The sequence below is a fragment of the Falco punctatus genome (assembly GCF_963210335.1).
Source record: "Falco punctatus genome assembly, chromosome: 8".
Taxonomy (NCBI): domain Eukaryota; kingdom Metazoa; phylum Chordata; class Aves; order Falconiformes; family Falconidae; genus Falco; species Falco punctatus.
The window spans coordinates 6,132,971-6,628,501 of NC_137588.1; the positions used below are offsets into that span (position 1 = coordinate 6,132,971).

The window sequence follows — 495,531 nt, forward strand, 5'->3', positions numbered from 1 at the left end:
GTTTTTTCCTGTGCAATAATGCTGGCTGCTAACATGGATCTCGCTGCCCGTAAAGGTGAGATTTCCCAGCTGGAGCAGAGGGGCTGGTTGGGGAGTGCTGTAACTTTCCCTTGCTGAGCTGTATGGGTTGTCACCCTTCGCGCCATGGTAATAATAAATAGGAAAAAGCAGTGCGCTGTCTTTCTGGAGCCCCTGAGCCATGGCCATGTGACTGCAGCATGTCTGCTAGGAAAGGTGAAAAGCCCATCAGTGCTTTCACCACAATTTTAACACAGAGCTGCTCTTGCTGTTGTTTTATTTTTGTTTTGCTGATGGCCATGGCTACCATGAGGACCCTTCCCAGCTGCGTTATCACGAATGTTTCGCTGCCAGAGAGCGCAACTGGCTAATGGACCCAGTGGCACAACCATGAGCAGCTCTCTGCTGCAGAAGGGATCTCAAAAGAGGTGCTGCAGCCGATCTCACCCAGATTTTCTGCCAGCGCAGGCTTTTTTGTCCTTGTTGCGCTGCTGGCTAGGTACGTGTGTGTGTGTGCTGGGGCAGGGGCATTGCCTTCCTGCAGCTCCCTCTCTGGATGCGGTTGTGTTTTGTCCTGGTGACCCTCCAAGCTCCCCTACAGCCTTTCTGAAGGAGGGAAAACACGGCAGGGACACTGCAGCATGCGTGGCCACAGCTCCCCACTGGCGTGCCTGCCCTGGCTTGTGCCCATGCTGGGAGCCTTTCCCTGCTGGCTCCTCTGCACGCCGTGCCTGGGGTCCCCTACCCACCACCCACACTGTGCCCACACTCTCCTCCCCATCCCACCTCCACCAGCGTACAGAAATGCCCTCATCCTCGGAGGGCTCCTCTACCCCGCTGTCCTGGCTCAAAACACACAAGTGTTGGATGCAAGAAGGGCTGAAGAAGGCATGGATAAAGCCTGACTCGGGTGCAATGCCCCTTTCAGGGTGGGGAAAAGCACAGCCTGCTCAAAGAGGGACCCACGGACAGGTGAGGAACATGAAGTAGGTAAGGAATGAAGTCGTGGTCTTTGTTAAACTGAGAGATCATGGTCTGGATGGGCACTGTGAGGGTGCAGGGCCAGAGGAACCAGTCTGCAAGTGGCCTACTGGAGACAGTGAGGAGGGCTGGAGAGGTTCCACAGGTTCCTCCTGTGGTCCTTTGGGTCTTTAGCAGTGCCCCATGACGGCTGTGCTGCAGGGATACCTGGCTTTGTGCTCCAGCACTTGTAAGGGCAGGCAGAAGACAAACTTATCCTGACTTACCAGCTTAGCACCAGGAGAATCAGCTGCTCATTAAAATAATTTTAAAAAGACAAACTACACAGTAAAGAGGCTTTTTCAGGATAGGGTGAAAACAGTTTGTTTATTTTTGCAGACAGCACAATTCAAGTTCAAATCTGGGCGTTGCCTAGCAGATACTGGTGGGAAAGTGGCACCGTGGTTACTTTGAGCACATTGGGATGACGGGAGGCAGCTCCGGTGGCTGCCCAGTATGTTGTGAGATGCTGGGAGGCATCCTGCCCCTTCTCACCCAGGATTTTGGGTGCAGTAATAAATGAACAGGTTCTGATGAAGGTTGGAATGGCAGAAGGAAGCAAGGGAGATATGGTCCACAGGAAAAAAAAAGATCTTAAAGATAATACGTGGAATTTAGGATAGACAGAGCCCCAAAAGGAGTATTTGCAGACAAGCGCATAAGGCAGCTAAAACGTCTCACCATCCCATTGCTCCTGGGAAAGAGGAGCAAACCACCAAAGGCCATGCAAAAGGAAAGTAAGTTGCTGACCATTTCAAGCAGCATGTGACGTGTCATAAACTCACTCAGTCCTCTCGGGGCAGAAGTACCGAGAGAACAAAAAAGATGAGATAACCTGGAAAAGGGTTTGCTAAAGAACAGGGGATGTTGCCACCATAAAGCTCCTCACAGGACACTGAGGGGTATTGAGAGTTTTTGAAAACTAGAGATGTTCATTGGCCCTGCTACACTGAAAGGTTTCTTGCTTCTCTGATAAGCCCTCCTAGGATTACAGAATTTACGCAAGTCGTGGCTTGGTTTGTGTAAAGCTTTACATAAGTAAGTCATATGGCTTTATATCCTGCTTCAACCTTGGTTTTAATTAGCACCATAAGTGTAAAATATATGACTTTTTCATCATGAAAATAAAAAAAGAGCTCTGGATTTTGGCTAGAAAGGAGTACCCAGAGGGCAGCTGTTCTGGGCCAGCTCAGAGTTGCTAGCAACCATACAGAGGGAAGGAAATGAAACGGGTAATATCAGGGTGGGGTGCGTATCGGTGAGAGGCCATGCGCACTCCCTTCATTTAACATATCCACCTAATGAACCTGTCAAAGAAGCTGGGCTGGGAGAGGCTGTCATAGTCCTTCTCCCTGAAGATGGCTGCCCGGTCCCCAAGGCCAAGCTTCAGCAGGACGTCCATGTCTACGTCACTCCCGAGAGCCACTACCGTGGGCATGACATCTTGCTTCTTCATGGAGTTGATGGCCTCCTCGAGGTTCTTGCTTCCTGTGATGCCATCGGTGATGAAGACGAAGGAGAGCTCAGCATTGCGCCGGGCAAGTCGCTGCCCACCTCCTGGGCTGAGTACGATGTTGTTGATGGCGTGTATGATGGCTGACCCGATGTTGGAGGATGAATCCAAGTACTTTATCTGTGCCAGGGCGTTGGAGATTTCCGTCAGGTTGTAGGTCAGTGGGAAGACCACATCCTGGTCCCTCTCACTGCCGTACTGCAGCAGTGCAATCCGGGCATTCATGTTGTCGGTGTTGCTCCTGGCCAGCGTAAGCTGTCGGGCCACGTCCTCCACAAAGTGATGGGCCCTGTGGAAATTCTGCTCCCCAATCCTTTCAGAGCCATCGAGCAAGAAGACGACATCAACAGGGCGCTGTGTGCACTGGGCCACTGCAAGCTCTGCGGGAGAAAGAAGACGACAAGGGTTGGGAGCATAAGAAAGCCTACAGGGTAAAGTTGGGGCTTGCCTAGGCAGTCTGGGCTGGAATTGCCTCTGTGCATCTTTGTCCAAAGAAGAACAAGCCCCACTCTGCTCCCAAAGCATGTCTTTGCAGCTGGTAATGCAGGAGCTTTGCTTCTGACACCCTCAGCTCCTGGGCACTAGGTCTTAATGAATGTTAATTCTGGGGCCTGTAACAGACACGCATGAGATTAAACAGGTCTGCATTTCAGCCCCAGAATTACATCCACCTTCTTACAGCAGTTCCCAGCTCTTATCTGCAAGAGGAATATCCAGTGATTAATGGCAGGCAGTGTCTGCAAACCTGTCAGTTACTCCTAGGGAGTGGTTTACTTTCAGAGCTACTCTTCACACACAGATTTGGAGGATGAAAGCTGTTTTCATACCTTTCAGCCAGATTAGTTTCATCAGCAAGCACTAATTCCTAAAGAGCTTATAAAGGTTGGGTCATGTGGTTGGAAAACAAGACTATCCTTGTCGGTGCACCTGTTCATAGTAAAGCAGCTTTTGTAATACAGAAAAGACCAGTATCTGGGCGGAACACAGCAGGACATTGTTCTTCTTCTGTCACTCAGAACAGCACCTGTCCACAAAGCGGGCAAGTGGGCATACGAATATATCTGCCATGAACAAACTCAGAATAAAAAAGGGGAAGAAAATAGCTGTCTTTGGAGCCAGCTGTTAGTTAGGGACTGTTATTTCTTCCCTTTGCAGTAGCTGGGTGTATTGCATTTGCTGTTCCTCTGCATGCACTGCTTCTCTCAGAAGCAATTCCATTTCTGCGCTGTTGAATTTTCCTCTTTTGAATTTCCTTCTCTGATGAAAGCACTAGTTGGGAATACAACGGCAGCAGCAGTATTGATTTGTGGTGTACCTGCTGCGGCTGGCCACCCCCTGAGGTGGCATCAGGGCAATGGCTGTGTCGCTGTCAAGTAATTCTGTGGCTCAGATTGAACCGCGAAAAGGTGAAGTCCTGGAGCCGATGTCATGTTGTGTTGCGTGACTGGCAAGGAACAGGAGATTCTGGAGCAGCCCCAGCTCGAGCATCCATTTTTGGCAGGGTAACTTTTGGGATTGGAGTATCATATTATGTCTAATTTCCTAACTATGAGCAAATCCAACTTGATAAAGTGCTTCCTCAGTGCTGAAGGCTGCCAGATTCAGCATGGAAGGTGCTGAACTGGTGTAACTCCTTCTATGAGCTGAGGAACAAACGGATCACTCTTTAGTGCATGAGTACTTTGTGTGTAGTCAACATTCGGCAAACAGCGAAGCTGTATTTAAGCAGATACATGCGCTCTTGAGATTACAGAGACAGTGTCCAACGTGAATCCAACAGCACAAGACAGTGTAGCAGAAGCTCTGATGGTGCATATCACTGAGCTCACAGACTGTTTGGCATCACTTCCATCCATGATAAAACAGTCAAACGTGATGCAGGAATTTCTGTTGGTGCTTATGGTTTAACCTAACTCACTGGTCACAGCAGAAGTCTATGGTTGTTTCTGTATCGTGTTCCCTGACCTTGTAGACTTGCTTTTTTCCTTAGCCCCCACTGTAAAACATACCTACAATAACAGCACACCTTGAATGGTGCTTACTGTACATTGTCCTACTGCGAATGACAGGCTTCTGCAATGACAGTTCTGACTGCAGTAGAAACCGATCTCCAAAAAAATGCTGTTCCCCCCACGAGCTTTTAGAATATCACATTTCCAAATTCAACTGCAACACGCCATTCCTTTAAAGCAATAAAGGTACGTACTCACCTCTGCCCAACCTTCCTTCAGAAATGTGGTCTAAGGGAACATTGATGCTGCAGTTCCCAGTGTGCAGGCACTGCTGCCACAGGGATGCTTTGCCTTGGCAGCACCTGCACTCCTGGTTCTCACCTGCTCTGTGCAGTCGTGGAGGGGGAAAGGCAGGAAGGCATGCCCCCTGCAACCACACAGTCCAAAATCTACACAGTGGTCTGCAAAAGCAGGTGGAAGCGAGCAAGTGGGAGTGAGGGCTGCCTATGGCATTGGAGAAGTATTACCAGTCTCCCCCCGACGCTTGTCTACGTGCAGTCATGTTTCTTGAGATGACAAGCAAGAGCCACCCACCTCCCACAGGAACCGAAGCAAGCCTTAAGAGCTCCTAGTTAAGCAGGCTGTGGCTGAGAGCAGCATCACTCCATGGAGCTTCAGCAAGAGCGTGATGCACACCTGGCTCTCCAGTTGCAGCTTCTGCTGCAGGAGCACTCCCCAGAGACACTCTGCCTGCTGCTCGCCTGCCAGCTGTGTGGTAAGATGCTCCTATGTGTGAGTTATCCCATGGCAACTTAACAGATATGAGGCAGTGCAGCAAAACCTTGGGTTTGTCCTGTTTAGTGTCATGCTTTCGTTGCAACTTGTTCCCATTTCTGACAGTTGAGGACCTTTCCTGCAGCAAGGAACAAGATTCTTTTCCTTAACTGGGGGATAAGTTCTCGGAGGCACCACCTTTGAATTAAGCCAACTAAATCTTCATGTCATGCTTTTAATCGCTGCGCTGGTCCTCCTCATGTGGCTTACAGTAAGGCATCAATGCCTGCAGCTCACCGAACTGAGAACCGTGTGCTAGGACACAGCTGAGGATGTCTAACAGAGGCAGCACTGAAAGCAGAAATACCATCGATTTTCCAGCCATTAGCAACCCATCTAATTACTTGCATGTGCAGAGTAACCCCAACCACGCCATCATGTTCCTGCTGCTTCTAAAACCTGGGTATCTGGCATTTTCTCTGTTGTCTCATGGTGTTGACAGTGGAGACGAAAGCGACCGAGAGATGGGGACTGACCTCCCAGCCCTTTCTGGGGCTTCCCCCTTTCACAGCCCCTCACGTACTTCTGGGGAGGTGTGGACTGTCCTTTCCCCAGCTCCTTTCTGTGTCCTTCCTTTGCCCAAGAGCCTCACTGAAGGAACCACTGCTGTGATGAAAATTGCGATTTTATCAGAGGGATTAGCCAGGATTATGCTAGCAAAACACCACTACACCCCCCTGCCCCCATCTAACAAGGGTCAACACAGGTACTGCCCAGCAACATTTTCTCTTCCCCCCCAATGAGCTGAAGGTTTTCATTTGTTGTACTGCTTTGCTAGGAAATATTTCCAAAAGAAAGGAAATAAACGGCTACTTTGCAATGAAATGAAATAAACATTCCCGTTGCTGAAGTCTTGCCGAATTCTTGTCTTGTTCAGCAAGATACCCCAGCCCTGATACGTTCTCTTCAGCTCAGTGATTTTTTTGGGGGGTTTCCTCTAGCATCATGGCTGAAGCAGCTTAACTACTCTGAGTGCACTCCTCCTAAGCTGCATCCCAGCAGGCTAAGTCACATGATAATTTTGGGGTACAAATCAAAACAGTAGGGAGCTTGGCTTTGCACAGACTACCTGGAATACGTGGATTATGACTCAGACACAGGCTGATCCTTTTGCCTTCACCTAAAACACAGAGAATACCACGTAAAGCTCTCTGAAGTCTTTTCCCTCTATAACACCGACAGTAGAGTTCTCTGAGCTCCCTGTTGCTATAGACCGGGAGCAAAAAGTGCTAAAGCCTTGGGAGAAAGGCTGTTTTTGTGCAGCACATCTGATCTGCTCACCAACACAAACACCTCCCCTGCAAGCCTGTCGCTGGATGGCTTCTTACCTAGACTGGCAAGCCCCGGGTGCTGGAGCAGAGCTGGAAGAAAATGCTGCAAAAAGTTCAAAGTGGGCAAGTTCCTCATTTCATTTCCCATTCCTGACCTTGGCAACTGGCTCCACTTTGTGCATCTGGAAGCATTACAGCCCAACAGCATTTTTTAAGACCATACATCTCCCTTCTGGCCATTAAATATGCCATTTGCTTAGTATATTTTATTGCAATAATACCATGTCAGTTAGAGAGGCTGCAAAATTCACTTGCTGGCAGTAAACACTTCTCTTGTGTCTGCACATGAAATGCCACTTTCTCTTCTTATGGCTTGAGAGGGCAGTAATTATTCTGGGGGTAGGAATGGCATTCACCTGCCTGGATTTTTGGGAAAACCGGGGGCAGCTGAGCTCGTGGAAACATCACTCCTCATCTAAATGCACATACCCGCAGCACAAGCCATGGGTCTTTAGTCTCTCTGAACCAAACCAGCTCTGGGTATGGATCAAATGGGCTGTACTACACCAAGTGTAAATACTTGCTTTTAAATAGCTCACGTAACGCATCACAGAGGTTTGACCGCACAGTCAGGGATTTTTGCTTTGGACCACTTAGCCCTACATAACCTCTGTCTCTTGGATATAAACAGGTACATGGTGCTAATTAAGACAGAAGAAACACGGAAGTACAAGCAAAGAAAAGGGCAGAGGGAGCTCATACAGCTTCTGAGAGAAGCACTCCCCAGGTTTTGGTGCTCTCGATGGAAAGCCAGGGCTGTCCCCTCTCCCATCCTATTTGGTCCTTCCCTTTGCTATCCCCAGCGGCCCATTGAATGGTTGTACAGGGACACCCACTGCGGCCAGAGGAGACGCACCTTGCTCTGTCCATCTTGTCACATGAATGGTTTGCAAGACCCAAAGAAAGCCCTCGCGGCAACCCAGCAAGAGGAGGCAGAAGATGCTTCAGAAGCAAGCAGCAAATACATATGCAGGAAGGTGTGGGAAAAGCGCATCGTTAGGCTCTCTGCAAATGAGGGGCTCCCTCTGGCCCTCAGCCACGCGTACTGGCAGCCTCCTTGGTGGAGCCTGGTGCTCACGCCTGGCTGAGGGTTGGGGCTGGGAGCGCAGCAGGGGAGCACTGAGGTGACTGCAGAAAAGCAGTGGGCAAAGCAAGAGCATCTCTTGACATTACTGGAGAAAGCTGCCACGCTCATCAGCCAGCCAAGTCAGACAGGACTGCCCTGTGTGTGCCCGACTGAGCGCAACCAAGCCCTTTCACTGCCTGTGTTTCTCACAAACTAAAAGCACCTACTGATGTACCTGTCCCCTCTGCCAAACAGGCACTCTAGGAAAGACAATTACCACCTCCACTCAACCTTTGCCTCCACCCACTTCCACGGGATCTCTAACAGACATATCAGCAAAGCCCTAGCACGGTTTCTGGGTCCCCCACAATCTCGCTGTGCACCATTTTGAAGGTGTCAATGAACAAGTCCATCCACTCTTGCCGCTCATTTCCAGTGGCAAACTTGGCTTTTTCGGCGGTAAAGGCCAAAGTGGCCACCAGCTGGGTGTACATGCTGGGGTCCTGGGTTTCCCGCGTGGAGTTTAGGAACTGGGCGATCGAATGTATGGTGCTGGGGAAATCTATGTTGACTCCCTCTTCCATGGGGCGGAAAATAAGTGGGTTTACGTTCCCAGGGTTCCTGTCATCTGCAAGTGAGCGTCAAAAGAATATTTTCAGGGCTTGCTAGCAATGGCTGCATCTCTGAAAGCTCCCTGGCTTCCCTATGTGCACCACACCAGAGGGAACAGAGCTAACGAGGACAGAGAAGTAAAGACCAAAGCCAGGCTTTAAATCTTTCTGCCACATTTATGTCTGAGGAACTGTGGGATTTGTACTGAAAACACTCGCACATCAACCAAGAGACCTCAGAATATTACACAAAACCTTAACTGCCTGGTTCCTTCCTACTCATCCAGCACAGGCATGATGGAGAAAGAGCAGCGCTCAGGAAGAGGGCCACAGGGTCCGACTTCTTTCTGTATATAGGATTCAGCCATTATGGAGCTTTGAATTCTGCTACGTGCAAACTTATACATGATGCCGTACAGCCAGAAAGACATCCGAGGGACAGCATTATGTAAACTCCTTGCCTGGCACTCAGCCCGCTGTGCTTTGGCGACAGCCACTGCCCTGCGGTGCTCCCGTGTGGTGGCCGGGCTAGTCAGGACCCCGAGAGCCTCCATCTCCACCTGGCTCCACTTACATTTGAACAAAATCCCAAAGCTCGAAGCAAAGCCTTTTGCATGGGTTAGAAAGAGCCTCACAGAGCGCCATGCGGTTTCTATCCAAGCAAGTGGTCAGTTCAGATTTGCTCAGCATTTAACCCATTTAACACGCCAGCATCCTGCTAGCACCGCAGGAATCAACGGGTGGTAACAGGGAGACAAGGATCTGCCCTGAAAACAGGAAAACCTGGATTTCCTTCGGCAAAGCACTGAGACAGGACACCCTCACCTGCAGGTGTGAACCCGAAGCGGCGATGTGCCTGGCTCTGCCAGGCAGCAGGGAGGAAGCCAGTTGTGTGCAATACCTGTCCCTCTCTGTGCTCTGCTGACCATGCCCAGGCTGGAGCTGGAGTGCCTGGCATGTGCAATTGATTTGCTTCTTACAAGTGCCAGGACTGCAACGCTGACAGCCATGGGGCCGGGAGCAGGGCTGGGTGCAGCTGCCTCCCTGGCCTGGACCTGTCTGGCCTGTCTACCATGGGACACGCGCACTGGGTGTGCACAAAGCTCACCCACATACCCTGTGAAGGGCACCACCTCCATCCAAAGGGTTTGAATGCGAGTTGGCACCAACTCGTGAGATGTCCTTGGAGAACCAGAGGAGCTGAGCTCTGGGCAAAGAAGCCCCAGGCTCTGTCACATGCCTTATGTCACAGCACATCCAACATGCTCCCTCGTCGCTAGGCAAGCTATTTGCTATTGCAAATCCTTCTAAATGGTGACAGCAATGCATCACGGACCATCCAGTGCTACGGGTGGAAGGTGCTTTGCCCAAAGGCTCCTGAATGGGTATCACTTAAAACTTGATCTACCAGGCCTAGCACACCAGGACATCTTTTGCCCATGCTGAGATGGGTGTAGCAACACTTTCGCAGGAGGCCCACACTACTCAGCCACCTCACTCCCATGTCCTCGGGGGTACAGGTGTAGGGCCTGCACCCGACTTGGCCTGCCTATGGCATGGCTTGAGGGATTTGCCCAAGAGGGAACCCTCTCAGATGCTTCCTCAAGCCATTTCTGGTCCCCAGGACTGTCAGGTACCAGTGAACTGTTCTCACCTTTCATCAGGAACAGAAACACCCAAGTGCACTACAGGGAAAGGACTGCCAGCTTCGCCTTGCTTTGGAGGGCTTTGATGGCCCAAGCCTAGGAGAACAAGGGTGCACCACTGCTTGGGTCAGTCTCTCTCCTGCAGTGCTCCTCAGAAACAGGGAGGCTGCAAAGACCAAAACCTTTGAAGACACCCGAGCAGTCACCAGTGCGGCATGGGGATGTCGCCGCCTTGTGCACGGATCCGCAGGACAAAGCTCCTCAGAGGACACTGCAGAGGAGCCTGTGTGGATAGCTCAGCATCACGGCTGGACATCGTGCGCTCTGCATTGCCAGGTGCAAATACTCAAAATACTAGTGAGATGTCTTAGATGGGAGTAATTACAGCTTTCCTGTCTTCAGATTCTGAGCGTCCTGGGACCAGTTTTCCTTTGCTTTGTATGGAAACGAAGGGACTTCTTTGAAAATGAAATTTGAGATTCTGTATAATACTGAGTTGAAGCTGGGGTCTTTCACAGCAACATTGACGGCAAGAGTAGAGATAAAAATTGCAAGAGCTGGCAAAACTTTGTCCTTTATAAGCTTTGTGTATACCAGCAAATAGTGCATCTATTGTGTTTGAACAGGCACAAAGACTCAGACAGACGGAACTGCTAGTAATTCAGGTTGCAGATCTGGCCTTTAACAAGCAAAATATGCTCAAGTAAAGCTACCTGCAGCGAGCAGCGGCCGTCTCCTTTATACTGCAGGATCCTTACAGCCTTTTTCCTTTAATCCAACACCCTGAGTTAATTGTTAATTAAATACAGCCAGTGTTAGAGAAGCCAAAGCTTTGGGTCCACTATGGTGTCATTTTCCAAACGGTCCCCTGCCCCCTGCTCTGTCCTTGTCACTCCCGCAGAGCATCCTGCCCAGTGCTGCAGGGTGGGCTCTGCATTTCAAAGGTCACATGGATGGGAGAGTTTAGCAAGGGGCTTTTGACTTCATGTATAATAGAAACATGGAACAACTGAGAAATTAATTGCTGAGTTTGAAGGTCAAAATTTGGTGGGACAGGGAGAAATATCAGGGCTGAGCCATGCTAGTGCACTAACACGGTGCACTTGTACCTACCTGTGCAGAGAACTCAGAGAGACACAAAAAGAGCAGGAGATGAAACCCTGGAGCCTCTCCTCATGTAAAGTAACACTATATCCCGAACTCCTGCCATCCAAAGGGAATGAACAGGGCTGCACACCCTCTTCCCACTCCTGAGCCATGTGCACTCTCCCCCATCCCTTCGTGCAGATGGCATGAAGCTACTTGTAAAGTTTACCTGTTTGACAGGGCAGCTCAGGGCAGACGATCTGTGGATCTGGAAGGAAAAGAAACAGGGAAAACTGAGTGACATGCTGCCACCCTCCCCTCAAGGCTTGCACAGTTGGGGTGGCAGGGTGAGGTCTCTAAAGGGGAAAGGACTCCAAAGGGCTGCCCCAAAAGGCTGGCCCATATCTGAGGCAGGACTGCTTACCCAGAGCTACATAAAGGTCAGCCCCCACCATGAATGACCCAGCTTATGAGCTACTGGCCAACCTGCTAGGGCACAGCATCTCTACAATCGTTGCAATGCACCGTATACGCCCCCCAACCCCAAACCCTGGGGGTGAAAACTCCAGTTCCAGTCAGAACTGTGCAAGGAAAGGTGCAGACCTGGGCAGAGCACGTCCTCCATCTTGTCAATGAATTCCTCTGCCACCAGGTCTGAGAAGAGCCTCATCTTCTGGACTCGCTGGGGTTCATTGCAGGCAATGGAGACCAGGGTCTCACTCTGTTCTGGCTGATCAAACATGTCTCCAATGCCAATGGTGTTGACAACCACATCTCTACCGCAAAGAGCCCCTAGGTTCTTGTCATCATCCCTGGGGTCATAGCGCCCATCCGTGATCACCACAGCAAACACTTGGGCTTTTTCTCGCCTGCTTTCCTTGATGAGCTTGTTGTAGGCAAACTGGAGAGCGGATGGTGTCCAGGTGCCTCCCGCAATCCACTCCAGGCGCTTCACTGCCTCCTTGAAGCTTGACAGTGAATCGATGCGCTCATCATCAAGCTTGATGGCTTCGAAGGTCCCCTCGTGACTGTACTGCACCACTCCGACACGGGCACCTGCCGGTGAAGCGTCACATTACTTGGCTTTGCATCCTCAGGTAAAAATGGGGAAATTCAGCAAACTTTCATACCAGCAAAGAGCTGCCTGCCTGGCCTACAAAGCTGGGAAGGAAAGAGGGAAGAGCAGAAACTGCAGCAAAAATGCTGGACAGATGGATTGCAGCCCAGGGCAGATACAGACAGACATGGATGCTGGAGGGATTCAAGACCCTTTTAGTTTTCCCATGTCCCACTCTGTCCCCACACAGCCCAGACCTGTCTGCGACTTGGGGTCCTTGGCAATAGAGCCCAGCCGGCTGACCACGTTGACAACAAAATTTTTCTCCAGGGTGAAGTTGGTGTAGCCAATACTCTCCGAGCTGTCTATGACGAACATGATGTCCAGGGCACCGCAGCGCTTCTCACAGTCTGGGGAGAGGGACAGAAAGAGGAAAGCACAAAGGTCAATGATGGTGGGGAAAAGAGCCAACAAGGCAGAAGAGACCATCTATGGGAAGACAGAGACAGTTAGCATCACACCAAGCGTCGACAGGGTTTATGGTGTTGCCCACAGCAGCAGCGTACGGAGGATCTTAAATGCATCTTTCTGTGCTTTTTAATCACACTGTGTAATACGCTTCATCCTATCATCTGGACCATGCGACTCTATATTATAGCTCACTGCTCTTGCGATGGCAAAGCTAGATTTTGGGAGGTAAGCCAGGCTGTCCCATCAGTGCCATCACACTTAGTGGGTGGGCTGGGGCTGGGGTGGGCAGGATGGACTTCCCGTGGTGTCTCCTCTGCAGGGTGCAGAGCAGCAAAGAGCCCACCGTGCTGGCGGCTCAGTGCAAAGGGCAGCTCACAGGGAAGAGCTGTGAAGGAGCCAGCCTCTGGTGACCCCCCTCCCCATCCCTCGAGTGGTCATTCCCCTGCCCTGAGGAGAGCTGATGATCTGCTCACCACAGCATCCGCACGTCTCTCGCACGTAGGTCATCACGTCGCAGTCCTGCCAGCAAAGAGGTGCAGGGTGAATGCCCCCCTCCCCTTACACAGCATCCATCCCCTCTAAGGGAAAGGAGAGCCTTTCCCACCCAGCTGACCCCCTCCCCTCTTTCCTTGGCTCCCGTGGGATGTCACAGGCCACTCCACCAGGCAGCGGCAGGACCTGATGCCCCGTTTCGTTCTCAGGCTGTGCACAGCAAAGCCATGGTTGCCCAAGGAGGAAGAGCAGGGGGGCTGCAGAGCAGTGCTACTTACAGTCAGGCCAGGGTCTCCTGGTGGGCCAGCGGTCCCCTGTAAGAAAAACACAGGGATTTCAGGCACAGTTTTACCGTGAGTTCCCTTTTTGGGAACTAGATGTCAGAGCCATCAAAAATGTGCGGTTTTGCAGGGGTCGGTCACGGGAAGGGTGGGAAACCCTTGCTGGGAGCCAGCAGACACATCTGGCAACTTGTGTCGCCTCCAGCAAGCCCTGCTGCAGGGCTTGCTCACTGGGATCCTCTGGGCTTTAAAGCATCATGGAGAAGTGGGGAGGGGAGGAGGGAGCTGCAGCATCTGCTCAGACACAATGGCACGGTACCGTACCTCGGGGCCAGGTTCACCAGTTGGACCACGGGGTCCAGGCTCACCTCCTGGGCCAGGGTCACCCTGGGGAAGAAGCAAAGAAGGATCAAATATTTCTCCAGCAAGGATGGCGATGCAGCTGCTGGTGTTCAGGGCTCCTCTTGACCCCCTTGTCAGACACAGCTCTTCTAAGCACGGTCACCAGCCTGCCACCGCTGAGCCTGGGGGCACGGGGTGGGCAAGGAGAGTGGGCAGCCCCATCCCCGGCACACCGAGCAGAGCTGTGGGAGGGGGATGCTGACCCTGTGGGCAGTACGGGAAGTCTGCTTACCGGTTCCCCCTTCTCGCCTTTGGTCCCTTGCAGTCCTTTTGGTCCAACCTCACCTCTTCCTCCCTGCTCGAAGGAAGGAGAAACAGATCCGGCATGGAGCACATCTGGATGTGCTCAGGCAGAGGCACTACCACTATGAGCCTGTCAAAAACACGCCTGCCTGGCCTGGGAGAGCACCCCGTAAACCGGCAGCTCAGTGCAGATTAAAGAAACAGTGTTTACATAGGCGTTAACTAAGAATCAAGAAGTTTTGCAAAACATATTTCAGATGGTTTCAAAAGCAGTTGGGCTTGGGAGATACACCCAGGCTCCGCGGCTGCAGGGAACAGCCAGGGCAGCTGCCGGCAGGACAGGCTCCTCGGCCATGCACCTGGAGGGTCGGGCAACAACTGCTCAGCATTTCAGTCAGCACAAGAAACAGGCAACGCAGACAAACACACTCACCTTGGGTCCTGGCAGTCCCTTCTCACCCTTGTCACCCTGTGAAGGGACAGGAGGGAGGGGTCAGCACCCAAACAGCACTGGCCCCGCACTGTGCACACATCCATCCGAAGTCTGCAGTGAGGGACGCAAAGCCGAACAGCAGGTGTAGCTTCAGGCCGATGGTTGGGGTGGTGGGTGCAGCCACCTCCCCAGCACCCCTGCCGAGGCTGGGGTCCCTAGCACCTCTGCCATGAGGCAGGTTCAGTCCCAGTGTTCAACCCCCTCACCCGCTTTGTGGGCTCCACGTTTTTGTGACCCCGATCATTTTTTCTCCTCCTTCTCTTTACTCCCAGGCTACCCAGCTCCAACAGCAACCTCCACCGAAACAGGTTTCCTCGCAGCACACGCATGTGCACTGGATGAGGCACACATACCTGTGGTCCTCTGGGTCCGGGGTAGCTAAAGCCAGGTCTGCCTCTGTCACCCTTTGGTAGAAAAAAATGACCTGTCAGAAACCAAACCCAGTCCTCCTGACCTGGCGATGCCAGTGACAGTCAGAACTGGTTTCATCTTCTCTTGCGGTGAGACACCACCTTTCAGCTGGCCCTGAAACATTGGGACTGGCTGTGTGAAGCGAGGTTTTGCAGGGTCTTGGGAATGTCACATGCCAGGGACACCCCTCAATCTGTGCAGGGTAAGGGGTGTATCTTACCTCGGTACTGCCTCGGCCTCAGCAAGACCTACATCTCTGCCCCATAGGGATGCCCAGATTTGAGCCATTCCATTTCTGAGGCATGCAAGTTTTTCAGTGGAAACTGTCTTTTTCTTTTTCTTTTTTTTTTTCTTTTTTCTTTTTTATAAAAAAATAGCACACCAAAATACCCTTTCAAATGCGGAGTTGCATTCGGGTACTTTACCTTTGGTCCTGGTGGTCCGGCATCACCTCTCGGGCCCAAGTCACCAGGGTCCCCACGTGATCCCTGTAGGACAGTGGAGGAAATAGGTGAGGACGTTCCCTGTGGCTTCCCTGGCCGCACAGGGGACTGTGCTGGAAAAACCAGCTCTTGACATGATGCTGCAGGACCATATCCCCTCCTGATGAGGTTTCTGTGACAGTGCCTGATCCAGCACTTGGGTTCCTGCATCCCATAAAGCCACATGGATGTCACGGCACTACTGTGGGGTGCTGGACTGACATCCAGCCCAGGACAAATGGGAGCCCAGGGAGCCCAAGCTTTCCTCACCCCGTGACCCGCTCTGATGTGTTCCCTTCCATGTTGTCATGGGAATGCCTGGGACTGGAGTGATGGAGAAGCAGGGACTCCTGGCTCCTGCAATTTCTCCTTGCCCCAGGAAGAGCGAGCCAGGGGCCTCTGGGCTAATTTTTGAGCATCCCTAAGACAAGGTCAGGCAGGCTTCCCTCAGGAGGGACAGTGCAGCCAGCTTATGTCAGCAGGGCAAGCTCTTGCTGCAGGAGGAGGAGATGGTTACACAGATGCCTGAGGATGACTTACTATCTTGCCTGGCTCTCCCACAGCACCTGAAGGGCCTCGGGGACCTGGCAGTCCTTGGTCTCCCTGCAAAACAAAGAAAGGTGCAAGAACATATGGAGGCAGGTGTGCACGAGGAGGAAATACAAGTTAGCTGCCCCGGATGGCAGCAGCACTCTCCCTCCCTCCTGGCTGTCACTAACCCCTGCTCCAGGCTTACCCTTGCTCCTTTGCTTCCAACCTCGCCAGGCAGGCCACGGGGACCTTCAGGACCAGGATCTCCCTGTGAGGAGGGCAAAGATATTATTCCTGGTCAGGCATGTCTCCAGTGTTGTTTGTGTACCTGGCACTGCTCCTTGGAGTGAGGAGGCATGATGCCATTCTCAAATCTGGCATTTTTCGGCTTGAAACACAGTGTAGGGCAGTGCGCCCTCTGAACATGTCTCTTAGCCTTCAGCTTTGCTGCCCTTCATCGCCTCTCTGGATCAAGCCCTGGAAGAGGAGGCTGACCTGTTGGCACCAGGGCAGACAGCAGGCACAGTGGGAGCAGAGCACCCACGCAGAGCCCACTGGGATCTGCTATTCCCAGCTCTGGTGCTGGATACTTCGTGGCTGGGCAGTGGCGCATCACACACACCAGCCCCGTGCATCTTGGGCTCATTTGCAATGGTCTGGGCAGGTGCTTTACTTACCCTTTCTCCTTTGCCCCCGGGAGTGCCTTTGCTGCCTTTTGTCCCTGGATCTCCACGTCGACCCTTGGCAGACACAGAAAGTTACATAAATGGGACGCAAAGGCGGATGCTACCGGATGGATGACACCTGGCTGCCTTGCCTTCTCCCACCCGACCCAAGAGACTTCTCCTTGCCCCCTTAGCGAGCACGCACCTGGCAGCAGGGCAGCGGGGATGGCCACGCTGACACTGCTTGAGATCTTGCCTTTGGCTTTTGGGAAGCCACAGCCAGACTATTCTATCAGTGGGGTGGTCACTGCAGTGACCACAAACACTGGTGGTTCATTCCCTGAGGGTTAAACACTCTGCTGTACTTCCAGCTCATCCAGCGTTGCTTTCCCCACTGGATCTTGCACAAGGGCACAAGCCAGCTGGCCTCTGGCCTCTTGGTGCTGGTGGAGCTGTGCTGCTGTGTTCTGCCAAGGAACATCGCCTCTCACCTGCTCCCCAAATTTTGCAGTGGCCCACCACATTAGCTTGAGTCTGTGTGGCAAAATTGATGTCACGACACTGCCCTTTTCAGACAGCTCTACCTTAATGGCCACCAGATCTCCACTCTGTGAGCTCCTGCAAGAAGGCAGCAGTTTGGGGATCTTGCAACCAAAGGGTCGCTGGGCATCCACAGAGGCATTTGTGGTTGTGTGGGAATACAGGATGCTTCTCTAAGGTGAAATGGTCAACATCAGGCTTGGGATTATGGAAGTACTGCTCTATGGCGGAGACAAGGGGATCTGCATCTGCACATCCATCTTTTGGGATGCAGAAGGCAGGGCAGGCAGGCTAAACAGGGGACTTTCTCAGTGCTCATCCATGAAACTGCATCAGGCTCCTGTGGTGTGCCCACTGTCCAGGGACTTATTCAGACACTTACAGGCTCTCCTTTGGGTCCAGGAGGTCCTTGTTCACCTTTGCTTCCCTTGCTTCCAGCAGGCCCTTGAGCTCCAGGGTTGCCTGGAAGTCCCTTGGAGAAGAAAAAGAAACACAATTTGTCAGAAGAGAGGTCAAGGTGCACACGTGCACCTCTTCTCCTGTGCCAAGCAGTCCACCCTTGAGGAGAGGAGTGTATGAGCACACAATTTATACTTCCATGCACCCACCATGCCTATATGTCAATGCTATGTGCACAGGCTCCAGCGTGATGCTGTGTCACCTTTCCTCCATCACCCAGTGCAAAGGCTTGTCAGCTCTTCCTTACAGCACCTGTCCAGCCCTGCCTAAAGCTGGAGTGTTACTTCAGCCTCCTCCACTACCTCTGAAATAACTGGCCATCAGCATAGCAACCTTGGGCTGTAAGGTCAAGTACAGCGGGCAAAGCCTGTGTTAGATCTCTGAGAAATTCATCATTAACTTTTACTCACATGAACAGAAACAGCCTGCAAACACTGGCATGGCCACAAACACTGAGGAAGTCATGAAACTTTAGCAGGGGAAATCACAGCCAAACAGGGCCTTTCTACCCAGGAGATGATGGGAAAAGGAGGAAAGATGCAGTGCAATGGATCAGCTAGGAATGTAAATCCTCCTAAGTGTATTTTGCTTGCTTTTCTCTGCTCAAAACCCATATTTATTTGGCTCTGGGCAGCTGCAGGGATGTTGCGCAGTCCCTTCTCCTGTTGCCTACAAAATGTACTGGTGGGGACACACATGACAGAAAAGCTCATTTGGCCACCCAGGGGCTTGTTCTTTCTCCATGCCAGTGGGCTAATTTTCAGAATCACCAGGATGCCTTGGCAAGCAGTCACCTTTGTGCTGCAGCTGATACCGCCCCAGCTCCACGCTGCATGGAGCAGATCTCAGTAAGACACTGGAGACATCTGAACGTTGCATGAACCTACCGGGCTTCCTTTCTCTCCTGGAGGTCCTGGGGGTCCGCTGCGACCAGGTCGGCCAGGATCTCCCTGAAACAGCCAGAGAACAACAGTCATTGCCTGCGTCAGCAACACGTTGCCATGTACCACTGACGTGCAGCATGAGGAGCCCAAGGAGCAGTGCCAGCAAGGCTCTTCCCTCAGCTCCTGTCTCTGGTGATGGGATCCACACCCCAGAGCCTGCGGGCTCCATGAGTAGCGATGGATTTAAGAGTAAACACAGGCAGCTGTCCCTGCCCGTGGCCTCGGCCCACACGCTCTGCTTGCTGCTCAGAGCACTTGTACCTTTATGCCTTCATCTCCTCTTTCACCTTGGTCTCCCGCATCTCCTGGGTAGCCATCAGGGCCCTAGGGAGGGAAAGGACAAAGAACCACACATTTTGCAGTGGCAACAATACACACTTTTCCTGCAAAAAAAGTCAATTGGCTTAGAAAGTTGTTCTGGAGACTAAAACAGTTTTTCCTTGCTGCTGGTGATGACAAAAGGAGCAGCTCCTCCTCTCCATGTGGAGGGGATGGATGCTGGGGGATCCCAGCTTAGTCGCCCACGGAAAGGAGGCACAAAACCAATCAGGCTGTGCTCCCCATTCTGGGGATCCCAGGCCTAGGATCAGATCATGCAATCTGTAGGAAAATGGGCCAGTAACCTTTCGTTGGCCATCCTTATAAATGTGCAACTGATTCAGCAGCTACACAACTGATGTGCTGAATGAAAGAGTAAAGCATTCCTACCTTGTCACCGGGGTCTCCCTTGCAGCCCGGTGGTCCAATTCTCCCCAGCTTGCCCTGGAGAGATAGCATTCAAAAGAAGAAAGAGAAGCTGTAGGTGTCTGAAGGGAAAATACGGCTTTTCTTGTTAAGTTACTGAGTTTTAACATCATCTGCTGACCGTACCTGTCATTAGCTAGAGAATAAATAGCAAGTGTATTCCTTAAACAGGAGTGTGCTATGCAGAAGCAAAGGGAGGAGGACAAAGTAGCTCCAGCATGGGTGTTGGTGGGAATTCAAGCATGTTCATCCCACACACGTGCCCTGGGTGATGGACACATCCCTTGAGGCTAGATTTGGCAGTCACTCACGTCCACGATTGCGCTGGTCCTTTGCCGTGCACGTTGCACCAGAGCAGCTCATTGCGGTAACCCCGCTGCCCGGCGGATGCTGTGGGAGCTGTGACTGCCGGGCTCTGCACCCTAAAACAGCTTTGCCCGTAGTGCTTAGGCAGCTCGCCTCGGCTAGAGAGTGGTGGGGGCTGAAGGACGCTGGTGTTTTAGAGCTTCAGCAGGCGTTGGAGGCGTTATCTCACAGATGTACTTGGCTGAGCATGTAAGAAAGCGCTGAGAGCAAACCCAACGCGTGCTGGGCAGCAGGCAAAGCCAGCTGAAGCCTGGCCACCTCGGGCTAGGCTGTCCCCCTGCGGCACATCTGCACGGCACACAGATCTAAGGGGGTTGTGTCCATCTACACTCACCATAGAGGGGTCAGAGGATTTCAGGGGCTGCTACAAGGTACTTGGACCTGGCTTTAGGGCTTTAATATTAAGGACAAGCAGTAGCTTAGAGATGAGATTTTGGATTCTGTGACGAAGTGCCGTGGAAAGCAAATTTCTGCGGAACACTCTGTGTGTGTGTGTGTGTCCTGTAGGGGTCACTAACACCCAAGACAGATATCTACACCCAGATGATCTGGCTGTATCCCCTCCTGCAGCAGGAGCACATCCCGGGTTACACGTCTCGTTCCTGCCCAGAGCTTGCTGACGAAGGGCTAGCGCTTCTGTGACCTGAATTAATGCATCTCCAGCCAGCTCAAATATTTCTACAGGCCATGCAGGATGATGTGCAAAAAAACTTCACAGAAACCCCGGTCAGAACAAAAAGCTACGGTGTGGGATGAGATAGACAGAACAACCTGTGGGGACCAGGCAGGGTAAACCAATGAAACATCAGAAGCAACATTACAGGGTGCTCCCGGTGCTGTTACCTTCTGTCCATCAGTGCCGTTCCTGCCTGCCAAACCAGCGGCACCCTGGGATCAATGAGGAGAAGAAGAGGGATCAGTGATCTGTTAACACACACTGAAGGGTTGGTAGCTGGAACAACATGCAAGTCAGAAAATGTCCTTTCTTACCCTCCGTCCATCAGATCCAATCTCTCCCTGGGGGAAGAAGAGAACAAGAGTCAGCCAGTCTGCCTACAGCCCTCCCTCCTGTTTAGCTTGGTAAAAACATCAACACTTCACAAGATCATCAGCAATGCCTGAAGGAGACAGGCTTTGAGATGCCCCTGAAAGTCTGCAATGACACATTAATAGGGTTGTTATTCTCCTCATTACAGCTAAACTCTCCCTCTTTGTAACAGAAATGTGTGTGTCCTCTGCCAAGCACCCAGACATCCTTTCAGTCTCTTCTTTCTCACCTTCTCTCCTTTCAGCCCTGGGACACCCTAGACAAGAAGAAAAGAAGAAAAATGCTGTGTTAGTGCCTGCCCATCAGCAGGAGTGAAGGCAGTGGAGCTCTGGGGGTCTGGGGTGCGAAATGGGCAGATGAGGGGAAAAAGCAGAGCTCCCCCTGCTTTACCAAAGATCAACAAATGCAAAGAGCTCAGCCACTGGCTATAGGATTCTTACCTTGGGACCAGGGTATCCGATCGGTCCTTCAATACCTGGGTCACCCTTAAGAAGAAGACGTGGAGAGTTAGCTTGAGCGCGGCAGAGATTTGGCCCCAGCTAATGCAAGGACAGCACTACTGGCTGCGGCAGGGGGGACAGGACTTTCCACAACTCACCTGTCGTCCCTTCAGCCCAGGGGAGCCTGGCTCACCCATGTTCCCCTTTGCACCCTAAGGAAAGAAAAAAACAAACATAAGTCCGGACTTGGTGCTGACTGAGAAAACGGCAGTTTCTGGGAGCATCAGGCTCGCTGTGGCTGCTCCTACAGAGCTTGGGGCAGCGTGTCAGTGGAGTGGGACCTGCTTTATTCTGGGGAAGTCAGGGAAAGACTGTATGGGGAGGGGTGCACACAGGAGGGTGGGACACCCTGCACACCTGAGAGCTCTGCTTGTGATGGTGGGACAGTCAGAGACAACTGCTGCCTGACTCCTGTTGCCCTCAGGCACTGAAGGTGCCGGCTGTGGCTGGCACAGCTGATGCTCGGATGCCTCTCTGCACTGACGTCAATGCATCAGCCTCAGCACGGACATGAGGACACACTGGTGCTGGCTGTGTGCTCCATTCACTGCAGCATGGCAGTCTCCCAGGGCCAAGATAGATGCTGGGGAGTTATATCCCACCTGGGGGCTATGCCTGAGGTGGGATCTGGGGCATCCTACAGTGTCTGTGGCAGGCACTGGCATTATTCTCTTCCCACAGGTTAGGGCGACTTACCTTCTGCCCTCGGTATCCTTTGGGACCAGGTGGACCTGCAATCTCCAGGCAGCTCATCTTGTAGCACTGAAATAAAACAAAAAAACCAGGAGGTGGTTTATAAAGCAACGTGGTGGCTGCTCTGTGTGCTGAGCCAGCGTGCACCTGAAGCTCAGCTCTGCACCACGGCTCTCCACACACCTCTCCCTGTGGCCGCAGTGCCGAAAGCTACTGTGGCTCCAGCTGGGTCAGAATCGGGACAGCAACAAGCAGGCAGAAAAACGCTGCCCATAAATTAAAAGCAGAAAGTTGCCACAAGCACATTCATTATGGCTTGGCTCTGGGCCCAAACTGAAAGAACAAGACTGCTAAGTGTCAGGCGAGGTGGTGCGGGCTTGCTCTTCTGGGGCGATCAGGGGATGTGCATGCCCTCTGGAGTATTGCTCCACACACTCCTCCCTATGTATGCCAATCCCTGTCTGCGTGATACCAGCAGGGCAGGAGCTTCAGCTTGTGCAGCACCTACAAAACGTGCCTCCGAAGTGATGAAATGAGTCTGTTCAATAGACCTGAATCCATTGCAGGTGAGGGGGAGGCAAAGAACGAAAAGTCCAGTATGCCATTTTAACCACTGGGTAAGGGGACAGGCCCCCAGGCTCTGCACGGATCCACAGGTGGGCAGAGCCCCATCCCGTGCAGCTCACTGCAAAACCTGCCCTGCTGCTTCGGGGCACGAGCTGGTCTTCTGTAAGTGCGGCAACTTAAACCTGTGTCATGTGGCAACAGTGTAGGAGATGCTGCTCACTCACCTCTCCGTAGGCTTCATGTTTCTGCAAAGGACAAAAGAGGAAGAACATAATCAGTTAAGGTGGTCATTCCCTAGAGAAAAACAGCATCGCACCCTCGAAGTGTGCGTGACTTCAAGGGAGAGGAGGTGGTAAAGGTCCCATGACTTTAAAGATGTTCCCAGCAGAGTCCTTGGTTAACACTGTCTCACAGGTGGGGCTTCAAAGACCATGCTGATGGTGAGCCCATACCTCAGTGCTGCGCATTCTTCCACGCACCCCTGGGTGGGGACCAGGCTGGGGTATGGGTCTGGCCTTCAGCCAGAGCCGGCGCTAGGGTGGCAGCCTGCCCAGACATGCCGGGAACAGAGGCACAAACCAGGGAGTGTTGGTTAAGCACCTAACTAGAGAAGCCAGAGATGCCGAGACTCCCCTTTGGCCCATAAGTGCTGAAAGGACGTAAAAAAAGAGGAAGAAAATGGAGGCTTTTCCTGGGTAGAGGTGCTCTCTAGAGCCCTGCCAAAACCCACCGTGGGGCTGCTCAGAAAGCACCTCCCCCCCATCCATGCGCTGCTTCTCCTGTCCCCCCTTATAGTCCCTGCACCCCAGGGGGCATGCCGTACCATAGCCTGGATTATCCTGTCAATGGTATTCATATCGATGTCCAGGGTGTCTTTCTGCGTGATGGCATAGTTGTTGCGGTACAGCTCGTGGGGCAGATTGGCAATCTCCCGCAGCCCCTGCTCGTAGACGTTCTTGCTGGGGGCCACTGCGAAGAGCTTGATCCCCATGTCTCGCGCCCTCTCAGCCTGCATCTTCATCCCCCCACAGGGGCTGCCAGTGACATGGCCATCGGTGATGACTATTGCAAAGTTCACACCTGTGGCCATCTGGGTCTGGATCTGCTCTGTCATGTTGGAGATAGCGCAGTCCGTGAAGGTGCCTCGGCCAAGGTAGTTGATAGCATACAGCCTGGGGAGGTATATGTCTTTGCTGCTCGTTAAAGGGCTGTAAATTTCCACCACGTCTGAGTAATGAAGTCCACCAAACTGCCAAGTGATGTAGACTTGGTTCTGGTAGAGCTCACTCTCCAGTTTATTGATGAACTCAGGGATGAATTTCTTCATTTGATCCACGAGGCTCTGAATAGGCACAGTCTGCAGGGCAATGCTCTCCGAGGTGTCAATGATGAAGTACACGTTGATGGGGCAGTTCCTCTTTTCTACATGGAGACAATTATTCAAATCATGTCAGAGCACTTCACTCATCACTGCACCCCCTTCACTGTCCCTCAGAAAGCTGGACCGAGAAGCATATATAGACAGCGTATAGAGAGCAGCACATGGATTTGTGAAGAGAGCAAACAACAGCACGAGGCTTGAAAGTCAGCTCCCTGTGAGGGTGTTGCAGCTTTTACTAATTGCTAACTTTACTAATTTGTTCCCACCTGGGTTGGAGTAAATGAGGAAACTGAGGTCTGAGTGCCAGATTCGAATGAAGAAGAGCAAGGGTATGACTTTTGCTCTGCTTGCCTGCTAGGCTGCTGCTTGCTCTCTGATTTCTAAACATTTTCAAAAAGATTGTACTCAAGTGTGATACTGGAAAAACCACCAGTCCCACCTAGCACTAGCAGTAACATCTGTGTTTGGATCGGATGACTCTCCAGTGCCCAGAACTTCAAAATCCTAAGATCTGCTGAGTGCTGAAGCAATCATGAAAATCTCACCCTTTTTTAAAAAAAAGTCAGGCTGGGCACATACATCACCTCATCTGCACTGCAACTGAAAAGTGCTGAAATTGTCAAAGCCGACAATTTTCTGACATCGGGAACAGAGCTGAGCTCTGGAGACTGGCTGGTATTTGTTACTGCAGCAGCTGGGAGAAGCCGCCACTGGCCGACCCCAGGCTTTTCAATCTCCACCTCTCTTCACTCCAGTGCAAACCCAGGAAGGGGAGTTTCGGCGGAGGACAGTGTTCCCTACAGATGGATTGCTACCACAGGGCACTGCCTGTGACAGGGAAGGGACAGGAGAGGTGAGACGTGCCACTGTCAGTTCTGCGTGAGCGGACTCTACAACTGAGCATGGCCATTGTTTTCGGTGAAACTGCTGCCTACAAAGGAGAGAGACACCCAAATTATCTGGTTAAATACCTGCACAGGAGGTAGAAGTGACATCTCCAGGATCCCCATTAAACTGAGCATGGAGAGGAACCAGAGCCACACAAAGGAGAGTGGAAAAAAAGGCTTGTCGGAACATCTCAGCAGTTCTACTGGATATTTAGATGCCTGTGGGAAAACAGAAGTTACATGTTAAACACGATATGCAACCTCCTAGCTCTGCTGGGAAGACAGAAAGCCAGCCAATGCTCCTTGTAAATCCTGCCTGTGAAAAACAAGACCTCTCCATCACCATGACACATCGCTGGGCTGCTAATATAGATTTTTGTATTGACTTGAAAGCTAAGAAATTAAAGTATTTCCTTTATAGGAGTATGGGCGAATGATTTAAAACTGCTTTAGCTTCTCTTTCAGTCTGAAGGGAGGGATAGGGTGGTGGAGCTATGGACAGTGCATCAGGATCTTCTGGTTTCATGGTTTCTCTCCTGGCTGCCTCATGCCTCCATAGACTCCATCACCCCCAATCCATGCAGACATATGCATCCGTGCTCCTCTCTGCCTGCTTGGCCAGACTACCAGTGAAAGCATGGAGCAGGTCCTTTCCACCTTCAACTCCCCATGCGGGTGTGATGATGCCTGCGTACACTGGAAAACTACAAACCCCCTTCCTCAACAGTGCTGCTCTGGAGCCCACACAACCTCTGGAGCCAACAACAAGTGAAGGGATGAATAAACAAGGACTGAAAAAGTGCACATCTTTAGCATTCAACCCATCACTGAGCCCCAAGGTCCAGCTGCACATGGGAGTGTATTTTGTGTAGGGTTATGATAACTTAATCAGAAGAGAAGCTAGAGATCTAGTCTGAAAAGTTCTTGGGAACGTATATAAGTGTTCAGAGAAACCCAGGATTTGAAAGGATATTCACAGACAAAACTCAGGCAACACTTACCCCCAGCAAAGAATATGGAGAAGAGGTGATGCTCACCTCTATGTCTAGAGGAAAATAGCACCAACTAGTCTGGCCCCTTGATGGCACGCAGACCAAGTGGTAGCAGAGAGGCTTTTCTGCTTGGTGATCAACTCAACGCAAACCAAAAAGGGGCACCAGTGATCTGCTTTATGAAAAGAAGGCCCGAGTACAGTCCAGAAAGAGAGCTTCTTCCTTGAATGGCATTTTTGGGTAGTTCTTGGAAGAGTCCAAGGCTTGAACGGACACTGAGAGTGCATTTCACTGCATTGGCAGTGCAGAAAGAGGGCAAGTTAGCAATGCAGCTGAGGTACTGCCTCAGTTGCATGAGAAATGACATTACTTGAAGATTACAGGCAGCTCAGCTCTCCCTGCATCTCCCTAGAGACCTCTCTCCATGTGGCAACCAGCTATTCCCTGATGGGACATTGCCCTGTTACAGCTTACACTGCAAGCTGCAGTTCATCACAGGGTTCTGCAAACTGGGTTAGGCTGGAAAGGCTGGTTTGTATTAGTGCTGCTGATATCCTCACAATAGGGACAGCCTTCCTTCTTACTAAGGCTTGTGCCTATGCTAACAAGCCTGCAAGAGCCAACGCTCAGGCTGGATCTCAGATAGAAGAAGAAACCTTCACGCTCTTTGAAGATCTCCTGGGTGGATCCAAATGCTTTGGGAACACCGACTTGAGGTGCTTCACAGGCATGGCTCAGCAAAGCCCCCTGACATGAATGTGCCTCCAGCTCAGCACCAAAATGTCCCTACCAAGTAGTACACGGGTCCTTTTCCTCCCCCTCCAGCTCAGAGAGGCTGCAGAGCTGTCTGCAGAGACCCGACTGTGGCCTTGTGAAGGCCCCGCATAGGTCACTGTGGCTCACTTTTCATTGCACTGCAGAGAACACTAAAGTATCATATGAATAAAATACTTTAACGCTAAAGGGGTATTTCAGTTAAGATCAAGATTCCTCCCTCTAGCCTTACTACAGGCTTCACTTGTCTTGCTTGCCCTCCCCAAAGCAGAGCTGCAGGAGATCCTGATCTTTTGTGGAACACAACAGCTTCGTGCCTTCAGACAGCACCATTTCAGAGCCCGGCTTCAGCGGCGACTGAGGAAGCTGGAGACATCAGCTTTTGGAGCGGCTGGGAGCACTGGAGGCTTTGGCCAAGTGTCTGACTCACAGATCATCGCGTCCCGAGTTTAACCACCTCCCTCCCTCCCTCCTGCCACATGTGTGTGAGTGGGAAAGTTGCCGTGCAGAAGAGCTGCTCTCCAGGCAGAGCCACAGCAAGCAGTTCAGCTGCATGGGCAACCAGGGCCAGCTCTGGCACAGGACTGCCCCTGCCCGCAGCCCCTGGGCTTTGAACCGAGGCAGTGTGGCACCGTGGCCTTTGCTTCTACACGGGCAGAAAGTTGAAAAGCAACAGCTGGAAAGACCAGACCCAGCTCACTTCTTTGTGGTCCTGTTGCACGCAGAATGGGTGGACACGTGGGGGGTGTGTGTGTGCTGCTGGAGACTCCTCTCCCATCTAAGGGGTCTCCATGGCTGGGGTGGGTGATGGTGCCTATTTTGGCATCTTCAGAGCACTATCAGCTCTCGTGATGCTGTTGCAAATCTTGTAATGTTTGAAGTTTTCCTTAAAGCCCCGCCTCCTGCTGCAAAACGGTGCAATGAAATCTCAGGTTTCACCAGCAAAAGGGTGCATTTTGGACTAATGCATTTGCTGGATGTTGAAGACAATTTTTGGACACTGATAGTCCAGAAAACTAATGGAAAGAGCAGGCTGGAAGCTGACTCATTGCACTTGAATACTTGGGTCTGCCCACCCTGCTCTTCCTTGACCTTTCTCCCTCTGCAAGAACAGGACCATGATATTGTAGGAGCAAGGCCTTACAGTGACTTATCTTGAAATTTCCTTCTCTCAGTATCTGTATTGCTGAGTGATTCATCTCTTTCCCCACAAGATGCACACAAGGAAAAAACACCAGGGAACCTTGAGCAGTGATTTTGGGTCCTCTGAACAGATTTTGAGGACGCTGCTTTGCACTATCCTCCCCGCATTAAGGTCTATGCTCCTACCAAATGTCTCAGATGCTCAGCAGAAAAAAGCATGGTCTTGTCTACTGCTCCCACACTCAGACCCCAGGTGACCTGGCTGTTATGCACATAATTGCAAAATTATATGGAGTTATCTACACAGAGCCCTGCAAAAATGGTGGTCTTGCAGGAGGACCTGAGTTTTTTGCTTGTGGGTACTTCCCACCCTGACCTACTGAACCAAATGTATTATTATGGCAAACAAATGACTTGCAATGACTCTTTCAAATGTGCAAATTATTGTCAGTTTATCTGTGCTCTCACAACAGATTATCAGATTTTAATGCACCAGAAAGGTCACCTCATGTGCTTGGCCAGGCAGAACCATGGTCTGTCTTATCCCACACATCGATATTTATGATGTTCCTCCTGGTGCATGGTACATTTCTCCCTCAACACCACAACACCTATTATAGCTGAGCAAATCGTTCCCAGATTCACAAAAATTCAGGTTCTTTGCTCTCTAAGCTAAGTCTGCCTGCAAGGACCTTATTTAAAGCCACAAAAATCGCATTACTCTCAAGAAAGGAGAATTACAGTAGCTATGCTATATTCAGAATAATGTTTGAAACTGCACTGAAGCTCTGACACGGACCCAGTCCCAAGTCTTTTCATGGCCATGCCCAGTGGTCACTGCTCAAATGCTTGCTGAATAAAACCAGAAAACCCCCAAAATGTGTCCCATCTGGAACAGAAGATTTTATAAACGCACCTTGTCTTCCTCGTTTGTGTGCCCACAGTTTGCACGTTGCACGCGGAGGGAATTGCAGTGTCGGTTGCAGTCACTATCCAGATGTGCCCATAGTTTTAGACCCTGGGCACACCACCCAGGGTGAAAGTTTCCCCACATCTGCTGGGGATCCAGCCCTTCTCCAGCCCTTCTATTCCAACCATCCCAGGACTTCAGCCAGGCAAAGGCCAGGCCAAAGGAAGGCTGGGGGAGGGAGGAGGAAGGGGGGGGCAGCTTGCCCCCCAGGGATACTAGAGCCCCTTGGAGCTTTGGCTCTGGCAGCCAGAAAGCTCCAAGTACAGCACTCAAGCAGACCCCTGCCACCATAAATAAATAAATAAATAAACAAACAAATAAATAAATAACTGATGAGAGGATGCAAGTGCAATAAGCTCACAGGCATTTCCAAACGTGCTGTTACCCCGCAAAACAGAGGAGCTGGTGCTGATGGAACTCAGCATAACTAGGAGATGCGAATCACAGGTTTGACTAATCCATATCTGCTGAAATTCCGAAAATCAAAGAGGAATGGTGCAGCAGAACAGAGGCTCAGGCACACAGCAGCAGCGCAGTCCCGTGCTGCTGCTGCTGCCATCGCTTCACTGTAGCTGCTGAGGTCAACCCAGTTGTCCCAGGGAAGAATTTGGTTCAACAGGTCCCCACCAAGAGATTTTCTATACCTCTGGCCCCGGCAGAGCCTGTGGCTCACGCTACCTGCACCTGGAAAACCCCCTTGGAAAATGCCCGAACTATTGAAAAGTGGAGAGCAACAGCAAAAAAATAGATTCTCTTACAGCAGGTACTGCCTGAGCACGATGTGCCTGGGATGAGCGGCTGGCGGGGCAGCCCGGGAGCTGTGCCACCCGCAGAGCCCCCGCTGGGATTTCAGAGCCCGGCTCTGGAAAACCCAAACCGGAGAATTCCCAGCTGGAGAACCGTCAGCCAACAGCCACCCGACCGCTCTACGAGGAGAAGAAAACTCTGCCTACCTGGAAAACGAAGTCATGGAACTCAGCTTCCCCCAACCCTCCCCAAGGCCGGGGCGCAGCGCTGGGGAGCGGCGGGACGCGGAGCGCTCCCTGCGGCGGGGGGCGAGCGGCGGGGCGCGGGGCGGAGCGGCCGCCTCCAGCCCCCTCCCTCCCGTCCCTGGCAGGCTGGAGCTGCCCTCTGTGTTCCTCCTCCTCCTCCAAAATCCGGCACAGCTTCCTCTGTAGTAGCCCCAGCCATCCACGGAGAGTCACTGTGGGTCCACCGCCACCGCGGGAGGGTCCCCTCCCACCCGCCCCCCCCTCAGGGGCAGATGCTGGGCTGGGGCGAGGCTGTCATCTTTGGAGCTGAAGGCATCTTTGTTTTCAAGGAGCTGGAAGAAGTCTCGTTTTTCCATGATGAGGCCCCTTTTCGTGGTTGGCATTGCCGCCCCACGTATTTATACCATCAAATAACGTTCCTTTTTCTTTCCCCCTGCTGTCCTCCTCCTCCTCTTCCCATCCGAGTAACGTGTCCTGAGCGGAACAAATAGAACATTTTTTAAAAAAAGCAACTTCCATCTTGGTCTTTGCAAATATCCAAACCTTGCTCATAGTCTTCCAAGTCTGAGTATTACTATTACCTCTTTCTATTGATTCATTTCTGGGTTTTGTTTTTTTGTTGTTGTTGCCTTGGAGTTTTTTGGGGGTTGTTTTTTTAATTTATTTTTAGTTTCACAGGCAATTTTAAGCTCTGCTGAATGAAAAATAGGGGCAAATATCCCAACAAAATATGGACAACACCAATGACTTCCAGGAACGTGGCCTGTTATCCCTTGAGCTATGACTTTGTGTCTCCAAACTTCTGTGTAAAGGGACAGTGTGAAGGGACCAGAACCGAGCCACAGCTGCCAGAGAAGGTGACCACAGTGCAGACACCCCAGTTACCTTCCATTTCACTGTGCTGGCTCCCAAGTAGTGACCAAAGCAAAGGATTTGTCTCAGGAGATCTCCGAGTAAGCTGCTAACCCACCACTCCTGACCTACAGGAACATGTTGCTGAGGCTGTTTGTGTTTGCAAAAAACATCTGAACTAGCAGGCAAAGATAATAAACCAATTCCATGTAGCTGCTCGTGCTTATAAAGGTACATTTCTGCAGTGTCTTCTGTGTCAGCACCTTCACCCGCAGTACCCTGGTGGACATGGCAGTATTGGGTTTATGGTTGGACTCGGTGATCTTAAAGGTCTTTTCCAACGTAAATGCTTCTGATGCTCAAGCATCATCTATAGGGGCCACAGCCACAAGCTAGAATTTTACATGCCCGTTTCCCCGTCCATCTTAAAGCCCTGTGACAGAAGCAGGACTCATTCTGGAGCAAGGGGATGCTGAAGAATAAACATACCTGAGAAACAAGACATTCCTCAATGACTCCTTGGAAGAGCAAAGAAAGATTTTGTGGGGCCATCGCTTTCCAGGGGCACTACTGCAGCTCTAAATGGGATGGTTTCTTTTCCTCTGGAGCATCTTTAGTGGAGTCGTCCAGCCTCTGATGACAGCAATTTATGGGACCATACATGAGATGTCTAAGCAAAGCATTCATCTTCTAGTAATCTGGCAAACATACCACATACCAGGCCATTTCTTTCGCCTACTTTGCTGTTAAGTCCAAGTTCTGCTGCGTGCATGAATACACATCAATGCTGCTTCTAATCCATGTTCACTATGTCTATTTCTAGGTGAATCTGCTGCTGCAGAAGCTATTTTTCCAGCAAGATGCTTTATCACAAACAGCTGGGCAACACATCTGTCTCCTACATTGCTGGTGAGTGCCCAAAGTGTAGAAAGGGGGAGAGCTCAGGCCCACACTTCCGTATCTCCCTCTTCCTCCTCGCAGACCTGTGAATATTGTCTTTTGTCTGCAGCTTCTTGACCACAGGACCTACAGACTTTTAGCTTTGTGAGCTTCTTGAACTTTCTCATGTCAAATCAAAACCTTTTCCTGCAGCTTGGCGTGACATAATGCTTTGTCCCCATGAGGATTCTCATATATTTTACAAAACAGCCCCCTGTTGCATCCTTTCCCTCAATAAAAAAGGCTAATTTGGTCTTTCTCACCTACCCAGGCATCCATTTTCATGACATCTGTAGGAATATTATCTTCCCACCAGTCGTAGATGGCCACATCTAGTGAGCTCATTTCTTAGGTTGCGGTGGTCTGACATACAGGCACACTGAAGCGGTAGTATGTCCTGTTTACACAGAAATTCAGGCAAAATAACCTCAAAACAAGATTATGCTCTCGTCTGGATATTTTTTACAATCTTTTTTGTAACTCGCACCATTAAAAGCCTGAGCTAGTACTCTGTAATTCAATTTTGTTCTTGTGAATGGGATGAGAATGTAGGAAGCTCTAGAGGAAAATGGACGTAGGGGAGACGACAGGACTAAAATTTTATTTACCATCTTCTTTCTTCTTTGTAAGAGGAATCAAGATGGGCAAAGACATTTCTTTTTGTGCGCAGAGATCCTCTTTTATACATAGCTCTTGCTCTCTGCGTACAGAGGTCTGTGCAGGTGAGGAATCACTGCCTTTCACTCATGGAAGCCTCATCCACTATTTCTGTCCTCCCTTTGGCTCCTTTTCCTAATCCTCAAACCGATTGCCTTTCTTTTCTTCTCCTTTCAATAGAACTGCAAACCTCATGGTAAGATTTTTGCAGAGAATGCGCATGGACGTGGATTAGTTGCTCATACTTTATGTATCTGACCTGTATACTAGTATTGCTGCTCATGGAACACCCTATACACCGAACAGATAATTACTATTCAATTACATTTAAAATGGAGACAGAGGAAATGGAGGAAAATGAGGAGTGGAAAGCAAGAAGGAAAAAAAATGCTTGATTTTCTGCTCTCCTCCATGACTCTGTATAGAGTTTGAAGTAAGGGAGTCAATCAGGCACAGACCACAGAGGGCTACTCTTTCAGCGAAATCCCCTTGTAGACTTAAATGGGATTTACTGTATGTTTAGCTGTTACTTTGTAAACTGTGTAGCTGCTCTTTTTTTTTTTTTTTTATTTTAACATCTGACTTGTAACCCTCAATAAAATACAATCTCCTAGTTTTAAATCACTTACGTACATCTGAAACAGTTTTATGGGACTGCTGTCGTTCTCTGGAAAACAGCTACTGTAGTTTCTTTGTGTCTGTCTGCAATTGCATCCACCCTTCATGTGATTCTGAGTTTATACAGTGGTCTCCAAGGGTCTTGTTTCCTAAATAATGTGAAGAGAACCAAAACTGAGGCCAAGACTATTAAGTGCTTAGTGAAAGTAACTAATGCTAGTTTTCAAATATTTATAAGTATGCAGTTGATAATTTCAGCATTTTCACTGATGACAAACAGAAGGGTGGATTTTACATCCTTTCGTAGTTGCCATTTTCTCAAATTCTTGCTTCCTAACTCAATTCAGACAATGCATTTGTATTTCTGCCCCTGCAGCCGGCAAACCCCTGCTCCTCTGAGGCTCAGGGTTGTAACTCTGCCGTTTGCCGTGCTGACTTCTCTCAGCACCTGAAGTACCACAGTCCCTGCAGACAAGGCTGCCTCCGGCCTTCTCACTTTCAGCCAACTCTTCCCTGTGTTTGAGCAGTGGGGCCAAAAAAGCATCTCCCCTAGTTCCTTCATTCATCACAAAATTGCCTTCAAATGATTCCAGACCCCCCTCGTGGTGGCTGTGCCCAGCCACACTGCTCTCCTAGCAGGTAGGGGGGGGGTTAAACCCACTCATGAGTACTATGCGGCTGCAAGGATTCCTCCAAGTGCCTAAAGAAAACTTCACCCACCTCTTCTTCTTCATTGGGTGGGCTGCAGCAGACCCCCACTACAGCTTCATCTGCTGGTCCACTCTCTGGTCCTCACCGCCCCCAGAGCAGACGCTGGGTGCAGGCTTGGCTGGCTTTGAGGCATCCCTGGCAGGTCATGCTCATACTCGCCAGTGCTCAGGAGAAGACGTCTATTAAAGAAAGAAAAAAAAAAAAAAAGAAAAAAACATTTTCTTTTCTAGATTAACCCAGGTCATGTACGTGAACAACAGCCCCCATGGTGTTTGACATTCTTGAATTGTGGTAAAATGAGACACAAAGGGGAGCCTTTCTGAAGAGAAAAGCAAATGTTCATTTGATACCATATTTTAGCAGCATTTCCTGGGATTTAAGCCATCAAAACCAACTGCTCCAGGATGTTTAGAGAGTCACCATGAACACACAAGTGCAATCTGAGGCTTTGCATACTTTTTTTGTGTCTTAATATTCTGGCGTTAATTTTTAAGTCTCCTATGCTATTGCAGTTCTTATTTACTTATTTACCCCACTTCTATGTTCAGCATTTGCGTGCTTATAAATTATTGTTTGCTAACACATAGGGAAGTACTGTTTGGAGTTTCGAGAATTTTGTTTTAAACAGCCCCAAGGATTTCCCAACCTACAAGCGTTATTGAAGCCTTGCCAGATGCAGACCCATATTGGTGACCATGTGGTTTTTCACTAAAGCTCAAATTCCTTAGAGGATGCTGATATCGCAGAGACTCTACTTTGTTTAAATAGAGTAGTGGGAAAAACGAGCGGCCAGAAATGGAGGTGACATCCCCCATCTCCCGGCCACTCCCATGCTGCACAGACTCCAGAGAAGCTTACGAGTGAGAGCCACCAGTAATGCATTGCTGTGGTGCAGCTTGCTTTTGCTGGTGGCCCAAGGACCCGTTTCGGTTCTGCTCTGCCCAGCAGAGGTTTTGTTATGAGACACTGCTCAAGGGAACGGCACGCTCCTGCTCTCTGTCCCAGCTGCAGGCTACTCCTTACTGAGGCTTTGCTCCCACAGCCAGCCATGAGCCTCCTTCCCCACATTTTCTAATAATCCTCTGAAAGCATTTGTTTAGACCTCACTAGTGTGGAGACCCTTGATCCGAGTTTTATTACCCTTCTGCTCAAGATCTCCCTTCCCGGGATCAGTTTGAGTACGCTGGCTTGAAGAAACAGCAGGGATGCTCCGGGACTCCCGTGCCAAGCTGCTCTGGCTGCACATTTTCTTTGGGTCTTTGAAGTTTGTCCTTTTGAAATTGAGGCCATACTCACAAACTTGTTAATATTTTACCTTCAGTTGCTTAGTCCAAGTTTATTGTCTAAAGTCAGCTTTCTTAAGTGCCCTGACGGGTCACCACTTCTGGAGCTGCTCCCTCCCAGCAGGGTGAAAGCCCAGGGCTTCCAGATGACCACTTCTGGGTCTCTTTGCCATTGGGTGGAGGAGTCACCTCGGGTGTTTCAGTACCAGGAGGGTGCCCGGGGCTCTCCCAGAGGTGCCAGGTAGCAGCAACACCAAGTCACACATGAACCCAGCAAGCAAAAAAAATGGGTGGACAGAGAGCAGAGAGAGCGGGGAAAGGATGGGCTGAAATCCTTTCTCCCAGAATACTTCCCCTTTTACCAGTTTCACAATCCTTGCTTTTTGATGCTTTCATCTCTTGCAGCACATTTTTTCCATGCAGCCAGTCAAGACGGTTGAGTCCCCAAACTCATTGACTCATTGGGAAGAGCTTTTGCATAGTGAAGCAATTGCATTCCAGCTCCCTGGCAAGGCAGGGCCTGCGAGGCGACTGATGCCTCCGTGGTCCACAGTACGCGCCGGATAACCCCGAGCTAGCTTTGTGGAGATTTCAAATCAACTTTAGTTTTGTAGCCCAGGGTAGGGAAGGAGTTAAAACACACAGTTTGCGTCTTTAGGGCTTCGTGGTGAAATACAGGGAGAGCAGAATAACCCAGCTGCATTTGTTTTATTTTCTTGTCACCAGAGAAACGAGAAGGAAAAACTTGCAGTGGTGTTTCCATGAAATTAAGAGAAAAAACCACATAGTTTATAGAGGAAACCTCATTCGCCTCCCCAGCCTTTTACCAGTGATGGTTCAAAAAAATGTACATTTTTTAACTTAGTCACATCCCACCCCACCCACGGTCCTTAACACCACGTACAGACCTAAGAAAGATTTCGGTTTCTTCTTCTGCCGATGATCTTCTATCTAAACATTTGCTTTTTTCACTGCTGGAGCCTGGAGGTACAGCCTCCCCATGAAATGACTGCTCTGGCTAAGGTTACAAATAAAATATAGACCTCCTCTGTTAGATTTCAGCTAACTGTATGAATAATATTCCCTCCAGACATACTCATTATATCAAACCATAAATCTACTGGGGGACACTTGCAATGACTAATGGGTATAAATAGAAAGGAAAGGAATTAATTAGGGCCTTATCCTGGGAAAAGAGGGGGCTGAAAGGGATCAGATAGGGGGAAAAAAGCCTTTCCTCTGAATGTGGGGGTACAGCAGTGTGGGCTGCTGGGCTGGGAAGGGGCTGGCCCCAGTGAGTGACTTTCCTCAGGAGTCTGGTGGCCTGGCAAGGACACATTAGGGCTCAGCAAGTGAGCTGATTTATTTGAAATGCTAATCTTGCCTTTAATCCCAGTTTTGTCTCTCTGTAACCACACTATTCTCTTGCCCTCTGGTTTTAAATAAATGTTTCCAACATCAAACTGTGTAGGCAGCTGAATCCTTGGGACAGATTATGTGTAATTCCCATTTCCACAGGACCAGTAAAGAGGAATTAGAAAGGAAATATGAAAAAAACCCCACCGCCCTTGAAGCCAATGAAAGGCTTTTTACTGGCTTTAGGGACCTGTGATTTAGGTCCTAGAAGAAAATCTGTAACTTCAAGACTGAAGCAACTTGTAACTAAAGATGCTCACCAAGAGAAATCATTACGTTTAGCTTCTTGAAAACCCCTAATCCTCACAACCCCGCCAGGAGGTGGGGGTAACCTGAGAAATGAGCTTGGCTCTCCTCATTGGGATGCTTTAGGCAGGGTACAGTAGTGCAGCACTCCAATACGAGCCCAGGTCAGTAGGGAAGGCAGCAGGTAAGGTCTGCGCTGCCTAACACTGCACTGGCAAACCAGTTGCACGCACCGGTGGGTTGATGGGCACAAAACACCGCACAGGTAAACGACAGCAAAGAATAAAACGGAACAGTAATAGCTTCTGGAGTTTCTGCAGTGGTGAGGAACTGTACTGAGCTACTCACTAACCACATTGCCCCCAAACACTCTGGAAGACAAGTGCAGTCCTAGAGCAAGGGATTCCACCGTGGCCCTTTTCACGACCTGAATATGGGCTTAAATTTGTCCCAGGTTAAACTACCAATAATTTGCAAATATTTTGCACAAATGTGCAATCATAGTCATTTGCAAAAACAAAATTTTGCAGCTAATTCAAGTCTTGCTATCAGTGTATTCCACAGGCACACAGATGTGCCTCTGGACTGGAACAATAGAGACCTCTGATATCTGAGCCAACCTCAGCCACCAAGTCACGAAGCAAAAGCCCAGCGTGTCCCCACCCCTCCTTGGACTGACTTTACGTGCCGAGCCCTCCTGGGACTTGCTTTCCTCCCCCTGGTTAGAGGCTGCAGGGAGCTGCCCTGCTCTGCTGACACCCCTGTCCTAGGGAGTGTGGTGGGCAGCCACCCAGCTGCTGTTCCTTGGCTTGCAGAGCTTTTCCAGTGCTCAACGGCTGTTGCTTTTCACGTATTTGATGTGAATCCAGGGAACCAGGAATCTTTGGTGCAGCTCCCTGGGTCACGTACAGCAGAGCATAGCTTGTCTGCTTTTGGCATGGTGCTTAACACCTCCCCTTCCCTTACACACATGCTTGAATTTTTGCTCTAATACAAAATGTTAGAGGCCCTCGTTTCATTTGTAGCTATAGACTGATGCTCAAGAAATGTATAATTCTGTAATGAAGTGTTCTCCTGGCCAAATACAAGATTGCAATAAAATTTCCCTCTGCTGTCAGGCGAACTCGCTACTACTGACAAGAAAAAATGGTATTTGCACCATGTCATAAACATTTGAACAGTAGTTTTATGCATGTAAGAAATGTAATATAATTAGATACATAGTTAGTGTTAAGAAGATGATTCTTATCTGATGTCGTTTCAAAAGGCCTCCTACAAAGTAAAAGAAAAAACCAAAACCAAAAATTATGCTGCACTATTAACTTGTATTCCTCTGAGGCAAAACAAGCAAATACTCTGCAGAGTGAGTGAGGGATACTGAGGCACAGAAGGAGAGCGATATTCCATGCTTCCTTGGATTCTTTTTTGATGGTACCTTATATCAGCCCAAGAGAACACAGTCACAAGGAATCTAAAGTATTTTTGCCAGAGATGTGACATACCCTTTTAGCAGGGGAACTGAACATCTGTGCTCTTTATTTGAGAGTTAATGTGAGCCCAACCTCCAACAACAAATGAAATCATTTTGATCACATGCACACAATAAATAACATCTTATGTTTATACTACTTTTCCTGAAGGCTACCAGTGGAGTGCTTATCTCTCGTCCAAAGAGGCATGACATTTTCCAGCTTCAGTGTGTGATAAACAAAATTAACAGTGGGGAGGTGAAAGTGCAGGCACTTTCTTTTACATACAGTTCTTCTTTTGCTTACAGTGCTTCTCCCTCCCTTCTGTCCCTCGCCTGTCCAGACTGCGACAGCCTCCATCTACAAAGATAAAAGTATACATAGAGAAGCAGAAATGAGCAAGAAATCATGCATTATTTGTTTGTTTTATAATTATATTCAGGCACAGGAGCCAGATTTTCATTTTGCATTGAGATTTCCCCTGCACCACTCTGGCAGTCTCAAGGGTCCTGAAGTGGTTGACATTACCTACCCGAGTGCCTCTTCATGCAGCAGCATGATTAGTATAACCGCATTAAAAAAATGTACCCTGCCATGGAATCGTGAAGCAGATTGTTTGTGCCTGTCCTAAAGTCGTGGTAGTCATTTTGGCAAGCTCACCAGTCTGCTCTCAGGAGAAGCTTCGAGGCTCAACAGGTGAACAATGTACGAGGTCAGGCAAACATGAGCATCCTTAAAAGCAGCCCGCTCATGTTGGCACACCTCCCCACCTCACGAAGGCAGGATGGACACCCTGTCCGCTTAGCCCATCTCTGTCAGACATGAAAAAATCAGAGGTGCATCTGTGCTTAAGGCATGAGTTAGCATAGCCCACCGTCGGGGAGGCACAGGGACAAGCATGGTGAGAAAGGGTGAAGGCTGCTGGAAAAGGGAGATGGGAAAGGAAGGAGTTGCAGGAGCCACTGTGGGGAAATCAGCCTCCCACATCCCTTCAGGGGAATCCAGATAATTGACGGCTGTAGGAGTGCTTGATAGAAAACCCCAGACCAGGGACACTTAAGTTCCCCAGGCCTCTCATCAAGAACACATGGATCCCATTGAGAGACCACAGCCTGGCCAGCACTGAGCAGACATCTCCTTGGGGGACAACAGGGGACTGCCAGTGTCTGGCAACAGGAGACAGCAGGCAGGGGCTGGTTTTGGCAAAGCCTCTGCCATCCTTCGTCACTGCGAGCAAACAGCGAGCTTGCCTCCGGTCCAGGAGTTTGCTCTTGAAACCTCTGGGAAGAGGTGTGGGAGCACAAGAGGTGCCAGATCTACATTTGCCCCTCCACAGCTGTGGCTGTAGGTGCTGCAGCTGCCAGAGAAAACCCATGTGGGCTCCCTGCCACCAGGAGCTGGCACTGGCCTTCAGGGAGCACACCAGAGAGGACCTGAACCAGAAATGCCAGTAAAGATTACAGCCCGGCTTTGCTACCTCTGAGATGCTGACATCCATGACCAGCACCTGCCCCAGTTTCAATAGCATCATGCTGACTTAAGAGTCTGCTTTCAGGGAAAACAGGTTTCCAGAATCAGGAGCTGCTTTCATGCAGCCCAAAGTCCACATTTCAGGGGAACACGCATTTAAGAGCTGTCATTTGAATTACAAATTAACGTCCAAGTCTTTTAACATCATCACAGCCTTAACATACATGTGCTGTAAACTACCCGGACAATTAGGGTAGACACGGTAATACTGTGTCCATGCACTCAGTAAACAACGCCCCTCACCCTAAATTAAGAGCATTACAAGTTTAAACACATACATGTGACAATCTCCACCCCTTGTCCCTATGGAGGAGGACACAGGGCTTACACTGTGATAACCTCCATCCCTTGCCCGTGCAGAACAGAGATCCCAGAACAAGACAGCTACTTGAATATTCACCTACTGCAGACTCCACGCACTGTCCATCCATGGCGGGGGGATCCCCTCTGCGGGAAGAGCAGGATGGATCCAGTGCTCCATGTACTCCTCCGCTAGTCCCTCCCAAAGGCTCTCTCCCCTGCCTGGCACACTGTGGGCCCCAGCAGCCTGCTCTCAGGAGCCAACGGCTGCATCCCACCAGCTCCGGTGTCCCAGCACCACTGTACCCACTGCAGGAGCATCTCCCTGTGTCACAACCAAGTGCTGGGGTCCCCCCTCTGGGGGGGTCACTCCTCCCTCACCTGCACTGGGGGCAACTTCAGTGCTGGCTCCCAGCCTGGACCCCCCAGTAGGTGCCTCAGTTAGCAGCTCATTCCACCCTCCAAGATCCTCAGTTGGATTCTCCAGCCTTGCCCAGCAGCTCCAGCCAGCTGGGGTGAGCCCCGGGCACCCCCACAGGGGAGCAGCACATATTACTCGGGGTCTGGCACCCAGCACAGCCCTGCTGCAGCTCCCAGGCTGCAGTGTCTGGGTCCTGCACATGGGAAAGGTCCCAGATCCCGGCCACCAGGGCAGGGGCTTGGAGCGGGACCCATCACAGGTCTGGCTTCCCATCTGAGGAGAGTGCTATGGGCTCTCGCACATCTCTGAGCTTCTCTCCTGTTCTTCTCCCTGTCCGGGCAAAGACAAGACTGGATAGGACACAAGCAAAAAAACATAATGCACATGCTCTCTGCATCCCGAGCCACGGGGTGAGGGATGCTACACCATGTGCTGTGATGGTTTTAAGTGGCTCTCATCTTCTTTTCTTGAATTTTTTGTCGTAACAAAGCCCAGAAAGCCAAGAGCTGTAGACAGGACTTCATCAGTGGGGCCCAGTGATAACAACACATTGGTTCTTCCCACGGTGGCTCCCTGTTCATCGGAGCTGAATGCTTTGATTGTAGAGGAATCAGCTCTGGCAAAGATTAGGCTTTTTTGGCTGGAAAAATTAATGCTCTGTTTTCAAAAGGTTTCTCCAGAAATCACATGTTTTTACAGAATACCCAGAACGCAGCCAAACATTTGAAAGGAAACAATTCAGACATGGAGAAGTTATCCATATCCTGATGGAGAGGCGGCTGCCAGGTCAGTGCTCCAGTCTTTGCACCCTTTCTGTCTTGCCGGGGGGAGGAGGGGAGCCCCGCTCCTCCTGCAGTCACCTCTGGCCGGGCATCCAGGTTTCACTGAGGCACGCACTTAATTTCCACAAAAAGTATGTGGAGCGGGAGCATAAAGCATGGGGTTTTCAGTGCCTTGCTGAAATCTGGCCTTAAATGAAAGTTCAGTTATTTTTTCAATCCAGTGCCCTGGCTGAGGAAATTATTATTTTTCTTTTTCTCAACTGTTCTCGGCCTGCTGTTGCATGTTATGCGTGTGAGCAGGAGATGGGGAACAGGCAAGCCAGAGCAAGGTGTGAGAGCAAAATGGGGGTGCAGCATCCTAGTGCCATTCCCCCTGAGGCTCCAGCTCTAGCCACAGCAATAAGCTCGCAGCCGGCACATCCCTTTTCCATCTCAGGTCACGACTCTTCTTTATCTGCCCTAAAGCTCTTCATAAGCTGGGAATGCTTTTTTCTGTGGGCTTGCTGGAGCACAGTGCACTGTAAACCTGCACATCTGTAACGCATGGAGGGAACCTGGATCCCATATGCTGCATCTCTCTGTAAGCAGATCCTCTCTTCCTGGAGGCCAGCAAGGAGCATGCAGGAGCTATGGCTCTGGGAAGAGGATAGGCACAGGTCCAAAGGTCTCCAGCACCACCTGCTTATGTGGCCACCCTTCCCTGGTGTCCCTGGCAAGACCAGGCATGGTACCCAGCTGCTAGCAGGGACCACCAGGTCAAATGGCTGCAGCTTTCTCCTTCACAGTGTGTCCAAGCCCTGGGCAAGGAAAACATTGACAGCCACAATGACACCTGTGCTCCTGCCACCAGATATTCACAGCACCCGCTCCCGGCCAAAATGATCCCAGATAGAAACCCTTGAGCATCCTGGGTGGTATGCTTCTGTAATGGATACTTGAAATGCAAAGTATGCATACACACAGCTGGTCCCTCCTGATGTAAACCTATGGCCTCCCCTTTCGGAGACTTTCCATCTGTGTGGCGATTGGAGGCAAAGGGGAATAAAAATTCCAGCCATAAATGGAAACATTTGCAAGGAACGGGGTAAGACCAGCTGGCAAGTTACAGTTACTGCAGTATGACTAAGCAGCAAAATCAGCACAAGATACTGGACTTTCTGTAAGCTGCTGCTCTTTCACACAGACCGAACCCATGCAGCTCTCCCACCTCATTCCACCACCATCCACAGCTAAAGCTTGGTGACCAGAAACACGAAGACACTGGGAGGTAGTAGGTATCGAGGTGCCCAGCTCCTGAAGCCCGGCTCTGGGTGCTCTGAAGCAGGAGTAGTTCCAAATCCAACACTATTACCTTGAAACAAGAAGTCAGGAACCACTTCAGAGTTTATAAACCTTACCCCACACTTTGAGTCCCTTCTGAGCCAAGGCCATGCACTAAAGGGGGAGAAGATCCCTCTTTAATTTTCTTCTTCCTCATGTAACGACTTGGGATTGCAGAATGCTTTCCTCTAAAGCCCTGATTAGCCCAGGGCTCTGCAGGGAGGCAGAGCAGATCATTTTCTGTTGCCTCCAGTGAAACAGGGACCAGCAGAACCACAGTTGCATGGTTGAGGCTGGCAGGGACCTCTGCAGACCATCCAGTCCAACCCCCGGCTCAAGCAGGGTCAGCCAGAGAAGGGTGCCCAGGACCAACTGGGTTTTGATTATCTCCACATTTGGAGACCACACTTCTCTGGGCAATAGGTTCCAGTGTCTGACCACCCTCATAGTGAAAAAAAAAAAAAAAATGTTTCCTTGTGTTCAGGAGGAATTTCATGTGTTTCAGTTTGTGCCTGTTACCTCTTGTCCTGTCACTGGGCTCCGCTTCCTTGTTACTTCCCACCAGGTGTTTACATACATGGGCAAGATCTCCTGAGACTTCTCCAGTCCCAACTCTCACAGCCTCTCCCCGGCTGAGAGATGCTCCAATCCCTTCATCATCTTGGTGGCCCTTTGTTGGACCTTCTCCAATACGTCCATCTCTCTCTTGCCCTGGGGAGCCCCACGCTGGACACAGGGGTCACCTTCCTGACCCACCCAGCAGCACTCGTCCTGTCGCAACCCAAGATGATCGTTGGCCTTTTTGGGTGCAAGGGCACATTGCTGGCTCACATTACAGAACTCACTGCATTATGTCGGGCAACTTCAATGCCAGAACTGCTATCTACTTCATGACACAGACCTAATTCTGGTAGCAACCATCCAGGCTGGGAAGGAAGATAGGCAAAAATATTCAGACAAGAAATTATTTTCAATTTAGCAATGAGCTCCTTACAACATCCTATTAAAATCACTTGCTTACTAAATTTCTCCCAGCCCATCAGTAAAAATTATCAAGCTCCTATTAATTGAATAATTATTTAACATAGAAGACATTTCAAATATTTCAATGGAATTAAAGGGACTTTTGGGACTCTTTTGATGCTCATTTCCTGGAAAAAATGTGCAAAGTAATAAATCTATTTTTACTAATGCAGTGCACATGTCCTTTCCAGGGGCTAACAAGCAATCACTACATTATGTGCAAAAAAACCCCCAAACAACAAAACAAACAGCATTTGCGGGTCAACTGAGTACTTCAGTTTCAATTTTGCAACTGCACAGTGAACACATGTTTCTAATTTGGCAATCAAAATCATTGGACTGTAAAAAAAATAGAGCCATAGTGGTCGCAGGCGTGATTCAACTATCTAAGCTTACGAAAAATTGCACAAAAGTACATGACAATGCTATACAAGAGCTGAAGGGTAGTGTCCGCTCTTGGGGTCGTAAGGAGCCATGCACTTCTGAAACAGCCACCCCAACCCCCTTTATAACCAGTGGAGAGAAATGGGACCAGTATGGACCAGTTTGTCACCTTCTGACTTGTCTCATACGGTTCCAGTTAATTCTGCTCCAGATGTGCTTATTTCTTGTCCCGGTTATGAAGAGGATTTGCTTAGATGAAGGTGTCTTCGCTGAAGATAGCTCAAGCTAAAGGCAATTAATACTCCCCAAACAGGCTTATAAAAAAAAGGCATCTGCCCTGGCAGTGATGTACAGGATCCAGCCAGCACAAGCATCTCAGTAGGGCGCTCCCATGCTCCGTGCACACTGGAAAGAGTGCAGAAAACGTTATGGCCAAAGTGTGTCTGAACAGAGGCTCAACTTTTTTGCCCATCACTGCCTTTGCCTTCTGTCCCTTGTGCATTCAGGATGGTTTTCACAGAATCTCTTGCATGAAGGAATCAAGGGAGAGTTGTTCAGTCCCAACATCTCCTACAGTTTTGGTCTTGGGCAAACTCTTAATTTCTTTGTTTTGCAATGCCTCACCAACAGAATAGTTCCTAAAATATTTTTTCTAGCTCTTGTCTTTACCTAATAACCCACCAGATATTGCAAGCAACAGATATTACACCATCATCTTTGTTAACCACCTTGTTTAAAGGATCTTCTGGCATTGCCTGTAGACCAGGCACAAGATGGTCAGAAACCAATCTGATTTCAAAGCAGAAGCGTTTTAAATTGTGTGATGCCTCCCTGACCCCGTACAGATGTGCCATGGTCCTATCTGCCTTGGCTATGCAGGCCAGACACTGCTGTGTTATGGTTTCTCACATCAAATTGCTTTCTCTTGCAATTTCCCTTCCCTACCCCAAAGAGGATACAGAAAAGCTGCCCAGATAGCACACTTTCTTCCCCGTGGTGCTTAAGTGGTACCTGTCCAGCAGCCAGACTGAGTGTACCAGAACACCCCCACAGCAGCCTGTCGTCAGCTGGATGAGGCAGCTCCAGGGATGCGGCAATGCCTGTATCCTGTGCGAAGGCGCCCATGGCCGACTCACCGTTCAGTCATGCAGCATCTGCCACCGGAGTATTTCTTGGCCATGTCTTGACACATGTGTAAAAGGCTTCCCAGGCCTTGCATAAAACACACAACAAAGTGAACCCAAGGGACCCTGAATTTGCAGAAAATCCCAAATCCCCTTGTAACTGTGGAGAGCGGAGCCACTCACTTTGGGTTTGATAGCAATGAATTCCCAGCACCCACCCACTTGCAAATGAGCCGGCAAGACAGCCAGTTTGCATAGCAAAGGGGAGAGTGTGGGATGGATGATGAGATGTCAGATGAAGCTGGAAACTATGAGGCCCTGAGACCCTTGGCCAGATCACACGAGGCGGTCTCAGAGCAATATTGCCATCTTTGCATGCATGCAGCCATCCTCCTGCACCACAGAGAACACACCCAGAACGGGTCTTCCCATGGGATGGGACCTGTGAGACCCATGGATGCTGCAGAGGGAAATTTATGCAAGACTAGACTGTTCCTGCCTTCCTTTGCAAGGTAGCAAATGACCCTTTCAGCAGGACCCTGCTGTGCCCTGGGAATGGTGTTCGGGTTGCAGCCCAGGCTGCTCTTGGGACGGCTGGGTTTGTGTGCAGTGATCTGCCACATGGTCTCATTTCCCCCGCATGCCAGACCCCTTTTGACGCGCTTTTCAAAGGAGCTGCAGAGCTCCAGATGGGACTCATGCAGCTGCCCTGGGTTGCCCGGTGCTTCCATACTAGGATCTCGGAGCTAGAAAAAAAACCTGCAGTCCTCTGCTCGTGGCCAGAGCTTTATCCAGGACAGGTTTGCCTTAAAAAAGGAACATGCTAGTTTTACAAGCTGCCTTTGAAAAAATCTCAAGTACTTCAAGTCCAGTGGAAAATACCGTATGTAACTGTGTTTAGCTCTCACAGCACCCAGGACACAATATCCTGTATGCAAGGATAGATTTATCACCAGAGGTACTATAAGAAATCCAGAGCCCTCAGAGACACTTTGGGCTGAATTTCCCATTTATGTAGAAATAAGCATTCCTCAGATGAAGGAACAAATGCTTTGTAGCTCCTGAGGGTTTGGATTCTTTTGGGTCAAGAGAGGGATTTGCAGGGATTTCAGAAGCTATAGACGAAGCACTCTGAGCTAATATCAATGTTTATGAAGGTTTGAACTGCTTTCTAGAACAAAGCCAGGAAAGAAACACCAGCCAGGGTCTGACAGCTATGCCTTTCTCTATGCTTTTGGAGCAGTGAAAAACTGCAGGATCTAGGTGCCAACCTTGCACACTTATTCCTGCTCTGTTTGCTTTAAGCCATGAAAAACGCTAACAATAGAAGAGAAAGAGAAAAAATTTAGGAGCAACCTTAGGCTCACTTTTAGGATCACTTCACACCAGGTTTGTGCCACATCAAGAAGCTTGCTTTCAGAATGGGCTGCTCCAGACCCACACTGCAGTTTGTCCTGCTGCAGCTGCTCCCCATCAGCTGTCTCAGGCCAGAACTGGGTCAGCAGCAGCACAGGCAAAAGGGGCTGCAGTATAAGCATAAGGATACATAAAGCATAACGATACCTTGCTTACCTGCACTATCAGTTGCAGAATATCTCTTGAAACTGCTGGCTGACCTCCGTGGTCAAGGACCTCGTGCTGCCAGAGTTAGCCTGTGTCTGTGCTGAGTATGCCTCAAACACAGTACAAGGTCATGCAGTGTGGAGCAAGGCACCTGATGTCTGGTTTGGTTCAGTCTGGCTACAAGAGATGTGTTTCTGACATTGCAGAATTCCCTTTCCGGCTTACAGCAACATACGAGGTTTAATATGCCAGTAGGAGTCAATCCCGCAAGTCCTAACATAAAAAAGCTTGTTCCTGGAAAGCTGGAAGGGCATTGAAGAGCCATCACCTGCTGTGCAAAGGGCAAGGAGGGACTAACAACAAAACTACCTACTTGTAGTGAGTTTCAGCCCAGCAGCCAACAGGGAGCATCCTCAGTGAAAGGGAAAAATGAAGCGGTAGCAGGAATGATCCTGAGAAAGGACAGACTCTTCCAAGGAGGGAGCTTGAGAGACAGGGTTTGGTCAGATGGGGGCTTTACCCTCCCACCAGAGATGCCGGATGAGGTCAGGGTAGGTAGCTGCCAGTGCCTGTCCCAACCGGTCTATGCAACATGTAAGTCTGCTCTGGTATTTCATGTCACGTCTCCCCGAGGGGCAGGAGTACAAACTGTCATGCTTAGGAAGGACAGGTCCTGCTAGGTGCCTGAAATTACCGTGAGGCTTCAGGGGCTCTCACATGCTGAATATAAAAACTGTTGTAGATGTGTATATGTTGTTCCGTTTCATACAGAGTTCGTCCCCCTCGCAGAGGCACTGGAAGACACAGGTCACTGCAAAGCTGAAATGTTAGGCTGGCCATTTTGAAACTGATTGAGGAAGCACAAAGTCTGCTCATGGCTTTTGATCCTCAGCTTCAAGGCTGCACCATCTCTGCGTGCTGCTGCAGCAGCCAGACTCACCTGCGCATCACCGTGTGCATCCGAGGGATGTGGGTACGCAAGGTCTGGCAGGCTGCCTCTCTTCCTCAGTTTGATTCTCTGGAAGGGTGCTATTTATTTCCTTTCAGCAAGCATCTCCCAGTGACTGGGAGCTCCGAGGCCCATGTTTTCCAGGATAACAGATCAGGTTTTAAATTTCAGCTTCAAAAATGATTTGCTGCTGACTGACATAAGCTTGTTACTAACCCTGAGCGTGTTCTGCTGATCCACACATAAACCAGAGGCTGCCTTCAACAAAGATAGCCTGTATACAGATAATTTGTGCCTTAGTCCCTTCCTAATCTCTAGAAAAAATGAGATTCTCTTGCCAGAAGTCTAGTTTGGGTTATTAATCTCCTCCATGGGGGCTCAGAAAGGCTTTTACCTGTCCCTACAATACCTTCACTACGGATGGAGGTCTCAAAATTAAATAATCGTCATGTAACTAACCCACGGGCCACCCAGAAAAGAAAGGCTGGTCATGCAGATTGTTCGATATCATATGAAAACCACCCCAAACAGACCCAGGACCAAGGAGTAAGGAGACCCCCGCTGCCATCAGACCCTTTATCAGTTTGGAGAAGTTTTTCCAGATTATTGCTGTGATGAACGTGTTTGCTGTGATGAACCTTCTCTGTAAGTACTGTGGCTGGGAACAGACCTCCAGACTTTTTGCCACAGCTTTACCTTTGAGTGCTTCCACAGGCTTCTGGCACTGTGAACAAGAACTAGGTGTTCAGATCACGAGAGAAAAAAGAAAAAGACAAAATTCTATTATTTGTAAGGGAAGGAGGAATACAATCTCTCTGTCCACAGTGGAGACAACAAGAAGTAACATGTTTAGTGGCAGCAAGAGGTGCTTAGGCTGGACACTAGGATGTGTTCTGCAGAAGTAGCATCAGCTGCATTACTTGCAGCACTGCGAAGAGCAGCAGTGATTTGCACTAAAAAGTAGTAAGCCCTCCATGTCCAGAGCTCTTTAAAACCAGACAAACACAAGACAGAGGAACAAATATGCAGCCTATGCAATAAAACATACCTTTAAGATAGAAAATGAGTTTAATGACCTCTTCATGCCTTATTTCTCAGTGATTCAGTGCCTGAAGAAACCTAGGTTTGATGAGGCAGAGTCTTTTATTTGACCAGCTGTTGCAACACAACCAAACTAGTAGACTGCAACAGGGCTTTACCATTGGTCAAATTCTACTGTCCATGCTCTAGCGCCTTCCTCCAGAGGTCAGACCACACTGCTTCTGCCCCATCTGACACCCCCTCCCACCCTCCTCAGGGCTATTTAACCACTTAGCAGGAACGAGCTACAGCTGCACATCATCCATGTCAATCAACTCGCTGCCTTCCTGGCAAGGCCACAGCTGCATGTTATCAATGTTAATCAACATGCTGCCTTCACGCCTCTACAGCCAACAGCTTGTGGGAAAAACAACCCAACTTTTTAGACAAGAGGCTGAAATCTGTGACTATACCCAGACTGCTACAGCATACATTTTAGGCAGTCAAATCAGATGATGTTGTGAAACTAGATGGGCCCCAAAGTTTCTTGCATGACTTTTCCCCACTAGAAAACTCATCCCATTTAAAGAACAGTTTATCTCCCAAGACCTTTTAAGTCACCCAGAACAAAGTGCCATAACCAAAAGTGAAGAATAAAAGAACAAAAAGTTTTCTCCCAAAGCATGTTGTAAGGGGTAGGATGCGTCTGCTTTGCCTCCAGCTTCTGCCATTGCACTGTTTTCCCTTTTAATGGATTTAATGGATTACCATCAAGAAGAGATACCCCAGCTGCATGTTTGCATGGTTCAGCAATTCTGTTTGGTTCAGCAGCTCGGATGTTAAACTCTAACATTTTCATGGAGATGGCAAAGCTGAGGAGTATTTGGTATGACCACATTAGTAAGAAACTATTTAAAATAAACAAGAAAAACAAATAGGAATTAAACAGTACCAATTACTCTGTTTGAAAGTGTATCAGCAGTCCTCTCAACTTCTTGGTGAGGCAGCTGCTGGGCCACTTGGCTGCAGCTTTCCTCCTGCCGTCTGCTCTCCAGAGCTCTCTGCTGCCGCAGGTCCCCGGAGCTCTGCCACTGCCTGTTGGAAGCAACCCAGGAACTGGGCTGATGCAACATATGCTTTCTGCAGGAAGGCATGGAAAGCAGACTCTGTGGACCTAGTCCCATCTGATTGGACAGTGAGGAGAAATTTTGATGCAAAAGACCACAGCAGAGCATGCTTGTTTGTTGTGGGCTTAGCTACGGGCAACCAAGGAAGACACTCAAGAATACAGATATAAAAATTCATTGTCTAATTAACATCTTCTCAGCCTAACCAGAATACAACAATTTAACTTAGTCCAGTCATTACACAGGTGCCTATAATCTAAATGACCCAATTATTGATGGGAATTAGCAAAAACTACAGTTGTTATATGCAAGTCTCCCAGAGCTGCACCATGCTTTGGTGATGCTCCCCCATTCTATGCAATGTTATGGGAGGCCATCAGCTTCTTAAATCCTTTACCTGGAGAAGTATGATGATGATAGTGTGTGCTGGGGGGGAACAGTCTATCTCGGTGGTCTTGAGTTTGCTCAGAATTACTTATGTGTGGTGAGCCCATATTTCTTAGCGGGTTACAGTCTTTCCTCTGCTGTTTGCTCACAAGCTTTCTCCGTATATCATTTCACTTCTTTTAAGAGGGAAGAGCCGTACAGTTGGACAAAATAATGCAAAGCTTAAACTAAAACACATTTGGGAATACTAGAGTTAAAACAAGCCTCAAACCACAGGACAGCCAGAGGCATTTGAACGTTCAGTTATTCTGCTAGGAAAGGCTAGGCAATGGACCTCTGCTCCTTGGGAAAATCGTAGGCACAGGAAAAGCTCTTAAATACGCAGTTCAAAATCATCCCAGAGCAGCTATTTATTATAATACAGCTTGAGGTCTAGCTCTAGCATCATCAGCAGCAGTTTGGCTAGACTACAGGATTGCAAGCTGGGGGAAGAGTTCCCCTGACATGCCTGTGGTCTCCAGCAGTCCCACGCTGTCCAGGGCAGTGCCTCTGGGGGACAGAGCTGCCCAGGGGTAGCGTGCACGATGCTACTGTGCCTTCCCATCAGTGGTGAGGGCAAGTACCTACCAGGGCACAGGGAAATGACTCTGACCTCAGGACTGTACGGGTACACTACATGGTGCCAGGCAGGACCTTGTGCCGTACTCTATGTCCATGGAGAAAAAAATGACCAGGGCAATCAACTGATCTGCAGACCTGCTCCAGGGCTGGGTGGGTCTGGACAGATGAGCAGCATCAATGGGCAGGAGTGGCTGAGCCTCTTGGGGCTTCCCAAGTGCAGACAGTCTTCTATTCTCATTTACAAGAGCTAACCGGGCAGGATATTTCTCTCTCACTTACCACTTTACCTCTCTTACATCACTTTTCATTCTGTTCTTTAGGATTGCAGTCCCACAGTACTGTCCCAGCCTGTTGTGTTGTTGATTTTTTGCATTACTTGTAGGGTGCGTGTTCTAGGAGTTCTACCACGCTGGTAAAGCGGCCTCAGCAATCCCCTTCTTCCCTTGCCATCATATTCCTGTGAACGGCTGTGAATCAGCATTGCCTCAAATAAGGAATGTTTAGTCAGAGGAAAACAGAAATGTGGCCCAAATTCTGTTGTTGTTACATAAACCCCCTCGCTGAACATGAACATCTGGAGAACATCTGAAATTTAACAAAGAAGGCCTGCAGGCAGAGGCATTTTTGACCTTCCCTGTAATGGAAGCATAAAAATTGAGACTTAAAGAGGTGAGTAAATATAACCAGAAATGGAAGACAAAATGGGTCCAGCATATCAGGTCTGATTTTGGCCCAAGCACTTGACTAAGGCTCCTGTGAACCTGCCTGGACAGTGAGCAAGAGTGGTGAGAGACAAGGCAACATGCCTCAACACATTGGGCACTGCTGAAAAATTCCTGTTGGTCCCAGTCTTCTGGGGAAGCTAGCTTGCTACCAGGCTGTTTAAAACTCTTTCTTCTGGGAAAACTGGAATTTAAAGGGAATGTTTAATTAGTCTTGTGGGGAAAACCGAAAAAACTGCAGAACTGAAGCTTAGAAACCAACACGTTCTGCGGGTTTGGGATTTTTTACCCCTTTCAGTAAAGGGAAAAAGCAAGGGCATGGCTGGGGGGTGGCAGCACACAGAAGGAGGAAAAATCCCTCCTGTCACCTGCTTTTTTAGCAAAAAGCTGTAAACCAGCCCAAACACAAAGAGCTTTCCCCAGCTGCCTTGTACACCCCTGCACTGACAAAGCCCGGCGGGGCTGTGAGGGGGGCATAACCCCCGGGGGGTGCAGGAGCTGTGCAGGGGAGGGGGGGGCAGCTCCTTTCCCCACCCTGCCTTACTGGCAGCCGTGCATCCCAGCCAGTGTCTAACCCAGGGGCCTGTCTGCATCGTGTTCCCTTCCTCCATGGATGATTCATACTGAGGACTGCGGTGGGCCACTTAGAAATGTTTCTGGAGCTGTAACAACAACTGTCTGTACTAGGGCAGATGTGAAGGTATTTTTTCCTAACTTCCCGTGGAGACGAGAGCGGGACAGCTGATTCAAACCGCAGCCACCCGCAGAGCCCGCCCAGAGGTGATCCCAGCACTGCAGAATAGTCGGTTGGGGAGCCCAACAAGCATCTCAGCTGAGATGCTTGGCCCAGGAGAGAGCATGACTAAGAGGAGGACATGAGACACGGGGGAAGCAAGGCAGTGCCTCTCTGTTACAGAAACAGGACGCGAATGTGCTCTGCAGTCTGGGGAGCAAGTGACTTTGCATGCATCCACAGGGAAAGGTTGCAACAAAACCCTGGGATGTACAGATGTGGCCTGGGAGCTTCCCCAAAGCTTTTATAGCTGTCTTAGGAGATAAACAGAGTATTTGGGGAGCACTGAACTTGGCAAAGCTGGATGAGATGTTTGATACTTTCACTAGCAGCCCTGCCTGCAGAGCAGCATCCCTACATGCCCATGGGGAGGGATGCTGGCCAAAAGTAGAAAGCAAACACAGCTTACCTCTGCTGCTGCTGATCACCATCCCTCTGCACTTGGTCTTCTGGAAACAACAGTACGTACTTGTGTCGGTTTGGTTTTTTGCAACCAGAAGGCAAATGGAATCTGCACAACCATTTCCCATCCTCTGAGACCTCGGTGCTCTTCTCGTAACATTTTTATGCACTATTTAATAGATGAAAAGAATTCACAGTATTTCTCAAATCCACGGCATTCAGTAATAGGCAGATTTGTGATGCAAAAGCAATAGATCTCTCTTCTTCTGTTCCTTACGGTTTTATGTGAGAAGTTCTGCTGGAGTCCTCCCAGATCCCGGCAACATCTATGCTACCAGGTGACTTTTGAATATTTGGAGCCCTTGAAATTCAAGTCAGACAAACTTCCCAAGAGATTGTGGAAAACAATTTATTTGGCAAATTTCCAAAGTGGACAATTTTTAGTAAAACACAGGCATAAAATAAAACCAACTTGTACAATTGGGTTTTGGATACAGAGTAAAGAGTTTGGGATGCCGATACCTCGCAATCACTGTTGCTTTCCCGGAAGCGCATGAATTCATAGCAAGAGCACCAATGGAAGCGCTGAAACAATCTCACCCAGCCAAACCACATCTTCAGCGTGGTCCTGGAAACAATTGTGTAAACACCAAGGGCCCACATCACCCATGTAGTGATAGCACCTTTGTCAGTATATCTGTAGGGTGTGAGTCAAAAACCCCAGCAGACAATGGCAGCCTTTCCCTTGACTTATCTGGGCTGTGGATGAGGTCCTAATTTGATATATAGTACAGTTAGTGGGTTCCCCTGGGGTCCAGGTGCCTAACTCCTAGATGGTCCTATAGAAACTACACCCAGAGAGCTCACTGGGAATTAGACAGCTTGGCACTTTTGGAATAAAAATTAAAAATATATACATATTAAAAAACCCACTAACTGGGCTCAGAGAGATTTTCCAGAATGGAGCTTGGACCATAACACAAGTCATCAGGTTATTCATGAGGTTCCTGGTTTCACTGTAGGACCATGAGATCAGTTAGTGAAGGAGTGCAGTTACATAGCTTCTTTTAGGGTTTCCTCCCTCCCCGGTGCTGCTGTCCATCTTTCATTTGGTCGGTGCCCAGCCTCCCTGCCCTGAATGGGTGTCAGTGCAGAGGGATGCTCCACCACCTACCTCTACCTCAGCCCTGGGAAGTCAATGCCCCATCCCATGGCACTGGAGGTCAGAGATGCTTCCACCCAGCTTGGGTAATGTAGTCCAGCCCTCTCTTGCCAAGCATGGGAGATATAAACCAAACCTGCCAGCCGTGACAATGATCCCCTCTCAAAGCTTGCCGAAGCGTTGGATGTTTCACTTGTAGCACAGCATTGGGTTAGGACCATTGTGAGCTGGGCAAGTGCTCAGCTGATGTATGAAAGAAAGAAGCAAATGAACATAAAACCCTGTATCTGAAAAGAGCATAATCAGCCTTATGAGACCAGGCTAGTCTTTAGTGGTACAAAATTCCTCATCATGATTCTTTCTTGGCAAAAAAATAGTGGGATGAGGTTGTTATTGGTGTTCTGACAGCTTATTGCTAGGTGTGCTTGTGTTTTCCTGCTGTGGGGAGGGAGAGGCAGTCACGGGCAGGGAGGGAAGTCTGAGGCTAACAGAGTGGAGATGCAGATGATGAAGCAGGGGGAGAAGGAAGGGGACTATGCACAGCCAGGCTGTGGCACTATGGCTATCTGCATAGACTCAGATTCCTCAAGTTGGTCAAGAATACTGTTATTTTTTTGTTTTGTTTTGTTGGTTTTCATTTTAAGGCAAGACAGAAGCAGGTATGGCCTTGGCAGAAACCCACCCAGATGCTCAGTCAACAGCTATCTTCCTGGAGACAGTTTGGTAGAAGACACCACGCAGCAGAGAGGTATAGTCAGGCACACGGAAGAGGTGGCGCTCCCCATAGACCACATCATAATCTGCGCTCTTCCCTGTGACCAGGACACGGATATTGGGCTCGTTGGCTCGGTTGCCCACTGCCAGCACGTAGATCTCGATGCCAGCCTGCTGAGTTTCCTGCACAGCCCTCTCAATGGCCTTTGCAGTGATGCCTTGAGAGTTGCCATCAGAAAACACCAGCACCCTCTTCTTTGCTCCAGTACGAGATGACCGTTGGTACAGCCCCGTGACGTACCGAAGGGCGGCATTGACGTCTGTGGCATCGTTAATGAACTCCATGTTATCAATGGCTTTGGCGATGACCGTGTAGTTGTACTGGAACTGAGCTTCCACTTTCTGCTGGTTCCTGCCACTGTACTGGACCACCGAGATGCGCACGGAGTCATCGGCAGGCTTGCCAGCCTCCAGGAACCGCTCCGCCAGCCGCTTCACGAACTTCTTGGTGGTCTCGAAGTTCTTGCTCCCCACGCTGGTGGAGCTGTCCACCAGCAGCGTGATGTCTGCCGGCCCGGCGAAGGTGACTGCAAGGGGAAAGGTCCAGGGTTTGTTACACTGCGCTGCTCCTCCTGCCTCGTCCACAGAAATCGGTGAAGGCACTGGTTGTCTCACAGGCTTCCTGCCTTGTCAGAATTGGGAAATCCCCACTCCCTGCGTATTTGCTAGCTTGGTGTCCTCTACCCCAGTGCTGTCCCATGCTTGTCCTTTCACTCTTTTTTTTTTTTTTTTTTTTTTAATGAAAGGCTGCATTCCCACATACTTGCCTGGCTTGGACAATCTAGTGACAGTTGTTGCTTAAATACAGCGTTGTCCTGGCACGCCTGGGGAACCACTTCATCTCCCTTGGCTAGCTTCTTTCCATGAGGAGTCTGAGGATTGTATACACTTCTGACCTGATGTGTACCCCACTAAAGTCCTCCCTGTACTCACTTTTCCAGAACCAAACCTCCCTGCCATGGTGCCGATTTTCCCTTGTGCTCCCACAATCACATAGCAATTGATCTCATTACCTGCCTCAGCTAAAGCCTGGGGGGGCTAAAATCTGGCACAGCCTCCTCTCTAAGTCTGAGGTGCCAGAAAAGCAACTGACTAGGCTTTTTCCCCAGGTGCTTTGGGCTGATATTTGTATGGAGACCCTGCAAGTGTCTGACAAGGCTTGCTTGCTTCTCCAGCCTAGGAGCCTCCCTGTTGTGAGAGGTGTCCAAGCCGTGCATTCCCACAAACACAAACTCCCGCTTTGCCCACTGCAGCGCCCACAACTCCTTCCTGTGGCACAAGGATTTAATACTCACTTGGGCAGGTGTAGTCCGGACATTTCTTCTCTGTTAAGAAAATTAGAAAGACTAATGTCACCAGGGAAACCACTTCTCCTATAGCTTCCCTAGGGGCAAACACTCACCTCTGTCACAGCCACGTTGTGCAAGGCACTGTGCAGAGGGTATAAACATGCACCGGAAAGCGCAGAGGTAAATGTGCACCAGAAAGTGCAGAGGTGTGTGTTTAAAAAATGCTATGGACAGATATGTCCTGCAGCAGGAGAGGACCTAGACCCAGCTGGAAAGTGTTCTGAGACATGAAGTGTCCCTTGTTTAACTAAACCTTGAATGCCGTTCTCTTCCCTCACCACCTGCTTAAGAGCATGACTGGGAGAAGGCAAGAGAGGGCAGCCTGCGTTCCTCACCACCTTCCTGACTGCCTCCAGCCACATCATCACCTCACCCACCTTGGCAGACGTACGAGGTGATGTTCTGCAAGAAGGTGTCATCCAGGAGCTCAGCATAGTTGTCCCTTTGTATGGACAGTCCTGGCCTGGTCGGTCTGCTTAAACAAGCAATGTCATTCAGGTGATCTGGATTTGGAGGGTTCCGGAAAATGTCACCTATCCCAAGGGAAACCACCTGCAGGGAAGTTAGAGTCCATCACTGGATGTGTTTGTCATTTAACACATTAATAAAATTGAACGCCTGTCACTTTGCAAGAGTGCTTCTAGTGACACGTGGCTCCCCTGCCCTAGCCTTGGGTAGCAAAGACATGGAGATCCCCAGAAAGCCTGCACTACTCTGATGCACAGCCGCTGGGCAGTGGTTCCCTGCAGGCAGGGTGCTCCCCCTGTGCCCTTACTGGTGTGACATCGCATAGGGAGCTGAGTGGGGTAGGGTCCCGCAGCGTGTCGGAGCGTCCGTCTGTGATGACAATGGCAACGCGCTTGTCAGAGGTGAATCTCCGCAGCAGGTTTTCCTTGGTGAACTGCAGAGCTTCTCCAGTGTAGGTACCCCCAGCTATCCAATTCAGGTTCTTCACTGCCCTGCAAGCACAGATACCAGTGAGCCTGCGAGCCCTGTCCCATGAATACTGAAGGAGCCCCTGGGAACATCTCTGACACATTTGTGAGGCAGGGCAACATCCCTGCATGGGGCTTTGGGTGAAAAACTGGCAAGCTCCTCAGCCTCAGCACCACCTACAATGTCACCAACCACTACTTTCCACTAAAGAACATTTAGCATCCTTGCAGCTGCGGGAGCTGCTGGCCTGGAGATGGAGGGTGTGAGGTAGTAGGTGTCCGTAGGTCAGGTCTCTGCATGATGCGTTGAGACCTGCCCCCCCCGACTCACTGTTTGAGTGCCCCGATGTTGTCTATGTTGGCATCCCCCATGGCCACCAGCTCTTGCGTGTTGTCATGGCTGTACTGCACAACGCCCACACGAGACTCCCCAGCTTCAAACTGTTGGAAGAAACAGAAGCCAGTTAGGGTGAGAAACCTCAGGGGGCCCTGGAGGCTCAGAAATCCTGCTGGTGGTTTGTACCAAACACCTTTGCTGCCTCTCCTCTGCCCCATTCCTTGCAGGAGCCCCAGCAGGACTGGATGTATGTGGGGACCAATTCAGTGAGCCAGGCAGTGAAACAAGACCCAAAGCCAGGTATCCCAGCTCAGCGGTCTCAACACAAACCACTGGCCATGGTGGGTAGCTAGGAATAGATCTGTTTTCAAAACTTCTGCTTTTCTTCCAGCACAGTGGTTTTGCTGCCCATCTCTGGCCTTTCTGCTCATTACCGTCTCTTTGCCAGCTGAAGAGACCCACGTGTGCCCACATGAGTGTCCAGTGGTGTGCTGGTGTGGCTTTACAGCCCTTGTGCTACGGATGTGTTTGGTTATACCTTAAGGAAAGGCTGGATCCTAAACATCCCTTCCAAACGACAGAGCTAAACGAGATTTCCCACACACAGCGGGTTATCAGGGAAGAGTTAGGGACATGAGAGTTTGTGTCCCTCTTCAGACTGGAAGACTCACTACTGGGGCAATATTGCTGTTTTGGGCTGCAAAGGTCCTTTTTTAGTAGTGTGCTTAACTGGTAACCTAAAGCCAAGCTTGGGGAAAAACAGGGGTGCCTGGCCATCAGGGAGCTAGGGTGAGTTGCAACACACCTCATGTGTTATCTGCTCCAGCCACCTGAAATTCTCATCAGCACAAGGAGACTGATGGATCAGGCAAATGCTTTATGAACCATCTGCTCTGGGACATGGAAGAAGAGTTCACAGCCACAGCAGGCAGAGCCTCTTTGCCCAGAAAGAGTGAAATGTCTGTATTTTGGGATAACAAACTGCTGTCTCATCTCTGTCAGTCCATGCATCTGGGAGAAAACAAGACCCACCTTGGTTACGCACTTGAAGCTAAGCCTTGTGGAGGCTCTTTGAAATGAGGCATCTCCCCGTTTTTATGCTTGCAGTGAAAAAATAAACATGTGGACAGAAGTGTATCCTGGCACTCAGTGGAAATCTCACCTTCACACGCTCATCCTTGCTCAGGCGGTCAATGACTTTGATGATGAAGTCCTTGGCAATCTGGAAGTTCTGCAGGCCAATGCTCTCCGAGCTGTCCAGCACGAAGAGGAGGTCGACAGGACCGCAGGTGCACTCTGCAGCAAGGCACAGGAGTGGAGGGGCTTGTGTTTTCTAGCTGAGCAGCTGGCTCAGAGCAGCCAGCTTTGCAGGGAGGCATACCAACGCAAGCAGCTGATGTCAGCCTGGTTAGTCCTGCCCAGGTGGGTGCCTGTGTCCCACCTACCCGCAAAGCATGCTGCATAGGAGACTTGAGAGTCAGCTTACTAATTTTTCCATTTGCATTTTGCTCAGTGCCCCTTATAAGACACGTAGCATTTCCAAGCTGTAAGTACCCTTAAAACACCCAGTAATTATTCCAAAACCCATTTCCTCATAAGCCTCCTCACTTCTTCCATTCACCCAGCCCAGGAGGGCAGAGGTGACGCTGGTGGGCCAGAGGAGGAGGCTGACTCAGCTTGCTCCCCTCTTTCCCATAGCTGAAGGACATCATGTGCCCTTGGCACTTCCCAACTTGGCGCTTCCTTGGACTGCAAACCCAACCCATCAAGACAGCATCAGAGAAACAAAAACCCAATGCATTTCTCTGCAGGCCAGCACAGGATTTGGAAGGAGGAGGACAGAGCTGGATCCGCAGCATGATCTGAACTGACGTCCCTTTCAACTGCAAAAAGGGAGGAGAAAATCCTCCTGCAGTTCGGTGGCACAGGGCACTGTGACGACAGTTTTCCAGTTGTAGGACCCAGCCACAGCAGCCTCTGAATCGATGCAGCCCCCCCCCTGCCTTGCTCATGTTCAGTCCCCCCTCCCGGGCTCTCACCACAGCTCTGTAGCAGAAGGCAAGGTGCAGGGAAAGGGAAGGGTGCAAGCAAGGAGAAGGGCTAGCAAATGCTTGCAGAGCAGCTTTGCCAAGTAACACTCACCGCAGCAAGCTAGAGGAGAAGGGAGAGAAAGAGAGAACGTTAAAAGGCTTGTCACAAGGGTTTCTCACACACTAACACAGACTGCCAGTTTGTGTTTCTGCAAACCTAAAGACGTCTGGTCCGGACCATTCTAGCTCATGGAGGTTTTCCTCCCATTTGAAACATCCAGATGTCACTCCCGTTTCAGATTGTGGTAGCACTGCATGCAGCTGAGCCCTGTTTCTGCACATGCTGAGACATAGCTATTCAAATAAAAATAAAAGCTAATCCTGGAGGGATTAAGGAAATTACCAGAGGATGGAGCTCAAACTCAGCCCCCTAAGTACCCTGTGTCCTTCCAGCACTTCACTGCTGGCTGTGGGCCAGAAACCCTTTGCAGCATGCGTGTACTGCTGCTCCTCATGGCAAGACACCCCAGAACAGACCTCCCCTTTTCTGAGGGGGAAAGTCAGGCCCTGCTATTTAAGAAAAAAAACCATTGTGAAATGGTCCACACAAAGATTTTACACAACTTTGCTTGTGTTTTCCCTGCAGGGTAATTGTGTATGTACAGAGCCACAGACACAGCAGATCACTGCAGCACGCACAAGTGAAACGCAGTTGCACAACCTGCTCTAGAGATCGAGCTGGAAGGCCGGGGGTCAAGAGGAAGGACAGCAATGTGCAAAAGATCTGCCTCTCTTGAGTTGCAGTCCCAGCTGCAGGGAGGACCTCCCATCCAAGTCTCCCCCAACTCATTGACTTAACTGTGAGTTATGGAAGGGGGGCGATGCCCGTGGCACCCCCCTGCGTGCTGCCTGGGGGCCAGAGTAAAAGCAAGGAGCTGAGCAGGGCGGGAGGAGAGGTACAGGGATACTCACAGCACATCTTCATGATGATGTCCAAGATTTCACATTCCTGAAAACAGAGGTAAAGAAATGTTTGAATAACAGTGAAGGTTCCCAGGTGCTGGCCACCCCCACCCCCCACCCCGCTGCTGCTTTGTGCCCTCAAAGCAGGTCCTGATCTGGAAATGGATGATGTGCAAGTGGGGAGCGCTACAGAGGGGGCCGGCTGGTGAGGGGCCAGCACAAAGGAAACCTGGCCAGTGAGACTCACTGGGACAGTAACGGGGGGCAGCCACCACCCAGCCCCAGCAGTGACTCCCTCCCAGGAGCCATCATGTGGGGCAGGGGAAGGACAGACCAAGCAAGCAAGCAGTACCCCAATCCCATCCCACTCACATCTGGTCCTGGTGGCCCCACAGGTCCTGGTGGTCCCTGTTAAACAGAAGCGCGGAGAGAGCAGTTACAAGAGCAGCCCAGTCCTATCCGGGGCATGCTCTGCTGATACCTTGCTAAGCGATGCAGAGTCTGGAAAAGTCTCTCTTGGCTTCCCAGTTGCTGGCTCGTGCACTGGGGTTTCAGCAGGCACATCTGCTTGCTTGCATGATGCCCTGGGGCTGCACGGGCGTGGGGTAAAGGACACCCACTTCCATGCACGCAGTGCCTACCGAGGTGGGAAGGCAAGCTCTTTCTGCAGGCAGTGAGCGCACACACCATGTGTGACATGGCTTGGCATTGCCCCCACAGCACCCAGCAGGTGGATGGGTAGATGGATGGATGCTGTTTTCTTGGGAGATGCCTCTCCCGTAGCCTCCAGGCCAACATGAGGCAACACAAGCAAGTGGCGACTCAACATGAACTGAAGGACTTCCAGGTTCAGGACGGCCACTTCAAAAGGCTGCTTGCCCGTACTGAACCTGATCATACAGGAATGCTTGGCTCATGAAAAAGCACAAGCATCTGCATTTTCTGCTCTGGTTTGGGATGAACATGGATTTCAGAGACCCATGTCCCAGGCTGCAGCAGCAGGTTTTCAAACTGCCTTGCTCCCGCTGTGAGCAGGGCCAAGCACCGCAAGCTTGTGGCGAGTCCTGCTGTTGGGAGCTCTGTCAGCCTGGCACACAGCGCTCATACTGCAAACCCTGCCAGGGTCTTTACTTACCGGGCGACCTTCAGGTCCCCTGTGGCCCTTTGCTCCTTTGATGCCCCTGGGGCCAGGGGTTAGGTTCTGGAAAGAAAACAAAACCAAATTCCACAAATTCATGTGTGTCAGAGTATGGTACCTTCCCCTCCAGATGTCTGCTAAGCCCTGCTTAACCATAAAAATGCTATCTGAGTTTGCTGTATCCAACCAAATGAGCTGGGACTTGGGGGGGTCAGGATGGACACTGGGAAAATATCCCTCTGCAGGGCACGGGTGCAACCTGGAAGCATGCAAAACCCTGCGGAGATGATACCTACCTCAGCCTAACAGATCTGGAGGTTTGCCAGCCATAAGCTGTAGGGCACAAAATTAACATCTGGAGAGAGGTCCCCTTGCCATAGACACCACTTAGCAGCCAAGGGCGCTTGCAGGCTTACGAAGTCTGATGGGCGCTGACCCACAGGCAAGGCAGCGTCCCAGATCCAGCTCAAAGCACTGCGTTCACAGAGAAAAATGATGCAGCTTTATACAGATTACTCACATCATTGCCAGGGTCTCCAGCTTCTCCTTCATCACCTTTAGGACCGACATAGCCTTTTGTTCCCTGAAAAACAGTATGTACAAAGACTCCTGTGGACAGCTGTTGTTAGCATGCTGAAGTCGGTGCCGGCACGCAGTGACCTTGTGAGAGCTGGCTTGAGAAGTGGATGAAGAGCAGTATATAGTCTCCCTAGCACCAAATTGCAGTGCTCTCAAGGGAGAAAGCTTCTTAGGTAGCTTTCGCTGTTACAGCACCATCCAGCTCCCCCTGGCTGGAACTCCCAACCCCAAACTCTGGCTCTGGGGCTGCATTGAAGAGCACTCAGCCCTGGCTGCTGCCCTCGGGTGTTACTACCAGCACACCAAGGCACAACACTTCCACCAGGAGCATCCGCTGCAGGGAGAGGTGGGCAGAAGGAAAAGAGGGCTTTGGAAGAGCAGGCTGCTTCAGGGAACTCATTTCACCATGCAGCTGATGGAGAGGCTGTAGGACCCAAACTACCGGCCAGGGCAATTTCTGTAGGGTGTATGAAGAAGCAGCACACTTACATTAATACCAGGGTCACCTCTGTCTCCTGGCCGCCCCTGAGGATGAAGAAAAGCAAGCTTGTTAGGTTGGACAAGCAGGAATAATGGTTTTACATTATTTCAGAGCAGCAGCACAAAAACTTACCGGGGCACCTGGGAATCCAACCGTGCCGTTCCCAGGAGGACCATCCTCCCCCTGGAAAGGAAGGAAGAAATATGTGAGATAATAAAAAGCAGATCCCTTAGATAGCATGGCAGCAGGGTCCTGCCCTCCTTGGACAGTTTATCTCCACAGCAAAATGTCTGTGCAAAAACCAGGTGACTGGTGGGTTGAACACTGGCACTTGCAGGTAAAAAGGCCATCTTGTTTCTGTGTGACCTGTACAGCCACTGAAAGGAGAGTGATGCTATCCGTCTCAGAGACTGGGGATATGGCCACAGACTGGGAACAAACTGGGAAGTATCAGGTCTTTGTTGCTGGAAAGTATGTCCCAAAATATGGTGCTCTGAGCTTGCAGATGTGATGCATATTCAAAAGCTGGCTGGTTGCAAATTTTCCCAGCATCTCATTTGTGTAGAACCAGCCTGTTGTACATCCTTTCCACATGGCATGCAATCTGCCCAGATACCACTCACCCTTTCTCCCATCAGGCCAGGGTCTCCAGGCAGCCCCGGTGCTCCAGGCAATCCCTTCGGGCCCTAGAAGGAGCAGAAGAACAATTCAAGCCTTGCACACTCTCCTTTCTGCTGTGAAGATGATGCCTTCCAAGTCACCCAGCTACCGTCACAAGCCCATCATACATAGGAGGTGTTTTGCTTCTACAAGAGCAATGCAAAGTCCACAGCTGGGCTTGGGATTCAGCTTGGCCCCTGCCCCGGGGATCAAATCTGCAGGCAGATTCAGGTGGTTACCCTTGGAGAGCGGCTCCCCCAGTTTCTGTGATGGGAAGCTATGTGGCTTGTGGTGTGGCTCTACCATCTCCATGAAACGGCCCCTGGGAGGTGGGGAAAAAGGCAGCCATGGCCTTAAGGACCCATGAAAAATGCCTCGAAGTGTCTGCCAGGAAGCTAGCACCCGAGTTTGTGCCTACAACAGATTTTCAAGATCCAAGGGATTTGGAGACAACTCTAACGGGCAGCATCTCCCTTCATTCCCCGCCCCCAGAAGATGTGGTGATGAAGCAGCACTGACCTCATTGCCGCGAGGGCCATCATCTCCCCTGTAGCCCTTGGGTCCTGGGGGTCCAGGCTCGCCCTAGGGAAACATAAAGAGCTCTCACAACAGGGACTTTGTCTTGATGTTGCTCCTGCCCTGAAGGGCTGGTCCCTTCATTTCATGATGCGGTGGGTGGGGGCATCTGCCTTGTGCCTTCCACCCATCGGTGAGTCACCTCCGCCTCACAAGAAAGGACCTATTGATAGGGGTTAGGGCAGGTGGGGAGATGCTTCAGGAGCTGTGCCTGGCTCCCCCCGTGCAGCCCTGCCTGCACAGGCTGCAGCTCCCCACGCTTCCTTACACCCTGCTTTCCCTGCAGAGCTCCACTGGAGGCAGCCCTGGCCAGGTCCCTGCTGAATGCAAGGCAAAACAACAAGCTTTCTGGCCCAAGGTGTGACACTGCAGGCATGGGTTGAACACCATGTGCTTTCAGTGACAGCTAGGCTGCAGGAGGGAAGAGCCTCTGAGCAGAGCCTCCAAAGCCCTGAAAGCCATCCCTCTCCTCCACACAGTCCAGTAACAGAGGACTGGGTGGGGGAGAGGACCAGAGGGGCAGGGATGATGCTTTCCAGCAGCAAAGCACAGCTGGGTCACGCAGTGGCATCTCATCAGCTGTGACAGAGGTGCCCCCAGGGCACAGAGCAGTTCTTGGTGGAGCACATCACCCTGAAGGTGACACAGACCTCTCTCCACAGAGGCCCTCCCCGTGCTTCTAGGCTTGGACACGTCTGGGTCGCAGCCAGGCTGGCAGAGGCCCTTCTGGGGCTCCAGGGAGCTTCTGTCCTCAGGAGGCTGCAGAGCCTTGACAGCATGTGCTGGAATGGAGCAAAGCTGTCACTCTGCCACATCCCATCTGGGCAGCGGCCGCTTGCTCCATCAGCTGCGGGTCTGACCAGAGACAAGAGAGGAGGCGGGAGGAGAATTTTTTTTCTCCAAGAGCTCCCACAGACATCCAAGGCAGCCCCTCCACCTTTTGCTCAGCGCCAACAGCCCTTCGCAGGGTTTACTGGCCAGGAGATTGGTAATGGTGGGGGGTAATGATTGGGTGACTATGCTCTTGCCTACGGGTCCAAACGCTCCATCAAGGCAGCATCTCATGAGGAGCTGGGTGTGCAACCAGTCCCCAGGCAATGGAGATGACAGAGTTAGGCAGAGGGAGGCAGAGAGCTGTGGCGGGATAGAGTGATGGCTCAGCAACAGACCCCTCCAGCATTGCTGCTGTGGGCAGCAGGCATGCCAGTTCAATACTCCCGACATCTGAAATATTTCCTGCGACAAGCCACGTTACTGCAGGCAGAAGACAGCACTTGCTCAATGGTACCTGAGCTTCAGCATCGCAGCAACGCATGCCCAAGAATTTCCTCCATATTTTCAGTCCATCAGCAGCACCTCTGACCTTTTGGGAGCTGCCTTCAGCATGGGGGCTCAGCCTAACCCAACTTTGCTGGTTCTCTCACCACCTGGAAGCTGAGGAAGCTGAGATCCCCTCCAGCTGCCGTCCCTGCTCCTCTTTGCATGACAGCGGCTGGGAGAAGCTGGTGCCAAACATCCATGCGTGCTGCGCACACCCTTCTTCCAAAGAAAGGTGTACATGAGGGCGCAAAGGGCTTAAAATTACACAGCACAGTGCAGATCACTGAACTGCTCAAAGGCATGTGACCTTATTTCTGCACAAAAGCCCAGAAGAGAAAAAGCTGGAAAGGAGGGACAGAAACTCATGATCACTGAAATCAGCCAAAGCTGGATCCACAGCACCCTTGGCTCACGCTGGCCGTGCGTGTCCTCGCTGTAGCACACAGCACAAATCCCTCGTGGCCCCAGAGGAATTTATGAAGATGCAGGATTTCGGGTTAGGAAATCTTTAGCAGTTCCCTGTCTGCTACCTGTCTAGGTATGTTAAGAACCGCAGGAGGGATGGGCACAGTGGTCAGGAAGGAAGTGCGACCACCAAACCTGCCCACGAGGATCGGGGAAAAAGCGTGCTGACCTTTAGCTTCTCTGGGACAGAAAGAGGATGAAAAGGAATCACAGGTTAGCGGGAGCCCTTTCCCCTGGCCAAGAGAAATATGGTCCAAGAGCCAGAGCCTGCAGATAACGTGGCTTGAAAAACACTTGTGTTTGCCATATTCTTGCTCTTGCCTAAGCCCAATTATGCATTTATTTTTAATTTGGATGAGCAGAAGCATTCTTCCTTAGCTTATGGAAAAAACGTCCTCACTTCATAATGGCTTTTGAAATCTCACTGGTGTGGTGGAGACGCTGGGGCCGTCACTGGTCTGGGCAGGCATCAGAGCTGCTTCTGTGACGCTTCCCTCTCTGATAGGGGTCTGACTGAAGTTCAGTGCTAGGGAGGGAAAGCTGGTGTCCCGCAGGCTCAGTGACACAGCAGGAAGACCATTCTTTCTCCTTTCTCCTCCTCTTCCTCCCCACCAGTGAAAGCTGGCTGAAGGCAGGATCTGTCCCATCCTGGCTCCCCACCATGCTTGCACAGCTTCAACTCCCAGTCTTGCATCAAATCTCCACCTCAACTCTGTCGTCTTCTGCACAGTACTTCTGCCTTGAACTTGAAAGCGGCTCCAGCCTGTCCCTCCTTCACTGCTGTCAGGCTGCAGCACCAAGTCCATTACATGCACACATCCAAAGAGCTGCCTTCCTACCAGGGCCACCTCCCAAAGTGACACCTGTCACCATGGTGGTGCCCAACAAGCTGGATGCTGCCAGATGCTTTTTGGTTGTGGCAAGAGCTCAGCTACAGACAGTAGGATCTGGATAATCCTCTTGTGTGAATTTAGTGCTCTTCACTAGCACAAGATAGGCTTGAGGGAAGCCCAACTTCAGGCAAGCACAACCCTGCCACAAGCATGTCCTTTCCTCCAGCTGCAGCATGGTCCAGGTCTGCCGTGGGGGTCACCCATACTGGTGACAATGTGAATGCAACAGCAGACCTTTCACGGCTGTCCTGTACATCACATCTCCTTCAGGGGTCTTCAATACTTGGTCAACCATAAACGAGTTCAAAAGTTGTCTCATCTTTGACTGCATGTTGGTCTCCATGCTTCACCTCTTGTGGAAGCAGTGTTCCACCAGTGTGGCAACGTTTATCTCAATACTTCCCTGTATCTCGGGCTCTGTCAAAACTCTGATGGTACAGGTAGGAGGGGAGTTGTCCCACAGAGCCCTAGCCAAGGGTGATGTCAAAGCATGCTTGCTCAGGTGCAAAGATAGCATTGGCCACTGCAATCAGTGCTATCGCCATGGAGGATTAACCCAGCAACACCTCCATGCCCAGAGTTACCAACTGGGAGCTAGGTCATTGGGAAGAAAGAGCCTTTAATTGTGCAGGGGACAGGAGCCTTCCGCAGGCTGGAGGTAGCCAGCTCTGCTCTCCAGAAAGCCCGCAGTGTCTGAGATCTGGTTTTTGAGGCACATGAGAACAAGCAGACCCCAGAGATCAGGAGGACCAGACCTTGCAGCAAGTAGACTTGAGGAGCACTGACTTTAGGACAGACTGTCTCTGCGGATGCCAGGGGTGTCAGGGACACTGCTGGGACCCTCACTGACACAAGATGTCTCATTGACTCCCTTGACCAAGGTGAGTAGCATCTGGCCCCAGGCCTGAACATTTTTTGTGTTGCTGTATGCACTTGCCAGTTTCCAAATCTGTCAGACATGTTGACATCTGTATCCATGGGACTGGGAAACGGTGTGGAGTTTGTTCTGTCCCCAGCCCAGAAGCCAAGTCTTTTTTTAAGCCCTGTTCATATTCTGAGTCCCTGCCCCTTTTCACCAGCTTTGCTACCTGGTCTGGAAGATGCTGAGAACTCGCCTCAGGATTCTGTGGCATCAGTTAAACCCCCTACTCCACTCTCCCCACTGCCCAACCACTTCTACCTGGGATCCAGAAGGTTAATCCAAGCTCTTACCTGGTCGCCAGGTGGTCCGAGGGGTCCTTCCCGCCCTTGGTCACCAGGTGGTCCAGGTTCTCCCTGAAAATGCACACAGAGGGCATGAGGAACTCAGAGAGGGACAAGCGTAGGGTCCAATGGGGAGCAGGGATGCAGCACTGACAGCACATGCTGGATAAACAGGCAGTCATCCAAACAAGGAGGTTTGAGGCAGATTCAGGAGCTGGGTTGGAAACTATCAAAGGTGTGTAGAGAGAAAGGTGGGCTAACATGGCCTCCTTGAAGCCATGAACATGGCCCTAAGATGAAGACCTTCTGAAGGATGGGAGTGCTTGGCTCTGGGTGACATGTTTCAGCCTGTTTTGTGCCAGAAGAGAAAATGCCTGGGGAAATCCATCTTGCGAGGCTTCTGCAAAATGCACAGACTTGGCCTGGGCCCCAAAACCATGTAATGTTTTTTCCCAGCCACACTCTGCAACCACGGCTGTGTTTCTAGAGCAGCTCCTGCCCTGGGCAGTCTGCACAGAGAGGAGCTGCTGTCCACGCGCATGGACACTCCAGGCTAGCAGCCTCCTTCCTCCACCTGCCTTCCTCCAGCCTGCTGTCCCTGCAAAGCTGAAGGGATTTCCAAGGCACAGAGCCAGTGGATGGGGAGGGACATCTTCACCTATCATTTCTGATGCTCTCCCCTCTCCTTTGCTAACACTCAGCACCCTGAGCCAGGTTAGGGCTGTTTGCAGAGAACTGACAGCCCAGGAGAGCCTGGAAAATCTGAGTCTGGGTGTTTTTGTACTCCAACAGCAGCAATGCCCAAGGGCTGGACATGGCTCCATTCTACTTTCACTTAATCAATGTGGAAATGGATAGCCTTCCACCAGTCCAGTAGAGTTGCATCCCAACAGGGCAGCAAGTCTGCCAGACCGGGGCTGGCTCCGGGGCACCTTCCTCATCTAGACCCATGGCCATGAACGAGCAAGCCAGGAAGGCAAAAGGAGAGTCAGGAGGCACAGCTCCCCATCCCTGCAGCCCAAGGGCTTGCTGCAAGCTCCTGGCAATTCAGAAGCAAGCTTTCCCTGCTGCAAAGTAGAGCATTGCACCTCACAAGGGTGCACAACTGCCAAGCACAAAATTGTGCACCTTACAGCCAAGCCACCCCCAAGATCAGCCAGCACCAAGTGCTGCAAGACAAGTAGGTGAGCGCTCTGCCTGCAGCCCTGGGACGTGGGGCTGGGCCAGCCCCCCACCTGCAGGGAAGGGAGACATCCAGAAACTTCCCGTGACAGTCACACCTGACTTAAAACTTTGAGGAAAGTGGCTGGAAGCTAAACGACCTAAAGCTGTCGTTTGCAAGCTAGAAGCTTCCAGATGCCTAAGCCAAACAGTAAATATAAAACACAACTTCCAAAGGGTGCCGGTGGAGATGTTTCTGGCAAGATTATGCAGCCTTGTGCTTGGACTAAAACTTGGAAGGAAGCAGCTCATCATCTGCTGAACGGTTTAACTCCAGGACACTGGCGTGCCTTCATCTCCCGCGCACATCTGCCCCGCACACCATGCACAGCGGCCATGCAGCTCCCCAGGCAGTAAACAGGAAGGGGCAGGTTGCCAGCAGCCCCCTGCCAGAGCTGCCCCCTCCCCCAGGCAGACCTCTGCCCCCCTTCGTGAGCTGGTGGTGGGTACTGGATGTCCTCGCTGTAGGGACAGGGGAAGACCGATACGGCGGTGGCTGCTCGGCAGTGCCGGCACACGGCTGGCCACCCACTGGGATGCTCTGGCTCCCACCACCCCCACCCTGCACAGCAGCTCCCCTCATGCCTCCGCGGTGTGCTTGGCGCCTCTGCCACTTGCCACATGTTTGTCCTGGCCTGCCGAGGGCTCCTGCCTGTTCCTCCCATGCTCACACTCGGTGACTCACCCCAGAGAGGTCGAAAAAATACTTTCCTAGTGACTCCCACACAAGAGGGGAGGGAAGGGTGTTTTCCCCTTCAGTCCACACCCACCCATGCACGCTGCCCACCATTAATGGCACCCATGGCCTCCTTCCTGAGCCACCGGTACCCCACACAGCCTCTCAGCACCTGGAGAAGGACACTTTGGCTCTTTGCTCTCCATAAACCGGTTTTTCAGCCACAAGGCAGGGCCTGACCACTCTCTGCCTGCTCTTGGCTTGCTGGGAACAGTCTCCTCTGGGTTTTGGCTGTTTGGTGATTAGCTGCTAGCATAAAGGGATGATTGCTGGAGGACAACAGCAGGTCCTCCCCAGGCCGACAGGTAAAGGCACTAAGCTTGCCTGCTGGCCCACAGGCTGGTGAAGTTAGCCCACTGGGCATCTATTTCCAGCCCCTGACTGCCAAGCATAACATCATTTGCAAGCAGACACTGAAAGCCACCTCGTGGATGCAGTTACCAGCTCTCCTCTTGGCCCACGGTCGCCTGGCGAACCCGGGGGTCCTCTTTCTCCATTGCTGCCCTGCAAAGAGATGGTGAGAACACAAAATCAGGACCTGCTCCGAGCAGGAGCAAAACCCTCCCTCATTGCCCAGCTCTGAGAGGGCTCACGTGCAGCCCTCCTCCTCCTCTGCAGGGTACCAGCCCCTGCCCGTGCCTTGCTGACGTGGTGCCTGGCAGCGGTGCCCTCACTTACCCGTTCTCCAGGAGGACCATCCATACCTGGAGCGCCCTGCAGAGAAACAACAGGGGTGGTCAGGCAGTGGGGATGGCTGACAAGCATGCACAGGGGGCATTGCAGGCAGTAGCAGAGGACTCACCTCATCACCTGTCTCTCCTGCTGGTCCAGGCTCACCTCGGTTTCCAGGTGTGCCCTGCATGAGCAAGCCACAGGGTACAAATGAGACAAGTCAGCAGGTTTCAGAGCAAAGCCCTGAGCACTTGTAGAACCTTAGGCAAGCCTGCTTCAAAGCCAAGGCTGGAGCAGGGGACCTCTCCTGTTCACAGAGGGCAGGGGATGTTCATGCACGGGCACTTCACTCACCTTCTCTCCAGGGCTGCCAGGAATCCCCTGTCGGCCTGGTTTTCCATCGTCCCCAGGTTCCCCCTTCACAAGAACATAAGGCACCGTCAAGACTGCATCCAGTGCCCGGCAGTGGATTTTGGCTCCCATGGCACAGAGGCTGTCAGGAGCCCCGGTGCACCCCAAGCACCTTTCTGGGTTGAGGTCTTTCCCCCATGAGCTCCCCATCCCCAGCAGATTGACTCCCACTCCACCTGGCCAGTGGGTCACCTTTTCGCAGAAGCCCCCCAGTATCTCAGGGATGCTGGTGGGCACCCACTAACCTTGGATATGCTAGGAATCACAGTGGCCAGATCTGGGGATCACACCAGTGATGGGCACTGTCCTCTAGCATAGGTTCGTCCCCAAGCAGTGTAAGGGGGTCAGCAATGGGTCAATTGCCACCTCTCCCTCTTGCAGGAGAAAGGTCCCAGCCCCCCTCCTTCCATGTGAAGCTGCGCAGAGCAGCTCACCTTTCCTCCCTTGGGTCCATAAGCACCAGGATCACCCTTTGGTCCAGGCGGGCCTTGAGCTCCCTGTTGAAAATAAAGGCAGCATCACTGAAAACCAAGCCAGCATCACTATCTGTGGGGAACTGGGCATCAACCAAGCATCCCAGCAGCTCGACCTGCAGCTTCCCAGTGGGATGGACAGGAGGCACATGTACTCAGGAATGATTCAGGGATGATGTGGCACTCCTGCACCATGGAGCTGTGCAAGAAACACTGTGGCCACATTGCTGAAACGCTGCAAAACTGAGCATGCTTCTGCAGCTCAGAGGAAAAAGGCAGGAAAAGATTGCTTTGGTTGGACCGCAATGATACTGGTGCCACCATGGATATGTCATCCTGGCAGCACGAAATAAGCAGGGAAACTAGAAAAAAGCAATGTCAGAATAATGTTTTCTGGAGCTCTCCAAAAATTTCCAACATTTTCTGGGTGGCTGGTCACAGCAGGTTGAAATAGGTTAATTCTGGGCTTGCCTGTCTGGCACTGAGCTCTCCTTTGCCAAGTCCTGGTGCTAAATGGCCTCCAGCCAAACACTCCCACATCATGCAGCTTCCCAGGCAGCCCTGCGCACTGGGCAGCAGCTTCCAGGCAAGGGCAAGGCAGACTGCCCAGGGGACACCCCCAAGGTGCCGTGCCAGGGATAAGCATGGCATGTCTAGGGACATATTTCCAAGTGTTGCAACACCCTCCCACAGCTCCCCTTCTCGGGGGCTCCCCATTTCTGCGCACCACCATGCAGACCTGCTGCGCTGGTTCATTCTCGTGCAAGGGGCACCCACAGGGTACATACGTCAAATCCAGGTGAGCCTTTGCAGCCAGGTAACCCAGGATATCCAGCTTCACCCTGTCAGACAGACAAAGCAGCAGTTCCCATGAGTGTTGACTGTGGGAAGACCCCATCCATCATCCCAGAGCCCTGAAAGGGACATCCCAGTCCTGTCCCTGGCTGGCCGGCTGACAGCCCCAAAGGGATGGAGCCCCACTGCCCTACATGGGACACTGGCTTCATTCCCAGACCCCACAATGGTTTTCAAGGGAGAAAAGCCAGGGTCCTCAGGCTAAGCAAAGTGCCCCAGAGTAGAGATTTACCTTCATGCCATCGATGCCATCGATTCCACGCCTGCCCTTCTCACCCTGAAAGGAAGAATAGGGACCATGAAGAAGTGATTGCCAAAGACCTTCTCCCTCAAGGTGTCAACTAGAAAGAATAAACTGTGCGAAAGCAGAGGCTGACCTTGGCTCCTTTGGCTCCTCTTGAACCCTGCAAAAGAAAGGAGAGACATGTGAGACCCTCATGCATAGCAGATCCATCCGTGCACTGTGCTACAGTCCCCACGCCAGCTCAGCCCCAGGGTGCAGGCATTCCCTGTGTCCCTGCACACCACCGGTCTCTCCTGTTCTGCCTGGTTGTGCTGCTGCATGGTGCCTGTCTGGTCCCCAAGGCTGTGTCAGCTGCAAACTGGCTGATCCTGTTGGATCCCCACTCCTGGCAGGGGCAGTGCCGGCAGGAGGGATGGATATGTGGGCACGTACCAGACCCCAACACCACGTAGCTGCAGGGGCAGCCTGGGGTAACCAGTCAAGGGGACACAGAGGTCTTCCCCTATCTTCCTTGCTGTCCTCACCTTTTCTCCTCGACTTCCTTTGTCACCCTAGAGATGAAAGGAGAGAGGAAAACGGGAGAATGAAAACAACGGCAGCGCAAAAACCAAAGCCCACCTAGGAACCATACCGGTGACCCTGCAGCCCCACGTACCTTCATTCCTTGGTATCCAACAGGTCCCATGTCCCCTTGCCTGCCCTAGAGGACAGAAGCATGGTGTTATGAGGGCAGATACTGTCACCACTGTTGCCATGGAGCAGTTTCCCCCCCAGGCTCTTGATGTGGGGCTCAGGCCCCCGCCACTATAACCTCCCACAGGAGGCTCTCCCACTCCTTGCTTGCCCAGTCTGGGGGCACAGGATCATTGTGGATGGCAGAGGGGACCTGCTTTCACCTCCAACATCTCCAGCCCTTCCTGGGGGTGACGGGAAGACGGGTATTTGAGGATACATCATCTGGGATGAAATAGAAGGGTGGAAAATCCTTGGGAAGGAAAAATGCATGGCATAGGGTTTCCAAATTGGGAATGCACAAGATGAGTAACTGCACACTCACACGTTTGGGAGAAACACACCTCCCAAGAATAAATGCACCTAGTGAAAAAAAATAAAAAAAAAAAAAAGGAGGGGAGAAATAGTTTCCTTGTGATATTAGCTTATTATTTACGAAAGGTTTCCCTGTAACACTGCCGTGCTTGTTGTGTCAGAGGACGCGGGAGGGAGCCCAGAGTCCACCCCTGGGCTGGCACACATGAGTCAGAGACGTGTCCTCCAGGAGGAATGGCTATTTTGGGTGAGGAAAAAGGAAGTCTTGTAGCAACAGGGGAGGGGGCTACCTTGCTGCCCACCAGGAGCGACTGCTTGGCAGGATGGCTGTGCAGGGGCCCTGACAGCTGGTCCTGACTCCACTGACTGGCCCATGGAAACAGGGGGATGCAGGAGCAAGGGCCGGTGAGGATGCACCCAAGAGGTCTGGCCAGAAGTGGCCAAAAAATAGCCCCTGCACAGAGTCACCAGGGCCAGTCCTTTACTTACTGGTTCTCCAGCATCTCCTTTCTGGCCTGGAAGACCTGGCTTGCCTCTTTCTCCCTGCAATGCAGGACATAAATAAAGTTAGCTCATCATCCCCAGGAGCAGAACAATGGACTGTTGAAAAGAGAGCAGGGAGGATGGTAGCAGCAATGCTCCATGGATGTGGGGAGCAGATGATCCTGGCTGTATGAGAGCATGGTGTGGATCCTCATCCACCTCTCCATGGGGCAGTGGTGGGGTGTCAAGGACCCACACCCCACCGGTGTCTGAGCATCTCCAGTGAGCCCATCCCACCACGCTGGTCCCATAGCATGGCTGCAGCTGGTGCCTCACCTCATTGCCCGGATCACCAGCAGGTCCGGGGGGCCCTCGGGGAGGCTGCAGGAGAGAGGTACAGGTTAGACCAGCCACCAAGGCACAGCCTGGGTCCATGGGGATGTGAGGGAGGGGACAGGAGGTCTCAAAAACTCAACTCACCTGGCACTCGAAGGAACAACACTTCCCAGAGAGAAGGAGAAAACAGCATTAGAGGCAGTGGGCAGCACCAGGGCCAGGCTGCACCCTGCTCAGGCTGGCAGGGGCCAGGGCTGTGCCACCAAGCACCCGCTTGGCTATGGGTGACCTGCAGGGGATGGGCTCAGGCACAGGATGGGGGGAGCGGTGCTCTGGGGGGCACTCACCGATTGCTCTGTGTTATCTTTCTGCAAGAGAAGAAAGGAAAGAGAGGGGGTTTGAGAGAGACAGTTGAGCCTGGGGAGGGAGCAGGCTGAGGAGAGGGTGGGCAGCGCTCACAATCATGTCGATGATGGTGTTGATGGTTTCCTCCACATCGAGCTCCCGGGTCGGCTTCAGGCTGGTGGCGGTGAAGTTGCGGCGGTAGCTATGGTCTGTGGCAATGATGTTGAGCCGCTGGTCCTAGGATTGGGGTGTGGGGAGGGCAAACTGAGACCTGCAGGTACCCATGAAGGACCCGTCCCCAGAGGCCACCCTGAGGACCTGCATCCTCCCTCCGTGGAGGGGCTCTGAGGGGCACTCAGAGGCTCCAATGTCACACTGCGGGTCCCTTAGTCCCACTCAGGACCCCTGCAGGGAGCATCCCTGCGACACGATCCCTACCAGGTGGTTGGGGGAGATGGCAACAGAGAACACTTTTATTCCCAAATGTTTGGCTTCATTTGCAGCATCATCCAGGCCTCCGCAGGGCTCCTTGTACCCTTCCAAGGGGTGTCCATCAGTCACCACGATCAGGTATTTATTCTCCTTTTGATGGGAGCCGCTGCAAGGGTTTAAATACAGGATTTAACGTTGCAAGGATTTAACAGATTTAGCTGGAGAAGAGTGGCTTAGGCATCTCTGTACACTCACCCTAGGCAGCGCCCCAGCCTATGGTCAGGGCATGCCACATCCCAGCAGAGCTGGAGCATCAGCAACCTGCCATCCCTGCGCCTGTTTTTGTGCCTAAGTGACCTCCTCTCCCACTCTGGGGGCAGCTCTGCACAATGCACAGGGATGTCCTAACCCAGAAGCTCCCAACCTCCATCCACTATGGCCATACCACCAGCATCGCCCTCTCCACCCACCCTGGACCTGCTGCCTTACCCAATGAGCAGCTCCTCGATGCCCCGCTTTATGGCACAGTCTGTGTAGGTGCCCTTCCCAATGTAGTTCACAGCTGAGACACGGTTCTTCAGCTCACTCTGGCCGCTGGGCATCGAGGTGAGGCTCTTGATGAGCACGACCTCATCGCTGTAGTGCAGTGCCCCAGCATTCCACACCAGGTTGCGGTCACAGCGGTAGTACCTGCATGGACACACCAGAACACACGCTTTCAACATCTTCATCCGTGTCCTGCTACCACCTCCACTTGCCTTGCACCAGCTTGCCACATAAAATGGAAATCCTCTGCCAAACATCGCAGGGCTTTGCTAGGGCTTCCTGCTCTCCTGCAAGGCCAGGATATGTTTCCCATGCAAAGCGCAGCCATGGGGCCAGGGTAGTTTGTCCAGCAGGTGGAAGGGCAAAGGGGTGCAGCTGGTGGGCATCCATAAGGGTCAGACAGTTTGGCAGAGAGGCTTCCCGAAGCGGTGCCAGGCTGCAGTGGCTGGAGCTGGGCAGGAGATGCTGAGCCAGACAGCCAGGTGCATGTCTGCAAAGCAGGTAACCACTGAAACACCCCAATCAGGACTGCGGTGAGTTTTCCACTGCTGGATGTATTAAATCAGAGGGATACATGCCTCTGAAGGATGCTCTGATTCAGAGACAGATAAGCATGGGAGTTGAAGCCCTATCCTGTGCGCTGTCACAGCCTGCTACCCGTGACTCCCTGGGACAGAGGCATCATGACTACCTGTGCTTTGGCCAATGCACCAAAAAGGGTCTCGTCATGACATTAGAGCCAATTCCCAAGGGATATTGTTGCACAGCTTCCTCACTTCTCCAAGCTCATCTTCTCTTTACTCAGCAGGACCTTTCTCAAAGCCACCTGAGTATTGCCTACTGCTGTCGCCCCCACCCCAGAGCTGTCGGTTGCCTCGCCATCACCTATGCTGACCACGCCATGCACACTGGGGGAGCCAGAGCATGGCATGCATGGTGGTGGCTTGCATAGCCATAGCAGGTAGAGAGCAGCAGAGTGGGCGCAGGGGTGTTTGGGGTGGGCTTGGGAGGTCCACCCACATGCAGCAGGGGCTCTGGACAAAGCCCAGAGCCTAGCTTAGGAGAGAGCCATGCTGCGTTGACGTAGGTCTGGCAGGTTGTTCCCAAGCACGAGGCTCCTGGTCACTGAATGCCTCGCAAGGTAGCTCTCCTGCCTGGGCAATGAACAGGTGAGCTGCTAGTACCCTCCCAACCTGCCCTGAGGTGGGCACCTTGCCCCTCCAGCTCATGCCGCCACTGGTGCAGCACTGGGACAACCCCACAATGCCCCTCTGGGCACCAGCAAACATCTGCTGCTGTCCCAAAGGGCTCAGAAAGACCTACATGCCTCCAGGACTCGTAGTGCTCTTGTGCATCCCTGGTTTTCCTGCCAGCAGGCAAGCCATGGCCTTTGCCTGCAGCTCTTCTCAGCATCACCCCCCTCTGGGATCTGGGAGCTTTGGCGCTCCTGAGCATCCCTGGGTGGCCTCACCCTGGGAAAAGCCAGGGTCAGACCTGGACCGGTGGCTGCAAGGGTGGGTGAGGAGAAGGCAGATAAAGGGCTGGGCAGCAGGGTGAATCAGGGGCACCCACAGCTGGGTTCCGTGCTGCAGGGTGTCCTGAGGTACGCAAATTGCGAGGGAGGGCTTGCTCCATGGAGTGCCCATGCATCTTGGGTTTAACACCAGAAGTGCCCTGTGCTACCCGAGCACCTGGGTTGTTCTGGGCCCAAGCAGCCAGTGGCACAGGGGTCAGCGTGGCTTTGGCACTACAGAATAACCACCAGGCCAGCCGGAGGTGGTGCGGCTGGAGTGCTGTGTCTGCCACTCCGGGAAGCCCTTGTTTTCCCAAGGGTGGGTGCAGACAGCTCTGCTAAAGGTACGCTGCTGCCCTCAGCTTGGATGGAGTATAAAAAGGGTGGCCACAGAGCAGGAAAGGGAGGAGACACTCCCACGCCCCCTCCCCAGCATCCCTGCTTTCTTCCTCTCCCTCCATGGACGGGGCACACAGTGTAGTCTCAGCATCCCACCGGGCACCAGGCTCCACCCCTAAAGCAGCCTGGACAAAGCCCCAGATGTACCTGCTTGTCAACTTATCAATGAACCGGTTGGTGAAATCTTTCACTTGGGTAACCAGGTCCCCAAAGGGCTTCACCCTCAGGGCGACGCTCTCTGAGGTGTCCAGAACAAAGAACAGGTCCACGGGGCAGTCTGGGAAGAAGCGGAGAAGCAGGAGTCAGCAGGCCACCCTGCTGCATCGCCTCCCCAGCCTGGGGTCCCCATGCTGCCCACCCGCAGCCCAGCTCCCTCTTAGCAGGCTCCCAGAATCCGCACTAAGGGTGCCGCTCCCACATCCTCACACCACTTGAGACACGCAAGCACACACACGGGTGAGGTTGCTCATTTCTGTTTTGGCATCAAGGGTAAGCCAGCTCAAGCTCATATTCAGAAAACATCACTTTGTGGCATTTAGCAGCTTCCTATAAATTTTTTCCCATTTACATTCAAAGCATATCTTTGCAAGACCAATACTGGTTATTATACAAAATAAGGTGCAGCTGCAGCAACCACTTAAAAAAATAAAACCAAGACATGATAGCAATTAATGCAATGAGAAAGCAATGATTTTCTGACAAATTCTGGCACAAACATCCTTGCAGAGGAGAGTAAAAATGGAAATGCCCCTTAACAGCCAGTGTTAAAACCAAAACAGTTCAGAAAACTAAAATGGTATCAACTGTTATCCCCCTCTCCTGTATCCCAGTGCTACTGGTAACACCTGACAGGACAGAGCCGAGGAAAAAAAAAAGACAAAAAGCACTAAAAGCAGGTATGTCTTACAGATCCTCTCTAAGCCTACATCGCTCTCCTCAGCAAACGCAACTCTTTCCCAAAACGTCCCGGCAAAGCTGCAGCTCTGTGTGCCAGTGGAAGCGTCCGCCCAGGAGGGACACAGCAGCCGGATTTCTCCACTGATCCCAGGGAGGAAAACGCCCTGGGAAGCAGCCTGGGCTTACCTTCTGCATTGGCGACTCGGGTGGCGATTTCTGGGCGCTGAGCCCATGACACCCCCCCCAGGAAACCGGCCGGGAGTAGCAAAGTGAGTAGAAAGTCTCGCAGCCTCATTTTGCTTGGTTCAGATTACCATCGAGCTGGACTGAAGAAAAAAAACAAAAAAAACCAAAAAAAAAACCAAAAAAACAGGGAAAGATAACCCGGCAGCCCAGAGAGGCCGTGGTCCGGAGGCAGGAGTCGATGAAGATATTTTTTTACCGCTTTCCCCCTGGTTTCTGTGGGAGGAAGAGGCAGGAGGGTAAGGGTGAGGAGGAGACTTCTCCAGCCGGAGGACGGAGGATGGAGGGAGGGACCAGGGGCTGTCAGCTGTGAGTCAGACATGGATAAGGCATTTCTCCTTACGCTTTTTCTGGATGTGGCTGTACCTGCAATGGCATCCTGGCCACCGGTGCCGGGGATCTCTGCAAGCCTCATGCAGGGAGCCCTGGCACAGTCGGTGCCCGGCATCAGCATCGCCCCTGGGGTTCGGTCTGCTCTGTGGGGCAGGGGGGATCGGGGCACCTGCCAGGCTGCTCCCTCCCAGCTCCTGAGGCAAGGAAGCCCGGGCAGGGAGACAGACATTCCCACAGCATCCCCACCTACATGTGAGCTGGCTTGTGTTGTCCTGCTAGCCAGGGGACTCCCCACCACAGGGCAGAGCTGGAGCTGTCCCACGGCCACCCAGGGATGGGGGCACCATGGAGGCACCACACTTTTGGAGAAGCACCATCCTCCCTGACTTTCAGGGTTTTCTACTCAACCCAGTCAGGAACTTTAGGGGAAAGCTGAGAAAAACACCACAAGGACCCCCCCAACAGACTGGGATGCCCCTCACCCCACTCCACCATGGGCCATGATCAGGACAAGAAGCAGGGATAGGGTCAAGCCTGTCAAGCCCAATAGGTAGAAGCAGGATCGCAAGTCCTTAAGGATTCCTGGAAACAAGCATCTTCCCATCCTGTAGCGTAGCAGGAAAGCCTGAGGACCCACAGCTGTGGGGAGCTGGACCCCCACAGCAAGGCCCCCCCCAGGTGTTGTGGACCATCCACTCTCCATGGCCAGCACTGGAGACAAGTCCCATGCTCCTGAACTTAAGACCCAGAGGCCGTACTGCCAAACCCCTCATTACAGTGGGAGTTTTAATTGCTATCGCTGAGAGGGTGAAATACCTAGAGGGCTGATCCTGCCACAGCTGGAACCTGCTCCCAAAAGTGCAGGAGGGGACCAAAAGCTGTCATGAAATAGCAAATTGATGTGATGTCCAGGACAGCTTGGAAGGGCAAAGAACCAACACCACAAGCACGGCCAGCACAAAGGGTTCGCACACAAGTTGGTTGCAGGAAGGCAGCAGGGCTGGCTGCCACCTCCGTCACCCCACCTTCACACACAACCACTCTGACAGCATCTTCAGGTGAATAATCAGGAGAAAACTTCATAGGCTTGGCTGTAGGAAGTTGTCTTAAGTTGAAACAACTGAAAAAAAGCTTACCCCCACCGAAAGCAAATTATATTACTGGAGGAGCCTGTCCACACTATCGAGGCAGAAAATGTGTATTTGGATAAACAACATCCAAAGCCAGTGCAAAAAAATAAAATGAAATGCAGGCTGTGCTGTACTGAAACCTCGTAAACCCAACAGCGCAAGTGCTGTTTCTCATGCAAACACAAATCAAAGTGTATCTGTGGAAGCTGATGTTAAAACCAAGGAAAGATGAGGAACTGGTGGTCTCAATGAAGGGCAAGACTGCTGCTGGGCACCCCTGCACTCTGTCCCCACAGCTTCTCTAGGACTTTGGAGAGCCTCAGGGTGCCATGTGCTTTGGCTGAGGGGCAGCCAGACAAACAGGGCTCCTCCTTGGAAGAGCAGCACTGGGAAGTGACACCAAAATGTGAAACAAAACTGTGTGTGTTGGGAGCAGGAAGAGACACCCCAGCCCCAAAAGAGCCAGGCGTGTGTTGTTCTGAAGCAAGGGCTTCTCCCCTAGCTGAAAAGCTTTAGTACCAGCATGAACCTGGCTGGTATAAATAACTGGCCAAGTGCAGAGGTGAGTGGGCTTCACAGAGCTGTGCGGGTGGCACCAGGAGATGAGGACACAGAGAAGCAAATTTCCAAGGCATCTCAAACTGACTAAAGATGCTCACCAAGAGAGCAAGTGTGCCCAGGGACAAATCCTGTCACGTGACAGTTCACGGGGGATCAGATCTGCTTTGGCTCTCCAGCATGCTTCCTCGGGGCTCCCATGAGGGAACTCACCTGGGATTTTGAAAACCAGCTAGAGGCTCCCAGGGAGAGGAGCGCTGGGAAAGGACCTGTCTTCATGCATCAGCTCAGCAGAGACGTCCTGTGAGTTTGCACACCAGAGATGTTTCCTCTTTGCTTTATTCTCTTCCTCTTTCCCCTTTCCTCCCAGGGAATTACCCAGAACAGCAGAAAAGCCAATCCCCTCTGCTCCTTACAGGAAGGGAAAAGCACATCCATCCCGGGAGCAGCCCGGCCGCTCCGCAGAGCCTTATGAGCTGGAGGCCGGTCGGCCGTGCCAGCAAAGACTTAATGACGATGGTATGGCTTGTGCAAGGCGCCTGCTGACCGTATATGGCTCTGCACAGCTGCGTCCTGTCCGACCCCGTGAACCCCGGCATGGGGAGCCAGCAAGGCAGGGCTCCCCCCACCCCACCGGGGACCCCGCTCCCTGCCCAGCACCCAGCCACCAGCCCCAGGGGCTGCTATCAGGCACGATGTCCCGGGCTCATCCTCTCTGCAGTCCAGCCAGACTGCAGGCTTGAATCCCTGTCCAGCTTCAAAAGCATTTTAAAACATTGCCTTTTCCAGGTCTGTGGTGCTAAACTGGGGCCAGCAGCCAGCACCGTCCCCAGGGCATTGGAAGGCCATGTCCTTGGAAAAAAAAGTGGGCTTTTTTTTTTTTTTTTTTCCCCCAGAAATCCAGCTGATAGCTGGGCAGGGGTTTGCAGGCTGACCCCAGGGGTGTTGCAATCATTGGCCCTAGCAGCATGCCGTTATTTCCCAAAACTTAAGAGTACATGCCTGTGAAGGATGTTCCCTTTCCTTTCTTCTTCAGATGAAGCCAGGGAAGCTGATCCCTATGGCTCTGCCACACTGGGTCCCCCAGGAGCAGAGGACCCCTTCCACCTACCAGTATCCCTCCAGAGTGCCATGCAGATGGGCAAGGGAAGCTCCTCCACGGTGCCTGTACTCCCCGGGGGATGAGCGCTCTCCATCTCGAGTCCCAGCCCACAGCACTGCATTGCACAGCCAGCAATAAACTTTTAGTCCAATTCCAGACCAAACTGGGGTGCAGAAGAAAAAAAAGTGCACTTGGGACAGGTTTTTTGTATTTTCTTCTCCCAGACTTTGATAAAAGAATGACTACTCCATTTTTCTACTATTAACTCTTTCATACAACCGTTCCTTCTCTTTAATCAAATCCACTTAAAAATGGAAAGTGGAACATGCTCCTTCCATAGGGAATGAGCTGACAAGAATTCCCCTGGGAAAATCCAGGACTGAACCCATCAGCATACTCATACAAAGGGTGCTTTGAAAAGCAGGGAAGGACTGAGTGCCAGGTTTCCAGCTCCATCTTCCACAGCTGGGGCTACTTTGTCCTCTCACACAGTTCTGCAAGATGCCATAATTAACAAGCACTGAAATTTCCCTGATTGCAACCACATGAAGCACACCAGCATCCTGCTAGCTGGCTGTGTCACCTTCTCCCCACTCCTGGGGTCATAAGCACCCAAGACTTGCTAAGCTTTTGGGGCAGCAAAGGCATTTGTTAGGAGAGGTTTCCATGGGCTCTTGTTACCACGGGCTGCACCTCCCCAGGCTGGCTGTAGGACCCCAGCCCCCCAGGGTGCATGACCCAGCCTGCCCATGGCTCAGCTGCATCCCCACTGGCCGCTCCATCTCCATGCTCAGAGCTCCACAACGGGAGCAGCCGCGGTCCGAGCTGAGCACTGTGCCAACCACAAACCCCACTGGAAAACGTGTGGCTTGTGGTGTTTCTGCACATGGTAATTTATCTTCCCACAACAGATCTCTGCAGGAGGAGGCAACAAAGCAACCCCTCCACGCAGGAAAGCATCACCTCTCCCAGCACAGCAGCAGCTGCTCTCCCAGCATAGGCAGGTGGTGCCTTGCCAGCACCCGGTCACGGGCACCGAGCAGGCTCAGCACCATGAGAGGAGGGTCTCACACTCACCCACCCACCTGCAAAAAGACCCAGTGGAAGAGCCAACCCACGGCATGCAGCACCTTCCAAATCCCTTGACATCCCTACTCAAAGTGCCAAGCCACTTTTCCTCTGCCTGTGCTCACATCCACCCTGCAAGAGGCAGGACAGCCAGGACGTGGCGCTTCTTCCCTGCTTGAATCTCTGGCTCATCTGACCCAGCATGAACTTCCCCACTGTGCAGTCTGCCAGCTGGGCTTTGCTCCTACCAGATCGAGCTGGCCTGGGGGGACCCTTCCCTCCCTCCCAGCACCATTTGGGGACACGTTTTTCCCTTCCTCATCAAAGCCTTCCCAAGCTCTCCCTGCCACCCCGCCGGTCCAGCGGCGCAGGGTGCAAGTGCCCCCCCGCCACCCTCCTCTGCAGACCCCTTGCACGCCGGCACAGCTGGGACATGGCACAGCACCACCAGCAAAGCCACAGCCCCGCACCCAGCCTGGTGTGGGGTGGGTTAATATTTTCCCTGTTACCTCACGCTGGCCTCTGGTCCTATGGAAAAACCAAACCATCTGGTAATAATATTTCTCTAATAGCTGTCTGCGTCTGTGGGAAAGCTGGCTCAGCTTCTTAGGAAAGATGAGAGGGTCGAGTGAGAGGGGAGGTTGCGGATGCAGCGTGGGAGCTTGAGGAGAGGAGATAACGATTTCAGGCTCCTTTTCCTGCCCCCCTTCCCAGGGTTCGCCGGGATCCTCCCCTCGCAGGGCTCCCGTGGGATGCCAGGACGTCACGCTTTCAGGATACCAGGAAGCACCTCCCCACACTCCCCTGGTGAAAGTCACCCTCTCTTCCCCTGCCTCACAGCGGAGTCTTGAAGGAGAGCAAAGAAAAGCTCACTTTCAAGTCTCATTTTTAAATTTTCTCCAGGGAAAAGGTACGCTTTACACTCAGAAAATAGAAATGGCCTGAAGTGTAGGCTTTGGGGGCTCGGGAGCATCACAATTTGGGGATAAAACTGGCCCAAAATGGAAAGATGGGCAACACCTGCACCTTCCTCCTGTTCTTGGAGAAACCAACACCGAGGTGTGGGTGTCTGGTTTTCCAAAAAGCTAGAGAAGAAAAACTGAAGGTGGATGTCTGAGGGCTGTTACTCGCTAGCTCCTGGCAGGCGACCATTCTGGCCCCAGCCAGCCGACGTGGTGTCAGCACAGCCAGGGACATGCCACCCCAGCCCTGGGGACACCGCTGCTGGAACAGGGGAGAGAGCAACCACCTCCCCCATGCAGCCTCTCATGGAGCACATCCAGCAGGCACGGCATGAAAACCGGGTGGAAAAACACACGCTAACCCTTCCAGCAGTTGGGCGGAGAATATTTTCCACTTCTCTGCAATAAAACGCGTCAGTTGGGCAATTCCCAGGGAGTGAAGCATGCTCTCCAGGCTGGGCACATCTTCCTGGGGAAGGGAGGCACCAGGCGCTCGAGGAACAGCCGAGCGGCCGCCAGGCACAGCCCTGGCTCCAGCTGGGGGGACTGGAAGCGCTGGCTACCACCCAGTCCCACACTGGGGGGTGGCACAGGGCTCCCCCTGCCCTGCGGTTTGCAGCAGCTGGGCCAGCTTGTATCACAAACTGCAAAAAGATGAGCTAGCAGGGTAGAAAACCTGTTTTTTCCCTGCCATGAGTTACAGCACCACTTCTAAGGCCCCCCTCTCCACATCTGTCCAGATGCACAGCAGCTTGTTGGTGCACAACAGTGCTGAGGACTGGTCCCAGCAAGCCTCGGGTGGCAGGGGCGGCACAAGGCTGGCAGCAGTGCCCATCTGCCCCTGAAGCCACACAGCAAAACCCACGATGCCCACACGGTGCTGTGTTTCTCCTTTCACCTCTCGCCCGTTCCCTACCAGCTTGTCTTGTCTTTCAAGTTGCAGTGGTGCTACAGCACAGCTCATCTCTTCTGCAGAGCCAAAAGACCACCCCTAATTGCTTTCATTTCCCTTCCCTCTGCTCTCCCACACCCTCCACTCCCCTGAACATGCTTTCATTCTCCCTCAGTGTAGTCAGCAAGCCTAAAAGCCCTAGGAAGCACCGAAGTCTATCTTGCTTCTTGGGTACCCTCCAGACAACGTACCTCAGCTGGCTTTGCAGCCTGATCCCTTTCCATGCTTTTCCAGGTGGACAAGCCACCCCAGCCCAGGAACTTGCACGTCTTGCAAAATCCCTGAGGTCCCTGTTAGCTCCTTCCCAGACTGTTTCTGCTGTCTATTTTTTTTTTTCAGCATGCACCTTTTATGCCCTTTTTTTTTTTTTTTTTAATACCACTCCAGCAGCCATCGCAGCTTCTGGGGTGGTTATGGCCTTTGAGAGCAGCCCTAGGATGCAGCAAGGCTTACAGCTGAGCTCTTTTTACACCAGAGCTAGACCCAGCCTGCAGCCTTTTCCTAGAAGCATAAAACAAGTCAGCTACCCTTCCTAGCAAGGACGCCTTCCCAGCCCACTCCAAACAGAGCCAAACATCCTCCTCGGATATTTTGCAGACAATTAAGAGCAAATGTAAACCATCCAGCCATTTTGTTGTCCTCAAAACTATTTCTCCTGCTCCATGCTTATTTGTGGCTGAGAGAGCACAGACAATGCTGAGCTGGAAGGGAAACTAGGAGGGCAGCTGTCCTTCAGGGGCACCGCTGAGGAGCGGCAGCACTTTTGGTCCTTGGTCCTGCAAATATGCACCCTGCAAGGAGAGCTCTAGCATGACCCCCTTGCAAAGGGGCAGGAGCATCTATCTTTTTATTTTATACCAGGCTGGCCAGGAGACTGGAGTACAGAGCACACAAGGAAAGTCTGAGCTGCTCCATCCTGGAATAGAAACAGGGGTTACAGAGGAGGCAGCAGACCAGAGGTCTCCAGCACAAGCCAAAGCAAGGGAAATCCCAGCAGGTCATCGAGATAAGAATCTCTTCCACTGCTGGTTTTTTGAGGAGCAGCCAAAGGTAAACAGGCTGTTTCAAACCTCCAAACACTCACCCCTCTCAGGAGAAAGCCACAGTGCTGCAGCCAGCTGCTGTGCAGCAGAGGACTGGAGGCAATAGGAAGCGATTTGGGGCATCTGCATCACTTAATGCCTTCACAGGAGCACAGATGCTTTGTGTTTCAGCTGATGCATCCTGCAGAGGAAAAGCCAGCACACACAGGTGAAGGATGTGAGTGGTTAACATCCTTCCACATCTCACCTCTCCAGCCTGGACAGGGATTCAAGCCCTGTGGGTGGGCAGGAGTATTTGGGGCTGAGTCCCAGGTGTTTGCACTCACAGCTCCACTGGCTCCTTCCCTGGGGCTGCTCTGGTAGTATCTCCCAGCACTGCACAAGGGTGTGTGGCCATGCAAGCTGCTCATAGATGGCCCGTGGCTTGTGGGGAGGTGGGAAAGCAGCCCTGAGCCAGGCTGGCCCATGTTTCCTGCAGCATTGGTCTCAGTAGGTGACACTCTGCTTTGGGAGGGTCTCCACAGCACTGCTGCTCTGAGCAATGGGACATGAGTTTTTCTCTAAGTCAAAGCATGTGATCGGCTGCTGGGGGAGGAGAAACCCAGAAAACCTGGGGTTTAGTTAAAATTTGTGCCAGGCCTGGAGCTGCGCGTTGTGGGTGACTGTGGTTTGCCTGAGCCAGGCACCGAACTGGGCTGGCAGCTGGCACCCCGGGCACCAACACACCATGGGAGCCAGCATGGGTAGCAGTGTGCATCTTCAGTCCCTGGCAAGTGTAGCCTTTGCTGTGTCACCTCATCTAAAATAAAGAGATTTGTGAAGGAAAGCAGGAGCAAAGTGATTTTTTCTAGGCAAATTCCTGTGTCAGGCAAGATAACAGCATGCTTTTAAGGATGGCGCCAGCTGACTTTTAACTACAGAAGCTCCCTGAATTTCTGCAAGCTGGCAAGGGTTTTCCTTCTGGGGATGCTCTGGGGTACAGATGCTGGGATGGGGTGGGAATGGGCACATTTTTTGCCTGTGGGCCCATAATGCTACCTACGAGCTGACTGAGACCTCCCCAGACGGTGCCACAGGCTGACACTTCCATACAGGGCCAGTGCGATCGGCCGTGGGGCTGGGCACCCAGTGAAGGGGGTGCCAGGGATGGCATAGGCAAGGGGAAGATGACTTCCCACTCGAAGGCACTGGGGCCAAGCACCAGAGCCCATACAGACTTGGCTCCCAGTGGAGCAGGTTTAGCAGGGGTGACCAACAGGCTCCCGCAGCAAAACCGGGGCTTGGCCAGCTGCCGAAACCCAGAGGGACTGTCACCTGCCCACAGCCCCTTTGCAGGGCCAGGTGGGAGCAGGGGTGAGGTGCATTGTGGAAAATACAACTCCAAATGGAGAAAAAGGTCAAAATGGGCATTTTTGCCTTTATATCCCCAGGGGACAGAAGTCCGGGCAGGCAGTGCTGGTTTCTCCTGGCTGCCTGGTTGTGGGATGGAGAGCTAGGGATGGAGAGCCCCGCTGCATCAGGGCAACGTGCAGTGCCGGGGGTGAAGCCAGCCGCTCCGCTGCTGATCATCACGGGGTGATACCCTGGGCTTGAGGCTGGCATGGGCACGGGTGGGCATGGGTGGAGGGGTACTGCCAGGGCTGGCTGTGTGGCAGGGAGGGGCAGTACTCTGGCATCACTTCTTGAGTGAAAGTGAAAAAAAGTGAAGCATCCCAGAGGAAACACGTGCCCCAAAGTGGTCCAAAATAGCACTGGGTCTGCTCCAAGGTCTGGGGCTGGCACATGGTTGCTTGGGCGGGGGGAGACCTTGAGAGTTGCCATTGTGTGGGGCTGGATGGGCAGCCCATACCCCATCTGAACTGCTGGCAGCCCCCGCTGTAGGCTGCTCCCATCCAGGGCCCAACAGTGACTCACACTTGCTATAAACACGTCTCCTGACGGATAATGAATCCTGGCCGTTGCCGCCTTCAGGGAAAGCTCTGGATTCTCTTCACAGTGCTCCCCTCATCCCACTCCCCCTCCCCTCCTGGCTCCCGCATGGGATTATTTCCTGATGCTGAGCGGAGCCAGGGCTTTGAGGCCCTTTTTCCAGCTAGTCGTGGTTTGCTTCACAGGCTGCAAAGGCTGAGTTTACCCATTAACCCTTCTGGGGGGACAGAGGTTCCTGTGCTGCTGCCCTCTCTCCAACCTCCACCCCCCACCCCCCTGCAGCATCCTACTACCCTCTCTGTGGATAACCCACTACCCATGCCACGGCTGTGCCAGCTGAGCAGCGTGTGCACCCTCTGGGGACCCCCTTTTCGGTGTCACACCAACCTCCTCCAGCTAACCATCGAGGGTACCTCAAGCAACAAAAGCTTTATTGCAATTACACAGTTAAGCCACAAAAATACATTGCAAAGCGGCAGGGGAGCGAGGGGTGATAAAGAAGCGCAGAAGGGGGCAATGAGGAAATGCTTGCTTGCAGAAGCAGGCACTGCTGCACGCTAGCTGCAAGCCGCTGTCCTCCTGCGAGCTGCTGCTCAAGCCCCCCGGTCCTGCTGCTGCCCCGTACCACAGCTGAGGGAACAGGGACTGCCACGGGCAGGAGGCTTCGGGCAGCTGGCCCAAAGGATGCCACGGAGGAAAGGGAGAAGTTCACGGGAAGCCGGCAGCATCTTCGGCGGGGGCTCAAGCATCAGCCACTGGCACCACGTCCGCTGCGTTGCTCCGGTCAAGCGGTGAAGGTGTTCCTCCCGTGAGGATCAGGGTCTGGAGAGCTAAGGGGTCAATCAAAGGAGATGGTCAGGGCTCAGAAACACTGTGCCTCCTGCTCCCAGCCCCTTGGGTTACACGGATGCATGGCCTCGCACAATGCCCTGAGCAATTCTCCAGCATGATGCTGAAATCACCTGCAACCCAAAGGCCAAGCCTGGGCGAGCCGTACCCAGGCTGAGCTCTGCTACCAACATAAACCAACGCAAACCTCCCTTTGCCATGGGAGCTCGTGCCCAAAAACATCCTACATGAGCACCCTGCGCTGCTGGGTGAGCCGAGGTGGCTGCCCAGTGTGCTGCAGGTTTGCCTTGTGGGCTCTCACTGGGTGCTGAGTGGCTTTTTGGGAGCTCTAGAGGAGCAATCTGAACATAGTGAGGCCACAAGCTTTGCACAGGGAAAATGCCTTGACCCCGCGCATTGACATGTCCCTAGGCTGAGCATCACCCCTGCCTGCCTGCCTCACTCTGCCCCGCAAACGTGGCTGTGAGGACAGTGACTGAGGAGGGCTGGTGCTGCTGGCCCCCATCAGCCCAGGCAGCCAGGTTTGGGGGTGATGGACAAGGGCATCGAGGGGCTGGGGGTGATGGGCAGAAGCCGGCAGAGGAGCATATCCCTGCCCAACTTATGCCTGTGAACAGCAGAAAGCCTGTGAGTAGATTTTATACTTGGTGTTGCATTAAGGGGGAAAAAAAAGCACACCCTGCCCATGTTCTGGCTGACAAGGAGCCACGGTCAGGCAGCCCCAGGCTGCCCCAGCACAACAGGGACAAGTATCACAGGCTGAATCTTGCATCCCAGGTACACGAGCTCATGCACATGAGCAAATGTTTTTTTCAGTCAAAAAAACCCCTCTGAGCATTGCTGCATTTAAAGATGCGTTGCACCATCCTGTGCATATTGAAATCATTGCATTTCAGCCTGAAATACTGGGAGGGGAAATCTACCTGAGGCAAGGAAAGAAACATTAGTATGCAACTGAAAATTTGTTTTAAAGACAGAGGTGGTGGTTTCCCTGGAGTGTCAGGTTTACATCTTTAGCTGGCTTTTTATAGACAGTGGGAAGGAGCACACCAACCCTCTGCAGAGACTTGGGAGCATGGCTGTGTGCCGAGTAGCGCACAGCAATATCCTTTGGGAAAACCACAGCACTGGTTGCCATAGTAGCCTCAGGTTATATCATCGCAATGTCTGCGTGGGAGCTCTTCCCGGAAGAGCCTCACCAAAGAACCCCTTCATACAACTAAATGAGAGGGGTTTGGGTGAACACGTCACGAAGCTGTCTTGCTCTCCTTTGCACTGGGAAATCCTGTTGGATATCAACCCTAAGCCACGCACTCAACCTGAATTCAGGGGTAACACTGCTCCATCCCTCCAGCTCGCTCTGCCCGAGCTCTTCGTGCTTGGTCATGCTGCCAGCTGGCTGGTGGCCTGCCGTCATCATGCCCATGCTTCCCTGGAGCATCCCGCGCCTTGGAGTCTCATCTGAAGCATCAAAACTCAGAGAGGCTCCAGAGTCAAGCGTCACTCGTTCCCTTTTTGGTCCAGACTCAAATGCTCTTAGACAAAGGCTTTACTCCCAGAATAAATAGTGCTGCTGAGATGCTGCCTGCAGGGGACCAGAATCCAGCACTCCAGGAGTGCTTCAAATACTCAAGTCCTCATGCACATCCTGGCTTTCCCTTTTGGGATCAAAGCATTTCCTTCTAGAAACAGCACGTGTGTTTTAAATCAGCAACAGGCTGCAGTTCGGCATGAGGCTCAGAAACGAAGCCTTCTCGTGCAGGTCCATTTTTATCCTGCTCATCTCCTAGCTGGTTTTGCTCCCCATGTGCGGAGCCGGCACGAGCATCATTTCTGGGAAGAGACATCCCTGCGGTTAAACTGCCTACACATGGGTGTGGGAATCCAGAATCAGCCTGGGTTTGCACTTGGCTACATTTAGTCTGTGGGATGCTTTCTGAGCGATCTGGTGTCTCGTTTCTCTTTGCAGGACAACTGTGCTGAGGCAGAGTGGGAAGGGGGCGGCACATCTGGAGTTGAAGGAGTTGCACATCTGGTACATCCAGTACTTCCTGAAAGTCACTGCCACGTTACCCTTTGGACGGAGGCCTAGGGCTCGACGCATAGCACAGCAGATTAAGATCCACAGCTGAACTTTTCTTGAAAGGAAAGCAAAAATAACGCTCTCAGCAGAGCCCCAGCTCCCTGTGATATCCCGCATGGGAGCAGGGGAATTGCACTGAGACCATGACCTTTCTGCAAGTCATTCCACCCTGAGCTCGGTGCTCTCACCAGCTGCAGATGCTCCTGCCACGGGGTGAGGCACAGTGCTCCCTGCATGCACACGCCAACCTCCCTGGGAACAGCAAGGGCTGGGGACCCTCAGGACCTCTCCAGCAAAACCCTGTCCCTCTGTTGCAAAATGCCAGGCCAGCGAGACCAAATGGGCTTGGGCCAGCGTAAGGTGGGGGCTTGTGCCACCAACCTCATCTTTTGGCACAACCAGTATAACCGGAGAGCACGGGGACACCCATGGCCGAGGGAGCTGCTAGCTATGCGCAGTTGCCTAGATGGGCTAGGGTGTCTCTGTGAAGTGGGCATCACTGCCAGGACCTTTCCTGCAGTGGCACACAGTGCCAGCTGCCTGCTAGGTGATTGTCACCTCTGGTCACCGGTGAGAGGGACACAAATACCCACTCCCTTCTCATGTCCAGCAGCATGGCATGTCTTCTGCAACCAGATGGAGCAGAGGCTGGGAGCATCCGACATCCAAAGGCTGCCTGGGCTAGGGCAGGATGCGTGCGGAAAGCTGGCCAAGAGGGACACCTAGTGACCAGCCTGGGGGGGTCCCCAGGCCCGGAGACCAGGGCACCTCCCTGGGGCTGGGGGCTGCAGCCAGGCAGGGCTAAGGGAGGTGGGCTACTGGGCTCTCATCTTCTGCAAAGGGGTTGAGAAAGGTGTCAGAAAGGGTTTGCACCGAGCCTGCACCATCCTTCCACCTCTGTGGCCAAGGAGAAAATGAGATTAAGGATCCATCCCTTCCACAGCACAGAGCAATCCCCCAGACACCCCACCTCTGCCAGCACTGCGGGGGTGAAATTACCCTTGCTAACAGACCATAAGCTTGAAATTAGCATAATTAAAAGTGACTAGCATGAATACATAAACGCCCCTGATTTACAACTAAAAGAGAGCATTAAATTTAAAGAGTCTCCCTGGTAGAAAGTCACTTTCCCTCAGGGGAAACAATCTATTTTTTTCAAACCCATTACGTACCAGATTTTCAAATATGGTCTAGGGAAAAAAATGCACGTAAGAATACTCCGAACAATTATCTAGGAGCATGACCTGGGAAGGATATGAGGGGGGGTGGAGACCTCAGCCAGCCCCTCTCTGATGGAAAGCCACCACACTCAGGGGCAGGGTGAGGCACTGGACCAACATCTTCCTGCCAAAGTAACCGTTTCCCACATAATAACACATTGCCAAAGTGTTTGACTGAGTAACACTGAGTTGGTTACTTCCAGAAACCTTGAATCATTCTGTCTGGATAACATGCATTGCTTTGAGAGAGAAAAGCAATGCATTAAAGCTATTCTGTTGATTAACTGGGACGTTCAGTTTGTATTAAATATTCACTCCAATATTAGAGATGTACATATACTTTTCCCAGTGGCATGGCTGTGGATGCATCATTGGAGCATTTTAAGTTCGTATAAAACGCAAACCCAAGACATCTCACAAGTAAAAAAACATTGAAGGTCCTTCCAAAGAAAACTGCAAATCTGTTTTTGAGCCATACCAAATAAAGCTGAGTTTGATAAATTCCTTGTGATTTTGTTTTTATCGTTACTGTCACCAACATGTTCCCAGGAGATGCTGCAATTGTTTAAACACCTCTTTCTCCAGGCCTCGCTCAAGCCCAGCTGATGATGGATAAGCTGCTAGATTCCCACTGGAGTTTTGTTTCCCCCCCCTTTTTTTTTTTTCTCAATTTGAAAAATAACCTGGGAAAATGCAACCCTGAAGAAAAGTCGCAGTGTCAAAGGTAATGTCAGAAGGAGAGATGCCTCAGCCACGCCAGTATGACTGCATCCTTCACTGTGCCCTCTCCTGCAGGATCCCACCTGGTGCTTTCCACAGGCTCCTCTCTCCCCAGCCCTACAGCAAAAGGCTCAGCTCCTTCCCACTCCCTTCCACAGCTTGGCTGTATCTCCCCCTCCACTGAGGAGGGGATTCCTGAGCAATGGAAGAAGAATAAGCATTTGCTTTGTAGGGGCTTAGTATAGATTTATCATTTTTTGCATGCCTGGTTTGAGAAACCTCCAGCTTCATTTGCAGGAGGGCTGGCATTTCCCAGCTAGAGTTGCTCAAGTGCCTTTTTCTGTTACAAATAGTCTCCGCAAAGCTAAACCAAAAATGCATCCTGTATCAGAGCAAAAAAGGGAATTGTGAGCAGTTTGGTACATCAAGCTTCTTTTGCCTCCTGAAGTCCCATGGCAAGACCTCGAGATTTAACGATCACGCAAGCAGACATTGTTCAGATAACGCGAGCTGAGATGCCACAGGGAGAAGGTAAAACCCAGCCCTACGCTCTGACCCCTGGGACAGCACATTTCAGCGACAGTCCTTAAAAACCACATCCTGAGCAGCAATGCTTTTTATCTAGGTGCTAGAAGATTTGCCAGACTCTCCCGCTGCTCCACGCAGAGCTGATGCTTCAAGGACGCAGCACTCCTATAAGGTGGCAGCCCCGTGCACTGCTCCCCAGGCTGCTCCCATGAGCAAGTCCCTGCTGCTGCATGCGACTTGACACAACAGCTCAGACACCCGCCTGATGCCAGAGCGATGATGCTCGTATCTGAGCTCCTCTCCTTCACCACAGATTCCTGTGGTGGCTCTACCAGGAGGCGCAGTCTCACCGAGTGACAGACATTGCAGTGGGCTGGGATGGTGGATGTTATCTGCGGGTTCACTGGCATGGGGGTGGGTGTAGAGGTATTGCTGCAGCCTGCTCCTCCTCTCTAGTAGCCTCTGAGCTCTGTTGCATCTGGCAGACCCAATCTGGCATTTGCTATTTTGGGCAGCGCTGTCTCAGCGGAGGTGGGGAGTAGCATGGGGAGCACAGCACACGCAGCGAAGAAATTCAGGGCAGACACGATCTGCAGAAACCGCAGGTCCCTGTGCAAAGCCGTTTCCAAATTCATTGCAGTTAGCTTGCTATTAAGGTCCCCTGCCTTAATATGCCTGAGGAACTCAGAGCATAAGTGCCTGACAGATACACGAACGCCACAAACACATTGGCTTAAGATGTTTCTCAGCCTTGGTCAATGTGATGCTGCTGCAGATGTCTGACTGTGCCCTGTGTGCCAGCGTTTTGAAGTGCTCCCGCATGCCAAGAAAGTGGCACAAGAAGAGTCAGGCTGCTCCTGCCACACACCTCGGTTTGCTTTTCATGTGCCTCTATCGCCTGCAAGACCTGCTCATGCTCCGACTTGTGCTACAGCCCGACAGGAGAGCTAAGCCATGGCAGGATGGGCTGGTCCCTCCATGCACCATCCCTCTCCGAGGAGGGTATCGCCCCAAGCCACTGGCTGCCATCGCTTTGCTTGGAGGGTGGTGGCAGGGGGATGCAGAGCTTCTGCTGGCTAGCACATACCCCAGCTCACCACCCAGCCCACGAGGTGGCTCCAGCATGCCGGTGGGTGGTTCTTTTCATGCTGGGTCTCACACAAAGGTATTTTGTTCTTTTAACAGGAAAAATACTTGGGCTAGACCAAAGCGAGGAACAGGAGAAGATGAAGCATGCCAGTTGCTCACGGCTGACTTACCAACCTGGCGAGCAGCTCTGTGCTTGCTCTGGCCAGCCGGCAGCTTGGGGGAGGCAGCATGTGGTGCCTGGGCTCCCTCCCTCCTCCAGAATCAGCACAAATACGAGTCGGGGCTGCTACCAGGGGAGGTTACTGGCTCCACCTGAGCCCTCGTGGCACTCCCCAAAGCACCTGTGCTCCCCTGGATGGGGAATATGGGGATGCTCTTGAGCATGTTTGATCTTGAGAGGCACAGCTGAATCCAAGCTGCCAGGGAGAGCTGAGCAAAGTGTTAAGAACGGGCAGCAAAGCATCTTATGAAGAAGCTGGAAGTGCCTTTAAATGCAGAGGCTTGGAATGCTCCAGAGAGCTGACCACGCATGGGTTTTACAACATCTAGGCTGGCAGCTCCTTCCGCCTTTCTGGAGCTTTGCCAGTAGTGGGCTCCTAGGCTAGAACAGACCTCTAAGGGGAGGTGACGATGCTGCCTGATGCACACAGATAGCAGGCACATACTGTCTTGCTCAAGCACACTCCCTCCCTTTACCCTCTCTGAACCATGCTATCATCCCTGCCAGCCACCGAGCAGCTGCATCAGTCCCTGTGCTGGTGCTGGGGCCCATAACCCCCTGCCCATCCCTGGCTCCGCTGATGCGGTGGCATCAGCTGGGGTCCCCACTGCAGCCCTGTGTGAGTGCCACTGTCAGCACTGGTGACAGCAGCATCGGTCCAGTGTCCTGGCAGGAGAAGGGAAGGGAGCTGCCAGTGGTGCCTGCTGGCATGAGGGGAGGAAGAGAGGGAAAGCCATGAAGTCTTGGGGCTCACCTGGAGAAACAATATATTTCCCATGTGGCATGGTGCAAAAATATATTGCGTGGCTGCTTTTGCTGCCTGGGGACATGGTGCGTCATGATCCCCTCATTTGCAACACAGAAAAACCATGTAACCATACTTTTTGTACAGTAGGAAATTAACAGATGGAAAATATATTTGTTTCCCTGTTTGAGAGAGAGGAGAGAGGAGTAAAGGCTGGAAGCAGAAGACAGGACTGGGCATAGAGGGTCTTGGGGAAGGGTGTGGGGCACAGACATGGCAGATCCGTCCAGACAAGGGGGCAGTGAGAGATGTTTGTTGTTATACTGTAACTTGTAAATTAATCTTCAGGAAAAGCACAGCATTATGCAAGCCAAATACCCTCCCTTTTGAAAAAAAGAAAGCTTACAATCACTCAGGAAGTGTATCACTGATGGGGACCTTCTCTCAATAAAATAAAATTATGATGATGGTTATAATGACGATAGTAATAATAATAGTAGTAGTAGTAGTAATAAATAATAATAATAATAATAATAATAATAATAATAATAATAATGAAGAAGTTTGGTATACAACCCCCACCTTCCCTCCAAGCAGCTAAAAAGGTGCAGAAAGATGCAGAGGGAAGGATGGGGCTGGAGATGGTGGGGCAACCCAGGAGAAGAACAGTCGGAGCCCATCGGTAGCAGAGCTGCACAGACATTTATTGAACACAAACAGCGACAAACACAGCCGGCTCACAGAGCTTCCTGAGCTATCGTCCAAAGGTTTTGCTCGTGGGGATTGTCAAAAGAGTGCTTGCAAAGGCCCCTGGGGGTGTGAATCCTGTACAGCTGAATTCTTCCCACTTCCAGTTGCTCATTAGTTAAAAAAGAGGACTGTTTGTGTGTACCTGTGTGTGTGATTCCCTCTGTTTAGTATGAAAAATGGCTTGTCTGGACCCTGCCATGTTGCAAAGAGAGAAGTCTGTGGGTGAACCCGTGCCTGCACGTTGGCTTGCCTCCCGCACGTCCTGCTTCCCAAATAACACAGGGTGAAAACCACACCTTACCCTGAGGGCAGGGATGCGAGGTCGCAAAGGTGAGCCAGGACAAGCAAAGCGAAGAGGGAACATCAAAGGAAGAAGGGTGAGAAAAGTAAGTACCCCGAAGCACACACAGCTCTGGGTGGTGTCACATGTCCATAGGCTACAGCAAGTACCGCCAACGTCAACTCAAATGTGTAAGTAGCTACACTAGACTGACACTAGAGACCCCATCATCTTCTGAAGTCTCGCCAGCGGAAAAAAACCAACCCCCCCTCCCCGCCCCCCCCAAAAAGCAGATGAAGTAATAACACCATACGCTGAAAACAAGGACCATAACCAAAGAGTTTGGGAGCAGCCTCAGGAGCACAGTTAGGAGTTCATAACGCAACGTTCCAGTGTGTGCATATGCGTGTGTATTTATATATATATATATATATTCGTTAGTAAAGAAAAGAGTATCTGTGGAGGCAAAGGGAAGACGGTAAATGTACAGGCAGTACAGGCTGGGTGGAGTGCCGGTGGCTGGAGAGGGTCGGGTGGTGCGGAGTGGAGGATGGTGGGTGGAAATTAGAGTGCGCCCATTCCAGTGACCTCAGACGTCAGCCTAGAATAGACAGGGGCAGAGAGAGGGGTAGGGGGGGAGACAAAAACAAGCGCTTAATAACTGGAGCAGAAAAGAAAACGAAGACCCTGCGGGGCAGCGCTCCTCCTCTTGCCTACACCCTGCTCAGACGGGAGGCAGAGCATCACCGGGTGGCTTGAGTGCATGGGGCTTGGAGGTCCCCGTGGAGGGCAAGGGGGGCTGAAGCACAAAGTCAGCTCGATGGCCAGCTGCCTTCCCCTCTCCTCACTGCTGCCGGGTAATGCCTGTCCCTGGCACTGCGTTGTGGCAGAGGTGCCACCCACCAGGGGTGCTGGCAGGAGACATCCCAGCACACGGCTTCACTTGCACCAGCATCCCTCCCACGGAGGACAGGCAGCTGTCCCAGCTCCCCCAGCTTCTTCGTTTTGCTCTGGTTTTTCAAACTATGGGAGAGGCTGAGCTATGCTCCATCCTGCCCCTGCCAGGTGATCTCTGCCACAGCACAGGCGGCAGCTCAGCCAGCCCTTTCCGTAACAGAGCCGCTTGTTTTTCTTTTCTTTCTCTCTCTTGTCTCAGGAGGTGGGGGGGATTGGCAAGGAGCTGCAGGGAAAGCCACTCGGCCGTGCCTGTGGGCGTGGGGCCGGCCCCATCCCTCTCCTGAGTGGCTGGAGAGGCGCCATGGGTGTGGGCAGCGGGACAGCGGGGCAGGGGGGGATGGTGGAGGTCTGTTTCAGGTAGGGGCTGAGGTGGGTTGGGTGGAAGGAGGAGAAAGAACATACAGACCTCACCGGTTCTCCCAGCCAACACCCCAACGAACGTCAGAGTCGCCACTGACAGCCCCCCATCCTCAGGACCCTGCTGGCAGCCTCCTGCAGCCGCGTACATCCTGGGCTGGCGGCGGGTTGGCACGGCACCGACTCTGCCCGCAGCGGAGGGCACGGATGGACAAGTGGCCTTAGCTCGCACAGCTGGGCCAAGCAGGCGCAAAGCCAGTGGAAGGCCCTGTCTCCCCTTAAACTCCCCATCCACAAGTCCGTAGACGCAAACAGGTCTGTGTGAGCACCCCGGACACGGCTCACTGCCAGCACAAAACTGGTCACCAACTGCTCTCCAGCTATGCACCCCTCCCATACAATCCCCTCGCAGCCCCCTGCCAGACCCCCGGCCCCTCACAGCACAGGCAGCATCACCCCCCAGCTGGAGGTGGTGTTGGGAACCCTTGGCCCCTGCAAAGTCCTGCTGCACCAAGCTTTTGAGCATGAAAAGGAAGCAATCAGGCCGTTCCCATGTCTCGTGTTTATTGGACTGATTATTTTCATTGGATGGAGGAAAGCCTTTGGGAGGCCTGGAAGCACACGGAAGAGGCTCGAGGTGGCAGTAAGCGATGCTGGGATCCCAGCGAGCAGGTCCCAAGTGATGCCTCCCCACCACCGGCTCAGCTCTGTCCCCGTCCCTGTCCCCTGCCTCATCCGCAGGGAAAGATGGCGGCGATTTTTCCCACCCACGACCAAAATCCTTGAGCAAGAGTGGTGGGTGGGCAGACGACCGGCGCAACCCGTGGCCGCTCCGCCGGCAGCGAAGCAGCTCCCAGTCCCCAGCCAAAGTGCCAGGTGCGGGGAGAGGTCCCGCTGGTGACATCTGGTCCCCGCTCAGAGGTCTCAGCAAGCCACCATCCATCCCAGCTGGCCTCAGGAAGCCCCTCCTGGCCCGTGGTGCCGGGAGCGAGCGCTGCTCCCACCACGCTGGCAGGATGGGTTCGGCCGTGGCAGGAGGCGGCGGAGGTCGGCGGGGGGGTCTCACCTGGCGTTGATGAGGTACTGCGCGAGGCTGATGTTTGCAGGGGTTCCTGTGATGGTAATTTGGCGCTCCGATGACCCTTCCGTGGCGTTGGCGATTTTGATCTGCGCTCCCGACATCTGCCGAATTTCATTGATTTTGGTCCCTTGGCGTCCAATTATGCAGCCTATTAGCTAGAAAAAAAGCACGGGGGGAACGTCTGAGAAGCGGCAGCTCTGGCAGTCACCAGACATGAGCACAACCGCACGGCGCTGGCCAGAAGCCTTCCTCCCTCTGCCCTGGGGCGCGAGTGACCTTAATGCTCATGAAAACAGGAGACAGCCAGCCCCGGGGTGAATCCCACCTGCATGTGAGCATGGTCCTCCCAGGGCAAGTCCAGCAGCCTGCCTCGCTCTGCTCCTCAGGGGCAAATTTCAATTATCCACACACAATGCCCAGCATCTCAGAGGGCTTCAAGAAGGCCGAGGTGTTATACCGGCTCATTTCGGTAATAATAATTTTCATGGTCTAATAATTGGTCAACGTTTTGCAAGGATGGGAGTTAGTCACATTTCAGACTGTGCTCTGCACTCATCCCCTTGCCAATCAAGCAGACCTGACGGTGGCTATACAGGGTGCATTACCAGAAGAAAACAAGCCCACTGCCTTCCCCGGGGACAGCCCAACCCCAAGAGCCCCTCCTCAGCTGGTGCAGCCACACACCACTGATAGCTTTGCATTGCTCACCCCATCCCACAATTCTTCTACCCTGCTGGGACATCCTCACTGCCTCTGATACTCCCTTCAGCTCTTCTGGGGCAACACAAGGGCTCTCCAGCACGCACACCTCTGACAGGAGATCACCGTGCGGCTGTGGCACCAGCAGAGGAAGAGAATCCTACTTCAAAACATGTCTTTCACACGCTTGTGAAAAAATCAGAGCCAGCTGGAGGTTTGAATTTCCTCAGCTGCCTGCCCCTTGACTTTCCTCAATGGTCCTCAATGGCTTGAACTTCAACAGTCTTCATCTTTGCTCTTGCTCATTTGTGCATCAAACTATGGTTCCCTCAAGCACCTCCGCAGCTTGGTAGCACATACCGAGATGTCCACTTTACCAACACAGGCATGCAGTGTTTCTGCATGCTTCTCTTGGCCATCAGCATTTGAGCTCTTTACCAAGGTCGCACCTGGGAATATTATACGTGGGACATCCATCTTGAGAGCTGCTGGGTTTCTGTCACTGTAGAAGTGCAGACAACTACTCCTCCAAATGTTCACCGGTCCTTTTGTCAGATCATGGGGCTACCTTAGTGGTTTGTCCCATACGGACCTGAATATAAACCCCACTGCAGTGCTGGAAGGGTATCAACTATCTCAGGGGCTGCAGTGGGGTGTTTGGCCCAACAGCTGCCCATTCTGGTCTTCACGACGCAGAAGTAACTCAGAGATGCTACAGCAAATGAAAATCCCTTACAGATGGAACCTGCGGGGGAGACCTGAGGAGCCAGACTAGACACAAGTTCAGCAACAGCCAAGCTGAACAGCATTCAGGTTTCTCCTGACAGTCAGAGGAGAAACAAGATGAGTATCATCAGATTTCCTTGAACTGCAGCACAACCCCAAGCTGATCTACACCACTAAACCACACCTGTAGACCCTTTGCTTTAAGAAACACAAACCTGTCCTCCACTTCCAGGGAAGGTGACATCCTTCAAAACAACAGGAGGCAGAGCTAAGGAGGCATTTTTCAGTGGGCAGAGGGATGCAGGTGATGATGTTCAGTGCTGTGCAGGTCTGATGAGAGCTGGGCTTCTGGTGAGCGAATGCTCCGAGTGCTCCTGCGTCCTGTGGGAGGTCCCTTGGCATCTTTTTCTCCCATGTGGGCCCTTTTGCAAGGGTATTTGATGTTCCTGAAGATACCCTCATTGCTGCCAGGGCTATGGTCCCCCATGCTTGACAGACATGACTGTTGCAACCTAAGGAGCACTTGCAAAGCTCCTTGCAGCCTCTCAAGGGGGATCCCTGCTGGTTGGACAGAAACAGATCCAGGATCAGCCCTGCTGCTGTATCCCACAGGCTCCTCTGCGTAGCCTTCCCACAGTGCTCAGCCCTGGGGCAAAGCATCTCCAAGGGTTTCAGCCAGCAGATGCTTGGAAGCTGTTTCACTGCCATGTTTCTCAGGTGGAAGGAGGCCTGGGTACACATCCTGGAGGAGCAGAGGTGCCCAGCAGCTGCAGCCAGGTTGCTGCTCTTCCCTTGCACTGTCTTGAGTTGGTGAACAGCAGGAAGAAGTAGCGACAGCTGCCAGACCCGATCCAGAAACTCCTGATGAGGACGGGCTGAAGATGCTTACATGTGATCCAGATGGGGACAGAGACTGGAAGCCATGTCACCATTTGCCCTGATCCTGATTTGAGCGCAGGCTAGTTAACCCACAGAGACCCACGGGCCAGTCCAGAAGCAAGTGAGACCCATGGATTCAGGTGCCAGCTGTGTTGGGCTCTCCATCCCTCCTCCTCCCACCTGAGCATCCCCACGCACTCTCCTCACACTGCTCCATGCCCAGCATGACTCCAGCCTCCTTCCAGTGAATATCCCAGTCCAACATCCACTTTCCCACAATGCCTCCATCCGTAAGACCCAAAAGCTGCCTGCCACCAGTACTAAGATGAGACGCACCATCCTTCAGACGCCTGTGTGGCACTTTGTGGCATCAGAAAAATTATTTACTTACCTCCACTTCAACTCGCCCCGCCCCACCCCCCAGTAACTACGCTTGAGCTGAAACATCATCTCAGATCTGCCCGTGCTAGATTAAGCAATTGTGGTTTAATCAGGGCTGGCTCGGGAGCTCGCTCCCCTTCCCAGTGCTGTCAACTGGGCATGTTTCATGAGCACTGAGTTCACTTGGAAAGGGAAAAGGACCATTAAGGGGGATTATGCCTAGAAAAGCTACCAACATGGTGTAGTCCAACAGGCGCTTTATGCTACAGGCTGATCCCCAACAGACTGCACAGGGCATTAGTGAACCTGGTGAAGGGGCATCTCTAATCATAATTAACAAAGTCATATGCCTGCAGCTTATTTTTATATATATATATATATACACACACATATACACACACACACAAAGACATGTATATCTATGTGTAAACACACGCACACACACACGTGCTGAGGAAGCACTTGGATTTACTTACATCATTGGGAATGGTGAGTTCATGAGTACTGGCCGGGGGACTGGCATCCAAACCTGGACATATGCAAGGGAAAATGGTTATAGCTTGAAGAGGCAGCGCGGCGGAGCTCCACTGCTTTCCTGCAACAGTCAACACTGCAAAGGCTGCGTCCTGCTCCAGGGCTGGGAGGGGAAGGGGATCACACACTTTGGTACAAGGAGGAGGAAGATGGTTGCTACCTGACTCTGCTGGAGGTGGGTGCCACCTTCCCCTGCATCCCTCGAGCTGGCCTCGCAGGCGCTGCCCCATGAGTGCCTCACTTCCCGCCTTCCGTCTTCCCACCGGGAATGCCTTCAGAGGAGGGTGCGTTATCGTGTAAGGTTGCAGCATCACCAGAGAGAGGTGGGAAAAGCACTTTCCCACGAAGTCCTCCTCAACACAGCAGCAGACAGCCTGCCGGCTAGGAAACCCAGCCCCAGAGGCAGGCAGCCTGCCACGGGGAGGGCTGTCCACACACCCTCTCAGCCCTCCCTGGACACAGCGGCACAGCCGCTCGGTTACGGCAGCAGCTTGGTGCCCCAAATCCGGCTTCCCGGGGGATCCGGCATCACTAGTAGAGGGCTGCCTGCAAAGTCCTTTGCAAGTTAAAGCCCCACAGATTTGCACACTGAAGCTAATCCAAACTGCTAAGACGTGCACGCTAGCTGGACCCAGGACCGATGATCCCTCTTACTCCCGAGGGAAAGCAAGGTGAACTGTATGAAGAGTTAGAGCCTGCTTCCCTACAGAATTACATGGCAAGGAGCAAAGGCAGCAATACGCTTCCCCCAGCCTCTCCTGAGTCAGAGAGAGCACTCTCCGCAGTGGGAAAGGCTGGAGCCACAGGCTGCCCTGTGTGTGCACCCCAGAGGCAGGAGGACAGCATGCCGTAATGCTCCTAGGCCAGGTCAAACCCTGCCTCTCCCACAGGATTCCTTATGAAACCACCTCAACACTGAAGCAGGGATGTCCTGTGTCAAATCTGCAAGAGACAAGCTGTCTGGTGGCTCACAGGAATTTGCAGCGACTGCAAAAAAACCCCTCACCCGCATGATATAAACTACTGATGAAGGCTTTTAAAAGCAGCGTGTGTGAGAGGATGGAAGACTGCAAGGTCTGTACCCAAGGAAAGAGGGGAGTAAGGAGGTGCAGAGCAAAGAAGCACAAAGAGACTGGAAGTGCTGGGCTGCTACAACACAAGACAGCAGCAGCACCGAATTCCTCACGCCACACGGCAATATGCCACTACCTTAATTGTGCTGCGCAGCTACTGCAAGCAATGGTCAAGTTTTGCTGGACTGCATTTCCATCGAGGCCCTCTGCGCTGAGGAAGAGGAGCTCCCATCCAGTTTTGCCGGCAACAGCCGCATAGGTTTTAAAACCCAGCAGGTCTGAACTGATGTCTGTCTGGGTACCAGCGCTGTCAAAGCAAAATTTCTAAAATACTGAAATGAAGCTTTACGTTGCAATCCCATTTCAGCATCACCCCTCTAGAAAGGAGAATCCTGGGTATCTTCAGTGCGCTCATGCATGATTCCTGCGCTTTCCCAAATGCAGCTTCTGAGCTGTAACTCCCTTACAGAGACATGACGCCTGGGTACACCATGCAGGCATCTGCTTGCAGGAGGTCTCTTTACCACATTTTTCACTTGGGAGCGCACAGTGGAGGGGAAATGCAGGAGGTGGAGATGCAGATCCTCCACTCGGCAGCCCTATGCCCTCCTTCACCCGTGCCAGGTGCACTAACGCCAAAGCCTGCACAAAACACCTCCTGCCCAGCCTTTACACAGCGGGCAATGCTTAACAATGACTTCATAGCACCCTGCACTGGAAGACACACTTCTCCAGCCCTGGACCATCTTTCACACCGAGCCTCCTCACAGTTCTGGGCAAGGTGGACTGCAGCTAAGACAACTATGTGTCCCTCTGGGTGTGGGTGTCCCTGTCTCTTGACCATGAGTTACAAGGTCCAGCTCCGTAGCAGCCTGGGTATGGCAGAAAACGTCTCCTGAAGGGAGCAGAGCGCTGGGGATGGGCTCAGAGGAGCATTGAGGCACTCCAAGGTCTTTGGAAATGCAAGGTAGGCTCCTCAGCCTCACAGATAGTGTCCCCTACCCCACACTCAGATGCCAAGGGTGCTGCTAGAAGCCCTTGGGGCCCACAGTGCCCCCACCCCTGCATCACAAGTCCTTCTCCATTACCTGGGGATTGTTTATTTTAGCACACCACATCCTTCCTCTTTGATATGCACATGCAGTCCCCACCGATGTACTGGGGGGTGGGGTGGGGTGCTCAGGGCAGGATTAGTGCCTGGGGTGATCAAAGGGCAAAGCAGGGCATGCAGAGAAAACAAGGCTGTGCAGGTCACTATCATGAAATCTACATTTACTGTGGTCTTGTGGGGTCTATTTACTAGGGCTATGTTTGCTTTCATAGTTAGGCAATGTCCCCAGGCTCTTTAGAGGCATGCATGGGATGCACCCTGCCTGCCCCCAGAGCATGCACGTGCCCCAGCTGTGCCCAGGGGAGGTCTGGCTCACATCAGGTCTGGCTCACATCGCCTGTGAGCCACCAGGTCTCAGGATAACTCCTCTAAGCAATGGTAGGTTCTAAGAGACAAGCACGTTCAGCACATACGGATGAATGTGCGGGACATTGGACATCAAAATTTCTCCAAGATTACAGCCATGCTTCAGCTCCTCGGGGTCCTGTCCCACTGAAAAAGCAGCTCACCTTGAATGGCTTAGATGGCTAAAATTGCATGCCATTTCTGTTCCCACAGGCATTTTCCTACTGTTTCTAAGCAAAGTTTATGCAAAATTAAATTAAATAAGGTGATAACTCTGATGTCTTTCTGTTACACAGATGGCAGTCACACGCAAACATCAAAAAACTAGGCAATAAACTCCAGGCACTTTTCTTTTGACATGCTGTACACAGGAGAAAGGCAGGCACGGTGCTGCCTGGCCTCTCCCTGCCCACCAAGAAAAACCTGCCGTCTTCTGCACAAGTACCACAATTTATCTAAGAGCACAACAATGGCACAGTCCTATTTAAGAAATATATTTCAACAGAAGCCTGCTTATTTCCCTGTAGCTTTGTGTTTTACCTGATGACTGGCCCATCAGATTTTGAGCTTCTTCGGAGGAATGTAAGGGCAGCTTTTCTCCTGAAGAGCAAAGAAGAAACAGGTTTAATGCTTTTGCCTTCGAGGAGATAAGCAATGTCACTTCATCTAGGAAGCTCAAAATATGATGAACATACTGTCAGAAAAGGCATTTCCAACCGGCACTTTGACCATCGAGTAAACAAAGGTACTTTAAGTATCTCCATCCCCTGCGCTCTATCTGCTTCCCAGGTCACCGTGAAAACGCCAGCCTTGGGACAAGGCTGCTGCACCACGCCAGGGCTGGCTGTCCTCCCTTCAACGCAGCTCCCAAAGGCCGCAGCTCCTTCCCATTGCTCCCCCAGGCATGGGGGTGCTGTCCTGCCTGGCTCAGCACCGCTCCCCACGCATGCCAGGGCAGCACACCCAGCTGGCACTGAGCTGGTCCCCCTGGGAAAGCGGGGATGTCCCACCAGGGTCCAGATCAGCACACAGCAGGGGATGCCACCTCCTCTGGGTGGGGAAGGATGGGAGGCTGGCACTCATCGCTTCTGCTGGGAAAGCCAGCAAAGCTGGGAGCAAGGTAAGCGTGGCTTCACAGGAGCAGTCCAGGCGTGCGCGGTTAATGGCTGGGAGCTCGCCCATGAGGACCATAACCCCCAAACATCCGTCTAGTCTCCCTGATAACCTTTTCCCACGGACATTGCAACTCCAGTTTTACTTGCCCTGCTTGTTTCCATTAAATAGCATGAGTTTAGAAAGAGAGAGAAACTCTACAGGTAAGAAGAGAAGGATATCTAGAAAGGGCGTGTGGGTACGTACCAGGGAAAGCGGGGGTGGTCTGTCCAAGGGGAGTAAAGGGGGTTTGCTGCATAGCCAACTGGTGGAGCTTGGTCAACTGCTGAGGGGTAGGAGGGACATTAGAGCTAAGAAGGTTATTGTCATAGAGTACAACAAGTCACACCGAAAATCAAGAACAAAATTAAAATGGAAGGAAAAAAAAGAAAACAAAACCAAAAAAAACCAAACCAGGAAGCCATGGTGAGACATGGCAAAAACATTAGCAGAAGGACTTGGCCTGGGTAAAATGCAATAAAGCCCAAATCTTTTGCAGAAGTGCTTGGTCAAGGTCTGAAGTACGATACCAGCAAGAAGCCCATGCTTAGTTTTCGCCCCTCGTCAAATGGTTCAGCTCCTTCACGGCGAGCGAGCGGCTGCCTCAGTGCATGGCCGGCTGCTGCAGCAGTGGCAGGGCTGCTCCCTGCGGCGCTTTCAGCCATCGCCTTCCCCTGCTGGGCTCCACAGCCTGCAATCAGAGGCTGCTGCTCGCGTCAGGATAGCTTTAGAGTGGAGGAGCCATCCCAAAGGCACTGCCAGGCTGGTGGGCATCACGTGCCAGCAGCCAGAAGACCCCTCTTTGTGCTGCTGGAGCTGCATTGTGACCGCTTATCCCCACAGCAAAGGCTCTCATGCTGCGCCTCTGGTGGGAAGCGCCCCGGGAGATGGACAAACTGCGGCTCTGAACGTCAGCTCATTACAAGCACAGGCCCCTTAGCAGAACAGGGAAATATGGGCTTCAGCCGTGACCAGTAGGTATTTCAGATCCTTGTATCCCTTGTTGTGCCGGGTAGGTTTTCGTGCCCCGTCACGAAGCGGTTGCATAACAAGGAGTTTATTTGGAATACATTTTGTGCTCTGTTTCACTGCTCCAAATTAAAAAAAAAACACAAAAACAACAACAACAAAAAAAAACCAAACCAAAAACCAAAACAACAATAAACCAAAAGAAAACAAAACAAACCAGGCTGAAGTCTAGCAGTGAGCAGGAGGGAGGCTCTTTAACACCTCCCGCTCATGATTTCACAGGTGCTCAGAGGGTTGCCAGGATCGCATCATCCCCCGAACGCAAACCGCTTGTTGCACCCATCCCCTCCCTGACGAGGGAGTTTTGATTTTGACATTTTGTGGGGAAACAGTACTCAAAACCTCCTTGCTCCTGCAGCGTGGCTGGGGAGGGAGAGCAGGGAGGTCTGGCTGGCAGCGGTGAGGGGGAAGCACTGGAGAGGGCAGCCCCGGGGGGCTGAGCACACCAGAGGAGAGGCTGGAGGGAGGCAGTGGGGAGAGGGAACGCCTGCAACTCCCCGGAAAGGTCCTGAGGGAGCCCTGCCTGGCAGAGGCGTGAGGACTCCCAGCCTCCGCCGGTTCAGGGGAGAGGTCTGTCACCCCACGAGAAGAGGTGCGGGCACACCTCTCCTGGGCGCATGGAAAATAAGCCCAAGGTGTGCTGCGGTGGGTTCCTGCCAGAACACAGGCAGCTGCGGATAGGACCAGGCGCGCCACCGCTCCTGCAGGTAGCAGGGACAGACACCATATGAAAAGCTGTCATGACATGATTCTGGATAGAATCATGGAGTCATTTAGGTTGGAAAAGACCTTTGAGATCACCAAGTCCAACCATTAACCCAGCACTGCCAAGCCCACCACTGAACCCTGTCCCCAAGCACCACAGCCGCACATCTTTTAAACCCCTCCAGGGATGGTGACCCCACCGCCTCCCTGGGCAGCCTGTCCCAGGGCTTCACCGCCCTTTCGGTGGAGAAATGTTCCCTCACACCCAACCTAAACCTCCCCTGGTGCAACTCGAGGCCGTTTCCCCTTGTCCTGTCGCTCGTTCCCTGGGAGAAGGGACCGACCCCCCCTGCCCAAAGCCCCTGTCAGGCAGCTGCAGGGAGCGATCAGGGCCCCCCTGAGCCACCCCCTCTCCAGGCTGACCCCCCTCAGTGCCCCCAGCCCCCCCATCAGCCTTGTGCCCCAGCCCCTTCCCAGCCCCCTGCCCGGCTCTGGACACGCTGTCGGACGTGCTGGGGGAGACGTGTCAACGGCTTTGCTGAGGCCGGGGCAGATGCCACCCACAGCCTTTCCCTCACCCACTCGGCAGGTCACCTTGTCACAGAAGGGGATCAGGATGCCAAGCAGCACCCGCCTTTCATAACCCCGTGCTGGCTGGGACCGATCCCCGGCCGTGCTGCACGTGCCTTGGCGGTCAGGGTGATCTGCTCCGTAACCTCACCGGCACCCAGGCCAGGCTGACATCAGCATCTGCTGCCTTTTAATTTAAGAATTATCCTGTTTTCTATCAAATTATACCCAGGTGCACCCTGTTGGCAGAGCTCTTTGTTACAACTTGTCCCACTGGCAGAACTCCAGATGAAACCTCCTGCTTCTTTCCTGGCACTGCAGAGGAGTGCCGGGAAGGCAGAGCCCCTCGGGCTCCAACCATGCCCTAGGGTAGGTTCCCCACCCCCTGTCAGAGGAACCACCAAAATCCTTTCTAACACTGATCTAGCAGAAGTTTAAGACATGGTTTGGATAGCGGTATTTAGCAAACAACCATAATAACAGCAACAAAAAAGCCTACAAGAGGAGAGGATGGCTACACCTAGGTGTTCAAGTGAAAGCTGCTACGTGAGTGCTTGTGGTGCACGAAACACCTCCTCTCCTGTTCCCTGGAAAAAGCTGAAAGCAAACCCCTGGGAGCATTTCTTCAAACTCCGGTTTTCCCCGCAGACCAGAGGTGAGTTCTCCCACCTGTGCTGCTGGGAGGGACCGGACTGGGCAGGAGAGCAGCGCTGGGACCAACATACAGCCACACTGAGCATCATTAGGTACCCACAGCAATGCCCGGCTATACCTCATCAGCTGCCAGCCTGGTGCATACCCTGGTTGAGGAGCTTTCCTGTGCTCAACATTGACTTCACGCCCAAAGACCCCTGACTCCCAGCCGCCACGGCCATCCTTTCATCTCCACTGTAAATCTCATGCAGGCAGGTAGCTACACATCACATCCCAAACAACTCACAAGGTCAATGCTGAAGCTCTTCATGAGCAAAAACTCCCACTGATCTGTTTTTTTTCTTTTCCCCAGGGGAGGAAATCAAGGCAGGAGCTTGCATTTTAGCTTTGACATATGAAATTCTGCCCGCTCTGCAGTCATGGGTCTGCAAAAGGCATCCACTAAACACAGACACCTGCGAGAGCAAGGGCAGTGCCCTAAAATCACGTTCAAGATTGGATTCTGCACAGAGCAGTGTTTAACACGACTGATCCTTGCCAGAGAGCTACGAGAGTAAGGATGGGGCGCATGGCCCCCCCATGAACAACTTTTTCCAGATCTCAGCAAATGTGCTGAGAGTAGGGCAGAGCACAGGCAGCAAACGTATTAAATGTATTTTATTCCTGTCAATCAGAGGAATATAATAATGAGAAAACCACTAAGCTGTCACCACCACTTGCAAAGCAAAACTGGGACAAAGAATATATTGATCTACCCTCACTAAATACGCTGGTGTATTTATTTATATACCGCTTAGGGAGGAAAAGTGAAGCGCACACAGTTAAGAATATTTCTTAGCAACCGTCACAGCAGCCTGTTCAAAGTACATACATACTGGTATCACATGGAAAATCAAAGCCTTCACTAAACTGGGTGAAATCACTGCTCCTAAGATCAAAATCCAGCCTACAGCTCCCAACTGTTCCCAAGGGGAGTGTGCATTCATGGTTTCAAACAGCCTTGCCCTGTTCTCAATCATGCAAAAAGTAATCCCATGATTTAATACCCAACGCGCCCATCGGAAAGAGGAACACTGAGCTACCTTCCACTCCTCCCACACGTGGGATGGCTGGGAAGGCTTTCCACCCACACCACACCGCTGACAACTAAGCCACATCCCCACAGTGGCACTTTGTGCTCAGCCACCACTGCAGAGCCCTGGTGTGCCAGCAAAGAGGAGCCTCTGCAATGGGACTCACCAGGTATTTTATCCCCTCTGGAACACACTTAGAAGATCCCAGCTTTTTCCAAGAGTTCCCCGGCACGGGTCAGCTGTGACGACCCCCGAAGCCGAGCAGCTGTCTGCTACCGACAAGGAGCTGCTGGCATTGCAGTGCGTCACTGCTGCTTTTCATCGAGAAAGCCTTTAAAATAGACTCAGTTTCTATTTCTGTTGGTACTTCTACGTACATGCCAGCAGATGTTCCCTAGATGTCCCCCCACAAACATGCTCTGGCTCCCTCACCCAGCCCAAGCACGGGAGCCTGGCACGAGCAGGGGGATCTGAGATCTGAGCATCAGCAAAGCCCATCTGCGCTGCAGGTCTGAGCAGCGCCCATTCTCCGCACCAAGGCGTGTGAGGCGAAGCAGGGACCGTGCCTGCGGTGCCCCGACCCCCCTGGGCGACAGCGAGCCAAACCCACGAGACAGCCATCAAACCCAGGGTGACCCCATCGGTCTGGGGTCCAGCCCCCGCAGGGAAGACAGAGCCAAGGTGAGACCCAGTTGTGTGGTGGGGGACCGTCCTCTCTGTTCTTCCACGGGATGCAGGTGGCATTTTGCCCAACCTCAGCGCCTGCTTCCAAGTCACCCGAAGGAGGACCCCCAAAAAGGCACGTCCCCCTGCCCAGGCTTCAAGCAAGAAACCACGCACCGCTGGAGCTCTGGCTTCTCCCCACCTCCCCAAGGCACTCAGCACCTAAATAAGCCCTTTGGCTTAGCAGCTTCTGAAGGACAAGGGGGAAATAGAAGGGAAAATCTTTTTTTTTCTTTTTTTGCTTCTTTTGATCATTTTGAGGCACAAAATGCATAGAGTATGGTTTCTCTCAGAACAAAGGGATAGCACTGAGAAATGCAAACAATTTAGCATCAGGCCAAGTCCTCAGAAGTAATAAAGTTTAGAGCTAATAGGTTAAAAGGCTATTCAAGGTATTACAGATACTACACACGGCCAGTTACTTTGAAAATATGCTATTAATATTATTGTCTAATATTAATATTATGTGAATTAGCAGTAGCATGCAGGTGACATAGAAGGGTATAAGAAAAATTAGGGTAAAACTCACATCCGGGTGTGGAATAGCGTATTGTCCCTGAATTGTATAGGCCTGCAAAAGAAAAAACCAGACGTTACTAGGGCTGGCAGGAGAAGGCAGCAAAGCCCCATGCCTCCGCTGGGACCGCCGTCCCCGGGCTTTGCTCCTTTCTGCCTGACGGGGGGTAAATGCTGTCAATGCAGGGGCTAAAAAGGAGCTCAGCCCCCACCCTGCCCTGCCCGGGACCCCATGCTACCCCCCACATAACCGAGCATGGGGAGCTAAGCGCCGTGACTCCGGCACACCTCTTCCCTCGCTCTGCTGCTGGTGAAAGGGGGGGGGGGGGGGCAGGATTTTGAATTTTGACTTAACCAGCTCCCTTTTGAGGCTGGAGGGGATGAGGGAAGCACTTTTCAAGCAGCAAGCGCTTGCTTGGTGCACCTCCCTGGCTAGCCCAAGGGAAAAGTCCCCCCCTCGCCCCGCCCCATGCCACATTAAATTCCCCGGGGCAGTGAGTCCTTGGGGAGGGAGGGAGGTCAACACCTCCGATCAGACCTGGAGCATGCTGAGCTACCTAACTTCAAGGGCTTGGGCTCAGTTTGGCTTTTCCAAAAGGAAAGAAACAGCTTTTCAAAGGTGCCAGAATTGCATGGAGCAGGAATATAAGGTTGGGCTTGGCTGTACAAAAGATATGCATCAAACCAGCATTATCTGTGGAGCGGATGCACGGTAACATCACCACTGCCCTTCACGCCTAAACGTGATCCTAGAAAGCAAGCCAGTGCAGTGAGTCTCTCCATATTTTCAGGTGCACAACTCTCAACGCGCTTTACATCTGCCCAGTATATTCCAGTGCTCTGCTGGGGGGAAAGGCATTGCCGTGCAGAAAGCCAGCTGGTGCTGGTGTCTCACCGAGCACAGAGAGGGCTCAGGGACAGGCTGCCTGCGCTGCAATGCCTTTCACTAGCCAGAAATGACAAATCCATGCAGATGTCTGCCAGGCAAATTGTTTAGTGTTTTTCCCACCATTTGTAGCAATCCTTTCTCTTTTGTAAATAACCTGAAAATAAGCACCACTGTGGGTAAAGAGCCAGACGCTAGAGAGCCCGATATTTAGAACTTAACCAACTAGCAAAACGTATCTCACTGGTTCACACATTCAGATGATTCTGAAAGAAATGGCAAAAGAGATGGATAACACTTTAAAAAGGGAGAGTAAAGATAGCCAAGAAAAAGAAAATAAAAAAAATCCAAAACTCTGAACTTCTGCAAATTTGCCACATCATTTGCAAACAGCAAAGTGCTTTGTGTGAGGAAAACCCCCAAAATCCTGGAGGATGAAGGAGGCAAAGCCCCATGCACAGGAATGGTAGTCCCAGTGCCTGCTAGCATCCCAGAGTGATGGGGACCAGTGTGCCTGTGGGGGATGTGGCAGAAGCTGCTGTGAAAAGTTATCTTTCTTGGCAGTTTAATTTGGTTGTTGGTTTTTGATTTGAAAAATTGATTAGAAAAAGCTAATGAAGGGCAGGAAGGTGTCTTGGACAGATATAACTCAACTCTGACGGCATCTGCCTGAACCTGCTGAGCTCCTGCAGGTTCAGCCCACCCCAAGGACCTCACAGCACCACTGTGTCACCTGCTGTCCTCTGCCCACCTGCCCCATGCCACCCCTGGGGCAGAGCCAAGGGGCTCGCCAACGGTCCCTCGGGGGTGGCAGGGAAGAGCTCTCATTTCTGAGATGGTTGCTTCTTCCCAAGACGTTGCTTCTGTGCAAGACACCAACTGTATGCCAGCAGGAGAAAGATTACCTCCACCTTACTCTCCCTTTTGAGAAGATAAGTTCACCAAGCAGCTGGACTCAAAGCTCTTTTCCAGGACGGCTGCTCAGGCCACATGACACACTCCTCCCGACTCTGGCAATGACTAAGACATGCTAATTGAGCATGCTGCCTGAAATAGCCTATGCTTTGGGCTTTGCTCCCATCCTTAGTTTGTCCTTCTGCTTATTTATTATGGTTGGGGAGAAATGAAATAACTCGTGTGGAGCTGCTCTGGATGGCATTAGCTGTAGCTTCATGGTGATGGCTCTACCTGGCTGCTGGAGCTCCTGGTAAAGTACCTCTCCTGCTAGATACTGGTACACCATGGCATGGTGGCATCTACAGGTGGGTCCTTGGTCACCAGGCAAGGTGAGTAGGTGAGGTGGGAAAAGCAATGGCTCAGACCCCCTCTTAAATCTGCCTCCTCAGCTTGTTTCATAAATCATGTGCTGCAGGAGCTGATTTTTATTGGCAGAATAACTGCCAGCTCACGTGGCACGTGTGTGCTACGGCTAGCCGACGAAGAAAAAATCTGCCGGTGCTTCCCAAGGGTGGCTAGAAACACCACATGGGGACTGCAAGCCTGCAGACCAACCACTGCAACGTCATTGAAGGCCATGTGATGCAGGCTCTCCCGCTGGCGCAGCTGAGCCCAGCTGTGCAGCAGAGGTTACGGGGCTTTCAGGGGAAGCAGCATCCCAAACCGTCCGAGCACCAGTGATGGGGCTATAACTCTTCCACGCGGGCTGCCCTGAACAGAGGCTCAGCACAGCCCTGGAGTGGCTGGGACAAGCCCTTCCTATCTCAGATCAATCACAACTACACAAAGTTATTTTTAATTGGACTAGAGATGCCAGAAAATAAACACTCGCAGCTGCTGTGAGAGGGCATTTTGTTCAACGAGGCTTTTCTCATTTTCTCCCTCACAGCGGTAACTGTTGGCAAATACTGAATTTGGGTCTAAAGAAGCAAACCCCAGCCTTTTCTTGGTGCACAAGTGCCCGGCAGAGCTAACACCCTCTTTCCCCAGGCTAGCCCTTCCCTTATCCTCCAGCAGCCATCACAGGAGCTAAGCCGTCAGCCCGGGCTTGCAAACAGCCAGTGGTTCTGCAAAGAGCTTTCAGTCCAGCTGCCGTGGCACGCAACGGATGGGATGACACCATGCAAGTCAGAAGGCAAGAAACCTGAGTGCACTAACGGGCAGCGGCTGGTGCTGCAGTAAAAGGCTGAGGTTGGCAGTGGAGGCTGCAAGCGGGTCGGCTCTTACCTGACCACCTGCAAAAATGACAGGGGTGGAGGCGGGCTTTGGGCGGTAGGGAATGGTGGCACCTTTTGGTGGGGACTAGGAAAAGGGACAAGGAGAGGGAGAGAGAACATTAGAACAGCTTTCCTGAAACAGCGGCAAAAAGAGCGTTAGAAAGCACCTAACGGAGCACGGCCCCCGGGGCCGCCGCCAGCAACACCCGCACCAGGCAAACCGCGTTTCTGGACAGGAGGACACAGGGGAAATCGGTGTTTAATGGACAACAAGGACAACCTGGGGTACGGGAGATCCCCTGCCATGGCATGGGCCCCTAAATCGCTTCCTGGACCTCTGCTGCCTCCCTTGCCTTCACCTCTGTTCTCTGCAAACTGCATCACCTAGTCTAGGCTTGAGCCCAATGCTGGAACGCAGCACCCTCCTCAAAACACCCCAAGGAGACCCTCAAGCAGCGAGGTGGGGAGGTACATCCATGGACCAGGCTTTTAATCCCTGGTCACCGGGAGCCTCCTCGTGCAGTGGCTTTGCAGCCTGAGAGCTCTTGCCCATCGAGAGCCCACCCTGGAGCCGTACCAGCCCTGCCGCGCGCAGGAGCTGTGCGTGGCATCGTCAGCACGGGCATCGGAAGGGGTAAGCAGCCCGGCTGAGTGACCCGGTACGGCGCTCAAGCTCTTTGACCCCTCTCATCTTCCTCACTGCTGGAATCAGTGATCTGGATTTGGTGGATCAGGATCAGCTTCAGGACTGGGTGTGATCTGTCACCATCCAAGCTGGGACGTGGGTGCTGCAAGGCACCGTCATTGTGGTCAAGACCTCCCATGCCCTGGTGGGCCGAGTGGCAGTGACCACTTTGTCCAAGGTGCTGAGCTCTGGAGGAGCCAGAGGCTGGAAATCCCTCTCCAACAACAACACCAGAGTTTCTAGAGATCTTATCCTAGAGCTGCGTGGTGGTAGCAGTCCTTGTGAGCAGCCAGCCAGACGCCAGCAGCAGAGGCACCGACCCGCGTGCACTCCCAAGCCCCCCTGCAGCAGCAGCTCCGCTCCGGCTGGGCAGGACATCTTGCTCCTTGTTGCTGTGGCCTGGCCAGTCCCTGGGTAGGTCCCAGCAGAAGCTGTAGTGATGAACATCAAGCTGTAGTGATGCATCCCACTGCGCGGTGCATGGGATCTTCTTACCCAAGTTATCTCTGTTGGTTTTCTCCTGGACTTAACTAACAGGCCATAAAGGAGATTATGGAGGTTTCTAGGGATCAGGAGAGCTTTCAGATAAAAGCTTCCTGGTTCTACCCAAAGTGAAATGACCCAGTTACTGCTGTGTAAGGACAGGCAATATAAATTACGCTATCTCATGGAAAATTCTTCATTTTTTCTGTACATTCTTTGAGACTCCTACTTGTATCCAACTGTCATATCCAAATCTTCCTGCTAAGCACAGGTCTGCAGGAAAGCTGTACGATCAAAGCACAGCCTCTGCTATCACAAACCTGCTTTTTCTTTTATTGCGTTACAGATATTGGAGGGGATGAGCAAGGATTTCTGCAGTAAGATAATTTAAGACTGAAAGGTTGTACGGAGCATCTCTGTGAACTGTTAAAGTCAGGGGACTTCCCAGATTTCAAACTGCAGGAAAACTCATGGGTTTTTCTCTTTCCCATTGCTGAGCCATACAGAGGAGCAGCACCCCTTGCTTTGGTCAGCAAGAACAGCAGCCACAGAATCACACCTGCAAGCATCACCTTGGGCCCATCTCTGCCACGGTCCGGAGCATGAGCTGGAGTCACCATGCAGCTAAAACTGCACTCCTCTGGCAGCAGAGCGTACCTGCCTGAGCATTGCTACCAGCCGTGGTGGGTAATGTGGCTCATGGCAACTCCTTCTTAGCTGTGCTGCTGCCAAAGTGAAACTGCTTACATTTGGATTTGCTTCCCTCTTGGAGCTTCTCGCATCTGGGGTGGCAGGTGTGGATGTGGGGCATGTGGATGTGGTCATGCCTGGCAACAAGCCATTGGCACAGCAGCATCAATCCATGGCAGAGATCTTCAAGCTCTGCTCGTCAGCATTTCTCCCAGAAAATGGCACCTTGGACACATGTCCACACACTCTACAGGCCCTGCTCTCCACCTGCCTTCCTCACTGCCTTTCCCATTGTGCCTCACTGGAGCCCAGCTTTGCGCTCCCAGTTCCAGCTCCCCCAGCACACGGGATGCACTGGCCTTCTCCTCCCAGCCATGGTCCTCATGGGACACCATGAGTCCCGTGCAGAGGAGGCCAGGCACTTGGAGTGGCTGCAGCCCCCATCCCCTTCCCATGGCACCCTGGGTGCTGCTGGGACACCAGGCTACAGCTGTCCCAGCCCACCTGGCCTCCTCCAGCACCCCTTTCTCCTGCAGCCACCCTGGGCTACGACACAAACCAGCTCCTTTGGGGCACCCGACCAGGCAGGTTTCCAGTGTGGGACTCTAGAAACAACAGACGATGGTGGGGAAAACACACTAGGTGCGCATCAAACGGAGGTACCAGGAAATGAGAGTGGTCCGACAACGCGTGGTGAAGGGTACGAGAGACACGCTCCACAGCTCCCAGCGCTGTTGTGGTGCCAGCTGGGTTTTTTTCCTATGTACTTTACCCCCTTTGTTACAGACTGTACCTCCAGCATCACCACACAGATCTGTTTGACACACTGGATAATTGCGTCGGGTGTCCCCGAGATTGTCACCGCCCGCTCCGTGGAGTTGGGCAGCATGTCCCCCGCCACTTGAACCTGAGCACCTGTTGACTGGAGACAGAAAGAGAGAGAAGGAGAAATCCCACAGCTGAATGCCTTTCCTCGCAGCCAGCTCCAGCTCCGACACTACGCGCCTCCCGAGAGCTGCGCTGCCCCGCGTGAGCTCCGATGTGGTGCCCTGCCTGCACCCACAGGACCACGTTGGTCAGGTGCCATGGGATGCTGCTCCTACATCAGCAGGATCATCCTGGGAAGCAATGTGATGCATGATGCTAGCAGCATATGGATCCCCCTTTCCAGGGCAGCTCCCCCTTGGTTACGGATCAGCTCTGAGGAGCTGCAATTACATGCGATAATGAAATCAGCTCTGACTTACCTCCCTGATTTCCTTGATCTTGGAGCCTCCTTTGCCGATCAGCGAACCGCACTGACTAGCCGGCACGACGAGCCTCAGCGTCACCGGAGGTTTGCTGGTAGCAGTGCTGTTGCTCATTGAGTTGGTTATGTCCTTGGGAAGGAAGAGTGCAACACATCAGCCCTTGGTATCTGACCAGCAGCCTGCCATCCAGGCCAGCCCCAATGCCCTGGGCCAGAGGAGAGGGGTCATGTCCCCCTGACTGCGGTTGGTCTCTGTCTGCAGCTGCATCACTGCGCATCCCTGCAGTTAATTAACTGTGAGACCTTTGGGACAGTTCACTGAAGCTCAGTCCTTGCCTAGTTAGAGATGTCTGGAAGGTTTTGTGCTGAGGTCATGTACCAGTTAAGCAAGTCCAGCCAGCCACACATGGGTTGGAGGTACCCAGGGCCATCTGCACTGCTGGCCCCAACGGTGGGCAATGCCAGAGCTCTGCTTGGCCGGCAGGCCACCCAAGGTCTAGGTGCAGACCCTTTCACTCTGCCCTCCTGGGGCGAACGGCTGACTTTTCTCACCTCCTCAAATTTGTAGGCGATCATGGCAAAAGCCTTGAAGATGGCATCGGTGGGGCCAGTGATGGTCACAATTCGCTCGGGACAGTTCCCCTCCGAGATGTTGATCCTAGCCCCGCTCTGGAAGGAGAAGAGCAGCCCTGGAATAGCCACAGCCAAGCAACCAGCGGGGATGCACCGGAGGCGCAGCCCTTCCTCTGAGTCAGGTCCTGTCTCAGCCTGGTCCCTGGCCATCCCCTGCTCCCCCACTCACAGCATCCCATCTAACTTTAAAAACTCCCACCCTTGCCCCCTGCGATGCTTCCAGCACTGCCTTGCCCCAACCCTCAGAACAGGCTTCCAAGCATCTGCTTTGGGTCTTTTACTGCAATGCAAACCCACACAACCAAGGAAAGACCAGCTCGTGGGATCACTGCTTGTAAAAGGAAGAGTTTTGCCTACTGATCTGGTAATTCCTTGCTAGCTGCATGCGCAAAGTCCTTGGACAAACTCAAGCATCTTACAAGTGACTTAATTTCAGTGTTTCATTAAGAGCAAATTCTTGGCTCTGGAAAACTCCTGAGAAATGTGATAGGGGTTTGTTTGAGTATAGAGCGAGAAAACTGGACCAAAAAGCTCTGGGGACAATTGCCTTGTGTGTCCTGACCCTGGGAGTTGCTGCACCCATCGCACAGGGCGATGTGCAGCTCCGGCCGTCGTCGTGCTGCACGCTGCTGGGCAGCGGAGCCCGCCGGCCCTTCCCACTCCTCTCCCCTCCTCCTACAAATCGTTTTACCCATTAGGTTGCTCACCTCCTCACGCATCTTCTTCACAGTCTCTCCTTTCTGAAAGAAGCAGAAACACAGGCTATTACTAAAAATTCAAGACTTCCACCTTCAAAACAACCCTTCCAAACACCCGCCTTTAGCTCTGAGGAGCTAAGAGTGGAAGCCATCGTAGCCCTGCTCCCTGTGTCTGTGCGCCACAACAGTTAAAAGAGCTACTAATGCACAACCACAGCCTCCACCTCCCTTTCTACATTTCCCATTAAGAGGAAAACTGCAGAGAAAAAGCTCTGAAACTGGTCTGATGCTGAGAAAAGCTGGCACTTCAGAATGGCTTCAGAAAGCAGTTTCTGATCAAGTATCTAGAGAGAACTAACATCTTTATTTCCAGATATAAAGCAGGTACAACTGTGAATCTTTCCAGGGCTAGATAGGCTGATGGCAAAATAAGGCACAGCCATACGGGGGAAAGGTGTTCAGGCTGCAAATCTTTGCCACCATAAACTGGCCTTTTAAAAACACCAAAAAAAACCAATCCTGGATAGCCAGGACTTTCCAAACCACTACGGCAAGCACCAGGGAGCAGAGCACCTCGTGAAGTTTTTCTACACAAGCTAAATGGTGTCCTGTGGCCTCAGAGACAAGTGCTCCAGAATTTAAATGAGTCTGCATAGCATTTTTTAGTCTCTCTTAATGAAGTCAGGGCAACATGATCATAAACAGCTATCCATCAGCCCAGGGAAGCAGCTGGAAACAGCACTAGGTATGTCTGGCAGCTGGGTTTTTTTAGGGGAATGGTCTTTGATCCCTTTGGGGGTCTCTCATCATTTCTGTCTTACAAATGCAGCAACAAGCCCATGCACACCAAACATTTAAGAACATCACAGGGAAGAGGTGACTGGCATCTACCGCATCACAGGTGCAGGCAATAGCATTAAATACATATTTAAAAGACATTCTTACCTTTCCAATGATGCTTCCAACTTCCTACCAAAATAAAGACAAACACAAAGGAATCAACATTACAAAACATGAAGACAATCCAGCTCAACCCCACAATGAAGCAAAGACCTGGTACGCACTGTCCCCAGCAGAGGGACAGCGTGGGGGGCAGGCAGGAGAAGGGCCAGGAGCACCATGTCACTGTGCCACCCTCCCCATCAGCGGGAGGGCACCTGCTTCTGGCACCCCGGGGCCAAGGAGGTGGCACATGGGGCTGGCTGGACCCAGGCACAGCTGGAGAGGAGGTGGGAGAGGGAGCTACGAGGAAATCCCCTCGCCAGGAGGCCTTACCTTGCCGTGCATCAGCAGCCGGATGGTGAGGGTGACGTTCAGGCCGCCTTCGGAGACCTTTGACTCCATTTCCTACCGGGGGACGGGAGACGTGCGTTAGCTGGGAGGGCAGCCCTGGTGCAGGAGGAGACAGCACCACGGCCGTATCACCTGGAGACAGAGAGGGGAAAGGTCTTCTCTCAAAACAGGCGTGTTCCTCGATGTGGGATGGACCCTGCAGAGCAGCAGGGTGTGGGAAGCCCCAGCTGGAGGAGCTGTGGGAGATGTCATGGGCTGAGCACCTTGGTGGGTACAGACTGGGCCGGCTGCTGGCTGCAAGGACCACGCTGGGTGCAAGCCTGGGAGCAGCCCATAGTTCTGCTTTATGCAAAGGCATTGTGGGCGTAAAGATTCAGTGTCCGAGATGGCACAGCTAGATCCCACCTGCATGAGCCAAAAAGCCGCTGTGCCCAGCTGAGTGCATGGATGCAGGAGCAGGGAGTCAGTGAAGCAGCCTGGCCAAAGACCGATGGCTGAACTGGGACTTTAAAAGACCCAGGGCACCTACCTAGCAAAACAGGATTCACCAGGTGTGAACAGGCACTCAGAAAATCAAAAGCCCGTGTTTCAGTAACCAGGAAATATATCTGACCCCACGAGTACAGAGTGGGAAGGCCAGAGCTGGTGTCCCAGTTGCTACAATCTGCATTTTCATCCTGACCTGTGAGCATCCCAGCTGGGCACTGCATCTCAGACCCATCCAGTCATTCCTGCTTGGCATGTATCTAAAGAAACCTCTGCGAGTAGCCCGGTGCTGTCGCGTTCCTTTTCCTTCCCATTCTCTCTCCTCCTCTGCCCTCTAGAGGGAAAAACGCCACTGATGTTTTCAAGGCAGAGGGGAAAAAAATCACAGAACAGCAACAAATCTTTCCTTTTTCTTTCCTGATGCCTCCTCAGTAGTATCTCTGTGAGAGGACCTGGCATATGAAATGCCTCTGACATCCTAAACGGGGAGACTGGTCCTGTCTCAGAGGGAGATGCCAGCATCACCCTTCTATGTGCAATGCCGAGAGATACGTAGCAATTCTCCACCATGTTATTTAATCCCTCAGTATATATCAGATGGGAGATTTTTCATCCTGGTCATGAGCATCTGGCATCTTCCCTTGCTCAGACAGGGACTTATCCCCGTCTTAATGGGAGGTAAAGCAGTTCCCAAGTATTACTTTAATGCAAAGAGGCAGTCAGGATGAATAAACATACAGTAATGCACAAATCATGACTGGGAGATGGGTTTGATGTAAAACCTCTTCCAAGAAGTTATGATGAAAGCCAAAATGGATAAAAACCACGTGGTTCACAGGGGAACGGTGTTCCCACCGAGCTAACAGGAGACCAGCTCACTGGGAATGAGGTTGCTCATAACCTACTTGCAAATGCTAATCTTGAGGCCACTGGATGTTAAAAATGAAAAAAAGTAAAATCCTTACAAGAAGGATAAGAAATGAAATGTGTTGAAGATGTCAAGCCAAAAGGCACTGTTGAGGGTGGGGAGGAGGTGATTTTTTTCCGAGGAAGAAGGTGACAACATTGGGGACCAGAGTAATGGGAACGGGCTGAGACACTATACCACAATGTGCAAAATCAGTAACGTTGTCTTTCAAGACAGAGCCCGTTGCAGGTGAACAATAAAGGAAAATGTGTTGGTTTAACCCCAGGCTGACTCCCATGCACGGGAGGCAATGCTGAAAAAGTTGGATGGGCTGATTTGCGGAGGTCAGCATTGCCAGCATTCCTGATGTCCCAGCAGACAAAGTACCTGCAGCACAGAGGTGCCCCCATGGCATAGGGGGACAGCCATCCCTGAGGATGTCCTGCCCCAGAAGCAATCTAGCCCTGCCACAGGGAAAGAAACAAAGCCATGACACCACTGCAGCACCCACAAGGCTGGTGCACACCAACACAGAGGTACAGCTCCCCTTCCTGGCTGAGGAGCATCCTCTGCCAGCAGTCAGAGGAAGGTAGAAGCTGTTCACAGCTGATGGTCAAGGCGTATCCACAGGCAGTGGCTTTCACGACTTGCAGACGCACTATCCACAAAGCCACCCTGCCCCACACACCACCCCAAGGGATATTTTTTTTGCAAGCTGCTCTACCACAGTGGCCTGGGAGCTGGAGCCCAGGGTGCCAGCCCCACAGCTGGGAATAGGCAGGCGAGGGTGGGACCCTGGAGCAGCTTGGGCTTTGCCACCATGGTGGTGGACCCCAAAGCCCAGCTGGGTGGCTGAGGTGCTCTAAACCCAGGCACATCCTTGCTGGCAGCCCCGATGAGGTAGGTCATGACTCCCCTGCTAAAGGACTGGCCAAATTCACCAGTTTGCTTTCACCAAATGTCCCACAGCGGCAGCGCTTACTGTGGGGGTGTCTGCCATCCCTTGCTCCACATCCCTCACAGGAGGCACCCTGCATCAGGCCGTTATGTAAATGTTTCCAATTGATTGAAAAAGTGGGTCATGTGTTAGCCAAATGCTCCTGGCTTTAAGATTTATCAGCATTATTAAATTAAACACGCTTCATGCTCCAGTGAGCGGGAAAGCTACATTGGCCTTTTCTTAATCATACTAGTGAAAGGTAAGTCTTTTATATGGGGGTTCATAAGCTCAATGGAAATGATGGGAACAATGGAGCCAAGGCATTTACCCTGGGCACGTGCCTCCCCCCAGAGCCCTCATTCTTCACAGACAAAGGGCTTGGAAAAATTATCCCCCAAACGCCATTTTGAGCATTTCAGAGCATTCCCTGCCTGGAGAGAGACCCATCTCAGACCCTTCCTCTTCACTGTCGTATTCTGCCTAGTTCACGGCAGCTTTGAAATGGCTTCTTTGTCCATATACTTGCAAGCCCTGAGGACACCATTACATCCAGTCCAATGGCTAGAGCAGATCCAGAGCCCAGCTCCAACCCAGTGCAAAGCAGGTGCAGCCCCACAGAGGTCAAAGGCACAGCATTAGGAGACAGAAGTGTCAAATTTGCCCCTAAAATGGAAGTTGCACAGCGAGCCAAGCGAGGCTCTGCTGAGCATCATGCCTGGGAAACTGCAGGCAGAGGACCAGAGAGGCATCCTCCCATGCAGTGCCACCATGGGGAGCAGCCAAATGTCTTTGTACCACATTGAGGGGAACTCTGCAGAGTGGGGAGCACTGTGCCCTGCACTGATCTGCCCCAAAACTGCCAGATAGCATCTTTCCAAAGGATGATCCTGTTACAGAATAAATAGGCCTTTTAAATGCAGCTGCCTTTTGGGAGAGTGCGCAGAGAAGGTATCATCAGTACTCAGAGCAATTTGGTTCTTCCTTCTCCCTTGGTTTTGAGGTTAAATACATCAAATCCCCGGAAATTTCCTTAATCTGTTATGAATTCCCTATGTCTGAAAAAGCAGCTCAGGCACCAGTGACTGAGGAGAAGGAGAAGAAGAAGGAAAATAGAAACCCAGAACAGCAGAAAGACCCCTCTTCCCTGTGCACAAACATACATACTCTGATTTTTCTCCTTTTCAGTTTTTTAGAGGTTGGAGTGATTGTCTAAGCTGGTGCTCTTGAGTTATGCCGGCTGATACCGCACAAATACTGACACTCTCCTAAAATTCAAGCAAAACCTTCTAATTAGGGGAATTCTGAACACTGTGTATTAAATACCATGATCATTGCGCAGACAGGAGACGGCACGTGAAGCAGAATAGGGGGAGCTCTGGGCTGGAATTCCTTCTCCAGCCTGGTTTCCAAATGGGAGCTGGAAAAGGGGATGCTGGAATCCCCGCAGCCCCTCCGGACGGGCGATAGCAGGGGGCTCGGCTGAGCTCAGGCAGAGCCAGTGTCCCTGCAGGGGCTGGGAGACATTGCTGGCTCCACACCCGCCAATGCCAGCCCTCCTCCTCCTCCTCTTCCTCTTCCCATGCATCCACTTGGGCTCCCTGGGCACGTTGGCCACAGGTGAGCGAGTCCAGTGGCGCAGCTCCAGCAAATGCTGCCTACGCCTCCTCTGCAAACACCCAGCGGAGCACCGAGGCATCTGCTGCTGGCACTGGGGGGCAGCTCCCCCAGGGCAGCCCCCGCCACCTTAGTATGCGGCAGCAGCAGCCTGCATTTTGGAGAAGGTGGCTGAGGCTCTCAAAAATGAGCTCCATCACAAAACTGTTCCTCTCGCTTTGGCACTAGCATTACTACTGCCTGCAGACCACAACTCCAGAGGGAGGGTCTCTCTCATCTGCACTAAAGTCATCCTGGTGCCTCTGGGATGACGGCCCTGCCAGAAGGCAGACACACAAGGTAGGGTTTATTTGGTAGATCTTGTCATGGAATATTCTCATCGGCATTACGGACATCAAATTTCATTGCTTCATCTAGGTATTTGTTTTGGGGGACAGCAATGTTTTGTTCAAGCTGCACAAAAACAAACGGAGGACAACTCGCTGCAAAAACGTCCCACAGACATAACCCACTCCCTCCCTGACAGGTTTGGATGGAAAGTTCATGGGCACTGCCAAGCAAAGTCAAGTCTCTGTCACTCCCCTTGCCCATCGCACAGCCTCCAGAAAACAATAAATAAACTGATAAACTCCAACACTTTGGAGCCTTGTTGGACCAAGAGCCCTTGCCGAGCTGTGCAGGTAAAGAGCAGGGCGGCCAGGGCACCAGTCTGTAGGGGATGCCGTGCCACCTGCCCAGAAGACCACCCCCGAGACCCTACCCTGGAGCATGGTGGTGGAGACATCCCAGTTTCTTTGGTGTTTCAGGAGCCCCACCAGCAGAAAGCCAGGTGTTAAAGATGACCACAAAACTTCAGCGTCCTTTAGTATACCGCAATACGCGACAGCGTGGCCCAGATTTCTAATGGGGTTGGCAGACTTTCACAGCGGGGATTAACATCTTGGCCAGAATGTCCATCACTCAAGACAACATTTTCCATTGAGAGGGAGGAAATGTTTAAACACCTCTGTCCTCTCAATACCCCCTTCACAAAACTCCGACCAGCGTTTTCTGACCCTTGGAAAATGAAATATGTGCTAAACAGAGAGAAAAGCAGGGGAAGCCTGGGAAGAAGCTGCTTTTCTGACATTTTATGCTTCCTAGCTTGCTTTCCCAAGGAGCATTGCCTGTCCACCTGCGTAAGCAGGAGCTTTCTCCCCACTCATCTCCCAGTGGCTTGATCCTGCCATTAAGACCTAATCCGGTGATTTTCAGCGCTGTGTTTTAGTGTCTGGGAAGCGCTGCAATGCAGCCATCTCGGGATTATGACGACAACACAGTCTGGCCAGGTCAGGACAGGGGTGGAAGGAGAAAAAACACTACAGCAGAAAAGTAAAGTCAAGCATTCCCTCAAACCCAGGCTCCAAATGGAAACACATCAGCCACCGGCAGGTTTTGCTGTCAGAAGATGAAGCTGTGAGAGGACAGTAGCACCATATAAATGAGTGACATCAAATGCCATTTTGCAATAAAGCTGCTTTTCCAGCTGCTGCCGCTTTCCACAGACCAGTCATTTTGGTTGACCTTTCCTCTGCTTACTCTCCAGCTTCAGTGGAAATAGTTCAGATACCTCTAACCAAAAAAGAAGAAAAAAAGATGTCCCACACTACCTTGGTACATCAGCCAGCAGTATATCTCTGCTTCTCACCTGCCCTTGATCTTCCCAAGCATCATGGGAGACAAACATCCCTGATCTTGCCCTCCCAGCAAGCATCTCTGGAGGCTTCGTTCTCAGTCACCTGCTCCCCTTTCCCTGCTCTCCTCTGGGTGAGACGTCTCCACTCACGGCACAGGGTGTCACTCATTGACTCCTGACAAGCAATTATAACCTGCCTTCCCCTCCTTGCTTATGTGCACCACGGGGCTCTTCCAGACTCACTCACCGCTATGACCCCAATTACTACTGTGGGGATACAAACGTGCCTTCCTCTGGACCCTCTACTCCCTCCCTTCTCCTCTCTGCTCTGCTGGCTCCTCTGCCCACAAATTCAGTGCTAAGGCCATCAAAGCAGCCTCTCCTGCTGCCTCGTTTGCCACCTCTGTGCCTCAGGTGGTCTCCTAACTCCTGCTTCTCCCACCAGTCAGCTGGCTGCCACTCTTGGGAGCTCTTCTTTATTTCCTAAACAATCATTTCCTACCACCCTTCCCATCGGCAAGTCTTTCTTCCCAGATCCTTTGCCCTCTAGAGAGCAGGATTGTTTTTCCAGGGCCTTCCAGGGAGAAAAATTGGCTTTAGATATTGGTATTAGCTAAAGTTCAGGAGCAATAGTGTGATAACCCACAGCTCCAGCCCTGCCACACTGCGGTGGGCTCAGCCACATCAAGCCAAACACACACCTCTGCTCTCAGACCAGCCCAGAGCTGTGCTGAGCCTGCTCTTCCCTCCAGAAAATTCCCAGCTGCTTTCCTGGGTTTCTTCTTCAGCTGGTGCATCCACAAGCTGGTATCAGGCTGGGCACCCTGCTTTGGGTGTTGACCATGCCAGCCTCCTTTGCCTCTGCAGAATCACCTTACATTTATAGCATTTTCAGTGGGATTCCACGCATTTAAGAGCAATTTCTGACCTGATGAATAAACCAAGAGGAATAGAAACACAGCATCACATACCTCCAGCACAGTCCAGGAAAGCTGGCAAGTCTCTACAACGAAGAGTAGCACAAACCCCTGGCTCCAGCCCTGGAAACCCGGGGAGGGATGTCCAGTGAGAGCCCCGGCTCGTCCTCTGAGCACCATGCAGCTCATCACAGCACACTGCACCTCAACAGTTATTAAACCAGATCAGCCGCAGCCACCCACAGAAGTGCAACCCTGGCATGGCTGGTGCATGGATGTGCAATCACGCGTGAAACCAGAATCGGGCCCCTCACGTCAGATGGTGTTAGTCTCCACCGTCTCTCAGGCAAGCCCAGTCCAAGGAGAACAACTGGTTTTGTCACAATGGCGGTGCCCTCATCACGATCTTTTGTGTGAAGGCCAGCAAACAAAGCTGCAGCTTTTCCCTACCAATCTCCTTGGCATGAAGGTCTCAAACATCATTTCATCCCATGCAACAGGACATCAGGATGATACCACCCACCTCTTGCCCCTGATGCATCTGCAGGAGACAAAACTCGGAGGCTTACGTTCATTACCGGGTTTAGAGGGAATTCAGGTAGCTGTACCTGAGAGACTTATCTGCAGAGATCTATAGGACGCAGAATTTCCATTCATTCTCATGAGCCACTGCAGCGTTGCAAGCAGAGGTTGGGCACACAACAGTCAGGGCAATGCAGTGCAGTAGGAGCACGCTATTAGATGCCCTTGTGCAACCCAGAAAACCCTGTCTGGGCTGGTTTCAGGGCTCTGATTGTGGGACCCTGAGCAAAATCAATGACTTGAACCTGTTAAACCACCAGCTCGACAAGCTGAGATAACCCTGCTTAGAATAATAATGGGTCTTCCCTGAATTTGTTTAATTTTGTAGTTAATTAAAACTGCTTTTGACAGGCTGGGGTGACCAGGTGGGTGGGAATAAGTCACTTTAATTCAGCCACTTCCAATCCACCCTGTTAGTTCCTTTTGGAACAATTTGCCAATAAAAATAGTATTTTCAGTAAATGTCAAACTGCTTAAGTACACCAGAAATTTCACCCCACGGGGTGATGAGGGCCAGTGCTCTGCACTACTCGCTTCAGTCCACTACGACTCAGTGACAAAGAGCATCCTCAGGTATCTGTGAGCCTTTAGCAAGTGCTGGATGGGCTCAAGACCCCGTGTGCTGAGGAAATAAGATTTCCTGGGATAAGGAAGGTCACTCTGTTTCTAGTCTGCCAGAAGATTAAAGAACAGATAAAACCAAGCCATTACAGTATTTTCTTGAAATACTGGCTGTCCGTCCATGCCCAAGGTAATGTTTCAGAGAGGCTAGGAGCAAGGGCCCCAGAGAAGCTGCTGATGGACCGGTGAGGACCAAGCGTCAGCTCGGTCTCTGCTCAGCCCAGGGGCCCTGGTCATCTCGGGAAGGCAGAGCCAGCAGCACCGCATTGCACCCCCAGCCTGAATGCTGCCGCCGGGCTCAGCACTGCAGAGTGGGGTGGATTCTGCTGCAGCATCCGAGTGACAGGAAAAAAATCCCAAAGCTTTCATGAATTAGCTGAAACAGCACCGCCTTGCACTGTGGAGATCAGGAAGATGACTACTTCAGCACCGTGCTCCATGTCAGCAGTCCTGAACGTGCAGGTCTCGGGAACCACCATGAACCATGCCGCAGAGGGCGGCTGGACAGAGCTGCTGGAGAATGGAGACACTCACGTGATGTGAAGGGTGCCGGGGCAGCTCATCCAGCACTTCTGTAAAGCACCAGCAATCAACACCCCCTGGGATGAGCCTTCACACAGCAGGTAAATGTCCTAACTGGTAGTACAGTGGCAGCAGTAATGAGGCCAGGTGACAATCCTGGTGGGGGAAGCTCTTGGAGAGCAGAGCGAGAAGCCAAAGTGAGCTTGGCAAAGGGGAGACAGTAAGATGCAGTTCAGCAAGGCAAAGTACTGAGCTTGGCAGTGGGCAATTAAGTGCACAGAAACAGGCAGAGCTCCCCATCCACCTGAAAACGGCTGGGAGCAACAATTCAACTTGCAGGATCTGCAGAAGGAAACCAAGAATGATGAGGTGGGTCTTCACAGGAGATCCAGCCAGCAGAGAAACCCCAGCTCCCTGGGGACAGCAAACACAGCTGGAGGAACCAGGGCTCTGCAGGACAGGGAGGGGGTGGGAGACAGGCCAACGGTCTTGAGTGTGGGGCTTAGACTGCGGTGAAGATCCAGGTCAGACCCTGGAAAAGAGCTTCCCTACAGTCATGTGCTGTTGGTGACAATGTCATTCTGCCAGTTACCGTTGTTCAAATCTTACAAACATTTGCATATTTGCAAATAAATCTCACCTCTGTTGGACAACTGCCCTTATAACCTTGACACTGAGCTATGCCCAGGGACAGTCACGCTTCAGGGATGCATCCAAATTAGCCTTTTTTCTGCCCAACCAGAGGTACAGGAGCCAGGAGACACCGCCTCGCACCGGGAGATACCTCGACAGATGCCCCAGGGATGCTCTGCCAGGGCTGTGCATCAGCTCTCCGAAGGACCCATGTCTTGCCCAAAGGATGCCAGCACAGCCAGCACTGGAAACACCCCTCTGGAGATTGAGGAGTGAGACAATCGGATAGAAGTCCCCTATGTGTCAGTTTTTACATGTCATTTTTCAGGGGAAGGCCAAAGGACACCCCAAAACATGCTCGTGGCCATAGGTCCATGCTGGCTGCTCATAAAGGAGAGACCACGGGGAGCTTTGTGGAACTTGGAGGACAAGCGGCTTGTCCTCCAGCAGCAGGGAGATGAGAGGGCACAGCTCTGCAAAGAGCTTCAGGCACCACACTCCTGGCATCCTTTTAACTGGGGGTGGGGGGGTGGGGAGGTGCAGCTGAGAGGAGAGCACCTCGGGGGCCTTGGAAAAGCAGAAAGCAATGGGCACGCCTATCCCACCGCCATGCCAGAGACTGCACAACCTTAACCATAACTTCAGGGGGTAACTCAGCCCTCACCTAAAATTGCTGGATGGACCTAACCAGCACAGGACTGTTGCCCATGCTGTTAACTGCTGCTGCACGGATACATGCATGGCCGCAACACCTACAGAGTGGGCACCAAACACCACCACCACCATTTTGCTTGATCCAGCCACCAGGGACATGGCCTCCTGTGCCCTCACGTCTCTCTCCACCTTGGCCCATCATGCTGCACATCCTTTCAGGCATCCTGGAGAGCTGGGGCCAGGCGGCATCCACATCCAGTGCATCCTCTGAAACAGATGAGGATGCAACCAGGAGCATCTCCCCACAACTTAAAGCAGCAGGCATGCCATGGCCCCGCCATCCATGACCCCCTTCATTCCCCTCCTCCAGAGCCTGCTGGCTGCCCCGGCTTTAATCCTGCAGGCAGCATCATCCCAATAATTTCCCTCCATTTTCAATCTACTGATCTGGGGGCAGTCAACAAATCCCTTCATCCCAAGAGCGAAGCAATCTACTGCCTCATCTCATCCCATCTCCATTTCTCTCTCTCTAATCCGTGGAAACAGGGATGAGGTTCGCAAGGCACGGGCTGCGCTGGAGGCGCCTGCCCACGTGCCGGTGGACAGACGGACAGACCGACCCAGAGCACATGGGGACAAACAGGAGGTGCCAGGTCAAGATGGGCAAGGTGCCTGCTGTTTTGACCATGCCCAGTGTCTACAAAAAACAGCTGATTTAGCTGATGATTTTGGTGGTTTTTTTAGAAGTAGGTGGCAGCCCAACGTCGCGCTGCACAGGATGAAAGATGGGGCGGTTGGAGCTGCTCTCATGAATGCCACCAAAATCCTCAAAGCACCTGGGGCAGGTCCTAGCCCCTCCTGATCCAGGGATGTGGGAACAGGTAGGTTACCCCCATTACCCCCACCATGCTGGGGACATAAGGGACTGACTGAGTACAGCATTGTTCTGCCAATCCCCTCCACACAAAACGCGTGGGGACCAGGTGAGACCGATGGGGGGGCCACAACCAGCCTGGGCCCATAAATCCCAGCTCCTCCAGGCTCAGGGCTGGACCCTGTGCCTGTGCCATTCTGCCACAAACCTAAACCTGTGACTCTCACCCTGGCCATAGATGCTCTTTGGAATGGGACACTAATGGGAGACATAGGAAAGGAGACCCTTGGGGTCTCTCCCTGCCCTGGAGAAGCAACCAGATTGGTCAGAATGCAGCACAAACCCCATCCTTCTTTTTCCAAGCATCCATTTGTATGGGACTGGAGAAGGTGGGGGGTGAGTCCACGCTCAGTGGCCACCACAAGGCCATGTCCTGCCTGATGCTGCCCCCAGCAAAAAGCACCGTGAGGAAGAAGGCTGCGGGGATAGCGTGTGACAAGCTGCCCAGTGGCCACGCCGGCGGCGGAGTTGGGCTGCACGGCCCCCATCCCATGCTCAGCAGCAGCAGCTCTCCCCAGGTTTGGCCAGCAAGGAGGACGATGGCGGTCCTCGGCGGCCGGGGGTGGATCGCTGCCACGCCGCACTCAGACCCTGACAGCAGGCTCCAAAACTGTCACTCCCGATCTGTTTTCACTTCAGCTAAACCTCAACCCCGATTAAAATCAAGGAGAGCCGCCTTCTCCTCTCTCCTTCTCCCCGTGGTAGGTCCTCTGTAACCTCGGGTCTAAACACTGCACTGGTCAGGGAATGGGTGAATTTGCTCAGCTGGGAATCAGGGCTGCTGGGGAAGGGGCCACGAGCAACCCTGTCCCCAAAGCTGGCCTTGGCTGCAAGGGTCCCATCCCTGCAAGGCTGCGGGTCCCTGCCAAAATCCTGGGCGAGATGTGCCACCAACGCCTTGACCTGCCTGTGCCACCAGTGGCAGCTCCGGATGACAGTGCCTCCCTGGAGGAGGTCTGGCATCAGCGGGGTGCCCCGTGCTGGCACCCACCGCCTGCTACCAGTTCATTTAGCAAAGCCTGAGTGAAATAAAGAAGTTAAACCAGTTAAACTGTGTACACAACTGCATGTACCAGGATGGATGCCTTCGGTGAGAGGCTGAAAAAAGTGCACTGCGGGAAATTCACTTTCCATCTCAGCTGGCCAAAAAGAAGCTGCAGAGGTCTGGAAAACGCAAGCCAGGCACGCTGCCACCCACCCTCACACTGCAGGAATGGGGGTTCAGTGCCAAAGGTGCCATCCTGTGCAGCATGTCCTAAGGCTGGGAAAGCATCCTCTGCTTCACCAAAAGCAGACACATCGCTTTGCTACACATTGGATCCGGGGCTGCAAGCGGTCTGCTGCCAGCAGGACCGAGCTCATCCCCATGTGCCGGGCACGAAGCCCCTGCTGCAAGGAGCCACGTTGGCCCTCAGCGTGCCGCCGGCAAGGTGCCCGCTCTGCTTGCTGCACAGCAAACGTCCATTTTCCAAGCGGGTGTCTGACTTGGAGGGAAAAAATAATCATTGCCTGAGAAAAGTGGTCCTGGGACCACCAGACCAGGGAGGGTAAAAGCATCGTTGGTCACTACCCAGAAGAGCATCCTGCAAGGTGGTGAGCATCTCCCCGTGCAGGTGCCCCGGTCCCCTCCGCTTCCACCTCAAATCGGTGCTGGCCACCGCAGAGGTGGTTTGCTCGGTCTGCTCTGCACAACCTGGGCCACCAATTCTGACCGCATTTGTATTTTCACATCCTATGCACTAAAATCCCCAGCTTCTCTAACACATTTTGAAGGCATTAAAATAATGTTAAAACCCCTTAAATATGTGCATTTTTTTCCCCTTGGTCTTGATGAGTACCCTTTTTTCCCCACCCCAAAATGATTGGTTTTCTTCAGAAGGAAATGTCCTCTTAACTCAGCAAGATTAAAAGAACATTTTTTACAGTTATTTCTAAGGAAGAAAGAATTTCAAATCTGCTTTTGTATCAAAAAATAGTAATTTTTTTATACAAATTAATGCATAAAAGAGGGGGAAAGTCTGAGATCAAGAGCTTCAGAAAAATTACTGAATTATTTTGGAATTCTGTATTAAAAGCAAAACGCCAGATATTAGGAAAAACTGCTGGTTTTCAGGGTTTGGTTTCTGTCATTTTGGTCAAAATGCAGGCTAGCATCTGCCTTTGCATCTGTCAAAACAAAGGTCAATCATTTTATGGAAACTTAAACACAATGCCCTTGATCCACCGTTTCTTGTTTATTTTTAAGCCGGACGTGACTGCCAACTAATAAAATAAGATTTTCTAATACGGTTCACATTAAAATTACATTATCCCAGAAAACTCAGAATTACAAGAAAAATATGTCCCAGAACATTTTCCCTTTATAATAAGGAGATGATATTTTGGGATTGATTTCAAGAGCATTTAAGTCCTATATAACCTTTTCGACTCATAGTTTGCTTTTCCACCTATACAGCAATGGTGTAACCAAAGAAAATGCAACAGAAATGTGACAGTATCAGAAAGAATTTAGCCACCCTGAGTAAAATGGGTATCTGAAGGCAAACTGAAAAGAAAACAAAGCGAGCCTCATAATAAAATGTATTCCTCTCTCCAGATCAAATTTCCCCGGCACAAGGGAAAAACAAATAATGGAAATAGAACCAAAAGGTAAAAATTAAATCAACCAGGGTTGGGGGTTTCATGACGTTGCCAGACTAAGATGTGATTAACATCAATGTTATTTTGGTATCAATTTCTTTAAGGCAATTTGATTTGTGCTATTCCCACCCCAGCGCATACATAAGCGACACTGTCCAAAGCTTGCACTGTAAATCACGCAAATTAGGAATGGCTGAATATTCTGGTTAACACAGAGATGGACGCTCCCCTACCCAGGAATACAGCCTTTGACATCAGCCGCAAAACAGAGTTAAAACTGAATTTTGTTAAAATAACGCACATGCTCCAACAGAGAACGACAATTTCGCAAGACAAATTTGCACAAATATTTTTGCAAAAAAATTTTGCACAAGTAGCTTGCAAAACGATTTTGCACAAATATTTTGCCAATATCAGGAGAGACGTGAAGAGCAGCCGTTAAGTTAAGCTAACCCCCTTGCTCGCGCACCTATTTCTCCCCATAATCCCACCTCCCTGCCACACAGACTTAGATTTCCTCTACAAGAGATTCACTTAAGATGGCTCTTAAGCGTTCAGAGCTCTTCTAACCCACACTGGAGCCCCAAACCCGACCCATTTCATGATTCTTCCCTGATTTTCATCGGTAGGAAAAGTTGCACGCGGCAGGTGGTCTTCCACCAACACAATTTTTTAAATCTTCTTACCTTCCCCAAAGAGCCGCTTTAGTGCCGATTTGGCGTGAGGGGGGTCCAGACAGATGGCCAGTCTTTGCACGTTTGGAAAGGATGAAAAATGCTACGGGGGAAAAAAAATCCCAGTGATTTTTTTTTTTGCCGTACAGCGCAGAGGGCTCCGAACCTCATTGGCCCTGGGAGGTCCACCACGTGGCACGGTATGAAGAGCACGTGACCTATTTTCTCCCAAATCCCTCGGTCTGCTGGAAAGGGGGATGCACCCACTGCTGATGTTCTTGTTATTTCAGTGGGCTTTGATTTTTTTTTTTTTTAATTTTATTTTTTTAAAGGCCACTGAGCAAATCGGGTTGCCTCAAGGCGATGAGGGCGAACCAGCCAACGCTTTCAACATGAAGGAGAAAGGAGCTCGGGAATGAGACAAGCAGCAGGGTGCTGCCTGTGTGCTGGGGGAAATTTGGGGATGCTTTCCCAGGGTATCAGCAGAGCGGTGCCTGCCCACCCACTCCAGGGATGGAGCCTCTGGGAGAGAGAGGAGGGCATACAGCAAGGCACGTTTGGCTGCTGGCGATGGGCTGTGCTAAACCCTCATCTCAGAGGCAGGAGCAGCAGCAGCAGCGGCAGGAAGGACCAGGCTGAAGCCCTGACTGCAGACCCCAGAGCTCAGCTGGCTCCCTGAGCCTCAGAGGAAGGGAATGTGTTACAGCTGCTCCATCACCAAAACAAGATTTTATCTTATCCCCCCACGTTGCTCCTGACCCCTCCCAGGCGGATCCCCTCCCCTGCTACCCTCCTGGCTAATGCACAGTGGTTGCACCAACCAACTGCTCCGGGAGATGACCGCTCTCCTGCTTTGGGGGCAGAGGGTCTGCTGAAACAGCTTTCTTGGAAGAAGGACCAAGTACAGAGGGAGCGTGGCATGCTCCGGGTGGGCATCGCCTGCTCCCACCACCCCACGGCCACACCAGGCTCAAAGGGCATTCCAAAGTGTCCCACCACAGGCACTCACTAAACCTAAAACGCAGCACAACTCTGGGGATGTTCTGCCCCAAAATGCTTCCTGAGGCCCTGTGGAGCAAGGCAAGCCAAGCCACAGCTCCCAGCATCTGACTTTGGCACTGGGGGTCCTTCGTTGCCCCCAGCCCTGTATTTCCCAGGGAACAGCAGCTCTAAGCCACCAAATCCCAGCCAGCCACAGCCCCCGGGGCCAAGCAGCCCCTGGCCTTCCCTTGGTAACCCGCAGGTACCAGCCCATCAGTGTCAGGACACTCTGGAGAAGGGAAAAGGAATTTCTGGAGGCCAAGACATCCTCCTATTTTTCCTGTCAAAGCTCAAGCACATCGGTCATGCCACTCAGAAGCTGCATTTTTCTGGCAGCCTGAGTCTCCACCCAACAAGTCCCTTGGCTGCAACATCTCATGCCAGCAACACTCCTGCTCATCACCCCTGCCAAAGGAAAGCCCCAGGTGAATCTGCCTCTGGCATCTGCTCTCGAATTTCAGCGCTGTTACTTCTGCAGAGCAGCTGTCCCCAGCCATCCTACCGTCCAAGGGCTCCAGCCCTTCTTATCGAAGGGTAACACCTAAGGCTCCTCAAAGAACCAGCTGAGCTTGGGATTTGGTGAAAAAGCACAGCTCTGGCCACCTCCTTGCCTTCTCGGCATCACCACCACATCCTGACCCAGCACGCAGCCCAGCTACCGGCTTCTTCTTGCGGCTGTTCCCCCACATACAGGGACGGGAAGCATCAGGAGCACTGTCTCTATTTCCAGGTCCTACCTGAGGTCGGACCGTCTCACCACGCTGCTACCAAAGACAGAAATACAGCCATAAAATGCCCTAAATGGTGCCGAGAAGTGCGGGGTTTCACCTGAAACCCTCCCTAGCTCAGAGGGTCAGGCTTCTCCAGCCACCAGCCAAACAATGGAGCATTTTATTCCAACAAATACAAGGCGAGGGAGAAACTTGCCATACTCAAACACAAACTACGGACACAGCCAAAAGCGCTCAGCTCACTGCCTTCCCCTCCTGCATGTTGCCATGGCCGGTGTGCGAAGGGAGAGAAGACCCCCCCCACCTTCCAGCCCCGCAGCACCCTGTTTGCAGCCCCCTCATCCTTCCCCAGCGATGCCCGGCTAAATCTGGCTCCCAAGTAATCTTCTGAATAATTATATAATAGAGAGGCAGGCGGAGAAATAATTTTAGGCCGCTCTGTTGATAGAAAGCAAGCTGGATTAAAAGATCAGAACAAGCAATACTTAGATTAAAATGGTTTGTTATTTTCAGCTGCGGAAAATCTGTGGCTAAAGCACGGAAGATGTTGAGGGAAGGCGCATCATCTTTCTTTGCCTAAAATCAAGCTTTCTGCGTATTAGCCAAGGCAAGTTCTAGGTTTTCCACCTACATTCAGGTTTTGTTTTCCTGGCGGGTCAAAGAAATACAATTTCCCGGATCATATGGCATTTTATCTAAAGACTTAAGAGCAGCGCGGAGGTGCTTCAAGTAACGTTTTGCCCTGCAAGCTGGGTCCGAATTAAACACCATCAACACATCGCTGCTTGTTAAGACATCAGACCCCCTCGGTCAGGAGAATCAGCGTGCAGCTTGGCAGACAACTTCATTACCTGCAAGAAACATGCCTCCTGGCACACAGCATGGGCTTCATCAGTCCCAACGCCTTTGCCTTTAGCATGTGCCTCCCCACACCCCCAAGCTGATGGCAGGCAGACACCAGGCTTACCGGCAGCGGAGAGGCAGCCGTGGCTGGGAGAAGCCCATCAGACAGCAGGGCAGCTTTCTGCAGGCACCTATATGGCGTCCCCCTGGCCCCCAGCAAGGTCGGCGGCCTGGGGTGCTGCACTCTGACTGATCGCTTTGGAAAGGCGTGAAGGGGAGGCAGGAAAAAAATGGTGAGAAAGGGACCTGATGCTGGGGGCCGAGTTCTCCGCAGGGCACGGCGCTCATCAGCCGCATCCCAGATCGATGCTGCTAGCTTTGCTCGTTCACCTTCAAGTTCAGATTAAGCAGAAGGGTCAAACTGGGAAATCGTTTGCCACTGGCGGGCACATCCCTGTCCCCCCCCCCCTCCAACCCCCACCCCCCCAGCCTTGTGTCACAGCCTTTTCCCCTTGCCTGCATGGACACTTCCCACCCGAGCACCTTGCTAACCCCACAGCATCTCCGGCCCCCAGCACCAGCAGCAGCCACTTGTCACATTGCCTGGATGTGAGATGGAGCAGCAGAAGGTTCCCCCTGCCAAATGGTCTCCAAAACCAGAGTCCTCTTCCAGATGTCCCTCGCACCTGTGGTTTTTCTATAAAACAGTCATGGTAGTACACGCGTAGCATCAGCTCTGAGTTAAAGGACGAAATCCCATGGGGCAAGAGGCCCAAGACACAGTCTTGAAGAGGGCTTAGCATTTAAAATGAAAATCACACCTTGCTTTGCATTTTGAGCCAGAAGCTGCTGGCTTGCACAGAGCCGGGCACCAGGCTCCTCTCCTGCCTGCTGGTGTGGGAGAGGTGTGGGGGCACAGGCCTGGGAGAAGGGATGGGATGTTGGACAGGGAGCGTGGGAGGGCAGAAAAAATAGGCCGGTGACCTTCCTGGAGGGAAGTGGGAGCTGTGGGATGTTGTGATGTTCGTTCAAATGATGCTTTAATAACCACTTACTGCAGAAAAGTGTCTTCACTAAAGCCAGAGAATAAAATGCACTTGCTGGACAGATTGGGGTTACGAGCGCTTGTGGGAGGACAGTTTGGGGACTTGGTCCCAGGCAGGATACTCAGCTCCCCCAGAAAGGACACGTCCCAGTGTCCCTGGGGTTGGCAATGCAGACCCCTTCTCCAAGCCCTACTGTGCTCAGGGAGATGCCAGCAAGTGGGGAAGAGGCAGCACCCTCCAGGGATGCACTCCCAAGTGCATCCTTCCTTCAGCTTGTGGCCTCCAGGCTACCAGCATGGAAGACAAAGGTGCCCTCCACCCCCCCTCAGACACCCCTCTACGGATGGATGTGTTTGTAATAGGCTGCCCACAGCACACAAGAGCCACAGATGGTGATGACAGAGACCTCAGACGATGCACGCTCAAGCAGCAGCAATAACCAGAACCCACCACGCTGCCAGTGACCATGGACAAGCCTCCTCACAGGTTTTTGGGCAAGTTCTACCCTTGCTGCACCTTACTGGGTGACCTGCAGCTCCTCTGAGAAACCTCCATCCCATTATCCAAAACACCATCTTGTTGCAGGTGTTGCTCTGGCCAGTCTCTCACAGGGGTTTACGTGCAGAAAAAACAGGGATTTGCGACACTTTTAAAAGGAAAGGGAGAGAAAAGAGGTGGATTTGTCTGTCGCTACAACATTTCTGCTTTATGGAGCTATCTTCTCTCTCAGAGACATGTGTCCTTCTCTTCACTAATGGAAAATGTTGCCCCGTCGCCCATTTGCAATAGTCAATGCCTGGGACAACACGATGGCCCCAGGCCAAAGCAGATCTATTTTAGTAACAAAAGCAGAGTGGTCGATGAAAATGACCCCATCTATGCACTTCCCAGCTTAGCTCTTTAGCTGGTTTTAATGGACCCCTGTGACCAATGTGGTGGAAAGCAGGCAGCTGAGCGCAACGAGGGCAGAGGCGGCAGGACAGGAGACCTGCACGGATGCACGACCACAGCGGCCCCTTTGCAGAGGGAGGCCTCAGCAGCAAAACATACCTCTCATGCAAGCCCTATTAGTAGGACTTCACAGTGCAGGGAGTAAAACCCCCTTCCCTCTTTTGCCCATGCCGCATCATTGCCCCTCATGCAGAGCCGGGTCCCTGCGGCGCAGCAGCACCTCTCCCTGCAGACCCCAACCACGTCATCCCTGCAGGCGTTTTACAGCCTAAGGGAGACCTCGGTGCAGCTGCAAAGACCCTCCCAGGATCTGGAAAGGGACGGAGCTCACCTTACCTTACCCTGCAGCCTGGCCTCAAGCTCCAGAGCGATTCCTCGAAGGGTCCGGTTGCAGCAGAAAAGGGCATGCTGAGCGCGGGGTGGAAACCGGCAGCCCGTGGCACGAGCCTGCAGAGCAGGACATGGCAGAGGTTAGGCACAGCACAGAAGAAGGACACCACCCAACAGCTGCTTACCATCAAGGAAAAGTGAATTTCAGAGAGAAATAAAACACGGTTTGGGTTGGGGGCAACAAAACGCTTGGAAGTGTCACCTCCAGGTTGTTTATGGGTCAGGCAGCAAAGCCCTGCCTGTATTTTTCTCTACATTCGGAGCAGGTTTGGGCAGGTCCTGCCCCATCACTCATCAACCAAGGGAAGCGACACAAAGAGTTGGGCTGTGGAGGAAGGGATTCCCAGGACACAGCCCCAGCAAGACCCCCCAGGTGACCACAGCCCAGCAGTCTGGCTGTGGGAACTGCCCCCACAGCGGGGAGCACGAGCCAGGGGCCGGCTTCCTCCAGAAATCAAACGTCAATGGAAATAATCCAGCACGTTTCAGTGACATGGGCGCCGGGTTATTTTTATTGCTTTATTTTTGCTGCTGCTCCCAATAAGTTAACTGGGGCATGCATTAGCCATCAATAAAATCAATCGGGCAGCCTGAGCCATTAATAAGCTGAGTGCCAGAGGGCAGAAAAACCTCTCCATTGCCCAAAATATTCTTTGGGCAGCAGGGTGGGTGAGCTGCAGGCACCGCTCATTGCCTGGACTTGGTACTGCTCTTGACGAGCCAGGGCAGCCTGTGTGTTTTAAGGGGAACCCTTCCTCTTCCCAGTGACTCAGCAACCACCGTGCTTGTCCCCAGCGAGGAGGGGCTGACGCTGCTGCCATGGGAAGGAGCCCACCGGAGGGAGGGGAGCCCATGGGACCCCCTGAGGTCAGCCTTCAGTCCCGCCTGCTGCTCACAGCAATGTCAGTGCTAAGGTCAGAGCAGGTTGGCCAGGGCTTTATCCCTTTGGGGCTTGAAACTTCCAAGGGTGGAGACTATATAACCTCTCTCAGCAACCAGCTGTCCTCAGAACAAATGGGTTTTTTCCCTGCAATACCCTATATGTTGCTCTGAATGGCAGCCATGTCCTCCAAGGTAGTGGCTGCATCCCCAGCTGGTGTCACCTGCAAGCAGGACAGGTCCTAGGATGGATCCTGAGGAACTTCACTACTCTCCACTGAGCCTACACAAGCAAAACAGAGTTTAAATCCCACTAACTGTCACAATCATAACACCCTTCCCCATGGACTCTCAAAAGATAGAGAGGGAACAACAACAACAAAAAACCAACAAAAAACAAACACACACACACACCCACACCCCAAATCCAAATAGCCAAAACAAACCAGAAAAGATGGAAAACCCAAACTACAACTCACCGTTGGAGAAGCAGCAGGGGCAGGTGGGGATCCCGTGGGGCAGAGGGGTGGGGGTCAGCAGTGGAGGCAGCAGGGGAAGACCTGGAAGACAGCGTGACATCTCAGCACTTGGAGTGCCTGGCCAGCCCCCCAACCCAGGAACCCCCAGGAGCATCCTTCCAGCACTGCTGCCATGGCCAAGGGCAACTTGAGGAATGAAGAAGCACAAGGGCAAAACAGCCCCGGGCAGAGGAATCTTGGTAATTTTTTGATGCCAATCAGCACAAACTTCTGGTCAATGATTCCAGTATTGAGAAAAAGAAGGAAAAACCCCAACTCCAGCACCAGCTTCATCAAAACACACAGGAACAAGAGAGGTCAGACAAGGATTCAGGATGCTGGAAGGACAAAGGGTTGCAAGAAAACTGCCCTCCTCCCCAGTGCCAGCGAGGTGCAAGCCACTCCATCCCAGCCCCACAGGCACAATCTGCCTCCTCATCACCCATGTGGGCACAGAGCAGCGACCCACAGCAACGCAGCCCACAAATTCACAAGGAAAGATACTTTTCTGTGCCTTCCATGTCTTAGGCTTGAGTTTATCCCAAGTCAAGGCTTAGCACTCAGGAAACACATCATTAAAGAATTTGCCAGCAGTTTTCTTAATCAAATATTGACCCATCTCTCAGCAGCTCTGCTTCTTGTTATGTTACAACCCTTCCACCCTTCCACCAACATGCTGCAGGGTAAGATCCCAGCCATGACCAAGGGCACCATGTGCAGACCCACACACAGAAACTCCTGTTTCCAGCACAGGTTTTTGCTCTAGATGTTTGGTGCAGATAGAATCATAAGCCAGTCTTAAAAACTGCCATTTCTATGTCTTGCAGCCCTTTTTGATGCAAGGAGCAGGTCAGTCAAATCGTGCAGAGGAGCTGCACGCTTGCCTAGCCACCTAATTCGTATTCTCTGAGATTAAGGTGCAGGTCACCTCCAGGTACGGACATGCCTGCATTTCCCAGAGGACTGCTGCCATGCTGGGGGAACGACAGCTCCAGCAAAGGTACACATGCACCTCAAATAATCCAAAAGCTGCCTCCAAGCAGAAACCTCAGCACTGCAAAGCATGTCGACCACAGCTGCTTTAAGCACCCCCGTCACCTCCTGTGGGGCTGTTTCCAGAAGGACTCTGTTGGGCGCAGCCACCCAGAAGCACCACTGTGGCCAGAGGGGCACTGGCTGCGGCAGCTGCCTGCATCCCCACATCACACAGCAGTAGAATCTTCTTCATCAGTGACCGATGCAAGGCTGTCAGGAGCTCTCTTAAAAGGCAGCATGACATGCTTATGGACAAAAAACTTTTTGGTCTGCTGGCAGACTATCAACCTCACCATCACGTCCCAAACCCTCTCTCCAGCACAGCTAAAGCCCCCGCACCTTGTGGCTGCTTTGGCAGTACAAGCAGAGTCAATTATTCTTTTTTCCTGGTTGTTTCTCTCCAGTGAAACACACATAGGTGCTGTGAGAAAGACACCAGCGAGCTTATCGCGCCAAAAGCTTTCTCTGTCCTGATCATGGCAGTGGAGAGCACAGCTCCATCACTGCATGGTCAGCTTGCCCACTAGCTCATATGGACTAGGTCCCATCAGCAGATTTGGTCAGCAGTGTCCATGAGGGGTCACCCAGGATGCTGAAGGAGCCACTCATGAACAGCAGAGCAGCAGAAGTGTCCAGATCCCAGCAAAATGACACCTGTCCCTCCCAGACAAGAGCACCTGAAAATGCCATGAATTCCAATGCACTGATGTGGCCAGCCCCCCCAACAGTCAACCTTTGTAGACTACAACATTTCAACATCCTTAACTTGTCCCAGAGAGGCAGCAAGCACCCTGAGCAGCCGGGACCCCACAGCTCGGCAGCATCCTCAGCTTGACACTTCCCACCTGCACTGGAGGACTCAGCTACCCCATGCCAGGGGGCTCAAAATTTCACAGCGTTCAGTCATGCTTGGGGAAGGAGGAACCACAGAGATGTGGCAAACGTTCTCTGGAGAGGGTTTGACCATGTGGCATCAGTAGGATGCAAAGGTGAACAAAGTATGCAGCTCCCTGCTCGCGCTCAGCCTCGGAGGTGAGCTGGTGGGTACTTCCACGTGTGAGCAGGTCCCGTGCCCAGTCACATGGGGCTGTGACAACTCCCCTGCTTTTGCTCAGCCAGAGCGAGCTGGTGAGCACTGCTCTTGGGGACATCTGTGGGTATCCAAAGCAGCAGCTAGGCAGGGGGGCTGCCCCTGGCACTGCCTTGGTGGGTGTCCAGAGCACTCCAGCTCACAGGCCGTGCTGCTGCCCTGACCAAACCGGCAGATCACATCAGGAATCACTTTTAAGGGCCCCTCAAAGTAAAGCTTTCCCAGGCAAAACAAGATTTTCAGCAGCCCTGCCCAGTCTCCCGATCTCCGCACCTTCTCTGGGCTGGAGATGCAGAAGCAGCCCCCTCAGGACCCTGGCATGCTGCCTTATCCTGCCATCCCAAATGCCAGCAGGTCCTCCCATATCTCCTAATACATAGCATCCCCCCCTGACCCCCGCAAAAAAGCCTGCTCCAACACCCAGCCTGCCTCTCTTCAACCTCAGCCAAGCTGGACTTCAGCTTCCCCTCACCTGCAAGTACTTGACTGCTTGTGCCCATAGGGCATCTTGCTTGGCACTGTGTTTGAGACCATGAGGCACCTGTGTGGGGTCCACGGTCTACAGAGGATGGAGAGCTTGCAGATGTCCTCTTGCTTTGCTGCAACCCTCCAGGGAAAACTCAAACTCTTTGAGAAAACACGCTGTGCAGCTGGTGAAGGATGCACTGGATGGGATAGGGATGGGGATGCTCTCCCACCGTATCACCAAATCTCTGCGCTACGGTAGACCTTATAGATGGGAACCTCAGCACGATGGCTCCCTTTGCATTGCCCCCCCCCAGGCTGCCAGCCCCCTTCATGTTGGAGGGGACCCTGCTTCCAGCCCGTCAGGGCACAGCAGCCCCTGTGCAGCTGGGATCCACTTTGTTCTGCTGCTTGGGGTTTTCAGTGCCGCCGCTTCTTGTGAAGGGGAGAGAACGATCCTCCCCTGACCTGTGTTCCCATCATCCGCCTTACTGGGTGTTTTACGCAGACAGAGGCAATGATTTTAATGTCCCAGTGAACAAGCTGTCGGGACGCATCAGCCTCAAAGGGCAGACTTCAGAGATGGCTTCTCCTCCCAGGCGCTGCCCGGGCAAGAAAAACTGATTCCAGCTCCGCACACACACACACGCACGCGCACGCCACGCATGTGCCACCGGTGCCCATTATTTTCCAGCCTTTTAACAAAACATCCTTCAAAACCCCACTCCTCAAAAGAGGGAGGTAATGAGCCCAAGGTGGGGGGTGTCGGTACACCGCTGCCGGGATGGCATGGCCTCCAGGCAGGCAGAGCGGGCAGCCCCGCGGGCAGGAGCCAGCGTGACGTGATGGGACCTGAGCGCTCTGAAGCTGTCAAGAGTCTCGGCAGAGATGGGCTGAGAAAACCCATGAGCGGAGATGACATCTGCCCCCTGGGCGGGTACCTAATGAGCGGAGACATTGTCCATTTGGGGAGATGAGGTAAAGTTAAAAGATTTCCAAGCTGACACCTGGCAGCCTCCATCGGTATTCCTGGCGAAACAGCAAATAAAGGAGAATGGAGATGGGGGGGCTGAAACCGGTTCCCCCCGGGCTCTGCAGCAGTGAGTGAGCGGGATGGGGACAGCGTTGGTGTCTCAGCATCTCATCTCCGCCGCCCGGAGCTCCCTTCTTTGTGATTTTCTGCCACGTTAGAAGAGAAACCAGTGCTTTCTGAGAGCTGCCCCACCAGAAGCATCCCTGGGGGGGTCTGGCAGGTCCCACGTGGCCCCATGCCTGCTAAAAAGGCAGCAACATGAGGGGAGCATGTTCCTGGATCCAGTGGCACACCAGATCTACTCTTTGCCAGGATCTGGGCATGGCCAAAGTCTCCCATGCCCCATGGTCCCCACAGCCTGGGAGCAGGATGGCGCTCAGCAAAGCCCCGGCCCCCGGCATCACCCGGCAGCCCCCCCTGCCACTTCCACAAACCTAGTTCAGTCAGTACCTATAAATCCAGCCTCCGTAAGCCCACTTGTCATCAGCTCTTCCCTAACTTACCTCCAGCCTCCTTGCCACCCACCACCTTCAACTGGCACCTTGTGATGAGACAGGAGCAGCAGAGCGGGAGAAGGGAGAGCCCCGTATCACTCCCATCACCTCCTGATTTTCCCCTCCAGAAAACCTGGCTCTAAAAGCACTCGTGAGCCAGTAAACTTCCCCCCATTTACCCCCAAAGCTCTGGCAGGCAAGTCGTGGGTCCATCCAGGAAAGCCTCCACTGAGATGCTTCCCTCCCAACCCACCTGCCTGCTTTCCCCAAGGCCAAGTGGGTTTACAGGGCAATCATCCCCTCGGGACCATCCTGGGTGGAAGGAGAGGTCCTCGAGCATCCTCAAGGCTTTCTACCAGCCAACAGCAGCTTAAAAAAACTTGCCATTGCTCCACACAGTTTTCATTGGCTCCATCAACAAACACCCTCAGGTCTAAACCACATTGCAAGCAGGATTTTCACCTGCGCAGCTCCGGGGGGTTTTGCTCCTTTCATACAGCCAGAAATGCCCAACCCGGGGTGCAAAGCCAGGGGTGGCTTTGCCTGGGATCCTGGGAGCAGAGACAGCAGCTGGACTCCGGCCACTCCTCCCTGGCACGCACTGACCCGCTGGGCTTGAGCAGATGGAGCGGCCGCAAATCCCCCTGTAAGCCAGGGAAGGGGACTAATCTCCTAGAGGACAAATCGGTTGGTGACGGGGGAAGCTGGCGTTTCACCTTTTCCTCCCTCTTCCGGAAAACACCAGCGGCATCCGGCATGCCCAGAGGGACCCCAGCATCCTGGAGGGTGGAGGAGGCAGTGCCAGAGGCTTGGGTACCCAGTGGAGACCTGGTTTTGGGACAAGCACACATTTCATTTAGGTCACAGCAAGCTAAGCCCTAAGTGCCCTACCCAGAGAGCCATAGCTGCTGGCGTTTCCTTGGGGAAAACCATGTCTGGTGAGTTTTGAAAACTTCCAGAGTGCTCCCTGGCCACGAAGGGCTGAGGCTTCACTGCACACGAGAAGTGCTTGGTGGGCTTAGGAAGCCTTAGGAACAGCCCACCGGGATGAGACGGACCACCTGCAGTGGAATCCCTGGTCCTTCCCCACCTTTGGGGAAGAATGGGGATTATGTCCAATGGAGTGGGCTAGTTTAGGTCCTCAGGATGGGATTTGGAGAGCTAAAAAAGCTCTCTCCGAAACCTAAACATCACTAAAAGGATTAGGAGTGATGTAATGCGCCAACGTCAAAGCACTTGAGCCGGAGCCGAGCCCCAGCAGCAGATGCCACCAGCAGCTCCCCAGGACAACACTCACAGCTGAGACCACCCTGTGCCTTTCAGAAGGCTGTTGCTGCCCAAAAGAACCCAGAGCAGAGGTCAGCCCAAGGAGACCCCAGGGTCTGCACAGCCCAGTCCTGCTCCTGGGGCTATTCACAAGCAGCCAATCCCCTCCAATTCATTTTCCTTCTGCTCCAGAGGCAATCGAGAGCAAGGAGGTCAGCAAATTTAGTGCTGTCCTCCGTTCTTCTGGGTTGGTTTTTTTCCCTTCCATCCTTACTTTATCATTGCCCCTCTTCCCTTGCTCAAGGGCTGGCAAAACTACTCCCGCGTGCTTGCAAGGGAGAAATGTCTCGCCAGATATTGTCAGCTCTACTCACAAAACTCTGGGGTGTTTTCTAACCATGGCAGGGAGAGCTGCCAACAACAGGCGCGTTAGCTCTCAGAAGCACTTGAAAGGAGGAGGCTGCAACGCAGGGAAAGGACAGAAACCATACAGGCTGGGACGCATGGCTTCTGGGCACGGTTTGCACCCTAGTCCTCTGACGGAGGAACATGGAAGGCCAGCAGAGGCTGGTGAAGCCCTGGCTGAGGTGTAAGACACATCAGCACGTCACAGTATCGCTTCTGCCGCTTGCCTGGGGAGCCAGATCCTCAGCACAGAGCCTGCATGCAAGGAAATGTCCCAGGACAGAGAGGGTGAGCTATAGGTGTGTGTCCCTGGGGACCATGGCCACCCAAGCTGTGCAGAAAAAACAGGCAACTTCAGGACCCTCACTTGTTCTTCCCCTGCCACGTGCCGGTGCCCAAAACCCCGTGGAGGGGTAACACATTTTCCAGGTGAGGAAACTGAGTCACAGAGGTGCCCAGACCAGCGAGGTGCCTGAAGAGGTCCCCCTAGGCAGATTTTTCAGCAGACACTAAAGCCCTGATGATGCTACAGGGCTGCTTCTCTGCACCTCACCATGCACTCACCATCCTCCCCGTCACAGCCCTGTGCGTCCTGCAAGATCCCTGGCCCTGCACAAGCTCAGTGAGCCCACCCTGGCCATCCCCAAGGCATCCTCCTCCCCTGACACAAAGCGTCCAACATAGCCAGATCAGGAGAATCTCCCCCAAAGCTATGAAATGTCAGAAACGTATGGATTTTGCCCGCTGGCTTTGGGCTTCACAGCTTCCCAAAATTCCTGAGGTGTGTTTCATGGAGTGGCCACTGGCTACCCCAGCAAAGAGGCTGGAGTATGTCCCATGGAGCCACACCACCACAGGGAGGGGCTTCATTTCACAGATACCCTGCGGTTTCCTCTCTACAGCTCTCCAAAACATTGCCTTCATGTTATCAGTCAAATAAAAGCCTTTAAATAGTGAATCATTTCCAAGGAAGGACAGAGGCACAGAGCGAGTCAGGCTGTGAGTGCCTCTGGTCCAGCTCCTGCCCTGAGCAGGGTCACTCCAGAGGTGGATTAGGCTGCCTGGCATGAAATAATTTCACCCTGAAACCCAAAAACTTTCTCCAAGCCCTCCGCTTTTTGCCTGCGCACAGGGAGGGGCTCTCCTGTGGGCTTTCCCAAAACACACAAAAGGGAGGAGATGTTCACTTCAGGCACTGAAACCTGGATGCCCTTATCCACTGCCATTACCGAAAGCCCTCCTTTTTATAATTTCAGGAGCACAACAAGCAGCGGGAACCTCGTCATGGATCATCCAGCTTCCTAACGTCACCTGGGCAAGAGGGGATTGAAGCAGCCACACACCACCCCTCAGCAGCATGGGGCCGGTCTGGCCTGGCCATGCCACCAGCTGGCACGACCTGTGCCAGGGAGGGACATGCCACCATCATGTCTGGAGTTCCCTGGGCAGCCCTGGACCTACAGCAGGGCTGCTCCTGCCTTCTTACCCCCGGGGCCGGTCCCCTGAGCAGCGTGACTTGGTGGCACATCTGGTGGCGTTGGGAAGGTGGCAGTGCAGCCGGCCGGGCAGCTTTTGTCCCTGCAGACAAAAGGGACAAGAGTCAGGCTGCACCAGGGCGAAAGCATCCTCCAAACAACGTGGCCCGACACAATGCAAGGTGCTCCCCCAATTTTGGCAACCCCTCAAAATCCTTGCAAGGGTGATGGAGCAAAAATGTTGCAACTGGAAATGTGCACCTGTGACATGGGAGGACTTGGGGGCAGAGCCCATGTTGTGTCGTGTTTGCACAAGGCAGAAGGTTTCAGAGTGGAGACCCCCAGCAGCACCCCCAGCCCCATGCTGGCTGTGGTTGGGTGTTTCAGAGCCTGGTGTTCACGCAGCGTTCACCACGTGGAACACATTGAGGGGAGCTCCAAACCTCGCGCGTAGCAAAGGTGCACGTAGCGGATGAGCAACCCTTCCACCAGCAGCAGCTTGGTCGCTAATGCCAGGATACGCAGAGCATTTTGCTACCTCCACTCGCAGCAGCACGTTGCTTACGTTCCCAAATGCGTTGCTTAGCTTATCATTATTTAGCAGCTTTTAAGAGAAGATCCTGCTCCCTTCCACCCCGCTGGTGCTGGTCGCTCACCCTGTGCCCACCACAGCAGGTCCCCATCACGGGGACAACCACGCAGGCGCTTCAGCATCACCCAGCACCTATGCCAGAGATGCCTCCGCCCCAATTCCCTAAGCACAAGCTGATCCCAGCACTGCTGGGAAGCAGCTTTTCCCAAACCCTGGGACCAGCAGACCAGGGCCCTCCAGGGCACTTGAATTTTCAGGAAACCATCACCTTGTGCTGGGAAAGTCGCAATAAGAGGGTTTACTCCTTGGTGGCAGAGATGCATGAGTCATCCTCCAGCCTGCCCTTGAAACGGAGCCAAAAAAGCTTTTACCCAAAGCAGCCAGCAATAAGATACCAGATCTGGAGCTTCAAGATTAACCCCTTCCTGGGAGACATCAGCTGCTTGCCCTTACATGTGGACCCTTTCCCCTCCTCCAGTCAACACCGGGTTTCCTCACCATGTGTGCCCAACCAGGCTGGTGGACATGATGCCAGTGCTCCCCCAACAAGCCCAGGGGGTGGGGGGGCACATGCCACGAGACCCTGGTGATGGGCTGCTGCTGGACCAAAGGGGATTGGAAATGCACCACCACCCCGGGGATTGGCATTTCTCATCTGTGTATCTCACTGCAAAGCTTACCCAGCAAACAGGCCAGAGGCTGGGGCTCAGCAAAAGGAAGAAGCAATGGAAAAAATTCAAGGCACTTTGTTTTGCTGTTTTCAGAGGAAAACTTTTAATCCTTGCATTTTGGAAGCCACTAACAAAACACAGCTCCTGTAAAGGGCTCCCCATCGATCATCGTGCCAAGTCTTGACAGGCTTTCCCCAGTTTGGGGGGGAACTTGCCCACCGGAAAAACACGTATTCCCCCCTCAACAGAAACCAGCCCTTTGAGGACACTCAAAGGAGGGACTTCCTGCATTAAAAAGTTTTTCTTTTTGCATTCTCCCCACAGGCAGTCAGAGAGGTGCTAGCACCCAGCTTGCCTGCCAGCCTGATGGAAGGTGGTCCTGTTTCTGTGGTGTGGGAAGGTGAGAGCCTCAACCCATGCCAGTGGGCATGGGCATTGCTGTGCCAGGATGGGGCAGGAGGATGAAGGATGTCCCCAGGTATCACTGCCCCAGGGCTGGCAGTGAAGGGTCCACCCTGGGGACATGGATGCTGTCCCCCAGCCTGGCATGCGTCTCCGGCATCCCTGCAGCCTCCATGCAGGGAATGATACCCTGCGGCTGCTGCATGGGATGCCAGATGCTGAAACAAGCCTGTGCTCTCCTGGGCCATTGAAAAGAGAAGGGAAAGGAGCTGAGGACTGTACTTGTACCCACTAACCTGGGCTGGAGTCCCCTGCCACAGCCCCACGGACCCGGGGCTCAGGCAGCACAGGGGCTGAGCATCGCTCGACCCACCCCAGCAGTGTCTGGCAGCCATTTCAGCACCTGCACGGGCTTGCTCTGAACTTCACAGCGGTGCTACACCTCCCCAGCCATCATTTAAAGTGAGCTCAGATGGGGCTCTCACAGCCTCCCAGAGGCCGATATGGAAATGCTCCTAGAAAGCATGGATGAGGTCACAGAGATTTTGGGTGCCACCTTCACCTCCCACGGGGATCTCCATTCCCAAGGTGCTTGCTTACAGCTGGAGCTGGTCTGCAGTAAGTGCCGCTATCCATCCCCTCCACCCTCAGGAACCCCTGTCCACCTCTAAACCCACCCAAGATCCTGGCACAGAGCAGCGTCTGGTGCATCCCCCACCAGGACCACCCACTCCCTTGCTATTGCATCCCTGGGGATGCACAGATGCTCTCTCCTCTTGCAAGGATGGAGAGAACGCACCGTCCACAGCTGCAGGCCAGGAAAGCCTGGGACACCTGCACCACACTGTGTGGCCACAGCACCCAGCTTCACCCCACACCCCCAGCACCGTGGGAGCCCCTGGGGCATTCTACTCCGAGCTGCGCCATCTGCCCCAGGCTCGTTGTGCCGCAGGCTGGGGGAGGAGGCCGTGTGGCGTGGGGCTCTGCGCCATTCCCGGGGGGCCATGCAGCATCCGCACTGGGGTGGGGATGTTCTGCAGCGCAGCGGCCACCAAAGGATGCTGCACAGGGCTGGGCTGCTGTGAGGAGGGTGGCACGGGCCCCCCCACCTCCCCAGGATGGGTCAGCAAGACCTCATCCAGACCTGGGGGGACCCGCCGGGAGGAGCTGGGCAATAAATGCTGCCCGCTGCCCCAGGAGCGATACCCAGACAAACCTACCCCTCTCCATCTAGCTCCTGTGATGTGGGGTGATGGCTCCAGTGGGGAGCAGGGAGCAATCCCAGAGCAGGGCACCCTGTGCTCCCATGAGGCACGTACCGATGAACCAGCCTAATTTTAAAGGAAGGACAGAAAGGTCCCGGCTGGAGAAAGGGTCTTCCCGGGAGGTGATTTGCCCAGCTGTGGGGGAAGCTTGGAGGTGTGTGCTCCAGGAACAGGGCCTGGGCCCCCTTCCTCCCCCTAGCACTGATGTTGGGGTGCACCTGCCCCGGCTGGGTGCACAGATGAGCAGCTCGGTGGGTGCTTGGTGACCAGCAGGCCCGAAGCCCAGTCTCAGAAACGACCACCAGACAGACACCAGCGGGACCCTACAGGATGCTCGCACCAAAAGCCACCACCCGAAAGCCAGCGGCCAGGGCTTGCCTGCGCAGCATCCCTGCCGTCCCCGTCCCCACCCGCACTTCTCCCTGCAGCGGCGGGCAGGGGGCTCGGCGAGCTGCCTGCCGTGGTGTCCCCCCACTTGGGGGCCTGGGCCACCGGGAAAGCACTTCGGGGCTTGTTTCGGCAGCTGCCAGCCCCTGCGGAGCTGAGCAGCATCCCAGGCTGGGAGGCAGGGTCCGGTAACTCAGCAGCCTGGCAGAGGCGCGCACTCGGGGAGGTGGCCGGGAATAGGGGGGACCCCCAGGGCAGGGACATGGGGGACTCACCGCCCTGCCTTTGGAGGGTGCTCACCTCCCGCTCCCGGGCTGGGTCCCGGAGCGGTGCCGCACCGGGAGCCGCCTCCTCGTCCCGGCGGCTGCGTGTGTGCGCGTCCGCTCCGCCACCCCGGGGGCTCCGTGGGGGGCTCACACACAGAACACCCGCCCCAGGAACGGACCCTGCCGGAGCGGGGGCGAGGGCAGCGTGCGGCGCCCGGGGCTGGGGCAGCCCCTCCGGCACCGGGAGCTCCGTCCCGGGCCCCCCGAGCCCCTCCCCCCCGCCCAGCAAACGGCGCCCCCGGGAAGGCGAGTCCCTACCTGTGCCGGGCGGACGGGCCGGGCCGGGCCGGGCGGGACCGAGCGGGGCCGAGCGGGGCAGCGGGAGCGGCGCCGGGCGTGGGGCCGGGAGGGCGCGGCGGGGATCGCTCCCGGGGAGGCGGCAGCCGGAGCCGAGCGGGTGCGCCCTGCCCGGCCCCCCCGCAGCCCCGCCCGGCCCCCCGGCCCTGCCCGGCCCCCCCGCGCCCTGTCCCACCCCCTGCTCCTCCCCAAGCCCCGGTCCTCGCCCCTGCCCCTAAGCCCACCCCAGCCGCACTCCTACCCCGGCCGTTGCCCCTGCCAGGTCCTAGCTCTCCCCCCGCCCCCTTCGCGCCCCTGTCCCTGCGCTTTCCCAGCCCCGATCCCTGCCCCAGCCTCTGCCCTTGCCCCGCTCCAGCCCCTGCCTGTCCCCTAGACCCTGCTCGAGCCCGAGCCCCTGCCCCTTCCCCAGCACCAGACCCTGACACTGCCCTTGCCCCTCCCCACTCCCTGCTCCTGCCCTGCCCTTCTGCTGCTACAGCCCAGCCCCTGCCCCAGCCCCTACCCCAGCCCCTGCCCCTGTCCCAATCCCTGCCCCAGCCCCAGTCCCTAGGGGATACTAGCCCTCGGGCCTCGGGGGTTGCCCCCCCTGTGTGAGCCATCCAGTGGGAGGCTGGGGCGCCCTGTGCTGCCAGCACCCTGCCCTCTTTGCACAAACGCACCTGCCATCCCGGGCCTGGCACCCCTGGGTGCTGCCCCAGGCTGGAGGGAGCCCGGCCAGTGACTGGGGCTGGTAGCGGCAGCAGGACTTTGGTAAGGAACAATACGGTGGGGGGGGTGGGAGTCCCAGGTGACACTGCTCAGGGGGATTAAGGCCCACCCGGTGCTCCCAGGGTGCTGGCATTGCCCAGGTGCACAGCATCACCCCGGCATGCTCCTGCACCCAGGTCCTGCTGCACATGGCCCCAGCCCTGCCATCGTCCTGGCAATCAGGGCATGGAGAGACAGGTTCCCCCCAAGGGCTGTGCCCCTGCCCGAGGGAGGGACACGCTGGGCATGGGGACCCTGCCGGCACCTCTGCTGTGGTCTTGCCATCGTCTGCAGGACCAGCACTTGCCTGGGAGGGGACACAAGGTGGTCCTTCTGCAGCACCCAAGCTGTCCCAGTGTCCTCAGGGAAGAAACTGCTTTGGGGAGCAAACATACCATCATGTAGGAAAGGACTCGGGATGTCCCCCACCTCGATCACACAGCCTGGCTCTGTCCGTGTGGCTGGGGGGAAAAGGAGGAGAAAACCCCAAGTGACATAAATGCTGGTCCAGCCCTCACCCCAGAAGTTCGGCCATGAGCATCTTCACATGGGTGTTGGGGGGCTCAATGGGATGGGAGTGGTCTGGGTGGGAAGGCCCCAGGCTGGGAAGCGGCTGCCTGTACCCGTCACAGCCCTGGGCAGGGGGGCCGTGACGACCCCTGGATATCTGGGATCCTGCTGCCGCACTTCCAGGCGGGAACATAAATACTTCAGGGGAGTAGCCGAGCCCTGTCAGGTTGCATTTGCTTCTGGCAGAGTGAGTGCTGGGAGAGGGGGAGGAAAGGCGGGAGGGGGGCAGGGGGAAAGATGCTCTCAGAAGATGCGCCGTCTCCCGGGAGGTGGGGACACCAGCTCCGGGGCCTGATCCTCGAGGGGCTCCACCTCTGCTTAGTTTCCCTCTATGGATGCTCTTGCCTCAGGGACCGATGCAGGGCCGTGGTCCAGCCTCTGTTGTCCTGATGACCGGGTCTCACCCCAAAAGCACATCTCGGGGGGGGGCTGTGCCGAGGGGAGAGGGGATGCGGCAATGTTGCTCTAAGCCCAGCAGGCACGGCCGGGACCCTCTGGGACGTGGCACAGCCCAGACTGTAACAGATGAAGGGGGGGGGGGCAGAAATAAATCTAAGCGGCTATGGGCAGCGGGGCGTTAAATCACCGGGGGGGGAGCCGGGGCGGCGGGCAGCGTCTCCCCAGGGATGCTGCCGCGCCCGCCCGGCGGGATGCAGGGCCCCGCAGCCCAGAGGCCACGGCGGATGGGCGGGGAGCTGCGGCGGCTGGAGGGAGCCGGGTGCCCCGTCCCCCCGGCGGGGTGCGCAGGTGGCGCTGCGGGGGGGTTCCCCCACCTCGCGGGCTGCCGGAGCGGCTTTGCCGGGGAGTGGCCGGGCTGCTCCTCCTCCTCTTCCTTTCCCTTCCCCTCCCCTTCCTCCTATCCGCTGCAATGTGGGCCTTGCGGTCCTCCCCCCGCCGCCCCGCACATGGATCCCGACTACATTCCCTGAGGGCCCCCGCACCCTCCTCCTCCTCCTCCTCCTCCTCCTCCTCCTCGCCTTCGCTGCGGATCCTGCTCCGGCGCGGCGGGGCCGCGGGGAGCCCCGGGACCCCCCCACACCGCGGCCGAGCAGGTGCGGGCCGCCGCCCCCATGCCCGCCGCCCCCCAGGTACGGCCTGGGCTGCGGGGGGGTGCGGGGTGCTGGGGTGCCCCCGGTGCTGGGGTGCCCGGGGAACCGGGGATGCGGGTGCCCCCCGGGATGCTGGGGATGCGGGGTGCCCCCAAGGTGCGCAGGGTGCCCTGCCTCAAGGTTAGCGGGTGCCGCGCCCCGCCACCCCCCCCCAACACCCTCCACCACGTGCACCCAAGCCCGCCACGTGAAGCAACCCATCCCTTGGGTGCTGGGGTGGGGGGCAGAGAGGTGCCCACACGGTGGGCGAAGGAGTATTTTGAGGAGCTTCACACCCTTATCTGGGGAAGGTGCCCCAGGGGCTCGTGCAACCCCATACCCTGCCTGCTCGGTGGAACCCCAAAAATGCGTTGTGCATCCGCAGCATCACTTCTGTGCCATCTGCTGCCGGGAGAGCGTTCCCCCCGCTGTCCCATCTGGGCTGCGATGGCTATGGGTCCCCGCGGAGCCGTGCCTGAGCTTGGCCACCCACATCGCCCACGGCCCTGGGTTGACAGCCAGGTAGCATGACAGCAATCCCTTGTCAAGGTCATGCCATGATAACCCAGCGATAACCAGGTTCACACGGTGATAACCGCTCGAGCTCTGCTCCCTCTCCTCTGCCTGGCTTGCACCAGGGCAGAGGGACAACAGCACCGAGTTGGAAGCATCCCCCTGGGACTTGCACCCACTCACCTCGAGCAGCAGCAGCTCCATGGATGGTCTGCAGAGGTGCAGGTGGGTCTGGCCAGATGGGTTCAGGGCTGGCATCCCTGCATGGCGGGGGGGGGTACACATGCCAGGAGGTAGGAGACAGCGCTCCCCGGAACGGGGGCACGGGGGCACGGGGGCAGCTGCACAGAACTGCATCCTGGCTGTAGCGCACATGGTTTCCTTTGAGCTGGGGGTAAAGCACGTGTATCCATTCTGGGTAAATGTGAAAGGAAGTGGGGAGCGTCTGCTTCCGAAACAGGTTTAGAGCAGGGGGTGGAAAACAGCCCACTGGGGTCCCAGCACGTGTGGCAGGGGAGCTGCCCCGCAGCGAGGTGACGATCGCTCACATCCGCAGCCCAGTTCGGGGACGAGCGAGTGATGGGGCATAGTCCAGGCACTTGTGGCTGGCAGGGGCCCCAGGCAGGCACGGCATGGCACAGCACTGGGGTGGGCATTCGGGGGGGTTTAGCCCCCTCTCCTTGCCCCTTGCCCTTCACAGCGCAGCGGGGAGGCTGCAGTGCTCCACCTGGCACCCAAGCCAGCTCTGGGCGATAGCTGGCTGGCGGTAAGCGAGCACTGAATCCCTGCCCCGTGCCCCAGGGATCTGTTAAAGAGGTAGGGGTATTTATTTAAGAGGTAGGGGTATTTATTTAAGAGGTAGGGGCAGTTTGCCTACCTGTGAGCTTGCTGGGGCAAATAGGCACCCCGCTTCCCCCTGCTGCTTTTGGTGTTGATCATGACTGGTTCTTCCCTGCCAGCACTGGCACCAGCTAGTTCCCCCAGTAGCCACGTGCATTTTCGGGGGGGGCTCTTCAGAGGTGAGGCCCCCAGTCTTGTCGTGCAGGATGGCAGAGGAGGGGCATGGACTGGGACCATGGACTTATTTTTAATGACTGTGATTAGTTGTTCTGCAATTAGCAGGGTAATCGGGTTTCTAGACCTTGCTCCCATGGCGTGGATTGGCACACGTGGATTTTTATGACTCAAAAAGCACCATTTATGGCTCAAAACCCGCCACTTTTTGAGGGAGTAGGGAGCAGTGGGAGGACACCCAGGCCAGGCCTTCTCCCTTCCCTGCCTTCATCTCGTGACTGCTAATCGGCCCTACCTTGTGCTGCCAGCTTTGCTGCAGCCAAACCTCAGGATTTGAATATTTAATCCCCCTCCAGACCATGAACCTCATGGCATTTTGCATTTTCCCCAGGCCAGGCGATACCACCCGAGCATTGTGACCTGCCGGGGGACTGCCGAGGGCCAGGGGATTGCCAAGGGGCAGCTGCTTTTCTGTGGCTTGGCTAACGTCCCGCCGACTGCCCAGCTAGTGTGATAACAGCACGGGCGGCTCTGCGCCTGGTGTGCACATTAGCTCGCTTTGACAACCGGCGCAGTGCCTGTGGCTGCTGCCGTCTCCCCCGGAGCTTCCTCGGCACAGGGCATCTGCATCCCTCTGTCTCCAGGTCTGCAGCAGAGTGACTCGGCTCAGGGAAGTGTTGCTTTGGGGAGGGGGTAAAACCCCACTGACTCTTAAAAGGGAGAAAGAGGAGGTGATGGAAGCCAAGCATGCCCTGCTTCAGAGCTTGGTGCATCCAGGTTCTTTTATACCAGATTTATAAATGCTGCCCAAAATGCGCCCCCCCCGGCTTTTGCACAGCGAGACATGCAGTTGCTTTTCTTCTTGCAAGAACATGTCCTGCGGAGAAGGTAGTGGTATTTATTTGCCTTGTGATTCTGGAGGAATTTGAGCCCATGCCAAATGCTTTCTCCCCAGAAACTGCAGCGGCGTGGCTTTCGATGCGTCGGAGAGCGCCTGCGGCCAAAGAGGGGCTGCCTGGCCCGGCAAAGCCCATCTAGCTGACCGTCCCCAGGATAACACTGCTGTCCTGCTGCAGAGCCGGCGGAACCATGCCCAAGAAGGATGATGATGCCAAAAAGCCAGCATCAGAGACGCTGCCGGACCAGCGCTGGAAGCTACAAGTCTTCTACCTCTGCTTCTATGGCTTTATGACACAGATCCGGCCCGGGGAGAGCTTCATCACCCCGTATCTCCTGGGGACTGACAAGAACTTCACACAGCCAGAGGTGAGTCGCGGGCAGCGTGTCCTCCCTGACATCCCCCTTTGCGGCCACAGTCACCACCCTGGGGCTGGCCGGAGCATCCTCCTGTGGTCCTGGGGCATGGAGGGGTGCAGGTGTGCCACGTCCTGGGCAAGGTGGCACGTGGTGAGGCGTGGCGATGCTTTTTGGGAGGGAGAAGGTGGTGCAGTATGGGTCCAGGTGGCAGCATGTCCCCATCTCACTGGGCTGTGAGGTCGCCCTGTCCCCAAAGTCCCAGGCTGAACTTTCCCTGGCGTAAGACCGTGTGGCCAGGGTGGCAGCCAATTCTGGGGGGTGATGCCTGAACCCTGCCCACCTGGGCAGCCAGTGGGATGGCGGGGGGTGGCTGGGTGGGGGGGGTGGCTGGGAGGAGCCCCATCCCATCCCACCAGCGAGACCCTCCCATGCTGGCGCGATGCAGAGTGGGGGGCGCGGGGCTGGGCACCACCAGGCTGCTGGCAGCGATGGGGTTAGATGAGGAAGGGCCATGTGTTGTTGTCCCCTGACCAAGGGATGCTGGCCCCAGTCCAGCAAGCTCTGCATCTGTGGGAACGCTGCGTTCTCGGCACAGGAAGGGGGCAAGGGTCAGCCAGGCCCCCAGCCGAGCACGCCGCAGGACACATTCTTCCCCAAGGAAGCGCCACGATGGTAGTCAGCGGCTGACGCCCACCCGAACCGCGTTCCTCTGGGCTGGGGGCACCCCCCAGGGATGTGTCCCATGCTTAGCCCCTCCTTGCACGCACGGCAGGTGACCAACGTGATCACACCGGTGCTGACCTACTCCTACATGGCCGTACTGGTACCCATTTTCCTGCTGACGGACTACCTGCGCTACAAGCCCGTGCTGGTGCTGCAGAGTCTAAGCCACATCTCCATTTGGCTGCTGCTTGTGTTGGGCACCTCTGTCCTGGCCATGCAGCTGATGGAGTTCTTCTACAGCATCACCATGGCTGCCCGCATCGCCTACTCCTCCTACATCTTCTCCCTTGTCACTCCATCCCGCTACCAGCGTATGGCCAGCTACTCTCGCTCTGCTGTCCTCCTGGGTGTCTTCACCAGCTCAGTGCTGGGCCAGCTCTGTGTCACCTTGGGCGGCGTCCCCTTCCTCACCCTCAACTACATCTCGTTGGGCTTCGTCAGCTTTGGCCTCATCCTCACCCTCTTCCTCGAGCGGCCCCGGCGCAGTCTTTTCTTCAACCAGCCCGAGGGGGCTGCTGACGAGGCTGCACCCGCTGAGCTGGACGAGATGGCTGGGGGGGGTGGCGGTGGGGGGACGCGGGGCTGGCGGGAGGCGGTACTGTGCCGTATGCTGCGGGAGGTGGGAGTGTTGGCCAGGCAACCCCAGCTCCGGCTCTGGTCCTTGTGGTGGGTCTTCAACTCAGCTGGTTACTACCTGATGCTGTACTATGTGCAGATCCTCTGGAACGAGATCTACCCTGCCACAGACAAACGCCAGGTGTACAATGGAGGGGTGGATGCTGCCTCCACGCTGCTGGGTACGCTTGCCTGGGCTGGGGACACCAGATATGTGGGAGGACACCCCGGTTTGACTGCTTCCCCTGGGAGTGGCTGGGGACACCGGGGATGCAGGGGGACACTCCCATCCTGCTGCATTCCTGCAACTGGCGGTCCTTATGGCATTTTGGGGGATGCAGGGAGTGGCAGTAGTGATGAGATGAGCATCATTAGATGAGATGAGCATCACTAGGCTGGGGAACACAAGGTGGTCCCAAGCTGGCGAGGTGCTCACACCATCCTTCATCTCCTCCCCAGGGGCTGGTGCTTCTTTTGCTGCTGGCTATGTGAAGATCCGCTGGGCGCTGTGGTCAGAGCTGGTGATCGGGGTGGTGACAGCTTTCCAGGCGGGGCTGCTCCTGTTGATGAACACTACTAGCAACATCTGGCTGTGCTACACTGCCTACGTTCTCTTCCGTGGCTCCTACCAGTTCCTGGTACCCATTGCCATGTGCGTGGTACCCCTAGGGAGCTGCTCCCACCCTGGCAGCCAGGCTGGTACCAGGGGTTCACTGATGCCCTTCTCTTTCCCAGTTTCCAGATCGCTACTTCCCTCTCGAAAGAGCTCTGCGCACTGGTCTTCGGGGTCAACACCTTCTTCGCCACCGTGCTGAAGACCATCATCACCATCATCGTGGCTGACAGGAGGGGCTTGGGCTTGTCTGTGCATCCCCAGGTAAGGACGGGGGGACATCCAGGATGGAGGTGGTCCCCTAATGGTGTGGGATAAAGGTGGGGCTGCAAGTGTCATTCTCTCCCCCTTCCTCTCGCAGTTTTACGTGTATTTTGGTTACTTCACACTACTGGCAGTCACCTACCTGCTGTCAGCTGTCAGCGTGGGCATCCGGCACAGCCGCCACAAGCAGCCAGCGGAGCAGGCCTCGGCCAAGGAGTTGTGCCAGCTCCCCGCTGAGGTGCCAGCACCGGAGAAGAGCCTGGAGGCAGGCGCCGTGTGAGCCTGAGTGCTGGCACTGTGACCCCCGGGGCTGGGTCGCAGCTCCATAAATGAGCATCACTGTCAATGTGTACTTGGTCTCCTGTCCCACCGTCTGTCCTCTGCGCCGGTCCGTTGAGGACATAACCCCTTGGGATCAGTTTTCTGATCCGTGGGGGCAGGGCTGTGCCCCCCCCCCCTCACAACCAGAGCAGGGGCAGGATGCCCACGGCTGCCACCACCAGGTACGATGCTGGGGTCCAGGGGGTCTCCCGGCTACCAGCTCCCCATCATCGTGCAGAGTCAGGCTACAAGAGGATAACATTTCTTTATTCAGTGCCTTTAGAAAATGGTTTATAGAACACAACTGTCAAAAAAAAAAATAAAGATCCACAGGCTTTAAATTGCATTAATTACACAAAATACAGTAGACTGTAAGAAATGGAGACTGTGTGACTCGCACAGCTTTTATGGTAATAATTTCCATACAATAACAAAAAGCTAGTTACAGATTTGTCTTTTCTTTCTTTCTTTCTTTCTTGTTTTTTAGCACCTTGGTTTTGCCCACACCGGTTCAAACCAGCTTTGCTGTGCCTTGGCCCTTGGGGCGCAGCAAAGGTGGCATGGGGAGGGGGGGTGATGGCAGTGCCCTCGGTACCACATGTGCTCAACACGCACATGCACGTAAACACGTGCCAAGGGCGTGCTTGGCCCCACATCGGAGCCACCCCATCGCCCCGCTCCCGGTGCTGGCCTGCGTGTGTCTGTACCCGGGGTGTGGGGGCACGGCTGGGAGTCCCGAGGGTGTGCAGAGGGGATGGGGGCGACCAGACCCCCTCCCGTGGGCTCGTGAGCTTGCTGGCTGTGAGGTGAACGTGAGGATGATGATGGGGGACTGGGTGGAATGGTCCTTACCTGGGGAGGACGGAGACCATCTGGGGGAGCCCAGCACTGCCACGGGATGGTCCCTTGCTTGGGTGGGATGCCGGAGTTTTGGCTGGAGAAGACCCCCTGGCCCCAGCAGCAGGGATTTGGGTCTGACCCCAAGCTCCTGGCGAGGACATTGCAGGGCTGTGGAGTGGTCAGAGGAACACCCCCAGGCTTTCCAGGAGGGCACACCGCATGGCAGCACCAAAATCTCCCTGCTGAGCATCCTCCTGCCCAGCCACCCCAAAAAGAGCATCTGAGCTGAAGTGGTTAAATATTAGGCGTTAGAAGTGGAGCGAGAGGAGGGGGAGGAAGGCAGCCAGCCCACAGCTGCCCTGCTGCAGGTGGGACACTAGCCCCTGCCAACCCAGGGCAGGGGCAATGGCAGTACTCTTTGGCTTCAGGTCTGCGGGAGAAGAAAACCCTGTGGGGCGAGGGTGGGTGCATGGAGGGGGCTGAGGACCACAGAAGTGCTGGGGTGCAGGCTGGCCCGACCCTCCCCAGGGAGATGCGGGGTACCCAGGGGATGGGAAGGTGTCACTTTTTGGCAGCAGTCATGAAGCTGTTCTCAATGCAGAGGACGACAAAGGTGTGCTGGCAGCTGCTGGCCACTTGCTCCAGCAGCTTGCCAGAGCCCAGCGAGGAAGCCTGGCCGGTGGCGGTACGCTCCTCTGTCCGCCACGTCTCGCAGTAGCTCTCAGGCAAGCGCCGGCCCTTGGCATCTGAGCCGTGCCACACACTCTTCTGTGGCCTGGAAAGGAGAAAGGTGGGGGGCAGCTGTTGGCCCCCACGTTCTAGACCCCATCTCCCCTCTTTCCCCATCATTCAATCCTGCACTCACCATCCCGCATCCCGCAGCACATCCCGGCCATCGAAGGAGAGGATGCGGGCGCCGGCTCGCAGTGGGGCCCCACTACCCGTGAAAAGGGCTTCCCAGTTACTGAAGAGCACTTCGTCCTGGTGGAGGGGGTGGAGAAAGGAGGGGGGGGGGGGGGGAGGGGGGAGTGTCAACCCTGCCTGCACCCCGAGAGCATCGCCCCAGCAGCCTCCAGGCAGGCGATGCTTCATGGTCACTGCCATGCAGAGAGATGGAAGCTTTGGGATGCCCTGCATCCCTTGGAGCTCACAGGGTGCTGGGAAGGGGATGGGGACACACAAATACCCGGAGGTTGACGATGGGCACGGCGGCACGGTCGGCCCTGCGCACGATGCTGTAGAGGTCCTGCAGGCGGGAGGAGAGGAAGGCGCGGAAGGTGCCGGCCAGCCCGACCTGCCGGGCTTGCTGGAAGCACTGGAAATCAGCACCTCGGATGCCACGCATGCCGCCGCTCAGCGGGGCGTTCAGGGCCACCAGGTGAAGCTGCAAAGAAGGGACAACAGGGCTTGAGGGACATACATGGCTTTGGCCACTGTCACCACCTCCTGTCAGTTGGCACTTGGCACTCACAGCGGGCTGGAAGTCCTGGTGCACGTGGGCAGCCACGGGGGCTGGATCCGGCCGGCGGTGGATGTAGTAGCTGTTGAGAAGCTCGTGCTGGTGATGGAGCAGAGGCTGCTCTGGCAGGCGGTGCTGGTTGGCCACCACCTCATCCCCACGCCAGGGTCGGGCAGTGGGTGGTAGGCCATGGTTGCGGAGGGGATGCAGGGGTCCATGGGGCTGGAGCGGGGACTGGGCACCAGCATAGTGAACACTGGGTGGCTTGTCATACACCTCGTTGTCCTGGGGATGGAAGGGGAGACAGGCTGAGGGTTGGCGCTGCCCAGGGTGGGGATGGGGATGAGGATGGAGATGGGGATGGGGATTGAGGTGGCTGGGGATGGATGGAGATGGGGATGGGATGAGGAAAGATGAGCATGGGGGACAGGGGACTCACCAGAGCTGAACTGGGGATCAGGTTGTGTTCCTCCAGCTGCAAGAGCACAGCACATCAGATCCCTGCTGCCCCCCTCTCCTCTTCCTTGCGCATGGGTGGGGGACCCCCAAGCATCGCCAAAGGACACCACCGAAACCCCAGGGCGATGTCATCTGCACTCCCACAGAGCCAGACAGTGCAACCCAAGACGGGGTGCCTCTCCAGCCCCCACCACTCACCAGCACCCGTCGGAAGCCCCCGCGCAGGCGGACGTAGAGCTCTTGCCGGTCGGTCAGGAAGACAAGGCTGCCCTCAGGCAGCTCGTTTGCGCTGCTCAGCATCGCCTGGTAGGTTGGCAGGGCACGCAGCTGCAGGCACAACCCAGCGGGCGGCTCAGGGCTCGGCCAGCCAGCCCATGGGCAACCCTCTGCCCAGAGCCCCGACTCACCCCCAAGGACACCGTGCTAGTGCCTGGCGGTCCGGGGGGTCCTGGTGGTCCAGGGGGTCCAGGGATGCTGATAGCTGGGAGTAGGGAAGAAGGGTGGAATAGAGAGGGCTGCAGCACAGGGAGGGATGCAGGGGGTGCAGGGAGGGATGTGAGGGTGGCAGGGCAGGTACTCACCTTGTCTGTGGGGACCTGGGAAGGAGGGTGGCCCAGGTGGCCCAGGCGGGCCAGGAGGGCCCTGCCGCCCCTCGTATCCGATACCAGGGGGGCCCTGAGGTCCAGGAGGCCCTGGTGGCCCAACGATACTGTCCCCCTTGGGACCCTAGGCAATGCAAAAGAGCATCCCTGGAGCAAAGCACCCGGGGATGCTGCCCGCACCCCTGCCCCTCTTCGCACCCTGTGCCACGGGGTACTCACCGGCAGCCCAGGGTAGCCCTGGGGCCCTGGAGGCCCTGGCAGCCCAGAGACGCTGGGACCATAGAGTGGGGTGCTGCCCGGCTCTCCCTTCTCACCCTTGGGACCTGCATCTCCCTTGTCACCCTGCGGGATGACACAGCCTTCGGGTGAGCGACTGGGGCGCACCCTGGTACCCCAAATTGTGCTGAGTGCCAGCCCTGCGAGCCACCACCAGCAGGCAAAGGGCTTACCCGCAAGTTGGCACCGAAGTGACTTGGGTCGTAGGGGAAGTGGCCTGCGGAGAGGGAGAGGAGGGAAGAGGAGAGCCGGGATGGGCAAGAGCCACCCCCTGCCCACCTCTACCTGCAGGGACCTGTCACCTACCTGGGGGTCCCGGGGCTCCTGGATCGCCTTTCTCTCCCTTTTGTCCTGGAAGCTGGTGGAAACCTGTGGGGTGCAGCAGAGATGCCATTTCAACATTGCAGCATCCTAGCCCCAGCTCTAACAGAAGGGGTCTGCCCTCCTCCCCCCCACCTCCCCTCCCTCCTGCCTTGCCGGGGTCCCCAGACTGCTCAGAGGGGGCTGGGACTCCCTTACCAGGGAAGGCTGGCAGCATGGGATGGCCAGAGTCGCTGAAGGCCTGCAGGGATGCAAAGGAAGCAGCTGCAGAGACAGCAGCATTCTCGGGGGGACACCCCTCAATGTGATGCTGATGACAGCCTCATGTACCAGCCCTGGCTGGGATGCCACCAGAGCATCCTCCATCCCTTCCAACCAGGCAGGGGGCACTGGGGGGACAGTCACCAGTCCTCAGCACCCCCATCATGGTGACCATGTTGTTACTCACATTGCTGCTGTCATAGACTATGCTGCCAGGTGGCCCAGGGGGGCCAGGAGGTCCTGGGGGTCCTGGGGGACCCTGCAGGGGGAAAGAAGATGTGTCAGGGTTCTGCAAAGTGGACAGTCCCTGTGGAGGGGACACTGGAGGCATGCCCTGCCCCAGAGGAGCAACCAGTGAGGCATGTGCCCTTTGCCAAAGGGATTTGGGTCCACAGGGAGATCCTCAGTGCGTCTCCCCAGCTCTGCTGGGCCAGCGGTCAGGGGAGGGGGCTGCACCAGTGCTCACCCGCAAGCCCAGCATGCTACTGACATCCGCAGGGTCACCTTTCTCGCCCTTCAGCCCATTCATGCCAGGACGTCCCTGTGGATGAGTAGCACAGGTAAGCCTCCTCCCTATCCCCTTGCCAATCCTAGGGTGACGTCCCTGGTGTCACCTCTGATGCCCCTGCATCACCTCTGACACCCAGGCATTGCCTCCGACACCCTGGCATCACCCCGTCCCTTGGGGATATGACAAGGTTTGGGGTTCAGCAAGTGCAAGACGTGCAAACAGGGTAGAGGGATGTGGTGGACGAGGTGGAGAAGGACAGGTGGAGGGTGGCTGAGGGGACAAACAAACCAGGAGTAGGTCTTACGGGTCTGCCCGGAAAGCCGATCTCTCCTTTCATCCCTGCTCGTCCCTGGGGACCCTGCAGGGGAGAGAAGATGAGGATGAGGGTACTCAAGAGTGGGGGCAACCCCTTGCCCCACTGCCCTGGATCAGCCCCGTTGCTCCCCAAGGGATATGAGGAGGATGGTGATGGTGACTTACCGAAGGTCCCATCGGTCCCCGTAGCCCTGGCTCCCCCTTCAGACAGTGGAAAAGGAAAGGGCATCACCACTGGGACCATGTGGCACCCATTGCATAGGGATGTGCCCCCCCCCCATTCCTGCAGCACACCCACCTTTTCTCCTTTCACCTTCGCAGTGACCACGGTCCCATCGGGGCTGATGATGACGCCAGGCTCCCCCTTCTCCCCCTGCAAGAGAGACAGAGGCATGAGAGGAGATGAAGGGACCAGGCTCCCTCCCGTGGCAGGGCTGGCATCACCACTGGAACCCAGTGGTCACGCAGAATGGGGGACCAGGAGTGCAACCACCCCACGGGCAGAGGTGACCCAGAGCAATTACCTTCAACCCTGGGGGGCCCTGGGGACCAGATGACCCTTGGTCTCCTTTTGGTCCCACTGGTCCCTGCAAAGAGGAGCACAGAGCCCACGTCAGCCCTGACCCACTAAAAGCAGACCCCAAACCCCACCCCCCAGCACTGCTGTGACAAAGCGCGGCAGGACCGACAAGCAGAGGTTTCACCAAACCATGCCCGGAGCTTTCACCGGGGCCACCCCTGTGGTCCCCAGCCCTGCCAACAACTCACCGGGAAGCCAGCGTGACCTGGTCTGCCCTGCAGAGAGAAGCAGATGCTTGTAAGAGCAAACCCCTCCTTTCCAAGAACCTGGGTGCCCTCCAGGCACTGCTGGAGGGGTGGGTATGGGTGGCAGGAGGGCACCTACCTCTGGACCAGGCAAAACTGCCAAAGACTTCTGGAAAAAGAGACAAAATGGAGTTTTTTTACCCTGAGCTTTGCTCTGAAGAGGTCAGAGCTCCTGGAGAGACCTCCCTCAGTCCCCCCCCACAACGGGTGCTGGGCAGACCACTTCCCCCCTGCCAATTTTAGCTTCCCCCAGCTGTGGTGAAGCCAGGTGTCATCACTTACATCTTCACTTGAGAGAGTGATGACCTGTCCAGGAGGACCAGGTGGACCAGGGGGGCCAGGCAGTCCCACACCATCTTGGCCTCGCTCACCCTGGAAGACACAAGCCATCAGCCCCTGGGCCACCCCTAGCCGGTCCCCATCCTTGTCCCCAGCCTGGTGGCACCTACCTTCTCGCCGGGGCTGCCTCTGTCACCCTTGGGGCCCTGGAAGGAGGAGCAGGTAGGGGTGAACTTTTCAAGCTTGGCACCACATACAGCCGGACCCTGGCTCACAGGTAGGGAACCCTCCTGCCCACAGCTCAGCAAAATCTTTCAGGCCACCCCCCTCTGCCTGCAAGGTCCAGGCAGTGGGCCACGTTGGGACGCTTTTGGGTGGAGGTGGTGGCGAGCAGGGTGGTGAGCTGATGGCGATGGGGTCCTAAGCAGCATGGACACTCCTGACACGCAGTGAGCCTGGCCCCAGAGCAGGGGAACAGCCAAGAGCACTGGTGGTGGGGGGCGCAAATATCAGCTGCTGCAAGTGGCCCTGAAATGACCATGGGTGCCCTGCCTGGAGCGAGGGGGCTTTCGGAAAGGAGGAGCTGATGGTCTTACCTGTGGTCCGGGGAAGCCCTCCAGGCCAGGGCGGCCATCCACGCCAGGCACACCAGCATCTCCCTGCAACGAGGTATGGGAAAGGGCAAGATGCAGCACAGAGCATCCTCCCGACAGCCCCAGGTCGGGGAGCACAGGGGTCCTGCCCAGTGCCCTGCAAACCCAGGTGCTCACACACAGCCTGTCCCAACCTCCCAGTGCTCCTACCTTCAGTCCTGGCAAGCCGGGCTGCCCAGGGCTGCCGACCTCACCCTGCAAGGAAAGACATGTCAGAGCAGGAGCATCCCCGCAAGCTGCTGTGGGCATCCTGCCTGAATAGAGCCAGGCTCCTGCAGCTGGCTCTGGCAAGGGGTAAGGAAGGTGTTTGAAGGGTTCCTCACCTTCACCCCCGGCAGTCCCGGTACCCCCTGCAAGCAACAAGAAGGGGGCCATGAGCATTGGGTGGTGGCAGGGGACACCTGATGGAGGATGGAGGAGAAGGAAGGGGAAAGAGTGGAGCTACCTGTGGTCCTTCAGGTCCTGGTGGTCCAGGGGAGCCGGAGGTGAATGGCAGCCCTGAGCCCTCCATGTCGCCCTAGGTGGAAGGAGGAGGAGGGGCTGAGCTATGTCTGCTCTCCCCTGCTCCAGTTCATCCCACCCCCCCATCACAAGGGTGATCACTTACAAATCCAGCCTCGTAGCCTGGCCCTGGTGGTCCTGGGGGACCGGGAGGCCCTGGCTGCCCTCGGGGTCCGATGGGCCCGGGAAGACCAGCTAAGCCCATTTCTCCTGGGGCTCCTGCTGGTCCCGTTTCTCCTTTGCTGCCCTGCAAAGGGGACAAGAGACAAGGTGACAACGATCCCTGACCAGAGCCTGCAAGCTGGGGGCAGCGCATCCCCTCTTGCATCCCCAAACTGTCCCTTGGGACAGGGCACAGATGCTCCCCTGTCCCCAGGGCAGAGGGGCTTTGCGGGAAGGGACATTGTCCGTCTCAGGCATCCTTCAACCTGGCTGTCCTCGGATGGCCCCGGCTCCCCATGCAATGTGCACAGTGGCCACCAGAGGCTCATCTAAAATCATAAATATGATTTTTTTTGCACATGTTGCTGGCTCCGATGCTGCAGCAGAGCTCAGTGCCGAGGGGGATGCTGGCAGGCACCTCGCTGTGTGCTAGGGGTGCTGTGGCTCTTGGAGTGGCAGGATCAGTGCCTATGCCCGCTGCTGCCCTGTCTCGGTGCTGGCATCATCAAGAAACCTTAATTCTTGAGGCTTTTGCCCCCAGCTCATGCTGCGGTGGATGGGTCATCCCAAGGGGCATCCTAGCCCCCAAGGGAGGGAAGCATCCCACCAAGCCTCTACCTCCACTCTTGGGGATTCGGGGCAGGAAGAAGCTGGAGCGGGCAGGCAGGTGAGTGATGCGTAGATGGGATGTTTTCCAGCGGGATGTGGGCACCCAAACTCCCCCAAGAAAATCCTCTTTTGTGCCTCGAAACACCCTGCTCGTCTTTCCTGCCCACTTTCTGAGGCGGCAGCACCCAGAGCAAAGCCAAACGAGGGTGGTGGGAGCCCGGTGAGCATCCTGGGGATGGTCGGCAGCTCCATGCACCCTTAAGCTGTGGCATTGCTCTGCTCTGGGAGGAACTCAAATACTAGCACACCCCCTCCCAGCTCCGGTGCAAGGTGGCCCCCCATGTAGCATCCCTGCCTCCCATCTGCAACGCATGTGGGACCCTCCTAAGAAACCTGCCCCATGCACAGTACCTTGGGTCCTGGTACACCGGGGAGGCCGAGGTCACCTATGTCACCCTGGGGAGGAGGAGGAAGAGGGTATGAAGAAGCTGTCCAGCTCTAGGCAGGAGCAGGTAGGTGCTCCCCAGCCTGGGGATGGAGGGACCTGGGACCTCCTGGAGGTGTGCCAGGAGTGTCAGACAGGGGAGCCATGACATCCTCCCGAGGGACAGGAGACACTCACCTGCTCTCCTTTGGGCCCCGGCTGCCCAGCTGCCCCATCTCTTCCAGGAGGACCTTGAGGACCCTGCAAGATGCCCAAGAGCTGACTCCAGGGGAAATGCTACGGGGTGGGTGGGCACTCAGCCCCCCACCACCACAGGGGCAGTTACAGCCCCACCACTACAGAGTGGCTCTGGGATGGGTCCTCTTGGCCACCCCATACACCTACCGCTGGCCCTGGGGGTCCAGGGATCCCATCCCTGCCTGGCAGCCCTGGTGGTCCTGGCAGATCCGTGCGGTTCATTCCAAATCGCCCTGGCTCCCCAGGCAAACCAGGCACACCAGGTGGCCCTGGGGGACCAGGCGGCCCTCGCGGACCCTAGAAGGAAGAAGGGGACGGTGGCTGAGTGTGTCCCCCTGCTCCCTGCCGGCAGGACAAACACTCACCCACACTCACCCGCAGGCTCTCCAGGTCACTGCCGAAGCCAGAGCCCTCCATGTCGATGAAGGTCTGGGGGAGAAGCACAAAGATGATGTCAGGCATAGATGGCCAGGGTCAGGGTACCTGATGTTGTGGTGATGCTGCCCAGGGGCTGGTGGCAGCATCCCACTCCTCTATGGCTTGATGGACCGCCCCCCCATCCCCAAATTCCTGCATCCCAGGGGGCACCCACCAGCTTGTCATGCTTGGAGGAGGGTCCTGGTGGTCCCGGGGGGCCAGGTGGTCCAGGGGGTCCCCTTGGTCCCACACCTGGGTCACCCTGGCACAGAGGAGAGAGCGTGGCTTGTTACTGCAGCCAAACCAATGGCAAGAAGAAGGGGGGACAGCAGTGTGTGCTGCCCCCCCACTACTGGCACCGGCACTCACCTTCTCCCCCTTCAGACCAGGCTCCCCTGGTGTCCCAGGGAACCCCTGGGGCCCCATATCGCCCTGCGAAGGAGAGTGGTGGCGGGTCAGTGGGTGGCAAGGCAAAGGGGTGGCTGGCACCCATCACCCTGCCGTTCCCCCCACCCCACTTACAGGTTTGCCGTCCTCACCAGGATCGCCCTAGGGATGGACAGGGGAGAGGTCAGTGCACAGGCAGGCAAGGGTCAGGGGAGAGGGGATACCCAAGGGGTGGGGGACTCACGGGCTCGCCGTCCCTGCCGGGGGCTCCATCCTTCCCTGGTGGCCCTGGGGGACCGGTGACCTGCTCCACCACTGAGCCATCAGCGTGCCGTGAGAGGGTCCCAGGGGGGCCAGGGTCACCCGGTTCCCCTTTCTGGCCCTTGGAGCCAGGGTAGCCAAATCCAGCGCTGCCCTGGGGAGACAAGGAGATGGAAACAGGGATGGGTAGCACATCCCCAGGGGTGACAGTTCAGCCAGGCATGGCTTTGCCCCAGCTCCCCCAGCGATGCTCACCTTAACGCCCAGTTCTCCTTTCTCCCCCTGGGGGACAGAAACAAAGAGGAGTGGAGTGAAACACAGACATGTCACTGACATCCTCGAGCCCCTGGGGTCTACTCTCTCACCCACCTTTTCACCCTTGACACTGCCTGTCCCCACGATGCCGCTGGTCCCTGAGTCCCCTTTCAGGCCACGCTCACCCTTCTCCCCCTTTTCGCCTTTGGGGCCGGTGCCTGTGGGAAGGGAAAAGGGACCCAGTTGTGCTTGGGGACGGCCACCCCACCATGTCCTTGCTGGTGTGTCCTGGGGCTGGCCAGCATGGTGGGGGAGGGGAAACCTGCTGGCATCACCTCCCGTGGAGACCCGCAGTGTCTCCTCCGCTCTTGTCCTCTCAGCTTGCTGTGGGGAGCCTCCGCTGCTCCTCGGCCTGTTGCCCGCCGCCACGGGGGGAGAGTTGACGGGGATGGCATCCACCAGCCCTGGGACACCCTGTGCCAACAACAAGGGGACACCGCGGTTCTGTTCACTTGCCAGCGCCCTCCCAAAAGGGACAGGCGCCAGGACCCCATGGGGCGTCCCGGGACCTTGACCATGGAGGGCACTCAGCCTTCCTCATCCCTAAAATCTTGGGGTCCTGCCACCGAGTGCAGCACCCATGGGCACCAACTCACCCCAACTTTCCCTGAGGGCTGGTGTCCGCCTTCTGCCCCGCTGCCAAAATCACCAGAGACCTGCGTTTGCCCGGGGAGACGGGGTGAGGGGTGAGCCATGAGCACGGGGCAGCAGCCCTGAGCCTGCCCCAGCCGGGCTGCCAGCGCTCACCTCGGTGTCATCCTCCTCCTCCTCGCACTGGCGTTCGGCTGCCCGCGGGTCTCCTTGCAGCTTCAAATCAGCAATCACCCCCTGGAAGGAAAACACACCGAGGGCTGCCACGGATGGCCAGGTGCCATGGATGGATGCGTGCCACAGATGGACGTATGCCACAGATGGACGTGCGTGTGTGTCGCAAGCCACCCTGTGGCATGATGTGACCTGCCATGCCACTCAGCCACCACGTCCTCGAGGGCCCTGTGTACATCAGGCTCTTTTGCCTGGTGCAAAGCACGCTCTCCACCTGAGCATCCATCCATAACCCACCACTGAGAGGTTTCAAAGTCGCAGCCCTGGTGCCCAGCACCACCAGCATGGCTTGACAAGCCATGGGAAGAAGCCACGTGCCAGCTCTGGCACCCAGCGAGCTGAGCGGAGGTAGCAGCCAGGATCTATGCAGCCAGACAGCAATGCTTTTAAAGGAACTTTTTTGGCTGTACTCCTTGTTTCCCCTCTCCGGAGGGCTCCCCGGCCACAGACAACCTCTCTGTCCCAAGCAAGGACAGCTGGCAGGTCCCAGTCCACCGCAGCCCCAGTTTTGTATTTCTTAGGCTAATCTGCACTTCCTTACCATTTAGTTGGGTTTTGCAAGCACTGTGTGCATCCAAGCTGCTTGTTTACACAAGAAATGGCCAAAAATTCCTTCCTAAGGATGCTGCATCCAGACAAAGCCCCACAGCTAAGCTACCTGTACTACCTGGGAGGGCAGCATCCCTGCCTCATCTGGGGAGGGTGTGTGGGTACCAGCAGCTCCCATGGTGATCAGGATCACCCAGTGCATCTCAGAGCCTGTCCCAGGTCCTCGCTGCTGGGATGGGACACAGGGATGCTGCCAGGATGGGAAACTGCTGGGATGGGATGCTGCCCATCCCTCTGATCCTGGTGGGGAGGTAATGGAGACCACGCTGGGAAGCGAGCTCAGAGAGGGCAGATACCTCCCACTTGGTGTCTCTTCTCTGGGCAAGACACCTAAAAAAATATTTGGGCTCTGTCAAAAGCACAGCACACCACGTCCGGGAAAGAGAGCTGTGCTCAGGAAACATGATGGGTTTAAGAAAACAAGAATCAGGGGCAGCTGCAGTTCAGCCAGGCTGGCTGTGACAATATAATATGAATATATTATAAATACATTATATTATAGATATATGAGATACATATATTACAAATATATGTATTTTGTATTTTTATATATTCATTATATATATATAAATCCCTCCCGCAAGCAAATGCCCCCCAGGTGGGTTGTGACCTCCTCCAGCTGCTCACCCTTGTGACAGCTGACTCTAATCCATCCCTCTCTTCCCCACCGAGCACCAGCAGCAAGCCCAAGCTTTGATAAATGCAACGCTCCAGCCTGGTCTTCCCCATCCTGGGGTCTGGTGGAGGCACCAGCAATAATCTGATTCCAGCCCTGAACCGAGGCATCCCCATGAGGGATGCAGCCCATTTGCCCCAATAAAGGGGCCAGCAGCACCATAGGTCTTATCATGCATCCACTTGCAAACAAAGCCTCCTGCCAGACCCCAGGTGAGACCCCATTTACAGTAACCCCCTTGATATCTGCTGCCCCAGGGGCTTCTGCGTTACCTGCAGGCTCTTCCCCTCCAGGTTTCATGTGGTTGACACAAAGGCAACTCGAGAAGAAGCACCAATGCCAGCTGAGAGCCCACCAGCTGCCTGCAAGCAGCTCATCTTGTGGCTTGACCGAGCGCCAGGTTTTAATCAGCTTGATGCCCCGTTAGTTCCAGATAATGCAAGTCAGGGCTGGTCAGCGATGGCAATACCACGAGGCAGTCAGATGCCAAGGAGACGTCCCAGCCTGTGCTCCCCACTCCCTTCTCAGCCGGCCAAGGCAGTCAGCCTCCTTCCCTCGATGGCTGGCTATTCCCCATGGGAAAACCGGGGGTGGGCGGTGGGGTCGAGTGTTTGGCAAGCTTGGGAACATCACCTGTTAGAAAGGCAGCACTGCTTCGCTCTGCTCTGGGCTGTTGCTTTGCCTTCCAAATGGTGTCAAACCCTCTCCAGCTGGGCCTCCACGGCCACGACCTGGCCCTCCCAGCATGTTCAAGAGCAAAAAGTTGCTCTTGAGATCTCAGTGGACCAACGCAAATCCCAGTGCAAACCAGTCTCTAGCCCATCAATCATTAAGCCCTTGCTGGGGGAGCTTTCCCTGCCTGAAGCCATTTAACTGGGACCGCGGCAGCTGCTTATTAGTCAAGATGACGTTTAAGCTCTGAAACGTGCTTTGCAAAGCTCCCCAGGAAAAGCATCGCTCCACTCAGCAGAGCCCCTGTTGCTGGGCAAACCATGCTCAACGCAGGGAGAACCGGCAGTGCAATCCTGAACTTTTCTCTCCTCAAGCACCGTGGGGGATTTCCATGTCAGCCAGGCATTTTCCCCACACTTTCCATAAACCTTATCTAGAACATAAGTCATGCTCAAATCATGGGCTGAGCTATCACCTTCTCTCCTTGCTCTCCAAAGTCTTCCTGCTGATACCACCCAATGTCAGCCAACAAAGATATACTCCAGCCCAAGCATTTTTTCCAGCTAAGAGAGACATTTCTCCAGCCAAACCAGTTCCTCCACCAAAGGAGTTGGGTATTTTTAGCAGTGGGGAGATTCAAAGAGGCTCTGTCCGTTTGCTGGAAAAGGTACGGGCAATGGTGGCTGCTGTAGCACAGCCTCATCTCCTCCTTGCCAGCCTACCTTGGGAGCTTTGCTTTGGTGAGACCCAAGACAATAGCTGGTGGCATCTGAAGCCACCCTTCCCCCCCCCAGATCAAGTGTCTCCTTTCCCAGGGACACACACGGAGCATGGCTGCTGGTTTGTCTTCTGGATAAAAAGGTTGGTTCAACAGGCACAAACTTGTGTCACGTCCCCCCAGCCTCACCCAGGCTTCTTGGAGACGTTCTTTGGGGTGCCCTGAGGCCTTACCTGGTATTTATCTGGGTCGGCCCCTCCAGCCTGAGCAACAAATAGCCCTGAGCCATCTTCCAGCTCCATCTCATCTGGGGAGCGCTCGAAGCGGACCCGCTCATGCTCTTCACAGTCCAGGTAGAGGATGACTTCATCCTCCTCCACACTGATGGCAAAGCGCGTCCACTGGTTGAGTAAGGTGGGCACGGTGAAGGTGGCTGCTGCATATGAGCTTGGAGAGCCCGGCTCTGTGTAGTAGAAGATGATTTGCTGCTTGCCCGCCTGCAGCTCCGAGAGCTTGACACCCACATAGATGATGCTCTGCGAGGAGTCCGTGACAGCAAAGAGCACGCCGGCCCGGGGGGTGGTGGGCTGGATGTGGAACAGGAGGGAAAAGTCCCGGTAGAAAGGGCTCGGCAGGTGGTACCGGGCCACCTGGCCTGTGTTGGCATTGGGGCCAAAGACATAGCCGGGGTTGTTGTCGGGGCCATAAATTTTGAGGATCTCCTCTGGTGGGGGGTCTCCAATCAGCTCCAGGAGGCTGACGTCAGCGCTGAGGTCCTCTGCAAGAGGAAGGGAAAGGGGATGGTCACAACCAGCTCAGCAAGGACGGTGACTCTCAGCAAGATGCCTTGAGGGGATGCCACTGTCCAGCCTCCCCCCTGCTCACCCTCCCCAAGGCCCAGGACTTTCCTTCAGGCAACTCCTTGAGCCACTCCCACCGCACTGTTCGGCTGCGACTCCCAAAACACCACCCATTCCCCGCTGCTGGCTCCAACTGCAGCTGGGACACCCCTGAGGTGCAATAAAACCAAAGGGATCTTGCCTGTGGTAGCAACATGCCCATGCAGGCAGTGGGGAATGCTGCTGGAGCACCTCATGCTGAACAGCCACAGAGTCATGAGGAAATGTCTTGCATCTGTACCCACTCTGGGTCATGGTGACCCCTCATGTCATCCAGGGACAAGCTCACAGTGTCACCCCGGTTGGGAATAAATCAGAGCCATCCCCTTGCAACACCCTGGGAAGAAGGCTCCAGCCGGCGCGCCCTGTCAGCTTCCCAGATGATCTCAATTTGGAGCTCGCCTGCTTTCCCGACTCCCTTTTCTCAAGGCGCTTGGGGAAGTTCTGCTTGGGACGGTCTCTCCTACCCGACACAGCTGAACATCTGGCCGAGACGAGCCGGCCCTCTGTACGCCAGCTCCCGTTGTTTTGGCAGCAGGCACATCCTCATCGCCCACACACCGGGCGCTGGATTCCTCCTCTCCTATGTCAACTGCTCGGGCCGGTGCCAACTCCATGGGAGCACGCAGGGTGCTTTTTAACTCTGTGTTCTCCGGGAGTGAGCAAACCCAACCACCTCAGCTTTGAAATGGCTAAGGGCTCCACACTGGGCATGCAACCTTAGTGCCGATTTTGGCCCCATCCTGAGTCAGGAGCAGGAGCTGAGACAATTCAGTGTCCCCAGCTCCATCCCTGAGGTTTCATGTGAGCAACAGTGGGTATCAGAGGTGTGCTGAGCCCAGGAGCACCAGTCAGGAACCTCCACCCTGCTCTGGAGCTAGGCATTGTCCTCCAGAGCTCTTAAAAAAGAGCTAAAAGAGCGTAAGAAAAAAAAAAAAAAAAAAAAAAAAAATCAGCCCAGCCTCTCCCAGTCTGGAAGGAAAACACATCTCTTGGGATAGTGGGAGGAGATGAAAACCTGGATGCCTCTTCCAAAGCCTGGGGGTACCTGCACACGCAGAACATCCTGAGCCTCTCCCCACTGCTGAGCCCCAGTGCCAGCACCAGCCCCGTGACAGGGACCCAGGCAGCTGGGACATCAGAAATGCCACTGATTAGAGGCAGGGGCAAGTTTCTCTCCGCCAGACCCCAGACCCACTGATCTTCTCCTGAGCCAGCTGGTCTGAAACTACCCTGTGCCCACCCTGCTCCCCCAGGCCCTCCCAAGCTTGGCACGCCAAAACTGAGCATCCAGATGGAAGGAAACCTCCCTCCCAGTCTTGCACCAGCGCTGCTGACCCCCTCATCTGCCCTGCACCGGACTGGGCTTGCCCATGGTGCAACCCCAGCCTGCTCGGAGGAGAAGGGCTCAGCGCAGTCCCCCTGCCTCGCTGTCCGTGGGGTCCTCTGGATCCTGGAGTCCAGCATCCTTTTGCACCCAGATGCTGGCAGCCCTACACCAAAAATTATAGGGTGAGCAAGCAGGGCTCCCCAGACCCGCAGTGAGCTCCAGACTGGCACCCACCCTTGAGGCGCCCCATTCTCAGACACCCCACAAGCTTGCTCCCACTGCCCAGCCCCAGCTGTGCCATCCCCAGTCGTGCCAGTCACTCTGCAGCAGGCAGCTGTGGTCAAGCCGACTGCAAATACCAGGATGCAGGGATGGAGCTTATCTCGGGTTGGAGGAAGCCGAATTCACAGCAGCTTTAAGGGAAGAGGAAACCAGAGCTTCCTCCCGGGGGTCTGCAGGGGTATAAGAGCCAGTGCTGCAATTTCTGCAGCCAGACAAGCCATTGTCTGCCCCCAGAGCTTGGGATGACGGGGGGGACAGGCTGAAAGAGGCTTTTGTTAGCAATGCAATTTTCAACCACGCTCCCCTTGGCATTTCAGCTGGCTCTGGGATCCTCCCTCCTCTCCAAACATGCCACTCGCCCCCAAGCCCAGGGTGAGAGCTGGGTGCTGGTGCTTCCCAAAGCAAATGGGGACACACATCCCTGGCACAACACACAAAGCAGAGGCCAGGGCTGTGAGGTCTGGTGTGGCTTGGGGAGCAGGGGGGTAAGGGGAGACCCCTTTCAATAGCTGCTCCCCTGCAAAAGCCAAGTACACCTTCTGAACCCCAAATCTTTCAGGCCATGCCTGCTTTCTCCATAGGGCACCCAGAGCCCAAGTATCACAGCCTCTCCCCTCCCTGCAGCAAACTGGCAGCACCCACTGGGGAGCATGGGGAGCCAGACACGGCTGATGCTGCAGCGGTTTCAGGATGGGTGCTGGCATGGCACGGCTGCACGGGTGTCTCTGGACACAGTGACCCAGCCATTTGCTCCTGTTGCTGTTGGAAAGGCGCCAGGGTTGCTCCAAGCCACCTTCTCCCTCTGCCATGACCTTCCTGGCTGGCCTGAGCCAGGGCTGCCAGCATGGCCCCGTGCATCCCATCCCAGCTGGGATTCAGGGGACCGCCAGCACGCAGGAGCATCTTGAGTCACCGCATGGGGTGCACCACAGTCTCCACGTCCCCCACCCATTCCCAGTGCTGCCCATCCGGGACCATATGCCTCCCCCATGATGCCGCTGCACCCCCCTGGGGTCAGCTGGCGAACAGAGCCACTCTGACGCTGAGGGGACCACATGCGTGACCCCTGCCTGCCGCCCCCCCGCTAAATTGCCCCTTTGACGGCGGCAGGCGTCTCACTGCTCCTGGTCGGCAGCCCCAGGTCATCACCCGGGGGTGCAGGGGGCCAGCGCAGGAACACAGCCTCATTCAGAGGGCTTGGCGGGGGGAGCAGCGAGCTCCCACTCCTGCTTTCATCCCAAACTGTCTTCTTGCTCTTGCACCCCGACGTGCATTTCTCTGAATGCCAGTCCCCGCCTCGCTCCCTTCCTTTCGCCGCCCTGCCAAAGAGGCACGTCTCGGTCCCTGGCTGACACACAGAAGGGTCACAACCACCTAATGACGAAGCTAGAGGTGAAGTAACCTCTCCTGCCTGCCAGGCAGGGGGGGATCAAACATTAGCTGTTGGGTAAATCATTAACCTCAAAGCAAAGGGCCGCTCTGGGAGAGGGGAACATGTGGGCACAGCCATGGGTCACCTTGAAGCCTCCTCATTGCCATGGCCCCAGATACTGCTGCTGTTGGGTGGCTGTGGGGTCCTGGTCCTTCCCCTGTCCCTGAGGGGAGCTGCCAGCTTTGCAAGCACCCTGCTCTCAGGGTGGACACCACAAAGCCCTTTGCTGTGCACTGCAGCACCTGCAGACTGGCCCTGAACGCCAGCATGATGTGTTTGGGGAGCATCTCTTGTCCTGGCCCACCGTGAACGCTGGCTTTGAACCTGGCCACTGCGTTTCATCGAGGATGAAACAGCCCGAGCATGGGGTGGCGACGCTCAGCCTTGCTGAGGGAGCCAAAAGCACCTGACGATCCCTGTTTGAAGAAGCCGAGGCTGGATGGAAAGCGTTTTTGGACTCACCACCATCCCATGAGGACAAGGCAGAAGCATCCCTTAGCACCTAAAAAGCTGGGGGAGTTTGGGGAGGGGAGACACACACACAGACACACGGACATCACCCAGCAACATTACCTGCAGAAGCATTAATAAAGACACAAGAATACCCTTCGTCCTCCTCGGGGAGAGCATCACAAGGCAGAGGCAGGCGCCCACCAGCCAAGTGCATCCAACACAGGTCTCTGACAGCCTCGCAGAAGCCCTGGCACGGCGGGGGGGTTACAGGGACCGAGGCGCTACACCCGGGGAGCAGGAGCAAGCAGAGAAACCACTCCACGTAGCGATGGCACCGCGATTCAAGCAGCCCCTCCCACTCATGCAAAGCCACCTGAATTTCCGCCTCGCTGCTGTGGCGGAGGTAATTTGGTAATCTGAAACGGTTGGTGCCCAGCACGCTGCAGAAGGGCAGGCGGGTCGGGATGGGCAGGCAACGGCCGGCTGGCGGTATCAGTCCGGGTAAGGAGGATGCAAGCCCCGTGCCACTACTACCATAGAGTCGCATAGCGGCGGTTAGTAAATCAAACTCGAGAGGACCGGAGTTATTGGCAAGAGGACGATCCACACCGTTAGCCATCCTCCTGTTAGGCAAAGGAGGGCTCCAGCTCCCGTTCACACTGGCCAGTGCCAGCCCCCAGCGGCCAGGGCCATGCTGCATGTTCGGTGGGGTGGGCGATGCTCCATGGCGCTGTTGGAGTGGTTGTGCCGTGGGGTCCCGGGGCAGCACTGCCTGCTCACGGGCACTGTCACCTGGTGGGAAAGGAAAAGGGGCACTACCTGGCCGGGGACCTGCTGGTCTCTGCAAGGACACTCGTGTCCCCATCGCTGGGGGGGTCCCTGTCCCCAGGAGCTGTAGGTCTTTGGTGGTCCCCGTCTCCAGGAGCTGTGTGCCCTCAGTGGTCCCCATCCCCAGGAGCTGCGGATCCTCAGTGGTTCCTAGGAGCTGTGGGTCCTTGGTGGACCCTGTTCCCAGGAGCTGCGGGTCCTCAGTGGTCCCTGTTCCCAGGAGCTGCGGGTCCTTGGTGGCCCCTGTCCCCAGGAGCTGCGGATCCTTGGTGGCCCCTGTCCCCAGGAGCTGCAGGTCCTTGGTGGTCCCTGTCCCCAGGAGCTGTGGGTCCTCGGTGTAGCTGCTGGCTACATCCTGGCCAGGGGTAGGTGACGTGCTGCGGGGAGGAGCGATGCTTGGTTGTGCTGTGCTCTCCACCAGCCCCGTGGCATTCCCGTCCCACTGCTGGGTGTTTTCAGCTGTGGTCCCCTGGCTCACAGGTGCTGCTGTGCGGGGATCGGGCTCCTGGAGCTGTGGGGTGGTGATGTCCATCACCTGGCCACCCCACGTCCCTGGGGACGCACTGGGGGTGACAACTGCTGCAGAGGTGAGTGGCTCCAGTGTGGCAGTTCCCTCGGCGGGTGCCACTGGGCTTCCCGTGGTCTTCGTGCTGCCCCAAATCCAGTCCAGGAGCTGCGTTTCGGAGGAGGAGAAGCAGCAAGCCAGGAAGAGCAGAAACCCCAAGCGAGGTGGGGCCATTAGGAAGGCAAAACAAGGCCCGTTACTGCAGAGAGTGAAACGGAGAGGCAAGAGGAAGGAAAGGAGGGAAGAGGCAGGAATTTTGCCCTGGTCAGGCTCCCAGAGCACTCACATCACTCTCTCCTCCCCAGCTCCAGCACACAACACTTCAAACCAGAGCGGAACAGCAGGAGGAGTGGCTCTGCCAAACCCTCCTCTCCCAAGCGCCAGCCTCCCCGCACCCGGCACGGCCCCCCCAGAACCCCGCCGCCCAGCTGGGAACCCACCTGAACCCCCCAAAACCTCTGGGAGCCGAGCCAGCCCCTCAGACGCACCCTGTTCCCCGTCCCAGCTGCTGCTGCCAGCTTTTTAACTCCTTCCTGCCCAGAAAAATCCAAAATCCTCTCTCCCAGCTCGGTGGCTCTGGTTAAATTACTGGTGTCAAGAGCTGTACATGGGGGTGTCATGCATGGACACAGTCCCCAGGGGTGCCTAAACTTTGGTGGGATGCACAGATCCCCCCACTCCAGGTCTTTGGGGAATACAATAAACTCAGAGCAAAACCAAACAAGGAGGGAAAAAAATCCCAGAAAACATTTCCAAGATTTCCACCAGCTGGAAACACAAGTCCCAAAAGTCAAGTGCTTTTAAGCCACTTTCCTTGGCGGCTCAGTTACAGGGCCAGGACCCCCCAGGTGCTGTCGCAGGACAGTGAGGGGAGTGCTTGCAACCCCCCCGACACAAAAATCACGCGCCAGCGATGTCTCAAAGCCAGGAGGTCTGAGCAACCACAGCCTTGAGCAGTCAAATTTTCCTGAAGCCCGGGATGAAAATCTTCCCCCAGCAGTGCTATGCTCTCCCACGCCCCCAAAAATTCAGTTGTTCTGTGCCTCAGCTTAAAAAAAATCCCTGCAAGTCCACTTATCTGGCCCATCTTCCCACATCAGCACTGCCCTGCTCTGGAGACAAGGACACCTGCTCCTGGGAAACCCCATTCAAGGGGGTCTCCTGCAGGGATGCATCACGCCCACAGACTGCATTGTCACGCTGCTCTTGCTGTGACACCAAGCAAGTCACTTTCACGGCTCAAAAAGTGTTCCCTAGAAGGGACACTGAAGGGGAGGTGACGATTTCATCTCCCCCTAGCCAGGATGCTGCGCTACCAGGAAAGCTGCGCTCTGTGGTAATGTGGTCCCGCAACACAGAGCAGGAAAAGATACAACTCTCCTGATGCACTGGTTTAAAATTATTCAGGAAAAGCACTGAAACAAATGCTCAGATGTCTGTTTTGCTTTACACAACATTTCTCACACTACTTTTTAAGCGAAACGGGTTAGTTTTCTCCTTAAAATGGTAGCTGGCACGGCAAGGATGCTGTTGCTAATATGTTTGCCCCGTGACTGATGCTGTTAGGGGCGCATGTTGTGGAACAGCCCACGACTAATTGAATGCGGGATGCATTTTTGTCCGTATGTCAGAGTTTCCATATGGCCCCCCCAATGTTCATGTGCTCCCATCAACCTGATGAAAGGAGCCAGCTTGCCAACCCACTGCAGCGTGTTTGGACAGGACCCTGCTGGGCCCAGCCCTGCTCCCCTGGGGCAAGGGCGCGGCGTCCTGGCAGGGTGTGGGACCCCTCTCCCTGCGTCCTCAGCAAGTCCGAGAGGGATCTCGTCTCCCACTGGTGGGGAGGACAGGTGGAAAAGCTCAGTGTTCCCATGGCCTTTCCCCCAAACTAGGGGGAGATAACTGGGGCAAAAGCCTGCAGCAGGGATGTTGATCCAAGCCCCTGAAGCTGAACGGTATCTGCAGGGCAGCTCCTGGAGCCAAAGAGAGTATCACGAGGCCTGATGAGCTGCCTCATCTCACCCAGGAGGGTTTTGGCGGTGGCACCATGCTGGGATGCCCCAAGCGTGTGCAGACACAATGCCCAGCCAAAAAAAATCCCATTTCTCCCTTCTTCTGGGATTAGACAGCTCATGATAGCAGAGAAGTGCAGAGCAGAGCAGCAATCCCATGGGACCTCCCCGTGCACAGGGAGGGCAGCTGCCGCCAGCCCTCGTTAAGTCGATGATCTTCATTTCACTGCACACCTCCATGCCACCAGCTCCCAGGGAAGAAGCCAGGTCTGGGGTGTCCCAAAATAAGGAACCTGGGAGCTCCAAAATAAAAGCTTGGAGGGTGGCCCGGTGGCACAGGTGGCACTAGAGCATCCCGACCCAGCGTGCCCAGCTCTGCCACTGACCAAGCAGCCCAGCAGGGACCGGGAACATATCAGCTGGTGAAATATTTTGGAGAAGCATTTCCCCAAAGAGAAGCCATGGTATCTGGCTTGCTGGCAGGGCAGGGGAAATCCTTTGGTTTAGCCTCCTGTAGGCTAAAGGCTCCCAAAAAGCACTTTGCATGCTCCAGGGGATGCTGCCACAAGCTCATCATGACCTTGCACTTCTTTAAAAGCAAAATTGTACCCTCAGTGTGGTCCCAGTTCCTCCCTGAACAGGCTAGGGCTGCGTCTTCGCACTGGGTTCCAGCATCTACTGGTGCAGCTCAGTCCCTCCTGAAAAGGGGTACAAGGCTGCCCTTTCCATTGCAGGCTCAGTCCCGTTCAGAGAAGAAAAGAGAGAGGGGGGAAAGGAGAAGGGGGGTGAGGCGTGGGGGAGAAGGGTGAGAGATGGGGGGGCAGCATGGAGAGAGAGCAAAGACAGCATGCAGAGGGCAGGGGAGGGGAGAGAGAGAAGAAAAGAGGGGGGAAAGGAGAGGAAAAAAAGGAGGAAAAGAAAGAGGAAAAAAGAGGGGGAAAGAAGGGAAGGGAGAGGGGAAGGGAGAGGGGGACAGATAAAAGAGAGGAAGTGAGAGAAAGAAAAAAAGAGGGAAAAAAGATAAAAATAATGAGGGGGGGAAAGATTTTAAAAAATTGAGGGGGGTGGGGAAAAGCCTCTCATGCAGGTGTCAGACCTGCAGCATCCCATCAGTGGTTAAAGAATAATGATGTTATACTTCGGGGGCTGAAGTGGGGCTGAGTGATTGGGTTTCAAGCGACCCAGCCACGCGTGTCCCCATGCTGGGGGAGCAACCCATGGCGGTGGCTGGGGATGGCAAACCTGGCCACGACCACACCAGGCTCTGCAGTGTGCGCTGCATCCCCAACCCACGTCCTGAGCTCTTGCTGGGGCAGCTCCGGGTTGCTCTTCCCGCAGCAATTTGGGAGGGGACAGGGACCCTGCCCCAGCCCAGCTCCAACAAACCTCTCCTCCACAGTCCAAGGTCGGACCCCTCAGCAAGAGCTGGCAGGCAGAGATGGACAGATGGATGGACAGATAAGACAGGCAGCCGGACAGCAGAGGGAGCCTCAGGCTGAGCAAAGCACGGAAGCATCCTCAGGAGAGGCATTTTGCTGCACCCCACCAGGGGTGCCAACTCCTGCCGGTGGCCTATCCTGGCCACAAGCCCTGAGGTCACGGAGGTCCGGGCAGGGACCGGCAGCAGTTTTTGCAAGGTGCAAACAGGACAGAGCGCAGGCAGGGAGTTGTGACCTGCAGCTTCTTTCCTCCTCCTGCTCGAAACTCTGTGGAGTCCTTTCTTAGATCTCCACAAACCGGTGGGGGACCCCGGGTCCAAGATGTCCTGAGTGCGAAGCCTTGAGCCCAAAAAGATTAAACTCTGCTGCAGAAAGGGCTTTAAAGCCAACAGTGGATCCCACAGCCAAGAGATTGAGCCATAGCAGGAAAGACCCCCCTCCAGGGCATCCCCTGCTCTGCTATACGCCCCTGGAGCCAGGGAGGAATGGAGCTCACAGCATCCCCATGACACAGCTCCCAGGGAGCCTCCCTTAGCAAGTAGGGGCTTTAATTAACAAATTAGCCCATTGCCAGGCTATTTTTATCCATTTTCTGTTTGCTGAGTCCAGCCTTGACTTCCCCCAGCCCACAGGCAGGATGGCTGCAAATCACCTCTTGCTTTTGAACACTAAAAATGTCCCCAGTCCCTCTGGAGCCAGCAGCCGTGCTAACCCACGCACAGCACTGCCACCCACACACAGCACTGCATTGAGGGTACTCCACCAAACAGCCCCTTGGGAACCAGCATGAAGGATGTCTGGGGTCAGCCCCAGCACGCAAACAAACCACAGCCCCACGTTTCCAGAGCCCACCGGCACTTCAGCAGCTTGCTGAAAGCTTGCTGGGTTAACACCAGCGACGGCAACACTGCCGTAAGTTGCTTGAGAAAGCAACCACCTCCAAATGGCACAAAACCACAGTATAGCAAGCGCTTGGGACTGCCACTGATGCCCCATCTGTACATCTCCCATTCCATGGATGCTGCTGGGGAAGGAAGGAAACCTTGACACTGGCACAGCCAAAATAGTGAAGGCGGGAGCACTCAGGCACCAAGCAAGAACATTCAGCAACTGTCAGCAGCAGATGTTATCTATAAATCCTATCGATGTTTGGGATTTTAATCCGTTCTTCATCTAAAAGCCCAAGCAACAGTTAAAAGGCCCTTATATAGATGCACGCTGAGGATATTGCCACATCCCGAGGGCTGACCTCCCAGGCAGAGACAGCCCCTGGGGAGAGACAGTGGGACCCGACGCATGGACAGCCACTCAGCCAGGGAGATAGGAAGGCAGGGGCTGGCGATGAGGATGCACAGGGGAAGAGCCGGTGCGTGTTACTGCACCCATCACGGCCCCAAAACTGAAGCAGGTGCCAGTTTGCCAGGACATGCCTCTGGGCCACAGTTTCCCCCTGACTCCAGCTACGCAACACCGCCGACCCCCAGGAACCACAGCGTTCCTAAACATTTACTCACAGAGAGACAGAAAAATCCTCCCAGAAAATTCCTCGATAAGATAAACCGTGAAAATGTCATGACTGCCTCAAGGAGCTGTCAAATAACCCTCGGGGTGGGGGGGGGGGGGGGAAGGGCAGCTGTGCCCAGACCCCAGTGTTGTTACCGGCATCCTCCTCCTGCTCCTGAACCGAGCAGACACGGAGGCACCCACTGCACCAGGGCATCCATCCTACTCATCTAAGGAGTATTTTTGTCAGCACTTATGGGAAATAATGTCGGCAATGGCAGCGGGCAGGGCAAGCAAACTGCAAAGCAAACAGCCTTCCTTCCAAGTGTGGCTAAAAATACCCACAGGGGTCGAGCCCCCCTCCCCGCCCCCCCCCCCCCCGGGTGAACAGTGAGCCAAGGGGCAGGTCTCACCAAAGGCATCTTGAGTTTGCCTTGTAACTCGTTACCCTCTAGCAAAGACCAGCAGCCACAGGCTGGAGATGGCACAGCCAAGAGATGCTGGTGTCCCCCTTTTCCCACCCACACGAGCAGGAGGACAAGGCAGTAGGAGCAGGGAATGGGGGCTGGGGTGACTTTGGCCACCCCACGAGGTGCCTTGGCCACCACAGGGGATGGATGATGGAGAAGAGCTGTCAACCTCCAGGCACAGCTGAACCCAAAGGAAGCCTTTAAAAGTGCAAGGACATCTTTAAAATGCAAGGTGAGCTTGTTGTGACCTGTAGCCCCCAGCCCCATCACCGCCACCCCCCCCCCCTAATGCCTTGCCTCCGCAGGGGCCACCGACTCTGCTTCCCATCACTCGCCTCCCTCTGGGGCCAACCGACACCCGGAGATAAGGCGAAAGGAGGTGAGAGAAGGAATGTGACCCTCTCGCTCTCCCTCCCTGGTGTTAATAAATCACCTTGCAGACTAATCGCTCCTTGGAGGGGGAAATCTCGCCCCCCTCCTCACCCCCCCCACCCCCCCCACCCCCAAGGTCCTGGCTCAGCCTGGGAGCCACGCTCCTGGGAAGCCCCAAATTTCAATGGCGTTCCTGGCATTCCTGCCTCGGCAGGCAGCCGGGAGGGCTCCAGCAGTGCCGACCACCCTCTGGGCAGGCGTAGGGGGCTCCCTCCGTTAGTGTAGAGGGAATTGGTTGCCATCTCCATGAGGGACTGAGCGGGTCTGCAGCTGGGGAGTGCACCCCTACTGCCAGGCTCCTATTTACCTAAAAATACAGGGAAACCAGTTCACCTGGCATCCTGCCTCGTGGGCAGATGCTGTGCCACAGGACAAGGGGAGATCAGGGCTGGGATGGAGGGTTTACAAGCTGACTCGATGCCATTGCAACCTGATCATTTGCAGAAAGCAAAACGGAGAAGAGGAAGACAAGCCACCCAGGCAGGGTATGCATCCCCAGAGCTCAAATCCAGCATCACGCAGCAGAGAAGCCAACAAAACCCCTCAACCATGCTGGGACATTAAGCTGCCGATGTCACGGAGCAGCAGCAGGAGCACCGTGGGAGGGTAACCCTCCACCAGCTTTGAAGGCTGCAGGATGAAAGCCCATTCCCAGCTGTTTTTCAGAACTTCAGTACAGGAGAAAATACCAACACATCTAAAAAACCCCATTCACCAGACAAAATACAGAACAGCTACCAAACAAAGTAGTACCTGAAGCTACAATGGAGCAGTACAGCATCCATCCTGCGGTACAGCATCCGTCCTGCATTCACCACGAGCCAGGGATGCTGGGTGCTAGCTGGTCTGTGCTGCTGCAAAAGGCAACTGCCACAGCTTGTGGATGCTTTACGGAGCCTCTCCACAGCTTTATGGCGAGGGAAAGCCACCCAGCAGTTCATGAACCTCATCCTCAGCGCAGCTTGCAGCAAACAAAATCCAAGCTCATGCAGTTGCTGCGGGGCCAGGTGGTGAGAAACACTATTTTGATAGGGAATGGAAAGGAAAAGTGGGATCTGGGAGGAGTTTTTGTTTTTGGACTTCAGCTGCAAGCTCCCGCTCGTCCAACCAGCCTTGGTCTTGTCACTGCTACTCCCCTGCAGCGCAGGGGACTTTGTTTAGCTTGGAGCCTCTGAAGCCCCCAGCTGTGCTCGTAATAAGACTCCTTGTCCGCTCAGTGGTCCTTCCACCTCTCTGCACTCCTCAGACAATACTTGGCCTGTGCTGCTGACTTTGGCATCATTTCCCTGCTCTTTCCAAAGTTTCCTCTGCACCAGGCAGCCGAGCTTGGCCATCCTGCTTTGGCATTGCATCCCATCCCAGAGCTGCCTGCCAGGCACCATGCTTCACACCAGACTTCGCCACGGCTTTCAGTCCCCCAAGGTGAGGATACAAGGGGGTGAGATGCCCAGCAGGCCCTTTGCGGGTGGATGCTGCGGTCAAAGCTAGTTAATGCCTTCATTAGCAGCCTGGATGAAGGGCCATGTAAACAGGGAAAGTGTTGTCCAGCCCTTGAAACTACTCAGTCACACATGTCCCAGCGGTGAAGAAAAAAAAATAAATCCGTCGAACGCCTTGAAATTAAGTTGAGCGATGACAACTCGCTGTCAGCCAAGGTTGAAATCCCCTGCTCCCTACCAGGATGACAGCCCACATCTCCACAGGCACAGCAAGTATTTAAGTAACAAAATTCAGATCTTTTCAGAAAGTCCAAGCACCACTGGCATCAGACAGTAAAGGGGTCAAACAGGTCGATGTTGTCAGTGGCTACTTTGCTGCTCCATGCAAGTTCCCTTCAGCACTGGGAAAGCCAACAGGACCCAGACAAAGTCAGAAAACACATCGTCCCTCTCCAACCAACAACCAAACATGCCAGGTGAGAGATCTTGTTCTCAGCACAAGCAGGAGATGGGGGCTGAAAGCCATCAGTTAACCAATTATTCCCTTTTTCAACAAATCACTTGGCTTTAAAGCAAAATACAACATCAATGAATAGCTTTAATGCACTGGAGTTTACGTCTACAGTGTGACAGATGTCAAGAACCAGGATGGTTGTAATTTGAGTTCCTGCTTACAGGCAGACAGGGATTCAGGAGCAGGTTTTCCCTGCCCTGAGCACAGGGACGATGCCACGGCTGGGCACCATCCCCGGCATCGGCGTCCCAAAGCAAAGCCAGTCAGCCCATGTACACAACACCGCTGGCTAAAGGCAGAGAACCATAGAGATGGGTCCCTACAGGCTGTTTTCTGGGATCATAAGGGTTAAAAAAACCAAACCAAACCACACAAAAAAACCAGCAGGCATGCCTGAAGAGGAGGATTAAAGAGAATAGGGCCATTTCTCGGCAAAGACTATGGCAACGTAAATAGAAAAGTAATATTACGCTCAAGACGGGGGCCCTTTCCCTTTGCTCCTGCCCTACAATGCCACTATTGTTTTGCTGACAACTGGTAATTATCCCAAGCTGCACACACTGGTATTCCCACCCTTTAACCGGGAGGGATTTTGCAGCCGCCGACCCTCTGACACCAGCAGAAATTCACATACCACAGGGTTCAAAGGGGGGGCGGGCTGGAAAGGCTGGGCGAGCCTCACAGTACGTCATTTGGGGACCTCCTTTTAGTCATCCCTAGAAGATGAAGCCATTTGGGATGGTTTTGCTACTGATGGCCATGCTTGGGGTTCAAGGTGCCCCAAACACAAGAGGCACTCCCCTATCCCGAGTGAGCAGTACCCACTGCCACCCTAGATGAAAAAATACTGGTCTCCCAGATATCCAGGTCTACACTGTGTGTCCTTTCCCAGCTTGGCAGCAAAGAAGAAACTGCAAAAAAATGAATAATCCCATGGAGGCATGGTTTTCCTTCCTTCCTAAAAAGCTCAGGCATGCCTGGGGACCCTGGATCCCTTAGGATGAGCCCCTGCAAGTAGCTGCTGCCCTGCTGCCTGCTGCAAAGGGGCTGTAATGAGGGTGAGGTGGACCCATCACTTCTCATTTATGGGACGGGGGAGTCACAGCCCCAACCTCCCCAGCCCACCAGGAGTTCAGCCTGGTGCCGGCACCAGCTCAGATAAGGTGATTAAAAATACTGGAAACAGCCTCAAGATGGATTAAAACACTCCCGTGGTCAAAATGTAGATTTTTTTTAATTTTTTTTTCTGCTTTTGCAGCCTGGTGCATGAGCCAGAAAGACCAGAAAAGGGGCAAAAAAATGTGCTTTTTTCCTGCCACAGGCTGTAGGCAGCACAGCCAAGGACAGAGCAAGGCAGAGGACACACGCAGCCACCAACACGCAGCCACCAAAGGACCCAGCTAAGAGCAGCACAACCAGCTGCTCTGGGATTATTATTTTTTTTTTCTTCTGCGTTTTAATTACACTATCTCAGAAGTTTCTTCCTAACGGGAAAGCTGGAAACCAGTTTTCCCTGCAGCAAGGCCAATTCCACAAATGCTAGCAGTGACCTGTAAAGATAAAAAAAGCCCCATAAATCAGCAGAGCAACATCTTTCCTTCCTTGCAGCGTCACTGGCCTGTTTCACTGGGGTGGGTTTTTATTTGTTGTTGTTTTAAGCACCCAAGAGAAAAGAAACCGCTCCTAAAACCCCACTTAACCCATCCCAGCTGCAGAAAAAAGCCCACGTAGGCAGGAGGAGCTCCGCTATGGGTCTCCGGGGCAAGCTTCAGCCTGTCCCCGCAGCACCCAGCTGGGCTTTGGGGGGAACGAAACCCCCCTTCTCCCAACCCTGGAGCCCCGCCAGTCCCTCGCCTAATTAAAGCGTGTGGCTGCTTGCAGGGCGGAAAGCCGGCAGCCAGAGCACAGGGGCTCCAGCACCTCCGGGGCTGAGCCCTGCCACTGGACCAGCACCCCGCTTTTAAGGATGCTGAAGCCTGGAGGAGCTTCCAGGGTTGCACCAGGAACCAGCCGGCCCCAGCTCCTCTCCATCACTTGCTTGGCCAGAGAGTGACACGGCTGCAGGGAAAAGATTAAACCCAGATTTTGCTCTTTAAACTGCTTTTGGCCCGAGGAGGTTGCTTTGCACCCCCCTTTTCAGGGATATCAGAGCACTACAGGATGGTGGGAATAGCAAGGAAGTGATGGAGGCTTGTACAGCTCGCAGGGGAAATGCTTGCTAGCCTCTCTGCAAGGAAAAGAGGGCAGGAGAAAGTCCGGAAGGGGCCACTGGGAAAGCAGAGGAAGGACTTAAAAAGATTAAAACGGGACAATGTTATCAGTGGGCAGCTACCCTGTGCCCTGGCACCACATGCACAGGGGGCTCTGGCTGCAAGGCACCCACCAACACACTGTGGTACCCACTGGGGTATCACGCATTGGATGCTCAGGTGCCAAACGCAGGCAATGGCTGCATCCCTGAACCCAGGCACGGGCAGTGAAGCATTGCCAGCAATACTCAGAAGCAAACGAGGGTCATCAAGAGAATAAACAGCAACAATGCAATTAAACAGCAAAACAAAATAAATGGGAAAAGTTTTTACTCCCCACCCAAGCAAATGGGCTTTCACTGGTGTTTGTGCAACTGTGGTTCATCAGACCAAACCACGTCAGCAGCACCCCAAGGCCAGAGGGACACCGGCAGCTTAACAGCAACCCTTGCACAGCGACTATTCACACAGCTGGAGCATTGGGGATGTACTGGGAAACCCGAGCACTGGAATGCAAGGGATGTACTGGGAGACCCGTTTCCACCATGAGAGTCACATTTTCGGTGACATGGGCTGCCCCAATGTCCCTGTGCAGTCACAGCGGAGCTCATGCCAGCGGGTGGGCTGTGCCTGGCCATGGAGCATCCCACCCCAGGGTGCTCCCCAAACCAGGCCTGGTGTCAGTCTAGGGGCAGAGATGCTTTAGCACCGACCGGACCCACCCATCCCTGGATGGATGTGACCCAGCCAAAACATCCCTAAGCCTGTTTTATCACTCATCTACCAAAATTCCCTGCCACTGGACCGCAGCCAGCTGCCAGGAGCTGCTGGCAGTGCCTGGGGCAGGCGCAGGGAGCGGGGCCAGGGCTGTCCCCAGAGCCCAGCCCACCTCTCCCCCCTGCCCAGCCATGCGGAGCAGCAAGCACACATCCGGACCACCGGCCCGGGATGGAGCAGGACCCAGCCAATGTCCGCCTCACCCCGCTGCATTAATCCTGTTGCTAGGACACCCGCGGGCACAGAAATACAACACTTGACGGATTAGCGTCTAGACTGGCTGACCTTTCCCTATGCTTGCGAGGTGGAACCGGGGCGAAAAATCGGGCACCGCTGGCTAAAAAGAGGGGGGTTTTGCAGTGGGTTGGTTTATTTATTTTTTTTTTCAGATGGGAGCCAGGGAGGGAGGGACATGACTGTCGGTGAAAGCCATTTCACTACCTGCAGCCCGAGAGGGATGTGCAGGAGACTGACCGGGTCTTGCAACCTGCTGCCAAGCCTAGGTTTTGCCCAGCAACCCAGCTGACAAAAGAGCCTTTCATAAGAGGAGACGATGTCAACTCTGCAATTAGCAAGGGAAAAGAAAAAAGAGCCGAAAGAAGATTATTACCTCCAGCAGTTGCCTCTGGGGGCCCCTCTCAAATGGTTTCATTAACTCTTTCGGATGAGCCCAAGGAGCAGGTGGGGAAGGAGCCACCCACAGCAGCAGCCGCCGGTGGCCAGCTGGACCGAGGATGGCATCGCAGCCTCATGGGACGCCACAAGGAGGACTGTCCCCTTGGGTGCTGTTGGGGCAGGCTGGCAGCGCTCTGCCCCTGAGCTCCAACACTGGATTCGACCCAGCAAGAACCAGGACTACCACCGTCCTGCATCCTGGCTGGGAGGGAACTACACTATGTCCAGCCCAGCCCTGTAAGAGTCCCTGCAAGACCAGACACTGCTCTCAGCGAGCAGCATCCTCCCTCAAGCCATCAAGTGGCTGCAGGGGATGCCATGCACCGAACCTCTTCTAGCTCCTGCCTTGCTAAGTAATGCAATGGAGAGCCCATCACAGCCCACTGGGTACCAAATGTGGTGGGGGATGCCAGGGCTCCCCCACATCCTCCACCTTCACGGCCTGACGCTTCCATCTCCCCACCAAAAAGATGCAATAGCTTGTAAAAACAAACCCACAGGATGGTGCTCTGGGTACCTAGTGGAAAGAGGTTAGAAAGCTTCCTCCGGCCATCTTTTGTTTTCCAATGCCAAAACCTAAAACCCACAGCTGTCCCTTTTGCCACCCACCCCAAGGAAATCCAGAACAGGTCACCTGCCCAAGAGCTGTTCACCCCAACAGTGCCACTCTCCCCTAATCCAGGGGCATTGCCCAATGCAAGTCATCCCTGCAAAAAGCCATCTGGAGAGCAAATCCTCACAGGGACTTTGGCAGGCAAGAGGCCAGCCTGAGCACAGTCACAGGACGGGGACATGTGGGGACAGCTCACCCGTCTGCCAGGAGAGGCCCCATGAGCACCACTTTCCAGGCTTCTAGGTGAAGTGGGGCTGCAGCACTGGCTCCTGAGGAGCCAGCCCAGGCTTTCCTGTGCCCCAAGGATGCCCTTGGAGGCTGGAGTGCTTCGCTTGTCCCTGCACAGTGATTTAACAGCAAGCCCCAGCCACAGAGGTCCCTGAAGCAGCTGCAGAAATAACAACTGGATAATCAAGTCCTACACTAAAAGCCAAAACCTAAAAGCCAAAACCACACGTGCCGCTGCCACACACTTTCCTCCATCCACAGTGCCAGGGGCTAGGATTTTCTCCCACTCCCTGATATTCTAGGGAATTTAGTACCACATGAAATCACTGCAGATCTCTTTCACGCCACCTCACACACATCAGTGCCTCCTCTGAGCATGGCTTTCAGCAAGATGAGGCACATCTTCAAGGAGGGCAGGAGCACTGAGGCCTCACACACATTGGTACCCAGGAGATGGGGAGTGTAGCTGGAGGACAAGAGAGTCAGTGAGAGCACCCTGTAGATGGCAGAGAAGAGATGGAGTGGTGCGATGAGGTGGAGCCCAACACCAGCTCCTCATTCATCACAAAAGGTGCTGTCTCCGGGCTGATGCACTTACGGGAAGATGCACAGGCTGCTCTCGGAATGGGTCAATCTACCTCCACAAGGCTGCGGGGAGCTGAGCCATCAGGTCCGTGCCTGCACCAGATCAGGCCCCTCCGGCAGGCTGGCTTGTGCTGGCATCTCCCAGGAGGGCCACATCATGCAGTGCTCTCCATGCTGGGGCTCTAGGGAGGGAAACCCCACTCACGACGCAGCAGGATTTAATCTCCTTACAAAACATGGGGCCTCCTGGCTTTGAGAGCACCTGTCCCCTCCCCAGAGCAAACGACCTCAATAGCAGAGCATGAACTGATCTCCTGAGCAAAGCAATCGGTTATTAATTGTGAGCGTGTGCTAACGAGTGCTGGATTGAAGGCTTATGGTCCTGGCACATGGGCACTGCAAGATCTTCTGCTGTTTCAGAACCTGCCTAGAGAGATGCTGGCATCAGCGAGAGGGTAACGTGAGGTGTCCCACAGCTCTGAGTCACCCACAGGTCCTGGGTCTGGGCAAGCCCATCGAATTGCCACAGCACAGCCCCCTGCCCAAAGGGAGGGAGGGACAGTAGCTGTGGGCACCCCATCCCTGGGAGCAATGTTGAGAGGGAGGTTGAGGTCCCAGGGGGTGTCCCCAGCAGGGAGCTGACCCTATGCTGGGGTCTGGAGAGGAGCCTTGGGAGTGACTGGCACCCCAGGCCAGGCTGGCCATGTGAGTGCTCACCACCGAGGCTGAGCCCAGGACCTCCATCCACACACAGTAGGGGATGAGGTTTCCCCAAGTTGAGGGTCCTGGCCCTCTGGGGAGCATTTTGGGGCCAGAGGGGGGGAAAGGACCAAGCTGAAAAGATGCCTTCCCATACTGGGGAGCTGGCTTAGAGCAAGACAAAATGTTTCACCTTCACCCTGAAGTACTGGTGGGTGCCTTGCCACTCTGACTTGCGCTCATTATGCCTTCATCCTGGACCACAGGTGCTTAGAAGAGGGGCCCATGTCACCCCTTCCCTGGGGACCCTGCTAATGCTACTGCTGGCAGGCACAGCAGAGCATGCAATACCCCACCACCACCCATCTCACCAGTGGCGTGAGTCCCACATCAGCACCAGGAGGGGAAGCCCTTGGCTTTCAGCAGCCCCTTGCCTTCCCCGCAATCCACATTGCCGCCCATTTAATAACTTACAACCTACTGTAAACGGGAAAACACGGAGCCCCTGATCTGGCACCACCAGCGGCAGTGGTGGCCTGGGACCCGCCAGCAGGAGTGATGGCCGAAGCCTCATGCACCCATCAAACATGGACATCCCTGACCTGCTGGAGACGCACCCCAGCATGGCATTGCCTCAGCTGGGAACGCCACTGGGCTGGAGGGAAAGCAGATGGGACCCAGGCCACCACCCATGGCACGGGTGCAGCCAGTGAGCACCGCCAGCTTATCTGGGGTTATCAAAAAGGTGCTGTTTATCCAAAAGTCAACAATCACCGACTCAATGAAGTTACAGACTAACGAGGAGAGTGGAAAAGAATAAATTTGTTTGACTACCGCATTTACTGAAGGGAAGGCAGGTGGCTTATTTATGAATTATAAAATCAGAGATAAGCTTCCCGGGCCATTGGGCTGATGGAGTTTTAGGCCAGTGGTGATGGTGGGAAGACCATGGAGATGGTGGTGCTGGGCTTAAGAGCTGCATATTCCAGGTGCTCTGGCTGCTATTCCCATCCCAGGCTGTTCAAGCAGCCTCCCATAACCTAGGGACAGGGTCAGAGGAACAGCCAGATCTTCCAGTCCCCCAGGAGGAGGAAACCAGCTGATTGAGCTTGGGAATAAAATAAAAATACAATAAAATCCACTAATGAGCAATTTCCATCTTAGAAAAGGGTTAGGAGGCGATGCCAAAAAAAGCAATAAAAATTCCACAAAAGCAACCTTTTCAACTGAAAACCAGCAGACACGAGGTGTTCCGGACCAGATGTTGCTTGCTGAGAAAGCCCCCAGTCTCAGGGATGCTCCTGCCAAACGGCGCTGCTGGTCAGAGCCAGGAGCATGGCAAGTATCCAGAGCCTTGTCCCCAGAGCAGCCCCACCCTGCAGCCCTGGGGAGGGTTCCCTTCTTGCCCCCCAGCCCCCAGCACTTGCTGGGAGGCAAAAGCCACTCCATCTTTGGCTTGCAGGAACCACCCCTTCATCCCCAAAGGGTTTATTAACTGCGCTCATGCCTCAAGGCTGTTGAGGTTTTTTGGCCCACGGTCTGCTCTCGCACACGCCGGCGGGGAAGGAAATAGAGACGAGAAACAGAAAACACACTGAACGACACAGAGACGTGCAGTTAGGTGAGCGGAGCTGACAAATGCACCCGGTACCGCTGAGGCAACCCCACCAGCTGTGCCACCAAGCTGCCACCCACCCCACAGGCAACCCTGCTCCTGATGAGCGGGAGGGATGCGGGACATCAGGCTGCAACATCCCAACAAGATACCCAGTGGCTTTCTCTTTAATGAAGGCTTCCTGCTCATTAATAGCAGAGCTCTTTCCAAGCACAGCAGACAGCCTCCCAAGTGTCTGAGCAACTCTGCATTAACCCAAATCTAGACAAACAGCACCCAGAATGCATCATCCATGAGTTTCCCAGGTTCTGCTGGTTCCCACCACCATGTCCCTTCCTCTCTGCTCTTTGCTTGCCCCCACCCAACACGACCTATATTTGCCCTCGAGCCCACTCCAGCACCCACACACCCGCAGCCTACACACTCGGGTTTCTCCCAGTGGCTCCAAACCCGCATTAAGGCAACGCCGGAAGCCCCTGTTAGCTGTACAAATGTCCAAACCATTTTCTAATCCCATTCAGCTTCTTGCTTCAATTATATTTTTGGCAACAAGCTCTCTAGGCTAATCAAGTCCCACATGTAAAGCCAAAAACCACACACGGGCTGCTACCACATACCTTCCTCCATCCACAAAGTCAGGGACTTTCTCCCGCTCCCCAGTATTCAAGGGGATTTAGTGCCAGCCAGCACAGCTGCAGGTTTCTTCTCCACCACCTCCCACCCATCTGTGCCTCCTCTGAGCACCAGCTCTCAGCAGGACAGGGCACATCTTCCCAGAGGGCAGCACCAACACACGTTGGTACCCAAGGGATGAGGAAGTGGCTGGAGAACAGCAGAGGCAGTGAGAGCACCCCACAGATGGCAGAGAAGGGATGGAGCAATGGGCTGAGTTGGAGGCCAGCACATGTCCCCCCCATCCATCACAGAAGATGCTGCCTCCAGGCCGCATACACAGCCAGAGAGATGCACAGGACACTCTTGGAAAGGATTAATCTCCAACGCTTTTCTCAAATGTCATCAGATACGCTAGAAGATCGTTAAAATGCTTTATTAATCCCATACCTCTGGGCTGCTGATATACATCCGATACTTAATCCCAGATGTCTCCTTCAGTGCTTTGAACTGTCTACTGAAATGCCAGAATTAATTCTTTTCTTGGTAAACTATCAGAGTTTGGAAGAGACACAGCGCACTCGCTGGGATTGTTATTTCAGGGCTTAGAGCATCATCCCTAACAGTCGCCACAGACCAGACTACTGCAGGAGAAAAGCCAGCACTGTACACGTCTAACAGCAGAAGCAGCAAGGTGTAAGCGAGCCCTCACCCCACGTGACAGTTCACATGGCTCTGTGCCTCCTCAGCCTCCTCCAGCTGCCCCACTCCATGTGTCCTCCCCAGAGATGTCACCCTCTGCAAAGCAGCCCCAAGATCAGCATCTCTCAAGGCAGGGAAGCATTAGCTGGAATAACACGGGAAGGCTGCCTGCAGATGGAGGATCTGCTCCCTCTGCTCTCCAGACATGGGCCAAGTACCCCTCCTTGAACCCACCTCCCTGGTACGTGTCCCCTGGCTGAACAGGGCTCTGCATGGACCTTTCTGATCTGGAGAGCTGCTAAGGCTCTACTGAGCTGGTTACAGTGGATGCTGGTCTGTCATGGCCATGGGAGACCAGGGAACCCCCAGGCAGGTCGGCTCCCCCAGGAGGGAGCCCAGGTGAGAAACATGAGGACTCCAGCACAAGAAGGATGCACACCAGCATGGACCATGGGGCTTTCCACACAGCTGGGCAATGGGAACCCCAGATCCCCATCTTATAGGCAGTGCTCAGAAGGAAGGCGGTATATCCATGGGGGAATAACCTAAACCAAGACCACAAACCAGAGCGGGAGCAGGTAGAAAGCACAGCCAGCAGGTCAAGGGAGGTGATTCTCCTCCTCTGCTCTCCTGAGACCCCACCTGAAGCACTGCATCCAGCTCTGTGGTCCTCAGCACAAGACAGACATGGACCTGTTGGAGCGGGTTCAGAGGGGGGCCACAGAGATGGTCAGAACACTTCTCCTATGGAAAGAGGCTGTTGGGGTTGTTCAGCCTGGAGAAGAGAGGGCTCCAGGGAGACTCCACTGTGGCCTTTCAATATATAAAGGAGACTTATAAGAAAGACTGAGAGAGACTTTTTACCAGGGCCTGTAGTGACAGGACAAGGGGCAATGGTTTTAAACAAAGATGGTAGGTTTAAACGGGACATAAAAAAGAATTTTTCTACAATGACGGTGGAGAGACGCAGGAACAGCTTGTTCAGAGCAGCTGTGGATGCCCCATCACTGAAAATATTCAAGGTCACGTTGGATGGAGCTTTGAGCAACCTGCTCTAGTGAAAGACGTCCCTGCCCATGGCAGGAGGGTTAGACTAGGTGGTCTTCAAAGGTCCCTCCGACCCAAATCATTATGTTATTCTACAATAAAGCAAGAGTAGGTAAATTAGTAAGACTGCAGGTGCACAAGGGTGAGATACCTTGGGCTTGCATAGAAGAGCAGGTTGCCCCACGTACCTGGGAGCTTCCTCCCAGAGCTGCTGCAACAAGCCCCAGATGTGCCAGAGGACATAACAGTGGCATCCCATGGCACAAGCTGGGGTGAGAACAGCCCTCCCTCACTATCCCAAAGGACTGAGGACAGACCTCAGCTCCACCAGACACCCCCTGGGCTGCCCAGAAGGCTAGTTTGCCAACAGTTGTGACCATGTTGCCCGCATACCCAGGTCAGCATCCTCTGCAGGCTCCATGCTCACAGGCAGATGCAGCTTTAGCTTTGGATCAGTCCTCAACCCCAGTGCTCACTCCCTGCTCCACACACTCCTGCCTCCTTAGAAAGAAGCAATGACATCCCCCCACTAGAGAAAAGACTGTTTCCTCTAGCAGCACAGTTATGTGCTTAGGGATTTTTTAAGCCTATAATATTTTTTTTAATTATAAAAATGTATTTTTTAATGCCACATGATAGCACTTGAAACAGGTTGCAAAATGTGTTCCTCTGTCTTCTCTGAGTGCTCGGGTTTGCTATTTAACAGCACACAAACTGTATTGACATAAACACTGTAGGAAGAGGTTATTCCAGCTGCAGGCCAAAATAAATAAGAAGCAATGTCACAAGGAGGCTGCTATTCAGAGCACAAACCCCACTTTTCCTGGGTTCTCCACTTCTCACAGTGTGTGTGCAAGGTCTTCAGCAGCTACAGGGAAAAGCAGCTCAGCTCTCTGTCCTCCTGGGTACACATGAGAGTGCAGAGGGAGCTCCCAGGCACCCCCAGTCAGGAGAGACCAGAGCTGCTCCCTTTCTCTACATGGAAACATAAAATCAAGTCAGAGCTCTGGGATAAGGATGCTGTGGATGGACCGAGTCCAGATACTGACCTGCAAAACCACAGGAAAAATTAGGACTGGGGCTTGAAAACGTTGCTTGCGCCAAGGGAAGCAAAGAAAACTCCCGCCTGGGAGCACAGCTGCTCTGCAGGACTACTCAGTCTCTTTTAAAACCCAGTTTCAAGCCCCAAAGTGCCATCCAAGAGGGGCCGCTTCACCTCTGCTGCCTCCTCCTCAGGATGGGCAGGAGGGATGGGATCCATCTGCGAGGGGATGGACCTGGAGCCATAGGAGCACCCAGCAGTGCTGCAGGCAGACATCTGCAGGCTTGGCTCCTTCCAGCTGCCAGCAGCCCAGGGCAGCTCTCCCTCCCCACCAGCTCCCACAACATGGAGCGGCAGCCCAGATAAGGTTTTGCAAACAGAAGTCCCACCAGCTGATAAGGAGATGAAAAACCTCCCAAGCACAGCATCCTCCAGCACATCCCAGGGTGCTCAGCAGCCAAATGATGCTCTCAGAGCTGAGAGGTGCCAAGTCTCCCCCAAGCTGAACCTGTGCTGGTGGGTGCTGCCCGTGGCCAATTCCCCACAGCCCTTCTATTCTTTAGAAGAAATTCTTAAAACGATGTTTGTGAAAGCTCCAATCCACCTGTCAAAAATCCCCAGGCGCCAATGCCAAAGCAGTTATGTCACAGGCTGTAAATTGCTTTGCACAGCACCTCTTTCATCTTTGAAGGCACATGCTTTGCAAGGAATCCCAGCCACTGAGACTGACGAGCCATTGAAGATGGAAATAAAATCAGGCATAAGCAGCAAGCATCTCCGACACCTGTTATATTTAACAGCAGGAGGCAGCCTGACTTCCCAGGTGCTGCCTGCATCCTCATCATCACCAAGACCTGGATGTACTGGCCCATCCCAGCCCCAAACTGATGCAGAGAAACTTAGCACGAGAGAAGATGAATGAAGTCACGATGCCTCCACTGGTGGAGGGATCCACCCCCTCCTCCTGGGAACAGGGATTTCCCCAGCATCTGATCCAGCCTGGGCTGCTGCCCCATGCATGGGGGACACCCATAGCCCTACGTGTGTCATACTCATCCCCTGCATGGCCCTGGCTGAGGAATCCCAAAGATCCAAGGATAAGAGGCAAGACCAGCTCTAGGCAGCTAAGCCCCCAAATTTACAAGGCAGGCAGATAAACAGAAAGGTTATCTCCACGCCAGGACAGCCTTCAGAGCAAACATTCCCCAGGAGCCATCACAAAGGAGGGCTGGCAGAACAGGCCCTGCAGTCCTTGGACATTGAACCAAGGGAAGGAAAAAAAAAAAAGAAAGGAAGAAAAAAAAGCCACACCAACCCTCTTGCAAATTCTTTCAAAACCCGATTCACAGCTTGCCTTTGGGAGACAGCCAAGTCAGCTGGGTGAAATGGGCACCTCCCTGCCAGCAGTGACCCAGCCAGCACGGGTGGTGCTCCCCCAGCGTTTAACCCCTCTGCACGCCACCTGAAACCTCCACGGGGTTCCCCCTGCGTAGCTGCTCAAAGGTGGGGAGGATGCAGCTTCAGCTCAGCGAAGGGTCCCGGCCAGCCCTGCGTGCCCCAGTGCCATGCTGGGAGCTGGGACACCGGTGGAGAGGGAGTGGAAAGTGCACAAATAGCTCTGAGTAACCACTGTTAAACCAGCTCAACTCAGCCGCACTGGACAGTCTCCAGGGACCTAAAATAGTCAATTCAGGATTTCACATGGGAATAATGTCCCCATCTCTGAAGACCTCCAAGAGCAGCTTTGTTCCCGCAGTCCCTGGGGAGGCACCCATACCACAGAAAGTGAGAAAGCAGCATCATAAACCCAGCCTGGGGCACTTCAAGAGCTTCTCCAAGTGTTCCCAGACACGCTCTGGGAGTGCTGGGCATCCCGGCTGCCCAGGCCACTCTCTTCCCCTTCACAATGTGACCCAGCCGCCAGCAGAGCCAGCCTCTGTGCAGCCATGCCAGCACTGTTCCTAGATGACACAAAGCCTTGCTCTAGTAAATAATGCACCAATTTCACAGCCCAGCACCTGTCGGACTTGCAGCTCGCCTGTACCTGGGGCAGCCACTTACCAACACATCCTGCCCAGCCTGCAATGACAGAGGGGGGCATGGGCAAAGCCTCACCACCTGCTAGCAAGCTGACAACGCTCAGCACAAGCAGCAGACAACCGGAACATTACCCCAAAGAAAAGCCACCCTTGCCTGGGTTTGGATCATCACTTGCAGCTCAGCTGCTTTTACAAATGGGGTTCCCGGACTGCAAGTGAGGTGGGGGTGGTCCCGGTGTCAGCCACGGCTCTCTCTGCCGTCTAGTGCTGGGCACACATCCAGACCGGCTGCAAGGGGAGGAGGGTTTTCAACCCGTCTGGCAGCCGGGAGGAAGCTTACCCGGCGAGGAGGTAAAGTTCACCCGGAAAACAGGCAGCTCGTGTGCTCAGGCAGTGGGAGAACCGGCTTGTGTGCCCCGTGGGGAAAAAAAGGTTGGAAAGCTGAGTCAGCGCCGAATTCCCCTCTCCTGGGGCAAGAGCAGCTTGAGAGTGAGAGGAGTGGGTTGCTTCACAGAGCCCCAAAGGCAGAGGAAAGCTGGTGAGTGGCGTGGGAGGTGTTGCATCCCTGGGGCACACGTTCGAGGCTTCCTACCGCTCGCAACACTTCCAAGGACATGCAGTCACGGGGAGGACTTCTGCAGGCGCGGCAGAAACCGCTAACACATGGAGCACGGCCGCTTTGGGGTAACGCCATCCCATCTGTCCCACAACCAGAATGGACCAGACCACTCTCAGCCCAGTAAAGTTTCCAAGCGCTGCAGCCAGGCATCTCTCTCAAGGGTTGCCCCAGCACAGCGTTTCCCCAGCATCCTTCCCCGGTGCCCTGCTGATGAGGTGGGGCACACCGGACCCCAGCCCTGCCACCCTCAGCAGCCACGAGGGATGTGGCTGTGGAAGGGGGGGGGGCTGTGGGAAACCCCCCCCCCCCCACCATCCTTCTCTTTGGGGACAACAGACTGGGTGAAGGATTTGGCCCGAGAGAAGACACAACCCCATGCCTGCCGGGGAGCGTTCCGGGGAGCTGGGCTGCCTTCGAAGAGCATCCCAGGGCATGGGGGGCTCCGGGGTAGGAAGGGGGTCCAGGACCCCGGGCATGGCGGCGGGGACCCCCCTCCCCAGCATCCCGCTCACGTTACCCGGCTCCTGGGAAGCAGTGGGGACCAGCAGGACAAAGAACCCGAGCAGCAGCGGCCGCGGGGGGCACCTGCGAGGAGGGAATGAGAGAGCAAGATGTTACCCACTCTCCCGGCGGCTCCGGGGTGTCCCCCCGGGCCAGCGCGCCCCCCACTCCTGCATTCCCGGGCAGCTCGGGGGTCCCCACGGTATACACCAGTGTACCCCAGGCTCAGCAACACCGCTGCACCGGGGTTTCGTTGCACCCCAGCACCGGTGGCTCCGGGGTCCCCGCGGTACCGGGGTCCCCACGGCATACCGGTACCCCCCAGCCCCGCTGTACCGGTGCCCCCTCCCCAAGCCCAGGTAGCTCGCGGGTCCCGGTGCACCGGGGTCCCGATGAGCCCCGGCCCCGTCGCTCACCCTGGGCGCATGGTGCCCGCTCGGCTCGGCTCGGCGCGGCTCGGCTCGGCTCGGTGCGGCTCGGCGCGGCCCGGGGGGCGGGGAGGGGAGGGACGGGCAGGGGAGGGACGGCCCGCCCCGGGCCGGCGGAGGAGCCGGCGAGCCAGCGCCGGGGCTCAGCCCGCCCCCAGCCCCCGGTCCCGGGACTTGCACAGCCGCTGGGCTCCTACAGCCGCGAGGGGGTCGGGGACACCCCCCGGGGCGGCCGGGCTCTGTCCCAGCCCCAGCGCAGCCGGTGTGCGGGCGGCACAGCACGGCTCGCCCCGGAGCATCCCTCCCCGAGGAGCATCCTCTCCCCGGGGCGCCGGACGGAGAGCACCCTCACTCCCAAAGGGCACCGGCAGCCCGGGCCTGACCAGGCATCTCCTGCTCCGCCAAGCCCGTGGGGTTTGGCTGGCAAGGCCAGGTCTGGTCTTGAAGGAGGGAGTGAATCAGCGAGCTGAGCTCATTCCCTTTCCTCTTCTCTGTGCCAGTCCTGGGGACACCAAGCAGGGAAGGGTGCACCCACCCCGGCACCTCATGCCCTCCTCTCCTGCCCCTTCCCTACCGCAGCAGCCCCCTCGCTCCTCCTCATCGTGTGTGTGGGGCTTGGGAACCCTGTGAGCCTCCCCTGCTGCTCTGGCTGTTCATGCGATGAACCTAGCCCAGCACGGAGGGCCTGGGGGTGCCCGGGCACCCTCCTGGGACAGCCCTTGCTGGGGGGCTGGAGTGCCAGCCCCTGGGCAGCAGCACACCTCACCTCACCTTTCCCAGGCAGGGAAAAGAGGTAAAGCTGGCGCTGCTGCCCGCTTTCACCTCCTCTCCTTACCCCAGCTTTCATCTCCCTCCAGCCCCAGCCCCGTGGAGGGCAGGATAATCCTCAGGAAACCTGCCACACCTTGCTTTGTCTTCCACAGCATTTTAGTGCCCCGCGGCAGCAAGCTTCTGAAATCCAAGCCCTGGAAACTTCTAGGGGATCTAGAAGTGATTCACTGATGATGACAGAGGTGGTGTTTAGTCTAAGCCATGGTTTGGAGCTAGCAGGGTAAACCATGACATCCAGCTGCTTAGCTCTGTGCTTGAAGAGATGCATGCTATCGGTATTTGTCTTCTAGCTGTAAATCTTTTAACTGTGCCTTGCACCGTGAATCCAAAGGCAGGCAGCCCCTCAGCACGACCCCAGTCTGGGGGCGATGAATAGACACCGAAGCTGCCTTTTGTTTGGGTGCAGAATGATTTCACGTGGTCAGGACTGTTAAATTTATGCTTCCCCGGCTGGATGCTGAGTGATTTACCGCCCCTTTCTTCTCCCACAGCTGGATTCCTTTCCTCCAGGTAGCTGTTGCTGTGCGTTGCCCGAGTACCTGAACTGCACAAAAGGCAACACGTGGCAGCCCTGAGTCACCAGGCTGCCATTTCGCACGGGGTTTTTGGAGGGGTGGATGGTCTGCCGGAGGGGTCCTGATCCTGCTGGGCCTGGAGAGTGTGGAGCAAGTGTGAGGAGAGTCCTGGGGAAAGGATGGTGCTTGGAAAAATCGCCTTGAAAACAGAAAATGATCCTCCCCGATAGCAGAGGTCTCTTCAAAGTAAGCCGGCTTTTAATGGGCTTGATGGGAGCAGGCAGGTAAATGCTCCAGTGGGTGGGAGAGCCTGTGGGAGGCTCCGGGGCGGCTGCTCCGGGCATTGCTGTAGCTCAGCGGGGAACGGCGGCTCTGGCTCTTCCTATCGTTATCAGTGCTGCGTGGGCCAGGAGGTGCAAACCTGGAGAGGGCTACCCCAACCACCTGCCCAGACCTTCCCACACACTTTCGTGGCCGGCACTTGACCGAGAGCAGAGATGTTATCGCTGGGTGCTGCCAGCACCCACGCGCAGGTGAATGTGGAGCTGCTTTACAGCCCAGACTTCCTCCTTGCTGCACCTCCAGGCTCTGCCTGACCTTGCCGCGCTCCCCCAGCTCTTGCTGTGCTTGTTCTCCAGGGAGAGACACAGGGCAGGTTCAAGTGCATCACCTTTTGCCCACCCTCCTGCCTTCCCTGTGCCTGCCAGCGGGTCTCTGCCCCAGTGCCGGCCCCACGACCATGGGGCTGTCTCCCCCCAGCAGACCTCCGTGCAAAGCGTTTGGCTGACACCAGGGCAGTTTCCCATCGTAAAATTTCCTCCTGCTGTGCTTTAAAGTTGGAGAGCCACAAAGGACAGATAATGAGGCTCATCTTTTCCCAAACAAACAAACACTGCCCGCCGTGGGGAGGGGGGGACATGCTGCCAGGGAGACAGCTCTTTCGAAAGCCGACCAAATGGAAACCAGCAGTGTTCCGATGGAGGCTCAGCCGCTTGCAGCCACGACTTCCCAAGCCCCAGCCAAAAAGGCCCTCCTGCCCCGCAGGCTTCAAGCTCCAGCAAAGCTTTGGCATTTTTCATCTCTGCATGGCTCCTGCAGGGTCCTGCTGTACCCCCACCACTGCGTCTGGCTCCCACAGTCTCCCTCACGGCTGCATCCTGTGGCTGGTGGTTCCATGCTGCTGGGTGGCCCTGGGTAGGGGCACCCTGGTGTGGGGACAGAGGGACTGCCCCAGCTCCCAGTACACAGACCCTGCCAGCTCAGCGGCTGGGACAGAGTGGCAGCCAAAAAAATGTCACCCTGGCAACCCTGCAGGACGACTGGCCTGTTTTTCCCTCCTTTGGGCAGAGAGGAGGGGTTGGAAACACCAGCCGCCATGGCCCAGACGCATCCCTGGCAGTGGCTCTGGGGCCAGCACACATGACCTCTGCCCACGTCCCCCTCCCGAAGTGGCGTTGGCACGGTGGGTGCTGCCCCTGCACTGTGAAGGGCAGTGTGTCCCGAGGCTGCTGGGTGGCCCAAGGAGCCGTGACCCACGTGTGCCAGTTTGCCTTGAGATGCTCCTAGGAATTGCAGCTGGGATGTGGGCAGGGGGCTTAGTCCTGCCACCACTGTGGCACCACTTTTCCACGGGGGGGCTTAGTGGGAAGGGTGGGGAGCAGCGGGAACCACAGGATTAGGGCTAAGGGGGCAATAAGGGACAAGAAGGCAAAATACAATATTTGGCAAGTGTCCATACAGAAAAACAAAGGCTGCGGCAAACAGGGAGCAGAAAAGCAGCAACAGGCAGGGCTGTCCCATCTGTGCCAGTTCCCAAGTGGTGGCCGTGGATGGTCCTGCCACTTTGATGTGCCATTTGTCTGTGTTAAAGCCACCTCTTGGCTGCAGCCCCTGGGTGTGAGTGCTCAGAACCACTGGCACCAGTCAGTTTTGCATCTCTGCCACATCTTTTGCTCTGGCTCAGAAGCCAGTGTCTGCTCACGGCCCAGACCCACCAAGACAGTGGTGGGTGAGCTGGTTCAGGAAGGATGTCTGCTGCAAAGGGCAGCACCATGCTCTCCCTTCAGCTGACACTTTCAATGAGGATCTGGCAAGGGATGATGTGACAGCATTTTGGTCTAAAAAAGGCATCCCTCCTTTCCGGAGGTGAAGCATGCACAGCCACAAAGGTGGGTGTTTGGGAAGGACCCAAGGAGCTCAGACAGTGAGTGGGAATAATTGGAAATCCAGATACTCTCCCAACAAGGAAAGCTGGCAAGCACAAGAGCTTGACTGAGTGGGGAGCACGTTACCCGCCCATGTAGGCGGGGGATGAGCTAAGCCAGGTTGGGGTGCTGGGAGACTAGGTGTGTAGCAGCACTGTGTCTGGCCCCAGCAGCCAGATCTGGTGGATGCATTAGTGAGGAGCTGCAGAGGGCAGAAGGAGGTGTCATGGGGGCGGCAGGAGGCCTGGCCGGCAGCAGAAATGCTCCAGGGTCTCACCCGCATCCCTCCTGCAGATGTGAGGAGGACAGGACAGCGTGGATTGCTGCGGCTCAGTAAGGAGGTGAGACAGGGCTAGGGGACCACCACGCTATCACCTCCTACCTCAGCATGGGACAGACTCTTCTCTGCAGCCCCCCACACCCCCACCCCCCTCACGTGGCACAGCGCCCCCAGCACTGCAGAGCCTGTAGCCCTGCACAGAGCTGTGCGGGCAGGGGGCCCCATCCCCATCCCCATCCCAGAGCCACTGTGTCTTCTCCTTGGGCCATGTGCTGCAGAGAGCTCATCTGATGGAGTCGTGACAGGATGGAGATGGCCTGGCCCATTCCCAAGCTGGATGTCGGCAATAAAAGAGCTGAGCGATGCACGAGAGAGAAGGGCAAGCGAGAGCATTTTCTCTGGAGCCAGCAGATACACCGCCGCTAATTCAGCAGAGGCGCAGCTGAGAGCTCACCCCCCTATGCACAGTAACCTCCTTCCTGGTGAGGGAGGAGGGGGACCGGAGGTGGGATCCCCTTTCCTATCCCAAAGCTGGGGAGCCCCGTGCAGTGTCGGCAGGAAGAGAGCCAGCCCCAGATCTGTGGATCATGTGCATTCTTCCTGCTGTCTGCCTGCACCCCTGGGCAGTATCTGCTCCACGCTATGCAGCCTCTCCACTGAACATGGGCACCCGGGGTGTCCTGGCAGCCCCCACTCCTTCCTGGCTTCTCCATGACTCATCCACTCCAGGGGAAAATCAATACTTCAGCATTCATCAGACTAAGGACCGAGAGAAGCATTTCATGGGAAACGGGATGAGGCGGATGCTTCTTGCATGCCTCATCTCAGCGGCTCGCCCTTGGGTCTCTGCCTCTTGGCTAGCTGTGGGAAATGGCACTTGTTTCCCTTCCCGCTGCACAGTCATGCTCGTACACTGCCAGCCGAAGGTAAGAAGGGTAGAGCTCTGCAGCTGTGTGAAACCTTGGTGCATCTGCATCCCAGGTGTGAGGTGCAGGTCTGGTCCCCCATAGCTTCAGAGGAACCCACTGGAGCTGGGGTGAGGAGCATCTGCAATGATGGAGGGGATGGAGCAGCTGCCTGAGGGGCAATACCACCCCGTGGGGGCTCTGGGAGGGGAGGAGGGGGTGGAAGAGGGAGGTGGTAGAACACTACATGCACACAGAGCTGGTGAGCGAGGTGGATGCGCAACTGTTACCACGGCCTGCAGCACCAGCATTGTGGGCACTTGCTGCGGCTCAGCGGAGGGTGCTGAGAGCAGATCCCAGCAGGTGTTTCCGTCCCCAGCGCTTGCTGCCAGGCTAGGATGAGGAGGGGGGTAGGACCAGCTAGTAAGGGAGGAAAGAAATTTATGATTGTTGAACAGTTCCTAAAGAGCTTGGACAGGCACACCCCTGCCAATATTCCTCCTGAGATGACTACAGACACCGTGGAATGTGAGGGACCAGCCCACAGAGAGTGGCCAGGCTCACAGCATCCCCCAGCAGCATCTCTTGTTGCTGCCCATGGAGACGAGTGCCAGCCTGTGCCCCCATCACCCACCCAGGGGAGGACATTGGGTCCCCCTCTGCCCTTTCCTACTGCACGCCCTGCCTGAAGCCCCCATCCCTCTGCAGGGCTGGGGCTCGCCAGGACCACTGGCCATTCCCATCTCTGCCAAACCCAGCAAAGCTGGGGGAGCTCCCAAAGCCTTCCCCCAAACACCCCAGTCGGCTGTGATGCCTGAATTGCTCATGCAAGGGAGGAGTCCTCCCACACTGAGACACCCTGGCTGCCAGCTCCAGCCCTTCCATGTCCCTCCTATGGCTGGTGGGAGCCACCTGCAGCCTCCAGCTCCTGGCTGGGACAGGTTGCCTGGGCTCTCCCTCTGCTCGCATGGCCTGCCAGTGGGTGCTGTGCCCCAGCAAGCTCTGCACACACCCCCACCTCCCTGTTTTCCCCCCAAAGTGCAGTTGAAATCAATGTCTGCCTGCCCTGCTTGGTGTAGCTGGGGCCAGCAGCCACAGAGGAAGGGAACTCATCTGGATTCCTCCTTCCCTTCCCCAGGCCTTTCAGAGAGACTTCTTGAAAAGCAGTTTATTTTTAATGTGAGAAAAAGAGCATGTTCCTCCTCCTTCCTGCATTGACAGACAGGTGCTTGCTCAAGGGAAAGCCCTGAAATCGAGCCAGGCAAGATGAGGTCTCCAGGAGAGAGCTGGGTCTGGCACAGTAATGGGGCTGAGGCCAGGCTGCCGTGGGGGAGAGCGCTGTAAGCATCCCCCGTTGGCTTGCCAGGCACAACACTGACAGGCTGTAAGTCATGGGTGTCCCTGGCTCAGGCATGGGGAGTGGGATGTGGGCGGGAGGACACGGGTTTAAGTGCAGGGTGATGGCTGGAGGAGGGACCAGCGGGGCCCTGGGGATGCTATGTTGGTGGTGAAGCACGCCTACATTTTGCCTGCGTGGAGGTAACACTGAGAGGGAACAGCTCCAGAGTTGAAGGTCCTGGCATGTGGCAGTGCTGCTTCCTTGGGGAATGTCCCAGCAGCCCTGAGGCTGTCACCTCCTCTCTCCCAGACTGCACTCAGCATCTCCCCTGGAGAGGAATGGTCAACTTTGACTCAGCTGGAGGAAAAAAAAAAAAAAAAAAGAAAAGAAATCAAAGTCCTTTGCTCCAGCAAGACTCAAAATAGGAGCTGTTTCATCCCTGGGAAGAGGAAATTCCCAGCTCCCTACAAGCGGAGCTTGTGCTTGCTAGCTCTGCAGGACCAGCCTGGCCCAGGCTGCTCAGTGGCTGGATGCCCTCTGGTCCTGCCCCAGTTCCCCATGCCAGGATGCACTGAGCTGCCAGGCTTCCTGCAGCCTGGGAGGGGGTCTGGCCACAGGGAAGGATTGCTCCTGTGAGGATCCTCATGCTCAAGGATCCTCGTACCCACCTTGCATAGGGTAGCACTAGGACCTGACCACATGCCTGCTGACAGTCGATGTGCCCCATCCCTTTCTGGCCCAGCTGGTGCTGGCCACCACCCAGCTGTGCAGGACTGACTGACATTTAGCTTGTCTCTTCAGGGTAACCTCACCAGGATTTCTATTCCAATTTATGAGCCCTTCGCACCTGTTTGGGGAAAAAAATGAACGGCAGGGGTATGTGTGGGGGTGGGAATGCCCCGAGGGCAAAGACCTGTCTGCTGTGGCCATCCCATCCCTGTGCACCCTGCTTACCTCCGGGTCCCTGCAGTAGATTTGCTGAGCTGTTCACCACTGGTTTGAGCACATCTGGCAGGACAGCCCTCAAGCCTGCTCCTAGCCCTCTTCCCCATTTGTATCCGGCTCGCTGCATTTTTTCAGCTTTCCTGTTCTTTTGGCAGACCTTCTGCTCTTCAGCATCAACCTCTTTCCTGTGCTCCCCATTCTTTCCCATCAGCTGTGCGCGGGCTTTATGGGATTGTCCTATTTGCTCCTTGCTCCATGTTTTACTGAGGCAATTAATAAGGTGTTTTTCCACAGCCTCCAGGCAGCTTGGGGGCCTCTGGCATTCTGGACCACACATCTGAGAGGTTTGGAATTGGCCTGTTTGTTTCTTTTTTTTGACACATTTTCTCATTTTTACATGGTCTCTTGTCTTGAAATCGAATAAGTACATGCTGGATTTATTCAGCCTGCTCTTCCTTACCATAAAATTAAAACCAAGTGGTATAGCAGCTGGCCTAGATGCTCACAAGCTAAGCCCCATGTGCTGTAGAAGAGCAGATCCAGAAAAGCATCTTCTGGTGATTCTCAGACTGCTTCTGGGGGGAAGGCACCATGTACCACAATCAAAGGTTTTATCCTTACGTCTTGCTCCCTGACGCTTTGATCCAGTCTGCAAGTGGATAGTTGAAATGTCCCTTTATTACAGCCTCCCTTAAAATCCCCACCTAAAATCTGACTTTAGGTGTCTGGTGTTTGTGTGGGAGCACTTGTAGGTTTGCCCTTGTTCTCTTGCCCAGACACAAGCTGGCTGCTCTCCTGGCACTGCAGGGGGTCTGGGTTGCCTTCCTTATTTATTGCAGTTGCACTGTTTATTTTCCTGCTGGCATTTTCAGAGGTGTACTGAACACTAGCTGCATTCCTCACCTCAGTTCTACCAGTCCAGACCAGGTGCTCTACCCCAGCTGCCTGCTTCTGGTTTAAATGCTCTGTGGGACTGCAGTTACCAGTGCCAATAGTCTGCTTATGTTATGATGAAGGAGCAGCCTCTCTGTCCTGTACATGACCCTTGCATCCAAGAGGCGGTCCAAGTCCTACCATAGTAAAATGCCCCCTCTCTGACCCACCATCTCATCCCTACCTTGAGACTCCAACTCTCCACGTTTCCCGAGTCTCATCCCCGGGACTGACAGGGTTTCAGAAAGCACCACAGGCAGGTCCTGGGCACCTGTAGTCTGGCCAAGCATCTGGCCAAGTAGTCTGGATGTAACTGCCAGTCTGATATTCACCTACCACGTGGTGTGGCACCATCAGATTCTCTGCTATAGTCAGAACATCTCCCTGGCAGTGCATGAAGGCAGTGAGCATCAGGGCATCCTGGTGGGCTTGCTTATGGCATACAAAGTGGCTGCCACCAGTCACTGCTTTCCACAAAGAGCCTGACCTACTGCCTAACCCTGTGATGAGTAAACGGGCCATTTTCTCCCAGCACTTACGAGCTGCCTTTGGCTCGTCTTCACTTGCTCAGCAAACGCCTCCAAACAGGTCAGCACTTTCTTCACAGCAAAGCTATGTGAGGAATTTCTCCTAAGGCAGCTGGACCCTTTCCAAAGATGGTGAGCTGCCAAATTCCCACACACCCCCAGCCCCCACCAGCGAAACAAGGTGCAAACTTGGCCCCTGAAGGCTTGCTGAGTGCTTCCACTTCTGCCCTTGTGTCCACTGGAGCTGGAGAAGAAGGGACCCTCTCCTACTCCCCTCCCCTCCCCATGCCTGGGTTGACTGCCCCAGGGAAAGGGCTAGTCCTGCCCCGTCTCTCGTTAGATGTCACAGCTCTCCCCAGATGCAGCAGGTAGAAGACACAGGTGTGGGTTTGTAGCTCTCCACACTCCCCTCTCTGCTCTTAGGCAGTGTCTGGCAATGCTGGGTGGTGGGTAGCGGGCAAGAAGAAGCTCCTGATGTGCAGGCTCTGCAATCCTTGGGCACTTGCTGGTATTGTTGCTTCCTGTGATCTATTTATTTTTTAATTTCGATTAAAGCTCCAGCTGTTGGGTTTGTCAGGTGAGACGCCAGGCTTTCCCGTAAAAGCACAACCTCAGCCTTCCCAGCACAGAGAGACACTTGCAGATGTGTCCCCACAGGCATGCTTTGCACCTGCTCCCACTCGGCGGGTCCTGCAGGGTTTTTGCTGGCAAGGCACAGAGCCCTGTGGAGCATGGTGAGTGCCCTGGCCAGGCAGAGGACCGACATGCTTGACAGTTGGTGAAGAAGCACACCCTCCAGGCATGGATACCAAACCACCCACTGTGTGTGGCAAAACCAACTACAGCTGAAATTGCTTATCCAGGTATCTGAAACTTCCTGCTATTTATAAGCATGGCTGCCAGCTGCAAAAAGAAGGCTGCTTATCTGTGTTGTGCTGTGGATTCACAACCTCCCTGCCTTCCATGGCCTCCCCAAGGCCCCTGGGGAAGGTGCAGCCCCCCACTGCCTGGCCCCCAGGCCCTGAAGTTGTTTTTTTGGCCCATTGCCCCAGCAGCACAGCTGGCCACTCATGTGCTTCATTCCTCTAGCTACAATTCATGGGTAGGAAAGTTGGCATTTTTCTCCTGCCTGTCTTCTGGGAAGGCAAAAGAGCATCTCCAGTGGATGTGACCCCTCTGTGCAATCACTAGGAGAGTGCCAAGGACCCTTGAAAGCCAGGAACCTAGGAGAGCAAATGAGCAAGTCAGCCTTGGCCACCCAGTGATATTTTCCAAAGTCTGGTGATCCAGATGCACCTGGGATTTCACAAAAGAAAAGATATCAAGTGTTGGAGCTACTCTGGGTTCTGATGGAGCATCTCTGCAAACATGGTACCCAGCTTTTCCTCCTTCCCTGAACTGACAGATATCCCCAGAAAACATTCACAAACTCCACTTGAGAAGAGTGGTGCAGGGAAACACATTACAGGTAGCTGGCCACAACTAAACATAGGGATGAGCACCACCACCATGCAGCTTCCCTCAACCCCCATCTTGAGGAGTAGTCCCAGCTAGACCTGAACCCTTGAAGCACTGGATGGCCCACACCTCATGCTCAAACGTGGGGTTGCTCCAGGTGTCAGGCCCTTGAGGGTGCTGATGGGTCTTGACAACCCTGAACAGCCTCACCTGGGACCCCTACCTACCCATCTTACAGCTGTGGGCCCTGCACTCACTTCAGCTCAGCCTTGAGCGCCTAGTCCTAGCCCGAGCTCTGTGAGGGTATGTTTATTGGTGCCCATGTCTCCAGATGGACCTTGGACCGGTGTAACAGGTAGCTTATCTCAGGTGCTGTCTCCTGTGTGAACCTCATACTTGTGTGGTAGACAGCTTGTGTTCAGCCCATCTGCTGGATGGCCCTGGCACAGACATTGCAGGTAGGTGGTCTTTGTGTCCAGCCCCATCTCCTGGATGGAGCACTCAGGTCTAAGCTCAGCCTTGCTCCTGGTGTTGCCTCCAGACCCTTCCCCTGCTGCTCCTGTTTGGACCTCGGCACTGGTCCATCGTCCTGCCGTGGCTGCTGACAGACTCTGTTACCTGCTCATAGCACAGCTGGGAGTGAGCTCCTGCAAAGCAGGTCGGGGCTGGAGCACAAGAGGCACTGGGCTCCTCCGCGCTCGCTCTGGGGAATCTCCTGGGCCAGCTGCCAGAGCAGGGCTGTGCTGCCTGCCTCTTACCCAGGGTGGGTTTGTTCCCTGTTCCCCAAAGGATGCAGGTTTTAAGTGGAGAGTAGGATCTCTGACATCAATGAGAGCAATTTCATTGGCACCCTGCCTATTTTCTGGCAGGAAGCCTGCCTGCCTGGCTGCACCCTCCTAGGGGATGAGGTCAGCTGGGGATGAGATGGATACCCCTGCCTCCTCTTCATTGGCAAGCCACCATCTGTAGTGGGATGATCTGCCTCCTGGGAATTGTCCTCAGTCACCCTTTAGTGGGATTGCCCTGCCCTCTGCCGATCTTTGCAGCAGCAAGCCAAGAGCTGAGGAACAGGCTAGCAGCCAGCAGCCTAGCTGGGCTCCCGGGCAATGAATGCAGGGGAGAGACCTCGACAGCTGCCCTGGAGGGGGTAAATATTCTGGAAGTAAGCAAGCAACATGCACTCTCAGCCACTTGCCTGTCTTGTGCATGTTCAGCAGGGCAGTTGTTTGTAAAAGTAGGCCTCTGCAGCAAGGGACCCCTCTTCCCTGGGTGCTTGCTGCCTTGCTGGAAAATCACATGGATTTGGTCTCGGGGAGATAAACAGTAACAGATCCTGACCAGCAACAGGGATGCTTATCCTGCTACTCCAACGAGAGGGGTTGCTGTTGTCCTAGCTGTGCTGGGAATGACTGCCTGGGGGTGCACCCTGCCTGGCAGGAGCTGTTACCTCTCCCAGCAGTACTACACAGGCTGCAGGGCAGCAAGGCTGGGTCCTACCAGCTTCCGAATATGGCAAGGTGTTTTCTCAAGACCTCCTGGGACAAAACAGCTCCACAGGGCAATTACCTGGTGGGTGAGCAGTGAGGCTGTGGGCTCCTCCAGTGCTTTGGGAGTCACTCAGGCCAGCTCCCCAGGACAGGACGGGCCAGCTGGGAGCGCTGTAGTCTGAGAGCCAACAACCTCATGACAGGACGTGCACCCCATTGTGCCATGCAAACATGAGTTCCTGAGGCTGTGTAACATCTCTGACATGACACCTACCTGGTGTGGGCTGAGCTCTTCCATATGCCCTGGCACAAAGGCCCAGGAAGGACAGACAAGCAGCCCTGCTCCCCTGCCCAGCATCACCTTCCCCTTCCAGCACCACCTGCTCCAGCCCTGCTGCTGGGGATGCTTTGCTATCCCGCTTTGCTGTCCGTGTGTAGGAGAGGCACACACTGCCCTTTCTTTGGGGAGCACAGTCCCGTGAGGAGTGGATCAGCCATGGATGGACAGGGCAAGGCTCGGAGCTCTTTGATCCTGCCAGGTGCTGGAGCTCACAGGGCTGGCACATGCCTCCCTGCAGCCACCCCATGGGCACTGGGAGGTGGGTGCATGAGTCAGGTAGGTGTGGTGATGAAGCCACATGGAGGGAGTGTGAGCACACAGGGAGGGAAGTGGGGGGATAAATGTTCCTACGGCAGGGACCAGAGCTGCTCCCATCCTATAAGGTGGGAAAAAGAGTTGCACAGGGTGCTCAAAGGAGAGCGAAGCTGACCTGAGGGTCATTTCTGAAAACTGCTGTCACCTTTTCTCTGCAGCATTGAGACCCAGGCCAGATGGAAGAAGATCCTCTTGGGTCACCAAAGGTGAAGGGACCTTCAGGACAGGGACCCACGCCACTGGAGGACCTTCTGCTGCGTCCTGCCCTCATTCACCTCAGCACTTGCATCAAAAGACTCTTGCAGCAACCCCTTCAGCCCCAGTGCCTGCGCGCCGGAGGCCATGGGGACAGAAATGGCTGGCACTATGGGCTGTATCCCATCCACCCTGGCTCCATGAGATGAGAGCACTGCACAGAGGGTGCCTGGGAGGCAAAAGCTTCTCCCTTTTGGGGAGCAGTGCCCATTCCTCTATTGCTACCAAAGCAGGCTGATTTGCTTGCTTTTAATGTCACTAGTCCACAAGCTCATTTTTGGTAAGAACTCCCTGGAGCTGCAATTCTCATGTCTTCCTCAAGAAGAGGAGGATCAAAGCACCCAAAGCCCATAGGCTTTTCCTCCAAAAATGAAAGAGGAAAAAAGATTTCCTCTTGCGGCCTGCAGGCCAGGCCACAGGGTGAGAGTATGGCTGGCACTGGTGCTGGAAAGCAGGTATGGCTGATCACTGTCTCCTAGAGGGTCCCGGTTGCATCAGGACCTGGATTTTCCACTGTTTTGTTTCCACAAAGACACACAGAAGGCAGCACCTTCTCCACAGTCCCGTGCTCAGAGATCACCACCTTCCATACAGTCATGCCAGCTCTGCTGGCTCAGAGCAGGGTCTTGGCCACAGTGCCATGGCCTGTGCAACCCCGGGGGCCCAGGATGGCTACCAGCCTCACCTCAGCCTGCTGCTCCTCACCAGCAGCACCCAGCCAGCCTGCCATGGTGGACCCCCTTCTCCTCCTCCTGGCCAAGCCAGGCCAGCCTAGGCATGGTGCTGGTATCCCTGCTGTCCTGCCTCCACGGCTCCTGCCACAAGGGTGGGCAATGCCTCAGGGAAGCACCATGGAAGCAGGGTGGCGAGGAGTGAGGTGGCTGTGTCTGGGCTCCTTACGGCCTCTGCCACCCCAGCGCCTCAGGGCCCCTCTGACCACCTTGTTCCCTCTGCACCTCCTGCCGCTCCACCGCTTCAGGGCCTTCCCACCACCTCAGCCTTCCACTGCCCTGACACACCTGAAGACATTCCACTGCCCCATCCCCTCATGGCCTCCTGCCACCTGTCCCCTCATGGCTTCCCAACACTGTGTCCCCTCAGGGCCTACTCATCCCCTCATGGCCTCCTGCCACTCACCCCCCATGGCTTCCCAACACTGTGTCCCCTCAGGGTCTACTCATCCCCTCATCAACTCATGGCCTCCCACTGCCTGTCCCCTCAGCGTGTCCCCCTGCCCTGCAGCAGCACAGCACTGAAGAAGCTCCTCAGGTGCAGATAAAAAGGTTCTTCAGACCCCTCAACAGCCCAGCCAGCAACACGCAGGAAGAAATAAATGGTGGTTCCTGGCTGGGAGAGTATTTGTGGACATTGCCGAGGGCAAGTTTGTCAGGGATCCCCACACAGGCAGCCATGTTTACACAAACAGGAGCCAGTACTGAAGAGGATACAGAGGATGGCCAACTAGTCTGAAAGCAAACCCAATCTGTAAAATGGGTGGTTTTCTTTGGAGCTGTTCCTGGCATCATATACCGTGTGATTAAATTGATAGCAGGCTGCCCCAGGGCTGACAGCAAGCTGCATATGCAGCGTCATCTGTGATCACCTGAGGCCAGCACTGAGGCAGATGAAGTGCCCATTCCACCACTGCCACCAAAGCAGGCTGATTTGCTTGCTTTTAATGTCACTAGTCCACAAGCTCATTTTTGGTAAGAACTCCCTGGAGCTGTGAGTCTCATGTCTTCCTCAGGACAGAGAGGATCAAAGCACTGAAATCTCATAGGCTTTTCCTCCAAAAATCAAAACTGCATGTGCCTTTCACTTCCGTGCTTCAGTTCACAGCTTCCAAGGTGCAGGGTCTCAGCTAAGCTGACAAATATTCAGTGTGCTTTGTTGATGCTTCCTTCTTTGGTTGATACTCTCTAAGCTGAAAGAGATATAAAGAGTAATAACAAGAACCGGTCAGTGAATAAAGCTGGAGAGCTTCCACTGCCGCCTCAGTGCCAGCAGTCTGTATGCAACCCTTCCAGAATATAAGGCCTTAATCTCATCTGTGAATTTACTTTCTATGGCTCACCTGACTCAGGAGGACTGGTATTTATCTTTATGTTTTAAAAAGAAGAAAAAAACCCCCAATGTTCAGGATCTTTTTTTTTTTTCCCCTTTGTTCAATACTGAACCTGACAGATAGCAATAGCTGTTGTTAATTTTAATAAGACTTAAAAGCTAGAGTCTGTTCCTGGAGAGGAGGTTGCCATGAGCATACATTTATGGATAGAGAGATCATGTTCATACAGAAGATGTCTGAACTATAGGCATGCATTGCTTGGAGGATGGCTCCAGCCATGTTCTTTACCTGGATTCTCTGTCTGATCCTTTCTTGAACCCCCATTTCTTTATTCTGCAGAGTTTCCCCCTTTGCCCCAATGGGTTAGACTGCAATTTCCCCACAGGATTCTCATCCTACATCCCAAAGAGACAAGGAGACAAAACACATGATGTCAAAGTCACCTCATTTGTAGCACAATAAAAGCACAACCCAGAAAGCCCGTACTGCTTCAGCAAGACATCAGTACTGGTAACAAAGCCAACAGCAGGAATACTGGGAGCAAAACCACACATGGTTTAGCAGAAGGCCTGGAGAAAAGTGGCCATAAGAGCTTTATATTGGCTTCCCAGCCTCACAGCAACACTTAGCAGCTTCAGGTGCAGCCCATCATCTTGTCTGCCTTTAATTACAGTGCTTGAGGTCAGACTCACCTTCCACAGCCAAGTGCCTCAAGCCAGCTGCATCTGTGCCATCGTTAGAGACTGTGATGGGACCTGAGCCTTGAAGTGTATCTGCTGTACCTCAGAAAGGGAAGAGCATCTTTGGTCATAGGCTGATGAAGAAAGCTTTAAACTAAGGTTGTTGGAGAAGGAGAACCTCAATCCATCCCACTCCTACCAGTTTGATGCTAGTGCCAGCAATAGGTGCCCAGGCCCCAAAAAGGGCTCACAGGTCAAGAGGAGAGACCTGAAAACCAGCACAAGGGAATTCCAGCCACTCCAGCCAGTAAGTCAGCTTCATTAGGGGCCCAACTTAAATGCCTCTATGCAATGTGTGTAGCATGGGGAATAAACAAGAGGAGTTAGAGATGTGCACACCTGCAGGACTATGATCTTATTGGCATCACGGAGACATGGTGGGATGAATTCTATGACTGAGGTGTTGGAATGAAGGGATGTAGGCTGTTTAGGAAGGATAGGCAGGAGAGATGAGAGGGGATGCCACCCTCTATGTCAGTGACTAACTGGAGTGCATGGAACTCTGCTCTGGCATGGATGAGGCGCTAACTGAGAGCTTATGGGTCAGGATTAAAGGGAGGGCAAGGACAGGCGATGTTGTAGTGGGGGTCTGCTACAGGCTGCCAGAGTAGGCAGACTGAGTGGGTGAGGCCCTCTGTAGCTAGATAGGAGCAGCCTCACATTCACAAACCCTGGCCCTCATGGGGGGCTTCAATCACCCTGATATCTGTTGGAAGGACAACACAGCAGGGTGTAAGCAATCCAGGAGGTTTCTGGAATGTGTTGACGGTAACTTCCTTCTCCAGTGATAGAGGAGCCAATGAGGAGAGGTGCTACGCTGGACCTTGTTCTTACCGACAAGCAGAGGCTGGTGGGGAATCTGAAAGAGTAGCAGACACTGAAGAAAAGCATGGACTTATGTGGATGAGATTCAGTGATGGAGGGAAGTAAGCACATTGCTTTGATCTGCTTGAGAAGATGGATCACATTGCGGTGCTCTAGAGCCAAAGCCTCTGGCAGCAACGTGGGGGAGCTCACAAACCTATCAAAAATAACTAAGAGAGTATCAGAACTGTGTGTGCATGTGCCGAATTTGGTATCTGCTGAAAAGATGGCCCATTTCACAAACTCAGACTCTGCTGCTAGAGGATCCTACTCTGGTCTTGCTGGAGCCCATTCCTTGCCAATGTACGGCCATCCATTATTCCTGGACCAAGTCTTCTGGACAGATGGAAACAAGTCTGCCCAGCGTCCATCTGGCAGCAGAAACTAGCAGAACACATCTGCTTCCAGCACTTCTCTTACCTTCAGGGTGGTGGCATCATAATCAGAGACACAGAACAGGTTCTCATCCCAGAGTTATCCCCATCCTCTGCACTCCCTGAAGTGTCTCCCTTCTTATTCACCAGGGAAGCTTCCTCTTCATGGCTGTACATTTCTTTGCACAGCAGGCATCTAGTTTTGTTTGGATATCAACTGCTAGCAGCAGCTGAATACACAGCAACCAGTGTCGAACACCAAAGACTGGGCTTATTTTTTTCCACAGTGCAAGAAAAAAGCCAAAAGAACACAAGGAAACTTGAAAGTATCTCTGTACAAGTTTAATTGACTTGTGAAACTCAGCAGCTCACAATATTTTTGTGCTGCAGGTAATAACTTCCGTGAAAAATCATTCCAGGGAAGACCAACAGCTTCTACATTCTGACAGATACCAACTAGTGCCACCAATTCCTCCAGCTCCTCCTCACAACAGCCACCTGCAAGAGCCAGACATCAATGCACTTTGACTTTGGCTGCCCACTTACAGAGAAGTCACCCAAGGATACAGGTCTTTGGGGCAGAGGCTGGGTAGCACAGTCTCAGTAATCAGTGGAGTGGCAAATCTCCTTCTGTGAGGACACATTCTCCACCATATCTACTGATTTTAGTACACCTGAGACAAAAGGTGTCAGATGAGCATCTGGGCACTTGTTCATTTGGACACACGTTCCTTGTCTGTGTTACAGACAATGTATTCATGGTTATCACAACCCATGACTTCTCTCAAGGAGGCCATACCAACTTCTGTGGAAGGCCTCGTGCCCTTCCTGATGCAGCTGCTTAGGCAGTCATGGGATGCTCCTTCTGCTGAACTGAGCAGTCAGAAAAGGGACCCATGAGTGAGGTGAGTGTTTGCTTATTTTTTGAGCTGTTACTAGGGTTCATTTCCAGCTGTCTGAGACAGTTTCAAGAACAGATCCTTCTCCCAGACACAATGCAGTTGATGAATTGCAGCCGTACCTCAGCTGTAGCTGGAGGGGATGGGTTGGGGGAGATGGAAGCAGACATTTTGCCTATACTTGGCTTCCTGAGACAGTGTTTAGAGCACTCTGCTGTCACATCAAATCAGAGGAAGATGCCATGAATGGCTCACGTCATTCCCCTCTTTCCAAGAGGGCAACGTGCTGTTTTCTCTCATGTTCACTTCTTAAGGTGCTCCTCAGCCATGGCTGTAAGGAGAACACTGGAGCTGGAGAAAGGCCACCTTCTCTTTGAAGTCAGCCTTAAACAGAAGGGAGAAGGACTGTGTGTATCTTGGAGCTCTCCTTCACCTCTTTGCCCTGATGTAATCAGGCTCTTCCTTTTTTCAATAATTAATAGCAACAGTAATAAAGGCAAGCAAGAATAACTGAGGAAACCTGCATGAGCGTATAGGACCGTGCATTAAGAGCAGTACAAGGGAGCATCTTTTACTGCATTTACTGTCTGTGTGACTCACAGAGCTGTTCTTGCTATGACCTGCACACAGCCAGGTGAATGCAGGATTTTCCAAGGTACTATGGTGCCAGCTTTCCAAAGTAACTGATGGTTCTGGTTGGCTCTGGTCTTGGCTGGCCAACTCAGAAAGTTTTTAAAGCACCCAGTTTTGCAAAAGCAGAAACAATTTCAGTGAAACAGCTTGGGTTGGTTGAACAGCTAAAACTTGCAGGCTCCTCCCTGTCCCCTGCAAATCAGATCAGTCGATATCTCTATTCACACTCACAATCCTCCCTCCTCACCTAAAACTACCAGAATCAGAGGGCAGCTAACCCCAAGACAGCAGGAGTGAGACAGGTGAGGAGTCTTTCATCATAACTGACAGGACCCTGAGGGCACTAATAAGCCTTGATGGCCCTGACCAGCCCCTCCAGTGGGGCCTTCACTCACAGCCCCAGCTATTGAAGCTTAGCCCTGGATCTTCAGTGCCTGAGCTAGGCGGTAGGAGTGCCAATCTCCAGCTCAGCCACATGGCTGCAGCAGTTTATCCAGATACCTAGGCTTTCCCTAACCCTCACTGCTTCTCCTCTCCATGATGTTCCTCTGGGAAGCACAGGAAGAGCCTTTGTCCTCTCCTTGTCCCTGTCTTTTTCTCCTTTGCTGAATCTGGAGTTCAGCTCTGCCTGTAATTTAGGTTATGGCCTCTGCCTGCATGCGGGGGCCCTTGTTACACTGGATTGCACTGCAGCAATTCACAATTGCTATGTTTGACCTGCAATGGCACATGCCGGCCAACACACATTGATCCATCTAGTTTCATTTCTCCCAGGTCCTGCATCTAGCGTCCCCATAACCAGCACTGGGCTACAGTGTTCACACTAGTGATGCTTAGAGGTGCCCCTTCTGGCTGTGATCTTAAAGATCCGGCAAAGCCATATGCATCCAATTTCCCTGTACGGGGCCTTTGAAGAATAGCTCCTATGCTTCATGAAGCAGCATGTTTTATTCACGAGTCTGCCAAAAGATTCAAGGCTCTTCGAGAGCAACATCAGGGAGAAGGTGGCTACTTCCAAACAGATGGCTCCAGAGAGGTAGGTGCTACCGAATCAATTAAGAACCCCAGGCAGTAAAGGCCTTTGCTGAGATTTTCCGGCCAAGCCATATGTCTGGCATCTAACCCTGGAGATTTGACTGCAGTCCCAGGGAGATGTCAGGTTTTGGGCCTGAAAGAGCTTTGCCTCAGGGCAAAAGCTCATGGGAAAAAAGCAAACCACCAGTATCAAACCCTTGTGTTGCTCTCTTAGACCCTTGCCTAAATTTCATAGACTATGAGAGATTTCATTAACCTACTGGGCACAGGTACACCATGCCTTATGCTTCCATGTATACCTCCAGAAACATGTATACCTGGAAACGGCCTTCCTGCAGTGATATCCCAACTCCAGAAAGGCAGAGAAGCACGGCAATTTTTGTTTTAAATCACTTGGACTCAGTTCTAACTACTAATGCAAAAAGGCTCATTACTCGGGATTTCAAACACATCTATTAAAGAAAGACTCTAGGAAACACAGAAGGAGCATTGGGACCTTTCCCAGAGGTGGGAGAAACACTTCTGCAGAAACAAAGGATAAAAACCCATAAAGAGCTTTGCCTGTAGCTTGCAAGAATATAATGAGTAGAGAACAGGATCTAGAAGAGATCATAAATTAATTTAAAATTCTGGATAGAAAGCCAAAACAGCTTCCTTTGAAAAACAAAACATGTTTTAAATGTTGACTTTTGGCTAAAATGTCAGCATTTACCCTGGAAACAAGAAGCTCTTCATTGACATTTATTGCATTTGAAACCCAGCTTCCTATCTGAAGGTTTTTTTAAAGGAAAATGTTGGCTAGCCCTGCCAGTCCTGTGTATAGATCTCTTCCAAGCACAGACACATAGTGTTGGTTGCAAATCAGAATTTTCCCTGCTAAACAGATATGGCAAAGGGAGAGAAAATATGTACCTGCCATCCCCAGAACAAGCTTTCCCCCAGACTACAGTTCAAAAGCACCAAAATGCTTAATTCCCATAAAATCCAAGCAGATCTTGAAGTACCACAGCCACACAATTACATCAATATCAGGTCAAATGGGAGCAAAAGGTTCAGAAAGTCACAACAGAGCACGTTCACCTATGGTGAAGCCTAACTTTTCATTAAGTTTGAAGAAACAAAGAAAATTTTAAGTGTTTGATTCAGTGCTTGCTTGTTAATAGGCGAGTCAGCACCGGTGCACCGCAGGGGACACTTCAGTGACTGTCTAACAGCAAATGTCTTGCTGTGTTGGCACCTGGGAGCTCTCTGCCATGTTCCTGTAGGAGGTTACCAAGATGCAGCCCTGACCTTTGAACCTGCATGGATAAGCTTTGTGACAGTGTCTTGTTCTTCGTGCCAGCTGACATCTGAATAGTCTGTGGTCTGTCCGACAGAGCTAGGGACCTGCCTGCAGGCAGATCCTGCATGCTCATCTTTGGTGTATAAAATGCAAGCAGCTCAACCTGGTTTCCATGTGTGCACTGGATGTGGCTGATGTCCGAGAAGATAACTGCTTTGTCAGTGCATGTCCTGCTTCCAAGGACCTCCAAGGGATACAGTCTGTAGGGCAAATAATCCTCTGTATTCATGCATTTGTCATCAAATTACTTGTATTTGGAGAGCTGCTGAGTTTAACTTAGCACTGTGCTGCCTGGAAGCAAGTAAAGAAGGTTAGCAAGGAAGCAACACGGCCTTAAATCTCCGAGAGAACTGCTCATTTCAGGGCCATCAGACGTGCTCTTTCCCAATGGGTTAGACAATGGGAGGAGAGAAAATAAAGAGATGCTTGATAGAAGCCACAGTCACACCTAGCCTGCTGTAAAATTATCAGAAGGTCGAGTCCATTTGGCTCTGCTCTGGGTGCAGAGCTTTTTTCAGCTATTTGTTTTGTAATGAAACAATCTGTTTCATTAGGATATTTGCTGAATGCATTTTACTGATGGGGTCTGTCACGCCACAGCCACCTCTCCCTTTTCTACGCTCTGTGGGTTTCTCTCCCTTCCCTCCACACTCTGCTGGAGTATGGCTCTGCTGTCAGCAGGCAGAGGATGAATCTCATGTCCTGCAGCACCACCTCATCACACTCCTTAAGAGGATAAAATCCCTCTGAGACCAGGGAGGGGCTGGCCGTGAGGTGGTTCACGGCTGCGGGACAGCCCCCCATCCCCTGGTTGTGGTGCTTGGGTAGAAGTGAGGCCAGAGGCACCATGCAGAGAGGTTCGAGGCTAGAGCAATACACAGCACAGCGAAACGAGGAGGCTCCCCGTGGTGTCCCCATGTACCTGGCCAGGTGGGGACTGTGATGGCCCAAGGCACCCTGCGCTGGCCTGCCTGCTCTGCAGTGCCTGGCAGCAGGCTCGGGCTCCCTTTCCATCTCCCCCACCTCGGAGAGCAACGTCTGGCATTGCTGCCATCAACGTCACTGTGTTTCAGGACAGACTGCAATAAAACCCAAGCAAGCAGAACAACCAGCCTGCTGACAAGGTTATTCATAAAAACCAGAGTTTGTAATTGCCTCTGGCAGCTGTTTGCCCAGGGTTTAGTATAGACAAAAAGACTTGCCCATGTCACAGTTCATTAAATGCTGTAGCTTGTTAAGTGATAGCTAGTTTACTTGCACAGAGGAAAGGCTGTTGCTAGAGCTGCTGTACTCTTCGCATTTCAGGACTGAGCTGAAGCCTTGTCTTTTTGACAATCAATTGAAAGACTGCTGCTTTCGATGACGTCCCTGTACGGAAGGGAAGCCTGTGGGAAAAGCCAAGGACCCCAGAAGGTTATGAGCAGGTTTCTCTCTCATTGCTTCTGAAGAAGTTTTTGGCTGACTCAGCAGAGTGTTTTGGGGGTACATATTAAGTAGATGGTTGAAAATATTGGAAGTGCTGTCCACAGAGATCCTGGTGCAGATCAGGAGACCAAAGGTTAAAATCCCTCCAGCTGCCAGCTCAAAACCAGCCACTGAGGCTGGGGGTGCTCACTCACTGGGGGTGACAGCAGGAATTTAAGGGACTGAAATTTCAGTGTAGCCAAACCAAATATAGACAAAAGCATAAGATGATGGCTATGTTATCACATCAGCGGAGGGACTTGCACTCTTATGGAGTGGGAATAGCTGTCCTTTCAAGAGAGCCCTGCGGGCTTTCTCAAAATTGTGAGCAGTTTCTTTTTAGAGGCTGGTGCCACAGGAGGAAACTGAGGACCCTTTTTCATGTTGAATGAAGCCTTCAGTTCCCCCCCGGATGGGTCCTTGAAGATACAGAGCAGCAGAATGGCTGTACTTATTACAGAGACTGCACCGAATGACACAGGATGGCAGTATGCTGCATTCATACAGCTCTGAGCTCACCACGGGGCTGATCTTGCATAACGCAATACACAAAGGCTAGGACACAGCAGCTAATAAGGGGCCAGTTTTAGCAACTGCACAAGCACTTGACAAGCAACAGCACCAGGCCTTGCACTATGCTGTTTTTAACCAGACAGCAGAAGATCTCAGCTGTAATTAAGCATGGGAAAAGATACCTTCATCAGCCTATGCCATGCGTATCGCTCTGAGTCTGTCCTGGAAGAATCCTTAGCACCAAAGCAAGTCCTGCCCTTAAGGAGAGGGGAAATAACATCGGGATGGAGAGCAAACCCTGCGTTGCCCAAGCAGATCCCTTGTAGGCTGGGCTCCTCCAGGCAGACTGTCAGCTCAGATCCCAGGAGGCAGATCCTTGGAGTGGCTCATGAGAGCCAAGGCAGCTCTTCTGGCTCACAGACTCAGTGACACAAAGCAGGACTGTTTGAAAGCCCACATTTTTCCTGGTTCATAGAATTGTGGTAATTCTATGGTTCCTAATGACATGACATCCTCAACACACATGAAGCATCTCTCAAGCCAGCATGCATTTCAGTTGTGGAAAGCAACAGGCTTAGCAGTGGATACTATATTTCTAGGGGCACTTAGTCATATAATCCCTCCATGGGAGACAACACCAGAACATCAAACCAAGTGGAGAACCTAGGTGTGGTGGGTTGACCCCTGCCAGCAGCCAAACACTTACCCAGCTTTTTGCTCACTTCCCTCTTTGCAGGATAGGAGGAAAATAGAAGGAAGGTGAGGAGACTTGTGGGTTGGGTAATAAAAGCTTGGCAGCAAAACCAAAAGCTGTATGCATAAGCAAAGTGATAAGAGCAATTCAATCTCTACTTCCCATTGGCAGGCAGATACCCAGCCACTGCCTAGAAAGAAGGGCCTTAGCATAACAGTTGCTTGGGAAGACAAATACCACAACCACAAATGTCCTCCCTTCCTCCTCCTTTCCCTGAGCTTTTATTGCTGAGCATGACATCATATAGTATGGAATATCCCTTTGGTCATCTTGGGTCATCTGTTCCTGACTGAGCAGTGATGTTCATGTTGCCCATACATGAAGAGCTCCTAGTCCATTCTACATCACACAACATTCACTGGACAGTGAAATGGTTTTCCATCTATTCTGTATTCTGATTAACTTATGAGCACTCAGCTAGATTCATTGTTTCTTGAAATTCAGAGGGATGCATTTGGTCCTTGAGGTCATACTGATGTTAACTCACGCAGATCCCATTCCTTCCACATAGAAAGCCAGCAGAAAAACATACACACCCAATGAGTTTTAAACAGCTGGACAGAAAGACCATCGTCTTGCTTTGTTTCCTAGCCACTTTCAGCTAAGCTCTGAAAAAAAAAATCATTTATTTTTCAGATGGAGAATTTCTGATATTTCCCTTTCCTATTTAAAAAAAATCTGGTCTTGGCATCCAGTTTTGTAGTTCTGAGCACTTTGCCTTCTACCTTAGCAAAGGGAAGTCAGTTGCCCTCAAAAAGAAGATAAATTAAAATGCCATGCAGTCAGCCTCTGCTGCCGCCCCCCCCCCCCCCCTTTTTCCTTTCCCATAGATTAATAGAGTTTGGTTTCCCAGTAATTAGGGCATACCATTATCTGCATGTAAGTGAGCTGTTACCACCTGGAAAGCAGGTTGTGGACCGTAGCAGCTGACTCACAGCACAGCAACTGTCAAAACGCATCGAGAAATGCCCCCCCAGCCCAAATGATCAGGATAATCAGGAGGAAGAGCAGAGCCAAGGGGATGCTCCAATGCCCCTGGAAGGGTGCCCACTGCTTGGTCACCTCATCACACAACCATGCACCTCTTCCTCAGGGCAGGTAAGTCTCTACACGCATCCAAGCACGCCACAAGCCACAGACTCTTGGGATCCTGAAGCCTCACTCCTCAACCTCATCTCAGCAGAGAGGAGAAGGACACCCTGGAAGCCAGACAGGGTGTAGCCACCTCCTCTCTGTTTTGCCCTTTGCAAATTGACTTGCTCTGTGCCCTCTGCTCTGCTTAATTGATCTGCTGCCCATCTCCAGCAAACAAATTGTTCTCCTGTCTCATTCATAATATGCTTCAAATAAAGTGTGCTTCTGCCTGAGTGAACACCCTTTGGGGGTACTTTAAACTGTCACAGTGCATAAGGCTTTCCATGAAATCTGCATTTTTATAGTGCTGGGTCTCCACAATGGCCCCTGGAGCCACACTTAATGTATTTCAAGAGATGTAGAGAATTATCTTGCTTAAAGAACTTGGCTAGGAAGGCAAAGCTAGCTATAAACCAAATTCTTTCTGTCCTCCCTTTCCCCCCCAAATCAGATGAGTTTTGCTTTTTCATCCTGAAAACAAAGAAAACCAAACTCAAAGAAGTGTTTCTTGATCCAGCTCTGAGAACCCACCAAATCAAAGCATGACCTAGTTGAAACAGCAATGATTCAAATCCTTGTGGCATCTGAAGACCAGCAGCTGTTGCAGTTGATTCATCCTGGTCTTGCTGCTTGAGGAACATCACTGAGGAAACTGGTGAGGTTGAATACACCCCAAAGCATGCTTCAAACAAGTAGCCAATGTACCCAGGAGATAGAATACGCAACTGAAACCCTATCACAAGCTTGTAATGCACTCCAGACCTAATGATGGTACAGAAATACTGCTGAAGGAGCAGCCATCACTGCTGATGGGCAGGGAGGAGCTCAGATTTGAGCTTCTTTGCACCTTGCTCATACTTCCAGGACACAGACCAAAAACAAGCAGAAGGTGCCCAAATGCCATCCAGTCTGCATTTCTTTAGTGATGCCAGACCCCTCTGAAGAGCTTGTGTGCTAAGGAACTCAATGAAACACTTAGAGACAAGGGGTCTAGATTTTGCTTGTGTTTGCATAGATTTAGAAAGTGAACCAGCTCCAACACATCTATTATTAGCACAAGAAAGCCCGGAAATGTTGTCTGTTTTGCTGACAATCTTGCTAAGAAGCGTCTTGCATGAGAGAGTGCTCCCATGTTGGTGCAGGATAGTTTTGGGGAGCAAGGAACTCCTCAGCATCAGGAGGCATGGATCCAACTGCTCTGTTTTTGTGTTTGAATCTGCATATAATAGAAAAAAAAAAGACCAAGGTCTCACAGCCTTTTCCCAGGAGCTCTGAGATGGGCAGCAAAGCACAAATGCACACCTAGCAGCATGGAGCAGTGCAAAGGTCTTTCACCTCGATTGATGCTGGCAGCTTCTCACCACGCAGTCTGCCTTGCTCAGAGCCAGCGAAAGCAGATTTGGAGCATGGGCTTGGCAGGATATTACAAAAGCTGGGATCAGGGCTGCTTCCCAGCTGGAGTCTAAAATAACTATGAGATTACCTCCACAGGGGCACAGCCAACACGTATAATGCTTGGCCTGTTCCTCTCTGAGCTTGCCACAGTCTTGCCTGGCTTCCCTTCCACCTTTCTTCAAAGCCTCCTTCACTGCAGGAACTTTATTCCTGCAGAGCAGAAAGAGAGGGCTGAGCTTTTGCTGAGTCTCCTCCTGCTCTCCCTCAGGTGCCATGTCCCATGGGGGGATGCTCCAGAGGGCCCCTCTCCCTGCTAGAGGCTGCACCATCCAATGTCCCACCAGACTCCCAGGAGTGCTCCTTTCCTGCCTGCACTGGGAAAAAGATTCCTGAGTCAACTGCTACCAGGCATATGAACACCTTGGGAAAACAACTTTGAAATTAACTGCAGGCAAGTACTTGAAGGGCAGGATCAAATCTGTAAATCCCCGGGGTCAAACCCATAAAATCTCCTCCTTCTCCACGTGTGGGAGAGAAGCCTGTTTCTGTACAGGCTGCTATTCAGGGGTAAAGCTGACCCAGCAAAATGCTGCTGATCTCCCTTTGGGGGTAAACTGAACCACATGGGATCACTGTAACTCAGAGCGCACCTCAGAAGAGTCCAGCCCAATGTGTCTGTTATGCTCCACAAATTAGCTCAAATAACTCTACCCACAGGAAGGCAACAAGATCTGAGCAAAAGCAAGGATCTTCCAAAGACACTACACACTGCGACAGCCTCACCAGAAGCAGAGATGACAGGTTTGGTGTCACTCCTGTCCCTAGGGTTGATGTAGAGCTCATTCCACCTCTGAGCTCCTCCACTTTGTGTGCAGATGTCGCATTGTTTGTTTGCTAGATCCTTTAATGCTGGGCTCTGCTTTCTGCAAAGTAATACCAGCTATTGATTTTGCAGAGGGCCAATGTGCAAATGGATTCTCTTCTCCCTCTAGAGCTGCAATTCCCTTTCCCGTGTGTGGCCAGGCCACCATCAGATTGGGCTGGGAATTATAACACTAATGCTATTTCATACTCAAGCCAAGGGTTTTTCTGGCGTGAACCGTCCCGTGAAAAGGCAGCAAGCACAGAGACACAAACTGTTCTTGGGCAAGTTTGCAAGAGCCGTTTCCTCCCCCGGAGAGCCAAAACCACTAGAGATAGCTGGAACAGCTGGGGCTGGAGCCCAGCATCAATGCAGAGGACTGTGCAAGGTAGACATGACACTTGATCCACCTGTTCAGTTTGGAAATCCTCTCAGATGTGTTTGAGGGTTTAGCAACCACTGCTAACAGCTGGCCAGGAAGAAGGGAATTAATGATTTGGTGGAGGGGGGGCAGGGGCGGGATTCAAAGCAAACATGGGACACCATGACACCAAACAGCCCTGGAACACCTCTCTGCTCAGTGGAAAGACATGTGGGAGACATCAGCAACGTAACAACAGCAGTACATCTGTTAGCAAAAGCAGGAGCTTCTCACAGTTGCAGAACAACAACAGACTGCCCACATGTCAGGAGAAGGGGTGAGAACAGTAACACACGGTTGTAGCCAACAAACAGTGTTAAAGTAATCAGGCATTGGTGACTCCAACATCAGCAGATGCTAGCTAGAGTTTAGCATAAAGCTAATTCTGTTCATTCCGGAAACAGCAAAGTCTCAGGAGAAGAGATCCAACAGACACAGCCACAGTGATGCTGGGGGGGGTGTCCAAATGAACAAAGTAATGCAGCCCCCCTCACCTCCCTCAGGAAAAGGGGTGAGTCTGCAGATGCCAAAGCTTACGCTCCTGAGGAACCATCCCATCACAGCTGCACATTAGCCAAGCAAGAGCAATGACAGTGCTCCTCCATGAATCAATGCTGGAGAAGGATAGGTGCTCCTTCTTGGCCTCCCCAGTCTACTAGTGTTGCACTGGTGAGCAAGACTGGCACAGGAGAGGCTGACTTCACCCTGTTGCCATCTTTCATTACAGGTATGTCAGCAGGTCGGGTCCTTGCCTGTCTTGGACACACTGTTGCTGGTCCCCAGGCACCTCTGGTGATTTAAATCGCTCCCATGTAGGTGTTCCTCCTGCCCACCTAAAATTAAAGTCTCTTCAAACTTTGCAGAAGGTAAGAAATATAAAATGAGAGCTAATATGCTCTGGGTCGAAAAGAAATGTTTCACTGTAGGTTAAACAGAGTGGTGAGTTTTGACTTCAGCTTTCTAAACCCCATTAAGTAAATTGAAGTAAGTTTCAGCAAGAAATAATTAAACAGAGGAGCTGAAAACATTTCCTTTAGAAAGATTTCATATTAGAGTTAAGATTATTTTTTGTGGCGCACACATATATCAAACATGGAAAGTTTCAGCCCATCCAAATCTAACTTTCCTAGGTCCAGAAAATAATAATGATGATGGTAATATAATAATAATACAGCAGCAATGACAACAACAATAATAACAACAACAACAATCCCATTATTCAAAAGTACCTCCTAGCCGTGAGCTGGTCATTCCTTCCAGGATGATGGCTGATGTGCTCCATCATTCTTTGTATCAGCAGTCAGGCTTGGAAAGTCTTTGGACCTACCAAAAGGATACACAAATGTCTGTCTTTGGGCAGATGACTGGCATGCCATCATACAGGAAAATCACGGCCACAGAAGGCTGTGTACACGGCTGGCCACTCAGCTCAGTATTGGGTACAAAGCATTGCACGTTCAGATGGTCTGAAGCACCCGCCTATTAGGAGAGTCTTTTTACTTTGTCTAAGTTGTTTTTTTAATTATTTAAACCAAAGTGAAAGGTGCCTCAGCTGTTCTCCAGGAACACACTAGTTAACTTCACACCCACTGTCCCAGGTGTCAGCTCTCCTCTCTCCTCCTGGTCCACAGCTCTCCTCTCACCTGCCACAGGAGCTCAGCACACCTCTGGCATCAAGCTGCAGCCAACGAAGAGGACACGGGCCAGGCGTGAATGAACACCACCTCCCTACATCCTCCCTCATCTCTATTTAATGCATGAACCATCAGAAAGCATTCTGCTCTGCTGCCCACGGCTCCAGCCCCTATGTATAATGGATGGTGCACGTACGTGGTGTGGGCAAACACCAGGCTGAGCTTTTATAGAAATATTTACCTTGTTCTCCGCTGCTTTGGGGCCCTGGGAGACATCTGCTCCTGGCCTCTGTGATGCCGTCTGGGGACCAGTGCTTTCAGCTGCATGGATGCAGGCAGCAGCAGACGTTACCTCTCCCAGCTGGCTCAAGCCAGGAGCCTCCTTTTGCTGCAGGCTGTGACTCGCAGACCCCTGCCCTGGCTGGCATTTGCTGCAGCTTGGGAAAACGGTGGGCATGAAGGCAAGGGAGAAAGACGCAGAGGAAAAAAGTAAATCCCCTTTGCTCTCCTCCTCCCTTGTGCACATGCCATTAGAAGTGCTAAATCTGCTCCCTCCCCAGTGATAATCCAGCAGGGCTTGAACAGAGCCCTGACACTCTCACCATTGTTCCCAGGTCAACCACATCCCCTGTTGGGGTGAGAGGATACCAAGGGCTGTTCTTTGAGAGGGCAATGGGGCTCACCCAGGCTCAACCCCTCCTTGCTGCTGACCTCCATCTCCCCATGCAAGGTGCTGCATCTCATCAGTGCTGGCAAGGCACTCAGACCATAACTGAACCTAAATAAACCTTTGCTTGGGCTGTTCAAACATTAACTTGACTAACAATAAGTTCTCTTGGATCCACACGTAAGTCACGTGGTTTTGGCTGCTTACAACCGCACCAAATAGTCACCAAACACTCCGTGGCAGGCTTGGGCCATGGAGGCAGTAGGGCTAGGAGGGTGTAGGCTGAGCAGAGTGCCAGGTGTAGGGTTTTCACCTCCCTAGTACAGCTGGAGCAAGACCACCCAAAAAAGTCTTACCCTGCTGCCAGGAGGCACCACAGCTCTTCCTGCTCTTTCCTGGGTAGATCCAAGCCCAGAGCTACATAAGCATCCCCAAATCTCTTCATACTCTTTTCTCACACTTTCCTCAGGCTCATCTAGCTCTTCAGGGACGAACACACCCCACGAGACAGAGCTCACTCCAAGTTTGCAAACAAGAGCGTAACAGCCCACCTGCCTGACCCCACTTTCCTACTGCCACGGCTCAGGGCAGGCTGCAGATGCCGGGATGCCGAACGGTGGCTTCTCCTTTGCTGCAGCTCACGTGGGAGGTTTTGCTCCAGCCAGGCTCCTCGGGCTGGTCCTGTGTGTTGCAAGTCATTGCCATAAAGCCCTGGGGAGGACAAGCAGCAGCTGGTGGGAGGACGGGCATGAATTATGGATGTGCCAGGCTCCTTGGAGAGCAGAGGGCACCTGCTGCAGGACACCTCCCACTGCAGAGATGATGGCTTTTGCTCCACAGACCTCAGAGAAACACAGCACTGGGCAAATTGACACTGTGGTCGAGGAAATCACAGCACCCTGGTGCCAAAGTTCTCCCTAGCTCACTTTGGCTGCTGGAAAGCCCCTGGGGCTGTGGAGACAAGTGGTAAGGAAGAGGAGAAATCAGTCAGGGTATTTGGCAATGGTATGATTGCCTGTACGTCCAGGACCTGGCTCAAGGAGAAAGTTTGCTAGCAGTCAGGTTGTTCTCAACACTTGGTATTCAACGGACCATTGGAATTCAGTGACCTGCAGCTGCAAGGATGCTTCGGTGCCTGTGCCACTGTGCTGAGAGTGGCCGTCCCTCCATCCCCGTCAGCATGTGTGGTGCTGTCCATAGCCAACTCCTTAGGAAAGAAAAGAGAGAAAAAGCAGAGCAGGGCACAGAAACTGTAAAAGATCTAATTCTCCCAGCCTGTCTCCATCAGACTTAAGAAAAGTTGCAATACTGCCTTGTTATGGAAAAGCAGGTGCCAGGTGGGGGTGGGAATGTTCTGAAATTTAATATTCAGCAAACCAAACCTGTGGTTTTTCTGACTTCCAGATTTTATAAAAAACATCACAGGGGAAAAGCATCAGCTGGTTTGTCTTAAAAGACACTTTATATTATATAGACATTTTATAAATTTATAAATACATACATTTTATATTTTGATAGATCTCTGTATAACTATATATGCAAGGCTGCATGACTACCTCATAGAAAACTTGGCACTTTTACCCCCAACCCGAGCAAAGCTCACACCTCAAACTCCTGTATGAAAGAGAGCTTTCCTGGCCTGGCCCAGAGGAAGCTTCTAGTTCTGCATATTGCAGATACCTTCTTAAATCAGGTCATGCTGGTTGAGCAAAAAGCTTTTGCAGAAGTCTGTTGTAACCACACGCTCACCCTTCTCCATCAAATATCTCAGTTAATTTCAAACTTGTTTCTGATTTTTTTTTTTTAACTGGAAAAACAAAACAAAACAAAAAAAAAAAACAAAAAACCCACCCAAATATTATTTTGCATGAAGACCACACTGTACAATAAGAGCAAGCTTTTCACTTTAAAGCAACCAGCTGCCCTTCTGGAGAATTTGCCCTGGTCCATATAAACCCACCTGATCTGACCTGCTGGTCTCTAGTTATCCCACCTGATTCTTTCTAAATACTGGCAGAATATTTGCTTTTCCCCCCATTCCTTTAAAATCAGCAGATACTCAGATCATCAGATCAGAGACTCAGCTGATTCTTTTAATACCCCTGGGTACTAGCTCTCCAAACATACTGATATTTAAATATTCAGTATATCAGCTGATTTTAACCTCCTGGCTTCTCACTATCCCACCTATCACCTCTCTCCACGTGCCTGTTGATTCCCAAAGGACAGAAGGGGCACAAGAAGTCTGCTTTCTCTAGAGAGGAGTCACAAGCTGTCCCACTAGCCCTCTGAAATGCCCCATTCCCAGGGTGTACAAATCCACAACCCACCTTGACGACCGGGTGGCATCACCCACTGGAGCTGGCCACAGATGCTCCCACAATGAAGGGATGATGCTCATGACCTGGACAGGCAGCGGCTGTGCCCACTGCATGGCCCAGCCCACCAACCTCTCCAGCACTTTGGAAAGTGCTCTCCAGGTACTTGTGGGGCTGCAGGCACGTCCATGGCAGGAGCTGGAAGATGGGTGCTGTGCACTTAACCTTCCAAAGGCTATGAGTGTTGCTGGGGTGCAGTGGCTGCAATCCTGGCTGCTCACCATCCCAACGATGCCTTCACCTTCAGCTCTTCTAGGCTACACATCCTGCAAGTGGCAGTCCCCAGGATCAGATGGGACAGCAGCACTGAACCAAGAGCAATTGTACACAGAGGAAATTTTTGTTGCCGAGGGATAAGCATCACCTAGAAGCAGCTCAAATCTCCCTGAGCAGAGGGCTTCCTACAGGCAGGGCTGGCAGGAGCCAGAGACTAGTGCCCAAACCAGACTGCACACCAGACTCACATGCAAGCTCAGCTGCCCCCTTCTTCAACCTTGCAAACCTCAGCTCTTCACCGAAGGCAGTGGACAAAGGTCCCCAGGCTGGGCTCTCTCCACCACTTGACCTGGGCATACTCTCAGGAAACAGGTGAAGCAGGTACAAGCTAAGAAAGCTCCTTTGTAGGAACCCTTGAGGGGCTCTGCCTTCCTCTGATGGGGGAAACACTCAGGAGAAGGTCTTTAACCACCCTGATTGCACAGCTTGCAACTGCCTCTACCACGCAGGGGTGAGCCCTGCCTGTCTCCCTTGCTGCAGCTCCTGTCCTGGGTCACCAGCGGCAAGACCCGGGCTCCAACACTGCAGCTGGCCAAACCCTGACATGCTTGAGACTGGGAAGAGACACACAACCAGCAAGGGAGATGGCAGGGGCTGAGGTTCCAAAACCATTTATTGAAACGAAAAGGATAAAAGTTCACATGAAACCAAAGCCGGAGACGCGGGAGGAGGGATGATGCTTTGTCAGGTTTCTTAAAGGGTCACTGTACTTCCGATCTTTTGAACAGCCAATTTGTCTCATTCCATAGGATGCTACTTTGGGAAGGTAAGAGGGTTTTTTCCTCCACTGGAGTGGCATAAAAATAAATCTGTCAACTCATATTATATACATACATATGGGCTGTACTTATTTTCTGTGGGAAAATATCACTCTATCAGTACTTAAAATTAAGTCTCATTATACTTTTTTTTTTTTTTTAGCTTACTGGAAACTTTTTTTTTTTTACAGTAAATCTGAAATATTCTCCGTATGTTAGGCAGCTCCATTACTTATCTGCAATCTTTTTAGGCACAGATGCAAGGTATGGCTTACATGACAATGCCAGCCTGCTCCTGCTGTTTGTGAATGACTCTGCTGCCTGCTCAGGTACTTCAGACCCCATCACCCAGGAGAAAATTTGCTTATCAGCCTACCTGGGCATGTCACATACAGTACAGCAATACCCAGGGTGTTTGCTACAGGAGCTCTAATCTGGATCCTAACAAATGGGAACATCTGGGACACAGGAAAACCTGGGATGGGGAAGGACCAGCGCAACACAAGAACACAAATCAGGGTTCACTTTCTTTATAAAACAGGCAATATCTGTACAGTTTGGCCACAGCCACAGGTGTCTGGCTGGAATGGCAGGATATTTAATATCAGAGGTTAAAATCTGCCTTCTCTCTCTCTTTTTTTTTTTTTTTAACAGATGAGTCTTGCATCTGTGTTGGATCATGCATGTAAATGCAAAGCTTTCGTGAAGCTGGAGGACATTAGCCATCAGAAACCTGCCTGTCTTTTGGGGTGAGGGCTGCCTTGCACAGGCACTGCTGGGGACTACCAAACCATGGGAGCCAAGCAACAGCCATAGGAGCAGCCTATGTTTCCAAAAGCCTGGCAAAACGCACCCAAAAATGTACTCAGTTAACAGCGGAACTGCAAAGACTGGTGCGATGGAGAGCTTGCTCACTGGCTTCACAGCAAAGTGTGGGATTTGCCACACAAACATCACACCTTCAATGCAGAAACCTGGCTGGTGATAGAAAGCAAGCCTGTCTTTCCTTTCAGAGCAACAGTTAGTCTCCAAATGTAATTTAAAAGACTGCAGCAACCATAACAGGCCCCAACGTTTCTAAGTTGACTCCCAGTAAGATGTGCAAGCACGATGGGCAGACACTTGCCCCACCAGGGAAACACGAGTAAGGAGGTTGGGTGGGTAGGATGAGAGACAGCAAGTGACAAATGCGCTCCAAGATCCTCCAGCTGACCAAGAGCCACACAACTCTTGAACACCATGAGATAAAGATGAGGCCGCGTGAACCGGCTGAACCACATCACAGCCCAGCTTGCTCCTGTGCCCTAGGGAAATCTGCCTTCCAGCCCTGCTGCCTGTTACTGCCCTCCCCAGGCCAGGGACACTCCACAGAGCTGGCACAGGGAGCCTCAGCAGGGGCAGGATGGTGGGAAGTTGATAAAAAATAAAAAAAAAAAAAAAAAAGAAAAGCAAAAAGTCCAGCTGAACCAAAGCGACCAACTTCAATAGCAATGGCAGGACATGTGTGGCGGGGAAGGCTTGTCATCTACAACTTGAAGGCAGCTCCTTCCCCAGGGAATAGTCCTGCTTTGTCCATTCCAGTCTTTCTCTCCTAGAGACAGAAGTCACCGCTGGAGGCATGAGGGTGATCTGGCAGCGCTTCTGCCCGGGGATGTGGCTGGCAGGGGGGAGCCAGGCTCCCCCCCAGCATTGGGTGGTCTCCAGGGTGTCCCATGGGAGAGCTGGGCAAAACACAGCTGCTTTCGGGCTAGGAGAAGAGAGAGAAAACAGCGTGTTGAAGCGTTTTGCAGGGTTTTACTAGCACTGGTCAGGCTGATGCCCAGAGGAGGCTGGTCGGAGGGGGGAGCAGGTCTGCTCCTGCCATACCACCCCTGGTGGCACAGGGGCTTGGCAGTGACCCCATGCAGGTCCCCACACCTTCCCCCAGGTCCTCTCTACAAATGCTGACCCACTGCTTCATTGACAAGAGACTGAAAGCACACAGAAAGCAAGTGCATCCAACCTCCTCAGCTAGCACTGACTTTCACCTACTGACCTGCTAACTGACCTCTGCAGAGCCTGCCCAGGTACCACAGCCCTGCAGCTCACTCACGAAACCTGTCTGTAGATCACCAGCACCTGGACTGCATCTGAAGCAAGCACCTGGGTCTTGCACCCTTGCTACACTCCTGGCAAGCCAAAACCACGCCAGCCACACAAGGCAGGCACCAGGCACTAGGGATGTGTAGGGGCTGTTTGCTGGTCCTACAAGCTCCCAAACCTCTATGCAGGGCCGGAGTCAAGTTCTTAAACAGAGCTAGAAAGTGCCTGGTATTGGAGGAGATGGATAACGGGAGGACTTGAGGTTAATGCAGAGATGCCTGTGAGACAGCAGGGCACCCCTCCAGTAAGAGAAGATGTCTGGCACGAAGCAACAAGCTGCCCTGGGGATAGTAATCACCAGAGCAGGGCTGGGTAAGCAGGGAGGCAAGACAGACCCTAGACATCTCACCCTGCTTGGTGGTGCCATGGGCTGGGGAAGTACTGCTGCAGGGACAGGCTCCTCCAGGACTTAGACCAGCTCTCCATGCTGCCAGCCCCAGCCCAGAAAGCTGATGGTCCTTACAGACATGCACAGCATCTGCATCAGGGAGAAGGGAAAGGGCCAGGCAGCTTTCACTCCCTATGCCCTCCCCAAGCAGCCCCGCTTTGGGCTGTTGGCCCCAATTCCAGGGGAGTCACTTGCGAGGACAGGCCCTGAAGGGCACTGTGACACTCAGATCCAAGGCTGCAGACCTCGCCTTGTGACGCTGGAGGGCTAGCACCAAGCCAGACAGGCTCTCAACAGGGGTTGTGCCCAGGCCAGGGTACACTTCCACAAAGGAAAAGCCTTATGGTACAGAAGATCTTCATCTCACATGTGCTTTGTACCACCTATCAAAGCTTACCAGCACATGGCTGGAAAAACTCCCTGTACAGAAATGGCAATTAAACAAACCATATGGAAATCAGACCCAGAGACAGCCACCTTCTAAAGGGAATAACCCACACTCTGATGTTCTGCTCTTCAACTCTTAGTGCAAAGGAAAGCTCCTAAAGTCTTCCTTTCTGGCCGCACACCGGCTAGACCAAGGCGACTCCTGTCTACCGACCAGACAACGCATGCCTCCCTGTGCTGAGACCCCCAGGAAATACCAGCCCAGAAAACACTGAGCACAAGAGTGGAGAAAGGCCCTTACCCTGCGCCTGCTCTCCTGGCACAGCGCGGAGGCGTATGTCCCGTAGGAGCTCACAGGAATCTCCAGAGGGCTGCCGATGCTCCCAAAGCGCCCTGCAGCTGAGCTAGAAAAAGGGTGCTGGGGCATGGAGGGAACAGGGCTCAGATGCTTATCAGGAATAAGCTGGTATGAGGAGGGGGAGAAAAGACTGGAGTATGGAGCTCTCTCTTCCTGGGATCCCCCACTGCCGCTGCCCACAGTTTCAGCGCTGCATAATCTGTTCAGGTTTAAGTGTACCGCTGGCGCCCCAGGCCCTGGACCCAAGCAGCCCTGGTGCTGGGAGATCAAGTCTTGGCTGATGCCATAAAAAGCAGGCTGAGCTGGGGACCCCAGGAGCGGGGAAACATAGTCCTGCCATGGGCTGGGGCTGCTGCTGGGAAGGAGGTGTGGAGTGGAGTCAGGGCTGTGGCTGCACAACCCATTCATCAGCAAGTGACGGTGTTTCGGCTGGCTGGCCGGTCCCACACGGCCCTGGCAGGGCAGGGAGAAGGACTGGCGAGCATCCTCTTGGGTGGGCGGCATGGCCAGGAAGTCACACTCCAGCTGCCGAGCACTGGGTGGCTCCTGCAGGCAGGGATCTGTTGAGGGTGAGCTGGGCATCTTGTCCCATGGGGTGCCCCATGTTGGCTGGAGGAAGCGGAGCAGAACCTCCTCCCCAGCTGGCCTCCACTGCACGCCGTCACCCAGCTCTTCCCCCTCAGCCAGCTCCGGCAGCAGCGGGGGCGGCTGCCCCGGCACCGTGTGGAGGGGCTGTTCCCACAGCGGGGCAGGGGGCTGGCTCGGGGCAATGTCGGGCTGTACCACATGCTGGGGCAGGTACCGCGTGTCCTCATTCTCTGCGTGGGCCTGGTATGTAGCAGTGCCTCCACCTGGGCTTGGGGATGTGCCTGGCAGGGGGCAGACCTGTTGCCCTTCCTCATGCTTGTTCACCAGAGTTGCGTGGATGTAGGAGAGAATCTCGTTGCTGGCCAGGCAGTCGTTCAGGGACCGGGTGTGGTCAGGGTCCATATTGACCATCACCATTTTCTCGTCCAGCAGCAGGAGCTCCAGGTCCTCAGCATTCAACCCCAGGCCCTCCAGTGCACTGAAGAGCTCATTGTTGGAACAGCTCTCGTCACTCTTAATTGAGAGTGAGTCCAGGGTGGCCAAGAGAGGGTCCTCCTGCTGCACATCCACCAGCTCCTCTTTGAGGCTGTCCCCCCTTGAAGAAACCGGAGCAGCACCTGTACTCCAGGTATCTCTTCCTGCATCCAGCAAGGACACATCCTCTAGGTGGTCCACAAAACTGCTGCTGAAGGAGTGGTTAGATGTGGGAGCTGGATGGGAGGCGTACACTGCCTTGTTCTGTTGCATCATGGCACCCAGCAGAGAACTGGGGTCAACACCATTCTTCTGGGAGCGCCCTCCATGGGTTTGGGTGGTCTTCTTGGACTTGCTGGTTTTCCCTTTGCTCTGGAAAGGGTCGTGGAAGCCCGGGAGAGGGTAAGCGCTTTGGTATAAGAGCGCCTCTCCTGTAGCAAAGGTAAAGGGAAGATGCATGGACCGTTTCCGAAGGTGCTCTCCTCCTTCTTCATCTCTGCAGGGCGGGAAGAGGAGACTGTGGGTTGCACGTGCACAAACACACCCTGCAAAGTGCTTCTGCAATGGATAACTGTGATTCCTTCAAGCCAAAGCCCTTTTGCTCTGACCAGCACACACGTGCTGAGCAGAACCACACACACATGCATTTATGTACAGCTACACACACTCATACATATTTTTATACACACACACACATAAACCCACATATCTTTAGCATAACCAAGATCATACATAAAACACAAAAGGTAACACAGCTCTACCAGGCCCAAGTCACACCTTTTCCCTTCTCATCTATGCTGCGGTCACCCCTTAGGACAGAGATGTCAGGCTGCTGCTATACAGCAGCCACATTTGAGGTCCTTGCTATTCCTGCACCCACATGTCCGTACAGCTGCTGGAGAGCCACCACCAGTCTCCCCAGGGCAAGCCTGGACCGGCACCCAGTACACCAGGGCAGGGGTGTGAGGTTGCCTTGCAGAGGGGGATATGACTGAAAAGCATCAAAGCACAGTATCCTACAGCTGCTCCTTTAAAAGGCACAAGAAACAATGACAAACTAAACATCTTTCCCTGCTTGGGGCATCCCAGAGCCCACACTGATGGAAAAAGTCACATCCCAGGCTGGGCTGACCCAGACGGCACTTACACAAGGGGTCTCTGTGTGACAATGATGTACTCAGGCTTGCCGTTCTTGTAGACGAGCCGCGCGTTGGCCTGCACCCATTTCCAGCGATTCTCCTTCGTCAGCAGGCGGAAGACCGTCAGGCCACTCTCTCCCGTCTTCATCACTGTCAGGAGGAAGCACGCATGCTGAGGGCTGTCAGCACGTCACCAGAGACAGAGCTGCCTCCAGTGACACTGCCATTTCCATCTGGGATCATAAGCAGGTGGGGTCATAGCAGCAGCATGGCTGGCACATGCAGGGGACACCATCCCAGCTAAATACCCCGCACTACGCTCCACCCTAAGCTCCCCACAGTGGCAAAAGCATCACAGTAAAGCATAAAGCAAAGCATCCTATGGGAAAAGAGCTGCTGGGTTCAACGTGGCAGCCGACAGAGCTGCTCATAGTCCCAGCCCACTCATCAGCCTCAGAGGTGGGCACAGAAGGGACTCTTACTTCTGACGTGGTTCTCAGCACAGTACAGCATGTCGGCGGCATGGACAAACTGGTAGCCGGTGCCACACATCCGCAGCTCCGCCTCAGTGTAGCCCAAAACGATCTTCCCCCTGTGAGAGACCGAGAATGCACCCAGCCCAGAGGCAGAGCTGGGGTGGGACATCACCCAGGCAGGGTATGGAATGGCACACTGGAAGCCCCCAAATCAGCTCTGCTGCTTACTTGGCATCACACGCCAAGGGGGTGAAGTCCAGCTTGTGCTTCGTCCTGAAGATCATGTTCTTGGTTCGGATCTGCAGGATGGATGGGGGCTGCAAGGGTGTGGAGATAGCGAAGAGAGCAAGCTGGGGTGGCAGTATGGACCCATCTTCAGACTTTTTGTTCTGCCCATGAAGGAACTTCAGCCTGCCTTGAAGGTTTAAAGCCTGGGAAGAGAAGTCACACAGTGTCACACAGAAAATTGGATGGAGAGAGAAGAGAGGGAGGAGAGCTGCATGGAAAGCAGGCCGTCTTGCTGCAGAGTTGATGCAAACAATCCTTGTGACTAGTCTCTTGCAACTCCAGTGCTCCCCACTAAAATACGAGGATCAAAGGGATCCCACGCTGAGCTCCCCACAGCAGCAGCCCACTGCTTTCTTCCCCTGCAGCTGCTCACTGCTGGCCTGGGGCTTGAACACACGGCAGTTGCAGGACAGAGCACACGCTGCAGTTGCATCAGGGCATCATGCAATGCACCAGCTGCTTTGCATTATAACTAGGCTATTTCACAGCCCCATCAGGAATCACAGATTGCTTGTAAACAGGGGACAACCAGGACTCTGCGTATTGAGTTTCCAGACTAAAGCAGTATGAGAAGGAGAAACAGGGCTGCTGAACCCATGGTTATGAAGGCAAGAACCCCATCAACTTGCAGCAGAGAGAAGGAGGAATGAACACCACCCACGTGGTCTCAAGACATGCCTTTAACAAAAACCTAGCAAAATGTGTAGAGAAAAAGCACTTTTTGTTCAAGATTCAGCATCTCTGTGAGGAGAGGAACAAAACCCACATGGAGAGGCTGTAGGTACAGACCAAACCTATGAAAACCTGCAGAAATACCTTCTTGTTGAGACAGACAGGTGCTGTATATGGCAGAAAGGAGTGCTGCATCTTTCAAAGCCAACTTGTATGCTTCAGTAGTGGCACGAACCCCCTGGGGCAAGCCTGCACCCCCCTCCTGCTATGGAGGTCACAGCACGGGTCTGTACTCACCAGGAAGCCGGAGGAATTATCCAGGAGGCAGCGAAAGCGGCACACGAAGCTCCTTTCCAGAAAGGAGGAGTTTTCTGGGGGCAGTTGATCTGGTTTGTAGGCGACAGCAGAAGAGCCGAGGCTCTTCCCCCCTGGGAGAGAGAGGGACTGAGAAAGGAGCAACAACGATCCCCCCCAGCGAGGGCTGGAGGTCCCAGCATCAGGCACTGCAATAGTTTGCACAGCACAGCACCAGAAACTCAGGGAAAGCCATAATGTTTGGATGAAGCCGTGGCAGGGAGCTGGCCTCCCCAGTCTATGTGGGGAGCTACACATCTTGTGCCAACCAGGATGCCTGGCTCCCAGCCTCTGTTTACCTTCTGGAGAAGGCTCACCCTCGGGTGCGTGGGATGGGTTGAGGGCCCAGTGGAGGTTGCGTCTGAATTCCTGCTGGTCCTCGGTGTGGATCAGCTCGAAGACGCTCTGGTGCATGACATCTGTCTAGAGGAAAAAAGCAGCGTGTGAGCTCTGCAGCCTGTCCCCAGGCACTAGTTTTCACATCCCACTTGGAAACAGTCCGTCACAGCCCCAGTGGGCCTTATCTTATCCAGTTTCCCTGGTTGCTCAGCTAGGTCCCTGGCTGAATGAGGTTGGACATCTTCCACCAGAGCTAATGCTGGTGTGAACAGATAACATATCTGGCTCTAAGGACGCCTTGCCCATGTTGAGGCAGACCTCCCCTCCATCCTAAAGAGCCACTAGCATCTGCAATACAGCTCCCCTCTGACACACTCATCTCTGTAATGTGGTGTCCTTCAAAATCCTAGTGCTGACTTACGGGATGAGATGAAAGCATAGGTTTGGGAATAAACCAGCAGCAAAGCCACCCCATCCCACCACTGTTTCCGAGAGAGCAAGGCATCTGCTCCGGGACTTGCTCGCTCTGCCCAGGTGGACAATTCTTATCTACCCCAGATGCTGGGGAAAGCCAGATGTGTGGGAGCAACACCAAACCACAGTAATTAAGTAGGTAAGTCCCACTTCCCCGTAAACCTGACCTAGTGCCTTCCAGGTTACCCGGGTGCCCAGATAACCACAAAGCATTGGAGCCATATGGGATTTACCAGGGGTCACCCAGAGGCAAATTGGGTAGGGAACCCCAGGCATCTCCCCATGGCATTACACAGCGGGGCCATGAACCTCATAGCCCATCAGGGTGGCTGGTGGAAAGCATCTGTGGGCTACCAAAGTTGCTTTGATGCCTCCCAGTGACCACAACTGGCAACACGGGGTCCAGATTTACAAGATGAAGGAAAAGCCCCATGCAGCCTCCCAAGACCCTGTGATCCCTGCAAAGCTTCCTCCCTGCAAGGAACCTGGGGCTATTCTCCACCACCAAGGAAGAACCCACTCTGCATACCCACCGCGGCAAGTCAGAGGTGTCCCACCAACCTGATGAAATCCCAGATAGTCCTGTATTGTATGCGAGGAGTAAAATATCAGTCCTTCTGATGTAACCACCAGCACGAAGCCGTTGAGCGCCTAGGAGAGGGAGGAGATCAGCAGGTACAACCCATGCTCTCATCACCCTTTTCTGGCAGGATGGTGAGCCTCATTCTGCTCAAACACTGGTCACCCAAGTCCTGTCCGGTCCCAGCTAGCAGGCAACTGAGCCACTGCTCCACCAAGAGAAAGGTGTAAGGCAGGAGACAAAGCACGGGAAGCCCTGGAAGGAAAGGACACCCTTCCCAATGGCATCTCGCTGTTGTAACAGTGGGTACAGCCCTGGCTCTCACGAAATCCTCCAATGCACTGGTCAAGCAGCTTCTTTTCATACTCTTCCTGCAGGGTGGGAACAGCACCAGGTACCTCCCTCCTTGCAATTGCCTCTACACACGTACCCTGCCACGATGCCAGAGCACGTGTGCCTAAAACACAGGTCTCTGCAGCCCTGACACGTCTGCTTTACCGAGCAGAGGTCAAGGCCTGCAGCTCATTCGCAGGTTTTCCTCTGCTCTGCCTTGCTTGAATAAACTCCACCAGCTGAAGGCTGGCTGGACAAAACCGGGGATCAACACCGGCAGAGCTGTTCTCACCGCAAAAACAGATGGTACCTTCTGCTGGGTTTCTCTGAGGTCACGTAGCTCTTCCGTACAGCTGCCCAAGCGTATCCTAATCCAAACTGATGGAAAACTTTGCTTCCATCCCGGAAGTGTTCACTCAGACTCAGATTTGGACATTTATACTCATCCTATGCGAAGAGCAAATACAAATCTCAGAACTGCTTGCGGAACGAAACCGGACACCATCAGGCACTGGTCCATTCTGGTATTCTGGCGGAAACAAGCCTTTCTGACAACCTTGAATCAAAACAGCGTTTCATGTCGGCTGCATTTAATGTTGAACCGCATCTACCTGGGTGGCTCTGCTCACGTGGTTCCCGTCCTCCCCACCACCCAGGAGGGTCTGGGCAGCTGCACGTGGCTTAGGACAGCGTGAGGCTGGAAATGCAGCAGGGGGATGTTCAGTGAAGAGCAAACCCACTGCAGATGGCTGCATGCTGCCAGCGTTGGCTGCGCATTCCCTGCTGCTGCTTGGCCCATGTGGATGGGGATACTCCTGCTGGTTTGGGAGAAACCCACCCAGCTCCTGGCTTCATTTGCATCCCTCCTGTCCCTGCCAGCTGCCAGGGGAGAGACCTGGAGAAAGACCGTGGCATGCCTACCTGGGCTGTCTGTGGACAAGGAACAAGGCAAGAAAGGTGTTATCTCCATTGCTCTCTCCCTCCTCCAGCATCCATCAATCACCCTGCGGTTGAGGTGGCCAACCCAATGCTGCAAAGAGCTTTAACCAGTGAAAATGGGAAAGGTGAAAACTAAAGAATAAGAGTATGGGTTTTGAAACCATATCAAAACCATCTGATTTCTGAAAAGCCATTTTCTTCCAAAACAGGAGGGAGGACAGGCTGAGTCTGATCCCTGGACTTTGGGGAAAACCACAGAATCACTGGTTGACCTCAGAGCACCTTCTCCTTCCGGCAAATAAATTATTCACCCCAAACTCACAACCAGCAACAACCTGCTGCAAGGCACTCATCCACCCTGTACAGCACTGTCCTTCCAAAGCACCACACAGCAGCAAAAGGACCATGCATCCGTGGTCATGGCGAAAAGGGATGTCTGCAGCCACCTGTGCCTGGGATGCATGTGTTAGCCACAAGATGCTCCCAGCCATGCTCCTCTTCCTCTGGAGCGCTCTCTCTGCGTGGTGTGCAGATTTACACAACGGCAACAGTCTGTCCTGGAGCACACGCTCATTCGTGCACGCCCTCCACCCAAACAGGCTGAATGCTGTGCTCTGTTCTCACAAAAGAAATACTCAAGCTGCTTCACCCATGCAGGTTCGAAGCGCTAAACCTGCCCCACAGAAAACAGCAAATGCAGCCATCAATCTGAAATTTCTGATGCATTTTTAATGTTACACAACTTACATATTTTACAGTTCACTGGCCCTTCCATCCTCTCCTCGAGCTCCAGGACTGCAAAGTCAATATCCAAGGGAGCATTGCATTTCCTGGCAGCAATGGACTGAGCTGCTCAGAGCCTTCGTCTTCCTCAGGAAGGGCTCATCCCTCAAATTTGGGAAGTAATTTGGGTGTTTTCTCTGAGCGAGCAGCCCCAGGGCTAGCAGGAAAGGACACGGTAGAAGGGACCAGGGTGCTGGCCGACAGTGTCCTTTGCACCTGGAGATCCATGCAGTTTAGAAGGTGCGGAGGAGCTTCCCTACCAGTTTGGGAGTGTAGCTGCTGTCCCAGGAGCCCTGGCTTTTCATCCCTGCTTTCTGGCACCAGGCAGGAGCTGATATGCAGAACATTGCTACCACAGGCACCAGCAGGATCCAGGGGAGTAGCCCTAAGTGCTGCAGGCACACAGGCACTGCACCAACCTTTGCCAACCATGGGGAGCAAGCCTTTCTGGCACAGAGCCCCATGCTTTGAAGACCTTGTCATCACCTTGCCAGGGCTGGGAGCCGGTCCATGGGAGTCTCCCCCTGACCCTGAGTGGAAGGCATCACTCTGTGACTCACTTTTCCCCAGCTCTGAAATGAGCCCGATAGACTTCCAGTAAGCACCTTCAAGCCCATGATGCTGCCTAAGAGCAATGGCCATGAAAACCCAAGGAAATCACCAGTTTAGCTTCCCAGAAGCTGCACAGCTTTCACTGTCATGACAGCAGTACCCGGACACCGCTCCCTAAGGGCAAGAGGTCCCCATGGGGACACTCCTGCCAGCCTGAAGCAGGGGCCCTCTAGAAGGCAGGGATCTTCCTGCAGCACAGACCCCAGAAGCCCCATGGCTGTCCAGAGCCAAAAATGTCTTGTACCACTGACTTGGCTGCAGGCAGGGAAGCCACAGTAGCCAGCCCTGGCCTGTTTCCCCCACTTTGTAATGTATAGACATCAGGATTAATTAGGGTCTAGCGTGTAGTCTCAGCCAAGTCCAGCTATTGTTGCTGCCAACTCCTGTTTCATTGTCCAGGTCGGTGTTTCTCCCCCCTCGCCTTCCCTTTATTCTGGGCACAAACGCTCTCTCTATTTACTGGGATTGACCTCAGTGTGTGGGAATCTGCTGCAGAGGTTAATTAGTGCTGCGAAATGCACTTTAACCCTTGAGCAGCTTCAGAGGCATTACTCTGCTGCAGCAGGAGTAAGCAACATCTTGCAGCACTCTGTTCTTCCCTCAGGGCACTGACCAGCAGGCAGATTCAATACCCTGCAGCCAGCAGTGTGTACCTGCATCACCGTGCACCTGGGCAGAGATGCTCCACTCAGTTCTCAACCTTGCTAAGGTCTTAGTACTGTTAGAGGGATTTTCATGCCCAGACTCAGTTTAAGCTACCTTCCTCTTGCTGAGATTGCTCCTGGAGAGAGCCTTGGTCAAAAGGCCAGACCAAAAAAAGTAAAGCTGGGAAATTAGGGGAGGGGAAGGGAAGAATCTGGGTGGACCAAGAGTTGAGACAAAGGAAGTTTGGATGTCAAAGGTGGCACACCGGGTGGCAGTAGTTGTATAAACATGTAGGAGTGTTTCCTTGGGAAGCAGAGGCAGGTCCTGACTCCCTGCCACATCCAGCAGCATGCATACAGACCCCCGGGAGAGCCAAACCTAAACCCAGAGCATTTAACACCCAGCTCAGTACCTCTAAAAGGATGACATCAAACTGGGAGGAATTAATGAGTAGGACATCAACCCCCAGCATTCTCTGCCAAGCACCGTTTTGTTATATCCACAGCAGAAAACCCTCAGGTTTTTGGTTATTAACCAGCCTAGCTTTAGCATTTCTCTCACTAGACACAGATCCTGGCTCCCCAGCTCTCAAGCAGGACAGTAATTACACTTACTGTTGAGTGAACTTTTAGATAGGAGTTGGGGCTGGCCAGCGTGCTTGGCCCGCTCCGGACAACAGCTAGGCAGGGGACAGTGCTGCAGCCTGTGCTTTGGTGCCAGGCGGGAAGGGGGGACCTGCGTCCTTGCAGGACCTTGCGCTGCTGGAGTCTGACCTCTTCCTATTCACTGTGCACAGGCTGTAGACAGAAGGTCATCTCCTGGCGTCTCTGAATAAACCATGGAAGCAGCAGGCTCAGCCCAGCCACGCTGCAGCATCGCCAGCGTCGCCTCCAGCATCACCAAAGGAGCCAAATATATGCCTCTCGTAGAGCTCCTGGGGTACAGCCACATACCCTGTGTATATGGGCTGAGCATATGGCCCATCAGTACCTGTCTAGGTGCCCGGTGTCATGCATCACTGCCTGAAAATCAGGGAAGACTTCCATGACATTTTCTTCCCTATTTTCACCAGCATTTGAGAAACACCCCCAAGTCGGCACCAGTGTGCTCATACCGAAAACCAAACTTAAAACATCTTGCTCTGCTTGGCTTCCATGTTACACCTATGGCCCATTTACATGAGAGGGCAGAGAAGCAGAAGAGCTGAAACTCTGTGCTCAGAAATTCAGCGCTGCTTCCACCCAGATGGAGGGTTTATTACACACAGCCAATTTACAGATGGCAATTTTCTCCAGGAAGGATGGGAAAACGAGGGGGAAAGCAACACAGTTTCTGCCCCAGGGACCTAAAGAGGTCTTGAACCTCTGCTCAGTCAGAAGCACTATGAGCTACGCCATGTGAAATCACTGCTGCACCAAAACACCCTGAAATCAACAACAGAACAGCCTGCTCTTTGGGTAAAATTCAAAGGAGCTGGAAAGGGGAAAAGAGGAAAATCACTCGAAGGCATCTGCCAGGGAGAGGAGTCCAACGAGGAGCACTAACCTGCAGGAGCAGCTCACCCTCCGGTACTGCTGCCGAGCCCGGACCTGCTCCGTTGCCGCAGTCTCCATCCCTCTCCGCTTCTTTGGCACCATGATTCTTTAGAGCAACTGCACAAAGCAAAGGGAAGGGACTTCAGTGCTGCAGTAACACACGCAAGACACCACCATGAACTTCCAAAACATGGACCTGGCTGCAAAGCTGGACAATGCTGTGCCAGGGGAAGCTGTGATGTAGCTGGCCCTTTGCTTCACCCCTCAAAAGAGATGATTTTAATAGAACTTTTCCCCATCTTCCAATACCCTCAACTTCCCCCCTCCCTTTCCCCGCCACTCTTAGACCTTTAACAACCTACCAGTAAAGACCTTAAAGCCACAGGTCACGAAATCAGATAGGCATCAGCAGAATACCTATGAGGTCCTGTGTTTACTAGCAGTTACTTGCAATCACCAGCCCAAAAGGACATGTTCAGTGAGCTCACCAGCTAGCAGTCTCTCTTATCATTTAGCGGTAGCAACCATGGAGGTCCCCAATCCCAGTCTGGACACAGAGTCAATGCCTCACACCACTCCTTGCAAACAGCAAGAGCCAGCCCTTGGTGCCAAACCACGCACACCCCGCTGGCTCTCGGGGCACGGCAGCAGCTCTGTTCTTGCTGGGGGAGTCACTGCACCCAGCATGTCTTTGTGGTGCTGTACTAGAACGGATCAGCTCACGCACGCCCTGACCGCAAAGGACAGCAGACCAACAGCAGCAGAAGTCTTTCCTACGTAAAAAGTGTCGCAGCAAACCTCACCCTTCCAGGACAAGGAACATGCTGTTTTGAAGGGTACAGTCCAGATAGCCCAGTCAATGATGTCACATTACAGTTCAGCAGCATGGCGAGTTTATTGAATCAAATTAAGGCAAGCCACAGCTCACAGTAGGAGAAAAACAACATGGAAAAACACACACGTGGATACAAACGTAGACACCCGAGATCACTGGCAATGTAATAGTGATCAATGCACAATAAACACGGATGAGGAAATCCATCACTCAGTCCAACTAAAAAGATGCATCTGTAAATTTTGTACTGTAGTCACCCAGAGAACAAATCCGAGGGATATTTCAGCATGGATAATATTTAAAGAGTAAGATAACAACAAGCCCGTGCATGGCAGGCCTGTCCAGGAGACAATGGAGATTGCAGCAAAGCCAGGAAGCTTCTTGTAAGTGCCATTGGGACAGAGGACAGCATTTGGCCACTGATAAACTGGCTGCTCCTACCAGTACCTGGGAGGAAAGGTGTGAAGCACCAGCAGGTGCTACCACTGCAGCCTGCCTGGTGCGCTCCCTTGCTCCTGCTCAGGGAGAGCAAAAGCTCTTTGGAATTTGCCTTTCCCGGCTCCTGTGCTACACATGCCAAGGGGCTGCCATGCTCAGATGCAACAGGAGCATCAACTGGACCCTGGAAGTAATTTAACACCCCATGAAGCTGTCAGCGGGAGCAAAGCCGCAAGCTGAGACAGAGCAGCAAGTCAGAAGGCACAACACACCAGCCACCAGCACGTAAACAAAACCAGGCTCATAATGCTCATCTCACCCTGTGCTTTGCCAAAGCAGCTGCCGAAGCTCAACACCTCCATCTGCGTGGAGCAGATCCTGAAGGAACGAAGCACCTGCGTGCAGAAGCTCATGGGCAAGCAGCTTCCCAGCCGCTGCAAAAGGCAGATGGTCCAGACACATCTCTGAGCCTTCCAGGACCACGAGGTCTGAAGCTGAACCCAGCAGAACCTGTGTTTGCAGGGCACCCACGAGCGGAGGGACTGGTTCGGTCTCCAAAGCGGAGTCCCCCCATCTGTCAGCATTTGTCTGCTGGGAAGCCAAGCACACAACAAAGGCACACCACCCTCTCTTCTACCATCCACGGCTCACCTTCCATCCCAAAGTCATCCGTGCCCTCAGCAGGCATTTGCCAAGCACTGGCTCACAGGTGGGTGGGAACAAGGAGGAATGCTGCAGTCTGCAGGGCCTCACCGGTACACATGCGAGGCTTTTTGGGGTAAATGTTCTACACCAGACACATGACCATCCCAAAGATTGACTCTGCTCCATAACCAAATGCAAAGCATGTCCTGGTTCTACTACTGATTTTAATTAAAAGAAGAAAAAAAAAATAATTGTATGGCAGTGAAACCTCTGCTTCTGGTAGGTCTGGGAAATTCCCCTTGGGCTCAGCCTGCACAGATTATTTCAGGAGCTATTTGAACGCTGAGGGGCTGGTGTCCCAGGACTGAAGTTACAGCAGGTGTTTGTACAACAGTGTGTCAGTCCAGAGCTTGTGGGGCAGACATGCACGCACTGCCACGTCCCGGCTGCTCCCCCACCCTGCACACCATCCCGCTGCAAACGCTGCTGCCCAGGGACTGCCTGTGGTCCCTTGCCCGGGTCAGAGACCACCAAACCTGCCCAAAGTCCTGGGCATGGGCAGGCTACCGGGTACAGCAGCATGCAAGCACGGTGGCCGCAACACCCAGGCAGGGTCCTGTGGTGTGGAGGAAGCAGGTTTCTGGCAGCGCCTTTCCAGCCACTCACTTTTCTGATCCCTGGGAGCAAAATGTAGGAGCTATGAATTATTAAAGGTCTTCAGTCCTCCTCTGCTAGCTCCCAGACTGCTGTGCTGGAGGTGCAAGATAAAAATAAACCTGGATGATAGCAGAGCAGCTAAAAGGTGCTGCCCTCTGTTCAGAGGTCTGGTTTAATGGTTTGATGTTTCCCTGCAAAAGGAAAGCAACCACTGCCTAAAGCCAGGCTTTGCTATCACCATCTGTGCTGCCCCTAAGCTGTGGGGCTGGAGGAAACACATTAAAAATCGGAGGATGGCCCGCTGTCCTCTGTGCGGGTGCCTGCCACTAAATCCAGCCTGCTCCTGCAAACAGGATCAAGCCACTGGGGCCAAGGGGTTGCTTTCATATAAATCGGAATCTCCATGGGGATTTTCCCGTGACCTTCACCAAACAGCATGTTTTCCATCCGAGCCACCCAAGGAACCCCAAAGACGACATGCTCTTGGCTGGGGACATCTCAGGCTGGCCTCCTGCCTGGTGTCCCCCGGCTTTGTCTCTCCATAAATAGCCCTGCGCAGCCCCTCGGGTCAGCAATTCAGCAGAACTGTCGCAGCGCATCAGGCTGACGGAGCGGAGACGAGCCAGAGAGCCACCGCGGCATCCTCCCTGCCTGGCCGGCTACCCCGGGGAAGGGCAAGGCAGCAACGGGGCAAGCTCAGCACCAGGGAAAGGTGGCCTTCCCGACAGAGCGCATGTCTTCATGTTGGTGAGGAGACAAGGTGCAGTCTTTGCCCTCACTGCATGACTAGGAACAGGTATTTGCAGGGGGGGGGAAGAAAAGGGAAAAAAAGGGAAAAAAAAGAAAAGAAGAAGAAAAAAAAACAAAGAAGAGAGGGAAGTAGCTTCTCCTGGGCTCCCTCTCTCATGCCACCAGCATCACCTTTGCCGCTGGCAGCGGTAGGAGGAGGAAGGTGAGGACAGAGAAGTCAGCCACCTGAAAGCAGCAAGGCTTGCACATTTTTCTTGCTATTTCTTCAAAGAAAAAAAAAAGAAAAAAAAAAAAAAACACAACTTCTGCCAGGACCTGCAGGCTATTTTGCCACAAAAAGCCTTTTAGTTGAGAGGAAGAAAATCTCTCCCCGCCTGGCCCCATCTCCGAGACAAGCCCCCTGCCCACCTCTGCCTCCCCACAGGGGGATGTTTTCTGCATGGTGGTGGTCCTCACGCACAGGTGCCCACATTGCTCACCCAGTCTCTGCTGCCTGGCCCTGTGCTGTCACCCCCCAGGAGCAGCAGGGCTGAGGGGGGCCAAGGGGAGTGGATTTCCTCCCTCCATCTCCAGGAGGGTGCTTCTCCCGGCACCCAGCCTGGGAAGCTGTTTCACGTGATGCTGAAGGGACACCTCGCCGCCTACCAGGTTTGCCAGTGAACTCCTGAACCTGCCAGGGCTTTGCAGACCTGAGAAATATCGGCACCAACAAGCGGGTATTAACATTTTTGTGAGGATATCTCCCAGCCCCCTTCCCTCCACACGGCAAGACCTCCACGTGGGAGCAGAGTTTTGCATTGGCTGCTGACTGTGAAGGAGGAAAACGAGACGACTCTGTCCCAAACCCACTCCAGGCGTTGATGCAGGGAAGGCAGCAGAAGGAAACCCAACGGCTTCACGGCTCTTCAAGAGCAGTGAGGGGTCGTGTCTCCCCACCACTGCTGGCATCATTTAAAGGCGGTGAGAAAACACTAGACCCAGCTGCAAGTAATGGCAGAGACATCTGCATGGCAGTTATTAGTCTGAGCAGGTCCTGCCAGGGGAGAGGAGAGTTTTGGTAATGGTGCTCCCTGCAAGCATTCTGCCATAGAGCTCAACACCCTAGCACACATCAGTCATTCTCTGGGGGAAGGAGAGACTGATTGATTTATTTATTAATTAGATCGCCTACTATCCACCTCTCTCTGCCATTTGTGCCAATTCCCTGAAAAGCAGGTCTCCCACTCACATGGGAATAAAAACCTTACTACGAGATACCTCCAGATCTTCCTTTCCCACCCACCTCTTCAACTCCAAGACACAGGCAGATGGACCTGCAGCTCTGCTGTTCTGTACACACCCTCTTACGTTAAATAACTCCTCAAAATTGTTTTCCTGCACTTTACTGCAAAGAAGAAATACAATACTGGAAATCTAAAAAACACCCTCTGGGTTTCTTTTGAATAAACTGAAGTTTTTTCGTGTTTAATATAAACTTTTAATTTAGAAGAGTCACTTACACAGAAATGTGGGTTTGCCCGCTCTCAGAATAATACTTTCCTTTAAAAAAAAAAAAGGGGGGGGGGGTGTCCCCATAACATAAGAAATGTTTTGCTGATGAGCTCACATGGGTCCCAGGTTCCCCATATCAGACACCATCCATCTCCCTCCTCCCTCGGCTGGGCCAGGTCTCTCTGGAAACAAGGGCTTGCATTGCCTGCCGCCCTCCCTGGGGGCACTGCCCTGGCGATCCTCCAAGACCCGCCACATCCACCCCTGAGAGCAAGTGTATCCAACCTAAAAACGCCAAGGGAGAGCCCAGCCCTACGCTTCCAGCACGACACATGAATTCTGCAGTGCTCCGGTGAAACCAGCACAGGAGCTTTCATTTCCACCAGTGGGAAGCCCCCAAGTGACACAGCTGTGTCTCAGCAGGAGCATGCAACGCAGAGAACAGCAGCATGATACTAAGGGAGCAAAATTTGACCAAATGCCACCTTGATTGCCATGCTCAAACTGGTGGAAAGTTAAACTGCTGTTGTGAAGGCAGGTGAAGTACTGCAGCCTCCTCTTTGGCATCTCCGATGGCACCTTACGCTGTCAGCTTGCCAAATCTGATCACTGCTCTGTCATTTAATCCACATGTTTTACAGCAATCTTACACATCTCCAACTGTTTTGAGAAGCAAAGAACAGAAACATGCACTCAGTAAAATGTATCCCATTCTGTTTTGGTTTTTTGGATCTTTGGAGGTTTTCTTTTTTGTTACTGTTGAGCATGAACTGAGCTCTTACCAGTCAATTCAAAATTATTCCACTTCCACATAAAAGGAAAACCTAGTGGATATAGCCAGCAGCTCCTCCGATGAGGAGTGTCTGAAATGCGTTAGAAAGAAAGAGCATAATGGAAATGGTGAGAGAAGCAGGCAGAGATTTGCTGAAACTAAGCAGCAGAGCCATCTCCTCCCCAGCTTGACGAACCATCAGTTCGGATCTCACCGCTGAGCTGTACAAAGCCCATTTTCTAGGAACTAGCAAATACTTCTTGAGTTTCTCTTTGCTTATTCATAATGGATATTATGGTTTTACTTACCATTTCATAATACCTGGCCCAGCTCCCCGTTGACACAAATTTCATTAAATAGATGAATTATTTATCCCTTGACTGAATGGTGTGGATATACCACGTTTCGTCAACATGTGTGGTGAATAATGGATGTCCTGTTAAAAGATCTAATTGCACTTTTAAAAGCAAGGAGGCTTTGATGATGTATAGCTTTCTGTCGTGTCACCAAAGGCACTTGCCTCAAAGGGAGAAGCATTTGCAGAGGTTTAAACCAGGACAAAGATGACAAGGACCTGCCAGGCTTTCCCTCCTTCCTGCAGCATCAATAGCAGTGTGAACTCTCCCGCTCCCACCACTCATTCCCCAGGAGCTTTAGGTGTGCATTTCCCACCTTGGAACCTTAATCTGGAGTTTCTTGCCAGCTCTGCTCCCACACCTGCGTTTCTAGGAGCCTTGAGAGACCTGAGCTGCTGGTGGGCAGCAGAGCTGGCAGCCATCGGGAGCCCAGTGCAAACCCCAGGAACCTCTGACAGCTTCCTACCAGCTACTCTCGTGAGAGCCAAGGAGAAGTATTTGGCAAGGAAAGCACACAGTGGGAAAACTGCCTACCTAAGGGAAGTCACAAGACTTTTCCAGCTTAAATTGCTCCTCCAAGGCCAGCTCATTACCTAGGCAATTAAGAGAACAGGACTAGGCTTTATTTTCTTAAACCGTGCCTTAGGCTTTATTGCTACAGCTATCTGCAGTACGTGGCCAACAGCTCATAAGGTGGGAGAGCAGACCAAGCGAACAAACGAGCAACATTACTCATCTCTAAACACATGCAGAAATGCACGTCCCAATCCCAAGACCTCACCTCTAAGCAGAAGTTTCAGGGGCACTATTATATGGTCTATAATAAATATGTAATTTAAAGCACTTTTCCAGTCTGACCCAACTGCCAGGGAGCAGCTCGGGCACTTTTTGGGCCATCACAGCTCTAGCAGTAACTGTCTGGATTTGTACCATAGTTTAAAGGGTTAAGCTCAGCCCTGAGGCTGCACCTCGATCCTACAGGTGGCCAGCTAAGATTTTAAGAGGACTCCAGGAAAACCCCCAAACCCTCAACACCCACAGGAGTGTTATTTTTTAAAAAACACATGAGAGAGGCAAACTGCTTCAGTTTTGGATCCACGACACTGACCTTCCTTCCATATAAAACATACCATGCATAGCTCAAAATCACATACAGCCCAAAACGAAAGCTGCGCCTCCTCTCTGATCCACGATGACAGACTGTGCAGCTGATAATCCATCTTGAGCCAAAAATTTCTAACGCCACAGTACATGCCAGGGTATTTTCCTCCTCTCCTCCCAGCCAGCGATGCATCCAGAGTTGCCCAGAGGATGTGCCTGGCTGCTGGCAAGCCCAGCTCTGTGGGTAGGATGCTGCGTACAGGCAGGGGTGCATCTGCATCCCTGAGGAACCCCATTTCAAAGCAGAGACAGCCCATGACCGGCTTGCAGCCAGGCTCAGCAGGGGGGTTCAAATGCATCTCTTGGCATCACGGACTGAGCTTCTCTTACCCCTGCTCCTACAGTTTACAAACCTTAGACGTAATTCAGAGCCTCGGGAGAAATCCTGTGAAACAAAGGCTGCAGGTCAATTGCTGAATGTCAGTGCCAGAGTGACCACCCGAAGCCAAGTGGCCGTGTGCCAGGCAGCGTGCTGCCTCCTCCCCAGGTGCAGTTTGGGGAACGGCTGGAAAAGCCATGCTGCGTTGTAGCCCTCCAAAACAGCACAAGCCCATGAAAGCCCAGCTGAGGTCATTTCAGGTGACTGCAGAATCCTGGCAAAGCCCCAGTGTGCTGGCACTTGGGAACAGAGCCATTGGGGACACAGGTCTGTGAGAGGCACAGGACCCCCTGGGGACACCGAGCTGGCCTGCAAGGGCAAGTGAGTGCTCATCGGGGGCTAGCTTTCACACTGCAGAAGGGCCAGGCTGCCTGTAGGATGAGAAGCAAAGCTTGGACAACCTTCCCAGCACACTGCAGGAACAAATTGTGAGAGATACTTCTCGAGACTGAGCCCTTACCCATTCTGAGGCCTGCCAATTGTCTTCCCACCAGGTGCTTAAGTGGACCAAGCAACACAGATGTTATCCAACAGCCACATGACAAGGTATCTTTGAGGCATCTTCCTTTTTTTCAAACAAATCATCAAGCAGGGTGAGACCCAGCGACAAACCTTCCCCTGGAGCATCTTCCCTTCTCTCCCCCTTTCCAGAAGGTGAGGGAGGCAGTAGAAATGGGGACCCCCACATAAGCCAGCAGCGTTTGCCAGGCCCTAGTATCAAGGGGAGGAACAGGGAGGGATTACAGGGGAGCAGCCTGCCAGGCACCGCCGGGCTAAGCCGCCGGCTCTCATCTGGTATGACGTGCTGTGCAGACCCCGGCACGGTGGCACCGGCTGCCCAACAGCAGGACACGGGGGCTAGGGGTGAGGGAGGGCAGCATGGTGGGAGCAAGGCGGCTTGGCTTTGCTGCACTGCTCCAAGGACAGTCCTCAGCATCGGAGGGGAGAGAGGAGAGGGCTCCTGGGCTCGGGGGGAGATGCAGACCACCGTGCCCGGCTCCTCAGCTCTGGGCAGTGGCAGCCCTGCAGCACACTCCCACCCCTCCCGAGCCATACACGATGAAAAAGCCTCCTGCAGGACAGGGAGGAAGGTTAAGGCGGTGAATGAAAATTCAAAATATTTGTCTCACCAAGGAGGAATAAAAAATTACAGCACCTGGGGGGATTGTTGTGAAGGAAAAGAGACCTGGATAGGAAAGGAGAAGGTAGAAGCCCATCAGCCACCGATGTTGGGATAGGACCCTTGATTTGGGAGCCAGCTTCAGCTCCTTTTGGTCCTCCTGGTCCAGGCTAACGGTGCTGGGTTCAGGTCAGTGCCACCTCACCCAGCAGGATGGGATGTGGGATGGGCAGGGCTGGGCTGGACCATCAGCCTGGTGAGTCCGCCGGGGAGGCGGGACTTCTCTCCCAACGTCTCCAGCTCTCCCGTGGCCTGGCTCCCCCACCTCCGTTCACCTCTGTCATGGTGAGCAGCGTTCCCATGGGCAGCATTTGTATGCACTTTGGGCTGCAAAGCCAGGCAATGGGGTAAAAGAAATGCACCTGCACGTCTTGCAGAGGACAGCAGTGCTGCTCCATCACAAGAGAAGCCCTTCCACCATGCCACAGATCAGCCCTGGCATGGTGGGGTGTGCTTGCCAACCATCCTCTTCAGCCCTGTGCCACGCCACAGGAAGATCTACTGTCCTGGGACAGACACTCTGCAATCCCAAGACATTTTGCTTCTCTGTATCCTAGAGGCCAGAGGGTCCTTCAGATGGTCAAAATCAGAGAGAACCTCCCGTCTGACATCAGGACGCCTGTCCACATGACTTATCTCAAGACCTGTCTAAACTGTGTTTTACCAAGTATTACCACACAAGACAAAAAGCAGTGCCTCCTTCCAGGAGGAGACCGTTGCAAAGAGCCAACATAGCCAAGAGCCCTCCTTCTCCAGAGATGCTGAACACACATGGCAAGCACCTGGCACTGAACTGCTTCCCAATTGGTTAAATGGGAAAGATTTGCCAGACCGCAAAAAAGGAATGGATTTAGTAAACAAACACATGGATGCTCTTGTCCTTGGGACTTTCAAAGACCTGTGGAAGATCAGCACCTGGCATCAGGGGCTTCACCTCAGAGACACCCAACCCAGCACTTGGCATGACAGCCTGAGGAAATGTTTGTTTAGACAAATAACCCTGCTTAACTAAGACAATGTTTGATGATCTCTAAACAACTCCAAAGATTAAATGACAAAACATTGAGCAGCCTTAAATCCTCTGTTTTCCATCACCTAGTTGCAGGCCTTTAGTCATGCTCCCAGACAGGCAGAAAGGGAACAGGGGCAGTCATATGAAGTGTAAAAATCCCCATGTGCAAAGGAAAAACATGCCTCTAAAAATCAAAGACCTCTTGGCAATATGTCCCCAAACTGATGTTCAAAACACTGCTGTTCAGACAAAAGCCCACGCAGATGCTTCTCGCACACAGTATCTTGACCATCTCTGACAGCTAAACATCAGGTTTGCTTCCAGTGCACAGTCAATCCACCCTGACCTGTGCAGATCATTTACATTACAGTGCAATCTAAATGCAGGTACATGTTTCAAGAGAGCTGTGAAGCCTGCTCTGCGTTTTGAGGAACATATCATATGGTCAGAAGGTGATCAGGAGCCTGAAACAAAACAACAGAAGCTCCCAGAGTTTCTACCAGTGACCAAGATCTAGAAACCATTCGCTTTTTGATCACTTAAGCCCATACAAACTTCCCCATACAACGATGCATAAATCAAGATGCCAAAACGAAATTAAAAAATAATTAATTTTCAAATAGCCAGGAGAAGGAGACATTTCTGGCACCCAACAAATTACTTAAGATGGGCTGGAGAAAAGGCAGCTGGCATAAACCTGCTGGGTGAATTGCTGTCAGCGATCATCGGCACCACCTGAGACCTGCTCCAGGATGACATGCTGCAAGGATGTTTCTCCTCACAAGGCATGGCAGCACACCCCAGTTTCTGCCCTTGCTTTTCCTTGATCTTCTTTCAGGGAGCCCTCAAGCAGGGATGCACTCGAGCAACGGAGGTGCCACTTCCTCCTTCCTCCTGCGCCAATACAAGGGTTTGCACCGCCTGTTTCTGAGCTGCCTCCAGACAGCTCTGGGACAGGCTGAATGCTCTCAATAAACACAAAAAGACCCCATACCACTCGTGTTTTATGATACAATCTCACCTGAGACTTGTCAGCATTCAGCAGCTAAAACTATCTCCTCAGGATCCCATTTCACATTTCCAAGGATGCTGAGCCAGAGTGGGAGCACAGGAGCTCACCCGGCTTGGCAGTGAGCAGGCAGGCAGAGCCCAGCCACTCCAGCAATGTCCTAACTTTATTCCCTGACAGACCTAGGGGAAAAACCCTTAAACATGCAGGTGGCAAAAAAGAAAGAAAAAAACAAAAAGGAGAAGAAGGAATAAGCAGAGTATTTTGAACAGGAGCCTTCCTTAAAGTGAACTTCATCTCAGCTCCAGCACAACTTGTCAGAGAGCAAAATCACTCTGGCATTTGCATCAAAATGAATCAAGTCACTTAAAAAAAATCCGATTTCGTAGATGGGGTGGGATTGCCCAGAGCTCCTTTTAAGGATGTTTTTTTAAAAAAATAGCTCTGCAATCACTATTTGCATCTAAAAGGATGGGAAAGCCCATTTTATTACAGTGACCTGCCTTGAATCGGGCAGAGGCAGGTACCATCCCACGGCTTCAGACACACCAATGCACTCCACGGTTGGAAGCCGGCACCACGAAATCAGATTAGATGGAATGACAGAAAAGGCAAAATGAGAAAGAATCTCAAAATGAGGAATTTTGCAGTTTCTCACAATGCAAAACCGAAGTAACCCACCATGCGGGGGATGCAGGAATGGCACACCCCAGGACACACAGCTCTAGCAGGGTGCTTGTGGAGCAGTGGGACTGTGTCCTCTGGGCTCATCCCACGCTCAGCCTTTCCCGGCTGAGCTGGCACAGCATCCCAGCACAATCACCCTGAAAAGGGCGACAAGCCCCAGAGCAACTTCTGCTGTGACGCTTTGCAACAAGACCAGCCATTTCAAACCTGCTGATTTAAGGAATCACTACCACCCCTCGTTTTATAAATTCGTTGACTGGTGAACTTTAAGTTATTAATATTTCAGGGGAAGAGCAAGGCCCGCACTGCGCCACGGACTCCCACCCCATGAACAAGTGTGCTCTCATGGGGTGGGGAGCCTTCAGAAACACCAGCACCATGCTGGTCCTCCTCTGCTTCAGAGCACTGTCACAGACGATGGGTTTGGGGCAACGCGTTCATCATTGCAAAGGCTGATGCAGCAGAGCTCCTTTCCAGGGCAAAACCAGCATGGAAAACACAACCGATACAGTCAAACAAACAAATTGACCTGACGCTGCAAGGCAAACAACTCCTCTCCGAGGCCATTCATTTTTCATTTCACCCCCTCGCCAATCCTACAAGCAGGGTTTAAAAAGAGAATGGAAAAGGGGGAAAAAAAAACCCGAACAAAACAAACCACATTCAGTACATTCAATGATTTGCAATTAAAAAGAGAAATTATGGTGTTTCTGAAGTCATATGCAGCATTCCCAAGCCACTGCTATTTCATTAGGCAAATCCAGGGCTGCACAAATACCCTCCTGTGGGCTCCTATTAATTACAATCATAGCCCAATGGAACACAGTCGTGCCTTTAACACGACCTGATTTAAACGGTTGCCAAATAAACTGTAACCACATCACAGGTAATTACTATTCATTTTCAGCACACTAAAAGTATTTCACTGGTCTATTATAACGGGGGAAAAATAAAAAGTCACTGGCACGGTGAAACTTTCCAACTGGGCTGCACAACACACCGCTGCCCTCCCAGCTGCGCCCGCCGGAGCCTTCGCCCAGCACCACGCAGAAATCCAGCCGAAACCTCAATTCTCTACTTGGGCAGAACCCCCAAACAAAACCAACTTCATCTCTCCAGATCCCTCGAATTCCGAGCAAAGTGCGAGCTCTGCTTTCGCCCAGGTGCGATGCATCCTGAAGCTTTGAGACTTATCGCAAAGCAAGAAAATCTGGGGTAAGAAAAAGGGGGGAAAGCAGTTCTCGGGAGGGAAGGGGAGGGATGCCGAGGGGGGGATGCTCCCGGCGCGGTGCCTTACCGCTGAAGAAGCTCTTGGCTCGGAGGTAGCCGGCGCTGAGGCGCAGGACCGACAGCTTGTCCAGCCCGGCCACCACCTCCTCGGGGAAGGGCAGCAGCCCCGCCAGCCGCTCCAGCTCCCGGTTCAGCCGCTCCCGGTGCCGCTTGGACGGGTTGGAGGTGCCGCCTTCGGCCGGCCCCGGCCGCACCCTGCCGGGCAGAGCCGCGTTACCGGGCGCCGGTCCCGGTCACGTCCGTCCCCCCCCCCGACCCGTCCCCCCTCCCCGGGACCCTTCCCCTCGCCGCCCACTCACGCCCGGGGCACCGGCTTCCTCCGTTTGCGACCCGCGTACATGGCCGGGGCCGGCAGCGCGTCCCCCGGCAGCCGCCGCCGCCGCCGCAGAGCCCCGAGCGGGCTGCGGCCACCGCCGCCCGGCCCGCAGCCGCCCGCGGGGAGAGGGAGCGGGGCCGCCCCGCCCCCGCCCCCGCCCCGGGAGAGGAGGGGCTGGGGGTGGGGGGGAATGGGGATGTGGGGGCTTGAGGGCATTAGGAGGTGAGGGGGGTGATGGGTGGGCGGGCGTGAGTCGCGGGCTGAGGGGGAGATGTGGGAGGTGATGGGTGGCTGGAACTAAGGGGGAGACGTGGGTGTGACGGCTGGTGGATGGAGGGTAAGGAGGGATGGTGGGTGGGTGGGTGGGGGTAAGCGGGAATGTGGGGGGCTGAAGCGGATTGGGAGGTGAGGGGGGTGATAGGTGGTTGGAGCTAAAGAGGGATGTGGGGGTGATGGCTGGTGGATGGGAGTGAGGGGGGATGTGGGGAGAAGGACAGGTGGGTGGGGGTAAAGGGGAACATGGGAGATGATGGGTGAGTGGGGCCAACAGGGACTGGGAGGTGAGGGGGGATGTGGGGGGCTGAGGGGAATTAGGATGTGTGGGGAAATGTGGGGGACTGAGAGGAGGATATGGGGGCAACAACGGCTGGATGGGAGTGAAGGGAAGAAGGGTGTATGGGGATGATGGGAGGGAGGTGGGGCAATGACAGGCAGGTAAGCAGGGATGTGAGGGGCTGAAAAGGAACTGGGAGGTGAAGGGGACATGGCAATGACAAGGCAGATGGAGGACGAGGGGAGGAAGCAGAGCTGTGATCCCCACCACCCACCTGGGCGAGCGGTGGGAGCACTTGTGTCACTGCATCACCCTGGCATGCTGGAATGACTGTCAGGGTGACTGGGTGCACATCAGTGTGCATGTCCCTGTGCATGAGAGCGCCTGTGCACATGCATGCGTGGCAGTGACACCCAGGAAGCTGTGCGTGTGTGTTGGCATCACAGGTGACCATGCCTCTGAGCCCCACCACTGCACAGGGCAGCTGGGGGAGCAACAGGGGGACACTGTCACACCTCTGCTGCTGTGCACACCCACAGTGGCTGGGGACAGTGAGAACGTGTGTCGCACACCTGCCCTGGGCTGGGCACACATGGCTGCACTCTAACCTGGAGGCAGGGTGTGCGTGCATGCACCAGGCACGGTCACCCTGTCTCTGTCCTTCCAAAAATGCTCCACCAAGTCACAAGCAGCAACAGGGCCGGAGCACCAACACCCAGGGCAGCAACCTGTGGTTTCTTTGCCTGTAATATTGGAAGGCACCCACATGGCTGCATTGCCCCCCGAAATTACCCTGTACAAGGCAAAGCACAGCCCTTCCCCCATCTGTGCTCCCAGCCCCATGCCTCCCCGGGTGCAGGAGGGGGGCATGAGCCAGGACTGTCCTCCTTCAGCCAGCGCTCAAAGCAATCGGACTCCGGGTTAAGCCAAAAGCAGGCTTTTTCAAATACTTGCTCAGTCAAGAGGGAAATGAAGAGACACTGTTTCAGGTCAAAACAAATCATCAGCGCTATACAAAGCAAATCGCCCTTTAATACGTAACCAAATACAGGGGGTGAGTTTCAGGACATCTTTTTCTCCTCAGCATCATCTGTCTGCCAACAGCAATACAAAGAAATCATAAAGCGTAAAATGAGACACTGCCACGAAAATAGATGTTATATGCACACACACAACGTAGGAGGAGGTAAGACACAAGTAACGGAGCGCCAGGGGTCTCTCTTGGCCCCAACCAGCAGAGCCCGGCAGGGTGCCACCTCCCCAAGGCACACCTCTTGCAGGACCCTGGCCTGGGGCCATGCACTATTTCCCATCACACGTGCCAGGACAGCAAAGGCTGGTGAGTGGAGTCCATCCTGCTGCTTTTTGGGTCCATTGATGTGTAAGGCTCCCTATCATCACGAGTCAGCTCCTTGCCCCATCCTCGGTGCTCTTCCAAGGCCACTTCAGAGATGTCTGGCACATCTCCGGCATCGCTTGGCTCCCAGCCTGCAGCCAGGACACTTCCTGAGCCCCATCTTGCCCTGTCAGCAGCCCCGGGAGCCCCAGCACAGTGAGACAAAGCAGGGCACAAAGCAAGAGACCTAGGGAGATCAGGCCACCCCATGCCAGTACATGTGCAAGCTTGCTGCTGGGCTAGCCCTGCACTGATTACCTGATTTCACTTGCTCAGCAAACTACACACTTAATGGTGTGAGAGGCAGATGTGATGCTCAGGGTGGCAGGTGCGAGGGGGGAAGATGTGGAGGCCCCCAGTTACTCTGACCAAGCTGGCTTGCTGTGTCTGACCTTGAATCACACCACACACCTACCACATACCTCCCATCAGGTTTCCCCTGATGGATCTGGGAGAATTTGCCCCATGGCAGGGGGAAAAAAAAAAAAAAAAAAAAAAAAAAAAGAAGTCACAACTTGGGTTAAAAAAGTACAAAAGAAAGAGAATTCAATGAAGTGGTTATGCTGGTCTCCAGGACAAAGGTTTCAAAGGCACAAAGTTGGTCCAAAGTGGAGAGGTAGAAGACGGTCACTGCATCCCTTTCTGCCGTTCTCACTGCTCTGGCAAAACCACACACCCTGAGCAACTGCAGGAGTAAACCCCATCATCCCTCTGCCTGACGGCACAGTGGAGAAGGCAACGACAAGCCAGTCACAAATGCAAGGGGCGTTTGGTTGGAGCTTCCCCACCCTGCTGCCCAGAAAGGTCACAACAGCTTGATACCCGCTTCTCCCAAATTCTCCAGGAAGGCTGCTGAAGAGCCCCAAACCCTGACCTGCCTCTGCTCTCACCAACTCCACCTCCCACAGAGACCCTTCAGATGCTGCTGAGCTTCTCCAAGTGCTTGGTAGCATCCCCTTTCCTAAAGGAACTACATCACCATGAGCTTGGGAGGAGGAGGGGAGATGGAGAGCTCAGGAGGGAGGGAGCAAGGAGCAAAGCAGAGGGACTCAGGCAGGCTGAGATGATGCAGGGGACTGAACAGCAATGTGACAAGGGTGGTCCACTCATACAGGTGATGAGGAGACCATGCTGCATTGAGAAACAGCAGTTCAGTGCTACACACCTGTAAGGCAGCAGGTCCATCTGCAAGAGGCTGCAATGAGTGCGCAGGCCAGCAAGCAGGGTCCTTCCTCGGACCCTGAGTCTGAGAAACCTCCCCACTGGCATGGCTGCGTCTCCCTGAAAGTATTATAGGAAAAAAAAAAAACAAAACCAAAAGACAAAAAAACGATAAAATACTTCATCCTAGACTGCCTGAAAGCTCTGCTAGGGCACCTCGTTTCAGGCACTGGAAGAAAAAATCCTGAACAACCAAGAAGCATGGAGCACCACTCACAGATGTGCACGGCCAGAAGAGCTCGTAATTGCAGGTGGGTTTTCAAAACGTGGCTCCTAGTTCACAGTAAGGCTTCAAACCAGGCTGCCCACGAACGATGCTGTGCCTGCACTCCCCTGGCACCACCCCTCCCCCCATCCATGCGAGCTGGTGCACCCCTCAGGTCCTGCAGCCCTCACACCTCACCTTGGGCTGGACCTCGCAGGCGCAGCGCGGCTGCCCGCCGGCAAAGGATGCTGATGGGAAGCCAGGGCCCCCGCTCAGAGGAGGGCAGTGCTTCTGCACCCACCTTTGCAGGGAGAGCTGCTGGGCACCTCAAAACTGAGCCTGGTGAGGAACATGATGCTCCATGGTGGCTCTCACTGAGGCAAGGCAAAGCACCCAGCTGCTGGGGAAGGGATATTTTAGCAGCATCCCTAAGAAAGCTGCTCTCAAAAAGGCTGCTTCTATACTGGCACTCAGGCAGCACAATGTGGTCCAGCTGGTGGGTGCTGGGACCCGTGTTGGACCCCAGCAGGAGCCCGCTGTGTTGCACTGAACCCGCCCCGCTGCATCTCTGAGGAGCTGCCCCAGCCTGCAGCAGCCACGGCTGGCGCTGCGTGACCCACTTGTCCTCTCGGAGCGCTGCCTGCTCCCCTGCCCAGGAAACGCTGGGCTCTAGGTGGGGTATGAGCGGCTGTTTGGGGATGCCACCATCCCCTGGCAGCTGGCTGACTCCTAAGGGTGCTGATGCTCGTGCAGGGAGAACAGCCTCCTCACCACAGAGGTCCCCAGCCCCAGAGAACAAGGACTCATGCAAGCCCTGTGCAGGGCAAGGAGCAGGCTGGGAGGGCAGTAACCACAGCCCAGCCCCCAGGGAGCTCTCGGGGCTGCCAGCCAGCAGAGTTTGTGACTCCATGTGCGTTCCTGACACTTCCAGCTGCTTCGGAGCTACGGCCATCCAGGCCCCTGGTGGGCAACATCCAGGAGAAGCACTCTGGCCCAAAGCATTGGCTGGGTTTGCCTGGACCACCAGGACACTGTGCCACTGAGTCACCAGTGTGTTTGAGTGCAACGGAGGCGGGCAGCTTGAGCCCACCAGCTTGCACCCGGGCTGGCTCTGATCATTAGGAATAGTGTTATCTACAGGAGCAGAGGTAGCAACCTCTGCCTGAAGCACTTGTCCCGGGTTTGCCAGCTGAAGTGCTACAGAGGACTTGCTGCTGGAGACCAGGACATCCAGAACAGTTCCCCCCATCAGCCTGGCTAAGTGAAACGGGACCTGCTGTTCTGGCTGAGCAGTGCTGACCTCAGATGTAACGGAGACTAGAGAGACCACAGCATCTTGGCCTTGTGCACCAGGTGCCTGGGGCTGTGGTGGGCCTTGAAAAGCTGAATTAGTTGCCCGGCAGTGCTGGAAATGAGCCGCAGCACTGTTTTCCTCATCGCAGAGTGATGCACTGCAGTGCGGGAAGTCCATGCTCTTCCCAGCATCCTCACTGAGGAGCATCTGCTCCTCATAGGGCACCACCTCGGTGGCCAGCCTCTCGCCACCCTCCTGAGCTGGCGGCTCCTCTGCACCCAAGCTGAGCAGAGCCTCCTCCCAGCGCTGCAGTTCTGCATTGTCCACGTTGAGGCTCTGGAGGGTCTGGCAGATGTTTCCATTCACCTTGCTCTTCTCAAAGAGTGTTTCTATAACAACCAGGAGGGAGTCGCTGTGCTCTCTGGCATCACCAGCTTCCTCATTCTGGCTCAGTCCAGTGGGCTCAGCAATGGCATCTGGCAAGGAGAACTGAGGCACATCAGCGTGGGAGATGTATATGGATGCATCTTGATTCATCATGGCCCCAAGAAGAGAGTTGGGGTCTACTGAGCGCTGCTTTGAGTGCGAGTTTGCTTGTGTCTGCAACTCCTCCTTAGCCTGGAAGGAGTCCAGGAATTCGGGAAGGTCATTCCCGTACAAGACTGCTTCTCCCGTGGCAAAGCTAAAAGGCAGCTGCAGGTTTCTCTTCCACAGATGTTCCTCCCCTTCTTCATTCCTTCAGGGCAGAGGGGAAAAAAAGATGGAAACAGCATGAGCACCTCCTCTGAGCCAGGCAAAAATCACCCTGCCAACCGTGGGACAGGAGCTCACAGCCTGCCCTGGCTTTTCTAAAGAAAAGGGTGCTGGGCTGAGCTGGCTATGATGATGCTGGTGGAGGACCAGGGCTCTGGGGAGCCCACGGGGAGGTCTGCGTGGCTGAGGGAAGGGCTGTGTGTCCAGGGCTCACCCCAGGCAGGGTGAGTGTGTCTGCAACCCCCTTGTCAGAGCTGTTTCACTCATGCCCACCTGCTACAGGAGGCCACGTGCTGCAAGGTGCCAACCATGCAACCCAGCCACCCTTTCCTCCACCCTCATTGCTTCCACGTGCCTCGGGCAGCACCACGGCCACCCACGCCAAGAGCAGGTGAAGGCAGCTGGGGATCTGGTGATACTCACGACAGGGCTCGCTGCCGGTCAATGATGCAGTCGGGTTTGCTTGCTTTGTACACCAGCCGGGCATTGGCCTGCACCCACACCCAGCCACCTTTCTTGGTCAGCAGCCGGAAAACCGTCAGCCCGCTCTCCCCTGTCTTCATCACTGGGGCAGGGAGAGAAGAGAGGCGGCACAGACACGGTTACTCCGCAGGTGCAGACAAATGGCACGTGCAAGAGGCCACAAGGTTGAGCGTCACCTTGCACCCGTGCGACAGGGGAGGAAGATGCAGGACGCAGCCAGCACATGATGCCACGTGCTGTGCTGTCCCTCTGCCAGCTCCCTGAGCAGGTATGACACCCAGGAGGGGAGAGCCTTTATCACAGCCGCCTCAGACCGGGGACAGCCCACCCGCTGAGGAGCAATGGTACTGGCACAGCCAGAACTGCACTGGTACCAGGGAGCCGCAAGGGCTCCCACAAACGCACCCACCCCGACGGCCCCCCCAGACAGCGCCGCTGCTCCCCCCAGCACTCACTTCTCACGTGGTTCTCCGCACAGTGCATCATGTCAGCCGCGTGCACAAACTGGTACCCGGACCCCCTCCTGCACAGCTCCGTTTCCGTGTACCCCAGGACAACCTTCCCCCTGCAAACAGTGCAGAAACACAATGACACCAGGAGTGGATCCCCCACTTGCATCCCACCAGCCAGACGTGATCCCCTGCCCAGAGCGCAGGCAGCTAGCCAAAGCCTCCCGCTTTCGGGGGGGTGCAGCTCTCCATCCTGGGCTGAGCCACATCCCCTCTTCCACAAAACCACCCGTGCTGGGTGTTTGCGAAGCTAAACCACAACAACCAAGAAGCACTGGTGCCCAGTTAACCTGCTCCCCATGTTGATGGAAGGCGGCAGCAGATGGAGCAGAGGTATTTAAAGGATGCGTAGATGTGGCACTTAGGGACCTGGTTTAGTGGTGGGCTTGGCAGTGCTGGGTTAACAGCTGGACTCAATGATCTTAAAGGTCTCTTTCAACATAAAGGATTTTATGATTCCATGGCAAAAGCATCAGACACCTTGCTGTGGGAGCTGGGTCAGAAGTGCCCTGTTCCTACAGGCTCTGGTTTTCTGCGCAGCGCCAGGGATTTTGCCACGAGGAAGGTGAGAGATGTCCTACTGGGAATCACAGGCCACGGGAGTGAAGTCCAGCTTGTGCTTTGTCTGGAAGATCAGCATCTTGGTCCGAAGCTCCAGGATGGAGAGCGGCTGGAGGAGAGTCGCGACGGCAAAGAGAGCAAGCGGTGACTTGTCCAATGCCGACTTCTGCTGCCCCAGAAGGAATTTCAAGCGCCCGCGGAAATTCAAGGCCTTAGAGGGGATTAGAAAACGTGGCTGTGAAACAAACAGGGTGATGGGGACTGGCTGTGCTCCCACCCCCATGGGACACGAGCTGTCCCTCGGGAACACACTAGGGGCAGAGGGGTGTCCAGGTGCCGGGCTGCGTTACCAGAAATCCCGAGGAGTTATCCAGCAAGCAGCGGAAGCGGCAGGTGAAGCTCCTCTCCACAAAGGAGGGCTTCTCGGGATGGAGGTGCTGGGGGCTGGACACAGCGCTGCATCCAGCCAGCAGCGGCTGCTCGCTGGGAGAGGCTGGGAAAGCAAAGGGAAAAGGAAGCTTTCCAAGCTGCGCACCTCAAGCTCATGGCCACCTGCTCCTGGTGAAGACTGCTGCTCAAGTGAACCCATGATCTTCACAAGAGGGGTAAGACCTTGCCATGGGAAATTACCAGTTCACAACAGTTTCTGGTCCCTTGCCTCTCAGAGAGGAGCAAGGCAAGCCGCCCTCACTGAAATAGATGGATTTCAAATGCTGAAAAGCCGAAAGGTTTGAGGGAAGCATCCCTGCCCCTCCAGCACAACAAAAACCAGCACGTCGTCACTGTTGGCTGCTTTTGGTGGCAGGTGGCCATGTCAAGCCCCGCGATAGCTGTGAGTTCCAGAGGGAGGCTACGGGATGCTCCTTAGCACAGGGCTGTGCTTGGTGGCTGTAAATGCCACCAGGAGGGTTTTCCAGCAGAGGGTGGCCATGCAGATGTGGCTGGCTGGTCCCCAGGGACCGCCCCACACTCACCATCATCATCAGCAGGCTGGGTGCTGCCAGGCACCGGGGCTCTGTGCAGCTGGTGGCGGAAGGCAGCTCTGTCGTCCGCGTGGATCAGCTCATACACGCTCTGGTAGATGAGATCCGACTGGAATGACACAAGGGGAAAAAAGCATCGACTTCTGCCCAGCCTGGCAAAGATGTCTGGAGGAGGACAGGGCAGGAGGCTTTCCTTTTATTTCCTAATTATTTTTTTCCAGACTTATATGGAGTTTCTTGCTATTTGAAAAAAGGTTTTTATATGTTTTTTTATTCCAAACCAGTGGGAATCCGTATCCCAGTGCAAACCATCCTCCTTTGGTGGACCACCAGGAAAGACAGACGTGCTGATGCTGGGAAGGTTGCCCTCACAGCAGAAACACCAGCAATTCCTCACACCTCCTGCTCCCAACACAGCCCCCTTCTTCTAGGGCCATGCCTTGGACCAGCCTTTCCCATCCCGGTCCTGCATGCTGTGGTGATCAGCACAGTCCTGCTAAGCTCACAGGTAGCTCAAGCCACCAACTGCCATGTCCCAGCCCTCGAAACACACCATAGCAGAGCCTCCTGCTTAACCAGACATACCAGTACCTTGAGAAGACCGGTCCCTGACTGACAGCTGTTTTGACTTGGGGCATCAGCCCACGAGGATCCCAGTGAGCTGGGAAAGGGTACAAACAGAGGACAAAGAAAAAACCACATCAGTGTCTGCAGGTGCAGGAGGAACCCATGCAGTGAAATGGGTTTAGCAGTCTCACAGCCCTCCTGTTGACTCAGCCCTTTGGCCAAAGGAGCTGAACATCAGGGGAATCAGAGGTAACAGGGTGGATATGGGGAGAGAGACCTCCTTTTCCTTGGCATTCCATGTAACCCATGGCACTTCAGGGCACTGACACTTCTCACCGGCAAGATACCCTCAGCCCTCCGTAAGTGGGAGCATATGGGCCCAGCAGCACGAGACAAGAAAAATCTCACACCCCTCTTCCACACAAAGACAAGGAGATACAGAGCCTGCCATTGCTCAGCTTGCATCTGTTCCCACTAAAGTCACAAGCATGTTTGTTGGCTTCCACAGCCCCCAAAGAACATGACTCATTTGAAAACATACATCAAAAATGACCCGAGGGAGCCGTGCAGGGAGAAGAAAGCCCCTGGCATGGCTCTCAGCACCTCCTTCCCAGACCTGGAGTGCATCCATCTGTTTACAGCCAGGAAAAAACAGTACCCACCTGATGAAAGCCCAGGTAGTCCTGCACAGTAGGGGAGATGTAGAAGATGTAGCCATCTCCTGTCACGGCGATGACAAATCCATTGAGTGCCTGAAAGCAGAAGTTAAGCCCGGAGTTACTCTCCCTAGCTTCAATCAGCTGAAAGATGAACGTCTTCAGGTGTTTCTTCAGCATTTGGGGACAAAAAGGGACCTTCTTCATCAACAAGAAACCCCACAAAAAAGAAAGCACCTTGTGACCATACAAGACTTTTAATCCTGGTTAGCTGGGGTTTGGTTTTTTTGTTTTTTTTTTTTTTTGTGGGTTTGGTTTTTCTTTTTCTTTTGTGGTTTTTTTTTTTTTCTTCAGTGTTAGCATGAGCAATGATCCAAGCTGGACTGACACCTTTTTCTAGAGCCATCACTGAAGCCCTCTCACTGCAGGCCAGCTCCTGAGGTTTCATGGAGGACCTAGAGTTAGTTACCTCCTCTCCGGCTGTACCAGCTGGGTATAGCTATACTCTTCTAGCATCCTGATTTTCTTTAACAAATCTGCCTATAACTTCAATAATAAGCGGCAACCGGTTGTGCAGAGGGAAGGACGACTGCCCTGAGCCATGCAGGACCCTGGTGACTACAGGAGGCACCTAGCATCGGTTCAAGCGTAATGGAGCCTCCAGAGATAGTAACCAAACTGCAGCCAGTCACTGACCTGACCTATTTATCCACTCATTCATTTTAAGGATGACCTCCAAAAACACTTCAGGCCTTGCTCCTCACCCTGAATTTTACAGTTAAGAGGTTATACCAGCTTTTTCTGCATTTCTGTATGTCTTCTCACAGTTTCTCCAATCACCCCCCAAAACCTGCCTTTTAACCCTTAGCACCCGAGGACATTGCTGTCCCTCAGACTCCTGCTCTCAGCTCCAAGGGTACATGAACAGCTCATCACCAAGTACACAAAGCAAGACCAAAGCCAGTCACCGTTATCATTCAAAGGTGGTAACCGAGCTCAAAAAAACACACCTACCTTGAAAGCAAAAGAGGTGGGAGAATCTGGAAACTCAGATCTCAGATCTGTGAAATCCCCGATGTCACATCTGTGACGCCTTGACGTGGCACAGCCTGGTCCGTACAAGCGTGCAGACTGTTCGACACCTCTTTGAGGGGCAACAGCTTCCTGTTCTCATCAGTATTCCATCACACAGGACCACAACCTCTTCTGATTTTGTTCTTGTTCCTGACAAACAACTTAAGAGGTCCCATTGCTCGAGATGTTTGTCAGGAGCAAACCCCATTGCCCCTCACATATGTCCTGGCATTGAACTCCCACTACGAGGCACCATACTGGGAAAATTACTCTCTTCTTGCCGATATTCTAGACGGCTTTAAACACAACCCCCCTAAATCTCTATAAAAAGAAAAACAAAAAACAAAAAAACACCTTTGTGCTCATACCCTCTGCCAGCTTCATTTCTCACCTTGCTCTCTGTGATTACATATGGATGGCCTGCAGCTAAATCCATACCCAACTGGTAGCTCCTTGCTTGAAAAAGACCAAGCCCACACCAAATTAAGAGAAACTATTGCAAAACTATAGGAGATCATGGCTGGGATGGAGGGAGGGGAGCTCACACATCTAGTGAATACCCAGAAAAAGAGGCAAGAGGAAGATCCGGAGATACCTGGTGGTTTCTGGCTGTTTTCCTCCAAAAGGAAAGCACTGCACTAGATAGTAATTCATACCCCCTGCTCTTGTCTGCAATACATTTGATTAGCGAATAGGAGAGAAATTAGGAAAAGAAAACCCTAAGTGGAACTCTGTTTAATCAGGATGCGGGTAGAAGTCTCAGCAGATCCCATAAGCATCAGGCCAGGACCTGCCACAACTATGGACTGTGCCCTCGCTGCCCAACTCTGCCACGCTGAGCTGCCCCCGGGGGGCGGACCACGGGGATGTGTCGCTTGCTTCAGACCAAGCTGGAGAGGAGGGTCCAGCTGCCCATGCTGCTCCTTCGGCTCTGCTCACCCTCTGTCCCCACGCAAAGAGGAGGCAGGAGCAATCTGCTGACACAGCTCATGCATTTGCCCATTTACAGCGACGCTGGGGCTCGCGTGGGCTGGCTGTTCTCAGTAACTTGGATCATTTGAAAGGTTGCTGGGTTGAGCATGTTGCCTGATACTATACAGATCCAGCTTGCATCGGGACCGGTCCCTTTGTGTGCTGCAGCCCCCTGAGGGGCCTTGAGTCAGAGTTTTCTGCAAATTACAGTATCTGATTAAAATGCTATTTGGGGAAAAAATAAACCAAACCCACCCCCAAAACATCAGGCAGCTCAGCTGAGGGATTTCTGTCACATTAACACCTCATAAGCTCTCCAGATGCTTTCAATCACCCAAGGCTGCCAATGCTCTGGTGGCTCAAAAAATTGCCATCATAGGTCCAGCTCAAGCCCCCAGAGAGCACTCGGGAGCAGCTCCGTCGTGGGACTGGGACAACCACAGGCTCCCTCCTGGCCATTGTGTTATTCCAGCTGTTCCTCTGTGACTATCTCACTCGCAGACAGCTGCGATGGCTCCTGGGAGTGAAGCCCACATGGAAGACTTCATGTGGTCCAAGCTTCATCGTCAAAAGTCACACTGGGCTCCCAGGAGTCACCACCTCAGCAAAATCCCCCAAGGGCTCTGCTCACACCTGCCTGCCCGTCCGTAACAGTGGACGTTCACGTAAGGCTGTGCAGGACAAGGCTGAAGGCACCAAAGTCAGACTTTAAGGAAAGCCAAGCATCTGTTAGCTAGCGTTTGGAGAGGTGGAAGAAGGGAGAAGAGGACTGAAGGCCCAGAAAGCACAGACACATGTGATGTCAGGAACACAGCCATGAAACAACTGAGGGTCTTGCATGGACTTGCCCTGCAGCCCCAAGGAGCAGCATGTTTTAAGTTGACATGCCTAGATGTTTACTCAGCGACCAGCCTTTCCATGTGACCTTTCTATCCCATTTCTTTCCAGCTTATATTTATAAATTACAGCCCAAACAGCAGCATTCAGACCAGCTGATTCACCAGCTCCTTGCTCTCCGGAGTTCATTGGCAGCGATTCCGTTAGACACACACTGGCCTTTCTACAAAGCAAAGCTCCCACCGCCCACTGACTTTGTCCACCACTGTCTTCCAAGATCCGTCTTCCCTTCTTTTCCTCCCCACAACCTAAAAACTGAACCTGGACTTTTTCCATCCCAGGCAGGTTGTGAACTCATCCTAGGGAGCTCATGCAACACCCCAGGTAGGGCAAACAGCTCCCGCTGGGTGTTTTCTCCTGCAGCTTTTGCCATGCCCCTCTCGGCACTTAGTAGAGCACAAGGAACCCTCCACGTTGGAGACAAATCAGGGAAGAACCCCTACACTGCTGTACGATACCCCTGCACCTCCTGGTTGGGACGGGCGAGCCTGTGCACGCTGGATGCCAGCTCTGGGCTCAGTGACAGCTAATGCCAGCAGCCACAGGCAGCACCCGATGGCGTTGCGGGGACACAACCCCCATCCCTGAGCCCTGCTCTGCTCACAGATGCAGTTTATGGCTCAGCCCCTGCAAAGGCCCCTCAGTGTAACCAAAGGGGCATCAAACTGCAGTGCGGGGTGGGAGGGAACAGGGACCTGTCCCAGTCAGGCAGCGTCACTGGTCCTTGTCCCATAGTGCTCAGTGCCTGCCAGAAATCACAGCAAAGCAGCTCCCGGCAAGGCAGGGTCTCCTCTTGCTCCACAGATGGGACCACGTGCTCCACAGCCGCTGCATGGCTCAGCAGAGGGGACCAGCCACCGGGCCCGGCAGATGGCAGGAGTTAAGGCAAGACCCCGAATGACCGAGGTACGGCAAGATACCTGGAGCAGCAGTTCCCCCTCAGGAAACGGCTCCCTGTAGACCTGCGGGTCAGTCCGACTGTTCCCTCCTGGGTCCCTGGGCTGATCCAGCACGCGGTCACCGGTGTTTGTAGCTGTGGCTGCGAGTGAGAGGGCAAGAAATCAGAGTGGAATGGGCAAGCTGGGAGCCTCTCCCTCCTCCTCCTCCCCACCCCAGGGCTGCTCACGCACAGCTGCACCATGCTACCCAACACACATGGACCCAGGTCAGAGCAAGATGAGACCAGCAGGAACCTTGTAGAGCCATGCCCAGTTTGCCCAATGCTTCCTCCAAGAGATGATTACCCCTGCTTGGTCCCACTTCTGGAAGACCTTGCTTCTGCCAAGGTCTGCGACAGAGATGCAAAGGATAGAGGGGAGTGCTTCTGGGCTGCCCAGGCTAGGAAACACTACACAACACAGCAAGAAGCCTTCAGGTTAGAGCCTGGTAGAGCTGAAGTTGGCTTCAAGCCACCCCAGCGCACCATCATATACTTTCCTGCCCTTCAGGGCTGAGTGGCAAACCCTCCCAAACCATCTGAGATGCCAAAGCACCCATATTTCCCCCCCCCCCCCCCCCTTCCACCTTTGGCTGCTTGGAAGCAGAACAGGGGGTTGGTGGCCATGGCTCTACCAGTAGGACACCTGAGCAACTCTCAGCTCTCAGGACTTGCTGCCATGACCCCCCAGGCCAATTCACCTGCTGCCTCACGCTTCCTCACTAGATGCCTTCAAAGCAACACCCATGGGTGCAGCCAATGTGAAGCCTCCTGCCCTGGCTGCAGGACCTCGAGCATCACGGGACACACAGAAAACCAGTTGTTCAGGGAACAGGAATGAGGACAGTGGCTCCCAGGGACTTTCCCAGCATGGTACTTCATCTGCTGGGGAATTATCATTGCAAAACTCAATACAAACTGAGCTTTCAACAAAAGAACAATTTTCAGGGCATGTTTTTGTGCCACCTCGACCAAAAAAACACAGGACAACCTCAAAGCGCCCCCCCCCCAGGAACCACCGCACCCCTGCCCCCACCAGCAGCTCCTGCAGTGCCCTGGGGTCAGGCAGAGCTTGCACTCCCTGCATCCAGCCACATCCCAGCAAAGCATCGCTGCCTGCCCCACCTGAGCCCGGGGTTTCTGATGGTGCTGCATGACCTTGGCAAAGGGAATAGGTCTTCTGAATTTGGGGGAGAGGTAGGAAATGAGGAAAAACCCCAAACCATCCCAAATCTGACCACACATTTAATCTTCACTGTGATTGAAGCTCTCACCTCATCACTGAAAGGTTTTAAAGGTTTGGGTTTGTTTTTTTTTTTTTTTCTTCTCCCAGTAGCACCAAGTTCAAAGCCAAAACCATTCCAAACCTAAAAAAAGGTTAATCTGAAACTGCCAATATGAGACCTTTTGCTTTTCATCATCCCATCAATATGCAAAAGCATTTTCCCTGGCAGATCTGCATTTTTGTATTAAACAGTTTGAGATCAAAACGTCACTCCGATCTATCTACCTGTGGAGCCTGAGTGACAACAAGCTCCCGCTCAGGCAGGCTTCCAGCAGCCAGGCCCACCCTTAACGATAATTAGCGACAGGTCTTGTATAAAGGTGCCACAAAGGAGCCACACGCTCGCAGTCACACAGGTTTAAGCAGAAGGGGAGAGGACGCTGCGAGCTCATGAAGCAGCATCAGCCTCAGTCTCTATCACTGATAGAAGTGGGCAACTTCAGCCTCCCCCAGGCCTTGAGTGCTCCTTGGTGATGCTCAGGCAGCAGTCGCATCTTCTGCCCTTTCCATCCTGCACCCTCGCTTGCTGGAGGAAAGCCCAGCTGGTGGGCAAGCTGCCAGGGGACATGCCTTATTGCCCCTCACATAAGCTCACATTCCTGTTTCTGCATGGGGCAACCCTCTGCACAGACACTTCCCAAACCAGCAAGAGGAGGATCAGCCAGACCAGGGGATGCGAGGCCCCTAAGAAAGGTGAGGTTCGATGCCAGGAAAGCGGTCACCGTGCTCAGTTTACTCATCAGTCAAGGAAAGGCACATCCCCAGGAGTTTCAAAAGGCAGGTTTGAAGCAGTCACCAAGCAAAAAGCCTCCTCACACTACTGCCAAGCAAGCCCCAAAGGAAAACATCCAAAGCCCATCTGGACCATTTGATGCTCCGTGGGTATGGCTTCAATTTGCACATGATGGAGCAGAATAGTTTCAAAATGAAACATTGATTCTTTTTTTAAATTTGAATTCTTTTGAAGGGCTGACTCTTCTCTGAAGCATTGAAATAAGGCAAGCTGGCAGAGAAATTCAAAAAGGAACCAAGTTCTTCCAAAACAGAGCTCCAAAAGAGCAGAACGCGTTTTGAGGGGATGCACATCCCAAGAGCACATGGTCTCCAGCTCTCTCCCAATATCCACCAGCAGCATCTGCAGGGAGAGCTGCAACGATTTGCATTCTGGAAGCCCACAGCAGCACTCCACAACATGAAACACTTATTTGCTCATTTTGTGTTTTCCAGCAGAACTGTTTCTTCCAATTCCCTCATCAAGCTTAGCAAGGGGCTTTAGCAAGGGGCATCAGAGATGCTCACTTCCCCTCCTTTCAAACACAGAGTGGTCCATTTCTGCACAGCTGAGCTAGACAGTCCTGCAGAACCACTCTCTCATGGGACACACTCTTCCGAGCCGGCTTGGGGAGAAGGCCTGGAGTGCTCAGAGCGTAGGAACCCAAAGAAATGGTGTCTGCCAACTGCTTTGCCACCAAGTATCGCTGCACTGGGGTTGCAAGGTCCTAACTGCAGGGCATGGATTGTAACTGGTGCTCCTCAGTATGGGTGGTGCAGAACAGCTGGTGTTTACATCCAGCCCAGTCCTCACCATCCACAGCCAGAGGCCAAGGAGATGCTGAGGCCAGCGCTTGAGGCAAAATACCACCAAAATCCAGGAATGTGTCACATGAGCTCCCCTTACTTCCATCATCAATTCAACATCTGTGGCCTGGTCCTGTTTTTGCAGAGGGCTTCTCTGCTTTGAGACAGCCACCCTGCTGGGGATGGACAGTGGTGGAGTGAGCATCCAGCAGACAGGCAGGGCTGAGGCTGCTCTCAAAAGCCACAGCCACTACTCCTCAGTGGTCTGGATGATCCAAAGACCTCCCGTACCCATTTTCAGGTGGTGACCCTCTTCATGTTCAAAAATGTCATGACTGGGTGTCCTCCCTCCTCAACCAACAAGCGGGGAGCAAAGTGTCCCTGTGGCTCTCCCCCTCCAAACAGGTCTCTGAACTCATCCTTGGTCAAACTGCCAAGAACCACAGGGGTCGGGAGCAATCCCAAGAGATGCCTGAGCACATCCAGATAGAGAAATCCAGGCCCACGTAACCACCATGGGGTACAGAGGCTATTCCCAGACACTTTTTGACTTGGAAAGGAAAAAAGAGAATAATTCTAATCAAAGTGCAGAAAAAACCCACCCCATCTGCAAAATGGGTAACCTCATGGGAGGGAGGATCACTCCTGAAACATCCCCCATGTGCTTGAGACAAGTTACTAGTCTCTGGGGCATTTTAACAGCACATAAATCCGTGCTTGCCAGAAACAACTTGTAGGCTGATCACCCTATGACAGGCAATGCTGGCTCCATCTCCCAGTGACACAGGGTGATGGCTTGTAGCCTCCTTCCCCTCCCACAGCTCCCCAGCACAGCTGGGTGAAGGCAATGCAGAGAGCATCTCTGGGATGTGCTGCAACTCCAGAGCAGAGCTTGTGGCAAGGACAAGCTGGAGCCAGAGCTACCAGGAGCAGGGAAGACTGAGAGCCAGGGCTCTCCACCTCAGCGGAGCAGGCTGTGTGATGGGGAGATGCCACCCGCTGGAATCCCACCGAGCAGCCTGGATCCCTCAGCACGAAGAAGTCACATCTCCAAGGGGCTGATGGCTAAGATGCACTGAAAAATTGGTGGCAGGAAGAAGAGGAGATCCCAATCCACTGCAAGGCAGGAAAAAGCAGGTGGCAAGCCATATTAAAAGCTGGCTAATTCACCCCGTGCTTAACATACTCATTGTAATGGACTGTTACATGCTGAGACTCCCTCCCTTCCACATGAAGCAGCTGAGACCACAACATTAATGGGATTAAAAGAAACGGGTCCAACATGCGTATGAGCTACAATATACCCACAGTAAAAGAAACGGATACAAGGATGATGCATGTTTGCTGTTTGTGCCCAGCTTTTTCAGTCTCCCGCTGTGCATCTTTGGGAATTAATGCAAGACTGAAAAGACCACAACAAAAGTGATCTGTGGTTACCAGACAAATTCTAGGCGTTTGCTGCAGCAACTTGGTGATCGTTTATATTTTCAAAGTGCTTTTGGTGTGTAATGTTTAAGAGAGGAGGGGGAAATTCAGCTCTGTCCTGAAGCCCTACACCAACCAGAGCACTGGAGGAGGCTTTCTGCTGCTGGTGTGATCCCCAAAGACTGGAAGGCTTTCATTCAAAAGGAAGCCAGGGGAGATGTCAGCCACAATCAGTAACATTTTCAGTATTAATGAATCAGAACATTCCTGTACATCCCCAAGATCAACCCCTTTGGGTTGGCTTTCTTGCCTCTGCAAGGTTTCTTAACCCCTGCAATTTGGAGGAAAGACCTCAAGCATGAGAAAGAAAGAGGAACAAAGCAATCTAACCTCCTTACTTTTTGCTCATCACATTCATGAAGAAAAACACAGCAATGCACCCATGGAGGCCAATACATCCCTTGCCTCTGGCATAGTTTTGTCACTAAGGAAAAGTTACTCGTTAAAAATCCTGGAGTCAGCTACTGCTCTGATGGACTGAGCTACGCCGGTGGAGATGACAGACTTCACCCACGGCAAGCATTTCTAACAGAAGCCAGAGATGCCTGGCATCAAGTAACCAGGAGCCCCCAGTTATTCCAGCAACAAGCCATACACAACATTTTTCCTCCTGGACCCGATCCCAAACCCCATCAAATTAGCACCAACCTTTGCCTCAGCTGTTTAACAGAGGCATCATGCCAAGCAGAGCAGGCTCATGCCATCCAAGCAAAACAGGCAAATGCCAAAACCACGGATTATAAACCTATTAGAAGAAGTCACCCCGCATTTTTCCAAGGAGCACAGAAATGCTCAGGGGAGGGCTGGCAGCCTCGAAGCCCACGCCAACCTCTCCAACCTGCTCCTGCTGCTGCAAACACTTCCTCACGGTCCTGCAGGATCTTGCCCCGGGAGGGATTTAAGCTTGACTCCTTTCACTGCATCAGTTACCTTGGGTCCAGACCCCTGCAGCTCTGGCCCATCGTAACAGCAAACAACGAGATGAATAAAAAAAAAGCTAATTTAACGCCGACTGCAGTGAGGTTACCCAGAGAAACCTGGTGCCAGCTGGCCCACAGCGGAGCACTGCAGGGTTGCACAGCAGCAGAGGTGGGAAGGAGCCTGGCCAGATCTACTACAACAACCCTCTGCTCCAGCAGGGTCAGCCGGAGCAGGCTTCCCAGGACCACGAGCGGTCCCTGGCACAGACAGCAGATGGGGATCTTGGATCTAACCTTCCTAACTGCACCAGTGCAGAGATGGTCAATGTCTGAGACTGCTGGTGGGAAGCACAGACCTTGGAGGATTCACCCTGCTCTCCTCCATGGGCAGGTGACTGGAGACCCACCAGGATTTCAGCTCCTGTGGTGGCAGGACCATGCCACCCAGCACATCCACATGGGATCCATCTCTGCTCTGGCACCTGCTGGTGTTCAAATGCCAGCCTGCAAACGGCAGGTCTAGGCCTCACTGTGGAGCTAAGGGGATGTCATCGTGGCTGAAAGGTGGCAGCCAGGATCACTGGGACCTGGCACAGATGAGCTGTAGTCTAGCAGAGACCAAGCAGAAGATCCCTTCATGGCTGTCTGGAGAGCCTTAGGTGTCCAGGGGAAAGGCTGCATCTTGGAAGACCTTCCCTAGGTTCATCCTAAATACGTTGCAGCCAAGACATGGCTGCAGTCCAAAAATACATCCACACGTGTAAATGCCAGTGGCGACACTGCCTGCTCTTCATAGCCTGCGACCTGCCACCTCTGGTGCACCAGCATGAAGAACAGCCCCTGAAGCTGGTCCCACCTGGACCACTTCTCTCCACCAAGCCGAAACACCCGATAACCTCGTAGGCAACACCTCCAGGCCTCCAGCTGTGCTCGCAAGGTGCGGAGTGAAGCCTGCGAGGGAGACGGGCTTGCCACGTGTCGGTTGGGTCACAGCTCCCGCAGGATGCTCTCCCTTATGCCTGGGCAGCAGCCCAGACGGGGTGTTTGGTGGAGGTTTGGCAGGAGATGAAACGCAACAAGGAGACATGTGTGGACCACACTTTCTCAAACACACGCACACACACGTGGAAAATGGTGTCTCCTGCCCCAGGCTGAGCCTGGGCTGAGCATGGGCCAGTGGGCTACAGGGAAGTACGCCACTATTTGCCATTTGTTCTGCACTGTTAGCCATCTCAAGCTTTGCCAACCTCCAGAGCATGGCCTTGTACCAGGAGAGGGTTTTCCACTGGTTCTTTCTATCGTGGACCTCACCACCTGGGTGATCTTAATCTGGGAAGGGGGCATGGCAGCACGTACCCTAAAAACATCCTTCTCCACCTTGCAGAGCATTTTAAGCCCGAATTTCATGCTGCTCTCCCCCTGGGCAGAGCCACATGTGCAAACCCCAAGCATCTGCTGCTTTTGTTACACAAACCCTAGGAAACGAACCCCAGCACAGATCTCCAGCTAGCTGGAGGTTTTCCAAGCACTCAGCACTAAATAAATCCATTCAAGCTTTCATGAGATCTCACTGTTTGCAGCAAGCGGAGCTCCTGTCACACCACACAGAGCCCAGAGCATCATGGCAGCCAGCAGCATTGCTAACATCGACACAAACTTTCCTCCTTTGGGCAGTTATTGTCAAGGAGACTGGGATCAGCAAAATCACTTCAGATTTATCTGGGAGACCATCAGATATATGTCCAAGTGGCAACCACTGCAAATTGGTTTGCAGACAGAAGCTCAGTGCAGGTCTGGTGGTGAGGTTCAGCCATTTTTTTATGCAAGTGACAAAACCTTTAAGTGCCCTTAAGGCAGGTTTTGATAGCACCAGAGTTGCCATTGCCATCTACCAGCACTCAAAGGCTGGATCTGATGAGCAAAGCTTGGAAGAGACCAAGCCCTGAACCTCCAGCTTGCCATGTTTTACCCATTTAACCTTGGGCAAGATTGAAACTTTGCTGATGCTCAAAGCAGGCTCTGACCCTGGGAGCATGGAGGTGCTTGATCTAGTTGAGGAGAAGAGCTAACACAGGTCCCCATCTGAGGTATAGCCAACTGCACAGGGCAAGCTGTTCCCCTAGGTGGGCATCAGCCACAAGCAGGTGACAAAAGCATGTTGCAAAGCCAGGGAAGGGGGAAATCCAGACTTCTGGGTCTATTCCTCCTCCTGACTACGGGGAAGAATCAAACCCAGGGGACACAGCCACCACCATCCTGCTGGCACTTGGCACACATCATCCGAAGACCACCATGGCTTCAGACACACATCTGCCACACGCCAAGCCTGAGAGTGCTGCCTTCAGCTTCACCAGCGGTGCTTTGTGCTACTCCCAGGAGAGCAGGGAGACCAAGCCTGCCAACTTGTGTACTGTAGAAGAGCTTGGCTAAAATATAATGAGATTTTAGCAACCAATCTCAAAGTCCAGTCCCGCCCGAGCCCAGGGGAAGGAGCTGTTCAGGAGCTGACATTCATGGCCAGCCCAGATGATTTCCCTGAACACCCAATTCCAAACTCGCACGCCAAATTTCCATTTGTTGTATTTTTTTTTTTTTTTAATTTGCACAGGGAAGACTGTGATACAAGGCAGGAGAGAGCTGTGCAACATCTGCAGCACTTGCACCAGGGGCAGGCAAGTTACAGCAGATGTGCATATGCCCCAAACAAGCCTGTGGATGCATGGAGTTTCAAGAGCTTTCCTCTCAATACCTGAAGCTTGTAATTTCCAGCAAATTACAAGTTTTTCCTCATTTCTCATTAAAGCACAGACAGAAGAGAGAAAACACTTAAAAGCAAAGCAGATTTAAAGATGATCCAGTGAGTCATTACCCTGCAATAGCATCTCCTGGTTTCCAAACAGCCCTATGCTCCAGAACCAAGTTCAAATCCCAAAAGCTCTTTCAACTTGCAAAAATTAAATCCTTGTGACCTTCCAGCTGTGATCCTGCTGCCTGCTTATCCAACTGCAGACCCCAAGCATAAATCATGATAACCATGATCCTCCCCAGGTGGGAGAGGGGAGGATGCAGAAGCTCCTGTGTACCTGCTGCTGACCTTGACCCTTACTTTGGTCATCATCCTTGCTGTGCCCACCGACCAGGTCTTCCTCACACCCCAAGGAAGGTGATGGTGAGCTAAAAAGCAGCAACACAGGGATATCCAGGAGGAGACATTTGAGTTTCATATCAGGCAAGCACAAGAAAGCCTGAGCTTTGGGAACCAATTCCCTGGAGAGTTTGGCCATCAATTTATTTTCTGCTTTGAGTTTGTTGATGAGGCTGGGCAAACAGCAGCAGGAAGGGGTACCCTGGCCAGTGCACACCCTGCTCAGCACCAGCCCACTGAGCAGGGCAGCCAGCCAGCCCAAAGCCTGGCCAGCTCAAATGCCACTGGTTTCCCTGATAACTCCAGCAGGTGTTCCACACCCTTCAGGACAGCGTAGTTCTCTCCTTCTCTGGAGAAGGAAGTGTGTGGATCCTTCCACCACCCCGAGAAGCAGCCAGCCAAATACCCATCACCTCTACACAGTCTTCCTGAGATGGTTTCCAAACCAGCAAAAGCCGTATGAGGGGCAGCCGGATAAAATAGCAGCCGACGCAGGCAGGCCAGGGAGGACCAGAGGATTGTTTAGAAGCAGCAGCATCCACCTCATCTCTTACCAGTCTTTCCCCAAACATTTGAAAACAAAATAAGAAAAGCTAAGAAACCCACCATCAGCAACAAAAAGCCAAACCCAGTTTGGTTTGTCTGTACCCCCAGGAGCACGAGCACGCATCAGGCAGTACGGGAGACTTAGAGCAGGGAGGGAGAGCTAGCAGAAGGACACCAAATGGTGGGCAGCAGCGAATTCCTCCTGCCTTTCTCAATAACCACTCTATCTCCTGCCCCAAAGACTTGAATACCTGCTCCAAAGACACGAAGCTAAGAGGAGGCAGAGCCTCAGATGGGCTTGTGGCACACGCTGCATTCCTTGCAAAAACCATTCTAGCAGTACATGGGATTTTTAGTTTTAACCTGTGACACAGCCTGAGCAGGCATATGTCCAGGGTCACCCGCCGGCATCCACCTCCCTGCCAGACTGGTTATAACCACATACTTCGGCTCCACATAGACTTTGTTAACTCTGCCTAGGAGAAAGGGCAAGTGCCTCGACCCGATAGAAATGCTTGAAGAAACAAACCCTCTATCAAAACAGCACTTGTTAAAGCTGCCTGGACACAGGCAACGGGCTTGGGCTGCTGATGGAGAGAGGTCAAGCAAGCAGAGGACAGGGATGCTCACGAGGTGATGCCATGCTCTCCTGCTGCAGGAGAGGAGCCTGCACAAAGCAAAAAGCAGGCAACAGCAAAGCGGAGTGTGAAAGCATGGCACCAGGGCTTTCACCATCTCCCCCCAGAACGCCTGATGTGATACACCATGAGCAGGCTGCCGGGTCTTGCGGATGACATGGGTCTTCATCAGGCAAGGCTCGAACCAAAGTCGACCTTGATGAATCAGTGGGAAGATCTGAAGTCAAACAAGATGAACTTCAGGGCAGACACAAGCAAAGCAAGGGGAGGGAGCTGGAAATCACAGGCACAGTGGCCAAATGGGAGTAATTGGCCTGGCAGAGCAGGTCTCCAAGGAGGGGCAAGGCTGCCACCGAATGTGAGCCCATTCAGTGATGACTGCTCTTCCAAAGCAGCTCTCACGCTGGGAAGCACATGCTGAGCACATGCAGCGGGAACCGCTCCTGCTTGGAAGCGGGGCACCCAGCTGGAGAGCTTGGCATAGGGGTCTCCTCCTGGGGACCAGTATCCCCAGCTGGAGAGGGCCCTGGGAGAGCTCCAAGGGACTGGGCATGGGGCAAAAGCTAAAGGAGCCAAATTTATTCAGTCAGGGAGTGTGGGCGGAGAAGACACAATAGGAGCCTCTAGGTATAGAAAGATGCTGATGGCTTCCTGCCCTCCACATGCTCTGCCTTCACCAGTCCACCACCCATTCCATCAAGCCCAAGACACTGGAGGTGAAACACGTCCTTGTTCGTACATCTTGACCCCCGCCATGCCATGCCATGCACAAACACCAGTCCATGCCTCCCCCAGATGCAAGAGTCACCCCAGCCCTCGAGCACTGCTCCACAGCATTTTAGCAACTGCTTTTGTAAGTAGGTTATGAAAGCAAACCCTGGCAGCCTTTCAGGCTTTATTTGCACTGCAGCCTGCAGTTCAAGTCCTGCTGGCAGGCAGGGGAGCGTGGTGACTCACAGGCATGCAGTGACCACCCTCCCAGCCAGGCTCCGCAGCCCCATTTTCCCTCCCAGCCCAGGCACACGCTGGGTGCCACAGAGTCTGGCCATATCAGTAAGGATGTCCGATTGCTGCCTTGTTTTGAGTATCAATGGAGAAAGCAATGCAGGTTAATGCTATATCAGCACTGCCTTGGACAGAAGAACCTGTCATATTCCCAAAACATCCCATCTTGCTAGCACTGCCTTCTTTCTCAGCTACCCATCATACATCTCAGACAGGCAGGGAGTGAATCCCGTTTCCCAGGTTTGACCCCCAGAAAGCAGGCGATGGAGGAAGAGACACTCAGCAAGGCCTGCTCTCAGTCCAACCTCGCCTTTGAGGAGCACGACACCATCCAGAGAGCATCCAATGCTGTGCATGCAGCAATCACCTCTCTTGTGCAAAGGCAGCCAGCACAAGACATTTTCCCCTCCACGGCAAGGTGCCTCTTCATGCTTCCATCATGTCCTTTGAGGTCCTGCTCCAAGGAAGGACCTCCTGGGTCACAATCCTTCTGTCCCAGCCAGAGCCAGCCAGTACCAGAGCAGGCTCAGCACAGCTTTCAGCAGCTGGCACCTCCAAAGATGTGCCAGAGGTGCTCAGGGAACAGCTACCACCACAAGAGAGGCCAGCCCAGCACCTGGGGTCAAACAGTCAGCATCTCCAGGGCAAGGATGAGGGTTTACCACACTCACAGCCACAATGGATGGTCTGCCAACCACCAAGTCCTTTGCAGAGGCAACACACTGTTGTGATGCTGCAACATTGCCCCAGGGATGGGAGGGAGCTGCTCTGGTTCCCACCTGAGAAATCAGCTCTGCCAGAGAGAGCTCACCATTGCAACCCCATGTGCGAGCTACAGCTTCAGGAGTAGGAGCTGAACCATCTGCAGCTCCTGGGCCTGGGAGAAGCTCCTCAGTGGGGTACAGCACGAGCACATCAGCACAAAACTTCCCTGGGCTATGGCTCAGGTGAGAGGGTGGCAAGCAGGTCTGTGCACCTGAGATAGCTCAGCTGGCCTCTTTTTTGCAGTATTTTTCTTGCTCAAAGATGGCACCGTATCAGGTGATGTGTAATGTGTACAAGGCCCCCTGCTCCTCAAACCCAAGGTCTGTAGAACAACACTGGAGCCCCAGCACAAGTGTTTTCACCAGCAGTATCTATCTCAGATACATCAACAACTGCTGAAAAAGCAGAGGGCAATCACTGCTTTGACCTGTGAGCAGGAGGTAGGAGCCACATGCACATGGTGGAAAAACACCCCCAAAAGCCCCTGGAGCCAAGAGCAGAAGCAAAGTAGCACCGATGCCCAGCCACAATCGCTTGCCCACTGTGGTTGCTGCCCTGTCCCCGGGTCTCTGCAGCAGCAGGGCTGCAGAGAGGGAAAGGCGAGGAGATCTGTTTTCCAGGCGTATCTGCTCAACCTTCCATCCCGCAAAAATGAACTGGGGTCCCTGGGTATAAGGCATCACACTCAACCTCATAGAAATGCTAATTAGGAGAGGTATAATAGACCCACCACAGCTGAGCCCAGCAGTGCCAGGGTGACAAGCGCAGCAGTAAACCACCACCATGTGAGATGCCCCCCTCCAAGGAAGGGGAGAAAAAATGAGCTAACAAAGTGCCAAACCCAACAAGGGCCTTAGAAACAGCCTTGTTTAACCTGCCAGCCTCAATGAGCAGAGCAGCCCTGTAGAACACCTCCTACCCTCACCTGCCCATCAGGGACAGCAGCCCACAGATTCAATTTAATTTCGTTATAAACCACAGTTCCAGTTAGATGAGGGAAATGCTGCTGTTCAGCAAGACACACTGTGTTACCTACTGCTCCCTTCTTCACCAGACCCTGGTGGGAGTAGGATGCAGGTGGGGTTTTGGACATCAAGGAGGGTTAGTATGGCGGCTAATGAGAAGCAGACAGAAAAACTTTGCAGGAGGTCTCAGCTGCTGGGCAGGCACCCAAGCTGCTCCCCTCCACCCACGGTGCCATTTCTCTGCCAGACACCCCCTCCGAAAGTGATGGGGCCAGGGTCTTCTGCCCTCAACACCCCCACAAACTCTCACTTGCCTGCCTGCTCTCCACCCCTGCCCCTCAGTTTCCACAGCTGATCTAGGTGGTCTCACTTCCCCAAGGATGTTGCTTTTCTGAGACACCTAACACCCGTAACTGACTGAAGATGATGAGACTCAGGCATGCAGCATCCAAACCTGAAGGTGATTCCTTCCAGAGGGGACCAGAGATAAAACCTGTTTCATGGCAGCAAAAGATGACCTGAGGGGTAGATGTCCCATGAGCATAGCACCTCTCAGCAACCATTGTCAACTCCTCCACATTTCTGGAGATGTGGCACTTTCCTCCCCATTTGTTCCAGGGCATTTTCAATCCAGTACCTCAGCTAGAGGTGCAACACTGATGCATGAACATACAAAGGCCTGGTACCACAACTCATCATCATCATCCTACCTTCAGGAGACACAATTTTCCATCCCAAAGCAAGGATGGCTTGGGATGGGATGTGAGCTGAGCAGTGGCGATTGACCCCAGGGGCTTTTTTACCCCTCGCAGCATGGACACTCACCCATCAAGTAGCTCTTCACCTTCAGGTATCCGACAGTCAACCGTAAGATGGAGAGTTTATCAAGCCTGGTGCGCACATCTTCAGGGAAGGGCAGCAAACCCATCAGCTTGTTCAGCTCCTGGTTGAGCCGGTCTCGATGCCGCTTGGAGGGGTTGGACTTCATACCCTCAGGGGGTGGTGGTTTGGGGCTGGAAGAAGCAAAAGAGAGTTTAACCAAACAGGGCCTGTCTGACAGATTCTTTCCAAATCCAGCATTGACTTTCGTGCAGCCACAACAGTAAAACATCAGGTGGCCAAGGTAAGGCCATGGGGCAGCAAGAGCAAGCTCCAGCAAGCCCACAAAGCAATGGCAGGAGGAGACATGGCCGTCCCAGCTGGCCACCTTGTGCAGCCCCAGGCATGATGTTCTCCAGCTGGAGTGTGGGGTGATCCTCAGAGGGGCACCTTAATGTGCAGCCTGGCTGAGACAGCTCAGCTCGATACTGCAGCCTTGCTCCCTTTCTTGCTCCTGCTGCTGAGCCCTGGCAGGGAAAGGGACACTGAGGGCAGAGACCTACACACCATCGGAGCATCTCTTGGAGGTCTGGTTAGACTTTTCCACCCACACTCTGCTCTCTCCGCCCTTTCTCCTCTTCTCCCTCATCCCATACCTTTCCCACGCAGTGGGTCTCTCCCTGGCCGCGCTCCACGTGCTCACACCAGGTCCTCACCACAGAAAGCACTTACCTCGAATTGCTCAGGAGATTCACATCAGCTGTTCCACCTGCCCAGGACTGAGCAGCTCTCAGCCAGGTCTTGGCAATGAGCACATTAAATAGCAAGAATGGAAAGCAGGAAGGTGCAAAAAGAGATTTTTTATTTTTATTTGAATTTATTTCAATTAGCTTCTTTGAAGTTTCCTCTGACTGCTCAGAGCTTGGATCCATTGCCTTAATTATGAATATTACCAAGAGGAGCACATGTGAAAGTTAGTGACAGGACAAAGATACTGCATTGGGTGGTTTCAGGCACTGCACTTACAAAACAGCCTTTTTTTTAAAAAAAAAAAAAAAAAAAGTAGATTTTTAGAAAATTTTTTTCTTCCAATATGCTGATTTCTCATCCTTTCAGGTGGGCATTTCCAACCTAATTTCCAACCTGGCACCAAACCTAGGCTCTGGGACCAACCCTCAGTCTGCAGGAGCAGGGTCCACAAGAGCAGCTCTCGTCTGTCTGAAGCTGACACGGGGACCCGTCTCTATCAGCTGCAGTTATTTCACATGCTACAGCGGTAAGAGGTTAGTTAACAACTTTAATGAGTCCTGGATGTCACCTTGTCTCCTGTGGTTTTTAATGCCAATTTGAATTTTCTAGCTTGAAGAAAAACCCTTTGGACCTGCCCCCCCTCCCCCCCATTTGGTTCGACTGCATCCCCTAACATGCAGCTCATGCTGTTTTGACGTAATTTGTCTAACCACAAACTCCCTTTCTGCAGGCATCCTTGCTTCACAGAGTAGCTTTGGATAACAGGATCTGCCAGTATTTAGCAGCAATTTAAGCTTTCCCCTCTACTATCGCTCTCAAATCTTGTCTGGCAGGGCTGCTCGCATGTGTGACACGAGAGGAAATGAGCATTAAATGAAAGGCAGTGAGGTGCCTGTGGAATGTTCATTGCACAGAGCTACAAAGGGGTCTTCCAAGCATGAATGGAAAATTGTAGTATTTTTCCAGAAAAGCTCAGTCGTGCTGTTTTGTAACATCAGCGTCAGAAGGGATATACCCTGCTTCTCAAAGAGGATGGGCACGACTCATCACCAAACCTGCCCATACAAGCTGGGCAAAACACACTGGCACCAGTGTTTTTATGTACTCAGTGTGGCTTCAACACTTTCGAAAACACAGTCACTCATCAGGAAGGAAAAAATTAAATAGTTTTACTTTGATATGACTCTGTCTCTGATTAAAAAAAAAAAAGAAGAAAAAAAAAAGAAAGAGAGGCAAAGAAAGTTATTCTGAGTTTACTCAGACATCCTTTAAAGAAAAGTCCTCTGCCCACTCACTATCCAAATCTAGTCCACAAACAGCCAGGAAGAAGTAAAAATGAGACGGAACATGAGCAAGGAGTGCTGCTCTGTATGGCAGTGGGTAAAACACAGAGGTCTAATGGGGTCCCTTGGAAATTTTGACCAAGCACTGAAAATGCTCTGGCTGAGACACCTGAGGTGACACAGCCAGCAGCAAAGTGCCACAAGGCTAAAGGAAGACACCGCAACATCTCTGTTCCTGCATGTCCCTGCAGCACATAGGGTGTTTCAGGGCCACCCTTGAGAGGGGTGATGATGAAGAAGAAAGGAAGAGGAAAATGGCTCTGGTGATGCCGGGTGGCTCTGTTGGCAGGCTGTTCCCATAGGCACACTGCTGTACCCTGTGCCCAGGCACTCCTGGGGCTGGAGGCTTCACAGTTCTTCATCCTCATGGATGCCACAGCAAAACAGCTTCCAGGTGCTCATAGCTAACAAATCTGTTCACACTCTGCCACGCAGTTATGAAGTTCCCAGGAGCTCCATGCAAGCCAGCAGGCAGGGCCAGGAGAACTGCCAGCACCCATCATGCACACCTGAGGAATTGACTTGAGCACAACCACATTATTAGCCACCAGAGAATCTGCACAGGTGAGCCCTGCAGGAAACGTTTCCCACTGCTCACAGAAACAGCGAAGCTTGGTCTAGTTGTTTAAAGCCTGTTTAAATTCCCTGCCTTTGGGACTGCCTCCATCCTCACCATCCAGCTGCCCCCTCTTCACAGGGCAAAGCACTGTGCACCGTGCAAGGCTGTCCCAGGAGTGCTGCTCCCCCAGCACAATGCACCGAGCCCTGCCATTCAACAAAGCAGCTGAACACCTACACAAGAGCAAGGAAAAGGCATTTGAAAGAGGTCTGAGCCCCCATTCTGTTTGCAGGAGCCCTAACGCAGCACATTATGAACTGGGTACGGTGCAAAGCTCTGCACGGCCGTGCCATGGAGTCCACCGTGAAGCTGCTGAGAAAAGCTGCTGAGAAAAACTGCTGAGAAAAGCTGCTGACCCTGCTTAGACGGGCCAGCGCGGAGCTGCAGGGAAAGCTCAGCTCCCAGCGGGGCAAAGGCTGTGCCCCTGCTGCAGTGTTGTTTTTCCCCAGCTGCCCTTTGAACAGGGCACCCAGCAGGAAGTTTATCACTTTTGCAAGCTGGCAAGTGCCAAGTGATACTATTAACAACAGCTGAAGTTGCCTGAGCTAATATACTGTCTCCAAATTTTTATTAATTTTTTTAATAAGTAAAAAGCTCTGGACAAACTGTAAAGGGGCCAGAGAGCTCCCTAACCTCATCCTTCCCTCCCAGCCTGGCTGGCTGCACATCCCGCTGCCCTCTGCCCTGCTCCCCTTGGCCTCTCCCAGCAAGACCCTGCCACAAGAAATGCTCCATCACAGAGGAGAATCATCTCTTCCGATTCCCAAGGCTGGCCCTGCGGTGCCAGGGATTGAGGTCCCTCCTGCTCCAAAAAGACATCTTCTCCCACACCCTGAACCACACAAATCCAGCCCAAACTCTCAGTCTGGCCACACCAGCCTCACCACGGGGCTGGAATCACTACTTCAAGGTGAGCAGGAAAAAGGTTTGAAGCACAACAACCACCCTTTGCGTTTTCACACTTTTTTAAGGCTCCCTAATAAACACCTAAGAGAGGCTCTGGCTCACCTTCTTACCATAGATTTATAACACTGATGCTCCTTCCTTCACCCCAGGCTTGGGCTCAGCTCATCTGCCTCCCAGAGCTATACACCCCCTTATCTCCCGTACGCCTGGGAACCTGAGGTACAAACAGGCTGATGCAGCTCCAGAGCCAGTATGGGGGAGGCATGGGGGTCCCACAGCCAGGCAACTCCAGCAACACATCGGGGGTGGGGGGTGGGGGGGCCCGTTATGCAGCAGCTATCGAACGGCATGCTAATTAATTATTGAGGAATAGCAATCTTTTGGTAAATAGTAATTGCTGTGCATTTGATTTACGCTGGCCCTGCAACTCAAACCGGAGGAGAGCTGAGCATCAAAACGGGCATCTCAAACTCCCCGGCGAGCCCACCCCCCCAGCAACGCGGGGGATGCAGGATAAATTCCATCGGGATTTTTATTTTTTCACCAGCATGCCAGAGCCTACAAAGCATTAGCTCCAATTAACCCTAATTAAAACAGAGCAGCCCAAGCACGCTGTCCCCCCATCCCTTTCGCTTCTCCAGCTGCTCCCATCCCCACCACCACTTTGCCTCTCACAAACCAGTTTCCACCCCCCGGCCTGCCCCAGCTCCCTCCGCCCTCCCAGCGCCTGCCAAGCTGCCGCCCCCGGGTGGTACCAGGGGAAAGACCCTCCCCGGAGCACGCCCCCCCGCACCCACCTCTTCGGCACCGGCTTCTTCCTCCTCCTCCCCGCGTACATGCCGCCGGCAGCGCCGAGCGCGGGGCGGGGGGTGCGGGGCGCGGGGCGGGGTTGAAGGAGGATCCCGGCGGGGCGGCCCCGGCCCCTTCCCCGCCCCGGGGACCTCGGCCCGGCCCGCACCGCCGGGGGGGGGCGGCTGCGAGGAGCTGGGGTGGGGGGTCACCGTGCCCAGGAGTGCCGTGCACAGGGGACAGCTGCCACCGTGCCCGGGGGGGGTGTCACTGTTCCCGAGGAGCCGCTAAATCCTGGGAAACACGGTGCCCACGGGCCACCAGCCGCAAGGGGCCATCAAATACACCATGGCCAGAGGGTCACCATCCTCAAGGGGCCACCAAATGCTGGGGAACACGGTGCCCATGGGCCTCCATCCCTAAGTGGCCACCAAATCCTGGGAAACACGGTGCCCATGGGCCACCAGCCACAAGGAGCCACCACATACTGGGAAACACTGTGCCTATGGGCCACCAGCCACAAGGGGCCACCCAAATACTGGGAAATGTTGTGCCCACAGGCCACTGTGCCCGGGGAGCCACCAAACCCTAGGAACACCATGCCCACCAGCAGGTTACCATCTCCGGGGAACCACCATGTTCTGGGAAACAACATGCCCATGGGCCACCCAGCTCATGTTGCTACTGTGCCCATGGGCCACTGTTTCTGGAGTCACCGTGCCCATGTAGCCACTGTGCCCTGGTGGCACGGTGACCCTGGCTGGACGCTAGGTACCCACCAGAGCCCCTCCGTCACTGCCCTCCTCAGCTGGGCAGGGGAGAGAAAATACAACAAAAGGCTTGTTGGGTTGGGGTAAGGACGGGGACATCGCTCAGCAGTTACCGACACGGGCAAAGCAGACTCGACTTGGGGAAATTAGTTTAGTCAATTATAAATTAAATCAAACTAGGATAATGAGAAATAAAACCAAATCTTAAAACACCTTCCCTTCACCCCTCTCTTCTTCCCGGGCTCAATTTCACTCCCAGTTTCTCTCCTCCCTCCCCACAGTGGCACAGGGGGATGGGGAATGGGGCCGTGGCTGGTCCCTCACGCACTGTCTCTGCCGCGGCTCCTCACACTGTGCCCCTGCCCCAGCCTGGGTCCCCCCGCAGGCACAGCCCCCAGGCCCAAGGGGGTCCCCAGCCCTGCCCCAGCCCGGGTTCCTCTGCCCATGGGCCACCAGCCCTGCCCGGAGCTACCCCAGCATGGGCTGCCCATGGGTCACAGCCCCCTGTGGGCACCCCCTGCCCCGGGGGGTCCCTGCTGGGCTGCGGGTGAGGGTCTGCTCCCCTGGGGGCTCCATGGGCTGGGGCCACCATGGCACCCCTGGCACCATGGGCTGCCGGGGAGCCTCTGCCCTGGCACCAGGACAACCCACCCCACCCCCACCCCACCCCCACCCCCACCCCGCCTCCTGTCCTGTCCTGGGGGGCTGCAGGGCTGCTGCTCTCACATATTCTCACTCCTCCCTCCAACTGCTATTGCTATTGTGCAGTAGCTTTTCCCCCTTCTTAAACATGTCATCCCAGAGGCGCTGCCACTGCCGCTGGTGAACTTGGTCTTGGCCAGCGTTGAGTCCATCTTGGAGCCAGTGGCATTGGTTCTGTTGGACATGGGGGAAGCTTCTGGTAGCTTCTCACAGAAGCCAGCCCTTTAGCCCCTGACCAAAACCTTGCCACACAAATTAAATACAGCCCAAAAGTCACTGTGTGCACAGCTCACTGTGCCTATGGGCTACTGTGCCTGTCAGCCAGCATGCACAGGGGGACACCAGATCCTGGAAGCCACCATGCTTATGGGCCACTTCTTTTTTCTGCAAAAGGTGACCACTTCAGAGCAGTTTCCATGCTCCTCTCCTGCTGCAGGATGATGTTCATCCACAGGCTCCATGTTGCTGGTCTCCATGCACTGTGTTCCGTGTCTGTGTGGTCCCTCCTGTGGCATACCCACCAGCCCCAGTCCCTTCCAGGGCAGCCAGGCTGGTGTAACGCAGGAGATGTAGTCCTGCCCCACAGCCAGAGAGGCAATGCAGAACTGGAGTCACATGAATTACTGCTCTTTTTCAACATTGAGGTGTTTTGTCGTGCAGTCACCAGTGAAAAACAAAGAACTGAGCAGAGAGATGCAATAAAATCCCTTATTGTCTGGCTCCGTGGAATAAACCTTTCTATTTTCCTAACCCTGCAGGTACCCTTAGTGCTATGACTCCAGGGCTTTGCAAGATAAGCCTCCCCACCTCCCAGAGCCTGATCTCCTCACTTGTCCCTCTCCAGGAACAGCCAGCCTGTTGCCTCTCACTTTGCATTTCCTTGAGTTAACGCTGCCCAAAGCTTCTGCTCTTCCACCCCAAAGCCACCTTCAACTGCTGTTGTGAAAACAGGAGTGACAGACAGAGACATAACACCTGACCATGGTTTGGTTTCTACCATAAATCTCTTGTCTTTAAAATCAAACCTGTTCATGTCCCAGTGGGAGGAAAGCATGGTGGACAACCCTGTGCTTTCACAGCTGCATTGGTGGTACCGGCAGCTACGTGCCACGGCACAGAGTGGTGGCACGTTGGGAGGTGAGTCTGGCTGGTATCCAGCAGCAGCCACAGCAAGACTAAGAATGGGACAAGCAAATTTGATATTCCCCTGAGGAATTTCCTGGCCTCCAACTATTTTTAGCCTCGGTGCTTTCCTCAGCCAGATATGGCTTCTACCCAGTAATGCTCTTCCAGGCTCCCCTTGAATCTGCGTGACCGTTTAGCACCGTTTGGCAATGAGTTGCGCAGTCCGACTCGCACTGCACAAATGCCCACCTTCCCTGACCTGGTTTGAAAGCCTGGCTTCCGCCACTCACGTGGTCGCTTGGATCTTTGGTTTTCCTTGTTTGCCCTCCTCTGAGCTTTTTCTCATTCCACCGTGTCCCTTCTGAGGTGAGAAGGACAGCAAAAAACCTGTGGATTCATACTGGTGCCAAATGATGTCCTTTGTTTTCCTTGCTCCACCTTTCCTCACCACTTTCCCTTTTTGATCCTTGCTGAGTTGACATTTTCAGGGATGAGACACCTCTCCTGAGCGGTGAGGCGAGGCTCAGAGCCCCATGTGTTATGTGTAGGCGTGAGACTGCCTGCTCCCACCTGCATCACTTGTGCTGTTACCTGCACTGAACAGGACCTGCTATTTTACTGCTCCATCCTGTAACACCCCTTTGACATCCTCCCTAGGACGAGTAAACATCACCAAATGCAGCCTCCTCACCATTCACACCCCATTTAGGACACTGGTGTCAAACAGCAGAGTTTCCAGCATGGATCGGGCAGAGCTTGACCTCCTGGAGCTGTGGGAATATCTCTCTTATTCCCACGTGGGTACAGAGGAACATGGAGAGATGGTCCCTGGGGTGTCAGCTCGTCCCCTGCTCTGGTCACCCCTTCAGCATCCTGACAGCCCTGCAGCCTCCACTGCCGAGTTTTTCCAACCCTCTCACTGGAAAGACTTGCCTGACGTGCCAGCACATTGCAGACAGAGCTGTAAAGGATAGAAAGCCAGACCCACACACATCGTATGTGGTTTGGTTTTTTTAAGCTGTTTGCAAATTCCAGGGATAAATTTTTGAAATGACACTTGATCACTTCTTGCCAAAGGGCAAAGCAGAAGCAGCTAATGATATAAAAAATGTCCCAGGTCAGCAAAGCTGATGTCAGTTTGATGGGAAATGTGTTAATACATTTGTTTATAACTTTCCTAGACCATACATAGATGCACAGTAATTTACCCATGCTTTTAATAAGGCAGGCAAAGATGCAGCCCAGCCCTGGAAATTGCACTCCAGTGTCTCCATCAAGTGGAGAAGGGAAGCTGGGGGAGGAAGGTGTCCCAGCTGCCAGCACCACGGGCTGCCCAGTTCTTGGGTGTCTCGGGGGCAGGCAGGGCTGTGGGAAGGCAGTTTCCAGAGGACATCCCTGGGTCCAGATTTCAGCCACTGTGAAACTCAGCTGCGCAGCTCTACCAAAGCAAAAGGCAGAAATAAGCGTCTGTGGGTTTATAACTGTTTGCCTGTATCCATCTCTCCTGCAGACTTGAGGTTGGGAATAGGTGACAGGTGGAGGGAGAAAATCTGGCTGTTGTGCTTTATGAGAAAAGTGCCTAAACCTAATCATGGCAGAGCAGGGGCAAGCCTTCACCCAGTAAAAACTGGTAGAGCTGCCTTGTCTTTGATGATATTCATCATCTCCAGCACGGTGACTTCTCACAGTCCCTTGTACAGTAGTTAGGAAGGTCAAAAGTCTGTTACTGGCTTTCACCAGGGCACTGATCTTTGGCCATCCAGTGCAAGAGTATCCCTGGAGGTAAATCTGACCATGATGGCCTGAGCTCAAGGACAAGAAACGGCAGTAAGGAAACCCTCTTGTCCAGTTTGGAAGCCATGGAGATGCTCAAGCTGGAAAGGAAGAAAATAATTCATCTCTAGTATCAAAGCAGGTCCAGTGTGTAATTGAGGATTTGTTGTGCTTGAGACTCAGTGCTCAGCAGTGTGATGACATCCCCTCCCATCCCAAATCCCTGCCAAGGAACAATGGAAGCAGGGCTGTCCTGGGGGCTGGATAAGCCATAGGTGTCCTCCCTGATGAAGCACCCAGGGGAAGTGGTGGTGCCATGGGCAGCCTCTGGTGACAGCCCCAGGCACAGCTCAGCCTGGAGGAGCCCAGGAGCAGCAGGAGATGGAGGGTGAACATGAGAGGAGGCTGCAGCATAGCTCCAAGGTCCATCGGGGAGACAGGACCAGGGACAAGGCTACCTGCAGTATAGATCCAAGGGCTGCCCACGCACAGGGCCATTAGAGAGGGACACACATAGACACAGGCAAAGGTACAGCCTAAGCACAAGTCTAGGTGCTTGAGGCTGAGATTAATGAAGCCTACAGAGCCGTGAGCAGAGCGTGAGGTTGGCTGGTGCTTGCAGAGACCTGGCAGGTCATCCACCAACATCCCTCATGCAGGTAGATGTCCCTTATGAAGTGCTATGCCTGTGGTGGGTCACCACGGGGCTTTGTCAGGGTGACACCAATCTGAGGCAGGGACAAGGCATGGGGGCTCGGAGCTGAGACAGAGATGGGGATTTACAAAAAGCCCCCAGAGGCTGAGTGGGGAGGGGGTGGGGGTCAGTGCTGAGGACCCCCAGGTTTGGGAGTAATTATGGAGCCCAGGGTCATAGGCAGGCAGGACTGGGGGGAGTGAAGGGGGAAAAGATCCAGGGGAGCCATGGGGGCAAGACCCTGCAGCACTTGAGGGTCAAGGCTTGTAGTAGAGGCAATGAGATGATGAACTGGGAGCCAAGGAGGACCTTGGCACAGGCAGGGCCCATGCTGATGTGGTGCAGCCCCACAGCTTCCGCTGGATGGGGCTCAGGACAGGGCTGGAAGTGTGGCCATCTCGCTGGCAGTACCGGCAAGGAGCTGCCCTGCCTCCCCCACAAGCTACGCCAGTCCCTAAGGAGACAGCAGGCTGGGAATTATGTGATGGTTGAAAGCAGGAGATAAAGAGATGAAGAAATGTGATTATAGAGGAAGAAGTCAGGCAGAGACTGATCACAGGTTAGGGAGCAGTGCCAGCCCCTGCCATGTCAGCAGAGCATTGCAGGGACTAACCCTGCAGGTGACAGTGATGGTTTTCTGCCCCCCTGGCTCTCCGAGCTGGCCCAGAGTGGCAGCAGACCTGCTCCGCAAGGCAGCAAAGGCAGCACTAAGCCTGCACTTGCTCCCTTTTCTGGAAGAGTTTCTTTTCCAGCAAATTAAAGAAATCTCATCCCAGGGAGCGTGGTCTTAGGTACCAGGGAGATACTTGGCAAGGGGCACAGCTGTCCCTTCCTGCTCTGACATCTCCTTGATCTGGCTCCTACCCCCACCACTTGTTTCAACGAGGTATTTCCAAGCTCGGTGAAAAGCTGAGTGTTAGAGAGCCAGAAACTCTGGTTCATTCAGAGATTTCTCTGCAGTTTTCTGCTCCTTGACCAACACAGGAGGTCAGGCTGGCCAGGCAGATGGATATTTTCGGATGCAAAGCAAATCTGCTCTGCAAGCTTCCCAAAGCAGAACAGTTTCTCCAGCTTTCCTGTTGGCAAACATGGAGCAGCAAAACAAAAAGTAAGGGGAAGCAAAACTGCCACTGGTCACTGCAGCAGTATGGAGACAGGAGCAGCTTCTACAGAGAAGATGCTTTGGATGTGATACCCCCAGATGTGAACAGCATCTTGGCAGCCTTTCTCAAAGTCTCCAGCAAGCCCTGGGAGGTATGGGGACCTGTCGGTGCTCCTAACACAGCTCCAGGGGACAAGTCATGGTGGCGGGCAGGGGGAAAGCAGCTTTCCTTCAGCATTACCCAGCCCCATCTTGTGGCAAAGATCAGCAAAACCTCCAAGAGCAGCGGTGAAGTTCGCCACCACCACGTCTGCCTGCTGGGTGGGCATTAGGGTGCTTTCCAGGTGTCTTCTCCTGCCCTAAGGTTAAAGCATCCCTTCTCCTGCAGCACCCCCAGTCCCAGCTGCAGGCAGCAGTGGTAGGGTTGGCCCGAGCTGCAGCTGGCCAGCTCCAATGCTTGCATGAGGAGCTTGTCCTTGGCTGCTGCCACCCGAGCACTGAGCCTGCTGCGGGATTTGCCCAAACAGGCTGGGTACATCTTGACTGCAGAAGCACACGCTGGTGAGTTGTCCCCCGTGTCCTCTCTGTGCCACCTCATTGTAGCCTCCATTCCCAGTCCATCTTTCATTTCTGGAGGCCATCAATGTTACTGACTCCCATCCCTCCTGAAGGAGGCCCATGCAGCTCTGCCACAAGCAGAGAGCAACAGTGAGAAGCACCAGGCAGATGCTCTTCGCTCTGCAGAGAGTTATGAGGGTTCTCTCTCCATGGTGGCCAAGCAACCTCAGGCTGGCAGCTGGTGGCATCAGAGAGTGACAAATGCACACGGAGGCTGATGGACCTTCACCATCCTCTTCTTTGAGAACAGCGAGAATCCAGAGAGGGAGGGGATGACTCTAAGGTGCCGGTACGGAGGGTGTCATGCTGTCCCCTGCTAGCAATGGCTAGCAAACACAGCCCAAATCAAAGGCCCAAAGCATTTTAGATGGGGAAGTGGGAACTGTCCCAGGTCACCAGCTCCCAAAGAGCTGGAGAAGGAGGTAGGTCTTGGTTTCCACCTCTTTGGCTGTGTAAATCCGGAATGCTGTGGGTAGCCAGCCACCGGGGCCTTCATTTTAACGGCTGGGTCCCCACCAGTCTGGAACGGGGAGCAGTTTTTAGGGTTAGGGGTTTTTAGGGTTAGGGGTTTAGGTCCCGCCGTGAGTCTTGCAGCTCCCAGCCGGGTAGCAGGTGAGGCTGCCTTGGGTGCCCCGGCGGGGGTGAGGAGGCAGGGGGGCGCCCGGGCTGCACCCTTCGCGTTCGACTGTGTGAGCCCACACGGCGGCTGATGGGAAGCGACACGATGGACAGTGTGGCTGGAAAGCCTGTCATGGCAGGAAAGCCAGGAATAAGCAACTCGCATCCCCAGAGCTCAAGCCCTGGCAATCCCACCGCCCCTGACCCACGGACCCAGCGGGCAGGGGGAGCGTGGGGGGCTGTGGCACGAGGCCGCCTGCCCATTTGGGCCGAGGGGTCAATGCCCGCGGAGCCACCAAGGACACCATGCAGCCGTGCCATTGTCCCACCACCGGTTCTCCTCCCGGAGCCGTGGGACTTCCCGAGGGAACAACGTTTGCCAGAAAAGCGACACTGGAGGCGTGAGGGAGCTCTGCTTTGCCGGGCACAGCGCGGGAGAGGCGGGCAGCTCCCTGCCCCTCGCCCCCTGCCCGCTCTGCCTGTACCGGGACCCCCCAGGGCCAACCCGGCGCCCCCGGGCCCTGCCTCCCGCCGGCGGGGCAAAGCGCGGCTGCCCGCCCGCCCCGGCAGCGCTCCCAGGGGCTGGGCAGCACCGGAGCGGACGGGGGTGTCACCGCGGGTGGCGCCGCCACCGGCCCCCGCGGCCAGCGGCGGGAACAGCCGCGGCGGGCACCGCGTGACCCCGGGAGGGGGCGTGGCGCCGCGGGGCTATCCGTGACGTCATCACCCCGCGCCCGCAACTTATCGTCGCGGCGGGGCCGGCGCCGTCACCTCAGCGCCGCCATGTCCTTGTGGGTGGCCAAGCTGGGTCCGGCCGCGGCCGCCGCCGCTCGGGGCCGCCTGGGGAGCTCCGTTGTACCGGCGGTGAGCGGGGCCGGGGAAGGGGGAGGGCCCTGTGCCCAGCCGCGTTCCCTCGGCTGCGGCGGCCGCCCCTCGGCGCGGCCGGGCGGGCTCACCTTGGGGTGCTGGGGCCGCTGCGGCCTGTGCTGCTGGCGCCCTCTCCCCGCCCTTCAGCAGCGGGGCTGGGCTCCCGGGCCGGCCTCTGCTCGCTCCCACCGGCGTTCCTGTGCTCCTGGGAGCGGCCCTAGGGCGGGGGGATGCTGGGCTGCCCCTTAGGAGGGGATATTCCCGGTGGGCCAGTGCAGGGACGGTGGAGACGAGGTGAGATTTAAGGTAAAGGCATGAGTAAATACCTAGGTAAAGGCATGAGTAAATACCTGAGAGCAGAGCGTGGTGACCCAGTGACCTTCACCTTGGGAATGTGGTCTTTGGTGGTGCAAGCAGAAGAATTTTAAACAAAAATAAAATCTCATATGTGTAATGCCACTACGTTGCTCAGAAGACTTACTCGATTTTTGCCAAGGTTTCTGGGCAGCTTTGCTGAGCAGGGCTCAGTAAGGTGCTGCTTTCAGCTTTATGGGTGGTTATTTCTTTCCACCTTTGCCCAGATACTGTCTCATGCAGAAATGGAGCTGGAACTCACCTGAGAGTCTGGGAGGAATTTCTGAGGGTCTGGGGGAGGGTTTAATGTTAATATCTACCCAACAACAAGCAAACAAACAAAAGTACAAGCAAAAGTTTACTGTTTGATCTCCCTTGGGAATGCAGGGCACGTCATGTCTGTGGCCTTCAGTAAATCTGAGAAGTTTCTGTCATTGTGTAGGTTCAGAGTGGAGTTCTGGCAGAGCAGTCCCACTTCAAGTTTTAAAGGCACTGAAAGTTGTTTTATGGTTTCTGCCTTCTCAGCCTTGCTTTTTCATGAAGAGCTTCTCAGCCTAAATATTGCTTCAGTTGTGAAGCTGAAATGGCAGCACTATACTGTATGAAAATTCCTTGTATTAGATGTGCGAGTATGTATCTTCATGCATGTGCAGAAGGTCTGAAAAAGCTGCATATTGAGCGTGCCCAGTTCAGCTAAGAAAACTGAAAATTTAATTTTGGTGTGTTTTTTTTTCAGGCAAGAATTCATATCAGCCCCAAGTGGAATTTGGAGTATGGTTGGCTGGCTTATATGTTGGGAGACAGAGCTATGGGAAAGTTCACTGAATACAGCAAAGTCTTTACAGTGGAGGGAAACTTATCTTCTGGGAAGGGCAAGCTTGCAAAACTAGTAGCAGAAAAACTAGGTATCTCTTATTTTACCTATTTCTGTAATAGTTAATAGAATTTGTCATTACGGTTGTCATTCTTGTGCAAAGAAAGTTAGTTCACCAATAAACTCTTGAATTATTACTTAGGCAGTGCCACAGTTAATGTGGAAAGCTTATTGGTAAGGGGAGAGTAAAATGTTGGTGAGGCTTGAGATGAGGATGGGATATTTGTCAGATCCGTGGGATGCTTGTGTAGGTATGATTTGTTTTGAAAAAAAATCAGTTCTAATGAAGTCATTTTGCTCCCTGAGCTCCTACCTCTGGTAGAGTCACTGAGCACCTCGAGAGGTAGGATTTTCTGCATGGGTGTACACCAGAGCATCAAGGGGATTAGAGGATTGGTGGCAAAAAGATTCTGCGTAGAATGATAGCTCAGCTCGCACTGGGGAGGTGGAAGGTGGCAATACTTGAAATTTGGGTTTGTCTGCCCTCTGTGATGTGATTGACCAAAGGTTTTTCTGCTGTTTTCAAGAGTTGTTCAATGTAAAGCTATATATTTGAGCTGCATAGATGTTTACTGTAAAGGAACAAAACGTATATATTGATTGGTGCTCTGTTGTGGGTTTCTTTTTTGTCAGGGATGAAATACTTCCCAGAAGCAGATCTCCATTACCTAAACAGAATCACAGCAGACAGAACGCTGCTGCATGAGAAATTTAATGGTTTCTGTAACCTAGAGAGGTTTTACAATGATCCGAAATGCCCTGATGGACACTCTTATCGACTGCAAGCTTGGCTGTTTGGTAATCGTGTTTTACAGTATGCTGATGCATTGGAGCATCTGCTGAGCACAGGTTAGATTTCACAGTGAATAAATTTCATTTCTGAATTAACATCTGAGTGTAAGTTGCAAGTAAGCTGTGTAAGTGCTTTGCTAATACCTGCATTTTAAAATGGAAGGCTCTTGTATGGTTAAGCTTTTTATATTTTTCCCCCCTTAGTGAGTACATGTGAGCAGCCATTTGGAAAAATACTTTGCATGTTTTCTGTTGGAGCAGTATCTTATATCCTTTCTAGCAAAGGAAATATGTACACATTACCAAGTTCATTAGTTTTCATTTGGCAAGCCCTGATTATTCTCAAAAAGGCATTTTAAACATACCAAGATAGCTTTGTGTTGTGTGGCCTTTTTAAAACTCTTCCTAGGCTTAGTTCCTAATGGTGTCTTTTGTTCAGTCTTTATTTCATTAAATACTGTTGTGTGGTGGTGGTGTTACAATTTGAGTGTCTTCTGTTGAGAGAAGATTTCCTATACCAACACTGATTTACCTGTTGCTTATGCTTTAGTGTTTTCCACAAATGATGAAAATATGTGGATTTTAGAAAGTTTGACACGTTTAAGCTACTGTAGTAATAGGTACAGTAGGAGAATATGTGGGTGAGACAGGCATGTTCATTCAGCATACGTATCCAGTATGTTGTAGTGAGCCAAAAGCTTGCTCTTTGGTTTTATTTAAATTTTCTAGAAAAGCATTCAGAAAATTGACTGTAATAGAAGTATTGTCTATAATTTTAAATGTTTCTGCCAGCAGTCTCTTTGAGCCTTGCTGACTGGAACCTCCTTTCAATTGCAGGACAAGGTGTGGTGATGGAGCGCTCTCCCTACAGCGACTTTGTGTTTCTGGATGCAATGTTTAAACAAGGCTATATCCACAAGCGATGTAAGTTACTTGCATGCCAAAGGAAGTTATTTTGCTGTAATCTGTCAGAAGTGTGGTAGTTTAGGTTTTAAAAAAGAAACAAAAAAGCCTGCTTGGAAGATGGTGTCCTTGAAATACTCAGAGTTGTTTGTAAGGTGCTTAGCACCTTGCTGTTCTGTGCATCAAGGACCAACCTCCAGCCATGAGACTTCCAGGTTTTCTTTGAGGCTTGGGTTCTGCTGATATGTTAAAGAACATGTATTCTGTGTATTGCTCGTGTCCTGTCAGCCAGAGACTCCTGTAGTTCCCTGAACATGTGGTGAGGATGCTGATGAAGACTAGAGGCCCTTTGGGCAGACCATGATCTTGGAGTATTAGGTGGGAGGTAAATAATGGGTCAGCAAGGTTTGTCCTACTTGCCTTAAAGAGCCAGGCCTGTTGCAAATGTCAGAGAAGACAAATGTTGCCCTTGTCTTCAAGAAGGGCAAGGAGGAGGATCCAGGGAGTTACAGGCCAGTCAGCCTCAGCTTGATCTGATGGAGCAAATCCTCCTGGAAGCAATGTCCAAACATATGAAGATGTTTAGGTGATGGATAATAGTCGTCATAGTTTTATGAAAAGGAAGTCACACTTAAACAGCTGCTAGTCAGCTCCTCATAGCAGGCTAGCTCAGTGGATGAGCAGAGAGCAGTGGCTATTGTTTATATTAAGCAAGGCTTTCAGTGCTGTCTCTCATAACCTCATCACTGAAAAACTGATGGTTTAGTTACGCAGGCAGTGAATTGAAAAGTGGCTGAACTGCTGGGCTCAAAGGATTGTGATCAACAGTGCAAAGTCCAGCTGGAGGCCAATAACTAGTGTATCCCAGGGGACGAGGATGTTGCTCTCATCAAATCTGGAGTACTGTGCCCAGTTCTGGGCTACCAGTTAAAAAAAAAAAGATGTGAACTTACTGGAGGGAGTCTAGCAAAAGCCCTGAAGGTCATTAAGAAACTAGAGCATCCAATGCATGAAGAGAGATTGAGAGAACTGGGGCTTTTTGGCCTGGAGAAGAGAAGGCAAGGCTCAGGGGGTTGTATAAATCCCTGATGGTGTTTATGTCTAAAAATACTTGAAGGGGGAAAAGTACTGTGTGGATCCAGTCTCTCCTCAGTGGCACTTAGTGAGAGGACAAAAGGCAAAGGGCCTTGAAATACAAGAGGTTCAATTTATAAGAAAAAAACATTTTCTACTGTAAAGGTAGTGAAACCTTAGAGCAGATTGCCTGGGGAGGCTGTGGGATCTCTGTCCTGGAGATACTCAGAACACTCGGACACAGTCCTGAGCCACTTGCTCTAGTTAACCCCATTCTGAGCAGAGTGGCTGAACAACATGATCTGTGGATGTTCCTTCCAACCTGGGTGTGATTCTGTGGTTTGGGGTTATGGGTGGTGAGCTCCTGAGCAGTGCAGTGTTACTGTGCTGGTGCCTTGTGGACAGATGCGTAGAGTCTCCATCCCTTGGCTAGGAATGGAGCAGTTGTGAGACACATAGGAGACCAGCCACAGCCAAATGTGCAAACTTAGCGCTGAGTTTGAAAGTATGTAGAAAATAACCGTAAAGCCCAGTCATCAGCTGACCCTTTAGTAAATTGCTGTTGAAATTCTTGTTTCTGCCTGTTCTTAGCAAATCTGGCATTTTGACTACTCATCAGGTGAAGATAATTGTTCCCCTGACTGCCTCGTGCTGCTTCAGTCCTGTTTGATTTGGCTTAGATTTAGGAGGTGTATATTTGTTTTTTAACACCTGCTGTAAGTTGCAACTTCTTGCTGAATGTGTTTGAGAGCTGGTTGTAATGAACTGTCTTACTGCTCTGTGGTGGTGACGCAAACAAAGCCCAGCGACCCACAATTTCTATTTAATATAAAATGCTAGTAATAAGTAATGGATTGCTGGAATCCTTACACAGCATACATCTTGATTAGAGGTACTGCTGACTTACTGTGGTGCCAAGCACAGTGGGCTTTAAATTTTTCACAAACTGTTTGAATTTGAAAGCCTGGCACTACATTTCTAGCTAAGCCAATGAGCCTTATTGAAGAAAGCTTGCACTAGATTTAGGTTTAATGGAGCCTGTGCTATCCGTGCCACTTTAATTTGAATTGATGCTTCCCCTGAACCTGTGTGGCTTCCTAATCACCAACTATTACCCACAAAATGCTTTAGGTTATTGATGTGGTAGAACCACAGACCTGACCAGCTCCTCTCAGATACATTTTTCTGCATTGGAAGGTGAGGTCCTCCAAAGGGCAGCCTGGTGGTTGTGTTTTTGGAGAGAAGATCTGCTGTTGCTCACGTGGAGCACAGAGCTACTGAGTAACAGTAGTGCACAGTATGCCTCCAGTACAGGTGAAGAGGGACGTTGCTGGATTGGTGATGCCTTAAAATATTTGGTTTTCCTCAGCATGATTTCTTGTAGGCATTGGAGGGCAAGGCAGATGCCTGCCTCATCCTTGGGTTTCCCCCCTTGTAGAAAATAGAGTACAAGTTCTTGCAAAGTCTTCTTGAAACATGTGACCTTCTGCTGAAGCGGTATCATGAAACAGCTCTTCTGCGGGTGGTGAGGCTTATTTAATGTGGCATTTTAGAGCCACCGAGGGCGCATGCGTTTTCAGTTCTCTTCCAGTAATCAGTAATGACCTCTGGGACTTTAGTTGTGTTTGTTCACCTTTGCCACACTGTCATCTCTGTGGGAGGTTGGGGCTATTTATTTTGTGGATGAGGCTGTGGCAGAAGGCAGCCCCAGCCAGTGGTCACCTCAGGTGACCCGAGTGCTGCAGTCTCTCCCTGATGTTTTGAGGGGCTGTCTCTAAATGATAGTGGGCAAAACCTAAGTTTCTCTAAACTTGTTAGAAATAAACCCCCTCTTTGATAATAGCTGATGTTAGATTCTTGTGACAGTGCATGCAGCTTCTTAGTTTAATTGTGTTTTACTTTCTGTTTCTGGAAGAGTGTTTATTCTAAAAACTTCCTGAATCCTATTTGAAGAAAACCCTACCTAAACTTGTTGTATCAGCCAGGAAGAGGAGATACAAATACAAAGGTGGAGGATGTGGTTTAATTGCAAATAGAATGTGTTTAGCAAGTGCAGGAAAAACCACTCAGGAAATGATTGAGGGTTCATTACCAGACAGATTATAATCACACTGTTCCTATTGCACTTGTCCTCGTTTGTGAAGTGTGTACGTGTTCAGCTGGGCTGCCTTTAGCTCTCCAGTGTATTTGGTTCATTTTTTTTTGTACAGGTCTTGATCACTACAAGGAGATCAAAGAGAACAGCATTTGTGAATTCCTGCCACCTCACTTGGTCATTTATATAGATGTACCTGTCCCAGAGGTGCAGAAGAGGATTCAAGATAAAGGCGAGGTAATTTTATGTCTTGCTGCTATTGCTGCCTGTTAATGTCTGTTGTAATCAAACCTTTATGCATGAGTCCTGTGGGCTTTGCTGCAGAATTCTGCTTCTGAAAAGGTTCTTATCCTCTTAGGTGTAAGAACTGTGTGTTGGTGATGACTGTGTGGGTATTCCGGTATGTTTTCTCTAAAAAATGCAAAAATCAACTTTTTGACTTGCAGCAGTATGCTGCCATTTCTGTACTGAGAAACTGTATAAAATTCACCAGCTCTTAGAAACCAGCCTCTGTAGCTGCCACATCAGGAGTCATATCCAGGTAATGTGCTTCTTGCAATACACTCTAAGATTGTCTGTACTTTTGAGTATTGGAAGACCCAGCTGTGGTCCCTGTCTCCAGCTTCCCCAGCCGACTGCTTTTTCAGACCCACACAATGTCAACACAGGTCACTTGTGATCAGCAAGTTCAGTTAACTTTCTGAAATTAAGAAAATTACTGTTTGGTGCTTTTGTATTAACACAGTGAAACCACCAGTTTTAAACTAAACACTAATTTTGTATAGGTATTCCATGAAATACAAAACCCAGGGTGTTTTCTGGCTATTCTAATGTGAAGTTGATAAGAAGTCCAGTTGCTTCTTGTCACTAGTGCAACTTCAGTCTAGTCTGAGGTCATGGTATGTGACTCTTACCTATTATTGATCTTTGACAGTTGTGGAACATTCTCACTTTTGCTCTCAGAACCCTTTGAGGGTGGCATAGTTTCTCTCCAAGATGTCTTTTTTTGAAGCCGTGGTATTGGATGGAGACTACTGGTAAAAAGAAAAGAAAATAAACTTAGTTCTGTAGCATTGTCTTCAAATTACCTCTCTTTATATCAGCATATTAGGTGGCTGGCTTGTTGAAATAGTCTTGGATCGGAAAAGCTGTAGGGCGCTTTTCAATAATGACTAATCTAAAGAAGGTTTTTGGTCTGGGTTTTTGCATCCCCCTTCTGTGATACTTGGACATGTGCTTGTAAGTAGTCTCAGATGTGTAATGACGATTAAATAATGTTTACCTTGTACCTTGTTCAAAGGCTATGGAAAATTTCGTCGAGTGAAGTATTTAACTGTGGAAAGCCAGATAGATTAACAAAGAAAAGCTTTCTTGTAGGAAAATTGTCAGGTCTCTTAAATGCTGGTGTTGCCCGTTTCTCTCGAAGTGTGAGTGTGCTAGGGTGACCTAGTAGCATTTCGTTTTGTGGTTTCCTGCTCATTTAAGAGGGAGCCTGATGATTGCCAAAGGGAAGCGGCTTCAAAGCCGTAAATGGAAGGCTGCCCTTGCCGCTTTGTGATCTGCATGGCCTGAGTTGCTTAGTCTGCTGGTTGAATGGCTCTGCCCTTCTGCCCTCCAGCAGTTTAGGCCATGACTGAATGTGCCTCTGCACTTTAATGAACAAGATACTCTTGTACTGGAAAACCATAGCGTTTTTCTTTTGGCAACTTCAGTGACAGAATTAGAAACTTTTTAATGTATCGTGGGAATTTGAGTTCTTTTTCTTTTGTAAGCATAAAGGTTGGTGGCATTTTTGAGACCTTTAGGCAGAAATTGCTGGTGTAACTTGTAACTTTCTGACTCAGTGGCACTACTGAACATTGTAGTGCTTGTTTTGGGGATGGTATTTTGGGGAATTCTGCCGCCTTGGCAGATGGAATGTTTGATGTTCAGCGTGCTGTTGTTGCAGGGCACTGGAAAAAGAAAAGCCCTCCAGTAGGCCCAACAAGCAGAGACACAGATCCTTCCAACATAATGGGCAACTTGAATGAGTATTTCAAGCAGGAAATGTATTTTAATTTTAGGATTGAACTGAAGGAGCAATGGTAGATTAGAGAAACTCCTGGCATTTTGCAAATGTGGCATTGAAGTACACTGTATGGAAGATGAACTGTTTTAACAGTAGGTATGATATCCATTGAAACTTTAAAGAAAGATTTTGGACTGGATGGTTGCCCATGCACTTGACTTAGACAGCAAATGGGTGCATGTTGGCCCTCGCATTGAAAAGGCAGTCTCAGACAATCTTCCATTTTTCTGGATGTTTATATAAAACTTCCTTGAATGGGCAGGTAGCTGAGATTGATTGGTCCTTGGAAAGCTGATCTTTTTGAGGCTGTTGATGTATGGTTCTCTTAGTTTATGTGAGCCTCAGGGCAAATGAGGTGATTCCTGTAACAAACTGAAATAAATTGGAAGAAACTTTTTTGCTTTTAGATTCTTCTGTTGAACCTGACTTTCCCTTTCTTTCTAGATTCACAAGCTTATCAAAAGAATCTTACTGACATGGCTAATTATTAACACCATGGGCATAATAGTACAAGGCAAAGCAATGATTAACACAGACTGACTTGTTCCTTGGGGTACTCTAGATATATTTACTGCTGTGTAAAAAGTTCTAAACACTCCAAGTGTGTCTTAGTTCTTTGAATTTTCATTGATGTGTACGTGGTTCATTCAGATGTTTCATTGTTAAGACAAGAGTGAACTCTTGGCAGATATTGTGGCAGTGCCTTCTGTTTAGGCTGGAATCTGTACTGGTGGGAAAAGAAAAGTAATTTCACATCATTGTTTTCTGTTTGTGTTTTAGCCATATGAGAAAAAGGTGTCTCCTTTGTATCTCCAGGGCATTGAGGATGCTTACAAGAAAACCTTCTTACCAGAGATCAGGTTAGCAAACCAAAATGTTTCGTCTAAGTCTGAATAAAAATGTGTGCAAATCATAAAATCTCTGACAATCAAATAAAATCCTGTTGTGAGAAATTGTCGTTGTGCTATGTGGTATGGTATTATGTCCTAATGACCGGGTATTGCATTCATGGCATAACAACTGTGCGTAATTGTGTTGCAGTGCTGGAAGATCAAAAATGAAGCCTTTTTGGGTGTGAGCTTTGTAAAGCTGTGTTTTTTGACTCTGAATAGATTCAGAGTGTGGGAAGTGTTGTACAATAGTAAATTAATTTGATTTCATTGACCTACCTTATATGTTGCAAAACTAATGAGCCCTGATGTGCAGTGTATTTTTTTTTTTTTTTTTTTTTTAATCCCGCTGTCCGGGGCATTGTGACTTTGCTGTCATGGAGTCAGGTACAAGGAAGTATAAATGTTTCCATAGTTAAGAGCTCTTCAGGGGCAAAACCAGGAGTCTGGTCAGTTTGCATCGTGGAAACAAGTTCTGTCTCCCTTTCTGATGCTGTTTTGTATGTGGTTGTCATAAACACCTTTGCTTCTCTTTGTGGTAGCTTGCAACAGTGGTTAGTGTGCTTTCTTGGAGCTATAGCTATAGATGTGGTTTTGTGTTTGCATGATCTGAAGAGAGTGTGATGCAGTATAAGGCTTTCTCAGGCCTTTTTGGAGAGTTTGGAATTTTTCTCTCCTAAAATTTCCTTTCAGTTGTCACAGCTTTGGCTAGCTTCTTGTCAGTGGTATGGTGGGAGAGGTGAAAGGCTTTCAGGTAAGGGACCGTTCCCTTTTGTAGTTGTTTCTCTACCTCATGAAGCATATACCTGATGCTCTTACACATTTAAAAAGGATTTGATGGGTTTGTTGGTGCTGGTAAATAAAGACTGCACTGCTACTTGCTCTGAGAGTTTAAAGGTACTCGTCTCTGGGTTCTCCTGGCTGTCTCTGTCTGGGAACCAAGGATGTATGCACTGTAAACTTGAGATGAGACTGTTATAGTTTGCCAGCTATCCAAATTCTTATAGAAGAGCTCTATCCAAAATCAGTTTGTCTGAAAAATCTAAAAGTACATGAATGTGAAGTAGTCTTGGTCCCTCAAACAGCTTTCTGGAAGGGAAACTCTTAAAGGTCACAGAGCCAGACCTACCTTTACATCAAAACAATCAGTAATTGTGCAAGGTTCAGTGTATGCATGGAGCTGATTGAGTTGCATTTAAATCACAGTAGGCCTTCAGGTGTATTGCAGCCTGCTTGTTTCACCTTGCTTTCTTGCTCCGTCTCCCAGGGTAAATCAGTGTAATTGCGCTGTCAGCAATTGAACTGGATAACTTCGTATTGAGCTTGTCATTCATACAGGGCAGAAGGTGTTGGTGCGGTGTATGGTCAGCTGCTTCCCAGTGCATCCCCCACAGCTCTTGGAAGGGAATGAAGGGGGCTAAGGATGGAGAGGGAGGGTGGGAGGCCTTGGGACTGTCATCTCCCTGAGGGCAGAACTGTTTTGAATTCACTGGTGAGAAGAAAAATGCTGCTTGTTCTTTGGAGCTCAATTTGATCCAGAAATATACCGTAGCGTTTAGTGAGGCTAAATCCTAGACTTGGTCCTGCTGTGATTTCAACTCTTTCCCCTTTGTCTGTACATGGTCAGTACGCTTACCAAGCAAACACCCTCTGGTTGTCATCCTCATCAGCAGATGGGCTTACAATAGCTTGTCAGGTCAATCTTTGTGCTTGGGTCTGAAGAAGGATGTCTCTTTCCCCTTGATGTGGGGGAGTTCTGAATGTGTGAAACTTTAGCTTTGTGCATCTCTGGACCTCACTGATGGCTTGTATATTGGATAAATGTACAGAAGCTTCACCTGCTGGCTTGCAGGGTGATGCAGTGAAGAATATTTATGCCTGGTTCCTAGTCTGTAGGCAGACTTAAGTATTTGATTCCCTAACTCTTGAGGATGACCAAAATCTGGGTCAAAGAGGCTAGAAAGAGTTATTACAGACTGTTGAACAAACTCCTTAATGCTCTCCATGTTCAAGCCTATGTTTGCTTGTTCAAGCTTGTGTTTGCTTGTTCTCTTGCTTTTCTTGAAATGCAGCAGGAAAACAGTCTAGTTTGTCACTTAACAAAATTCCTGTTACCTTGTTCCATTTATTTGGAGCAGCTTGATGCTGCTTGAAATGGTGCGTTTTATAATGGATATCTGGCTGTCTTAAAATTGGTGCTTCCTTTCTAGTCCAGCGTGTTTATGAATGGCTTTCAATGTTTCTTTGGGTAGTGATTTGTGAGCTTGGTGCTGTAGCAAGTAGTACCTCATGATTTTGAACAAAGAGCTCTTGGTTTTAGATTTTTCTTTTCCTGGTCCAAAGCCCTAAGATTGCTAATGTTCTCTTTCATATCCAATACTGCTTCCGCTGAGCAGCTGTCTTCTCTTAATGAAAGCCCTAATAATCTGCAGAGTATCAAGTGATTTGATCTGCATTGTTAATGCAATTGCCAGTATAAGACACTGGTGAAGTCTGACCTTGCCCTTCGATTACTGACAGTTGATATTGAAGATGTGGGTTATGCGTGCTACGCTGTCAAGCAGCTCCCTTTAAAAAGAGGTCATTTATTTTCTCTCTGTGACTGAAGAGTTGTGGGAGGCATTCTGCTTTGTTCTCAAGTTGAGAACAAACTCTAAGTCATTCCCCTCTTAGGAGCAACAGTTGAATGGCTGACTAGGAGCCTAGGGGTTTGTAGGAATAAAGGCATTTTATAAATGAATTTTTATACTAGAGTTGTTTTCACTGACCAGTGTTAATGCAGACCGGGAACTAGTTCGGACTGCTGCAGTTAAGTTGTTTTGATAACGTGACCACTTAAAGTAACTTAGATTGCCAGCCTTAATCCTGATTAAACTTGGAAGTGGTTGTGCTAAGCAAAAAGTCTGCAGATTCTTCTCCATGCTCTTCTGCTTTGCTGTGTTTGTTATATGTTTGTTTGCTATACTGTGCACATTGGGCATCCATTTTATTGTTCACTGAAGGAAGGGCCTTCCAGGGCAGCTGGAGCAGGTTTGGCAATGACTGTTACTCAGGCAGCTGTGCATATGTGGTAATGAAACATGTTCATATGGGAACTCCTACTGTGGCCCTGCTGTGCAAGTGACTTTTTCTGTGAAGGCTGATGTTTGAATAAGAAAATAATCTTGTAACCGGGAAGCTATCGCCTGTCTTAAATGTTTTTATACTTACAGAGTCTGCTGCCTGCCTTTGTATTGGTTCAGTTAGCTCAGTCTTACTAAATAATGATGAATGAAGGTATTCTTTTCTTTGAAATTAGCCACAGGTGTTAATGTACTTCTGAAAAGCAAGGTCTAATGAAGTTTTTGGTTGGGCTGGTTGAGAATTTCACTTGGCTTCAAATAGATTGGGCAGTTGTAATTGGGGCATGTATCTGTACTAGTGAAATGGAAAAAATTCATAGGTGGAATTTTTCTTTTGTTTCTTTTGAACTGAAACTATGTACATAACATAGGCCCTTTGCCCTTCAAAAACAGTTTTCCACCAAGAAAGAAGCAACTTATAGGTCTAAGAGGAATTCTGTTGCAAGAACTCCATAAGCATTCTAAAAAATTGTGATTATTCTGGTTGTTTTTGCCTTTTAACTTCATTTCTGCTTCATTTCAGAACAGGGGAAAAGATGGGTAGAGCAGTTGTCAGGGAAATTAATTTTTTTTTCCTCTTTGCAGTGAGACCACTGAAGTCCTGCAGTACACAGCAACTGAGGCAGAGGATGTGGAGAAGGTAAGAGTTTGTTGCATATATTGATTGGTTTTCTTCTAAACTTACAAGAGTGAAATATAAAGAGAACATGTTGTCCTAGATAACAAACTTGTTAACTGTTTAGTGTGTGTTGCTATAACAAAGATCTGGGCTGGATCTGTACTAGAATATTTTGATGAGTACATGTCATTTTGTCAGGAGAGGGGAAATCTCACCTGCCATCCTTTCTGCCAGGACACCTGGCTGGCTGAGTAAGCAAAGACTCCTGTAAGCCACATGATTATCGCTATCATTTTTGAGTATCTTTTGTCTGCTGTAACTTATGCTGGGTGTTTCCAGATTTGCTTTGTTTTTCCAAGCAAATTCTGTGAGGGAGGTGAAAACAGAGTAGCCTGAGTTCTTGCTGGGCTGTGCAGTGTTTGGCTGTTCAGTGAGCATCCCTCTTTGAAGTGGCTGGTGAGATGTACTAGGCTCTTCATAGCTCAGTTTGGTTAATATCATTAGTTCCCAAAAGGTGAGTCACCCCCAGCATTCAGCTGAGGCTTTGTCTACCAGTATAAGGTCTGTCTCTGTTGGCTTTGTCATTGCAGTTTCCTGTGATCCAGGCTGGTATATAGGTTCCTATGTGATAAAATAGCTGTTTTCTAAAAGTGCATCGTTATTTGGTTGTAATGAAGAGCTGAATAAACAGAGCTGTTATAAGCTTTGTAACCCGGGGTTATTCCTTTGTATGAGCTAACATGTGGTATCTAAACTGCATTTTTTTTTTCCCCCAAATGTTTTTGCCAGACATGTTAGTCCTGGACCAAGCCAGATAAATTGCCCTCTCATTGCTAGAAATAAGCCATCTCTTATGTGATAAGATTAACCTGAGATCACTGCTTCTTCCCACTCAACTGTGTCATTTCTCGGAGTAGGTATAATATATTTGCCTTATTTCAACAAACGTTCTTGCTCATGGAGGGTCACTAGTGGCATAACAAGCCTTTTGCTTTCCCATTGTTAACTTTTCTCTGTAGCTGCTGTCCCTTGCTGGAAAGAGCAATGAGGTTTTTGTAATCCTGGACAGGTTTGTAGTGGGTGCATTTCAGTTCGAGGGATGAAGGTTATGCGGCGAGGCCCTCAAAGCTCACTCAAATTCTGAAATAGCAGTAAGGATCTCAGCTGCACATATTAACTGAAAAATAATTTTTCAGATAGGTCTTGCTGTTTTTTAATATTTTCATTCTCTGTTTCTTGTTTGAAAGCTCTGATAACCTTTCTAGAGTCCACTTAATGCTCTCCTTTCCTCTGTTAGAGAGGAAAAGAAATATGAGACTGGTTGTATTGCGTTCTGCTTTAGGAAGTAGATCCAGAGCTTTATACAGCAGTATGCAATTAATTCCTGATTCAGCTGGGAAGAGAGAAGTGGCAGGGTGATTACTTTGAGATGGAAAACTTACTAGTTTGGTGAAGGGGAGAAGTTTGGGAAAGCATAATGGGGTTTCCCAAATCAGATGCAAAAGGAAAGCAACATTCATTTTGGTATATCAGCACTCGTCCACCCACCTGCACTACATATGACACTCAGCAGGTAGCAGGCCATCTTACTTGGAGGGGTTTGCATGGAGTTCTGTGGGGGCGCTTCCATCTTGCTATGGGACATGCCCTAGAGCCTTTCCTAGCTCAGCTTCCAAGTCAGTGCTTCACTAAAGATCCTTAAGCCCAACCTTGGCATTCATAGCAAGGGAGGTTTCTGACTGCTGACTGCCTTTGTGAAGCTCTCAAAAAAACCCCAAACAAAACATATTCGAACGTTTTGAAGTGTTGCACAAGGCAGCCTGTCACTGCTGTGCTCACTTGCTGATGGACTGGGTTTGACAGGGATCAAGTTAATTTTCTTTGCAAGAGTGTATATGGTGCTGTGCCTTGGATCTGACCAGCACAGTGTTGATAACGCACCAGTATTTTAGCTATTGCTGAGCAATGCTTGCGCAGCATCAAGGCTGTCTCTGTTTCTCATTCTTCCCCTGGCAGTTAGGCGGGGGGTGTGCAGAGGTTTGGGAGGGGATGCAGCTGAGGTGCCTGACCTGGACTGACCAAAGGGATATTCCACATCATGTAATGCTGAGAGCAGTCCTGGGAGCAAGGGGCTGGAAAATCTCCTGGATCTTTCAGCTTGGGTCCTGCTGTTGGAGTTGGTGATGAATCTGTTCCGGTTGAAGTCTGCAGTAAACTTTCTTCTTTTAAGACTGACTTTTTTCAGAGGAACGAAGTGTAGGTTTTAGTTAGCCTTGTACATTAAAATATCCTGCAACTAATATCCTCGTGTTCCCATGCAAAATCTTTGTGAAGCAGAAGACATTGATAAGGACTTTCCTGGTCCTAAAATTGGACACGTTAGCTGCATTGCTGTGTGTTTCTAGGCCTTTTAGTTCCCTTCGTGAGAATATGGTTGTGCACCACACTTTGGATCCTGCCTTGTTGTAGCTGGATTTCTGGATGCTCATGCACTTGATAATAGAAGTTATTAACCAGTAGATTCGTGAGGCAGTTTGAATTTATACCCACTAAAAGGGCTAGTGCCTTTGGTGTGACTGCAGATAAATAGAAGTTCTTTGTGAAATCACACTTCAAGGAGGCAAGTGCTTGCATTTGGAGTACTGCAAAATTTCTAAGATCTCTGGAAATAAGGTGGGTTTGGAAGCTTCAAAAATAACCCACCAAACCAAAGGCCTTTCCCTTTGTTCTGGGATCCACTGTATTTATGCAGATAGCTACCTGCAACATTTGCCAGCTGATGATTCTGACATGAATCTTTCTGTATCATTTTCAGGAAGGGGAAAAAATGCCTTGAGGGGGGGAAATTTTCACCTTTTTGCCTTAGTCCTGAAATGACCAAATAGCTCTTGAATCTTTTGAGGTTTCAGTCTTGCAAGTAACCCTGTGAAAGACTGAGAGTGCAGCCTCGTTGTTCTCATGCATAAGAAGCTATAGTATTATCTTAGTGCTAGCAGGGTAGGGGTGCCCTTGCTTCTGCAGTAGCTAAGGCATGTAGCAGCTGGAAGGCACTCCTTGTTGAAGTTCATACACTTGCAGCCGCCATGAAGATTCAGCTTTACAGTGGAAAGTGTCCTTGGTGGCAAGAAAGATCAGCATCCAGGAATAATATTCTCTGTTGTGTTTGCAGATGTTTTTTTGAGGGACAAAAATAATGAAATGAGAAGAAGCTGAATTGAACAAAATATCGAGGTCAGGGTGTGAATGTTAATATTGAGTAATTCTAGTATTTTTTCCAGATAACATAAAGGATAAGATTTGAGAACTGTGGTGTTTCAGGAAGGGTAGCCACAGATGTTCGGTAGAAGAAGTAAGAGGAAGTTGGGATGAGGTTGGTGTTTGTTTTTTTCCTTCCTTCCTTCTCTCTGAGTGTGTCTTGAAGTGGTCAGAATAAAGCAGTTTGTTTCTTCTTTTCTTTTTTTTTTTTTTTTTTTTTGTGTGTGTGTAGTAAAACCAATTGCTAGGGATTTAATTTTAATCCTTTAAATCAGGATTTAAAGTCAGCTAAAGCTCTTACTGCTCAAGTAGAGAGTCTACCAAGCTCAGCAATCTTGTGTCATTACTCTACATAGGGTCATCAGTATGCGCTGATGTAGTTCTTAATTTGGTTGGACAAATCTGGACTAGAGGAAGGATTATTATTTTGAAGTCAAAGTACAAGATGGTATCATTTTCATTGTTAGATGTTAGCTATAGCAATTGGTACTCTTTCCACTCCAGAAAATAAAGTTGTTTTTTTCCCACTTCTGTTCAGATTCAGTTTATCTTTGGAATGAAATTGTTGAAATTTGGAAATAAAGGTTGGCAGGAGGGATTTGGCTCTGTCTTGTAGGATGTTTTGTTTACACAGCTGTATCCTGTTGATAGCAATGTTTAACTGTTAGCTAGCTTCAATCTACAGACTATTTGCTGTGTGATTTGGGAGCTTAATTTTTTTATGACCTTATAGTTTAATGGCTTTTGATTTGCTCATAGCAGGCATATACAACTTAGAAGTTACTTTCGTTTCTGAAGTGTGTTTTAAATAGATCAGTTGGGGGTTTATATTGTAGTTAACGTTGGTTGTAGTGGCTGAAACGAACTTCATTAGGGTTTTTCAGACTGCTTTTGCATGAGGATAAAACTGGAGGTAAAAACTTAGCTAGATACTTGTTTAAATTTTTTAGAAGCCCTGGGTATTAAAAAAAGAGGTGAATGTAGAAAAGAACTGAAACTGAACTGAAATTGTTTCTATTCCTCTTCTGTTTGTGGCTGGTGTTTTGTATTTATGTATCAGTTTTACTCAGCGTCACCAGCTTGCCTGAGCTGGAGAATGTGGTGAAGATCGGGGGCTGCTGACAGAGCAGCTCTGTGCTCTGTCCTTCGCCAGTACAAAAGTGAAGTGCTCCAGAGGCAGCCTGCAGGAATTTTTCAGTTGTAGGTGCTGTATGTCAGCTGAACTCCTTCCTACAAGTTGTGTTCTGAACTCTGTAGGGTTGTAGCCTGCATTGCTGCTTCTATCTCTTGCCTAAAGAAACAACCTGTGAGGGAGGAGTGTGGGGAGAAGTCATCTGAGAGAGCGGCCTATTGAGATTTGGTGGTGGTGTCCCTCGTAAACAAGAACAGTGTCACCTTCTGCCTGCCACCCCCCAGCTCTTGCAGTAACAACGCTGACTGGATCACTGTGAAACGAGCTTAGAGTTTAAGATGCTCGTATTGGCTTAGTTGCAAAGATTATGGAGAGGGGTCTCATTATTGAAACCGTTTTTTCTAAATCCTACTGTGCTCTGCAGTATATTAAGACCTGATCTCTCCTGTACGTTATTACAAGTTGTGCTGTGATCGGGTTTAAATCATTCATTTGCTGCTAATTCCCAGGGGGTACCAGGGCATTCCTTATAAATTAAGCTGTTCTAGTCTGGTCAGGAGGCTGATACTATTGTTCATGGGCTGCTGGGAGAAATATATTCTGATGTGATAATAAAGAGTGTGCAAAACTAATTTGGATACAGATTTCTTTTTCCCCACAACATACTCTGAGCCCTATTCTTAACAACTCTATTATTAGTCCTGTCATCAGCCATAGTGGTGAATTTCCAAAGCTTTGCTGTAGAGTAGAGAAGTAATTGCTTTTGCATAGCTAATGGGAAGTATGGTGGAGGTTCAGTTTTTAAATTAAATAATTAAAATAAATAATGAATATTTGAACTAGCTTACCATATACCTTTCTTTCTCTTTACATCATTGAATGCTTATCTTGGGAAGTTATGTTACAACAGTCTGGTAGGAAGAAGGGGTTTCTAAATACAATTTTGAAAACTCTTTTAAAATGTTATGGTGTAATTTTCTGTAGTGTTTTTTGAAGATTGAAATATTTTCCATCAACAGGTGGATTTGTCATTGGCTTTTTTCATTGTGAGAAGTAGGTTTCATATGATCTCAGCTACAGTATCTGACTTACCAACTTTGCCTCTTTGTAGGACATTGGAAATGGTTAAAGAAATCTAAACTTGCTTGAAGCTTTAAATATGCTTTGGCAATGTCATATCAACGATATTTTTTAAGTCTATCAGCAAAATTAGTTTTAAAGAAATACAAATGCCTTAAGGAAAAGCGATTACACAGTCATAGTCTCTAAGCCGTTATTTCTTAACATAAAAACATAATACTGGTAATAGAGTAGACCTTTATAGTTGAAACTACTTTGTAATAGCACTATGTTACTGCCTTTTAAGTGGTAATAGGTGGGATTTAGCATTTCCTGTGACTGCAGGGAATAATTATAGTGGATTTATTGTATGGTAAAGAATAGGTGCATTTTTCATTTGTTACTTGATCACTCATTTTCTTACTGGCATCTGCTAACGTGTCATCAGGATTTTGGTCCTGACCTCATAGCTTTATCCTTTCCTTCTGGAAAAGACCTCTGAAAAGTAGCGTTTAGAGCTGTAACAGTGAGCTCCTTCCCAAGTTGTTTCAAGCTACTACCTACACCTTGTCATGCACCTTAAGTGCATCTTTCTGACACTAGTTCGGGTTTCCTTCAGATCCAGTCAGTCGTGTGCGATAACCTCAGGCTTGCATTAAGCAATTACCCAGTGGAGCAGCAAAGATCTGTTTTCTGGTGGAGTAAGGCTTTAAATGAAGCGCAACTATGGAATTGATAAGTCTGGGGATGCTGAAGGAATGATTTGCTGAGCTGGTGTTACTTGATGAATGGTTCTGGGTGCTGAGCTGTGAGTTTTACCTTTCTTTTCTGCTTGGGGTGCATGCATGCGTGGGTAGGTCCTGATGACCGATGAAATTGTGAGGCTTTGGACTTCCGTCAGTATGGCTACTTCAAGTGTGTTGGAGTTTTCCAGCCTGAAACATACCTCGGTTTCTGTGAAGTGAACCACACACAGCAACACTGAGAGGGAGCTGCCACAATTGCTCCTCAGCCTGTCTCAGTTAGTATGCCACTGAGCCGTGATGGTGTTTGTTTGCAATGAAAGGGGGTTAAATTTAGACTTACTTCCATTTCCTCCTCATTCTGCCTTAGAGGTGGGGTTGTACCTTCCTTGTTTCCTTTCAGCCCCAATGGCAGGTTGAGGAAGAATGTCTTGGATCAGGTAAGAATTTGGAAATAAGGCACCTGAGCCGATTTATTCCCTGCCATCCTCTGCTCACCGAGGCTGAAAGCACCAGGAACTTCAGAGCTGCCCCCACATGTCTGCCCAGTGCTTATGGCAGGGCCATGATCTCCAGAAATATGACTGGGAGATACGTGAGCTCTAAACATTTGGGTTGTTAATGCAGCTTTAGCAGTGAAAGCTTTTTACTGGGTGACTTGTTTAATAATATATTTTGATTATTTAATTCATTTGGGGGGTATGTGCATTGATTTTGGATCTTTTGATCAGACCACCAATTAGCGTGATTTTTATCTTCCAATTCCAGGTAATCGAAGACATTGAGTACCTGAAGTTTGACAAGGGGCCATGGCTGGAGCAGGATGATGTCTCTTTCCATCATTTGAGGCTTTAGTAAGTGTGATGTCTTCCAGTAACTGAACATTACTTAGCATAAGGTCTCAGGGAAAATGGTTAAGGCCTTCAGTTTTTAAGGGTATATTTATATTTGCACTCTGTCTTGTTTGTTCTTTGTCAGAAGTCGGTGATAGCAGGCTTTTGTAATACTGGTGCTTGGCACCGTAATGTGGTGTGGCATATTGCTGCTGCTGTTAATTGATTAGACAAGAGACTCCAGACGAATAGATCCCATTCCATTAATAAAGCAGAAGAACTCTCCAGGCATTTCCTAAGTGCTGTGACCTGTGGCCCCTAGGAAGGTCTTTTTTGTGAGCGCTTCTGTTTCTGGGTGATCACCGAAAAGCATTTCATTTTAAAACAGAGCATTTATGCAGTTGGTGTGGTGGTTTCTCTGCTGCCCTGGGCAGCATAACATCCTTCAACAAAGCCTTGTTGACAGAGCAACCTTGTAGAAAGTTTTATATGTGGTACTGTTTAGATTGGCTGTGTTGAGAGTGTTTTTTCTAAAACTAAACTAATTTCTTATGCTTTCTGCTTTTAAATATCTTTCCCGCAGTCAAGTAGCTGGCTGAACAGAATATAGAGGGGAATTTTTGCCCCATTCCCCTGACTCCCAGTAAATAATCCTAAATAGATGCTTTAATCCTAACTCACAGAATGAAGTATTGTATTTCTGTTGTTCATTCTCCATAATAACAATGGGGATTGTAAAGTACAAAAGTTTAAGGGTGGCTTTTTGGTGGTGTTTTTTTTTTGGGGGGGTGTGTGTGTATGTTTTTGCTTGGTTGGGTTTTTTTTGTTTGTTTTTTTTTTGTTAAGGTCCTTGTCTATGTAGTTGAATGTGAAGAGAAACTCAGTGGAAAGTGCCTTGCTGGAATAGAATCAAATTTGGTTTATAATAATTCTTTAGAAGTACTCCATGGTTATCTGTCCTCCAATTCAGCTGTGGAATGCTACTGGTGGGGCTGCATATGTCCCCAGAGTAATGCTGAAATAAGAGGTGGCCCTCCAAACTCCAAAATCTGTTGAAGCAAACCACTGATGTCTAAAGAAGTGAGATCAGACCTAAACTTTTATCCGTGTGTTACAGATGAAGCATTAGGAGTGCTAGTCTATAGCCAAGCTGATGAACAAAGTACCCTCTGGGTAATCCTGTGTAGTGAATATATCTACATTTGTAAGGCTTTTAATAGAGGGAACCTTGAACTGAAGTGAGACAGGCTTCCCGTTTTGCCAGACTTCATCTTTAGACTGCATGGGCAGGTAGCAAGTGCAGTATAGTTACTACAGTTTAGAAATAAAATTGAAAAATTGTTCTTTTCATATTAATTTCTGGTTATCCCTCAGGTTAAGAGAAACATAGGGACTTCTAAATTTAATATCTGTCTCTGAATTTCTGAGATTGTGATGCGCATTGGAGTAGTAAGTTAAACTGTTTTGCAGGCTTCTGATATTCTTTGCTGCCTTTTCTGTGCTGTTACTTCAAATGCCTCCTAAAATTAGAGATAATGTTCCTTTTCTATGGCCCATCTATCAAGGGGTGAAGGTAGATCACAGAAGAGCAGTGTTGGGTGGTGTCCAAGAGAAACAAGTCATGATTCAGAGCCCTTTAATTATCTAAGAAGAGGTTTCTTCATGTAGTAATTGAAGGATAGCATTTGGTGACTTAGACCCTGCAAAACTATCAGAATCAGATTTCCTTTGAAAGAGAAAATAGTTGTTTGTTTTCCTATAGCTTTGCACTAGTACGGGTATTAAAGGATTATTAATGGCAGAGTGTAGGAAGGAGGTAAAGGAAAGCATACAGTTAGAGCAGTGTATTAAGCTATTGTATGAAAATTCTACTTTGCAGCTGTAGAAGGGAATAAATTGCATTGTTAAGGACTGAATTCTTCATTGAATCCTAGGGGAGGGTGAATCTCCTGTGCAAGGCTCTTGTCATTATAGATAATAGGAAATTATTTCTTCTGTTGGCAGCATGTGGCTGTTGTAAGATCTTACAAAGCAAGAAACCGCTAATTTAAATGTTCTTATGCTTTGAGTTTTGCTGGTTCCCTTTTCCTTCAGAAGAACATTGTCAAGATAGCATTTGTATTCAGACACCTGATGAATGTGCTTGGTGTTTGCTATGAATCTTGTTGAGATGCTGGGATATTAGGGCATTGATCAAATGTGTAGCAACAGATCCTGTGCCAATTTTGTGCTTCTGCCTTGCTCAGCTGAATGAGAAAATAGCGCACAACATATCGGGCAGTCTGGGAAGAGCACCTTTGTAATTTTTTTGTAAAATTGTGTCAATTTGGACATCATCTTTTCTCACGTTAAGTCCAGAAGTGCAGGACCAACATGAGTCTTGTGTCACAGCTTGCACAAAGGTCACTCATGAAAACGTCAGGCCTAGTGCCAGAAGACAAACGTGTAAGGACCGAAGAAACACGGCAGGGAGCCTGCTGCGTGCAGTGTTGGAATTGCATCCGGCAGCATCAAATGCCAAACTGGGGTGCTAGTTCATGAACTTTGAAGCTGATGCTTTCCTCACTTTTCCAGTGCCCAAGTAGAAAAGAGCTTGTGCTACCCAGCCTTCCGCAGATTTGCAGGTTTCCCATGCCTACATTATATTTTTTACTTTCAAAAAGATTAATTTTTAGCACTTTCCTGCTGGGCTGCCTGTTCCGTATGCTGGCACATGCTGCCCTCTCGTGGGTATTTCTGGAAAGCTGCAGCAGGTATTTGGTTTTCCATCTGCAATTGCGTCCTCCCCTGATCTCCCAGCATTTTGCACAGCCCACTCATTCTGACTTGGGCTGTTTCAGATCTGATGCTGTCAGAGGGGCAGCACGCTCTGACCGGCTGCCGCAGCGGGAGGGAGGATGCTGTGATCGTAATCCCGCTCCGGTGCCGGCTGGGCTGTCGGCAGCTTTACCTCTTCCACCTTTGGCTTGTACTGGTGTGTCTGGAGGAAGTGGATCAATGGGCAGGGCTGAGGATAACTTTTTTTTCATTACACGTGTATAGGGTCTAATGCGCACAAACCCCAGCAGGGCCTCTGACTACGTTGGTCATGCAAATAAGTAAGCTAATCAACCCAGTGAGCCGCACCCATGTAAAATCAGTTGCATAATGATACCTTTTATCTCCCTGCCTTGGCCTTGAGTACTCTCTCCCTTGCCCTAATAGAGTAGTGTGGTTGTGGGACTGAGGTGTGTCTTGGTAAAAGGTTAGAAAGGTATACATTTCTGTATGTAAGGTGGAGGGATCTCGCAGAGGATGCCTTTCACAACTTTCCTTCCTTTCCAAGTGTGGAATCCAACAGAAACCATTCTGCTGGCTTTTTGAAATGTCTCAAGGAGTTCCTCTGTTGCCACTGTATTGTCTCAAGCGCGTTTTAATCTGTGCCCTTCCCAGTGAAATTGTGTGTCTGTCTACACGCTTTGGAATGAAGAACTGTAGTTTGTGTAACGTTGCCTGTGTTACTTTACCAGCTGGTGGGGGGAGCTTACTGCATTTGACTTGTTTCATCAGACAAGTCCACAGTTAAACCTGTTATGTTTCCACATTTCCTTCAGAATTTGCTAGAGCAGAACATATTTTGTATGGACAAACTTCAGCTTTTTTCAGCCACCACTAATTTCATTTAAAAAAAGATAGGTATTGGCATTTGTTTTATCTTGATGAAAAGGGGATCTATTTCCATTTGGAAACAATCTAGCCACGAAATAGTTTGCTACTCATCTATTTGATGTTATTCATTAATAACTATTAGTGTGCCACAAACACTGTGTAGTAAATCCTTCAGTATTGTATTTGGTGGGACATCAGACGTGCATTTTGAGATTGTTACTGAAGGACCTTGTATGTGCAGTAACTAGTAATTTTCTAAGTTCTCTTAACGATTTTTTAGTTTCTTGGACCTGTTGCTAACCCCAGAGCTTGGCTCCTATTTCCTTTCTGTGCATTTTATTTTGGTTAAATGAAATGTTGCAACAAGGAGGCATGGGGGTGAATGAGGGAGGGTGACCCTTTAGCTCTGTTTCGCTGTGTAATTGAGCTTAGCAAAGGGAGGAAGGATCCACGTCTGAATGTCTGTCTTGTCTGATTTCATATAGCAGGACTGGGCGTGCTTGCAAAAGGTGGTTTTGGTGGACTTGTTTTTGAAACTTTTTGTCATGGAGGCTCCAAAAATCTCATAAACCATTCATTATAAAACTTCTGGCACTATTAAAACCTGCTTCCTTTAGCACCTTACTTCTCTCTTGCTTCAGTTGAAACAGTTCTTTGTAACTTTCTTTTTACAGTGGCTTTTTATAGATTTGAAGAGCTGTGTTACACCTCACCTTCTCTTGCAGATGTGCTTTTCTTGGAAAGCTTTTTTTTCTTTTTTGCTGTTCATGATGAGTGTTTGTTGTTCACCAAGGGAGTGGCCATGGTTCTCCTTGGGCATGGCATACTCATTCTGCCTAACTAAACGGTGGAGCCTGAGCTGCTTTGGCAGGAGGAGGTCTGTATATCATTGCCCTGCCTTTACATCCTGGAGATGTAAGTCCTGGAGAGAATGGGCAAGGGCGAAATGACAAGCAAGGAGAGACATGGGGGACACACAGTCTTGTGTCATGTCATAAATACTTGCTGAATGAGCACAGGAGCGGAGGAGGTCAGTATGGTGAGAGCTGGATGCAGGAACCATCTCTCTTATCTAGCTCTGTGTGCCTGTGGCTTGAGTCAGGAGCGTTTCTCCTTTTCTCTGCTCTCACAAGCAGGGGCAAAGTTGTGAGCTATCACATGCTCGCTGGCTCACTTGCATGTGTTGTACCCTACCCATGGAAGGCAGGGAAGCTGACTGCAGCAGGGGTTGAGGAGCCCTGGCCGAGGTAATATGGGTGTGAATGGCAGAGGAATTGAATGCACCTACTGGCTCAGATTCAAACCTGAAACACAGTAACTGGTTGGCAAGAAGCTGGTTTCCAGGTGTGAGAGAAAAATGTTCTGTTCTTCAGTGGGATCCACCTGCTATTTCTCAAGTTACTTTCATGAATAAACACAGAATTTAACTTGATATGCTTTTGTGTTGCTGGCTCTAAGCCTGATTAGACCAGTGACTGCTTTCAGGTAGGAAGTGTGGTTTTCTCATGCTGTGTATTGTCACTTCAGTTTTTGTGACTATGCCAACATCAGTTGCTGAGAAATCATGGCTCAGGCTGTGCAAACTGAGTTTTTTGTTTTGTTGACTAGTTGGGGTTTTTTTCCAAACTGTCTCACTTCCTTTACCTTACCTTGTACTTTTAGCAAATACGTTCATGAGACTTTCTAATGTTCATTGTGGTAGGCAGTCTTGGGACTTTGTTTTATACATGGGTGGGACAAAAAGCGCAGTTACTTGTGTGTCATCAGTTTTCTGCGGGTGCCCTGAAAAATTTCTGTATCCTTGCTTTAAGCTGCCTGTAAGGGAAACAGGACTTCCTCCTCTGGAAAACAGGCAGGAATGTGTTAGTCCTGATTCCTCAGTACGTGCTCGTGCATGTTGTGCTGGACATAGTGTGTGAAGTAGGTGTGTAGTAGATGCTTTTGGAAAAGAGATGAGCTGCTCATTGGTGTAGTATACTTACAAGTATGATTCCTGTGTAGCAATGGGAAACACCTTAGTTCATAGAATTATGGACAGTTGCAACAATGGTGAGCTAAAATCTGATATTCCTACAGTATTAGGACCATGTGGTCACTTCCATGCTCTCAGTTAAGTTTGAAATGTGACATAATCTTATGGGTAGGTAAAGCATGCTCTGCAAAGCTATGCTACTGTGTGATGAGAGCTGCTTCAAGAAAATATGGTTAAGAGCCAGAAAGTAATAAATAGTGATAATTTTGTGCTGGGGAGAGAGAAAGCTAAGGAAACATAAAAGCTGCCTTTAAATGCTTCCTGCTGAGCAGTGAATTAGTTCTGGCAAGCGAGTGTGGTTTTGTGGTTAGACATTGTTGTGGCAGGTGTCTTTGGGTGGTGCTTTTAGTTAGTATTCAAAGTTATTTCTTAAGGTCGGAGCAGAGCTGAACCTGGAGAAGCCATCTTTTGGTAGCATTAGGTCTGCATTTTTTTTGTTGTACAGTGGGTTCTTTGGAGGCAGTGGTTGTGAGAGCAAAGAATTTTTAAGAACAGTAGGTTTTCCATCTTGGTTATTAAAATAAATTGTGCCTCAACACAATTTATTATATATAACTAAAAGAAATTGTCCTCTACAATTGCTACTTGGCTGATATTCATGAAGGAATGGATTAACTGTAGACTGGTTGACTACTAGACTCTGTTATACTTCATATATGTGTGGACAAATTTTATCTGCTTTCTCCTACAGACTTGGAAGGTCCAGAACATCTGCTGCTACTTGGCAGAGAGCAGACTCCCCATTTCTGTGGGAAGAAGGGACGGAGATGTGTTTATCCACTGATAGATGAGTGGATCTTTCACAGCCTGTGCTGTTAAGTCTGAGCTCAGCGAAGTCTTTAAACATTGCCTGCACGTAGTCCTGTTCAGATCAAAACTCTTAGCTTGCTGTCCTGACCGCTGCTTGTCTCTGCTCTCTGCACAATGGAAATAGAGATTAAAGCTCATAACATCGGTACTAGTGTGGTTACAGGCTGGACGGCATTTAAGTGATGAGGAGCCCATACCTGAAGGGCTGCTTTCTGCTGGGGTCTGTTTGTTTTAGTTCAAGGTTAATTAGCAGCAGAAACCTGAGAGAGGAGACTTTGGAGGTGCAAGGGTGTGCTTCCTGAAGTATGCTGGGATTCAGAAATAAAACTGGTTGCATTGTCAGATCAGTTTTGGGCAAGCTCTTCCATCTCAGCTTGGTTATTCCAAGCTATCCTGGAGTGGGAAGGCTGGGAGTGGCCGACAGGAGGGCCGGTGCTAACATGTCATGAAGAGAGCTTTTGCTGTGTTGGTGAGGAGGCAAAAGAGGGCTCATTTTCCTGGCTTCCAGCATGTGCAATAAACTTTTAATGTATGTGTAGATAGATAATATAGTAGTTTATAGGAAGCATCTTTGGTGTTCATTCTGGTCTTGTAAAAGGACATCTATCCATACCTCCTCCCATCTCAGCTTCTTCTAGATTATTGTATTTCCTTACTAATTTGTCGGTAGTAGGTTAATTTACAGTATGTGTGTCAGGATACGTTAGCATACTAGTTTACTTGTTGAAGCTGTCCCGTGCTGTGAGGTAAGGTCCCAAGGTTTGTGATTTAGGGGGGAAAAAAATGGCTTAAAAATTAAGAACTTTGCTCAGGGATATCCTTTATGTGTATGTAAATATTTGTAAAGAAATGTAGTTCACTGGGAACAACACAATTTGAAGAGTTCCAAGTGTTCAGTTTAGAATTTGGTCACTGTTGACTGCAAATTGATGTATTTTTCCCCAAATAAGTATAGGTGGCACTGTGGGTCTATGTATAATACCAGTATGCAGAAGGTGGCTTTCTAGCAGTTTCTCAGACGTTTCAAATTTGGGGTGTTTGAAAGTGCTGGCATTGTGCAGCATGGACTTTTGGTGGATCCTGATATGTGTTGTTGCAGCTGCTGCAGCAGGCTTCCCCCAGTTACTCCCAGGCAGGATGCTAGAGGCACTGCCTGCTCCCAAACCCCTGTGATTACCTTGGTGTCGGTCCATTTAGGATGGGAGTTTGGGGAAGAGCACCACCTAACTTTAATCCTTTTGAGGGTTCATTTGTGAAAATTAATTGAGCAGTAGGCAATTAAATGAAGTTGATACAGCAAGATAGTGTGTGGGATTCAATAAAACCACTGGTTTTACCTTGCTAATATAGGAAAGCAAAAACCTAGAGGTGCCTTTTGGAGAAGGCTCCCAGAAATTACAGAGCATCTCCGGGGATGGAAAACCTGGGGAGAGGAATAGAGAAGCAGGGAGAAGTTGGAGCAGGAGCAAACTGGAGGCAAGGGTGCGAGGAGTGAGGGAAAGGACTAGGTATTCATTGCAACCAAAAAATAGCCTAAACCTGTGGAAGTATTATTTAACAGAAAAGTAGTTCTTTAATATTTGGCCAATCTCAGAATTGATGCTGTTGCCATTGGCGCAGGATGCAGACTAACTGCTCCTTTTTCTTTCTTTTTCTTTCTTTCTTTCCCCTCAGTGTTCAGGACAAAAGCGGAGTGCTGGATCCTGTAGCCATCCCTCGCTTCATTCCAGAAGTCACAATTGGAGGCAGCGAATATGATAAAATCTATTATGAGTATCGATCGGTAAGTAATACTGGAAGGGGAGCAGTGATATGATAGCCGGGTAACCACCCTGCCAAGGTGTAAGCACGTTCATAACTGTCCTGTGCACAGCCTGGGTGTCAACCTCAGGTACAGGGATACACACTTCTAAGAATAAGTTCTGGATTTTGCGCAGATCCCCGCCTGTTTTTTTGAAGTCTAGCTTCCCCACAAGAGGAATAATGAAGCAAATGGTTTGTTTCATAAGCTGATTTTCTTTTTTGATCTTTAGATGAGGACTAAAGGATAAGTGGTTTTCATTTGTTTTTGTTTCTCCTGCCCTGATTAGTCTCTGACCTCTGAAATCTACAATCATCCTTGGAGTCAAACAAGAAAATAGGAAACCCGTGGTGACTTCTATAAAGGAGACCACTTATAAAATGCTGAGGGAGGGGGTGTTTTTTTCTAGAGTAGGCTAAGGAGATATGAATGTTACATTGCTTCTCAAAACTGTTGTTGCTTTAAATAGTGTGTTTCTGTACGTAGGCACACATCCAAAGCCTGTTGTGGCCCAGCGCTCTCTTACACCTCATGCAGGCTCCCACACAATGTTTTAATTAGCTGCTTGCCTTTCTGGTTCTGGAGACAACGGCTTCCAATTGACTTAGCACTTTGCCCTATTGCGTATTGTTATTTAGCTGGCATGGGGTCCTCTCACACCATGTGGTGTTTTTCTAGGGCCCAGGTACTGGAAATTCTTATTAGAGAAATTCTGGAACTGATGAAAACTAATACTGATTGGATGAACTGAAGTTGCAGGTGATGATACATTTTCAGGTTGGGTTGAAATCTTCTCTGCCGCTGCGTTTGTGGCTTTTTTTTCCCCAAGCAATTACTGAAGACGAAGGAAGATCTATATAAATTGTTGTGAATCATGATTTGCATAGTCAAAACACTATCATTTTTCTGTTCCTGTTAGTATACAGTCTCTTACTGAAATTAAAATGTAAGATACAGGTTGCGGACTTGTTTGGAAACTGAACTACCAATGTTTTCTTCTGGAATAGTCAGTTCAGAAGTCCCTGTGGATATTCAACATAATTTATTCCTCCTCAGCTAAGTAGTAGGGAGGCTCCTGGGTTCATGCTATTCTGCCTCATTTGAGATGGTCTTTCCAGCTTGTAAAAAGGTGCTAAAGATTAAAGCAGTAGAAAGCATGTCTGTACTCCTTGAGGTTGTCTAATGGGTTTGAAAGCTCCCTGGTCCACCTGAGAAGTTGCTGTCAGAATTTTGTGCTTCTTGCTATCACATTTTTATGTCCAACACTTCAAGCTCAGACTAAGGATTTTTGGAGTCCTTCACTCCAAGAGATGTCTGTGCATGTGCAGCACATATTTCAGAAGGATCTGCTGCATGACTTGTCGCCAGCATGCAACATCCATCTGTACTGACAGTGCCTTTCTTCCCGAAGATGATAGGGTTTTTTTGGCTGAAGTGTCACTTTGCAGTGGAGCTGGGAATTACTGAGGCTGCCTGACACACAGCTAGATGTGACCTCGGTGCTGCGTGCTGAGAACCAGGGGTAATACTTCTGAAAGCTTTTTTTCTCTAGCTGTACAACAGCACATTCCTCTTTGTGCTGGCAAGAAACTGTGAATGCCCTGGCTCATCAAATAGCTGGCTTACAGGGAAAAATTGTGACTTGCCTTGCAGATGTAGTGAAGGAATGCTCAGGAGCAGGAATATGAATACCTGGGAAGGAAAGCTGTGCTCTTGGATTGCTCTGCTCGATGCTAGTCATTTGACAGCAGAAGCTGAGCACTGTCAGTGCAAAAAAATATTGCCAAAATACAATCTCCCTTCTGCAGGCGTGCTTTTAGGCCCTGAATTGGGAAAGTACCGTGGAAAGTGATAACGTCCTTTGGAATAAGGAGGAGCTGTACATTTCATGAAGCAGTCTGTTAAATTTAGGCAATACTAACTACTCTTCTTTTTTTTTAATCTTTTTTTTTTTTTTCTTCTCTTCTGAAAGCTTAAACACTTGTAATCCTTCAGGGATGGGGTGGGGGGTGGTCTATAGGGATGGTGCACAATGCAAAATGTTGAGTTTTCCCCCTTCTTGTAAGCTGCTGCAAGGGGAAGCACAAAGCCAACCCCACCCACCGTTTTATGTTCTAAGAATTGAATTCTTTGAAACTTTGGAGATCTGTGTTTTTCCTTCCAACTTTGTTTAGCAAATGAAGGTGTGGATTTCTTTGAATATAAGCCTTGTCTTGCAGAGGTAATGCAGCATGACACCAGCCAGTGCAGGCAGAAAAAGCAGATGAACTTGTAGACATACAGATCTTGGCTATGAGGTTGCTGGGTCTAATGAGAGGGAGTCGTCAGCCCTTGCCTTGCCCATGTCTATGCAGGGATGGTTACAGCTGTGCTACCACTTTTGCATTTGAAGACAGATAAAGATTTTAGGCTCACATGACTTGTAAGTAAAGACTTAATTATGGTATAATTACAGAACTTTAACTTTTCCTTGTGGGAAATACACGCTTTTAAAGTTAGTGTAATGATGTTTACCACATAAATACAATGATTTGCGTAGGGGATTTTTTTCCTCGGCAATCCTATAACAAGTCATAAATCCTTGATCATACCAATAGGCAGCTAACTGCTGTGCTTTTCAGAGTTGCATGCACACAATTCATGCTGCTTAATAATGGTGGGTTTTGGGGATTCGCAAATTCCAGGCAGAAGCTGGTTTTTGTTCAAAATATTCATTAGTCAGAAGCAACTGAGGAGGAGGAAACTCTTTGGAGTCCAAGACTTTAGTATGTGTGCCTTTCTGCAAAATAATGAGGTAGCTGCATACAGCTCTGAATACTAGAAACTTGCTTTTTTATGTACATCCTCTAAATTTGTTCTGTAAGCATACTGCTTACATGTGAGGAGGTGGCTTTCTGCAGCCTTCTCTTACCATAAAGTCATCTGGCAAGGTTCAGCTGTTCTGTTCAGGCATTCATAAACTTCTAAAGATGCTTTTCTGGCAAGGGAAAAGTAACCTTTTAGTCAGGTTCTGTAGATCACAGAGATAAGCATGTTCATTCTTAAGTGAGGCAACATTATTTTAGGAACTGTCAGACTAGTAAAGACTTGACTACTCTTTTTTTTTTTTTTTTTTTCTTCCTTTTTTTTTTTTTTTAACAACTGCTGTATCTCTCTGCTTTCTTCCAACTGCGCACAATCCCCATGGGTAATGCTCCAAACTCCATGTGCGCCCTGCGAAGCTGGAGCACTTAGGCAGATGTGTTTGCAGAGAAGACGAAAACAAATGGTTCTGTTTAATGGAATCAGTGTACTTAAATAATGTACTTATGTACTTCACACTCCCGAATGCTGTTGGCAAGTCCTGCTGAATCTCCTAGGGGTGGTGAGAAAAGGCTTCTTTTATGTGCATGCTCTTTTCTGTATACATAAAAGTGCAGCTGTCTAAGATTCATACTCAAGTCATCACCTACGTCTTTACCTCTGAAAACAACACTGGAGAACTTTAAAATGGTCTTTGCCACCTCTCCCTTCACTGCAGAACATAAGGAAATGATCAGCATTTCATTTATACTAACTTTGTGCTTAAAAGTACAAAAAAATTAGTGGGCTTGCTTATCACAAGGTGTACTAGAGCCTGGAGTCCAGTGCTTGCTGGTGTTCACTTGGGCTCTGGAGTGGAGAATTCCTTTGTTAGAACAGGTGAAAGCAAAATGGCTAGAAACTACTTTCCTTTCTCATGTCATCAACCCCAGCAGGAAACTTTTATGCAAGCCCACTGACCCTGGTTCATGTAACCCAGCTCCTGTGTTTGCCCAGTGGCTGGCCACAATGTCTTTAAAAACAAGTCTAAGAAACAATGAAGGAAAAAAGGACAATTTTTACTAGTATGTGGCTAAAAACTGTGGCTTGCATCTTGCACCCTAGGATTTGTTTGGGTTCTTTTTTTTCCCCCCATCCTTTTCCCAGGGGTGGGCAGGTTGTGAGTCTGCAGTGGGAGGAGTATTCTATCCTCCTTATAGTTTGCTGTAGTTCTTTAAATATGTGCTGGTATGTGTATTAAAGACAATGACCAAATGCTTGGGCACACAGGTTCTTCTTCAGAGGAGACAGGCCTATGCACTTAGAAGTTCCTTTTGTACTAAGGCAAATCTCATATCAAAACGTTGTATCTTTTGTTAGCCTAACTTACACAGTTAGGGAAAAAAGGAAGTCGGGATGCGTACATTACCCTTGAAGCAGACAGTTGTGATGAATTCTTTGAAGAATTTATTCCACAGTCTTGAACTATTTTCAAAGACTCTTCCTATCCCAATATGACTTCTCGCTCTAGTGCGTGCATGTGCTTGTGTGTAGGGCTTTCTTAGATCAGTTTTAGTTGTCATCTTTCAGTCTGAAATGTCCTTTTACTCTTGCATTGAAATGGTGAGCCACATGCTTCCCTTCCTTTCTTTACCCTTTTATTGCTTTTCCCCACCATGCACTGGCTATTTGCTGATCCTGGCATGCTTCAGCTTCCTTCATCGGCTCCTTTTCTTGATGATTCTCATTTTCTTTCTTCAGACTATCTAATTGTGCAGTGTCACTTTCTGTGATAAGATAAAACTTTGCACATGTGCCATATTCACCACCTGAGGAAAGCAGAGGCATATTTGGGCAGTAGTAATGATTCTGCTGTGTCCATCCTTGTCAGTGTGGCTCCATGTTTATCAAGGACAAAATGAGCGGCTCGTGTTTCTGTCGAACATTTAACTTATCGGGTAAGTGAATAAATATGACGCTGAAAGGGTAAGAGAAGGCTCTCACTGTGTTTTCCTGCCCTTTTCCTGTGGTGGAAGATTGCTTTTGGAATATGGGGATGCTGACCCTGAGGCAAGGAAAGCTTGAGCTAGCCAAAGGTTTAGTAGCTATTGCTACGAGGTGCGATCTGGCTCCCATAACTGTCTCTGGCAAGGCCCTTCAGCGTCCTAAGTGAGCAGGGATGTATAGCTAGTCTTATGCTAGATTGCCAGGCTGCATGGGTTGCTGAGGTTAGGTGAATACAGAGCTGTGGAAAGGAAGTAGCAGCAGCGTGTGGCTGGGTAAGGCATGGCTGCCTTCCCACAGCAGCTGCATCAGCTCAGCTGCATCTTTGTATCCTGCTCCCCAGCCTCCCGCCTTCAACCCCAGGACCTGGGAGTGTGTGGCTGGCAGTCCCCTGCAGTCTTGCATAGCACTGAGTGGAGAAGAGGCAACACTTCCCCAGGCTTTTTTATTACCCTCTTATTCGTAAGGATGCAACCTTAGGGAAATCCTCAAGTGTGCTGTGCTTCCAGTTATATAGGTAGTTGCAGGGAAAGAGCTGTAATGCAGTGAGCTTTTGAGCCATGGGAAGGTGAGCAACATTAGTCGACTCTCAGCCTCACAACGCAAAAATAAGAGTATTGTAAGAGCATGTCTTTATGATGTGAAGATCATAACTAGCCCAAAAGGAAGAACATGAAAGGGAAGACTTTTTGCAGGTATGATGTGGCCCAAGTTGGATGTGAACTGCAGCCCTGACGCTTCTTGGCAGCTGGGATTGCAAGGGGCTGAAGATGGCTGCTGGAAAATGGGAGTTTTTGCATCTCCTCTGAGAGTGCAGAGCACTCCTGGCTTACACACAGGTCATAGAACCATAGAATGGTTTGGTTCGGAAGAGACCTTAAAGACCATCTAGATCCACCTCCCCTGCCATGGGCAGGGACACCTTCCCCTAGAGCAGGTTGCTCCCAGCCCCATCCAACCTGACCTTGAACACCTCCAGAGGTGGGGCACCTACCACCTCTCTGGGCAACCTGTTCCAGTGCCTCACCACCCTCATAGGGAAGAATTTCTTCTTTACATCTAATGTAAATTTACCTCCTTTCAGTTTAAAGCCGTTCCCCCTTATACTATATGCCCTTGTAGTAAGTCCCTCTCCAGCTCTGGAAGGCTGCTGTAAGGTCTCCACGGAGCCTTCTCCCATTTAAAATCTCTTAAAAATGTCCCACTTAAAATTCCCTGAACTACAAAAGAAATACTTGAGCTTTCAGGAGCCCAGAGTCTGGATCAAAACCAGAGACAGATTGTGCCAAAATGATGCGCTCAGGCTTGATGTGATACTGTGTGGCAGGGTCCTCAACATCTTGGCCTTTGGCTGCAGATTTTCAGCTACAAGAGCAGCTACAGGCTTCTAAAAAACCCCCAAAACCTGGAAAAAAACCTCCTACACACAAAACAAAAACAAAACCAAAAAAAACCACCAACCCCAAACCCTTTGTACTTGTATGGACAGAGGATGTTACCCATGCATACATATGAAGTACAACTGCTGCAATAAACCTTATCTAAGCCATGAATTGTCTTCCATAGTACTCTTGCCTTTGCAGAGACAGGGAGGTTAGGATATCTTTGTTCTCCCTGTGTTTGTGATTGTTACCATAGCGGCTGTCTTTGATACAATCTTCTGTTTTCTCTCTCCTGCCACTTTTTCTTCGCTTGATGAAGTTTTCATTTTTTTAGGATCAAGGTCTTCCTTCCTAATTCTTATTTTAGTGGAGGTGTTTGACAGCTGTAATGCCCAGCCCTGTCTACTCTTGAATACAGGAAGGAATGGAAACAGACACACAATAAATTAGGCTTAATTTAAAGTTGTTTTCTATTTTATCTCTGCAGAAATATTTTAAGCTCTTTTTAAAGTAGCAGGATGTTGCCTGGCTAAATATTGCTAAGACCGGAGGATCCTAAAACCTACAAATGATGAAGTTGTTCCTGAAGGGTACCTAGAAAGGGATGAGCATAGGCATGTGATCTTCTCTTCCTACCTTCCCACTCCTCTTCCACACTCACCAATCCACAGAGAGACTGTGAAAGCAGCCCTTTTTCTTCTTTAGAAACACATAGCTTCTATACCCTACTCCCCTTGACAAATATTGTGGGAAGGGATATTCGTCCCAGATACGGAGGGGAAGGAACATGAGAAACCTTGGGACTATTTCAAATCTTGGTCTTGGTAGTTGTGTCTGTTTTGTTTTAGATCCCTTGCCATCCCAGACACTGGGTACCTATGTAAATCAAAAAGACAGAAAAATCTCGCTGGCATTATAATAATCCATTTCAAACGTGATGTTCTGCCACTGAGCCCTATGAAAGAAAACACTTTATATGGCAGCACATCCTTTCTCAAATGCCTCTTGATACTGTACCCATGTAGGAATGTGATCCCCAGGGTAAACCTCTATTAAGTAAAAAAAAAAACCCCAAACCAACCAAGGAAAATAGTTTGGAAGAAAGATCTTTTGTTAGTGATTAAACAAAGTGGAGAAAAGTTGCAGGTGGACTACTCCCACTCCACTCTTCTGCATCTCCTAGGAAACTTTAATTAAAAAAAAAAAACAAAAACAACATCCAACATTTGGAGGACAGTTTCATTGTGATGCCTTGATATTAAAAATCATGTTTTACATCCGGATACATCAGGAAAAGGTTTTATTAAATCCATAAGGAAGAATGCTTGTATTTATTTCTCACTCTCCCTGCTTTCCTACAGCTTGTTAGGGGGGACATCTCCATGGATCTTAAACTGTGAAATAGTGTCGGTTTGAGGTGTTTAACTATGCTGGCGTGGTGGTACAGGTTTGAGTTGGGCTTGTGTTGGTGTATGATCTTCCTTGTTTCCTGAAGTATTTTTATGCTGCGAAGTGCTTTTGGTCTTTTTTAATATAGAACTGGCATTACTAAGACCTGCTGCTACCTTGAGTAGTATAACATAAGAAAAGCTGTTGTAAGAGGCTTTTTTTTTGCATGTTACCTGTCCAGTTAGAAAAGCCAGCCTACAGTTAGTGTAACGCTTTATCTGGCTTAGCTGTAGCTACTTGGCTTTTTCCTGTAGTAGGTTTGCACTGTATAGTTGATAACTGGTATTTGTAATGTATTTGCTGAGGAAAACCAAAGTAGGTACTATTCTGCCACTGTAGCAGTAGGGCAAGCAGGCACTGTGGGGAAAAAAGCTGCAATAATATACTTAGCTGTACCCTATTGCTTGCTTATTCTTGGCTGTCCTGCAAAAGCAAGGCTAGAGATATGTGTTAGATTGTTTATGGTGTTTGTAGTTGTTCAAATTGTAAGTCACAAATTCATTTCTACAAATCAGATTCCTACTTAAGCTCACTTAAGTTGTTTGAAATAAAAAACGCTGAGCTTTAAAGAAAAGTGCTGTGTCCTCTATATGGACGCTTCTCTTTCCAAAAGTTTTCTGTTGTCTTGTTTGTCTTTGAATGAATGAATGAAGGTTAGGACAATGTTCATTGAACGTTTTCTGCAAATTGGAATTGTTTTAACCTCAATTCAGTAAAGTGCTTGAGTACTCTTGTTACTTGGACTATAATGAATGTTAACATCATTAAGACTTTTGAGTAAAGAATGGCGGGACTCAAGCTGTACACAAACAATTATCTATGTCAGTCCTTTGGAAACCAAACCATACATACCCTGAATGTGTGTTTGTGGGGTATTACAAACACCCACACCCCACTTTTTTATAGATTGCCCTAAAATATAGGAACCAAACCCTTCCAGAACACAGCCAATGCACGAGGTTACATATTCCTAGATCTTGATTTTAGCTGTGTGCCAACAACAAACACTGGTAATAAACTTCTGGAAGTCAGGATTTCTATTGGAAGAAGCAGTAGTCTTTGCTAGCAGCAGTGATGGAAGGTGCTATTATTATGCTTGTTATAAACAGCCACTGAACGAAAAGGTTTGGATATTGATGAATGAGCCCATGCATGCAGAGTAATGACTCTGTTTTTAAGTGCTCTTTGATCAGCGCTGCTCAAAACATGCTATTTATAGATCTGTTTTGCTGTGAAGCCCAGCCATTAGTAGAAGGCAGAGCAGGAATAGAAGGAAAAAGCGGTAATTCTTTTTGCTTCTATAATGTTGGGAGGCAGGCTCTAAACTGATGGTTGTAGACCTTTTCAGATTGTTAAAACTTTCCAGAGCTCTACCTGTACATGTCTGGTTTGAAATGGTTTTGAGGAGCTATGAAATGCAGCTGCAGCATATAGCAAACAGCTGGCTGAAGCTGTTTGTTGCTACTCTGCAGCCTATACCACTTTATAGGGCTTTTAATCATGTTTATAGTTTTGACAGACACTTCTGTGGCAGAGTTCTTAATTTAACTGATGAGATGATCTTGTTTTCATCTTTTTACTAATGTTCTTTTAAAGTTGAGCAGTTTCATTCCTTTGAGCTGGCTCTACCTTTGGGTACAGCTCACTTCATTAGTTTCATGCTCGGTGTGGTGGATTTTTATCTCATACTTCTCGAGGTAATCCTTGCTGCCAACTTTTAAGTTCTGCACAGTGTAATGGAGCAGACCCAAGACTTGATTCTCCATGTCATCCATTTCCATGGAGTGGAAAAATCTGTAACTTGGCAGTGACCTTGCAGGAGCTCGTGCTTACCTCCTGCCACAGGGATGTGTGTGAGCTGTTGGGTTTGTTTAGTGGTGCCTCTGGCCCAGTGTCCTCGTTAAGTGCTTCTTCTCTTGTAAGCTCTTGAGGGCAGAGACTGAATTCTTGTGTTGCAAAATGTGTGTCTAGATGGCTGCTGTGATAAGAACATAGCTGTTCTTACTTTTTCTGGGAAAGATGGTTCAGCTTTGGTGTGATAGCCAACTGCTTTCCCTGCCACTTGGTGCTGGACAAGCCTGCTGGCGGCTCCGCAGGTCTCCTTGGGCTGATGTCAGTGAAGGACCTAAGAGGGTTTGAAGGAATTTATTTGACTCTGTATGCTACTTCTTTTACTTGCCTGTGGAAATGTGTTGTTAATAGTTAATCATGCGTAATGGGATGCACTATGATTATTTTTAGTGTGACCATTGTCATACCTTTCTTTTGGTCTTAAGTGTGATTTGAAGGTAACATGCGGACTGTTCCTGTGAATGTGCCAGCCACTTGCAAATGATGTGGCCTTGCTGATTTCCATTATAGTTCGGACTGGGAGACTTGTAATGCACAAGTCTCATGGAAAGTGCAAGTCTCTTCCAAGTACTTGCCTGGTTTCCCATCAAGCCCTCTAAACTTTGTCAGCAGGAGCACTGAGCAAGAAGTCCTTCAAGCCATTGCCTTCATTTGATGGCGCCTGTATCCTGTCCTGGAAGAGACAGTGAATATTCAGGCCCCCTCTGTGTTCTCTTGGCTACTGGCAAGTTCTGTAGAGCTTTGTCCTATCTCCTTCCCATCATCTCTTCTCTAGGCTGGGCAGGCTGCCTCTTCTGGCTGCAAAACCAACAGCCCCAGAGCTGGCCGCTTGTTCCCATCCCTGCCCTTGTGCTGCCTAAGCAGGTGTGGGCAGAACAGGCTGGGAGCTTCAGCTGGGTGCAGTTTGGAGCACCAGCTTAACCATTTGTTGTCACCAAAAGCAGCACACCCTACCACTTGCCCTGTGTCCCCAGATCTTCCCTGGTGCTCCCACCAGTCTTCCTTGCAGTGGTCTGGTATGCATTTGGCTGACTGAGCTTGCAGAGTCACCAAAAACTAACCCAGCCAGGAGGAGTGAATAGCAGCTTCTCACTGGGCAAGGGGGTTGGTGGAGCTTGTGGAATGATCCAGCAAAGCTGCAGAGCTGGCTTCGACTGTGCAGCAGAGAGATGAGAGGATGGGTGCTGCAGGACCTCTTCTTGCTGGCATCGTGCTTTTCAGTCCATTCAGCCACACCGTGCAGCATCGCTGTAACACTTTTTATTTGGCTGTTTTAATCCAGGCTTATCATGAGATTGAGCAAATGCTTGTTCTGGCAGGAGGTAGGCATGGGAAGAGCTGGAGGGGAGGCAGAAGAGCACAAGAACAGGGGTGACTTCTGTTCAGTATTTTTCCAAATGCTCAATAAGTGGTAAAAGATCACCAGCTTCTTCCCCTCTGGGACAGACCTGCCTTGTTCCCAGTTGTGCAGCTTTTTTACTATGGTCACAGCTGTAAAACGTGAGCTTTGAAGAGCTTGTTCCTAGGAAGCTGTCTATGTTACTTGTACCTGGCACAGATAGTGCACAGAAAATAAATTCACATAATTCTGCTCACTAGGTAATATGGGATTTGTCTACTGTGCCTTCCTCTTCCCATTTTTTGGTTGTTTTTTTTTTTTTTGTTATTTTGAAAGCTTGGCTGTAACATATCCCAAAACTCAACTGCCTTTGCCAAGGCCCACTGTGAACGACGGAGTATGGATGAATACTTATTATAAAATTTGCTTTGATGTATTGCATGTCTTTAACCAAAGGCACATGGGGAATTTGTTTTGGACAATGAATTTGAATTCTGTTGGGATTGATATTGTATCTTTTAAAGAGGGCAGATTTACCCAGAAACAAAACTGTAAACTCCTGTATTTTCCCAGAGAGCTCCTGTTGCTTTAATAATCCTAGTTATCTGGGAATCTCTTGAAGTATCAAAGGGCCAATTATGTGCTGCCTGGAGAGGTTGAGGGAGAGCTGTTTTTGTGCTAGAATTAATAGATACAGGCTGGTCACAGCAGGTCTGATGTCCTCCCTAGCTTACCACTGTAAATTTGTGGGGCAGAGATAGTAATCATTTATTTTCATCTCTCATCTCCTCTTTGCTCAGCAGGAGTAACTCTTAACAGGACTGCATGCTTTCTTCTGATATTTAGACAAGACATTAAAGACAACTTTAAATGAAAAACTGATCACAAATGGCTTGTAATGGCTTGTGACAAGGCAGGGTGGGTAATGTTACATGAAAGAGGTAGAAGTCTTCTGTTAGCTTGCTGTTTTAGGGAAAGAAGTGTCTTGTTTTCCGACCTTCAAATAAACCCCCCAAACACACACTTCCCCTCCTTCAAAACAACAGGCTTCATCCTGGATTAAATAGCTGGGTTTGTGGCCTGAGTATATATACCATCAAGAATGGGTCTTGCTTCTCCCTGCAGAGGCAGCTATCTCAAACAGGATACTCTTAGAGCTTTTCGAAAGGAAAAATCATCAGGTTAAGTGCAGTGCTTAAGGATGTGGTTTAGTGGTGGACTTGGCAGTCCTGGGTTAATGGTTGGACTTGATGATCTCAAATGTCTCTTCCAACCTAAAAGATTCTAGGATTCTGAGTCAGGGGTCCTGTGTGAAACCAGTGTTTGCGTGGAGATGAGCAGATGATCTGTGCTTAATTATTTGTAAAGGCTGCCAGGGGACAGCTTATTTTTAAAGGAAGAGTTTTATTATAGCATCTTCGCTTGCTTCAGACTTTCTCACAAAACTCATTTGCTTTTTTGTAGTGGTTTGCTTCTGGGTTCTAGTATCTCAAAGATGGATACTGTGTTCTCTTTCATTCCTGGATGGAGGAAAGGGAGGTTCTAGAGATAGACTACTTTTGGAGCTGAGACCTAACCATCTCTGACATTTGAGATCATGGTCAGGACTTTCCAAAGGGGACTGCTTTAACACCTGAGGCACAGAGGTTGAAGTGTATCTACATCTTTTTCCTCCTTAGGATCCCTCAGTTCAAGAGGAATTACCAAAGTAGATACTTTATGCACTGATCCCGTTGCTGGCAGGTTTTGTTCCCGTGGCTTAGTTATCTAGTGGGTACAGAACCTGGTTTATGTTTATTCAGGCTGAAACGGCACTAAAAATTTATGTTGCTTTTGCAAAGCAAGTTGTTAGGAGATGATTTTGATGACAGCGTTTTTGGCACGCTTGTGTTGAGTTTTCTGTCACATAAGCGTGCTTTTGCTGACCCGATGCAGCCTCCCTTGCCTGAAGGAGCACTTTCCTTGCCTGCAGGGAGAGCACGCACACTCTGTAAGGGGAGTTTGCTATTTTAACCATGCTGGCAGACTTTCTCTTCTAGTCCTCTGTGCTGTCTTTGTAATCCCTTAAAATGGCTGCTACTTAAACAGTCTCTTTTCCCAGATCTCTAAAGCTGAAGGTGGGACAGCTTGGCTGCTGAATTTTTTGTCTGTAGCACTACCTGAGGTCATTTGCAATGTGGCTGCAGCCAGCAGCAGGCTGAGCGGGCCAGGCTTGGCTTTCCGTCCCGCAGTGCAGTCCGCACAGCTGTGCGTGCCCTCTTCCTCCTGAACTCTTGTGGAAGGCTTTGGTTGCTGTGGGTCATCTGTTCAGCTGGCTAGATGGACTGCCGGGAAAGGGGTTGTGTGCTTCGGTGTCCCATGTCCTTTCACAGACTTGGAGGTAACAGATCGTTGTCTCCAGCCAGGACACAATTCCTTGAACTCCCAAATGTCAAGGCTCTGTTTAGGCTACTGCTATTCACTTGCATTTGCTCTCATCTCAAGTGATCGTTGGCTTTCCCTCCCTGGTGAGGGTGCAGACCCCTCCAGCTTTCCTTGTACATCTGATGTGCCCTACTCCCAGTGCTCCAGTCCATCTAGCCTGTCCCTCTGCAATGCATTTCTTGGTTCACTAGGCTTGACCTGCTCCTCGTGTGATCCTCTTGGGCTGGTTGTACAGGTTACAAGCTCTTGAGATGCTGCCAGAAGGAAAAGCTTCCTGCTGCAGTCCCCAGCCCTCTGCTGTCTCGTGTACAGTGAGTTGCAACAGACTGTACGGAGAGGTGACGTTGCATGGCAGCACCGTGGTTCCTTGAGCCCTGGTTTGGGACCCATGGTACAGAAAGGTCAGTCAGGCTCACCTGTGTGTCTGAGCTGCCAAAGCGGGGGCTGCGCCAGCCACGTTAAGGGCCTGTGGAGAAGAGTTGCAGCCTGAAAAGGTAAGCAAGGTTCAGAGGCAGCAAGTGAAGGCTGTTGCTTAGGTCCCAGGGTACTGGTGAAATTTGGATAGGGGGGTCAAGAAACTTCATTTTTTCTAGTGAGTAGTGGTTTCTGGCTTTGCTTATGAAGACAGGCAGATACTGCTTTTGCTTTAATGAAGTTAAGTTCAGCTCTTGAAGGCTAAATATGCAATTTCATTTGAATGGTTTAATTTAATATAGTAATTAACTCAGTATTTCATGCATGAAATATTTCGTGTATTTAATAATGTGTGCCTATTTTGGCATGAGATTCTACTGACTGATTCAGTTCTACTACATGCTACAGTGAGAGAGGTCTTCCTACTAAAACTGGGAACAAGGGTGCATAGGGAAGAAGTTAGATGAATCCAGGTGTAATATGCTGTTGTGCTGTAGAGTTTATTGACTAGTTTTTATATATATTATGGCGTAGTGGTTTTTTGTGGGTCCCCCCCCTTCAGCTGCACAGGTCAACTTTTTCCAAAGGGACTGATTTTTCTTTAAGTTCTAATTACTGTGTTCTAAAAGCGCGTTTCATGTTGCACTTCTGCAGATGCCACGAGGCACTTTACAAAGAATCTAAAAATTTCTGTGAAGATTGGAAAGAGAAATGTTTCTGACTGAACTTTCTGCTTTCTCTAGCTTCCTGGTCGCAAATTTAGGCAAGGCTACAATGCTGATGTTGGTGACAAGTGGATCTGGCTGAAATGAAAATCTGCTCCCTTTGGAGCCCTAACCGCGATGGACCACAGAACCTGGGTGAAGAAGCAGCAGAGTTCAGCGTGTCTGCTCCACATCAATTGTGTGGCACGAAGAAAATGCTGGTTAAATCATCTTCCAGCTACAGCGTAAGAGAATAGACTCCTAGAAGAGAAATCGCTTTTTTCTGGTTTGTTCTTCCCCGATGAATTCAGGGTGCTTTGTCTTTGGATGACAGATAATCAACGTGTGATAGCAAAGCGATCTGGTATTACAGGGGCAGACTGAAGATCAATGCTGAACTTTCTCTTCTTCAAGACTGTGGCATGTTATTATACAGGATTATTGTTGTTTTGCTGAATCAAGAGAAATTAAACCTGTATCCTCCTGGCTCTCACAAAGTTAATTTCTTGCTCTGTCATGCATGGTGTTTTATTAGTTTCATTAGAAGAGCGCACATGCTAAAAACAGTGCTTACCTCGTGTTCTGAAAGCCTCTTACTGGACATCAGCATCAAAGCAGGCAAGCATAAAAAAGTTCCTTGAGAGGAGATGATAAGTGTTGATCTCAAACAGCAAATATATGCTTGAAAATATAAAAGAAATTATTCAAAATAATTGCCAGCAGTTGTACTCAAAGCTTCTTCCTTTGAATGGGCGCTGTAGATCAGAATGTTTGTTGTGTATAAAAGGCAAATGTAATTATTATTTTTGCAAGTCTCTGAAAGTCCAAGTTGGAGGTTTTTTAAAGAAATTATTCATTTGGTATTAGTTAGTCACAGAAATGAGGCACCTTGGCATTGGTTCAAGCAATGCTGTCCAGATTTAGTCTGCAGTAATTCTGCATTTCCAGCAAGGGGCTAACTACTTCAATCACTGAGTAAAAGTGCTGCCAGGCATTCCAGTATTCAGGGCAATGCCTTTGAATTAAGCAGCCAAGTCTTGCCCATACCCCTTCCTGTATCAAAACTAGTATGAAAAGACTCCTTTAACAACAGCCTTGGGGGCCTGGTTAGATACTGAAATAAATGAGCAATGGGCTAGAAATGTAGCTCTTCTCGCTGGTCCCTTAGCTCTTTGTTACCATGTTTTATGGCTTTATAGAGTCTTTCCTCTGGTCACAAAAAGACTGGCTCTGCTTTGGTGCCGCTGTGCCACCCTGCGCTCATGCGGCTGGTGGCTTCACGATGATGAGCAAGTGCCGGGGTGCGAGGTACTGTGCCTTGGACTTGGGTGAAAATGCAGCTGAACTGGTGTAGTCAGTCCTGTGAGGCTGTGCGTTTATTTAACTGCTGCAAGATCTTTTATGTGTTTTCACCTTCCGGAGGCTGATTATCAGGGCACTGACCTATGCGAGTTGCAGCTCAGCAGCGTGCTTCCTCATCCCATAGCTCCCCCAGGAAGATGGATCTTAGTGTTCTTGTGCTGGAGGGTCTGCCAGCCCAAGCCACCCTTGTCTTCTCTGCAGTGAGATCCTAAGCGATTACTGCTAGCTGTTCTTTACCTGTCCAGAGTATCATCTCACAGCAGTGAGTAATGAGCGTGGAGATGAAAAGAACATCTGCTGTGGCTTTAGGTTCCCTTTGGAGTAGTCCAGATGTGTCCTTACAGGTGTCCTCCATCTCGGTGTTGCCGTGTGCTCCAGGTGCTTAAATTCAGTTGGCAATGTGCGTACAGCTTGATGTTGGATCTCCTAGAAAGGCATTTTGTGCTGTGTGTAGTGCTGGGGAAGCTGCTGTGTTCAGCTTTGCCAATTGTGGGGCACAGTGGGGTGCAGAGCATTTTTTAAGAGCTTTCCCTACCTGCTCCAGCAGCACACAGAGCTGAGCTGAGCTTTGGATGTAAAGGACTTTAAATTCCAGTCAGGAAAAGCAGTGTTGGCTTGTATGGCAAGCAGTGTGGTATGACAAAATGCATGTTGAATGTACTTTTTTTTTAATCCATGTTTTAACTCTGCTTTAAAAGTAAAGCTGTTTATAAACTAAATCTGTGAAGGAAGTAAGTTTCTCTCCTCTTGCTGTAGGAAGGAGTGTTAGCTGTGTTTTTCTCTTCCCTCCTTCCCACTCCAATACCTCAAAAAAACATCTCTTCGCAAACCAGCTGTAAAGATTTTGGCTTTTGAAGACTATGTTGTGCCATTTGGATGAATCTATCTACAGTTCTTTACTAGATTGGAAAAGATAAAATGGCTCAGGTCCTCTCCACACTTCTGTGTAGGTGTGCGTGTGATGTCATCTGCAGTCTGTCCTCTTACCCTGAGTTCCCATTGCCTGTGTTAATCCATGGGGAAGTTTGCCTTTTGCCCGTCATGTCCCATGCTTGATTCTGCCTGTTTCACAAAGGCAGAGTTCCTGGGAATGGTGGTGTCCCAGTTAGTGCCATTGGCCACGTTTTATGGGCAGAACCACGGGCTTTCCCGATGGCTGCAGTTGGTCTGTCCCATAGTCCAGCGACTAACTGCCCCTTGGGCTCCCTTTTTGGTTGTACGGGAGGGGGTGAAGGGGGAGAGGAGGTGGGTGGGAATGGGTCCTGCCACCAAAACAAAGGCTTGACATGCAGCAGCTTCAGATGGCGTTGCAAAGTTTGCCTCTTAGCCTCAGGAACCTGTGATTTCATGCCAACACCTGTCCCACTCTAAGAACTTGGCTTACCGCATTTCAGATTTGGTCTCTTAACCACCCCCCTCTGGCCTTTGCTGCGGTTGAGTAGTGCATGTTTGTTCTTTCCCAATATCTCCATTAACAGCTTCCTTGTCAGCTGGGGGACAGCTGAAACCATCCAGGGTGTGACAAGGTCAGCCCCTCTGCTGAACAAACCTGCATGTGTCTGGGCCTCCTCGTGCTTTGCACTTCAGCTTGAGGTATTGACTCCTCACCTGCCCCTACCTACCCCCTTGTGCTCTTCAGCAGTGGCGCTTGGCCCAGGGCTACAATTGAGAGATCCGGTGAGTTTCTTCTTGCCTTTCCTCCAAGGTGTAAGTTTTATGTCTTAATAGCAGCGAGGTTTGGATATTAACCATGCTGCTTCAGTTCTGTGAAAGGAAAGAGCCTCTGCTGCCGCAGTGAAAGAGAGGATGCGCGTTGCTGTGCCCCCACCACAGGCAAAGATTGAAATGTGTCCCTTCTGTGGAAGAGCTTGCTGAGCAAGTGCAATTTAGGTGCACAACAAATTCCAGCTGGCTTCGAATGCTGTTTACAAAAAGACCGGGTAAAATGAGTCATTTGTGCAAAAGTTAATGGAAGCACACAGAGCAGGGGGGAGGTGGGATGGCGCACCGTAACCTGACAGGCTGCTCTCCAGAAGTGTGCTTGCTCAGGGTTAGTGTAAGCTGAGCATTTATGGACAACCTCCAAAAGCCATTTGCATTCAAGGAGGTCTTGGAGGAAAAGGAGGTCCAAAGATCAACGAAAAGGATTGACTCTCCTCCTTGTGTTCGTGCCTTTTGTTGACTTGTATGTGATACTGGGCAAGCTTCTCAGAGGCGTGCGGCCCTGGGGGCTCCCATCCATGTTGGTCAAAACGGAGCCCACCTGACAGCGTTGCTTCCCGTGGCTCTGCTTAGCTCTTATGTGAAATGAGCATTTGGTAAAACGCAGATTGAAAGATGGGATAGGCATTCCAAGTGGCGTTCTCTGCTTTCCTCGCAGCTGAAGGGAGGTAGGGTCTAGGTTTCTCTGGCAGAAGGGTGCAGCTCTGCACAAGTCCCAGCCCGTCTTTCTGCCGCACTGGTAGAAGGTGCCATGTGTCAGTCTTGCTGCAGCGATGAGCAAAGCCTTGGCCACCCAGGAGGCTGCTTTGCTCTAGTTCTGATGTTGTGGGTTGGGGATAGTCTATCACACTGCAGAATGGAGCTCGTGCTGGAGAGCTTTCCTGAGGAAGGGAGATTATTTCCCCTTGCAGTTGCTCTGTAAGAAGCTCTTAATTTGCGCTGACCCTTTTAACCCTGATAAGAGGGCAGCATTCTTTAGATAGCTGCTGCTCAGATAGCGTCATCCGTGAACATCGCGGGTGGCAGGATGGCATGAAACTTGCAGGTTCTGCTCCGGTTCCCAGCTTTTAAGTCTTTATTTGCCAAATACATATTCACAGCGAGATCAAAACAAGCGTGTTGCCTGTTGGTGCGGTGTTATTCTTCTGCAGGTGGTGGAGCCCAGCCTAGCTACTTCTATCTGATGGGACTGCTCCTGATTATTTGATTCCTGCTGGTGTTCTCCACCATCCCAAACAAAAACTGCAGGTACAAATGATATCTAAACTTTACATGCCTGAGAAATGTGCCTCGAGAAGTCTCAATTAGCTTAGTGGGTACTGAGTGCCTTCAAAGATAGTTGGGCATTGAAATCTGTGGCAGCCACTGCAGTTCCCTCTGGGAGAGGCAGACACCACACCTCATTCCTCCACCTGCTTGTGGATCAGCAGTTCAGGGAGCTGGCCTGGAGACACAATCCCAGACAGTGATGCTGCCTGGGGGGCTAAAGGCTGCATTTGCTGGTTGGTGTGCAGGCTGCTGCACCTAGGAGAGCGTTCCCAGCCCTCGGCGGTGTCTCCGCACAAGTGTAAGGCAGAGAAGCGGGAATGTGTGGCCGGGGAAGGATTACTGGTAGAGCCGGCTGGATGTGGGGTCGCAGGCATGCCAAACGGGAGCGTGCTTCTCCCAGCTGTGGGCTAAAAGTTGTGGCAGAGCAAGGCCTTTGGTTTCTCTGGGTTTCTTATCTCGCCGCTGCAGGCGCCTTCCTCTCAGCATTCATGTGGCTTTGGTAGAAAGTGAGGAACCAGCTCCTGGGGCAGACTGGCTTGTACTGCATTGTGGGGCTGGGGTAGCACAGCAATGCCACTCTGCGCTTCAAGAAGTGGGATGGAAGCATGATTTATCAGTCCACTGGTGTACAGCTTTGCTCTTCTCTGGTTCCTCTTCTTGCTTACAAGAAGGCTGATCCAAACAGATTGCTACTTTGTGTGGAAGCTTATTTCCTTTTTGGGAATCAAATTCTTACATGTAAAAACTCTCAAGAGTTTCTGTTGTATAAATGAAGATGATGCATGAAAGAAAGAATGCACAAAACAGTGCTATGATAAAGTAGGCGTGAGCTGTCCAGCCCTGGAGTGACCAGTGTCAGCCCGCAGACTGTGCGTGTTTGCTGGTGCCTGCCATCATCCCTGGGTGTTCAGGGAGAGGAGGTTGATTATTGTTGTCCTGTGAGAGAGGTGAGGGTGTTCAGAAGTTGGTGGGAGCCGCCGCTGAGCAGGGCGGGATTTGCCGTTACGACAGAGAATCCCATTTGCTGCTTTTGGGTTCTGGCTTCTGCCTGCTTACAGGAGAGACCCAAGGCTGAGGGAGGAAGAAAGAAGGAACTTGACAAAATCCTTTGCTTTTCTCTTTGTTGGATGCAGGTAAAACTCAGTCTCCTGTTGTCCTCGGTGACTGGCTGAAGTGATCCTGGAAGTCAGGCTGGTGTGGGCAGGGGTAGCACCTTCAGTGAGAACGGGAAACCGAAGCCGCCACGGGCTCTGAGAAGTCTCATAAATCCCTGCTGACTTCTCCCTAGGGTGCTGCTTCTGTGCACGGGTGAGAAAGAGATAGCTGCAGCGTGACAGCAGAAAGGGGGTGAGGGACTAAACTGGAGTGAGGTGTCAATGCTGAAGCTCCAATTGCTGCTTCCTGATTCCAGTCTGGGTTGTGCTCTCAATTGTAAACTGGTGAGACAGACTCACCACCAATCCCCAGGCGGGGCTGGGGGGGTGAGCATGTCCTTCTGGCAGGGCATTCGGCTGAGGGGTTGCTTTCCAGTGACTTTGTCCAGTATATTAATTCAAAAGACAGGATCCTTACTGCTTCCAGCAGCTCCCCATGAAGGATTGTGAAAGGTCGTTGCTGTGTTGGGACAGACTGGTGCCATGCTGCTCTCCAGGTGGTGGAAAGCAACGGGGTTGGAAGACTGTGTGCTCGGGTTTGTGGATATAGCTTCCTTACACGTGCCAGCATGTCTGACAGCTCTCTGACCTGCATGGACCACTATGCACCTCTGAGAAGAGTAGCTCCTAAATCCTGTCAGCAGCTTCAGACCCTGCTGTGGTAGTTCCACGGATGGCTCCGGATTTTCCCTGTGCAAAATAAGGCCAGGTTGGTGGGTCGTGAGGCTGCTGCCACGTTCTGGTTCCCCTTGGGCTGGTGAGAACAGGTGAAGCACAGCCCTGGTGTTTCCAGTTGCAGGTCTCTAGTGGGAGGCGAAGGGGGTCGGCAGGCTCTACACCCCTGGGCTCCTTCTGATGAGGTGTTTGCACAGTAAGGCTGTTGAAGGAGAATGCTGTGGGCTCTTCCCAGGAAACGTTTTGGTGGCTCTTTGCTTTGAGTCACTGCTGGCTTACTGCATCTCCCAATGAGGAGCTCCGTGGGAGGGCTGCTTCCCAGCCTCCTGCAGGGCTGGTTTTCTTGGGCCGGGGGAGATGGCAGCAGGTGAAGTGAGTTGCTTGGAGCCACACAGCAAATCTGGGATTGTGGCAGCTGCTGTGCATCGGTCCCTGCCTAACTTGTCCTGCGCTTTCCTGGCACAGCCGCCCACCCTTTCTCCTCGCCATGCTGATTGCCACCCAACAGATTCAACATCCATTGCTGGAGTCCCTGTGGGTCTGCTTTTCCCCTTGGTGTCTGTTTGCATGCAGCCTTTTGGCAAGGAGGCATGTTTAACTGGACAACAAATCCACTTCCTTGAAGAGCTTAATATTAAACATGCTCTGCTGGCCGGAGCTTTTATGAGCCGTGGAGGCAGTGAAGGGAAAATGACTTCGATACCCAATAAAGCTTTTGCCTGTGTGCTCAGATCAGGGTTGTGATACCGCTGGGTCACACAAGCGGTTGCCTCACACTGGTGTTCCCTGGCACAGCGCTGAGTACACAAACCTGCTCGCAGCCTCCCCGTCCTCTTTGATTTGTGCCCCCCTGCAGTGTTTTATATCACGGTGCTGGGGTCGTCCTGACCAGAAGATCTCTGCAGGTGCAGGGGAGCTGGGTAAGCATCTCCACCTCTTGCAGAGCCTCCAGGATACTGGTGTTGCTGGTTTCCAGTAAGTTGCACAGGGCTTTCCCAGCACATCCCATTAGGTGGCAATGCAGCCTGTTCCTCTGTGCGGCGCTGGAGGATGATGGCAGCGAGCATGGGGGTTCAGCCTGCCTGGGGGGGGTTGGCTTCAGACGGGGCTGCAGACACTGCAGTGGGGTAGGCTGGCGTGGCCAAGGCTCTGAGCACATAGGAAGGACAATTAATTCTGTGCTTTTAACTCTGCTTCAGCTGCTGACACTGAGAATAACCCGGGGATTTCCCATCCTCCTGGCTTTGAGGTGCCCTGTATCATGTGGTGACCGTGGGGATGCTTGGCCCAGCTCTATCCCTTGCGTGGGCTACACAGATTCTCTTTGCAAGTGCTTTGGCCTCTGTGTCCACGAGCCTGGTGTTCCCTGTTGCCTTATTCCATGTCACCTCCAAGCAGGGCAACAGGCGAAAGTGCCCAAGTGGTGTCAGGGCAAGAGGGCACTGAGCATCTTCCCTGGGGTGACCGGCGAGCGGGGCAGCTCTTGTTCATCTGGTTGCCAGCCGTGCACTTGCCTGCTTGACAGACTCTGCCCCAGCTCGAGCTTCAGACAGGGGAAGGCTTCTGCTCTCCATCCTCCTCCGCAGACTTTCCTGTGCCTGCAGAGGATGGAGACACCTGCAATGCCCTTGGCCAAAGTGCTCAAGCTCTTGCTCAAAAAACAGGTGAGTAAAGAGCTCATCTGGCCAAGTGCTGACAGGCATGCCGGACTGCGGCCAGGGGACTTCCCAGGATGGCTGCTGGGCCAGACGGCAGCATTACTCACAGCCTGGGTAGAGCATGGCCTGTGTGAGTGCCCCGTGCATTGGTGGCAAGGAGATACCTGAATTTCAAATGGGAATTGAGATCAAAGCACGGGGCTAGAGGCGGCATGGGTCCCCCCAGGGGAAGCATGGGGGACTGGAAGGCACTACGCGGATTGCAGATGCACCGAATGGCCCAGCCACCACTCAGCCCAGGAGGCTGTGCATGATGGGTGCCCCCACGAGCAGCCCCATGCTCTGTCACCCCTCCTCCTGGGCTCTGGTGCATCCCATGACCTGCCTCTCCCTTCTTTAACCAGGATGTTATCTGGAGATCACCAGATTGGCACTTGGGTCCAGATCTCAGAGAGCAGCATTTCATGTCAGCCTGGCCGAGGAGAGTTAAGTAACACCGAAGTGTGATATTTCATTGCTGTGTAATTAACTTCAGCTGCTTTTGAGCTGAAACAAATTACCCTCAAAGACCATTTTTGTACCGGGGAGAACTTTGAACTGCTTTACCAGCCCTTTTGTTGTCTGGGAGGGGAGCAGCCCAGCCGGAGCAGGGAGGCTGCGCCTTCTGTCTGTGGCTGCAGCTCTGTGTGTGGTTTTAGATGTGATAGTGTGGCCCAAACCAGCCCCCTTCCCAATGACGGTGGGTGTGCCAGCCTCCAGTGTAAACAAAGACAGAGGTTTTTAGCTGTGACTGTAATTAACCCCTAAAAGGGAGAGCCCGAGGCATGGGAAACTACCGCTGCATCCCAGGAGAGCCTTCAGCTCCACCCTCGATGTCTTCTCCCAGATATATCCTGACGCGCCCCAGAGATGCTGGGCTTGCAGGTGGGAAGGACTGGCTCCCAGAGCTGCTGTGGCTGGAGGGATGCGTGCCCCATGCTGCCTATCGCAGCCCTTGAGACTGCCGTGCAGGCTTTGAGTGTGTGCTGCGGTCCCCAGGTCTTCCCAAGCTGCTGTGTGCAGGGCTGTGAAACTTTGCCCAGCTTGTTGGGAGAGAAAATTCAGCTAAGCTGTCTTGTAATCGTGCAGGTTAGAAGGCAGCTGGCTGGTTCAGCGAAGATCAGGTGATCAGATTGTTTGGGGGAGCCACGGATGCCCTTTAGAGATGGGGATAATGAATGGCTCAAAATACAGCAGGACCCCTCCCGCTGCAGCTCTCTAAATACCTTGCAGAAAACACTTAGCGCTTGTTTGCATTTACTTTGCATTTGCGTCTTTTTGTCTCTCAGGGGCAGGGACAGCCCAGGGGAATGTGGCACAGACTCCTGTGACAGCACCTGACAGCTCACAGCCGAGCTGCTGCCGCGTTTCCAGGCAGAGGGCCTGCCTGGGCTGATCGTGCCAAGTCCTGCATGGAGGAGCCCTCCTTGTCCTGGAGAAGCTGCTCTGGAAGAGCAGAACTCCAGCAGCTTGCCTGGGATACCTCAGCCAGGGGTGGCTTAATTGTCTTTGATAAATTCATGAGATCATAAAAACAAATGAAGATGGGAAGTGTTCATGTTAAGCCTTCGTTGCCAGTGGGTTGCAAGGCAGACACGTTTAGAACTGGCCTGAGCAGATTAAGCTCAGAGGAGCTGCAGCGGCAGGGAGGGCCCCTGCCTTGGCTAAAACACACATGCACTGAAAAGACGTGGCGAGCAAGCCTCCCAGCTCTGCAGCTTTATCTGGGGGTGCCTTGTACCCCTCTGAGCCTGCCATGGGAGCTGAGGGCAGGGGAGCTGTGGTGCAGGTCCCACATGCTTGCCGCGTAGCATTGATGCCGTCCCTCCAGCAGCCTCGTGGTTTGGTCCCTTGCCCGTCCCTGGGGGAGCCAAGTCACCCTTGTCTCTGATCAAAGGTTTGCAGTATGCTCCCGTGTCCTCGGGGCTAGGCTGGCTGTCCTCTTGGGTCCCCTCGGGAGAGGAGGAGGTAAGAATTATGGCTGGTCTGGCCCTCTCTGCTCATCCTTATGCCCACCAAGGAGGTGGTCAGAGGAGTTTTAAAACCTGCTCTGTTACTTTAGATAAAGATGGGGGGGATGCAAGTCCTTGATTTGGATACACTAAAGTGTGAGAGGCAGACCTTCTGCACCCAGGGAGAAATCCACCAGCCCAGATCCAAGTGTGCACCCTGGTCTTGCCTCCTTTTTCTCATGCAGCAGCAAGTGCTTGCTGTGCCGGGGGTGCTGGGGTGGGTCAGTCCCAGCGTGGGTCCCCAGCAGCCCTGTTTACAGCTGTGGGTACCAGCTGCAGTGGTGTTTTGATGCCAGGATGTGGCGTAGGAGGGGGTCTCCCAAGGAGCTTGGTCTATGGCAAGAGTTATCTGCTCTGCCTGACTTAAAAATAGGGGGAAGTTTTTACCTCCTTTGGTTTCAGCGATGCCCTTGGAGCAGTGCTGGAGCCCAGCCTCGTGCCTGGTGCGTGAGGGGCTGCAGAAGGAGGTGTGAAGCAATGAGTGACATGTGGCCAAGCTGTCAAGCACCTGAGTACCCCTTGGTTATCCAAAAACATCCACTGGGGTGAAAGTGTGGTGCAGATGCATCCCACTGGGACAAGGCAACAGGGAGGGCAATGCCTCGCTGGCTGGAGAGGCCAGGTGAGCCAGCAGTAGCTTTGCCAAGACATTTGCTGTTGTGAACCGGGCACTGCCATGGTGAAGCTGCCCTTCCCAGGGAAGGCATTTGGTTTGCAGCCTGCTGGGGCGGCTGCAGAGCCAGCCTTATCACCTTCAGATAGGCCAAGTGTAGTAAGTTAATGATTAGATTTATCATAAACCAATCTAATGAGAAGCAGTGTAGCCAAGCACTTTCCATTCAGTGACGCACATCCAAATCTTAATAGAAGCTGACAGCCTGACCCTGTTACCGTGCTCTGGCCAAATAAAATCATCCTGATAGTTCCCTGGAGAAAGCAGCCATTGCTTTAATATGTCTTCTCAAAACATTTATCTGACCAGTTTTAAAAAAAACAAAACAAAACACAACCCAACAACAAAACCTAAAACAGAAAAAAAACCAACCTTGCCGTGATTCAGAGCGGGTTTACGTGACCTCCCCTCGCACTTGCTTCCCCAGCTCTTCTGCACTGCAGGGGATCCGAGGTGGCACAGCCGGGGACCACAACAGGATGGCTGGACCCGGCAAGGAAAGCTCCAGCAGCATCCCCAGTCTTCTCCAGGCTGTGCTCTCGGGTACCCAGAGTCTGTGGCACTGGCACCCGGGGCAAGTGTTAACGTACTGTAAGTACTAATAGGAAATCTTCAAAAACTGAAGGTATTGGGGGGCTTTTATTGGCATACTAGTTTTTTGCAGGTACCATTTTACTGTGCTAGCTCTTCCAGGGCTAAGCCTCTGCTCTAAACCTTTCCTTGCATTCTCCCTCTGCAGTTTAAAAGGGAAACAACACGTGCTTTATTACAACTTCCCACTGCAAGTCTCTGTCCCTCTCACCAACTGTACTTTTATTAAAAAATTCAGGTATGTTTTAGGATCTCGGAAATCGTTGCACCTCAAGCAAAAGATTGAACCCTTGATATAAAATGGGACTGGGAAGGAGGGTTGGTCTTTCCAAGCCCAAGTTTTATCCTGATTGACTCTGTGTATTTCTATCTTCACGTTTTCACACCTCCTCCAGTGCTGTTTTTGATATGTCAGCTACGCTACTGCTGTAGACCCATTTATTCCATCAACTGCAGTAAAGGGAAGGACCGAACACGGCCGTGACCTTGAGCCACACCTGATGGTGTCATCCAGAGAAGCTGGGACATGGGCTGAAGCTGTAAGTGCCCTTACGCCCAGTTTGATCACTGGCTGCAGCTCCTTGCAGGACAGGCGCAGAGGTGAGGAACCAAGATTTTCCCAGCAGTATGTGGGGATTTCAGGAAAATCATCCAAGAGTGGCTAGAAGGAGCAAGTCCCGATACCCATTTTTGTGGTGGGAGTGCTGGTCGCTGCTGTCGCTAGCAAAATATTTTTTTTTTTTCTGACTCAGCCAAGGTGCATCAGCTGGTAGCAGGAACCTCAGGGAAAGCTGCAAGAAGTCCTGCACCCCGCATCCAGGCTGTCCCTAGAACCTGTTCCCAGAAAAGGTGGTCTCTCCTTGGGAAGTCTTCTCCAGCTGGTGCTTCATAGGCAAAACAGCCCGAGTGATTTTTGGTGCTTGCGTGTGGTTCACTCAGTGGGCTTTTCACATTTGTATGTAGTTTATTTTTTTTGGTATGAATAATAGAAATACCCAGGGCCAGCTCAGCAGTTGTTTGATCCCACAAGTCCCTGCCCTTGGCTACGTCATATGACATTGAGTTCCCCAAGGCGAATTGTGTGAAAAGATGCATTTTTTCATCACTTCTGAATTTACTGTCTCTTCATTTCTGCTGAATGCCCTGTTGTTTGCAGAGCGTGAATACAAGCTCTGTCCCTGGGACCGGGATGGCCCCAACTGCTGGGCACCAGAGGACTTCAAGATGCATTTTCCTGAATGCGCTGATTTTCAGAAGAGCTCTCCAAGGCAGGGCAATTACTCTGGCTTTGTGTGACAACCTTGATCCAGGAGATGGCCCAAGAGGAAGATGGAGACAGAGGCACAGAGAAGACCCACTTGGAGGGGGGAGGGAAGCCAGCTAGCTCCAGCAGGAAGAGCTCTGAGCCCCTCTTTGTGTTGCTGGGCTGGTGTAGCAGTGACCCCGTCCTTCCCCTGCCCTTGTGTGAGTGCAAGTGCTGCAAAAGCACCTGGGAACGAGTAGCAAGCAGGGGCTGGGGATGATGGGTCCTCAGCCCTTTTCTCCTCTGCATCCCAGGCTGCTCTCTGCCCTTTGTTTTTCATTGTGCTGTATCTGTTCATCCAGTTGGAAGCAGAGCCCTGCAGCGGATGCTCCCTGGGGCACACAGCCTGCTCCACACGCGTCCTGGCCGCATTCTTTGATCAGCTCATGCTTTGGTACATCCCTGGGGACCACAGCGTTCCCTCAGTGACTCCCTGCTGTGGGGGTGGCTGCCCCGGCTGAGATGCTCTGTCTTGCTCAAGTGCGGTTCTTGCCGCTGCTTGCTTCCTACAGCTTAAACCATGCCGTGATCCTGACACTGTCTCTGGGTGCTTAGCAAAGGCTGTGCCAATTGCCTGGGAAGCTAAGCTTCCCCCAGCTCAGCAGCCCCCTATGTTCCTGTCTGGAGGATACCTGCACAGCTCGGGATGTGCTGGGGAGGCAACAGCTGCTCAGTGGAGGGTTTCCAGGAGGAAACCCCTTCCAGAGCCATTGCTGACTCACCTGAGCAGAAAGGGAAACCTGCTTTCTGGTAAACCAGAAGCAAAGGGCGATTAATTGGAGGAGCAACATATGGCTGATGAATTTTCCATTCCTTGGGCTTTAGCGGGTGCCTGAGCGTCAGAAGAAGTGCTCCAGCCCAGCCGAGAGGAACAAGTTAGGGCAAGGAGGCTGGGGGGCAAGCCAGGGCTCTGAGATGAGGACCCTCTTGCCCATCCAGGACCTGGTAGTGCCACCCAGGAGCAACAATGCTCCCACCAACTCAGCCGGGACTTGCTTCACAAGGACAGCATCCTTCATGGTAGTCTGTGGCCTTGTCTATGTCACCACCCAGATGTGGGGACTGAAGAGTGTCCCCTACGTGTCACTAGAGGTCACTGCTGGACTGGCTGGGCTGTGGAGCCTGCTTCTCACCTGGAGCTACAGCCAAGCTGAGGAGCAAAGGCAGAGTCCCAAGGAGCTGGGACCATGCGGCACAGCTGGGCTGCAGCTTTTGCAGGAGCAGATGCTGGCAGAGAGGTTGAGCTTGGGAGAGGTCCTCTGCACTGGAGATGCTGAGCAGGGAGGTGATGCTGCTGGACACCTTTGTTGCCTTTGGATGGTGTTCCAGCTCTGCTCTCGTCTCGGTGGAGCTCCAGGACCCAGACCTGTCGAAACTCACGGCTCTGAACAGAAAGAACAGAGGGCAGGGAGCAGGCACTGCACTGCACTGCTCCTCTGTCAGCATCGGAGGCAAGCGGCCTGGGTAGCTGTCACATGGCTGATCTCCCCTCCTTGCTGAAGGAGCTGGGGAAAGTGCCAAATGTCCTCCTAAAGGTGGGGGTTGGGGAGAAGGCAGGCTCTAGTTCATCTTTCTGAGTAAATCCTGGCAAGCAGGGTTGTGCTCCAGGTACTGGGAGCCTGCGTGGGTCTCAGTTTGCTCAAGAAGGTGGGTTTTGTGTTTATGTAGTTATGTGCTTCTGGGTTGGGTGAGCTTTTGGTTGTGGGGTTTTTGGGGTATTTTTTTGGTTTTGTTTCTGGGGTTGTTTTCCTTAGAAGCATCCAGGTAAGGCTCTTCAACACTTTTGATCTTTGAGGATTTGTTTTGTTTGCTTGATTTTTTTCTTTTTCATCTTACAGCTCCCTACCGCTTTTTAAATCACAGTAGGGGAATGACATCTTCCTTGTCACAGCTGTAGAGGAAGCTGAAAGCAACCTGTTCCTCCATAGTTCAGGTCATAGGGATCCTGCCAAAACAGCTCTAATCAATGCCCTTCAGACACCAGATCTCTGTTGTAGTCGACTTCAGCACCTCCCCAACCCTTCCCAAACCAGCCCCCTATTCTCACGCTGGATGGAGGACAGCAGCCACCTACTGGAGAGTATCCCAGTGACAACTGGGCAGGCCTGAAACAAAAGAAACACGTGAGGAGGACCTCACCGTGGGTAGGAGCCACCTCGTGTACCAGGAGGAGAGCGGATGGAGTGGTCCTCTTTCCTCCCTGTGTCCCATCCATGCGTGCAGCTTGCTGTGAGCAAGTTGTCTGAAGGAACAGAAATTGCTGCCAGATTTGGAGGTGTTTCTCACTTCTGTGAAAACAAACAGGGATGATTTGTTTCTTAATTGCTTGTCCACAGGAGCTGCAAAGCTTTGTGTGGGGTGGGAGCTGGGTGTTTTGCTCTGTTTGATTGTATGCTCTTTTGCCCCAGCTTCAAAGATCTCTTTGGTTTTCCATTCCCTTTTATGTCCTATCTCTTGAAGTTGCACTCCTGCATGAAGGCACAAACCCAGGACAGCTGAAGGCTTCCAAATGCAATTATTTTGCAGAGCGTTTCAATAAATTAGCAGCTCATTTCTTTGCCAGACAGCACTTACTTTTCAATTGGCCCATGTCTGTGCAGCCTGCAGTGTGTGCTGGACCTTTAGCCTTCGGGATGTCAGCTTGGGAGGACAGAGCCTGGCATGCTTAGCTGTGATTCGGACCTGGATGGGATGCTGCACAGGTTTTTGCCCAGTAAAACAATGATCTGCAATTTCATCTCAGTTGGAGATTTCAACAGTTTGGATTTCGCAATGTAAAGACAAGCAGTTCCTTCCAGTGAGTTGCCTTGTGAAATGGGAATGCAAAGTACCAGCACCCAGAGCTGCTGCTGGAGAAGAAAGGTTGGCAGAAGCATCTGTAGATATTTTTTTTTTTCTAATAGCCTTTAATTTATTGAGCTGCTTTGGAGTCAGACTCACTTGCTGTGCTCAATATTTATTAGCACTTCACCTGCCCTGAACTGGGAGCTGCAAGCACTTTGAGAAATGATTGCCTTTCCTGGAACGATGTCCCAACATCAGCTAATCAGTAGCCTCAGCATGATTGCCAAAGTACCACTCTTGTAATCAAGGATGGCAAAGAGAAAAAACCCCAAGCACCAGCAGCACAGGGCTTGCTCTGAGGCAGGATGGCGACCCAAGCACCAATCTCCCCATCTCCATGGGGTTCAGTGTTTGATAAGGGATTGCTCCAGTTATCTGAGCTCTCCATTTAATTCAGGGCGCTCTCATTGCAATTGCATGCAGTGCTGCTCTACCTCCCCTGCTTTATTTGTACCGAGCGGCAGCGTTGCCTGTTGGCCTGGATCAGAGACCTGGCAGAGGAGTCAGGCCGTGCTTCGTGCAACTGAATATCTGCTTGCAGCTGGCCATTACATGCAGAAAAGGCGACTCCCTGTCTTTGGTAACAGAAAAAGTGCCGTTAAGCAGAAGACCTGCTTGCTGTAGGATGCCACAGGTGCCAAATAGCTACACAACTTCAAAAAGTGAGTTGATGTATGTTAGGAAAATTCCACAGGGGCTGTGAGAAACCAGAGTGCAGGCTCCGGTGCGAGAAGTTCCTGGCCTCCTGAATTGCCAGTGCTTGGAGCACAGGCTGGGCTCAGCCACACAGTGGGTCGCAGAAGAGGAATGCATGAGCATTTTGGAGGTTTTCTACCTTATGCTGCCAGTGAGCAGGTCTGGGCTTTCTGCAGGAGGGTTTGCTGCAGCTGAAGCATCACTGTGGTGCCCGGGTGTTCACCGAGCTTGTTTGTGTATGTAAGTGCTTTCAGGCTGCTCCAGCCTCTTCTGCTCGCTCACCCTGTCCTATCACACCTTCAGGCTAAAAGGACTGAGTTGCACGAGGATCAGGTAGCAATGTCTTCATAGGAAAGAGCCTGGAAACCCCAGCTAAAGATGACCTGCTATCACTGCATGGACAGCAACCCCCGGGCTGGGATCAAGGAGATTTGGGACACTTCACCAGGTGCCTCGTGGGTGTGGTTGCGGCTTTCCCTGCAATGCCTCGCATCTTCCAGCAGTGTCCAATAAAGATTTGGCTCTTTCCTTAACTAAAGGAGTCAACCATGTCTCTCCTCTTACCCCTGCTGTCTGCTTTTCAGAAAACTGGCTGGAATGGGGAGCTGCACCCTGCTGCTGAACTTGCTGGAGATGAATCACTAGGGATGTCATGGGGAGCTGCAAAGCAGGTGAGCAGTGTGGCTGCGTACTGTGGTTTCTCTGAAATGCTCAGACTAGAGCAGCAAAGGTAGGTAAAGAGCCCTGGTATTTTTGTGTGAAAGTCCCAGGACACGGTAGAGGCTGTGTCTCTGTCTCCCAGAGCAGCACCTTCTCTTTTGCGCAGTTCCAGGCCATGCTCTGTTAGCATCCAACCTCTATGGCTCTTAATTTTCTGGCCTCATTTTCTCTTGGTGCCTGGCAATGAGAGCCGGGTGCCAGGCTTTCCTTGGCCTTCCTTGATGGTCCCAGCTGTCCTGTCCTTGCAGGGAGTCTCTCCTCTTCCCCTCTCTACAAGCAATAACTGATTAACAGTCCCCAGGATGGTGTTTGAGCAGAATCCTCCATGCTGAGGTTTACTGCAGTAGCTGTTCCTGTGCACCTTGTCCATCCTCTGAAGGTGGTGAGGTGGGTGCTGCTGCCTGCCTGCACCCAGTGCCAGCAGCCCTTTGCCTCCACTGGTCCCAGCTGCCCTCAGCCCTGCTTCCCTCCCTGGGTGTGAGCAGCCTCTGGTAGTGGGGCTTCTGGCACTGCCTGGCTGTCCTGGGCAGCAGACGTTGTTCCTCTGCATCTAAAGCCTATAGGTTAATCTCTTTCAGCAAGGATGAAAAATAATTTAGCAGCTCATCAGCTAGCTAACAGCTTGGGATGCAGACAATGTGAGACCACTCCTAATTAGCTGCTTTCCCATCTTCGTTTGGAGATGGGTAAGGGGGAAATGTGACATTCCCTGAAAATGCCTGTCTGTGGTAGGGAGAGGTGGCATTTTTGCAAAGGCTGTTTGGGGATGCGTCTGTATTTAATGTCTAGATGTTGCTATGGAGAAGCTGGATGGAGGCCACCAGGAAATAGCACCTGGGTGAAAAGGGACTGTGGCCCCAAGGAGATGTTCCTGCGAGCCCAGGAGGCTTGCGCTGGACACTGGGGTGGGATGGACCCCCAGGGTTGGGCCCTCCATGCAAGTGCAATGCAGGCTGCTGTCATCTGCCCTGCTGCCCCTCCAGAGAGGAGGGTCGCAGATGGGGGGACTGAACAGAGAGGATGGGCAGGCAGAGGGGCTGCCAGAGGTTCTGAGCACAGCAGCAGCACCCATAGCGAGACCAACACTGACGAGGAGCTGTACCCATGGCTGTCCCCTCTGCTCGGTGAGCTTTTCCTTTTAAAGAAAAAAAAAAATATCTATCTGTCACTTAACAAAATGTTTCAGGCCTTTTGGGTTTTTCCCTGTGATTAAGTCTAATGAGAAGAGACAGTGGAGGATTTGTTAGTATCTGCTTGCTGATTTCAGCTTTACGTCTGTTGTGACAGAAGATCTAATGCTGTTACTCCTGAGCAAGGACTTCAAGCAATGTGACCGAAGCCCTAACAGCAGAGCAGCATCCTAACCCTTTCCCTGCTGCCTCACGAGGTAGGCTGCACCGGCATGACTAGCAAAGTATGGAGGGGGGGGGGGGCGAAATAAAGCAGCAGCAGCAGAAATCGGGCTGGAGGAAAATATTATCTGAACCTTGACAGCATTGCCATGGTAACGGGGGACCTGCCAGCAAATGCTGCAGGCCGGCACTGCGGGCAGCGTGGCACTGCGGGCGGTGTGGCACGCTGTTATCTGGGCTGCGGAGGGCTGGTGGGATGGAGAGGCTGTGATTTCTCCTGGGGAAGCTGGCAGGAGCCTTGGGAAGATGCTCTGAGAGGTGGTGGCAGGGTAAGAAGCAGCTCTGGGAAATGACGGTCCCTTGAGCAGAGTCTGGCCTCCTCTGCCTCCCCTCCTGTCCAGCTTCACATCCACGCTGCCGCGCTTGCAAGGAGCCAAAGCCTCGGCCGCAGCCACAGTGCCGCTTCCAGACCAGCCTCTCAGCGCGACCGCCTTTCTACCCAGCTGCTGCTTGACCGCAAAGGCTGCAATTAGTGAGGTTAGTCATGCTGGTGGGAAGCAGTGATTCCCCTTTGTGCAAAAACATTAAGGCTTGGGCTATGTTTTAATTCCCCTAAGGAGTGAAACCCAGACCTTTGCACATGGCTCATCCAAACCAAAAAAAATCCACTGGCCCACAGCACCCACAGCATTCACCCTGGCCAGAGGCGTTTGCATCCCTGGCCAAAGCGACTTCTGATCATCCTGGTCCCCTTCCCCAGCCGCCTGCCCGGAGGCTTTGCTTTAAGGCAGAGATGGGCAGAGGGGGCCCTGTCCCAGGGGGGGCACACGGTGCCCTGCTGATGGTTATGGCCAGGCTTCAGCTCTGAGTGCAGCTTCAGGCGCCTTCAGCTTGCGCCAGCACCCTGTTGTCTTCCTGGGGGCTAACTGCTCTGTGGTGTAAGAGGAGGACAGCATGAATTGGGTCCCTTGGGGCAGCACCATCAGGATGGGAGCATGTTTGGCTGGAGGTGTCTCTAGCAACGGGGCTGGTGCAGGCAGCAGTGTTGGCTAGGAACAGCCTCACTGCACCCGGCGGGCTGGGGAGCAAGGCTGCAAGCAGCAGCTGATCTAATGATGCTGTGCTGTAATTACCAGCAGCGCGTTTGCCCCCAGCCCTGTCGTGCTGTAGAGGGAGAAAGCGCCCTTCCAGCCGCTGCCTTCGGTCTCTCGCATGCCTGTGTGGTGGGGGTGCTCTCTTTACAGCCATGTGAGAGGCAACGTAGGAAAGACTAAGTAAAAATAACTCAGGGTAAAAATAGTCCCACGTGTGCTTGCTTTCTATGGGAAATGAGGGGAATTTTGATATTAAGCAAAAAATGAGAGCAAAATTTACCTTCCCGGCTTGCCTTCTGGAAACAGAGGTCCGTCTCTGGGCAACGGAGATGCACTTTGGTCCAGTACAACCCTTGGAAGATGGGCAGAAGTGGACAATGTCAGCTGAAGTGAGTGACTGTCATTGCATGTGGGGAGCTGCCCCAGCTGCATCCATGTGCTCCGGGCAACACATCTGGGCTGATGTTTGCAGCATGGAGCTGGGCTGCGCAGACAGCTCTGCCGCTGCGGAGAGTCTGTCTGCCTGGCAGAGGGAGCAGTCCCCAGCTGGAGCTGGGGCTGGCAGGTCCTGATAGCGGCTGCACCACCAGGTCAGGGGCAAAGGGAGAAGCTCCAGTGAGAGCTGTGCCAGGGAGCCCCCTGCAGTGCTCCTGGTCCCTGGTGCACCTGAGGCCATCCCCACCACCGTGACCACCATGAAAGACAGCTCATGGGCCCAGTCTTGGGTGCAGTTTACTCAGGCTCTGCTGTAGTTCCAGGCAGCTGCAGGGTGAGCTTTGAAATCCAGCAGATGCTGCTTTGTCCTGCATATAGATAGCTACTGCTTGCCCAAGTAGGGCAAGATGGAAAAAACTGCTATTAAGCTAAAAATCTGGGGTGGTTTCTTGGGAGTTTCACATAGGAAGGTGCCCAGTCTGGATTAAAGATGTCACGGGGTAAGGACTCCACCTCAACCCGTGCTAATTCAGAAAATATATAAATGCACCTCTCCCCTCTGTGTTGCTTTTCCCCTCTTCTGCAATTTCTTTTAGCTGCTGTGGCCTTCCTCACTGCTCAGCTAAGCTGTCTTGTGCTTAAGCAATGCTTCTGGGCTGACCTAACTTTTTTGTACGCAAAAGGAAACATAAGGTTTCATCCTTAATTGCACCAATGGGAAAAGAAAACGTTAATGCTCTTATAATGGCAACATAACCCCACCTAGATTTGTACACGGCCCCGGTGCATTGGGAGGTCCGGGCGTCAGAGGCTGGGCTGTGTGAGCCTTCACCCAGGCTTTAGGAGCTGACAGCTGGGGCTGCAACCACTGCACGAGGCTCATCTCTGCCTACTGACACCAGTGAGACATTAAAAAAAAAATCCGGCAGAATTCCTGTCTGAGATCCACGCAGGCTAGTTGTGCCAGGACTGCTAGTTTGCGTTTTGCTTTTCCATGTGTCGTTTCCTAGGTATTTTCATTACGCAGCAATCCTCATAGGCCCAGATGGGCTGGGCAGTGAGTTGTGAGGATACCCTGAGTGTCCTCCGTCACAGGCTTTCCCAGTATGAGCTGTGGAGGGGCTCCTCGCACCTTAAGTGTGATGCAGATGCCTCCAACTTCTTCATAGGTACTTGGGTCCTATCTCAAGCCCATTTGGTGGACGTTAATCAGTTGCATTGAAGCTAGGAGAGCAGCATTGGCCTCAACACGCCGTGCAGTGTAAGATAGCAATGCGTTAAAAGTATAGAAAGCAAAGACTCGGTGGGGAAACAGTGGTTCAACCTGGGGACTGCACCCTTAGGTGGTGAGGTAGAGCCCCAGGCACTGGGATGGGGAAATGCCATGGAAATAGGGGATTGCTGGGAGAGAGTGGATATGGCTAATTAAGCACAGTGAGAACAGAGCCAAACCCAGAAGTGCAGCGGCTGTGCCTTGTCCTACACTGTGACCGTGGAAGGAGCCTCACATATGGCTTTGGCTGATTCTGGAGAATCATTCTCCTGATTACTGTACCCACAGCTCTTGAGCAGATCTCTGTCTCGTGCCAAGAATGGCAGCAGCCCCTTGGGACCAGCACCCCCCACAGAAAAGGTAAAAAATGAGTAAGACTTTGCTAGAAGAAAACCCCCAAGTGCCCAGAAACCCCCTTCTCCTTCCTGCAAAACACTGGAGCACAGAGCTAAGGCCAGGTGTCACAGTGAGCTGAGGCTTTTAAGACTCTCTTGACATGCTGATTCCTGCAGTGCCAGCTGTCTGGTTTTAGGGCAGAGTAACCCCATGGCAACGTTTTGGTGTGGTGGGCTCAGGAAATCAATTCCAGCCAGCAACGGGGAGTGCCAACCATCCATGGTGAGCCCTTCAAGGGCAGATGTGAGCAAGGGTGGTGCTCCCGATCATCAGAAGTGGGACGGAGGGGTGGCTGAGAGCAGGCGAGTGCAGAGGATCCTCCTGGCTTTGTGTGTGGGCAAAGCTGACTCCTGTGAAGGATGACAGTCTCTTTTTATTGTCTGGGTATCAAGTGACAGGGACTTTTCTCTGCCACCTCTTTGCTCTGTGGAGGCCAGTGGCTGAGACTTAAATCTGCACCTTTGCAGATCCCCTGGAAAAATCTCCAGAGTCTGTCGCACAAAAGAAGGCTAAAAGATTGGCCGAGACACATCTGTCTGTCTTCTACTCTTGTGAAGGCCTGATTTAACATCCAGTTGTGTTTGCATTTAACTCTGCAGTCTGGCAGGGCAGGATCGGGCATGGGTCATGGCTGTAGACAGCATATTGGTCCTGGAACAGCCGATTTGGGCTTGTTGCTGTAGTAATGCCTGTGCTATGACAGCAGGAGGCTGAGGGCTGTGTCTTGGTGGTGTGGTTGGCCGTGTCAAGCTGTATTACAGCAGGCAGATTAGATCCGATGGGAGGCACTGGGCCTCTCAGTGTGCAGATGTGCACCGTTGTACCATTCAAGACAAGGCTCCCCAGGTAAAGCATAAGGAACAAGGAACCTGCTGGAGATTTGCCACAGATGTTGGAGCTGATGGATGGCAGAAACCAAGCTATTGAACGAAGCTCATCTGCACCCTGTTACAGCACAAACCGAGGCAGCAGTGGAAAGATCAAGAGACAGGCTGATTTATAAGAAGTCAATTTATTACATGCCTTATCTTATCCTCCCAGATCCTCTTCATTTCCTGTGTCCAGAGAGAAAGGAAAGAAAACCAAGTGGAACACGTTAACAGTGCACGACAGCAAAGCAACCCTTTCTGATAGCTTCCACGGGCTAAGTCTGAGCAAACTACGTTTCTAATTAATGGCCTTTGTCCGGATGGATCCCAGACGAGGTAGTAAGTGTGAAAGCCAAAAGGGACTGCTATTAGGTCTGGTCCTTTTGGATGCCGCAGCCTGCAGTATCTCTTCTTGTTACGGGTCACCTTGAGCTGGCCTGTGCTGACACATCCAATAGGACTGTATGACAACCATGGAGACATCGTACTGAGACCAGAGAGATCCTGGATTTCCCTCCCTATTTCTTGCTTTTTCTTCTAACTAGCAACCAGCATGGCCTGTAGAAGGCAGGGAAGAAACATTACGCAGTTACACTAGCCAGGCTTCTCATGCGTGACACACAGAAGTGAAGAGGGGCTGAAGTCATGGTCACCATTCATGTGATCCACTTGTCTGAGACCTAATGGAAGTTTATTGAACCTTACTGGAGTCTGAATTCAAGTTTTTCTCTTAAAATCAGTTCTTTATGGGCTTGGTTGCGTTTTAGGAGCTCAATAAAAACAACCGTTTAAACTGAAACAGAAGAAAAATGGTCATTACAACACACTCCTTTCCAGGCTGGCACATGTTAGAAATGTTCTTAATTAATAGCATGATGGGAAGAAAAATGAAAGGGAAATGTTCAAGTAAGATTATAGACAGATGTAGAGGAGGAGCCCTGTGTAGTAAGATGTCCACAAAGTCTCTCCTACCACACAGCCTCCAAATTGTTCCCAGGAGAGGACTGCGGAGCCAAGGCCTGGCTAGATCAGCCGCCACAGTGATCCAAGCTGCGGCAGGATGGGATACATCAGCAGTGCCAACGTGTGAATGTAGGATGAAGCAAGGACAAGAGAGGCAGTCTTGATTTAAATGGAGAGGCTATGTGGTTCTCCTGGTGAATCTGTCAGGCTCACCTGCTTAGTGAAAGGCGCGTTTTAGTTTCTGACTGAAACTTTAGCTCTCTTTGACTGGGTGAAACGACATTTTGCAAAAGGAGGAAAGACAAATTGTAGCATCTGAGAAGGCTCGGTGCCTGCATTAGGCAACACATGGCCAGCTGTTGTGAGGTCCTGAGGTTGTGCTTGCTAAAAATGACTTTCTGGGTCACTCTGGATGGAGACAAGATGAAGTCCAGACAAGTTCATCTACAGCCAGTTACTGCAACATACCTCAGCACACTGACCTCTCTATGCTGTTATACAAGGCTTTTCAAGGTCTATTAGGACAACCTGCATTTTTAGACTGGAAAGGTGCTCACCATCTCTGCTTTATCTTACACATGCAAATGAAGGAGGAGAAATGGGGAAAAGACCCTTTGATGCCATCTCATTCCCGGACTTTTATTAGGGCGAGCTTCCTTCTCAATGCAAAACACAGTTTTTTACGTGTCGTCTTTGTTTTGTTTGCTTGGAGAGAGCACTGGCACACGCTCCAGGAAATTAGCTCTTAACTAAAAGCATTTATGTAATTGGGGAGGGAGGAGGAGGTGTGTGTGCACTGACTTTGGGGAAGTTCAGTCTACAAAAACAAACCTCGGTAACTACACTTGGTTCTGATTAAGGAAGATAAATCTGTCAGTGAGAGGCTAAATTTACCGAGAGAGTAACCTCTTGCCCCTTGCCCCACCAGTGATGGTCAGGATGCGTTTATTTCTGTTGGGCAAGCTCCAGAAAGCATTGGGAGGTGAAAAATGTGGAATGAAGTGGGGGCGGCAGGAGGAAGAGTGGGGGGAGAGAAGATCAAGCAACCAATAGCAACACGATGGGTACAATTTCAGCTCTTTTACTGCTTCCACGCCTGAAACAGGAAAATCCAAGATGTGCGTGCTGAAAATGCAGTGAAGGGATTCCCAGCTCCTCATAAGAATTGCTATGGGTGGGAATCCTTGCAACTGCGGAGCCGAAAAAGCCATGCTAAAATGCAAAGGGGTACATGCCACCAGCACCATCTTTATGGTGACCTGTAGAGTCAAGGTGTAGCTAGCCCTTTGCATTCACCTGCCATGAGGCCAAAACTGGCCTTGGACACACAAGGTAGTGGCTTGGCGCACAAGACTGGTCACAGAATGTGAAGGGAACAGGAAGGACCAGGCAGCAGCAAATCTGAAGACATAAGGTGGGTCCTGCCGTTGGCTGAGTAGTACTCTAGGGCTCTGGGTATGTTAAGGTGGGGGAGAGATGATGTTGCAGTGAGAGCTATGACAGCTACTTGCGAAGAATCTCTTCAGTACTGCTTACGCTCATCAGTGTCACCTGCAGGGCCCTTTCTTACAGGGACACAAGAGCCTTTGTCACATGCCGCTGGCCAGAGCAAGCTGCTTTTGGATGTATTAGCTTGCCCGCTGCCACCAGATGGTCCTAGCTGTGTGTAGCTTGAGACCCGTGCCAAGGATGCCTGATTTACTGCTGACCTAGCTGTTTCTTTTTGTTTTTGCAACAGTTTGCTCTCTTTAAAGCTTTATTTGCATCCTGTAAGGAGCTGCCTTTGGTCACACTTGGTGTTGCCTTTTGCAGTCAAAGAAAGCGATATATTTGGCCCTGCTAGGGAAGAGTTTTGTGAGCAGAGATTCCCACCTTCGGTAAGACTGATGAGCCACAGCATGGAAACAGTATCTCACCCCCCAAATCAAGTACACAGTGATATCCCCAGCTCATGTGGATGAAAGGCTCCTGTAGCCACTTTCCCATGGGCTCACAAAGGTGCCCATCTATCTGCACTACCACAATAGCTGTCCCTTTGGTTACCTCTCCAGGAAATGACCTAGTTACCTTCTGGATAAAAGTAGCTAAGAACCAATGTTTCGAACAGATCAATGAGGGACAGAGTAGCATTCGTAGCACATGCTTCCCATCCACATGATGGCCACCACCTTGACCTCTCCAGCAGGGACAGACCTGCTGAAGGATCTCTAGGACACCATCACAGATGGCTCATGGACTCCAGTCTGTTGTGTGTGGGCACTGGAAAGGACACCATGCATCCAGAACAGTCTTTCTCTAGCATGCAAGAGATGCACGCATGGATGAGATTTGGCTAGCTACTCAAATCTATCATTGTTTTTGATTCATCAGTAAGTCACTGGCATCCATTGGTCACGAACCGGAAGACAGGCCTGCTTGGTTCTGGTTTTTAGCCCTCTAAAGCAATGCTTCTTCTAGAAGAAGTGCTGGGGGGGGGGGGGGAAAGCTTGCTCACATGGCCATTGGCAAACAGAGGTCTCTCATTTCCAAGCTTGCTCTTGGAACTGTTTGAACCCTTCTGAATCTTGGGGATATCAGAGCTGAGAAAGCCGTACTGACACTAAGAGGAAGGCTTGGATCTGAAGAGCCCATTATGACTTGCTGAACTGCTACAGAATGTGGCTGAGTTTAACGATAACCACATAGCACTGCAGCATCTAAAAAGTCACCATTTTGTAAATTAAGCATGAGAAGCCCAAAGGAGGTGTCAGAAAAACAAATAATGAGCAGAACAACCAACCAACTGGGGCCAGATGCTCAGCTGGTGTAAAGCGGTGCAATGCTGTTAGATTTGCTGGAGCCAGGTGGACTTCTGCCAGGTGAGGATTCAGCCCTGGTGTCAGAAGATCCCTGTGCTGCCTCGTAGCTTTGGCTCTCTGCAACAGTCTATGCAATCTATACAACAAGGACATATTTTTTTAACACACTCTGCAGCTGCCAAAATAAACCCTCTCTAAGATACAGACCAAAAAGGCATTAACAATATTGGCATGTGCTCTGGCTGCTGCATTTCCTCTGACTATCCCTAGCTGGACCTTGATAAGCTTGATTTCTTTGTCGCTTAACTCTACCTCCTCCTTAATGAGATTTCCACTGAAATGAGCCGGGCTGGGTTCCTGGCTGCAGGAGTGCAGGGTGGCTGCGCTAGTTCACATCCTTGAAGAAGTTAGTCCAGGGAGAGCTGCTCCTATCCATGGCAAGACCCTGCCTGAAAAGGAAGGCCTCCGGGAGCTCAGAAGCTTGCAGAAACACAGGCTACTCTGACTCACTTGGTGCACCCTGTGCCTGTCCCTTTGAGGCACTTCAAGTGCAAGGAAGAGGTGATATTCATCTCCAGAAGCAAACCCAAGGGTTGAGACCACCTTACACACCACCACTACCCAAGGAACGAAATTCTTCCCTGGGATTGATCCAGTTACAGGGTTTGTTGGCGCATGCCCTTTGCCTAGCCCACATCAGAAAAGGAAGGGTGGTGTGTTTCTGTCTCCAACAATAAACATTTATCAATGCTTGGTGTGCAATAATACACATGTCACCAGTTTCCCTCTTAGATTTTTCCTTCGTTTCCCTCTTAGATTTTTCCTTGGGCAATTTCATCACCTCTTTTTGTGTCCCCTGTCAAACTCTTAAAACATACAGGCTTTTACTATCAGTCTTCACGTAAGCTGATTTGGGTTTCTTGGTTTCGTTTCTCACACCAAAAAGCCTCTATTTGGTTCTTCTGATTTTGCTGCTGGAGTTTTTTTAAATGGGTTTCGGGTAGATGAAGTAAATTCAGCCAATGCGCCAGAAAATGTCTTGCATGAAATGACATAGTTTTCTCTTTCCAGATGCAGCATCAGTAACAGATAGACCAACAGGGCCATTCATAGGCTCCATTCTGGAGGACTCTCCTGTTTGTTTTCTCTTTGGTAGTACAGCCTTTGCTGATACACAAGAAATAGTTTAGATCTGGGCTACTACGTGGAGAGGAGCAATGGACTGTACGTGTTTTCTGCAGTTGTGTTTGTATGGCTCGGTAGAGGATGGACCTAAAGCTCAGAGGTGTTTTGTTCCCTTGGGACATCGCTTCTGCAGCACGGTGAAGTTCGGAGGTGGTTCTGAAGTGGGTCGCAAAGACCGGATGACAATTAGAGTTTGGAGAAGGAGAGTTTGTCATGTTTTGGGGGAGGAAGGTCTCGTCTGAAATGTAACAAGGAGGATATCCTGTCCCAGCCATGGGGTATTTGTGCAGAGAGGATCTAACCCGAGGTTTACGTCCCTTAGGTCAGGCTGGCTGAGACACAGGGCCGAGCCTGTGTCCTTCTGCCTCTGTATGTTTAGGAAAGGGGGGGTCCTCTTTAAATTAAAAAAGGGTGAGGACAATATACATGCGCTTCCTTATTTCCCTAGCCTCCCCGGCAAAAACAGTCATATTAACATGTGCGAAAATGATTTACAACCCAGCTTTTATGCTGGCGTCTTCCCCGGGCAAGACGAAGCGGTGCTAAGGGGGGATGTAATTATCCCCTCCACCCTGCAGAATCACTGTTTTACAGCGAAGGCCTCCTAATTCATCGCAGTGAAAAAATAACAGAGAGTTTTTAAAGGATTATTTAGCGAAGAGGCGGGAGGAAGGTGCTGCGTGGGCTGCTGCCACAGGCTTGGCGCATTGGCCTGTCTGAGGGGACAAGGGTCTGCGGTGGGGTGGCTTCACCCACACACGGCCGCGTGAGGTAACCTCAGCCCTGCTGCCTCTCCCTGCGGCCCCTCTCCCCCATCCTGAGAGCTGCCAGGGGAAAATCAGCACAAGGGCTGGGGCTCTGCCCTCTGCTCCTGCAGGCCGGGGGCTGGTGCCTTGCGGGAGGGAGGGATAAGATGGCGGCGCATCCCTCACTGGGGATCCTGTTTCCTGGTTGACCTTGGGGGACGGAAGGAGGTGGCTGTCTGTCTGGATCCTTGTGGTTGTTGCCACGGAGGGGTGCTGGGCCTGGTGATGGTGGGCCATGCTGTAGCAGTGGGACGGAGACGTGCTTGTAGCCACCTCAGGGCCAGTGGTCTTCCCCTGCTTAAGATGGCCGCTGCCTCCAGCGGGGTGAAGGTGCTGCCGCCATCCCTGGAGCGGCAAGCAGCCGCAGCCCTGCAACCCCTCACCACAGCTGCCGCTGCTGCAATCAAAAAAAAAAAAATAATCAACATTCAGACTGTAAAATACTCCAAAACAGCCCCCACATAATATTTGTTGTGATTATCTAACAATTTTGTAGTTGATGAAAATAACGTAAGGGCTTGGGAAGAGCTGTAAGTAAGATTCAACTCTTCTGAACGTGTGTGAATGGGTTTTATTAGAACTGGAGGTTTTAAAATGTAATTACCACTCTGTTATAAGGGCCCTGCTTGCGGAGGGGCATCCCATAGTGGGGTGTTGGCAGTGCTGCCAGATGTGTTCTCATGTCCGCTCCCCATGGCTTGCGTGGGCCCTTCAGTGTGACACTCCAGCTGAGCCAAAGCCTTGGGTTAAACAGTTCAACCTCCTGTTGAAATATTTTGGGGTTGTGTGCATGGTAAAACAGGTTGTCCTCATTAATTAAAATGGTGCCTGGAGTCTTGGTGGGGTGCAAGAGCTCCCCAGAGTCAGTCTGTGATGTCCAAGTGTGAGGAGCAGCCCAGAGCTCCACACCTTCGAAGCCTTGGCCAAGTCATTGTGGTCCAAGCTGACCATGATGGAGTCTGATAAGGAATAGCATCTCTTCTGGGGCATCCAATGCTCTGAAATGCTTCCCCTGGGCAGGCCATGGAGGGAGGCTTTAATCCCATCTCTTGTACCAGTGTAGGAAGGAAGCTACGTTGTTTGACCTGCCACCTTCTGCAGTTTGTGGGGTGGATCGTGTGGTCATCTCCCACGGCACTTAAGCTGGCGCTGTTCTCCACCCAGGGCATCCCTTTTATCTTTTCCAGGATGGAAACGCTGACCTGAGTGGAAAGATCTCTGGGCTTGCCTGCCTGGCATCCACTGGATGCAAGAGCGGATGGCCCCACGTAGCTTTGATCAAGCCTAGCTGGTGTTGGGATGGTACATGCTAAGTCCTGTCTGAGTGGAGGGCTGCCGGGAGCACAGCTGTGGCCCAGCTCTCCCACCACCTCAGCTTGCTGGCGCGTTTCCCTGATAAATGAGCTGCTACACTGGGGAGCAGAGTGGGGAAGAGAAACTATTGCCCAGACCGCACACAACAGCTGTGATCTTGACATGGGCCCCCTCAAGGCAGAGGCACTCTCTCTCCGTGGGGGAGAAGGTCTCACTTGGTAGGGGATCTGTGGTCTCCTCCCCTAGACCTCAAATCCCCTAGTGTGCTGGAGGAGAGGGTGCTCCCCTGCTGAGTTTGGCTCCACGATCAGCTGCGGGTCTGTGCCCTGTGTTGGCTTTAAGGCTGGGCCCTGGGACGCTCTCGTTTTGCTGCCATCTGAGTAGCTTTGCCCCTGGCAAAAGGGTGCAAGGGACAGCTTGTGTCCCTAAGGGAAATTTATTGGCCTAACTGGTGGCAGGCATCTGCTGAGAGTAACGGGCAGGTAATTTTCCATGTCCATCTTGGACTGCATATGGTTAAAATTAGGGAAGAGGGAAGACTGGAAAAGAAACAGACTGTTTCTGCAGGAACAAATGAGTGTATTGAAAGGGAAGGGGAGGGAGGAGAAACTCAGCCCTTTTCCCAGCTCCCTTGCAGACTGAATAAGATGTCCAGTGCCCCAAGTACCAAATGGTCTCAATTTGCTCCTGCGTCAAATAGAGCTGGTTTGCAGTTGGCTGGGGCCTTGGCAGGGCCACGAGGATGTGTTTCATAACAGCAGCTCTTGTCAAGAACAACAACAACAGCAGCATCAAAAACCTGTTGAAACTGTGCTATGCTCAGAACAGAAAACACATGCAAAGAGAAAAAACTCCCTCAATGAAAAAGCCAATGTAATTAGCCCCGACAAGCTCTGCAAACCAGAGGCAGCCAAGTGGTGGAAGAGGTGGGGAGAAATAACCCAATATCATTTTATGGGCAAATGTAAATGGGTCATTAGCTGTCTTCGAACAAAATGTTCCTTGGTGGGAAAGCAAGGGGACAGCCCTGGCTGTAGTAAATACTGCAGAAAGCCTGGCAGAGCTTCCTGCAAAACTAGCTTTCGTGAGATGCTGGATGAAAAGATTACTCTGCTTTCTCCCATCGCAAGGAGAGCTCCTGGGATCCTTGCTTTCAAGCTAGGGTTAGAGTGGCAGAGCACAGGCACTTGGGAGCTCCTGCTCCTGGTTAGGTGAAGGGGGATGGCTCTCTGAGGTGCCTAAGGTCAGCTCTGAGCCTCTTCACGTCTCCTCCATCAGAAGAAGCATCAACCTGCTCTAGGGTCCCCTTAACGGATATGATAAACTGAAAGCTGAAGGTCCTCCTGCTTAGGACTTCACTGCAGTTGTCAGGGGAGTCGTACAGAGTTGTCTCCTGATGTTAGAGCTCAGCTGGAGCAATGTAGTACCGAAAGCAGTTGGTGTAATGCAAGAGCAGTGGTAACAAGAGAAGGACTGCATGCGAACCCAGCGCATACTTGTCCAGACGCTGAATCAAAAGCCACCTAAATCAATAGTACCTGATCCTGTCCTGTTGCTCCTGCCACCCACCTCTCCGATGGAGGCCGGACAGGAATGCCCTAGCTTTCAGCTACTGTGTCTATAACCTAGCAAGGAGGAACCTTTGGGCTTTTTAGCTGAGACTAAACTCAATCACTGCTTCTGTCCTCGGCAGGGAGACTGACATTACCTTTCCACATTGTTAATAAATATATCCTAGGGTGAGTGGCCCTGGTGAATTTTGCTTTTATTAAAACTTTCCCCTAGTTTCCCTCAGTAACAAAGGCACATAGAGAAATGGTTTCCAAAGGGGGAACAAGCTGAAGAGTCAGACTTGGTCGCTGCAGAGCTAAGCAGCCTGTTTGATCCGTAACCATCCGGTGTGGCCATATCCAGGCCGCTCAAGCCAGCATCTGAAGCCCTATATACTCGGAGCAGAGACATACTTAAGACTGCTGTACCCTTGAGCTTCCAGTTCAGCCTCCAGCTTCCAGCGTCAGGATTTTGGGGAATGTCCAGGCCTGGAAGTTTCAATCAGATCCCAGTGTTTAATACGCATTGTTAGGTCTATTGTCTTCAAGTGGGCCTAATTCTTTTTGAGCCCTCTTATATTCTTGAGTCCCACGAAGTCCTGTGGCAATGCATTCTGCTGTTTGTGTGCTGAGAAAAGAAGATGTTTTCTTTTGCAGTGTTAAACCCATTGCATGATCCTGCTGCTGCAAGTCCGTTAGGCCTTGGACTGTATGGAATAAGGACCGGGATTTGTATCCCTTCATAGTTGTTTTTGGTTGCAACTGCCCTGTACATTTTCTTTCTTCATCCCCTTTCTGTTCATACCTTCTCCAGACTTCCCCTGTGCATGTTGAAGAACAGCATCCTGCTAGTTAGTACTTGGTCGATCACCATTGCAAAGAGCGCTTACTTTTTTCACACTTTATTTCTACCATCTTTTCTACCATTTTACCCTTTTGTGAGGACCTAATTTGGGTTATTGTAAGAGCCTTTGAGGGATCTTGTCAAAAGTTATTTTGAAAAGACAACACAACACATTGTACTTCTCCCTGCATCTTCCACTCTGCTTTCTTGCAGTTCCTCCTGTCTAGCTTGGCATAAATTATTTGGTAGCACCCAGTATTTCTCCTGAAGCTGTCTTCAGATGTTGCATTTGCCACTTTAGCTTTTTTTGATCCAACCTGAGCAACACTTCCAATCTTCATGTTTGGGCTCTATCAGAGCTCTTAGGTGAATTACAGCCTGGTCCTGACAACTCATTTTTATTATTCGTGCCTTGGCTTCAGATAATTCAGGTCTCTCATGACCTCTTTACAATGAACACAGATTGCTATTAGCTTTTCTGTGCCGGTCTTATTTTTCTGGGTGTGTTTAACAGTGAAATATACCATGTGCAAGTATGTGATGCGAGTGCATTGTTGAAGCGCAGCTAGCACAAAGAAGTGTTTTTCTTAAGCACTGAGTCCTTGCATTTGTTTGGATTGTTTGTTTCTGGTCTCCTCATGGAAGATCTGAAAGTTCCAATTTACTTGTCCCACAAGAAGGGTCAAACAGCTGGAATCAGAAGATCAGTACCTCCTGCCCACTCTCTCTTAATAAAATTTTAATTGACTCATAATAGCCTATATCTTACTCCACAGTACTGTCAACAGCCTGTTTCCAAACATCTGGCTGCATCTCTCACTTTGAGAGAACCCACAGAGTAGGAGGAGGGGAGACCTCCCCTTTGTCATTGTGCAGGAATGCTGATGGATAGTTTTATTCTTATTATAAATTTAAAATTGTTCCACTTGCTTATTACAAACAACAGATTAGTTGCAGATACCAAGCATGCATTTCTTGGTTTGACAGGGAAGATTGTACCAGTACAAATACCCTTCTGAGCCCAGCCTCGAAAATATGGAACAGTTGAGTTGGAACTTCCCTGTGTACCTGCATTAGCATTGCTTTTGCTATGGGCAGTGGTGCACCTGGATGCTTCCTCACATCTGAAACTTTCTGGGAAATCTCCTGTGCTCCTCAATAGCCACAGAGAGACATTTTACAAACTGATCTTGCCTAAAGTCTCTGCTGGAACTTCCCAAGAACATAGCCTGGATGAACAGGGCACGGCACCAGTTTGTACCTGAATGTGCAGTAGCCAGACAATGAAACCCTCTTGCCAAGGTAAAAAACCCTGATCTTTAGTGGAGCAAGAATTCCATTCCCGAGCTTGTACACACTTTAATGATGACTTTGAGGAAACTGAAAAACTGGCCCAGGGGGGTCCCAAGCTGATGCACTTGAGAGCAGTGGAAACTGAGAGGCATTGCTGATGCCACTGTGGTTGTCCATGTCACATGCAGTTTGTGTCCCACCTTAGCTGGCTGTTGGGGTTTAGCCCTTCAGAGGGCTGGGAACATCAAGAAGAGGTGCCTCAGAGCAAGCTAGGTTGGGCACTGCCTCTGGTGTATGCATTCAGGGAAACCTTTGGGTGCAGGTATCCCTGTGATGGAGAGATCCTGCTGCTGGTCTCGCTGTCATTAACACAAGGCTGGGTGTTTGTAAAGGGCCTGTGGGAATCAGGGACTCGGATCCAACAGCAGTTGAGAGGTATTTGGTGCATAACTCAGTTAAGGTCTCCTGGGAATGCCAGGTGAAAATTCTCCTTTATGTGTCCTCAGCAGAAAGGAGATTAATATGGGCACAGAGGTGCAACAGGCTGGGGGGGAAGCGTGTCTCTAGCTCACTGTGGTTGTTGAAACCTTCCTTCACCTGCTTTTCTATCTGAGTCCTTCATGGCCGAAAATCTGATTTTGAACACAGTAGTTTAGTCCTGCCTCAGATTTTTCTTCATTTCTGGTTTTTGCCTGGTGCTTGGTTCTGTTGGACAGCAGACTGAGCTATTTGTTCTTCCTGACTGTGTCTCTCTGTGAGGCTTGACTTGAAGATAGTGCTTCATAGGCTTCTCCAGCTTTTAAACTCGAGAAAATTTTAATGCCTTATTTCCTATGGGTCAGCTCAGTGTCCAGGGGACTAGAAGAAATAACTATGTACTTGCTGTAATGGGTGCCAAGAGATGCTTCATTTTCCAAAGCCAGGCCCTAGAAAAAGGGACCCTCAGAGCATCCCTAGTGCAGGGCATACCCTTTATTTCTTCTCCCCATTTTCAGGAGGGACAAGAGCTGCAGGCTGGTTACAAACAGCTACATTCAGCTTCCCCTACCCAGTTTAAGACACCCAGGGACTGTGCTGCTAATTCAAGAGCACTGTGGTCTGGTTTCTGCAGCACTTGCTGTCTGCTCAGCTCCTCCTTCCCACCCCAGTTCCTCAGCCTTCTGTGTGGTTTGCTCCATAGTTTATCAACTGGATTTCCCACCCCCATCCACTGACAGACAGCGCATCCCAAGGAAAAAAGAAAAAAAAAAAAAGAAAAGAAAAAAGAAAACCAATGAAACATGAATTCTGTTGCAGCCAGGGCTTCTCTGTCAGGCGGGGAGTGTGTCAGAGCTCTGCACAGCCCAGCAGCATGACTACAAGCCCTTCTGTGTCCCTGGCATCTGCTTCCCAGTTGTCCCAGAAACACACTTTTGTCAGAGATTGTTTATTAGCCCCTCCATCTGGAACAAAAGCCGTTTGCTCTGGAGAAGAAGGCAGCAAGCTTCACGCACGCTGTGCACAATGAACACAGGCGGAAGGCCCCATCCCCTCCTGCCCTCCCAGTGATGCTTGGTTTGCTTCTGGGGACAGCAGTTCAGTGGCATGGGTTTGCACCCCTTCAGGCAAAACTTCTTCAATGATGAATAGTCATGACAGGCCTGGATGAAATGATAGGTGGTCTGGGTTATTGAAAATACACATCATAAACTGCATGGATATATTTAAAGTGATGAGCTGCTGCTTTTAAGCGTGCACTGTTTTTCTTAGATTTCCTTCCTAGTCTCCCATTCCTTCTTCCCTGGAGAATTTTAATGCCTGCAAACAGGTCTCAGTTAGTTGTTTTCATGCTCTGCCTTGAATCATGGTGCAGCCACTGGTCTCTCTTTGTCTTTCCCACCATGTTGCATATTCTCATAGCTCACTGAAGGAGTCTGTTCCTTCCTGTGGTACTGGTGAAATGCTGAACCGTCTATCTCCTTCTTCCAGCCCATGCAGAATGAGGGGTCTTCCCCTCCTCTGGGTGGGAGGTTCACTGAAACACCTTTGGATGGTATGTTCGGATTATGGAATCAGTTTTGGGGGAGATGATTACAATGTGCTATAGAGACTTTGGCCAGCTTCTGGATGCTTGCTTTTTTGACCCAACCTTTGTCCTTATCTGGAGCTGAAAGTCTGAGCATGTCTTGTATGACATACATACTCTAGCTGCTTCATATTGACTGCACCTCGTTCTGAAGACCACTGGGAAAAGTTCAGTTTAAAACACAATGGTGATGTTTGGCTCCAAGTAAGAGCCTGCCCATTCTGATCTCAGGATTAGTTCGTTGGTATTTTGCCCTAGCAGGGGAGGTTTCCATAATGCTCTCCAGCTGAGCCTGCTCATACCGAGGTACTGGCATGTTGCTCTTTAGGCTATGAACTTCCAGGAATTTGTAGGTGGAAACCTGACTTGCTTGCATTATCAGAGCCTAGTGATGGTGGTGGTGAATACAGAGTATGCTGCTCAAGCTGTGCTCTGCTAGCACAGGAACCTCAAGTTTAATAACAGCTTTGGAGTCAACTGGAGAGCACTTATTGTACTCAGGACTTTTTCACGCATATATTACTTCAAGGTTTTCCCCTCTTTTCAGCTTAAGTACTTGGGGATAGAGAACAAGGGAAGCAAGCTGCCAGTGCCTAATGCGTATTTCTTGGAGCAAATGTATTGGTTTATTTTGTTTTGAACAGCTTATTGCAAATGTGGAGCAGCTGTGGATTTTGTGATGACATTTTTATTTTTTGGAAACATAGGGTCATCTCCCTACTATTTCATAGCATGCCTGCTATAGAAAAAATTCTAACACTGAAGAATTTCAAAGTAGTTAAGACTCAACCGTGTTTTTCACTCCTTGATCTATGAAAGTCTATTCAGTAAGCAGCCTGATGAGAAGGAATCTGGGGTTCCCTCTTGCTCTTCCCTTCTGAGGCTGAAATTAAGGCAGCCCACAGTTCTATGCATCAGATCCATAAAGGGATTTAGGTAAATGAGTCCCAGCTCTACATATAGTCTCCCAGCCTATCTCTAGGATGTTCAATTTTCCCAGTGTCTCGTGCACTGTATAAGGCCTTCAGTTACACTTGAGTACCCCCAGGATGTCTGATCTGGGCATCTCTACACATCTTCTCTGAGGAACCTGGTCAGAGAGGATTTGAGGACTTATGTAGTAGTGCTGTGACAGGTTTATGCACTCTTCTCCGTAAGAGAAGGCGGTGGGATTGTTCCTCTTTGGACTATAACACCCTAAGTGAGTGTGGTAGGGTCGAGGAGGCAGCAGAATTCAAGGGGTAACATGAAGTAGGTAGGGCTCCAGCGCTTTGGAGGGTGGCTGGCAAGGAGGGGTTTTTGCTTGGTTTTATTGGAGGCGTTTGCCGTGTAGGAGGTATTATTGCTGCTTGGGATGGATGGTAGTGAATATTAATTTTATAGCGCATAATTTACAAAGTGGTTTCTAGTGCCCTGTGAGGCTGAAGATGGCCTGGCAATTCATTTATGAGAGTTACCTCAATTAGTCCTGCAAAAAGTGGAGCACTGATTGCTTACTGATGCTGGGCAAACGGTGTGATGGCCTATGATAACTCCTGGGGGTGGGTGACATGTTCACTCCCTGGTTGTATATTCTCACTGGAGCTGAAAGCCTCCAGCGGGGCTCTTTATTGCTGGAGAGTGGCAGAGTTCCCCGTGTCTGTGTGTACCGGTCTGCCCAAGGAGACCTGGTTTGTTAGCACAGCTCCTTTGCACGGTGGATGCCGACACCTCATAACAAAGGAGCAGACCCTGAGCATTTTGAGGGAGGAAGAATATAAGCCAATCTGGCACAGTGCTTTCGTAAGGCTGGCAAGTCAACCCTGACAATGTAAACAGCTCTTCAGGGTGAAATGTTGCTTTTAGTTTCAGAAATCTGCTGGCCAAGCTCTCTGCCAAAGCATGGCATGAATGAGGTGCCCTATATTTTCTTGATCCCCTGTTCTGCCCCTCTTCTGCAAAGGGGAGATAACTGCTGGCTTTGCAGGGCTGGCTCACGGTCTGTGGACCGGGGAGCCTGCAGGCAGAGCTGCCCTGAGCACAGGAGATGCGGCAGCCCTCCCTCAGCCACACAGCACTTCGCAAAGCTGTTTCTCTAAAGAAACTTGAATGGGAGTTGAAGCCCCGGCTGCCGCAATAGCAGTGGAGCCCTGACAGAGCCCTGGACTCATCTGCAAATGCCTCCTGCAGGGATCCTCTTGGGGACTTGCGCAAGATCTGTTGGGGAGGAGGGGGAATAGGGCAGTTTGCTTCCCAGGGTTAATGTCAGCCTTCACAAAACCTCTGCCACCCCCCAGCTCTTGTGTGCACACCCGGGCTCTTGGCTCTGAAGTTTGGGAATGCTGGCCTCTAACTTTTGACCTCCCACACAACTCTAATTCCAAGGAACAATGCCCTAAATCTGCTTGCAATGACAGCTCGCTGATTCCTACGGCATGGCTTGTTAAAAGATCTGAATCTACTAATAGGAATTGGCCTGATAAAAGTGACTTTTTTTACCTCCCCACTTAGCAGCTATATGCAGCCCGGGGAATCTAGAAATTAAATTGGCTTTTTTTCAAGCCTTTTCTATGCAACAGAAATGGGACCCCTGCAGTGCAGTGCAGTGTTTCCAATTATATTTTGGGGCATGTTGCTAATTTTTGGCAGACAGAGAGAAACAGGCCAGGCAAATGGCAGGTGGCAGGCTGTTTTCATATTTTACCAGGAGCATGGGGGAAGGGAGAGAGGAGAAGGAGCTGAGCTCTCTGCCAAGAAATGTGACCTCGCGCTAGCGTGAGCAGAACAGTTTTGGCACATGCCGGAGGATGGAGGGCTGGGCAGGGATGGCTGGGCCCATTTACATCCCCTCCTGCTGGGAACACGCATGCAGGCAAGCAGGACTAAAATAAACACACTCAGGCAACGGCAGCCTCCAGGTCTGGACTTGGGCACCTCTTGGTTGTGTGTGGCTCCACCAGGACTAATCAGCATCACGGGGCACACTCGGGATGCTGGTGTCATGTGTGGAGTCATGCTCCACCTCTCTGCTCTTACATGTCTCTGTCCTCTGCCTTTGCCACATAGTCAGAAAAAAAATTGGCTTTTGTTCATTCATTTATTCATAACAGAGTTAATGGATTCAAGATGGCACTGTCTCCAGAGGGCCTGGATGATTTTTCAAAGCTATTACACAATCTGCATCTATGTGCATGCGTATGTGGAGTGCGGGTATTAATAACCAGAAGCTAGTACCCAGGTTCTGCATATATTCCAATGTGTCTTCTCCCCTTAGGACAGTGGCATGGTAACATGAATTTTAGGAGTCAGAAACATTGCTATGTTTAAAAAAGCAGTCAGAGCTGGTCTGTGTTCACACGGACCAGGAGCAGAATGCCCGCCTTGCCTCAGTGATATGTCAGCCCTGGATGACTCTGGGGGGAAAAGCACCAAGCCTTAGCACGGAGGCTTTTAAATGTTTAATTTAGAAAACAAATCCAAAAAAACAAATCATGAAGGCCATGAAAGAAGGTTCTGAGATACCTTATTCCAGGTCACACTGAAGTGTTTCTTGGGCTGGGTTTATACTGAAGCTTGGGGGTATGAATTTTGTTACAATTGCTGCGTTTTGTTACACAGCTGTTACTTCACTGGTGAAAACAAGAAGGCTTCCCTTTTGAGAAGACTGTAAGGAGAGACTGGAGATGGGAAAAGATGTTCCTATAGAGGAAAAACATAGGGGAAGTGGGCATGATGTTGCCAAGCATCTTGTTTTGGTGGAATTGCATCTTCTGTAAGGAGCTGGACATGCTGAAGATTTATTTCAAGCTGGCTTGCTGCTGTGTGCTTAGATCTATTGTCAGAGGTCTTCAGCTGGTGGAGAGTCGTGGCGACAAGAGTATTAGCTCTGGCTAACAGAAAGCAGGAGACTTGCTAGAGTGATGTGAGTGTGTCTGGCCATGTTTTCTTGTCCACAACAGGAAAACCATACTGCAGCTCTTTTGTTGGATGTTTTCGTGCTGTTCTTGGAGGTCTACAGACTTGCAGAGCAGTGATTTCCCAAGGGTGCATTCACCCTTGCTCCGCCGTTGAGGCACATCCTCGCCTAGCTGGTGCTGGTTTACTCTTCCTGGCAGTGGCGATACCCCAACAAACAAGGTCTCAACAACAGCTCAACTCCACCCATCACTCTGCCTATTCAGATACTGACATTTTATCCTCAGCCTCCTTCTCCTGCTGCTGTTTTGCCGCAGGGACAAGCCCAGATATTTTTGGCACCATTGCTAATGTTCTTGAAATGTCTTTCAGCTGATAGCAAGCCAGCTAGTTAGGGACTTGCAGGATCCTCAGTGACCTTATTTCAGAAGCAAATTGTCAGGGTTTCAACCTGTTAATTTGCTTTCTTGTAACCTGCCTGAAGGGCCTGGAAACTGGGGCCTGGTCAGCTTAAATCTTGGCAGTTGCTTTCAGGAGGAGGTGCTGCCTGAGGATGGAGAAATATTAGTAATGGATTGTTCCACTGCTAATGGGAGTGCGGTTAATATATTGCAACCCTTATGTTAAACATTTTCTGTTTGCATGTCTGAAATTAGATGACAAGCAATTTTCCATTAGACCTTCTGTACAGTGATGGGCTAAATCTAGCTCTTGGTTTCACTAGTGTCAAGTTCAGAAATGCTCTACTGACTCCACCTGAGGGATGCTAGAGGAGAAGGTTGGTTTGATGCTTTTTTTTTTATTTGTCCCCTGTAATCCATTTGCTGTCAGTGCTGAGAAGCAGTGTTGTGTTATATGGCCTGGGCATGGTCCTCTGGAAGGAATTCAGTCCCTTTCCATGCTAGCATCTATCCTTAAAGAGCTGAAAAACCTTGTGAAAATCCATAGCTCGTTTGCTCTGGCTTTGATCAAACAGATCTTGCATTTTATATGTGCTCCGTACCGTGGCAAATCATGCCTGTGACAATGGCAAATCTTACTTTTCATGAGACTTCTCACCAGCGATTGCAGCACTGTGTGAGAGTGAACATACTGCACTCCACACCACTGACGCAGTGACTGTCCTTAGTGTTCTGGGCAGGCAGCTAGTCCTTTTGCCCCTGGGCAGCACCAATTTTATGTAAGTAATTCCTGACAGGTCTTTGTGGAGACTCCACACTCTCCCAAGGCATCATCTCCCAGTGCATTGCTGCTCTTCCCACTAAAGAGTTTTCCTGAGCGTTCAGCCTGGATTTTCTTTGCTGTCATTGCTCAAAGACGCAGAATGCTTAATGATTACATCTGGATTAACCCTACAGTGATTACATCTGAATTAGCCCCAAGACAAGGTGCCTTTCACTTGGAAACAGCAGTGCATGACAGAAGGGGGAAAATGCCAAATGGTCTAGAAAAGGACTTCCAGACCTGTTGAGTCTGGTATGTGGAGCCTTGTGGTTCCTTAGGGATGGGGTAATCTAACACCGCTCCCACACACATACCTTGAGGTGTTACGTTGGAGTTTGAGGCAACTGTTGCTTGACGTCTTCAACCTGTCGGTGTCGGAATGGTTCTGGTGGCCTTCAGAAGTGTTCTCTCTACCATTCCCTCTACAGTAATGGAGGGTTTAACGTTATCAAACATTACTAGCATACATGGAGCACTGGTGAGCCTATTCCATCACCTGCAGTCCTTACCCACCTATGAGATCCATTTGTGTTTAAGTCTTATTGCTAACCACATATTTACTATGCTCTGATTCCAGAAATGGTAACCGCTTACTTACAAAGTCTCTTTAATCCTCAGGCAAGGCTCACCACCACATGCTGCTGAAGGTTTTTCCTTACTTCACTTAGCTGCGCTGCTGTCGTTGGGAGGGCAGTTCTGTCCCAGCAATGAGGCTTGTTGCACATCTGGCCAGCATAGAGGTTGCTGGACATGATGAGGCTGCCAGTCTGTTTGGTCCCACTTTCTGTCTCTGACAGACTGGGCGGGACTAGACTCAGTAAGAGTGTCCACCCCAGTAAAGCCAGATCCTTATTCCTCATGTAAGTTATTCTAAATCCTGAAGGAAAAATGAAAGAAGTTCAGTGAACACATAGTTAAATGTGAAGAGTGTTGTTAGCCTCGTGAATGGCCAACACAATTTCAAATGTGCCTTGTGCTGTGATAAATCCTTCGTTTTCCTGCTTCACGTCGACTTGCAGAGATACAGACCTAATGCCTCATTGTCTTCTACAAGCTGTCTCAGTATGGTCTTTGCTCTTGAGGCCACTGGAATTCACTAAGGACCCTCTAGGGTCACTAAGGACCCTTTGGATCTCCAAAAATGTCTGAATTCATTAGCTTTGCTGCCAGACCCCACGATGCCACGCACTGTGTCTGCTTCCCAGCATCTTTACCCCTAGCCCTTGCTTATTTCTTGAGTGAACGTACCCAAATAGCAACACACTTAGCCCAGTGACTGTGACATGACCTGAAGCCTTGTGGCACAGTAGAGATTGTGTTACATTTCCTGGGGAGCTGCTTGTAATATCTGTATAAAATAAAAGCAAGGTGATTTGAAATTGTTTTTGGAGAAGCAGTATACGTTCCCAATTCCTCCACCTAATGAAGACCTTCACAGACCTGTTAGGGTAGGATGGATAGTATCTCTCCCCCTTGTACCCATGACTTGCAAATCTTTAACAGTTTTGCAAAATAAAACGGAAATTGGGTAACTCCCTACAAACAGCCTTTTTTTTGGTTTGTTTTGGTTTGGGGTTTTTGTTTGTTTTTCAAACTGTGATTAAAAATCTGAAAACTTCAGCTCTGCTGTCTGTAAATTGCGTTCCTATGTTTACGTTGGCATTTGAACTAGAATCGAGTTGTCTTCATTATGAACCAAAACAAGGTTGGGGGGTAGGGATGGGAATATACCCCTGGAATGATAATAGCTAAGCACTTGCACACTAATAAATTTAGGTGTTAATGCCTTGGTTTTGTGCTGTTTGGTTGCCATAGAGATGGGCCGCCTGAACTAATGGGTTTGTTGTGAGAAGTTCAATACACATTTGCCAAATGTTCTGTTTCTCTAGTTACCTCTCTGCTTTCTCCGATGCCATCGAGCAAATGAGTTTGGAGCCAAAGCCCTCCTGCCCTTTTGGAGCTGAGAGTGAGGGGCTGCTGGGAGACAGGATCTCAGAAAACGGGGCTTGCTGCAGGTTCTGCAGAGCTACGAAAATAGATGCAGGAAACATCAGGGAGCAGCACTGTTTACAGTGTAACCCTGTGAGGCTATTTTGGAAACTGGCATATGTATTTATAGCGTATATTCCACGAAAGGCTGCAAATCAATGTCAGTATGAACAGAACAAGCAAGGGGGAGCGCTTAGCTCGCAAAGCGGCACAGGTAGAGACTGCGATTTCTCCTCCTGTGCCATAAGGACCTGCAGTATAGATGCCCCTGGGGCGTCTTTCCACTTTCCGAAAGCACCCTGGGGCAGATCTACCTCACTTGCTGCATGGATTTGGTACACCCCTGATTTGCGCTGCTTGCTTGTTCTTCCCGCCTGGGGCTCATCCAGGGCTAAAAACAGACCTCCATGACTTGGGTCCTACCCTGCTGGGATGCTTGTGGTGAGCCGATGCTTCTGAGTTGGATGTTTCCATGTGATGACATCTGAGGTTTAGCAGCAAGCCGTTTGGAAAGCCCTTCTCAATTCTGGGAGTAAATTTATCTAATACTCTAGACAGATCATAGCTTTTTGGATTTGTTTTTAAAGGCCCAAAGAGATTGCTATCCTGTTCTATACATTACAGGCCAAAGAGTACTAGGAGGATTGACTCCAAGATGTGTGCAAGGGGCATCTGTTTTCCCAGACCTTTACTTCTGCTGGAGGAGGCATATGCACCCATTTAATTCCTACATGGAGAGTTTCCATTGCTTGGCCTCGCTGACATACAGAATGTCTCATTAGGAAACCGTGTTTCTGCACAGAACATTCACCGTGAGCATTTTTCTTTTGGTAGACTGAAAAATAAAATAAATAGGTGATTATTGTTTGGAGCAATGACTTCCCTGTTTCTGTTTTGTGTTAAATCTCATCTCAGCTTTGTTTACAAAGTAGTATTTTTACTTTAAGTTTGGAGTCTCTCTCTGTCAAATCATCCAGCTGCAAGCAGCCAAAAGAGGCCCTGACTCATTCATCTCTGCTGCAAAGGCAATGGCATTCCAGGGAGTTGTGGAGTGTTTCAGGAGAAGCGTGCACTGGGACTAGCAGTGTGGCATGGGGAAGGTGAAGGAGGAGGCGAAGGAACAGCTGCCAGGCAAGTGGCCTTTCAGAGAAGAGGAAACCAATGAGATGTTGCTTTTGTGGGTGTCTAACACCCGTTCGAATGTCCTCTAATACTAACTGGGAGGTATCTGTCATTAAGGGAGAGAGAATACCATGCAGCTATGTGTGGTCCTCCTGGGAATTTGGAGTTAGCTTCAGATTAATGTATCTCTTTCCTTAGAAGTCACTGAGAATTCACTGGTGGTGAGGTGGTTTTTTTGTCAGAACCTTCTCACTCACAGTGCCAGTGCACACTCTCTCATTTGAAAAGGGAAAAGAAAGCAAAATCCAAAGCTCTGAACAATTTTTTATTTTGCAAAGCTAAATATTTGGCAGCTGCCAAGTACTAAGCTGAAGAGTTTGTTGCCAAAATATTCTTTTCCAAAACGTTCTTTTTTAAGTTGGTGCTTGTTTAAAAAAAAAAGGGGGGCATTTTTTCCCCCTGCATTTTTATGTAGAAAATTATCTGCGTAATTTCTTGTGCTATGCTTATCATAGCTTGTCTGGAAAGCTTTATCCAAAATGAAAATCTGTCTTGTTTTAAAAGCTATTTCCTTCTATTTGAAAATGATGATTTTTGTCCATATTTGAGGCATGTTTTTTGTGGTGGGGAAGTTTTTCCGTATCTCCTGGCAAAGATCAGTGCACCTTGATAACAGGGCAAGTGATTCACTGATTGATGGCAGGGTGATGGGACAGAGTTTTACCCGATCCTGCCCTTTGGCTGCTTTTGGAACATTTTGGTTTGTTATTCATCTCTGTGGGTGCCTGGGAGCCCTGTGTGCAGTCTCACAGAGAAAGACACACCGCTCAAAGCAGTGCCTGAGCCAGCAGCCGCCGCCGGCATCCCCTGTAGGGTGCCCACACTGGCCTCAAGACTTCTCCGTGCCACATCATGCCAGAGCAGGGAGTCACCCGTTGAGTAATCAGTTGAGCATTAACAACGAACAAGCTAACAGGGAGTAGGCACTATATCTAAAGAACAAAGAGCAGGTGCAGATGTGGCTGATAGCAAAATAAACTGGGTTGCGTTAACTGCTGCCGGGTGATCTCCTGGGCTGTGCAGTTATTGTGGCTGTGGCTGTGGGAAAAGGTTGTGGATGGAGGTGGGGAGTCTAATAATGACAGGGGTCTTGAGAGACAGCTGGGGATGTTGCCAGCCCCAGGGGAACCGGCTGCCTGGTGGCATGCCCGTAACCTGGAGGAGTGAGTAGACCCAAGGCCAACACAAACTGAACAGTGCTTTCAGTTTGTAAGAGTGCACATGCAGCACCGGTGCCATTGAGTGACTCAGCTGGCAAGACTTGCAAGGCAGAGGACTTGCAGAAGGACCTTGAGCTGAAAAACTCCTGGAGACAAATGCTGTGCCAGTGTCCTGTGCCCCGCTGTGGGGAATTGGGATTTGAAGATGGGTTGTGCTGGGCTCAGTCTGTGTTTCCTTGATGTGCTCAGCTGTTGGGACAGCTCCCATGGGAGTTTTGCCCAAGCAGTAGCTTTAATATCAGTGGCTTTCCCAGGGTAAAAGGCTGACCAGTTTTGCTAAAGGTGAGAATGGAGTGAACTATGTAAGATGACGATTATGGATGCCAACAAATAGATTGCTGGTTCTTGAGGTATATACATGCAGCTTGCTTTCACTTTCCCAGATAATCTTACAGAAATTAAAGAAAAACAATGCTTTTCAACTGAGTATAGCACTAGGATCTTTTTTAATGGGATCTTTCAGACCACTGATTAATTCATTGGTGCCTTGTGATACACTTGTTCCAGGTGCCACGTGAAACTTCTGGTACTGCCTCCTTCAGTTCAGAAACACGTGATGGCAGCACGTTTGCTGGGACATGGGGGAATCAGAGAGGAGAAGAAATGGGGAAAGGCTGGACTTGTCAGGAAACTTGGCTTGAGTTATTTGAGCAAAGAGTAAGGCTGACTGGAAAACAATTGTCCATGCACAAAGCAGAGACTTCACTCTGCACTGGCAGGGTGGAATTGAAGAAGAGTCCTGTCCCTGTTTTTTAAAAAGAAGTAGAAATGCAACAAGGCATGACTGGTAGCCTAGGAGGAGAAACCTGAGGTACCTGATGGGCCTGGACTGATGAGAGCATCCTAAAACACAAGTCAGTCCCTCGAGGTCTCTGTTACAGCAAGAGTAACAGCAAACCAGTAAGTGCCTCTCCTTGCAACGCCGGCTCTAAATGGAACTGTAGACCGAGTGCTTGCTGTGGCTTTCAGAAAGGTGATGATGAGTAGGTTAGAAGTTACCTGCACTTTTAAAAAAAACAACTTTTATATAAATATATAAATAAAATTATGTAAACCAAAACTGCCCAGTCATGCTAAAGCCTTAGCAAACACTTTGCAAAACCTTTGACTTACTTTTGATGTTAGATGAACACCTAATAAACTTAATTAAAGTTTAATTAGTGTAAGTAGGCTAAATGTGGTAGGTCAGCAGGCACAGCATAAGCTAAACTACTGTTGGCAATAGTAAACCTGACCAAAAAAAAAAAAAAAAAAAGAAGAGAAAATTGCCTTCTTCAAAATAAATACCTTTAAGGGACTAGTTTAGGCTAGCTGCTTTGTCCCTCATTGGTGGTTTTCTAAAAAAAATTTCTTTCCCCAGGCAATACTGACCAATTAACAGCAAAGCCTGTTTCCTCACATCAGTGAAAAAAAACATGTTTTGTCCTTCACGTTTCTGCTGCAGTGTGCTGTGGAATTTCCCCCAAAACAGTTTTCTTAAGTCTTGGCATATGGCACAGAGAGGTATGTCTCACTGTTTTCTGCTATTCTTTTCTTTCCAGTAAAGTGCTAGATGATGACTACTGTAGTTAGACAGCCCAGCTGAGTTTATTAAAGATCTGATAATCATTTATTAAAGGTCTTAAATGAAATCTGGCTGTGCATCTCCAGCTTTGCTGGCCATCATTGTTTAGGATGTCCTTCAAGCTAAGGATGATGTTTCCTTGTCTTTGAAATGAGATTTGGATTTAATTTGAGTATTTTGGCATGCAGGTGACTGTGTTGACCTATGGCAATCTCTCCTTTTTGTCATAAAACTGTGTCACTGGATGCTGGTAGACAGCGCAACTGAGCCAATCAAGGTCTGTTCATACGTTCTTGGCTTGTTCAGCTGCTTCTACATGAAGGTCTGCTCTTGCTGCCCAGGAGAGCCTATGGACAGCAGGATAATGGAAGGAGGCTTGCCCATGTGAAAACTTTTGGTCTGGGAGGTAGTGTTGTCTCTCATAATGGGAATGTCTCTCATTCATCATCAGTGAGAATCTGTGACTCAGCCCAACACCACTGATCCAGAATGTGATCCCAGTTACATGTGCTTTCTTTCAAGTGCTTTTTTTGGGCTGGAGTGTTGGGCTGCCCATTGTATCCTCCCAAATTAAGCCTTTGTGCATCAGCATGCACATCACCTGGCTGCTGTTTTTCAATTCAGCTTCAAATTCAGAGCTGTTGTGCTGCAGGGCACCTCTGCTTGCTGTTGCATCTCCCTTTGGGAGGCCACAAGCTGCCTCTGTGTGGGAATTCTCTAGCTCAGAAGCAGGAGATAGCTGATACCGAGGAAGCAAGATACCAGGGAGACAGAGACTAATTTGACAGTGTGGTCTGCAGGCTCTGAATCAGGTCAATCAGGAATATGTTTTCCTCTTTCTTGGGTGAGGAATTATACTCTGGCCATGAGACCATGTGCTGGTAAGTCACAGCATTTTGCAGTCAGCTCTAGCAAAGATTCAGCTTGTTTCTTATTTTATCTGTCTTGATTTGATCATCCCTAAAAATAATCTGCAATGCAAGATACCGCAGTGCTGAATTCCCCAGCTGAGCAAGTGGAACATGTTGAGAGGGTTTCTTGGATCAAAGTTCTAGGAGAGAAGCCAAAAGCAAAAGTCAGGCTAAAGTTCAGGAGTATCCTTCAGATATAGAAAGTAACCACACACAAAAAGCTGTTGTTCTCATGAGACTTTATTAGGCGCTGGAAGAAGCAATGCAAGTTTCGGACTCTACTGCAGTTAAGTTGGAGGGAATATGAAATGCCCTCCGGGATCATATAATGTCTGGGAAAATCGAGAGGAGTAGGAAGTATTTAGGGCAATGGTCTCAGACACAACAAATGAAATCCTCTGCCTCCAAAAGCCATGTGTCAGACACAGGCTAAAAATTCCAGTGACCAAAGCCTGCTCCTGTAACGTGCTATAGCTTTCTTGTTGAGTCATTATCACTGAGCGCAGGCAAGAACCAGGAGGCCTGCAAAATACATGAGCAAGCTACAAAGGGGGAGAAATATGGGGTTTTTTTGTTTTATTAAGGATAGTTAGAGAAGTGTCGAATGAAGGGAAATGTTGGTCTTCAGAAGGATACAAGAAAATGGATGGATGGCAGGCTATAGGCCCTTGTAAAGTGTTCTTAAACTCAAGTACAATAAACTCATGTCAGCTGGAGCTATAGCCAGATGTATACAGTCATATAGCTATTTCTTGGTAATAATGATGGACAAGTAATGGTGGGAAAGTGATGAGCTGATGTCTGAGGTGCTGGAAGGGGCTAAAAGGAGAAGGCAGTGTGGGAGATATAGTAGAGCCACTGATGCACAGGCTTCTCCAGGAAGCCTCCTCTAGCAAGTGAAAACATAAACCCTGGTTGACACCAGGCTGTTCCAGATCAAGCAGCAACTGCTGAAGCCAAGCCCTTGCCCTTTAGGATATTGTGGGAGTCTTTCCCTATTTATATCTGTGTCTTGTTGAATCTTGCCATCAGGGCTCATTTGATTTTACTTTTGCAAGCATCAGTTGAAGAGAACATTTATGCTTGTGTCTCCCAGTAGCTGACGAGTGCGCTCCTATCAGTAATGTCCCACATGCCTACCACCAGCCTTGCCCCTTAAGAAAGGCCATTACTGCCCGCAGTTTTATCAGAGAGGGACTCTGCTTTGCTATCCTAATTTTGCTGTACATGACCGTGGATCTGCCTCCCGCTGCTCTGTGGGTAAGGCTGGTCATGCCAGCAAGGTCACTCTGAGTTGAGGTGCCATTTGTTTTTAATCAAGCTTGTAAAACCAGTCTTGCCTCTACCCTCTGGGTCAGGATTATTGTGACGGTACAGCTCAGGTGTCCTAGAGAGTACTGTTGTATTATAATTGCTTTTGCTGCTGAATGTTAGGTCTCTGAGTGCTTGGTAGGAACCACAGCCCAGCTGAGCACAAGGCATCGCTTCATGGTATTAGGGGAACAGCAAGAGATGGAAAATGACTTTCTCACATCTAGAAAGCTGGAGGTACTTCCAGTGGTCCATGCTGAGACACTTGCCCCCATTTCCTACCCAGGCATCACCTACTCTTTCCATTTGGCCAAGGGAATATTTAATTATTTAATTTTTTAAAAATAGAGCAGTTTTGACAACAGGGACTAATACATCCTTGTTGGCAGTGCATCTGGCACATGGCCAAGATGAGACATTTTATGTGAACACAGACTGATGCTCATTTATCACTGCTTATTATTGTCACCTGCCTCAAACCCAGACGTGTGAGTGCTTTTTTTTTAAATGAGCTGTGCAATGCCCTGATTTCTAAGTGGCTTCTGCCAATCCTTCTTCTGCCCCTCATGAAGTGTGGTTTCCCAACAGTACTGTCATCTGAAAATGGCCTCCCTAATAGCGCAGCAGGACACAAGGTCACTTCCTTCTTAATGATGTGCTCAAAGGAGAAGGCAAGCCTGGTGTCAGCCTTGCAAATCCATCCTGAGACTTGGGTTGCCTTTGAAACTGGTTGAAAATTCAAAGTGGGTAGCTAAACGCAGTGGTATGGAAACTGCTGGAAGAACAGTATAAAATAACGCAAGACTTTTAATCTAGAAAACAGCACAATGTTATGACTCTCTTAATTTGTCCTAAGTGCTTTTTTATCAAGTGAAATCAATTTGTTATGTATCTGCAAAGGACTTCATTCAGTCCAAACCCTTACAAACAACACTTGTGTTACACATCAGTTTACTCCCTCCCAGAACATGTGGAAAACATTGCCTGCTCTCTTCTTGTCCTGTGTATCCTGCTACTCACTGATATCTTTAATGTCTTGATGAAAATTAAAAAGCAGTTTCTTCTTGGAGAGAAGTCCTTGGAGTTCAGAGGGACTGGCCTGAGGACAACCTAATTGAAGAAGGAAAAGAAAATCAGCGACTTTGTTTCTGTGCACCATCACAGACAAGGGTACAGTTAGTGCTGGTGATGGCAGGGGGAGGCCAGTGCTTTCTGGGAGCTTTGGAGCATTTAGCAAGAGAAAATTGTATCACATGTTAATTGAAGTTTCCATTGCCAGCCCTGGGGAGCCCACAGAGAGGTGTAAAATGATGCATCCTACTTGTTCTCCTGGCTGGGCTGAACCTCTAGCTCGAAACATGTTTTTTGGTCAGGCTAAGCAGGTGCGAGTGAGGTTTTATAAGGTAGCAGATAGTTTGAGTGAAAAGCTTCTATTCTGAGATGCACAGCTGGAACCAGCATGTTGCTCTAAGGAGCTTGCAGGGGATGCACAACCTTTGCTTGCAGATGGCAAGTGGTACCCAGGGGCTTTTCAAATGTCCCACATGCAGATGAAGCATGAGTATAAGTGTAGCCTGCACTTGTGCTTTGCATTTTGAGCTGCTACAGATTCCAAACCTCCTTTTTACATCTTTAAACTCAGGTGTTTCTGGTCACAGTGGCTGGGATGCCGTGTGATGGAGCACAACACACCTCAGGGGGACAGTGACATGGCTCAGTCAAAAGAGGTTATAACTAGTTGGGTTGTTTGTCTTTCTGGGTGGCAGTGTGATGCATTTCTGGTTTGAATTCATCTCCTTGTATGTCTTGCTCTCTGCCAATTTGATTCTGGCTTTCTGTAGTGCCAAAAGTAAAGACACTTTCATGCTATAGCAGAGTTATTTAGGTTTACAAAGTACTCAGTGTCCTGTGCAGAGTATTTACTTTCCATACATACCTCATACCTATTTTTTACTGTATCAGTTAAAAGTTAGTAGTAGCCTTATACTCTTTTATGAGGCCATAATCAGACTCCCAAGTGGATAAATCAGGAAAGCAAAGGAAAACACAGTGCAATTGTTATTATTGTTCTTAAATGAGGGTAAAGGTTGTTGTTTTACAATTGAAGGGCACTTGGTATGAAGGGAAATGGTTGTTTCTACCCTGGCAGATCTTAAAACTAAGAAACCTGCTCTGTTGTTAAAAACAGCCATCTGACCGAGCAAACACTGCACTTTCTGAAAGGGCTTAATTGGAAAGCGGGGCTTTTTCCCTGATAAACATTTTACAACTGAAAAAAATGGAACTCCAAAGGGCAGCAGACTGTTATTTTGTTCTGCAGCTCATCCCATAATGTGCCATTTGGGGACATCTTGAACTTCTTCAGGGGTTCTTCTTCAACCCTTCTTGAAGCCCTGTTCAAGCCAGAGGTTGAATGGGATTTGTCTTTGTGCCACTTTGCTGCTGCAGGCCTTTGATCCTCTTCTTCAGTCAGCCAATGCTCCTAAGTTGTCACTGGGGCAATGTCAGACTGTTACCCTACGGAATCATTTAAACCCTCTTGGTGTGGGAGAGCTGCTGAAGACCAAGTCGGGAGCTGGTTTCAGCCAAACATTAAATTCAATAGCAAGCCAGTTCCTTGGAGGACTGGGGCATCTGGCAACGTCTTATGAGCTGAATGGAGCAGATGGGCCGCATGGGCATGGCCAAAGGAGACAAAATCCTGTCACAGGTCCCTGGGATGAGACATTCAGGCTCTTCTCAGCCAGTGAGGACATTTGGAAGGGGTGATTTTTGCCCCAACATCCCCAAGCAATGCCCCAGAGGGAGGGTAACTGTTGGGCTATGGATGGAGCAACTCCAGCCTGAGCTGTGGTTTTAGCTGGGGAAGGCAGCCAAAGGCAGACCCTCCGTCTTGCACTGTGGCATGGCCCTTCATCTGCCAGGTCTGGTCCTCTCAGTACACAAAGTGACACGGACATGGACTGGACAATGTCCTACAGCTTTTGTTAGCTAGACTCACTGGGCCAGGGTGTTCATGATCTGCCTGCTTACAGAGTTACTTAAAAAAACCACCAACAAAAAACAACTCACGTAAGGCTGTTAAAAAAAAAAAAAAGAAAGTTAAACCATTGTTTGATTTTAAAATCGGCACATTTCCTTGAAGTATCCAAGAAACTAAAAGCAAAGCAAATGATTTTAGGTCAAATTAAACATTTGAGGTCAAACAGAGACTTTGTTTTTGAAACCTAGCTAAAGAATATGAACTTTCATTTTAGGATTAGCCTAAACCAATTTTTTCTAGTTTTTTTTCTTCCTGTTTATACAAGTGAAGGGGAAAAGACGCTCTTTTTTGTTTGACTCTGTAGGTGTGTGTGCCTGGCTGCCAATTTCCAAGCTGCAGCTCAGCACTGCTCTGAACTCAGCAGGCTCAGCCTGGGGCGGAGGGGTGAAATCCTCACAGATGTTTGATCGCCCCAGACCACCCTGTCCCTGGGGCAGCGCAGCTCCCTCAGCTGTGTTTGAGCTGGGCCATGTGTAGGGTGTTGGGGGCCACAGCTAGGTGGGATTGAGCCACATTTGCAGGGAGAAAGGAGGCTCTGGGTGCCTTGGCTGGTCTCCTCATAGCAGGCTCCACCGCAGACCTCGTGTAACTTATCCTTGTGTCCAGGCTTCACGCTTGCTTGCATTTTATTATTCATTCATAACCCAAACTTATTTATCAGTCAATCCTTCATGAAGGGGTGCTGGGTCTTGCAGTGGAAATCTGTTAGAGCTCAGCTGCCTCTGCCCACATCCCAGATAGGCTCCCTGCATCCCTTGGCTTGGCAGGGCTCGCTCTCTGCACCATGGCCCAGCAGCTGGGTGGTTTGAGCTGTGCCTACACCTCAGGCGGGAGCAGCGTCATACATCTCCTGCCCTGCTGTGCGTGTGCATGACAAGCTTTGGTACCCATCACATTTAGGAGCGCTGCAACTGATGACCAATGCACTAAGCATTGTTTTTTCCAGCTGCATTGGTATTTCTGCTGTCCTCTCTTTGGCCTGGCAAGCATTGGTGTTCTGCTTTTAGTACCCACTTCTGCTGGGTTCCGCCAACCCCTGGCATTCACAGACCTCAGCCTTCTTTGAATCCTCTCATTCCACCTTCTCTGCAGACAGACTAACCTAGCTTTCTCCTCCGTGCACACCCTCTACTTCTTGCCGCCCACCCAGCTCAGGGCTCACTTTGTGTATTATTTTCATTAGTTTCATGCCCTGGATGCCATGTGTGCAAGTGCCATCTACCCTTCCCTAGGATCACATTGCTTTCAGCTAGTATGAGGGTGCTGCCTCCAGCTGGAGCTGTACCCTGTTAAAATTCTCCCCTTCAATACAGCAACACTGAACAGGGGCACAAGGCTCTGACAACTTTTGCCTGGACTACCAAGCACTTGCTGACTTTGGATCATCCTACCACTTCTTTAAACTGAGTCTATGCAGTTATGTGGGCTGCAGCATGTTATGTTTCTGGGGAGTCTGGTTTGGTTTGGGGTGGTTTTTTTTTTTTTTTTAAATCTCCCTTCTTATGTGGATTCACAGCTGGAGGAAAGGATGAATCTACAGGGGCCTCTTGGGTGGGGGAAGGGGTGAGAAAATGAGAACAGCCCTGGAACAGGCAGGAGAATGAGCTTGGGGTAAAACATGAAAGGGAATGTTCAAGGATGAGGGAAAAAAAACAACACCCCAGCTGTTGCTCGGGGAGGAGGGCAAACTAGTGGAGAATATGTCATCTGGTATGTGCCATCACAACTGCCTGGAGAACGCCAGTGCTAACCATCGGCCATCCCATGCAGGCTGTGGGCAGCTGCCCAGCCTGGTGAGGGATGCAGCCATGGGGCTGGCAGAACCTTTTGCCCTCTGCCCAGGACCTCTTCTGATGTGTGACTGAAGTGAGCCTGGTTTTCATTTTGGAGAAGTTCTGACTGAATGACAGTCAACACAGGGTAGCTGTTCCTCATGCCCATGGGGGAAGGTTGCATCCAGGTGAGGTGCAGAGCTGTAGGCTGGGGTCATGGTGGCCCCTTCACCCACTCTCCATCGAGAGTGGGTGCTGAGGGCTTCCAGCAGGCAGGAGGGATGGTGCTGGCAAATGGCACTCCAGAATACACAGTGATAGCTCACCTGCCTCCAGCGGTGGCCAGCGCATTTGCTGGATGAGTTGAGCTGGACAGCAGTCAGACCTTTTCAGAAAGATAACGTAGGTGGCTCTGAGGGCTGGTGTATCCCGGAACGAGCTGTGCCCTGCCAAGTGCCTCTGAAACCCATTGATTGTGGGGCAGAGCCAGGGGAAAAGAGCAAGGCAGGGCTTGTTGCTGTGGAAATCTCAGCGCTTTGTTCCAATTCAGCAAGGATGGTTTTCAGCAAGCCAAAGCCAGAATAGAGTAGTATTGGTTAAAAGAAGATGGAAACACAAATAAAAAAGAATTAGTCTGCTGTGTGAAAAAAGTCAAAGCAGCTTTGAATGTTCTGGTTTGAGGACAGCTTTCCCTCCCCCCCAAATGAAAACTCTAGACTGTGCTTGCTGTATTTTAGTTTTGCTCCATTTTTACCCTAAGAAGTGTGTTAATAAGCATTTCTTTGTCGCTGGCAAGCTGCTTCCAGATGTGTTTATCCTGAATGTGCTTATCGGTTCCTGTGTGCCACTTAGTCACAATGAGCTCAAGAGGGAGCTTGCCTTGTACCCAGTTCAGAGGATATTACTGCAGGAGCCACTGCTTTCATATACCGCTTGCTGCTGCAGGATGGGTTTGAGACAGCTTTGAGCAAAGTGCTGTACAAACATCCATAAAACGCCCATGCCTGCCCTAGACCTCGCCCTCATCCCTGAAATGTGCACCCCGCAAATAGAGCCAAATCATTTCAGGTACCTCATTTGTGCAGTGTGGAGAGAGCTGCTGTGGGGACCTTGAGAGCTTGAATGTCTTTAGTGTTTTGCATTTAAGTTCTCAGTGTTAAAGTGAATAAATAGAGGGCTTTGCATTTAATAATTTATTATTCAGTCCAAGAAATACACTAATACCTTTATCAGAATTACGTATGTTGTTCAAAACACAAAAGCACAAATCACTGAGGAACAGGCAGACATTAATGTCTGCTGTTCTCCCTACCTCCTGAATGGCAGCCAATAATCAACAACAGAAACACCATTTTCTCCTAAAGAAATGTTTCACTTTTGTGTGTGCGTCAATATATACCATTTCTCTTTTTTTTTATTTAAGCAGGCCAAGGAAAGAAAGGAAGAGTTTAAGTGCCTGAGGTGTAGTGAAACATTTTGCTCTATCCCCTGACATTGCTAAGTGCCAGCTGTGTTTCCCTTCTGCCTCCCAGGAATGGGAGGATAAGAGAAGGAAATGTGAGGGTTTGGGATTGGCAAGCCTGGACTTGGGGAGGAATTTCATCTTAACTGTTCAAGGTCGTGGGACCTCTGATCCTGATGGATGTTTGATAGCCAGGCAACAAAATAAGGGTGCTCAGTGAGATAAACCAACCTCAGCCCAAGAGATCACACTTGAATGTTCCTCTAGCATTTAAGAGGTGTTGGAGAAGCTTCTATGTGAGCAGCAGAGGATGGGTTTTGATACCACATAAAGAACTTCAACTTAAAGCTTGCTTCAGTAAAACATTTTGGGGACCCTCTCAAAGATCTTGCACAAAAGCAGGTCCAGCTGCTGCAGCTGGGCTCAGCAGAAGCCAGTGAACCCATGGCTCAAACCATGCTGTGAAGGACCCCTGAGATCAAGGCACAGTGACCTGTTTGATGAGACCCCTCTAGCCACAGCCCCAAGGTGCCCCAGCATGGTTTCCACCAGGAATCTGGCCAGCAGCCTTCACCCTACAGTGCATTGAGCAGAGGCAGGAAAAAAAAAACAAACCACCCACTTGGGAGTGCTCACACATTTGCCAGTGTTGCTGTAGCCAAAATATATTCTGGAAAGTATGGCACACACCCGTAATTCATTTAACAAGCCCTGGGCTAAGAAGAAAACAGGAACTGCCCTTCTGAAACCCACTAATGGACCTTCTCCTCCAGTCTCCTGTTGCTGATAAAGCCCAACTTCATAAGCCACAGGGGAAGTCATAAAACCGGTGTCATGATCCCAGTGCTTGAGCCAAAGGCAGTTGAAAGTCAATGGAGAGGCTCTCATTGACTCAAATGTGCTGTGAAGTTGGACCTCATGCCATTAAACTTCTATGGGGAAGGCGAGGGGAGGGAGAATGTGGGAGTAGGACTGCAAGTCCTCACTAAAACTGTTTGTTCCCTTATTTTTAATCTCCAGCATCACTGGACACAGTCCCTCTGGACATACTGCCAAACCATTGAGTGCCTCCATCCTTGCACTCCAGGCACCCTCTTTCCTGGAGGAAAGTGGGGAGCTTTGGTTTTATTCCATTTTTTACCCATGCCAAAGTCTATTTCACATCAGGTTTTCTGCATTGGTTTTTTTTTTGTTGTTTGTTTGGTTTTTTTTTTTGTTTGTTTGTTTTTTTTTTGTTTTGTCCCACAAATGCCTCTGGGGCAGGTCAGAGCATCTCCCAAGTTGTTCTTCCATCCCTCTTTGTTGTGCCTTTGGAGCCTGCAAAATCCAAGGATCCATCGTTCAGTTTGAACATTACCCCCCAGTTGCGACTCAAATGGCAGGAGTGTTAGAGAATATTATTGATAAACAATAGATGTCTGGTGGAGACGCTGATTATTTTCCTGGTACAAAAGGCTGCTGCATCCTATGTGATAATTCCCCTTTCTTTTCCTCCTTGTTGGCTTTGTGGTTTTGTGATTTATTTGTGGGCTGGCAAGCATCCACAGCCCTGCAGGAAATGGATGTCTGCTATTGTGTTTAGGGGGGGCTATATAAACGTGTAATTTTCCTACTACATTAATTATAGACATTTCTCCCTCGCTGGACCAGCTCCATGCTTTCTCTGCCCTTTCGGTTTGGAGACAGAGCGTTCTCCCCACACCCCCAGCCCGAGCTGAGGGTATTTACAGGGAACCCTGACATCCTCAACTGACCTGAGGGAAAGTTAAAGAGTGGGTCACTCCTGTTTGCCAGGTTGGCTGGGTCACAAACACTTCAGGAGGGAAAGTCACCGGCTTTTTTACCTGATGATAATAGCTCCAGAATAGCAGCATAGCCAGGTTTTCTCTGGCTATTCCTCCTGCTGACACGTTCCTCAAGAATGAAAGTGGTTTGCCCTAAGAAAACAACCATCTTGTTATGGAAAAGCAATTGTAGAGCAATTTACTTTGGAATAGCTATGCTACTTAATTCCTGACTCCTGGAGATAGACCCAGCTGAACCTGGAGCAAAGAAATGAAACCTGAGGCAAAATTCAGGGTGGTTGTACGAGGTTTTGTTCAAGAAAAGGCTGGAGAGGTCACACCGAGATACGCTGTCCTAGCCCTGTGCTTGTTTGGTTCTACTCTGTTAACCAGGTCTGGTCATACAGTCTTCACTCTGAACGGACTAAAAAAGTATCGCTTTTTGTTTCTTTCTTACAAAAATGTAACTAAAATGAGGATTTCCTCAGTGGAAAACCTGCACATGCAAAATGCCCTGCTCTGAAGAAGGTATTTTAAAAACGGGTTTTGTCAAAATCCCGGTTTGGCTGAAGTGCAGGTGGTGTCCCCTGCAAGGCCACCACAGCGTTTGGTTAGATTCATAGCTTGTGCTTCCCATCCCACTGGACCCCTCTGGAGTTTCTCATGCAGGGTGCTGTCCCCTGTGATTGCATTTGGGACAGCAGGGGAGCCACGTGGCAGGTGTGTGCCTGCAGATGGGAAATAACCTGGCAAGGGAGCCCAGGCACAGAGGGAAATGGGGAAGCCACACTACAGCTTCGCAGGTCCTACCTTACAGCCTGCTGGACTCCAACACCTGAATTTTCGGGCTGGTGTGATTCTTCTGTCCTTGGTGGCTGAACTGGCACGTGGTTGCTGTTCACCTGATGTGTGACACCAAAGCTGCAATGCCTCTTTTGTGGGCTGAGCTGTGTTTGCCAGGTGCTCTAAAGAGGATTTGCTGTAGCTGGTCATTGTTTCAATGATTTATTGATCTCCCGTAGCTCATGAAATTCTCTCACATTACTTACACACTGGAGATGTGCACTGAGATGCTTAAGAAGCCCTTGACATAATGAGTTTTGGTTCATGGTGTCTCTTGCTTGCTTCTGACCCAGAAAGTGTTAAGGTCTCCTGAAGAAAAAACATCTTAGAAATACAAATGCACACAATGCAGATTGGGACAAGGAGAAGCAAACATCTGCTCTTATTTTAGAGGGCATGCCTGCCAATGAGAAGACTTGATAATGAATCATGTTCTTTCTTGAGCTGAAACTCCTGGAAATAAGAAACCTGGCCAAATTTGTACCAGAAGGTGCTGCATCTCTGAGTGGACCCTCCTTCAAGAGAGCAGTTCTGTTGAGTATCCTGGGGATCTCTGCAGATACACCTGTCATTGAAGGGGTTGTATAATTTCCAGCAGGCTGGACGTACCTGAGTGTCCTTTGGCTTGTAATGTGGGTTCTGCACAGACTCCTAATGAAACACAAGTCCTTGCTGTGATTTTTCTCAGTTTTCGCCTGCCAGAAGTGGGCATGTTCATCACACAGGGTACGTTGGCAAGTATAGAGCAGGTCGGATTTATTACAAGTACACAGGCTGTGCTGCCTGTGACTGTCCCCGAGTCTCCTACAGGGGCTTTGTAGCACTGATGCATGTGGGGGATATGGGCACACTGAGTTTCCGAAAGCCGGAGACTAGGAGCCAAAAAGAAGAAAGTGGGGGTGGCCAAAGCAACAGGAGATGGCTCTGATTTACAGTTGCTCTCCTTCGACACCCACACTGCACAGACCCCCAGGAGGGCAGTGAAAATTTGCTTCCTGCTTCTGCTGCTGGTGGCATATGGAGCCGCACTGGAGGGGATGCAGCGAGTCGTGCTGGAGGGGAAGCAGGCAGAGCTCAGCTGCTTTCAGTTAGCTAGCAGCAGGACGAGGGAGCCGGGGTGTCTGGGGCGATGCTGCACAGGTGAGCCGGTGCTGGTGAGCCACCACTCATTGCTCCGTGAGAAATCCCGGACCGAGGCCGAGCCATTGGTTTGGTTCATTGCCATGGGGCTGAGAAGGGAGAGGGCTGCGCACACCACATCCAGCCCGTGGGAGCGGAGGGACACGTGCTGTAGCATCAGGGAGGTCTGCAAGGATAAGGCACAGACCTGAGCCAGCTCGGTGGCACGAAATCTGGAGGAAGGTGAGGAATTGTGATGGGTGGACATCCTGGGATGCAGCTTTCTGGGATTAGTTGTGTTAGCCGCCTGTCTGGAGGCATTGCCTGGGTGTGCTGGTGCCCTGGCCCTGCTGGGATGCGTCTCCTTGGTCCCTTTGAATGTGCTGCCAACAAAGTTTCTTCCAGGGGTCCCAGCTAGGCATATGATGCAAATTCAGCCAGATTCACATCAAAATTCAGCAGCTTATTGTGTTTATTCTGTCTCATGCCTGTAAATCTTGAGCACTTTTCATTATGTCTCTCGCATTGACTCTCAGAGCACAACTGCCACACAGTCCATGTGTTGGCCAAATGCTTTATCAGTCTGGGTAGATGAAGCCTTGTGGGCTTGTGCAGGATTGTTATTACATACCTGTGGTTGATGTCAGCAGGTTGAGGCTGGGACAGTGCCATCAGAAGCTGTGTTTCCTTGATAAAGCACCCACCTGACTATGAGCATCGCTTGGGTGAGTCTGTACATGCAGCATCCAGAGAGTTGCTGTTACATACACATGTGGTCTGGCCTCACTGAGTGATGGAAATCCTCCTGGGGAGGGCAGAGTGCCCTCATGAAATATTTAGTTCATCTTTTTTGATAAAGACACCAGGAGGGAAAGGTCCCGGAAGGGGATACTGCAGTGCCCAGCATCAGAGGAACCAGGGCTTTTCTCTTCAACAGAAGTCAGCATAAGAAATTTCCTCTACTTCCAACACAAAGGCATGGCTCATCTGTGTACTGGCCACTGATGAGGTGGGACACTGAAGAACCTTAAGCAACTAAGCTTTGTCCATGATACTTCTGCTGCTGCTGCCCTGTGGGGTGCCATTTGTGCCCAGCGCTGAGAACTGGCTGTGAGCAGTTGTTTGGGAGGGCTGCCAGAGGAACTCACTGGAGCGGGAATGAAGGGCCGGGAGTCAAGCTGAAGTCCCTTTAGGGGCTCATTTCTACCCATCAGGCCTCTGAGCACCGCCACTGGTTCCCCTTTCCCATAAGGTCAGTGAGATTTGGGTGAGGAGAGCAGTTTGGGCCATTGCCTGCTTGCCCACCCTTCCTGAGATGCTGTCGCTCAACCTTCCTTTTCATTTTCAGCAGCCGAAAGGCAGGAACGCGGGAGGCAAATTGCAGCACTTGCAGCAAGCACTTCGCGACATGCCCTGCACATCCAAACACAATACAATTTTGCATCTGAGTACCAAAAGCTAAACAGCAGGTGAGACTGGGTTAACAGCCTGGGCATGGCAGTTTCTAAAGCAACGCCTGGGGAGCTCTAAACACAAACACCATTAGCAATAACAGGATCTGTGCACTTAACTCCCTGCCCTGCTCTAAAAGCACCAGCCTCCAGCAGCAAGCATTCTTCACTTTATCCTCTTGGTCCAGCTCAGTGCTTAGCAGCCAAGCCCAGCCCAAGGAGCTGGACCACCTGCCGCCACATGAACATTTGGTCTAGGTCTCATCCACATCCTTTGCCATTTTGCCAGTTTTGGAGAATATTCACCATTAAAGCCCTTCCTTTCACAGATCACAAAGCTATGGATTTATTTGTGCGCCGTAAGTGCCATGAATTTGCTGCCCTTGTCAGTAACAAAGAGTGGCTGCTGTGCTGCTGATACAGCCATCAGCGTATGGCCTTTGGTGGCTGTAAGCTAAAGAAGGACCATCCGTCTGAACACTGGGCTCTGTAGGAGGAAAGGATGCAGGGCAGGTGTAAATGTGGGCCAGATCTGAGAGAAAATACAGGAGGGCAAATGTGCTCTGCTTCCAGAAACCCAGGGAGGCTGCAGAAAGATGCTGAGCTGAAATTATAGCGGACAGCACAGGTGGTGGAGGGAGTCGGAGAAACATCCATTATTTATATACCCTCTGCAGTGAGCTCACGGCAAGTTGGGATTGGCCAGGAACTGGGTCAGGATGAAGTGGGATGAAGCAAACAAAACCTGAAGTCCTTGAGCGAGGCCCCCTGCCAAGCCCATGCCGATGCTCTCGCACTCTTTCCTGCTGAAGCACCCTCCAAGCCAGGTTCCCGGCAGCCACAGCCCTGTGGCAGGGCCAGCCTCTGCAAGCTGGATACGTCTGCAACCCCAGCTTGGTGAGTAGTATGGGAAGAGTGTTATTTATTGCACACTAACACACTCCAGGCACTTACCCGTTTAATGACTCACATAAACGTTTTCATCTTGTCCAGTTTTAGGTAACAGAATGGGTTGTTGCATTGATTGTGTCATGCCAGCGTATTTAGCAAGCCCAGAGGCAGAGGCACAATTGATGGAGGGGAGAAGTGCTCCCTCACCACGAGCCAAAGGGGATGATGTTGATGTGTCCACTGTGGGTGGGAGATGCAATGAGTCAAGAGAGCCCCTGTTGCCTGCTGGCATTCACCCCTCAGTCTCCCTGCATGCCCAGTGGGGAAAGTGGATTCATGCATTTGGCAAGGTCTGGTGCTGAAGTGTGCAGAGAGAAGGGGTTTAGCTTTACATGATGAATTGGTGTGTAAGCCCACAGAGAGGGCCTGTGGGCTTGGCATGACATTGGCTAGCTGTCCAACAAGGCAAGTGGTGCTCCTGATGAGCATTTAATCATGTTGCATTTTCTCAGGGAAAGCAATGATCTTCAACCACGAGGTCTGAAGATGATGATCTGAAGGTCTGAGGTCCATCAGAATTGTTCTACCAGGTCTTAGGAAGGGCTAACTGTCCCTGGGGTTCACCTTCAGGCTGCATCTGTGCATGTGACATGGTTCAGTCACTTAAACCCTGCATAATAAGCTATGCTTGCAGAAACAACAGCCACATCTGTACTTGTAAAAGCATGACATTGGTGGATGCATGCTTGCTAGGCACCGTGAGCTGCCTTGAGTGTCTGCAGCTAACAGCCTAAGGTTTGGGCTGTAGTGTAACTCAGATTGTAAACCAAGTGACATCATCTCCAATGCTATTTCAGCCTGCAGTAAAATTATTTATTGGTTTCAGAACATATGAGCCTCTGGTCCCCAGACAGGCGGATTTGTCCATGGAGATCTCAAGGTATCTTAAGCTCCCTTTTTATCTACAGATGCCTAAATGTGTCCATTTCAAGATCCTGCTTTGAAACATACTGAGAAAACTCCAAATACTACAGTCAACAGGAAGAACTTATGAAATGCAAAAGTAGCAGAAAACTGAGGCAGAGCACACGCTAAGCATTGGGGAAGTACTGGCTGCAAACCACTGCAGGTAATCCCACAAATGCACAACTCGGGATTTCTTGGTTTTCTTAGAGGCTACAGGTATCAGCCATGACATAGGGAAAATACTGCATTGGATTGACTTAGGCTCCCATCAGGTCTGGCAGTGTGTTTTTTCTTAAGGGGGAAAAAAAATGAACACTCTCACACACTGCTACAACAATGTGAAGTATTTTCCTCTTCAAGGGCCTTTCCTCGCTATCCAATGTCTTCCTTTAAAGAATGGTGCAGAAGTCAAGCAGAGCTGTGCATCATCCAGAAAGCACGCAGCACTCAGCCACAGCGCTCAAGGATTCCTAGAAGCCAGTGCTGCATGGGGAGAGCTAAACCAGGGGATGTTTTAAGTGGGATGCAGCAAGCAGCAAGCGTGCAGCTGGTCCTCCCATTCGGGGAAGTGGGGCTTGGAAACAACACTGGGGGTTTGCAATCTGGCAACGCGTGCGTCTTCCACTTGGAGCAAGAAATGTCAAGGAGAATTAGTGAGATGACTGGAGACTTAGACTGCAATGGGAAGCAACTGCTGTTCATAAGCAGGCTGTGACTGCTCAGCCTTGCTAATCAGATTTCAGAAGATGCTCAGCTGGCTCATGCTGTAGGGTGCTCATTGCATGTTTTGCTAACAGTGCTGTGCTGAGGGGGGTGTCCATATTTCAGGGAATATGGGGGAGCCTGATTTAATGCCCATAAGTGCTGGTTTTCTCAGCAGAGGGGGAAAAGGCCATTTGGAAACCTGTATATGTGGGGCATGGCTCTGATACCCGCTCTGTAAGTCATTTAGAGCAAACAAGGCGGGACCAGATGCTCCTCTGAGCACCAGCTGTGAGCACCGAGCTTACCAAAACCCAGCCTTATCCAAACAGATCTGCTGGCTGGGGGTGACCCGACAACCTGCCCAATTTCCTGGGCGGCTGGAACCTGTCCCCATGCCCAACCCACGGTGGCTTGGTCATGCTGGGCCTCGGCATGTCAGCGCCAGGAGGAAAAGCAGCCACATCCAGCTCCGGCATGCCAGCTTCATTGCTGCTCGGCTGGTGCAGCCTGCTTCAGCCCCTCTCCCACTGAAGCACACTTTTGAGCCGAGGCACTAGAGAGTATGGATCAATGTTTGAGCCAAGGGAAATGGGGATCCTTTGCACTGGATCAAGGTTTTAATTAGTACAGGATTTTGTGATTTTGCATGATTTGCTTGATACCGGTTCCCGCGAAGAACGAAAGTTTACTTCCATTTCCCAGTGCTCTATAAAAGCAGCTTCCGTTAGCGCAGCCTGTGCTCTCAACTGTGCTGTATATGGCGTTTCTATTTTTAGAAACCAGGGTTGCCATGACAACCCAGTGTATTTTTTGTTAAATATAGCAGCTGTTGCAGAGAACTCTTGTCCTTCTGGATGTAAAGGCTGTGTTTTTGCCCTCTGACAGAGCTTAGGGTATTAAATGCAGATGAGAAAGGATGATTAAATAAGTGGAAGCCCAGAAGAAACCATGGATCTGTAATTACACAGAGAGGTTTTGAATGAAGCCGTGTGTGTCTGCTGCTTCAGAAGCAGCCCTTCTGCATTAGAAATGATGTAGGGACAGGGATGTGGAGCTTTTTGGTGTGGGCTGTGGGGTCCATGGGACCACCCATCCCCTCTTTCTCTAGCCAGCTGGGATGCTTGCTTGCCGGCTGCCCAGCCTGCCTGTCTTTTGCCTGTTCTGGTCACTGCCCCTTCCAGGAGACAGGCTGGTCCTGGCTGTGCTCACCAGAACTTGTCCCATCTGGGAGGAGACATGGGGGTGCCAAATAGGTCTTGCTATCAGAGGGTCCCTGTGGGAAGGAAGGAGCCTGTTTTGGGAGAAGCAAGTTTTATCTCCTACGCACACTTAAGGAGCTTGAAGAAGAGGGTAGTGTTGCAGGGTTGGGGTCTGGAGCTGCATCTCCTGTCCTGCAATGGAGACCTCGCTGGAAGAAGTGCCAATACATGGACATAGGTCCCATCTCCGGGGCTGGCCCAGGGGTGCAGCATAAGAGCACTGCTGAACCACACTGCACCCCAAAGCAGTAATGTGCCCAGGCTTTAGTGTTTGATGGGAAATGAACTGAGTCTGTTTCTTTTTTTAAAAAAAATGTCTTTGGCTTTGACACTTCTTTACTGGATCCCTGTATGGTGCAAGCACATCCCCTCAAAGGGCTGTTTTTTATCTCCTGGGAGGAGGGAGAAGAGGGAGTTCTCATTCTGCCAGGTTCATTTTGTGGTTGGCACTTTGCTTCCTGTTTCAGTAGGAGCTTCCAAATTCAGCGAGCTCGAAGGGGCACTTGCTAGTCTCTGTCGGCCACAGTCACTGCTTGCATTTCCATTTCAGTCCACGTTGTGCCTGATAGCTCTGCGCACAGGGTGGGGAGCACTATCGCTTGGGCCAAGGGCAATATGTCAGCTGGGAGATGGAGATCTTTTTTTAATTAACTGCTCTTTGCCTCATTCAATTAAAAAGGAAAGCTAGTGAACAGTAGATACACTGCAGGGCTTAGGGTCTTTGAAAGTTTCTTTAAAAAGTGGATGTAACACAAACAAATAAAGAACCAGAGTTAAACCAGCTTGATTTTAAAGTATCCGTGGAGGTCACTGTGACCAAGGCTCTGAACAGGAATAACATAGCTCTGGGATTCTTATCTGTTCCCTGAGCTATCGTGAGTGGCATCTATTGCTGGGGATGTTATTGCTTTTCTGAATTTAATAGCATAAACGTTGCTTATGCAAGCAGAATGCTGCAGGGGAAGGGGTCTCCTCTCGCACACTGCAGAGCCGCCTCTACGGACACTGGGGGCTTGAGTTCGTGCCACTGCCTGTTCCCTGCAGCCTCCAGGCACTTCACCCCACATTTGGTCTGGCTCTTTCACCAGCTGTGCAAGGGGGTTTTGAGGGGTGGGGGATTTTGAAGAGTCAGGGATTTAGGAGGCAGTAGGACGGAGTCAGATGCCGGCTATGCTACCAGTTGCCTGCTGGAGTCTGTCCTGGTCCCTCTGCAGAGCTGGAGCCCGTTCCCACATGTGCTATAGCATCTTTCTCTAGCTGAGGGCATAAATACAGGGGTCACCCCTAAGGAAGCACTGCCTGTAATAAAGGAAAGAAAGGCTGCCACATCAGATTTGAAGACTTCCTCGCATCCTTCAGGAAATATGTTGTCAGACATTTCTGGCCCAGAAAATGCAGCCTGAAGCTGAGAGGGAGGTTTGGGGCAACCGTTTTAGATGCTGCTTTGGTTTTAATCCAGCACAAGGCAAAGGGAGGACTGTGGAGTGGGCACAGTTACCAAAAGATGACTGCACCATGGCTGGCAGGACCAGGTGTGTTTGATGTTCCCTCTCCCCACTCTGGCTTTACTTAGTTGTGTCCCTGAATGTGCACATCTTTAAAGGTGGTGTCAGGCCCCAAGTAACACCAGGCAGCTTTGCTGAACCCCAGTCCCAGACGGTTGGACCTAAAGGACTTCAAGTAAAAGTCATCTCCCTCAGGGTGCTCACTGGAGCAGCCTTGTCTGACAGCCAGGTCAAAGACCACTCAGGGACTGAGGACAAAGCTTCTTTGTAGTCTGTCACCACACTTCCCCCAAGGTCAGTTCCCCAGGACTTCCCATCAAAGTGCATCTTCCTGTTGCACTTTTATGGGCTCCTTGTAGGAGGTGCCCTTGGCTTGTGACTAATCCCTGGTCTAGTGGGGATGGTGCCCTCCCATTCCTCACGTGAAGCACTGGTGCCCCTGAGATAGAAGAACTGCTGCCAGGGTGCAGGGTTGTGGAAAGAGCAGACATCGGTGGTACAGGGGAGAAATAAGGCCAATGCCATCCAATAGGATCCCAGCAGTGTGAGGAGCTCAGGCAAAGCTGCCAGCCAGCGATGCCGCATGTTTTGTCCTCAGAGCTACTTCCCTGTCACGATACTTCCCGCAGGGTTAGGTATAGTGCTGTGTGCCAGCAGCTAATCCTGCTGGGTTGCTGTGGGGCCAGGATGCTGGGGTGCAGGTCACAGGCTCCATCCTGTCTCCTCAGTGGGTGCACATGCTCAGCTGGTCCTGCCCGTGGGGCACCAGTCAACTGACTGGCTCCGTTCTGCAAATAAACCTTCTTCTGCTGGTGCAAGAGGCAGTGTTTCCCCTGAAATGCATATTTACTAAAACTTCTGCCTTTACTTATCTGTCCACTTCCCTGTGTATTCAGCGATTGTCCGGGTGTTTATAATCCCCGCTTTCCCCCCATTGATTTATAAACTCATTGTAATCTCTCCATTGTGTCGCTTCCCCCTCCAGGCAGCATGGAGCAGGCAGCAGTCCTGGGTGGTTTTTCCTTTCACCCTGCGTGCTGGCTGGTCCATCCCTCAGCCATTTGCAGTAATTTGTATGAGGAAGGACTATGGCAGCAGCAAGCTTCAGCTGCAGACCATCGCCCACAGTATCAAATATTGATGAAGCTGTGTTTTCTCCCAGCAAGGACGCACTTGAAGGCAGCGAAATTTCCCCAGCAGTGATAGGGGCTGCTGTGAAGATTGAAATGCTTTTCAGCTGCTCAGGACACGGGTAGGGCTCTCAGCTGTGCCTCTGAAATATAAGCACACCACTCCCTTCTTGGGGCTAGGGATTTGTTTGCAGTTTTTTATTGAAGTCACTTACATGTTTGGTTTCTTAATAGTCTTTTGAGATAGGAAGGATTTATTTATTGCATCTCTCCTTGATTTCTCATCCTTGGACTATGGAACTTGTGGTCCGGGTGGCCATCATATCTGAAGCTTTGGTGAGAAGGTGCGGCTGCTAGGAGCATGCCTGTGAGTCCCTGCCAGGGGAGAGCGGTGAGTGTCTGGCTCAGCAGCAATCTGTGAAACCCCTTCTTGTGGGCTGTTTTTCTCACCTGCTCTTTCTTACAGTTTTGTGCAATGCTTCTCCTGCACCTTCCCTCTGTCTTGCAGTGGGGTTGCCTTTGCACCCTGGTTCTGAGGCAGCTGCGGGTCCATCCAGTCCTGAAGCACTGAACTGTACCCAGCACTGAAGGCTGTAGGCATCCATAAAGCTCATCCCTGAGGCTGAAGAGGGGAGCTTTGAGCACCCAGTGTATCAAAGAGATGCATGAGCACCTGCTCTGAGCTTGGGGAGAAAGAAGAGGTACTGAGGGTTACCTTCCCCAAGCAGAGGTAAGAGGAGACAGGCTTCTCAAAACCTCTAGAAATGTGGCCCAAACTCCCTTGTCATCAGGCCTGTACCTAACTGGGAAGGACCTTTTGAGCATGTAGGGAGGCTGCTGTTCCTGCCTGGCATCCCTGCTGGATGCTGGGACCCCGCTGGGCTGGCTGTTGTGTGCCAGCTCTGTGGGTCGTCTTGTCACTGTCCTGCTGCCTGGAAAGGCTCTTTTGGCTTGTACAAAATAAAACGGGGTATCCTTTAGTGCACAAGAGCTGAGCTACTGCAAGGGCAGGGGTTGCTGGAGGTGTGTGTGTGTTGAGTATTTTCCACATGAGGGTTTTTTTTTTTTTTGGAGGGAACACAGGAATATCAGAGAGATTCTTGTTTGTTTGTTTTCCCCCTAAAAGCAGACAGTTCTTCTCTCTCCTTTCCAAGCTCAGTGCTGCATCAGTACTCGGTGTATTTGCCAGGCCAGCCTCAGCAGCCTCTCCAGCAGTAGCATGGGTTTGTGCCATTTGGGGAAATTCTCTGAGAGAAGTCTCAATGGTAGCGTTCATTTAAGGGGAAAGTCCAAACCTTCTGTGTGACAGTTTCTGAGCACTGAGGGAACAGGGAGCAAGTCCTCAGGATGAAGGCACAGTAAGGAGAAAATGGCTCAGTCTCTTGTTCTGGTTCCTCAGATGATTCCCTGCCTCTCACAAACCTGCCCTGCACATCACTTCTGCCCCGTACTGATTTTTCCCATGGCTCTGTGTCTGCTGGCATGTGGGGTGTGAACTGGGGGTCAGATGAGGATGGGAGACCAGCTTGCACCAGGTGTTTTGGGTTTCTTCCACACTCCCTCCAGGCTGAGCACCTACAGTGGCTCACGCTGCCTGGAGGGGTGGCTGAGCACCAAAGTGGCAATGACCTGTCTCCCTGGGACATGTGGAAGCACTGCAAGGTCTAAGGTGGCTGCTAAATGCTGAGTTGTTTGGAGATCCCAGGCTCAGCTGATCCTGTTGCCAAAACCTTGGCCTGAGTGGAGGATGCAGAGGAGAGCATCCTTGCTACAGCAAGAGGGTTGGCTCAGCAAGACCCTTGCAGGCTACCTGCCAGGCTACTGTCTGACTTGCTTCTGGTGAGAAAGAGCATCTTCACTTGCTTCTGGCATGGGCAAGTGTCTGTAGCCTGTAGCAGCCTCAAGTGGGCTCAGGTTAAGCTCCTTGCTTGAACTACAGGATTTCCAGTTATTCCTTAGTAAAGGCAAGAAGCTTTCCAAGGAAGAGATTCAGAGAAGTAAGCCTCGCAGCCTGGGAGTGAGACCTGGCTGCTTTAAGACTTCTGTCACTGGCTTTGTTCCCCTTTCCAATTTGTGAGAAAGCCCACGGAGAAGACCTCCCCGAAGAGCAGGATGAACAACGAGTTACAATCTGCTTTGCCCACAAACTATAAAGCAGCCAAGGTTTCCACCCTACCCATAGGAATGTGAGCTGTTTGAGTAACACTTGTGTCTGAACTGAAGCTGTGAGGAGGTGAGGAAGCAGCAGGCTGAGTTTGCTGGAGGCTTGTAACCCTGTTTGCTTTTAACCCAGCTGAAAACCCAGGCACATGAGGAGACACTGTAATCAGTTGTGCTGGTGTCTCCAGCTTATGTAGATTTTAATTTTTTTTTTTTAGTCTTAGCCTCCCCAAACCCCTTAGCTCAGTACCTTCTAGGAGGAGTTCGGGAAAACTGATTTGTCCTTTGCTGTGACTTCCCCATGTCCCCTGGCACAGGGCTACACCCCTGGCAGCCACAGGGTCTCTGCCCCTCTTGCAAGAAATGGGAGGCCAGAACAGAAGAGGTGAAGGTGAGGATCCTCTGGTGAGGCTGTGGCTGTGTCCAGGGCTGTGTGGAAATTGCTGCTGGAGCTTCATTCTCTTTGATATGTTCTTGGATGTGCAGCATGCAGATTTTCACCTTCTTGAATTTCGCCCTGAGCCTTGCGTTTGTCCAAACAGGAAAGCCTGCCCTGAAATCCAGACATGACCACACAAGACAGCTAACGTTTGTCTTGCTCGTGTTACAGGTCTCCTCAGGCAAACAGCCCTGCCACCTCAGAAAGTGTGGGGGGCACTGGGGAGACAGATGCCAAAACCTCTCCTCCTCCAATTCACTGATTCTCAAAAGCAGCTGCATCTCTGGAGGAGAAGCAGGAACAGCTGGAGCAAAAGAAAGGCCAAATGAGATGATGCCATTAGGATTATTTCATCTCCCTCTTGAATGGGAGCCCAGAGCAGTCCCTTTGTCAGTGAAATCCTCCTGTGTGGGGCTGTTACACCATCACAGGGCAGGGGCCACAAACACGTGCAAGTCCTGGGGAGCTTCACACTCTGGGAAGGACAAGATGTCCTAGAGAACTGGCCACAGGGGATTTTTTTTTTTTTTCAGCGCCTGAGCTATCAGTCATGGGGAGCACTGGAGGAAGCTGTGCTGAAATGGACAATAAACCCAGGATGCATTGGACACACAAAAAATTTGGCACAGGGTAGGTGGTGCCCCAGGATAGCCTGTTGGGAAGGTTAGCTCAACGATGTCTTATGTGAATAACAGCATCTCTCTTCCCTGCAGGAAAAGTTTTCCATGTCCAAACCAAAACCTTTTTTATTGTTTGTTTTGGGGTTTTCTGGTGTTTGTTTCTTGGTTTGTGGGTTTTGTTTGTTCTACCAGCCCCTGTAAATGAATGCCATGATACAGGTCTGCCTTTTCAGGGAGGGAGATTTGGCACAGATGTGATGATAGAGTGTCTCTTCCCCCTCTTCCTTTCTGTTTTCTAACGGGCTCATTCTTGCTGCATCCTAACTCTAGTGCTGTTTACGTCTTTGTTGACTCCATCCACAGTATGCGAGTGCCTGTAAAGGGCTTGGAAGAGGAAAGCATTAGGTAGAGGTAATTGTTAATGGTAATAAGAATAACTGTGAGAGGCACCCTACTCGAGCTGCATTATAAAGACATTCTGAAACCACCCACCCTCACAAAAGTACCCTCTTTGCTTGCTCTTTCATTCTCCCGCATAACAATCACTTATTTCACTTCATATTTTTCTTTCTCTTCCCTGGAATTTGGATCAAGTGCCCATTTCTGTGGTCATGATATGCCTCTTCCATATCTTCCTCCTACGTTGTCACGCCTAAAGACAAAGGGGGGGAATAATAATTCTCTTAATCCCTTGTGACCCCTCTGATGCCACTGACTATGTCCTCTGATCCAAAAGGCACACAAAGCAGTAGCGTAGATGCAGAGTTCAGCTCCAATGGCTGGAGACAGTTGCAGTGAGGAAAAAAGATCCCCCTGCCTCTTCTGTCCTAGGTCCTGGGAAGCTTCCCAGTTTCCCTGACACCAAAGCCTCCCCTTTACAAGGTTTCAGTGTCTGGTGCTGTTAACCCCACTGATCTCAGGTGGATGGATGGAGGGGTTCTGCCAGGGATGCGTTTCTCCCTCATGCAGAGGGTGGCTTGCAGTGCTTCCCACATCATCCTGCCAGCATTCTTGCAGCAGACTGGCTCTCTCTACTAGAGGACACTTGTCCTTAGCACCCCCAGCCCAATCTGCAGGTGGCAGAAAGCCTCTGCAAAAGCTAGGGGCTGTGTGAGAAGCCCACCTCTGCTTAGGCAGTGGGATGGACCCCAACTGGGCCAGGTGCTGAGTGCGGTTCCTCTGCCGGCTGGTGCCAAGTTGCCTTCAGAAAGTTCACCTTGACTACCAAAAAGCTGCCTTCACAGGTACGCTGCATTTTTCAGGTGGGCAGTCCCTGCTGTGTCCCATGTTTAAGAGCTGCTTTATAAAACAGTCATTTCTGTCACTCTTTGAAGCCAGGGGTTCTGCTGCAGCTGTCCTGCGTGTGCACAGGGCTGGCTGCTTAAAAGCCTGTCCTGCTGTCATCCCTGCATACCCCGTCCATGGGGGACATGGGGAGCGCTCAGCAAACATGCTGCCTTCCAGCACGCAGCAAGCCCTGCACCCAGACAGTCTGCAGCTGAGAAGCCTCGTGCAGTGTGGGATCTAAACTAATACGTGATCAGTTTCATTTCTGGCAGCAGTGGGTAAAAAAAGAGCCTGCAAAATCTACAAATCAGCTATCTCTCAAATTGTGTGGGATTAAGGAAAAGGTGCAGAATAGAAATGATTTCCATGGGGGAAAGCATATAATTTCATTTGCCCAGGAAAATAATATACTCCCTTCATGTGTGTCTTCCAGAGACTTTAAAAAGAATTAAATGAGGGGTCAGAGGATGCAATTATGAGTGCGGTTCCTCTGGGGGCAAAGCGGGTGGAAGAAATTTCCCTCCTCCCCTGTGCCCTGGAGGTTTGTACTTGCCCTAATGCTGCAGTTCACTGCCTCTGTAGTCATGCTGGTAACTACTTGTCTCCTGCACTGTAGCCCCCAAAAATGTACATACACAATGAAACACTGGAATAAGCCAAATACCAAAATCTGGCAAGTAACTGTTTATTATTAACTTTTAAAACCAGATCCCACCCAATATGGGATGCTCTCTGGGGGTGGTGGTGTGGGGTGTGTGTGTGTGTGTAGAACGTTTTAATCCAGCTTTGCTACCAAAAAAAAATGTCCCCACACTTGGTGTCAGCCAGGAATTGGTAATTTGGCAGTGAGTCTATGGTGGCAGCCCCAGCATGGGGCAAGAGCGAAGCCCAGCACTCACTGTGCTGAGGGCTGGCTTTGCTGTCACCCCCCTTGTGTCCTGGGGAGCCCAGTGATGGCTGGGGGGTGCGTGCTGTGCCCCAGGTCCGGGTAGCTGGTGGGATCTGTGTAGTCAGTGCAGCCTTCATCAGGCATCATCAGTGGGACCTCCATGAAGCATGGTCATGGGACCTCCATCCAGCATGGTTGGTGGGACTTCTGTGCAGCGTGGCCGTGGGGCATGCACTGCAGCCCGCAACCCCTCCCCACCCCCCACCCCCATGCTGCAAAAGGGAGATGAGGATGGCAAGGCTCTCTGAGGGCCTTTGATGCGCTCTCATTAGCTGGTGGGCTCAGGCTGTGCAATATTGCGACAGCCTCTGATCTCACCACAACGCTAATTTAAGACAGAAACTAAACCTTTTTATTCTCCCTCTGCTGAAACATGAAGCAAAAATCAACAGCAGGCCTTCTTCTGTCAGCTGCGATCCCATTAGTATCCGTGGGGCAGGGGGAAGGGGGACAGCAGTGGGGCTGGGTGGTAGAGGAGATGGATGGGTGCCACTTCGCAGCCTGCGCGTGCCGAGGCAGCTAATAAAAGCCAACCCTTGGCAGCATTGGTTGTATTTTAAAAAGACCATCTGCTCCCACCAGCCAGCAGACCAGTCACTCCGGCAGAGTGTGGCCAGCCATAAAATGGGAGCTGGCAGGGACTGCCCCAGTGGGGCCGCATCCACTGGGCAGACCACAAAACCACTGCGTGGCGAGGGAGCTGCCACCCAAGGTCCCAGCTCTGCACTGTCCTGAAGGTATCTTTTATTTATCAGCCGGAGCCATTTGATGTGAATTTCTCTAGCGCCTTCCCTCAATTGTCACATGGAAATCGGGTCTATTAAGCAGCTCTGGGCTGCAGCCAGTGCACTATCCATTATGGGAAACTTTCATCCAATTATTATTATTATACCTCCCGCTTCTGCCATAAATAACATTGGAGGCTTCTTCTGGGTCTCTTGTTAGAGCAGGATGGGTGTGAAGAATTGCCCAGAATTGTACTGGTGAGCCCAGCACTGCTGTGCTCCTCTTCTGCCTGGGACAGCAGTAGATCAGGATGATGATGGGTGGCAGTGCGATCTTCCTGGGCGGTGGCAGGAGCAAAGACCACGAGCAGCTGAGCGAGGAGAGGCGTTGCTTCTTGAGCTGGGGGTTTGCAGATTGATGCTGCCAAGCCTCAGCCAGCGGTGTGGCTTGGAGGGTGGTTCAACCCAGAGGACAGCTGAGCAGCCAAAGGGGTCGGGGTCTGACCTCTTCTCCCCGCCAGCCTGCGTGGACAGACGAATGTTCCTGGCACTCCTCTGGGACGTTTCTCACCTTGTTTTGCGTTGATACAGGGAATGGATTGCTTTGGCATTTTTATTTGTGTTGTCTCAAAACTGATGGCAAATTTCTGTGAGCTCTGAAGTGAGTGGTAGTGAGAATCCTGCCTCTTTGGGGACCCCCTGCCCATGTTGCTCGTGGAAGGAGGCTCTCTGTGTGTTCGTGCTAGCTCCTAGACACCCCAAATCCCCCAAACCAAGCCTGGCTGCCTGGAAACCACTTGACTGTGCTGAAGGCATCCTGCCTGCTCTGGGCCATCTGTAGTCCAGCCATGCTGCTGCTTCTGCTTGAGGTTTTCTACCTTCTATCTCCACTCACATCCCTTCCTCTCATTTGCTTCCCGTAGGTGGTGCAGAGAACAGCCCGCTCTTGGAACAGCAGCACTAGTTCACGGGCACCACGTGGCAGGTGTAGTCCCAGCTACAAACAGGGGCCAGCCAGCTGCAGCCACCCTGGAGATCTTTGGTCAGATAGCAAGCTGCACATCTCCGACGAGGGCCCTGCAGCTTCCTGATGCTCCCCACATCCTGGAAATGACATGCCCATGTGTGCCCTCCCTCACTGTCACCCGTGTTTTCTCGCGTGCAACCCCTCCGTCCCTGATTGCACACATGCTCCAGCACTGCCAGCCCCAGGGACTTTTGCTGTAAGGTGCCAAAACTCGGTTGTCTTGTTTGAAGAGCCAGAGGAGGAAAGTCCAGCCATCCAGTGGATGCTGCAATGAGATAGCGCATCTATCTCTAATTGTCATTTAAACTAATTAAATTACCAGACCCAAGGAGTTTTGAAAGGGTCGTTTGGAGACTCCTGCCCTGCTTTCTCCCAAGCATGTGTGTAGGGGGGCAGGTAGCCCTGCTGCTGCCAGCCACAGGCTTTCTTGCAGCCTCCTCTGGAGCTGCTGATGGTATCTCATGTCAGAGGCAGAAGATGCAAGGCCCGTCTAATCTGCTCTGGCAATTCCCTCATCTCTAAGCATCATTTCCCCTCTTGTTCTAGAAAACAAGCATGTTTAGCGTTACACAGTTTCGGCATCTGAGTTGCCTGACGGCTTTAGAAGGGAGTAAACATTCATCCTGCTGACATGGCAATAAAACCGGTGCATCTGGAAGAGAGGAGTCAGCAGCAGATGTGCCCCTGCAAACTGCTCGCTGTGATGAATGCTCTTCCCAGATACTGCTAATCCCTTTTCTCTTGCTCCTAGGCCTCCTTAATTGTGCTCCCTGTGATTAAATAACTCTTTGAAGATATCACTAGAAGTTATTTCTTCCACGTGGGAATGTCGCTTGCCAGGTTCGTAGTCTTTAGCTCTGGGCATACAGAGCCTGTTTTGTAGGGGAGCTGGGGAAAGCAGTGTCCAGGCTGCTCTGGTGACCCCAAAGTGCTCTGGGGAGAAGCCTCTGCCAGAAGGTCAGGACCAGCCAGCTGGCCGAAAGGGTTGGTGGGCTTGGTGGAGATGCACCCGGATGCCCTGCATGAACCCAGGGATGATGAATTCCCAGGAAGCTGCAGCTTCCCCAGTGGTGCTTCCTCTCCTAGACATCTGGGAAGGGCAAAGTCCATGTGTTTGGGGAGGAGAGGGGCACCGTGCGGGGGTGATGTATTAAATAGGGCCATCCCTCTGTGGGCAGAGGAGAGATGGGTGCTGGTTTCCAGCCTCCGCAGGCTTCCCTGCAAGCACGGCACCCCAAGCCTGTTTTTTTGAAGGATGCTAAAGGCTTGGTCTGGGACACAAAAGCCCAGCAGGGCTTCAAGAGTGTTTGAGGGGCTTTGCCAAAATGCAGATCAGGAGGGAAATTATTTTATGGGTGCTTACACCCAGGAAAAACAACAGACACGGGCATTTTCTGCAGGACGGGGCCTAATGTGGCAGGGAGCTGGCAGTGCTCCATCGTCTGCACACCATGCTCCTGACTGCCCCCCGGGCAGGATCCCAGCCCCGTGGTGGCACAGCCTGCCCGTCACTGCCCACCCTGGAGCTTGTGCCTGGCTTCCCTAGGGCAGAGGCGGCAGGTCCCTGTAGATAGAGGCAAGCGATTGCCTGAATATTCATGTATCGGCAGGCAAGCTACAGCAGGCCCTTGTTACAAACTGCTACCCAAACTGCTTACATCCATAAATGAGGGAAATAAATAAACAGATGCTTGTTAATTGACTTAATTACCCACCAGCAAACAGGAGACCGGGAGCACATCAATAAAAAATGTTTTAAAAAGCAACTCATAGTAATTCTTTTCCATATGCAAACCACGCTGGTCTCTTCTGTCTACAATAGACTCCCCAAAGACAAGAAATGGATTTTCATTACGTGGAAAGGAGAGATCAAAGTCTGAAAATTAGGGTTGTGGCCCCAAATGAGTCCTAAATTTATGCCCTCTTCCCAAAACCCGGGCTCTTTGAAACCCAGGCTGGGCCAGTACTTAACATAGCAACCCTCCTTGAGCAAGAGAAATCCTTGAGCAGCTGAGGTAATCCTTGTTTTCCAGTGAAGAGCAGGCATGAAGGAGAAGGAGGCAGGGCTGGGGAACTCTTAAAGATTTTTCTATTGTTTATTATTTTTTTTCCCCCCAGAAAACGCTTGAGCAAAAGGGAAATGGAAGAATTGAAGACCCATTCCCTTCACTGTCATGCAGCCATCTCCAACCTGAGAGCACGGGATAACTCTGATGTGCTCCTGGTGGGGCTGGTGCTTGGAATGAATACCCACAGCCAAGCAGTGAGGTAGCGGGCTGGGATGGATAGATAAGAAGTACTGCCCAAGCTGGAGGTCTGGGGACAGACGCTTGATCTTTTGTCCCAGAGTGGATGCAGAGGGTCCTGTGCAGACCCTGGAGCAACCCTGCTGAGCATGGGAGGGGGGATCTGCCCCACAGCTCTGGATGGACAGCCCTGTCCCACCCTCTGGCTTTTTGCATACCCCTTCCTGGCAGCCCGTAACCTCCCATGGGGAATTTCTGTTGGAGTCCATCCCAATGAAACCCAGACCACGATGTGGTCTGTTGACCCAAGCTGCAGAAGCTGTCATCTCCTGTGACTTCACTTGATCACAACACCAAAAATCCCCAACCCTGCAAAAATAGCCATGCCAAGCTCCAAAGTCTGCAATAACTTGAGTTTTAAACTTTTTTTTTTTTCCACTTTCTAGAAGTGCTTCCCCTTGTATGGGTACTGCCAGCTCAGCAATGCACACAGAAGTCGCTGCTGCAAACTGCCTTGTGCACGCACCCTGAGCCCTGCCAGCCAAGACAGGTACCTGCCCTTTCCCAGCCTCCTTTCTCAGCATGTTTTGCTCTGTTCCTGGTCTGGCAGGGAGACTCTGTGGAAAAACCAGTATGGGTTCCCTCGGAACTGCTTGCAATCAGTCTCCAGTGCCGTTACCTGTGTATCACGCAACCCCAAGGTTTAACGAGTGCCCCCAGGGCAGGCAGGTTATGAAAGAAGCCCCATGAGCGTGCCCCTGGCTGCCTCCCTGACGTCAATGTGACGCAGTGGAATCAGGAGAAAATGCAGACCAGGGTATGAAACACTGGGGAGCGCAGGCTTTTGGGTGCAGCCGGGGAAAAAAAGAAGAATGAAGGGGTGGAGCTAGTGACAATAAGAGATGAAGGGAGATTGTCTTATCACCCAGAGCTGGCAGCTGGAGCGAATTTCCCCTCCCAAGTGCAGACTCTGTAGGCGTGGGTGATGTTCTCCCATCCTTCAGGTCCTGCTGGTCCAGCCCTCGCCATGGGCATCAGGGTGGCTGCAGCAGCGAGGGGCCAGCAGGCAGGTGCTGCACCAGACCTCCGACTCGCCTTGCTCAGATCTGAGGGCATGTGGATTTTAAACACATAGGGATGATGTTACCGTGATGCCCAGGCACTTTAATTTTGCGCCTAGATTTTGAACATGCTTTAACAATATTTGTTGGAGAACAACTTCAGTGAAGAGCCAGGGCGTCTGCATCAAGAGGAAACTGCTCATATGGCTGCACCTGTCCTGTGGACTCAGGGAGAGAAACTAGATCTGTACAATCTCACCGACAGCACCGAGCAGCATGTACACTGGAGACTGTCCCACTTGAAGTGGAGGGTGGCAGACCGCGTGGTGCATGTCATGCTGCAGAAGACTGCAGGTTCACCCCAAGCTCTGCAATATTTGCTGAATCATCTCCATCAATATTTCTGGTTTTATCCAAAAGAAAGGAGTGAGCAAGAGCCCTTCTGTTCCTCTGCTCGCAGGACAGACCCTGCAGCTGGGACCCACGCAGGCTAAAACAGCAGAAGGCTCTTTCAAAATGCCCATGAACCCAAGTCTTACTTCTGAATCTTTCAAGTCTTCATTCTGTACTTTTAAACACAGCCTCCTGATGTTTACTTTTTTTTTTTTTCCTTGGATCTCACATCACTTGCTGAAATCAGGTAGCACTGAGGATATGGGCTAGAAGCAATGCTTTCACTGTGCTGAGCAGCCTGGCTTTGGCTGGGCAGTGCCAGTGCTCAGCAGGGTGACTGTTGGGAAGTCCCCAGGGTCACAGGTACGGGCTGGAAGTTGTGGCCAAACACCCGGTGAGCGCCAGGTGGTGGAGACAGAGAATGGGAGCCAGTATGGGGAGGGGCAGAGGCAGCCTCTCAAAGCACGGTGGCAGTGTAAGGCAGCTGGGATGTTCTTGTTGCTCCTGTTTGGGAATATCAGGCTCATGTGTCTGAAGCGAGTCAGGCACGGTGATGGCATCTGGCACTTTTGCTCCATCTATTCCTCGGTCTCTGAGTGAGCCTGGTGTCGTGGGATGCGAGCAATGATCCCTCTAAAGCTGAGGTCACGTTGCAACCCCAGTCCTGGCCCTGCTCTGCAGCATCAAGGGAAGGATGCAGTTTCAAACACAGGAGCTGTTCATCTTCAAGCCTTGAGCCCATGCAAGATAAGCAGCAGCTCCATAAGCTCTCCATGCCCTGCCAGGTACCGGGCCACCCTGCTACCTGGCACTGCTCCTAGTTCAATGCATGGGAAATAGATCAGAGGCTCAACTAGGGGAGTGGGACCATTGCACATCCCTCCCTTTTGAAAGCACTGCAGGAACCCATCAAAGGGTGGTGGGGAGACGAGTGGAGCATGACGAGGTGGTCATGGTGGGACCAGGCTCGTAGCACTTGTCCCGTCTGTCCTGCCCTGCGGGAAGGGAGCGGTTTTGAGGCTCTCTGAAGGAGCGGGGCGCTGGGCAGGCTCCCTGGCAGCCTGCGGGCTGCCCTGCCAGCCTTGCACGACCAGTTTCTATGCCCAGCATGTCTTTCAGCAAGACGTGCAGTTTCACCACCTGCTCATTCAGGCCTCTGGCTGCCACATTACCTATTTGTCGGTGTGCTTGTTTGGCTTCCTGAAATGTGCCTGTCCAGCTCCTCTGGCATCCAACATGCTGCTGCCTGCCTCATGCACTCTCCAGATTTGGGTTCCTCCTTGGAAAGCATCCACATTGCCAGCTATTTTTGGAACAGAGACATCTATTGTCTTCTGCTGTTCCCCGCTGGGTTCAGCTCACAGCTCCCTGGGGCCTGCTTCCCCCCATATGCTCTTCCCTCCCATGGCATGACTTCTGTGTGCCCCACAGCATCTCCAGTATACAGCACTGCTAGAGCCCCACGAGGCAGGGCAGAGCCTTTGACACCATTTTGTGGACATCCTGAGCCCATGTTGGTTTCATGAGTTGTCAGGGGGGTCCAGGAGTGAGGTGGAGCAGGGTGTGTGAGGTGTCCACCTCCAGTGGTGGGCTGCCGCAGTGGGGCAGCTGATGCTGCCATGAGGTCCTGCCAAGAAGACAGCAAGCCAACCTGCAGCATGGGATGTATAGTAGAGGACCAGGTCCCTCACCTCCCCAGGGTGAAGCCATGTATGGACCTGAGTGGCAAGGTCTCCAAACAGGTTGGGTGGGAGCTGCATTTGGGATCAGTCCCTGCATTAGGCAACACAGAGAGAAACTGCCGGGCAGGCTGGATGCTCTTGGCAGGTTGTATGTAGGAGGCTACGCTGTAGTCCTTGGGCTGTCTTCCCTTGCCACAGCCTTCAGAGCTGGGCTGAGATTTGCAGCCATGGTGTCCTTAGCAAGAAAGTTGGGCTGTTGCTCCCACAGCTCAGGACCTCTGAGACACCTTTAACCAAAAGTTGACACCTCTTTGGTTCCTTGGTGATGCTGGGTTCCCTTTTCTAACAATTTATTTGTGCCTCTTCCAGAAAGCTAGTCAACAATTTTCAACTGTGTCAGTTTGCAGAAGATAGAAGGTAGGGTGGGGGGTGGGAAAGGGAGACAGGACGGAGCTATTTTAGTCTAAGTCCATCTGCGTTGATAATTCTCCATCCAGCCCCAATCATTCCTGGAGCAGGATTTGCTGGGTGGCCTGGCCAAGAAAATAGCTTGCGTGCTTTGCAAGCCCTGCAATCCCCACGTGCCCGTGCACCTCTGCTTGCAGCGTGGCGGGTGAGCACGTGCTTCAGCAGAGCTGCAAACGTGGACACCGCTCCACAGCAAAGGGAACAAACAGCGCCAGCAGCTCCTTCCCACCACACGTTCCTCTCCCTGCAGTCAGCTCCACATCTCAGGAACAGCGATTTCAGCACTGATGGCCCCTCAGCATGTTAGAAAAGTTTCGTGCAATCTGTTTACTTTTGGACATATGCTGTGTTTGTGCTGCCTGGAGTTTTGCTGCCTCTGATAACTTTGGGTGTCATTTTCTCCAGTTTGGTGCCTGGGTACTGATTGACACCTGTGGAAATAGGCCTCCAAGGGGGTGCAAAATGTCTTTGTTCCTCTGGTGTGATGCCTCAACTGCCACTATAAAAATGGCACACGTTGCCCCTGAGGCACCGATCCTCCATGGGAAATCAGAGAAGGAAGATGGAAGGTGACGGGACCACGCTGCTCTTCACCACCTTAAGAAGGTTGAGGGAGCCCGAGGTATCTGTATCGGTGTGTATTTGCGTGCAGGTGCTTGTGTCTGTATAGATCTATAGTGCTACAGATGTACGTCTCACAGAGAGTGAATAGTGCTGCCAACGATGAAATCTCTAACCTCAGTTTCAGGGATGCTGAGGTCTTGGTGACAGCAGCTTTGCTGCACCTGGAAGTTGCCTGGGTGGACAGGAGGTGTGCATTTAATGCACAGCATCTCTTCTTGTAGAAAGAAAGCACGGAATCCTGGTTTGGATTTCTGATTTTCCTCGCTTTCTGAGTGCTGTTCCAGAATAATGCTCCAAGGAGAGTCCTCTGAGCCCCCAGCTCTGTGCCATGGTGTCCTGCTTTATACGCCCAGATCCCCAGCTTTGCTGCAACACAGTTTGCACCAAAAGAGACAACTTAAAAAAATAATAATTGGAAAAGAGAACTATTTCAGGGCAAGGAAAATCAGGGGTTTTTTTCAGCGTGAGCCAAGGCAACGGGACAATGCTCTTCCAGCACTGTTTCTGATCTCAGGTGAAGTGTTTGGGCTGTGATGTACTCCGCGAGCCAGGTAAAGCCGCCTCCCACAGAACTGGCTTTTCAATGTACATATTAGAGTGTATTTGCAATGTAAATTAATAAGTACCATCTGCTTACCTCTGATGTTATGAGAATGTTGTCTTATGACTGGCTACAAACAAGACAACATTGAAGAGGTAACACCTGCTGGTACATATTACTGCAATTTATTTTCAAACATTAGAAGATTATCTTGGATGGGAGAAATAGGTATAATCTCCTCTTGCTATGTATTAAGTGCTAATGAGAGGCACGTGTGTGGATTGCCAGAAAACATCTTCGAGGAATAAGCACTAAGGATGGAGTAAACTGTATCCAAGGGCAGAGGGACCTCGACAAGGCTGCCATCCCTCTGCAGCTTCTCTGTGGCTTGGCCCCCGACTGATGAAGATTTAAGGGGATGTTTGGCTGGTGAAAAGCTGCTGCTTGTCAAATGTAAAGCTTGCTGCAGGAATTTATTGATTTCAGGCAAAAAGGCCCTAGAGGTAAAAAAAAAAGAAAGGTCTGTCAAAACATCCTACTTTAGCCTTTGGGGATGGGATAGTCTGAATTTTCATTTCAAAATCACAGCCTACTTTTGAAATGGAAATTATTCTAATGCTGAGACAGAGATGAAATCTTTCCATTTTAGCAAAATAATATGTTTCATTTGACTCCAGAAATGCTTTTTCCCAGTTTTCCCAGAATAGGAATAAAATCTGAAGAAACAGTAGACACAAAAACCGGGGTCCTTGCAGACTACCAGCTTTCGTTTCCACTCAGATGTTTCCGAACTGACATCCAGCCGCCCATCACACCTCTTTATTTTTCTCATCCCCTTATTTTTCTGCAGATTGGCAGCACTGCAGGGCAAGGACTCACAGGCCTGGGTTTTAATATCTGACAGCACGCAGATTATGAATTCCAGTGTGGCTATATAGGTATTTATGTAGGTAATTGTTATGTTGGTGACTAGCTTTTATTTTATGCTGCCTCAAGCATCTTGCGGTGAACAGGCGGGAGTGTGGTGCCAGTGTGTCCGCTCGGCAAAAGCTCTGTTGTGAAAGGTATGGCAGCTGAACTGCGCTTAACAGGGAGTAGACAATGCCGATTTTCCTGATTTTCTGCAGCCTGCATAGAGCTGGGGGTGCAGGACAGGGCTTTCCCCCAGTGCAGAGCAAGGATGCTGAGGGGTAGACTCCTGCCCAAACCTGCAGGGATGGAGGAGCTCCTGATGAGCTTGAGCAGGGGAGAGGAGAAGCCAGTGGGACTTTACAAAGGAGGGGACTTTTCTGGGGAAGGGGCAAGGTGAGAAAAGGAGAAACTGGCTACAGAAGGGCAGGGAGTTCACTGCTGGGCAGGTCTCAGGCTGCCAGTGCAAACTGGGGATGGGAAATGCTGGAAACATTCATGATGCTAGCCAAAGAAACGAGTAAGTTTGGGGATGCTTCGCAGAGCTGGGGTGCACACTGGCTTCTGTAGAGGGATCAAGGCAGGGGTAAGTGTCCTGTTCTCAAAAGAGCTTTTGATATGGCCCTGAAGAGGGGGGATTGGAGCCTGCAGCAGTCTCCAGGTTCATCCTTGGGGAGGATGGGGAAGGCTGAGCAAAGAAGCCATAAGCAACCTCACAACTGTTGCTCCTGGGACACATGTCGAATGGGTTTTCTAACAACAGCAATTTTTGAGAAGCTCATTATCAACATTACTGAGCAAACCTGGCAGCTCCTTTTCCTCTGATGCAGACCTGCACGGAACAGTTTTAACGTGGTGCACCAGGGCTGGGATGCACAGCAAGGCTCTTCTTACCCTGGGTGCAAGGTGGACTGCAGCCATCCTTAGCAGGACAAAACCAGCAGACTGAGGTACCAGCACTGCAGGTGAGTTGTGAGGAGGCATTTTCCTTCGCTGCATGTGACTGAACTGCTGGAGATGCACCTGCATGGTGGTGGCAGCTCAGAAACAGTAACTGGAGCAGACCTCTCATGAGCTCTGTCATAGACCATAGCTGGCAGAGATGCTGTTAGAGCCATTGCTGTTAGACAGGCCCCTGAGCCAAGCAGATCTGAGTGAAAAAATGTTTTCTGTCACTGATAGGAAAGACTTACGCTTATTCTTCCCTTTAAAAATAATTTTTACAATGAAAAGGCACCAGTGGAAATTTTCCCCCCATCTGATTGACTTTGGCGTCATTTTAAGCATGGGGGCAATGGTAGGCTGGTGTGGGGATACCCTTCAGTGTGGGTGGCTACTGGTGCTTTCACCAAGTTTATGGGGCAAAGCAGAGACAGCTGGGGTCTGGAGCATCACCAGGGTGCTCATGCTTGCCATCTTGGTTGCGATTGAAGCACTACTGTGTCCTGGACATCCCTTCTTGCTGCCCCATCTCAGCCATGGCCCTTGCTGGAGGGTTCAGGGGGGGCATATTCATTAGATAAAGCATCTCCTGCATGGTGTGCCTCCACGGTGCTTCCTCCTCAGCTTAAAACTCCCAGTCCTTTAAATTATCCTGGTGACGTTCAGCTGTCTTTCTGCCCCTTGGCTGCTTTCCATCCCTTCTGCTTCTCTCCCCAAAATCCGGGGTGACACAGTCAAGCCTTAATGAAACTTTACCGGTGACTCAGGCCCACTGGCTGTTATGAGTGGCACATGGCCCAGTGCAGAAATGCCATTGCAGGCGGGTGTTTGCAGTGGAAATCGTGGGACGGGGAGGGAGAGGGGTGCCGGTGGCAGCTGCAGGGCACTGCTGCCTTCCTGCTGGCACAGCCCCGCACCACAGGACATTTTGCAGCTGATGCTGTTGTGAGGGATGCTGGGGAGCAAGGGGGATGCTGGGGGCAGGGGGATGTTGGGGGATGGGGAAGGGTATCTGGCAGGGAGGTTGGCACAGTGTATGATGGTATTGGTGCGGAGCAGTGGGTTATCAGTGCTCCTTACCCATGGGGCTGGGCAGCTGCCAGAAAAGGGCTGACCACAGCTGGATTTCCTGGTAAAAATAACTCCACGGCATAAATTTTCACAGGAGGAAGGGTAGAGAGTGGCCCCCTCCCTCCGCCACATCAGCAAACATCTGCCTGGGCCAGCATGAATCAGCAGAGGCTGGGGGCAAGGCGGCGGAATGTCTTAGGCTGACACCGGCAAAACCCAGGGGAAATTTCAGGGCGCTGGAAGGAAAATAAATACTGGGCTAAACTGATCCACAGAGGACCTCTGGTCCTCTTACTCACTGATCATTTGCACCGGAGCAGCAATGGTGGAAAGGGAAAGAAAAGAGGGGAGGTGATGAGCCTTTCCCTAGAGGAGTGGGGGAAGACGGCTTTGCCCCCGGGCAGTGATGCTGTTTGACTTTGTGGTATTTCTTTTGTTTTCCCTCTGTGCACCAGCCACACAGCAGGATGGGGCCAGGCTGCCTCTGTGGTGTTGGCATAAGCCCAGTTACTTTGCTGGGGCATGGTGGGAGCTGCTTTCCCACCTCAGCCACTGGGCTGCCCCTCTTCCCCATGGAGGCTGGCTGCTGCAGCAGCTCCTGTATGTGCGAGAGTGACTGCAAGCTGCAGGGTGGGAAAGGAGGTCCTACACATCCCCAGTTGCTATTTCCACCTTCCCACCAAGACTTTTCCCTGGACGGTGCTGGCTGTGCTTCCTTTACCTGTGATCTGCCAGCAGTTGCAGTTGCCAGGTGGAGGATGCAGCTGGTGGGTTGCAGAGGATGCTCTTGGCCATTGCAGGGAGATACCGTGCCTCCCCTGCCGAGAAGAGGGCACCATCGCGCTCACCAGCTCCTTCTCCACAGGATGTGGTGGCAATGCCATCCATCTCCGTTCGGTGCTTCTCAGGTCGTGCCAGCGGTTGGTTCCTTCACCCTGCCAAAGCGTGCTTGTGTGGCAGCTCTGGGAGGAGAAGCCAGTAATTTTCCACTATCCCCAGCATCGGGAGGCACAGAGCAGGCACTGAAAACCTGGCGAGGCTCCACCGCGGGTTCACACCTATTGCTTTCGCAAGACATGCGATGATAAAAGCCCGAAAGGCAAAGAAAGGCCATTGCTCTGATTCACTTAGCATGCTGCAAGCTGTTTGTTCCCTCCCTTCTCTTTTCTTTTCTTCCCCCATTTTGGGAGAGGAGGGGCATTTCGTGCTCCCAGGCTATTTCAGGCAGTCGCAGCGTTAGTGGCTCAGGTAGCCTGACCCTGCTGCCCCGCTCCTGTCCCAGCACTCACAGCAAGCCCAAGATCTGCATATTGGCTGTGACACTTCCTAATTGCTCAAGATGGATCACTTAAGAAAAAGCCTTCCATATGGTCCACAGGATTTAATTTTTTTATATTTCCCCCCCTCCTTGCTTCTACAACTGTTACAGGAAAAGATATTTTTCCCCCTGTTTGACATATATGTAATCTTCTTCTGATACACAAATGCCAGATGGCACTGCAAAAGGATAATAAATGTGTCTGCAGCCTTCGACAGTTAAGTCTGGGAACCTTGAAAATGGCTACAGAGAAGCTGGGAGTGGCTGGGCTCGGGTGGTTTTTCGGGGGGTGTGTTGGAGATGGAGCATTTCATCAAAGGTGGTTGGGGGACCTTGGAAACGCTTCATGACCGCCCCATGCCCAAACCCTGCCGGGCATCCCAGACTGGGATTTGCATCACACTGCTTTCAGTGGTGAGCAAACCCAGGGAAACCCGAGCGGGCAGAGGGATGTTGTTCTTAAATCTACCTCTGGGAAGAGGCCCTGAGATACAATGAGCGACAGGGAAAGCAAACTCCAGGAATCCCGTGACAGACAGCTTGTTGCAGTCAATGGGCACCTTATGGCTGGGTTTGGGTGGACTTTGGATCTGGTAATTTAAATCCCCTGGGAACGGTGCTGTGAACACAGTCCTGCCTGCTGCAAGGCGGTGAGCAAGGGTGAGAGAGGCAGTCTTTAATTTGGTTAGGAGCACCATCCTGTAACCATATTACTGTATGTAAATGTTGCTTAATGTTAATCTGCTAACATGCTTTCTCTAATTATGGGGATGAAAAATGACTGTCGTCTTGCTTTGTGTTCTGGGATAACCTTGAAAACGTGGTCTGTCACCGCAGCAAGGAATTTCCTCCCAAAACCTTTGTTTAATAAACAGATATGAGAGCAATCAGGTTGCAGAGCACTTTCCTGGAAAAGGGCAGATTAATTTTTTCTCCGCTGAAGCTGCAGGGGGAAGGGAGGCTGGCTGTCTTCACGTGTTAAACTCCTTTTCACGCTTGGCGTGGTGACTCACTCCCAACGCCACAGAGCGGATGCGCTGGGGCCAACCTCGCTGCCGACTTGCTGCAGAGCCACCACCGAGCTTTCACCAGCAGACTCCTCCAGCTCCTTGGATTTCTCCACGCAGGGCTTTTCCTCTTCACAACCCTCCGTGGGGATGCAGGCAGGGATCAGGTAGGACCTCTCCACGTGTTACTCATCCCCCTGCTGAAGCATCTCATCATTTCCTTCTTTTATCTCTATCAGGCACCTTCCAGAGCCACCTGCCCCCACCAGCCCTCATGCCATAGCTGAAGGCCTCCACAAACCCATTTTTTAGGAAAACAAATGGTTTCCAGCCTCGTCTCAGGATCAGCGGCAAACATCACCTCTTGCATGATGCTCACTTTGGGCGAAGCTCATCTGTGATGAGCTCAGCTCAGCATCACTCTGCCTGCATTGAGCATGGATCAGATCATGGACCTCCGGAGCTCCTTCCTGGCAATACTACCACTGCTGGTGACCACCGGTCCATTGCAGAGGGTGCTTGGGATGTCAGCGGTGGGAAAGGCTAACTGACTCTTTGGCCATCTGCCTTCGCTCCACAGCCCCATCAAAGAATTTTCCACAGCCTTTGTACAGATCATCAGGCACGCCATCCCCAGGCAAGCCGTTGGCTGGTACATAAGGTTATGCAACTGTTTTTCAAAAGCTTTACCATAAAATGCAATCTATATGGGATGCCGAAGGGCAGGTAAACCTTGTTGCATGAGGAAATTTAACTGGCATTGCTTTTATTATGCCTCGTCCAGAATAACTGCCCGTGCAGGCACGCCTTTTCTAGAGCAAGGGTTTAGCCTAATGCACCTGATGTGATCTCTCTGACGGGGAGGTGTCAAGCAGAGAGGTGTGGGATGTGCCGGAGCATGGGACTGCAGTCCTTCCCGGGTGGGAGGTATCTCTCTAGCTTCCCATTTCTCCAGCTGCTGCCATCAGTTCTGCTTTGAGTTACGCATTTTTCTGCTGGGTTTTTTGATAGCTACACCTCTCCTGGTGCTCCACAGTTGAAGTGAGGGGTCCTCATCCACACGGTCATTGCACCCAGGTGCTGGATATGAACCTTGAAGGCTCTTGACCAACAAATGTGAGGGGAAATGGAAGAAGGAGCGAAGCACCGGAATGACACTGCCTGCTTCCCTGTAAATACTTGGTGCCATCACTCTTCCTATCATTCGCCAGGAAGACCTGAACTGCTTTCAGATTTTATTTTTAACAGAAAAGGTGGGAGATTGCCACAAATAGCATTTTTCCTGCCTATAGGCACGTAAGCCAGGGAGGAAATATTTGCTGGCTGACCTGCAGCCAGCAATGTCTGGGCTTTTCCAGAGGCAGCTGACAAGGTTTGCCAAGGAGACCTTGGGCAGATGTGCTGCTGATTCAGGAAACATCCGACCGTGGGTGTTTTAAGGAGTTTGCAGAGTGCCGCTGCAGATCCTGCACTCCACAGAGTTAAACAACTGCAAAACCACTGGGAAAATGTTAGTGTCACTTATATCAGCTAAAGAGCTGTTGAGATGGCAAAGCGGTTATTAGATTTGTCCCTAACATTTATTAAGTTTGTGTGTGTCTCTGAGATGTTCATGCTGCTCCTCTGTGTATCTTTGGACATGCCAGCTATACCAAGGCATTTCCGATTATCCCATCACCACCAGATAAGGTGGTCTCAAGTAGTTGTTTTAATTTCTTGGGAAAAAAACCCCCACAAAACAACAAAGGAGAAAGAAGCAGCTCATCAATCCTGTATTTTAAATGGCCTTTGAATAGCAAATGCAAACTCTGGGGTTTTTTTTCAAGCCAAAGGAGAGCACATGCATGTGCGTGTGCATGCTCACCCACATGTGTGTGCTAGCACCACCCTGGGCACATAACACTCCATCACACCTTCCTGCCCTATCTTTGACATTTCCTCTTGGGCTCTGCAGAGAATTTTGCAGAGAAAGAAGAAACAGATAAGGCTGGGACCCTTTCAGGGTGGTTTGGTTTTTTGATTCGCTGCAGTGCTTCTGACAGTCTGGAGAATTTCCCCTCACAATATGTGTGCAGGGGTGCAACAAGTGGGCACTAACATTGGCTCTGTGCAGTTTCACTAGGGTTTCTCCTGTGCGTGCCCTCCCTGCTTCCCCAGGCTTGCTGGCTTGGCCACGTGCAGAAACGAGGATGGGAAGGTATGTGCAGCTCTGTTTCGCTGACCTGTGTCTTGGGTGACCTGGGGTTTCCGGCTTGCTTGAAGAGTTCAGAAGTGCCGGAGGCTTGATTTCAGAAGGCATTTCATTTCTAACAGGCAGGTGAATTTGGTGCTTAACTTCCAGTGAGATCTAACTGACCAGCCTAAATGCCTTTACAGTTCTTGCTGGGCGCCTATCTATATCTTTAGGTAGAGCATTGCGCGGGGAAATGTGGCTTTTAATAGCGTGTGAGTCACGGCGAGGCATGCCTGCGCTGCAGGCGAGCAGCTGTGGCTGTTGCACGGTGGAGACAGACCCAGGCGACTTTTAAAGGCTCCTACACCGCCAGCCGTCTAGCTGGGACCAGCCTGGGCGAACCTGCCCCGCTCCCGTGGCATGGGGGAGAAACACGCAGGAGCATCCCACAATCCAAAGGCTAGCAGAATGGCCTCAGGCTATTAAAAAAACCCATGATTGATTTACCAGCCTTGCCTTTGGTTTGCCCTCATAGCGAACACGCATTCCCTGGGAAAGCCGCAGGCTGAACTCAATGGAGATGCAGCGCTGTGGGGATGGGGGGAGCACGGGGCTCGCCAGGAGCTGCTGGAATCGGCAGCAAAAATACGCAGCTGACCAACTATGACAAGAATGAGGAGGTTTAAATTACAGCAGGAAGGATTTTGGTCAGACGTCAGGAAACGCTTTCTACCAGTAGGAAAAGTGAAGCACCAGCTCCAGAAAAGAGCTGTGAGTACACTGCAGAAACCAACAGGCTGAAAGGGAAAGGCGGGACGTGCCTGGTGCGGTGGTGAGGTTAGTCATGGCAGGAGGAGAGCGACGTGCAGCTGCCGCTGAGCTCACCCCTGCAGACGGCGGGCTCTGAAGCACTTTTCTGTGTATCCTAAAATCAGCCTTACTTGGCACTGAGCTGGAGAGCCTGGATGGGCTGCTGTGTCTCCTACAGAAAAGAAACAGAAAGTTCCTGGGATGGAGCTGGGGATGTTTGGGGAAGGGGATGGGCATGGGTGGGGCTGGGGCTAGGGCCTGGGGTGGTGGTGGGACACAAAAGCATGGCTGTAAGGGCTGGGGGAACACAGATCGCTTCCCAGCTTTGCCGCACTTCCCACATGACCCAAGCAAACCCCTCAGCCTCGCAGCGCATCCTTGGTCCATCTCGGCACGGATGTTCTGAGCACGGCCCTCCCTTGGAGTGTCGTTGCACATCAAATGAGCTGTTTAAAGCCTGTAGCAAACAAACCTTACAGAGATATTTGCTATTGTTCCTGATTGTGTGGACTCCAAGGCGACCAATTATCGTATTTCCCTGTGATCAAAATGCGAGTGGTTATCATAAAGGATGCTTTCGGGTTTAAAGCAGATACAGGCTCTTTTAACAGCATTTATATCTGAAGAACCTTCATCTTTACTCTCTCTCATGACAGCTGGTTTTTGAGTCATGAGCTGGTTGCAATTACTTTGCCTCTGTAATTCCATCTTCCCTACACTCTTCCTGGCTTCAGAGCCGCTGGAGGATGGTCACCTGTGTGGAGCTGTGCATGAAAATTGGATCCCAGCTGCAGGCAAGGCTAGGAGGAAGTGAACATGGAATATTTCAATTTAAAGTGTGTTTATTGTGCATTCTGTCACTGATTTGATGTAAAAAAAATTTGCATGCAAATGACAGCAGATTTGCATCTCTCCTTTCATTGACTGCAGATGTTGAAAAAAATATATTTGAGGGGTTTTTTTTAAGCTTTCAAAACAACTTAGAGAAGATTTTGGCGGCTGCCCTATGAACGCATCTATGTAAATATGCTGACCTCTCCTGAAAACAGCAGGCTGAGGCCAGGGCATTTACACAGATCTGTTCACTACAGTGCTCTGCAGTCTTTGCCTTTCTAAGATTTCCAGCATCATTTTGGAAAGATGTGGTGCCAACATCCTTGGACACACAACTGTGTCTCTTATGAAAATGGATTTTTACATGAAAACATGTGGAAGGATTTTTCTGAGTACTGTCAGGATTCTAGCTGGTTTTTATAATGGTTAGAATGGGTTGAAGAAAATTCTAAGCAAGGCTTTAGGCAATCAGGGTGCATCCAGAGAGTTTTGGAGGTATCTTCTTCCATCGACAGCAGCGGACACTAAGATCAAGGCAGCCTTGGGCAAGAGCAGGCTGAAATTGCTTTTCTTCCCTTTGAACCGGGCAGGTGGTTGAGCACGTCTTTGGCAGGACAGGGATGGGATGGGATGGGATGGGATGGGACCTGCCTGGGGGGCTGCTGGCTCTGTGGGGCTCCCCTGCCCAGCCGCTGCCTTCAGACACCAGTGACTCTGGTCCCCGGGTTTTTTTATGCAGAGCCAGTATAAACACTCTTCCTTTGTTTTCCAGGCAGCCTTCGTTTGCAGAAAACCTGGGCCTGCTTATCAGAGGACTGGTGCATATGTACATACATGCTGTATACACAAAATTATCTGGCGCGGAGCGCTCTACTTTGTCTATGCTATAAGAGCTCCCGGAGCAAATTTGCAACCCCAGCAGGACTGGTGAACAGGGCATGATGTGGGTCCTGAAAACAATCCAAGCAGTAGCTGGTTTACTCTCCTAATCCTCTGAGTGATGAGTTGAAAATTTAGCCTCTCATCTGACTTGATTTATGCCAGTCACCTGTGCTTCAACTGCTGTGCGGGAATCAAGGACTTTCTTTTTCCCTTGTCAAGGTATTTTTTGACCAGGGAAGCTAGAAAAATGACCAAAGGAAAAAAAAAAAAACAAAACCAAACAACAAAACCAACAACAAAACAACCTGCAAACATAAAGAAGAACAAGGCAGCTAATGAACCAAGCTTTGCTGAGGTTGCTGCGACTCTACAAAAAATTGGCAAAAAAGTTACTCTTCTAAAGCTGCCAGATTTAAATAAGATGCTATCTATGTAGAGATTTTTTTAACATTAGCTCTGCATCTGTCTTCAGCTAAGAGATATAAATAGATTTATACCTTTCTCTCTATGTATATGATTTTATATATAGGTGTGAGTGCACATTAAGTGTATGCACGTGTATGTGTACATAAAATATGCGCACTGCCTAGATAGAGCCATCCATCTATCAAGTTATTGGCCTATCTTATGCTCATTCGAGAAAGGGTTTAAAAGGAATTGCCTAAATACATAATACATGCTGGGTTTTTTTTTCTTTTTAAGAGATGAGTCAAGTCAAATGCTATGATATAAATTTTTAATACCCCTATGACCTGATTTTTTTTTTCCTCTTGTGCAAGGAAGTTAACAATATGAAATGTCTTTCTGTTGTCTCTAATCATGGGCTGATTTGATAAGCTGTAATTATTATTCATGTTTGAGATCCGCAGCTAGGGAGATGCAGGAGGTGTGGGGACCATTGGGATGTTTAGGTTTATTATTATTTATTACTGCTATGAATAAAAGAATAATGATTTCAGGGATTCTGCCAAGTAGTTCAGGCTGTGAATTTAACCCTTTTAAAAACTGTTGCAATCCATTTGCATCTGACGGATGCCGGGAGTCTCGTTAATGATGTTCTTCGGTTCTTTACCCCACTGGAAGGGTTGGAAAAGCGGAAGAAATGGAAGGAATGATTTTTTAGGCCCTATCAAAACTCCTTGTGTTTGTTGTTTGACCTTGGGCACTGTGTCTCTTTAGGAAGGCTGTGCAAGGAGTAGTCATGTCACAGCTGATGCTGTGGCAAGAACTATTCATCGTCTTACCAGATACAGCTTTCAAAGGCGTGTGGTAAGCAGAGGGAGAATTGTCATCCCCATTATTACGGATATCCAGTGCTTTACAAGTGTCTTGGAAAAGGTGAAGGGGTTTGTTGGGTGGGAAACGGCGAACTGTGTCTTCAAGATCAGTAGATGCTTGTGTTGTTGATTTTGGCACTGGTCCTTGTGTCCAAACCCATAAACCTTTGGCTGTCTGGGAACCATCAGCGGCCTTGAAAATGTCTCAGCAGCTGCACCGAGTTAGACTGAATGCCCATCTCACACGGGTTGTTTTTAGGCCTCTGAGGGGTCTACCCAGAAGAGAGAACACATGTAAAATGGGTGCCTGGCAAGGTGCTGGCATCGCTGGGGAACAGGTCAGTTGGCTGTGATTTAGGTAAAGGAGGGAGTGGAGAAGATGGACCCTGTCCATCATGGTGGATGGCCCCACCACCCCCTTGGGCAGCCTGTCCCAGGGCTTCACCGCCCTTTCGGTGGAGAAATGTTCCCTCACACCCAACCTAAACCTCCCCTGGCGCAACTCGAGGCCGTTTCCCCTTGTCCTGTCGCTCGTTCCCTGGGAGAGGGGACCGACCCCCCCCTGCCCACAGCCCCTGTCAGGCAGCTGCAGGGAGCGATCAGGGCCCCCCTGAGCCACCTCCTCTCCAAGATGAACCCCCCCAAGTCCCCCCCGTCAGCCTTGTGCCCCAGCCCCCAGCCCAGCTCTGGACACTGGCCATTTCCTCCTGGGCTGTGGGGGCTTCATCCTGCTCCTCATCCCTGTCTTCCAGCTCAGGGGGCTGAGCACCCTGAGGAAGCTGGTCTGGCTGTTAAAGGCTGAGGCAAAGAAAGCGTTAAGTACCTCAGCCTGTTCCTCACCCTTTGTGACAGTGTTCCCCCCTGCATCCCATAAAGGATGCAGGTTACCCTTGGCCCTCCTTCTGTTGCTAATGTATTTGTCAAAACATTTTTTGTTTTCTTTTATGGCAGCGGCCAGCCTGAGCTCTAGCTGGCCTTTTGCCTCTCTCTTCTTCACCCTGCGTAACCTCGTGACATCCTTACAGCCCTCCAGAGCTGCCTGCCCTTCTTCCAAAGGCGGCAAACTCTCCTTTTTTCCCTGAGCTCCAGCCAAAGCTCTGTGTTGAGAGAGCTGAGTTGAGAACACCAACCTCCACCAGGTCCCTCAGCAGTTTCAATAAAGGATTTCTGGCACTTCTCCAGATCATTTGAACTGTGGGGTCTACATAGGGTTTTGGAGGGTTTAGCATTGGGCACTGGTTTGAACATAAGAGTGTGGGGGTAAGTTCTCCTAGACATCCTCCACATGGAAAACATGATAGTTTTAACTTGGGCGAAGACAGTGAAGAACAGTGGCTGCAGAACCCTTGGTTGCTTTCAGATCTGGAACCAGTGTGGCACTGTCCAGGGAACAAAACGCATGTGTTTGTAGGCTATTGATTCATCTTTCAAGTGATGTAAGTGCTTTGGGCTGCTCCACTCAAAGCCTTTGACATCTGTGGGTGTACGGGCGCAAATACATTGCTTATTTGTTCCTATTACCCTCCTGGAGTTAGAACCAGAATTACTTTCAGTCATAACTCTCTCCTGTCTTCATAAGCATAGACTGTCCTTGAAAGAGGAATGAATACATCTAAGTAACATCCCTTCTGAAAAATGTGGGTGTAGATTCCAGGAAAGGATGCTTTCATAAAACTCATTGTTGTGGGAGGCTTAGCCATGTGATGGCCAGAAACACCAGAAAGAAGAGCTCTGCAGCCAGAGGGTGTGCCTTGAAAAATACATGATCCCAAGCCTGAAATGTCACCCAGTGGAAAAAAATCAGTGTGATGCTCCCAGGGAGCAGCCTGTGCGAGCCCACGGCTCCAGTGGGAATCAGCTCCTGAGCACAAGCCTTAGCATGCATTGGTGGTGTCTCATGCAGAAATTCTGGCACCCACTTTCTACCCATTTTCTATTCCTATAGAAATTCTATGCAGATTTCTATTGGTGGAAATTTTGAAGATGGTAGTAAGGGGCGAGGAGGGCCAGTAAGGATTTAGGCAGTGGTGTGGCAGTGGGGTAAGAAGAGCTATGGCATTTCAATGCCATGCTCCCTGTTCTCAGTTTCCCGAAGTTGGATCTTCTCTGTAACATAGTCAGAGGCAAGGAATTAATTTCAGAACACAAAACATGCAGCTCTCTTCCAAACAACGACATGGAGTTCTCTTATGTGGCGGCTTTATATCTCTCCATCTTCAACAGTTTTGCATGTTAAAGGAGAACATGAATTTAAGATTTTCCACACCAACATGACCTCCAACAAATTACATGTGCTGGATCCCTCTTTTCCAGTGAAGGCTATGCCAGACTTCAGGTCTGCTAGCTCTCCAGTCCTTGCATGTTTTCCCATCCCTTCTTATGCTGCAGTCTCAATATCTTTGCCTTCCTTTCTTCTACCAGGGCAGAAGTTTAAAGACGTGAGCCACAACATATGCCATTGTCCCTTCCTAGAGATGAACAAAGTATATTGTTATGCTCCAAATGTGATACTTTTTTTCCCCTGTTAAATGTTTTCTAGCTGCATAGACCAACCATCTGTTTCTCTTTCTCTCTTCCATCATTCAATTCTTTGCACGTTATTCAAATTAATTATCAATTAAGAGCCGGAAAGACTGGATAATCAAATTACAGAATGGTAAGATGGTCAAAGTAACACAGCACCTTATTAAAAGCCTCCAGATATTTAATAAGACAATAAATTCCTGATCTTTTGTTCTGAAGATGAACCTTCAGCCCAATAAATGAAAACAGTGTGACACGTATCTCTTCTTGGTCATTTATTTATGAACATAGGAAATGACATTGACTAAACCCCTTTCCATTCCAGATTTCAGATTGCAATCTTCTCCTCTCGGATGTCAAACTAACCCAGATAATAAAACAGCTTGAGTCTCAAGACATTCCCCAGAGAGATAAGAAAGTTCTCTGTTATATTTTTGTGCTAAAGTGAATCTGGTTTATAAGGCATGAAATTAGCTGTCCTTTAGCTCGGTGGTTATCCCGAAAAGAGGAGGGGGGTCTGTTTTGGGGGAATGCAGAGCAGCAGCGCTGGCTGCTGTGCCCTTGGGCAGCCGTAGGAGCGTGCAGTTGGACCATCTTTCAGCACCCCTCTGTCGAGCGGGCTCAGAGAGGGAAATTTATGAGGCTTGGCAGCAGGGTTGGCACGCAGGGCATGCCTGGGGAAGATGAGGATGGAGGAGAGCTGATTGTGCCCTGTGTGATACCTGAGAGATTCTGGCTCTGACCATCTGTACAGTCTGATGTGCCTAAACCTTTCCTGCAGTAACCCCTCTGGCTGCTTGGCCTCCTCTGGTAGATATAAACGCATCACGTGGTCGCAAAGGTGGTGGCTCATCCTCAGCCGTGAAAGCAGAGACTACCCAAAATTTAGAGCTGGAAAGGGCTGGAAGAGATCATCACGATGTCTGCTTGTGAGCCCCAGGGGATCAAGTCCACCCACCTCACTCGTGGTGACCAGGCTGCCACCTCTAATCATTCAGTAGCTTTATTTTTCATCTGCAATTTTACTGACTGGACTTGAGGGCAGCTTTGCGAGAGCACAGATGCCCTGTAAGCACCCTTTGCTCTGGGGGAGCATCCTTGAGGGGCTGCAGCTTCAGTTAGTTGGGCCCCTCAGGTTTGCAGCAGCCAATGGTAAAGTTGTATAATTAAAACAAACGGTCGTTGCCATTTCGTGCGGTTCCTGGCGACTACTCATTTGCTTCAGTATTTTTCTCTCCTTTTTTCTCTCCCCTCCAAAGCCTCTTCCACTGGCCCCCACCCCCAGCCCCAATTTGTCAGTGCCTCGTAGCCATCGCAGCCTGCAAAGCGTCCTCTTCACATTCTCCTAACGCAATTGCACATAATAAAGCGGTACATTTACATGTCAGACTAAACCCACTGTCCAAGCTGCTCGTTCTGCTTTGTGCAGCGCTGTGCCAGGCGTCCTCCAGAAAGGATGCAAATCACGGCACAGAAAACATATTACGAGTGGCATGCAAGATCTGTGCCCACTTTGCCCATTGTGTCAAGAAAACAGAAATGCTTGTCAAAATACCAGCTCGAGTAGGAGCTTGCGGCTTCTGGAGGAATAAAAGAACCATGTTGGCAAGCACAGGACTAGACAGGCAGATGTCCTCCTCTCCACCCACTAGAATTTTATTGGCAATTGAGTTAACAACCTCTTTGCATATGAAAGTAGCGGAGAGGCGCTGCTGCGGCCTCGCTGGCAGGAGACTTGGCTGCAAAACCAGTGAGACATTTGACAAGGAAGCAATATGTTAGCAACATCTCTTCATCCGTGTTATCAGGGCCAAATTGCCACGGCACTTGCAGCCATGTGGAGGCATTAGATGCAAAGTGTTAGACGCCCTGCCATTCTTCCTCGTCATTTTCTCCTTTCTTTTATCCCTTTTTCAGAGCAGCCTGGTCCTGACACTTCTCTTCAAGTGGCTCCGGAGCCAATCCTGCCTTGTGCTGCTGTATATCCTTAGAAAATAGGCTGCCAGGTGCTGAACACCCACATTTTGAAATGATGGCTCATGGTAATAAATGGTTCTGGGTTTTTTTTTTTGTTTGGTTTTTGTTTGGCTTTTTTTTCTTTTTTTCTTTTTCTTTCTTTCTTTTTTTTTTTTTTTTTTCATAGAAGCAATTGCATTTTCAAGTTTTCCTTTAAGTCACATTTCCTAGCTGATGAATGGGAGGAATACAGGCTGGCAAAGCCTCTCCTCACATTGAATCCTTACAACAGAATTTGGACCCCACAGCAGTTGTCCCCATACTCTTTAGATTTGCAGACTCCCAGTCTATCTACAGTGGAAAAGCAGACCTCCCCGTAGCGGACTGACAATAACCTTGCAGCCGTGAGCTCTATTTCATGGGCTTCTGGATATTATGGTGTATCCAAACATACCAGTGGACCCCCAGGAGAAAGGTGCTGTAGAGAAATCCACAGAGGTCTGAACAGGCAGAACAGTCAAGCCAGCAGTCTCAGGGTCATTTGGGGGGACCTGGGTAGCTGCAGGCTGCAGCAGAAGCTCTGTCCTTGTGTTTACCAGGGAGAGAGGGAGGGATGGGGAATACTGTAGGAAACCTGCCCAATCTCTCACCCAGCCATCGAGCTCTCCCCCCACGTCCGAGCCCAGCAATGCAGCAGGGCTTTGCAACAGAATTGCTTTCTCACCAGTTCTTTCCCACTCACTTTTAAGGCTCATTGGTTTTAATCTCATTGGTTTTAATAAGACATTGCAAACTGCTGGGGTCATATTCTGCTGTCTGTACAGCTTGGAGGTGAACAACTCTCCCATTCAGCGTGAAGGGATTAGGGAAAATTCCTGTATGGAGCTGAGGAATGAGATTGTGGCAGGAAAGCTGAAGGCATCCCTCTACCTCTGTAAAACTGCTCGTGAACTTAGCACGCGGGCAGCGCAATGTACCTACGTTCTAGGTGTGTTCAGGCAGGCAGGTGAGCCGAGGCAAGGTACCTTGTGGTCCCTTGTGAAGATCGTGACCTTTCTGTACTGCTGGGGTTTGGTGATAAACTGGCTTCCTGGTGCGTAGCCCCTCCGCTCGCTGCTGCTGCTGCTGTGCGCAAAGGACTGGTGGGTCTCTGACTGGTGGGTCACGAGGAGAGGGGAGCAACCCCCCCGCCGGGGAAGGGGTGAGGCAGGGGTGGAAGGGAAATGAGGCAGGTGACTGCAGGTTCGGCTTAGTGTAGCAAACAGCCTCCCATGAATGAAGCCCAGGCCACCCATGCCCAGCCCCGAGCTCTGGGCGACTAGGTTTGCCCATGGCCTTTCTGCATTGTCCCAGTGACCAACCCCTGGCCCAGAGGCTGGTGTCGCTGGAGGTCTCTGCCATGCACACTGCCCACAGGGACACCGTCAGCCCTCTCGAGGCTGGCGCCATATCTTGTTGGGTGTTCCTTTTTCCACTCGCCTATGCCTTCTTCCCAAGCATTGCTCTTTGAGAAGTATCATCAGTGCTGCTGTGGTTTCTCCTATGAAGCATACAAGTAGACCTGCTGCCCCTCCAGGGCAGACATTTAAGCTCCCCGTCTCACTGGATTTGCTGTCCTGGCCAGTAAAGCCATCCTGGTTTAATGTCTAGGGAAGGCTACAGCCATGCTGCGTGCAATGTTTCTCACAACCCAGCTTGTCTTTCAGCAGTTGTCATCTCAAGCATGAGGCCTGACTCTACCAATGTTGTGTTTTAAAGTGTCCTCTTCCCTTGGGGTCAGCAGCAAGTTGGTGTGACTGCAGCGCGTAAGCTGAAGATCCACCCTGGGGTTCCTCCAGGCTGCTCTCCTCAGGTTTTCCCAGCTTGCTTGCTGGTCCCGGGTGGGACAGGGTGCTTTTCCTGCCTCCTTCCCACTCCCCTACCCTTGTTTGACTTGTTGAGTCATTGCTTCAGCCCTGAGAGGCTTCTAGGTCACAACGCTCATTTTGCGAGGATGAGAAAGCAACCTTCTCATACTGCTTCAGGTGCCCCAGGTGAGGCTGAGGACAAGTTGGCTGGTAGGGAGGTCATCTCTCCAGCATCCTCTCCTTGACACTCCATAGAATTAGTATGGAATCTAGAACACTCGTTGAAAACTCCACCTGGTAATTTCTTTCTGCCTCTCCCCCTTCCTCTGGACAATGGTCATCTCTCCTGAGCAGACGTATGGTCTGGTCCTTCCTATTCCCTGCACCCCCAGGCAGACATGGCCATCTCTGTGTGACGACTGAAGGTGCTGTACCTCGTGTAGGTGTTATAAGTTGCAGTGTCGCTCTGCTTCCTGAGCTGTGATGGACTTGAACAGCAGTTGATTACATGCTGATTTGTTCACCAAGAAAATATGCAAGCCTCGGTGTCTCTTGCAAGACCACTGCTCTAGTTCAAGGTCAGAATTGTCCTTGCTTCCTCCTTGACTGGGGGGCAGAAGCACTGGAAGCCCTGCTGGGCTCTGAGCTCAGCAGGAAACCACGGGCAGTGTCGCAGCAGGTCAAGCCTAGGACTGGAGTCTGGTGAATACTGGACTGCAGGAGTCAATCTAGCTGGTCCAAGCACAGTTAATGGTGGGCTCATGGCTTTTTTGGAGTGCATCTCCATACACATCCTGCCAACCAGAAATTCCTGGTCACACCGTCTGGGTTCTGCTAAGGGACGAGAAATTAAGGTTGTCCTTTGAGTTGTGCAAGGGGAAGGAAAGGGTGCTCTGGCGAGGGTCTCACCTTCTGCAAATGCCAGTGAATGGGTTCCCAAACACTTCTGCTCACTCCCAATGGGGGACACAATCAGTCCTCCAAGGTGCTTAAACAATGAACAACTAAGTTCTGGGCACACCAAAAGGTCACTTGGAGTAAGTCTGCTGTAGGATATGGAGCACCTGTCCCTGGTCCCTCCCTTTTATTTTTTATTTATTTATTTATTTATTACCTTACTTCTCTGCCATGCTGCTTTTCACAGCATAGAGCATGTCATGAAACACATAAAGCCCAAGGGTGTTTGGAAGTTTGCTGTTTACTTCCCATGAGCAGTCAAACCCCGGACAAGCAAGGGAACCTCATTTTCCACTTCCCAACCCTCCACCACAAATCTGCACGCCTCCCAGAGCCTCCCGTCCGCTCCTGAAGGCAGGCAGCAGCTGCGAGAGCACCAGCATTGCCGTATTCAATCATAACATCAGGAAAACGCACAAAATAACGACAGCAAACAGCAAGGTCCTTGCCATTGTCTGAAAAAGAAAAGCTCCTGTCATGGAAAGCCTTGCCCTCCACGAGCATTTCTGTACTCCATTTTCTGCTTGACAACTTATTCCGAGCATCAAAGCCTCAAGTCTCTCCTGATAATTCCTTCTGGTCAGGGAACAAGCATCTGCTGTCTCTGATTGCGGGTCGCTTCTCTTATGCAAAGCCTGATTGAGACATGCATATCAAGGTCAGAAATGAGGCTGAGCTTGTATTGTTCACCTAAAAAACCCCACCAAGCAGCAGAAAAAGAGATAATAACATGAATTAAAATGGACATGGGTAATATGCCTTTTGTTATGAGTAATTATGATATAAAGAAGAGTCAACAGTAGCATTCTAATGCATTAATTGCTCATTAGTCGTTAGGTTTACATATTTTTGCTGGAAAGGGATGGAGCCACTTGAATGGAAAGTGGCCTATTTGAAAGGGTGGGAAGACTAAAGGTTTAGAAAGAAGAGAGCGAATACAGTGTGATAAAAACCACAGCATTCCAACCAAAATACAGCACCCAATTATCAACAGGTCCTAAGCAGATCGCTGGTGGAGAACAGCTCTGCACAGCCACCAGCTGCCTTCGGAACGCTGGGAGGTGACATGGCTGCAAGGTGTTTTGGCCTCTGGGGCTGCAAAAACCTGAGCTCTGCCCGTTTACTCACCTGCTGCTTGCAAGACTGCAAAAAGAATCGTCACCTGCCTTGCAAATTATCCAGTCCTGCTGCGTTTGCTAGGTGGAGCCTTTTCTTTGCTGCTTTTGGGCTTTCACCTCTGCAAGCCAGTTTCCAAAGACGAGCATCCCACCCGCCTTAAAAACAAACAAACAAACAAACAAAAAAAAAAAAGAAAGCACATGCCAGGCTTTCTGTGTCAAATCAGCGATAAAGCTCTTGAGGAAACAATTTCCTCCGTGACATTTGTAAAGGGAAGTTCTGCCTGGAAGGAAGCGCTGGCAGGGCGAGCTCCTGCGCGGCCCCATGTGCCAGCAGCCGTTTCCATTGCTGGATGCTGTGGGCAGGCCCGTCACAGCCGTCCTGGAGGAGGGGGGAAAGGCATTCCTGAAATAGTTAGCTTTTTTAAAATATGCTTTCCTTTTTTTTTCTCACACAAAACGATGTCTCCGATGGACTCCAAACAGAGCGTGGGCTGAACTCCATCCTCTTTCATCTGGATCCCGGAGGTGTTCTCAGCCCTGCTCCCTCCACCTCCACACCCGATGTCCTTGCCAAGCGCATCGGGAAGAAGCTCCAATCTGGAGCACGACGGCATACACCCCGAAGCTAGCTAGCTAGCTTGGGAGACTACTGATGAGCTGCCTAGGTGCTTCCCTTTCATTTCTGCCTGAGATCTGAGGCTCCACCTCTCCATCCTAGCCATGTGGAGACTCAAGAGGAAGAAGAGGATCTCCACTGGTGTCTCCCATGCTGGTGATTCCCACACTCCCCCCCCCCCCCCCCCCCGAACCCTGAGTGCCTGGGAGGGCGGAGTGAGCGAGCCAGAGTTTGCACATCTGAGCAGAAATAACATGGCCTGTGGGAAAGAGTTGCCCAACGGCAAGGGCTGACCACACGTGTCCTGCTGTTACCCCAGAGCCTGGCCTAGCTGCATGCCCAGGCTTGCTTCGGCTCCCACGCTGTGAGCCGGCGTGCCTGCCACCCGTGAGGCCCGTTGCTCTTAGATCACACCCTGTGATCTTCAGCGGCGTGCAACTAAGATTGCGTGTTGCCTCTGCCATCCACTTTCTGACCTAATGACGCAAGAGAGAAAGTACTGCGGAGGGCATTTACAGCACGTAAAGTCCTGAGGCTCTCCTGAGCCAAATCTACGTAGCTCATCCCTGGAACGACTACAGAAGGAAACTCCTTGCGTTGAGGCATGAGATGTGGCAGATCATGTGCCTACCTGCCAGGGATAATTTACTGGGCATCAGCGGAGCGCAGAACTGCTAATTGCCTGGCCATCAACCACCCCCATGGTATAGCTCACGAGTACTGCAGCGCTGCACCTTCTGGTTGAACGAAGCAACAGAAAACAAGGGAAAGTAAAATGTGCGTTCCTTGGAGAACTTTGCACTCTGTCAGCTGATGATCAGGCTCTGCTCTCTCTTAAATAAATACTCAGTCCATTGATGCTTTTAGTCCCCAAACCGTCTTAAGGGCGAAGCAAACAATAGCTTGTGAAAGTCGGGTTTCCATATGGAAAAGTAAGTCCTACCCAGGACACTGGCTTGCCTTTCAAACACACTTCTCGCATTCACCAGCAGTGATTTCTGAGATGGGTGACACGCTGGACACGCACAGGCTGTGCACACCGTGGGCTGTGGTGACTGTCAGCGGGCACCACATCCTGGCTGCTGCCGCTGCAGCTGCGGCTGCTGTTGGGATGCTGCAGAGGTGAGAAAGGAGAAAACTCTTGTCAGATTGTGTCAGCTTTGGGGCAGCAGCCAATTGGAGAGGCAGCTAATACATTCGCTCCAGCCCAACAGCCAGCATGGATGAAATATTAAATACACGGCTGGGGGGACCTCAGCCACGGTTGATGCCATGCATTTTTAATCAAAGGTACATGTGTCGCCATGCAGCGGGGTGGTGCAGGGTGCTGGGGTGTGTTGATTTGCATCCACAGCCCACTGCAGCCATCGGGGTCATCCCAGGAAGCGGACAGGACCCTGGAGCATCGCCAGGCTGCAGAGCTGCTGCCGCTGCTGCTGCTTGTCCCAAGGGTCATATCTTCTGCCTCTTTGATCTCCTTCTGACCTTTGCTGTTACAGCTGGGAAAGCTGATCCCATCGATTTTATGTGGATTATGATTTTCTGTAGATTGCCCTGAAACCTGCTAATTGTGCACACAGCTATTTATAGTGTCTCAGAGTGGGAGTCAGAAATGTTTGATGGCATGAGAGGTCATCTGCACACACATCCACAGAGCTGACACTTCTGTATTTTCTCTAAAGTAATGGTAAAAGACATTTCAAAGTAGACATTTTCTATCCAATTTGAAAGGTCTCTGATATTTTCCATCTTCTTTCAAAAGAAAAGACCTCATTTTCTGCTGACCTTCTGAAATGCCTTACTGGGAAGAGGCTGCGTGTTTGTGGGGGTGGACTGAACAATCATTGGGGGTCAGACCTGCTGCTGGCCAGCATTCAGGACAGCACGTTTTTGGTGTCTCCCCCCATCATGAGTAGCTAGAGAAAGGTGTCGAGTCTGAAGGAGGAAGTTTAGCAGCTGCTCCATAACTCCATAAGCTGTGTGACTGCACTTCACCCTCCCAAGCAGCATCCGACTCTCCATCCTCCTGCATCTCCACCCCAGCTCTGGGACATTGGTGTCTGCAGCATGCTCAGGTGGTAAAGCAGAGGAGTTCCATGGAGACACCACCAAATGGAGCTGGGATGCTCACTGCAGTCTTGGTTAATCTGGTTATATGGTGATGGTCACACTACCTCTGCTGGCTCCGAGAAGGCTGGTTGAAATGTAGGTACTAAACCAACCAGCTAAAGCTGCATCTTGTGCTACAAAGTGCATTTGTGCCTCTAGGTTTGTTCCTTGCATATCCCATGTCGATTTTCCATGTCTCATTGCCTTCACTGAGAGAGGAAGTCAAAATAATTTTAGGTGCGTTTAATAACTGGAAGCTTGGAAAAATAAAATTCTGGCTTTATTAGAGCTATTGCTACAGGATTCTGCACGTTCCCACTGTGGCCCTGGATGCCTCTGAGCTATTTGTTCCTTTCCTGGCTCCTTTTCTGCCTTTTCTCCTGGTGAAATTAAAAAGGAGCATCACTCTACCGATTTAGTCTAGCCTTGAACTCAGCAGTGTCAGTAAATATTGTTTCAGCAGCATCAATCCGTTGTACTGAGCTCACTTGATACCTAGCCCGAGCTGCTGCTCCAGTCGTAGTGCTTTGCAAAATAAGATCCTGCCTCATCACAGATGCAGCCCACTGACTTCTTCAGTGAAAAGAAGGATATTTCCCCACCCCCCTCCCCCCATGCATTGTGTTAAGTGTTTGCTTGCAACAGCCTGGAGCAGTCATTCAGAATATTTTGAGTGTCTTTCATACTGTCTGAAATACCTGGCAGTGCACAAAGGCCGAAAGTGGGAGTAATTGACTGCAGGATTATTCTGTACTGCCTGAAATAAAAGTGAAATGGCTGTGAATGTGACAGGGAGTCAGATCCACACCGTAAGGTTCGTCGAGTCTTTTGGTGTAATAAGCCGCTTTATCCAGGTGCCACAAGGCAGCACTTCAGCAAATCCCACGTTGACTTGGAAATCGTGGGGTAGGAGACAGTAATCAAGGTCTTGTTGACTGGGAGCTTTGGAGATTTGTAGGGGCATGGTATTTGTCCCTCAGGCAGTGACTCTTGGAGATGGATCTTGATGGGGAACACCTCCTGCGAGAATACCAGAGGAGTTCCCACGAACTTCAAAGGCTGGCGGTACAGGTCTTGCCTGTGCCACTCTGATGGCTGCAACAGTTGTAGGCTGCATGCATTTCATAACCCAAGTCCCTTGGAATGGTATATAGTCACCTGGGATCTTTCTGATTCCTGGAAGATGGATCCCAGAGCCCCAATGGTATGTCAGACTGTGTCTGTACCTTGAAGGTACTCAGACCAGCTTCTGAAACGTCTAGAAGCTGTTTTATAGGACTTTTTCTTCTCCCAGCCAGATGCTTGTCTCCATCCCTCAGCCATCTCTGAGAATTGTGTGAAATCAGCCAAGGCTCATAAAGGATTACAAAACCTTGCTGAAAGCCAGAACTCCTTGTAAAATGCAGAAGGTGTGTAGAAAGAAAAGGGGTGGATGTGGTGAGAAAAGGCAAAGAGGAGTGTCTCAGCTCAGAGGAGAAAAACCAACACCTTCTCGTTTGTGGGGGTGTACCCTTAACAAGGGAGGGGAGGCATCCATTCATAAAGGGAGAAGAAGGGACACCTGATGACACTCTAGGAAGATAAATCACAAACTAATCAGCTTAGTGCTTTTTCAGCCAGTATGCCTTTAACCTGAGCAACCTAGTACCAAACAACATCGCTGAGACTGGAAGTGATGCCGACATCCAAAATGGGCTGTGCAGGGTTTATGGCAACGAGGGATCCCCATGTTTTGGAGCAAGTATATATTAAACACATGAGTTTTCAAAAGGGATCTGACTTCTGATACAACTCTGGGTCGGTGCAGGTGAGCTGATAGCTGTCTCGGCCACAGCTTCCTTGGACACGTCTCTGAAGGAGATGGTGCTGCTTGGAGTGAGAGCAGATGCACTCACTCAGGTGTAGCACAGCACTAATTTAGATGGACAATGTCTTTGCTCCTCCTAGCTAGGCTGCAAATGGGTGGTCATGGGTGCAACCAAATGAGGACACGCTGCAGGATTGCAGGTTGCGTGCTGATTTCATGTGCTGGCTTGCACATGTGCTTTGACTGCTTGACTTCTAAGACTATGTGTTGTTACGGAGACTCTTTTTATAGCAAAAGATAAGTCTTCAAATAGTAAAGGGTCAGACCTCAAGCTGGTGTAGACTAGAGTAGCTCCCTGGACTTCCACGAGCTCTGCCATTTTATAGCCACCCTGATATATGTTTTAAGCTCTGCTTCATTTGAACAGCGTGTTGCCTGGGCTGTAATTAGATGAGCATCTCATCTTCAGCCACTTTAAGAAAGACATGTTTTTCTGCCAGGAAGCAGGTTACAGTTGCAGACACTTATGGGTTTTGTCTTGTTAACCACGCTGCTTCCAGTTGGCTCAGTAAAGCTGTGCGTTGTGCTTGGAGGAACTAGAGCTTCAAAGGCAACCCATGCCCATACAGGTCTCCAGACGCTAAACATCATGAGACAGTCTGCCCATGGCCATGGACACCAGAGCACGCATGTCTCCTGTCCTCAGCAGGAACAAGCGGTACCCAGGGAGTAGCCTGTCCCATGGCCAGGAGGCTGGGTGTGCAACTGAGCGCGCACGTTTGCGGCGAGTGATGCTGCCCTGTGCACACACCTGCGTGCAGACCCCCAGCAGAGCCTGAGGATGCTGCGCAGAGGAGTGCTGGAGACTAGGAGAAGGGACACTGCTGAACAGGCTGGAGAGGAAAGATAGGTATAGGCAAAAGTGGGTTTAGCTCTGGAGTGGCTGATGCCAGCCAGCCCTCACCCTCGCTCTAAGATGCATGCTGACATGCCCAAGACCATCATCACCTTTTGATAAAGCCCAGCTTTTCACCGTTCCAGGGACTGAGGGAGGACCAAGGCTTTGCTCCCTGGACACGGCAGGAAGGGAAGGCTGGAGGGTGATGCTAGGCCAGCGATGTCTGGTTGCCTGCCGAGGAGCACAGATCTGCATCCGCTGGCGGAGGGGTCAGAGCAGGAGTGTTTGTTCAGGTGGACCCAGGTGAGCAAAATTTCTGTGACCCTGCAGCCTGCCTGACCCCCAGAGCCCAGGGGACACGCCAGACTGGGTCATCCCTGGTCATCATCACACCATCCTGTCCTCCCACACCTCCCCTTGCCTCCCACCTGACCTGCCAGGTTAGTCTGCAAAGCCTCAGCAGATCCGAGGCCCCACGGGAATAATATCCACCGGCACTAATGCAATTAGAATAATTAAACAATATAATGATGGTAATAACGATGGGCAATATGGAAGCAGGCATGCAAACCATCTATGGAGAGGTTTTCCTTGAAGGACAACTCCTTGAGAGCAACCTCTGGACGAGGCACTATGGTTTGCCAGGCTGTTAAAAGTGTATTTGTCAGGTAACACTCCTTTTATCTTAAGATCTTTCTCTTCTTTTCAGGATAATGCTTTTATTATGTGACTTAAGGGGAGAAGAAAGTGTAAATCAGCCAGGTGTGACTGCTGTAGCTCGGAAGGAGCTATTACTTGACCCTATAGCTTAATAAAAATGCTTTCACTGATTTTTACTTTTTATTTTTACGAGGGTAGGCACTGATCAGTGCTGCTGATCGAGATGTATACAGCAGCTTTCATTTTTCCTCCGAGCTTCAGGCTCTCCTGAAAGCAGGCCATGAATTATTAAGGCAGGAGATTACCTTAACTGGAACGTGTGCAGCAGTTTCACCAGTGCAGTCGGGGATGGCTCCGAGGGGCGGACAGGTTTCCCGTGGAGGGTTAGAAGCCCGAAAGGGTGAGGTGCTCCTGGCTTTCCCCCCTCTGCTGGGAAGCCTGCAGCAGCTTACAGAAACTTCTGCTCCAGGTCTCTCTGTCCTGCTCCAAAGTGGATACAAAGTCTTCAGGTTGGATGTTTTCATTTTTGTGTTTTAAAAAATTCCTCCCAAGTACTCTCCTTGGCACTGCTTTTTTTTTTTTTTTTTTTTTTTTTTTTTTTTTTTTTTTTTTTGGCCTGGACACACATTTCTTTTACCTCTTTTTAAATTTATATATATATATAAGATTTATTAATATATAAGATACAAATAAGACTTTATAAGATTTAAGTCCAGGGTGCCTCTCTGCTTGGTGTGGATTCCTCCTGGCCGCGGCATGGGGGTGCTTGGGGCAGGAGAGCCCTAAGCATTGCTTTACCTTGCTCTCCCTGGATAACAAATTGCTTCTTAGAGCAGGGCCATGATCCTTCTGGCCCCCAACGGATGCTTTCACCAGGTGCTACTGGAATTACAGGACTTGAGGTGGAGCAGGGCGGGTGTAAGAGCAGCAGACCCACAAAGGCAGAGTCCAAACCCCATCTCAGTACACACCCCCACACCCCCAAAGGCAGCAAACCCTCCCCCCCCAGGTGCAGCAGGCAGCTCTTCAGCCCAGGCGTTGCTGCCGTCGGTGCCCGTGTGCCTGCGGGGAGGTGGGCTTCAGTCCGTGCTGCCCACCTACCCCTTCCCAAAGCCTCTTGCTGGCCCAAGGTGGTCACTGCCCTCCCCGAGTCCGGACAGGTGCTGGGTACTGCAGTACAAAGAGGATGCTGAGACTAAAGTTGGCAGCACCGAAGCTCCTGCGTGCTCCTCTTTAAGCACTCGTATGTCTCTGCTTCACACTCCCCAGATCACCTTCTGAATTCATAACCAAGAGAAACATCCTACTCTGCATTAAGTCAAAGCTATCCCTTGGGCCTCATAGGTGGTGACAGGAGCATCTCAGCTCCTGAGTTTATATTCCCATAAATCTTGAAGAAGGTGATTTTTTCCCTTTTTTTTTTTTTCTTCTTCTTTTTTTCTTTCTCTCCCTGCTTTAATTACCAGCCGCAGGCATTGTACTGATGAACAGCCCAGCGCAGGGCGTACTCTCCTTGCCACGGCCAGAACGGGAGTCCTCCCTGCCAGCAGGGCCCAGGCAAAGCCATGCTTACAGGATTGCTGAAATCCCAACCCCTGCCAAGGTTTCCAAGGACTCTAGTTGAAAACTGCAGGGATTGCACTGCTCCCTTGGGAGAGCCGAGGGGACGCTGAGCAAATCTGGGCGCAGAGCTGTGAACGCAACCTTTTTTTTGCATGGCTTTCAGGGCTCTTCCTTTCCTGATGATGATGTTTATTATGTTTGCTAACAAAAAGAGATGGGGTGGAGGAATAGAGATCGTCCCCCTGACTCCCCTCCTCTGGTGTAAGACTAAGTTGGCTGCTGGCATTGGTGTATTAACAAGGGGGACTGGTGAGGACGGCGTTTCCCCAGTCCGGGTGGGCTGCGGGCTCCATCCCGGCGTCTGCGATGGGAGACCGGCAGCAGGTAGAATGTCCACCAAAGGGATCCTGGGTAGCACACCATGCTGTGTGGCTAAATTAAAGGACTACACGGGCCAAAGTGCAAGCTGCTTTGCAGGAAAGCCCGCTAAACGGCTCGGGGCAGCGGCAAGGCAGGATTTGCTAGAGACGGTTGGTGCTTCCCACTATCTCCTTTCTGCTGCATTCCTTTATTCCGTGTGATCTTCGTTTGGGTGAGCAAATATTTCAGGCTGACAATTTTAATGGCATCCTGTGCACAGTACCAGCCAACCAAGGGCTCCAAAGCCTGCGGGTGCCTGCTTTACCTCCCCTGCAGCAGGTACCGCCCCGCACCTCAGCCTCCTACCCATCGCTTCTAGGGGTGCAGGCTGGTCCCCAAACTCTGGTGAGGATTTGCAAGGGTTAAAGGGCAATCATATACCGAGAAGCACTCTGTGCTGGTTTCCACCTCACACAGATCAATTTAGAGAGGGATATGTTTGATTGCAAACCCATTTAGAATTTGTTTTCATGGGTTTACATTCTTCCTTTGCTTTAAAGTGCTACAACGCTGCAGCCAACCACTAAAACCTAAAACCACCCATAAGAAAATATACATTAAACGAAACAAAACAAAAAACCTAAACCCGTGACTTGGATAAATTAAGTACTCTGGAGTGAAACACACTATAAAACAATAGAAACTGTTATAAATCACACCGAAACAACAGAATCAACATACCAATATCTGGTTCGCCAGCACATACTTCTCAGATAAAAATAAACTGTTCTTGGAATGAACCTCTGCTTTGATTTATATCTCGCAGTCCAAGTACACACAAGGAGGATGTAAAATCTGCTAATATAAATACCACTGGTCTCAAGCTTTTATCAGATGCTTTCTACCAGGAAAGAAAAGGCTCTTTTTTTTTCTGCTCAGGTAATTATTGTGTGCCTTTGAGCCAAGCTCCCATGTTTCCTCCTTTTTCAAAGCTTTAATCCTGGGTGTGGGCCCCACACAAAATTACCCCAGCGCTCCTTGCCAGGAAACATCTCCGAGCCACGAGCCCAGCCAGGCTCACAGAAAGGACGGTCGTTTCGTGGGCAAGCACGACAGTAGCTAAAGGCACAAACCGGCTGCAGGGGCCAGGAGCTACACAGTGGGATTAGCCCCTCCTTGCACAGGGGCATGAGCCCCTCCAGGGTCATGCTCAGGGTGTGAGGGCAGGGTTTTTTTGGGGAGATGCTTGGGAAGCACCCGTTCTTCCTGCATAGCCACGGCATGACCATGCTGGTCGTCACAGTGTGTGCAATATGCTGTACGTGAAGGAGGCATCTCGCCATCCCGATTTGGATCTGGGGAGTGAGGCTGCAGGGCGGACAATGGGGAGAATATCCTTGAGCTGGAGGCACTTGTGCTTGCACCTCGTCTTTTCATAATGCAACGGCTTTTTGAATGCTCACTACTTTCTCGCTTGATATTGGGCAAACAATCTGTAATTAATAATTTATTCTGTGAATTTTGCCTTTACGGCTGAAATCTAATTATCCAAGCTGTAGACTAGCCAGGCTGTGGAAACAGCACATGAAATGAGAGGGTTTTTTTCCGGAGATGCCATTTACCCTTTTTCGGTTGCATTCTCTGTGGAGAGGCAGCTGGGCTGATGGGGCTTTTACCTGCACTTTATGGAACTGTACTCAAATTCCAATCTTCTTGCCATGTCCACAGTTCAAAACTATTTGTGAAGGCGCTTCAGGGAATAATTTCCGTCTGTAGTTCTGGAGTGGTCAGTTCAGAGCAGAAATTCAGGATGCAGAAACTGGGAAGGGAGAAGAAATGCTCAGATGCCCACGTGGGAGCGTGTCCTCTCCTATGTGGCGTGAGTGGTGTCCGAATCTCAGTCCATGTTGTTTCCCATCCTTTTCCAAGCCCGGCAGGCTGGAGGCAGTGCCGGTATTGGCAGCGTGTCTGCCTGAGCATCGCCTGCCTCCACCTCTGGTGCCTGCCCAGGGACTCCCGCTCCGTCCGTGCGGTGCCTCACGGCTCGATGGGGACAGTCACAGGAGTGCTGTGGTCACGGCCCTTCCTAAACTTGTCCTGGCTCACAGGCTGGCTGCAGAAATCAATGGGAACCCAGCGGGGCTCTGCTTGGCTTTGCCTGCTTCAAGGTTTCCATGATCAGCGCATCTGCTAACCAGCTAACGTCCGCTGCCTCTGCGGACACTGAGTAAAACCTGCAGCTGCGCCCACCTAAATCCAGGGTGGTCTCTGGCTCTGAGGGATGAGCATGTGAATTTCCCAGGGGATGCACAGAGCGGCAGTCCTCCTCACCCCGGTATTTTTGTCACTAGGACCCGGGAAGGAGGGGGTTTGTGACTTGGTGGAGGTGCAAATGTAGCCTGGAGCTGCCGTTTATCCTGCATGGGGGCAGCTCTGCTCCACAGGCCAGACTGGGGACCTGAAGCATCCTCTGGGCAGCCAGAGCATCTCCAGCATGTCTGTGGGAGCTCTCAGCTCCATTCCTAGCTAACCCCATGGCCCTGTATGGGAGTTGAGTGGTCCAAAAGAGCTTCAGCCTGGCATAGCACTGGAAACAGAATAAGCGTCATTACACAGATACCTCCTGGGTGGGATAATTTGATCTGCTGGGCATTTTACAAAAGGCTACAATCAGCAAGCAATCGTGTAGCTGGGAAATAATGCACATGCAATGCTCCAGAGACCTTCCCAGCACAGCTCCACAGCCACGCAGAAATGTCTGCAGTGACCACTCTGAAAAACACCACTTGTAATTTATTTAAATAACAAAAGCATGTTACATTGTTCAGTAATGAAAAAATAACATTTCTGGATGCCCAGACTTGAAAACTACACTCCAAATGTTGTGGAATCCGATAAAAAGCCCGATGATTTTGCCTTGCTCTATCTTTCTGTCCCTTTGAAGGTTGCACTGCCAGGCCATTTGGCATTCCTGTGTCCCCTGCTCACTCAGCTTTCCTCATCCACCTAAAACCCTTCTGGAGGTACAGCTTTCCTCTGGAAAAAAAAAATAATCTCAGTTTTATTCTCTTCCAATGAATATACTTACCATTCTTTCTTTTATTTTTTAAAGGACATGGGCAACTTGGGCTACACAGACAGGGTTGGTTTCTCTTTTGCCCTTTCCTACCTTGCTTACCTTTGCTGTTTTCTCCAGAGAAGTCTTCCATGGAGCTCTGACCACAAACCAGTTTTCACCCGGTGGACTGGAGCCAGGGGAAGGGCTACGTTAGCTCTGTGGCTCAGGATTTACAGCCATGGGAGCGACTTCTAAGCGCTGGCTTTGGCAGTACAGTCATTTTCTACGGCCTCGTGGTGTTCGGAGCAGCAGGGCATCAGCAGCTGCATCCAGCCCTGCTGGAGGAGGAGGATGAGGAGGCTTTTTGCTGGTCACAGGGAGGGATGCCTTGCTTGGGTCAGGTTATACTGACATTACCAGGGCAGAACTTGTGTTCTGCGGCTTCTCTGATTTGCTGCCAGATGGTGCAGCCCAGCGATGCCGAGGCAGCCTGTTAAATGGGCTGAGGATACACAGATCTCCCTTTGCAAGTTTTTAATCACCGGACAACGTGCAGGCCAGTGCACCGCTCCTGGCAGGGGCTGTCCCAGGAGAAATACCGGCGGGTGGCGGTGCTGATATTTTTTTGGTGATTATTTTTTGGTGACTTCCCCTTTTCAGCTTTATTTTGGAGTCTTGCATTTTTCTGTGGAAAGCAGAAGGCTGAAGGAAATTCAAGCCATGTCTCCCATGCCTGGGTTTGCCAGGACAGGGGGAGAGACATGCAGGGTGTAAAACGCTGTGGATCCGTGTCCAAAATAAAGAGATCGGTGCACACAAATTCTGGCCTGAACCCGAACTTGCTGCCGCTGTAAAGCCATCAAGAGCCCCTCGACTGTTTTGAATCCTGTCCTGATTAGTAATGATGTTTTTAATTGAAATTTCAAGGTTCATTACTGAACTCAGATTAATTAAATTGCGAGGAGAGATAATGAGAAATGTTCCCTTTGGACCCATAAAGGAACACACGTGTCCTAGCGGGACTCTCGCAGCCCGACCTGCTGCTGATCTCCCCAAAGAGCATCTTCCAGAGCACAAGCCTGACATTCCTGCAGGGGCGGGGGGTGCATCCCCCCCAGGCTGATCGCAGCCCTGCTGAGCACCAGGCACAAGGTGCATGCTTGGAACCTTGCAAAATCAAGCCAGCGTCATCTGTAAATCAGACTTGTCAGGTTTTCCTCAGTCCCTGCTGAGGGAGAAGCTTGAAACCTGTGGGTTTCCCTGTGGGAAAGATTAATTGAAAACCGAGGCTGGGACCTTGAGATTTCCTGAGCTTGGGAGATGCTGGTCTAGCATCAGGGGACTCAGCGACGTGGCTCACTTGCTGGTTTGAGGGGGATGTCCCCGGGCTGCGCTGCTCCACGCTGGTGTCACCCTGCAGCGTGCCCACGGCAGGGCAGGAGGGCAGAGCTCAGCACCAAGCGTCCCTGTTGCTCCGCTCCCGCTCTCACAAAGTCACGTCTGTAACCTCAGCAAGCGCCTGGATAAAAATAGGTGGGTTGGGGCTGTTTTGGGGTTTTTTTAGCCAGCCTTTTTGCAACGTGCACTCAAGAGGTGAAGCCCTCCCAGATTTGCAATGGCTTTGCATTTGGAAAATACCACTGGGAAGGAACTGGTCACAAACATTTCCCAAGCATCCGTCTTGGAAGAGACACCCTGCCTGTTCATCTCACCTGGAGATCTCGTACGTGGTGGGATGGGAGGTGTTTCAGCAAAACCTGTGCGAAACCGGGACTGCAGTTGCTTGGAGTCGTCAAGTCACGGGGGAGGTGCCCCTGACCCTGCTTCCACAGGAGGGGCTGTCTTTTGGGGTCCCCTGCTCGGCAAAAACATCTCCCATAGCACTGTGCATTGAGTGACCCTTGGTGGGCCTTGGAGGGCTGAATGTCCCTGCTGCGCTTGCTTTCTTAGCCACAAATTCCAGACAAATGGGGTCAATTCTACCATCCCTTTCCTGCAAACCTCACCAGAAAGGTCTGTCGTCCCTCCCTAATGAACTACACAGAGTTGATGAATTTCTGGCAGAGAAAGGGTTGTCCAATGACCACCTCTGTGCTCCGGAGGACAATGTGGGACCTGACATATGCCACACCGTGTGGCATAGTAAATCACAGCCAGACTCATCACGGTCACAAGAGGGGGGGTGCAGAAAGTGTGAAGAGCAACATGGTCTCTACAACATCTTTGTGACCTTCGTTCGCGACATATTTTTCTGGAGAGGTCTGTGAAAATTAGTTTTAATTGGGCTCATATGGACCCTGGTAAAATCTCTTCTGACTGCAGTATGATGAAGCAGATAAAACAGCACTGAAGATATTATTTCCTGGAAGCTTTTCTATTTCTGTCAGCTTACTTGCTAGCTCTGCCCTCCCTGGAGGATGAGCTCTGCTTTCATACACTAGTGGGTTTTTATTTTGGCAAAAAGAGTGTGGGTTTTGGCAGAAAAAAGAGACAGTACATCAATGAAGAGGGGAAACCATTTTTTTTCCAAATGCTTCAAAGCTACCAGTTAAGGGTTTCCAAAAAGCTTTGGAGTAGAGACCAAGTGGATGCTAAAAGAGATGGGAATTGGCTCATATCCTGAATGACTTTCATTATTGCTTGAAAAAGCAACTGAGTTTTGTTATTGTATTTGTGTAGACCACTGTGCTGGAGACTCCCCACTGAGGGACAGGGTTATTTTATCCAGATACTGCACATAATACCAAGAAACACTGACATGAATAAACCTCATTAGAGAACAGGCATGCACTTCAAGCCTAGAAATGCAGAGGAGATTGCCCAGACCCTGTCTGTCCTACTTGAAAGGCTCTTTCATGGGACCAACGGCCCCGAAAGCGTGAGCATAATTGTTGCAGATGGCTTTGTTCATCCTGGCTTTCCTCTGTCCCCACAAGCCCCTCCGGAGCACGAGGCATGCAAAGAGGTGCAGAGCTATGCCCTGTGACACCGAGGTGCCTGGAGCATCCCGCCGGAGGATCGGGTGTGATTGGCTTCTGTTCTTGCATCCTCAGGCAGCCCCAGCTGGGGCTCAAGGGGACAGGTCTGGACCGCTGCGGCTCCTCAGGACTCCCAGTTCCTCTGTGAGCAGGTTTGCTGGGGTGTTTCTGGGCAGGTGAGCAGCAAGACCTGTGGGCAGTGGGGTGACCCCGTCAGGCTCAAAGCAGGTTGGAGGGTGGGAGCCAGGCACTGTCACCCCTGTCACAGAAGGCCATGGTCCCCGGCTTGTGGGGGGCTGGCTCAGGAGCACCCCAGTCCCTGCAAAAGGGAAGAGATGGGGCATGGCTGGCTCAGCCACTCTGCAGGCGTGGGGGGCTGAAACGGAGCCTCCTTCAGTGCTCGCAGCCCACCGTGCCCTCTCTGCTGCCAGGGGGCCAGCCGCATCCCACTCCTGGATGGGTGGAAACCCCCCCCATGCCATCTGGCTTGGGCTCAGGCCATGTGGTGTTGTGGCATTTGGGTTTTAAGACCAGCACAAGCTGCTGAGACTTGGCAGAGAGGTTTGGGGGGGAGGGGGGGGAGGCGATCCATACCCAGCCAGCGGTCTGCAATGTATTATTCATCCAAAAAGACTGCCTTCCTTATTTTTATTTAGTTCTTTTTTTTCCCAGCAGGCTGACCAAGCCTGGCATACCACTGTGGTGAACTCTTGCACCGTGGCCGGACAAAGCCCATGCTGGGGTTGCTGCTGCACCTCCCACCTGTGAAACCACCGGGGAGACCCCCTCAAGCACTGCTTCTCTTTCTGTCCTCCTCAAAAACCAAAACCCAAGTGCCTTCCTGCCTTGTTAAAACATATCTCCAGCAGATAGGAGACCAGCTGTGGGCTGGTTTGTTTTTTCAGCCCCCACCGGCATTTCTTATCTTGCAATGGTTTTGCAGCTCGTTAGTAAGTCTGCCAGTGGGAGGGGAACTGGGCAGTGCTGGGGTTCGCCAGGCTCGATGCCCGGGGGAAGGCTGCTGCCTGCCCTGGGAAGCCTTGGCACCAACCCTGATTTCCAGGGGAACATAAGCTGTCCTGTTGGCAGCCGTGAAAACGGTGATCCTGGAGTAGCATCAAGGTGTTGTAAGTCTTCATCTTCTCATCCAGAAAGAAATTATGATCCACCTGTGGCCAGATAAACCCCTATCAAATATTGACTGGTGATAAATAACCACACAGGTATCGTTACCCAAATCACTGGCCCACTGCCACTGGGGAAAAAAAAAAAGCAAAAAACCCCGGGGGAAGTGGCATCAAGAGAGGTTTTTGCTGCACGTTATCTGAAAAGCAGAAGAGCATCCCTCGGTACTGGGATGCTGTTGCAGGAGTGCAGCCTCTCTGTGTATTTTACAAATAGCCAGTCCAGTCCATAACATTTAAGCTGAATGGAAGACTAAATAAAGATTAAATGGAGACTGATATTCCTATTTACATCAGGAGATGTCTTGAATCTCTTTTAGCTGCCTTTTCCAGAAGAAATCCTGGGTTAAGCCATTGCCTCACCAAACCCTGTGCAGTGAGCGTTTTTATCCCCAAGTTTGCTCTGTGTCCGGTAGAACTCTTAATTACAGTGAATTAAAAATTCGAAGAGAGGATAGCAGTGAGCAGTGGGTAAGCACTGTCAACAACTGCCCATGACCAGGCTACGTGACCAAGTGCATCGCTCCAGAGATCGTATTTACGCTGAAATGAAGACAGGGATAAACTCGCGAGAGGGCGAAAACCCATCTAACTTGTTTGTGTATAATTAACCCCAAACTTTTTCAGTGAAGTCATTTCCCCTTGAAAGATGCTGTTTAGTCAAAGCAGAGCCTTTTCATGGGGAGGTATCAACAGGATGAACTCCTGTTCGGAGAAAACCCTTGGCAAATCATGCTATTGCTAGCAGAACGAAATGCCAGTCTTTCCTTTCACAGGTACTCGGGTTTTGCTTTCTTTAGAAACCCCTGACCTAAATGGTAATTACAAAATTTTGAGAATTGGCTGAAATAAAAAGGGAATGTTCTTGCTTGTCACTGCACATTTTATTTTCTTCCTGAATGCAACAAAAATGAACATGGAAATGCCAGGATCCTGAGTAAAACACAAATTTGGATATGACTTCCCCCATGTCGACATCTGGAACGAGATGTAAACGTACGTAAACAATCAATCTTTAAAAAAACCCACACAAAATCAAGCCAAATCCCTTTTGAAGCAACCCAGAACTTCTCCAGCCTCCAAGAGGAGGGATTCAGGTTCAAGCGGAGACCCACTATCTACTTTCTTTGGTCCTTGTGGCTGGAGATCACTGGTGAGAGCAAACGGTTCCCTGCCTCTGCCCAGGGAGAATCCACCTACCTTTGAGCAAACGCAGCAAGACGCAGGGCAGACAAATGGAAATAGCAGAGTGATCACCAATTAAATGCTTTTAAAATTTTAATCTGAACATCAAACCTAACAGAGATCTGCATTTATGGTATCTGCCCGCTGGGGCTGGCTCAAGCATGTATTCCCTGAGCCCCTGGGGGTCTGCCAGGGCTGGGCACGCTCCCTTTTGGCAGTGCCCTTGGAGGTGCCATGGGAGTCCTTGGGTGCAGTGCTCACCTCCTCCAAGCCAAGGTGCCAGGGAGAGCCCACGGCTGCCATGCGCCCCACGGCTGGGAGCATCCCTGCCTGTCTTTCCTGCTCAGTAGCCTGTGGTTCCTTCCCTGGGCACCTTCAGCAGCTGAATGTCCTGGTCCTTGGTTCATTGGGCACTTTGGGACATGTTATCCCCCAGCTCTGGCTGGTGTCCCCATTGTCTTTCTGTCCCACTCCTGGGCACAGAGGACCCAAGGGAAGGGGTCCTGTCCCTCCCTTGTAGGGAGCACAACTGGCTGGGGAAAAGGGGTCCACGAACAGCTGCAACAAGGGTCGCTGGGCATGGGAGGGCTCTTTTAGGGCTGGTGACCACACTGGAGCTACCAGAGAACATCCTTGCCCATCTCCCCTAAAGAAGGCCACTAGTGCCCTGAGATTAGCGCTGGAGATGTCATCTCCTGCCTTGCCCCCAGCCCAGGAGACCAGGTACTAACCACAGCCCCATGGCACTGGTAGGGAGATGCCACCCAGCTCTGGAGGCAAAGCCAGCAATCCACCAGGGACCCAGCACCGTGCTGTCTGCTCTCACCGGCCATAAGAAAAGCTTCTTTCAAAAAAACCTGCTTTGTGATAACCGAAATACACCAGGATGGCAGTTTGAAGGCTCAAGTTTGCAGCGAGTAGCTGTGGATATAAACATAAAGGCAGCTTGGAAGCAACAAAACTTCTTTTCTGTGAAACTTTGAGGCAGCAAAATCTTATCCCACAAACATTCACAAGACCTGCGAGCTGGAAGGGCCCAGGCAAGGTCACAGCCACAGCTCAGGCTGGGAATGTACATTTTCCACCGAAACTACCACCGGTGGCAACACATTTTTAAAGTCGCACCATTCACAGTGTTGTTCTTCTGCCATTAGATGTCCCCGTGTGCTACATGCTGCTCAGACAGGGCGGGAGGTCACTCCTGGTAACCAAAGGTCACCAAGCTGAAGCTGGAGCAATGCAGATGCCTGGTTTCTCGGTCTTTGTAGCTTTTGTCTGCTTTCTTCAACAAATGCCTTTTCTGTAGGAGAGGCTGTGACTCCACAAAGCTGAAGGCAGTGCACTGATGAGTTTAGGTGGTTATCCTGTATCCATGTGGGTTTAGGGCTTGGAGGGTTATCTCCAGGGCTGTCAGACGGAGCACACAGCAAAAGGCTGCTCGGAGCCCATGGTGATGTTTGGGTTATAAACTGCAGAATGTGACTGTTGAGTAACAGCTTGCTGTGGTTCAATGCATCACACAACACATCTGCACGTCCAGTACCTCCTCACCGTATCCTACCGACAGCCAGGAAGCGGGGAGATGCAAGAAAACATTATTGGTAAGCTATCTCTATTTTTTCAAGCACACCATTTGCAATGTGGTTTGGTGAGCTGTTTTGGCAAGGTTCTGCTTTTGCTGGAAGGGGCTCATCCCTCCATATTTGCAACGTGTGTGAGGCCTCCAAATGACAAGCGAAGCCCATACCTCTTAAACCTTTTTTGCGGAGACAAGCTGTGCTGCATCCATTGCAGATACAGCCTCAGCCGCAGCAGCAAGTATGATGCATATTATGAGCTGCACGTACTGCCAACACTCAGAGAAAGGGCCGTGCTCTAACAGCTCTCCAGGGGACATTGGAAACAGCACACGCCTGTCTGTAGCTGTGCATGATTTTTTCCACATTTGTAATTGCAGCCTTTTTCCCCTTTTGGTTGTTATTAATGTTGTTCGTTTCCTCAAAAATTACATCTGTTTAGATGTTAATTGAGTTAATTGTTACCATTCAGCAGCTGGAGCAGCAATTTAGCACCTGCTAATAAAGATGCTCAGTTTGAAGTTGTGTGAAAATGACCATATTATAGGATTGCTGTTGTACTGTAGTGCCAAAAGTGAGAGTGGCAAAGTTAGCATGCAGTAATGGATGGAGAGATGTGCTGGAGGGTGGTTTCTTGGAGCACAGTGTCAACTTTCAGAGTCAGAGATCAGTAAACAAGCTGCGCAATCATGATGCGGAGCCATTGAAGCTGGGTGGGGGGGAGAAACAACAGAGAAAATACAGGTGGCAAACACAGAGTCAACAGTAAATACTCTCTCTCTTTTAGAAGGAGAAATACAGCTTATCTGCGACAGCCTAATTGGGTAGAATCAAAGGAGGGAAGAAATATAAAAAAGAAGGACTGACAGTACATGTGAAGAGACCTTCTACTAAGTGTTTTCACGCCCAGTTACGTGAGCACCTACCTATAAGGAAAATACAGGAGGTTCACAGGAGGAATGAAGAGGATGGTGCTTGAGCAGAGTAGCTCTGGGATGAGCTCTGTGGTGACCATGGTAAGCAGGGTGGACATTTCATTTCACATCTCTTATGCCAGGCTGCAGAGGGACACCTGCCTTGCGGGAAGGATGGAGCAGGCAACCCTGTGAGACCCCCGTGCTCAGGGACCATGCAGGCTCCCTGGCACAGCCAGCTCGTAGGTGCAAGCGGTGGTGTGCAGGGAGGAGGGTGGCTCAGCACACACCAGCGCACAGTAGAAATCACTGGTGAGGCTGGTTGGACCACCAAGCCTTGTGCACAATGTCCCAGGGAACAGCAGTCAGCCACCCCAGGCAACACATTGTCTACTACCGAGATGCTCTGTCCCAACTGGAAACTCTCAGCGTGACAGAGACACCTCTCCACCCCCCAGCTACACGCTGCCCTCCTTCACTGGCCAAAGCATGGAGCTTATTTCCTATCATTTCAGAAACTTTTAGTTTTGCTGCTGCTGTCTAGCGACCTCTCAAGGATCATGTATGTCCGTATCGCAGCCACCGTGAGCCCTTGCAGAAGCCACCTCTGTCTATTCTGCATCAGGACCACTGTACTGACCTATATGTGACTATAACCAGGCAGAACAGCCACGTTTGAGGGCATACGTGACTGTGTTGAGTCCAGCGTTTCCTTTGGCTGCAGTGAGGTCGCTGGCAAGGATGCAAGATCTTACATTTTCATAATGTCATGTTAATTTTTCATTGCTCTTATTTCACAGAGAGGATTACATCCTTAGGAGGTCTGCAAGGAGAAGCAGAAATGCCCAAGGACACACCTAAGCCCTGCACGGCTGCATGGCCGTGACCTCAGCCAAGTCACTGGAAGCATTTGGAGAGAGGGGGTGTTTTGGGGAGAAACCCCCCAAACATTGCAAGAGCACGCCCAGCTCAGCAGCCTGGCAGTGAGCTGGGACGCCCCAATGCTTCTCCTTTCCTTTCACTATAAAATTGTGCCACACCGTGCGATATGCGGGCTCGTACCACCTGCGACAGCAGCAGAAGGTGCTGCAGGTTTAGGGGGGGTGGGGGGGAGAGGCTTTCAAAGCCCTCTTTAAAGCAAGGAGCAGAGGAAAAAGCAGATTCCTCTGGAGAAAAGGGTATTTTGGAGCAGCGGGTGAGTCAGAGCCAGCCTCCCTCCCACACAGCTTCATTATTTTGGCTCCCAGGCGCATACACACACTCGCAGAGCTGTGCCGTCGCCCCTGCACATGGAGACAAGGGCATCCAGGGGCACAGTGTGTTTTGGGGAGTCACACGTGTCCTCCCATCCTGTCACAGCCCTGGAGCTGCACAGCATCCATCCCCAGCACACGGAGCAATTTCTCTACACAGGGACCCCATCCCACAGGGTGCTGGGTGGCACCCCTATGTTTTGGGGAGCAGAGAGTTCCCTCGTGTCCTGCACGCCCATCCCAGTGTGCTTGCCCCATCACGCACGGTGGCCTGGGAGCCAGCCACAGCTGCCAAAGGACCTTTCCATCCCTCTATGATGAGACTGCAGGTGCTGGCAGAGATGGATTTAGAAGAGGGCAGGGAATACCCTCTTGCCACTACTGCAAGGGTGAAGACACCACCCCATTACTGCCTGGAAGGTGCTAACGAGGTCCCTTGTTACCTACCTGGGCTGTAATCAAGTGGCCACTTAAAAACTGCTGAAGACCACCAGGCTTAAAAGGAAGGGTAGGGCTACAGCAAAGCTTTGGGGGGGGTTCCCCAGCGATGGCTGGAGGAGCAAGGGGCTATACAGACCAGCAAAGGTCAGGGGAGAGCTGTGGTGTCAGCAGAGGCTGATAATGCTCCTGGAGGCAGCTGGAGCTACACATGCAAGAGGTAAAGAGTCCTGTTGCGGTTTTTTATTTTTAGGGTGACAGGAGGGGAAATAGATCACTAGGAAAGATGGAGCTGGTTGGGGGAAAAGGTGGAGACAGGTTGGTATGTGGGCTTGCTGGAGAAGTGAGAGAGCCTGGGGGTGGGGGGAATGTGGGCTCTTTGGGGAGCTAATGCTTCAGAGAGTGCCTAAGTATGTGCTTGCCTGGTCCATGGATATTTGCACTAGGGTTAAATATATAAGCAAAGGCTTTTCCTCCTGGTGCCCTGGCTGTTGCTCTGGCCAGCTGTGCTGGGGCTGTGGTGTCAGGGATGGAGTGTCAGAAGGGGCGTCAGTGCTGGAGCGTGACCATGCTCTGGGGCACGTGCTGGCACTGCTGTTACCTGGCTCTAGCAGGTCCTCAGTTGAAAGAAACGCTCCCCTTGCGTGTGCTCAGAGCAGGCACGTGTCAGCTAGTCCTGCTGGTGCACCCTTGGCTGGTGCACAGCCTGATCTAAGACCCTTGTTTGTGCACCACAGCATTCAGCTTCCCTGTATGGCTGCTGGGGAGACCTGCCCATGTCCTACATCTCCATCCAGAGGTGCCAAAGCTTCCCCTGCAGCAGGACCAAATGGGCAGCGGCTCAAAAAGATGAGCAGAGTCCTCTCTGCCTGCATAAGCAGGCTGTGGCCTTTGATAAACCCCGAGCCCTGTCCCACCTTCCTGATGCAGGTGGCACTGGCTCAGCCAGCCAGCCTGGCAAGTGCAGGAAGCTTGTGCTGGTGTGGGTCACTGGGAGGACTTGGGTTTGCTGGTGGTTAAGCATGTGCCACCTGGCAGCAGCAGCTCCTCTCTCCTCTGCTTTCCACCTGCTGCAGCAGGTCTGTGTGGTTCCCTGCATCCCCCTGACAGAGCTACGGGGTCCTGCGCCGCAGCGTCCCTGCTATCGATGTGCTGTCATAGCTCTTGTAATTGGGGCTATCCCAGTGCTCTTCCTTCTAGGTTTTTTGCATTCCCATTAGCTCATTTACCGGGGATCCAGGCTCCCGATCACTGTGCTATTGTCTGATGACAGCTGTGGCTGAAACTTGGCTTTCTTGAGGCTTCTACGAAAAGGCTGCAGGCCAAGGAGAGGGGAAATGCAGGATCAGCCCTTGGACGCCACAGCTCAACCTTGGCAGCCAGAGGTGTCAGAGGTGACACTGCAGCGCAACTAGGGACTTGGCATAAAGTGTGCTGGGAGAGATCTGGAGTTGGTGGTGGGATGATGCCCTGGGACAGAGGGAGCCCAGAGCCGGGCTGGTGGGGAGGGTAGGAGAAGCTGTGCATTTGATTTCGCGCAGCCAGGGCAGGCTGGTGTGTGCATGATATGGGATGAGGGGGAAGGATAGAATATGGCCACAGGCTGGGGAGCAGCCCACCCTGCTGCTGTTTCTCCCATTTCACCATCTTCTGGTAGCTGCTGGTCCCTTCTCCTGGGTAGCCCTTCAGCTGCCTTTGGTGGTCACTGATGGTTTGGGCACTGGAGGTGCTGCGTTGCTTGTTGTGAGCTGGAAGAAAGCCCTTCTTGTGTCCCTCCAGAAGCTGAACTCATAACACTAACCCTGCAGGTGCAGCAGTGAGAAGATTCTCTGGATGCTCCCTGCTTTGCTTCCAGGAGGTGGGCAGCGTTGGCTTGCAACGCCTGTGTTTTCCCACTTGACGGAAGGCGTGGAGCTCTGTCTCCGTGCTGGAAGAGCAATCGCTCCTCCAGTGCTCAGCGTTGCCGCTCTGTTTCTGTGTGGCAGGGTGTTAGGACTTAGCATGCTAAAGATAAGATGGTGGAATTTAATACTCTCAAGTCCCTTGCATTCCAAAACCTGGTATGAAATCCCTGCTTATGTTTAAATAATCTGTATGTTTGAGTAAAGGATTATGAGCCGGCGGCAGAGGCAGTGTTTTCTTCGCTTCCTGCAGGGAAGTGCAGAAGGGAGTCCTGGGGAAAGTCAGCTTGCTGAAGAGCAGAAAGGGCAACGCAGGGATGCTTCCAACAAGCTCCAAATGCAAGCAAGAGCCAGGAGACAGCTGCTCACAGAGGCAGGGGAAGCAATAACTAGTGAGAAATAACATTTAATTACTTCTCACTCCTACCAGTCTGGGAAAGATCTCTGATGCGTTCCTCTGATGCCTGGTGGAAAGGGACCATGTTCTGGTTATGGCTGACTATGCTTCATCAGGTGAAGAACCAGCCTGACTAGCAAGGATCAGAGCATCCCTGCTGCAACCCCTGGTAAAGCATTGGTGGGACCACAGGGTGGCAGCCACCATGGAGCTGCTGGGGTTGGCTTGCTAACAGCAAAGATGTGGCAAGTGGAAGACTGTGCCTGAGCTGAGCTGGCTGTCAGGGACCCTGGGTCTGCGGAGTGGGTGACCACATCAAAAGGGTCCCTTCTGCCCCACGTGTGCAGGATCCACCCCCTGGGTGGCTCCACCAGCAGGTATGACCTTGTCTGAGTTGGGCGTGAGCATCGAGCGGAGGGCAGGGAGGAGGTGCGTGGAGAAGGAAGGGTTATAAACTTCCCTTGCTTTTGATGGAAATTGAGTTGGTTGCTGCTGAGACAAAATGCCTCAGCTCTCCCTTTTGACACCTGGAAGCACTTGCCAAATTCAGCAGGGCTTTTCTACCCACCACCAACCTCCTCCATCTGTCAGCCTACTCCTACCCTTCCTCTACAGCTACAACAGGGAGAAAGCAGTGATGGGTGCTGTTATGCAGGGCTGTTGCTCTATAACTGGGCACCTTTCTGGTGCCACCTCTGCTTTTGCTTGTTTCCCAAATGGTAATTTGAGGCACACCAGGTAAACACCCTGTAACAGCTTGATAATTATGGGCTGTAATAAATGACTCGTCACACGTGGTAGAGCCAGGAGGAGTTGCCTCATGGCCTGCACCACAGGCAGGAAGAGAGGAACATTCACTTTCAATGAAATGGTATTTACCATGTAATTACCTTGGTGCTACATGGTAATTACTATGCAATTAAATGGTCAACAGGTACTGTCTAAACAAAGAGGACTAAAGTGACATCTCTGTCCTGAGGCTTAAAATATTACAGTGTGGTAAAGGGGGGGAATGGAAACTGTGAAGTATTGACAGAAATGTGATGGATATAACAACTCACACTGCCTTCTCTGAGATGAAGCTGCCAAGGAGTGAGAAAGAAGCATCTAACTTGTTGATGTCACCCCAGAGAACAAGGAACTGGTGCTTGCTGCAAAACCAGACATTATAAACTCAGTGGCAAGGCTGCGTGCCAGATCGACGTATGCCTCCCTTGCCCATGCTCCCCTTTTTCCTTGCTTGCAGACATGCACACGGTGTGTGAGCCAGGGGATGTCCTCCCTTGGCTGCTTGGGCATCCAGTACGTGTGGGGCAGGGGTACCTCCTGCTTGCCCCGCCCCCCCATGCCATCAGCCTGTTCCTTCCTGCCCTGCTGGCAGTTCACCGACCGACCGGCTGGTCCCTGCGATGCTGCACTGCCCATCGTGTTCCTTGGAGGCTGCGGAGGGGCCGCCTGAAAACCAGCAGCGACTCCTCCTCGATGCTGCTGTCGTGTTCCCTGTGCTGTGACTTGTCCTCGCCTGACTCCCGTTACAACTAATTAGCACCTTGACATTTACACAGTGAGCGAGGCAGCCTTGATGTTTGCGAAAGAACAGAAGGCACATCTGTCTGCATGATCCATTTGAAGAGAAGGAACATGGCTATGTGGTGTTTATAGCAGGCAGTTGGGGGAGGAATTAATTTACAAAATTTTTTGAATGAAAACAATTCCAATAACTTAAGTGCCCTCTCCCTCCCACGTCAGCTGTTTACAAACTGTTGAGTTGAATCTGTCCCACATGTCCTTTGAACCTACCAGTAACAGAGGAAAAAAAATGAAATGCATCATGAAAAACTAATTTTGAAGTAAAAAAAATATAATCCTGCCCACGGAGTTCAAACAACTTGTCTTGCTTTAGCTTATACCAATCTTCATGTACTTAGACAAATGTCACCAGAAACAGACTTAATTGACTCCATTTTGCTCTTTATCCTCATTAAAGAGGAATGTAGATGTTCCTCACTGCCTCTTTACTCTCTACACCCGCCCTGTGAAGGCACTTTGTGTAGGGTGCTGATTAACTTTATTTGTGTGGCAGCAACCTGTGGAGTTTGAGGGCACCCAACTGCTGTAGTGATGGAGCTGGGGTCTCACCTCCTTCCCAGCCCCACTGCAGCCTGGTCAGGCTTGCCCTGCCCTTTCTCTGCAGGGAGGCTGTCCCTTGTGGTACAGACCACAGATGCTTTCAAAGGTCTTAAAAAGCGCTTATCCAGCTTTAGCTGGGGTGTGGAGGGAGGGGGAAAGCCCCCAAGCCTACTGTGTCATCATCTTGGCTCAGGTCTGGCACCTACGCCATCTGCGTCATAGATGGGCCAGCTACGCTTCTCGTGTGGCTGTAGGCATGGCACTGCTTAGGGGTAAATAAAATGCCCGGAGTGCGGCAGTGCCAGTGGTGCTGCAGGTGAATCCTGCTTGTATCCAGCTGAAACTCGGGCTGCTGTAGAACAGCAATGTTCTTAGGTTTGCCTTGAATTCCTGATGACTTGTTTCTGCTTTTAAAAAAGGGGGGGGGAAGCTAATTAAAGGGAAAAGGTTGCAATTAAAAATGGTTCTTGTTGTTTGTTTTGTTTTCTTAAGGAGATCTCTGGCTCATTAGCTTTGTGTGTCTCCTGTGCGATGTCCCTTGAAGCTTTCCAGAATCAAAGCTAAACTCTGCTCTCTGATATTTAGCGATCTGCTGTAGCCAAGCCAGATGGTAATGTATGGGAGAAACATCAACTTCCCCATCCCTTTGTTGCAAGGAGGTTAAAGGAAAGGCAAACTGCTATCCCCAGCTGAAAATAAGTGGGGCAGAGTTGATAGGGTACCACTTTTGCAGGGAGCTGATGGCTGTGGCTTGGTGTTTCCTGCTTGCAGGTGATGAGTACAGCCCATTTGGCCATAGCAGGGGTTATCTGGGATTAGAAAAAAAGACGTGAAAGTGTCCTCGGTTGGCCAAAGCCAGGGTATGACCCTGCTGAATCCGGGATGCAGGGCATCTCCAAATCCCTGTGGGAGGCCGGTGGGTCCAGGTGGCTTCAAGCATTTTCTGAGCCAGAAGCTGCCTGTTTCAATGGAGAGAAGGTTTGAGCTTGCCTTGCTCTGTCTGACCCACAGGCCAAACAGAAACGGCACAAAAATGAGCCTGGGATGCTGCCCTCAGATCCAACTGCTTGTCCTCTTGCGAGAGGTATCACACCAGTGAACCTGGTATTTGTCCCTGGCTTCGCTGTATGGGGGTGCAGTCCCCAGTTAGGAGGGTTAGCGCAACCCTTGCGGAGTCCTGCAGCATCTTAGAAACATTCTCCTGCAAGACATGGGTCCTCACGGCAAACCAAGTTATGGGTTGTTCTGGCTAATCCCTCAGGCTTCCTTGGGTTAAACTTTGCGTACCTGCTTTACATGTCCATGCTGTGAGTTTTGGAGCTATTTGGTGCTTTTAACGTTCTGGTTTAGGATGCTGTGCTACCTTGAAAGGTCTTTGAAGTCTTCTGCATGTGTTTGAGGTGGAACCTATGAAGTTCTTGTGACCCTGCTGTTCTGTGGGATGGGTTGGACTCCAGTGGCTATCTACCTTACCTGCCGGGCTTTATCCTGGAAAAGCCTGCTCAGGAGTGGGAACACCCTGCTCTGCTCTTCATGCCTGGGTCTTCCTTGAGATGGAAAGCAGTGCGTTCATTCCAGTCTTTACCGCCTGCATGTTGGAAGAGGTTCTCCTGGTAGTGCTGTGTCAAGCCCCACTTGCACAGCAAGTCTCCCTCTGGAAACAGAGGCAGGATGACAAAAAACTACTCCTGTATCGCTGAAGCTGCAGTCCCGTACTGCTCCTTCACCTCCACCCCTGCTCAGAGACAGGGCTACTGCCATGCGGCCGCAGAGGTGTGGCAGGGCTGTGGGCATCCCCCCACGGAGGTGATGAGAAGGTGGCAGTGCTTTGGGTACACTCCTCCTTTGCAGGCGTCAACATATCGTCAGTGTGGCCCCTGGTCCTGTAGCAAATCGTGGTGGCTTTGCTCCCACCAGCAGCAGGTGTCAGGAGGGTCATACAGATGGACCTACTGTGGCATGGGGAGAAGAGTGGCTATGACTGCGAAGAGCTTCTCCCTGAAGGGCTCTGCAGCCTCTCCCCAGCTCACTCCATCAGATGTCATATACAGAAATGTATGCGGAGGGTTGGGCTGATGTGGGATTGCCCAGAGTAATGATTTATATTGAGCTGCTGGGCCCTCTCCCCACCTGTTGTTAAACATCTGTTTAAATGCATGAGTTAATCGAAGTATTGTTGTCAGATGCGTTAAGGATAAAACTTTATTTAATGGTGAAAGGTAACTTGAAACTTGCGAGAGGAGGGAAGATGAGGGGAGAAACACATGCAGCATAACAAGAAGCTGATTTTTGAGGGCTCTGGGACGGTTCCTCTCTATTCCCCATCTTGTTGGCTGCTCCTAGGCAGCAGTGCCCATAGCAACACTGCCTGGTGCAAGCAAGGCTGCAGTGATCCCATGGGCATCCCTACCACAAGAGAGACCTGAATTAAGGTGTCTTCTGCTGCAGCTTTCCCCCCAAACCCGGCTGAGCAGCGCTCACGCCAAGCATCCAGTCGGGAGGAGGTGAGGGATCTTTCATCCATCAGGGATGCTGAATGAGAGCTACACCTCTCCTGGCTGTGAATGCAGTAGATCTACAAACCTTCCCCTTTTTATTAGCAACTTTCCCCATGTAACCACGTTCCTGTGGGTTGGGGTTGAATGAAGAGAAGCTCCTGTTTTAATTTTTGCTGTCAGGAGTAACGGGTAAGTGTAGGAGGAGGAATATTAATCATACCCAGCAGGCATTCTTCAAACTTAGAAACAGCATAAGGAAGGAGCCCAAATGGTTTAAACATTGTGGGGACCATTTGTATGGGAGTCTCATGCTCAAAAACGTGCAGGATACTATTTTTTTTTTTTTTTTTTTTTTTTTTCCCTCACCCCGATTTAGTTTAAAGGGGAAGTCATTGCTCTCTCATCCCCAGTCTGCAGCCCTGATATGCCGGTGAGGTCTGTGGTCCCCAGAGAGATATGGGGAGAGGTGTACAGAGGACATTGTCCCTCCCGTTGAAGCTCCCATCAGTTGGCTGTTTCTTTTTCCCAATTCATTCTCTTTCTGGAAGCAAAAGAAAAGGGGAGGGAGTATCATCTTTTTGCTATTCCTAGTTTTTGCATGGGTGTTGTAGCAGGCACAGTGCTGCCACGGGGAAATCAAGCTTTTCGTCTCTTTGGGGTGAAGTGAGGGATCACTGAAGGTTTGGAAGGAATCAGAGTCACACCATGGGCTTGTGGGTCCACCCTGTGAAGAGAGGGTCACTTTAATCCCTCTCTTGGGCTTTGAGAGGCCCCCAGACCTCACCCCCCTGCTGCACAGATGTGCAGGCTTGCTCACAGCTTACCTGTGACCAGGGGCATCGGTGCCCACCGTGGGAGCCTGGGGGAACTGCACCATTCTTATGCAACTCTTTCCCTTCCCATCTCACTTTTCTCTACTCCTTTTTTTAATATGAGAAGCTCTTGGGCAAGGATGCCCTGTGGGTTTTTACTCTCCTGGAGGCTGCCTGTGTTTTCTAGCTGAGCTTGGAAGCCTTTGCATCCTTCATCTGAACGGTGTGGAGCTGGCTGACAGCCTCCACTGCCCATGGCTGGCTGCGTTGACCTGGGGCTGGCTGCCACCAAGAACAAAATGCCCTTATTCTGGGCAAGCCAGGGTACGGGGATCTTACCTGGGGCTGGCTGCCACCAAGAACAAAATGCCCTTATTCTGGGCAAGCCAGGGTACGGGGATCTTCCCTGGGGCAGGTCATGAGGCATTGGGCCCTTCTCCTACCTCCTCTGTTCTGTTTTGTTAATATATCACAGAAGCCTTTCTCAGATCGGCAGGAGGCTACGAGGAGCATCACCACACTGCTGTGCAAAATTGCTATTCTCTTGCGTCTCGCCACTGCTGAAATTGGTTAAAAGCATCTGACTGGGAACCAAATTTCCTTTGCATCTCCTTAAGCATACAGAAAAAAGACTGCTTGGCAGATTTCACTGTGCCTCAAACATGGGGTGGAGGGCAGGCAGAGAGAAAAAAGAAAAAAAGATAAGAGTTGTTCACAGAGCTGAAGTCCTGCAATGAATTTTCTCAAACAAAACACAGTGGTCCTGGTGCTGAGCCAGCTTGTCTCGCTGGGCTCCCCAGAAGGGCAGACCTTAGATAGGATGCTGGAGAGCTGGGCTTTCCCAGCAAGTGGGTTTCTGCTTTTCGTCAGGGCATCATCAAAACAGATGCATGAGTGAAGCGTTTTGGATTTGGAGACAAAACTTCATTCTCCCAGCTTAATCAGCTTCTTTACAAAATTCCCAGCCCCTTCTGGTAAGGCATCCCAAACACGATGCTTGCGGGAGGCTGCAGCATTCCTCGCTTGCAGAAGTTTCAGGCCTGATTCCACATATGCAAAATGAGTTTATTCTTCTGAATCGGCACATGTTCTTTTTCAGCAACGCAGGGTTTGTTTGGATAGGGGAATACGTCCACTGAGGATGTCGGCATCAAACAGTAGAGGAAGGGGAAGAAAAAGCCCTTGTGAAACTCAGGTCAGGTATGGCCTGGCATCAAGAGCCAAAAGAATTGTGGTGCCTGAAGTTTGCAAAACTCCCCCAAACTGTTGTTTTGCTTTGAACCTATTTCTAAGGGGCTGTGACCCTCCCGCCCCACCCGAAGCTTTTACTCCCCCCAGCAGCAGCATTCAGCGTAGCAGCACAAAGAGCAGCAAGCTGTAATTTGCCAACAGGGCCGTGTCCCTCAATGAAAGCTTCCTACGTGTCTATTGGAAGATTATCCTATCAAATCCCATGCTGCTCTGAAAGGTACGCATTTGAAACATGACTAACGCTGATAGATGCTATTATTCTATTTTATTCTCCAGCTTGTGAGTAATGTCTCATTATAAATGGGGATGCATTCAGAAAAACATCATCTGCCTGCCAGAGCATGGGCTCCTCTGCACGGGCAGCTCGTGGCAGAGGAGCCGGTGTGCGGTGGCACGTGGCTGCGTGTGGGTCGGCAGCATCCTGGTCAGCAGCAGCCCATGGGTGCTGAGCTGGCCTCGAGCTCTGCTTGCCACCCGGGCCGGGCTGTAGCTCTGTGTTGGGGTGGGTCTGATGGCCCTCAGCGGGCTGCAGGGCTGGTGATCCACGAGCCCAGGCTGTGGGGCTGGCACTGGTGGAAAACAGGGGGTACTGGCAAAGGTGGTGCAGGTCATTGCTGGTGGAGCCGGCAGCCTCTTGCTGTGAAGGTGTTTTATGGCCTTCATGGGGTACGTGCCACCCTGCTGAACGTCATATCTTCTCAGAGCATCAGAGTTTCCTATAGCTGAATATCAGAAAACTCTGGGCTATGGGAAAGTCTGTTATAACAGGGGATGGACAGGCTCCTGCCTGCTTCCCTGGCTCTGCAGCCAGGGACACGGGTCTGTTTAGGTGTGCTGCTCCTCTGAACGCCACTCAGCTGTAAAAGCTGTACACCTCTCTGTCCAGAAATGGGCCCTGATCTCCTGCTGCCAGGGAATCTTCTTGTCTGTATGGAAGCCAGGTTTCTCTCCCTGTTGGAGACGTCTGCTGTCATCGACCCTCTGTCTTCCTTCTCCCGTGGTGTTAAGCACTTGCATTTTTGGGGTCTTCATCACAAGGTGAATGGCTGATCTCACCCATGCTTTTTTTGTGTGGAAAGGTCTCAGGTTTTGCAAGCCCCCTGGCCCGGACAGCAGGGTCTCCCTGGCAGCTAGTGCAGCCATCGCATTCATGGACCATTGTGGATCAGCTGAGGCTGCTTTGAACCACTGAGCAAACAAAATGCCTCTTCTCTAATGAAAGCCTAGATATGTGTCTGCCTGATCAGCATGCCTGGACTACTGTGTCAGCTCTCCAGGGGATAAAAATATCAGAGAGCAAGCGTGTAGCAGGCATGTGGTGGAATGCCTGCCTTTGGAGGCACCTGTGAGAGGGGGTGGCAGGACTCGCTGGCGGTGGCCATCAGGAATGGGGAGTTCAGTTTGCAGAAGCTGAGCCCACGGGGGCTGCTAGGAGTGAAAATGCCCAGCTCTCAGTTCAGGCTCTCTCCAGGTGTCCATCCCGCGCCTTCAAACCTTCCTCCTTAAAAAGAGCTCCCCAGATACACAGGTGCTCATGGAAATGGTCAGTGCTGGCCAAGTGGCTTGTTTACTTTAAGTCCTGTATTGCCCAGCTTTCTGGGATTCGGTGGCTGATGCTCTGGCTGTGTGTAACCCCAGCTGGAGAGCGGTGGCACTGACCTTCCCCAGGGCTGGTGCAACCCAGCTGCCTTATCCTGTGCCACTGCTCAGCATTTCTGGTCCAGGGTCCTCACCATCTGCTGTCTACTCTTGATGACATCTCTCCCCTGTTTCATGCAAAAGAAAATGAAATGTTTCTTTTATTTTCCAGGTGTTGTTTTTCCCTTCACCTCCTGCTGTGGAGGTTTTGGGGTTTTTTTTTTCCTTTCTTTTTTGGTTTATATTGTTGGAACATTTATTTCCTCTCCTGTTTTTATTTTGAAAAGGGGAAGAGAGCTTGTATCCCCATGAGGTGTTATTAAGCTGAAAGGCTGGTGATTTGACTGTGAGGCACGCTTGCACCTCCCACACTCATGCAGTCGGTGACGCACGGCGCAATCAATGGAGAGGGAATGAATAAACCCAGCGTTTGCTACTTGCCTGCCATCCCCAGAAAGAAGGGGGTGGAGGAGAGAGGGAGGGAAAACTCTGTTCCGAGTGTGCAGTTCTAAGAAGTGTTTTCTATATAGCCACGGGTTGCTTGCCAAAACATCTCCATCAAGCCCATAGGTCCTCTTTGTCTCATGGGGTTAGGGCTGCACTGCCATGAAGCTTGTGGAACTGCTGCAAGGCTGGCTTCAGTGTCCCTCACCTCACCAGGCTATTTTTCAGGCAGTGAACTTCAAACCACCAGTCCACATGGTCTGTGGCTGTCCTCCACCTTGTGCTTCTTGCTAACTCTGGAATTCTAAATGATGGGAAAGGGACCACCATCTCTGTGGTCTATAGCTCCTGCCACACTGCTGTGTGGCTCCTAGTGATGCAAGTTTAAGACATCGAGTTCAATAACCTGTCTTTTTGCTGTAATGGTCCATGTCATCACTCTCTAAGAGCACATCGCAGACAAGGGGGTTCTGCCTTCCCCTGATGGGGTGCCAGTCCCAGGGACCCTTAAGGAATGGAGATATACGGTCCTGCATGTGAAATGGGGATGCCTAGGCTGATGGGGTGGAAGTGATGGTACGTTGCGCTGGAGGACAGGAGGTGGTAAAGGCTGAACTGCAGGATTTGTGTATCTCCTGCCTGCATGAAAACAGCCCCCACAACAAAACAGCAAACCAGGCATCTGGGACCCACCATGCTCAACAGATGACTTTGAATGGCTGAGCTGGGATCAGATGCTGGGCTCTGAAGGCTTCCTACAGCATAGAGAGGGTCAGGCCCTCCTCCTTTTTGGGGTGTGCTCCAGCCCCAAGGATTCTTCTTTTCTAGGGGGGAAGTAGCTGAAACTCTGAATAATTAAGCAGTGGCACTTGTTTTTTCTTTTTATGACCCTCTCTCACCTACCTGCGTGTGCAGCCTTTCCTTGCGTGATGGTGAGCTGGTCCCTGTGGTGGTGTGGCGCTGGCAGCTGATGTGCTATATGGAATTAGGGGCCTACAGTGGGATGAGAGGAGATGAGATCTTTTGCTTCTGGTTCAGGCCATGCAATCCACACTGTGGTGGGACAGCACTTCCCTTTGACAGACACCAGTCCTTTTTTTTTTCTTTTCTTTTTTTTTTTCTTTTCTATTTTTTATTTTTGGTGCCCATGTCAAGTGTTGCATCTGTAGCCCACCTTGGAAAACTCTGCTTGTAATGTGCATTCTGATAGCTTCTGACTTCCAGAGAGCATCCCTCCCGCAGTGCCACCCCCATGCCTCAGCAGGGGAAGGAAATGGCATTGCAGAGGCTGCCATCGCTTGCACGAGCAGCCAGCACCAGCCTTCAGAGCTGTCACAGTAAGGATGCAGGATGCAGCTCAGATGTAGCTGTATCATAGTTGTGTGCCCATCACTCACGGGCAAGTGTTTTTCTGCCCCATATTTCATGCCTCAGACTATTTTTAATAATTGATATTAAGACTTTACAACAGAGGAAGTGGACAGCAGGCCGCCATTTACACACCACGTCAATAATAAATGGAGCAATGCCAAAACACATCAATAACAAGCTTGTTTGTCCTCTTCATGTATTCACAGTGATTCAATCCTAAGAAGGTAGTGCACGGGCAGGTGATCAGGCTAAGGTGCCAGCAGAGAGATCAGAGGAAACAGAGAGGGGGATAGTGTAGGGTGATGCTGCCCTTCAAAAGGCTCAAAGCTGGGCAAAGCTCTGTGTGCTATGCAGAAGGCACATGTGCTGTTTCCCTCAAGAAGACCTTATTTCTGCATAGTGTCCGTGTCCCCTGGAAACTGGAAACTCACTCAAGCAAATGGTTTCTGACACAAATACAGACTTGCATTTCCCAAGCCCCTTCCTGTCCTCCTGATGCTGGCACCATCCCAGCAATGAGCGCAGCAGATGCTGAAACATCTGTGCCAACAGCACTGCTGCCGGCTCCCGTGTAGCACGAGCTCGGCATGGGGGCAGCGCTCGCTTGGCACCCACCTGCAGAAGAGCCCATTAACTACGGGTGCATTTAGGGAAACATTTTTCTTTCAGATCAGGTGTATTAATGCATGACCACCGTTAATAAGCACCCAGGTCACAGGATCTGAGCTATCCACAGTTAAAACTCTAAAAAAAATATGCAACGTGGACGTAGAGCAACTGTTTCACTCTGTGAGCCTGCTGCTCTGGTACAGCACTACTGATCCCTGTATCTGCCTGAAGTGTCTATGGTCAGCTCCCCAGCAGAGGAGAAACGGGTATTATGAAGCGTGGGAAATTATTATTTTAGCTCATGTATCTGTTAGATCTTGTAGTTCTTCATTTCTTGCGGTCTTTGAACCGGTTTCCAACTTGTTTGTGTGTGGTTGCTGTAAGGGAAGCTTGCGGATCACTGTGCAATGCTCTGTTATTCTCTGTTGCTCATGTAATTTATCTCTTTGCTCTGTCCTGCATCAAACCGCAAGTGTTTTCTTCGGCCTCTCTGCTTCTAACATCAGCCTTGATCAAACATACTGGGGGTGTATCTGGTGCTGGTTTTCTTCTGCAGTCCGTGAACATCTTCAGATCTGCCTGAGCTAGGCTTCAGGCACCCTTTTCCAGAAGTTTTAGTACTGAAAACATGACGCTCAGTCCAGCCGAGTTGTCCTTCTCCTTCCATGTCAGTCATGCTGTGCCTTAATCCTTCTGCGTGAGCGGCTGCTCTTTAACTGCTTCTCCTCTTCTGGCTGTTTGGAGGCATTTCTCTAGAGTTAGACCTCTAGATGTCCACAGCTTTCTCCATTTGCAGGAATCCTACCCCAAAGCTGACATCTCTAAAGGAGCTGTTACAGATTCAGAATTAACTGCTGGTGTTTCTGCTTTGTACCTTGCCAACACCGTTTCTACCTCTTGGCCCAGTAAAGCCCGGTATGCCTGCAGCCTTGCTCTGCTTTGGCTGCCGCTCTAGGTTGTTCTTACCACAGCTGGCTGCTTCAGGTGTAATCCTGACAATAGCATCCCTTCCCACGCCGTTCCCTTTGGCAGGCCTACAAAATACTTCTTTTTCTGTACCTCTACTGCTCATAGCCAGTTTTGTATATATTTTGTACTGGGGCCTTTCTGCAGTAAGACGTTTTGTAGGAATCCTTGATGGTAGGGAGTCAGGCACTCTCTGTTGACTCTTTTGTTCTGATTTCATGGCCCACAAGCTTCATAGACATGGAAAAGAGGAGCAGAAATGTTCTGGAAAAGGTGGAGATAGCAGGAAGCCAGCATTTGTGGATCTGGCTACCCCCTGAGCTGATCTATTTTAACAAGTGCTCGTCCTCTCTGTCAGGCTCCCTGGGGTGACTGCCGTCAGCAAGGCGATAGCAGGAGGCTGTTCCAGCCTTCTAAACCGCAGCAGAGCAGGCGAAGCTGCAGATGCTGCTGGCGTTGCAGCCAGGGGATCGCAGGCTGGCTGCCTGGCACCGCCTCTGAGACCTCCTGAAATATTCTGCTGGTTGCTCTAGGGTCCATGAAGTTTCCATCCCAGGAGAGAGACATCCCAGGAGTTTTTAAAAGCTTCCTGCAAGCTGAGCCTGAGCAGAAGGGGCATGCTTTTCGTGCAAGTTCCTTCTTGCTACTAGTTTCTCTTGCCCCAGCCTATGTAATCCGCTCTTCCTAACACAGTATGTTTTCGCAGGAGCTGGCACTGGCATGTTCTTGAAGAGCAGAGCACCCTGAGGGGCAGTACGTGACTGGGTTGCCCCCTGGCACCCACTGAAACAACCTCTGTGTGTTACCTGCTCCTCACAACTCGTAACAACCACAAGAAACTCTCCAGGCAAATGATAATTCTGGGGGGGTAGGGGGAAAAAAAACCCTCTTGTGCTGATGTTGAGAAGTTTCGTGGGCTCAGTTTGACCTCAAGGAAGCTGCAGGGGGACCCAAGCAGGTTTCCATCAGATGCCTACCTACTTTCTCATTACTTATCTTCTTCTGGCTGCGTGCTGGGGAGAAGAGAGGACTACCCCAGCATCTGTTTCCAAAGCTCTCTGCTGCCGGGCAAGGTGCTCCTCCTCCTCGAGCTGACTGGCAGCCCAGTCCTGGCACTTGGCTGCCTCCCCTTCCACACAGAAGGTTAAAAAAAGAAAATCCAAACCTCAAACCAACCCAAAAAAACCCCCTTGAAACGAAACACTATTTCCGACTCCCCTTTGAAAAGGAAGTGCTTTTCTTTCCATGTAGCTCTAACAATGACCCTCTTTGCTGTCTGTAATGTTAAACTGCTCTCCTCTGATGTCTCGTTGAGTCCCTGCAGATTTTAAGTAGTTTGATGTATATTTTAAGGCGCGCTCTGCCAATCCCTTGCCAAGGATATTTTTAAATAGCCATTATTTTGGTCGGACATACGAAAAGCCAAGTTTTTTCTATTGCTGGCTGTGCAAATCCTGTTCCTGAGGCTGTGCTGAAACGGCCAATGCCAGGATGCACACAATGGTGTTTTTGACACTGCTGGGAGGCAAAATTGCTCTTGGCAGGATTAGCCCAGCTGTTTATTTCATCTCTGCTCATGGCAAGGGGCTAGGTGGGGAAGGAAGGGATTAATGTTTGCTGCATGGGAGAGAACAAAAGGAGAAAAATTAAGTTTGAGTATTTTGGAAGCACTATAAACGAGGGGGGGAGGGAACCCATTGGTATTACCTTTTCAACGCACAGCGTAGCTTATGCTTCCCTTTGCCTTCCTAAGGACTTGTGCCTTCCTATCCTGTGAACCAGTGGAAAATTGCTTGCTACCTGTGCAGCAGCTCTTTTCCTCACTGTGCAACAGTGGGATTGTTTAAAGATGTTACTGGAACTGGGAAAGAATACCCAGCCAGTCAGATGAAGAGAATTTAAATGAGCCTTACAGCAAATGGCAGTCAGATATGACAATTTTACTGGGGATATTGCAAGAAAGTTGTGATTACAGCTCATATAACAAGCTGAGAAGTGACAGTAAGAAACTGTGAGCACATTAAAGACAAATGCATTACGCGATCGAGGTGGTCATAAAGGTAACGTCCGCACCGTCTGTTTAGTAAAAGCATTGTTACCTGTTGGATAGTACTCCAGCTACCAGTGATACGATTAATTGAACTTGTTTTAAACTAGCATAGATGGTCTAACCATGCATGGTGTCCTGGATTACATCCTGAAATGTCAGCATCATTGATGGCAGCTTCCATCTTCAGGATGTCTTCATGGCATGTGTTAATTTTTTCCAAGTGGTTTCAGATAATAACAGGGTATGAAATGTTCTGCTGTCAGTAAAATATCAACACAGGCAGCTCTCAGCAGGTATCTGGTAATAAAAGAATCAAATGCTAGTGGTTTTAAGAATCTGTAGATTAGGATTTACTGCTGCTTTGGCAATCTAGAAAGAGTGAATATTAAAACTACCGGTGCCTGAAAATTCAGGGTGCAAAAGGACCTTGGAGGACTGAGTCAGGAGTGCCTGTGTATGTGGTGGTGTGTTGTACAATTAGTAAGAAGCAAGGAGTGCGTAAGAGTTAACTGGTATAGGCACTGATGTTTTAAGATCACAAGCGTTTCTGGCCAGAGGCTCTGGAAAGAAATAGTAAGGTCTGGTGGCTACAGGCTTAACAGCTCAGCTTGAGCGGTGAAGACAACATTCCCATGTGCATCCCCTGATTTATCTCTCTCCTATTCTTATCAACTTCCAAAGCGAGACTGACTGCACAGGGGACTCCCGTGGCCAAGATTCTTGTGTAGGTTGCCTGAGGAAGGAATTAAGCAGACAGCAGCTTTCTCCTATAATTTACTTGCAAGAGCAAGGCTGTTTTTCAGTCATGCCGGTTGGGACCAATGAAGGAGACTGGTTTCCTACTGAAAGAGCAGTACTGTCAAGGAATAACTGATCACGAGAGAGTCCATCTTTAAAAAAGCTGGAAATAAATTAGCTGGGAGGGAAGTGAAAAAGCTACTCTGTACCTTTCGGCTTCTAAAGAGGTTTCTCAGCTCAAGACCTGGGTCCTGTAACAACTGCAATCACTACAGCTCTGGCATATGGGTGGATTATTTTCCAGAGACAGAACCGGAATCAGGGGGGCTCACCCAGGTGGGATCAGCACACTCACTGCTTGCTGCAGGACGAGGAGCTTGTGGTGGGACAGGGCTAGAGGCATGGGTCCGAGGCAGGCCAGGCTGATCCATACGTTGGTATCAGCTGGAGCAGGTCTCTGCTCCGGGGTACTGTTCAGGGGATGGTGTTGGAAGCAGTTTTCAGTTATTTGCACTAAGCTGTGCATTTCATCCAAGTCTGGAAGCTCCTTGGTTTTGCCTCAGTCCCATACGAGATGCTTCCCTGTCCCCAAAGTCTCCAGCCCTTCTCCTTTCCAGCAGAATTTCCTGAATGGCCACAAGTGTACTGCAGCCACTATTTAAGATAGTTTTGATTTGAACTAAATTTGATTTGCTATCTTGTTGAGGATAGAAAGGGGCACTTCTCTAAAGGCTGGATTTTATTTAATGTCTTTTTAAATGTCATTTCTTGGACCCTGTGTTTTGCATAGCAGTGCCTTGTGCTGCGGGCAGGGATCACAGGGTTCCCAGATAACAGCAATCAGTCCATCAAAGGACAACATCAGGTTAGTTTTTGTTGTAGTGTAATGGTATCACCTTTCCATCATGAAGAAATATAGTTCTGTGATGCTTAACAAAGACTTCTTGTTAGCAATAACTCAGCTGAGTGTAAACAAATCTACATAATGCTCCATAACACAAGTCAGCTGTTTAAACACAGAACCTAAGGCGTAGCAGTAGATCACCAAAATATATAGCAGATATTATCATAACATCATAGAACAGCTTCTCACAGAATTAAAATTATCTTTTCGGGCATTTGGCTATCTTCAGTTCTTGAAGGAAATATTCCCCGAACTGAAATAAATTCAACTATCTGGTAACTACAGACAAAGAAAGAAATTAGATTGTCCAGTAACACATGGAGAGAAAATAATACAGCCGCTCTGGGAACTTTGTACCGTTGGGCATGTGAAAATCTAAGGGTAGAAAATCTGATCTTTCTGGAGAAAGATCAGATTTGCTGTGATGCTGAAAAAGGATGAAGGTTTTTAAACAATAGGTTTCCTGGGGGTTCCCTTCGGAGCCAGCTTTTTAGTGAAACATCTCTGTTGGACTTACAGGCTGGGGAGGGCTCTGCTGCACGGCAGGGTTGTTTCCATTACTCCCCTTGTTAGCACATGAACGTTTCACTGCTAATCCAGAGGCTGAGTCCCCCTGCACTCAGCCAGCAGGTTCCTGAGCCTGTTTCTCCTAAATTCAGGACATGTCTTTTCCTAGAAATCTTTCCTCCTGCTCTTCCAATGTAGGTTGTTATGGACTTGTCAGACCATCTCGCCAGCCCAAGATGAGATGTTTCGGCCTTGAACTTCCAGGTTTTCCAGGCTTCGGCTGAGATCTGTGCCTTTTCCTTGAATAGCTGCTTTCCAGATGTGCTTTCTGCACTCTTCCAGCCTTGGTCTTGCCAAAGTGCTTTACTGATTCGCTGTCTGTATCCAAGTACTGGAATGAGCTCTCCCTCGCTTCCTGCAGGTTCCCGTGTAGCTAGTTATTTGCCAGGGACTTTCTGGTTTCAGTCCCCGATGAATGCAGTCCCTTGTCTTCAAAATGCAACGTGTGCTCTTGTTCCTACATGCAGATACTTGCATTTGGTTGTCTTGAAAAATACGTGTTGTTCTGTGGAGCCCAGCTTCCCGTGCTTTCCAGATTGCTCTGCATCGTTTCTGTCTGTCAAGCTTCTTACATTGCACCCAATCAATATGACATCTGAGCCTCACTTGCTGGGGAATGGAAATCATAGTAAATATTTTGTAGTCTGTGCAAAATGAGTTGGCGGTCTCAATTCAGTTGCTTTTAGGCAGGTGTTTGCATATATTCCCTAAGACCACTCTGAGATTTGGCACCTGCTATTGTGCTTCCTGGTGGGCATTGCGCCAGGATCTGGGGCTGGATCCTCTACCTGCAACCCCCCTCCCTCCCCTCCACCCCCCACCCCCACCCCCCAACCCTGGCCCAGCAAGGCTCCCAGCATCGCCAGCAAGGTGATGCTCATCCCTCAAAGAAACCCATAACCTGATGGGCTCCCTGCCCCCGAGGAGGGCAGCTGGGAGCACAGTACTGTGACGGGATCAGGACACTAGGGAATGCTGCTGCCCACGTGCTGGCTACATTGGGAATTATGCTGGGGAGTTCAAGCACCTTCAGCTACCCCTGTGGTTAACTTTGTGGTGGGACCTAAATGTATTTTATGGAACCACTTGAGGACTGTGCCAATATCTGTTGACATAAAGTGGAGTCTTTCCATTGACCTCGGTGAGCGCTGACTGTGCTACTGTACAGCTGTATCCTACTCAGAGTTTGTTGTCACAAGGAGGACGACAATAGCGGAGCCAGGACTGTGTTCATTGTAATCAGGTACATTTTTTCTGTAAATGAATGCAACGTCATCTTCCTTGAGCTATTTTTGCAGAGCTCAAGTCTGCCTTCCCAGGCAGCCCTCTACCCCAAGACATACTATTTTTTTCCTCCTCTGTGTTGTGCTCCCAGCAGCACCTCTAGCTTTCCAACCTTCAGGCGGAGTTAAGCACCCAGCGCCACCCAAACCAGGATCCCAGGTTGTCTAAATGAAGTGATTAGACCAGGCAGGTGCATCCATCAGCCTCAGCGTTGCCTCCAGCTACCCCTGGATCAGACAGGGTTGGTGGCACACTGTAATGTCTTTCAACATGCATGCCGACTGCAGACATTGATGCAGTCACAAGTATTTCTTCCTGAAATGGATGTTCTGGGAAATGTCTGGCAAATGAAAGGTTTTGAATAAAAAAAGTGATGCTTGTGAGTTGTCTGCTTGTGAAATGTGCTGGAAAATAGCCTCATCTGTGACGCTGGCTAGCTGGCAAACAAAAAGAAATATAGAAGATGGTGAACTTGATTCCTATCCTCCTTTAAAAATGCTTTTCCTGTCTGAACATCTTTCTTACAAAACCTACTGCCTGCACAGTAAGATTGTTCAAATAAGACTCACATAGATTCAGGGAACCTCTGCTGTGTGACAGAGCAGCCACCAAGGTATCGCTAGCAAGCACACCTCACGCTGCTATAGAAAAAGCAAGTTTGCTGGAAGCCAAAGCAGAGATCTCATTCCTTGATGAAGAAGGTGAGGCAGGACATCAGTGAAATCAACGGGAGGCTCTGCAGCTGCTGCGAGGGAAGAGGCTCCACCGCCGCCGTGGTGGTGGGTAGCAGCGAGACGGCGGCTGTGCTGCTCTGCTCCTGGGAAAGCAGAAGTGAGCACGCACTGAAACATCCTGGCTACCTCTGGATCGCCAGCCTCGGCTACCGTTGGCTTTGTAACCTCTGCTTTCCTGTTCTTTCTGGCTGATTATTGCTTCTAATCTGTGCAAGGACCTTTCCTCTCACTCCTGTCGTATCTCAGAGTGCTCGGTGAAGGGGAATACTGGAAATGTTTGGGGAAATCCAAGAAGACCAGAGTAACTGTCGTCTTTGTCCATACGCTTGCTGACTTCTTTGCAGAACCAGTAGTCTGGTGAGGCAAAACCTCCCCTTAGAGAAATTGTGCTGATTCTCTGTGGCTGTGTCCTTACTCATCCATATGCCCTCCCTTTTTAAACACAGAATTCAAGAACACTTACTAAGGCAGCTTAGTATGACTGGTTACAGGCTTGGTGGGTAGTTCAGTTATCTTTAAGTTCCTTTAGAAGGCATAAATGACTTTGGTGATGAGAATTAATTGATTCCAGTGACTTGATTATTGTGATTATTATTTATTTGTCTAGCTGCTTCTCCGGACATTTCACACACAAGGTTCTCTCTCTGATTGTCCCCCAACAAGAAGGTAGTTGTGGGGAAAATTTCCCTTGCTCCAAATACTCCTTTTTCCTAACCCAGTTGCATGCTTTAGAAGTTACATCCGTGCCTAAATCCTATCGACTTCAGTGTTTTTTCGGAAACTATATTTAGAGGAACTGTTTTGAAAGCATTGGCTCCATTAGGAACGCATGCTAGACATTCTCTCCCAGACTTCTTTCAATGTTTTCCTTTCTGTACCAATTATGTCCGGATCCAAAGTTAATCTGTGAAATGCAAGAGCAGCTGTAGGGAGGCAGGCCGAAAGCTCAGCTAGCTTTGTGTGCTGCCTCTGGCATCGCCTGTAGTGGACACTTAATGGAAGGAGCATAAAAACAGGCGTTGCGCTGGCTCCAGCAAACCCTCCTAGGAAGCTGCGGCTTAACAGCTTACTGAGCTAGAGGGTTTTCTCTATTTTTATGTTTCCTAGATCTTTTTGTTCAGCTTACCTTCCCTTATTTTGGCTTGCTGCCTTTAGAGCACGCTCATTTTTCTCACTTCCACAACTACCTATGGCAGTGAACTCCATGACTTGCATGAAAAAGTGCTTTGTTTTGGTTTTTTTTTCTAATCTGCATCACGGTAAGAATGCGCATCAAACTGCTCTTGTACCGTTAGAAGGAGCGACAACATGTTCACCACCATCACCCATCTCCTCATTTGATGGAAAAGGTGGCGGAGATCCAGAATTCACCTCTTTTTCAGGCAGAGAAGTAACTGGCCAGATATAAACTATAACTTAAAGGGAGGGATTTCTCAAGCCATTTCCTGGCAATTCCTTGCAGTCGCTTCATCCCTTTGCGTACCATTTGGGAATGAATGGGTGTTTTTGTCGATTTGGATTATCTCTTTCCTGAGCGGTAATAAGTAATGGAGGGACTATGGTGAGGTCAGTTTGCCTTGGTGCTCCTGATTATTTATCAGCACCTGGTACTCCGTTTTATTGCCATGTTCTTCAGACCTTTTGCAGCTCTTTGTAGATAGCACTAATTTTTGCTACTTTAAGTTCTGTTTGTTTTGTTTGGTTTTTTTTTTTTTTTATCCTCTGCAAATCGCTCCTTTATCCCTTTTCCAGATCCTTTAGGCTCTGAGAACAATGCATATCACAGCCCAAATTGCTGTGGGATTCCACTGGGATTCCCTCCACTGTGAAAAATAACCATTTATTCCTACCTGCCCCTTCCTATTTTCTATCAGTTTTGAATTCACTTGAGAACCTTTTTTCTAATCCCAGGAGAGATTAGTTTCCTAGGAGCCCCTGGTGAGGGAGCTTTTGAGAAACCAGAGTACAGGGTATCAACAAAATTGTCCCTACTTACGTATGCATTGATGCCCACAAAGAATTCCCCAGGAGGTGTGATTTTAGTGACCCAAAGTATGCTTTTTCATCCTAGTTTTCTAATTATCTATAATGCTATTACATAGCCTCTACTGTTTTGCTCAGTGTTAAACTTGGTGATAAATAGCTCAAGGAATTCCCCTTTGGATTGTCTTTGTTTGTTGGGGTTTTATCTTTTTATTTTTTAACTGGCAGCTTCCCTTTTTCTGAGGCTGGCAGCCCCAGTGTTGATGTCTTATTCCTGGGTTATCCCTCATCTGCATGGTATGCACTCACGATGAGAAAAGGTAACAACTGCATGTGAAACTAGGCTTTCTACAACAGAAATATTGTTGTAGAATATTCAATGACCTATGAACACTTAAGGGCATTAACCTGTGGTTTGTGTGCATCATGCAAAACAAGCACTCGGGACACTTCGTAGTCTTACGCTTATTTCGGAATGAGGTGCTGAGGATTAACAGCATGCCTATAGCTGCTTAGTGTGGCTGATGCTGCCAAATAATGTTTGATTTCTAGGGCTACCGACTGGTTTGCTAGAAAAGGTAAAGAAAGACTTAGAGCATTTAGTCCTTCTCCTTTCCACAAATGCAATCAAGCTTATTCCACCCTAATCAAACCTGTCTTTGCACACAGAGGTGGCCTCAGGAGCTTGTGTGCTGCAGAAAGTTGTTATCTCTGGATCCTTTTGCGTCCTGTAACCCAGGTGCCTGTTCCTTTCACATCGGTAATGGATTTACATGAGTGTATTCTGTGGCCTTGCTTTGTCAAGAAAAAAAATGATGACTCTTTAAAAGGTGAGTTCTTTTTTTTCCCCAGCACAGTGTAGGAACACTGGTAAGGTTAACAAACTGTTTCAGCGGAGCTGAGTTCTTGAGTCTGCGAAGGGCAGGCTGGCAGATATTTTCCTTATAAACATTTTCAGCATTTCTTCGCAGCCACATTTTTGGGTTTTTTTCCACCGCCTCCTCATCCCCATTGTCGTTCCACACCCCCCCCCCCCCCCCCCCCCCTCATCCCCCATGGAGGACATCTTATGGTTTCAGGAGAGATATCACCAAGGGCTAGCCCAGTGTGGAATTTCTCCAATCCTGAACCGCTCTGGTAGTGTTCCCAGGGCTGGATTCAATTGACAAGAAGCTCTGCAGCCAACCCCCTTGGATTGCACATGTGTTTATTTAAACGTCAGTGGCCCACACAAGCTGAATACCTATTAGCTAGAGCATGCATAAAATCCAAGCACAGCTACAGTTCATATTTATTGTTCAAAGTACAGATGCCTTTATTGTTGTCATTTCAGTACCCTTGTATTTATGGTATTATTCAGTCAGCTCTGAGAAGTTAACTAGCACTTTCCAGTGTTTCTTTACTGCGAGGGTATAATACCCGCCTATAATAAATATATAGGTAAAGGATTTAAGAAACAAAACAAAACAGCAACAACATATTGCATGTGAAAACTTTACTAAGCAAATAAAACATTCCCCACCAGAGCTAGGGAAAAAAACCCCAGCAAGCTGGTATTATCTGAAATCAGTTAATGAGCAGTAGATGTGTACTTCCACTCTATTTTTTTTTTTTAACTCTATCTTTTGTCAATTCTCCAGCATTTCTGCACCCCACTCTAAATCTTCCATGCAGGCTGGAAATAAATTGCTAAGCATTGTAGCAAGGCTTTTTTGGTAAGGACTGCTGGGAGCGGAGGTCTTCAAGGCATCTGGGCTGGGTGTAAGTGCTGCGCTTCTGGTGTTTGGACTTTCTGCACATGAAGAATACTAGAAATGCTACTACCTGCAGAGCTGTGCTACTAAACCTGCTCAGCAGTGATGGGATGGAATTGTCTTTGCCAGCAAAGCTTGTAGTAGTCCCGGGAATGAAGGAGCAAGCAGCTGTGGCAAATGGGTATGTTTTTGGCATAATCATCCCTCCAAAATGTGAGGAGTTACAGCATTCTTGTTTCTTTAGGCTTGGTTTATCTCTTCTGGAGGCAGGAAGAATATCTTTTGCACTTGATAGTCTAGAAACCTGCCCTATTTAAATTCTAACAGTTGGCTTGGTAAGGAAGCATCCAGCAAAACCCCTCATACTTTCTGCTAAAAGTAAAGCTATTTCAAGTTGATTTTAGATTTCACTGGCAACATTCACCTGTGATCTTTCTTAGTTCAGAGTGATAACGCTTCCATTTGATTTGAGAGAATAACAGTTTAATTAAAGGGGGAAAAAAACCCACTTTATATTTGGCTAGGGTTGTTCTGCTGACGTGAATGTGAGTTACTCCAAGTGGGATTTTGGGCTCAAGTCCAGAAAAGCAAAACTACTTCTTTAAAACCAACCGTAAGGCTGCTATTCTGTAACAGGGGGCTGTCCTGCTTGCTCTTTAAAACGTATAGAGGACGGGATGTATCAGGAGCAGGGATGGTTTTTGCTTGAGGTTGCTGGTTTGAATCCTGTCCAGCCTAGTAGTGACGGAAAGCTGCAAACCTCCAGTGGTTAGTCAGTGACCAATGTGAAATAAGTTGGTGGTCTCGCTCCAGTTCTGGCGGTCAGGTGTGCACATCGCAGAAACCACCACTCCACTTGGCATCCTCGCTGAAAGCTGGAGCAGACAGACCAGCGATTGAACCTACAGGGAAGGGCACTGAACAGCCCTGCAATTTTAGGATTAAGCCTTCAAGGCTGCTGCTGAGAAGGGCTGGCAAGGCAGTCGGGGGGAGCCTGCTTTGCCCCATCAGGGGCTGCTGCCTGTATGAAAGGAAATCCAGTACCAAAGCCTGTCGGCTTTGAATCTTTGTGAGTGCTGCATTCACTACTTAAAAAAATAATTTTGATGGGTAAGTCGCCTTGCAAAAATATGTATGGGGGAAGAGCTGCAAGCATATATTCTGTTCGAAGTGTGCAGCTGTATCTTGTGCACTGCACGGTTGCACGTTAAAGGCTAAGGATGCCCATGCTTTTAAATCGGTTTCCAGGTCTGACTGTATGGTTTCTGTATGAGGAGAAACCTCAGGCTAGATTTTTGGACTGTGACTTCAGAGACAGTTTTGTAGAGTCAGGCCCTTAGTTAACAGAGCTGCCAGGAACTGAGGCATCCAAACCGATGGATGCTCCTAAGTATTCAGCTTTGAAATACCTAAAAGATCTTCAGAGAACTTCTTTCACGATGGCACAGGAGACCACTTTCCAAAATGCTCAGCCTTGTGGCAAGATCCATATGGCCGTGCATGGGAGAAATGAGCCTGCAGCAATACAGTCACATCCACAGTAAATTCCTGTACCTGTGCCGGACACAGCTCCTCCCTCTGGTCTCATAATTGCAATTCCTTTAGTTTTGCGACCTTGAAAATTCTTTTGCTTTTGTCATGTTAAGGATATCCATTTCCATTTTACTTTTGGCTGACTGTAGAGCACCAGCATCTAGGCCAAAACTCGATGGTAAATCTGTGACAGCCTCTCTCAGGAAAAAGAGGATAATGATTATACCCAGGAGTTTTATCAGCCACAGCTGTTACACGGCGTGCTGGAGAAACTGTTCTTTGAAATATATGACCAAAATAAACAGCCTAGCATCTGTAGCACTGTGGATAATTTAACAAGTAATCTCCACTGAAACAGTTGTCTGAATTTACCAAAAACAAGGTGACAAAAAGTATTCTTGTGCTTTGGCGCTGGAGAGAAGCGGTTTGGGTTTTGCAGGGTTCAGAAGAAAGTATGAAATGAAGCAGCATGCCTCTCCCACTCTTCAGCCCTCCGCTGGCACGCGCTACCGACTCTTTCGTGCCTCTTGCCCTACCCAAAATATGAGTGAGTTCCTGAGCGCTGGGTTTGCAATTGGGCAAATTACTGCTTGTCCTTTGTTCACTTAACTAGATAAACGGGGGGTGGGGGGTGGGGGGTGGGGGGGCAGGGGGGAGGGAAAAGAAAAAAGCACTAACACTTTCTTCTTCTTGCTGATCTAGAAGCAGAGCCCAATTTTGGTCCACCATGCTTCCTACCAGATGATCATCGCATCTTAGGCTCCACGTATGAGCCAGAACATGCCCTGCCCCTTGTTCCAAAGGCTCTACTTACCGTATTCACATTTCCCAGCCAGTCCAGTAGCTTTCCTAGAGGTTATCCACATTAGCCCTGCTAATGTGTGATGTTTGGAAGGTACCTATCAGTGTTCATAACTGAGTCTTTAACACGCAACAGGCTGCCTGCTAACCTGACAGAAAGCTCCTGATAAGGATGAATCAAGTTCTGTGTGCCTCATCTCTTCGGATGCCACACTATGATAGTGCAAACAACCTGAACCAAATCTACTGGAACGATACAGACACGTCCCATTGCAACATCATCTCTAGAGGTACCTATTGCAAACTCTTCCTTTTCCAACAGGAAAAATGTATAGTACTTATTATGCAGTGTAGGTATTATTGATCTATATCTCAATTACTTACATTCCATTTCAGGGTTGGTCTCCGTTGCCTCACAGTTTTTTGAAACAACTCTTCAGTTTTAGTTTCCACTCTATCCTATTGAATCCTTTCCTTGAATCTAGTCCATGACACCATGGGGTTTCTGCTGTCAGCTCTTTTTCAGAATGTGAAGTCTGCCTTTTTACTTCCTTTTTTTTTTTTTTTTTTTTTTTTTTTTTTTTTTGTGGAAGAAAGCTAGAGGGACCTCCTGTTCTTTTACCAGCCTGATCTTGCCTAGTGACCCTGGGAGGGAGAAGTAACTCTCCTTTCTGGCTGTGTTTTATAGACACATACAGACACATTTCTAGGGCTGCAGAGGTTCCGACTTTTCTGACCTCTCATCATAATACATTCTACATGTTATTTTTAACACTGATGGCTGAATACTCACACCTTAACTTTCTATTAAACAACATACCTGCAAATGAGAGTGCTACGCAGAAGTCCCACTCAACGATTTAATAGTGCCAAACGGGGCCTAAGTATAACTCTTCAGACTTTCGAGACATTCCTTTCATGATTTTGATACCATTTTCCACAAGCCCCTTTCACTGTTGGTATTCTAGACACTCATACTTGTGTTGGCACGTCTTGATCTGCTGTGATGCTTTTTAAGAACTTGGTGAAAGCGCTCGTAATGAACACAAGTTTTTAAGATATGAGGTAAGGAACAAGAATTAGGAAAACAATCTTAAAGAGGAGAGATAAGGATCTGAGCATTTTCCCTCTTTAGATGCGTCTGTGTGTCTGCATAGAGAGCTGGACCAGTGCTACAGGAAGGATCTGTAGATGACACATTTCAGCACAAGACCTATACGTCCACAGACAGTCTTCTGGTGTGAACTCCAGACTTCTAACGTGCAGAAATTTTCTGGATTATTTATGCAAAATGCAACCAGGTACATTCAGGAAGAACAGGTCTTGCTCCTTGCTGTATGTTAGTCTAATGCTCTGCTCTACTTTCTCCATGTGCCCAGTTGATGCTTCTGCTCACGTACTTCTACTTTTTGTGCCTGTCTTTTTGCCCCCTTCTTTATTGGACGCGCAACAGCAAGGTTTGGTCTAAAAAGCTGATACACCACGGTGATTGCTCCCCTACAAGCAGATAGATAAAGAAGCTCTGAGGTCTTTTAGTACTTTCCTAGTGGGTTCAAATCCAAAACTAGCTGTGGTTTTGGTTTTGTCATAGGAAAGGGAAAACAAGATGACTGAGGTTTTGCCAAATGCAAAACACAGCTGCCCAAGCCTTGTAATAGATATAGGTATTCAGGAAATGCATGGACTTTAAATAAGAAAGCTGTGAGCCATATGAAATGAGATTAAATAACCCTTAGAAAAACAAAACAGAGGAGGAAGAAATTGGGAATTTGAAACGTCCATGCAGTTTTGACCCCACACATCATCTGTCAGTGCTCCTTTTAGTCTCAACTGCTTAAAACTGAAGCCATCTTCTCTTCTGGACCATTGTCTGACAAAACATGATTTATTCCCAAGCAGCTCCTGCCTCTGGGCACTGTCAATATACTTAGTGTCCAGACTGGTCTTGGTTTCCATGTGCATAAAATAAACCTCCTGCCTAATGGGGCTTTGACTGAAGCGTGCTCAGCAGCATTGATGTCAAGTGGCCATCTCTAACCAGTGGACAGAAATAAGCAGTGGTAATGTCAACATGCAGTGGTACAGAAGACAACAGAGAATCTACGTTTACTGATCTTGTACAGTGGTGACAGATGTTTGAGTTACCATTTGCTTTTAATGGAACAGAACTACAGTAGACAGAAACTGTCAGCAACTTTATTAGCTTGCCACAGCCTAAAGTTTTCCTTCTTGCGTGCAATCACAAAAGTGCCTGGTGATGGTTTGGGGTTTTTTTCGATACTCTTCTGTCTCACTTATATCTGCAGGTCTCCTACTAATGGGTAAGAAATCCCAGTGCATTTATGCTCATTTTCTCCTTAGGAAGCGAAACAATAATATTCCTATTTTACAGATGCAGGACCAAGGTGCTTTCAGGAAAAAGGCCAGATCCAATAACATGGTTAGCTTTCGTTTAGTAACCTAAGTTCCAAGATGCTCTTCCCCAGGCTATGGGAGGTTGCTACCTCATTATGAAGGCAGCTCCCCAGAGCTTAGCTTCTGGAGTGCCAAGCCCCAAAACATCTTGGTGCTATGCTGCTGGTCCTGTCAACACCAGCTGAAACTCAGGTGATATTCTGGAACCTAAACATTTCTCACCCCCTCTATAGCCTAGTGGCTAAGGAACTTAACATCTTGCCTGCTCTCTTATCTCATGCTTCTTGCACATCTTTCTGCTCAGTAGCCTGCTCTCACAGCAGGAAGGATGTCATCCCATGCCATCATGACCACAGACCTTTCAGGGGGAAGAACCTGCCAGGCAGAAGAGGGAAGTGAACTTGGATTCCCCTGTTCTGTGGACTCATGCTCTGAATACTTGAAAACACTGCAAGCTCAAGGCTTCTCTAAAAAAAGCGAAGTGCTTCTTATTCAGTTTTTGAATGAGAGAGTGAGTTGTGGGTCCCAAGTGAACGGCAGAACCTCCCTGCAGGCATTAGTGACAAGACGTATTTAAGACCTGCTCCTGTGCTCAGCATTCCTCATCGACCAGCTAGTGGCAGCAGCATTGAGAGCATGCTGGATTCAGGCCGCTCACCGTGCTGGCCGTTAGGGATCCCATTCTGCCACATCCTTTGCCTGCGAATCTATTCGCACACTGCCCCACAGAGTCCTGGGTCTAAGAGCCCTGGATTCCCTGCCGGGGGCTGTGATTGTTGGCTTGGCTTTTTGTTCAAGCTTTGTCCCAAAAGTAGATTGGATCTGCGAAAGGAAAGGCTCCAAGTACAAGCTCTGCCAGCTGCTACTTGTCTGTAAAATCTGAAAGTTGCTTCTCCTTAAAGGCAAATGCTGCTCCTGAAGCCAGGCATTTTTATTTGCATGAGAAAGCTGTAACTGGTTGTTAAGATAGTCTATGATCTTATTTTGTAAGAAAAGGATAAAAATAAGTTGAATTGTGTTCTTGCTCTGCCTCAGTTTAGTGGCTAGCCATTCTCTTTTGTGCTCCCCACATTTGTGGAGAGCTGGTTGACACTTATTTAGGTTGGCACAAACTAAATATAACCAAGTGTGTGTGAAAGAGCACGCACGAGGTCACAGCTTCAAGAGCAGCAGAAAGCAGCATTCTGCCTTTCATCGCAGAGCAAGGGGGTTATAGGCAAAATACAGCTATTCTGAGATGGCTCAATGAAACACACACAACCTGAACAAAAAGTAAGTATTCCATTCAACTTGTGAATGCTTGTGAAATTTATTTTTTTGCCAGCTTTTACAGTCCACAGCCTTCTCATTCAATCTTGAATAATAGCTTTGAATTGAGCTGTAAAAGCTTCCGAAGTTTGAAGTCTTTTGACAAGTTAATTTAGCTGTATGGTAAAAAGTTTTTCCCCCCAGATAGAATAAAGCCATCATATCATGAACGTAGTAGTCATCCAAGGGAAAGAAAACACCATTAGGATTAGAAATGATGGGCTTTATGGAGATAGTTTGTGGTTTAGTGTAATCTACTATCAATATTTCAGTAGAAAAATATTCTAGTCGTCATTCAGCTGGAAGTCAATATCTTCACTTAAAACCAACACCCAGGGGCCAGACTACATATATCTTTTACTGAAAAAGGAACTTGTTGCTTTTTTTGTCATTTTGTTGGTTCTTTTTTTTTCTCCTTACGTTTATGTGGATTTTAACTATTTTTCACCCTATATCATGTAGGATGTATTTTTTTTCTTTTCTTTTTTTTTTTTTTTCTTGGTTAAAAGAGACAGAATAGAAAAATGAATCAGTGTTTTCTCTAAGTTTCCCACTATAGAGACACACGCTTTTCTCCCAACAGCTGCCATGGATGAAAATTCAAGGAAATAAATATTCCCCCCTCCCCCTGTATTAAGAATCAGAAAAAAAAAATCACTGCTAAACTAAGCGTATCCAACAATTATTATAGCCTCAACTTCACAAAGATTCCATATTAATTTTTGACTTATTTCTTGTTTATGTCTAAATTTAAGCCTTAGTGTGACATTAAAATTGACAGAACCAACAAAACAGTTGAGGGGAAAAAGAGATTTCTTTTGTACTCTTAACTCTCCAGTTTAATCAAGAGGGATAACAGCACAGTAAGAACTTTTGGACAGTGGTTTGTAGCAGCTGCAGAACAGTTCACTATATAATATAGTTGAAAGCATAGCTGTAATAGCTAAAGAAATGGGGAGTTTATAAAATCCAGCAAAAATTGTTCAAATTTTAGCAAGGAGATTTATTGTAAAAGTGTATTGCACTTGGGACAAAATTACTGCCATAACAATCCAATGTATCTTCATTACCAGTCTTCATATGCAAGCTTTTTCGATAAGTTTTCTACTTTTTCAGCTTACGTCTTCCTTAGACTTACTTTTCAAACAACAGCAACGTGACTTTTCCTTACTGCAGCACAAAGAAGCAAGTGGTTGCCCCTGCTCTCCAGGCTGCACAGGATGGCTATTTCCAGGTGTGATTCGGGGACGGGACGTGCTGCAGCCAAGCTACCTGACATTTCTGTGGCAAACACGTAGGCATTGAGTCTCCAGCTGCATTGCACCAAGCTCTACCACACCTCCAGCGTGGGAAGTAAGTGTTGCCTGTTGCATCTCTCATCTACTGTCACTAATTCTTGCATTCGCAAATGCCATCGTGTTGTATTTGACATTACTGAAATAAAGAGTATAATTTGAGAAACGGTACATATGATGGATTTTTACAAAATGTAAATATGAAGAGGAGAGCAAGTTTTACATTGTGACCTTCACTTTGAACTTCACTTGCTTGCCTTTTTTTTTTTTTTTTTTCTTCTTTCCAAGTAGAGGACAGGGACTTGAATTTGTCCAAGGCAACAGCAAGAATTTGTTTCTTAGAGACTGGCTCTTAATGCTTCAGAACTTAAGCTTTTCAGACCTTGAGTGATGAAGACTTTATGAAGTGTTGGGTCTGCAGACAAGCTGGAAAAATAGCTTCTGCAGCCAAATACAGGCTTCTTCAGCCTCAACAGGCACTCCCTTAAGTGGAGGAGAACCACCTTGTTCTCCTTTGCAGCTCACATTAAACCAGACAGGACTGCTCTGCACAGAAGACAGATTTTGCAGCATAGCAAAAAAGAGAAGGCTCTGTCTGCAAGAGCATTGTACAAAGATCCAAGAAGGAGTCCCAGCTGAAGCAAAATTCACCAGGAAAAAAACAAACAAAAAGGTATGTCAGAGGAAAACACAGGAGCAGAGCAATACAAATTTAACATTCCCTGTTCCATTACAGCTGTGTCTTAAGTCTGGTTGGTTTGTTGCAGGGTTGTGGGTTTTTTTTTTTGTTTTTTTTTTTTTTTTTGGAGTAAATAAGTATGCTGTAGGGAGGATGCAGAACAGATGGGAGTGGGAGATAAAAGCAAAGAAGCGTGGCTGGCGGCAGAGAAGTATCAAGGGAGAGCAACGATAGCAACTAACTGATTAGGAGCAAGAAGAGAAGCAATCACCAGGTAGAAACTTGCGTCTAGGCTTGACCCTCTCTAAAGTAGCAAGTGGCACTGGCACTTGGAGTAGGTCTTCAGTGGCTCTAGAGGAAGTTCCTGCTGGCTTTCTTCCTCACTTGATACTCTCTTTTTTTGGCTCTGGAGGTGGTGGGAGAGGCTGGATTAGAGGGGAAAGCTGAGGTACCCCGTTTTACTTTCACCAGATCCATGTGACTAGATAGGGAAATTAGCTGGAGTGTTGTGATGGCTGTTTCCTGCTTAAGAACTTAAAAAATGGAACCATTCCTGACAAACAAGAAGTAGAGTTCAGCTAAAGATGAGGTGGAGGTAGGCGGGAAGTTCTGTAATTGCATTTTATTTAAGTCTTTATGAATTAGCTCTGCCAATTTTTTTTTTTAATTTTATTTTTATTTTTTGCTTCAAATGGCTTCTGAGTAGATTTTTTAGCTGCAATTACAGTAAAAACAGACTATGCTATATACAGTGGGATTTAACATATAGGATTGAATACTTTTTATTGTTAATCTCTTGAGCTCTAATTTACATGAACAGTAACAAGGTTTAATTTTCTGTCATTATGCATAGGTTAGCCTAGACTGGATATTAATAGATACACCTATTCACACCCACAGCCACTAGTACTGCATCAATCAAATTTTGAAGATAAAACTTTTAGGGCACATTTTTCTCCTTGCTTCCTCTTTTTAAACTGCTTCAGCAATGCAGATAGCGTTGGAGGCAACTGATGCGGCCAGGCAAGTCGCCTCTGTGGTTTGTAGCCAAGAGAATGGACCTGCAGTAAAATGTCCAACCCTTTCTGTGGAGGGTATGGGGACAGGGGACACAGGTGGGGGACATGGGTAGGGTACCTCTAGGATATGTTTTGTTTAGAAGCTGCCACGACCATTTAGGTAAAGTGTTGTCTGTAACCCACATCAGTGACCAAACCATCTCCCAGCTGTACCAGAAATGGGGAGCTGCAAGAGAATCTACGGGTGGGTCCTGTGCTGACCACCCATCATCAGATTCACCAAGGAACGCATAGCTTTTGCAAGTATTGCCTTGTCAGCTATACAGTCGGCATTAGTAAGCTTCTAGTCTTATAGCACTTACATCCATAGGTCTCTTGACACTTAAAAATAATTTAGATTATTTATACATACATACATGTGAGCACACAAACTGGCCCTGAATAAAGACACCAGAACAACCATACGAGGAAACCTAAAACCTCACCAACCAAAGAACAACAAACAAACAAGCCCACAAGGCAATTTAAGCTAAAAATGAAACAAAAAGGGTTTCAGCTTTATGCAGAAGTGGTGCTCCTCATGCCAGTGGTGTGCTTAGGTGTGTATTACAGGGAGAATATTCAAAAACTTCAGACCTTCTCCAAGGCAGGCCATGCTGTCTGTATGCTGAAGTTTACAATAATCAAAGTGTAATGTTTAAGTTGTCAGTAATAAATTAATCTCTTAAAGCAAGATTGGAAATTTTAAGTTAATGGGATGCTATTGCCAATGGAACTGTCAGAGTAATTCTGACCTCTGCCAAGACCCTAGTGTGTTGTTCACAGCATGGGAAAAAAAACAACTGTAGGGGTCAGATCAATATGGCAAGGATTTTTAGATGGGTGGCCCTTTCAAATGGAAATGTAGTTGCTAAACATCTCAAAAAGAAAAAAAAAAGGAAAAAAAAAAAAAGGAGCAGTGTTTATATACTACCATGTATATGTAAATTTTGAGGGAGGGACAAAGTTGTTAGCAATTCTTGTCAGGTTCCAGAATTTATGTAAATCCAGATGGCTGAACTACAGGAGTTCATTTTTCTTTAAGGAAAATCTGGAAGTTTAAAAACAATTTAGCAAGAGCCAATTAATCAAAACCACCAGAAGTGTGCTGGGATGGCTGCCTACAAATAGGAATGTTATGTTTCATATTGTCTTGGTCAAGGATGTTAAGAACTCCTTGAAAACTAAATGGGAAGTTCCTGTGTATTTAATGGGCTATGAGTATGGTACGGTGACTGCCCTGCAGGACCCTGACTGCTACAAGAGGTGTGAAAGCAGGCTGCTGTGCCCAACGGGCTGGTACCATTAACTCCTTTAACTCTGTGCAAGCCAAGGGCTCCACCTATGTGAAGCAGAAGAGCCCTCTGCAATGTACTTGGATGGGAGAGGGTTGAATGCCGTGCAGATGGCCTTCACCTCGGACAGAATGGAAAAGGGGTCATCTTCTTTCTAGGACCACCACGGTGGCTTTCCTTCAGAAAAAGGTTAACAGCTGCCACAAAAAAGGGAGTAATAATATTTGATGTGGTGGCATCTGAGACTTAAGACTTTCCTTGGACATTGGCAATCTCTTTGGTGAAGCTTGAGACTGTCACCTAATGCATCTCAGGCAGGACGCTCCCAACAGAGCATGCCTTGCAGGTATCCTTTAGCTGCGCTGTCTTGCACCAGCTAATACAGATGCTGAAATATTTTGCTTCCCATGATACAGAACATTTGCAGCATGA

At 51.2% G+C, this 495,531-nt stretch overlaps 9 protein-coding genes and 1 long non-coding RNA gene across 59 annotated transcripts; 3 read left to right on the forward strand and 7 right to left on the reverse strand.

Annotated features, from left to right (window-relative positions):
- Positions 1–1,346: 1,346 nt before the first annotated feature.
- COL6A2 (collagen type VI alpha 2 chain) lies at positions 1,347–29,725 on the reverse strand. Of its 2 annotated transcripts, none has more exons than XM_080399223.1 (28): positions 29,567–29,725; positions 24,819–24,953; positions 23,290–23,888; positions 22,691–22,711; positions 21,903–21,968; positions 21,305–21,358; positions 21,147–21,191; positions 20,936–20,962; positions 20,649–20,675; positions 20,502–20,546; positions 19,257–19,310; positions 18,810–18,872; positions 18,492–18,554; positions 17,528–17,617; positions 16,618–16,680; positions 16,146–16,208; positions 15,950–16,012; positions 15,353–15,415; positions 14,870–14,920; positions 14,457–14,492; positions 14,013–14,075; positions 13,703–13,765; positions 13,376–13,411; positions 13,079–13,124; positions 12,392–12,544; positions 11,681–12,133; positions 11,307–11,345; positions 1,347–2,931 (listed from the first exon to the last, which is right to left on the reverse strand). In XM_080399223.1, exons 2-28 carry the CDS (start codon positions 24,922–24,924, stop codon positions 2,324–2,326), a joined length of 3,060 nt encoding a protein of 1,019 aa, XP_080255349.1. In that variant the 5' UTR covers positions 24,925–24,953; positions 29,567–29,725; the 3' UTR covers positions 1,347–2,323. The 2 variants fall into 2 exon arrangements, with proteins under 2 accessions (XP_080255349.1, XP_080255350.1); XM_080399224.1 differs by lacking the exon at positions 1,347–2,931 and adding an exon at positions 6,472–8,362.
- A 20,159-nt stretch (positions 29,726–49,884) lies between these two features.
- LOC308068505 lies at positions 49,885–53,174 on the forward strand. Its single transcript, XR_013929982.1, has 2 exons — positions 49,885–50,497; positions 50,730–53,174. It is a non-coding gene; the product is annotated as an uncharacterized lncRNA (long non-coding RNA).
- On the reverse strand, positions 52,660–78,252 carry COL6A1 (collagen type VI alpha 1 chain). The gene is made up of 35 exons (XM_080399225.1): positions 77,926–78,252; positions 76,990–77,119; positions 74,874–75,074; positions 74,391–74,550; positions 74,067–74,189; positions 73,955–73,975; positions 73,752–73,772; positions 73,608–73,652; positions 73,278–73,331; positions 72,397–72,441; positions 72,266–72,292; positions 71,875–71,901; positions 71,730–71,774; positions 71,431–71,484; positions 70,604–70,666; positions 70,113–70,175; positions 69,889–69,942; positions 69,765–69,800; positions 69,528–69,590; positions 67,139–67,201; positions 63,192–63,254; positions 62,636–62,698; positions 62,145–62,195; positions 62,021–62,056; positions 61,473–61,535; positions 60,950–61,015; positions 60,187–60,222; positions 59,824–59,860; positions 58,964–58,972; positions 57,984–58,117; positions 56,816–56,925; positions 56,325–56,508; positions 55,927–56,101; positions 55,496–55,525; positions 52,660–54,727 (listed from the first exon to the last, which is right to left on the reverse strand). Exons 1-35 carry the CDS (start codon positions 78,032–78,034, stop codon positions 54,117–54,119), a joined length of 3,072 nt encoding a protein of 1,023 aa, XP_080255351.1. The 5' UTR covers positions 78,035–78,252; the 3' UTR covers positions 52,660–54,116.
- Positions 78,253–87,473: 9,221 nt separating this feature from the next.
- On the reverse strand, positions 87,474–155,134 carry PCBP3 (poly(rC) binding protein 3). Of its 27 annotated transcripts, XM_080399263.1 has the most exons (17): positions 150,262–150,447; positions 146,372–146,463; positions 139,059–139,139; positions 137,652–137,757; positions 118,882–118,953; positions 118,552–118,575; positions 117,616–117,648; positions 116,828–116,944; positions 116,274–116,405; positions 115,820–115,948; positions 113,110–113,253; positions 110,122–110,163; positions 105,046–105,124; positions 104,227–104,286; positions 101,100–101,152; positions 97,924–98,093; positions 87,474–87,889 (listed from the first exon to the last, which is right to left on the reverse strand). In XM_080399263.1, exons 4-17 carry the CDS (start codon positions 137,715–137,717, stop codon positions 87,844–87,846), a joined length of 1,167 nt encoding a protein of 388 aa, XP_080255389.1. In that variant the 5' UTR covers positions 137,718–137,757; positions 139,059–139,139; positions 146,372–146,463; positions 150,262–150,447; the 3' UTR covers positions 87,474–87,843. The 27 variants fall into 27 exon arrangements, with proteins under 27 accessions (XP_080255389.1, XP_080255383.1, XP_080255382.1 ...); XM_080399257.1 differs by lacking the exons at positions 146,372–146,463; positions 150,262–150,447 and adding an exon at positions 153,402–155,134; XM_080399256.1 differs by lacking the exon at positions 146,372–146,463.
- SLC19A1 (solute carrier family 19 member 1) lies at positions 152,178–158,056 on the forward strand. Of its 8 annotated transcripts, none has more exons than XM_080399272.1 (7): positions 152,377–152,705; positions 153,285–153,443; positions 155,188–155,498; positions 156,262–157,009; positions 157,287–157,479; positions 157,563–157,704; positions 157,802–158,056. In XM_080399272.1, exons 3-7 carry the CDS (start codon positions 155,322–155,324, stop codon positions 157,982–157,984), a joined length of 1,443 nt encoding a protein of 480 aa, XP_080255398.1. In that variant the 5' UTR covers positions 152,377–152,705; positions 153,285–153,443; positions 155,188–155,321; the 3' UTR covers positions 157,985–158,056. The 8 variants fall into 8 exon arrangements, with proteins under 8 accessions (XP_080255404.1, XP_080255398.1, XP_080255399.1 ...); XM_080399273.1 differs by having other exon boundaries at positions 153,285–153,437; XM_080399274.1 differs by having other exon boundaries at positions 153,344–153,443.
- A 215-nt stretch (positions 158,057–158,271) lies between these two features.
- Positions 158,272–230,524, reverse strand: COL18A1 (collagen type XVIII alpha 1 chain). 9 transcript variants are annotated; one of them, XM_080399233.1, is made up of 45 exons: positions 229,176–230,524; positions 227,748–227,841; positions 215,943–216,564; positions 199,678–215,352; positions 199,278–199,345; positions 171,894–172,438; positions 168,908–168,988; positions 168,757–168,816; positions 168,436–168,574; positions 168,215–168,318; positions 168,101–168,127; positions 167,829–167,999; positions 167,720–167,746; positions 167,567–167,629; positions 167,373–167,459; positions 167,156–167,209; positions 166,928–167,077; positions 166,721–166,783; positions 166,510–166,554; positions 165,434–165,574; positions 165,272–165,343; positions 165,150–165,176; positions 164,977–165,021; positions 164,770–164,832; positions 164,344–164,379; positions 164,177–164,266; positions 163,974–164,003; positions 163,838–163,864; positions 163,594–163,656; positions 163,368–163,442; positions 163,235–163,270; positions 163,059–163,112; positions 162,710–162,784; positions 162,431–162,502; positions 162,181–162,223; positions 161,968–162,030; positions 161,835–161,878; positions 161,605–161,727; positions 161,365–161,509; positions 161,191–161,264; positions 160,982–161,110; positions 160,764–160,799; positions 160,052–160,609; positions 159,731–159,846; positions 158,272–159,640 (listed from the first exon to the last, which is right to left on the reverse strand). In XM_080399233.1, exons 4-45 carry the CDS (start codon positions 199,686–199,688, stop codon positions 159,427–159,429), a joined length of 4,146 nt encoding a protein of 1,381 aa, XP_080255359.1. In that variant the 5' UTR covers positions 199,689–215,352; positions 215,943–216,564; positions 227,748–227,841; positions 229,176–230,524; the 3' UTR covers positions 158,272–159,426. The 9 variants fall into 9 exon arrangements, with proteins under 9 accessions (XP_080255359.1, XP_080255357.1, XP_080255358.1 ...); XM_080399231.1 differs by lacking the exons at positions 227,748–227,841; positions 229,176–230,524 and having other exon boundaries at positions 199,678–213,947; positions 214,377–215,352; positions 215,943–222,398; XM_080399232.1 differs by lacking the exon at positions 215,943–216,564 and having other exon boundaries at positions 199,678–214,483; positions 227,748–230,524.
- Positions 172,445–176,868, reverse strand: LOC308068510 (collagen alpha-1(XVIII) chain-like). Its single transcript, XM_080399279.1, is given in 2 exon segments — positions 172,445–176,168; positions 176,170–176,868. Coding segments are annotated over 2 exon segments (657 nt in total). The 5' UTR covers positions 176,757–176,868; the 3' UTR covers positions 172,445–176,098.
- A 109-nt stretch (positions 230,525–230,633) lies between the features above and the next one.
- LOC308068507 (aryl hydrocarbon receptor-like) lies at positions 230,634–259,057 on the reverse strand. Of its 8 annotated transcripts, XM_080399240.1 has the most exons (11): positions 258,699–259,053; positions 258,407–258,594; positions 245,748–245,854; positions 240,872–240,961; positions 239,797–239,920; positions 239,441–239,571; positions 238,412–238,614; positions 238,190–238,299; positions 237,716–237,857; positions 235,450–237,064; positions 230,634–233,978 (listed from the first exon to the last, which is right to left on the reverse strand). In XM_080399240.1, exons 1-11 carry the CDS (start codon positions 258,929–258,931, stop codon positions 233,823–233,825), a joined length of 3,099 nt encoding a protein of 1,032 aa, XP_080255366.1. In that variant the 5' UTR covers positions 258,932–259,053; the 3' UTR covers positions 230,634–233,822. The 8 variants fall into 8 exon arrangements, with proteins under 8 accessions (XP_080255366.1, XP_080255363.1, XP_080255367.1 ...); XM_080399237.1 differs by having other exon boundaries at positions 239,441–239,920; positions 258,699–259,054; XM_080399241.1 differs by having other exon boundaries at positions 233,887–237,064; positions 239,815–239,920; positions 258,699–259,054.
- A 132-nt stretch (positions 259,058–259,189) lies between these two features.
- Positions 259,190–290,769, reverse strand: LOC308068209 (aryl hydrocarbon receptor-like). Its single transcript, XM_080398416.1, has 10 exons — positions 289,343–290,769; positions 284,934–285,121; positions 271,760–271,878; positions 267,903–267,992; positions 266,665–266,782; positions 266,041–266,183; positions 265,711–265,901; positions 265,076–265,185; positions 264,561–264,702; positions 259,190–264,120 (listed from the first exon to the last, which is right to left on the reverse strand). The coding sequence occupies exons 1-10, from the start codon at positions 289,381–289,383 to the stop codon at positions 262,278–262,280; spliced, it is 2,985 nt and encodes a 994-aa protein (XP_080254542.1). The 5' UTR covers positions 289,384–290,769; the 3' UTR covers positions 259,190–262,277.
- Positions 290,770–297,446: 6,677 nt separating this feature from the next.
- On the forward strand, positions 297,447–340,557 carry NDUFA10 (NADH:ubiquinone oxidoreductase subunit A10). Its single transcript, XM_080398417.1, has 10 exons — positions 297,447–297,600; positions 298,694–298,862; positions 299,465–299,680; positions 300,461–300,547; positions 303,811–303,932; positions 306,544–306,623; positions 310,361–310,415; positions 317,352–317,437; positions 325,581–325,689; positions 340,095–340,557. The coding sequence occupies exons 1-10, from the start codon at positions 297,520–297,522 to the stop codon at positions 340,161–340,163; spliced, it is 1,074 nt and encodes a 357-aa protein (XP_080254543.1). The 5' UTR covers positions 297,447–297,519; the 3' UTR covers positions 340,164–340,557.
- Positions 340,558–495,531: the final 154,974 nt, after the last annotated feature.

Coding starts and splice junctions, on each gene's coding strand:
- COL18A1 (XM_080399227.1), bottom strand. CDS start 177,623: ATGGCCCCACCTCGCTTGGGGTTTCTGCTCTTCCTGGCTTGCTGCTTC. Junction 164,833..164,976: donor CCGGCTTGCCAGGACTGAAG/GTAGGAGCACTG, acceptor ACCTCGTTGCAG/GGAGATGCTGGTGTGCCTGG. Junction 161,265..161,364: donor CCCAGGTCCCCACAGACAAG/GTGAGTACCTGC, acceptor CCCTACTCCCAG/CTATCAGCATCCCTGGACCC.
- COL6A2 (XM_080399223.1), bottom strand. CDS start 24,924: ATGTTCCGACAAGCCTTTTTTTCCACTCTCCTTTGTGTGGCTCTGGTT. Junction 16,209..16,617: donor CCGGGGGCAAAGGAGAAAGG/GTAAGTAAAGCA, acceptor CCCTCCTCACAG/GGAGATCCTGGTCCTGAAGG. Junction 13,766..14,012: donor AAGGCGAGAAGGGGGAACCG/GTAAGCAGACTT, acceptor CTTCTTCCCCAG/GGTGACCCTGGCCCAGGAGG.
- COL6A1 (XM_080399225.1), bottom strand. CDS start 78,034: ATGAGGCTGCGAGACTTTCTACTCACTTTGCTACTCCCGGCCGGTTTC. Junction 73,332..73,607: donor CTGGTGATCCGGGCAATGAG/GTGAGGCACCAG, acceptor CCTGCATTGCAG/GGAGAAAGAGGCAAGCCAGG. Junction 69,591..69,764: donor ATGGTCCTCCTGGAGAACGG/GTAAGTGAGGGC, acceptor ATCTCTTTGCAG/GGCAGCAATGGAGAAAGAGG.
- PCBP3 (XM_080399257.1), bottom strand. CDS start 137,717: ATGCCCTTTTCTGCTGCAACCGGACCCTTCGAGGAATCGCTCTGGAGC. Junction 110,164..113,109: donor TGCAGCACCAGCCGCTGCCC/GTTAGTGCACTC, acceptor TTTCTTTTGCAG/GCCTATACAATTCAGGGACA. Junction 104,287..105,045: donor GACCACCCCCGCTTTCCCTG/GTACGTACCCAC, acceptor TTTGCTCTTCAG/GAGAAAAGCTGCCCTTACAT.
- NDUFA10 (XM_080398417.1), top strand. CDS start 297,520: ATGTCCTTGTGGGTGGCCAAGCTGGGTCCGGCCGCGGCCGCCGCCGCT. Junction 299,681..300,460: donor GGAGCATCTGCTGAGCACAG/GTTAGATTTCAC, acceptor TTTCAATTGCAG/GACAAGGTGTGGTGATGGAG. Junction 317,438..325,580: donor TTCCATCATTTGAGGCTTTA/GTAAGTGTGATG, acceptor CTTTCCCCTCAG/TGTTCAGGACAAAAGCGGAG.
- SLC19A1 (XM_080399272.1), top strand. CDS start 155,322: ATGCCCAAGAAGGATGATGATGCCAAAAAGCCAGCATCAGAGACGCTG. Junction 157,010..157,286: donor TGCTGCCTCCACGCTGCTGG/GTACGCTTGCCT, acceptor TCTCCTCCCCAG/GGGCTGGTGCTTCTTTTGCT. Junction 157,705..157,801: donor GCTTGTCTGTGCATCCCCAG/GTAAGGACGGGG, acceptor TTCCTCTCGCAG/TTTTACGTGTATTTTGGTTA.
- LOC308068209 (XM_080398416.1), bottom strand. CDS start 289,383: ATGTACGCGGGGAGGAGGAGGAAGAAGCCGGTGCCGAAGAG. Junction 271,879..284,933: donor GGTGAAGAGCTACTTGATGG/GTGAGTGTCCAT, acceptor TCTCACTCGCAG/CCACAGCTACAAACACCGGT. Junction 265,186..265,710: donor CCCGTGGCCTGTGATTCCCA/GTAGGACATCTC, acceptor CACTGTTTGCAG/GGGGAAGGTTGTCCTGGGGT.
- LOC308068507 (XM_080399236.1), bottom strand. CDS start 258,931: ATGCCCTCAAGCCCCCACATCCCCATTCCCCCCCACCCCCAGCCCCTC. Junction 240,962..245,747: donor AGGGTGAGCTGCTCCTGCAG/GTTAGTGCTCCT, acceptor TCCCTCTCCTAG/GCGCTCAACGGCTTCGTGCT. Junction 237,858..238,189: donor TGCTGAGAACCACGTCAGAA/GTAAGAGTCCCT, acceptor TCCTCCTGACAG/TGATGAAGACGGGAGAGAGT.